Here is a 480,462-nt window from a genome sequence, read left to right as displayed (position 1 = left end):
CTGTATGATTGTAATCTTGCCAAACTGTAAAGGATATATAAATGACACTGAGGTATATGCAATAATATCCAGTTGTACTAGTTTTCAGCTACTATAACCAAGTGGCTGGTTCATTTGGTTAATGCTGTCTATGGCCTTTAATCTTGGTGGTTATTTTGTGTTTTTTATTTTGCAAAAAAAAGTCAATAAAACTGTTTAGTTACAAAGCATCTCCCAGTTCTTTGAAGAAGCTCCCTAAATTCTGCATTAGTTACCTCCCTTTCTAGTGCTGTTTCTCAGCAGTTATGGTATCATCCATTGAATTTACTGTACTCGTATATGTGGCATATTAGGATTTGTGCTTGGGAACATCACAAGAAAATCCTACAGTATTTGTATATGACTGGGATGGAAAAAGGTGGGTGCTTGTCACTTACCATTGAACTGCACAGCAAAGAAATCTCTTGTCACTTTCTTCATGGTTTCTAATATTTAATTACTATTGTATTACCCAAGGGACATTAACTAATTGACAGACATGGGGAGGAAAAAAAAGTGAACAGCATGAATTCTGCTAGTTTTTCAGTATGCTCTAAACTTTCTGCAGAAAGTGTTTTTCTTGTTTTCCCACTGCCATAGCTGAACAGGAATTCTGTATAATTGACAACTATTAGTGGATTTGCAACAGCTACATCCCTGAATATAGGTTTTTGCATTGACAAAGCTAGAAAGTTAATGCTCTTCTTAGAGGACTTGCAAGATGTAGTGCAAAGAATGTTTGTGAATTATTTTTTTTTTTTTAGCTCTTAGCCAATGCCAAGGACATGGAAAGTGAGCGTGTTCAGCACACAATGTACTTTTTTCTAAAGTGCTAATTTATGAGCATGTTATGTATCTCACTGATTTATTTTTGGAAGCAAGATTTTATTCCTTTGAATTTGCAATTGGAAGTGAATAATAGGCTCAGTGCAAAAAGTGGGGACAAAAAAAGGTCTCTCCATCTGACTGTGATAAAAACAGCAGTGTACAAGGAACAAAACAAAAGTTTTGCTCTTTGGGCAATTTTTAAAATATTATGGCCATCTAGAGAAACTTGCTTGTCCTTTGTTTTCTTTTTCTGAGGCATCTTACCCAGCTTATTTCTTAGAAGCAGGATTTTCCTAGTTGTCTCTATCTTTAAGACAGAGAGGTACTTTTGAGAGCAAGTCCATTGTGGAAAACTGCATCACACAAACCAGTTTCTGTGGCCTCCCACCCACAAATAGCATGCCAAAGGCACTGAAGTCAGTAGCAATTCTGCTGCTTTCTCAGTAGCAGCAGAAATAGAAGCGTTTTGCAAGCAAGACAGAGGATCACCCTGACTTCAGCCACAACTCACTAATTGCATTTACTGGAGGCCTACTCACCATTATCTGGCAGTCAGTCTCTTCAAGTCACTTCATGCCTCAAGGTACGTAAAGTAAAGCTAGACAGTTATAAATGCATTATACATTAATCTCTTCTATTAGTTAACCCTTCTTAATCTGGACATCCCTTCTGAGCACTGAAAATATGACTGTCTCAAAGAAGGTAAGAGAAGGAGAGCACTGCACTTTATCACCACCTTGGTTCTTCAGCAACTTGCCCACAGATATCCCTCAACTACAGAACAATTATTACTAGAAACGTTTGACTTGTAAAACAAGGGGTTTTTCCATGTTTCAGTAATGGGCGGGATTACCAAGATGCCCTCTGCTGGTTTCCCAGTGCCTTACAGGCCGAATCTTCTTTCTCCTATCACAAAGGTTTAGGTATCACAAAGGTAATATACTAAGTTAGATTTATTTTGGTGCCTAAACTGAAAGTTGATGATATTTCAGTTCTTTACTGGGCTGTAATTTCTAACAGACCAGAAGAGATTTGCTGACTTTGTCAGATAAATCACAGCTTTTGTCCTTATTCTCTCCCCTTCTCTAGATCACAGTCTTCATACTTCTGTTACTGGATAGGCCAGCACTTATTTCCTCTCTATCTGAGTCTAAGGTAGGTATTATTCAGTGAAGTGTCTTTAAGGTGGCTGCTTGCCACACCTCAATCTTCTTAGATCTTTGTCCATTAAAATGATTTAGCAGCATTTGAATGAGTCCATTTCTCCAGAAGGCAAAATTCCTGTTAAAATGGATGAGACCCCTCCCCCTGCCTTTGGGCTTTGAGGTGCCAGCTAATGAATTGAAGCATTATCACTTGCCTGTGTTCCAGATCTGCTAACAGAAGTTTACTGCTGCTAACAGTCTTATCCTGCACGCAGTACACACAGCAATCTCCATCCTGCAGGCACTACAATAGGATAATTCATTGTCATCTAACATATGCCTTTGCTTTCAGCTAAAAGCATATAACTCATGTCACAGGATCACTTTGCGCTAGGAGGCACAATAGTGATGCTATTGTATATTTATATATGCAAGCTAAATCCCTCACTGCTACTTACATAGAAATCTTAATTTCTGGTAAAATCTGAAAAGCTTTTGGATCAAGACCGCAGGAGGCTGAAAAGAAAATTAAAGCATTAGAAGATGCAAGAATGATTATGCTAATATATCCCAACTCCAGAGGAAGTCAAACTGCAAAGACTAAGCTGCGATTCAGAGAGAGAGGTTAGCTAAAGACAACAGAAATGTTAGAATGCCTTTATAACTGTTCAGCTTTACTGTTTCATTTGTAAGAGGGCCATATAGATAGAACATCCCTCTGTGCAGTTCTGCAGCAGGTGCTTTGGAGCAGCAGATGTGCCCAGGTACAGGTCCTGCCTGCCCCCACCCACTAGGTACAGTGCAAACATGATATTGTGTTGCTGATTTATCTCACATCCTTTCCCAAACAGCATTGACACCCCCAGAATCCTTTTGCCTGCAGAGGAGTCCAGTACCACCTGCTGAAGGTAGTATATCTAATTTTTGTCCCATGTTGAAGGGTGTTCCAGAGCAGCAAGGACCTTACCCAGCATATGAAGGATCTCGTACCAGTCTCCTTTGCTTAGGACAGCACAAAGTGGAAGAAAGAACCTCTGTGACAGCCAGCCATGAGCTTGTTCAGGGATTTCAAGGTGGGAGGAAAAAAAAAAAAAGGAAATAGCTTTCAAAAAGCACCCAGGAAGTCAGAGACCTAGTTGCAAAACATGCAGGTCACCACCTTCTGCATGACAACATGGATGGCAGCATTTCAGGTACTATTTAAAAACACAACATGGGGAGGGGGAGTGGGGGAAGGTTCCCTGATATCTACAGGGAAAATCTTCAATTTTACAGCTTCTTAAAAAAGCAGCCCTCACCATTAGACAAAATCAGCAATCTCAGCCCACCCCTCTGTCTCCCACTGGTCAGAGTAGCCACACCAGAGGACCATCTCCTCCCTCCCTTCCCCCATGCTCTCCCCTTCTGGCTGCTCTGAAGTTTTATATAAGCAACCAACTGATGACACTTCACAGGAAGAATTTTCTTAAGAAATGTTCTTGCCTGTAACATTAAAAAAAGAATACTCTTTATTCCCTCTAGGGATTTTTTTTTTTTTTAATTTATGGCTGCAGAATAAGAACTATGTGGCATTCCAGCTATTATTGCTGAATAGTCACATTATCCTCATAGGTTAAAAAAATACTATCAGCAGTTTAAAGGTACATGATTAAATTTGCATCTCACTTATGAGACATAAGCTAGTGTTCTGACTGTGAATGTTCAGGTGTGATCCCCTCCCTATTGCTAGTACAGCCATTCAGTTATGCTATATGTATTACAAAGATTATTCCTTAATTTCTCTCCTGGGTCTTCAATTAGGCTTATGGCCTGCTTGCAGAGTAGTGTTGATCCATGTGCCGATTATATCAGCACATCTACGTGTTCAATTTTAGAGTGTCTGGAGTTAGTTTTTAGGATAATTAACAGATCTCATCATGTCATAAGCAGTTGGTTAGATGATAACTCCTTTTCTCACAGGCAGTGTAAAGAAAGGGGGTTTCTAAGGAATCCACAGGGTCACTCTAGGCACTAGAGAGCTCCACAGATCCTCCCCCTTCCTACCAAGGAGAGCGAGAGGGAAGAGCTGGGTTGTCTTGTAGGGGTATGATCTAGTGGCACTAGTCCCATGGTCCACAAACCTTGAGACAGCACTCTGTCAAACAATTTCTATTGCTGTTCATCTTTGGAAAATAAGAGTTGCTTCCATTTTGCAGCTGCCAGACACTGTGGGTGGCACCAAGAGCTTTCCCCAGCTCCCTCAGACTCATCTGCTGGGTTGTGAGGCAGGTCCTCACAGCATTGGTCCCCCTTTGTTTTGGCTGGCCAAAGGCAGCGAGGTTGGTGTGTTGAAGGAATTTCTGGCCTGCTGCCCAAAGTGCCTCTCTCTGGCAGGCAGCGTGATCAGTGGAGGACTGCAGTTTCTACAGCTGCATCTCCTTTTCTTTCTCAGGCTACTAATGACAAAAAAGGAATAGCAGTAGTAATGAGCTGTAGAGACTGATGCCTGTGCTTAACAGGGTCTTTATTTACTCAGGGTTTTTTGTTTGTTTGCTTTAGTCACCGCAAGGTTTGTTTGGTGGAAACTAATCTCTTAAGAAAATAGTAGGAGTAGGAACTAAAAAATGAATGCATCAAAAGATAATTGGATTATTATCAAAAGCTAATTGGGTAATTAAGTTAAAGATTTGCCTGCCTTTCTTAAGTCTCCACTATGCCTGAAGGTCAAGAGGGGACACAAAGTCAGTACAGGGGGTTGCTGGGCAGACTCTTTTCCAAAGCGTTAGCAGGACTGATTGCTCTCTTGATAGCAAAAGAAAGGGACAGAGCTGCTGGGGGAGGGCTGCTTTGACTTTGTTGGATGCCATAAAGTGATTCACTTGTGCTCTTTTCTTCTGCCTCTGCCATACACTGCAATAGCTGTTGCTGGTCTTTACCTGAGCTTGGTGTAGGGCTCCGGGAAGGCTTCAGTAGCCTGCAGTAAGCAGCGGTATGCTGAGCAGATGTGCCAGGCACCTGGAGGAAGCAGGCACTTGCTGCATGATTAGCTGCAGCTAGAGGGGCAGCATTCGATAAAGCTGATGTTCTTTTCTAGCTCCATGGCTTTTCCTTTGCCTAGGAGCAAATACTACAAGGCAGGGGATTCCTCCACCTCCCAACCCATTTACACAGGGTTAAGTTTGGGCCAGGGAGATAGCTTCTGAGTTGGAGGAACACACTAGCCTCAAGCTTCAAAAGGTTGGTTTTTAAACCTGAACAAACATATCAGCACACAGACACCAGAGAGAAGCCCAGCCATCCTGCCTATTGTGCTTGTGCTCGTTCCCAGCCAGGCTGCCTGCACAGAGCAGCCGGGCTGCAGAGCTCCTTGCCACGTGACACTGGGGGCACCAAGAGTTTGCAGAAGTCTGTAGGAAATCTGGAAAGGTTCATAGATGAGAAGTTTACTGAGAGTTAATAAATACATAAAAACTGTGCTCAACTGAGCAATTTCCAGTTGAACAGATAGTTGAAGGCTGGGAGTTTTTGTAAGAGGCACTGCTAACTGTTCACCCTGTTCTCTGTATCTTGTCACTAGGCTTTGGCCACTGCCAGCATCAGGGTAATGGACAGATAGGTCTTGGTCTGACCTAGCACTGCTGCTGTTTTCACTCCATAAATACTTGTGAAGAAGTCAAGGCAGGGGGGCTTTTCCCACCTATCTGCTTGCTCCTTTGCAGTGAGTTATCGTTCCCTCCCATTTTTGGGAAACACCTTCCTTCATGGGGCTAGCTAGATCTCATGATGCTCTGTTTACAGCAGTTCTTATAATAGTAAATGTTAATTATTAACCCAGGTGGCACTGGTGGCAGCAGGCATAGCAGATCACTCACCTGTGCCTTCTGGAGGATAACAGAGCATTTAAGTGCAAATGGTGCAGTAATGTCACACTCAATGAGACTAATGCCCATTCACTAAGCCCCATCTCAGCAGCCTGTGCACAATCCAGCCCTCTGTCCACTGTTTGCAAACATCCATAACTGTTCTATCACATTTTTCATTTTTTGAATGTTTATCCAAGAGCTTATCATACAGCTCAGGATTTAATGTTACTTTTGTTTTGCAGAGGAGTTGAAGCACAGAGAGAAATGGTTTTGCCAGGGTCATGCAACTGATCAATACCTGCCCCTACTCTTGACATCAGGTGCACAGCTAATCACAATCAATTCTTGAGTGGACTGTCAGGTATAAGCCACAGGTTCAGCTAATTTGCTCCCTCTCACTGCTTCATCTACTGCTATTTTCTTTCAGGGATCCATCAGTGTAAGTCAGATCTTTTCACTCTGAATTCCCTTTTGGTCTTAATCGCAATACCTGGGGAGCAAAATGCAGCCGCCACATTTTTCTCCTGTCCCTTCAGCAGTCAGCTACACTGTCATCTTCTGATTCAACAGCATTTGAGTGAAGCACTAATCAAGTCAAAAATCATTTGATGTGCACACTTGACATTTCATGAGTATCCTTATTCTTTGACACAGGCTGTAATTGGGTGTAGGGAGGGCAGACTGGCACAATTGCTATTTTTGTGCTGAGTTATGGGGAGTGGCATATTCTAGGAAGCCACAAGAGTCTTCAGGAACAGTTAGTCCTTTTTGCCTGCTAGGAAGTCAGTTGTCTCTATTAGACTGAGGGCTGTGTTCAGCTTGGGGGAGTAAAGAAAAACGGGAGAAGCCTACAGACTCATGGAAGGTGGAAAGGTGATCAGGGAATAACTGGGTGCTGCTCTCTCATACTCTAAGAGTCAGATGGCATCAAATGAAACTAGCATGAGGCAGGTTCAAAACCAAACTCCCCTGCTGCACAGGGGAGTTAAGGGTATAAAGGCAATCTGATCTTGTTTAAAAAATACATTCACCTAATCCCAAAAGATCTGGGGAACACTCATGCTTAGATACCACTCTAACACTAGATTTCAAAGCAGTGAACAAAGCTCAGAGCCAGGTTACTCAGGCTGTCTGAAAGAGTTGGTCTTGATAGAAGACCAATTGTACCAATTCAAGAGCTCCTCATTTAGCTGCTGGCTAAATTGGCTCAGAATTTGATGGTGGAGGAGGGACTGCAGAGGGATTCATCCTTTGTCGATTTGCGAGAAGCCGTAGTGTTGTTGCATTGTTCTGTGCAAAGGATTAATCTTTTTAAGGGAGGTCAGATCCATGATGTGATTGTGTCCATAGATGCAAAGACTGCAAGACAGAAGCCCCTTCGAGCACAAGCATCAAACCCATGCACCAGCTCTCTTGGGAGCTGCAGACTGGTTTTGCTCAATATATTTAAACTCAGTATCTGATAAAAGCTGTCCTCACAGTCTTCCGCAAATGCTGGTCATTGTTCTGGGTGAGGCTATCTCACATGAGAATATATGGTATGAACAAGATGTCCATCAGGGATTTTAGAGCAGCTTTAACTAATCCCTGACGTAACACAGTAGATTCTTAACTCTTCCTGTACGGTGATCCCCAAAGTGACCTATACTGCGCTGCTGGTGGTAGGAAGCCCTTTTCCTTGGTGGGAAGAGATCCGTGTCCAGGTCCAGAGCTGTACAGTAGTATATTCAAAAATTGCTCTAATTTGAGAAGTGCTAATAGAGAGAGCTGTCTTACTTAAATATAACCTTCAGCCTGTTACTGACTGTGGAGAACCAAGGTAAGTACCACTGTTCCCCATTACTTCTTCTGTCTCACCTCTTTATCTTACAAGTCTTATTCACTTTGCTCATTCTTTTCACACACAAGGCTGACAAAGCACCGTTACTTAGTGTGATACACATTTCTTCTATTGCACTGGGAATAATGCTTCATTATTATAAGCTTTTTCAATGTTCTTAAGGCTTTTTACCACTTTGCCAGTGTAGCATAATCTATTTTGTTGAGTGGTTTACACACATTAAAGTGTGTGATATTGTATTTATATGTCTGAGTTCTTTCCTGACTAGTAGATCAGTGTTTTTTGCTAGTTTTCTGCTTTCACAGTGCAGTTTCTCACTTTAAAAAAAAAAAGACTTAAACCTGCTGGCTTCTGCCACCTCACCTCAGCTCCAGATACAGTATAGGGCCTGGCACCATCCCTGCAGAAGGAAGTTCTCACTTATGTCCAGAGCAGCTGAGGACTGTTCAGATAAGCTGAAACTGCTCCTCAGAGCTGCTTTCCTTTGTTTTTTGGCTCCATGCCCTTAGATTAAATTGTTTATGTGTATATATGTGTGTATATATATTTATAGATATATACACATAGTAAGTATATATTTTAAATATATACAGTATTGCTATTGCAATATTATACATCATATATATAAAAATAAAGAGACATTTTAGATTCTGTCTACAGTTGGTTTTAAACCTGATGTGGTTCTTCCCTCCCCCACCTCCTCCATCCTTTGGTAGCTTAAGCTTTTCTTAAGGTTTGTAAGTGTGAGCATTAGGTGTGATTAAAGATGACTGTAGGTATACTTGCATCAGAGTAGAAGGAAAACTCAACTCAGTATTTTGTGAAGGTGAAGTAGAGCTATTTGTAATGGAGAGCTCCTGCAGAGATTCAGGTAGAACATTAACTAGCTGCAATCGGAGCCACCAGATACACACGAGCCCCCACTATTTCTTGGGGAAGAAAGAAGAGGTAACTTTCTTCCCAGATACGCTGATACCAGATTGCCATCACAGCCCATTACTCAGTCTACCATAAATGCCTTTTGGGAAGTGCCCCAGGTACAGCTAACTAGGAACTATACTTTATTTATGTAAGGGTATAATCCCTGGTTTTATCTGGACATCCAATCCTTAGGCAGAACTCTTCTGTTTTCCAATAAAGTAAGCAATCTGAGTATCAGTACTGAGCTGGTTATCAAAAAAGCAGCACAGCTTTACCTAAAGTTAGTCCCAGAGGGTTTAAAGTCCAGAGAGTCTCTTGTCCTGTGCCAGTAGCATCCTACTTTTCATATTGGGCCCTTTAAAATACTGTATGTACTTTGTGGCCTTATGGACTGGGGAGAGAAAAAGGGAAAAAGTAGCTGTTAAATGGGGCTGAAGAGTAAGTAGTATGTGACCCCAGGAGAAGCTGAGGCATGTTCTTAGATGCACAATCACTGGGAGCAGATTCACCTGCATTTGCCTTAGGTGACAAGGATGCTTGCTGACCTCATACCTACACACACTCCTAGTCCTTCACCTTATGCAGGCACCCTTGCACCTCCAACTCCAGCCAAGGGAAAGCACTCAAGTAGTTCCTTAAGCAGTATCTCAGGTGAGCTGTGAGGACGATCTTTAAACCAAGTTCTGCTTGATGTCTCCCTGTCACATAAATGGCTTCTTTTTGGCCTTACTCTCAGCTGAGCTGTACAAGCTGCAGAGCTGGCTTCAGCTCAGATCTGCCTTTGCACAGGTAAATAGAATATAGCTTTGTGGCCAGTTAGGAAAGAACACCATATTCTGTCATAGATATGAGGTTCAGGGGTTTTCTTGGGGGGAGTATTTTCCCCATACGCACAGCATTTTGAAGGTTGCCAGTAGCAGAGGAGAGAAGAAAAAAAGTGTATGGGACAAAAATAAGTGTGTTACAAATGGTAACTTTAAAGCTGAATGTGTTGAAAGACTTACTCAAGCAATAGGAGTGGTTAATCAACAACATTTTTGTAGCATCTGAAGCAGTGCTACAAACTCATGTTAATATAGTTAATTTAACACCATAACACTTCTCTGAAATAGAGGAATGACCCTACTAAATAGAGAAAAATGGCTAAGATACTCTGAAAGCTAATTGCAAGTACGTGATCTGCACAGACAGCTGCATACCTATTTGTTCTCAGTCATTGTAAGAAACTGCAGCAACAGTATCCTCTATGACCTTGAGCAAAGCTTTTTCCCCTGCTATTAATGACCAGCCAGGATCCACAGTCAAGATGTCCCACATGACAACTCATCCCTCAAACTGTTAAGTGTTTTGCTACTCATTCTTTAATTAAACACCTTTGTCTTTAGCACTGTGCTATAGTGTCACAGCAGGGAGCAGAGACTGAAGATGACAGGAATTCATGACCATTTCCTTACAACATGCATCCTGTAATGTTATGAACTAGCATATGGACAGCCTCAATGAAACCAGGAGAAGGTTCTTAGGGGACAATACCCTGGAACTCAAAACAGACTGAGGGAAACTGTAAGGAATCCTTAGCTCAGTTTATGAGCAAACATACTGGCTAAATAAGCATAGACCTAAATTAATAGTAGTACGTAAACACTAAGTCTTGTTATCAGATGGGATGTTCCACACAAAAGAAGAAATGTTCCTATGCACCTTAGAAGATTTAGACCCCATTTTCTAGCTTAATATTTCTTACACAACAGAGATAGGAAAAAAAAACCAATTAAATCAATTATTAATTAAATCATAAACTCAATTAAATCCACATAAACATGAAGCATTTTACCTTGTGCTTCTTTCAGCAATGAGTGCTATTCTTCCCCTTCAGACAGCAGGTGCTGAAATGACCAAGTCCCCTGCTACTTCAGCTTTTATAGCCCTCCTGTCTCCCAGAAGTCTTTGCAGCTTTCCCTTCTCTTCCTGGGGCTTTATTTCAATGGGCCTTGGCCTACTAGCAGAGTAAACTTCTTTCTGGTCCAGTGTTGTTTTTTTTCTTGCTTCTTTCTCTGCTGAAGTTGTGCTATGTTAAGCACGTCAACGTCTTCTTTTTATTCTGCAAGGTAAAATAGATGTTTGTCTCTGAAACTTAATAAGTTTCCTGAGACCTGTTCATAAGTTTTGACATGTGTTTCTGTAAGGAGCCATCTGCTACAGCCATGCTTAAAATTTTGGGATTGGATCTCTAAGAGGACCTTGAACAGGACCTTGAGGAAAAAAGGTAAGCAAATTTTGTTGACCAGAAAAGGAAAAGATATTGGTGCTTATGCCTCTTCTGTATGCTGCTACTTTCCTTCAATCGCCAGCTGAAGTTTTCCTGAAATAAGTCAAGAACAACCTTTTTGTTTTTGGTTCTGTTAGCCAGCAAGGTCTAAGCAAAAGTATGTATCTGTGTTATTGTTCTTTGCACAATAGTATAAGGATAATTGTCCTTCCTAATTGTTCTGTGACCTACTGTACAGGTGATCAGCTTACTACTTCTTTGGGGAAACGTTTCCTTTAATGATCTATCTACTGATAGCATATACTCTGTGTTCATTAATAGTCTATGGTTTGGTGCAGCTTTGTAAAGGATGTGTATATGTGACTGAACATGGAGAAAATGGTAGTGAACATGAAAGAAAATTTGTGGTCACAAATTTTGGATGTGTTCTTGTGAGACTCTCTGGTGCTGCATGTTTTCTTCAGCACTATAAAGTTCTCAGGAAGGTTCGGCAATGAAGAAACTGGTCTAGATGAACACTCCTCACGTCATAATTTTACCTGAGGTAGGGAAGATGCCTCTTGCCGGAAAGCAGTTGTTTGGTGGTTTATTAAGCAGATCTTCATGGGTTTGTCTGGATCTGACATGCTGTGTAACACTCTGAAACAGCAAAACGGAAAAGACAGGGTTGGAGGCAAGGAGACTTATTATGGTCTACATGGACAATGTTAGTAGAGGGGTTTATTTGCCTTTGCTTAACTGTCTGAGTAGACATCAACTAGAAGTAACTTAGCGTTTTCTGGCTCCTGCAGTGCAGGCCCCGTGACCATGTGCAGCAGGGCTTTGTTAGAGAGCGGGACCCAGGGCCCAGAACAAAACCTCCCTTCGTGCAGCACTTCCTCCCTGCCAGAGGCTGGGTCCTGCTTCCCAGACAAACCCCAGGAGCCGTGGTTTGCAGGGACACAGGACCACCATCGGGGGCTGCTTGTGCCAGGGTTTATGGTGGAGGTACCTTGAATGGCCTGGGGTGGGTTCGAGGGCTAACAGGTGAACCAAGCCTCCTACCTCCTAAAAGAGGTGCAGTGTGGGACTGTGGGCTCGCGTGCCAGCGGGATACCTGAGGCACTTCACACAAGTCAGTGGCGTTGTCCTGCCAGGAGATCCAGACAGACAAACTAGACTTGGGTATCGCTGGTAATGTCCCTGGGCTTCCCTCCCATGTCCAATCTCACTGGGTGACCTAGAGACTTTTAAATGAAACAAGATGCCTTTTAAATACAAGCTGAGACTCTGATAATCCCATGAAGCCATCGGGTATTAAGCCTACAGTATTTATGTCTTAGTTTGGCTCTTGTAACTGGTCAGAAAGTCTTATGGGACCAATAGCGATAGTGTAGCCCATAATTTTATAGCCTGAAATTATTATTTAATAATTACAATAAAGTAGCAATAATAACCCTTCATTCACTTTAAGGTCAAATCTTTCTGACACTGATTGATCTCTCTTGCTGTGGTCAGCTCCCATAGCTTGAAATCGTGCTCAGTGCTCCGCATGCTTGTTCTAAAGTCCCATGGGTAAAAATCTAAAATGCTGAGTTTAACTCCTGAATAGGCAAAAGGCTCTTTGGACCTTTATAAGATAATACACTGAATAGGGAAAACTGCTTTGGAGGCCAATTTACTAAAAGGGGCAAAGTCGAGCATTGTCAAAATCATGGCAAATGCAGCGAGCCTGTCGATTTGTAATTGTAAGGGCAGACGGTGAGAAAACTTTCCCGCTGGTCAGGGAATTTTCTGAAGGCTGAGTTTTGTAAGGATTAAACTAACCTGGATTACCTCCCATTTGTCACAAGCTTAAAAGCATATATCACCTACTAGGGGCCAGCTGCTTCATGGTAACATGGAGCCCTAGAATAAACTTTTCAATTGATTGAGTCTTTGGTAAAGCAAGGAAGTTGGTATACTACTTTCCTGGTTCTGTGTTCTTCCATATTGATCCTATTTCTTGGCAAGCCAGAACTGAAATGCAGTGGCATGTTGGGGGGGGGGGGTTGTTTTTTTTCCAAGAAACTTGAAGTTACAATATTTTCAAGATAGGGCTTAAGAGCTAGACAGCAAGACAGTCCCCAATCAAACACAAAGAATGACTGAAATTATAACGATTGCTGAACGTGGGCTAGTTACTGAGCTGCCAGCTGGCTTGAATGTGCTGATCACTCACTTTGAGGCTGTTCAAGTTGCTTGTGTTTGGTTCTGTTGTGTTTATCTGGTTGCTGCTGAAGAAGCTTTGCTTTCCCTAGTATTTTAAAGGCATGTGTTGTGACCTGTCACTTGCTGGATTTGTTTAATGTGAAATTTGAGTCTGGCCATGGAAAAGCATGCTGCAGGAATGTGTTTATTTTGCTCTCTGCTGGAGGTAACACTGAACAGCTTATATTCCAGCTTTGTTGAAGTTTCAACTCTGATTTGTATTGTAAATGTAATAATCGCATTTTAGGAGGAAAGCGGGTGTATGTTTTCTACAAACGAAAGGCCAAGAGCCTTCAACTGTGCTTTAGCTTCCCCAGTATTGTGGCTTCCCCCAAGCAAATGTCCACGTTCACATGAAGCTCATAGCAGAAACTGCTAGAAACAGCAAAGGCCTAATTTGCAGCTAACGTAGCTCTTCCACAGAGGTTATGGGGCTTCTCCAAACCACATTTGCTAAGAAGGTTGGCTTTGTCAGCTGGGAGATATTCTTCAGACTTCAAAATACTCAATAACTTTTAAGCCCATTTACTTCTTTCCAAAGAATTTATGAAATCAAATTAAACAAACAGTGGAACTGAAACAAAACATTGTTTAATGCTGCTTGGTTGCACGGAGAGTGCAAAACAAAATCCCATGCTTTGCAAACACTTCCTCTATTTAAAATAATTAATTGATGGATAAAATTTAAGGGAATAAGCTCAGTTACTTTCAGGACAAATGACAAAATAAAAGTGTTGAGGGCTAATTAAAGCAGTTTTTTCAGAGCTTGAAGAATAGAAAGCCTATGCAAGCACTTGCTTTTTATTATCCATAGTCTTCCCTTGTTCTAAGCCAAGGTTATTTTTAACTAAAAGTGTTTTCAAAGTCTGTGACATGTAATACCAGAGAAAATTGTATATAGCAATTTGCCAATCTATATAATGTGTGTTTTAATTAGCATTCCACAGTGTCAGAGCTGAGATTTATTCTTGTTATTGATGTGAGGGCAAATGAAACTCCATCTTCTTTCTCTAGTTTTACTGCTCTGCTTCAGAGGGCTCAATCTAGGTTTTTATTGTGCATGGCAGTAGTCAGAGGAATCTAATGTTAGGATACATCTCATCATTTACTCATAACCAAAAAAAACCCCAACATCTTCATAGCATTCTTGCTTGCAGCCCTCTAGTGAGAGGCTGAGTGATGCCTCACATTCCCCGCACACAGGGTCAGTCACCTCTGAAGCCTTCATTAGTATCTCTCCTAAATCCGAGTTTACATGCATTACTTATTGCATGTAGCCAACAAATCAAGACTGAGGAAGCTTCCTTCTAACTGAACACACAAAGTTGCAAGGTTTAGCATTCTTGTAGGAAAGGAGCATGGCCTAGCCTGAGGTCTGGGTTCCCAAAGATGAGCAGTAGTCATCAAATTAGTCCCTCTTCCTTTGGCAGAGCTTCCGTGAGTTGAAGAATGGTCTATAGCGACTCACTGAGTTAAGTCAATGATAATTTTACCAAAGACTCTTCTTTGTACTAAGCAACTGCCCTAAGAATTGATGTTACATATGGAGATGGATGGGTATGGTTTATATGCAATTTCACACTACTTTCACTGGAAAAAGCGCATTACAAAGAGACAGTATTAGTATTTTTCTATTTACTAAAACAAGTACTTTGACAGGCCAATGTCATAAAACAGGACACTGACTGTATACTTACGTGTATTTATGTTCTTTGACCATGTGTAACATGCACCCTTAACTAGACCATATTATAAGCAACTGAATGAGAATTGGGATGTGATTAGCATATTTTTCCATTCCCAAGGCTAACTAGGAAAGTATGTGTCCCATGCATTAGTACCTGCATTCCTGTCCCGGGCAGCTCAGTGAACAGAATTATTAGTGTAAGCTTGCCTCAGTTTAGTGTCTGTACATCACTACATACATTAAAAAAAAAAAAAAAAGAATGCCTCATACACCAGCACTGCAGTGAATTTTACCAGGCATGTGACTATATAATCCCATGCCTCAGAGAGCAGGATCAAGTCATCTGAGAAGTATTTTACATAGTTCTGCTTTTAGCCAAAAGCTTTTGGGTTTAGGAGAACATCATATCAACAAATAGAAACAAGACTTTATAGTTAGAGCTAGTATTGAGGACCAGATTCTCAGCTGTTATCAACTACATTTTTCACCAGCAGAAAATCCAGTCAAGTCTCTGAAATATACTTAGAAAATGACAGCACAAAACAAAAGGGCACAATTCTCTACACAACTCAAGTACAACATGGGAAATTTGGAAATTAAACTTGCAGACTCCAAAAAAATCCACTGCAAAACTGTCTACAGTGGACAATTAGTAGGGACCTATGCAACCAATGGAGAGCCCATTACAACATAACTATAGTGACTGGCACTTCTGTGATACTTGCTTTATTAGGCAAAGTCATTCTGATCATTAATCTTAGCACGCAATAGTTTTACAGCGGCTTTTGTGTGTTAGCCTAAGTGATTCTTCACTAAAGAAATCAGTATGTCAGTATGGTACTGGACATCTTTGAAGTTAGCAAAATTTAACTGCCCAGATGTTTCATGAAAGGCTTTCAATTCAGATAGTATTTTCAGCCTGGCTGCGTACCAGAGAGTAAATACCCTTCAATTTTTCATGGAGCCATGAAAGTCTGATAGTTTTTCATTCCTTCCCTCCCCCTCTGCAGCATGGTTATCACTACTTAGGTAGTGCAGTGACACCTTGTGGTCAAGATGGTGACAAAACAAACTTTAGCAATAACAAGAATAGTTTTTTTTTTTTTTTAAATAATACACATCAGGCTTCTGCTACATATTATTTCAAAGTTCATCTAAAATAGTATTTCTTACATTTCCACTGTTTTTATTTTCACATATTTGTATTAAAGCCCACAAACCAAAAAAAAAACCCCACATATTAAGAAAGAAAACTAGAAGTATAAATAATTGAGCAAAGTAAAAGTAGCTATCAAATAGTTCTGTAAAGTGATCAAAAATAACACTGTCAAAGTCTCTTTAATTTTATTTTACCATTGCAATCATGATTATTTGTCAGACAACTTTTAAGAAAGGCTTCCCATAAATCTTTTCTGTAGGGAAAAAATTTTAAGCTTTTGCAGCCAGCTGCCAATTCTGTATGTTGTACACTGTTTCACTTCTTCCTTTATCTTTTGCCTTTTCCTGCAGAAGGCTGAGTTAACCTCCCAGCATACCTCAGGATGAGATTCTGAGCTGGAGGAGTTAACTCAAAGAAGCTATAGTCCCTCAGATTACTGTTTTAAAATATGATTAAAAAAAACCAAACACACTAACAGATGAGAATCCTTTCCTCCCCTTTTTTTTCCTCCAGTCAATGAGTTTAAAAAAAGGAATGCATGTCTGCTTTGGAACAAAGCAAGCAGGTGTCCAGCATATACATAGTGCTTATGCTATTCTTCCTCTAACTGCTGTCAAAGATAATGGTCTTGAAAAGCTATGCCTCTGATACGAGTCTATTGGCTTAAGAGGGAAGAGGGGCAGAAAAATAGCACTAAATGGCAGCTGGAGAGGTAGAGAATAGCAGTGAGGGCTTTGAATGATGCAGGCAAACCCTCAACTTTTAAGCAAATAAAACTTCTGAAAGACCAACAATTGGCAGGAAAAGTGGTAGTCAGCCCATCTTATATAAAGAAAAAGTAGCGGATATGGAGGGAACCAAAATAAGAAGCTCTTTCAGCCTCCTTGTATTAGAGGCTGATATGGTGCTGTTTGCTGAACAACTCTTAAGATATTATGGGAAAAGCATGTTTATGATCCATGCAGGAAATCACCAAGAGCACAGGTTTTTCACTCTGAGTTTAGAGCATTTTGCCTTGCATATACAGGATATTTTGAGAGTTGCAATCAGAACCTTCTCAAAAATCAAATGCAATAGGCAACAGTTTAAAATAGTTTGAGAAAATATTTTTTTCACCTCCCTGCAACTGTCCAGTCTAAGCTCTAGTGGTCAGAAAGGCTTATACTCACTTCAAAGAACAGAGGATACCAAATTCTTTCAAGCCACTAATCATCCACAAAAGGCATGATAATTCACTTATTTTTGAAATTAGAAGAGACCAATTTCTACTTCCAATTCTTCCATTATAAGCAGCCAGCCCCCTAGACTGGATACATACTTTTCCAATCTGTCAATCAGTTAGCAGTTGCATCAATGCAGGTTGTAGCTATTGATTCCAGCACAGTAAAAGTATATTGAAATAGCCAATAGACCATGCTGAAGTGAAGTACACACCAATAGAGGTTAACACCTAGTGCCCCATTGACATTGTACGTTTATGTGTGAGGAGACAATACTTCATCAAGGAATGCACAGTAGGAATGAAACCAAGAGAGCCATTACTTGAAATCAGCCATCATCACACTAACTGTAAACAAGAGCAGCTGGTGCTCAAGGCAATAGGAAACTTTTATATTATGCCATAAACTGATACAGTTTGCCAGGAAACAAGGTGAGAATCTTGATTCAGAATGGATATTCAGGCTTAATGAAGTAGAGCCTCTGCATCAAAGTCTTCCCCCCCCCACCCCAACTCAGTCTTTACAAAGCTGATGCAAATACAAAGTCCAAAAGAACCAGGATGAGCACTATGCCTTCATGAAGGTTCAGAGACCACATGGGAAATACTGCCATTCAAAAGCAGCTTTTCAAAAGTGACCCAAGATACTTGTACTGGAAAGCTGGTCAGTTAAGTGTGTGTTGGAAAAGAGAGTTTATTTGATGCCTTTTCCCCCTTTCTCATAAGTCATTAGAAGAATTAGTATAATTTTAAGTGCACCAAATGCAGCTGCAATTCTGCAGAATGGACAGGCTTCTTGCAAGTGGTTTAAGACTCCAGTAGATACATCTTCCATCCCCTCTGGACCAATGCAACTCTTACACTTACCCATGCTTCAACTGAAGGTAGCAAAGGAGTACTTTGTTGTGCACATAGTAAGAAGGGAGGTTGTTTGCTCTTCAGTAGTTCCTCAGAAGAGCCTTACTTCCCCCTCCTGCTGGAGTAAACTAATTATACAGGCCTGAAGAACAGATCTATGCATAGCAATGAAAAGCTAAATTCTCTCTTCTAACACTATAAGAATTGGACCAAACATGCATTTAACAGCCATCCTGCAAGACTGTCCCAAGGTAGTGCCTGTTCAGTCCCTAGAAGTCTGCTACCTGCCCTAAGCTGCTCGGTTGACTTAGTTAACAGCCGATTTAGTCTTCAGTCAAACTGACTTATGCATAAGGGACATCTTCCAGCTTTAATTGTTTGGAAGTGTGCAGCATTTTCCTCCATTTAATAAGTTTTTTTAATCATAAACCTACTTCCTCTTGTCACACACATCATTACCTTAACCTTATTCCCTTCAGCACTAACTCTGCACTCAGAGTAAAGTGGCAGGTAACATTCTCATTTTCCACTAAATTGAACAGTGTTCAAATGAACTCAGCTTTGCCTTTTGCTGTAAATATATTCTCCTAGCCCTAATAACTGCAATTGCATTAAGTGTTGAAATTTCTTTTTTTTTTTTTAAGCACCTCAAATTGGGGATAGTTCTTAAATACTGATAAATTACCACTAGTGGTGATTGAGGTCAGGATAGACACTTAACATGTATTTCTGCAGTGCCCTAAGGTTGAGATTATCAGGTTTTCTAGGTGCAACTACAATCCACCTACTGAGGGACATGGATATGCATTGCAAGATGCCATGTTTAGCCTTACTATTTCAGAGTAGGGTAGATGGGTAGTTATATTAAAAAAACAAACTAAATCACATGTTACAAGATGGCCTGATGGAGCCAATAGCGCAGGTTACAAGTAAGTCAGCAGCTACTTGCTGACCAGGCTCAGAACAGTTGTTTTAGGAGCATCTGAGCCTTGAACACACTGCTTTGGGAATAAATTAGTTGGTTAGAGAAGAGGTCAAAAACCTGCATCACAGGTGCCAAAGACAGCATGCTGGCACATTTGAATAAACAAAGCACGAGGCTGGTGAGCAGAAGCCAAGGCAGCTCAGGAGAAGCAACAGTTCCAGACTCAGTTCTGAAGTCAGAGGAGCTTTACTTTCCAGAGAAGCAAAAAGCAGTCTTCTCTTCCTAAGAGGTGTTGTTTCCTGGCTCCCAGAGATGGGAACAATACTATATTTTTCTTTTCCAAGTTATAATTCATTCTACTACATTGCCCTTAGAATGGTTCCAACACCTAGTTTGGACCAGAAAGGAGAAAGCACAAGTTTCATACTGAAGACATTCTCTGTCCTGAAAGAACTGTTTATGAAACATTGTGTTCATAGTAACAGCTCATCCTTTTTCCTCTTATTTTTGGTGTTTGCATTTCTTTCATGTCTTATGCTCTGAACAGCCTCCCCCTAGCTTACAGCGACCCCTCATCCATCACAGTTCCTCCTTCAGATCCCTTCAAGAACTCCACCTCACAGAGGAACAACTTTTCTCCTCTAGATAAGTCACTAAACCTCACTCTGCCTCAGCCCTAACCACTGCTCCAAGATGCCACGTGCTAATAGAAAGCATTCCAACATATGGGTGGGAAGTAGTAGTTAGTCTCCCTGGACTTGCCTTTCCCTGAAGCAGTCTTAGCTTCTTTTGTGTAATTTCTTGCATCTCCTACCACAGTAAATCACTGTGCAGAGAACATGACTTATAACACAGCACATACAATGAATGAAATTTAATAATGAGACACTGAAAATTAAGCAGATTTACACTTTCCAAAGTAAACATGACTCTAGAAGTGGCTGATTTGATAGGGGAAAATATTTAGGACAAGAAAGTGAGGCAGAAAGAGGAATATCAGATTTATGATCAAGTTGCTGGAGACTGTCAAATGATAAAGAACTTTGATAAAAGAGGAAAATACATGAAGAGAAGTTCTGCATGTTTGGTAGCAGCAACTTCAGGAGCAGATACCTTGCTGGCACTGATTCATCTCCAGGTGCAACAAGGCACTAAAGGAGTTATAGGAAAACATTCACAAGATAAGTCATTGGAAAGAACAGATTATAAATGAAACAAGATTTGAAACAGGTTAAGTCTATGGCAGAGCATACTTATCAAGTAACTTTGCTGTACCTGTACAGAGAAGGAAAAAAATGGTTTCATGGAACACCACAACCTAAGGGTATTGCTAGAAGAACTGACCCAAGAAATGCCCCTTCTGAGCATGATACTTGCATGAGCACATGGAAAGATACAGGTTTCAGTTAACACTACTTTCTGAACCCTTGCATAAGGGAACAAGGTGAATGCTAAAGTTTTTTCTTCCCTCTATTCTGTAGAAAATCTGCTTTAAAAGTTACTTATTTTAAATAAGCAGCAGACAGCAATACACTATTCTCACTAAAATGAATTATGTCTGCTGAGAAAATTAAAGGAAGCTGAGTTTAGTACACAAGTATCCAATTGCTGGTTGGGTATTTTTGAGAAGAACTGAGCTTTCTGGCATTAGGAAACTTTTTAAAACCAGTTGGTCCAATGTCAAAATCCTTCCTATATACAGGAGACTGAGGTGTGCTACCTTTTTAAAGGAATAGAGGGTAAGCAGGCTCAGTCCTTTTTCCTCCTTCCCAGTAAGCCTATGAACTTTCCCATCATTCCACATTCTGTAGAAACAGAAAGAGGTTAAGAATTGATAGAGGCAGAAGAGTAACTTTAGTTTATTCCCTGCTGGGGTTTGCCAGTGACTCTGGGAGCAAACATGTTACTGACCAGCAGCCATAGTACCAGAGGTAGTATTGATGCAACACATGTAATTATTTTAACCAAGAGCAGGCTGCTTTTTATATAAAGTAATATTCTCCACTTACAACTTTCAAAAGAAAATTACTGAAAATTTGCAAACATTTTAATGATGTTCACTGTCATTACATAAGTCTTTTAAGGCAACTTTAAACTCAACATAATTACATTATTAGTAATATAACAGTAACTTAGCACTTAGTAACTTAAGTCACTTACTTAGTAACTTAGCCCTGAGTCCTGACAAATCAGTGGTTTCAAAGACAGGCAGCACAGAACTTATACCATGCCTCCTATGCATCTTGTACATTCTGTGTGTGTGGGGCGGGGGGGGAATATATTGACCTCTCATCACTTCTGAAAGTGCACAGTGTTTTCTATTTTCAGGTAATCATTCTATCTGCAGTTAGGAAAAAAATCTCATGCTGGCTATTGCCTGCTGGGCCCACGTCCAACTGCTAGCTTAATACGAATCACTTGTCAAAATAGCCTGTTAAAAATCATGTACCAGTAAAACTACACAAAGCACTGTGATGGCCTCAACTGATGGACAAAAGTGCTGTACTACAGCAGTGCAATTATCTCAATACACAGTCACAACAGTAATAAACAAACAGGGCTGTAGATTATCCACAGTGAGCTAAATCCCAAGAATGCCAGGCACCAGTTCTCACTAGTGTAAAAGGAGGCCTCAGATGGCCAAAAGCTCAGCATCACAAGTCTTCCACATACTAGATCTACACAGCAGGACAGTTATGAAGTGTGTAATGAAGTAATGTATTTTCTCCTTTAGAAAAAGGACTTGCATTACTGATAACTTTGCATTTTATTTCAGAACTATTCAAAAATGACAGCCATATCTTTAGGTATGATATTCACCACCCTATCTGACCTCAGACATGGATAAATGTTATTATGTTCATTTAGCTCTCCTCTTTCCTAAGGGGAAGAAAATGGTTCATTCAGAGCTACAACTGTAGCTATCGTACATCATCATCATAACATAGCACTTGGATGTACAAAGAGTCAGGCTTGCAGTAAGCTACTTCAGCAATTTTACTACTGAAATCTCTTAAGATATGTGATAATGCTGAATGCTTTGGCCTATGAACCTTAAGGAGATAAGCATTTATGTCTACACAACAGCAAAAAAAAGGTTTTGTTAATATTACAAGCTACAAAATCCAAACTGGACCAGCTGAAGTTTTTCCCGTCTATAAAGAACTTGTATTTAAGTCTGTTCGCTACAAAGAGTGAAACTAAATGCTAAGGTTCCAAACACTTAAGTAGTTTGCTATATGTCTAACTTCACATTTTCAGAACAGTCACTGGCAAGAGTTTACCTTTGCAGATAGTCATTTTCTACATTGATGCTACCAGTTAGCACCAGCACTACTGTCCCTTCACCTGTAAGGTCATGTTAACTTACACTCAAGAATAGGTAAGTCAGTTTCTTGACCCCGTATCCTATAGGAATGAGTCAGCCTTAGCAGTCTCTCTCCTCTGCTTGCAGTTAACAGGTACTTTCTGTATAGGCAATTTCAATAAATATTTTTCTTCTTGGCTCTCTACTGCTAAATGATCCTATAACATAACAGTATTCAGATAGTTCTAGAAAGGAGATTGTAAGAACTACTCTGCAGAGTATAATGCTAACACCCAACTGGTATAACACAATATCTAAAAGTGCTCTTTGTTTAAAGGACAAAAGTCTAATAGTATATTTCCAGCTAACTAGTGAGTAGACCCTATAATAAGCAGGTAAGGTACAGTATGTCATCACCTGATGCTTTTGTTTCAAAATCTCCACTCAGCAGTATCTATAGGACAAGAGTCTTACAAACCTCATTGCTTACAAGCCATTATTATTCCTTTCACAGGCTTGATTTAGAAGCCTGAGGCCTTCATTTTTATCCCATACTTCGTTGCAAGTTTTGGCCCCAAACCAGCAACTACAGAAGTTCCATGGTGCTTAGACCCAGTAAGACTTAAGTGTTAATAAAAACAGATGTATCGTCCTACAACTAGAGTTTACAGCAAACTGCAACTTTTAACATTGGCTGATTTAACTGTAGTTTATCTACAATCTGTGTTTGATTTTAATATAAATCGTAGTTTTCAGGCTAATAAGTCATCAGGAGTTCGTTCTGCTGCTTCTCTAGCAGCCTGCCTCTATTGCTATAGCTAAAAGTCTCAAATAGAGGTAGAAATTTGAAACCTACTCAAATACAGTCAACAGTTATTAGCATATACCTGCATGAGTTTCATTTGAACTTTTCACAATACTCTCACCTGCAAAATTAGATGCTGGAGAGCTTTAAGTTCTTCTTTAGTCAGGGGAGAATCCTTAGACATGGTAGCATTTCAGTCTATGACAATTCCTAGACCAGCCTTGTTAAGTCAACATATTTGACTACTCCTATAATGAAGACAGATTAGTTTCCAAATTCAGGAATAATCCCAAAGGCTCTGTCTTTAACAGGAATCAGAAAGGCATATCACTATTAGCAGTTGAAAGGAGTCCTGTTAAGCAATTACACATTGCTATAGAGACAGTCCACACGTAAAATTTAAGTTTGCATACATTAACTGTTTTGGGAGTTGAAACTATGCTGATTCACAAGTAAGCATGTGATATCTAGGTAAGTCCTTCAGCCTTCAAAATAACGGTAAAGAATACAGAGCAAAGATTTTTCCAAATGCTGATTTGCCAACACTTTTAAAAAGCAAATCCTAAAACAAGTTTGGCCAATCTACTTGGCTTAATCTGCAATTAAGCAGAACAATATATTTCAAGCTACATGTCATTCAGCTTGATCATAACCATGCTGAAATAAAGTTTCAAGACTGACATTATACTTAAATAGATCAAACTCCAGAGAAACTACATACCATATGAAGAATATGGATTTAGTAGTTCAGAGTAGCTTTTTAAAAAAAAAAGTGGTACCTTACTAGCACAGTACAAAAAATCCCCCAGACCACACTTGGATTCTTTTTTTTTTTTTTTTTTTAAAAAGAGTGTATAGTTTAGGAAGAAGTTTTCAGTCCTCTTCTGGATTTAAAGCTTTATTTATAGAAAGTGTACTGCATTAATGGCAGTAATACTTGCATTGTATTTGTGTTGAGCACTAATAGGTTAATATTTACATTTAGATAACACTTAAACCAGAACACACTAAATACAGCCACAGTTTTAGAGGAGAAAGACAGACATACAAGTTAGACAGACTTAACAGTAAAAATAATCACAATTATTTCACTCAAGTCGATTTAGTCCAAGGGTCTAGAATTTCTTGATCAGATTAGCTGGAAGAGTAGATTTGTCCAAGTCATCAAAATATGGGTGGTTCAAAGCCATTTTGCCAGAAATTCTTTTTGCAGGATCATAAATTAACATTTTCTGTAAGGGGGGGAAAAAAAAAGACATTAGTCCCTCATGAAACAGGAACTTGAGTCATGTGTTAAGTGGGTGGATATATAACCCTAGTAATAACAACTAGAAAAACAAGTTCCCCCTTACATTCTATGGTCTCTCATGGAGTAAGATCATTTCCACCAACAACTCAGAATGGTAATAATGCATATCTCAAGGTAAAGAAACATATTTATCATCCTATTCAAAAGCCAAGCCCATACATGTAGTTCGGCACCAAATGCACTGGACTAGCTTCCGGTCCAGGTAACAAGTGACTATTTATTACTAGTTTCAACTTCTCAGCTAGGGGAAATTTATCCACTTCAGACTGTTAAAGCCCAAAATACTTGCATGGACAAGCAGTCCAGCACTCGTTTCTTCAGTTTAACAAAACTGATGTGAAATTGATTCTATTCAGCTTGGTGCAGCTGTTCACAGTTAAAATAGAGTGATCATTCAGCTACAGAACCAGATCTAGTTAGGAAAGCATACAGGTGTGTATAACAGAACTGAAGAAACAGATTTCTAAAACTTGAGTTTCTTTGCAATAAGTTACTTTGCTCAATTTAAGACCTCAAAAATAAAGTTGACAGGAGAAAAAAAAGAAATGCCATAGCCACTGAAATAATCCCAAGACTAGAACTGGTAAGAGATTAATTATGTTGCTATCTGTTTAAAGCATTATCTGCAATTGTAGACATTCATATAATACAACCAGAAGCCATAAAGAGGAAAGGTCTGAAGTTACCCTAGAGCCAGCATGCCATTATACAGCTATGCACTGGCACATAAGACATAGCTAATGAAATCGGGACATAAGCCTTACAGGTTACATGGCTCTGAGAAGCCCCCCCACAAAAGCTTAAATAGGCTATTCAGCATTTCAGTTTCCTACCATCAGACCTACAGTTAGCAAAGTTCCCTCCCACAACACAATTTCCCCTTACTAGAACAAAGTACCTTCCAAATTCAAGTTTTCAGAATTCTACCAGCCATTTCTCCCCCATCTCCGCAAGAGGTAGTCTTCTAGAAAAGTCTTAATTTTGTTATTATTCTACTCAGCATTCAGTCTTGACGTTTAACTACCCTTAGACTTCCTCTTACAAGGAGGCTTCAAATTTTAACCCATTGAATTTACACGTATATACTGTAGAGTCTTGCCAGATGCAACACTGCTTCTAGATTTAGCCCTTGTATGTCTAGTTTTATCTTAAGTGACATGCTCCCATTAGCTACACCCCAGAAGAACAGTATCCTGTAACTGACATGGATACTAAAGGTCAGACAAAAACAGGAGCAAATTTCCCTGAAAAGGGATGCTGAAATTCAGCTGAAGCGCTGTAGCCTTAGTTAGATTAGTGACCACTTCTTCTTTGAAGAGCCTGGAACAGATCATCCTGGCACTTGTAGTGTCTGATAGATTAAAGTCTTTTGTTGACAGCATTTCAAAGCACTTAACTGCAGTCATCAAAAGTCATATAGCTTATGAAGGTCTTAAGGCTTATAACCTCACTCAAGCAGTTAGTATTTAGATGTTTCAAGTCAAAGAAAAAGCAAAAGCAAAATTAAAGTTCTGAGTGGAAAGAGTTACTCCTTTTTTTAAAAAAGGAAACTATTTTAGTTATTACTTCCATACCATCTGTAACTTAGTCTACAAAAGTAGTAATTAACATTTTCATTGTCACATTTGAGCTTGTGCTATAGAATGGGTTATTCATATTCGCTGCCTTTAAAGTTACACTACTGCCTCAGACTTAAATACTATAGGAAACTTAAATGGATTCCAGACGCCTAAGAATCTAGCCATGCCACTGTTATCAGACAGTAATAAGAGGCTCAGATTTCAATATGTATTAGTTTATGGGGAAAATATAGAAGATTTTAGAGACATTTAATATGCTTCAAGATCAGTATTATGCATTGCATTAATACCATTTGAAAAGTAATTTTTTTTGCCTGTGTGTGAGCAGCAGACCCAAAATATGGGTTTTATATGATGAAGCCACAAACTAAGCTCAGATCACTTAGCAGGTCAGATACATGGCAATATCAATAGCATTCACTTGCCTGTTCAATTGATTTCACTTCGTAAGTACAATCAGTAGCAATCCTACTTCAAACTAGGATTTAGCAGTGATGCTATCAGTGCACACAAAGGAACTATTTCCAACTTCAGTTATTTCTGTAAAACAGTACAGCTACAAGCTTCAGAAAGAGCTGTACGTTCAACAAATATTGCTGAGTTTGTTAGTGTGAAAGGTGGCTATGATCCCACAAAGAAACGAAATGGGAAATTTCGGCCATTTGAGATCATTGGGTAACACCAGTTCCTTCAGAACATTTTGCTATGGCCATACCAATAGGAGTAATAAACTGCTTTTTCTTCTTCGACTGCTTAAGAAGATGAGCCAGCTACAAGGGTAACTGCAGTACAATGTTTCCCTGGTAGCAAGATGGTTCTGAAGCTTCATTTTATTAATATACACGGAAGGTGTTCTGTGTATTTATACAGCACAGACTTGTGCAGCTTTAGGAGAGCCAACTGATGAATCACCAAGGCACATCCTCATAGGTGTGCTTAGATGCACCTAAGTGAGTGAAGTCAGCACATGAATAGGCATAACATTAAGTGAAAAGATCCACTGAAGAACCTGTCAAAGCATGGTATGGTAGTTTAACTGCTTGGCCACAAGACTAAAGTAAACTCACCCTGGCCACAAAAATACACTAGTTAAGTCTCAGCAGATTAAGACAAAAATAAAAGGCAGTTGAGACAGTTACAACAGACCAACCTAAACTAAGCTCCTAGTTTTACATCTAATCAGTAAAACCAGCTGGTTTCCATCTTTTTAGGTCTGCTAAGACCATCATGAAAGATTAACCAAGGTGACTCCACAAAGATTAATCCACATGCTGCCACAAAAGAAATAACATTTCTAACTGGATCAGCAGTCATACAGCCACATCACTACTACTGTTGGCACCAGGGAGGTGACAGCTACAGTTTTTGGGCAGAAGCCTTCACTTAGATCTGCTGCTTGTAAAACCTCATCCTTACTTTCAAGCTGCACCTGACTCATTAATAAAAAGCAAGCTCTGAGGCATAATTGCTTATTAAGAACAGCAGTCAAGTAGCCTAGATCCCAAGTTTGCTTAGGAAAAGCTTTGCAAGAAACAATGCATGAATTTCATCCATTACGCATCAGTTTTGCTAGCGGAACAACTGCCCATGCAACTGCTGATAGAGGTTGAACATCTTCACTTCTTAATTCCAGGCAAACCTGAGTAGAACTGCTTTAGATGGAGTACTTGAAACTACCTGTTTAGTTTCCTAGCAAGCAGTTTAAGAAAGACTACTTACAGACAGCAGGTCTAGTCCATCTTCATCCAAGTTCTTGACATGTGTTCCCAGGCTGCCAGGTTTCCATTTTGGGAATGTGTTTTTGTAGTCCTGTAGAGATTCCACTTCAGGCCATACCTCATTGTTGGGGGTCCCTAAAGCTCTAGGCAAGAATCAGCAAAATATCAGTCAGTTTAGTCTGAAGCTCTATGCCATTACAACTTTGGTAAGCGCACAGCACAGCCATGCAGTGCTGCACAAGCAGCAAGGACAGGTTCTGCCTGACATACCTGAAGATTCTGAAGAGCTGATCAATCTCTGAGTCCCCATGGAAGAGAGGCTTTTTAGTGGCCAGCTCAGCAAATATGGTACCTATGCTCCATATATCTACAGGAGTTGAGTAACGAGCAGATCCTAGCAAAACTTCTGGAGACCTGTACCACAGTGTCACTACCTATTCAACAAGGAAATTCTTATAAGCTTATTTGCAGTCAACTAGAGGACTTGAGCCTACACAGTTGCTCATTCAGTATTAAGGAACATTCACACAGGTCTTTTGGTTAACATATTAGCCAGTACTAAAAGTCTTAGTGGAAACACTTGTTTCAAGCTATTTGAAAACAAGTGCAACAAATCCCACTACTGTAGTTTCTAGTGCTAACAAAGCAGCTGCCTACCCTAGTTGCCAAAGAGCAGGAAGTACACCTTTAACACCTAGCTACTAAATCTGAACAAACAAATGAGTACTGTATGAAGTGACAATGTCCTTATAAGACAGCGAACAAGTTCTGACCGGTCTGACTCCTTGCTAAGGAAGCAGTAGGATTCATAAGATGCCTTAGCACCTTAGAGCAAAGCACGGTCAGGGAGATTTGAATACCCCTCACTCCCTGTGAGGAAAAGGGAAAACTGACTGTAGCAGACACGGAAAGCCATCAAATAAAACAAGTCAGAGAAGTGTAACTGTCCGTTACTTTATGATGACTTTAAATTCCATGAGTTTTTTTTAAAGCTATTTCATGCTAATACATGTCAGAGTGTATTAACAGGTAATACTAGCTTCCTGTTATTACTAGGAAGCTAGTAAGCTTTGGCCTAACCACTGAGATGATGTTTCAACTCACTTCATGTGTGTATACCCGCACTGGAATTCCAAAGGCTCGAGCCAATCCAAAGTCTGCTAGTTTAATCACTCCCTTGTCATCTATTAAGAGATTCTGAGGTTTTAAGTCACGATGCAGAACTCTTCTTGAATGACAGAAGACAATACCTTGCAATATTTGATACAAGTAACTCTGTAGAAAGGATGGAGAGAAAAGAGAGACAGGAATGACCTTTACTGCAAATCAGTATTCTGCAACATAAAGCTGTTTTCTTGCATTAGCTCTCCCCATAGAAGTATGCAACTGAGATCCAAAGTTTTACAGATACTGAGTTAGTATCAATCATATAAAAAGCCATATGAAATAAGTTATTTGGGCTATTTACTTAAGCCTAATTTAAGGCAGTTTAATGTTAGCAGCTAAAAGAATTGAGGTGTTTGAAAACAAAACTAAAAGACTCTTCTGATGATGTACAGCTTCTTCTCTAACCTTTCCTCTTTCAAGGAATTAATTATGCTGAAGATAAATATTGTTTGGAGCCGATTATAGGTTTGCAGAGCTTCCTTAGTTTCTTTAATACATTAAGAAATTGTCCTCATTACCTTAACACGTGCACAATCCAAATATTGGCCAGATGGAATAGTATCCAAGTATTTCTTGAGATCCATGGAAAGGAATTCAAAGATAAGGTATAGTCTTGAGTCCTGCATAAGAACATCCTGAAGACTGAAAATTGAGTACACAGTCAACTCCATGGCAAAAATGGACAGACTCACTGTTACATTTCCCCTCACAACAGGGACACAGGTTGACACATCCACATTTCTAAGAAGAAAACCTTAAAGCTTTCAGTCTTCAAAGATGAGCAGACTTAGTTAGCTGCACTAGAGTTTGGAAAGTCAACTACATCTGAATTAGTATCAGATCAAGATAAACACCTTCTATTCCTCCTCTTAGACCTGCATTCCCTCCTACCCAGTATCAGCTGCAAGAAATTGGAGGGGAAAAATATATATATAGTCTCATTTTAACAAGACAGTGGGTGTTGGTGTCTAGCTTTCATTTGAAGCTGGATTAAAACAGTGCCTGGATAACTAGAAAGGTTCCCATTCTAATGGGGAGTCCTTTACCTACCAGGCAGAACAGGATTTGTACATGTTTTTAATTATCCCTTCCTTCATTAATAGATTAAGGGGACCTAAACCCCAAGCATAAATAAATCGAGGCACTACTTATTTGGAACTTGGCTAATTTAAACCACGTGAGATCTAAGATATTCTGCTCTAAAGATGAAGCGACTAGTCCTACATGTGAAGTACTCACTGATGGAAGTTTCAGTCGTAGTTTCCTAATATGTGCCAGCTAGGAAGGTGTTATACTATTCTATAGCAGAGATTTGAATGCTACATTAAGAAAGTGATTGATGACAGAGATTCATATAATACTAAGGTCAGATAATCTATTCCGAGACAGCAAATGAAATTCAGAAGCTGACCAAAAAACAAGACATACACACACAGGTTTAACCATTTTCCATAAAGAATACAGTCTCCATTCTGATGATAACCACACAACTTGCACAAAAAAAAAAAAACACACACAAGAATGTCAAAAAAAGTTACATTCCCAGAATAGGAAGAGACAGCAGGAAGAAGGCATAATTTAAAAACCTGACAAATACAGGATTTAGGACTACAGTGTATTTGTTGAAAAGCAGATACTGTGGTTAGCAGAGAAACTCCTACCTCACTAGAACGGTGAAAAAAAATTTTCATATCTAAAGAGAGCTAGTATCCTTCAAAGGGTTTAGCTATATACTAGTATTTGCGTACCAGACTATATTGGGATGATGCAGCTCTTTCAATAAAGAAATCTCTCTGATAGCAGTACTGGGAACACCTTCCTCCTCGCTTTCTAGACGTATTTTCTTCATGGCAACCACTTGGCCTGTGGCTTTGTGCCTACCTTTATAGACAACACCATAGGTACCTGAACAGAAGAACAACAACAAATTAGTAAAATGGCATAACCATGCAATAAGGTTTTTTTAAGCATGCCACCCATAAACAGTATCATTTGTTAGAACAAGGTGCTTAGTAGCATAAGTCTGAAATTTGAATATTTGGAAGACATAGTTGTAAAGACAAATACTATTTGAATTTCAGTTTAAATTCTAAGGCCTGCTGTACCTCTTCAGGCCCAAGGGAAGAAAGCATGCTGTGATTTTGCAGTTGAAGCATCATATTAAGAATTAAAGGTTGAGCTGCAAAAAAGTAACATTCCCTCTGCAATCAGATTCATCCATCCATTGGCCAGACCTATAGCAATATCTCTAGCACAGCCAACAATGCAGGAGAGAATGCTGTGGGTCTCAGCAGAAGCTAAAACTGGAACCAGTAATAATTTCAGGCAGGTGGAGGGGAAATCCACATTGTAACCAGCAGTATTCACAGAATCAGAACCCTCAACAAATTATTCTCTTTTCATCCTTCTTGAAGCACAAGTTCTTTAGATTGAGCTCAAAGAAATCAGAACTTATTTTGGGAACAAACATCCACGCACAAGGCTTTAGTTATGAAGCACTCTTGTAGGCTCAACTAAGTTAACAATAAGATAAGCTTAAGAACCTACTCAGAGTGATCTACTGCAAATTATCCTGTCTACATAAGGTTAAACCATTATAAAAGACACTAGCAATATAATCCAAACAGAACAATTCACAAACCACTACTCCCTACCAGCATCTTCAAATTAAATAAGCTTGCCACACAGTATGATTTCAGGAGCAAATTGTAAACAGTTTCAGATGCAAAGGAACAGAGGAGCTTCCTAAATTCAAAAGCCTATTTCAGGTCTCAGAACATGTTTCTCACATGGGGGAGAAACTACATGTTTTTCACATGGGGGCCTTGGGGAGAAACTACATCAGTGGCCATCAATACAAAGGCAGGTACCTCTGAACACTGATTTGCTGTTTCAAATAGACCATAGGAACCTCTAAACAAGGGCAGTCTGAAAGTCTTTACACGCAGAGATAATTACTTCAGTAAACCACAGGCCCATTTTGCCAGTTAGTTGAATCCCCGTTAGTTCCACTAATAGCTGGAACACGAGGCTTCCGTGACATTTGATAAATCAGACCGCAGAACATTGTAAGGCTTATGGTTCTCCTTACTTACCCTCCCCAATCTTCTCTATTTTTGTGTAATCATCCATTGTTGTTTGGTATGATTATCCCTGAAATCATAATAAAAAACATAAGGCTAAACAGTTGCTTTTCTGAACACAGAAGAGTTACTGAAATTACATCACTGTCTTTGGAAGCTACTTTTGCATCTTAACTTGAATTAGGATTTGCCTCAGAATACTTACCATTCTTCTCTACAAAAAACAAAGAGATGTTTATTCAGGGTTCCAACTAGCAAAACTACATCTGAAATCATGAGCCAGCACCAACTCAAAGGAGAAAGATGCTTTTTGTGAAGAAAGCTCCTCCAAGCAACTGAAAAAATACACCTTACTCATTAGTTCTTCAGGCTCATTGGTAAGAGCTTTACTATCCAAGTCACAAAATTTGGCATCAGCTATTTAAGAGAACACCAGCCCCATGTCATTTGATGTGTACACAGCACAGTAAGCCTTCAGAAGCACAAACCTAAGTCAGATTAGCTGGGCCTGGCACCTCACTTCCCATACTGCTCTTAACCTTCTCCATTTAACACCACTGTGCTGTAATATTAGGGTCAGAAGCACTATGAGGTACCAGCTGTGCTGATAGTTGCACGCGGATTTTGAGGCAAGGTTTCATCATTAAGGAAACTGCCAAATCCGCAGGGAAGGGAGCTGAGAACGGGCTCGTGAGGGGCTACCTCCACGAGCGAGGTCAGGACCTGGGTTTCTTTCCGGGCCAAATCTCCCCTCAGGGAGGTGCTGCGACGGGTCGGAGCACCCCGGAACAGCCCTCCACCAAGGGAGGCATCCCGAGCGCTGCCTTGACGAGCCTCCCTCCCTCTCCTCCGTCCGCCAGGAGGTCTCTCCCGAGCGGGAAGCGACGGCGGGGGCCGAGGCGTTGCCAGGCACGTTCCCCCGTGTGGCCAGCGGGCTCCCCCGACCCGCAGGGCGAGGGCCGAGGGCGGCAGGAGCGAGGAAAGCGCCGACCCCCTCCGGGCCCGCCAGCCCCCGGCCCCGCGCGGGGGGGAGGGGGCGCCCCTCCACCCGACCGTTGCGCTAACGGCCGCACGCGCGCGCTAACGGCCCACCCGCGCCGGGGTTCCCGCGCGCCCCTTCCCCTCCCCGCTCCGCGGCCAAAGCTCCCGCTGCGGCGCCGGAGCGCAGAGCGGGGCCGCCGCTCACCCGAGCCGCCGCCGGTCCGCCCGAGCCCGCTCGCCTCGGCCGCCGCCACAAGGAGGTCCCGGCTGGCGCAGGGCCGGGCGGGGCGCATTCGAACCGAGCGCGCCCGGCCGCCGCCGCGCCCCGCCAATGGCGCCGCGCCGCGAGGATTCAAAGCGGCCAATCAGCGCGCGCCGCTCGCGCGGCGCCAAAGCCGCGCTGAAAGGCGGCCTGCCGCTGCCGGCGCGGTCGGGCGTGGCAAGTGGAGGCCTCGCTGGCTGTCCGTTTGGTTGGCGGCCGACGGGAGGCCGCGGCTGCGGCGCGGGCGGCTGGTTTCTCCTCGGCGCGCCGTCCTGCGAGGGCAAAGCGCCGCAAAGCGCCGTTTCTCCGAGATTGGCCCCCAAAACCAGCCGCAGTTCCCCACGCGGCGCGGGCAGGCCGTTGCGCCATACATATATATAAAAATATATACTTTTTTCTGAGTCTGAGACCGACCGCACGGCTCATGCAGAGCGTGTTTCTGACATATCCCTGGGGCCGGCCTGTGCATGGGCAGCAGGGGCCGGCCGTGCGGGCCCCTCAGCTGGGAGCCGGGGGGGGTCTCTGCACACATCCAGCAGCGCAGTCAGAGCGCTTGTTACCGACTCGGCTGGACCAATAGTTGTCCGGAAACGTTGGAAACGTGGTCAAAGTCCGCCTTTCCCATCAGATAGAAAGAAAACGTGTCTGGGAAGTAGGTAACCTTAGTTAACTTCGTTAATTTTTAGCAATATGATTAGTATTCAGCACGATCAATTGCTATAAATTAAATGACATGCAGATTACATACCGCATATATATTGTGTCTAAAAGTATTGAATACACTGATAGCATGACTTTAAATAAACTTTATACGGTGCAGAGAAAACACCCTATGCTTAGAACTTGATGAGATATTTTACATTTCAGAGTTCTTAGATGAAAATAAAGACATATCCCCAATGGAAAAGTCATCTAGCTGTTCAAACAGCTTTAGATCTGGATTTTTTTAAGAGCAATAATTTATTTTTTTCCTCGTTTTTAACCAGCTTCAGTTTAAAAACAAAGTCGCAAATATTTCTCGGTCGGGTTCACTCTCTCATTAAATGTTCACGGAGTGCCCACTGGGTTTCCAAACCCTTGGAGAACATCTCTCTCTACACAGGTTGTATTCCATGTGTATGCTAAACAGAGAATAACTATCTTTTACGTAGGAGCACACTATCCTTTTGTTTTATATGCAAGGCAACAGGTCCACAAACCAGGGACACGTAAGGTGCGACCTGCCCTGGAAGGTGCACCCGAGGAGTGCATTGAGCAAATAGCGCTCGCCAGGCACCCGGCACCCCAGGAGGGCAGGAAGGGGGAAGCGGGTGAGGGGCAATGCCCTGAAACCAGCACAAAACTGTAGCAAGAAGGTGCTGCAATACCACCCTTTATCACTATTTTCTAAAATCTTTTGCACAGAGGTTGGGGGCCGTGGTTCGTGCCAGGCAGAGGTCTCCCGGCTGCCCCCTCCAGTGCTGCCCTTTGGGAGCAGGGCCCCGGGTGGTCTCTAGCTGCATTTCTGACCGGGCCTAGTGATTTTGGCGCCATGTGGCGCAGCACAGCAGCCTCCCGGTGGCCCTGCAGCTCCCTTCCAGCTTCTCCTCTGGCAGGCAGAGCCGCAGGCCAGCACCCCATGCCTTTTTTTCCCCTGAGGCAAGAAGTGTAGGTTTTTGCCTTTGCTCTGCATGCCTTGGAAAAGACTAGGGTCTGAAGGGCTTTAACACCAACCCGATTGCTGTTACCCAGTGTAACTTTCCCTGCCTGCTTATCTGCTCTTGCGATCCTCCCTCAGTGCACAAACTGTGTGGGCTTAATCACAGGCTAATCAGCTCAGGGAAATAATTTTGCCGTGGTCTCCCTGTTCAGTGAACTAGCAGCTCTGTACCAGCACCTTATAGCAGCGTGCACGGATAACGCCTACGTGTGAGGTGGTTTCCTGGAAGAACAGAGGAGGTTGCTTTGCCTTAAATATCTGTTAAGAGTACACAGTGACTGTGACAGTCGGTGTGGATTTAAAGCACCTTACATCATTTTCAGCTTGTCCCCGTCACTCAAGAACAGTGCACCGCATAACTTTGCTGAGATGAATACAGGTGCTACGTGCTTAATAACCACACCCTCCGTGCTCTGTCTCTCTCTGTATCTGTATGAAAGAAAGCCCTAGCTAGCTTAATTGTAAGGCAAAGTACACTAAAGTGTAGACCTGTTGTAAAATTATTTTGCCAACTATCAGTTTGACAGTTCTGCTTACCTAGTGTTTTTCTCCCTCTCTCCCTTGTCTGCTTATCATTATTTTTTGAACTCCCTAGGATACGTATCTTCTCTCCTTTCTGACTGGTGCTTATCTTATTATTACTTTAGGCATGCAGTAGCTAGGTTGCTACTGCAAAGTAGCAAATAACACTGCTTGAGAGAAACACATACAACTCAGACAACCATACTTGCATTTACTTTTGTGTTTGGAGAGTTTTATCTTTGTATCGGAAGGAAAAGTAGCAGTAAGCCTGCAGACAACTTAGTCGTGAACGGCCAGAGAAATACAGATTTTTGGAATTTCTAAGGATTGTTATAAGGGATTCTAAGGATCCCAAGGATTGTTGCTCCCATTTAAAGCAAAGCATGGATTCAAGTGGAAAACTAAACAAAACCTCAAAGGCATCAAAAATCTAGTCTTACCTTGACAATATAATACTGATTACCATTTTATTTACACATATGGGAAAAGGCCATATATATTAAAACTTTTGCATCTAAGATTTCCACTTGCTTGAACTGAAATGTTATTTGTGCAAGGAGTATAGGATCAGACCTACAATCTTGGATTATAGTATTACAGTTATATTCATGACTAAGAATCCAATGTAATACTCTGAACAACTTCTTCAATTCTGAGTAGAGGGCAGCTGCAAGAGTCAGTACAGTCTTGTCTTTTGTATATTAAGTACACTCTCCTCAGCAGTAGCATCACTGCAAAGAATAAAGTGTATTCTGTCATTTGGATAATGTTGTGATTAAAAACGTTGACTCATTTGTGAATACTAAGTAGGGTATCTAAAATAGATTGTGTTCACTGTACTGAAAAACAGATAAATACAAACATTGACTCCTTTTAACATTTATTACAAATAAATGATTATTTTGCTCGGATAACATAATGCAAAATACAGTAGGAGGGACTTAGTAACATTTAGGAAAGCAAGATATTACCAAAAGGCTGATAGCTCCTTAATGCTTAGCTCAGGAGATTCATTTAACCTGTTAAATGTCCCTTGTTATGCAGGACAGTTCCCACTGTGAAGTAAGGTAGGGAATAACTGCTGCTCATGTCCTGTATTAGCATTTTGACAGAAGGCCAGAAAGGAAACACAGCTCCCAAAACGTGTTTGAAAACAAAGCAAAAAGGATGGAAGCTGCTAAGAGAAAAGAATTAAGTTGTCACCATGTCCTTAAAGCATGAATATAAGCATTCAAAATGCATTGAAAGTGCTTGAATGTAAGCTGAAATGATGTTTAAGTATTATTGTCAGAGTACAGTGTACAGCATGCACTAAATCACTTTACCCCCCCCAAAAGTGGTATCATGACACTAATGCAAAAAATCATAGATGATGTTTTCATTTCAAATAATTGAAATGTATATAGAAGGAAATCTTAATTTGCTGTTTCTTCATGTGCTTGTGTCTTCCTAGGGGAAACCTTGGCTGAATTTGAAATCAGTGGAAGTTTTGCCATGAATTAACCTCTGCCATGGGGATATCACCATGGATGAGAGTGATGGGGATGCCATGGGGATATCATCAGTGATGAGAGAGGGGTGTGCAGGGAGTTTGTGGGAGTCAGCAAGGAATGCAAAGCATCTCTGGCATTGAGGTTGGCCTCCTGGAGCTAAAACATATGCCATCCCTCGATGTAAATGTTAAAACATTCTCTCAGGTCTGGCTTTGCCAAACTCTTGTTCCACAGTAGGGAAAGCTTCAGTGTCACTGAAGCTGTTCCTTTATAGTGGGCAACATACTGTTGGTTGGATACAAACCTTTAATAAAGTACCTACAAACATCCAACCTGGAAAGTTTGTTTTAATAAATATAATTAAAAGAGAAAGGTGAACAGGACATATATACTAAGCCAGAAGAAAAAAAGCCTTTTGTTTTTCTAGAGCATCTGGGCAAATATCCAGGCTTCGCCGAAGTCACTGGCAAAACTCCCATTAACTTCAGTTGGGCAAAACTTTCACCCCGATGTCTGTAAAATACAGCCTTAGGAAAAGGTAGCTGCTTCCTAATTTTACTTCTGGTGTTTCACATGTCTTACAGGCCAAGAAGAAAAATAACTAAACCCAATAAACTGCTTTTTAGGTGCTGTTTGGAAATACAAGAGCAGGAGAGGTGCATTTAAAGTTACAACTCAATTCTCAGCCCTGATTCATGCAAGCAGATCCCAGTGACTTCAGTGAGACTGTTTCTGTAAGGTAAAATTGAAGGGAGCTCATTAACTGAGTCCTCCAGCTGAGCAAGAAAATCTCTATTCCCATTCCCTTTGGTCTTGCCCAAATTTAAGGTATTGTCAATATAGCTATACCAATATGACTCCATCAGCAAACCTTCCTCATGTGGAGACGGCTACACTAGCTTAAAGTTTTTTTGCTGGTATAGTTATTTAATTTCAACAAATAATACGTTTTTCATATTACTTACTACAAACTTAGTTTTTCTCTGCACTCCTTACCCGTTTATCCCTTTCCATCTTATAACAACCACCTGCTACTATGCTACGTCAGATCAAATGCCCTGCAACAGCACATTTAAATTCCAAACCTCGTTCAGCAAAGTCTGACTTGAAACCTTTCCTGAAGTAAAGGAAGTTCTTTTTCTTCCCTCAGGGTGTCATTCCAGCTGCCAAGAATGAAGGTGTACTCTTGCAGATGAGAATGCAGATGAGACAAGCCAAGTATGCAACCCTGTGGAAACGCACCGAAGATTTAGATGTACACATCACACCTGAATTTGTTCAGAAATCCTCCTCCTAATCAATTATTTAAGTAGGAATATTATATGCGTTTCCCTTACAGTAAAAATAACCTTTTCCTTAAGGTGCTATTTTCTTTTACAATCTGAAAATTCCATTTTAACCGTCACCATTTTATTTCCAGAGAGTGATGGGAGGTGGCACACAGTGATGGCTAGTGGTATGCAAGGCACTATAAAAAAGTGTGTGGCCCCACCTCAGAGCTGCAAATTGCCACTGCCAATGATAGTACCTCTCTCATCAGTAAACGTGAGCAGCCTTGCTTCATGTTTTCTTTTAGCCAATGTGGATATTGTGATCCTTTCTTCCCATTTCCTCTCCTGCCTCACAGTTCCCTGAGTGGGCTGAGGAAATGAGTCACATCCAAAATAAGAGGGAAAAAGACATTCTAGGGAAAATTGATCCTTGTTCTCAAGAAAGAGAAGTACTGCTGACAGTTTTTTTTTTTGTGAGACAGACAGAAATTAAATAAGAAGAATCCTGAGACCTCAACAGTTATCCCAGGCTGGGATGTATACTTAATCCGATGTACTAGCATGCTTGCAAGGATGTGCTGCACTCTATACCAGTGAAACCATCCCAGTCAGCAGTTGAGAATTAACTTATCCGTATCAGACATAGCTGTATCATCAGTCCAGGTAAATGCTTTTATTTTGGCTCTATGCACAAAGAACCAATGCGTGCACTTTACAGAGAGAGTGACAAGCAATTAGTTAGGCACTATCTTCAAGACACGTGAACAGCTATAGTCAGCTTATACATTTGGGTATCCACTTTCTACATTGTGCCCACAAGGCCAGCAGTAGTAGAAAATCAGTGAATTAAACTATTAGCTACAATGTTTCCAGGTAAGTTAAGGCGTGGTAAAATGGATTGTCTTTAACCTCTCCTAATTCTGGTATTGAGTTCTAACGCAAAGAGAAAAACAGATTGGTGTACCAGAACGAGGCTTTTGAAAGGGGGGGGAAAAAAAGTACAGAAGAGAGGATACAGGCATTTAACTCCAAACTAAAGTAACCTTAATACCTTATATAATACTTCTTGCAATTTTGAAAGCTGTGATACAATAAAACTTCAGCAAGGCCATTCTAGAATATTTTACTAGGCATTCACAAAACACAAACACCACCAAACAACAAACACGGCTATTTTAATCAACACAGCTCATTTGGGCGCTTTGGGCTTTATAGTCTTCAGCCTTGATTGAAAACAAAAACGAAACACCAAACCAACCCGGACTGATTCACAACACCCAACCCAGCCCCAGGCATTCTGAGTTTGCATTATGGTTTAACGTATCAGCACTGTAGTATTCATCGTGGGAAAACCAGCTGCTACCATTTAACTGCGGTAAGGAATATATTAGCACCTAGCTAGGCCATTTAATTAATTAATAATTAACTAATTTATTTATTTTTCAAGTTTAGCAAACTCGAGTTCCGTCCCCGAAAACTGCATCCTGAGGAGCAGTGAGCTGTGGATGGAAAGGGGGCGGCAGCGCAGGTGGGGCCGGGCCGCGGCCACAGGTGCCCCCAGCACCTATTTGTCTTTGGGCGGAAAACGGCGGGGTTTTGATTCCGTAATAAAGCACCGGCTCCAGGCGTGAGGAGGCCCAGGACAGGGACGGGACGGCGGCCACCCCCTGCCGCGGGAGGAGCGGGGCCCGGCCCCACCTGAGGGGGCGGCGAGGGGCAGGCCCGCCCCGCCGCGGGGTGAGCCGAGCCCGGCCCGGCCCGGCGAGGTGGGAGAAGTGCCTGGACGCGCCGCAACATGGCCTCCGCCGCCTCCTCCTCCCCCGCGGGACGGCGCGGCGGAGACCAGGTGAGCGCGCAGCCCTCGCTGCCCCCGCCCGCCCGCTGGAGCACGGCGGCCCAGGCCGGCCCGTCGGGCGGGGGGCGCGGGCGGTCCCCTCCTGCGCCGCGCCGCGCCTCTCCTCACCTCACTTCTCTCCTGCCCGCTCCCGCCTCCGCGCGCGCCGCCCGGGCTCGCGCCGCTGCGGCCGTTAACGGTCGCTGCCGGCGCGAGCGGCTCCCCCTCAGCGGCGGCGCGCGGAGCCCCTCCCCCCCCCCCAACGGCCGCCGCTCAGGTGTGAGGGAAGCGGCGGCGTTCAAACGTCCCTCACAGGAGCCGCTCGCCTCCCGCGGGGGTCGGCGGGGCGCAGACGCCTTTTGCCTCCGCTCTTAAGCGTCCGGGTGTGAGCGAGAGCGACTGCCTCTGTGTCGGTAAAACCTGACGCCCCTCCTTGGACCTTGCCTCTTCCCGCTCTTCTTTCTTTTCCTCACTTTTTTTCCCCCTCTCCCTTGGCAGCGGCCCGCGCCGTGCCGAAGCCGCCCGTCGGGCTGCGGCTGGCGCAGGTCGTGCCTCGCAGGGTCGCGTTACAGGTTGCTAAGCGTTCGCTTTTTCCTTGGGATCGCTTAAAACAACAGAGCAACGCTAATTTATGCTTTTAGGAGTAACGCGCTCCAGTGAGCTGTTAACAAGTTAGTGTGTAGTTAGTGAGTGTATTCAGTTTGCTTTTCTTGTTGGTTTTCCAACACGTAAGTCATAAAACAGTAGCCTGGCTGTTGGATGGAGATGCCCTTACCTGAAATGTTCTCAGCTGCCCTTGGGACGTTTTCCTCCTTGCTCAGCGCCTGATTGCAGAGCCAGCAGCAGGACCTGTCTCATGAATGACAGTGCAAGGCAAGCTGCTGCTGGCTTATGCCATGCCATCGTGATGCTATAATATGAATAAGGGTATGCATACCATATGAAAGGACTCCAGTAGCAAGAGGGTTAAAATACAGGCAGCTCCTGTGGTTGCTGCTGGTGGTAGCTGGCACTTGGAAAGGTGAAGTGCTGTGGGAGGCTCTGCTTCAACACACCCATAACTACATGGGAAATTACAGGAAGGCTCTTTCTCCCAAGTCCATCCATCCTCTTCAGTGATTAGACCCAGGCCCTAGGGTCTGATAAAAGCACTGTGCTACAAGGTTGTATGTAGCTTATGTAGTGAATGTGATCATTTTTGTGTGTTGCACTCCCAAAAACACTGCCTTATATTGCAATGAAGTGGGCTGGTCTGACATTCTTCCAGCTGGGCACAAATGGCATAATTGGTTTTAACTGCAAATACTAGTGTCCTTAGAGTAGAAAGAACACATTTCTGCATGTTACACAATGTCTGACCAGCTAAATAACTTTTTTCCCAGTTTTAAAATGTGGTTTTAAAATGATTGAAAAAGTGTGGTAAATGCAAATTTTGTTTCTTAAGGCTATAAGCCCAGAGCTTCTGAAACCAAAACTGAAAACTGTAAGATTTAAGCTATAGTTCAATCAAGGGTGCATAAAACTTACTCTGTTTTCTTCCCCACCACCCACTTTTTTTTTTTAAACTGTGTTTTAATTTTTTTGATTAAAGTATCTTTTGGAACCATAAAACCGTCCTGGTTTTAACAGCACTTTTGCTGCACTTAGGATCCCATCTGCTCTGTGAGGTTCTCTCTCTTGTTGTAGAATGTTAGTCTTTCATGTTTCTCCCTCTAAATCTTTTGGGAGTTCATGCTTTAAAATTAACCATAAAATAACAGCCCTAAGAGGAGCAGTGGGCTAGACTAAAGCATTCCTCTTGAAGTCCTCTAAGGTTAAGTTCCAGGTTGGCAGGCTGTTCCTCCCCTTGCTTGTGACTTCCGTGTTTTGAGCCCTGTACTTCATCAATGAGAGCTCCTAGAATGAGAAGACAGAACTTCCTGTGTTGTCAGTACACAAGACATTTTTGCTTCACTTCTTTTATCTGCCTTGTGGATATACAGGTTAAATGAGACTTGTCAGATTTTTCCAAAGTAGGCAACTTCCAAACTTATTATTCTGAAAGGTTCATGATCTAGGCTACATTTAAAGGATTGAAGCAGTGAGGTTTTTAAAGAAGATGATAGTTCTCTGTCTCTAAGCTGGACATGTTGCATCTTGGCCTTGGAGTAGTCTTAGAACAGTTCAGGAGTCTCAGCTTTGCCCTCAGGGTCTAGTTCTGCAGCCTTACATCCTTCCACACTGTCAAGGCCAGCAGAACTTTCCACTGGATTGAAAATAATTTTAGGTCAGGTTCTTAAATGTTAATCTCTTCCCCCCCCCCCCCCCCCCCCCCCGCAATGGGTATTAAAGGTGTATAGATCTTGAATTTTTTAATGGGCAGCATTAGAAGTGGGGATGTGTTTTGAAATAGCATTGGTATTTTTAGTGAGTTGCTAGGAGAATAGTCTCTGCTATCATAAATCTCACTCTGCCTAAATACCTTCCACGAGAACTTGCTAGTGTGCATCTCCTGATTTTTGTTGCAGAATGATACTGTGCTGTTGCATGCCGTTGTTCTATTGATACTTGCCCGATAATTTTTTTCCTTTTTTAATGGAAAAAATATCACCTTGCTTGTCTTTTCTAAATCCTAATTTATTGCTAATTATATGCTTTTATTAAGGTAGTGAGTTATATCTTAGTGCTATAATTTACAATTCACATACATGTTTACTTGTAGATAAGTATTTTTCTTTTTTCCAAACTCTATTTCCAGTTTTGCTCCAAGATAACCTCTAAACTCTACAGAGTGAGTCAGAAATACTGTAACAGCATGAGAAAGAAAATAGCTTGCAATTAAAAATATTCTTGTATTACTGTACTGCTTAGCTGTTAATAATTAGGATGACTGCTACTTATTTCACTTTAATATATTCTAAAATTTTACTCAGAAGTATATATTTTTTAAAAAGGAACAGGAAGGGTAGAATATACTTTTTTAGTTCTAATTCTTTTATTATAGTTCTGAGTGTCAACATTACAAATACTGTTAAAATTCAACATCTAACAGGAAGTTTATTATGCCTGTAGGTCACTGACAGTGCTGTTCTGTCCTGTAATGTTTATATTTGGGGAGTTTACAGTACTGAGTAAGTTTGTGGATTGTCTAAAGCTTGGAGGAGCTCTTAAATTTTGCAAGTTAAAGTTTTTTTTAAAATACTGTTTGCAATTTAATTTTAAAACCAATGCCTTTTTGGAAAAGAGAGGAGATGGTTATCTTATTCTTGTGTAGGGCAGGAAAAACCCCAGCTCTGTTCAAATATGAAAGCTGAATAATTCTCACATAAGTTCTCAATCTTAAGAGTGAAATATTTTATTATTTTAAAGCTTCCAAATCTGTGCGACCACAGTTACAACCATGTTGTTGCTGTGGGGAAAAAAAACCCTAAATTTGTTTAATCATTGGAATCTTTGAGGGCAATTTTCTTTTTGCAGCTAAAAAGAAATCTTTGCAGTCTGCAGGCCAGACTGAGTTTCAATTCCAGATAAATGCTTGGCATAGGTAGTTTTCTGTCACTGTTGTCCCTTCTGGTTCTCTTCTACGTCTTTATCAGTTTAATCCTGCTTTTCCTTCTACCTGAAAGTTTTTTGGGATTCTCTTCTACCGTTCTCTGGTTTCCGGGATAAATTTTGAGATACATGTGTGCCAGGCTCTTCAGAGAGTGTGAAAACTGTTAATTTAATCTATTGTTTGAATACTCATCAAAGGTGGTTTTTGCCAGTGTGTTGTCTAAAATGTGAGTATTGCTCCTGTACATTAGATCTCATGCTAAGCTGTTGACAATGGCACTTACAGTTATTTGGCATGGATCTGTGGATGACAAAATGAGAGCTGGCATGTTGCTTTAGTTCTGAGAAAAGCTTGGTTTTGCAATCTTTAATCGGGCAAAATTCCTTCATCTCTTTAAGGGAGCTTGACAAGGACTTGGCCCAAGGAAGACTTTGAAACAGCTCATGGCGTTTAGCTAATTCTTTGCTCCTATGGAAAAGGCTTAGAACCTTGGGCATGAGGGTAGTAGCAAATATTTCTGTTTTATGCTTGAATTCTAAGATGTGTAACATATGATGCTGAAATGTCTGAGAAGAAAAATGAGAATGTTGAGGTTTGACTTTTCCAAAATAAATATTTCAAGGTAGTTTTAAACCTTCTCTTTTTTTCCTTAATGTGATGAAACTAGTTTAGATTAATTTTTCAGGGAAGAAAGAATGGAAGGCAAATATAGGGAATGAAACAAAAGTCACATTGCTCTCTTTCTTGGGCAGATAATTCCTATTTTCAGTGGTGTTGGAGGGTGGGGAAATAATGAAGAAAAGACTCCTTACCCTTTTCTCACCTCTTCAGTGGAGAAATGAGATCAGAAATGCTTGAACTTCACTAGTCCTTTGATAACTTGTATGTACTCCCTGGTGTTGGTGCTAATAGCTTTTACTCTGAACAGTTAAATTACATAAACATCCACATAAAGTACATGGAAAATGATAGTTGCTTGCACTGTATGTTTTTGTTATCATTGGAAGGAAGTATGACTGTATGTAAAGAAGTATTATATGTGAGGAGAAAAGTGGGTAAAGAAGATGGGGGCAACAAAGAAAACTGCTTTATTAAAACATTAATAACTATTGTGGTGAAGTTCTTAAGAGGCTTTCACTGTTTATGTCAGTCTTTGCCACCTTGTTTTTCACATAGTTATTGCATACTGTTAAAATCTTGCCAAGTCTTATTAGCATCTTGAACAAATCCATCCAGTTTCCTTTCGGGGAAGGTGGCGCCCTACAAAAATGAATTTAGCATTAGCTAATTAGTAACATTGTAATTTGTTTTATTTAATCCACTTACAACTTCAGTTCCTGCTGATCTGTGGCAGAGAAAAAGGTACCATCTTTTCTTTAGTCTCTCTTTATAATGAAGTAGTTCCTAACAAATTCAGGAAGCTATTCTCTAGGGACATACTTAGGGTGGTGCTCTGAAAAGGAGATATTACTCAAAGTTTCCATGTACTGTCTGATACTTGCCTCATGATTTTATCAGTATGTGATACTGATTCTATCTGGTTGTAACTTAAAAATGTTATAGGCTAAAGAAAGAACTTCTGTGTAGCTGTAGTCCGGAGGGTTCATTAGCTGGAACTTTCCTGTCTGCCTTATTGTGTCAGTGCTACAGCAAAAACTGGCTAAGCTTTTGCACTGATCTTCTGCATGTTATTTTAAACAGGTTGTGCTGACAGCTTCTTTCTGTAGGAATCACTAAAGTAATATCCTTCAACGACAGAGTAGTTGATCACATGCGTCTGTCTTATAAGAGCTTGATTCTTACTGAGACTTTTCAGAGACTTAATTTTAGGTTTTAAAGCCTCTGTGATAAAACATCTATTTTAGATGGTATTTTTTAAAGCAGTCCTAGTAAAGGTCATTTTCAGAGGGACTTAAACCTGTTTTATGCAGGTTAGTTTTATGATCCCTGCATGATGCTATTACTATATTAAGGTTTTTTCCTTGTTTTAAAGGAATATGGTTTCTCTGACTTCCATGACAATGAGCACTAGAAGTATGAAAAAGTAGAAATCTGGAAAGGTTATAAATGATTTGAGTAAAATCCTGGCCTAACAATCAACAGAAGTTGTTCTACTTTTCTTTGCGGGGTCAGAATTTCTGCCTCTTGCTTTAGTAAAGTTCACCGATTATGCAGTCAGTGAGAAATTATGTAGCCTTAGGAAACTCTTTCGGCAGCTTTCGCTGTTTTCCTTCTGAATTTGAAAGTTATGGAAGTCTTCTGAAGTTGTGTGGTGGGAAGCATGCATTTTCAAACAGAAGGAGAATCCCTAAAACTTTCCTCTTTGCCTTAACTTACTGTTCTGTAGACTTTCATTGCTGTGCTTCTCACTCTTAAAAGTTGTCTGTTTTTCTGTTTCTTATCTTTGTTTTTCCGGGAGTGTGATTTGTCATTGTTTTTATTTTGTTTTCCCACCATGTAATTTCATTCTTAGTTCTGTCAGTTTAATAGCTCAGTGTAGCCTCAGGCAACAGAGCAATCTGTGCAAGTATGTTTCCTCAGAACACCTGTTAAGCTTTAAGACTGGTTCAAAGAAACTTCCTTCTGACATTGCTAGACCTACTGTGTGAAGATCCAATCACAGCAGAGATCTGAAAGCTGAAAAACTGATAATTAGTTTTAGCCTTTCCTTTTCCTACTGAGATAACTCTGGTCTATACACAGGCATGTAATAGCTACTGAAATGCACAAAAATCCGCCTGTCAATGACGTAATGGGAAAGCAAGGCTGGTGTGGGGAGTGGAGGGAGAAGCAAAACTGTAGATACTTCTTATAGGGCATAGTTTATTTGGTTGACTGGAAATCTAGCTTATTTCTTCACTTCTTTCACCTGACTCTGGAGCTTTGTTTGTGAGGTGGAGAAGTCTCAAGAGGCGGGGTGCTTTGCTTCTACATTGCAGGACTGACTGTTTTATGGAGACCTTTTTTTAAGATTAACACATAGTTTGTTTTGCAGTTGGGCAAAGAGGTAAAGATTGAGTCTTGCAAATGAGTGAAAAAGGTGAGCAGGAGGGGGAAGTATACGAGGCCAATTGACCTTAGTAGCCTCTTTAAATTACAGCCTTGGGGCATAATAAAACAGTAAATACTTAACATAAAAGGTGAATAAGTTGCCCTTCTGTTCTAAGAATCAATACCATGTTTGGGGAAAGAAGCGACAATTTCTAAGGAAGAATCATCAAATTATAGGTAGGAGTATTCTGTAATATTAAAAAAATACTTGTAGTAACATACAGTAATAATCAGATGACGGGCACCAAGGGGAGTAGGCATTAATTACCTTGCCAAAACAAGAAATATTAGTAGTCACTTGAGCAAATAACCTTTGCTCAAGGAAAAACTCTAGGGATGAATACATTTCATAATGTATTTTCAAAACTTAAAATTATCGCTTATTTTAGTCACCTCTGTGCTCCTCATAAAATAAAACATTTTCAGACTTTTTTAACAAACAAATTCAATATGAATTTGAGTTTATTTGAAAAGAGGGAGAGAAATTATATGGGATTTTTCATTTTGTTAGTGATGACTTTCTGAGGTTTTCCTTTTTTTTGGAAATATCCTAAGTCATTTCTGTAGATGACTGCCTCTCATCAAAGGTTAGATTTAAGGCACATCATAATTATATTATTGCCTCATCTCTCTGCTCATGCGACTCCTTTGTGTATTATCTGAGGTACATGAGTTGGTACATATATCGCCCAAACTGTGAAGCAGGTTGCCTTTAAGTTCAGGAAAGTGGTGAGGTAACAGAAGTCAAAGATGGAGGATACTCTTAAGCTTGTTAAAACACTTCAACTAAGCACATTACATGCACTTGGAGTTCTCGTAAAGCTGTTGGAGATTTAGGCATAAAGCTATTATGTGTCTAATTTTGTTGGACTTCAGTTTAGGAAAGTTATGTACCTACATGGCTTCTGAATATCTGGCCTTAAACCTTTTTTTTAAGCTGGACCAACATTTTCAGGGTTCTGACTTTCAGTGTGTTTTCTAGCGCAATGTGGAGTAGCTACTCTGTGGTTTGACTGAGCATAGGCAGTTGGCCTTTTATTTAACCTCAGCCTTTTTAATGGTGTGCCTTGCCTTATCACACTGACACTGTTGAATAAATGGCTCTGGAAGCTGACTTTTTTTCTTTGGAGTCTCATAAGCCTTCATCACCTTACTTGGGAAATTCTGCACAGATTCTTAGGGCGCTGTACTTGAAACCTAACAAATGGGTGGCAACAAACCCAGCATATTTCGAAGCATGGACTTACCTCTTCTGTGACTTTCATTTTTACAAGTAATGACTTGTTGTGCTACAGATATGAACCCGTTTTGTATGTGAATGATCTGTAAGTTTGAATCAATTTTTAGAATCGCTGATGGCAGAGCAAATTTCCTTTCTTCTTTCTCTCTGTGCTGTGATTCTGTTTATTCCTGTTTGGTGAATGCAGTGGAGAAAGCACATATGCATGTGTCTGAGAAGCCAGATCACCTCATAGATCATGAGTCTGCAAATGCATGAATAAGGCCTGTCCTGTGGGATAGGAGCCTCTGGTGGGAAGGTAGGAACAAGTTGCAAGGAATAAAGATAAGGTGAGAACTTCTAAATGGTGTCTGCCTCCTGAAGATTTGCCATGTGGAACTGTACTAATAAGTGCAGCTACTTAGCTTTATATCCAGGAGCATGTGTAATTCCCAAGACTCAACCTGTGGCTAATGTTTTTGTCCTCAGTTGAGAACTGAAGGAGCTGAATCTGTAGCTTCAGCATCTCGTTCCAGTGCCTTAGTTAAAGTTCTCTGCTATATTATAACATTTGTCTTTTCTATTTTTTTGTGTTGTAGTGCACAAGATCTTCTGTGCCCTCTTGATCCTTGGAATTTTTGCGAAAAGCTATCTGTCTTCCCTCTGATCTCATTTTCTGAAAGGTCTTTCGTTCAGTGAGTTGCTCTTTATTTCTGAAGTTACTACTTTTCCCTATTATCTTGATACAGATTAAACCTTGTGTATATGTTGTTTTTTGTTTTTTATCGTCAGTCATTTCAGTGATGTGGCTTACAGCACAGTTTGAAAAGCAGTTTTGTTTATGTAGTTGGGGAGGACAGGTGCTCTGTTACTGTGTTTCACTGCTGAAGAAAATATTATGTAAATAATCTGGAATTTCCTCTGATTTCATGTATTGTTTCATAAATAATCATGGCATTGTTTAAAACAGGTGTCAGAGGCAGCAAGCTAAACATAGTCAAAAATAGTATGACAAGTCTGAAGAGTAATGTGTATTTTCCAGTGAGCTTTGGATTCTCATCTAGGTTCTAATCCTGCTTTCTAGGGAAACAGATTAGAAACTGTCTTTCTGGAAGGGCATGAACAGTATGAATGATGTCTTTACCTGAATTTGGTTTAGCAGGTGGAAAAGTATGAGTCTAGTAAGTCAGTAAGTTCTAAGTGAAGCTTCTTTTTAAAGTCTTAATCTTATGAAAAACAGAAATGGTTTTAGTATAAAGATCAGATATCTAGTCTACTGTTCTAATAAATCGAACTTGTAAAAAAGCCCATGCATCAGTCTGTGTCAGTTTCTTAGTACTCTTCTGTGTGTGGCCTGTATTTCTTTTAGCAGACTCTGTCCTTGCAAAGCTTCATTGTGATCTCTGTCTTGATGCAGGTCAAAAGGGGAAGATTGTTAACATTCCTCCTGCCCCTCTCCATCACCATCAGCAGCTCTTGGTGGATATCGGCCCTTTGGGCTTGTGTGGGAGATGACAGTGGAATTTCATGCCGGTTGTAATTGCCCTTCCAAATATCTCTCTCGGTCTGTGTCTTGTCTGGACAATAATCCAGCTCCTGGTGTTTGATGTTAGTGGTGATTTAATAATTTGAATGTCAGTACATCTGATGGCCATGTGCTTAAATCCAGATAGACAGTGCGTTTATCAATATATTACTTTCTGGTTCAGGGATTACCCTTTGAAGTTGAGGGCTTCTAAAACAAGAAATGGTAGTGGGTGTGCATGAGATACACAGTAAAATTGAAGCACTTTTACTTGCTCACTGCCTCTTGCTCCCTAGCCTTGCAGGGCTAGTAGCAGGCTGAGGATTCGGGTGACTTGCTCCTAGCAAAGTCACCTCACTTCACATAAAAGAAAATTAATTTTCAGGAGGAGCTTACTTTAGATGGGATTTTTAGTTTCCTGAGTCATCATGTGATTGTCACCTGAAAGGAAATCATGCCAAATATGAGAAAACAAGAAAAACAAAATGATGAGAAACAAACACTTACCTATGAACATTAAAACACTTTAGAAACCTCTGAGACTAAATTTAATTTGGAAAAAACCTCTGTTTTTGAGCATTTTCTTGTAACAACACTGCTTGCACCACTTAGCTCTTCTTCAGTGGTTTTATAAATGCCATATCATGTTTCTCTTCATCCTGCTCACAAGACTTAAAGCGTACAGCTTTCTTCCCCACAACAACCAAGGGCAAGTTGTTACGCAGTAGAACTGCATACCTTTGGTGCTAGCTCTGAGAGACTTCTCTATTTACAATACATTTCTGTAGTCATGACATGGTCCTAAACCTGCTTTCAACATAGACATCGTTTTCAGAGTTTAGATTCCAAGGTTTTCAAGTAAAGGGAGGAAACACTTCCCCCCCCCCCTCCCCTCCCCCGACATGAAGAATGTGAAATACTAATCTTGGAATTGGGAGCAAAACACTCCATTACTTCAGTAAGATCAGGACTTTCTTAATCTTTAGCTCCTTGAGATTTTGTTTGCTGATGTTTTGCAGGGGAGTAAATAGTAATCCTTTTGTAGCTCATTTTATTGCCCTTCATAGGCCAGTCAGTCAGGAAGTCTATAATACAGCTAAAGAAACAGCTTTTCTGAAAGGGAATCATAATTCTAGGTAGTGTTTTCTGTAATTGCCTGTTAAAAGTTGCATGTTCTCTCTGATGTGCTGCTTTAATGATGTTGCTTCTCTACACAGCTTTTTCTCCTTGTTTTAATGGTTGTGCTGTATTTGTTGTGAGATGCTAATATAGTTTTATTGAGACAGCTTTGACTTTATGGAATAAAATCCCCCACATTCTTTTGGCTTATTTTAAACTGCTTTCAAAATGAAGTGTTCTTTGTTCTGCAAATAAATTATGCCAGATTGTTATAAGCAGTTTAGAATTGCTTGTTACAGTGATACAAGTAGGTAATAACAAGCAACACAAGTGATTAAGCACTTTTTATTCATTTTAAGAGGCTTTTGTTCCAAACATCAGAATTCCAAATGTGGCCACTCTAATGAGGTACGTCGTTCTTCTGCAGTCTCTTTTCTGCTGTCTGTCGATTAGCCCAAATAACTTCTAAAAGAACATGTTATTTTAGAAGAGTATTCCCTTGATCAATTTAGAACAAAATAAAATAATTTATTCTGTAGTGATCTATAGCTTGAGAAGTAAGTATACAAAGATCATAAACATCATACTGAGCTCAGATATAATCCTGGGGGGAAGAGGGAGGGAAGAGAATAGACCAAATATGATTCTTGCTAATTTTACACAATAGAGAGAAACAATCTTAGAAACTGAACCTGCTTTATGTATCCACTGTAGATTGAAATAATCTTTTTAGTCTGTAAGGTTTTTTAATGAAGTACGGGTAGAAAGTTACTTACAAATAATAAGAAAATTACTGAAACATTAGGCATTCTATGATTAATATTACTCTTATATCCTGCCTTTACTACAGTTAAGATAACAAAGCCAATGTATTTGTAATGGAGGAGAACCAGACCATGATATTCAAGCAACAAAGGAAAAATGAATACCATTCATGTTGCTTCATGGAAGGAGAATTAATAGTCTTAGACATCTCTAATTGTTATCTGCTTATTTTTGTGCAGATTCCACATAATGCAGATAAATTTGGCGGTGTAGCATAAGTGCATTAAATTTTCTGCAGGAAAGACAGGTGTTGCTGAAAAATGCAGTGCTAGTGTAAATAAATCACTGAACTCTTTTATAATGCAAAACCCCTTGTTTCTGTGACAGTTGTTGCTGAAGTTCAGTGAATGCAGCTGCACTAGTCACTTGATCTTTACTTTTTTCCCCCCCTCCAGTTAAAATTGTATACAATATTCCTTGGAGTTTGCATTCTTTTGGCTGCTGAAGTTTAAGAGCCTTGGAAAGCATTGATATCCATTATATATTTTTACATGTAATGTACCAATAAGCTTGGCATTCCTGTAAATGTATCCACACATCAGAGTTCTACAGAGGAAATCCTCTTCAAATAATGACAATGGAACAGCTCAAACTTTATTATGAAAACTTTATCAAACTTTATTATGACTGTCTAAAGGATGAAAGGAAAATGTTATGTGACTGCTGCTATGTATAGTTACTTGCAATGGTTGAAATAAAAATGCAATCCTGTTCTTTACATAGTCACTTTGCTAATAAGTTAAATATTTGCGTTTAACAGGATCAGTCTTTGCTTATTGTTATCCATACTCACCTTAGTTGTTTGCCAGGTTGTGCCTTTCTTTATTCTTGGTACTGTGGCATAGTCTCCACAGCTGAAGTGGAATGAGCTCTTCCCTTTGCATGTGCAGAGTTGGTAACTGGTTGGACTCTTCATAGGTGCTGAACGGTAGCGGCTCTCTGGCTCTCACTCAAGAAATATATCACCTCTCAATAACAGACCACAGGACCATAAATTCGTATTGTAGTATTTTTATTTAGGTGATATAGTGATCAGAGACTAGTGATAGCAATATCCAGATTGACAGTTATTTTCTTTAAAAAGTCACCTCTTCTTTTTTTTAAGATTTGATTGAGGAAATGATTGTGATGAAATGTACAGCACCCATTTAAAGTTGTAGCTGCAGAAATTCTGGAATTGAACCGAGACTATAGGAATAAGGGTTTTTAGACTTTTAATGTATTTATGTTTATTTTTATATGTTATATATATAATTAGGAAAGCAAAACAGAGGCGTAAAGCAAAGGGAGCTTTCAGGTGTGAGAACCTGAAACTCTAACTGCAGCTGCTCATCTTTGCTCCTGCTGGCTTAAATTTTCACCTATCACCTAGCAGTAGTTTGGGGGATGGGTTAATGAAGGAAGGGGGACCACATGGAGCATGGCCTCTGGGAGATGAGATTTCCCCTGTGTGATTCTGGATGTGAGAGATTTGGCAGAGGATGGGGGTAGAAGATAAAGTAATTCTACTTTTTCCTGTCTTCCTTTCTCATGTCAACTGTATCTTCTACACTTCTGAGTGTTTTCTGCTAGCACTTTACTTCTGTCCGGTCCTGTGTGTTCTGTTGCCAATAGGGGCAAGGTTTCTCCCGTACAGATACTGTCTGTTTGTGTTTGTATGGATGTTTTAATGCTAGAGGTTTCACTGTTTGTGATGCAGGTGTTCCTCTCCCTGCTCATTCTTAAATGTCTCTGGTTGTGATCAAAATTAATCTGGAACAGAAAGCTAGTCATATGGACTTTAAGAAATAGCTTTATATTTAATGAAACCCAACCCTGGTTCAAAACTTGCTGAAATTGATAGAAATCTTCAGGTTGACTATGGGTGGTGATGTGGGTCTGTTTATAACTGACATTAGTGACCACCTCCATCTCAGCTTGAATTTTTGGTTCTCTGTTGTAGTGACTGAGTAGATCATGATAAAATATGCTTTACTCAGTGAGTAAAAATCCATGATGAAGTAATTGTTGGGTTCAAATGTCTGTTCATACAAAGTCTGTAAGCAGAAGATAGTACTTGAAATTATTTTACTGGGGATCCCCCAACTTCCAGGAAAAAGTATGACTTGCATCCTCATGCAGTAAGCTGCAGTGCTATCTTCCCAAACCCACTGAATACCTTTCCAAAAAAATAAAGATAGTGAAAGTTAATGCTTCCCTTCTCTTCTCAGACCTTGACTCTTTTCCCTACTAGCGTTGTGAGGAACCCCTGACTACTAATGCAAGGGTGAGAAACCCTGTGCTTTCTGGGACCGTTGTATAACCTGGAATTTTATTGCAAGAGCAAAACCAGAAAAGACCATCTGCAGCATTGGTATAAAACCTGGATTACATGTGTGTGAGATGTGTTTTTTTTGTTTTCCCTCACCCTGAAGATCTGAGGTGAGAAAGTGTTTTCTGATCTTTGAGATTGTCAGTAATACTGACAGCACTCACTTGAAACTTATTTACTGTCTGTTTTCTAAAAGCTTTTGGCACTCATCAGCACAAATATTACCTGTATTTAGCATCATGCGCTGGGTAACCAGACAATGAAACATGAAGCAAGGATACAGATTTTAACACTGAGGAATGCACATTTAATGTGGTTAGTGTATGCGGCCAGGTAAGCAGAAGTGGCCAATTGTTGTGTAAGCATTGCCTCAAGGACTTTAGGCAGTAAGTAGATGTCTTATACTTCCCTATAAACCTGACCTGAGGAATGTCCTTGCTGCTTAACTAAGATTTGTCAGTTCAGCTCCTACTGTGGCAGGTTGCCAGTTGATCTTTGTGGTTCTTTATGATCTGTCCTGCATACAATGGTGGGTAGATGTTTGTCACTCATGTCATAGTATTTCTTCTGCTCTGCTTTCCTGGCAGAACACTTATCTACCACATGGCTAGTTATTCTTTGGCTCAGAAAGCTCGTTGAATGCTAGCAGGGATTTTGTCCAGCTGAGCTAGTGATCCCAACAAAGCATTGGCTGAGGTTTTATGATATTCTGATTACACTAAATATAAAGACTTTTTCCATCTTGCAGAATTTGTTCCTTCCTATTTGTAGTGAGTTTTCCACTTTCATGCTGGTAAACAGATCTTTGATACATAGTAGTTTGGATGTACAGTAAACTCACTGGAAAAGTGAGTAGTGAGTAAATGTTTTAATCTTTAAAGATGGCCAGGCCACTAGACTGTGCACCTGCTAATTCATAGAAAATGAGCTTCATTTGAAAATGGATCTACAGAGTTGTTTCATTTCACTACCACTTAAACTTGTTAAGAGCAAAGAAATTGGGTAGCAATACATTCCTTAACTTTTTTTAACGCACATCTTAATGTGGTATACAGATTATGTAACTATTCAAACTTACTGTTTGTTACTCCTTATGTGTAGTTAAAGTTTATATTTTAAACTACTAAATGTGCTGCACTAATTTCTGCCCTTCCCCCATCCCCTGACACAGCCTGGGAAAAAGCTTTTAGGAAAACTGATCTTGTTCTAATACTGGTCAGCAGCAAAACCCCATTTATCCCCTTTCATGTCTTTGACATGGCTAACTTCTAATAAATGAGCTCTGTGCTCTTCAATTGAGACTCAATGATGTGTGTATTCTTGTTTCATAATCACGTTTAAATGATTAGCCAACTAGAAAATTGCATGCTCAGTAGAAAAATAAATTGAAAAGGGTACCATTTTTAATATTAATCTTCATCAAATTGTAGTAAAATGCTTTGAAATGGAATAAATGTATACATCAGACATGTTTTATTACTAGAAAAACTTCTGTAATTTGCATTTATATACAAATATTTTTTTCTCCTGTGCTTAATTAGATGAGCATGTGTAAAGTTTGGAGGCTTGCACCCAGTCTCTGGATTGGAAGTCTAAGTGTTTAAACTTCAAATATCCTAGATCTTCGCCCCACTTTTTGCTCATCCCCTCCCATCCCAACACCTGTTATCAAGTATCAGGACTAAACAAGGGCTTTTGATGTGTTTATGTATTTTTGAGTTGCTTCAGGATTGTTCAGTATCTTTATAATTTGAGTAGGAATTATAAAGTAGTCAAGAACTGTACTAATCTTGGCAGATATTCCACTGTGTTTATTAGAGCACATGTTACATCAGTAATGTTGCAAAGCACCATGAAGTCATTTGTTCAGGGCACAAATTATGTCAGCCTAAATGCACTGATGTTTATGGTCACAAATATTTCAGATAACTCCTCTAACCTTCGCTCTGTCATGATTACAGGGCAGTCTGCACTTCAGCTCTCTGGGAACACTGGATATTTAGGTCACATTTTTATTCCTCAGAAGGATTTTGAAGATTATGGCTTGTAGTGCAGGCCTATGTTCAGTGTTAAATTCATCAGACATTTGGATGATCTGACCTGAAAGCAGAGAGTGCTCTTGGATGGAGACTGCACTGTAGAATCCTATGATCAGAAATCATCTTAAAAGAAAGGAAAGCACAAATAAGGAAAGCATAAAATATTTAAAATGTTTAAAATATTAGTCTACGTGCCTGTCTGCACCTCCAGTAATACTTAGGCTCTTGAAGAGTCTAATGTGAGACTTGGAAGTTTCTATATTGACATTGTTAATATATTTTAAAATTCTGTTCTGTTAGCCCCCCCCCCCCCCCCCCCAGCTTAATACTTTCATATTTGCAAAACAGTGACCTCAGTGAGGTCTGGAATTTCAGGTGAATTTACTTATCTCATGCCTGAGCAGTATTAAAATCTGTTTTAAAAACTGTTTTTCTTCCTTTCTTGCCCAGTTGAGGAGTGTAGGTTTGACCCCTCCCTCAGTCTTTTAGGGAGACAACATTTTCTGGCTTTAATGACAGATAGATATATAGCCTACAGTGTCATAGAAGTACCAACACTTTTCAAAATCCAGGAGTTCCTAGGGATAAACTATGGGTTCCAGCATTCAGCTAATTTCGGCAACTGATAGCCTCTCATGTGTAGCAATGCTTCCTTAAGTGTCTATCAGGGATTTTGATTGGTGTGTGAATGTCCAAGCCAAACTAGACAACTACAGGTTCAGTAGGGGAGCCACAGGCCTGAAGGTCAGGGCGAGCAGGTGTAAGGAACTGGAGTGCTGAAGGAATTGCACTTGTTAAATGGCCAGGAAAGAGCACAGTTAGAAACGAGGGCCAAGACTAAAAATTGCAAAGTTGGTATTGTGAGATAGGGTCCAAGGAACGCGAGCGGGACTTGACCAGTATCACGGAGGGTGAGGATGGCCTTACTCCCACCTACTCTACGTTCCTGAGCAAGGCTGTAGCTGAAGACGTTCGCTCTTACTGGACCATGTTCATGTGCCAGCCTTGATCTCCTGGCATGGATGTCTGGCAGAAGCCATGTAGGCCAAGTAGGGCTGGCGTTGCGTTGGGTCTGTAGGAACACACGTGAGAATAAAGATGAGGTCTCTTGAGCTATTTGAAAACGTGATGCTATTTTTAGGTGTGAGTTGGTCTTTAACCTGATTGTCATCATGGGATATGCTTCTGTTTGCCATATGCTTAAAATAATAAATAACATATATATGAGATGGAATTTAATGGCTGTCTTCTGGGGAGCTCTTGATGGTGATGCAATATTTCTGAAACTGGATATTTTGATCTTCAGTGTGTATTTTGAGACTTGGATATTACTTTCTAATTTTGGATTGCATTCAATACTGGGCATAGCAACATTATTATTTAACCAAAGCAAGTATCTTGCAACATGAGTCACATTCAAACACCAAGGTCAATTGAAAAAGTAATGTAGAGACACTTTGATTTTTCAGTATGTTCTTTCTTGTCCTACAAAAAAAAAACCCGAGTGAACATTGGGGCATGCTGTCAGCCAGGGTGGAGCACTTCAGGAGTAGCAGATTGACTTAGTTTTGGATCAAGAAAAGGTACTTTTAGGAAGATTTCTCTAGTTTTAAAAAAACTGTTTTTGTTTTTAGTAAATATGTGTATACACGCACAAAACCCTGGAGAACTTTAGGTACAGCATGCATGCATATGCCAAAAATGTTTGTTATTGTTGGTTTCAGATTCATATTTGTAGTTGTTCTATCCAAAGTGAATGGGGTGGGGGGAACGCATTTGAAAGCGGATCTGTTAATGGAAAGCCAGATCAAAGTAGCATAAGCTAGAAAGTAAAATTTGGAAACCCATGAGAAATGTAGAACAGACAGAAAACAGTTCTCATTTCATGTTCTTTAAGTCATATTTGTCTGTGTAAGCGCTAACTGCTTAATACAGCTGAGATGCTATAGCTAAGGTTTAATGTGATCTCTGTATAGAAAGCCAGTGATGTGTTACAAATTGCCAAATCATCAAAGCGGTTGTATAGTTTGTTTTACTACATATCAGGTAGGATACATTCTAAGGCATGGGAGAGCTAGACAGCATGGATGGATGTGGCCTAAGGTCTTTTTTCAAACAAGGTCTGAGTGTTTGCTTCTCAGTCTGTTCTTCCACCTCCTGCCCCCCCCCCCCCTCCCCCAAATGCCTTGGTTCAGTGTGTACCTTCCTGCTAAGTAAGTTGATTGAATTAGTCTTTGTGTCCAAAAATTAAGTGATATTTCCAAACAAGCTGTAACATTCTACTTGTTTTCACCAGCACTCAAAGTTGGTTCAAAGGCAAAATATAGTGAGTTTCTGCTATAGTAAGAATGAAGGTGGGAGACTTCACCTGCAAATGGTCAAGATTCATATGTATTTTGTAACTTATACCCCTATGCAGTGGTCAGGTGAGAAGGACTTAAGCAGAGCATTCCTCAACTGGGGCCTCAGAGATGCCTTTGATAAATAAAGAACAACTGGTGTCAAGTTTACTCCCAGGTTGTGTTTTCTTGTTTGTAAAGCTTATTACTAACTTTAAAGAATTTAAACTTCTGCTTTGCAAGGATAGACTTACTATGCTATTATTGAAGCTTCCCTAGTGTCTGAAGCAAACTGTTACTTTCAGGGAGGTGAAGGCACTCCTCCCTTCCCCCCCCCCGCCCCCGCCCCCCCCCCCCCCCAAATCAAATTGACTACAAAGATGTTGATGTTATTGGTGGACTTTCCAGGTAACTGAATGTGTGTTGTGTGGTGATTTCCCCCCCCCCCCCTTCCTCCCTCTCAAAAGTTGGTTTGAATTCAGGCAGCCTCAAGTGAGCAAATGGGGGGTGGGGGAGAGGGGGGAAATTCTGCTGTTCCCAGAGGGACTCTGAACAACCTGTATGGGACAAGGAGCAAGAGATAAAGCAAGAAGCTGCAACTTCAGGAAAAGTGTTTTACTGCAGCTCTCCAAACCTTAATATCTAGAGAATAAGTAACCCTAAACAGTGTCTGAGAATAAAATTTTGCAACAGTATCACAGACAAATACTTGAATGACAGAAGACTGGAACTGTTTACCAAGCCTTATAAAAGCTAGTTGCTGATCTTCTCATTTTATTCAAAGATCAATGGGGAGAGAGACCAGAAGCCTATTTTGCAAGCTGACCTTCCCTGCCTAATTTAACATGGCTATAAAAGCACTTAAAGGCTGATGGGCAAACAAAGATTGTAGTGACTTACATTTGTGAATCTGACTCTGGATATCTCCAGAGATACCCTCTGAAAAAATTGTTCTTTTTTTTTTTCCTTATGACTTGAGTCTTGGTCAAGACTGTTATTTAGTAAGTGAAAGGGGGCTGAAAGAGCCATTAGAACCCTTCTTTCTCTCCCTGTTAATGCCATATAGTACAGCATGTGCTCAGGTCATATGATCTGCATTCTCTCCTTCCCTTCTCTGCTCTGTGGTTCTGGACATCTTTGAATAGGGCTCACTGGAAGTTTAAGTATATAAATATACACCTAACTGTTCATTAGTTACTTCTAATTGTTCAGCTTGAATTTTAAGAATGTAAGATTGTGTCACATGGTCAGGTACTAATGACCTCTACTGTTGTGGATGGATCCAGGAGGAAGACAGTTTTTAGCCAGGTTGTGAAAAATCAAGGGGATGTTTTCCATGCGCGCACCTGAGGAATCTGAGTGCTCTTCCAAGACTCTTTGCTCTTCATGCTGTTTTTTATAGATAGCAACACTTGTAGGGCTAGCTTCACGCTACTTTTTATAGATAGCAACACTTGTGAGGCTAGCTTTTTTTGGTAGTGCTGGTGTCTTGTATTGAATATTTCTGAGCACTAAAGAACAGTTAGAAATGCTTGTAGAAATACTTGTAGAAATAATTTTTCTTGGGGGGAGTGTTTTTCTTCTGTTATTTGAATCTTAATAACAGATATACAAATTGACTATGTATTTTCAGTGTCTAGTAACCTTCTGTAGGATTTCTATTAAGGGTGTTTCCAGAACTATGTTTCCTTTGCTCAAAGTAAGTAGCTTTGTTCTGCGCCATCAGGTTAGGAAAAGCAAAGTAAAAGGTACTCTGCTTTCCTTGTATCTTACTATTTCCACAGCATTACCGGTAAGTCATGTTAGTATTGGCAAATCCTAAGCTTTCACTTGAAAGATATATAGGTGAGGAGGAACTCTGGAAAGAGAAGCTGAAGAAAGATTTGCCTGCTTCTAAAGCAAATGGAGGGTATGATTGTTTAAAGTAGTAAAAAGAAACCCGACACTTTGACTCATGAGTGCCAAACTAAAAGAAAAACAAAATTGTTTACTCACCTAAGCTGCCAAAGAGGGAGTTGTAATCTCAAATTGGTTTATTTCAAACAAACCACTCACATTTTGAAGTAAACCACTATCTTCAGTTCTGTGGTGTGTCATGTGAAACAAGAGAGAAATATAAGGCCTTGTTTCTTTTGAGCTGCCTTAAGGTTTCTCAGATATATATTTTTCTGTTATGTCCCCAGTCTGAGAATAAAATAAAGCTAAGAATAAAATTGTTCCATAGGCTAAAAATTGGGAAATGCTCATCACTCATCAGTGAGAGAAAGGTCTTTAAATCACGAGTAGAAAGTGTGGCTTAGTGTTTTTCGCACAAAAACTACATATAGATGGCAATGACCATTTCATCTTAACAGTTTTGGAGGCCTGTAAAGCCTGAACTTTCTGACTGTGCTTGGAGCTTGCTAAATTAGATCAGATTTCTTTCCAAATACTGCTGCGTTCCCTCTAATAGCTTTATGAAAAGGCACTTTGGGAGCCATGAATAATACAAATGAATATTAAGTGTGCTTTTGGCAGGTTGGACTTCCTAGAGTCAGTATTTGGCGAAGAAAAGGAAACAGGTGTGTGCTTCTGTACTTCTTGCCAAGGATTCTCACCACCTCATTAATTTGTTTGGGCCCATCTTCTTCCTTCTAGTCACAGCATCTTGGGGCTTTCTCATTTGAGAAAATGAGCAAGCAGGGGCACAGTGTGGAGAATTTGAAAAGTAAGTTATTTTGGGGGTCTGTTGACAATGTTCATAAAATGTAAGCCAAAATAATGCCTTATAGAAGAACTGTGTGGCACCAAGGGTAGCGGTGGGGGATAGAAATATGTATTTCAGGACCTGTGTGGACAGCTCTGCACGCAGAGCTTATGATCTAGAAAAATCCAATTTTTAAAAATTCAGTATTATTTACCTGTAGGCTAATTTTTGTCTGAAGAGTTTAGCCATTTGTGTATGTGTAAATGTTATGAATATGATCACTTGCCTATAGGAAGTAATGCAGACTATTGACTGCAGAGGGATAGGCATTTTTGTGGGACTAGGCCTTTAGAGAAAGCATACAAATTACAGAATAAATGCCATGTCACTCTGCTGTATGTTTTTGTATGGGGTTTTTCTTTCCCCCTGAATTTTGTGATCTAATTTTAATTCTACCAGTGTATTGCTTCCTAAATAATGCTGCAGAGCCTAGAGCAGTTGTTTGCTTTTACATTGCTGTAATCAGTAGGATCTGGATTTCTTTCTACTCTTCCTTCTCTGCTTCTGCACCCTCAGTAAAAATGTCTATACTTTTTTCTATTCCCTGGTAAGGATAACAGAGCAAAATAATTGCTACCCAATTAATAATAATGTAATACTGTTTTTCTCTGGCTCTTTCAGAAAGGCATCTGAAAATGTTTGTGTTCCATTAGACCTTAGCGAATGACGAATTTTTTTTTAGAGTCGGGATATATTCCTGAACTTGAGTCTGAAAGTAGTAGCAGCATTTACTGTGAATATTAGCTTTCCTGGAAGATTCAGTATAAGATGTAGAAAACCAAATGGAAATCCTACACAGAATCTAAAAAACCAAAGCTTGTGCCAAGTTCGTTTAATGAATAATAGGGCTGTTACTCTCTTACTGTAAGAAAGATTGGTTTAGCAAAGTATTGCAAGCTTGAAAAAGCTCTCTACTTTTTGTTTGTTTTTTCTTCCATTCTCTGCTAAAGAGATTTTATTTTTCTTTTCTTCTCTCAAAGCATATGTGGTTCAAGAGCTATAAGACTGAGCAGCTCCAGGACTAGGAAATTACAAGTTCCTTTTATTATTGTTTGTTTTCCCTTTTGGGAAATAAGGATGGTAAAGGACTGTTTCAAGTCAAACAGTTGATAGGGTGTTGAATCACAGGGCCAGAATTCAGCCATTCAGCTAAATTACTGTTTAGTTTTGCAATTGTTTCTTCTGAGGAGGTGGGAGGTAGAAAATTCCGTGGTAATTATTTCTCTCTCCCATAGAAAACAAGCTCTCTATACCTAGTGTATCATTTGTCTCCAAAGTATAAATAGTTCATATTGAAATATTTTGGGAAAGCAGTGAAGGTGTTGGAGGAAGAGGTTTTTTTAAGCTATTTAAATTTCTGTTTTTAGTTGAAGGAGAACTACTGTGTCATTTCTATTTGCACTTAATTGATTCAGCTCCAAAATCGATGCTAAAGCAATGCATCTAATGTATGGCAACTGGTAGGCAAGGCGTAGCTTTTATCTACACAGTGCCCCAACAGACACAGAGGCGGGAACTGTCTGTCTGAACTTTAAATCTAGCATTTTGCTCAAGAAGCACAAAATGGCGAGCAACTTTTGTGGGAATACCATCCTGCAGAGAGGTCAATGGGGGGGAAAGCTGTGAACCCTGCCTATAGCTGCTTCTGTTAACTGTGCTCTGACTAGCTGATGCATCTATTCCTAAGTGCTGTCAGTGGCTTGCCCTATGAGGCGGCAGTGCAGCCACAGCTTGAGTGCTGGGGTGCAGGAGTGCAGTGCACAATGCAGAGTAGCTACTACTTGCTCTCCCATTTTTCAATCTTAAACACTTTCACAATCTCTGCTGGCTGCTAAGCAGTCCAGCAGTGTGAGCTGGCTGCTAAGCACACCCAGCACTCCAGCTGGGTGTGAGAAGTGGGATGGAAAGTGTGGACAGAGCAAAACACAGGAAGAAGCCTGATTCTTAAAACTGTTTGCAGTGCCTCTGCTAACAAAACATAATTGTATGGGATAGCTACTTGCGAAAACAAAGATCTGAGTCAAAACACTTAGTATTTTTCTCTGCTGAGTGTTACTGTATGATCCATTAAATAGATAACTCCAATAAGCTGACTTTTTTTTTTTTAATGAGACAAAGTACTTTTCAGGTCAGTTTTCCCACACAGTAATCCTTTCTGTCAGTCTTTCCCTGCCCACACAAGAAATTTTGAACTTTTTGACTGCTCTTGATTAAATTTGACAGAGCAGAAAGTTCAAAGTTACTTCCTCAAAGCTTTATGAAAATAGGTGGGCGGGCAAAGGAGACGCAACAAATTCATGTTCCCTAGTCATCCACAGTAGCGTGAACTTAGCCTTGTTACTACACAGCAGAGAATCTGGGGGGGAGGTGGGGAGCAGACAGGGTAAGTTCCAGTGTTCCCAAAATGTTTTGCTTAATTGTGTTACATGTTTGTAAAACAGTTGTGGCACCAAACTTTGTTAAAGTTTATTCAGAAATAAGAGTGAGAGCCAGCTCACAGGCTCTAGTTTCAAAGACACAAAGCATATTTAAGAGTTTTTGTTCAGTTTTATTGGTCGCATACTTACTAGCACTATCTACCCTGTGGGAATATGCTTTTCACCTTCCCAAAAATAGGGTTATGGCATAGGCAGGGACTCCTAAAAGGATGAAGAACAGAATAGGATCTTCTGTGGCCCTGTCCTTAGTCATTTCTTCTTGCAGCTCTGCAAGGCATTTTCAAACCTAAGCCGTTAATGTCCATCAGCTCCAGATCTGCTCTGCCTCCTCGGAGGAGCAAATGCTGCTTTGCAACAAGTGTCTGGGGATCAGCTCTCTAAACACTTAATTTTGGTTTGATTTGGCTCATTTCTTTTATTAATAAAACATCTGGTGAAAAAGTTCAGGTCTTAACATTTCTGTTCAGAAAACAATAATCAGATTGTACGTTATTCTATGATATGAGTTAAATATTTAAAATTTCAGGGAAATGTGTATATAGAGCTTATGAGAACAGTAATAGGAATTAATGCATTTTATGCTAAATGGATAGCCTTGGAAACATACTAGTATACTCTGTTTATTAATTCAGATACGTTTGTACTTACAAATTAGCCCTTAAATTTAAATGTCATGTATTTACATGGCTCATAGTGGATCCACAAAAACCCAAGATGAAGTTTGGAAACATGCTTAAGCACATGGGGAAAAACTGAAAGGAAAATGAAGGGTGGGGACTTTTTAATAAGAAATATTAAATAGATTAATAGTGCGACTGCAATACATTTTGTAGTCATTTGCTGTACTAACATTAAACAGACATTTTAAATTCTGAAGGAAGGTGTTGGGAATGTTAGGTTGGGTCTACTTTTGATCATTATTACACTGATGAATGTGATGTCTTGATTAGTGTGTTTATATGTCTGTCTGTCAAGGAGAAAGATAAGTTAACTATAAAAACATTTAGTGACCAAAGCTATTTTCATAAAATAGGAGCGTTTGTTCTTAATGTACACAGTTTTAATACAAAAAAGTCTTTTCCTTTTTGCCTTTTAAATTTACAGTTGTTATAATTCAAGAACAATTTATGGTAACAGTTTCTGCCTCTGGCAGTTTCAGTTCAAGTCACTTATTCTGCCTCCTATTTGTGCTTTTAAAGCTTAAATGACTAATTTGCATAAGGCAAGCCCGTACCAGATCTATCTGGTAGATCAAGGTGCTGTTAAAACTTAGGTGCTAGGTTAAATGATTGCTTAAATTGCACTGGTAGTGTGTGTGGTTGGTTGTGTGTGTGTTTTGTTGTTTGACACTTCTGTAGACTCTTAGTTAAAATTCTTAAATCTAGTTTCCTTACATTTGGATTTGGAAGCCTAATTTCTAATTTAAATATTATACTAGAAGTGGTCTATAAGGCACTATGGATCTATAGAACCTATCAACTTATAAGTAATACTTATCAGTATTGCTAAACTTAATTTTTGCTGCCTCTTTCTTTTTTTATATTAGATACCTACTGCTTGTCCAGAAGTCCTTAAGAAACTTAATTTTAAAGATCTCTTTCTGGTTCCTCAGTTTTGTCCATGACTTCAGTTTCAGTACTATCTAGTCTTAGAGGCTTGCATTATCTTTATCATCTGTGCAGACACTGCAGAAAAGCTATGTCACATGAGAAAAGGAGTGATATAGGCTTTTGGTTTCAACTTCTGTCTGCTATTTCCACCAGTTCAGTCTTGGAATAAGTTTGAAATAACCTGCTGGTACTGAAGTAGAATGGTTGCTTTGTCTTATATCAAAAACTTAACAAGAGCATGGGAAGGAATGTGGTTTTGTGTTATCTTTCAGATGAGTTCTCAAAACAGAATTATTGCATTTGAAGTTGACAAAAAAGGGTGATGAGACTTTTTTTGTAAAGGATGAGGAAGAAAAATACTTTTTCTTCTAGACTTTTCTCTTTCAGTAAGTTATAAATAAGAATGATGTATTGAAGTATGGCAAAGTATCAAAACATTGCATGGTCTTGAAGTTTTTTGCCTCTGTAGGCAAGAAAACAAAAGGATGGCAAGGTTATTAATTGTATGACCTGTTTCATGTGTTGTGTGTATATTAATGTAAGTACAGTTTCTAAAATATTCTAGGCATTGACTTGGTCTTCCAATACAAGTAACTAATATGAAAATTAAGATATGATTTTTCTGTGCCACTGTGTTTGCGGTAGGCTCTTAATGGATAGATTTCATTTTGTATTGCACGTTATGCTTGAAGAGAAAATAAATAAATGATTCTGTGTACTTGAATCAAACTCATGTGAAATATGACCTGCAGATTTAGAGAGAGTTATTTTAGAGATTTATAGCTGAATTCTAGTGTAGTTCCCAAATATAAGTATTAATGGAAATGCTTTTTGTTGTTCAAGTACGCTGAGGAGGCTGATTAAAGAACTAGCTGTGCTTGAGTGCTTTGTAGTTTTTCCCACAGTGCTCTGATATGAAGTAATGAAAAAGATCTACCAAAATGGCATTAATGTAGTTGTTGTAACATAATTATTGCCTAGATGTCAAAATTTCAATTAGTCTCTAGGTGACTTTCACCTAGGCCATTTAGAACTGGATTCTGTAAAATATATATATATATATATATATATATATATATACACATACCTGTATCCCATTGTCTTAAAATTAAGCATATCTGTGGTGCTTTGCTGGATTAAAGCTGTACCTCTTCATTTGCTTGTTTTGGATGCTTTTTGAATGTTTAATAATTGACTTCGTGCATCTAATACCGTTAGTTTTCTTAGTATTGTTGAGCTCTGGTTGAATGCTCTTGCAGGAGAGCCCCCATGTTCTTATGGGCTTGTGTGAGATCTGAATTGAACAGACTGGAGGAAGGCTGAGGAGGATCTCTTCTGTCTGATGGCAGTTCTGGGGGGAACTGTGGCCTCACTGTTGCCCAGAAATCTGAAAGCCGATGATCCTCTACTACTTATATATGAAGAGCAATCTTTTTGCAGAGTGTCTAATGTCTTGACTATTAGCCTGAAGGGGTTAACAATTGTTGCTTTGTAACATTACTAGAAAAAAAATAAATTATTTTGCTGTTTTAATACAAGAAGTATTATGAAATAAATAACAAAAGATCCCTTTTCATAACAAACGTAGTTGAATTTAGTCCTGTTATGTAAATGTGTATGTCAATGGATATACCCCAAACAATATTCACATCTTGATAGGGCTATGAATTGCATTAGTGATGTAGTTACTGAGAAGACTGCATTCTACTAGAAGTGATACTTTAATTTTGAAATTATCTTCCAAATACTTGTAAGCATATACTTGAACTCGGTCATTAGAGTATATCAGAATTCTCTTCTGCAGGAAACTTGTCATTTTGTGATCTACATATTTTGCCAGAGAGGGACTTTCGTAAATGCAATGAAACTGCATAAAAATGTTTTTTTCTAGTACCACAGGCTTCTTGCTAGATATTCTAGGATCATGCCTGCCAAGGAAATCTTAAGTTGATGTACAGCTCAATTACTCACTGAAAAGCTGTATCTCTAATAATTCTGTTACCAGCAGCAATACGTCAAGAGTAGAAAATGATGACCATCAAACTCTTTTTTTGCATACATTCCAACTACAATAGCACAAAACTAATAACCAATACAGTAGTCTCCATGTGCAGTGTACAGTGTAATAACATAGGGTTTTTTTAGTCATCAATTTTCTACAGTGAAACTACAAGCACTATTGTCTGCCTTACACTTCTTGAGATGAGTACGTTTGTGTAGCTGACCTTCTAAAGTGCTGATCTATGGTGTTCCTCACTGAAAGGATTGTAGTGTAAAACAATATTTTGAGACATTATGTTGCAGAGCTTTGACTTAAACTGTGACTTTAGAAAATGAGGAGTCTTGGAGAACAGTAATGAGCAGAAACACCTTAAGACCAATTCCAAATTTCTATTAATACAAAGGTATTAACATTAAGCACAAAGCATATTTTGGTCATTTAGCTGTATTTTGCTGTCTGGTATGTGCCTGCACAATCCCAGTGACCAGACTTATTGCGCAATGGCCTGAGGTGTTATATCTTTAACCTACCCTGAGATCAGTTGGTCACTCTTTAGTCCACCTTAACTATACCAAATCACTGTTTGCTAATGCTCTCTTACCATTGCCTTTACTGAAGAAGAAAAAGGGGAAAACCCTTCCCCACATGCACAAGGGAGAGGGAATGGTATATTTAAATACATAATCAAAAGATTACAAATAATTAAAACTTGTTGACTTTTAGCTCTTTTGTGCCATTTTTCGTTTGAGGTGTGTCCCCTCAAATGCACAGAAAGGTCTTACAACAAGCTTATAAAGCCAAGCATACAGCTTTTGGTGTTGACCAATAGCCTTAGTGCTCACTTAGCAGACTGGATGTTCAGTCTGCATGTCAAGACCTGACAGTGGAGAATTCCCACTGTAGATGAACACTGTCGTCTTTGGATGCCATAGCTCGTGTGCCTTAAGTACGGTTTTCCCCTCCAGTGAAGAATAGTGCTCTTATTTTTTTTGTCTGCAGAAATATGAATGTGTGTATACATAGTTATTTTGTGTTTTAACCCAGTGCTTCCCGGAAGTAGTAGCAGACTTGTGATGTTCTAGCTTTCTGCAAATGTGTAGCAAGGCTTGATGCAACCCAAAACTACTGTATTTGCTGCATGTTTAGAAAGCTGTGTCATAGCATACGCTGAAAACTCTGCTTTCTGAAAAGCATGAAGCATGTTGCACCTGTACAGACCAATAAGCAGGATACATGCAGGAGAGCTTTTCTTAAAGCTTTATTTATTGTGCATGGCTAGGAAGTACCCTACCTGGAAGTGCAACTTCCAGTGCATGACCACACAATGTACCTGTGCAGTTATGCCTGGGATTTCTTCACCTTTAATAAATTACCTTAGAATAACTGTTGGGTGAGGGTAATTAGCTTTGTTCATCTTTGTTCTGTCACTTTTTCTGTAAAGATCTAAATTTCCTTTTGTGAGTAAATTTTTACGTGGATAACTTCCCCATACCACAAGCTAAGCTCATACCTTCTCCTTCTAACACTTTCACCCCTCTGTCTTTCTCTATTTCCAGTATTGAAGCTGTCTTCTTACTGTCTTTGCTGCTTAACAGCTTCCTCTAAATTATGCTCCATGTACCTGAATTAATTTTTTTTAGAAAGGAGGAAGGAAACTACTTTAATTTCCTGCCTATTTGCTCGAAGTGACCACCTGTTCTATCACTTTTTCAGCCATTACTCTGTGGTATTACTCTGTCACATTTCGGAGTGTCAGGTCAAGCATAATGACTGCAAGGATGGATATCCATTTCTGGATGAGTCCTGGAATGTAGCCAGAGCACTAAGTTCTAATTGTTGTTTGTATTTACTGCATTATTTCAAGCATCATAGCTTTTTTGTAAGACTTCTAACTTTCTGTAAAATGCCTACTGCTTTTGAAAGAGCAAAGGAAAAAGTGCCTATTGTAATCTTCGAATATTTGATAGGTCTTAAAGAGGGGGGAAAAAATTTGGTAGAAGGATAAATTTGATTTTGGTTACTCATGTGTACAAGTCATAACTTTACTTCTTTTTCCTGTACCTGACTATATTTTGCATCTTATTTATCAGTGCTGTATGTACTCACTTAACTTTCAGTTATATAAAAATCTACCTGAGTATCTCCCTGCCAGGTTGTAAATCATATTTACCTGTATACGCTACCAAAGCCCCTAGTGTTTAGAATGAGTATTGCAAAATATATATTGCATTATGCAATGAACTCTTACACTGTCATAGAATAGTTGTAAATCTGCTAAATATCACTTGTATTATGCTATGTTGCACAGCAGATACTCCTATATATGATGGGAATGTCAGACATTCCCTCTCAAAACAAATTCTAGAGCTGAGGCACATGTATACTAAGAAAAAGCTCAAACCTGAGTCCTGGAATTACTACCCTCCCTCAACAGCAGAGGTAACTCTGGTAAAAGTGTTGTAGCAGGAGTGATTCCAAGATATAAAAAGGCCAGGTCTTTTATACAAGCTGGTACAACCTTTGGCCTTTATAATATGTAGGGAATGGAGGAAACTGTATAAGGTTTTAATAATATAAAACATGTCCTTTTTTCCTGCCTCCTTATTCTCTCCCACCTATATCAGTTGGTTTTATGAAAGATAATACCTCTCTGGATTGCTGTTGGAATTCATAACTATATAATAATTCTGAAGCTGGTATCCTTGGGAAAGGAATGAGAAGTGTAGGGGAAATAATCATTCAGTCATTGAATAATAGGTGAAAACAGTAGGGGCAGAACTGAACAATAGCCCGTTGTCATTTCTGTGGTTATGCAGAATTTCTGTACTATCAAGATATCAAGCAAACATGGTGGCTTGTTTTAAATACGTATTTATCTGTGACATGACATGCAATGCAACATGCTCCACAGTCCATTGCACTGTGGTTAAACAGAAGATACTTGCCTACATTCAAACGTTTTTAAGAGTGTTTCCCTGACAGCAGTTACTTGCAAGTAGAGATCAAAGTAAAAGCAAAATTGGCCAGTAGATGGCATTCAGGCCCCACACTTGCAGAGATCTTAGCCTGTCAAAATCCCTTACATGCCGTTGCAGTTGTATGATCGTGTGGCCTGACTATAGTTTTCCACTTTGGGTGTTGAAATGTTTAGATGTGTATCTTGGTGTAACACTTAATATGCTTGTTAAACAGCTACTTCAGAAAGGATACAATTTTGTTTCTAGATACTATTGGAAACCATCAGGTCATTATGTAGCATCTGGAAATTCCCTTTGAATAAATACCTTGACAGTGACAGGTTTTACTTTTGTTTTTTATGCCACTTAAAATGGTATTGTTTTTTCAGAACATCTTTTCTGAGAGTAATGAAATTGCTCCTCTGTTCAAAGCCATGTGTTTCTTAGAGCTATAATCTTTGAGTGCTTTATCGAACTGGTTAACTTTGCAGTTGACATGGGTTAGAGCTTTGTGTTGTCTGGTACGCTGCTCTTTGCATGAATTTAAACAAGTACATTTTGAGATTAATACTTTTTTTTTTAAACCTAAAATGCATTACTAATAGGCTTTTGACATCCTAGTGGATAGAGAAGTGTTGAATGAAACATTGGCAAGAATAGGAGTTTATCTGCTTGTGTCAAAACCTGCGGTTCCTTTCTTTCCCTCCTCCCTCTGAGAAACTCAGTTTGTAAACATGTTGTATTTGCTTTACTGCTGTGGTGCAAGATGGGTGTGCTTTAGCTGCAATGAAGAAAACAGTTCTAAATGGCTTTTTGGCACTAGTTGCATGTACCTAGAGGCAGTATTAGCTCTTTATTCTTTCTGCAGTATAACTGTTACGTATGGTTTCTTCAGCTAGCCGTTCTCTAATTGCTTCCTTTGAGCATTTCATAAGTTTAGTTGATCTCAGGTACCATCATTTGCATTTGTGACTGGTCACTGAAGTAAGACACTCTTCAATACCTGTAGCTTGGAAGAAAAAAAAAAAGTAAGAGGGTCATCGCGAACTAAGAATCTATATCAGTTGAGTAGAGAGGTGTTTTTTTTTTTTTTTACAAAAAGTGTCCAGTTCTTCACCAGAAAATGCAAAATAAGTATTGGAGTGGCAAAGACTAAGAAAATTTAAGGTTCTCACACAGCCCAAACTGAGGCAGATCTTAATTGCATTTGTTACATGGTTCTTCCCATAGCTTCTTGGATTACTGACCTTTTTAAGTTATTGGAACTATCTCAGCTATGTAAAATAGAGCTACTCAAAAACTCTCACTTAGTATCTTTGGGAGCTTAAGATAATCAAGACCCTAACGTTTTGGGAAATGGACTCTGTTCTTTCTTTGTCTTATTTTCCTGACTACCATATTTAGCAGTGGTGCCAACCCTTTTTGGATAAGATGTGGTCCTTCCTTGGATTTGCCAAATAATGCAGGGAAGCCTGCAGACCAATGTCTCATGCCAGTCCTGTTGTGGATGTATCCCACATATAAAGACTGCTTTTCTGAGTGCATATGCCCTGGCATGCAAGAAAGTGGCTCTTAGTAATTTTGAATATGTAGGCTTTAAATCAAGCATGGCTCAGAAGTAGTGTCCTGCACATACATACAAGGCCCAAGTGAATTTTCAGATGAGCCCCTAATATTCTGTACAGGAAAGAACTGAAAGAAACGGTACCTGATTGTATGCAGTTTGCATATGCTGTACCTGCTCTATGACACAAGTGGGAGAGGGTCAAAAAAGTTCCTGAAGAGGGTGGTGTCCTGTGGATGGCCCTAGCAGGTCATATATGAAGAATCATGCCTGATCAGAGGCTATGTGCAAGGTATTTCAATTTTGGGGAAGGGTGGAGGTAATAGCTTCCTTTGCCTCTCAGTTGGAAAGTGGAGATGCTTCAGACTGCTAGCTGGAACAGGAACTATGTAAAAGTGTTTTATATGCAGCACAACTATTAAAGTGTGTTATTGTAAAGAAATGGAAAATGCAGATACGTGTCTGGGGCTGGAGCCTTAGTTATGCAGGAATTATTAGCTTCTCTTACAACAGCTGTATTTTTTGGTGTGATGCTCTGAGTTCATAGCTTAGTGCATATCCTTGTACTAGAGAGCAGTAATATGAACAAAGATTTTCTACGTTTCAACCTAAAGAACCAAAAAAGATTGTGAAATGTGGTATACAGAGCATTGCTTGGATAAGATCCATTCTTACTAGTTCGTCTTACAACTTTGTGTGCAGAGCTGTCTATCCTGATAAAACTTCTTAGTTTAAGGAGCACTTTTAAGATTGGCCTTCCCAGTTTAGGTAAAGATGTTCTAGTTGTCTTTCCCTAGGCTTTCTCTTTTATCCTACTGGAGAGGAGTCACTGCCTTTCTGTGGCCACGCTTTTTTTCTTTTTTACTTTTTTCTTTACTTGTAGCAATTGCCATTGTCAGCCCCAGGTCACTTAAACTTTTTATTTTCCTTTGTAGGAGATAATGCCAGTCATGTTCCCTCTTGCCGTAGAAAGCAGTCCCAAAGGAAAAAAAGGAGGTTGCGAGACCAAAGATGACAAATATCAGCTTGAAAAAGCAAAATATTGATGCAAAATAGGGACTGGAATACAAGAGTAGCCTCTGATGCGTGCACACATTTGTATGTATGTTGCTGTGTAATCTCATAACTTAATGCAAATCTATTTTCCCCATCTGATACTCAGTTCCTCTTAAAACTAATTCTAAGTGCTGACAGAGGAAAGATCTGGTTGCATTAGTATTTAATGAAATTAAAATAACTGAAAGAATTTGGATTCAGTCATGTGCAGTCATGTTAGATACAAGATGACGTATTTTGCACTGAGTAATACTGTGCCCTCACAGCAAGAATGCAGGCCCTGTTCCTCTGCAGGGAACTCTACCAGTTGTGTTGCCTCAGGGCCCATCACGGGTTATGTTTGTTGGTGGAGCAGTTTAGCTTTCTGTGTCTGTGATTTAACCTATACCAATTGAAAGTTGTAAAATGAAAAAGTTCATTTAACCTGATAAGCTGGTTGTGCATTTTTTTCTATTTCAAGGAAACTAATTCTAGCATTGAATACCAGTGCCAAAGTTCTCATTTTGTGTTATTTCTCATTTTGTGTTGCTAATTGATCCCAAGCCTTTTCCTCAGATCTGTCTGTCTGTGCCAATGAACGTGGAGCCTCATTGAAGGCTCATAATGTGTTCACAGTTGGTGCTACACTAATCTGACAATGCTGAATGTAATTCAGTGTGATTTAGTATTATGTGTACGTGTGCATATATTCCATGTATTGTGACCATTTGTCACAGAGGTTAGTCCAGGTTAGTATGCTGTTACTGAGAGCTCTGTAGGGCTTCGGCCCTAGATGAAGAAAGTCTTTCTAGTTTAGCTGGTTTTGAAATTCCTACAGCAATCAAACTGGAGAATGACCTCTTTGCACAGTACTGTTGTGAGATAATTCTCTGAGTTCAGACCTTGTTTTTTAGCCCATCTTGTAGAAGCCATTTGCATTCATACCTGTGGTTCTTTCTGGTCTCTGCAAGCTAAAAGTGGATTAGTGGATGGGTGACTATAATTGGTATACCTGATCCAGGTCAGAAAGATACCTTCAGTCCTGCAGGCTGCCTCTTCTCAGCTTGAAGCAACATGCTGAAGGGATAGTGGTTTGGGGTTTTTGCCACTGGATAGCATCAGCTGCTGCACTCACTCCAGATTTGTGGGAATCTGACACCTCAGAAGCTTTGCAACCATGAGGCTATTGTGAAATACCTTGCATGAAGCAGTTATCTGCTGTTGCTGACTTCACTGCTCTGTCATTTAGGAGATGCAGTAACTGATCTATTTACACCTGGAGCATTGTTAATAAATACATGTCACAGATCGTGTTCTGGATGCTCTTGCACGGATGTAGAAGGGGAGAAGAAAACAAACTTTTCATCTACCGCTTATCTGATTTTGTTTTAGTACAGAAGCTCATATGAAGAGGCCTAATTACAAAAATGAGTAATAAGACACGAGAAAAATCTTAAATACCGTTATTTTTTGTGTTTTCACTGCTGGTGCCAGCTAGAATCCTGGGGTTTGTGCTCCCTGGGATGTCTTCCATGGCGTAACATTTTGCTGTCTCTTGATATGACTTATATATAATAGCACTGCTGTGACAAGTTGCACTGGCTTTCCAGATGGTACCACCTTTTTTTTTTAAATGGCAGGAGGTTGCTGACAGGATACCTGGAACAAGTCTTTGATTTTGATAATTTGTTATGATCAGTAAAATGCCCTGAAATTTAGCTTTATATAAAGTATTTTTAAAAATGTAGTTACAACAAGTGTCACTTAACCATGGATTCTGTCTTTTAATGCTGATAGTTAGTTCTGGTATGTAACTTTCAACCATGGATTCTTTCTTTAAAAAAAAAAAAAACACTTGCACTGTGAGTTACTGGAACATTCCTGTAAAGCAACTGGGATCTCTTATCCTAAGCCTTTTCTGAAATACTGCAGTAACGCTATCTGTCCTTGGAGTGTGAATTGCAGCAGTTGCCATATGGAGAATATACGTGTATGGATTACAGTATTCTCTACTGAGAAAGAATAGCACCTTTTTCAGCAGTTAGTTACCTATATATAATGTTTTCTGTATTCTATATGAAACCTGATGATTTGACAATAGCCTTATGTGTAAGATGACCCAAACTTTGGGAATGCTGACTCCAGATTTTTTTCATTTGTGGAATTAACTTCAACCTTAACATTGCATTGACATAGGACTTCCATTTATGCTATGACTGAGTAATTTTTACACTTTATAATATTGCCACAGATGCAGCAGTTTGCAGGGCTTCAAAAACCATTGAGTCTCGCACAAGAAAGGTACAAATATATTTATAGTTCTTGTTATAAATGATGCATGAAATAGTTGGTCTGCAGACATCTCTCTAACTTCCTGTTGCCATGGGCACTCATTAGTATTCCATGGAGGCCTGGTTGTCATGGAAAAATGTGTAGTGGTACAGGGTTTCCATGGCAACCCTCCACCATTATGTACCTTTGCAAGTCAGCTAGCAAATCTGTTTGGGTAAAACTAATATGATCTTATGGTAGCATTGGTGTTTTAAATAACACTATCATCCTATCCCTAGGTCATTAACACTGTAAATGTCTTCAATATGTTAATATGGACCATTGTGTCAATATAGCACAGGGCAGTTTTAGACTTCAGGAAAATTGTCTTTAAAAAGCAGCAGCAGGATATAGCTTGACTCCTAAAGAGGTTAAAATTATGGGTTTTTTGAAGCTTACGTTTTTCTTGTGTGTTATGATTTGAAATGGAAATACTTTTGTGCTTGCAGCTGCTGCCTCACTGACCTCCATCAATAACCTTTCTGTATCTATTTAAGTGTAAGAGTTCTGCTCTTTGAACCTCATATTAGGAAGAGAGCCAATTAGCTGCTGGCCTGCTATGATTTGCTTAGGGAAGAAGGTGATGGTGGTGGGGAACAGTACTATAAACGTGTGACTGTTTTGCTAATAAGATGCTGTTTATTTTTGTTCTCCATTCGTACAGTAACTGAACAGCTTTTTTGGTTTTTTTGGAAATATGCTAACGAACTTGTAGTTGAATGATATGCTATCCATGAGAAATACTCTATATAGCCTATTTAGATGGGCCTGTTTGGCCTCTATACAAATGCCTGTCCAGTGTGCTTTGTGCAGTCATGGAAATGAACTAGAAAAATACATAATTATATGGAGTGTAGAAATCTGTTTTTAAAAACAAACAACAAATACCAATAATGAAGTTTTCCTGAAAAGTGACAACTTGACACAACTGGAAGAACATTATTCTGCTTAGCCATAAAGCGTAAGGTTTTCTGCAACCCTAAAGGGCATGTTAGTTCCGTTGTAGTTCAACTATTTCCTTGCTGTGGTTAGCAGATAAAAACACTGATTTAAATCAAACACAACTTTTATTTTCAATTATTTATATGCTAAAAATCACTTTGTCAACTCTTTGACAATCTAAGGCTAAAGAGAATAAAGGGTGTCTGCATATATTCTTTAGCCTATTTCCTAACTCTGTTTAGAATTTTGGATATTTCTTGGAGTCCTCTTTTCTAAGCTGTTTCACTTCTTAAGTTTGTCTATGCTGAAAAAGACTTTAAAATCTTCCTCGAACACCACAAAATTAAATGTGAATTGATAGTAAGACTGCCAAGTTCTTTTTTTTTTTTTTTAAGCAACACTACGTTTTGACACATTGAAATTTGACAGCTAGGAAAACTAATTTTTTTCTTTTTTTATGTTCCTTCAGATTGTTTACTTTTAAACTTGGTCAGGCTGTATGACCTGAGTCATACTGGTGCTTCTGAAAATGCTATCAATATGTTAAAACTGGATATGAGAAGCATGCTTTTTTAAGTTTTCAATTAAAGAAAAACTGTGTTAGAGAAGATAGTATATTTATATCTTACAAATTAGTTAATGGATTTTAAAATCTCTTTATGTCAACATTGGCACAGTTTTGGTTTGCAATGGCTTAAGACTCCTGTGATTTTGTTTAATAATTGTAATTTGTTTGTGGGTTTAGCAATAGTTAAACATGTATCTCCATTGAAGCTAGTAGAACAATCAATGTATGTAAAGATGGGCATCTGCAAAGGACAGACTTCATCCTAATTAGTGCTGATCCTCCAGACTCCTTATTCTAGATGAAATTTCTTTAATGAAAAGGAGTTGTTATAACACTAATAAAGAAAATGTAAAAGCAGAAAGCAGTATTGTTTAACTTATTCATCAATGACTTGGATGCGGGATTAGAGCATACCCTCACAAGTTTGCAGATGATACGAGACTGGGAGGAGTGGCTGATACCCCAGAGGGCTGTGCTGCCAGTCAGAGGGACCTCAACAGGCTGGAGAGATGGGCGGAGAGGAACCTCAGAAGTTCAACAAAGGGAAGTGCAGGGTCCTGCACCTGGGGAGGAATAACCCCATGCACCACCACAGGCTGGGGGCTGACCTGCCGGGAAAGCAGCTCTGTGGAGAAGGACCTGGGAGTCCTGGTGGACAGCAAATTGCCCATGAGCCAGCAATGTGCCCCTGTGTCCAAGAAGGCTAATGGTATCCTGGGGTGCATTAGGCAGAGTGTTACCAGCAGGTCAAGGGAGGTGATCCTCCCCTTCTACTCAGCCCTGGTGAGGCCTCACCTGCAGTACTGTGTCCAGTTCTGGGCTCCCCAATACAAGGGGGACATGGAGCTCCTGGATTGAGTGCAGTGAAGGGCTACGAAGATGAAGAAGGGACTGGAGCATCTCTCCTACAAGGAAAGGCTGAGGGAGCTGGTCGTCTTCAGCCTGGAGAAGAGAAGACTGGGGGGGGGGGGATCTGATCAATGTGTATAAGTATCTGAAGGGAAAGTGTTGAGAGGATGGGGCCAGACTCTTCTCAGTGGTGCCTAGGGATAGGACGAGAGACATCGGACACAAACTGAAATCCAGGCAGTTCTGTCTGAACATGAGGAAAAACCTCTTTCCTGTGAGGGTGACTGAGCACTGGTGCAGGTTGCCCAGAGAGGGTGTGGAGTCTCCTTTCCTGGGAGATATTCAAAAGCCGTCTGGACACGATCCTGAGTAATGTGCTCTAGAGGACCCTGCTTGAGCGGGGGAGGTGGACTAGATGATCTCCAGAAGTCCCTTCCAACCTCAAACATTCTGTCATTCTGTGAAGTTCAGTATGATCTACACAGTGAAGAGCTGCACTAATATGAGCAGACACTTAAGCTGCTCTTACTTGTAAATCTAGAACTGAACGGTGAAAAGTAGGAAGCTCATTTGTATAAGTTTTCTTCTCTATTGCTTTTTTCCCCCCCCTCAGTGACTTTTAAACTAGTTCAGATAAATTAAGAATAACTGATGGAAATCTGGAAACAAACACTTCTAAAGGAAATGAGACTGTAGAATAAATTGTCAGAATTGCACTGGAGTTGTAGGAATTTTTAGTTGGCCTAACTTGCCATAGTAAGCTGACCTTATCAATGTATGTTGGTGCTTGAGAGTGTTGGGCGGTATTTCTGTTTCATTCTGTCCTTTATATTTAGTCTCTGTTAGATTAAGAAGAGAGGATACTGGAGGACAAGACTTTTCAGTCAGCTTCATGGATCTAGAAACGCAACAATTCCAAAGCGATCTCCAGTGTAACTTCTGATTTTAGTTTTGCTTTTCAGGAGGTGAAAACACTGCTCAAAATTTGAGCAATCCTCAGAGAGAGCTTCTTGTGAGTTGCTTCACTTTGTCAGAAATATCAGTACATATCCAGATTGAATTCCATGGAGCACCTTTCCCTGAAGCACTGTAATTAATGTAAGAATGAAAAGGAGATTCTAAATATCTGATAAGATATATGAATGCACTATGCTTCAATATGTGTTCTGGTGCTCTTAACATAACCTTGCCAGTGTGTTTGCTCACCATTTGAAATATCATCTGTGATCTTGCAAATAGAAATTTGACACAGTTGCATAACTGATTAACCCAAGCTATTGCCCGGTAGCTTTAAATTGAGTTCTGTTTTTCTTGTGAGCTGGAATAGTGTATTGAAAGTAAAATTATTTCAAGACTAATTTTTGGTCTGTAAGTGGTTTATAAGCAGTTGATTTGAAGTGCTTGTTCTTTAGAGTATAAACAGTTTTTGTAGAATGATCCAGTCCCGTACCTGGAAGAACATAATGCTTAAGCGTTCATATTAAATCATGTAACTTAAAATTAAATTTTAAATTTTTTTGAATAGCCTATCATAATCATTCTAATCTTTGCAGGTAACTATTGTTTGTTTTAAAATTTGTATCAATTAGCTGTGAAGGTACCAATGTACTCCAAGTAAGCAGTTAAAAATGTTAATATAATGTGGTTGTATGCACTCTTTATCCACTGCCAGTATTGGCAAGTCGGCTATTGCTGAATGTGTTAATGACAAGGTTTCATCAGGGTCGTTTCTTCAATGAAATGTTAATGTAACCATAAGTATAGTGACTGGTAGAATAATAGATGGGTTCAACATCTATGTAGCCTGTTTGACAGTAGAGTACCAAGCATATCTGTTCAGATTACTGTAGAAGAGTGGCTTAGTTGCTACTTCTATAGCTTGGAGCTAGAACTGTTGTTAGATAAGTCATGGATGTAGCTGAATGTTATTTGTAACCAGAGTATTATCCAGATTTTTGGCATAAGTGCTTAGTGTTCAGTTGTAGTTTCAATTTGTTGCTGAGGCCTTTTCTCCCCCTTTTTTCCTCTCCCTCCCTCCTTTCCACAGCAATGACTAAACCATGAGCTTTATTCTACTCTTATCTAAAAACAGTTTTCTGTCAATGAGAGTACAGACTTGGAGTCTTTATGGCATAAAGTTAAGCGAAGTCCGCTAATATGGTATGTGAGCTCTTTCTTCCCTTAAATATGATAGGATTTTATGCAGGAAAAAGAGGTTTGTGAAATAAACCTAATGAGATGATACCCACAGAATCTGGTATATGCAACCATTTCTACTCTGCTGATATTAATGATACTCTCATGCAAATACATTTTGAATAGAGGCTAATTATTATTTTCTAACAAATATTTGAAAGAAATTGTATAGAATCAGATGACTGATTTACTTTAACAATTTTGTGTACTATATATAAAATCATCAACTTTTAAAAATAGCCAGTGTAAATCTGAATAATACTTGCTAAATTAGGAACTTTCTGATTAGCTGTTAGAGTTTCAGTAGAATTCAGTGAAATTCTTTTAAAGATGGATGCTGAGTCTATTTACATGCCTTTAACTTAGAAAATGTAGATTTTTATAATGTACAACACTTCTGTAAAGAAAGGCAGCTTAAATCTTGACAAAGACTTTTCATTTTTATTTGAACATTTATATCCAAGATAGTGTGTTTGGTTATCATTGGCATACTAGAGGTGTAATGTATTAAAATGAAGGCAAGAGATACAGAACTTAAATAACCCTTCCAAAACTTAAGTCATACAGCATGCTATAAATGTTATGTAATACATTAAGGAGTATTATATGCTGCTGGGAGAAAATTTACTGTTTTATCCTCCTAGTTTTTATTTCATAGAAAAATTTTTGTTAAAATAGTGCTACTTAAGAGGATGATAATGCTATTTCACTAAAAGTTTTAGAGAAAAATCTTAGTTGTTGTTATCTATCTTGTAACCTCAACTGTAGTAAGTACTGGCTATTAAATGGATGTTTCTAGTTCAAATGGTTTGGGTGGTCTCGCAGAGGACTCTTCCTAAGATATAAAATTATTGTTCCTGAATGCATGACTTGAACAAATCAAGTTCACATTAAGCCCTCTCTGGAGTGACATGACAAAAGTGTAGCTTGTACTGGAGCTGTAAAAATTAAAGCAGCTTCAAAGACCTAGAATTTAGGCTATGATTTTTGTGTGTATGTGTGTGGAAGTACTCTACTCTGTATATATGGAGGACTAGAAGGGCTTCAGTCCTGGGCAGAGAAGACAGGTTTGGGGATATCTGCTCTTTATTAGTGTGCAGTTATTTAAAGATAGTTCAGAAAACAGATGACTCATAACTCTGATATGTATCTTCAGCAACAGTGATGTGGTGATTGGGTGAAAATACTCTGCGTTCTGCAGTTCTGGCAGTAGTTTGGCAGGCTTGCGTACATGTGGCAGAGGAGCAGTGCTTTGAAGCTGATTTACAGAGTGCTAGGTGTGCCAAATGTACTGTTAATAGGATTGGCATCCTTGAGTCCGGTGAGTGGTGGATGTAATGTGCACATTTCTAATATTTTGTAACCCTTTCTTAAGGTGAAATACTGATAAGGAGGTATATGGAGAGCGATAACAATCTTGCAGGGATCCTGTCTGAAGCAGTGCTAAGCTGCGTCTTGGAGGCGTTTCTACATCTGTGAGGGAGCATAATTGTATGAACTTATTTTGTTTTGTTACTGAGATAACTCTGCGAAAACTGAGCAAGAATGCACCTTCCTCTCTGGTCTGGTGGCTTACTATAGCATTTACTCTCTTAATTCTGAAGTTAGTGTCACTCCGTTGAAATGCAAAGACAAGTTGGTCTTTATTGTTTTTGGTAGACAGCTGGATCAAAACCAGTGCTGGTCTATTTGCAGCCCTCTTTCCAAAGCAGTGTAAGGGCAGTAGCATGTGGCACAGGAAATAAATGACACAAACTGCACAAGCATGTTGGCATAGCTGGAAGGTAGAGTTGTATCTACTGAGCAGGACGGTGATGCATGCTCCTCCTGCTGGTGCATGCAGTTAGGCAGGGGAGGAGATGCAAACTGACACACCACCCTCAACGTCGCTGACTGTAAGAACATAAACTGACTATGCAAATTGGAAAACAATTCTCTTTTTTTTTTTTTTTTTTGGTCTATGTGGATCCTATTTCCTTTTCTTTGCACTATGGCCATGGAGGTGGCTGGGGCACTCTAGGGGAGCTGACTGGAAAACAGCCTTTCAAAGAATGTCTGTGTGCAACATTTGCACAGGACCTGACTTAGCGTTAAAAGGGAAAAAAGAAATAAAAGTTCTTTTCTAGGTCTTTTTCTTGCTGTTCTGTTGGGGAGTGGGTAGGAGACATATCTTGCAAAAATTGTCTTTTTATGAAGACAATTAGGTAACTTATTGTCTTAGGTAAAAAAAAGAACTTAGGTTAAAAAAAACTGATAAAATTTTCTGAAATTTCTATATACTCCTTAAATGTATTTTTCCAGAAAAACATTCTCTGAGTAAAAACAAGTTTTAATATGGAAAGAAGGAAGGACTTTGTGGAGAGGATGTGTCCATCTCTAGGACTAAATCTATTGGGTGTGACCTACATAAATGAAATATTATGCAATGCCTCCATCTTCTAGTAAGTGGGCTCCTAGAAATGGACTTATGAACATAGCCACTACCTACCACTTACAGAAATTTCTCCTTTAGTCTGAGCATTAGACAATAATGAAAGGAAGTTATTCCCTTTGGGAATTGAGCCCTTTATTCAAAATGTAGTTTAGCAATTGAGCTAAGGGAGACTATCCAATAGCTACCAGTAACAGCACTTATATTCTGTTTTCAGGATTCTAGCTACAAAATTGCAAGACATTAAAATACTACAGAAGCCTATGCTGAAATGGGAATAGGTACATCATTTAAATGTTTAAAATTCTGTACCAGTTCTGAGAGATGAAGGATATTTTGGAATTCATATAGTAGCTGATTGCCCTGCTACCAATTTATGGGGTAAAATATCTGAATTTATCAGAAGAATTACTGATAGATCTATGCCAGTTTTATTATGTTTTGGTCAACTGTATTGAAGTATCTGATAGGACAAACTTGGGCTCCTGAAACTCTCGTATGAAATCACACACAATATGATGTATGAGTAGAAGTATGTAAGTGACTGGAAGGTGCACTTCTAACAAAAAGGCATTGTTAGGAACACTGAAATATCCCTCAGAGATATTACACTATGTTAATTTGTATTGTTCTGAAATGCAGCTGCAACAAGACAAACCATTGTCTAAAATTTTTCATTCTAACACACAAACTCAACAATTCCCCCCTGAATAATTTTTCATTTTTCATGTTGAAACTGTTAGTCCTGAATGTTTTTCTTGTGCATGTCTAAGAAAGGTGGAACTTCAGAAGCCTGTTATCAGACAGACTCTTATTAAGCTGACAAAGCTTGTATGTGTGGTTGTGCATGTATTGCTGTGGGTTCTTTACTCAAGCTGTAGAGCAACCTTAGTGCTGCATCATTTTCTCTTCTCCCCATCAAGACCTAACTAAAGAACTGAGAGCATATATATTTCAGTTCAGTGTCCTGGAGATGGCAGAAATGAAAAGTTTCAGATCCAGTGTGAGAGGCTGAGTGGGTTCTTTCTGTTGCTGAAATTAATTATGTTTACATATTGTTAGCATTTGCTAGTTATCACAGTGCTGACTGCTGTGTAACAATGTCTTTTTTTGCTGTTATTGGCTTCCTTTTGATCCTCTTTAGCAATTCATTAAACTGAGTAATTTTACCTCATAAAAGGTGTTTCCTATTGATTACCTGATGTATTGTCACAGTAGATTTTGTGGAAAGTGGAGAAGTTTAAGTCCTCAAGTCTTTATCCTGTGAATCTTCTGTGAATGTTTCCATTCACATTCCAGTTTGACTGGTACTGTCTGGCATGCATAGGAGTTGTATACGAAACATGGTTAAGGGCTGAACAGCAAATTTTTCTTGTCTTTTTGTCCCCTACAGGCAGAATAACAGCTTCTTGCTTCATAGTCTATTTATGATATCAGTTCTTCAAGTGAGAAGACTCATTTAGTTTTTGTCTAGCCACAGCCCTCCAGCAACAGAATCCTGTATATGAATACAAGGATTTAACAGGCTGCATGGTAACATATAATGAAGTAATTAAGTGTTTCTGTTATCTCTTACCATGCCACTATCATAATTTTTAACTGCTGAATTCCTTTACCTATATACTAAGTATGGGGAAAAGCTCCAGTCCTTATCAGTGAGAGGTTCATGTTAGCTAGCTATACTCATGTTATATATCCCTAAATGCTTCAGATGAATGTTTCTCCTCCCTCTGCACCTTGTCTTGGCAATGCTATGGGCATTGAAGTATAGCATTATTGCACAGCCTAAAGAAAATACTGATTATTGGACTCTTGTGCCTTGGTTTTCTCATGCTTTTCATCATGCAAATTGCATGGGTACAACAATTACCCTTCATAATTCTTAGTCTTTCATAATATTTCTTCCAATTCCATGGAAATTGGACAAAAACTTGGTTGTTTAACTGATCTAATTTTTTTTCAAATCCAACCTGCTGCTTTATCTACAAAAAACTGTAATAACTGCCAAACCAACATATGTGAGTGACATGAACAGTATTGTAGTAAAAAACCAGTTACGCTAGCATCTTAATTCGTCACTCCGTATGGGAGAGTGACAGTTTAGCATATGGCCAAGCTCTTCAGATGCTGGTGTGATACTTCAGATACATTTAGGACTATTATGTTCTTCCATTTAGGAATTAGATCTGATTTGCAACACTATTACTCCTTGTGAGCTTTTTGACCTTTTTTCATGGTGGTCTGATTTCATAAAGTTAGAATGATGACTGAATTAAAGTTGCTCCTTCTATGCTATGAGAGAATAGCAAAATGAGAATATGAATTATTTACTAGGGACTGTAAAAATCTTTTAAGGTACATTAAGGATGTAGTGTGGGATGATCTGTGTAATGTTTTGCATAACTTATGAATTAGCACTGGATTATCATTTACATAAGCAAACTTGTTTATAATTATAGCCAAATAATCGTTGAACAGGAATGCTGTTTGAGTTTTATGATGGGAGGACTTAATCACTGAAGAATGTAGTTTGCTATTTATTGCATTGTCTCACTGATGATTATTAAAGCATTCTGTATTAAAATTACATCTTGGAATATGAACTTGAGAGGCTTATGATGTGAAAATATTTTATCATTCCTTGTGGTTAAGGAATGCACTTCCCTGTGGGTAAGAATGCACTTATTTCAGAAAGAAAATATTCTGAACTATTTGACTTTCCATATGATGAACAGAGGAATAGCTGAGCTCTATATAGATTTTATTGACAACAATTCATTCTGAATGCCTACTGTGATTTTGGAAAACAGAAAACAAAAGCAAGCATATGTGTGTCTTGAGCTTAGTTTCCCATGACAATTTTTAGGTATCTTGAATAAGAATGTTAGGAAACGATTGATTCTTCCTTCATTTTCTGTGGGGCTGTTTCCACACTGAGGAGACAGTATTGCTTAGCTGGCGTTCAGTCTGGGCAGTCTTTGACTGTACAAGCATGCAGTCACTAAATTTTGTAATATCACGTACCGTACTCGCAAACAGGAGGTAGAAATTCAGCAGCAGTTTGAAGCTTAGCTTGATTTGTCATAGTTACTTTGGAAATCAAGCAACTCGGAATGACTGTTTTGTGGGAAGGCATAAATATTTACTTTTAAAAGGTTTTATTTTAGAATGTAAGACATCAAGTAACTTTGCTTTTCAAGTTAATAGCTGGGCAGATGAGTAAAAGCTTAGCCACTGCAGTGCTTGCTAGTCTCTTACTGTAATTGAGTATCATCTCACCTGTATTTAAAATCAAGGACCTGTTTCTCTTTAAAAGATCTCTTTAGTGCACTTGCTCTTAAGTTCACTTGAGGTAATATTTTTCACTGGAGTTGTATTAGCATTAGGTGTTGCTTTTTTGTTTTTTCTGAGCCAGAGATTTGAGGCTGACTTCAATGTTTCAGAAGATCATCAGGTTCAAGTTCCTGCTTTTTGTTTGTACCTGAAGAACCAGCAGTTGGATAGTCCTAACTCCATGGAGATCCAAAAAAGATTTTAGGGACATGTGTCATAAGCCCATGAAATCTGTTTGTCCTCTTTTCCTGCCCCCAAGGGCTGCCAAGAAGCCCTCTTTATCTAGTCGTGGTTTTGTTGACTCCTTGTTGAAGAGTTTGGTCAAGCACTGTGGGTGGCACCCAGGCTTCTAAGTTAGTGAGATGCTTAAAAACTTGAAGTACAGTGAAGAACATGTGCTGTTTCTGTTTTCTATTTTTTATTTATTTTTGAGGTGGAAAGAGCAGCTATTTCAGTTGATTTTTCACAGTTGATTTTTCAGTTGGTGGTGGTTGCTCTGTGGGCTTTGGTTGAATGAGAGGGAAAGTTATCAGAAGTTAATGGATGATCTCCTGCTCTTTTGGTGCTTGCAGGCCCTTGTTTTGCCATTCCTTTTACCTAGTGTGTCAAGAGTATTCAGCCTTTTCTTTCCTATTTGCAAGGGACCTAATCTCTTTTGCCTGGCTGAGGTGTGGTTCTGTTCAGAAAAAACATATGAACAGATTTGTGACACAGATATTTTCTATATAGAGCTGTGGGTTGAGACACTGGTTTGTAGTATCCTTGTCAGATACAACGTGACCTCCCCGTTCTGTGGATGTGTGGCACATATTTTGGTACATGTCATGTCCCTGCTAGTCACGCTTTCTGGAAGGTGCAGAATGCGTGTTTCCAGCATCTCTATTACAAAGTGGTAATGGTCTCTGGTTTGCTCCACAGTTGACCCTGCTAATATTATATTGTATTTTCATGTAAGTGTTTGTTTAGTGTTGAACTGATTTGTGGGTTGTTTTACCTACCAATTTTAATTCTTTCCTATTTCATTTATTTTATTTTTAGGTAAACCACAGATTCTACCTTCCAGGAAGCCCTAGAAAGGTAAAAACTTAAAAAAACCCATGTTAGTTTATTCTTCTTCCCTTTTCTGAGTCTTTATATGCCAGTCTGATGGTTTTCCCTCCTTTTTCCCCTTGCCCCCAGTACAGTAGAATATACAGCTTATCGGTGGGGGTGGGGGGAGGAGGTAGCCTGTGAAATCCTTGTGAGTGTCTCATCTCTGAACACTCCTGATGAATATGTTTGCCTATCATTTTACATTTTGGCCCTCACTTTGCTTTTGAGTCTTTTCAGATTCGTCTGCTTCTGTAAGAATCTGTATTGCAGGTGTGCTTTTTTAAATGTTCCCTGTTGCACACTTTTGTTCCATACTATAAACATTATTTGCTTACGTGAATACTTCTAGTGACTCATCAAAAATCAAATGAAAGGCATAATCATTTAAGATAGCTAGTTTATGCATCTTTGGTACTACAAGAACCTCTTGACTAAAGAGCATCTGCTATAAAACTCGCTTATTCTTAGCAGATAAAACCCTCAGAGTCATTAGAGCTGTGCTGAAAGTGATATGGTTTGTCTTTAATTCGGGGGGAAGGAAGGAAGGGTACACAGACCTTAGTGTCTTGCTATATCATTTTTAGTTGGATGTTCAGCACTTTAATGAGTGCTGAGCACTTTAATGTACTCTTATATCTGTGTTAGCAGTATATAGTGCTGGTGTGAATCATTATCCCTTTTCCCTCTAAATTACCACCTGAAATCTGTATAAGAAATTTACAGTGTCTCTAAACGTTACAAATCTTTATAGAACCTCTCTTCTAAATGCTATCTTCGTTAGCCAGATAATTCTTTGGTGTAGTCCTTTTCTCCGTTATGTCAGATTACATTAAGGTGAACAAAACAATAAAATTCCAGAAAGTTTGGGTTGGGAATGTGTTGTCTTTTGCTTTCATTTCCTTTTCCCTCTTTTCTGTTTTTTCCTCTCGTCTGGGTAACTTATTTCTCTTATAAAAAGTCACCGGCAAAATACAAGGTAAGGTGTTGCACAAATAATTAATTCAAGTTAAGTTTCTGTTTTTATACTGCACCTGAATGAATGTCATTCCTTTGTGGTTGTAACTGTCACCTGCAGAATCAAATGTGAGTACTGGGGATGCTGGAGTTGCAGATGTTTAAAGAGCTGTTGCGTCATCTAATCACATGTTTACATTAACTGCATGCGTACCTCAACTTTGTCTTTATTTCCCTAATGTGTGAAAGTTCAACTTTTTAGATATACAAAGAGTTGCTTAATAGGACAGATGCCTCTTGTTCACTTACTGTATATTTCTTTTCTATAAAAAGCATTTGGCAGAACTGTCTCCAACTTCAGTCTTGGATTTGCTGGATCTTGTGAAATGTATGAAGTATTCAATAATACAAAAAGGTTCAATGGACAAGTCTGTCATCCAATTTTCTGTAGAACACTTTTTGTTTTTTAAATATTGAGGTTTTAGAAGTGCACTGAATTTTGCTGCTACAAGAATTGTATGTTGCTATCAAAGCTATTGTCATGGAGCTAAGAAAGACATGGACTGGTCCTGAAATTGCCGTGCCCTTAGTAGGAAACAAACATTTTTCAGTCATACTCATTCTTGAATTTTCCATTAGCTGAATTGAGCTCTCACACTGACGTTGTGAACAGCCACTGAGGTCAATGAACTGGTACCAGTATTTTGGCAAGACTGCTGGAACCTGGAAAGTGTAATAAAGTGTAAAGGTAGAAAACCTACAGTGAATTAGGAAGAAAAAAGAATAGGGGAGGAAAAGGCTGAAGCTGACACTGTACTCGCTAACTTTTTTCCATGTTCAAATCGGAACGTCTTCAAATGCCCTAGGCCTAGCAAATGAGACACATTTAGCGAAAGAAGCATGACTCTTGTTTTCAAGCTTCTGGGGACTGGAATATCCTCTGGATGCTCTGATAACCTTTTATGAGAAAGGAGGGAGGAAGGCAGGAGAGAAAGAAACCCTTATCCTTTTTGCCAAGGGCAGCTGTCTAATTATTTGATTCTGAGGAAGAAAGCTTTTGAATTAAGCAAACTGAATTTAGTCATTAGTCAGCTGTGAGCTCACGGAAGTGTTACGTATTCCACTTGCACCCTCACTGGTGGTTGCTGTTTCTATGCTGCGTTGTGCTCATCAGATGCCCAGCCTGACATGAATGGAGGAGTAGTGAAATTTGAACCTTGCCCAAACCACGATGTGGAGGGGCAGCAAACAAACAGATTTTTTTTTGAGGGAAGAGCAGAACTGTTTCTGCATAGCAGGCAATTTTTTCTACTCTTCCCACTTTACAAACATCATTCCCTCATTAATCAGACCAGGATTGATCAGTGGCAACAACTGACCAGTAACTACTTGTAATGGAAGCAAATAAGCTATACTGACCAGTGACCATTTTGCCTTTTTAGATTTTATATCCCACACGCTGTCACCCTGCATGAGGCCTGTGTGTTTGCTGAGCTGTGTGTAATGTTCAGTTCCTATTTTTGTTCCCTTGAAGGCTTAGTGTAGTGCATTCTTAGAAGTATGCACCCAGATGAAGTTACACTAATGGTTGTACTTATCGTATATCTTCAAACCTGACACAAATATATTTTCTTTTAAACTTCAACAAAACCATCTACACTAACAAGCTTTTTGGTTTTCTTTCTTTCTTTGTGATGAAAGAAAACAATGTAAAAATGTTACAAATAATTAAAGCAAAACTTAAATTTGCGATGCAGAATCCAAGATAGTGTACAGAGAGGAAAAATCAAGACATTGCCTTACATTGTATATTTTTAAACTGACAGTCCTTTTCTGAAAGTGTAATTGCTTTATTTTCTGCTTGACATGAAGGACGTTCTTTTCATTGTTGTTCAGAAGGTTATTTCTTGTCATTATGGCTTTAACTTGTCATGACTCAAGTAAAATGATGGATTTGGATTACTTTAAGAGTTTTAAACAAGCTGATTTTTGAGACTAGAGCTTTTTTCATTACTTGCATTACATATTTGTGTGGGATGAGAATCAGATGGCAGCATCTTAGCAATCTAGTGCACTACTTCAGTCATTTGTGCCAGTTATGTGTCTGGTCAGGACTTTGATTATAAAGGCTCTGAAATTAAAGTTGGCATCTGTAGACCTTTTTGTTTAAAGCTAAACTGAGTTAACAAATAACCAGAAGTAAGGAATGAGCCTCCCCCCCCAAAACAAAACAAAACAACCCTTGAGGCTGAAACTCTCTGGAAGGCAACAGCCTGATGCTTAGGCAGTAAGGCACAACAGGACAGGTGCAAAGTTGCTGCAGGAAAAATGTTCCTTTATATTATGAAACATAAAGGTCCAGGCAGAGCATGGCAGTCAGAAGCTGAAGATGCTGACAGGTAGGTAATAGAGGCTATGTTAAGTGTGCGTTTTCTTGGTTTTTAAACGCCAGCTTTACAATGTTTATCTATGGCAAGTGTCCTCCAATGTTGGGTAGCGTGCAGTTTTGCACAATGTATCAACTTTGTGGATGCTTCTGATCTGATATCACAATGTTTTGGAGGAGATATTGTTGCCCCCTTACTGGGGAACTATTTTCTTATTTCAGTGACCTGTGGTGGTATCGTACAGTTCAGTGAAGCCTTTGATCCCTCACAGTACTGTGATACTACATCTGTTGAGAAAATGGCTTGTTGAACACAATTTATCATTTTGAGCACACCAAAGGCAATTTATCATTGCTCTATATATTATACATGTTCTATATATTTTCCTTGTGTGTTATATGCATACATAGACATGTGTAACATGAATGTGAGTGTGATCTCCAAAACTTGTGTAGCTGCGTTATCTGACGTACGTGGTCTGTATTAGGGACCAGCAGTATGTTGTGATGACGCTATTGCCTGCAAAGCCTCTCTGGCACCCTGTGAAGAGTCTGAAGAAACTTTGAATGTTTCACTTTGAAATTTCACTTTTTCATAGAAACGTCTATTTGTTGACAAAAGTAGCTTTTGCAGATGTGTAAAATTCAAGAATTTTGTGTAAAGTTTTGCTGACAGGACTTCTTAGGTTCAGGGTGGAATTTCTGATTAAATTGGAGAAACCTGAACAATGGAGCCTTACTTTTCCCTCCTGCCCCTTGATAAGCAGTAGATCAAAAAACAAATGTTTGGCTATGTTGGATCAGGGGGTTGAATCTGGCTATTTGATACTCCGGATGAGTGGCCTAGCAGTTAAACTCTGGGCTGCTGGGGATAAAGCAAGTCATTCTTTCTAGATCTTCCCACAAAACAAAGAAGAAAAAAGGATTTTGATTTAATTCTTCATAAGACATCTGGACCTCACTTCATGTGTGTAAGTTGGCCTTTTTACATCTTACAAAACTTTACATAAATCAGGTGCATGTGAGAATCGGGACAGGTGAAGTAATTTAGCTGCAGTGTGGCAGGCTGTACAACCGGAGAATGTTTCACAACTGACTAAAAAAAAGTAAGTATCAGAACTGGAATTTCCAATTTAACTTTTGTCTACAGTGTAAATGTATCTGAAATCTCACAACCATGGCAGGAAGTAAGCTGCTTTTTTTTTTTTTTTTCCTCCTTCTGGAGTACAAACCAGCCAACCAGTACAGCTATTTTTGGCAGTCAAATATTGCTTTAGCTAGGAGCCAGTTGTATGGTATTTTATAGAATGTTTTCATAAATACATAAATCACAATAATGGTTCTGAGCAAGACAGATTGTTCTTCCATGTTTTAGTTAAATCTGTCTTGCCTTATTCCATGCAAACAAGGTCAATAAAATAGTAAATAGAAATGTAAATGATGACAGCCCTTAGTAACTAGTTAACTACAGCAGAAACAGTAGTAGCAGTTACCAATAGCAAAGTTGGCTGTCAGTAAAAACCTTTCCTGTTTCAACTCTTTTAGTACCACTGATGTTTGTATTTTGCATTTGCTTCATTTAATTTTTTTAAAGTTAATTTTATCTCTTTTTTAAATTCTTACATTGTAAATCAAATATCTTCTGCTTGGTAGGTTTCAGCCTGATTGTATTTCTAAAGGTTTTGTGTTTATCAGGAGAAAAACTGACTCTCAGAGTTAGCTTTTAGTTGGTAGTATATTAGAAACATAACATAATTTTGAATTCCTCTCATGTAACTACAAAAAAGACTTGTATTTCTTAATGCAGCAATTTTATTTGCAAACTGCCAGGAAGGAGGAATGGGTTCTAAATGCTATATTTTCCTGACTTCTGAAGTAACAGGCTGAAATGATGCCTGGGCAGAAGATGACAAGACTTTTGGGCTTATCTCCAAACTTCCATTATGTGATTGCTTTGTTATATCTGGACAGCAGTTGGAAGAGGGCTAATAAATGAATCCTCAGTTCAAGCAATGTCTGTTCACAGAAACAGTCAGCTAAGGACAAGGAAAACTGACTCAAGCAACCCTTGCATCTTTGGCAACAAAAGGAAGGAGTAAGGAAATGAGTGAAGTATGCCTGGAGTTTCTGAGGTGCCAATCACTTCGAAGCATTTTTCACTCGTGAAATGATGATGAGTTGTTCTCCTACCTAATTTTCTATCATCTTGCCAGTAGCAGAACTTCCTGGCTGCTTCAGAGCAGGAGATAGTCTTCTGTCTGAGCAGAAAAGCTGTTGTAATTTGGCTGGAGACATGACTTTAATTGGGACTTTTCAGTTAGGTCAGGATTAAAGGATTTCTTCCTTTCGATCTAGCTTTGAAAGCCTCAAGATAAAGGTGAAGAATAATATGGATGTCAATCAGGAAAGTATAAGGAAAGGAAAGGAGCATGCTCCAGAGGGGATGAATACAGAGGGATAGACCAAAAATATTGAAGCCTGGAACATGCAAAGTATGGGGTAAAAACAGGTTAGGCCATTAGGAACTGGTCTTGGAAAGAGTAACCATTACAAATTAAAGTGGTATAGATAGTGAGAAAGAGCTTGAAGACAAACACATGAGAAGGAACAAATTAGGGAGCATACTAGGCTAGAAAGTGGGGAAAAAAGTATGAAAAGATGGTAAAAGGCAGTTGCTAACTGCATGAGAACAAATAATCTGTGTTATGTGGAATGAGATTGAGACTGTAAGTACCATAGCTACTGCTGCACTTGGAAAATAATGAAATAGGTCTGAAAGGGAAGTTCTGGATCTGTCAAAACTGCAAGGAACTGTGGAGGGGTAGGGGGGAGAAGCTGAGAAGCAGATAAATAGAGAATTTTGGAGTAGAGATTGTAAGTGGTTGAATACTGCTAGGGTGTCGTTAGCCCTGATCCAAGAGGCTGTTATGCATGCCGAAGGCGAAGTTAGATGTGTGTGACCAAGGTGGTATGTGGAGGGAGCTGTTCTGTCTACAGGGGACATACAGAAGAGGCAGGTGAAAATGAAGGGATTCCAGTTAAAATCAGCTGAAGTGGTTGTGCCAAGAAAAGGAGTGTTGCACACAAATGCCATTTGCCTTGGGAAGAGGCAAATGAAGGGGTGGCAGGGAATGGCAAATAACACTAGCTAAAAGTATTAGAAGGCTATGACTCTTTGTGCCCATAATGTAATTGGGTAAGTGTAGTAAAGTGGAAGAATGTTACACTTCCACAGTAATTTCTCTATCCGTGTTTGACATGATAGAATTAATCAATAGGCTTATAAGCTGTCATATAAAGTAACGCTGCTCTCATTCATCTTAAGTTGTGAAAAACATTCATAACTTAAAGCAGTGTTTATTAGCTAATTATTTTTGCAGACTGAAACTGAATTGTGTGAATTGGAGCTCCCTCAGTGTGTAAGTGCTATCTACACTGCATATAGGAAACTCAAACTTCAGACTGTTTCAAGTTCTCCTCCCCCCCCTCAAACCTGTGTTAGTAATAATGATGTCACCATGAAGCACTTATGTCATGTCCTGGAGCTTCATAATCAAATGAGCTCATTTGATCAGCCATTAAGACTGAAAATGGGCTTAAGTATAACATTTCTGAATAATGGTCATTCTGACTTACTTGCATGTTATGATAATGAAACTTAAATTGCTTTTCTGGCTATCAAAACTGTATAAATAGAAGTTAAGACTCACTCTGAAGAAAAAGGTTGCATGCAGATAGCAAAATGTGAACTTTATTAGTGCAGCGTATGGAACGCTGCTCCTAATAATGCCTGCTGTTATCAGAGCGAGTATTGCCATTACTATTGAAGGCTCCTGTGGTGTTCTTTCTTGCAGCAAGAAGATGCACTGCAAGGCTGTAAGTGTTGCCATGTAAGTAATGTGAAAACAGCATGAGGACAATGCGTAAGAATATGTCCTGAGAAAAAATTGGAGGGCATGACAGCTGAGCTGGAAAGCTTCTCTGAGTTGGAATGCTAGTTTGCATGGCACAGGAAATTACCAAGAAAGTGGGATTATTTTCCTTTCTAATAACGATCCCTTGGAGTTATCCTGAGGGCTTAACTAGCAAGTAGCGTGCTAGGTGGGAAGTAACAGTAAAATAAATTATCTTAAGGTCAAAGTCGGAGCATTCAGTCTTTTGTTGCTGCTGTTCTGAAAATAGAAAGGTATATTTAAACAGAACCTTTAACTGAAACTTTTCCTTGATGCTTGCTTTTTTCCTTTCTTAGATCAGAGCTACTAAAGTGGGCCTGCTTCTCTGGAGAATTTCCAGATTAATGATAATGCAGCTCAAAAGTGAACAGAAGTGAGAAAAAACTAGGGAAAAGAATTTAAAAACTAGTACAAGTGATATCTGTATGTCCCCTTACATGCTCTGTTGTAGTTTCAGGTGTTGATAGAAGGAAATGGAGCTGCTTCCTCAGATATTTTCCTGGCTATCAGGGCTCACCTATTTTGAGCTTGTGATACTGATGAACTAAGTAATTTCCTGTATGTAAAATTTTAGGAATAGCCTCTTATTTGAGGCAATTATACCTGAAACTCAGTGGTGACTAAACATATTTTTAATATGCAGAGTTAAACATTTTTAGAGAAAGGCAGTTGGAAAGTAGCATTAGCTGGTATTTGCAATATAAATAGTTAACTTTTCTTTAACCCTCAACATCTTTTGAAAGTGAAGGTAATTATCCTTTAACAGTGAGTTGGCAGTGGGCTTATTAGAAGTGGTTCCAATGATCTTTTCTCACCTCACGTCTTGACTAGAATATTATAGTCTTTCAGATCTTTTCTAACAGGAACGCTAGAATCTTTTTGGAGCCTCTGGAAAATCTAGAGTCCCAGTAGTGAGGCTTCTGGATGTGTAAACCAATAATGACTCAATATTATTTCATGCCAGTTCTGGTCACTATACCTTAAATAATGAAATACCAAATATCTAACTTCCTTATCCTACTCCAGGATAGAAGCATTCTTTGGGAGATACCTGACTTGTATCTACAGGACTCTGTTCCAGGAAACCTATTTTGTTTCTAAACTCTTATGGCATCTTTTAGGAGTTTTTCTGATTTGTGTAAAGCTCATTTATCTCATTTGACTCTTCTGGGATGAAAATCTTCTGTACTGCAGTTGCTTTATTTTTCATGTTTGTAACCTTGTAGATTAATCTGAAATGAAAAATAGCCCAAGCAATAATAATGAACAGCTGTTTAACAGCAACAGGGGCTATTTGTTGTGTGTGGGTAATATGAGGGGAAGCGTAACCCTAGAACTCCTTTCCTTTGGAGGGGCTTGCTGCTATGTCATGCTGTCTGATTTCTATCCCTGAATAGCTCCCTGAATATTCAGCAGGTTATTGGATGACTTGAAAATGAGTGCTTTCAGAGCAGGGTACATTTAAAAGTAGATTTCTTCTTTTCAGTAGCTTGGCAAAACTAACATCCAGTGTGCCTTCCAGTCACATGACTCATGTAATGCCATAGCTGCAAGTTTTGCAAGGTGTGAATCAAATTCTTCCATTAATGCCTTATGCAGCCTGGTTCATGATTCTGGAAAGACTCAGTTATTTTTCCCTTCTGCCTGCTTGCCCTCACTTAGGTTAAGTATTTCTAAAGCATTGCAGTAAAAAATGTACAGATCTGGAAGTCTAGGCCTTAAGTGAACAGTAAGTATCACTTTGCATATGTAAGCTTTATATGCCATAATGACAAAGTACACTTATGTCTTAACTATTTAAATGGGCGGTTGGTTCTTTCATGTGCCTTCCACCTCCTGAGAAGAATAGGAAAATATAACTGGGGTAAAAGGAACATCTTGGTGGTACTAATATTTTGCTGACTTCAGGTACTACTTTTGTCTTTCTCATTATTGAGTTCTTCCAAATAAAAAGGGGGTCATGGTTTTTTTTTTGTTCTTGTTTCCTTAGGGTTTCCTAATTTCCAAAGTCTGAAATTTTCTACCTAGGGATTTAAATGAATATCAGGCCTATTTCTCGTGCACACCTATGAAAAGTATGGCTTAGTACTGCTTAGATAACTCTTATGTCCTTAGGTTAGTACATACTTCATTATAATTCTAAGGACAGGTGTTAAAGCTAAAATAACAAAACTGTGAGGTCTATGCAGTGTTTTCAGGCAGTATTGTTTGTTTAGGATGGTGTTTTCTGCTCACACAACTTCCAAAGCCAAAATAAACCGAAGTAGCAGTAGAAGCAGTGCTTAACTGTTCACTTCTGTCTCCCTCCAAAATGATGTGTTTCAATAGGGTATAATCATAAAATAAAGCTAGTCATGAATTTCAGGGCTTTGAATATGAAGTGTGAGACAACTCATGTCACATTTAAGAAATACTACATTTTTATGAGTGAACTTGTATAGATAGTAGGAATTTTATGAATTTCTGGAATTTAGTTAACTTTCTAGAATATATTTTCTTGGTTCTTTCCCTTTTACTTTCTTCACTGTTTTCAGTAAAGGTAACATTGAAGAATGTAGAAAAGGAGAGAACAGTTTTGGAGCTTGCGGTTTATGTGAAGGTGAAAGTTAAGCACTCTTAATACCTCATATTATATCCAGTTGTGCTTTATATTTAACATTGTGGTGTTTCCAGTTGCCATGGCATCAAGTTATGAGACTTCATGAATTACTTGAATTATAAAGCTTTTTCTGTGCATTTTATGAGAAGTTGAAACTCTCCCATTCTTTTGAAGCTATTCTCGAAAATTGGCTCTGGCTAAAACCTGAAAAGCCATGCAATGTATTTTGCATGAGAGATTAGAGTTGTGATTACAGAAACTGAATAAGAATACTTCCCCCCCCCCCCCCACGCACACTTCACCAGTTTTTATGGGCATTATTTCTTAGCCCTGAGCTTAAAGGAAAGGCAGTTTTAGTTGGTGCTGCTCTGTGGGTGTTTTTGTTGTTGTTTTTTGTTGGTTTTTAGATTAATAAACAATGTTTTGGGAAGTTTCAGGTTTGAAAAGATCCTTAGAAGTTGTATAGACACATGAAAATCAGATTTACAGGGATGTGATTGATTTTTTTTTTTTAAATCTTCAAAATGTTTTAGGTATAAAGCTCTATATTGTGTTATAATATAGATCAATACACTGCAGAAAGGAACTGTTTGTTAATTTTGGTTCAGTTCTGATAAAGCAAATATTTACAGACTTCTATATGAGAAAGATGTTCCTTCTGAGTTGTATATAAATCACTTTAATAACTTCAAGTGAAAATGTACATTTTTGATTGGTAGGCATTAACCTAGGATAGCTTAAAAGTGACTCTGACAATATTTATTCCTAAATTACTGTTTTTGTAAAGGAAATTCTGGTAGATGTGGTACATATTGCCATGCTGGGGAAAAGATGAAATTCAACATTCTTGCTGCTGCTGCTTACATGAGAGGAAGAAATACAGAAAATATTTATTGCTATTAAAGCTAAGAATCTCTGGGGCATTTGAAACTATGAACGCAATGAAAGAAAGAAAATAAATATAACAATCTCTTTGATTTTTCCTGACTGATAAATGTAATGTTTCCCTGTTTGATCTCTTTCCTAATCTCCTCTTGCTTGCTTCTCCATTATCTGTGAATTTATTCCCATCCACATATCTATCCTCTAATGAGAGAAATCTAATCATGGGTAGCATACAGCCTGAATATAAATAGGATATAGGTAAAATAGCTGTAATGATTTCACAACTATTTTGTATGTCCTGTGTCTGGACAAAAGTATTATTGCTTTTGTTATGGGAGATTTAAAAAAAATACTTGTTTTCCATGAAAATAGCTTTGTTTTCAACACTTTCCTCTTCCCTAAAGGATGGAGGGGGAGACAGACACTGGGCGGGAACAAAAACAATCCCATCTTCTGCTTTTCTTCCCTCCCCCTGCTGCCAAACATCTTTTCTTGGTGTTTTTTTTTTTTGTCAGAGTTGAAAAAGAACTGAAAAATTTCAAGGAAGTTTCCCTCTGGGAGGAGATGATTTGTATTTGGTTGCTATATAAGCTGGTCACCCTTTAAGATGTTGTAGTATAGCTATCTGCATTTGTGCAGTTATAAACACACAGATTTATGGTCTCTACTGCTGCAGATACTGTTACAGTATGGACTAGACTTTATCTGGGTATCAAAGGGTAGATTTTTCTTCCCTCCCTTTAAAAACACTTGGGCAGGTGACAGTTAAAAAAAAAAAAAATCAATTTCCTTGTTTTCTGTGAAACTGAAAACACATGGGCAACATCCATATTCTTGATGGAGTTTCAGATAATGTTTATGTATTTATGTTTTAGGTGGACAAGATGTACTGTTTATCCAAGCACCTCTGGATAATCTTATTTGGAACAAGTTATTTGAGGTTTTGGAGAGTCATCTGTATAATGAAGGATGATGGTTTAAGTGTTTTTGTGTTTCAGATCTAATCATTAAATCAAATCTACTCTTGATTGCCTAACTTAAAAGGTAGATAGTCATAAATACTTATGGGTTTGTTTATTTGGAGATGGCTATACTGTAGAATGTCAAGTCCATCCACATACAATATTGAGTTATTTGGGCTAGCAGCTACCTGGATATGCACTTTGCAGGTAAGAAAAAAGACCTTCTGTGGATGCTACATGATTCTGCAAGGAAGAAATGTTCACTGTCAGTGTTTTCTTGTATTCTTATACTCCAAGGCAGAGCTGCTCCAACCCTATAAGCTCGTTCCCTCATTTAAGAGAACTGCTTTGCTTACTGCCACTGCTGTATCACCAGTAAAATTTAGATGAGTGGGCTAAAAAAACTTGCTGCCTGAGGCCTTTGAATCAATGCTAAACTTGAGTTGTTCAGCACTTACTAGTTCAGTGAATCGTAGGATTGTGAATAATCTGTCATGAAGGCTTGTACCGTTTCCCTGGCTTATGAAGATGGTGTTGTATTTTTCTGCAATTGTCGAAGCATTGGGGATTAAGAGTTCGCACATACACCAGTGTGTGGATATCTCTTACCTTCCACTGTCCCCCATACTTGTCTTATTGACATTGTTGGATTTAATACACACCTACCAGAGATGTGCTGTTACAGGACATTGTTGCTAGATAACCAAATTAATGAACCTCTGTGGTGGCATGAGACCAACTGACTGGCTGACCTAATGGCTGACCCTGAAGAAACGCACCATGGACAGGTGACCTATACCTCACCCTGGCCATGCTGTCACTGGGCACCACAGTGAAAACCAGGCCTGGGCGAGATAGTGTCTCAGCCTGTTTATCTCCTTTTGTACCATTAAACTAAATATGGGAAGGCACCACGCTAGGAAGTACCTAGTACATCCTGAATGGGCAGACAAGCTTTCAAATCCTGCCATAGATTCTAACATAGAGGGGGGCCTTGAAATACATAGACCAAAGTATTGTTTGTAGTATGGGGCTTCTTAGGCACTTTTTGGCCTTACTGATGTTTGTCTGAAAAGGGGTGTTATTTCTCTATCCGTCCACTACAAGATTTGACTGATTGCAGTACGTGTGTGTGCTCAGTGTAAACCCTGCCATCTTAACTCAGTAGAACGGTGGCCTTTCACTAGGTTGAAACCCACTGAGGATGAGACATAAGTCTGGCCCTTGTTCTGAAGTTGTGCAGTGCTTAGTGCTAAAGGATCATGGCCCAAGGTTTATTGCTGTTTCTTTAATATTCAAATAAGCTATAATGGGATGTTTAACAGCTTGCAAGAATACCTCTTGTACATTGAAGCACAGCTGCAGTTCAGTTCACCTGCACAGCACACTTAACACCCAGTTGAAGAATGTGATAATATGTGACTGTGCATTATTAGCAGTTAGTGAATTAGCTGCCTGATGAGGAATGTATTTTATTTTATTTTTTTATTTTCATTGCAGTAGAGGATTTAGTGGGTTGAAACTCTGAAATAATACATAAAACAATGAGTTGAGCGTATCTTAGAAATGCAATATTCTGAATTCAGTTGCAAATACGCCAAAATCAGTGTTTGAAACTTGGCAAATTATATATTTTTTAAAATATTTCACTGCAGGAAAAATAACTGAAAGCATTGAAATAAGTATTAGAACCTGTGTGAATCTTAATTTGTATTTATTATTGTTACAAGATTCTTGAAATAAAAGCCACTATTTGAATTCTAATATACTGCACCTGTACTGCAACACTCGGGCAATCTGAAGCCTTCTCTTCAAAGACCAAGTATGATAAGGATAATGCAATTACAACTGTCTTCACGATGGCTTACCAGTATGCCTCCTATCTGAACAGGAGAATCCTATTCTGGAGTGACCTGGTTCATTTCAGTAGTGTGAGTTAAATTCTCTGATTTAATCTAATTTTATCTGGAATTTCTTTTATGTTAAAGAGGCTGTTGACATGAGTAGCAATGGAGTGAACTAGAATTCAGAAGGTCTGAAGAGGCAATATGTAATAGTGACAACTGCTGTGCATTCCTGAATGTTCAAATATAATCCCAGCTTGGCTTTGTTTTTACGTTCCTTCTGCCAGTTTTTATGCTATTCATCCAGTATTATACTTAAAACCCTATAAAATATATATATTAAAATTCTATGAAATACAAAAGGAGTGAAATCAAAACATGTGAATAAGAACCTATACCGCTCGAATACAGAATATTCTTTTTGTGGAACTATTTTCAGACATAGTTAGCAAAGAATTAATCTGCACTAGCTAACAGATTCTGTAGAATTTTTGTGGTATGACTCTTAAGCAAGGAACACGTTTTTGGATTAGTATCCCTTTGTTAATGAACTAGAAGTCTTACAAACCTCATTTGGTAAGTGGATGGTTCACAGCAAACTAATTTCCTTCCCTCAAGGAAATGAAGGAAGGAATTTAATCTCTTAACTTTTGTCTCCCACAATGCAACTTCCCAGCTACTCTGGGCTTCTCTCCCAGACTCCCTTCAGTTCCATCCTCGAGGGATATGTCTCTCCTCAAGGAGATTAACTTCACTTAGTTAACATGTTAAAATAACTGCAGACAAGACAGCTTGGTTTTGATTCATGGTAGCATCTGATGTTCAGCCCTGGACTTCAAGGTATGATTTGATTTGTTAACTGGAATTAAAACCTTGAATTGCCTTGTCTTTGTTGCTGACTTAGAATAAGTTAGACCTACCTAAGGTCAGAATACACCTTTTTTTCAATGTAGTTATTTTCCTTCTTGAAGGAGTCATAGTAACTTCTTTTCTGCCAGTGCTGGAGAGTTTGCTGCTGTCTTTATTGAGGGTTTAATTGGAAGGCTCCTCTTCCTTATGTCTTTAGTTCATTTCTGCTTCTACCTTACGATATTGTTTCGGTTTTGGATGGATGCCATTTAAAAGGAGGAGAGATTGAGTGGGGCAGTGCCAGTCTATAACATGTTTTGAGCCTGAAAATATTCAGTTTGGGAGCTCAGTCTATACTGAGCAGACATGATTACTGAGTAGCGATCATCGTGCTATTCTCATGATCCTATATTCAGGCTCAGTATTGTTTTGGAAGGTTAGTTTTTCTGTTGGCATGGGCTAATGGACCGCTACACATGTGTCTTTGCAGACAATAGCAGACTGGTGAACATATTTTGGGATTTCATTAGAATGAAATTAATGAAGTCAGCAACAGTAGTATTGTCACATGTTTTGAGTAAAATCTCAGTTAAAGTAATCAACTCTGAAAATGAAGAGAGATTAATCTTGATCCTTTTTTTGCCTTTTATGTCGTCACAAAATACTTTTTTCCTACATTTGGAAGGAGGACAATATAAATTGTACATACACTAAAGGAGATATAGCTTTTTTAGTTGCTTTTTTCTTTTGCTAGAGAAGAAAGATTTAATTTGCCTTCCACTCTCTCAGAACAAAAGACATTCCTGACTGGGTAGTACTTGTTTTAACCTTGAATTTTGACATATCATAAAATAGAATACCGCATGAGATGCGCGAGGGAGTATGAGACAGTCCATCTGAAAAGTGGTCCTAGACTAAACATTGACTTCCTCAAGCTTTTATTAAATTAAGTTTGCAGTTTTCTACTTGTATACAGGGCAACCTGGCTTTCTGTCTCTCTCCCCTGCTTTCTCCACATTCTTTTACTCCTTTAGTTAGTTTGAAGTTGTTTAACTATTTGCATGTTGTTTTGATAAAGAAAGCAACTCAATCATAGCTCTTTTTAAAACCCTCGTGCACAGTTACAAAACTGGTTGCCAATAACAAGTTCTGTACCCCTTGCTTCTTGCATGCAAGTCATTTTAATTTATAAATAGAACTGTACTGATAGACTGAACTTGGCCTACCCTGTTGTCCTCTTATCCGAGTTACTTTGATTTAAAAATAGAACTGTCCTAGTAGATATGTATCAACGAGGTTGTGAAAGTTCACTTCTAGACTCTACTGTAATTAAGCAGTAAGTTACAGGGAGCAGCAAGACTGTTCTCATCCATAGGCTGAAGAGTGTTAAGGTATGATAGTATTAATTTTGATTTTTCAAGGAGCCATGCTATTGCTAAGTGTTACACTTCTGCATGTTGTTCCTTTGCTGTAGCTTATCAAAACATACCCAAAATATACATATGCACTTCCACAAAGAAATAACTTTCATGAGCATTATTTAAAAAAAAAAAAAAAAAGCTTCCACAAGCAAGGGTTATCTAGACCATAGTAGAAGTTGTTCTTAGGAACATCTTGTAATTAATCAGACTGCTCCCTTGATCTTACCAATATTGCAGCATATTTAAATAAGACTAGACTCTGTCAGTTTCCTTTTGATATTTTAATGTAATTCTGCATCTGTACCACTCTAGTCTCATTTGGTTTTTTAATTTAGAGTTGGCTTCTAAAAGTTTAAGTCTTCTTTCTTCTGTTTTTCAGGAATTTTCTTATTTGTTTTTGTGCTACGGGCAGCACTTCAGTGTGTGTAGAAGCCTTGTCTTAATCATTGGATCCTGAAAATCTTTGTTTTTCCAGGTAGTTCTGTTTGACTCTTCTCCCTTCTGTTCAGTTACCTTAGGCATACACAGATTTACACAGAATATGCTGAACGTCTGAGTGTATGGAAAAAGGTTAGTTTTAATCATTTCTTCAGTATAATTTTAGAGATGGATTGGTGTCAGCAGTCACTTGATTAGTAACTTTAATACCCAAGATTTTTGTGGGCTCTTGGAGGAAGCAAGTTGAAAGCCATGATTCGAAGTTTTGTTTTTTTTTTTTTTTTCCAAAGCCTTTCCTAAGAAATCTTTATTGCCGATGCATGTTTCTGTTAAGTACTTCTGTATCCAATATTTCTCGTTCTACTGCCATAATGGCTTTACCTGGAGTAAAAGAACTTGGCAAATTTTTTGAGGTAAGGAGCACATGAAGCAAGATTCATGAAAAGGGCCTAAATTTTCAAGTATGAATGATTACTTCAAATGGGAGAAGATGCCTACATTATACTTCTCAGAAGGGTCACTATGGTTAGGTGAAGAATGAGGGAAGAAGAGTGAGAATTTCCCTACCTCTGTGTGTCTTGTGACTATGAAATTCTTCTATTTCTTATCTGGACTCCATCTTCTAAATATACGAGTGCTTGTGAGTTTACTTTTTTTGCAAAGCTGAAAAAAGGCAAAAAAGATGGAGAACGCAGGGAAAACAGATATTGCTGTTACAGAAGTAATTAAGAAATAAATGCCATGTAAGTTAGGAATAGGACTTAATCTTAAAACCCAATAAAGAGTCTAGTTCTCATGAACTGGACTAAGAAGTACACACAAAGTTCAGTGGGAACCTGTGACATTTCTCAGTCTACGTATTCAAGCCTCTGCTCAGTGAATGGTTTGAATTGTCAGCTTCCTGAGTAATAGATTACACTGGAAAGGGAATTCTTGTTTTGCTTCCAGCAGAAGTGCAGCTTTTCTTTATGACCTTTTCCTTTAAATAGTAATACAAAATGACTTTATAGGTATACAGTTATGTCAAGCATGCCCCAATTTAGAGATACTTTCTGTTAACTAGTCAGTTGATATCAAAGCTTTAATTTCTTTTCAGAAGACACGCTTGAATTATCCTGAACTTTACCTGTGCTGACTGACTTAAGAAAATAGTGCTGTCCAGGGGGATGAACATATGGTAAAACAGTCATGAGGAAAGGGTTGTGATTTGTATGTGCCTGAGGATAGAATGGTATTTTGAGGGTTTAAGCATTGTTCTACCTGCTATTAACCAGCAGAGAGCACTTTAGTTTATAACATAGCATCTATTTAAAAAAAAAGTGAAATTAGGAGAGGCTGGGGATTTTTTTTTATTTCTTTGAGACAGCCATTAAAAACACATTGTCTGAAAATTAAATCCCTGGTTTTGTGCACTATCAACAGTTTTGACATTGTATTAAAACATACTGCTTTGCAAGTATAAATCTTATTGTATGCCAATGACTTCAGGAAGGGAAGATTTGAGGTAAATTTTATTGGTGGTCTCCTCATAGTGTTTATTTAATCTCTGTAGCATATGAGGCACAGTTTCTCAAAATATGATGTGGCGAATTATCTTCCTAGCTTGGAGACACACGGTCAGATGATGCTGGTCTGCTTCCAGCGCACTCGGGCAGCGAGCACAAGGACTTGTTGCCGACACACAGAAAACGGCCTCCATGTGATGGTGCTATTGCGGCTGCTCACTGAAATTCATTTGTAGAGAATGATAAAAGGAAAAAGCTTTGAGGCAAACAGCAGTATGAATCAGTGCATTGAATCTTTTTTTTGGTTTGATACACATGTTGCTCATCATGAGTATTTCTATGCTACTGAAGGGGGGGGGATGGAGGGAGAGGTGAAGAGGATGGGGGAGAGAATTCTGATGTTAACCCCAGAACCTCAAACCAACTCTGTATTAATGGGAGGCTGCCTGTCAAAACTCATTGTCACTTGGCACCTTTGATGTGACCAGAGTTCTCAGAAATGTGCAAATGGGTGCACTGCTATCTCAGCTTTGAAGCATGGATGCAGTAGCTAGGGCTGTTGCAGGATGTCTCATACTTTCCCCCATACCCTCCACTGACAGCTATCTTGGTGGGAGACCCTATGGGAAAGGTCAATATGGGAATCTGTGGATGTACCTAAAGAGAGGAGCACAGTTTTAAGTGCAGTATTGGCATAACTTAGGTGCCTCTTGAATGACTGCTGTCATGGCTGTTTGGTAATGTATGGGTTATCTGTAACATGACTTAAGGGCACAGAGTGGAGAGAATTATTTTAATCAAGTCTCTGCCCTCTCCTCATTTTTCTCTGAGATTTGATTTGTACAGAGCTAGCCAAAGCAATTTGCCAGAGTAGGTCAGCAGCATGTGGAAACATGATCTGAAACCTTCTGGAGTTGTGCACATGCATGAGGCACGTAACACTTCTGTGAAAGAGCTGCACTAGTAGGGAGACCGTACAAATCCTGTCATATGAACAGGCGCACAAGGGAGGAGCAAGCTATTGCAGGCAGGAATAGTTGTAAATGTGTTTTGCTGAAATATTGCTGCTGCTTTCATGAGATAAATAATATTATAAACCTTATTGTTCAGAGTGGCAATTTGCAGGTCTTTTGGACAGGGATATAGAGCTGTGGGAAACATGAACATCTCATCTAGCAATTTCTTCAGCGGTGTGTTGTGCCTTTTATTGTTTGAATCTGCCTGGGAGTGGCTTTAAGATCCAGTAACCTGATCTTTTATCACTCTTGGAGGCTTCCTTTTCTGGTATGCCCTGATGCATTCAACACATGTCAGTATTGTACACGTCCAGCAATCAGAGCAATTTAGGCTCGGTTTCTCTGCCTGAAAGAAACAGCAAATCATCCACTGGTAAAAGCTTCTAACACTTGTCAGCCGGCTGCAGCTAATTTCTGCGTGGCTCATCAACCCGATTTGAGACTGGAAGTGCTCTGGATGACCAAGCTAGAAAGTGTTTTCCAGATCTTCTCTCAGGAATAAAGATCAGTTGAAAATGAAAGAGGAAAATGTTTCATTTTTTTCTTTAGAGGAATCAGACTAACTGATGTGAAGAACACCCAGTTTCTCACTGAGGAAAACAGCGAGGCTATGAGCAATTCAAGTCTGTGCAGGAGGAGCAGAGACTGCCTTTGAACAGCAGTTATTCTGTTACTTGTCTGAGCAACGTCAGCAGATGGACTTTGGTTTCCGAGCCGTGAATATTTGCAGTGGCTTTGGATGTTGGAATACAAGCAGTGATCTCTTTAATTTCCCTTCCCCTGTATATTTACCTGCTGCAAAATGAGTGAGGAAGCAAAGGAGAAAAACACTAAACCAGCGCACAGGAAAAAGAAAGGAAAAAAGGTAACTCCCTGTTTAGATAGTCTGCTGTAATGCCTTTTTTCAGTCATTTTGTATTTCTGAGCATTTTGCTTCTGGGTGTGGACTGCCTTTGGTTGGATCTTTTATTTCAAATAAGCATGATGGTAGAATCAGGATGGTTTTGTTTATGCTAGATGCTGATGGGTGTGTTCTTTGCTAGAATCAGTAATAAAATCACAACTCAGTAGTTCTGCATTATTTAAATATTCCAAGGTTTAAATATGTTACACATAAAATTTTAATGTGGTTGTAGTTTTCATAGTGCCATTTCAAATGCAGAGTTAACAAGGTATATAAATAAATCTTTTTTCCTTTAAGGAGAGGTTGATAATCAACATGTGCTCTTATAAATGAATATTATTAACATTGCTAAGATAAGCAAGTTTTACAAACAGTTGTTATTAAAACCTACCTTTTATTTATGTGTGTATATATATATATATGCTATAAGCCACTTTAATCAGCTTTATACATTTTTGGGGTTTGGAAATTTTGTGTTTAAATTAAACTCTGGAATAAAATTCCAGTTTAAGTGGAGCTGATTTATGTCATAGTTTCTTTTGCTTGAGACTGTACTTGAAGATAAATTTGCTAGATTGTAATGCTCTAGATTGTAATGCTCTATGTAATGCAATTTTTTGTTTTCCTGATATCCGTATAATTTCCCCCTTCCCATTTTGAAACAGATGATTTTCATGTGTCTACACTCAAGAACCAGATTGTAAAAACCAGAGTAAATTTCTTAGATTTATTACTCCTAATTCAAATATTAACTCAATATATTAATGCGAATTTCTTCAACTGCTTTAGAAAAAGATGTCTGAAAGGCTTATTGCAGAGAATATATTGAGTCCCACCCTTTATTTTCTGAGTGTGACTGCCTTTTTACCATATGAAAGTGTATGACAGCCTCATAGTTAATCCATTTCCTTGGTGAATGTATTTGGTTTAATTTACTTTTTCAAAATTCTTTATTAAACTAGCCCTTCTCTCCTCACAGAAGTGGAAGGACCAGCTTTGGAAAGGAAGCAGGGAAGGAAAAATCATTAAAATCACTTTTAGTGGTAAATTAGGATACCTCCATGACACACAAAATGCTTCTGTCAGACATGTTGCCTCAGGGACAGAAGATAAATTTGCAAATAAATTCTGGGATGGGTTTGAAATTCTGAACGGGTTAATATTTTTCCTGTGTTATACAAATTTATTTTCATGGCATTTAACAATCTATCTGCAATTTTATAGTAGACAGCAAGTTTTATGACTTAAGCTTGTGTATACATCCATGTCTTGTAGAGGACCAACCCAATAGCCAACAAGAAAGAGCAGCCCAGGTGATTCAGGATTAAGCAAGGTTTGGATTCTCACCTATTATCCCAGTGATGGCTTTCTCATTGTAAATGTGATATTCTACTTGCGGGCAGGAGGGTACAATTGCAGTGTCCCAAGTCCACCCACTATTGACTGGTAGCAAGTGTTATTAGTCTCTGGAAGGAGAAGCTGTCCAATGTGTTTCCATCCGCATGTTAGCACTGCAGTTGTTGAAGACCAGCGGCACAGTGCGTGGCTGATGGCTGGTGAGGCGATGGCAAAGCCCATGGTCATGTGCCTGGAGCCTTCACTACACAAACTGTAGCAAACTCCACTGCATGACTGCAAGCTATTGCACTTCAACAGGGAGTGGCTGAGAGCTTTAGAAACCTGCACAAAGTGTTGTATCACTGCTCTAATTTTCTTAATGCTATTTGAATCACAGAGACTATTGCTGGGCTATGCTGGATCAGGCCTAGGTGTATCCTTCGTAACCAGTGCATATCAAGGCTGTTTGTATGTCTGTGTTAAATACAAGCTTGTGGCCAGAACGTGCCCAATGGAAAGGGGAATACTTTTCTTTTTTTAAATAAAACCCGAAGTGGTGGCTGCTTAGTAGAAATTCCTCCTGCTTTTCACAATTCACTGGGGGAAAGGCGCTTAATGTATCGATTTGATTCAGGAGAACGTGGATCTGTCAATGGCCCATAGCTTTAAGAAGCCCTCAGTTAATTCAGGAATGCTCTCCAAGAAGAATTTGGTAAACAAATTGTGTGTTTGGATGTAAACTCCTGAGCCAGGTGAAGGTTTAACTGGGTCTGGGATTCCAGTGAGTTATACCACCTGTCCTTCCTAAAAGTAGATATTCCAAAATGAGTATTTCCATGGCCTTCTCCATGTTCTCTTTAGATAGTTCCTTACCTGGCAGCTGTGCTTTCTCCATACTTGGCCTTTCCTTTGCCTCCTATCCTGTTTATCTTCAGGGCTGAGTTACTGAAAGACTTCCTTCTGTTATTTGACTGCTCAGGTGTGTGTTCTTGTCCCCTGCCCCCTTTATCAGCTCAGAGTTGTCCTTTTTTGTACAATTTCTGAGCAGATCAGCGGGAGATTAAAGGTGCAGAAAGAGCAGGAGGACAGTAATGGAAAGCTCATTTTGCTATGGAAAAATCACGATTGGTAGAGTTCTCTGAACTTCCACAGAATTACAATTAGTAGGGTGTACCACAAACAGCCCTTAACCTGGCAAACAGTGTCTCACTTTTGGGCACATTCATGCAATAACTGTGCATTTAAAATAGATTGACAAAAGTGGTCCATTTTCCTGAGGTATATTTAAAAATTCCAACTTAGAGAATGAATCAGGTGGTGATACTGAGATTTATTCTGAAGGGTGGATGATGTAGATGAAAGCAGAGCGTACTGCATTTAGCACTATCATATTAAGGTGTGGCAACAGCTTTCAAGGGAAAAGGAAGATGCTGCATCAATATTTATTGCTGAGGCTATACTGAGTATTAGTTCTGGTGGAACAGAAAGCCTGGTGTGTTTCCCCCCCCCCCCCCCCCCCCAAAGTTCTGTCCTTCAGGATTCTTCTCTAGCAGCTGCCTGTTCCTCAGTGACTTGAGCTTCAGTTGTCTTGCAATTTCCATTCATGCTTATATACTGTCAGTGGTCTGAAAATGTCAAACTGAAACCCAAGGCATTCTGGAGTGGCCTTATCATATATGTTTGTGTCATCGCTTTTCAGTAAATCTGGGCATCTCAGAGAAGAGCATTGAAGTCAATTGTCACTACATATGTAAGATGTGTTTCGTTCTTTAACAAAAGATAAGTCATCTTTCCTTTTCTAACTCAAACTGCTGGAATGAAATGAGTCATAAAAATGTTGGTGGACATCTGAAACTTTAATCAGGAAATTAACAAGAAATAAATTAGAACAGACCAAGATTCCTGTAGTATAAGATACTTCTGCATTATTTTTTACAGATACTTGCTGGGCACCAGCCATTCCTGGATAGTGGGAAACTTCATACTAAACTCCTCTTCCAGAAACTTTAATGGAAATATGTACTTTCATTTCGAGTCATCTTCCTTTCCCCTCTTCCCCTATCCCCTCCAAGCAAGACCTTTAGACAGAAACAGCACAATGAATGATGATGGTGCATCTCACTAGATGCATAAAGCACAATCAACAATGGAAATTTCTAGTAGAAAAGTGCCAAAAGAGGGTGTATTTCGTTGTATATTCATGTTGAGCTCATAATCTGATTCTAGAGTAATTTGTGTATTAATCCACCCAGCTGATTTATTGCTGAATTGTAGTAGGATTTTGGCATTGTTCCATTACTTTTTAAATATTTAAAAATAGCATGCAGAGAGGTGCTAGCTACTTATGCAGCAGATTGAAAATCTGTGCTTGGGATCAGAATGCTTAGACCTCCCTACCTAATGGTTTCCTGACTAGCAGATTTAACTCAGTCCACTTTTCTTGAGCCAATAACCATGGCTCATTACACTGGGAACACTCTTAATTTCTGCCAGGGACTGTTTGCTCTGACGTAACTCCAAGGTTTGGTATTAGTCTCCAGAAGGGGACTCTTCTATTATTTGGTGCAGTTGCAAATCTGGTCAGGCATGTATCTTTACTGGGATGAGAAGCTTCAAGGGATGTTTGTGTGGAAGTAGGTGTTGAGAGGCTGGAGGCTCTCTTGAATATGGTGAGCCAGTCCATGCTGTCCTCAAAGTGGAATATTAAATCTAGTAGCCTAGGAAAAGTTCTGAGTGCCTCTCTCTGATGGGAGCTGGATTAGATCCTTTGGTAGACAAGGCCTGCTTCTACTGAAATAACATCACGGACTTCAGTGGGGACAGCACTTGGTGGCCTGAGGTCTTAGGATTTCATCTTCATGTGGTCAAGTGATTCATTTGTGTTTATATGATTATAGTGAGACTTGTGTCTGTAACTGAACACCTGTGAAGACCAGCATTTGCAAAGATGAGATGAAAAATTATTTCTCATTTCTGAGATGGATGGTGATACCAGACTTCCGAAAGCTCTCTTTTTTTATGACAATATCAGCTAACTTGTTTGTCTGCTTTAACAAACCAGGTTTATCCATGTTCAGTTCTTACAGACATTATGATTGTAGCAAGCATTCTCAGCTTTTTACAGCCAGTGTAGAAGCAACCATTGTTAATGGTAAAAATGTTCATTTTTACCTTTTTCTAAATTTTTGTGATTTCTAATTTATTCATTAAAACTATTACTTGGAGGGTAAATTGATTTTTAAAGTTGGTTTATTCCTCACAAGCTCAAAAGTTGAAATCTACATAGATTTATGAAATTTAAAAAATAAAAAAGATGCTAGAAGGAGACTGTCTCTTAGTCTCAGCAGAGTAAGGTTTACGTTATGTTGTTAATTTTAAGTCTCTATGGAGAAATCATGGTTCTTAAAGATTTAAAGTTGACAATATGATGGTGGTTTTAAACCTTAAGTCAGTGTATCCTATGCTGAAAATTTAAATCAGTGACAATACAAACATATTTGTTTTGCTCTTGCTTTTGTCAGCTTCTACTTGTTGAGCTTTAATGTCAGTTTTACTGATGTGATGCATTCTTAAGCTCACACTTTTGGCATGTATATTAAAGAAAACACAGTAAAAAGAACCAAAAAAACCTCCTGAACTTCCAGAAGATGCTCTGTATTTGTATGTCCAAATAGTAAATGCCCAACAGGAATAGAGAGTAGAAAATCAAACTATTTTCAATTATGACTGTTCCTAACCACTTTTGTGTGTGTATGTTTTTTAACTTAAAAGTTTAAAAATTCTGTTCCCTTGCATCGAAAGCATTTATATTTTGTTGCCGTATAAAACTTCTTGAATTGCCCCAGAAAATGAAAATGCACTGATGTCTGTCATCTTTGCTAGAATCATTCTGGTATACAGTAATACCATCATTTTGTTCTTGCTACCAGGCTGGAACAAAATAAAATATACATGATGGGAAATAAAATATCTTACTATTTTGAAACTATTTATTATTTAGATCATTTTCCCTGGAAAAAAAAAAAAACCTTCTAGTTAACATTTATCTAGCGCTAGGAGTTGTTGACTAATACTATCTATTGTTGACTAATATTACCAAAATTGACTAATGTAGTCAAAAAAATTTGAGATGACTTTAATATTTCTATAGGAAATGACAAAAAGGCATTATATTATTGAATTTTTAGCATAATTCACTTTGAATAAGTGACAACTTGTAGATGGAAGCGACAGTCCTTCCATTTGCTGTTAAGTTGAAACTTCTGTAGCTATGTAAGAGAACAGATTCTGCTGAGCTTATGTTAGCTGTGATTCAAACTGGTCTTGTGATAAGTGTTGTGGGACTATGCCCTGTTTTCTTCATCCATGCTGGAAAGAAAAGTGAATTTTTAAAAACGCGTACTTTTTTTTAGCAGAGAAAACCTGCAGTTTGGGAGGGAACATGAAACTTGAAGAGATTCTTGGATCCTGTGACATAACTCATCCTGTGGTTTTGAGCCTTTTCCAAAGAACTTAAGTGTGAATAGTCTTTGCCCTTCTGAAGAATGGGTCTAAGAAGTATGAGAAGTACAGTTGTATTTAAGTGTCAGCTAATTTTCTGTCTTGTCTTTGTTTTATGGTAAACTGCAACAGTGACTAAGTATGGAGGAAACAATCATATTCAGGGAAACAAAATTAACCACTTACTTAAAGAAAACTAAAACAGTAGTCTACTGTAGACTGCTTTATCCCAAAGCTTTTGCAGGTGAGTAAAGGTGTTGTAAAGATGAGCCAGAATCAAGCTATATTCACAGAAAAGGAATTGTAAGGTCCTGCTAGGCTGAGGGCCTGTAAATGGGTCACTTTTTCCCTGAAGTAGCATAGGATCATGTTGCGTTTCTCATGGTTTAAAGGCTTAGGTACTTCAGATTCCAAAAAAAAAAAAAAAAAAAAAAATCAAGTACTAATGATAACAGCTTCTTGTGCCCTCCTGCAGCTGAGTAACCCCCTGTGGCTGAGAGATCTACCCCTCATTGGTAGGGTTTTTAGTACAGCCTTTTACCACAGTTTACAAAATTTTGGTTCCTTGAGAGAATTTTCCTGTCTTTTTGAGGCCTGTGTTACCTGTTTCTTCCTTTTTTGCAGTATTTATTCACTGGATTTCTGAGTTGTCGCTTCCCTAGAATGGTTTTGCTTATCTGTTGCCGCATGCCCTTTAGCAGGGAGTTGTTGCCCTTGAGCCTGTGTTTCCAGGTTGAATCATCTTTTCTCTCAAGACTTTCCTCAAGGATCCCCAGATATTTTATAGTGGGTTTCCATCTTCAGAATAGAGTGTGTATGTGTCTGCTTACATCACCACCTACGGACCCAGGACACCATGGGGACGGCTTTCTTGGTGGCCTCTGTCAGGTGCAGTGCAGTAGAGCATGGGGAGTGTGACTGGGCATGTCCCAGGAGCACCTGTGCCAGTTGCTGCCTCTGCCTGCTGCCTCAGTGGGGTCCCACAAGCTGGGTGCTTGCAGCCCAGGTCGCGTTGGCTTTGAATGATGTACGTTACAGTTGGGTTACGAAGCATATGTTTGAGCTGTAAGAGACACAGTAGATAAATTTCAATTACATACTGCAATTTTGCAATGATCAGTGGGACAGGAAGCAATGTAAAAGTTGCTGCAATAAATTTATTACATTAAACCACTGTATAAATTTCAGCTTGCTCTAACTTCAACTCATTTTAAATCATAGGAACGTCCATTTCAGGTTCCTTGAAACCTGCAGGGCCTGCTCTAGCATTTGGGCTTTTCTTTTTTCAAAGCCTGTGACTGATGCAATTATAGAATTCAGTAGATCCTAGTGATAGCACCTATGTAGGCCTGTCAGATGCTGATATGCCTGCTGTACTTATTGAATCACTATGTCTTAAAATTCAAAAACACTTTGATCAGTCTGTCAATTACAGACTGACAGAGTTAAATGTATCTGGGCATCCCACTTCCAAGAAGAGTCCACATATGTTAACTGTGCTTGGACACTGGTTTGTTCCTCAGTCTGTTTATCTCCCTCTGACTTTTCAGAGGTGGTAGCTGAACCTGCAGCTTGACTTAACCACTGGCTGACTGCCAACTAGAGTTGGGGATGGTGTTGCAGAGCGTCAGGCCTGTAGAGAGCCAACACCTGGTCAGAAGGGAACTAGTTCTATCACACTTTTGGTGAAAGTGCCACTATATTCTTAGTAGAGAAGAGGTGATTACTGGGATAGGCAATTCAGGCCTTTAGAGCTAAAAGACTAGACTTTTTCTGGTACATTTTTATTCACTGCAGGCTCTAGAACCAAGGTGCCAATAAGCTCTACCTTGTTTTTTCCAGGCTACTAATATGTGCTGCTTCATCTAGTGTGAGTCTTAGGCAGCTTGTTCTCTTCCACTGACTGCTGGGCACTGGGTCAGCCTGTTAACAGTAGTTGCTGGATAAACTGAAACAGCCAGGAAGTTACCTATCCATTTCATTCCAAACACAGCACAGTGAAAAACTTACTTTTTTTTCCTTTTACAGCTCATTTTCTGTGGTGAAGAGGAAGAATGATAGAGGGAGCTGCCTGAATGGGGAAAAACTATAAATGGGATATTTTCTTTAGCATTTCTTTGATATGTAATCACCATGTCTTACTACATCTAAATTAAATGCCTAGCTAAGTGTATTTAAGACACTTAAAGTGTTACCATCACAGGCTTGTTTCAGGTTTGTACTTACAAGAGATTTTGGTCGCTGAGAGTTCTCTATAGTGCGTTAGAGATTTATGAATGTAAACAAGGACTGATTTGGCTGACCTTTGGGGAGGGTCATTATTTTGTGAAAGGGAACAGTATGAAGCAGTGTAATGCTTCACGCTATTCACTAGTCAGTCTGTTTCATAGTTTTGTTTTAAAACTGCTATTTAGTGGGAGTAATCCGTTTCTTCTGTAATGATGGTTATATAACTTTTGTATTGCTGCCTCTTATGTATGTGTGTGTTGGCCTTTTTCTTCTAGTTTGATGTAAGCTTATATCAATGTCAAAGTGAACAGATCACTGCTAGCTGTGTTCTTCCTTCTCTTCTCTTTTTGGATGTGTCATTCATGGAATAATCCATAGCAAGTAACTTTGACTTTGCTTTTCTTAATGAAATAAGAAAAACAAACCAACAGTTGAGCTGTACTCATTGATGTTTCTGTAACTTCCTCGATGACTTTTTAGGGGGATCCTCTTAGTCAAGAGGTATTGTGATGCTTTTTATTGAAGTTGCATTGCTTCATTCTGTTGGTTTCTAAACTAGTAAGGAAGAATGTTTCTGCAGAGATCCTGAACACAGGTAGGATTCAGAGTATTCATAAGACCCTAATCTGAGTGACTTTAATGTGCTGTGAATTTGTAATTCTCCTGGAATCCGTGTGGGATGGGGAGCGAGACCCAAGGGAAGAAGTATGAGGCTGCCAGGACTCTTGGTAGAACTGTCCAGGGTTCTAGTTCAGGGCAAGAGATGCCTGCCTGCTGGCACTGGCAGCCAATCCTTCCTTGTCGATTACGTGCAGCTGGGGCTCTGCCTTGGCTTGTCCACATGTGAAAAGCGGATAGAAATACTCATCTTGCAGGCTCTGAGAATTTAGATTTGTTAAAACATTCTGAAACAAGAGGTGCTGTACACAGTGAGGCTGAAATTTATCCTGATGGAGATTGTCATCTTCCCGCAAAATCTCAGCTGCTTGTGAGGAAGGACACAAACATGGAAGATGCAAGTCCTGGGCAGAGTACTGTAGATTTCATGTGAATGCCAATCAGCTAATGCTGAGCAAGTGGTGCAGGGGGCAATTCCCCTTTTTCCCTGCTGCCCTAAACAGCCCTGTTACTTCATTTACTTAATTACTGGGGTGTGTGATTAGGAGGCAGTACTGCTGCTAATCAGTAATTAATCCTTGGAGTAGAACAGCAGGGTGGAGTTATGATGGGGGAAAGCCTCAGTGAATAGTGTGTCAGTTTAAATGGTTTTCAAGCTGAAAATTAGCATAACAAATGGTCTGTGCAATTCTGGTGGCTGATTCTACTCATACTCTGAGTCTGAAGGGCCCAGCTCTAAGAGGGGCTTTAGGTAAGTGTTATGTCATATATAAATTTTTGTATGACTGTGAGCGTCCATCCTGGGATCCAGCTATTTCAATCATCCAGGTATCACAGTCATTAAGCCTGTGTTTGGTACAGTTTGGTTGCTTATATGAAAATTGCTTTTTTTAAACCTAACATTCAGTTTGCACACAAGTTTTAGTTTAGAACATTTCATGCTCTTCATGTGCATTCATTGCATCTTTGTAAAGCTCATCTGAATGATTCTGTGAAATGATGACTACAAATGACAATGGAAGTAACTAATTCTTTCACTAAGTACTACTTCTGCTGTACTTCCTTCTCTCTGCTCTATTCCCTCTTGTTAGAGCCACTTCCATAAAACTTGTATGCAGCTTTCTGTCAGCCCCTTGCCACCTGATGAGGAACAGTTTTCTATCATAGGAGCATCACCTGAAGTGATTTTAGGAGGGAAAATATGAAGAAATATTTCATAGGCAGGTGAACCCAGTAACTTTGTTCTTATAGCCAGGGAGATTCAGTCTGTATGAGTAGCAGATATTTAAAATGTGCCTTAGTTATGCAGAGGGACAATCCTAGCTGTACAAAAAGACTTATCATTTTAGGATGCAGTCATGCAACACACAAAGATATTTTTAGCCTCTCCTTAAAGAGGGGGTAGAAGTATGCTGAGGATAAGGTGGTCTAGTGTTAAAGTAATGGAAAAAAGACAGTTAAAATGTGCAACAAGGGTGATATGGGTCTGAATCAAAATGACTTGAGTTAACTAATTTAAAACTGTATATTTTCCTGATATTTGAACAGGAAGATAAAAGGGTAGTGCTTCTTTTGGTAATGTTCTAAGTGACTACTAACAAAGTATTTGAGAGAAAGTTTCAAAACAGCCATAGTACACTTATGTTAACAAGGTGTTCACACCCCTGTTCTTGCAGCCAATTTCAGCTAGCAGAAATAATTTTTCTGCATATGCTGTCTATCTAAAAATATCTTAACTATGTGAGAACTGAGGCATTTGTGTAGTTAACTCAATTAACTAAATAACTCAATACTTGAAAGCATTTGAAGATCAACTGCTGGCAATTGAAATAAAGCCAAACAGGATATCTGGTCATCTGTGAATGTTGATCAAACTATACAGAATAATGAAGTACTATATTTGTAGCCCTGTAGGTAACTTGCCTGAAAGTGGGACTTTTGAAAGTAAGATAACATGTGGCCTGAAACATTCTAATTTATGATGTTATTAAACAGAAACTGAAGAGAAAATCCAAGTCAGACTTGGTTCAGGATAGCACTTCAACCAATGAAGTTATGCTCCTGTTTCATTTTGGAGTACAGTTACATGCCAGAACTACAGCATTTGTTTTGCCCTGGTCTTCAGTGTACTAGTCAGTGGGGCTAGCCCCATAGGTGCTAACCTAACCAGATATAAACAGAACCTGTGAGCATTACTGTATTACTGGCAAATTACTGTTTTTAACCCCCCCCCCACTTTTTTAATTTTTTAAAAATCATATGATATATTTGGAAGCATTTAAAACTTATCTTTTGGGAAAAATTTTCTTTAAAAAGTTCCTAAGCCCTGGAACTGGGAGTCCATTCTGTTTTATGTTTAAAAAAAACAAGCAAAACAAACCCACCTCCAAACCCTGAGTTATACAGGGTAAAGATTTCTTCTGCATTGCCCCCTAGTGTTTCGTTTAAAATAAAAAAGGTGGGGGCGTGGGGGGACCCAGAATCCAAACCAAAATCAAAAACTGAAGTTAGTTGTTTCTTCCTTAATTTTTTTTTTTCTTTTGGTGAGCCAAACCTTTGTACTTATCTTTAATGCTTGTTTTCTATGTCATTTCATGATTTCAACTGTATGCTTCCGTTCCCTGAATTTTTCTCTTAAGCTGTCTGAAAAGTAAGAGTTCATGACTACAGATATTCCATTTACCTTATACTTTACAGGCGTTTGTTATATCCGTGGTTTGGCTTACTAATACAGGGTTTTCTCCTCCATCTGTTTCTTCTCAGTTCCTTTGTATTGCAAAAAAGGAATATATTTTTAACAAAGAGAATGGTGTCTTTTCTGTTCCTTCTCAAGTCTCAGGCTTTTCAATCATGTGAAAATGTGCGGTTCTAGTAAATGGAAACATCTCTACTCAGAAACACTCTACCAAGAGCTGTGCAGCTCATCTGTCTTGTATCTTCTCACAGGTCTGGTCTTAGGTGCTGGTTATAAAGAACTTGAAAATAAAATTAAGATCTGTGTCATCACCCTTTCACTTCCAAGCACTTTTGGATATGTGTATTGGTAAGGAAGAAACATGGTGCTGTGGCAAACCTGACCCGCTGTCAAACTCTGTCAAGCGGATAGGGGTAGTGGCAGGCCTTTCGGGCTGGCTGGGCAGCCATGCTTTGGGGAGCACAGTGCTGAGCCATTCCCTGGAGTGGGCACTTGGAGAGTGAGGCAAGGGCGGCAGGGGTCTGCCTACGACTGCAGCAAATATTTTGTCAGGCAGATTGCAAGCTGTGGTGTTTACAACACCTATTTGTAAATTAGGGCCAAATATGACTTATTTTCTGAAATTGTGCTTTTTAGAAAAGGGACCTATCCACTTGACCACTCAGTGCAGGAAGGAGGGGTGCTTCTCTGACCTTTAAAGAGACTATTTGCAACTCTGGTTGTTGTCATCAAAGGCAATGGGGGAAAGGAAGAACAGGTGCTCCTACCTACTCTAGTTCTTGTGCCCTTTAAAGACTCCACGACTTACTAAAATTACCAAGAGCTGCTTTAAAACAGTGATGTTTTCCTGCAGCAGGTTACTTTTTGAAAGTGAGGGAGGGTGAGGAGGAAGAATGTGGTGAGATTTGGATCTTGATTGCAGAAGTAGAAAGGGATGGATGGACAACAGCATTCTCAGTTCTCACAGTGCTCACCCCATTACTGTGGCTTTTTGTTCTTGAGTGTGCTTTTAATTCCATCATTTATTTTTTAGTGTACTTGAAGTACAAATCTGCTTGGAAAGATTTGGATAGAGAATGGTCAGCATATCTCTTTCTGTCACCTTTTCCTTGCTCATTGTTGCCTCTTCCTCACTCATATCTTAGCCACCGACAAGTCTGCCAGAGCAGTCGTTACATTATAGTATTCTTTAAGGTTTAAAGAACATATAAAGTTTTTCATGGTAATAAGATGGCTTACAATATCAGGAATAAATTTGTGTATTGCATCATAAATTTTTTCCTTTTTTTAAGTTTACTGCATGTACACTGAGAAACCAAAATGAAACTGAGATCCCACTCTTGTTGGTCCTGAAATAATGTCCTTTTTATCATCTTGTCTGTATCTCTGTAGTGCATCCTAAAAGGACAGCAAATTTCGGCAGACAATGGAACTAGTTTGGACTACTTAACGTCAGCGTTTCTTCTTTGCAGTCTTTCAAGCTTTACGTAGGCATGTTTGGTTTTTTTGCTAAATTTTATTTTGCAAAATGACTCCAGAACAAAATGAGGGTTTTACTACATTCATACTTATTTTGACAGCATGATGTTATTTAGTTTAAAATATTTTAGTATTTATTTCTAGACATGATTGGTCAAAAAACTGTCTGGTAAAGATCAAGATGCCTGCTTTTATTTTTAATATCTACAGTACAAAGTAATAAGGAAGATAATAAATGAAGAGATTTGAGAAACTAATTTCTCTTTGGGTATGCTTTTTAACCCTTCAGGATCTGAAGATCATTAAACTGTAACAAGTATAAGGATAGAAGGAATATATGCATGGAGCACTAAGTGTTGCTTTAAACTGTAGTAAGCTTCTCAAGTATGGCCTGTGTCCATAGAATTTGCATGACATGTATCACAGCCTCTGTCAGAGGGCAAAATTTAGTAATATGTAAAAATTGAATGTCTTTTTCAAGCCTTACTCCTACGCTTTCCCTATTAGTAATTTTTTTGCCACCTGGAGTACTTGCAGAGTTGAATGCTAACCTGTCTTGTCAATGCTGAATCATTTGTAAGTTGTTAAATAAAGTTCCTTCTTTTAAGATTATTTTTGCAGTCAATCAGCAGAACGTTATTTCTTAAAGACTTCTTTCTCAGAAAAGCTTTTAGAGGTATGGAGCGTTTACTTGATTGATTTTTAATAGCTGATGGAAAGCATCATGTAAAATAACTGCAACGTGCTGTGTTTCTAAGACGACTGGGATTCAGAACAAAAAATTGTACTGGTTGAACGGTTTACTGAGAAATCAGTTCTCTTACTATTTTGTTTAAAATTTATTGTAGCTCTGTATCAGGTTGATGGAAAGAAGACAGACTGGATGTTCTGGCCTTTTTTCTTGTCTAGTTCAAGGACAATACTGCTAACTTTTATTGGAGAACAGAAGCAGCTCATACTCTTGTCTGAACAAGTAACTGATCAAATGCAGGTCATCTTTTGTTTTTGTTGATTTATCAAAGCCCTTCTGAGTTTGGAAATGAGGAAAGTGTTTTAGAAAGGCACCTGCAATGTGTTTAGGTGATGTTTATGTAGTAGGTCTAATAAGGAGTACTGGAAAGATGAGGAAAAACAAGATCTGAATTTGTCTGTTTTCATGGTATCTGGAATATCGTGTCTTTAATTACAGCTCAAAGTTTAGACAATAAATACGCAATAACACTGCCTGTGAGGTTGTAAAATACAGTTTGAGGGCTTTGTCAAATGCAGTTACTGTTTGTCTTTTGATGTTTGCCATTTCTGCTTGAAGCTATTTCACAGCTGGGAGGGAGTCTAAAATAGACTACAAAATCTTAATCCACAAGGGGCTAGAGTTGTGGTGCAAAATGTCAAAAAAGACTATTAACTACTGTTTAAGACTCAGAACTTAAAGGGGTGCAGTCAAATGGTCTAGTGAAACAAGGATATACAATAATTGTTCAAAAGGTTACTTTAATGTGACATAGGAGAATACTGGCACAATACAAGTCTATAATATGAGTTGTTAATAATGCACACCCAAATCTTTGCCGCCTGCAACTGCCCTCGCATTTCAAGTCAAAGCTCTAGCTTCATGCTGGTTATAGAATATGTAGACTACTGCAAAGAGTGAGCTTATTTTATTTATTTTACTCCTGCAGTGGGGATTAGTATTGAATAGACATATTTGTCTAAAGCTAAAATTTTTGGAAGGCAAACCAGGAGCAGAGATTAGAGCGCTCCAATTCTCAAGTGTCGAGTACTCTGCAGCTTCCCTGAAGAGTGGGAGTAGCTTGTCTGTTCAGCAGTTTTAAAATCAGGCTACTTGTTTAGCCTGACTTAGCCAGTGTGTTTTTTTTGAAATGCATTACAGCACACTTCTGTGAATGGCAAAGAATTGCATAATATCATTGTAATAGTCATTCATAATGATAGGCATACTGCAGAGTACATGCACAGATGAATTCAGAAAAACTAGGAAAGGATTTATAATTAGTGCATGGGGGAAAGAGGAGGGAAAGCAGCTATTTGGGACATAATTCCACTTTATGCCTTTATTTCTGAAAACGTGTGATACTTCCATCTGGAGCTAAGCAGTATCTGTGCGCAGGCTCTTGGGAAAAGCGTGGCAATGTTCTGACAAGCCTCTCTTCACAGCAGCTTCTGTGCCTTGAGTAACTCTCCCCTTACACAATTGTATCGGTGATCTGTCTAATAAACTGAATGAATATCTTGGCTGTAATTAAGATAGTCATGTACCAGACACAAAGACCAGCAGAACTGGTTGTGCTGTCAGCGTGTTCATTTACTTACTTATTTTTGAGTCCTCCATTGCTACTACACATATGGTCTGTGAATGTTTAACTTCTCATCTCAAAATTATTAGTCTGCATTGCAGCAGAAAAAATATTGACTTGTGCTTTAAAGGGCTGGACAGTTATGTAATTGTGTATGTACTTTCAAAACTCTATTCAATATAGATGGGTCCTCTTTTCCTTGAAGTCGGTAAAAGTTTTGCCATTGACTTTATGGGGGTAAGACTTGTCTTAGCTCTCTTTTAAAGCAATGAACAACCTCCCCCCCCCCCCCCCCAAAAAAAAAAAAAAATTACTACCTTGATAAGGGATACATGTCTGATATGTTCATACTTTATAAACATGGTGGTGAGTAAATAATGACATGAAACAAAATCAATAGATTCTGCAGGTTAATTAGTGTCTAGGGATGTGAGTGGTCACTTGGTTCAGGCCTATACAGAAAGGATAGTTCTGCATCACTTTTATCATGTTTAAGTAAATAATTTCCTAATACTGCATTACTGACAACAGTAAATAAGCCTGAAGTTCATATTGAGACTGACAAGGGCTGTTTAGCATCAGGTAGGTGACAAGTTCAACCTGAGTTGCACTGTAGTCTTCTCCCTAGTTGAAATGATGCTATCTCCTGCTGAGGCACTTAAAACTATTATAAGTGTAAAGAAACTGGTATATCAAATACTTATGAGGAAACATTTCATTTGGTCTCATTCAGGCTGGGATTAAAGATACGCTACGGAGAGTGTGGAATTGTCTCCTGAGCAGAGAAACCCAGGCTCCAGGTAGAGAGATGGGGTCATGTGCTGGCAACTGGCTGAGTACGAGAGCTTTTTCCATGCCATGTACTAGGATCCAAGCCATCATGCTATGTGACTGATCTGAATAGAGAAATCTTGGTTTACCTTGGTCAGGGTTGCTTTTTCATCACAGTTAATCTGTAGAATAGCCATATAAAGTGTTACCAGGCACCCAGCTCTTGTGCTGAGTAGTCTAAGCTAAAGTCATGACAAGCTGAAAATGATCATGTTGCAAGACTTTCTCTTGAAATGTTGTGCAGTCTGATTCATTTTATCCTTAGAAGATCTGTACCCTGCTGGGATTTTTAAATAACCTTTAGAATTGTTTTCATTAACTTAATGCATGTTAATTCATGGAAGAATGAATCATATCTTGATTCATACTGTATACTTCATGAATTTAGTCACTAATGCAGTAATCAAAGTGGTCCAAAAATAAGCAAATATCATTTTATTCACTCAATACTATTATTATGCATCTCTCTTAAGGTCAGGTTTTCATATAATGATAGTATGATGCAAATAAACACATCATTCCTTAGTTCTGCAACACATAATTTAGAGGAGAAAAATCTTTATCTCCAACCAATAACCCTCATCTAGAATATGCAAGTATTACAACATCAAGAATAAAAGAAATGTGGAGCTGTTATTCTAACTGCAATTCAATGGGAGATAGGCAAGCTGTCCATTTTTTACTTCCTAGGGAAAAAACCAACAGCTATGGGATGCTGTAGACAGCAGAATTTCAAACTTCGAGTCTTTGCTCAGAAGAATATTGTTTGTGAAACCACTGTTTTGGGAGGAAGGAGTGGAAGAACTGAGCTCTTACTCTCTGCATCCGATTGCATTGTTTCTCATAGTAATGCATGCAGGTTGTTGTTTTGGATTTTTCTTTTTTTTCTTCTATTTGGTAAGATGCAGTATAGATTCCAACTTTGGATGATTGTGATACTTTCACTCCCAAGAGAGAAATATGGTTACTGGTAGAGCCGGAAAGTGACTGTAATATCTGCAGCTTATAGAATGAGTTTGTGATAAACCTACAACAGCTGTATGCTCTTGTCACTGAGGGGGAAAAAATATTCTTTTGGAAATATGTGCTCTATAACAGAGTCAAAACACTTAACATTTTCTCCTCCTGCTTAAAATGTTAGTATTTCAAATTTCTGAAGTTTGTAGGACCTTCACACTTCACCTGAGTTGAACTGAGCCTATTAACAACTTTGTGGCTGCAAAAAACTCAAACTGAGAAGCAAAAATATAGTCAATGATTTGGAAGAAAAAAAATTTTGAGGAGTCTGCCTTAAAAGTGGGTTATCATCTAAATCTGGCATACCAGTGCTGCCTTCTGTCTCCATTTATTGCAATGAAAAGTAGATACATACCATTTCCAAACTGAATTTGCCATTCAGTTCCTTTGTACTTAAGTGCTTTCAGTGGGTCTAAACGGCTACAAAATGTGCAAGGCCTTGAAGGCTGGGTACCTTAATACTATTTGTTGCCCCCATTGTGAAGGGATATTGAACCATGTAGTCATAAAAGTGGAGATGAGGTCCTGTAAGAGTACAGCTTTTCAAGACAAGCTCTAATCGTTCCTAAAGTATAAATGCCTGGAAATGGAAATTAACTTATTTCTTTTGGGGGTGATGGTAGTGTGTGTGTGGTGTTTTTTTTTTTTTTTTTTTTTGCTTTTTAAGATTCTTTTAACAGTCATAATGACTATACTTGTGTTTCCAATTTATAGTTTAAATTGTCTTTGTTTGAACTTAAAAACAATAGCTTCAGTAACAACTTTTTTCTTTTTACTATTACACAGCAATATTTATGTGCCTTCATATCTGAGCTATCCAGTAAAGTTAAAAGTGAGAATGTAAGAATTGCTAATACCTATGTTGAGAATTCTGTGGTTTTCCCTAGCAGTTCTTTGATTTTTACAAACACCCAGGAAGTAGTAGCTTGCTTTGAGCCAGAACCTTTTATGACCTGTAAACATGATACGAGGGTGTACAACAACAGTGAGTTTAAGCTCAGCTGATAGCTCATCCGGTGAGGATTTAAATTTTTGACTCAACTCCAACGCTTCCGTTGCTTCACAGGAACACGAGTGCGCGTCTGAGGCAATGCAGACTGTAGTGAAAGGTAGTAACTTAAAGCAAAACTTAATCGCTACTTTCAGATATTATTTTTATTATTTATCAATGGTTGTTGAGCATTTAAATAATGCTAAGTGGGTTATATTAGTTATTGGAGGTTACGTGAGTTATGTACTTGTACATCTTTGTTTATAATTGCTGTGTATTCCTTTTTTCTTGCAAGAATTTATTCATAATAACTCTTTTAAAAACCCCTTAGAATTTTTTAATGACTAGTTAACTAAGGCCCTAAGTGACTTTTAATTTTAAATGTTTTTGTAACCCCCATGTAGAATTTAAAGATGAGAAACCCTTTTGGTTGTCTACGATAACTTTGCTTTGATTTCTGCTAGAAAATGTATGCATCTCCCTGCTGAACCAGATGATTGACACTTCACTAATTCTAAGTAATTCAAATAATTGCAGTAAGCATATTTATTCAGTAGCGCGATCTAGTGCCAGGATAAGCATTAGCACTAATGGCTATCTCAGCAAAATCTTCCATGGCAGCAGAAAATGGCAGTGTTGGCAGCCTATTTCGTGATGAATTACATTGTAAAATATAAGGTCTGCATAGCTATGGAGAAGCAGGAAAGGTGTATTCAGCTTCAGGTGGAATTTAAGAACTAAACCTTAAACACTATCTGCAGAACATCTTAGCTGGTCTCTAGTTTCCCTCTGTGCGAATGTACTATGTTTGTGTTGCATACCTATGCAGGGCTACAGCTTTAGCTACAGTCAGGCAAGATATGGCCAAAGGGCCTTGGCATTGCTCTCAGACCCAAGGATGATCTTTCTAGTGTACAAGTTTTCTCATCTGCTTATGGTTCTGAGGCTGCTGTAGCAGCTGGGGAGCCCATCTGTAGTCCCTTGGTTTGTTCTCCTCCTCAGTCTCCTAGGTGGTGATCCTTCATAGCACTGGGCCATTGCATGCCTACTCTTGTACAGCTTCAAATTTGCCAGCCTAAGTACAACCAAAGAACTAAGGCCCAGTTCAAGATCAAACTTTTAAATTGGGGAGCATGAGGCAACATAAAATCTGTTTTAAAGATTAAAATTAAGAAGTAAAAATGCCTGCTCTTCATCCAAAAGAGGTTTTATCTGACTAGATCAAGATCATCATGATTTCTTGTAAGCCCTCTACCAGGTGGAAAAATTTTCTGATTGCTTCAGGGGGCAAAAGCAAATGTCTTACTGAAATGTCTTTGAAGGAAAAAACATGACTTGATGTGGATACATGGAAATTTTATGATATCATGCAGAATCTTGACCATGGAGAGATCCCATCACCAGCATACAGGAGGGGCTCCCTTTTTTTATTGCTTCCTGCAAATACGTTTCTCAATTCCAGATAGAGGTGGTAGCCAGAAAATAACTCGACTTTAGTGAGTGCTCTTTTGTGAGTTCACAGATGAGTAGAGCAACTGTTCCCCCCCCTCCCCAAAGACTCTATTTTGCTTTTAGCTATCACATACTTTCAGTGGATGAATAGAAAATAGTGTCCTAAAGAGCAGGTTTTTGGAGGGGCTTAAATGATTAAGGTATGTTACAGAGACTGCCTTAGGTGGGATGCCATGGGGGTGTATCTGCAAGGTAATCTGTTTGAGCTTCTAGAAAGATGCAAAGCCAGAGGGTGTGATTGAAGCCTGTCCTGCCAGAGTAAGCTTAAAAGTAGCAGGCTCAACATCCTGTACAGACACAGCAGGTATCACACTTGTCTGCACAACCTGGTCTGTAACGAAAACTTATCCCAAAGCTTGGAAAGAAAAGAAATTAGAACTGTAGTCAGTTGTGTATTCGTTGTAATTCATCTCTTTATTTATTTTGCCTACTGGCTGTTGATTGTTTATGCTTGCTTGAAGTGTTTTCTCAAGTATGAGAACTATGAGGAAATAATGTTTCAGTATGATATCTAAATAAAGACAAGTATCTACCAAAATTACCTCATTATGTACAGATGCAGAAATATTTATGGGTCTCTGATAGAATTGGAGGTGCATATTGATTAGAGTAGCTATTTTATCTATTAAGATACCTCTGTAATGATACAGCCTTAAAGTGTGAAAATACCAGATATATAGAACTATGTTAATTTTCTCCCCCCTTCTCTTTCCTACTGTAAAAAGACTTTTCCTTTAGGCTTTGATTGATTTTTCTGCCTTAGAAAAGGAATCTTTCACCTAAGTACATAATTATTATAGAAGTAGAAGATAGTATTTTCAAATATATGTGCTGTACTTAATGGATGCAGATATTTTGTCTATTCTGTTTACTTCTGAGATCTGTGGAGGATGCCTGGTTGCCTGTAGCATACCAGTCTCTATGTTCTTCAAGTAGGCTGTTTTTAATCTCCTAGGATCACTTACAAGCTGTAATGATATTAATCTATTTGTATTCTCTTCTTGCACTTCCTTTGCTTTGTGGTGTAAGCCCCTTAATATAGATTGCCTGGAGAAGAACCAATTTGTCCTTCTTGCCTGGATGCCCTGCGTAGCTGAAGAGCAGGGCAATCGGGGAGAGGTGACCTCATGGACTGCAGGCAGGAAGCAGGAGAAAGCTGCCTCAAACATGCCAGCATGGCATGCAGCTGGGGCAATTGGCATCTGCCAAGGAAGATGCCTCTTGTAGAAATTGCCATGAGAAGGTGTACAGAAAAAAAATTTGAGTATTAATTCATCAATGTTTAATTACTTATTGATAAGGAGCATGTATTAATTCCTTCCACATAAGAGGATAGGGAAGCTAGAACAGAGAGGAGGATTCCTGAAGTCAATTAAATTATTTTTTTTTTTTTTTCCATGTGGAAGCTAATTATTTTTGCAAAGCAGAATAATTCCCACAGCAGACTTTAATAGGGACCCATCTCAGGATAGTATGGAAACTCCATGTTTAACCTATTATCTGCTGGTTCAGGACAGAGATTTGAACTAAGAGAACCTTTTGCTTGCTGATTGGGAAACATGTGGGTTCAAATCCCTTCGTGGAGAGGAAACACAGAATTTGTCCCTTTCCAATCCTGATGAGTATTCTGGTCATGGAGTTGTAAGGCCAAAGGGAGATGATGCAGGAGTACTGCATCAATCTAGCCTTATATGCTCATTTTCCAGCTGAATTATTTGGCAAAGTCAGACTGCATTTGTGATATGCTGAAACCATCCTTTCAAGGAAATTTTTTGTGTGGAGGATGAATAACTGCATAACTATATTTCCTGCAACATAACATACGGCATTTTTTAATGTAATATGTGTTAATATTGTGTATTAGTATGTGTTAATATTACTATGGTGTGACTTCCTCTGAATGCTTCCATAGCACTACTTTTCTTCTATAGAAATTTTTCTTAAAAGTAGCAATTGATCTCCATTATGAAATGCAATAATTAAAAGGAAGTCAACTAATACCAAAATGAAAATAAAATATTTTTTTTGCCTCCCTAAACATATGTGGAACAACCTAATCTTCACAGCAGCTACTTGAGTTTAAATGTCATACTTTTGAAATACTTAGCTTGCCTTCTTTAGTCTAATACTACTAACCTGTGTTTGAAAGATTAGATTTTCAGGCACAGGTGACACAGCGCAGAGAAATGGAAATGTGGCAATGGAAATGTCTCCTAGGAGCTATAGGAAGGAAAAGTGGCAGCAGAAGGTACAAAGTCGAAAGCAAGAGGGAAAAGACAGTAGGCAATAAGGGGCTGAGAATTGGGGAAATGTAGGACTGACAAGAGGACTTCAATCAGTAGGAGAAAGTTTAGAGCTGGTTGTAGGGGCAATAGAACAGTTTGTTTTGCAGCCAAAACAGAGGCAAATAGTAGGCAACAACATAGAAGGTTAAAATGATTAACAAATGTTCATTCTATCTACATTTACATAAAATGGGGAATGCTAGTTGTTGTCTTGCAATATACTGTATATATGTGTAGGATTTAGTCATTTTATACCACTGTGTTGTAAGATTGTCATTGATGAAGTAGTGCTATAACAAGCTGCAGTTTTCAATGCATTTGACTTCAACTTACACAGCTGGACTGAGGCTACATGGTAATTAATGGCCAGGATACCTGAATTTTACTTTTGCTACTCTTCTCAACTCACCACAGTTTTGAGCACCTTGATTTGGCTCTGTGCTACATTTCTTGGGTTTGTGTTTTCATCCATAAAGCTGGGTAATTTTTTTTATCTTCTTTGTAAAAGATTTGTAACTCTATGGATTAAAAGTAATCTGGTAATTTACAGTTGCTGTAATACTACTTGTTTCGTTGTGAATCACAAATAAAGCTGATAATAAGCCCAAGAAGGATCAATTTGTACGTTAAACAGGATGAGTTGGGTAGGTGGAAGAACTGAATTGAAAGAAGGATGATAAGGTAAAAGGGGGCACTTCTGACTGTAGTCTAGCCTAGCTGTGGCAAAATAGCATGAGGCTAGAATGGCCTAAGTAGAAAATACCACCCCTAAAGACCTATCAAGCACCAATGTGTTCTCTGGCACTAGCTGTCAGACTGCCCTATCAGGGCTAGCAGCCAAAAAGGCTACTGTGTATTCTCAGCACATTATCTTTTCTTGCTGTATGCTTGTTGTGGCTGAGTAATGCTTTAGTTCATGCTGCCTAGTATTGTCTGTCTTTGTCTTTTCCTTGTAGGTTCCATCATTTGTAAGAAATTGACACTTGTGGGATTAAATCTGGATGGTTAGTTGTCTTCCTTCATTGACTTCTCAGAAGTCAATTTATAAATGCTAGATGATCTTAAAAAAAAAAAAAAAAAAAAAAAAAACAACAAACTTCTTGGTGTTCAGTGTACTAGTTCCTTCTGCATTCAAGGCTCTTTCACTTTCCATAGGATTTCAGGGAAAATAATCTATTTAAACTAACTTTAGAATAATCTTTTCCTGCTTCTTAAAATGTATGAACTAATGAACAAATCTTCCTTTAGGTGACTGTAAGATAGGTAAGTTGGTTTTGCAGCTGAGGAAAACAAGGGAGAAAAGTAGCAGCAGTGGGGAAAAACTGGTTGTTTGAGGGAGTTGTTCCTAGGACAGGAGCAGTCATGACTGTTGCGCTCGTAAATCTGGATTTATGCAAAGAGAGACTTAAGACTGGAAGGCTCTCCCTGAAATCATGGGAGACGTTCTCAATGCTTGTTCTGTCTTTTTCAAAACTCTTCATAGTGTACCTGTTGTTAAACTTCATACTGGAAGCATAGGAGAGGCATGGATGACTCTAACCCTATCTGAGATAAATCAATAGCATCCAGTTAAATTTGGCATGGACATGCTAATAAGGCAGGAAATATTGCAGATTTTGTCTAGTGTTGCAGCTTTTTGAGGCTAGTGCATATGAATGTTCTCATTTAAAAGGATTTGGTACATCAGTGCTGGAAATATTTTGAAAATGACTGCTTTCTCTGAGGATGTGTGAGTATTGAAGATAGGGTATGGAAAGGATAATTTTCTTTTTGACTGGTACATTCTGTCTGGTGTAAAGACCTCAGACAAGACCCTGGTCTCATTGGAAGCAAAATCTTCTGCTCTCTTCACAATGAAGAGCACACAGTGTGAAAGTTTTCAGTGTTGCACTGTATACTGTGAACTTGATGTGGGTAGAAACACACTTGATCAACACTTTGCAGTGTTTATGTATTCAGTAACAATTTGAGAACCATCTTCTCACTTCTCTGCTTTGCTGCTTCCATTTTCTGCTCTTCAATATTGCACATAATTTCAGTGCAGTCTTTTTCTAGTTTTATGCAACACCTCTTCCTTTAGAGTAAAGGTAATGTTTTTCAATATGGTTCATGGAAAAAATTATTTGTTTGATGTCAGGGATGGTGTTTTGGTGCTAAAATAGTAACTTGGCCTCTTTCTTCGTTTGCATGCTTTAAAGTGCTTCATTTTTGAGAGGCAGGCGTTGCGTAGGCACAGGAAGCTGGTCTTAGCCTCACCCTACAGGGAAAGCGGCTCCTAGAGCCGCAGCTTGGTTGTGAACAGTTCTGAAGCGGCTGGTGTGCTAGAATTTATAAGTGCATGACAGTGAAGATGTGATGGCTGCTGAGAAACTGGAATTCCCTACTCTGAATTAGGCCAGTAGGCAGACCTCATCAGGTCTTTCTGGGACACTGTATTCTAGCAGCAGGGTAGGAATCTTAGGGAGCGTAGTCTTTGCTTGCCTAGGAGCCTCTTCCAGATTCCGGCTTCTTATTTCTCTCGGATACACAGTGGTGACCTGTGGCTCTGATTGCTCAGCGCTTTGGTATGTGATTCAGAGGGCTGCTACCCCTGCTCTGCTGTCAGCATGGAGGAAAGCTGTCTGTCCTGGTCTCCCTGGACAAAGCTGATTTCCGCTTTTTTTGCGTTAGCTTTGGAAGGGCCCAGCTGGCTTTAGCCTTTGAGTAACTGATTCTTCCATGAATTCAAGCTGGGTGGTGCAGGCAGAATTTCAGGAATATTCTGTCCCCAGCCTATGCTTTCCCTTCCATTTGATGCCACTGTGCTCCCACACAGACTCATAGGATTTGGTCTCTGTAACAAGAAGATAAGAAGATCAGCAGAATTTAGCTGAAGTTGTACGTTTTGCTGGGATTTCCAACACGCCTTTGAAAATGTCAGCCAAGATCTGCAGAAATTTTACTGTGCCCTTACTGCAAAATTGTCTATGACAGAGTAAATCATAGGGATCACAGCGATACATAGGCAGGGAGTACTGTCTGTCTTCTGTGAGTTCCCCAAGTCTGTGGGATGTAGGCGGTGGGTTTCTAGACCTTTGTTACACAATAGGGTGCGGAGAAATGAGAGACTAATGCTGCTTCATAGGAGGAATGCTGGTATTCCTGCTTGAGATGGAAACAGATAGAATATGTGTCTGCACTTTCAGTGTGTGGGGATAACCGGCAGAGAGGGAACAGAGACTTCCAGCTAAAACAGACAAATGCACCTAGTAAAGTGGAAGAGGCATTTCCATTATGTGTTCCAGGATACAACTTTCTGTTACTTGCTGGTGAGTTAAATTTCAGTCAGGTTCAGGCAAATGAGGGAAGCTTACAGAGGATCCTGCAGTGAAAAAGCAACTGATGGCAATCTAAGAAATGGAAACATCTAATTCAGTTTTTGTCACCAGTCAAAGCTGAAACAGTTTAACTTGAAAAAAACCTAGCTCTAGCTTATCACCTAAATTGCTTTGCATTATTTCAACTCATTTTAAAACCAATTAAAAAGGGGAGTGGGGAGACTGTCTCTATTTACTGTAGAGAAGCTCTTAGTTCTCTTAATGTGTTTGATTAAGCAATTACACTGTAGGGAAAGGATGTAATGGTTTGATGCAGTGTGTCTTAGAGCTTTAGTTTTCTTTTTCTCTTGCAAGGGGAGGAATTGTATTTTCTTCCCAAGTGGTGTTCAGCCAGCCAGAAATTGTTAATTATTTGTAGTCATGGTTATCTTGTGCATAAAAGCCACTGACTGGACAGCCATCATAAAATATTAGATGTCAATACAAGATAGCTCAAAGCTGTCCTGGAGAGGAAAGGGTGGTGTGTTTACAGAGAGCAAGCAGTCAAGAAAAGGAAGGCAGTTTGAAAAATAACAGCCTTTTATTTGGGCTGCTATTCTGTGTGAGGGTCTTTCTAAGAGAAATTTCTGTTCAGTAAGGTACAATCATGAGTTGTTTCTCAGTGGTAGCACAGAAGCCACAATTTTAACTAGAGGTGGTCTTTGCTGAGGTCTGTTTGTATGAAGTAAGAGACCTGGTGCTTCCACCTTTTCACCATCTAAACAGCAAGTGGTTGTGTAACAAAATATGTAATCAAGCAGAGCAGAATAAAAATGACCATGATAGTTCCATGTCAGTTTTACTATTTCCTTGTTTTGTTTTTTTCATAGAAGGCACAAATTTAGAAGGCCTGTTAGGAAGTAATGATAATAGTAACAAAAAAGGAGAGTTGGAGAGCAAGGCAGGGAAAAAAGCTGTTCCTGGGATCACTGGAGGTCAGGAGGAACAGTCAGCCTGCAACTGGGAATTGTTCAGGGCAACCATAGTGGTGATGCTGATACTCTGGTGTTTTGACAGTCTGGAGTTGGCTGGCCAGACCATCCCTTGTTGTTCTGCCCCAGGGTAGTTTTGTTTCTTCCAGCTGGCTGAGGGTTTTGTAAGGGCCTTTGTATGGTGTCTGTAGGATGGAGGGGCTTGCTAGATTTTTCCATCTTTGTGCAGCTACTAGGGGAATGTCTGCTCCTGCTCACCTGGCAGGTCCTGATCTGATCTCCAAAGTCTGTGAGGATGCTCTGTTTTCCCTACCGCAGGTGAGAATGGAAATCGGGGGACAGAAAACTTCCCCTTAATCTTTGTTGTTGCTGTAGCTTTTCATGTGAAATTTTGCATTACTCCTAGCTGAATCATATTCCGGCTATAAACTAAGCAAGCTGTTTCACAAGCTGTGATCAGTGAACCAGTAGCTATTAGGAGAATGAAGATAAGTAAATTCTTAAAGGAGTGACACTTTCTTCTGTATCTTGTAAGGCCTGGAGCTGAATTCTCTAATGGCTTCCTGATATTTGTATTTCCATGCAAGCCTTTTGGTCTCCAGGTGTCTCCAGTAATAATACAGACTGGATTTGATATAAATCACTATACTAAAGCATGCTGTGGAGCTGCCCAAATAGTCTTTGCAACTTTCATGAGAATAGTCATGGGGAACTAAATCTGACATCTGTAACTGTTTTTCTTAAGCTTCACAATGGTTTCCATTTTTCTACTCTCCATTCCTATCTAGAGCTTCATATTTATGACTTACATAAAGACGTGTAGATGGCTGCGCATTCAGTCTGAGCTGGCTAGATGCAGACCAATTGTACCTGGAAGTCCTGCAGCCATGTTAGTACAATATTGTGCCCCTTCTGTGAATCCTGGTGAAATTCTTCTGAATATCCTTTTCTGCACCAATCAAATACTAATTTTTGTTGTTGTTATGGTAGCATACAAAACCCAAACTACTTCACACCATCCATTTTCTGTTCCATTTTGGAAAAAAAAGACTCTGCCCTCTCAAATTCTTGGCTCTGCTATGAAGAAGCCTTTCCAATTACAGAGAGCAAACCAGTGACCTGAAGGGCCAAAAATGTGGTTGGTAGTCTTCCTTCTTGCTCTCTTTGTGGTAATACTATTTCTTTCTTGCTCTAATTAAAAATCGGAAAAATCCTTAAATCTTTCAGTATAACTTCTACCAGTGGTTTCAAAGCATGCATACTGCAAAATCTTTCCCTAATGGTGCCTGGCAGGTTAAGGAGGTTTGCTCTTGGTTAAATTGCCCAGACAAAAATATTGATTCATGCTGCTGCACAGTGGATAATGTGGCACCTTTTACTTACGGTGCCAGTAGTTTGAATCTCACTTGCAGAGTGCTTGTGTCCCTAAACTTAATGCATTGCTTGCTACTGTTGTACAGAAGTAAGCACGAATAAATAATTTATAGAAGAAAAACTAGGCATTAGCCTAACTGAAATCTGAGATGGAAACATGTAATTACCTACTGATACGCAAAGAATAAGTAGCAATGAAGTGATATATGAAGTACAGGAATTAATAAAAATCCCACAATGATTTTCATGCATGTGTGGATTTACAACAAGGTTGAAAATAGAAAACCTAGTTAGGTTGGCTTTGATAATTAATTGTGAACACTGGTTTATTTTTCTAAAGGAATTTTTCCATCAAAGTTATGGTAAAGGTACTTCAAGGGACAGGAAAAAAATTCTAGTAAATGGCATAGCTGACATATGCTGTTGCCCACCTGAAATTAGTCACAGGTAAGGAGATTGCTTTTTTATATTTGGTTACAGATCCTTCTCAAAATGTGGCTGAAGGAACTGTCCAGTTTCAAGCTAGCAGCTTAAAAAAGGGGAACAGATGATACTGTTGTCTTTGCACAGACAAACTTGTACAGAAATAATTCTCCTGGTAATTTCTGATGCTCTCATTTAGGAGAACTATGCAGGGTTTTCTTGGCTCAAGAAGAATGTCAGCGCAATTTAATCCTTTCTCACACTAGCTTTGATCATTCTTAAATACAAAATTGCTTTCTTAATTCTTTCAAAACTCCTCCATGGTCTTATGACCTCTTTTATTTTGTTCAGTTCATTCCCATCCTCTTCCTGGCAATTGTTTTTCTAGTGCTGGTGCCTGCTCTTGTCTTTGGAGCTATTATAAATTTAATTTTGATTTGCCTTGTTTTGCCACTTGTTTTTGTGTAAGGATATGTATACATAAAAGCAGTGGGTGCAAGCAAACATGGATAGAGTTATTTCCAGCTACTTTAACTCAAAATGGCTTTTTTAACACTGACAGTGAAGGTGCAGTAACTGCAGAGGTGCCTCGCTCTTGGTGGGTTGCCTATTCAGGCATCTCTGCAGTCTCACCCCCTGAGATGGGCACAACCCCTGTCCATGTTCCAACTAGTTTTAGGTATTAGACTTAATACTTGTCTTAAGAACACTTCACAGATCTTAGAAGAGACTGAACTTAGCTAAAATTTATGAATTCATAGCACATTGAGCTAGGAAGAATCATGGTGATTAAACTCTTCCATGGCATGAGGCAGAGAATTTCACCCTGTGACTTTCTTAACCAGCTCTGTAGTTTCTAGTTCAGCAGAAATCTTTTTCAGAAAGATGTCTGATTTTGGTTTCAAAATTCTCATTAAAAGTATTTATCCTACTTCTTAATCATTTTTTTCTCTTAATTTCCTTCTGTGTCAGTAGTTTTTTTTTTCACGTGTTCTAGTGTTAGCCTAACTTGTTACGATGTGCTTGTGCATGCTATTTAATGAGGCTGACTTGGTATTTATTGAAATAATTGTGGGGATACATAACACTTGTGCATGCCAGTTCCATGAGGTAAATTTTGGTACTTTAGGATAAAGTGCTCAGTGTTGTCTTGATGCCAAATAAGGCATGGTACTTCATGGAAAACAATGCCAGTGTTGTGACTGAAAGGGTAGGTATTTCCTTTTGTGAAATAAGTAGTGGATCAAAAGCAAGCTCTTTGTTATTTTATTCAGCTGTGGAATCAGCTGGAATTGTACCAAGAGCAATAGAAATTGTTAGTGAAGAAATTCTTGAAACTACCATAGAAGCCACTGTTTTTCTGAAAATTGACAAAAATGGAAAACGCAGAAGGGAAAGCGTTATGGTGAATGTGAAACGTTTTTCTCATCTAGTTTTGAAGTCTGTATTTTGTATTAATCTTTTCAGATAAGTGCTGTTGTAAGTATGTTTAATACATGTCCGTGAGTGTTTGAGTATCCTTTAAAACTTGCCATGCTACATTTTTGGTCTTCCCACGTGGTCACTGAGAGATGCCTAGTGAAAAAGCATGGAGTTTGCTGAGGAACCTTTTGGAGTTCAGGCCAGAGATGCAGTGACCATCTGAAAAACTGATCCCAGCAATAGTTTTATCTTCAGTCTTTCTACTTGAGTCTAACCTTGGTGACTGCCTCCATCGCTATTCTTATTTTGCTTAAGAGTTGTGGACTGAAGATACTCGGCCAAAGGGCAAAGAGATGAGATGCCCCGTGGGCAGGGGGTGTCTGACATGGTCAGATAATGAGGAATTTCTACTCAAATGGAAATAAAGGAGCTCAGTGCTTTCATCAGGGATTTCCATGTGAAATTAATTTTCTCATGGCCTAATTTCTTATAGTTCCAGCTTGTTAGTCTTGCATAGACTAAAATTGGAGCCATCCACAATCACAGAAAAATTGAACTCCAGGAGATATCCATTACGTTCTGTTTTAATTTGTATATCTAGTGTGCTAGATGCCTTCTCTGTTTTGCTGGGTGAAAAAAGTATTTCACTTTAGCTGAACACTAAGGACATCCACTTTTATATCTTTGTTCCTTGCTGACTTGGAATGCCATAAAGAGCTGCTGCTGCTGTTTCTGCCAGAAAGGCAATCCTCCCTCCCCCCGCCCCAAGTTAGGTGTTATATATGGAACAAGTTTCTGTTTACAGGAGTTCTGGTGTTTCCTTAGTTGTTTTTACCTTTAGACTGACTACAGAGCTCCTGAGTTACAGGCCTGCCTCCTAGGAGGATGAAATGCCATGTCAGCTATCATTAATGGAGCAGCTGCATTTCTGTTTGGTTCTGCCTGGATGTGCTCATGTGTAATAAGAATTCATAGGGTACATAGGTATTTTAACTGCAGCCTGTCTAAACTACTCTGTGCCATGAGATAGGCTAACTGTGGATGGAAGCATTTTAATTCAGCTGCCTCATATTTTCAGTTGAGCTATTTTGAATTGATTGCAGCACAGCTGTTTAGTGCTTTTGCTTTCAACTGCCATTTCATTTCTAAAACAGCCATGGTCAGGAGTGGCTTTCATGACCCTGGAGTTGCTTTGAGCTAAATAGTGCTCATTTTCTACAGATGATATTCCAGAAACCAGAATAAGTCATTCTTTTCAAAGAATGCAAGTCTTCCTCCCCTGTTGAAAATCATTGTTTCAAAAAATGAAAAATCATTTCAAGTGTTTAAGATTTTCTTTGTGTCTTGCAATTTATTGTCTTTTAGAAATCCTTTATTTCTCAGCAGCCTTTGTTCTTTAACAGTGAATTGTAGGGCATGGAAAGCGATGCTTGAAAGAGGTACCAGATCTCTCTTAGTTTTGCAGTGTGAATGGAGCAGAGGGGCATTTCACAATGCTAGTATTATTCACACTTATTTAGGAACAAAAAAATCACACTTATTCATTAACTGCAGTCAGCAAGAACTGGAACCGTACTATGTGTTGATGTCATGAAATCAAAAAGTAGAATGGATAGGAGCAAATCAAACTACTTGGCAGAATTCAAATCCAAAATACACTTCATGTATGAACTATTTTGTTTAATACCATCAAAGTGTGTGACAAATTTTACGTGAAAGCTGGTGCTCCAAGGTCCAGTAGTCATCTCCTAATAGTTTGTCCTGACACAGTAAATCTCAGGCCTTTGCCCTGCTTGTATATTAACTAAAGGGCAGTACAAGTTGGTGCGCAGGGACATGAATTCACTGAGGGCCGATGTTTTGTATTCTGGGACAAAAGGTTATTCTTGTGCAGATCAAGGATCTATTCTGCCTTTAGGGACTTAAAGTAGGTCCATGTCCATCTGTTATCTCCTTTTCCAGCGTTCTGGTAGAATAGGAGAAAAAGTTCTTGGGGTTTTTTTTTGTTTGGCTCCTTCTGCAGATGGAAGATAATGATCGTCACTCTCACCAGCTGTGAAATCAGAGCCACTACTCCTTAAGACAGGCTTGGGGTTGTAAGTAGGCTCACAGCTCTTCTGAGGTGTCCAGAGTCTCAGTGGAAATGTTGATGCAAGTGCTATTGACACCTGTTTCTCTGCAGACCAGAAAGCCTCAAGGTCTTTTTCAGACTGCTTGGTTTAGACATAATGTGTGCGATTATCACTGTTAATAACAGTATCTTACTGTATTATCATAATATTTATTCAGTTTCCTGTTTGCTATAAACAAGCAAAAAATCTTTTTTTGTTTACTTTTTAGCAGCAAGAATGTGACAGAATATCATCTGGAGGGCAGCCTTTATTAAGGCAGCACGGTTATTAAGAGCTGGGTAGAGCTGATGCAAAGTTTTACAGGACATATTTGGAGCAGAGACTTTTTTTGTCCAACTCCTCCCCCCCCCCCCTCCCCCCCCAAGCATTAGCTGTTCTTTGATTTGGCTTTTTTGCTTGCTTCAGGGAACATCACCTGTCTGTCTATGCCAGCATCTGTTCATCTGGCAGTTTCCAGAATCCTGCATGTTTTCAGAGAACACACCAATCCATCGTTATGGCTTTTGCATCTAGCATTTCCACGGAGCTCAAAGTTGTACTGGTCCTTCATCAAACAAGATAGGACACTTTGTCCCTTTGACCAGACTTTTTCATACTGCATTTACATCCTTATTCAAAACCTTCTTTGATTCAACTCTGCCTATCTCATATTCTTCCTATTCTATAGAAATTGCCTGCTCTATTTTCTAACCCTGCCAGGTATTTTGTTCTTGTTCACAATTATTCTCCTAGATTTCTTTTTATTTTGATACTGTTTTTTTCTCATTCTTTCTATTCTGACTACTGCTAGAAGCCCGCTTGCTGTTCTTTTCTACTAGCCTTAGGTTCTCCAGCACAGTTGTTGCTGTTGTGTTTTTCCATTTTGTGCTTCAGGCTTCCTCACTGCTCTTGTCTCTCTGAAATAAGTGAAGAGAGTGTATGTGCCTGGCCCTTTCCTTAGCTATCACTGCTTATTTTAAGTGGATCATGTTTGCCACTGTTCTGCAGAAATACTTGCAATGAATGATATTGCCACCAGCCACTTGTGCACCTGAGCCCAAGCTTGCAAAGCTTCTAGCCATTCCTTCTGTCCAGTTAAGACCTTCTGCAGAATCTCCTTGAAGTCTCAATGGGGATGGCTCTCCTCAGTCCTCTCAGCCTACCCAGATCCCTCATGTGAGCAGCAGCAGCTGTGGAAGTTTTCAGATGAGCTGTTAAACAGTGATTACATCTATGTATTGCCACTGGGACTGCAACTGGAAATTAGTTTTCAAAAAAAGGGAGGAAATGTCCAGTCACCTGAAGTGATGCTTTGTTCCCCAAGAACCTGTTGTTGATTAATTTGTTCACGTAATGCTTGGCCTCCTAATGCTCAACACTTCCAATTGAAGGATGCTTAAAGATGCAGTATATCTACTCAATATTGGATCCCTGGCTCTGCAATTGAGCACTTTAAAGCAATTTAATTCCAGATATGCTGTTTATCTGGAGGCTACATACCCTATATCTATAGAGGTTGAGTGAGATAATCCGATAGGATACTTTGGCTGTGTCTGTGTAACACAATACAATGTTATGCAGGCATATCTTGGAAATCTCTGTACATCTCAGAAACACCACAGCTGAAAAGTAGACTATATTAACTCAGGTAGAGTTTGTGTTATGTGCCTAGGCTGTTTCTGATACTCACATTAGCTTATGTACCCCTTTATTTCTGTTTTTATCAGTTCCTTTTCAACCAGGCATCTTTGCAGCTCTAATTCAAAAACTGAAAATAATACAGTTCCAAATTACAGGTAAAACTGCATTCTTGGCCTAAACAAGGCAGTGTAAGGGGCACTCTTTATATATAGTGAAACCTTTCAAATAAAGTGGATACAATATATGCACATGCAAAGCCACCAGTTCAAGTTCCAAAACTGAACAAGTATTCAGGTAAAAACTAATAACATTTTGTGTGCATCTAATATATATTTGTGTCTGTAAAAAAGATATCTATATGAATGTGTTTAGGTATATACTTCCTTGATGGCATTTCTGTTAAGAGATTGTAGGTGGTTTTAAAATTAATGTTCACCTTATCGATATAATGCTGACATTAGCATCATAAGATTTTTTTTGGTTTTGGCTCTGATTAAGCAGTTTTGTTTACTTTGTTAGTGAATGTGTGCCTGCTCTTCTCTCTGATCTGAACTTAATGTTTTAATAGCTCAAAGAATATCCTTTTCTGTAAGCATCCATATTAATATGTTGAAATACATTTTAAAACTTGAATTCATTTAATTCATTTAAAAAAGGGAACTCTTAAGTCTTTCCACATGCTCTGAATACTGGCCAATGGCTAGTTTTCTGCATATATCTTAGTTTCCTCTGTTTTTATATAGTATTATAATATAAGTGAGCCTGCTGTGTACTCCATAATCTATTTTTAACAATTCTAATATATCTTTATAAAAGAAAATACCTGCTCTGTTTACAAGTGAGTTTCAGTGGAAATTGCTGAAAATTAAAAATTATATTTAATGAGTAAGCTTGAATGATGAATTGTTATTCTTAGAGTGAGATGTAATTGAATAACATATGATTTGGTTATTCAGAACAGCTGACAGAAGATTACTTATTCTAGGTTTTGACTTGCTGTTTATTGTCTTACTAAATAAAATGCTTGACTGAACTAAGTTTAATAAATTTATGATTGTATTGTAGGCTAAGTAGAAATAAGTAACTATCTAAAGTCATTATAATAAATCTTTAAAATATACAAGAATGAATTCTCATTTCCTCTTATGCCTGAAGAGCCTAAATGGACACCTCATATTACTGAACTGAACAGTCTTTGTGTGAACAATGCACTCTGTTAATTGAGATTTTCTGGTATAATCACAGAATTGTTTAGATTGGAATCTATCAGATTGAAAACATTTTTTTTTAATCAACTGTCAATTTATTTTCTTGGAAGTCACATGCTGATCAGTTTTTTTTAATTCCCAGCACCTGTGGTTATAGTTTGGAAAGAAAGGGCCTGTGCTTTTTTGATTAAACACACCTCTGTAGGGTATATATTGTTTTACATGGTGAACATTACAAGTGCTAAGTTGCTTCACGACTGAAATCAGCAGTGGGGTTTACTGCTTCTATTTGTGGCTTCTTTGAGCAGTCAGTTGCCTAGGAGATCACTGGCAAAACCCCAGCAACTCCTTGCTCCACGTTAGCCTATAAAGTAAGCGCTGCAACAGATCTAGTGACAATCATTAGACACTTCCTGAGAAAACACCCTGGAGGCTTTAGGAGGGTTTATATTTCTACCACCTGTTTCATTGTCACATCTGCTCTTCAGCAAACAGAACAGGAAATGTTTATGATCTCTTGATAAATGTGATATTTCTTTCTTTCCCCAGTATAACCAATCAGTGCCTATTAAAAAACATAAGATAATGCATTTATTTTCCTGCGTTGCATAATCCTTCCTTATGTCAGAGATAATTAGCAGCCATCTAATAAGATTAGCAAACTTCTGTGATTAGTGAGCTCAAACCCTGTGCTTTTCCTTTTACAGGTAAGTGAATGTGGCACTGAGCATCCTATCTACATTATTATCGCTTTCTTTGGCTCTTATTTCTGATGCCAGTTTATGGAATGAAAACAATAAAGGCAATAGAATACTGACATGCAGGTACTGTGGATGCTATTGGAGTATATATTCTGAGGAAGATGGTAAGTGGGATATTTTCCATCTTCGCATACACCTTGACCTGTGGCATTTTTACTAATTTGTAGCTGACATCTAGTAGCAGCCTGTTGTGCTCTTGGGAACTAGCTCTATGTGACATTGCTGAGAGGAAGGCAGTTGCTTTGTTGGATTGGTAGATACTGGTTTTCTGCAGACCTTTTCCCAAATTGCAGGGTTCTTAGACGTGCTCCTCTCTGAAAGGTATTAGCATTTCCTTTTGGATTTGGACATTTCGCCTAGGAAACCAAATACAACCTGAAGAGAGATTCCAGAGTGGTGTAATTAAACATAGACTGTCAAAATAGGAGAGGTATACAACCAGAAGTGGATATTGTGTACCCTGCTGAAAGTGAGAGGAATTTTCTTTTGAGCATGTTAAGTAGAAAACTATTTTCTTGGACCACTCAGAGGCTTTGCAATTAAATTTAATTTGAACAAGATAATTGCATTACTCTTCATAAATTGGAAATTAGTCAGGTTTTACAGGTACTTAATTGTGCTTCAGGAGATGCACAATGCAGGGCAGATTTTCAGTGGAATGGAAATATACCACTGTGAACTGATGTTTAAAGGCAAAATAAAAGAATGATTTTGTTCAGCTCATTGTTTTGGCATGTGGAGTTCCAAGAGTTGAGTGTTATGCAGCACTGTCAAAGAAGGTAAAATATACTTTGTATTCTATAAGTAGCACATCTTAGGAGTTTGACATATGCCTTTCCTCAGGTCTACTTAAATCCTTATAAGCAAGAACAAGGGCTGTTGCTGGAATGGTGTTTTAAATGGCATGTTTTACACTAAATATCTGTGGAAGTATTGAGTGAATCACTTCAAAATAAATTGCCCCCTTTAGTCCCAGCTCTGCTCTCAGATGTTCCAAAGTGTGTCAAAATATTTGCAAAGAGAAATTACTCCTCCTCCCTCTAGAGGGGCTAATTCCCAGTTCTTGATTGCCTTTTGCACTTTTGGAGGACCCAGAAGCCAATCAGCCTGCAACTATGATTTTTCCTCTGCAGTCTAGTGGCAGTGGCAACTGAATTTTCCTCGTGTGTTCTGAAGGTTAAAAGAAACTATCTGAGATAAGTAGATGCAAAAACAAGGGGCTTGAAGCAGTATTTTTTTATTTTTGTTTTTTATTTCTCCAATAATACTGTAACCTTTTCTTCGTAATTATGTGTGCCTGAGATTGACTTGGCCTCTGTCATGCTATTGCTTAGCCTTGTCCATCACAATTGCATGTACCCGTATTTCTATGAATTAAATGAATGGAGCTCTGTCCCTTAAATGAGAATTTTGATCATGGGAGAAGAGTAAGTGAGATTTACTGTAAGCCAATACTAGTTAATTCACTACAAAACATTTTCTGATTAAACAGTTCATTCTGGGAGAGAGCCAAAATCATTTCCTAGCCTCAAAACATAACTCATGAATCCTTGGGCTTTCTCCTTGTGAATGAATCTCATCGCTTGTATCATTTTCTGTCATCTTTAACATATGGTAAAATAAGCTGAAAACCTATTTACATCTCTTAAAACATTAGTTAAAGCTACTTACCATTTTCTCAGTCTTTATGGAAGATAGAATATGAGAAAATCAAATATAAATACAATAGTTCCTAAAGAAAAAAAGTACAAGCACTAAATAACTGTGTTCATTGTCCCCAAATGTCTTCCGGCAATTCTCAGCGGATAATTACTTATTCTGAAGCCCTTGCTTTTACAGACTGAAACTTTTTGCTGGCAGTCTGTGTATGTATTTTGTGTATATATGTTTACATAATATTTTTTCTATATATAAATGGATTTGGTATATCTTTTGGGATATACCTGATATGATGTTTATGATTTCAGAATATTCAATCACATCATCTGAACCTGTTGAATAAGTGGTTCATGTTACATGGTAGGTTATGGTATCTGCTATTATGACCTCTTCTTGTGTGAAGCTATCGTGATTCCCAAAATACTATAATTTAAAATATTGCTTAAACACATGCACAAAGAATTTCTGAAACAGGATTGTTATGATAATAGAGATTTGGCAATTGACCTCAGTTGACCTTAAAATCCATTTCTAACCTATATAAAATTACCTGAAGCTTCAGTTGCTCTCATTTGCTTAATATTTTGTTGGAGTGAATCGAAGGGAGCAGAAAAAGAACAGGAGGTTGCCGACACAGTTGGGGACAATCTGACACAGTGAGACGGTTTGAGACTGAATTGTGGATGAAAAGTAGCTGGTGTGAGATCAACGGAGACAAGACTGAGGTAGTATCGAAAGGAAGAAATGCAACTGAAAAAGGTAATAGAGACTCTAGTGAGATCCAGATCAAGGGAGCATCCTCCTTACCTGGGTACCGCCATCCATGCCTGTCCTCTCAAGCTATGATCACTACTGTACAGGATGTGGGGAGTTTGACTGTAGGCTTATTTCAGGGGCTTGCGCTGTTGAGCATTACTCAACAGTGGTTCACCTGGCTTGACAGTGGTTCACCTGTCAGGCTATCACATCTGAAATCCAAATTGTCACGATGCAATAGGTAGCATGTCTGAAACGCACCCTGTTTTTCTTATCTGGACCTCACAAGTTGGAAACTCGCTCGAACAAAACTTTATACTGGGCTGCGCTAACTTTCAGTTAATTTGCTGGGTTGGATGAGCTACTGGCCTTGGTCCGTAAGAGGAGACTCCTGGTGGGATCCCCTCAGGAAACTGTTCCCGGCAGCAAGAACAACTAGTTATGCGCATCAGAAGCAAGAACTTCTAGAATACTGAAGATGATAGAGGAACCAGGGCCTTCGTGCAATTCTAGGTTGGTTTTGCTTTAGGCCTAATGGCTAAATCAGATGCTCCCCTGCATTTTTAAATGAGGAAGCTAGGACTCAATTTCTCTGTATTCTCGTTGCATACTGTAAAAGCTCCTACAAACGGTGGGGTTGATTTATAAAAATACTAGTGAGTTAGAGTTATAGGTATTCTTGCTGGATAGTTTCCTCAATGAGTTAGAGTTATAGGTATTCTTGCTGGATAGTTTCCTCAATGTGCAGGCAGCTCTCAAACTGCAAGAGGCCCTCCCAACGGAGGCTCCAAAAGGGCCTTTATGTCACTTTAGCTCTTCAGTATTTCCTTGATCTCTCCACTGCTCTTTAGTCAAACGCTTTCGGAGGGGGTCTTTGATTGTCAAGAGGTGTGGGTTATGTAAAGGGCAATAAAACCCCAGCTGATAGGTTATTAATATGGATAAAGTAAGAACTATTGTTTGGAACTTTAGTGCAAGAGGTGCACTGTAACAGGTTAAAATAGATAAATGTATTGAATATTTTCTGACCTATTTATTAGTTACCTCTAGATTAGCATTAAAGATTCTTGGAAATTAGCCTTCTGCTGATAGACTCTGGACATAGTAAATTGTCAAAAGGGAGAAGTCTGTCTTCTGTGTGACAGAATATCTGCTTTTAGATATTGCAGAATAAAATTAGGAAATCATTGAGCTTTTTTATGGGGTCTAGTTCTACGTTATTGTTCCTATTGAAATGCACATGTTCACAGAAATAACAAATGGCATTTCTGGTGGAAACTATTATATATATACATGAATGTGTTTGAAATGTAGATATTTGCTATTAAATATATAATCAGAGATGTTATGCAGATTTAAAATGAGTCTTAGTGCTATCCTCTTTAACTTTTTGCCAGTAAATAGTACTAGTTTACTAGCTTAGCTTTAATTTTGACTGAATTAACTTGTGCATAGTAACAGTACTATTTCGCCTCAGAAATTGTAAATGGGCATGTGTTTTGAGAATCCACCTGCTCTTCGTTTATGCCCATCTTCTTGTGCTATACAAACTGAATGACTGGTAACTGAATATTAGATAACATTGCTTGTTCAGGAGTGTGTGTGTGGTTGTATGTTTGGGTTTTTGTTTTTTTTAAATGTCCACTTACCTGATAACATGCACACACAGACTTTAAAGTTGTTGGCAGAATGAAATCCTGAGAAGCGTCGTAACTCAGTGTAGAAAAAGGGGTGGTACTATTCTGATTTTTCTCGAAAAAATCCAATTTGGCCATGTACACTGTGTGCTCTATCAACTCTACACGTAATTTCTAGTGAAAGTGGAAAGGGTTTTTGTTGGTGACATTCATGCTGAATGGCAAGGTTATATCTGCCTCAGGAGTGGAAACTTCTTACCTGAAGCAGAGGTCACCTGCTTCATACCTTAGATTTTTGGTGCAGTGGCTTGTGAAGCGCTGTAGATGTGTGGCCATGAAAGTTCTTTAAGACTAGGTTCTGCTTTTCATGTGATTAATTTTCCTCTTTTGCTATTTTTAATTTGGCATTCCAGAACAAAATTTGCAGACTGAGCGCCAGACCCTGCAAAGGCTGATTTTTTTTTTCCAAGGATAAGCAACTAAATCAGTAGCTTAATTTCGGTTTAATGACAAATGACACCCTACCCTCTCCAAGCGAGAACGACTGGCTACACATTCTGCAGATGTTTCAGTTAGCTCAAGTTTGCAGCAAACTTGTATTTTAAAGCATGTCCCTAACTAGTTATTTATTTCATGATTTTTCCCTAGCATATTCATGACTTATACAAAATTACTATGACCGATGATCAGATCATAGCTACTATGTACCCTTGTGATTTCGTTAGAGAGATGCCGATAGTAAAAATGCCATCCTGTTGTTTCCTGTAGGATTAAAGCAGGAGGTAACCATTTTAATAAATATTTTCCAGCATAGCCTTCGGTTAAAATACTGGCAAATACTTGTTTGCGAATCATGTGAACTCTTACTAATGTTGCTGAGGTGAGAAAATCTCGTCCAAACTTCTCATAATGATGGTGTATTTTGTATAGTCTCAGAAAGCTTTGTGAGTGTATCTTGCTTATCTGGGTGATAATTACAAATATAGAAAAGTTAAATTCTCTGTTCCTTCATGTTTCTTTGGAACAATTTTGTATGGATTGTTGTGTCCTGCTTGTCATCAATCTCCCTTTCTCTGTATGAGGTAGGGAAACAGATAAGGGGAGTGCTTGTAGATTGGGTACCCATACGAAGTTCAGGGCCAAGCTCGGAGAACTCATAACCTCATGTCTGGCCACTGAGGCTCATGTTAGTTGTGTGCTGCTCGTTCCTGAGGCACGGTGCCAATGGCCTCTGTGGTGCAAAGGCAAATGGGACTAAAAACTTGTTTCGTGGCAGAACTGATGCTTGTTTCGTTCCCTTTAGTGGGAAAGGCCCTGTTACCTGCATTTCTGCACCTACACGCTGATTTTCTTCCTCACCTGAAGCCCTCTGGCCGCAGTGCACCTAGAAGCACGTGACGTGGGGCGCTCTCCATTGCACAGCTTTAGAAACTCAGTCCTGTCAGCTCATGCTGAATGAGGGAGGAGCAAATTCTTAGCTTTTGTGGAATTTTGCCTCACCTCTATCGTTTTAATTAACACAGTCCTTGTGTTGCTGCTCTATCACACCATCTTCATTTCTTTGTGTTTTTAACTTGGTGAAACACTGTCAATGGGTTTTTTAAATTAATATAACTGCAGGCCACAGCTGGCTGTGCTTGCCTTTCTTTTTTGCTGAAGCTTCTCAGTTATGTACTTTCATCATTTCTGACTGTGAGAAGAATTTAGTTCTATAATGATGGCACAGCATTTTCTAATGTGTCCAACTATAAGTACAGAGGTTTCTAAGTGAAATATGTATTTATATTTAGCTACATGTTGGTAGAAAACTGCCTGTGCAGCTAACAGAATTTTGTATCGATTATGCACTGTGATAATCTTGTTTGTAAATAAGTGGAGGAGACGTATCCATACAGACATCTTATTTTTAGTATCCCAGTGTTATTGTTATCCCAGCAAGTAAGATGTTTCAGCTTTGCTTAGCTGGAAAAATGTAGGAAGTTCAAGGAATTGTTGCTATAAGGCGTTGTTTGCATGACACCATCATTTCTTCATTGTTACTAGAAAGCAAATATAACATGGGGATCAGTAATGGTGAGCATTGCATAACTTCTTTTACTGAACCTCTTACCACAAGCAAGTCCTCTGCAAGAGGCTGCTGAAAACATGCTTATTTATGGCTATTCTCTTGGGCTAATAGAATTAAACTCCTGATGTCCTGAATGAAACTGCAGGATAAGAAGCCTTAGGGTGTTTAGGTTAATGTGGTGATGTTCTTGCTACTAAAGTTGTAATGGGCAAGATGTACAGTGAGGTTTGGAGGGGCTTAGTATAAGACAGAAAGATTTAGATATAGCTAGAAAGAACATTGTGGTTTTTTCTGGCTCAAATTCTCCTTGGCCTTGGGAAGGAGTTATAAATACAAAAATTTTAAAAGGTCCATTTCTCAATAAGGTACAAATGCAATGAGCGTGAAAATAACCCTTACCTTTGAAGCAAAGGTACAGCATAGTTAAAATCTGCACTGGAGAGATCCATTTTTATGAATACTGAGGCTTAAATCCCGGAGAAGAATATTGGGCTTTCAAGGGTGTTGGATTTATGCTTTTCATCATGACTAATGCACGTACCCGCTCTTGGAGGGAAGGCCACTGTACTTTTAAACCTGACGCGGAAAAGTACCGAAGCCTATGAAGTGGGTGGGCTGCTGTTGACAACAGAACACAAGAAGGAAAGCAAGAGTAAAGAGAACTGTCTAATAACCTCCAACCTGAGGTTTGGTTTAATGCTCATGATTTTGATTAAATTGCAACAAATCTTCTAGAAAGACAATCAACCTTCATTTGAAGTTTTCAAGTGACAGAGAGCTCACTACATGTTTTGGTAAACTGTTTCAGTGATGAAAGAGCCTCACTGTTACAAATTTGCCAGACACATGTGCTCTGAATTATGACAATAACAAGGTAAATTGCTGACCTAAATTACACAAAGGCTTTTGGATCTCTTCTGTGTCTTATTAGTCTGGAAACAAAAGTAGTATGCATATTGAAAAGGTTGCTTTTGACAGTAAAAGAGTAAGAGAAATTCAGATGCTCACAATGTCCAAGATGCTCAAATATCTACTTTTGTTTTAAATCACCTAATTGCTTTCTTGGTTTTTTTTTAACATGCTGAAGGAGGTATTTTCATTATGAGGAGCAGGCTTGATCTGTTTAGGAGACTGTTCTCAGGGGTGTCAGATCTCCTATATAAGTATAAATAAACAAGGAGCTTGTTTCTCACTTCTTGAAAATGGAGCAGCATGTCTGGCTTCTACTTCAGAAAGCAAAATGCCACCCTGACTGACTCCTGTGTACTCCGTTTGATTTTCAGAAATGTATTTGAGAATGTAACGTAGAAATGGCATATGCTGTTTGCCTTTGATAAAGAATGGACTCAAAATGGACGGAGGCTTCAGTCCTTCTGACAGAAACTGATTGCCTTCTGAACTGAAATGAAGGGAGGAAATCTGAGGGTTTCAGAGGGCTCGGTATGCTCCCAGGAAAGCCTTATTCCATCCCTTTCAGTCAGCAGCATTGGTCAGCAGTGATGGCACTAAGCGTCTATATGGGACAGTGGACGAAAAGAGGAATTTAAAATGGGTTTACCAGCAAAACTCAAAAATGTTTAATTTTGACATAGACTGTACCGCCTAATGTTCAACTCCTAGACTTAAAGGAGTCAGATCTCCTTTTATATGGTCCAAGGAATTCTAGTGACTTGGGTGACGTTTTTAAAATTTTCAATTCTGATCCTGCAAATGATATGTGGGAGAAAGCTCTTCCCTGGTTTCACACAGATACAAGTCCATTTGCAATGATAGCAGGCCTAAGGCACGCAGCAGATATAAGCAAGACCAAAATCTGATCTGTGTTTTGCTGCATGTGGCTATGTTTGGATAACTTCGTTTCTGATCTAATGGGTGTAGCTGAGTACCACATATTTATGTATTCTGGGCCATTATGTATCAGCATTATGAACTCTGTTACCTGAGTCATACCACTGGTTTTGCTTAGTTCCTTGGACAGCATTTGCTGCAAGTTTTATCATTGCCCTTTGCTTTAAAGGATGAGGCGGCGATCTAGGGTATAGTCAGTCCTTGGAAATCTGTATAACTCTGAAGTCGATGGATCGAAGATGACTTTACAGCAGTTGAGTCTGGCCCAGGATTTTACTCTTCCCCTTAATACTGCATGAAAATGTTTTAAACCTACTTAACTGAACTAGCTATGAGTCTTTCCTTTTGCTCATACTGTCATAATTTGGTCTAAAATATATATCTACAGGTAAGAAGTTTCCTTGGAAGCCAAACTTCTGTAGTATGATCTCTGACAAGCACACTCAGAGAAAGAAAACCACAAGTCCACTTGCACACTCCAAAGCACTAAATTTGTGTATGGTTTTCAAAAGTTCACTTCAGAATGTTATACCAAGCAGAATAACCTATTTATCTGCTTCCCGTTCTGACATAAATCATTGCGTAGTAGAAGTCTATGTGACTACATATGATTAAACTGTTTATTGCTGGCAGAAGAGAAGATGGACGAGCTCATTTGCTCTGAAATTGCAAAGATAAAATGCTTTACAGCCTGAGCTTTGCCTAATGTAGTTTCTCCTATTCAAGTAGTTGAGAGGGACATTCACTTCATGACCTTAAGGGACATGTGAAATACACAGAGGTTTCTGCATTTCTTAATCCTCATTTCTAAGGATGATGGTTGCTTCATGCAGCCTGGCTTCAGGCTATTTTTGTCTGTGTCTCTCAGCAAAAACAATCGGTCTGACAGGACAAGTTAATTGGGCGGGGATGATCCATTCTTAAAATTTGCTAGAAGATCAGAGGCAAGGTCCTTTATTTAGACTATAGAACATAACTCCATCTAATGCCATGGGCCCAGTGGCTTAAAGAAAGCACCTTAATATTGTAGACAAAAATATGGGAAATAATTAACAGCATAAGGCTTGTCAGAGCATGTGTGTGTGGCTGGTATGGCTTATTTATTAAAGGGGGCAAATAGCATTTCAATGTTTGCTTCCTTTTGAAAGTTAGGCAACTATGTGGATATAACTTCAGATATAGTCAATTAAGACTATTTAAGATGATGCATTAAAATCCAGTTAAGATTACTGTTCTCTTTCCCTACAGCATTCTGCATTTGTGAGATGAGATAAATCGTTCTTCATTTAAGTCAGGGCATTTTGAAAGAGAACTTCCCTTGTATCTGTGATTTTTATATGAAAGCAGATTTTTCTGTATACGAGTTTGCTTGATGTTCTGCTTTGATTCAGGTTAGAGCTTTGTGCCTTCAGTATACATTTCCCACCTCTCTGTTTTTGCAGTTTTATGAATGCTGAAGTCAGATTTCTTAGTTGCGCTGACTAGAGCAACTATGTAACTCTTAGTTCTTAGCCAGCAAGGCTTGATTAACAGCAGTCTGTCTTATTGGCTTCAGGGTACTGCTCTTGATCTATAAAACTTTTGCCAGCCTTTGGGTTTTCTCTTTTGTCTTATCACTGCATGCATTTCTGAGCCCTGCAGTATTTAGTACCTTCTCTTGGATTAGAAAAGCACTTTCTCTGGTTATTAAAATAAAAAATGGAGGCTTTTATGCTCCCCCTTGCTTCCTAACGTAAGTTTGTTGTGACAAGTTCTGTATGCAGTTGCTGTGCTCTATTTCTAAATTCTCTGCAAACGGTCCTGTAAATATGATTATTTGTGTGCAGTGTTTAAAGAGTTTTAAAAATTCTATTAATATGTATCCAATGTAAAAAGCTGCCCAGAAAAAATTCTAGAAAAATATCAGCAGATATATTAAAAAAAAATTGAATAATGTAATTATAGAATGATTCTTGAGTAATGAATAGAGATGAGAAGAAAATTTCTAAATCATTATCATGCTGTTTTCTTTGAGGTGGTTCTTGGAAAATGGAATCAGTATAACTTTCACTTGTCTTTCCTTTGAGTAGATGCTGTACACCCTGATTGCAAACTACATATAGTAGTGACTTCACCCACCACTAAAATACAACAACTGTTGTTATTGTGTGTAGCACTAAACACATTCATCTTAAACAGGAAGGGAAGAATATTATACTCTAATGAAACCACAGTGGATGTGTATATAAGTAGTTTGAAATTTCCCAGCCTTGCTTTATCTGGGTTGCTGAAGCTGGCATCCAAATGTAATGGGATCTGTAATGATCATAAACGGTCAGGACCTTCATTTACAACTGTGGCAGGATAGTTGTGCTAACATCATGCTGGAGAATTGCTTCAGCACTAACTTAGTGTTCTTCAGAGCACCTTACTGTTCCTCAGAACCCTATTAAAATACCAACCCAGCATGACCCTGTTCAGACTGCCAGGTTCACAGCTCAGTGTATGGCTTTAGGCACGTTTGATTAGTCGTCATTTATGGCTTTAAAATGTTCTAAATTTCCAGACACTTTTTCCCCTTGAAGACTGTCCTTCTGCATAAGGGTGATTTAGCTTTCTTGAACTGATTATCCAGAAGTTATTTTTCATTTTAGAAAAGAGTCTCCATATGACCTGTATCTTCTAGAAAAAAAAAGTGAGGTCATTCTCTCTGACGTTATCATGACTCATTCCTGCTTAACATTTTGATTTTACTGTGGCTATTGTATTTGCGGATTCTGACAAATAAAGCTTGACAAGCAGTAAACCCTGATATATAGCAGTGAGTCACAGTTGAAACACCTGGTATTTTCAATACATGTCTGAAACACCTTCAGGTAACTGCAGTCTCGGAAACATTATGATTTAAAGTAACATCTGTGATTGTATTTTTGACCAGTATTCCATTATTAAACTACGATAGTCTCCTGGAATAATGTTTTCAGGGCCGTAGTGTTAGCTAAAACACTTTGTAGCTGGGACAAAAATAAAACAGATCTTACTGAGAGAATGAATTTACTCTGCACCTGCTTGAGTAAACAGTGTCTGCTGAATATCTACTGAGTAAGATATCTACTGACACTGAGTTATCTACTCAGTATCTAACTATAGCTATTGCAGACCAGCAAAATATCCAGAGTCAAGTCTCTAGTGGTTGTGAGAAGGGATGCGTGCAGAATTAAACCAGACACTGAATGGCACCTACTTGTCAATGCTGGCCCTAGGAGAGGTGAAAGTCCGAGATTTTAAGAACTTTGTAGGAACATATACCCATTAAGGGGGGGGGAAGTATCCCCCAGAAAAAGTATCTGCCTTCTATAAAGCAGTCATATTATGTCAAGAAGTCTTGAAGTAATACCAAAAAATGTGGAAAGACATAACAGTTCTAGGAAACTGGATTTTCAAATTAAGTTAAATGGGAATTGGTTATCTATTCTAGACTTAGAAAAATCTCTGTTCTTAAGGTAGAGACCAAACAGACATCAGCTGTGACAGTGGTACCTGATGATATTTTTGTGCAGTCTCAGTATTTTCAGTTTTTATTGGTTGATAGCATTAGTTTCTTTAAAAGATTAAGATAAATTGACACTAGTTCTGAAGTTAAAGAAAAATAATTTTATTGAAGTGTATTTATTTCTGTTGGTGTTCAGAGAACAAGATAATGTTCGAAGATACCCGTATTGTGATCAGATAGATTTAAAAACTTTACTCTGCAGCAAATTACGCCATTATGCCCTTGGCAGTCAGTGAGAACCTCCTTGTTATGTGTGTGTGTGAATGAGACACAAGCAACAGGTTTTAATGGAAGGCAGCAAAGAGCTTTGCTCACTAAAACCCAGACTCTAGCTAATTATTTGGCTCATCCCTTACAAAGAGAACTATAGCTGAAAGAATAATAGTATTTATTCCATCGTTGTTTCACTTCAGATATCCGTTGTCAGATTTCAGTACTGTAGCACCATCGTTACTTCAGTAAATGCCATTAGTCAGCTTTCATAAAGTGCAATTTTTTTAATCACTTGGCATACATACAAAGAGAGGCTTAAGCTGCGAAGAGCTCTGGTCTACCAACACCCCAATAAGCTGCCTCTCTTCTGTTTCATATATGATTTCCACTATGGACTAATCACGACATCATACAGATCAGCGCATTAAACCTTTTGCACTATCTTCTACAAAGTGTCTGACACAGGGTTCCTTCCCCTCTGGTGTTTTTCTTCTGTAAGTCTGAGTCACCCTGGAGGAGCAGAAACCAGTTATAATCTTGTTCCTTTGAATTAACAAAGGGCGCCGGAGGAGGGCGACTGCACCTCTGCAACAGACAGTTACGCGCTTTTTTGGTGAGACTTCTTTTTCTATAATTGCTCTTTACATCTCTTTGAAAATCTCTTGGTTCAGTTAGGCTCTGAGGCATACAACTTGCAGTAGTAAATAATAATCAGAGAAAAGCATAGGTTGGTTTGCTCTAATCTAGTCATTTAATATTTCATTAATCGCCCAGCTAAGTGGTCATTCCCTCCTTAGGTGTTTGGGGGATAAGAGGTAAGCCATTGTTTCTTGCTCAATCTGAATAGTAGAGAGAGAGAAACCTTGCCAAGACAGCACATGCAATATTTTGGCTTTGGTTTTGGCTTATTTTTTTCTACTTTGCATATGCTTTGAATAAATATCTTTTCAATGCTGTTTGCTTCCCTGTTCTGTTTCTGCATGGGATGTAAATGGAACAGCTGTGGGCTGTCCGTGCTCCTTTACGCTCACTTAATCTGCACTGGAATGAAAATTGCAGTTGTGTTACGTGGGACATCCTCTAATTTATCCATGCTGCATGCTTGGCATTTAGATTTCATCCAACCGCACAAGCTGTGGTGAAACGTGCTGGAGTGTAGTGATGTTGTTACTGCTATAAGCATTACTATTCTAACACTAGTTAGGTATCAGGAAATTACTGGGCATAAGAATTCCTGGAAAAAAGTAATTGCTGGAGTAATATTTGTAGAGCATAGTACTTTAAAAATGGATAGTGCTATTTAAGTTTTGATTAATCCTCTTTACACCTATTGCTATAATTGTCTTTTGTAAATAATCTTATCTTAAATAACTGAAGTGTTAATCTATAGAGATAGTATTTTTAGAAAAAAATCAGCTGTGATTGGGGAAAAACAATCACATCATACAAATTGAATTCTAACGACAGGATATCCTCAGGCATCCAGGAGTTCTTTGCAGACCATAAAAATGGACTTTGTCTAGACTGGGATGTGACTCGAGAGAGACCAAGGCAGTTATTATTGTGTTATGTGTGTGAGAAATGATTGTGAATGCTGTTTCACATGTTGACATGATCTATAAAATCATGACTTTTTGTGTAGTGATTACTGTGTAAATTGCTTCCTGAAGGTTTTTTTTTGTGTGGAAAGTGCATGATTAGCACAACTGAATGTTGTAGTATGTTATAGCTTATCCATGCTATGTTTATCCACATCTTCGTTACAGCCATGTATGAATGCAACTAGGTCTTGGTGTAAACTTTGATAAATATATTGATTTAAAAAAAAAAAACACCTTTCTCTATCACTAAGATCTGTGTGATTAAAACAGAAAAAATTGTAAGTTGAGAGCACCTCACTCAGGATTTTTGAGATGGAGAATGAGTATTACGCAGGAATGAGTACAGATTAGATGGATTTCTCTTCCAACAATGATTGCTAGAATTTAAAACAAGTAGGTACCACTAAAACACACTTATTCAGCATATCTAAAATGTGCAAATTGTGTACTGTGATGTTCACTGTGTTCTTTAAAGATTTTTCTTCAGTAGGCTTAGTAAAGCAATATATTTTTGAGTATTAGCAGTGTAAAAAAAAAAAAAAATCAGACCCTTTTATAGACAGACACGCAAACAAATCTGGTAAATAAGGTTTTCTGAGAATGTCGTCATGTCTAGGGAGCAGCTTTGTAATATAGCTGTCACTCCTTTCCTGGAGGTGGTAAAAAATTCTGAAGAGAAACCCTAGCTGAATCTAGTTAAAAGCCAGCGTTTCAACCTTTGGCTTCTAAAATTTAGAACTTATTTCTTCAGCTCTGCACAACAAGAAAAAAAAATCATGTCTCTTTCCTCTCTTGAAAGCATGGAAGGAGGTTCTCTCTAGAGCCCCTCTCTTGTATACCAGGCTCCCAGAGGTGCATGATACCTCTCTTACTGATAGTTTGCTCTGCACACTAGCACATCCTGGACCAGCTGGTTTATCTTCCTTTTTTCTCTGAAAAAAGAAACTTGCTGCAGGCTTCCTCTCTTCATTGCAGCTGCTATCCCTGTGCAGCTCACATGCTGGTTAATGTCCATGCATCTCACTGAGCCAGCTTTCTTTTGTTTTTCCCCTAAATCCTCCCAGTATTAATTGCTCAGTCTAGTGTAGATAAGGTATGAAAGTTGTTTGTTTGTTTGTTTTTTCCTCACTCCCAGTCGTTCCCCATTCAGACAGGGGCTTGCTTTGGTTCTCTGCTGCTGCTGTCAACTAATCTAGGCATGGGATATTGTGTATGTGATTAGGAACCCTTTGAAGCTGTATTGTTTGAATTTAAATTAGCACATCTTTCAAATAGCTCTAAATCTTTAGCTGCCTGGTACTACCCTGCTAAATATATTCTATTGATTGACACCATGGATCCTGAAACAATTGTAAAGAAGGACCCATATCTGCCTAGGCTAGCACCTGGTGGTACGCAGGCCATTCAGAAATTGGGAGCAGGGAAGAGATTGCCCTTGAAATGGGCTAAGCAGTCTGGTGCTTTGTTCTGGCCCTCTGAAGAAAGGAGTATGTCAGGACCATGATGAGTTTTGCATGATATTTTCATGAGATTTAAGGAGGGAGGAGTGAGAGAGTATATTGCCCTGAAGAAAAACTAAAAAACTTAGCACAGAAACAAAATGCACAAATGCTTGCAAGTGGGAACAGCCATCACATTTGGGCTGCTGCCTGAGCGCAGCTGTTGTTGGCTTCACTGCTGCCTGCTGTTAGGTTGCAGATGCCAGTGGCGCTCCCCTCCACCAGCGCTCAGCAGGGCTGAGCTGTGGCTGTCGACTACCCCGACACCTCCATGTGCCCACAGAGGCAGAGGAACACCAGTACCTTCAGGGGCCCAGGGAATACTGGGCTGCCTGATTTTTGACTCATGAGAACCCTGTTTCCATGAGATATCCTTTAGAAACACTGGGAGATAAATCTGTGGGCAGTTCTTTGAGTTATTTAACTGGGCAGCTGGTTGGCATAAGCTGGCAGCTCACCTGGCAGGTGAGTTTTGAAATGTTCCTTCAGTAACCACAGTCTAATCTGTCTTCCTCCAGAGCAGTTGTTGGAACTTGTCTGTTTCTGCAAGATGTCTGTGCTTCTCCTGAATGGGAGTTTGTGAGGGATAAAGTCCTACAGAGAAAATGCATCTTGTCAGTAAACAGTGGGTGACCTGCACAATCCTAGATTTGCAAACAGTACCTACAATTTAGATAGCAGTGTACATGATTTGACACTTGCAGTTTTGTCTTTGCAAAATTTATCAGTAGGCTAATCTGGTTTTAATCTTTCACTTTTTTCCGTTCTTTCTGTATGAAGAGCTAGGCTATGAAACAACATGGTGTTTCACTAAAGTTATGCATGAAATAAACCAGCTTCTTCTATAAGAAGAAACATGTTAATGGCTACTTTTAGCACAGTTTATGATCTGAAGACAAAAGCAAGCTGTGTAGTACCAGTTGGTGTACTGTCAGTTGTAGTTTTTGCAGAAAATCAGTGTCAAACGAGTGTTAAATGGAGTAGTCTTATTATGAGCATGGCAGTTGTGTTAAAAGCTTTCGTAAGCTTTAGATTCTACTTTTCAGAATAGATTTGCAATTAATTTGTGCTTTAGGGATAACTGAAAATTGTTTTTTAGATTAAATGTGGAAAAAAGAAACCTTTCTTTAAATATGTAGAAATCTGGTGTGTTAAAGGATATACACAGTAGAAAATAAATGTGCAGATGGGGAAGCCTGAAAAAACATGAAGTGCAGATCCTGAATTTATGCACATTTCTGACATTGCTGGATGAGAAATAACGCTCTTATCGTCTATGGGTAACCATGGCTACCGTGTGTGTGTGTTTCTTTTTCTTCTCAACGCAATTATATACAAGTGCAGGAGAGTGATCTTGTCTCAGCTTGCACCATATGTATTTGGCTGATAAGGCTTATAGTCAGTGAATGTGGTTATCAGTGTGGCACATTTGCCTTTTCAAAAATAGGTTTAGATTCACATCTTCATGTCTCCATTAGTGTTAAAGAGGGGAAATAGTACTATATTTCCCTAAGTACTGTTACATGAGATTTGGGCCATCTCCGTTTGTGTTAAAATATGTGCATGTACCTCCTGGTACCTGAGCCAGAACCAAATGTAATTATTATTTCTCTCCATTTCGTGCATGCTTTGTTGTGTGCGCGCTCTGTCTGTGGGCAACGTGAACTTGAATATAGAGCATTATAGTTTAGAAGTTGTGACACTTCAGCACTGTATTCTTGACAATCAGATACTTATTTCCTGAAGAATTATGTACATTTTGGATTAATAACATGCTTCTCTGCCTGATCTGTTTTCATTCAGATTTCCAGCTTCCTCATGAACTTTGGAAGCAGAAATGAGCTGGAGTTCTGAACTATTGAAATCTCTGTAACACTGGGAAGGTTTGCGGAGAAGCTGATAATTATGCATGGAGCTAAGAATACATTTATGTGGAATCACTCTTTATCTCAACAAGTGTACGAGTTGTACTATAAGTGTGGTGACTGTGAATCAAAAATACCTGCAGAGGCTGGGCAGTGAGGTAGTCTTGTGGACCCTTAACCCTCTGTTCTTGGTTGTCAGTCAAAGTTCGGAGCAGTGTTGACTAGCTTAGTGCACTGTCATTAGCAGCATACCTGCTGATAGAGTAGATATAGTTGTTTTCATATGGAGAAAGTTGCTGAAATTGCGATATATGATATTTAAACCTTTATAAATAACTGGTATAAGAGTGAGAATTGTGTGGGCTTAGAAAATAATCGTTGGGATTATTGGCACAAGCAATCAAATTTCTGGTAACGTTGCTTTTTGACATAATTTGAAAACAGTGGAACGTATACTTACTCTTGCATGTAGCGCCACATTAGGGGATTTTTTTTAACAAACAATAGAAAAAAGGTTTCAATCAATATATGAAGAAATAAATAGTACCTAAATGTTTTACCTTTCATGTAGTAATCTGTTTCTGCGGGAGCACAGCAAATGCTCTTTTTAGATGCGATTTGGCTCCTGAAAAAGGTTTGGGGGGGGAGGGGGGAATTTGTGAAACACACCAGTGAAAATAATGCTGGCAGCGTGCCATAACTCTTTCCCTGGTAGCTAAGTGAGAAACAAACCACAAGAACTATGAAATTCTGGTAGATTGGGAGAAAAAGAAGAAATAAGAATAGCTATACCAGTTGAGATGGATTAAAATTGATGTATGATCTAATAGCATCTAGATTCACAAGCAGTAGGCTGGGAAGAGCTGTACGAAATTCAAGAAGCTTTCTGCAAATGTCTTAATATTAGAAGAATGTGAATATTAGACAAATCATGGGAGAATATGCAGCTACATATATGAGAGATCTTTTAAACCGCTGTAATCCACAACTTTGAGAAATAGATCACTGTATTGCCTGCTTTCGGTAGAATTGCTGATTCATGCAATTATATCTTCATGAAAGATAAATGAGTTCATGGAGAATTGTAACAGGAATCAAAAATGGAGCAACATGACTAAGAAGGCAAAGAAAAATCATGCTAAAGCTGCTGTGAACAATGGAGTGGATTAAAGCTAGTGACCTCTCCCGTATGCCAAACACAAAGTATGGCAGAGAGGAATTTCACAGGATACTTCAGGGTGAGGATGAAAACGCGAGCAAAAAATAGCCTGAGTAATGCAGCAGCAAAAGTAGAAGTACAGAGGAAAACAGACAAAGCATGCATGAAGGATGGAATCTGAGCCCCATGGAGAAAAACATAATTGAAGATACCCCTCAGGAAGAGTCGTTAGCAGCAACTGTAGCAAGAGAAATCATTACACTGAGGAAAGAAGAGTGCACTATTTTCAGGAGACAAGCAGTGACTCAGAGGATGAGCTAGCATATATGTGACATGAAAGCAGTTCAAAACGGCAAAAGTAAATGACTTGTAGAGCTCAGATTAGCATCAGATGCAATGATAAGTCAATGGCACACAAGCAAACAGGACATTGAATACCAAAGACAGTAGGGCATCAGTAAATGCACTAGGATGCAAAGACTTCCTCAGAGAGAGGCAGGAAAAGAAAGCAAAATGGTGAGCAAAGGCAAACTGAAAATATGTGATGGCTTCCCTACTACTGAAGCCGTGGCTAGGAGCAGTGTCACTGCTGCTAGTAGAACAGTTGGAGAGAGACACCTCTGAACTGAAGATAGTGTCTGTACCTGAAAATCAAGAGTAGGGTTCCTGCCCAGGAACAGGAGAAAATAACTGACTTTGGAAGCCTTTGCTAGTGCCCCCAAATGCCAACTTAGCGCAGCACTGGCCTGTGAATCCTTCTAGGCAGTCCCCATGTGAAGGCTATGACCCACTGGGGCTGCTGGGAGATGTTGTCAGATGGTGATGCTGTGACCTGCCATAAATCGGGCAGGGAAGCAAATTGAGAGGCAGGCTGTTTCAGATAATAGACTCCAATTTTATTACAGGAATTCTGTGATGTTGCAGCATCAGCTTGCCATGGCCAATCAAATGATTGCCGACTAACTATTGTTAAATGATCCTCCTGAAGAAAGCTTCAAAAAGCAGAGAAACTACATTGCAATCAGTTCCTTAAACACTCCCTTGGAAGGTCTTGGGATGTAATACTGTACACAAAGCTCCATGTGAATGAAGAACTATGACTTAGTCTCCAGTATAATTACGAGCCAGCTGCAATTGAAAGTGTGATTGCCAAACAGAAGAAAGATATCTTAAGATGGCTGCCCTAGGGAAACTAGTATCTTCCTCAACTGCAGATGAGAGACGTTCTCTGAATCACGCTGATGCTTCTAAACGTGGCATTAGAAGCAAGCTGTGTATGCTGAGCAGATAATCTTTGGTGTTAGACAACATTTGATCTTAAAGTAATCCAAAATGAGTACATGTTGTTTTGTAACACAGAAAGGCCTTAAAGAACAAGTATCTCAGGCTCACAGACTCAGAGGAAAAGGTCCAAGTTCTATCCTTTATAATTTTTAACTTTTATTTGTTATATGTATCATGATGATGGATGCTCTAAGATCATATAATAGAATATTAAATTTGTTAGCAGATTATGATATTCATGATTAATTTTGCAAACTTGATTAAATATGACAAAACAGATAATAGCTTCAAAATGGATGAGACTATGGGATATATATGGCTAGATTAATATCTAGAATCTTGGAAGATACATGCTTTTTGTGAAGTGCTCTATGAGAAAGGATTATATCCATAAAGAAAGAAATGCTACCTGGGTGCTGCAGTATTTCTTGTCTCATGCTTAAACACTGACCATTCGTCTCACCGTCCTTCCTTTGATAGCAACTTGTCTTTTCTTTTGGAAAATCCTCCTGTATCACTTACTTGTGATACTGCTTTTTTGCGTCCCGTAAAATCCAGGTCTTTTTGTTTTAAAAGGCTTTATCTTTTGCTTTCTCTTTTGAATGAAATTATCTTATCTGCTCTTCGCAGTGGTTTAGATAAGCCCCATCTTGCTTTCTCTGGCTTGCAACAGCCTCAGGCTTCTCTCTTATACTCTTTTCTAGATGCAGGTCCCTTAGCTCTTTTTCTTTACTGCATTCGCCTTTCCTCTTGTTCACTTGTTTCATCAGGCTTTATTTCCCAGATGCCCAGTGCTCTACATCAGAATTATTTTCACAAATGCATGTCACATGCTTTCTGACTCTCATGCCTTCTATTTACCCTTTTCTAGTTCCTTTTATCTAGGGCATTTGAGCTCCCACTTCTGATGCATAGATTTTCTCTTCCCTAAGTGATTGAGCTGAAAAGGTAAAGGATGATTTCTAGGGGCTGGCAAATTCACTTTTTCCTCTTTTAAAATGCGTCAGTGGGCTGGGAAACTTTATAGACCTATGTTTTGTTAAAGAGTCTGTGGAAATAAAATAGGATAAGAGTTTCCATCCTTTAACTTGTTGTCGTAGTGGAACAGGATAGAAATTTGTCAGTATCTGCTTGTGGGGAGGGAAGGAAATCAAAGATTTAAACTGTGTGAAGATAGGTTGTCATACTGGAACAATTTTTGCATTCCTTAAAACCAGCCAGCCCACTTTCACCTTCCCTGTAGTGACCCCAAGAACTCCTGAAGTCATCTATTGCTTCCATCTGGCCCAGGCCAGTAGTTTTAATGACTGTGTAGGAAACAGGTTGCATTATAATGAACTTGTATCTAGGAGAACTGTGCCTGTGCTAACAAGGAGCTAGGACACCCAGAATGATAAAGAATATTTGATTCTGTGACGGGAAAGAAATTCCTCATGTCTTAAGTAGTATTTTTTTCTATAAAGAGAAGTTCATGGAATAAACCAAATTACACGGTTAACAATTAAACAATTCTGGGGTGTTTTGTCTGTTGAAGCCTACTTGGTAATGGGCTTAAAAACCTAGAGGAGCTGCTATATGTAGGATATTGTGGGAGGTACTGTTTGACATCTGCTGTGAGAATATTATGTCTTTCCTCTAAGTTTTCTGAATGACATTGTGCTTATGGAGGAGGGACTGTGAGATCTACTCTTAAGAATTGCCACTGATAAACTTGACTTAGGGGAAAAAAGCATGCAAGTGAGGCTGCCACATCCTCATAGAAGACAATTTATCTCTTGTAGTGCTATGTGATTGTGCATTGCTTTTTTGCAGGATGCAAATCCTTCGTTCTTCCTGTGTCTTCTGACATGCTGAGGTTGGAATTTCAGTCATTTCAACTAGATTTATATACTGCTGAAAAAGGCAAAAAGACCGTTCTGCCCTTATCCCCCCCCTTCCACTCCCCAGCCACTCATTCCTCCCTTTATATTGTTGTTTGTCTTTGTGCATTACTGGGGTCTATTTTTTTCAATTTTTTTTATTTTACATAAGTGACAACTGAATTCCACAGACTGCAACAGTCAGTTTGACACAGTTGCGCTATATGCAATATATGGCACTCAAAATTTGTCTGATTGCTTTAGACAGTTTTTTTTAGAGATGATTGCCGAATGATTGATCAAAGTCAAAGGAAGAGCACTAGAATGATTCTTCATGTTGGAAAATATCCTTGCCATGCATGGCTGCTATCAGCATATCAAGTAATATAGTAGCACCAAAACCAATGTAAAATGGAGTTAATAATGAAAATGTTTGAAGCTCTGAGATATGAATTTACCTACCTTTAGCATTTATACCTTCTGAATGTAATGATAAGCTGCAGCATTATTACAGAACTAATTCAGGTCTGTTGCTATTGGAGAAACATCAGCTCGGATGCAATATATAGTGTTATCTGTGAGTTAGGGTCGATAAATTTACTGCTCTGTGTGATACGTGGCTTCCATTCTGTATCTGTTTAGTAAATGCCACCTTTCATCAAGAGCTACTGGTATCTGAGAAAGATGTACTGAAACACAGTGACTATAAAGCATGAATGTGTTCTTTTTAATAGGGATACAGATGAACTTATCAAGATGAGTAAATATACTGTATATTTAATGCCTATAAATATAAGGAGTGAATCATGCTGCCCAGAGAGGTTGTGGAGTCTCCAACCTTGGAGGTATTCAGAAGCTGTCTGGACGCAATCCTGGGTAACGTGCTCTCGGTGACCCTGCTTGAGCAGGGGAGTTGGACTTAGATGATCTCCAGAGGTCCCTTCCAACCCTAGCTATTCTGTGACCTTGTGAATTACTGTGGGTTCTGTGAAGTATTGGTACAAGTAAAGCTTTCTTTTGTCTTTTTTGGAGAGGATGGTGATGTTTTCTTTCAGTGAAGCTGCTGAAAACACTTTTTGTTCAGTTTTAAATTGGGATAGTTCACTTCTGTCTTTCAAGTTTCACTGCCAATAACATCAGTTAATAAATCGTATGGATGCAGTTTTTGTTAGCATATCTAATCTTAAATCTGCCTAACCATATTTGAATCTCCTGCTTCAAAATATGTAATGTAGAAATCCCTTTCTAATTCTTCCTAGACAGTGTTTAGATGAGAAAAGGCTAAAGCAAAAATACAGGAAATAATCCCTCTTCTGTCAATTTGCAATTACAGAATGTAAATTTGAAGCAGCTGAGGTATTTGTTTCTTAACAGCTTTTGAGCATGACTGATTGTTAACCAGGTGTTTTGCAAAAATGTAAATTTTCTGTTAACTGGTTTTATTCACACTGAGGTTTCAGCTCTAATGTGGACACTGGTTGTGGAAATGATGTAGCTAAGGCATAATTAAGTAAATAGGTTAGAAAAATGTTATAGTCCTCTAGAAATCTCATCATTACTGCTGATCCCCTCTGTTCTGCCTTGTACAGCTGTTTAACGGAGCCTAGCAGCAGTGCTGTGTCCAGTCATGCTGGTTCAGGTATGTTCTCGGCACCACTTCTTCCTTTACCACTACCTAGCACTGAAAGTTCATTGAAGTCAAATCCTGCCTTTGTCACTGCAAACTTAGGTGTTTTACGCCATTTGTATTAACATCTACTGGGGACACTGTAGTGCCAAATGCAACTTGAAAGATGGTACTGGCAAAATTAATGGCTGCTTGGAGAAGATTATTGGAATTTGACCCTGTTCTGTCTTAGACTTCTGGTAGTTTCCACTGTACTTGCCACAGTGCTTTCAAACAAAGGCATTTGGCAAGCATGACATTGGGTAGGAGAGTGACACACCAGGGGAACACTATAATCTGTAGAGTTTGCAGATGTGTAGACACTTTTTGTAGTTTATTGTCTTAATCCAGCATATTGAAGTGATAAAATGTGTTTAAGTCTGATAAATTTCAGTAGCTGCACAGAGACTGAACTAACAAATCCAGTGTGCTGTTGTGGCATTGAGTGTGACTCTGCCTCTGTGCCAGTGGCTTCTGATTAAACAAAGAAATCTGCATTGTCCGATGAGAGAAAGACCATGTCATGTTTAGGAATATCTCGAGTCTGGAAGGAAAAATTCAAAAACTATGCTGTCAGCAAGAGGGGTGGAACCAGTGCTCAGCTTCCAGGTGAGGCTCTGCCACTTTTGTCCAAGTGTCCTGATTGGCACTGCAGAGGCCGCTAGCTTAGCGACAGCAGGGCTGTGCTCGACTTCTGAACTAAGGAAACCTGTCCTCTCTTCTGCTTTGCTTTCCAAGAGAAGGGATGTTGAGTCAGAAAGGAGATTGGCAGCTCAGTTGATTCTGAAGCTATGTTATGTTATTTGCAAATGGTTAACTTCCGCTGTGGATGTCAGGAATTGTGCTTCTGTCTTTCCTGCTCCCTGGTACCTTTCTAATAGGCAAGACTCTCCTACCCAAAAGGCTGGGCTGAGAACAGTTTACTACTGAACGCTTCAGCGCTGTGGAGCTGCCTTTGTTAGCTGCTTTCAGCGTGCACGTGCCCTGATGGATAAAGGATCCAGATGGTATAGAGGATTTTTCTCTCCTTGGTTGTGAGATGTTTGCCTGTAGTATCCAACTAATTGTGTAATGCTATGGGGAAAATGATGGTTAATAGCTTTTTGCTAGATATAAAAGAGTTAAGGCAACAGATAAATTGCTTTACTCTTATGAAATGGGGCAAAACTCCTCAACTTTGCTTTTCTAGGGAGCTTGGAAAAGGAGAACCACTGAAATGCATTTTGGTATTGGTGTACCATATTAATGTTTTAACTCACTTTAGCTGAAAGACACTTAAAATGCTTGTCGCAAAATGTTCTTGTAAAAAAGTACGCATTGTCTCACTTACTAAAAGAAAAGAAAAAACACCAAACCCTGAGGATTATATTTTTATGGCAATGGGGATTAGGCAATTTGAAGCAGAGGTATGAGAGAAGAAAAGATTTTGAGATTTTTTTTTCTGCATGCAAGTATTCTCCCATCAGTGGGACAAACTAGGTAGCTAATTCATATTCCCTTTTTTTCACTGAAAGCGTGGACTGTGTAGTAAGAATGTGCTTTTCTTGTTGTTTTTCCCTGCCCCCTTTAAAACAGTTCACAGACTGGGATCCACAAGTTTAAGAACTATGCTACGTACGTACATAAAGTATTTTTCCCCTTGTTTTTTGTTTTTAAAAAGGTAGGAGTCCAAAACACAGAAGACATCCCTTAAGAACCTACATTAGTGTGATATCCACCAATTAATCTTGATCAGCAACAGCAGAATGCAATGACAGACTTTGGCTTAAATGAATGACATAATTTTCTATAGTTTTCATAGTCACACAGCTGTGAAATGCTTCGATTTTTTTAGATCGCCATTTTCCTGTACTTAGTTGTCGTCAGACTCTAGATCTTATTTGGGGGGATCACAAATGTGGTACAAAGCTGAACGTATCGTGGAGCTTATATCATATTCCTTTGAAGTGTTGATTGGCTGTCTAGATGAGCTGGACTTCTTTTTTTAGACCCCTTATCCTTCTCTTGCTCCTGAGCTGGGAGAGGGAACAGAGTCCAGAGGCAGGCGGGCTGGGGAGGGCCCATGCTGAAGGGAGGCTCCTGCCGAGCCCCTTGTCTACTCTGGTGCTTGGATCTGCTGCCCTGCATGTGGGATAAATGCAGGGACAGCAGCAGAAGAGCATGAGGATGGAATCCAAGTGCGTGAGTCTGGCTAAGGCTTGTGATTTGAAATATATGTTCCTTGGAAAATGTACTTTATATTCCTCAGGCCTCCCTGCTGTGAACTCTTAAGGGCATGTAGAAGTCCCACTGATTTCAGAGTGCAGAATCTGCATGAAATGTGTGAGAGTAGGGCTTCTTAGGCCTAAGTTACACAGAACAGCCATCTTGTTTTATAGCTTGGGTGGAGAGAAGAGGATTGATCTAGAATTCTAGTAAATGCTTTTTTGGTTTTACTTTAAAATATGAGTGTTTTTATGGGAATTGAAAATCCTGCATGTTTAAGGTGAGCCCATGTTGATCTCTCATCTTGATATCTCAATTCTTTTTACTTTGAAACCGTGAAGTTATTCTGTAAGTGCTAAATTTCTTGTCACTAAGCATTACAATGGGCAGCTAGTCAAAATGCTGTATGTTACATTTCAGATAAGTACATTTGCTTTTGTATGTGTCGAAATTTGCTGAAAATAGACATTGAGTAATCCAGTAAAATTAGTTGTTACACATCATCTAAAAATGAGCTAGATGCAACTTAGTTGGAGAAATCACTATGAAGACTGAGCTTTTTTCTTCAAGCAATATCAGAGAACTGATGCTGTGAACAAATATAACTGTTAGATAGCACTCAGGACTTCGGGGGGGGGGGAGGGGGAAATGGCCACATGCTTGTTATAACTAGTGTTTCTGTGAGTGTGCTTTTCTGCCTGAAGACTGACATTTCTGGTTAACAAAAAGAAGTGAAAATATGTCAATTGACAAGATGCAGCAGAATACCCAGTAGTTTACTGAGATGATGTTTAGGGTAATACAACTTCATGTTTCATTATGAGCCAAAAAATACAGTGAAATAGTACTGACTGGATTAATGATGACTGCGGAGGTATTTAAAATTCAATCTTATAAAATGCCAAGTGTCCTCAACTCTTGTATGGCTTTAATGCCACTGAAGACCACCATACTATCAACTTTCCATACTTGGAGAGCTGTATAGTGGGGATTAATGGGCCTGAACGTGCCTAGTTTTGTCTTACCCTTGCTTCTAAGCTCCTGGTAGCTCCACAGCTCTGGAGGCTGTCAACCCAGCAGCATTCGCTCCTCTGAGGAGATGGCAAGGTTAGAGGAAGGGCTTTTGAGTCTCTCAGGTTGCTGGAGAGCGTGCAGCTTGGCTGCATATGTGGGTTAGGGCTTGTAGCAGAACTGTAATTCAGTTCTGATTTTCAGAGTTTGAGTTCTGGTCTTCACTCTACAAAGTGGCGTCTCCTTTTGGGGTTGTTCCTCGACTTCTGGTTTCAGTATCGCTGTAGCACATGGTGAAGTGGTTGAGCAGTTGGTATAGCCTTTTATAAGTAACAAGGGTTTTGAATACTACTATCACTGTCTTGGGGGAAAGGAATTTTCTGGTTCCTTTCTTCAGATTATTTAGCTATCATTCACAAACTGTTTAGCAATATCGTACCCCTACTTTCATACTCTGTTATTGTCCGCTGATAAACAGATCTTGGCTGGAGAACAAGTTCTCTGGGTGTCTCCTCTTGCATTTCTGAAGTGAAAGCGCAGCCCTGTAGGAAGAGTTCTCCTGAGTCCTTCTGCTCCATTCCTTGTCAGAGATTCACTGTTTTCTTTTTAGCAAGTCGCTCTGTTTCAGTGAATCATTATTTTCGCCTAACAATAGACAAATTGCTATTTTTATGTGCCCTTTATGTTCAATTTTGTAGTATGCTTTATGCTTTGAGATCTTTGGACAACATTTTTCTAAAGTCCACAATGCTGTGAACTGTTAACATATTGTACCTAGTGCTGTGTGATATAGCATGAGCTTCAGGTAGCAGCACCCAATGAAAAACATGATTGACGTGAAATTTAGGTTTTGTTTTGGTTCTTTATGGTAGCATCAGCAGAAAGTTTTTACTAGTTTTTAAGGAATGGCCAGCAAATGTGTGACTGAGAAGCTTCTTTTGTATGTTCTAATGTACTTATCTTTTGTAAGCAGGGAGCAGACAGAAAACCCTTCAGATCTAACTCTGATACCTAAGATGCTAACCTTCCTTTTTTCTGTGCAGATGTGTGTGTGATGAAGGTTATTCTACTTGGGTAGATTAAACTCTGCTGGAAGCAGGTGCTCAGGGAGAAGTGTTCTTCATGTTTCCTAAATAAACTTTGTAAATGCAGCATTAAATTGTGTGAACTGAGTCTTAGGATGTATAGCAATATAAGTAAGTCCAAAGCATTTTTGCAAGCTCTGTCAAAATTATCCGTATGTCTCGTTTGTACTGCAGTGTTGCTAGGTTATTAAAGCCTTCAGTAAACAGATCTTGTTGCTAAAGCACTTCAGAGACAGCTTGCAGAAAGGCCTTTTTGCTCTTTATCTGTGAAGTAATAGTTCATAAGAGTGCCAGAAACAGAAAAGAGAGAGGAAGGAATAGCGTTGTGTGGAGTAAAGGAGAATAGTTTTGAATTAGATGAAATAGCTTAATGAGAATATTATGACAATGTAATATGAAAAAAAGCTAAGGATAATTTGGAAGCTGATAAAATCTTCACAAGATTAGAATTAAGGAAATATGAAGGAGAGAGTTGCATACAATTACGTATTTGTTTATTAATGAAAAGGCTTTCTTTAGAGCAACCCGGTTTTGCCCCCTTGTGGACAGAAAATGTATGGCATGATTTTATTTGCTTTCTCTAAAACCTGGAAATCGGGTAAAACATAAGCTGTTTACAGATACTTTGAACATAGGCTCTGTGGCGTCTTAAACATCATTTAAAATCTGAGTCGGCTGTTTTTGTTTTAGATCGATTCTACTGACCACAGATTGAAGTGAATTTTTTTTACTGTTCTCAGGAACTACTTCAAAGCAGCTCTTTGTGTCAGACCATACCTCGGTTCATTCTCATTCATGCCCTTTGCCATCAAAGGGAGGCACTGTTGTTAGAGGTACAGATGAAATGCCCGTAAATGCTCTATTTACTCTCTTCTCCTTCCTTCTCCTCCTGCCTGCCTTTCAAACAACTGTAAAATAAGGTAGGAATTCTCAGTAGAGTATGTTGTTGCCACATCAGGCTCCCTGTGCTGTCTGTGGACCAGATGTGAGTGGCCTGTGTCCACCTATGCTGGCTGCAAACTAACTAGAGAGGAAACCCGCAGCTGCCTATTTGAAAAAGCTGGGACATGTATCCTTTATTCGAGAGTGGCATTAAGAGTGAAGAGGATTGTACAAGTTGAGAGTGTTAGGCCCAGAGCTGGAGGCGATCCCCAGCCCGGTGCAGTTGCTGGTGCCATGCCGCTCCTGCCTGCTGCACGGAGCAGTGGCACCCAGCAGTGTTTCCCTTCATTAGGTTTCGTCCCAGCCACACTTGACTGCTAAAGCAAACTGCATGCATGGCTTGCTCCTCACTGCAGGGCACCAAGGCATGCTGTGATAGATACCATTTGTCTTGGGTGGATGGGTTAGCAGGAAGAGAATGGAAAACTGTAGCCCTAGCCCAACCTACAGATAAAAAGTAAATGAAAGTTAAGGGGAGAAATATGCTGTGCCAGACTGCACCTGCAGTTCAGCTAATAGTATTTTGCACTCTTATTGTAATACTTTAAACACAAAAATGGGGGTGTTCTTGATGAGAAGAATACTCTTAAGAAAATGTCCATCAAGAGCAATAGGAATACATTCATAGGACTACAGCTGAAGCTGCATTTTATAGCTATCTAGACCAAAAATTGTTGCAAGACATGCCAATTTTGCAAGGTTACTTGGATCTACTAAGAACATGAGGTTTCTCTCTTACAACCAATTTGATAATTGTGTGGCTGGGATGGGAGTAAGGAATGGAATAGCAATTCCAAGATGTGAGAAACAAAAGGAAATTTTCTTTTGAACTCTTATGCCATGGGACTGTGGAGCTTAAGCCGTGGACAGTCAGTCACAGCTAGTGGAGCTGGCTTGTCGGCAGCTTGAGGGGCAGGACAGCGGACTTTCAGGGGGGAAAAACAGGCTTCCAAACATGACTAGCAAGCAGCTGTGCCAGCTAGAGTAAAGGAAACCAACAGACAAATGCAAAAATAAATAAAAGCACCACTCTATTTGCACCTGAAATAGTTGTAGTTGTTTAATTATGCATAGCTCACAGTATTGAGTATCTTGCAGTATCTGACACAAAAACTGCATAAAATGCTGCTCATAACAGTTCAGAAGCAGAATATGAATGGTACTGTATGTATTGCACCAAAGTAGACTTTGCTGTTCCAGCACCACTGTTTGGCATTGTTGAAGCTGACAGGCATAAAAAACCAAATGGATGCTACCCAGCCTGCTGGAAGGCTGGCTATTGGAGTGCACACAGATGCTCTCTCTAGATGCTTTGGGTTCAAAGCATGGATGCTGTTTTCCTACAAGTGCCATGTTGTCTCATCATGGCTGTCAGATTACTATTTCACTTGTTAAACTATTGTTCAGGTAGTTATTTATGTTATGCTTTGCTCCTGGCCGGACATCAGCAAGTCAGCAGTCATCAGACCCTGCAGCTACTGTTCTCTCATTTTAACTTGTGAAACCAACAACAGATTTTTGCAGCATGCAGTCTGATGTCTGTGCTCTGTGTAGCAAAGTCATGTATCAAATGGAAGATTATTTCTCAATATCTCAAAAGTTCTGTGTACAGGTGTTACAGAAATGAAATATTAACGTACAGAAACCTGTTAGCAATTGAAATCTCTAACACTGGCCAGAGGTGAGGATGGATAGCATCATTTTAAGAAAATCTTCGCACAATGACTTTGTTCCATTGTACAGCAATAGACATGCTCTGGAATGAGAACTTTAGCTTATGATTGGGTTTCTATAGCGGAAGTTAATAGTCCACAGAAATGAGAAAAAATGTTGCTTCTGGCCTGTAGGTGATAAGAGTCTCTAAAATTATTGCAATCCAATTTTTTAGCCAGTCTTTCAGTCTGAATGGATTTCATTTCTTTGTAATAGACATCATTTTGCAATTGACTATCCTGTTATAAATGTCATAGGATAGGGTAGGAACTTTCTTCTCTCTCCTCCAGCTTCCCTCTCCCAGGCTTCTTCCTCAGGGAAGCAAAATTGCTGAGATTAAATTTTTGCGAGGATTTTTATTTTTCAAAAGTAGTGGTCCTTAGGGTTGAAAATGAAAACTCTTGCATGATCAGGGTTCAGATTTTACTCGTGTAGGATGACCAGCTGAGTCCTAGACCATGAAATAATCATACTATGCTTTAGATAACATACTTTAAAAAGCACATTTTTTCCCCAGTATTCCAGTCTGATGAATCCTTAGTAGAGCAAAGCAATGGGCTTAAAAAATGCTTTTCTTTTTTTTTTGAGCTACTTATACAGAATGTGAACCTTTTTGGAAATGGATGCAAATTTGGGATTCATCTGTTTTCTAGACTGCATTATTTTCTTTCCACAGTTTCTCACCATTTTAATGCAATAAACTGTGATACAGCCTGCTTTGCAAACATAGATAGGGGATAGAAATCTGGATCTTCAATTTTAAATCCTAAAAGGAAAGGCAAAGCACATGATTGCATTCCATCATCCTTTCTGTAGCTGCTGCTTTTCCTCAGATTAGCCTGTGTCCTTCCTTTTTGGAAAGGGATGAACAAATCCAGTAGCATCTCTCTGCTGTTTATTAGTTGCCCTTAGGTGCCATGCTCTTTCTCTCTTTTTGTTATTAAGTTTAGAATGAATTTATGTATGAAATCTGACAGTAGGGTTTTTCTCAGATGCTTAATCTATCAAGAATCCCCAAAACATCTGCTGGTTGCTATTGTAAGCTTCTCATGCCTTTCTCCATAGTCAGGGGTGCGAGATGACGGTTTTGTTTTAATCCTGTTCAATATTAAGTTCAACATATTTATGGATATAAATATCAAGAGACGATGTTTATGAAGATTCCCCAAAATGAACGTAAAGATGGGTTATCAGCCTCTCTGTGATTTTTGCAGTTAGAGGTTCTAAAAATGTTCTGCAACTGTTACATGGCTTGTGGTTGTAGAAATGCTTTCTCCCCCCTCCCCTGAATGTTTGCAGCCTTTTCTGTGTTGTTTCTCATGTTCTGCAAGCTACCTTGCATTTAATGTCAGGGTTCATTTATTCATGTTTCTCTCTTATTTTCCTGGGGTTATGTTTGTTTTTTGTTTTGTTTTGCTTTCAACATTTGATTGTGGTTGCAGTGGTTTAGCTTGGGCAAAACACATCAAGTGCTGTCAGTTGTTTGTTTTTAATCAAGCATTTTGTTTTATATGAGAGAGGACACACTTAAGATATAAACTGAAGTTTACAGTCCTTGTCTTTCAGTTATGTCTTTGGCTTAGATCCTTGTTTATCAGGGTGTTGTTTGGAAGGCAGATCAATTGACACTACTCTTGAATGAATGAAACTCATTAATTCCTGCTGCTGTGCACCCCCTCAAAAATTCTGCTCCAGGGGAAGCCCAGGAAACCTAACACTGGCCTTTGTGGCTGTCCTCTGAAGGCAGAAATTATGACTAACACGTCTTGTGAACCTGGTGTTTGAGCTCAGTTTTCTTCCTTGATGCTTTAATAATAATAGTAATAAAAAAACTTCATTGCAACATAGCCAGCCTTTAAAAAGCAAAAACAGTAGAAACTGACTTTCTGCCTTTTTTGTAGATGAACATGAATCATTTCTCTATTGCTTCTTAACAACTCCTGACAATATTTGTATTTAACAATGTTTTCCATGTTTCAGTCTACATAGTTTCTTACTTTCTTACCGCTTTTTAGCTGTACTCAGTCAAATGCTGATTATCCTGTAATGATTACTTATCTGCAATATTGATCAGCAGTTTTCATCTCTATTGCTTTTGTAGGAAGAAATAAGAAATGAAGATGAACACCACAAAAATAGTCGTCTTCATGTATTTAAAGCCACTGCGAAATACTTGCCAATTTCTAGAAATGGCTTCCAGATTTTTCTCAGTTCATTAGTCACTGTCTCTCTTTCTGGGCTTGTGTTTAAAAGCTGTCTTATAACATTTTTCTTATTTTCTAATAGGTTTTCCAGACATTAAAACCTTTGATAGCTGTTTTTGTAGCTCCTTTAACATTTTGGAATATTTTCGGGTTTAATTTGCAGACCTTGGTTCCTACATACATAAAACTTTCAAACACATATCCAGAATGAATTTTTTAAAAAAATCAAATAAAGCATTTAATTGGGTTCTTTCTTACTGTAGCCTTTTCATCAAAAGCCAATGACGTTTTCGCAAAAAAAACACCCACACCTATTGGATATGTCTTATTAACAAGGTGTTTACAGGTTAGTGAGGCTTGTCATATAGTCTCAGTGGATTGCCTGTTTCCTCAGTGATTAACAGCCTCTCTGAAGAATGTTATGCAATAAATTAACTATTAAATGCTGCTGGAAAATGAAAAGACAGTTTACTAAAATTGACATCTGTAATATTTCTGAATATGAGTAATTTGTACAGAGCTCTGAAAATGTTCCCACTGCCTGATATTGCCTTTTAATTGTTCTTTATGCTGGGTTACATTTAAAAAAAAAAAAAATCCAAAGTGAAGGTTAGTTTTTCTTATGTTCTTTTTCCTCCCCAAGTGTCAGTTGATTTCTTGTAACTGACTTGTCATTCTATATAGAAATATCAGTGAAAGTGTGTGGGGTTTTTCTTGTTTTTTTGTTTTTTTTGGATTAAGTTCAAATTAAACGCAATGAATCTTACTGTTTATTGTAGCTACCCTATGGATTTCTTTAACAAACTCCTAGGCCTTCAAATAGGGTTTGATGCACTGTTAACTATTTCTCAAAACACTTACGTGAATAGATGCTGGGAAGTACCATGACTTAAGTGCAGCGTTTTGGTAAGCTCGCAAGTGTTAAAGCAAATGGTAAGCAATTTAAAGCACAGACAAAAAAATTACTGATATTTTACTTGTCATCCTAACAGCTAATTGGATCTCTCTATTCTGATTGTAAGTCAGCACTGTTCCCTGTCAGAAAGAAGCCCACAGCTGTACTCTACTGATCTGGGGATTCAACTTAAAAGTGAAATGATAGGGTGATTTACTTTCTCTCCTTTCCCTCCCTCAAAATAATTGAACCTCTTCCCTCTTCACCTCTGCTGCCTGGGACTCTAATGGACCCTTGGAGTACTGCCTTTGGAATGAATTTAAAGGTATTCTTAGGAGCTGCTCTTCTTTTTTGGAAGTGTGGTACAGCTGGTTATTTGTAAGCCTTGTTGAAAACAGTGACGGTTCTATGGATTACAATTTTCAGAAATACTTATTAAATGCTTTAAGTCCCTGCTATTTTTGCAATGTGTATGTTGTGGGTCCCCAGTGCCCCTATGTTTTCAGTTCTGGGGCACTTCATTAGCAGCCCTCACTTGATTTGGCAGCCTCAACTGAAGCTGCCTTGTCCTTCTCGAAGCACTGGGCCTCGATGGGGGGCAATGCTAATGCTTGTACCTATGGGGCTGTGAAAAGGCAAACTTGATGCAACAATGCCTGTGCCCTGTGTTACAGTGCTATGCTTGGTCCTGGCCTGTACATCCTCATCTGTGTTTAACACAAGTGGAAGATGATTCAGATTTTACCAAGCTAATCTGACATGGGTAGGCTTAGCTGTCCTCAGTGGAAGAGCTGCACCTGGTTTCTTTTAGTGTGTGGATCGCAGTGGCAGAGATCAAGGGAAAAACCTGTTGTCCAATAAATGAATTCAGTCATAGATTTAGATGCTATAAAAGCTCCCTGAACATATCAATTTTACATAGGTTTTGGGAATAGCTTCTCTATTTTCACAGAAGAGGTATGAATGTATTGATAAGAAAAAAAATTGTACTTTGAAAGAGGCTGTGTTGACTTGGCTCCTGTGGATGGTTTTACAAAGGAATTATGACAGACTTTCTCCAAAATAATGGAGAAATGACTGAATAGAGAACTATCAACTGTATTCCTGTAACACATTCTCTTGTGAATGAGTATCTAGACCTTCTGAAGTCAGCTTTTCTGTGGGGAGGGAAAAAGGCAAATTTTTTTTATGAAACATTGTATTCAGTTTTGCTGATGCTGATTTGGCTGCATTTATCTAAAAGAAGGCTGTTTCTCATGTTGGGCACCTGAACTGTATGCTTTTCATCTGTTACCTGTTTATATCTGTTCACCATTGTTTGGGCTGGATGCGCATAGGGGGGCGAGGGCCATGGCACGGCGAGCACTTGAGTGCCACAAGTTGTGGCCCACCTTCCCCTTGAAGGGATACCTACTGCAGGGAGCAGGCTTTGGTGTTTGGCTCTTGCTGAGCAGCAGGATGAGGTATTAAATTTGGCATGATCTATGGTGCAGTCTACGTGATGTTCTGTAATTGCCCTGGCCGGTGTTGCTCCTGTATTGAATTCTGCCAATATCAACTCCGCTGAAAGACTAATAAAAACAGTTTTGTGCATATTACTACTGTAGCCTGTTCCTTAGCTTCAGATGAGGCACATACAGCAGCCTACCTGCCATGCGTGGAGGATGGCCTCAGCTCCTCCAAACTGTTTGCAAGCTCTATCCCTTTGCCATTGCAGAAGGCGACAAAGGGACTGGCAGAGCTGTGGGGAGGCTCTGCAGTTGGCCCAGCTGCTGTGGGCACGGTCTCCTCAGGTCCGGGCACACATCTCCTGGTGCTTCTCCCTGCCCCAAGGCCTCCGTTTGTCCACGAGGGTGACTGATGGAGATGGCAGCAGAAGTTTTCCTCCACCTTTTCCTTTTGGGGGAAGGATGTAGAGTTTCCTCCCTTCTTGACAATTGCTTTGACTGTTATCTAACTATTGCTCCAGAAAGTCAACGGTATTAAAATGAGCTTGAATCTAAACCAAGATACTTTCTTGCTGTATAAAACATGTTGTGTCTCAGTCGTTATTGATTTGAGGATTCTGAATGAAGCTAATCCTGCTAAATGTAACTTAAGTATGAAGTACATATGTGGCTCCAAAATCATTGAAAAAGCTTAGTCATATATTAGCATTTCAGTATTTGTAAATGCCTTCTTTGGCTGAAGAAACAGAACAACGGCACCCTCTCGTGGCAGATTGCAAGAGGCTCAAGGTCGGTTTTGAACTCGGGTATGGCATGAAAGGTATAGAGATTTCATGTTACAGAACAGTCAGGCTTTGATGAAAATAGAGTATTAGTTATTTTTTAAAATGTATTGATGAAATTCTTAGAGCGTTGCCTTTGCTGTTACAGCTTTCTTAGCCTGTCACTGAGTGTCACAGTGAATCGCTATTTATGTTGAGCACGTTTCATTAGAAAGGAGCTGTCACACTGCTTGTCAATGTGTCATGTCATCCTTTTGGTTATAGCTGAGAAGAACTTACTTCTTGTTAGGAATATCATTAATAAAATGCTGTATGTTTGAATGGTGTAATGTGGCAATGTGTCAAGTGTGCTATAAGCAACATCCGTATTTCCTGTAGGGAAACAAGCTATGTTTGAGTTGTTTTCATGCATCAGCTCACTCTCTGAACTTACCAGTGCCGTCAGCAAGCTTGCCACTATGATGCTGCTGTAAGAATATTTTCACTGAAATAGTAATAAGAAGTTGATAACGAATTTAAATGTAATTGCTATCAGGGAATAAAGACAAATGTAGAAAATGCATCTTTTGATATATAAGAATATCTTTAAAAGACATAAACCAGAAACAGAGTAAAACTATTGTTGGTGACTAAATTCAAAACAGCTTTGCTTTGACCAGTATTCTGGCTTGGTGCTGCTTAGCTCAAACCCAGTTCTTAGCTGGACTTTCTTTCTGGGCTATCTTGGAAAAATTCCCCCCCCTCCCCCCCCCCCCCCCCCCCCAAAAAAAAAAAAAAAAAAATATATATATATATATATATCGCTTCCTGCGGTCCCTAGTCATCTTCGCTGGTTTTTCCTCTGGTGAGCTTTTTCTCTTGCTTAACATATGATAGCTGATGCTCTTTCGAATTGCAGAAAGATGGCTTCAAGCTGCAAAATCAGTCAGCTAGGCTATGTGTTGTATTGGCTGGGAATAATTTTCAGATGACAGCATTGGCTTGCCATATGTACTTCCAGTGGAGATTTTCCTAATTATTAATAATGCAAGTTTTGAAGTAGGCATTTTTAATCAGCAGTGGAACGTTTTGTGGTTTTTAACAGTGAGATGATGGCTGAGGAAAACAATTTTAAAATGGAAATTGGAATTTTCACATGAACGTAATTTCCATTGTTTTTTCATGGCTACTAACAAACTTCTCTTGTTAGGTATTCTTACATTACTGTTAGCTGAACTTGTACAATTAGTTTTTCATCTGTAAAGGCAAATATACATCTTTAAAAAAAAGGTATTCTCATAGGAGATTTGTAATCAAACTTTAACATTGTGATATATTCATGATACTGCTGTTTGATATGAATAACCCCTTTATTAAAACTCCTAGAGGTATAATTTTAAAAACATCTTCCAAAAGGAAAACATCAGAGAAGCATCAATTTTCTGAATATGAACTTTACTAACTTTCATCTTTCTTTGCTGGATGTTATTTGCATGTCAGAACATCATCACTGAGGTTTAGCTATTTGAAAAATGTTAAATCTTATCTGTATTTGCCTGTGGTTCATGAGGAACAATTTCTGTGCTCTGGAGCTTGTAATACTAGTACAATGCGTTGAGCAAAAACATGTGGATGATGCATGTGTGAACTGGTAAATTTCAAAATTTTCATTGCTGTAAATTCATTAGATATTAGTTAGTGTAATCTCTGGGGCAGAAGACCCCACCCCTCCCCATTTTATTTGTAAATATTTAAAACATTGTTAAATTTTTAGTTAAATTTTAAAAAAAGCTTCTAAAACATTTTAAAGATCACATTTAAGCTTGGCTTATCAATTTAAATCTTTTGCAGAAGCTGCAGGTGGAAGTTGAGCATTGAACTATGAAGTTCAGCATAGAGAAGTGAAGGAAAGCTCTTTTCACTGAAAAAGGATTTCTAAAATATTTTAATTAAAATTTATTCTCTGAAACATGTGGTTTTATCATTAAAATTCTAATGGCCCCTGCATTATATGCCGTATTGCACTAGCTATGTTAATATGGAATGGATTAGAGTAACTGTTTAGATTGACCTATTATGTTTCCATTAATTACTTCTGTTGTTCAGGGATATTTCTGTTAGAGCTCAGCAGAACAGTGGATTGCAAAAGCTGAAATCAAACCAAGACCCTGCTTCAAATCGCAAACTAAAATTTATATGGAGTTTTCTCCTTAAAAATAAATTCTAGCTACGTTCCCTAGTGTCTCTACAGCTAACCCAAAGGATGTGACTGCATTGATTGCCAAGGGTGTGCAGGCCCTCAGATGACGAGCAGCTTGTCCCACCCAGGCACTCTCGCATTAGGAGCCAGGTTGCGGTGTGGTTGCTTACGGTCTGAGCCATCACAGTAGACAGCATAGCTCCTGTGCAATGGATGACTGGGGCATCCCAGGCTTGCCTTCAGTCTTATGATTTCCAAAACTGTTTTAGCAATGCAGATGTGTAGTTAACTCTGCATTAATTACGGAGCTGAGAAAAATTATTTTTGCTTTGCATATTAAAGACACCCCCGACCCTCCACCCCTGTGTTTGTATGAAGTGCCACAAAGTTTATCCAGCTGGTTATACTGCGAACCTAGGTAAGCAAATCAGTGTTTTGAAATCGGCTTATCCTGCAACTTTGATTCACAGAACAGGTCCAGAACGTCCGGTAACAGGGCAGGCTCCCGCATGCTGCTCATGTTTCGCTTCTCCTGCAGACGCACTGCTCTGTTTGCCGCTTTGGGTCAGGTATAAACCTGCCAGCAAGAACCATAACTTCATTTCAGATTGTGTGAAAACTAGGCTGATCTGATCAGTAGGTAGTCTTCCTCATCTTCCTGTCTGGGATTTTCAGTCCGTTTGGCATCTTTCCTGCTGTTTATCTGTGAGCACTGCAGACACTTGTTCATTAAGAGATGGATCTGAGCTTTCTCAGTTCAATCTTGTTAGTCAGCTGTCACTGGATGTTGATTGCCATTATTCTCTTCCTAGCTTGGATAGGACGTCAAACCTAATGTTTAAAGTCAGGCCGTGTTTTCTCCCTTATCAGGACCCAAGCACTTCAAGTGTCCTTAAAATAAAGCATTCCTCTTCCCCGACCCCCCCCCCCCCCCCCAAAAAAAAAAAAAAAACACCAGAAAGTATTTTGTAACTTGCCTCAGAACTGATTCTTCCAGGGATGATGATGTATTTTGAGCTGCTACAATATTTTTCTGCAAATGAAGTAAAAAGGAGTAATGTTGTGGTAAATTGCATATCTGTGATTTGAATTTGATCCTTAACACATCTTGCTGTTCACTATGTCATTAAAAAAATAGAAAGCCATATTTGTGTGTTAGCATTCACAGCAATATCTTAATAAACAAGAGGTGACCCCTATAAATATTTGATCAGTTATAGGATGTCAGATGGCTCATTACAAGTGATAATCCTAGAAGAATTTTTGCGTACTGTTGAAGGGCTGCCAGGTACATTTCAATTCCTGTACTGGGAGTGAGAAATATTTCTACAATGCTAGATAAATGTCACTTCAGGAACAATTATTTCTTTCTCTGAAATAGCCTTTCAGTTGTGTTATTTTTGGCAATATGTAGAAGTTAACCACATGACGTTGATGCAATATCATGCTCCTCCTCAAAGATTTTTCACTTTTTTTCCCCTATGAGTTTCAGCTGTTTAAATCATGCTCACTTCTTTTATACTAGAACTACAAAGTGTGGTAACCCCCCCCCCCCCCCCCCCACACACACTTTCTGCTTGGAGCCTCTGAATTGAAACTCTTTCAGCCTGAAGTCATTCTTTCCAACTTAAGGTGTCTGTCTGATAGCTACACAAAGTGTGGTGCTACTGTAACCGATGATGTGATTTGGAAGGAGATTTTTTTGGGGGGGAGGGGGCAGGTTGTGGCTCTCCTGCCTTGGCACCAAGTCTGGGTGTTCCTAGAGTTCAGGTTGCAAACTGCAGAATTTGTGAGAGAAGATCTGTAGTAATTTACTGGTTAATACAAGTTATGTAGGTGGGTACTCTGGAGGTTTTTGTTCGTTCTCAAACTCAGTTTCTCCCTCGCTGCCCAGACAAGGGGTAGGGGGAATGGGGGCATGGTAGTATGTTTCAGGGCATGAGGTTTTAGCGATGGGCTTTGCAGGGATGAAGCCCGAGGGAAGCCAGAGGGTGTTCCTCAAGAATTCATGAGGGACTGAACAGTAACACTAGGAATAGTGAAAGTCTGGGCTTTGGGAATCATTGTGGAGAGAGAAACTATGATTATTTGGATACCACCTTGACACAGAGGAAAGAAATAAGAAGAATCACTACTTTTATATCCCCAAATGCAAGACTGGTCAACTGTTTTGTTAGTGTTGCTGATCAGGGAGCAGGGTGCTGGTATTGGCTGTGGCCAGCTTATGTGGAAGGAGTGGCCCCATGACAAATGACACAGTTCATGCGTAGGTTCACGCGCTGCTCCTGCAGGTGGAGGCTCTTGAGTTCAGCCTCTCTTGGAAAGAGCCTACTGAGGGCACTCACAAAGACTCATCCAGTCCTGCAGCACCTTGTTTGGGTCTTTATGTGAGATATCAGAAGTGAGCCTAAATGGCCTCATGAGTGGTACTACAGGAACCAGGAGGAGGCAAAATTTAATACTCACCAAGAGAAAGGGACTCAACCAGTTTTTAAGAAAATAGCATGAATGTGTTTGGCCGTTGTTCTGCCTGTATTGATTAATCTGTCTCAGCCCCTGCTATATTAAGGGTCAGACTGAGTGAGATCAGTACCAAAAGGGTAGGCTATGCCCTTCTGTGGCAATGAGCTCCTTGTAGCCAGAACACAGTCGATCTCCAAGAAAGGCAGAGGCTGGAATTTCCTTGGACGCTGCTGTCATCCCAGGCAGAGGGACCACAGCTGTACCTGAAGCCCTGCTGTGCCTTTGCTGCACATTCTGTGGTGGAATGGCCTTTAGCCAGTATTATGGCCTCCAGCTGTTGCCTTCAAACACAAATTCCAACATAGCTCTTGACCGGAGGGAAAACATCTTCCTCCCTTGTCCACAGATAGGGAGAGCTCTGTCATCTCAGGAGGTGGAGACAGTTTGTGGTCATCTCATCGCTGTTTTAAGTCAAGAACTTCATCCACCATGAGCACATGAGATCCTGTCTCAGACAGAGTGAAGCCTCTCTTCTCCTGTTCCTTTGCTGTTGTCTAATCCCCAAGCACTTAGCAGAGCTCTTTAAGTGAACAGTGTAAGTATGTCGGTGAAGCGATGAGTTCTGAAGGTGTCTCAGGGCTCAAGATACCTGCACTAGGGCAAAATGTTCAGCTTTCGGTGGCTGAAAGTAGCAGGGTAAGGACCTCAATCTTCCTGAATATGCAGTGAAGAGCGAGAGGCATCTGTATGTCTTGTCTGGGAAGCCTTCTGTGATTGCAGTGCAGGTGTTGGAGAGCACCCTAGGTATCAGTGGTTAACCTGTGAATGGCTAGCCATTGGAACCTCAGAATTTACTCTTTAGCTGCAGGAAGCAGTAGTGTTAGTCAGCTGGGTATCTGCCCACAGTAACTGATATGTAATTATAAAAAAAAAAAAAGTGCTAATTATAGCGTGTATGGGTAGGAAAGGGAGATGGGTATTTTTATATACATAAAAATTTATACATGTAATTTTATATGTGTGGATATACACACATCTGTGAACAATATCTTAAAATGCATTTTCACCTATATCTGTGTGTATACATAAATATATTTATTTCATATGTATGCTTATATATGTGAAAATGCATTTCAAAACATTGCTAGTTTAACTAGCCTAAGCAATCCCAAATATTGAGATTAAATACCAGGCTATAGCTTTATCCTGAATCCTTCTGGCCACAATGTCTAGCTGGGTCTGCAACAGAAATTCCCACGTTTGCGCAGGTGAAAGCTGTGGTATTCTGCTGCAATGCAGCCTGAGCCAGCAGAGTGTTTTATGGGTCTTTTGCAATTTTGATGAGAACTTTCTCCCTGGAAAGGCCAGTGACTTCATGCATTTTTGCTAAACTGTCAAAAATATTTTGATACCATCGACCAAAGCATTAAAAAAAAAAAGAACCATTTCTAGTGCCATGTAATACTTACTTAACTCAGTTTTAGTGCTCTTTTCACAAATTAGTATATATTAGTGTGAGTTGGTTGTAAATATAAAACTTCATTTATTGCTTTTCCTAGATAGTCCACAAGATGGTAGCGCACCAAAATCACGTCTGTTCTCTGTATTTATTTTTTAAACCTCATTCCAATCTGGTGATTCAACAATCAAAAGATTATAAGGTTAGCTAGGTTAAGTAATACACTTTGAAAGCAGATATGCTGGAAATTAGCTGGGTAACTCCGGTTAACACTTGCCATGCAGTTGAATACCCTGCATCTCTTTAAAAGGCTCTAAGTGTTTCTAGGACAGATTGCTAGCCTCTCCTTTAGGAAGGAACGCGTACAAACAAGCATTAAACTTTTGGCACGTAATGGCACTCTGTATAGTCACTGTCTAGTTGTACTTTTTCCCCTATTGCATGCTGTATGTGTCTGAACTTAATTAATTATATACTTATGCTGACAATCTAATTTTGTACTTGTTTTTTTTGCTAATGTGCATCAAAAATATTGTTAACTTTTGAGATATTCCTAAAATTTCCTGAAATTTAGATGGGCATGAAAGACTTTATAGGGAATTATTTTGGTAATTTCTGCTCATCACTGCTTTCGCTTGTCAGGGAAAAGCTATTTATGGCTTCACATTTACAGTTTAATTTCCCAGGAACCACTCTTCTTGAGCGTAGTGCAATGTAACTATCCCCTATGCTTTCTCCTGTTCTTCTAAGGCTGAAGGTTGTTGTTGAAGAGAATGAGCCAAATTCTCTTTCCGATGGAGTCCATGTCTCCAAGTTGCCTTCGGCACTGCCAGGGCATGTCCATGTGCCTGTTTACAGGTGGACAAGGGATTCTAGAATCCCGGGAAGGGTGATGTGGTAGAATTGCTGAAGAGTTAGAGATTCAAGTATAGGAGCAGCATCTCAGTCCTTTCTTGACCTCCGCTGGGCCTAAATGATATTGACTTCTGGCTAATTTGGAGATGGAAGAAAGGAATCCTGCCTTCTTGTCTTGTTCGTGACTGGAGTTGCTAAGGAGCTGCCTTCTCCAGTTGTCGTTTACTGCAGGAGAAGCACAGGAGCGGGAGTTGTCGGCCTGAACGGCCCCTACTCTTGGCTCCCTCACTGACAGCTTCATTGCTGAGCTGTCAAATAAAGATGTCTTAAAGCAGTGTGTGCCACTGAGTCTTGCTTAGACAGGGATCAGTGAGCGTCCCCCTCTGTGATGCTGCGCAGGCATTGCCTCCCTCTAACAGAACTGTTGTTATCTCAGTTCCTCCAAGCAGCTGAGCTTGTAGTTGTCCCCTGCAACAACAAGGGGTTTTAGATGGGTTGGACAGGCCTATGCATGCTATAGGGAACCCACGCCCTTCCTACAGCACAGCTGTATGGAAGCAGCTGAAGTCTGTGTCCCATCGGTGATTTGCCACAGACTGTCACATACTTTTAAGTCTTTAAAAGTCCTTGGGCTGGCGTTGTTGCAGATTTTTGTGAGCAGAATTGTTCTAGTGATCGCAAAGCCTGTGGAGGTGACGTTCAAAGGATGTGATTACCACCCTTATTATAGGGCTGAGAATGCTGATTTCTAGACCTACCAGAATGCTTATTGTTGTAAAGAAAAATGTGTTATGAATGAGGTACAAATGAGACGGTAAAATTGATTAATAAAAAATCATGTTCCTCTGAACAGCTGATGAGTGGATTAAATGTAAACTTGGTGGGCTTGTTGAATACTAGATGATGTTGTGAGTTTTTTCCTTTTTCAATTTTTTTAATGTGCAAGATGTTTTTTGCTTTGACAAATCTATTAACCCACATGTTTTAGCTACAGAATTTGCTTGCTAATCTAATTTTAAAGCAAAATCAATTTTTTGAGGCATGAAATAGTTTTTAATGAAAACAGCAACAGACACTTAACTCTACCCATTTCAGCAGATATCAAAATAATGTGAACCATCAAAAGGAAGAGTCACTGTTGATTAAAGGTATCTTGAAATCTATATCGATAGAAGGCAGTTGGTATGAAACATAATTTTGCCTTAATCCTGCTGTGTATTTTTGCGTCTTGTATGGTAAAAAAAAAAAAAAAAAAAAAAACAACAGTTTGAGGGTGTTTTGTTCATTTGTTTTTTCTTAAATTTAGATTATTTCACAGATTATGCAAGATTCCTTATATTTTGTTAAATTTAACATACCAACTGGAAATACTTTGTTAATGTTGTTCTTCTGCAAGTATGTCCTTAGGGCAAATTCTGTCCTGCTCAACTCCCTTTGCATATTCCTCTCTCATCTTAAATGGCCCTGACTGTTTGCCTATGACTTGTGTGTGTGTGTGCGCACGCTAGGTATGACACAACCCCTTGCTCTTACTAGCACATCGATCTGAAAGGAGAGGAAATGTTCTGCTTAGGGTCGGTTTTTGCGTGTCTGTGTTGAAACCTAACCCCACTCTTGCAGTGACTTTGCACAGATATTTGATACATCCTTGAAAATTGAGGACTTGTCCTTTGGGGGACTTCATTGCACTATTTATTGTATTTTAGATCCTCAGTGTCACTTTCTGACCCCAGGAGCAGTCGTTTTGTCACAGTGATGAACGGCTGGCCTCAAAAGTTAGGATGGCAGATACTCCAGAGGATGAGGTCAAGTCAGTCAATGAGAAACCCTTTTTAATTATTTTATGCATGTAAGATAGTGATGCTAACTAAGCTGTCTCCATTTATTAATAATGTCTCTATTGCTGCCCGGACTTGCACTTGTACTAAAACTTTATTCCCTGCTGACAAGAGGATATGAAATCAGGCCCTACGTTATTCAGAGTTTCCACAGGAACAGTTTGAAATATCAGTTACACCTGATAACACCCCTCTTGATAGGCCAGGTCAGAAAAATTTGTTTTAATATTAAAAGCAAACAAAAAAAGTGCCTTGGAATTTGCGTAAAACAGGACAGCTGCTACATGTTCCTTACTACAGTCTCCTTACTGCAATCTCCTGAGAGAGATTGAAATCCCTGTCATGACACTGACTTTCCTTTCTTCTCCAGGTGACACAAACTTACTTTGGTGAAGTGAATAAATTCTGAGTTGGATCTATGCCATCTAAGTGTGGAGCTGAAATTTGCTGTTTTGTGATCCACGCCAGCTAGAGCTAGGCTTGTGGGAAGCGTTCAGACTGGAGAGGGCAGAAGGGAAGTACGTGGGCTCAGACCAATCCTATTGTAATTGTAAGGATTGACTTATCTTTTGTACCTAAGAGAAGACCTAAGGTATATGCTGAGCAGTTAGCAGGTAGGGACGACAGAGCAGTCGTATCAGGAGGAACGACTGCACAGAACTGTAACAACAAAGTAGCTACTATTGTAAAGGCTAAAACTCAGCCCAAACTGTGGTGGTTCTGACTTTGTGTCTTATGTTGGCAAAGATTTAGATGACACTATGTAGGACAACTTTGTGTTATTATGCTGTGCTGTGTTTTTCCAGTAACTATTCTCATCCCTCTTCACTTCTCCCCTCTTTTTCCCATGATATTGACATTAGTTAATTTTGGTTTTTGAGGTATGAAGAGACAGATCTGAAATACTAAGAACGTAGCTGGTCAACAATGCAGGATTTCATTAACGTAAAACTGCAGCAGCTTACCATAAGTCTTTGAAAGCAACTTGGACCAATTTTATGCTCAGTCATTCAGAAGTCAGATTATTGCAAAGCCTGTGGATCTTTTGTAGAATAGAGGCCAGAGTTTATCACTTTACCTTTTTGAAATGACTAACCCACACTCTTTAGACGTATTGCGTCCCTGCCAGTTTTGGCAGATCATTGGGAAAAGAAACCTTTTAAACTTTAAGGTGGCTTTCTAACTGGATTGTATTTAACTGAAGGCTTTAACACTCAAACAAGTCTCAACTCCTTATTGGGATGCTGCCAAACCCCTGGCTCAGAGAGAATCTTGTTGCTCATGCCTCTGCCAAGATGTCACTAGCTTCTGTTATTTCATTTCCAGAAACTCCAGCTCAGTCTTGCCCTGAAATAAATAAGCATTCATTAGTCTGTTGCTCAGCGTGTCTTCTGTGATGCCATTTCCGGGAGACTTCTTGACTTGGTGGTATTGCTGAGGACATCCTTTTACACTTGCTTTGCCTTACTTCATATCAGTTACTTAGATATTATTCCGTTGGCCTTAACAGAATGACTCTTAATTTGTACACCAGTACAGTGAGATCAGAATTGGATCCTTAGCACAAGATTAATGCATGTCTCCCTCCACTGTGCTCATTTCCCTGAGTGAATAGGGGTTTCCTCGATTTTGTTATTGTTTTGTTTGATACCAAAAATTTAGACCATGCAGCTAACTTCTTACAGTCTAGTAGCATGATCAAAAAGGCAAATAGCATTAGGAATAATTGGGAACAGAATAGAAAACAAAAAATTATATTCCTTTATGAATTTGTGATGCTCTTATATTGAAAAGAGATGATGCTGTTCCGTCACCCCATGCCCCCCCCCCGCTAACAGGCTATAAAATGAGAACAGGTGGAGAGGCAGGCGAGAGAATGGCCTCTTATATGAGGGGAAGTGAAACAGAGTAAATTCATACAGCATGGAGAACAAATGAATAAAGGTGAATAAAATGATGCTTGGTATGAAAAAAGTAATTCCTTCTGTTTCATCGTGTGAGGTACAGTACAGTTAAACGGTGGAGCTGACTGCCATATAACTTCATGAATGTGGGAAGTATCTGTGGTTCAAAAAGCGATTTCTGCTTCCAGATTTATTTACCTACTTAGTTTATTCTTCACAGCCATATCTGTCGCTTTGGACACCACACATGTCCATTCATGCAAAGCTTCACAAACATGGGCCTTGAAAAATCCCTATCAGACCCAAGCAGCCAGAGTGCTACGTTAACATAAGGCTTCACTTCCACAGAAAGTACTGAGGGTTACCATCTCTTCAAGGCAGCTAGGCAATAAAAAAGGCGTTTCTGGCTTCTTATGCCCCCTGATGGTCATCTTCCATTTTTCTTGCAAAACTGCCATGGGCTGCTGGAGAAGTTTGTCTCTGTTTCATCTGGTCCTAATCTTACAGCTCCCTAGTGGCAGCAGGCATAGCTAGGTGGTCTCTTTGTTTTTACCACTCCTCCAACCCTGTTGTTGCATGATCCTTCCCAGTAGAACAACTCCATTTGCCTTTAATGTAGCTTATACTTTCCCGGGGTTAGGGGGAAGGTGAGCCAAGGCCATATTCAGAGGGCTGAAACTCCATCTGTAGTCCCTCAGCCTGGTGTTTCTCCTCAGCTGGGCTTTCCTGCGGGCCTGGGCACGCTAGGCGCAGGGAGCAAGGTGGGATTTAAACCATTTGCATGTGGCTCCTATTTCCGCTCTTGGAAAGGAAACTCAGACAAAAGGGCTAGCCAGCTGTTTTCTCACTCTCTTTTACTTTAAAGCTCTGGATTTTGCACAAATGGATAGCACAGGCCTCAGAAATTGCCTCATAAAACCGTCTGTTCTGAATGAGCATAGAGTTTAGACAAGTCTTATTTCTCAATACTCTTGGTACTGGTAATTGGATAAACTTCAAAATGGTTCTCCAATACGGTAATTCTTTTATTCAGCAGATTTATGCATAGGATTATCAAAAACTGCTCAGAGGTGCCTAGCCTAATGAGATTTTTTTTCTGGTAAATTATTTTAAATGCTGACAAACATGAAAGTTAGAAACAAAAGTATTGTACCATTTTGGAAATGAAAATTACAGAGAAAAGCAATGTTGCTGCTTTACAAAATTCTTCCTTAGAGCTTTGCTGGCTCATGGGATACCATGTACTAAGGCCTGACTTCTACCAAGTCTCGTTCTTAAGTTGTAACGGGGTGAATTTTGCATTTTGTAGGTGTTAGAATGGGGAGGAAGATGAAATACAATTTTGGCAGTTTGGACTCTTATTGTGCAGCAGTGCAGGGACTGACTATGGATCAAGTGCATGAGGGTGGCTGAAAGTAGATGATGGTTGTAGCTTATAGCTCTTTCCATGTTTGCTTAGTGCCAAGATAAAGTTGGTCCGTGTCTCTGGATCAGCTTGCTGGCATAATAACCTGTGTTCTCATCTGGCATTTTAAAAACAGCTATGTTCAATAGTATGGTTGGTGCACCTGAGTGCTACTTACCAAATTTGGAGCTATCCATTTGGTGTATTCCTTAGCAGGCTTGTTAATAATGGTGAAGGACGTATTGGATTTGTGCTTGGAGCTAAAAACAGTCTACTGCTTATTAAATACCCTGCTGTGCACATTGAGATTCTTTAAGTACTCCTTAAAGTGTAGGACACAATGGGGTCTCTTGTGTTTGAATTTTTGTTTGTTTTTAATTCAAATTGTACTTGGAACTCTGATGGTTTTGAGATGTCCAGGTGTTACAGAGAAACACTAGGAGCAGCAGTGTAGAAAGCCTTCCTTATTTTTTTGATTGGGGGAGGGGAGTGATGTATTGCAAGTCCTGGTTAACTGTGCCTTCATTTGACTTAAATGCACTCTGCTGACATACTTCCTTAGGCTTAGAGGCAGCGATCATCTGGTACCACCACGTCTTCTGCTTGGAGAGCAGCAGAACATGAGAAAAGTGCCTTTTGTAGGTATTTGTCAGGTTCTTCATAAGGTCTGATGCTGCCTGTGTTGATAATTTTGTTTTTTGCTGTGCAAGGGAGATTGCATCATTCTGAATCTCCATAGCTCGTGGCTTCAGAATCCTATTTGGACCTCTCTGGCTTTTCCACTACATAAGTTACTTCTTGCTTAAGAAAAGTTGATGTGTTCAACTTGTGGCTTGTAAAATGGAAAGTAGATGTTGCACCATTGAGAGAATAAAGATCTACCCAAAAATCTGCTAACCGAAGGAGAGCATCACGAAGGCTACAGCCTGGCTCACTATGACACTCTCTAGTTCTTGCTTGTTACCCAAGCAAGAAATTGAAAATTCATCTTCCTGTTTATGCATTACTGGGGTAATAAAACTAAATTTTGCTGCAAGCTATGCAGGGAGCCGTCAGTCTACTTACTTCAAGATGTCCATAGTCCCGTCACCTTTGTGATTTAGGTGGTGGAGAGGCATTAAGGTACGGGGGAAAATTGTTCTGACTCTTTCTGCTTTTCTAACAAAACATTTATGATTTTTCATGATGCCTGTGCCTTTTAGTTGCACATCTTTGTTTAACTCTGATTTTTTCCAAGGAAGCCTGCCTGCACCATCCTCAAAGGCATTATGAGAGCCATAGGGAACATGGAAGAGGACTGGGTGCTGCAGTGGTTTAGGGACGTGGGTTAGACAGCAGAGGCAAGGTGAGGGTGGGAGCAAGGGAAGGGCTGGAAGAGACTGTCTGGGAAGCTATGGCTAAAAGAAATGATGGTGACCTACGGTCGTTATGCAAGGAGTAATGCGGAGAGACATTATGCACATTCAGTATGGAAACCCAGATCTGAGCAGTTATGCTTCTTGAGGAGTAACTTGTTTAAATTTGAAAAATGATGTGGGGTTTTGGATGGAGTGTACTTGTAACGCACATGAGAAGAATTTAAATGCAGATCCAACTGAATATGTAATTCATACAATAATGATTCCTTTAAAAAAAAAAAAAAAAGGATAAAAGTGCATCCTTCTGAGTGGCTTCTATTTATATCTTTCACATACTGGCAGGTCTGCCCGCACTCCAGACAACACTGCCACAAACTGCCCAAGCGCTTCGCTTTTTCCCTTTTGGCAGCAAGCAGTAGGGGCCTCTCTGCTGATGATGCTGGGCTGCCCAGGAGCCGCTTCTGCTGGGGCTGGGCGGCTGCTGCTGCTTTTGGGCAGGGGTGGTGCCCCTAGGGTTTCACAGACCGTAAAAACAACGAGGGTACATATACTTTCACGACTTGCCTGTTTTGCGTGGGGGAAAAAGCTGAGTATCCAGTGCTTCCAAGAGGTGGGGATGCAGCTGGAGAAAGCGGCAGGGTGGAAATCCCAGCTGGCAGCACTCCGCAGCCCATCCTCACACTGCTTTGTACTGATGAAAAATCTTGTCCAGTGCTTTTAACTTGTTGCAAGCTAAAGCGCTTCCCTCTCCTTTATTCTTTCCTAGGGTATGAACTCAGTTACTCGCTATAGAACTAACAACTACGTGCATGAACATCTTACTAAGGCACAAAAAGGGACGTTTCAGTTACGTGGGTATGCTATGGTGTACTACATTTATCATGGAACAGTAGTTTCCACCCCATTCTAGAACAGACAAAGACAGACCGTGTGTCAGGATGTAGTGCGAGTACACTGAGGCATGTGTGGTCATCCTACCTATCGACCAACAACCACAGACTCCTGTTTCTTTTTTTTTTTTTGGTACCTCGGATTTAGCCTTCAATGTTGTTGATGGAACGCTGTTGAACTTTTTTTTTTTTCTCCTGAGCTTACAGCTGGTGTTAAGCTGGGTTTTTACTACCCTATTAAACTAAAGAACACAGTGTAACTGCATGTGAAAATAGATGGCTCCAGGTCTCCCATACCATAGAAAGGAGGGGAAAGTGGTGGCAAAAGGCGTGATTTATGCCCCTAATCCCAATGCAAAATCCACTGTAAGCTGTTGTGTTTATGAAGTAGACAGAATTGCATGAGCTACAGAAAATAAAATTGCATCTCAATCTTTATTTTACTTATCAGGTGCACACTGCTAGTTTTTATTACTGCTGCTAACTCTATTGCCTCTGTTTTGAGTTAATGACGTAATGGGAGATCATTTAACAACCAGAATTTCAGTCTATGCTTTTCTCTCTGCAGAGAATATCTGTAGTTTTTTTAGTGTAAATGCAAAGGCATGAAAATAATAAGATTGCATCCTGCCCGCATTAATAACTGAGAGGTGAAGCTGCAGAGTAAGATTTTCTCCAAACACAAAGATTGAGAGTGCCTTTCCGTGGGTGTAAGAGCCTTGGCAGCATGTTGGATCTTTGGAGCGTAAGTGCGAGATCATGATCAGCATAAAGGCTGTTATCATGATGAGACAATTACTCAGCCTCCGCGCTGGAAGCCAGTGAGAACTTGCTCATTCCCATTAGTGTTTCTTTGTTACTGAATAAAACGCAGCTTGTTCATTCAGTGTTCACAAATACACAGTTCTTGTGATACAGTCCAAAAACTGTTTTTTGTTATTACTGTATGTGTAGTCTCTAACTACACAGCTACTCAAAGTGCATTTGTATTATACTGTGGCCTATATAACTTACATGTTGGCTAGCCTGTCTTCATGCTGCCTGAGAACACCCTTGAGAATATGTAACTTAGAGAATGTGGCATCCAGGATAAAAATTAAACTTAAGATTTCCTCTGCTTTTATAAATGGTGTAATGTATATTTAGAAGAGATATGTATTATTAACAACTGATATCCTTGAACAGCTGTAATTTTGTGTGCTGCTTTTGCAGTTTAACGCTAACAATGTTGCACTAATAAAATTTCATGTCTGCATGGTAGAACAGAAGAACATCTGATTATGTAAGAGCAAAAACGGTGCCTAGGACCTCTACTCACAGAAGTAATCAAAATGTGATGATAGGTCTTTTCCATGTTCCAGCCTATTAGATCATCTTATCCATTACCCTGACAATGCAGAATGGACAGGTAATGGGCTCCCACCATTTTCCTTAGAACGGAATTCTTTAATAGGCTATGTTGCAGGGTATCACAAATCTGTGCTGAGAGTTCTACTTTATTCTGCCTAGTTTATTGCGTTTAATTCCCCTTAATTATTTTTAACCCGTTAACTAATTGTAGATTTGATTTTTATTGCATTTTAGTCACACTTTTGCTAACAAATACATTTTTTAGACCTTTAAACTCACCAGAATGATTTAGACATCAGTATCCTCTTTTGGTTTGGATCTTCATTTTGGATCTGTATTCATAGTTTTTGCAGCAAATGTTTATGATAATTTGAGGCTTACTGAAGTTCACAGAAATTATGTTAGGAACTTAAAGTATATATTTTTACTGTCTTGCATTATTAAAACATATGACACTAAAGCCAGTGAAGTAGTTTCATGTTGTCACAATAAGTCACACACTCCTGGAAGCTTGGGAAGACTGTCCTCCTCTTGGTACAGCGATTGTGGGATGGTGGTGAGTGTCACCCACATAAAAATTGCTGAAAATGTTTGTATTTTAGAGGGGAAAAGTAGTAAAGTTTCCATTCTGGTCACAATTAGGATTTTATGTCCCAAAGATTTTGATCTCTAAATGGCCAAATGACTAGCCTTATACATATTTCTTCCAGATTCCTAGTCTGGGGTGAGGGGACCAGGACAGAGGAGTTTTCAGTTTCCTCAAACATTTAATTAGTAATTAAGCAATTATTTATTAGTCTTCTAATACATATGTATTACGTGGCGTTAAGCAGATCATAGAGTTATGTAGGCCAGAGGAACGTCTGGATTCAGAGATAACACCTTTTCAGAGGCTATCTCATCCACAAGACATGGATTCAGGGCTACTTTTTGTTTGTTTTTTGTTAGGTTTTCTCCTTGATCCCTTCCATGCCACGTTACTTTTTTCTGATGTAGTTATTTAAAGTTGGATTTTTACGTACAAGTCACGTTCCTGATTTCCCAGCTCTGGACGCCTTTACAGGAACTGTTCTCAGAAAATGTTCAGCGCTTGCTGTCTGAAAATTAGGTAAGCACAGCTGGATTCTTGCTTTCTGCAGTGTTGTACTGACTTTCCTGGGCCTCAGCTGCAGCTTGGGTCTGACAGGTCTTTGTCAAACCAGTTCCTAAAGATCAGTGATGAAGACAGAGTTTCACCTGCACTCTGTTGCAGAGCATCACTATCCTTACTGTTAAAAAGTTTTTCAGTGTCTTACCCAAATCTAGCTTGCAGCAATAAAGCTTTTTACTTCTATTACTATCCATACTGGCCAAGGAGAGCAGACTATTTTCTTCTATATTTTATCAGCCTTTGATGGACTTGAGGACTGTTACCATGTTCCATTAGTCATCTTTTTCTCCAAATTATGTTGTTTGTCATTTGTCCCATGTTCAACTTGTAATGTTTTATAACCTTCAGACCTTGCTGAAGAACAGCCTGACCGCTTGTTTCCTAGCCTGTACAGTTGTGTTCTTTTCTGCCTGCTGAAATCCCTATCATTCTTAATGAATCTCATTTAATTTTTTCCAAATCATTCCTCTGGTGTTCATTATGATTTTGAACTAAAATTTCTGTGTCTAACATGTGCGCCTCTCAGTTTCCTGTCATTTGCATTAAAACAAACTTTCTGTTGTCCAGGTCACTAATAAAAACACTGGACAGAACCAAAGCCAGGACAGACTCTTGCAGAACATCCATCCATCTTGACAATGAATGTTAGATTTCTGTTACCAGACCGCTTTTTCATTAATTTTGCAATGGTTTCATCAACATTATGTCCCTTACCTTGCTCATGAGAATGTCAGATACATGACAAGTATTGCTTTTCCCATGTCTTCAACACCTGCCACCCTGTCATAAAACAAAGTTAAACTAATTTGACGTGGTTTTCTCCTGACAAATCCAGATTGATTGCAGTTCATCTCATTACGTTCCGGGTGGTGACAGATTATTTGAACCAGGTGCTTTCTGGGACTGGAGATTAACAGGACTGGTCTACAGTTTGCTATCTCCTAATCTTTCAAGGATTTTTTTTTTTTTCCTCCTGTTCCTTCAAGTGTAATAATATGTTTGCCCTTGATCAATCTTTTGGTATCCTGTTTCTCTTCCAGAAATCCTCAAAAAGAGGATCTAATGGCTGATATTTGGGTCTAAGCCTACTATCCTTCATGTCCTAATATGAAGTGCATTGACTCTACGTGCTTGTCACATACATGTTTTAGGACTCTAAGCCATTCAGCTTCCATTCTAGGATGATGTTTCTTGTAGGTTTTCTTAAATACTGCTTTGTATAGTACTGACTATTTAGAAATTTAGGTTCATCAAATGTTTTAGGTAGAATTTGTACTATCTTTAGACCAGGAATGATGCATTTATCTGCTCAAACCCCTCCCCAAACCACTTTTATTTTAAAACAAAGCAATAAAGAAAACCTTTCACTGTTATATGGGCTATCATCCAATCGTACTGATTTCCTTTTTTAAAAAAAGGAGGCAGACGAACAAATGAGAAGGATTACTGTACTGGCTGATATCTGTCCTTGCATGTGGGAATATGCACGCATGTCCAAAGCTATTAATTGCTAACAGCAGGTTCAGAGAAGCATTCAACGTTGTTTTGTGAGGAAGAGTGATTTCAGAGTTAGAACAAGAAACTCTTCACATCTCTCTCTTTCCTAGAAATGTAATACCTGAAATAGGAGACAGCATTCCAGCTGACACCTGAGCAAAGCCGTGCAGACGAGAGATTTCCTTCCTGTATCTTGAAGCCCGTACTTCTGTCTGTACCTGCCCAGTATGATATTTGCCATGCATTGATTTATATGCAGCTTGTCGTATGATACGGAAAAAACAAACAAAACAAATCCCCAAACTTCTTCATCTCCAGGTCACAATTATCCCTCCCTAAATTAGGAGAAATACATTTTTTTTGTTCTCACCCCCTGTGTGTTATTACATATTTAGCTTACAAACGGATCAGGGCCAGGATTTCCTCTTACTATGTTGTTTTGAATAGCGCACTAATATTTACTGAATTTTCAGGTGCTACATCAATGCACCTATTCTATGATGTTATTATACAAATAGTGTTTTGTTTTGTTTTTTGGTTTTTTTTAATACAAGTTTAGTTTTGCTAGGCCAAGAAAGAACTGGGCCTCCTGTGGAGAAAAAAAAAATGTTATATGAAATTTATCCATAAACATTTCTGAAGTTTTGTAATGATGATGAGTTTTAGTTGTGCTGCTGACAGTCTTTGCTAGTTATCTTTCTTGCTGCAAGGATTTTTCCATAAGGTTTTTAGCTGAAATTGTAACTGGGCTTTCATTTTTGTCAAAACAAATAAAACGTAAATTTCTGTTTCTAAAGTGACCCTGAATGATCTTTGATATTGGTTATTATTTTCAGAAAACTGAGAATTATCACATGCCGTTCCCTGAAGCATCAAGTTTGTAGATTTTGACTGGTGTGTGTGCGTTTATTCTCAACTATAATCAAGCTTATAGTTTTTGACTGGTGTGTGAATTTACTCCTTGGAAAATGAGGAAAAAGTCACCTGAAAAATATGCATTTTATAATCTTCTGCCTCTTGTTATTAAGTTCCAAATGTGATTCTGCTTTCTACATTTTTTTATCATAGAAGTCAAGTCACTGCTGCATAACATTTGCAGAACACTTATTACAGTCCAAAAATCTTACTTGGGCGGCAGGTTGAGATTTTAGCGATTCCTTGACTTAATTATGGTGAGGATCCTTTGGGAATGTGACAATGATGGCCATTTGAACACAGGCAAAAGAATAATGAATAATTAAGGAGTCTAATTAAATGAGTTTCTTATGCTAGAGAGGATTAGGGGCTTGCTTTCTTATTTTCATTTAAAAGATTTCTTTCTGACATTTAAGAATCTGTAGCAACCAGGGTCTTCACTGGAAATTTTGCTCTTAGTTTGGCTAAAATGGGAAGTCTGAAATCAAAGTTAAAAGGGGTAAATATGTTCTGTTTTTGTCGAGCGAGCCTAGTTCCAGGATGCACGTGCAGTACTGAAATGGGAAGGAACTGAAACTGTTTTCCTTTACTGGCTCTTACATACCTGTTCTCATAGCCTTGGGAATATTGATTGTTAGTAGTAGATTTTTTTTGGAAATTGTTCAGGGAAATTAAAATGAAAAATACCTAGTATACAAAGTAAGTCAATAAGCCTTTTCTTTCTTTCTTGTAATGTCTATATTTTTGCACCACTGAATTCCAGCAAAAACTTGGACAGTTGAAAGTCTCATGGCAATTGGGAGATGCTGAAAACTTCAAAGAAAGCCTTTTCTTATGAACTTTACAGATGGTTTCTTTGCTAATTTATCCTGCAGCCTTTTACTTCAAAATGAACATGTTAGCTGCTCTGTGTGCTGGTCATAGCCACAGGAAAACACAGGGGCACTTGGTCCAGATCCCTGCTGTCAAAGGCAGGTGGGTAAAATAACCCATTTCGTAAAGCAGTCAAACCCTGCCTTGCCCAAACGTACAAACGTTTGTTTCTTTCGTGGCTGTGTCACGAGGGAAGGTAAAACAATGTTTTCGTGCTCGCAGTTTCTCCCTAAGGTAAAGGGCTTTACGAGCCCTAGCATTATGCAGTGGTTTGTATGAAGGTTCATTTAGTCAAAAGTTCATTTAGCCTCTAAAATGCATATTTTTATCGACTACAACCTGACAAGGGTCAAAGCTGACTGGAAAGTGATCTCTTAATTGCAGGCCAAGGTGTTGCATCTATTTATGACTTCTAGCCCCGTCCCATGCTGTTTAGTACCTTCATTTGCTTAAGCGGATTCATTTATTGACACCTTTGCAGGTATTGCAGGTCTGCAGTGGTACCACTTTTGATGAAGCTTTTATTATTATGGTGCTGCTGCTCCAAAACAGAGAGAGCAGACATGGACTTGGAATACCAGAAAGACATCTCCTGCTGCTGTGTTGTGTTGTTTTTAAACGCCTGTGAGACAGTGTTTTCTGTCCGAGTCATGCAGGGCAGAACTCCTTGTGCAGCAGCCAGGGTTACCTGGTGGAGGTGCTCCTGAGGGCCGCGTGAGGTGGTCCTCTGTCTCTGCCGCGGCTGGCCCGGAGCAAATCCTCCGCGCACTCAGTGATCACCAGTGCATGGAGCTAACTGGCTACTCCTTGTGTGTATTGGAGCAGAAGCTAAGAGATGCATCAGTGATTAATTATCCACTGATAGTGAAGCTTGCAGAATCACAAAGTCTCAGTGTTTTTTTTTTTTTTTGCATTTCTTTTTTGAAGCAGAACAGGAGAGGATTGATCCTCCCGTCAAATCACAGACAGTGTTGAAATTTTGCGTGTACAAGTGCAAAATTGATCCAAAGCCAACTTTTGCACTTAATCCTTTGTGTTGGGCAAGCTTTTCCTGGCCATGTTGGCGGAACGTGCAGAGGTGCCCAACAGTGCTGAGATAAAAGTGCTGGCTGTTTGGGGCCGTGTGGCCACATCCTGCTGCCCTCTTCCTCCTCCAGTTGTACTGGGGGTGGCAGCAAAACTAGGAGAGTACAGAAGACTAGGCAGAGAGTAATTATGAATTTAGGAATCTGGGAAATACTCATATACTGAATTTATGGTTTAAGAACATTCTTGGGTAGTTTCAATCACAAGTTAAAAAAAATACCGTGTCACTAGTGACCTTGTGTCACTCTCATATAGAACTTTTAACTGGTAACAGATTTGAAGGCAGTTTACTACCATTTCACAGTTCGAGTGATCTTTGCCAGTATCCCAGAGATACCAATTCTCTGTTTGTGAACTTAAATCCTGTTTTTATTCTGTTACTTGATTCTTAGAGAAAGTGTTAAAAAATTTGCTAAATGTGTTTTTTGTCTAATTTTAGTGATTCACAGTACATGTAGTTTTTTAAATCAATATTCTGCTCAAGGGGGGAAAGGAGAGGAGGAGAGGGAAGCAAGTTTTTTGTGTATCTGCTCAGTATCAATTTAGAGATTTGAGTATCTTACTGTGCTTCTTGCCTCAGATACATTTCCTGGGTTCCGCATCAACTCCACCTACAAACCCCCACAAAATCTATCTTCCAATTCCTGTACCTCTATAAATAAGATATGTCAGTATTTTTTTAGTTTGCTATGAGTCAGAGATGAAGCTCTTTATACCATCCTTGCACTACAGTTAATATAATTTGTCACTTCAGCTTCCCTTCTCTGTATAGGCCTCAAAAAATACTATTCTCTTTCAGCTGAAAGTCAGGGATTACAATCTCTAGGCGCTGGGCACTCTGCAATGTCTTCTGCGCTCAGACTTTCTCCAGTGTTGGTGCAGGAGTCCTCTGTTTCCCTCTCCCAGTTTGTTTGCAGGTAGATTAACCCTGCCTGCCTAGCAGCCTGGGACAGCTGAAGATTTATTGCCCCATTTTCTCTGCTCCTGAGACCCTGGGCTGGGCCAATCATGAGTGAGATTTTGAACTATCCCAATTTACAGTGCAAGTCTTAAAGACAAACCAAAACTAGTAGTTGTTTTCTTTAAATGCCGTGCTGCCGATTGGAAGGTTAGTGACAGAAACAGCTCTGCCATCCTTGTGTTGGGAATGTGGTGGGCAGTAGGAGGTAGAACTTCATCATGTTGTCCAAACCTTGTTATCCCTGCGCAGAGGAGCAGCAACTCTGCGCTTAGTTCTCCGAGCTTGGAAGTTAGCATGTATTTGTCTCTGTGTCTGGAGAGTGCGAAATGAAAAGCATATTCATGATTCTTTTACGTTTACAGTTGTTACCACTTCTAATTAAATCTCCAGTGAGGAGAGGACAGGGGCATTCAGGAAGTAAAGCCTCTTGCTAGGACTATACAGATATCCTCAGCTTCAAATATCTGGCCATTGTAGCTACACCCCCAGGTTTGTGTCATTTAAAAAGTTTTTTTATTTCTTTAATCTCTTGTGCCCTAAAGAGGTCAGATAAGAAATAAAATGTAATTCCCTAAAATTCAGTATTTTATGTTGAAAGTTCAAAGAAGTTAAGGAGCAAACACTGTAAAATTGTTCTATAAATTGGTTAGGCTTTCCCTTCTCTCCATGTACTGCGCTCATCCTTCTGACTCCTTCCTCTGTCATGTTTCATCATTTAGTTTCTTAGTATGGTAACAGCCAGTGCAGAATTCTGCTAGGAGAGGCAGGGGTGGAGGAAACTTTCAAACGGCGATAGAGCAAAACAGAAGGGCAAACAAACCCATAGCTTCTCTCATTTTCCATGCGTTTCCTACTCAGTGGCCTCAGGGATTTTTCAGCATGTTTGGAGATTAATCCCTTGTGCCCTGACATCAGATATGTGAAAAGGAGATGAAAGTAAAACCAGACGTTTAAGTTTCTAATCCCTTTTTTGTTGTTGTCGTCGTTCCTGAGACACTAGGCCTTGTGGTCTAGCACATCTGAGTGTTGTCTAATCTTGAGTCTCCTTTAAACGGTTCTTCTATGAGTTAACCAAGTTTCACACAGCATTTTTTTCAAGCTGGAGCTCCTATTTCTTCTGCTTATTCTAAATCAATATTGTCTGAATTTCTAGTACCTCTAGTTCTTTCTTCTGTCTTCTTTTTCTCCTCTTTTTACTTCCAGTGCTTATTTTGATGCCATAAACCAAACCAGGGATGTACTAGCAGAAAGACTGACTCGCCCCTGCATGTCATCATATGTCCTGTTTCAGAGAATTTAAAGTGTAACCTAACAATAACAAGAATTGGTTTTATTTTTCCTGTGTTTTGCTTTACAGTCTGCTCTTTGTTCTCTCTGCACCTCTTGTATTAATGTTGGGGGAAACTGAAAGATAGCTTGCTTACCAGTAAGAATTGTCTTAATGACCCTCTAGCATGGTGGCAGATTTTAAGCCTTTATCGATTCATCGCGATCTAAACAGTGTAGGTGTTGAATGTTTTTATGGTGTTCCATCTACACTAAAAGAGCTGAGATTTTCATAGACCTGGTATTTGGTATATTCTTAGTAAACCAGTATGTTCATGATTCGCTCCTTTTTCTTTTTTGCTCCCTCATTATTTAAAATAAATACAAATGTGGTGATGCCATCTTTATTCCATAAGCTGACGACTAGCCAGTAAATTAACTCCAGTAATCAGATCACAACCCCTTTTTCATTTAACTTATGATTTTTCAAGACTTGTTGCAATGTTATATGGTAATGCTGTTTTGCAGTCTCTTTTGAATGTAGTTTTAACAGCGGGATTAATAAGTTAAACTAAAGCAAATGACACTCCCCAGTGTCAAGGTGATAAAATCACTTCCCAGTCACTCTTAAGACTTTGTGAGTAGATGAAGCTAAGTAGATCTTATCATTGTACTAACAGAAAGTGTAAATTTTCCTTTGTTCAAGTAAGCTAAAGTTAGGGAGAATGATATAGTATATCAGGTCTGTATGCAATGCACTGAAACAGTCATTGACATTTCATTAGATTTGTGATTAAGGGTAAAACCCAAATAGCTTAATTATTTTACTGAGGTCTGAAAATAAGCACTTAATGAAGTTTACTAGTACCTAATTCTCTTGAAGTGAGTTATGACATCTGGCATGAAAAGCTTTGCACTTCATCCAACTGTCGGTCTTGCTCTGCCCTATCACCCTCCAAGAATTATGCCAGTTTGCCATTTCCCAAAGGCAGAAATTCTGCATGTGCAGTCTCTTTTCCGCAGGGGTCTGAATCTTTTACTCGCATCTCTTTTCCGTTTAAGACTGTTCCAGCCTGCAAGCTACACAGAGTCTCCCTAGTTTTACTCCAAACTGTAAAGGATTTATTTCCTCTTTTGACTGGCACTTAACTAGCTTAGACACCACTTCTCTGAAATCATAGCTTGAAAGGGCTTTTTTTTTTCCTCCTGAAATCTAATTCAGGAGGAGTTCAGACTCTGCAGTTGAAGCCAGGGTTGTAATCCGCGTAATAAAAACATCCACATGTTTGGTCCAGTTGGTTAATTAGCTGAGAAGATACTTAGGATGAAACAGGCTTGGCTGACAGAGAAAATCCTTGCACTTAAGTATATCATGTGGGATTGGGCAAGTTCACTTATTACCCTAATTATTAGATTTATTCTCATTAATAAAAGTTTGGGCTGCTTCCTGTCTGCATTGTATATGGCCTGTGCATAAAGTTTTGGTGACATTAAGGCATTTAACCTGCATATGCACAAATTATTCTCTGTGCTAACAATTAAAAAAAGTATACTTTAAGCATTTTAAATATACAACACTTTATCATACATTATTTATATTGCCATTTAAGGAGGTTATTTAGGCGTAAACTACAGGCTAATATGGTTAAAAGGCTTATGGGACATCACAGGATTAGCTAGAAAGTGGTGAATGACAGCAACGTTTCCTAAGGCAAAGGCTCTTGAATCTTCTAAATCCTGAAGGAAATGCTCTGGAAGTAAAAGGGACCCAACTGTATTGTATTCGTTTTCAGTTCCTGTCCCGCTGTGTTTTCTAAGCTCTTCCCCGCTAATAACTGCGTTCTGTCAGAGGAGGGAACTAACGTGAACTTTCTTTTGCAGAGGAAGAACTGAGCTACAGAGAGAATAACTTTCCCAGGTCATTCAGGAAGCTTGTGAGCTAGAAACTGAAGCCTTGAGTGCCATTTCTGCGGTTTTTGTTTTGGTTGGTTTTTGTTTTTGTTTGCTTTGTTCTTTGTTTTCATAAGCACAAGGCAGTCTTCCCTTTCCCACCAAAATATGACTGTTTCTCTGCTGGCCTCCTTAAAATACATCAGCAATTTTACTCAGTTCTGTTCTCCAGCAGGGCACCTGTGTTGCATCATGGAGTACCAGTAGAAACTTCAGTCCTGCCTTGTGTTTTACTGAAGAGTTGGGCCTGAATCCGGATGGCTGCCTGACTATATACTCTTGGACTGGTTACAGTTGTGTTCCTTGCCTGACAGTTTAAAGCATGCTTTTGAGTGTCCTTCAGATATACTGCTTGCATCTTTAGAAATGGATGTATGTTTATTCAAGCTTTTACCACATGGAGAAGTGGGCATTTGCTTCTGATGAAAAAGAAAAAAAAAAAAAAGGTTTTAAAAAAAAAAAAAAAACACGCGTTGCTGAAGTGCAGCATTCCTCCTTCCGCATCTGTCCAAAGACACTATCATGTGAGTCTTTGAAAGTGTTTAGGAGGGAAGGAGGAGTAGGGAGTGATACATGGTGGTACGTAGGTACAGTGAGTTTAAGATACCAACAGGAATCTGTGATTTTAATGTATCGGGAGGAAAGGTCCCTAAGGTCACATAACTGATCTCCATCCTTAAGCATTTCTTAAACATCATCACAAAACAAACAACTTCTTAAGCTTAATTTATCAGCCCAGGAAGAGTAGACAGACTGTGTGCTGCCTTTTGGGTAGTTGACTATGTGTTCATAGTAGTTTCTGATTTTGAGATTTATAAGGTTATTTTACTCTTAGCTGTGTCATAGGAGAACTAATGCGATGGATACATGTCGCTTACTGGACCTCACAACCTGGACTCAGAGGACATCTCATGTTCCAGGGAGGAATGTTCCCAGCCTCATGAAACCTCTCTAGATTTTATGCTACACTCTGAAGAGTCAATGTGATTTGGCTAATTGCTCTTCAAATGTAAATGTAACTTTATTTTTACAGTAAATTCTGTTTTTTCCCTCAGAAAGATACATTAGTATCATCTAAAATTACTATTTTTACTTGTAGAGACTCTAAGCTTTTATCTTAAAGGAATCGGGCTGCCTTAAAATGCTCGTCTTCATTACTACAAAGTACACTACCAGGAACACTGGGAAAGGTTAAAACCAGCAATTTCTAGGCAAGCTGCTGATTGTTCATATTTGTGTAGAAAAAAAAAATGGTTCCTTATTTACTAGATGCCTGCTCTGTGTTCATACTAGTAAAAGATCCTCCTGCAGGCTTGTAATACTGCTGCTATTTTACCTCCCATAATGAATATTCAAAAGCTGCAGTCACTGAGGACTCAGGTGGCAAAAATAGTACGATGATTGAAGTGAGCCTTGACATAAAAGCTTAAAAGTACATTTCTAACTACATGAAAACAGTGCAGATTCCTCTTTCTTCTGGCCACATAAAAGAATGGTGCCAGGAAATTTCCCATGAGTTAAATGCCTGTCTCACACACTAGCATGATTGCATCTCTCTTTCTGTATGATGTGTTGTAATAAGTACATTTAAAAAAAAGAAAACAGACAACAGGGCTTTCTGTAATCCTCTTTCACAAAATGTAATGTAGTTGAAAAATGGATATAAAGGACACACTGTTAAGATATGGCAATGCATGCATTGTTTTCTACATAATGCAGACAGGGTCTCCATGGTAAAAAGAAATTTTTATTTTATTTTTTGTCACCATCAGCAGTTAACCTAAAGTAGGAGCTGCTCCATTTCATTATAGGTTAAATGACTTACCATACAAAACTAGCTGAGAAATGTAAATCATTAACACTCTTTTTTAAAATGGGTTTTAAAAATAGGCTTTAGGATTAGTGAAGAAAATACAATACAGCATATGTTATTGTTCTGGAATTTTTTTTAATAGAAAGCCCTCCTTTTCAGCATTCCCCCTTCAGTGGAGTCACTTAGACACTTCCAGCTGGTGGCAGGGGATACAGCCATAATACAGCTTTCTCTGTCCCAGCTGTCTTTTTCATTACGTTAAATGCGTTACGATGGCTGCACTGTTTTATAAAGGTTCAGGTACAGAAAGGTATAGGAAGAAATCTGCAAGCATGTATTTTTGTAGTGACTGCAAGCTTCTGTGAGATCCTTGAATCCTGCCTGTGTTCCTGGCTCTGGTCACAGATTTCCTTCCAGTCACTGGAACATTTGCAGTACGGGCTGGTTAAAGGTGCCCGAGGAAATCACCTTTTACAAGGGAGCATTGTTGTAAAGGATTTTTAATGCATTATGGCTCACGCAGCATCACAGTTAAAGAAAAACAGGGATTTAGAAATTAATGCTGATGAAGAAACTGAGAAAAAAAGAAAACACAGGAAAAGATCCCGGGATCGGAAGAAAAAGGTATTTAAATCTGTGCCAAATTCTGACAGGGTTTCTTTTGTTTTAATTTTCTTACCATTGCAATTGAACTGTCAAAGCTCAGTCTGGGATATAACTTGGTTGTTATCTGAGTAATTTGTTAACGTTATAAGATAAGATTGCCAACCACAACTGTGGGGTTCGCAAAGCAATTGAATTTTTAATTGGACATTAGTTGATTACAGTGATGATGCAGAAGGTGTGCATTCATTTCACAGATAAATCACTCGTGTTACCATGATATGCAAACTGTCTGTGAGTGAGTTGAAAATAGTTTGTAACAGTGATGTGAGGTTAAATGCTGAGCTTTCTCTTAGGTTTAACCGACAGAATAATAGTTTAGCCTTACATGTATGTACTTAAGAGGAATGTGTGTGAAGGCAGATTTATTTTTCTTTGTGTTGGGACTGTGTCACATGTTTGAATCCATTTTTGGGATAATGTTACAGAAATAAGATGTTCCATTGTTTCTCCTTTTTCCTAAAGATGAACTATCTTACAGAATCAAGCTGTAGCAATCTGTTATTAGCAACTTTCTTTTGTTAGGGAAATACATGACTGAGGTCACAGAGCCTGGTTTTTCTCTGCTGTAGATTTGTCTTAGATGCAGAAATCCCTTCAGCACACTAGGACTTGAAAAATGCAGTGCATGCTGCGTTGCTCATTGTTCAGTTAAGGACCCTCTGTGAGATTTAAGTCTTATTATTTTTCTCCAAGGTATAAAGTGAAATAGTTATGGGTTGTGATATAACGACAGATAAAGAGGCCAGCCACTTCGGCTGCTCTGTGGATATGTCCTTAAAAATGACACCTTACACACTGCTCTGTAGAAATAAGGCCCTGCCATGATTTCTTGGTCTTTGATTGTATTTTATTATAAATTTTTAAGAACGTATCAAGAAGCCATCTGTCCTAACAGAAACCTGGGCATGTAGTATTTCTCTGTGCCTTTGTGAAATCCCCTTAAGGGGGCTGGATAATCTTGCTATGCTCTGAGAAGTGGTGCATGTGCTTCCGAAATGACATGTAGATTCATCTAACATATGTGCATCTTTTGGTTGGGCGAGAGTCAGCAGTTCCCTGCCCTTTTCTTATTTCTCTGCAGTGGCAGTGCTATCCATAAGGAAAAGCACCGAGAAACCCGCTGCCTTCTGTTCTGGTGAACACATTAGTTCAGATGGCTGCAGTGAATTGTACTGCAGCATGTTAAGTGTGGATTATTTTTTCTGTGTGAATGTATGCGTAAAGATCTTCTGAATCATTTCCCAGTATAAATGAAAGTGTACAAATAAGATTCTGCCTTTGGGGCTGATCTTGAGGCCTTTGGCCTGAATTAGTAATATTGTTCTTGTCTGCTGTTCTGGTTATATGCAGGTCTGTAACGTAGCTATCAGGATTTTTTGTTTTGTTTTTTGGCTTTTTCCTCAGCTTAAACTAACGATAGCTGTGAGAATTTTAGGATCTGATCTCACAACTCGTATTTACCTGTGAATCGTGAGTTAAAAGGTATAGGTTCTCGCTTAACCCTGCTCATGATGTAGGAAACCCATATTGTACTTAATGTGCTTAAGTTTAACAGTAGTATGCCTACATGTGTATGTATATATACACAACACACACGCACATATACACATATATTATTGTCTTTGCGTGGGTGCTTTCTCAGACTTTGTTTTTAGAACAATGTAGAAGGCAATGAGAGGCTCTTGATTCAGTGAGGTGAGACAATTGCTTTGTGGACAAAAAGGCTTTATTGTTTATACAACAGGGTGCTGTAGAAAGGAAATCTCTTAGCAACCAGTATGGCACATGGATAAATATCAACTGTTTAATCTCAAATGCATGGATTTTTTTGCAATGTTTTATTTCTGTGTGTTAAAAGTGAGATAGAACAGAGATCTTCCATTCCACTGATGACTTTTGTTGGTTTTCCCTTCCTGTCTTACTGGAATTGGGTACTTTGTTCCAATTTCATTCCAGTTTCTTTAGGACTTTGCAGATTGAGGACATACAGCAGCTACTAGGAGAATGAAGCAAAAAGCAGCAACTGTATCACTTAACATTTAAATATTTGGGCATCAGTCTTCTCATAGCAAAGATACAGTTTTGCCACCCAGTGTATGGGGCGTAGGCAGTCCAGTAATTGTGGTTTGCCATTTTGTACTTCTCTGACTATTTAAAACACTTTCCCCCCAATATTTCCACTATGAGTTGTGAGTCACTTCTTGTTCCTCTGCACCACCTACAAGCAAGCAGTACTGGGGGGTGGGGGGGGGGGCTGCTGATCACATGATACTGCACAAAGCTAACCCTTTAGTTGAGCAGTATACAGAAATATCCCTTAGGGTCTTCCAGTCACATTGGAACAGCAGTGAGTGCTAATGTCTCTAGCTAATTTATACAGCAAGGCGACTGAGGCATCCAATGGTTAGAAAGTAAGGCTTGTGAGAGCACCCAGGCTTGATGAGACCAGCAACAGTCACGCTGATTTATGTTCCTGTGGAGTTTTAGGATTGCAGTCTGAGGGTAATATTTCACAGCTTTTGACTGGTTAAGCAATGTACAGTGTAATAATGTTTCTGTTAAGGCTTGCTTCAATCCTGTATGAGAGAATATATATATTTTTTAATACACATAGAACACAACCCTGGATATAATACTCTGTGTTATATTCGATACCATTTAATTTTAAGTTGAGATTTGCCAAATTGCTGCACTTACCTCTGTGGAGTCACCCTGCTTCTGTGTGCTAGGAGCCCACCACACTATTTCTGTTTGCTTGAATTCAAGACACTTATGATAGATTCAAAGCTTAAATAGCTTTAACTCATGCAAGACAAAGGGATGGGGCCAGGAAATGAAGGGAGTACACTGAAAGACCTGCATTTTACAAATTTCCCGTTTATTCTGTTCAAGTTTAAGCTATAGTTTAGAAGCAAATTCTGCTTCTGACTGCTTGTGCGGTGTCCTACACTGCAAGTAGGCTGAGTCCACCCAAGGGCAGACCTTAGCCTTAAATGAAACCATAAACCAAACCACACCACCTCTAGGAATAAAAGTGATTGACTGATGTGATGATTTGCTTGATTCCTTACAGTGCCACTCTGTCATGCATAGTTTGCTTTGTGAGAACTAGAAATTGTTTATCCTGTAACAATATCTCAAAAGAAATTTGCTGCTTAGTCAGTGCCATTCCTAAAATAAAGGTGAAATCTTTTTTCCTTTTTTTTTTTTTTTCCCTCTTTTGGTTCAATACATAGTAGAAGAGAAGGGCTGGTCTTGGCACATGCTCAATGATTTATGTTTTATACAATATTCAGTAAGGCTGAAGCGGATTCCATTTGTGTGTAATGTTCAGGGACTAGCGTGTTCTCTGGGAGCACAAAAAAGCATGGTCATAATGAAAAGCCTAACTGCTGCCATCTCTTAGATGGTGAAGCTGTTGCTGTCACATCCTCTGCTGCTGCAGATTTTGGGGCAGCAGGGAAAGTAATGGATACCAACCGTGCAGATCCTTATACTTTCATTGCGAGTCTCATCATATTTCAAGTGTTACTTACAGCTTTCAGGTATGCTGGAAAAAGCACTCTGGAATATCCTAATGGGTGAATATAGTGCTGTATCAGGAAGGATGAAACTATAGCTGTGGGGCTGTGAGGACCTTGTGCAGCTCCTGAACTGGGCTCTGCTGCCAGCTGCGAGGGCCTGGGAGGAGGCCACTGGGTCTGCTGAGGTGAATGGAGCCAGAAACGCCTTGCGGGAGCCAGGAGGGCTCTGTCATACTCTGGCTGTGAGACTCCCACTACTTCCAACCCCCTCAACTCTCTTGGGGCTGTCTAATGTGTGTCGATGGATCTCAACTATGTGAAGGTTTCAGTATGTCTCTCATGAGGTTGGAAGGAGTCACTGCCTGCGCCCCACTCCATGAACCTGTGCAAAAGTCTGTGCGCAAACTAGCTGCGATGTAAATGGCCTTTTCATTTATGGTGATTATTAAGCAGGTTTCAGAAAACAAGGTAATTCTTTCTCTAATGGGCAAGTCTTCCTGCAATGGATTGCTCTATGGTTTAAGAAGCAGTTTAGGTTGAAACTGGTGCAGTTTTCACATACAGGGCCCTAATAGTTCTCAGATCAAGGCTGAAATGTGAGAGCCTCAAGACCTTAAACTCAGAAAATACAAATTTTTTTTTTTTACTCCCATGATTTTTAAGCAAATCTTAGGATTGTCAAGATCAACTTCATGGTTTTGGAATGGTTGAAGTTCACAGAAGTAGAACCTAGATAGGTCAGAATGAATAAGAGCTAAGATAACAAAAAGATGTTGATCTCATATCTGGCTACACTACTTATGGCAAATGAAAAGCAGGTATAGATTGGGGCTTGAATGAAAGAAAGGTTTCTGAAGTAAGTGAAATTTTTCCTAGGTGCTAGGAAAATTTGGATCATGTGCTTGATTTGGACATGATACTCTGTCACAGGCAAATAAACTAAAATAACTGAAGGATATTTTGGCAGGTACCTAGAGGCACTGGTGGATGGGATGTCTACTAGCAATATTGAATTCTTACTGGGTTGGGGTTTAGTGGTGAAAGAGTATCTCTATTCAGCTGATAAAAACAATTCCTTCTTTAAATATAGCTCCTAAAAGAATGAAAAGACTTTGCTATGTTATTTAGCTAGCTCTGGAGCACCATTTGAAGTGGGCACCGGTCAGTGTTAACTTTCTTGTTTATAAACTCAAAAATTTTGATTTAGGCAAGTTTAAAATATTTACCTTTTCCTCTTTGTCTGCCTCCTTTGTATCTTCACTCCTTTGTCTAGGACTATTGTTACAGTGGACGGATATTAGTCCACGTGTCTGTGTTGCAAACCACCCTATACTTAATTAACGTTATCAGCTGTTGGTGGGAGCAGATATAAGAGAGAGGACAAACAACAGGTAATCTCTCCATTACAGAAAGATTTTTAAATGAATAGATTTAGAGTTGGACTGTCAGGAAGTGCAAATCAATACTGTTTCATCTACCTGGTTGGTACTAATGGAGTCTTTTATCCTTCTGTCTTTTCCACCGAGGCTGGGTTTTATTTATTTTCTGGGAGAACTGAAAGGAAGAGGAAATATCTCTTCCAGGGAAAACGGATGCTTTTGAAGCAAAGGAAAGTTCAAGAATGTTATTTGGTAAACAGCATTAAAAAAAAAAAATCTCTTTACATCGTTATTAATAGCTAAAAGTCAAAGCACTGCTAACATCAGGCTTTTGAGTTGCCTGGATTGATAGCTTGACGATAAGCTGCACATGCTTTCGTGCAATTCCCCTTCCCTATTCACTAAATGTTTGTTATTGCGAATCAAAGTATTTGTTCAGGGGTAGAACTGACTGAGCACTTGTGAAAATTGAGTACTAGTTACAGCTAGACTTTAACAGGAACTAAGGAAATAGGCTGATATGTGACCTAGATAAGGGGAAAGAAATAGAGGAATAGTCGATTTAAAAAAAATTTTGATTTGAATTAAAAAAAAAAAAATCCATATGCAAGTCTTGATGTTTTCCGTTATTACTTTGAATGGGAGTTATGATAATAAAAACTGGATTTGCTATTTTTCTGTAATTTGTGTGGCTGTTTAGCTCACTGGCAGAGCGGTAACAGGGATTTCCTGACAGACGCAATACTGCTAGCAAAGGACTGTTTTGGAAGGGAATATGACTCAAATATGTTGGTGGTGCCCAGGGTGTTTTTAAGGTTGGAAACCTGTTGGACATTGGAGGAACTCTACAAAGTGATGTCTGCCAGCTCGGCTGGGACGTGAAGAGGCCCTCCTGGGTAACGAGCCCAATTCAGATGACCAGACTGCCTTGCACTCTTTTTGACTTCAGTTATCTGACTTAAGACTATAGCCCTATATATTGGGAAAAGATAGATGCCTTTAAAGTGCATATAAGTCAGACAATTTTAAGCAATGTCCTTATTTTCAAAGGTATTGAGTATCCACGTGTCCTGCTAGCTTCAGCTGGCAGCTTTGGGCATTCAGGCATCCTGAAAATCAGGCCCAGTGGTCTGCATGGGTGTTTGGGATTGTCTAACACTTTTACAAATCTTTCTAATATGTCTGTTGTCTAATGAGTGTGGTGTCAGTGTGGAGCTCTACTTCGCTGGCCAGTGCTCTGTGAGAAGGCAAGTTACTGGTCTCCACATAAGAGGTCAGCTCTTGTTTTTATTTTTAGAGACTGAAATCACTTAATAATAGTGATTTGAAAGGGAAATGCAATTAAGTGTTTCTTTAGTATTTATTAAAATAAAACTAATGGGGACAGGAGAATTAAATGTAAAAGCTTGTTTTATTAATTGAAAAGAAAACTTACTCTGTGTTTACTTAAAAAAAAAAAAAAAAAACAGAATTTTGACAATGAGGTGAAGTTCCCCATTATTTAGAAAGCTAGAATTGTTTAGTAATGTGAATGCATCCCAAGTAAGGTTATTAGTGCTGTGATGTACATGAGTAGTTTAAAGCCTTTGCATTAAGTACCAGAAATAAAACTTTATCTTGCTGCTGCTGTTGCAGAAAGATACAGTACATGTGCCACAGCCTCCTTCATCTGAACATTAGCTTGTGGAACCTTCTAAGATTTCTTTTAATGAATTGAATGATGTATTTTACCTAAATGTTGTTTGGTTCATCTGTGTTTGATTTCAGTTTTGGATTTTAGTTTATTGAGCAGCTGAGGCATCTATTGTATGTTGTGCCATCATAGTTTATGTAGCAACTTTAAATCTCACTTTTAGTGTTTATTTTAGTATCTTCTTAATCGTTCATTGGAAATAATTCATAATTAGATAAATGGACAGGGTAGAAGGGATTAATTTATAACTCAGTGCTATCTGTGTGTGTTTGTTTTTTTTAAATTTAATTTCTCGTTCAGTGAGAGAAGCCTTTTCTAGTGCAAATTCTGCCTACTCTGTATTTACCCATTTGCAATTAATGGGACTTTACAGAAGTTACTTCTTGATATCAATAGTACTATCCAAGGTCTCTGTTAACCCATTGATTACTTATGAGCATGAGAAGGAAATGAAATTCTGTAACTTTAGAGGTGTCCACTGCCCCATCCTGGCAAGGTGTACAGCTACAATGTCTGTATGCAGTCCATAACATGATGTACGTGGCAGTACTGGTGAAGGCTAACTCAACATCATCTCCATTAGAAGTGTAAAACTTGGTGTGTCTGGTGACTTCGTCACTACGAGGAGACGAGAAGGGTCTGAGGTGAGCCTGATGTTTCACCCCCTCAAATTAGTCGTTTGTATGAAAGCCAAAAAGACTGTGATCTTGTCTCTTGCTTCCCTTGTGAAGGAAGGGACATGTATGTCACTTTTGATACTTTGTCAGTTGAAATGAAGTTGAAAGTATCTGTTCACCTTTCTGCTAAGCACACAGTGATGGTTTGTAGAAAACTGTGGTTTGTATGATCTGAACAGGATTCCCTAGCTCTTGGATTTGGTGCATATTGAAAATCACTGGTCACTAAATGAGTTCAAATTATATGCTCGTTTATATTTGTAGTACCCTCTCATTTATATTCGTAGTACTCCCTTAAATGCATATGCATAGACAGGATATGGGTATAATATTTCATTGTATCTATCTTTGCAGAATAGGGAAGATGTTTTTTGAATGCAGAAAAATATATCTATTTCTTTGAAATCTTGTAGGCTCAGCTCTGGGCTACAGCTCTATCCTTAATCATGTGTCCTCTGGCTTTTGAAAAAAGCTTTTAATAGGTAGCAAAGCTCTGCTGGAGTAGTAGAGTTGGGAGGGAGTTTGGAAGAGGAGGCAAGTAGTTGCTGGATCCTGAGTGCAGCAGAGGGATTTCCAGTAGCTGCTAAAGTAGCTGGGTTTGCATAATCATGTTTGAAAAGTAAGCACAGTGATTGTGCCAGTTCTTGAACTCTGATAAGCTACAAGCAACTAGTAACCAATCTTAATTCAGATGCTTGCTGAGTTTCCTAGTATTGAGGGGGAACTGTGGGGTGTAATGCAAATAATCTTCTTCACTGGTGGTGCAGTGGTCCACCAAGCTGGGGATGGGGTGTCCGTAAACAGCTATTTGCACGGCACCTTGTGCTGTTTGCTGAAGCGCTCTGGCCGAGTACAAAAACCATACCCTCTACAAGTATACACAGCAACACCTGTACCGTATGCGCCCGCGACATGAGTGAATTTGTACTCACAGAGGGCAAGAGCAGGAGGAGAGGTGGCCATCAGGGAGCTGCATGTGACTCCTGCCCCATGTGCCTTGTACCAGCCCATCAATGGCCCTGAGCTGGGCTTCCCTGGTGTTTCAGCATGGGACTGGCGAGCCCCCGCCTCTGCTGGGAGAGGTGCTGAAGGGGCTGAAGCTGCTAGAAGGGGCTGAAGGTTTGAGGGAGCTGGTTCCCTGGGCTCCCTGGCAGCGGCCCCAGGCAGCCGTGCTGGGCTCACTCGTCGCTGGGGCGCTGGCCCGGCTTCATCCAGAGAGACGCTGCCACAAAGGGCTCAGTACCTCCTGGCCTGAGATGCTGCCTCGTGGGTGCTTTCAGACTACTGTGGTCTGTAGGAGTGGTTATAAATTGTTTGTTTCTTTGTTAGTATCATTAACTGTGATTCTGTTTTATTTCTGCTGCTGGTTCCTAAAGAAATTCTAATTTTTTTTTTTAATGGAAATAGAATTTCAAAGAAGTCATTAAGTAGAACACATCACAGAGTTAAATGTTTTTTTTCAAACTTCTGCCACTTTTCTGCTGGAATTTCTCAAATGACAATGCCACCACAATTTCTACATCCTGTTTTGAGCTTACAGAGCTCCAGGGCCTTTAACAAGTCACTGTAGTTGTTGATATCTACCTTTCAGTTAAAGGTAGATAACAAATCATACAATGATTTGAATGTTCAAAAGATCTTTCCTTAAAGGTGGTATTAAAATGAGAAAGCACAGTTGAACTATTCTGTCTGTACCCTGTAATAGCCATACATTTAGCTGCCTGTTCTGGTATTGGTAGGAGATACTGTAGCAGAAGTTCAGCACAGTGATTTATTTTCAGAGGGATTACTTGAAGTAACTCCATCACTGACTTCCTTCAGGTAACTGAGGTTCTCTCAGGTCCCTAGGCAGTTGAGTCTCTTAACAACATCTCCCATGCGTTGCACAACACGCTCCTTTGGTGAAGGTTTCTGACCATCTCTTGGAACCTGTAGGAAAGCAGGTGCAATATCCGCTGTACATATATGCACATCGCTCCCAAAGATCAGTTTACAGTGGCATTATATTAACAGAAGGCAAAGGTATAGCTGAGCTGCTGAGCTGTGACCAACTATGTATAACTTTTAAGCCATTTTTCCAGGGTTGTAATCAGAGTATCCTTTAAATACTAGCATTCATAGCTTTAGGTGAAATTCCTTCGTAGGTTGAATAATTTTGTTTTCTGCCACACAGCACTTTCTTTTTCCCCATAAGTACATCATCAGTCCTTCTGGACACTGCCATGATCTCTCTGAAACTGTAGTCATTTCCCATTCATTAATCATTAGCTTAATGTTTAGCATTTGAGACCATCTCATCAGCTAAATTTGCCATTGACCTGTGAGCAAATGTCAGTGTCTGGAAGATGGGAGTATCTGTAATCTCTTCTCCTGCCTGCTTGAGATTTGTCTGAATCTAGCAGTCATCTCTGGTGCTGAAAACAATGTTTTCATGCCCAGACTGTAGTTAAATTGAAGCAGATATTATTCAGCAATAGACTGCTGGCTAGATTGTGAAGCACAGGCAAATAAGCCTGCAGTGGTCTCCATGCCTGAGGGGAGAGATCCCACAAGAGATGAGATGCATGCACTTTATGGTGCAGCAAGCAAGTTGAAAGAGCCTGAATCTATGTGCGAGGAAATGCATCACTTTCCTGTACTGCTGAGGACACCTCTCGAGGCATTTTTTCTTTTTGGCCAGGCAGTCATAGGCAGTGTATCTGGGAGTGTGGCTGTAGACAGTTTTGTTTTTTCTTACCTGTGACTCTGAAAAGTTAAAACACCCATACTGAAATACTGCTGCAAAGTAGGTGGGAGGAAAGCTTCCTTTATTACATTTTTACTATCTAAGCAAAGAAAACATCTTCAAGGAGAATATGAGAATGTATAGGATACCTGGAGTCCTCATTTCTCCTACCACTTGATTTAATATGAAACCACCAGCACTTTTAAGCTGTTAAACATCAAAATTCTGATAACTAAAGACTGCTGTTTTTCTACCAGTCTGAAAAGATTAAAAATATGTTGAGAGGAAAACATCTCTTATGACAGTGGGTGCGCAATCAAAGTTTCTAAGTAGGGCAGCCTGAGGAACAGCCACTGCTTTTCAACATTTATGGAAAGAATGTGTTTTGTTTGATGTTCATATCTGATTTTTTTCATGCCCACCTTTTTTGTAATTTCCGAATGTCTGGTTATGCTTTAAAAAGGCCTAATAAATATCTTGCACGCTCAGCACACACTACCCACATAAAAGTATGCAAACTTCCAAGTAGTTTAAACAACAAAGAGTAGGGGTTTCTCCTACTGACTCTTCCACTGGTTTGATCTTCAGCAGCTTACTTAATCTCTGGTTTTCCTCTGTATAAAATATCTCCATAATTTTCCACTTGCACATGTTAAGGATCATTTTTCAAATGGCAGGTGCCAGCTACTTCTGTTCTTGTTATGTAGTGAATTCTATACGCCTCATAGGGATTGTTGCTACAAAATAAGGCCAATGTAGGGTTTAATATTTCTTTTTTACCGTTATTTTGATACATTTTGTTTATTAGTGTACCAAGCCATTAGCTAGCGACTGTTAGCTAACTGCTAGCCACTGATCGTACTAGTTAGGTTGCAGATATAAATGCATAGTGTTTTCAAAAACTCTGTAAAACCCTGTCAGAATTGTTTCAGTTTAACCCACCTGATATGCAGAACAATGGTCAAAATTCTGTGTCAGGACTGCATGAGTTTTAGTCTGAAATGGCTAAATGTACAGCAGTTTATAATGCTGCACATGTCTTCTTATTGGCCTAAGTGCCTGTTACCCTTGAAGCTAAACTCATTGAATTGTGGTCAAATCATAGGTCCAATTAGAAGAACCACTGAACATATGCAATAAATTCTGCTTGAAAGGCCACATGCACAATCTGCCTTGGGTCGGAAAGCCAAGAGTTGCTGCAACCAAACAAGGTCCGCAGGGAAGCTGCTCCAAACTGTAGCCCTTTGTTCCTGAAAGCAAAGCTGTCCATTTCTTCTTGTTTACTGCCAAATGCAAATGAGCAAACAAAGCTGGTGACACTTTTAAAAAACAGATCAATTTAAAGGAAGAGGAGGACAGAAGGATGAGAGTGTTGGAAAGGGCCATGATGTTGAAATGCGAGCAGTGATTAAAGGGTAGTTACTGGAGGAACAGTTGGGCGAGCTGAACCCCAAAGGAGTTCTTGTTTGGTTGGGACTCGGAGCTGTGAAACTGGTGCCTCGTCCAGGTGAATGTGCTCTAACAGTGATTGGTTGCACAGGCTGTGTCAGTAGGTACGAGCAGAGCAGGCCAGGGGAGGAGAACACAACCAGGCCACCCACCTCCGGCCCTGCTGGGGCCCAGGTGCCAAACCCTGCCGAGTTCAGGGAGGTCCGCAACTCTTTTCAGGCTGGTGCAGATATATTCAGTGTGGGAGAGAGAAAGGAGATCAATGGCTATCTTGTGGCACGAGGGTGGCTCACCTCCCCCATGGCATCAGCAGTGCTGTAAGCAAACCCATGCAGTGCTGCCTGCAGGATTACTGCTCTCTGGTTGCACTGCTGCTGTGGGGACTGCAGTTGTCCTTGTGAACCATCTTCTCCAGGGAGAGGTGCTAGCTTGATGGGAGCAGAAATTTAGGCGTTGAACTAGGCAAGCAGAAAAAGACCTTTAGCTTTATATAGCAGGATGAGAAACTTCTCTGGTTGAAGGACATCCAGGAGATTGCATCTGATTAAGTCCTTGAAAAGATTACACCTTATATCCATTGCCTGGTTGCATGAGTTTATGCTGTGGATATATAGCTTATTGCTTTGTCAAGGTCCACATACAAAGAGCTAACCAAAAATTAATCAGGGCTCGTCAGTTCCAAGATATTTCCGATATGAAGTCGAGCAACTCAATGACACCTATAAAATTGCAACTGTTCCCTGAAATAGCAGTCTCCTAACCAAAATATTTTTTTTAACTCTTCAAGATTTGGAAAGAAAATGAGATTCAGCTTCTTATCTTTCTTCTGCATTTGCAGTAAAATTTTCTCACGTTTTCTTGACAAGTCAGAATCTCTGTCCTAGTTTTGCACGGCATGCTGCGCTGTCACTGCCTTGACTGCTTCCTAGAAAAGAGTTGTCTGAAAAAGGAAAAAAGGTGGCATCGCAAAAGGGAGAAAAAATCATCAGTTTATATTCAAACTAAGCAATATCTTAAGGAAATATTGATGAAACATGCAAAGAGAAAAAATAAAATTGGGGGAAAAAAAGATGCATCTTGCAGAGCTGGCTAGAGAGAAACCCTGTCTGAGCTTTTGAAGGCTTCTGACTGGAATATTGAAATACATTGCATCTTCCAGTGGGATCAATTTTGTCTGTTTTATTTATTTGAAAATTTTATATATATATACATACACACACACACAGCAGTTGATCAACTACTGGCAGTTGATTTTGCTAATAGTTATTTTATGCATTTATTGTTCAGATGAATATTCAGTTCTTTGCCTCTTTTGTTCGTGCAAAAATAAATTGAATATGTGAAGTCTTGTTAGCATGAGGACTGCCTTGAGTCTGCTTTGTTTCATGGGTAGGCAGTTACTGTGATTCAATAAATGCAGTCTGTCTAGACTTTCAGGAGTTTGCAGATTTCAGCTGCATAGCTGTGGGGAGGATTTTCCAGCAGTAGAATTTAGGTTTAATAGATAACCACCTTATTTTGCATACATCCTGCTGTTTGAAGAAACGTTAATGGTTGCTTGGGGGAAGGAGTGGTGCAAGAGAGGACAAGGTCAAAGGGAATGTATTAGCTAGCCTCAGAGTAACAATATGCGCTTTTTGCAAATGGAGGAACTGTCATTTAATAATAGAGTAGTGGCAATGTTGTATTTCAGTTTTCCTTCTGTAATAAGAAAAATACAGTTATATTTTGTGGGAGGTCTGGTTGTGATAGCTGTACTGACAGTGCATGCTACCCATGACAGTCCAGTGTGTAGTCAATAGAGGAAAGCTGTTGTCCTTCAGCCTTACCATCGTTAACATACTCCTGGTAATTTAGAGAACGCTTTCTTCCATTCTGATGTGGTACAAACATTAAGACTTGACTAGAAGAGAAGTTACAGGTCTTTTAAGTCTATTACACTACACTTGAATGGCTCTTACAAATGTGTGATCCATGGGCCATGTCACATTCCCTTTCCTGAGTGATGCCACCAAATACGGCAGGAGCGCACATGGAACCGAGTTGAACCACTTGCAATGTAGTCTGCAAAATGAGGGGAACCCACCTGTCTTACCAGAAAGAGGGAACTGAACAACTCATCCCTCCAAAACACTAAGTTCCTGTACACTAGATGAAGGAAAAGTTCTTCTCGCTTTGGTGTTAAAAATCTCTAGCTGCAAAAGATGTATTAGCTGCTGCAATTGAAACGCCTAGGGAAAAATAATGGTACGTGCTGGCCACAGATATTTCAGTTTTCAGAGAGCAAAATATTTTGCCATTAAATAGGCTTTATGTGTTGAGCTGACAGGAAAGCAACGTTTGCAGCTTCTTGTTTTGAAATCTTTATTTAATTTTTAATTCTGCTCTTGACTAGAAAAATAAAAAATAGAAAAGGTGTGCTGTTGTTTCCTAAAGCTCACAAATGACTAAGCAAACTGTGTGATATCTTTGCCTCTGTTGTCATGAGTCTTGTTAGTCCAAAGTGCTAAGTATTCTGGCACTAATCCAACAAAGTACTTAAGTGTGCACTTAAGTTTAAGCCTATTTGTAATTCCATTGAGCACAGAGGGAGCACTGTGCGCTTAAAGCGGAATCCAGTCTTAAGTGATGTGTTGTATAGGGGCCACAGTGCTTACACAATCATAAAATGAGTGTTTTTTGAGGAAAAGGTCCATACTGAAATGCCATCAGTTCTCCAAGCTCTGTGCAAACCAGGGTGCGTGAGAGTGCCTGAGAGCTGGAGACAACGTCATTTAACTTGAATAGGGGATTAAAATACTGAGGATTCAGATCAACACTAAAGTTGATGTTTTATTCATAGACACTATTTTCTTCTAGGTGCTTTTTCTTTTACCAATATTATCAATATTTGTACTGCAGTTATCAATCTTCACAAACTGACAGTGCAAGAGACCTTGAAGATTAGAATAGTGATCAATCCATAAGTTAGGGCAAGGGGGACTTTCCACTCCTAGGTCACAGCTGACATTTACACTCATATTATTGCTTTAAACATGCTTATTAAGAAGCTAATTAATTCATTATATGGTTTCTGTTCCAGATATATGACTCCAATATGTAATAGCTAAGTATATAAATTCTCCTTTGGGCAGTTATTTATATGCCACAAACCACTGTACATTTGGAGCATATTGGCCAAAGCTTAGTAACTAATTCAGGCCAAATTTTTCAGGTTAGGGTTTCTAGATTTGAAAAAGTATAGAGTTAATATGCTTTAAAAATGTACATTTAATCAACAAATTATGTATATCAATGACAAGATAAATGTACTCTGAAAAACATAAAACTCTGATTTCCGATTTTGCACTTGAAATATTCAGTCACTTGAAAGCTTTGTTTTGGCTTCTTGAACAAAGCATTTTATTTGAAGCAACTTTTGTTTTGAAATTTATTTGTAAAAGTGTTCTAAAAACCCCCAAAATCTGATTGCAATGTGTTGTTTGTATTCAGCAAGGAATTAGTAAGCTAATTTGTATGAGCCAGTATTTTTTCCTGTTTTTTTTTGTTACTCTGAGCAAAATGTGCCATTTACTTATTTTGCTCTCTCCATGAGTCCTTCAGATATGTCATGACTCTGTAGCCAAATTCAGTCTTGTGAAAACTAGTACATTTCTTAAGGATAAACTAACCCTAAGGTGGCAAATGAAATGAAATACCACCCCATAGTGAGGGGAGCTAAGCATGTACTGGCAGTCTTGTCTCATCCCCAATTCTGGGGACTCAAAAAAGCAGTAAGATAGGTAAGTGCTGGTGTTATTCAGATGAACGTGTTCTTTGTGGCATTGTACAAGTGTGTTTTATCTTTTAAAGTGGAGTAAGTTAACTTATAGTTTTCCTGACTCCGGGAGTGAAACATGAACATCTCCATTATCATTAATATAAGCATTTCATGCTGTGTGTTCTTTTGGTGACTGTGTTGTGTTCAGTGTTTGCAACGTTATTAACACTAGTTGCAAGTAATTGAAATCGGGGCTGCCTGTTGGACTGAAGATGAATTATTCACCTGGAGCTTTACAGCCCTCCACACTGGAGTGCCCCACCAGAGTGTGGTGGTGGGAGCTGTGCAACAGGGAATGGAGATGCCTGGCAGGGTGAGGCCTGATGCTAGCAGAGAAACACAGAGCTTCTGTAGGGCATGTGGACTTATGTGTGTATGTTGCCTTTTGTCTTTCTGTCTGCTGACAATATCCATGCCTGTGTTAGTCATATAACATCTTCTTTCAAGAGAATAGACAGGTTTTTGATGTTCTGAAGCCTTTTAAAAGCTGTTTTAGGTCAATGGATTCAAACCTAAGATTGCCAAGAAGACTATTTAAAATCACAGCTATTATCTATTTTAATTTCCTCTGCTGGAGAGTACCCCCAAAACATTCATTATGTGGAGGGTATAATCTCTGAACAAATGACATGGTGGAATTAATGAACAATTAACTATGATCATATGTTATAAACAGAGCTGATTAGAATCTACACAGGCCTGGGTTTTAGAAAGATTCTCTTTTGACTCAGCTTTGTATTGCTGAGGTAGGACCATGCAGCTCTCATTTCTTATTCATCATATAAGCATAACATCATTTCCTCCGAGGTGAGGCTACATCTCTTAGTTTTCATGGCAACCAGACAAAGAATTCATCTGTTCTTCAACTTACATGGGTAGGGGTGAGGGAAGTCAGAATTTCTCTTGGTAATTTTCATCTTCTCCTCCATTTAGCAAATATATTTATCTTGTAGACTTTCTCCCATATCTCATAGACTGTTCTCCAGTATCCCATATGGTGATTAAAGCGGAGAGAATATGCTGAAGCTGGAAGAAAGGAACTCTCTGTCCCCAGTCGATGCGGCTGCCCGGTGGTGTATGCAGCATGGAATGCAGTTACTGTGCTGTGTAATTTACTGTCTTTATTAAATCAGACAAGCGTCAGGTGAACTGTAGAAATTCCATCTGCATTCACACTGGACTTCATGCATATTATTTACATGTTTTTTTTCCTCTTACTTTATTTAGGTTCCACATGTATGCATTTATTAAATGAATACCATTATAACACTCCTTTCAAAACAATAATATCACATACTCTGATCAAGACCATTATCAGCCTTAAAAGAAAAAAGCTTCTGTGATTTTAAACTAGAAGCAGGCCCTGAGCTCTCCTAATGTCATTGGGGACACACAAGGATTTGTTTCAGAAACTGCAGTGCAGCACCAGGAATGACTGGACATACAGCTTGACAATTTTGCATTGCTTAAAAACATTAGCTTCCCCTTATCGGCTCAATACTCTGATCATCCCGAAAAGTGAGACAAAAGAAATGTTCCACTGTATATTGACCTTCATTGTAGCAGCAGAAACCTTTTATTATTTTATCATGTTATTTGATACCCTCAAGGGCAGTGCATTTGGAACTAGGAAATTTCATATCCATAAAGAAGACATGCGAAGTTTCCATTGCCTAAAGAGAGGCAGATTTTTTTTTAAATGTAGTGTGTGTGTATTTATGCTTTTTGGAATGCATGTATTTGAGAGATGCTTAAGCAGTAATTTACAGAGCAATTCTTTAGTCAGAGAGCGTTATATTTGAATAATTTGTTTTGAAATGCTAAAAAGTTATTTCTGAAATAGAAGCAACTCACTCAAATATAGTCACAAGGGGAGAGATGATTTTTTTGAATTACACAGGGATATGTCCAAATGGTACTTTCAGTATTCCTAGCATGAGTATGAAGTATTGTTTCCCAGTTGCGTTTCACTTCATTAGGGACTATGCTAAACAATTATATATTAAAATTATATTACATGATATATTACATATATATTAAATAATATATATTTTCTGTTGTGATATGTTCAATTTTCAAGTGACTCTTACTCTGTCTTAGTATATTCCATTTTGTCGTGACCCATTATCTGTGCCCTAATGGTGGTAGCCTGAGATGCAAATTATGCAAACTGTTCATATCTTTAGATAAAATATTTTTAGCTAAGAATCTGAAAGTGTTTTACAAATTGTTAGGTACAAAAGGCATTGGCCCCTCCCTTGTTAGCAAGGTAAATGTGAAGTCTGTGAAATCCCGCTGTACCTTGCATAGGCCCTTGGTATTTTTAAGAATGTAGATGCAGTGGCTTTGACCCAAAGCCTAATAGTGTAAACAGGCTAAAGCACCTGAGAGGGCCACGTTCCTGTCTGAAGTTCACAGAGCCTGGCCAGTCCTCTGCTGAAGGTCACTAAACGAAGAGCTTGGGATCCTGACTGGAGGTCAAGACGTCCCAGCTGCAGAGAGCCAGCAGCATGTTGTTCACTGTGTTCAAGTGGAAGGTAGAAAATATAAGAGATTTTGGGGTGAAGGTACAGGGGAGTGCAAGAGTTTCTGTACGGCTGTGTCCTTCCTTATGCCTCTAGCTTTCCATTGGCAGAGCTCTGATGAGGAGACTGGCCACCTGGGTCTCGAACATCCCCTCCCTCTTGTTTCATTTCAGAACCTCTCTGTTCCCTTGGCTGCCCTACTTTGAGTAGAGCTGTCATGTCTTATAATGACTGTAGATGTGGCAATTTGGTATTGGAAAGGACTTGTTATCTTTGGCATAAGGAATGATGAGGTTTTCTTTCTTCTGCCTCACAGTAGCAGGGAGTTTGAAAGCAGAAAGATTTGAAAGTTTAATGGTAAAGAAGGTAAGAACTGTTATAGTTTGGGGCTGGAGCCTGTATAGGCAAAGGCTAAAGGGTCCAACTCTGCAGGCTGCTGAAGAGTCATTTTTCACTCTTGAAAGAGAGGTTGGAAATTGCTGTTTCAGTGGGGAATAAAATGGGAAATCTTGGTAGATGAAGATTCACAGAACTGTCAAACGATTGAGGTCGGGAGAGACTTCTGGAGGTAATCTAGTCTACTGCTCTGCTCAAGCAGAGCCACCTAGAGCAGGTCACCCAGGATCGTGTCCAGACAGCTTTTGAATATCTCCAAGGATGGAGACTCTGCAACCGCTCTGGGCAACCTGTGCCAGTGCTCTGTTACCCTCACAGTTAACAAAGTTTTTCCTTATGTTCAAACAGACCTTTGTATGTCTCAGTTTGTGCCCGTTGCCTCTTGTTCTGTCACTGGGCACCACTGACAGGATGGTCCTGTCAGTGGCCCTATCTTTACACCATCTCTTCAGATATTCATACACATTCGTAATAGCATTATTCCCCCTGCTCCCACAAGCCTTTTCTTCTCTAGGCTGAACAGTCCCACCTCTTTCAGCCTCTCCTTGTATGAGAGATACTTTAGTCCCTTCATCATCTTTGTGGCCCTTCACTTCACCCACCCCGGTAGCTCCATATCTCTCTTGTGCTGGGGAGCCCAGCATTGGACCTGGCACTCAAGATGCAGCCTCACCAGTGCTGAGCAGAGGGGAAGGATTACCTCCCTTGACCTGCTGGTAATACTCTGCCTAATGCAGCACAGGAGACTGTTGGCCTTTGCCACAAGGGCACATTGACAGCTCATGGTCAACTTGTCCACCAGGACCTCCAGGTCCTTCTCCGCAGAGCTGCTTTCCAGCAGGTCAGCCCCCGGTCTGTACTGGTGCATGGGGTCATTCCTCCTGAGGAGCAGGACTTTGCGCTTACCTTTATTGAACTTTGAGGTTCCCCTCTGCCCATTTCTCCAGCTTGTCGAGGTCCCTCTGAATGGCAGCACAGCCCTCTGGGGTAACAGCCACTCTTCCCAGTTTTGTGTGTTCTGCCCTGTTATCCAGCTCATTAATGAAGAAGATGAACAGCAGTACTGCACCTAGTATTGACCCCTGGGGTATACTGCTAGTTACTGGCCTCCAACTAGACTTTGCACCATTGATCACAGCCCTCTGGGTTCAGCTGTTGAGCCAGTTTTCAATACACCTCACTGTCTGCTTATCTTTCCCGTACTTCACCAGCTTGTCTGTGAGGATCTTATTCCTTCTCCTTTAGAGATGTCTACGTTACGCTCTGGCTGGGCGGAAGACTTGTCTGCTGGCTTTTCAAGAATCAGCCCCAGATCCAGGAGCAATATAGTTTTATCGGACCACAGCTCCTCATGAGCTAGTTACAGCAGCTTTCACACAGCACTGTACTGCTATAATTAGGACGCTGCTGTCCTAATGCATGTGTTCTGCTTCCATGACCTGAAGTACTCTCTCTTCAGGGCTTTTTGTTGTTTACTGTGGGCATACCAGACTGTTCAAAGCTGGTTTGATTATCCTTGATCCAGTTTTGCATGAAGTTGGGAATCCCTCTATGGCTTCTACCAGCCTGTTCCCCTGTGCATTGTAGCATGAAAGGTTTTACAGCTGAACGAAGTCTCATGGATCTGCTGAGGAGTTTCTGCCTCGAGATTTTTGGTTGTAAGTGATGAACAGCATAATCAGTAGTGAACTAAAATGCTTGCAGAAGCCACATAATATTCTTTTCCAGGATAAAATTAATAGTCAGAAGCATTTCCGGGCAGTGGATAGATGGCTGGAGACCAAACCAAGAAAGCATTGATTAATACATTCAAAGGAAAGCTGCATCATTAGCTTCTCATCCAGTAATGCAATCTGTTTAACTGGTGGCATTGATTATCGAGGAGCTGAATACTGTGTGCTAAAAATTGAGAATGTAGATTCACGTACAATGAAGTGGCTCATCTCTCATCTGGCTGTCAGCAAATATCTTTAATCATATGGTGAGCTACAATGTGTTGATGACTCTGGAGAAGCAACAGGACATTAAGATGGCTGAAAAGAAGTCAGAGACCTGGTTGTAGTCTCTGTGTGATCTTGGAGTATGGCCCGATATTTCTTGGAGTATAGTCTGTTTAGACTGAGCTAAAAGCCACTTGTCGCTGAAAGCAGCAGGGCTTAACTCCTCCTTTTTCTCCTCACCTCCTAACTCCCAGCTTTTACTTTTTAGTGCTGCAGACGTTCAGCTCACCTTTGGAGGGGCACTTGTAGTTTAGAGGGGCAGCAGTGCTGGCTGGGTGGGAATCCAAGGTGGGTGGAAGGGGCAGAGAAGATTGCGTGACCTCTTTTTTCTTTTTTCTCTTTTTTTCCCTTTTTTTTTAACCATTTTTTCCTCCCTTTCCCATCTCACAGTTAGCTTAACTTTAAGATGAAACTTCCACCCTCAGCATTTTTATGGTTCTGTCTCCACTGAATGAAGCAGAAGCATCTTCCTGCCTCCAACACTTAGCTGAACCACAGATGTTTTTGAGAGGTCTTGTTTGTGCTGGTTGGGAACCCTTTGTATTTCCAGTTTTAAAACTGTAAGGTAAAAAAACAAAAAGCATGGTGAAAACATATTATCATCTTTGTTTAGCCTACAAGATTTTTTTTTCTATTTGTTTGCGTTACTTATGTAAAGTATCCCTACAACAACTCTAGTTTCTCAGAAACCTCACTCACCAACAGGACAATACTTGTCAATTAAAAACGTTGCCTGGGAGGTGCTTAATTGTTTTATTAATAGAGACAGACAAAAATATTGGAAGAAATAATCATCCTTTTTTCCTATTGCAAGCATGTTCGCATGTGTGTGCATGCGCATCATGTCTTCAGTTGGACCAACAGCCTGGATGGTCAAACAAATTACCTCAGTTTGCTCAATTCAGGCTCTGCTTGCTCCCCGTTGCCATCGGAACCTCAAATTGCTACCTGTGTTGGTTGGAAACCTCCTTTTGTCTCTAGCATGTCACCTGGCTTATCTTTCACTGAAATTATAAGGAAACAGAAGGAAAACATTGCTGAGCCCAATTCCCAGAACTTTATATTTTGGCAGTGCTTTGCTTTTAGCTTTAGGGTTCACTGCTGTTCTCGTGTTTCTGTACTGTGGAGGATTATGCTTTAAAGCCCAGTTATCTTTGTTCCCACACACTTGATTGTGTGTTCCCACACACAATTTAGGCTCCCAGAAGTGATTATGAAATAAAGCAAAATGACATGGGCTTTGAAAACTTGACCCCAGAAGGTATGTTGCTGTTAATTCTCTGAAAGAGTGAGCTTTAACATTAAAATATTTTAATCTTCTGTTAAGCATAACCGAAAAAGGCTGGTTGATAAAACTTTGGTGGTGATACACTTTTGCCATACATGAAGCAGGAGTTGCAGCATCAGTAAAATCAAAGCCTTTGCAGAGGTACATACATGAAATGCTGGGGAAGTAGCAAAGACAGGCTTACAGGTGTGGTACATGTATTGAGTGAATATATGGTGAACGCTTACTAATGATGACATTTAAGCTCAAGAAAAAGTTACAGACCATGTGGATGTGTTTCTTCTCCCAGGATTACAGAAATATATAATAGGGCCAGGGACGGTGCAGAATCTTTATATTTGATCCTTCCCTGAAAACAAGGTGAATGATCCCGTGGATTGACTTTTACCAGTACTTTCTGCTTTCTTTTCTCTCCATCATGCTGAACATATGTTGAGTTTACTTTCTGTGTACCATTTGACCATATGTTGAACAAGTTCTCTAGGAATGAGTTGCCAGTGCCAGAAAATGCTTTGCTCTGACAAACTGACAGGTAGACTAAAGCTATTCTGTTTTAATGGTGTTTTAACATAAGCTGAGATTGTAATGCATTTGCAAATGCATTCAGGAGGAGGGGTGGATGTTTCTTAACTGTGGTTTAGAAAAAGAATTCTCTCCTATGCAGGGTCATTTTTATCAAATAAGAGGAGAGCTAACAAAAATTTTAGACTCAATTTCATTATACATTGTGCCTTATTTAGTTTTTCACCTATTACGGGATTCTGCTCTGTTAGTGGTAGTCCCTCCTCTTTTGGTTCACATATAAATAGTTCCACTATGTACAAAACTTCAGAGAAACAGACCCTAACACCCAAGTGTGTAACATGTAATTTTTTGAGGAGAAAGTAGAGCTAAGAGCTTTCCATTTAAGCTTGGCAGCAAGCATGCACCGCCTTTGTTAACCAGGAAAAATGAAAATAGCCAAACACAAAGATTTCTAGTGGTTATTTCAAACCATGTAGAATGTGAGATTTACTGACAACCATATAACTTTAGTTTGCTTATATAAAGAGTGTTAGTTGCTTGCAGAGACTGCTCCCTGTATTAAAAAGAATCAATACAAAACATTTCAGTTGCTTCATCTTTGGAGACTGAGCATGGACACTTTTCCAAAGGAACAAGTCATTACTGGTTCCTCAAAGAAGAAAATTGTGTAGGCTGAATTTTTTCGCTGCATCATAAGCCACCTTCAAATGGAAACCAGAGTGTGTGTATACATATATATATAGCAAAGCAGTAAAGTCAGAAACATCTTTATAGGCTAACAAATATAAACTCCTAAGGACTTTAGAAACTGAAAATGAAAGTGCTAGGAATTAACCTGGAAGCCTTCCTGCCCTACCTCCTGCTCTGGCCCGGAGTTGTCTTGGTAGTTATCTGAGCCAGAAGGATTTACGGGTTTGCTTTTTCTTGTTTGTTAATTTATTTATGCAAAGGGAAGGTGGAAGGCTGGGAATTTTTATGTGTCCGTGGACTGATATTATGTTATCTGTTGCCTGTGGCTTCTCAGAGGACTGAGCAGAAGGTAGGCGTAAGAAACAGATCTTTGGAGACCATTTTGGCTGCAAGAGCTATTGTGTAATTCAGCGTATTACCAATAAGCTGTTTTTTTCCAAAACTGAGTTGGTATAACTTTTCTTAACAGGATCCAGTTTCACCTTTAGTACCCCTAATGCTATTGTAGTATATGGCATAAATGTGCTACGTTCAGTTCTCAGTGTTTCAGCAAGCACAGTATGCCTGAAGCAAGTGTTAATGTATTTATACTAATTTTGAGGGTTTGTCTTATTCAGTTTTTAAAAACAGTAAATGATGTTATGTAGAATATGAACTAAATTTTATGTGAGTTTACACTTGTGCACGTGTACATACACTTTTAAGTTATTGGATAGGCTGTGTATTTAACATGGACAATCAATGAACAGATACAGCCAAAATGATATAAACATTATTAAATATTTTTCAACACTTGATTACATTTTTCAGCATTTCTTCTGCAGTGTTGTCTGCCCTGATAAAATGAATAGCTCATCAACACCTTTGTAAACATAAACTGCAGCCTGCAGCTTTATTTTTCCATCATTAAACAATTCACAATGTGCTCAGTATTCCAGTCCAGCTGATCATGAGATAAAGTGTGACTAAAAAGTAGATCATCTGGTGGATGCTCCAGTGTTTGATATGACACAAAGGGCTCCTTTCTGCTCTCCAGCAAACCCGTGCAGCTCCTATTGAAATTACTGGGAGCTGTGCGTGCCTATTTGAGGCACGTTACTGTGTCTGAAGCACTTGCTGCGTTTCATCATTGCAATTTGCACAGCAGTAGAGACATCCAAGCCAAGCACAGCCACCTCTTGCCTGTCTGTATAGTCAGCTAATGGTGGTTTTACTGATCTTTTGTGTGTGTGCCCTCATATGTTCCTTGGCATGGGGTGTATGCGCAGCTCTCTTGCATCTCATGGTGCAAGATGGCTAAGGGTGGTATTAGACGTATCCATTAACTCCACTTAGAGGCTTCTTCACAGAAGGATTGTCTCCTTTTCCTTTTTTTTTTCCTGTTGTGAACCTTTTTAGTAAAAATTGCTATCTTGTGGAGAGACACCCTTGCAAGTAAGGTTCCCAGTTGCTGAAGGCAGCATTTTAGTTATTCACAGCAAACCTGTCTTGGAAGGGCCATCCCGGAGAGGGGACAGAAAGTTGCCATGTCCCCGCAGTGCTGCAGCCGCTAGGTGTGGTATGCGACAAGGAGGCTGTTCCTGAGTGCTTACGGGCACACGAGGAGGGAACAGTCTGCCAGATTTCTTCCATGCCACTTCCAGAGCTGGGATGGATTTGGACTACTGTCAGAGAGCTGAAAGGCAGCTCTCTCCTATAGAAACTCCCTGCTGCTAAATGTTGCATTGCTTTCTCATAGCTGTAGTTGCTTTATATCGCTTGAATTAGTCAAGCTTGGTGTATTGTTTTGAACGTGGCTTTTGGCTGTATTGCGCCACGGGCCTCGGAGATGGCGGGTGGTACGTTATGCCTTCCTGCTTATCTCGGTGCTAAGGCAGGGCTGACCCTTGTTGGCCTCTCAGAGCTTAAATGCTTTTCTGTATCACAGTGCCTGGAAGCTTCGGAGCTTTGCTTTTTCTTAGCGCCTGGCAAGGTACTAGACACTTGTGGCTCACAGGTGAGATACAGCTGGAAGCTCTTATGTATATGATATTGCGTATATCTGGCCTGCCAAAGATGTTTGGAAATATTTAGCCCTCTACAAAGAGACAGCTCCTCACCTGCATGCTGCAATTTGTTGCAGCTCCTTTCTTAGCCATCCCTTTGGTAGAAAACGTACAGAGGCTGCGTTTGCACAGTGTTCATACCGCTCTCCTAAGACTACCTGTATGCACAGAATTTGAAAGTATCCACATAAAGCTTTTACCCAGGCTTTCTAGCTGCAGCGTAGACTGAGTATGACTGCGCAGCCTTCTGTGTAGGCAGACTCTCATGTTCCCTAGTCCAGTGTCGGAGTTAACATGGAGAGCTACGCTAGGAGCACAGCAGCATCTAAAGAGATGAGATGCTCTTCAGTGCTGAGTTTATTCAGGTCCTTCCAGTTGGAATCAAAGGTGGGAACAGTGCAGGTCTGTTTGCAAACCCTGCAGATGACTCGGGTATTGCAAGTATATGAACTCAGTTTGCAAACAGAAATCAGGGATAGAGTCCCCAAACCAGTATAATACCTTGTTCTCCTTGTGTGGTATCTTGTCCTTCTAGTCACTATTCTGCCTCATACATACCTTCAACATATTTTTTTCTCCTCTGGCCTGAATTACTCATTCAGCATTATGTCTTCAGGAGCAGGTCTCTACTGTACCTGTGCATTCCTTGGTCAATTGAGGTATGATCCAGTTTACATGGAAATCAAGTGGGATTTTTTGCACTAAATTCAGTGGTTCTGAATATCAAGCCATTCTGAGCAACTAGAGACTTAGTTTTGTTTTGAACCATGAAAGATAGCATGTGGTATTTGACATGTACAACCTGAAAACTCTTCCATTCTTTATAGTGCAGGGACACAAAATTCTTGATGAAGTGGAGTTTGGGTTTTCATAAGCTGAAGGACTAGTGCATACATGTACAGGTGCACATACAAGGGAGGTTGTGTGCCTGTGGCAGTAGGAGCAGTGGCAGTGTGTCTGGATCAGAAAGCTTCAGTTGTCGGTCAGATGTGCATGAATTCTAAACCAAACTGATCAATCTGTCTCAAAAGTGTAATTCTAGTATATTCTGTGTGGTTTTTTTAATAGAACAGCCTCTGATAGGCACTGAAGTGAATAATTCTATATTTGGCAATTATTTATGAACTGCAGATCTCATAAACACAGCAGATGCATTTCCTGGATGGCAGCCATTAGTGCATCTGGGGACTTATTTACTAGTTATTCAAAATATTGGACTAGAAGGGAAAAAGAAACGATGCTGCCACCACTTTCTAATTTTCACTTTATTTCTGAAAGTGCTCTACAGCATTTTCCCCTAGATTTCTCACCTTATAAACATCCCTTGACAGCTCTCAAGTATTTAGTTGTCTTAACTTTGATTCAGTCTTTACACTTAGTATTTCCAAACTAATAGTCATCTGGGATGCTTTGCGGGCCCTGCTCCTTTGAGATTTCTATGTGAACACATTTAGGACAGCACCCTTTTTGAAACTGGTGAAATTGGTTAGTATGGATACCCAGCGGTACCCATCGGATAGCTTATATCTCTGATCTGCCGAAGCATATAAAGCCAGCACAATAACGGGCATGTCCTGTGTGCAAAGATCACTGAAGGGAGCAAAGCAGCAGCCTGGTTTCAGGTCTAGTTGTTGTTTCAGCCCTAGGTGCCTCCGTTGAGGCTGACTGTTGTGGTGCCAGCTGCGATGGTTGCCTGTGTGCCACTCATCTACCTGTTCCCTCTGAGCTGGTTGAGGGCTCCAGTTCATTTTACAGGCACCAACAAATTACAGCCTAGGTGAAATTTTAAAGAAAAAATAAATGACCTGAGCTATAATGAAAACCTTGCTGCTTTTTGATATTTTACAGGCACAAGTGTGTAAATGTTCCTGCTTCAAGACTAAGTAGTAACGTAATGGGGAGCAGCTTCTGATTTATGCTAATTCTGAGGATCTCACAGCTATTATCTCAAAGATGACGTGTACACAGTTTATACACGTATATATGCTATGGGGAATATCTGTTCTTTTTTTTAACTTTTTTTTTTGAATCTTTCCTAATCATATTTTTCCTGTCTTCCGTTCTTCCTGAGCTTAATTTTTTTTTATTATGGGCTGACTCTAGGGGAGAGCATGTTGTTTATGGTGAAGAGCATTTTGTTCAGCATGTGTGCGAATTTCAAGCATGAGTCTGGGTGAAATTGGGACTGAGTCCCTCTGACTTCCCCAAGAGATAGTGCCAGTGGCAGGGTTTGCAATATCCTCTGCAGTTCAGAAAGCATACGTATTTTTTAATGGAAGAGCAAATTCCAAAGATGGTTTCTTTAGCAGTACATGATCTTATTCCCTCTACACACTAGGCATGTATTGTATTTTATATATAAAGTAAAACACTTGAACACGCATAACAAAAGATTTGCCAAACCAAATACTCATAGAATAACACTTCTAATAGGTTTATGAGGAGATATGTATCTTGCTTAGGAGGTTTGCATGCCTGATAGCATTTTGCATATTGAAGTGAGACTAAAAGAGTGCAGCAAGAGTGACTGAAAATTTAGAAGCATAATATGAAAAAAAAAATATTTCACCTGTTTGCTGATTGTTTCCTATCTGCATGGTGATTGGGAGCTTTAGGGTCGTTACTACATGAAAATATTTTAAAGACCTTTTTTACTTCATTTTGTTTATAAAGCAATACTATTTTTTTTAAATTTCTGTAACTGCCCTGCAAATAGGTTAATTATAAGTATTTATTCCACTAGTCATAACAGAGTTTGTCATTTTGAATATGAATTTATTTCCAGTCCTTAAATGTTCTGGGGCATATTAATCTACAGTGTGGAAGTGAGTGTCATTTGTGATAATTTTTCACTGCTGTATCTTTCCAAGAAACATCTTAAAGTTTTTAAATGGCCATTAGGGTTTGATGTAAGATAGCAGACATTACTGTAGATCTCATAGCTCCTGAGTACACAGTTCTCTGTTATCTTTTGTGCAAGAAAACAGCATTAGGATGCAATCTTTTAAAGTGTCTTGTGTTCCTAAAAATAGGTTAATTATTGTCAAAAACAACAACAAAAAATGTGAAATGGGTAAGAAAAGGGAATTCTTTCTCTGCTAGTGGGTCTTTCAGCATTGCTAGTAGCACTGCTGATGTATTAGCTTCAACATGAGCCCTTGAGCTTGAGGAAGGAAGGAAGAGAGGATGCTACAGAATACATTACTAGACATTTTAAATAACATACTGTGTGTAGAGTGTGCACCTTAGGGCATTTTGCAAGGTAACAATTTGCTATTAAGATATAGCCCTGTGTGCTGGTTGTGCATCTGTCAAAACTGAGCTGCTTTCTTGTTGTATGGACTCTAAACCTTTCATTTCATCACAGTCTAAGAAGTTGAAGTTTCATGCCTAAGTCTGCAAATATTCGGTGGTGTGAAATTCTACTATCTTGTCGTTACCCAAAATTCATACTGAGTTCATAAATTACTGGCTTTCAGTTATTCAGCTGTGAACCGTTAAGTGTCCATGGAGTATCTGCTGCTCCAGGTGCTCTTTCCTTCTCATTGCTGGAGTTGTTGCATTTATCACAGAGAACAGTGTTGGGTCACCTGTAGAGGAGCAAGAGAGCATCTGTGCAATAGAAAGGAGAAGAGCCAACAAAATTATTTGAAGTGAGAGATTGCCATCATATGACCATGTGTTCGTTAGACCTGCGGACTGGCTGTGTCCCTGATGTGAGCTTGAAAGGGACAGAGATTGTGGGGGTCTCTGTGAGGATCTCTCTGTAAGGAGAGAGGAGGAGCTTGGGAGGAATAAAAGATCACGTTTCGAAAGACTGGAAGAATGGTTAAGAAATATATGAGTGTCTAAGGAGAAGGCAGTGGAAAAGTGAGGGAAAAGGACAAAAAGATACATGAAGAGAATGAGATGGGTATAAAAAGAATGTTTTAACACCTTTCTAACAAGCCACTTCACCTTGCAATCTGTACAAGGTGTAAAATATGCCTTTCACAGAGAAGAAAAACCTGTGAAAGGTTTATGGGGCTGTCATGATGGAGTACTTGGAGAATGTGGAAAAATGCTCCCTTTCTCAGCTCCATCCACAGGAGGCTACAGCACAGAGCTCTTTGAGTGGTGGTGGTAAAAGCTACCCTTATGCCAGAAAACTCATCAGCTGTGCTTTCAGGTCTGAGTGCACCCTGTGGGTTGCGTGTCCTCTGTGAGGAGCATTTAAGCCAATGCTCTAACCGAGGGTCTGTGGTTCTGCCTGTCTTTGAGGGCATCCCCAGCTCTCTTTCCATACAGATCCATCTGCACAGCAGTTAGGAAGAAAGATGTCTCTTGTTGCCACCTGTCCCTTGCTTTACACAGATTGTCCCCTGTGTGAGCAGTAAGATTTGGAGAGAGCTACATTTAGCCCCAGCTGTCTCCATGGCTGGGATCCTACTGAAATGTACTGGTGCTGGAAATGCAGCCCTGGCACCATGAGTAGCTTCCTTGCACAGCTGGGGAAATATGGGCTCCCAACCTCCTGCAGCTGCTTAATGCAGCAGATGGTATTGATCTTTCACACCTGTCCTCAGCAGTGCAGGAGCCACAGGAGCACCTGCTATTCAGCATATTTACTGAAATGTCTTGCTCCCGAACAGCGCTTCTGAAGTCACTTGACCCAGTTGCTGCCGGGCTTGATCAGCATCCCTCAGGTCAGTAGGTCCTAGCTCCAAATGTGGGTCATCTGGCAGCTATTCCTTATGGCCAGTGTCGCTAGGGATAACGCCACATCGGCAAAGTGGCTGCCACCAGCAGGAGGCCTGCGCTGCCGCTTATCATCAGAATCTTTGGCCCAAATAATCCCTTCCTGGTTCATACAGTGAAGGACTCCATGTTTCCCCCTCCGTGTTGAGAACAGAGTATCAGCTCTCAGAAGGACACCCCCATTTGGCAAAGGGTTTCCCTTTGGTTTGCAGCCTAGGTGAGCAGGCAGCCACCTTGAGTCCAGAGGGGAATCGACTTCTGCAAGCTCAGGCCCTGTGAAGCCCAGGTGAGATGATCTTTGGACTTAACAGTTCCCATTTAAAAATATGGGGGCTTTGGAGAGGGTTACTTTCCAGTGAAGGAGAAACTGGTCAGACAGGTGCTGGGCACTTTCCGAGCGATGCGTCTGGTGGCGGTTTCTGCATGATGCCTGTTTCCAGGGAATGAAAATGGGAGAGCTGGGCGTTAATGCTTGTGTATACACAGTGATCACCTCAAACACCTCAAAAATGACTAAGGAGGGGCTGCTTCCTTGGGCCAGCTAGGCTTAGTTTTAAATGAGGATTTCGGATGTGTTTAAAACTCCACTGTAGACTACCTGATCTTTAAAGCACTCCGGCTGGCTGAAGTGGGTTTTTCAGAATCACTTGTCACAGTCACAGCTTTAAATCCCCCAAAAGGAACAAAGTACCCCTCACTTTTCTGTGTGGAAAAAAGATCCTGTGCTCTGCTCAGGCAGCCGTTGTCTGTCTAAATCCCTCATCCTAACACCCACTGCTGGCTCTGTGCCTGCGGAGGCCTGGGGCCAGCCAGCGGGACACACGAGGCCTCTTCATGTGGCTGCACCTGCCTCTTCTGTCCTCGCCTGGGGGCGACCTCAGCAGTCCAAAGTCGCAGCGCTTTTAGTCTTCACCGCACCCCAAGTGAAGCATAGGAAGTGCTGGTCACTTCCTCTCCTCTTGCAGTTGCTGCCAGTGAAAAGGGATGTCTTCAGGCAGCTGGAGTGACAGCCACTGTCCCTGGGTGGCAAGGTCCTTCCCTGGGGAGCGGCGCCCTGCTGTGGGGGCCGCTGGCTGCTCTCCTGCTGCTCTTTAGAGGAGCAGCTCTCAATTTCAGTGTCTCAGGACATACTTTGTGTCAAAATTCATTATACTAAGTTAAATTTTGAGCTGCACTGTGCTCCTTTTACCGAAGCAGTGATAAGAAGAAAAGTACTTGCTGAAAAAAAAAGTCATAATTGCATATGTTGTTATTTCTATTGATGGTATGCTACACAGTTTACTGAAAGATCTCTGTGGATGCACTCCTCTACCAGTAAAGAAGGTAATATCTTACTGAAAAAATTGTCGAGTGAAGATAATTCAATTAGGCTGCTAATAGCTGAAACTTTTATTATTGATGTTGTCTTAAAATTGGCTGCCTTATAATGCAGTGAAAGCCAGAATATAGAAGATATATTTAGCTGTAGTCATTTTGTGGTGTTACTGAGCAGTTTTTTGTGAAAAGGGTACACAAAACAGGTTTTTAGAGAGACTTATTTTACTTTACAGAGTACAAATTAAAAGGATATGTTTATCAACTAAACATCTGGGAAATAAATAGAAGGACTTGACTGAAGCATCTCTGCACCTGTGCGTTGTTAAGCTTCAGGGAGATGGCTCTTGTCTTTAGAGCTCAGCCTGTGTGTGTTATTTGCAAAAGTGAGTCCAAAATCTAAATCTTCCCTATTGCAGTTTCCCAAAGGAAAGTCCATTTGCAGCTCCTAACACACTGAAGGAGAGTATTTTCCCAGTGTGGGTCTTAAAAAGCAAACCAAAATGCGAGCCCTTTCAACAGCTGGCAAGTAGAGTGGCAGCCATTCCCCCTGTGCCCGCGGTGGCTGCAACTCAGGTCACTCCACTCTAATCCAAAACTGTTTGAAGCTTTAATTTTTAAAACCAGTGCTTTCAAATTCAGCAAATAGGCAACAGCTGTGGCACACTGTTATGTATTAAGAGAAGATAAGGAATAACTAAAGAGCGCACTGCAGTGATCCAATCTAATGGTGATATTAAAGCCATGGATCACAGTAACAGAGCCTGCACCTGAAAAGGAAGGGACATACCTTCCTCTACAGACAGATTAAGCAAAAGGTATTGATTCCTGCTGCTGTTACCAGGCATCTGGGGCACTAAGCAGCATCGCAGTTACGCACTTGAGTAACGAAGGAGAGCAAGGTTTCAGCATCTGGGGAAGTAGCAGGTTTAACTGGGGAGTGAAGAGAATCATTATTACATGTGTTCAGCTCTTGACCAAAATTGGTGATGGTTGATTTCTGTCTCTGAAGGTGACTATCTAAAATACTACTGTAGCAGAATATCCTATTTTAAACATAACCTGCACAAGTTTACTATTTCCCATATGTTTTTATTGAAAACAGCTTGCAAAGTGTCACATACTCTGAGTAAAGACTTTGTGCCAAAGAAAGAATTAACCCATAAGTTATTTAACACTTAAAAGTGACGGTTAGGTGAAGTCTTTAAGTTCCTGTGAGGTATTTCAGTTCAGCACTCAGTACTTCCTCCTGCTGTTATGCTAGTGCAACATAAATGGAGAAACCTGGGTATTTTCTCGGGTCAGATGCCCATCTAGCGCACGCAAATGAAGAAAAGTACTGTTTTGATCATCTTTGATATTGAAAGGGAGGAGAGGAACACAGTTTTCAGCTTTTATGTGGATCAGATTCCTGGCACCTGAGTTCAGCCCTTGACCCCCTGAGCGAGTGACGGAAGGAGAGGGATGCCTCCAGATGTGGACTGAGATCTCGGGCCCCTTCTTGGTGCGGCACAGCCACTCTCTCTACTCTCTGCAGGCCACTGAGTACCTCAAGTCACCCAGGCCGATTTGGGCCTGTCTGCTGGGGCCAGGCCCTGCTCCTCTGTAGGATGTCTCAGTGTGTTGGTCCTCCACCTGGCTGAGGCCAAGCTGCAGCAGGCGGTCATGCCGTGCGATCAGATAGCAGCTGCCCAGCATGTGCCTCCTGGCTGGGCTGACCCAAGCAGGAATTCATCGCACTGTTGGGATTGATGCCAGGGAGTTTGTTATTCAGCGTAACGGAAGTAAACACCTGTGCAGGAGGGCTGTGTGGCAATGATGCTATTTAAAGCACAGCGTCAGCTGACTTAAGAAAAGATAAATATTTATAGCCAAAAATTCCTATTTGCATTTTGCAGAATATGTGTGAGGAAACAGACTGTCTTTTACTGAGGTGTACTTCGTTCTGCAGTTCTCGAGACCTCATTAGTAAAACTATACCAAAAGCAGAAGAAATGCTATTTTTGCATTTAATCCTCACAGGTTCCTCGTATCCTCACTTGACTTCTATTTATTACATAGCTTTAAAAGGTGTGTTTCAGAAAAAATATTAAGTACGTCCTTCCCTGTCACTAGAAGTCCAAACTGGTTAAGGTTAGTATCCATTTTACAAGCTAGTTATATTTTGTATACAGCCATAATTTCTGATCACACTGGATCCATTTAATGTATTTGGTGGTCTGAGTGCCTGGAAAGTTAAAAAGCAATCTCAAATGGTAGCCAAACACATGAGGCTGTTTGCATGAATAAGAATTTTGCAGGCAGACCTAAAATTACAAATCTACAGTGGCATTGATCTGTTGCCATGATTTATATCTTTTTATCATAATTTTTATCATTATCCATTATTTCCCCATATTTTTAGTGAAATAATATTTACTTTCATTTGAAGAATCCTGAAGGACTTTGCAAACTGAATGATGTAATTCATAGTAGGTTATGTATCTCCAGTAACTTTTCCTGTAAAAGTAGAAGAAAAAAATAAGGTAAGAAGCCTTCAGCTCTGGAACTGAAGTTGCAAATGTTTAGTACCCTAAAGAAATCTACCCATTAGCTGATGTTAGTGGGTGAAGAAAAATATTATAGGTAATAGCCACTGCTATGGGAATTGGGTTAGGGAGCATTTAATTCCCCAAGCTGGAATTTGGCCACGGCATCCATTTACCTCTAAGTTCAGAAAGGCAACTTCAGATCTTTGAAGACTGTAAGGTGCTAAGGGATTTTGTGCTTTATCCAGGGTATTACTGGGAATGAAAAAACATACACATTAGTACAGATGTATTTGCATATACAGTGAGAGCTGTGTGCTATGTTAACATGTCCAGTGAATTTTTAAGTGATAACTGCGTTTGCACAATCTTTCTGCAAATAAATGCCAGTTTAACTCACAAATTGAAGGCTGTATGTATCATCCTAGTAGGCCCTCCTTCTTCGTGTTTTAATCATTCTTTTACAGTCCCATGATTTTCCTGGTATCCTCACAGCTCATACTCTCATATCACACGGATTTACTTGATGGGCTAAATTAAGCAGAATGACAACACCTCTGAGGAAAACAGACCCACCAGCACTATTGTCACAAGAGGCAAAGCTACTGCACCTTATTCACTTATTATTTTGTATGTTTTTGAGAGTGGGTTCTTGGCATTATATACACATGGTAAGATTAGATCAAAGTGCTAAAGCAATTGGTAACAACAGTGCAGGATGCTGGTAATTTACATTCCACTTGTATCTATACTAAGACAATCCGAATAATGAGGATAGGAATAAGGAATTTCCAGGGTGTCATCACTGCTTAACTCTGAGTCGTATATACTAATTTGATACTAGATGCACGTATGGTGGTTGTTTGAAAGAGGATTTTATTAGGAGAGATGTCTTTACTGCAACCACTTGTACCACTCCTCGTTTTGGGAAATATGATGCATGTCAGCAATGGCATGGTTTTCCATCCTGAAGCAGTCTGTCAGAGCTCCCATGGGAGTTTAGTTTAATATGCGTAGATGAGATAGCCCTCGTACAAGAGCTTTTCTAGTTTTTCTGTTTACATTGCAAATACTTCCATGGAATCGTGTGGGAGCAAGAGAATTGTCTGCTGAATTCTGATGCCTGTGACAATGATAAAAATATCATTAGCAGTGCCTAGGAAGAAAAATGGATCACACGAGTTTGCGTACGACTTTATTCTATACAATTCTGCAGCTGTGTATTTTCCCTTCATTTACACCATGTATATTGCTATTGTAATCGGAAAGCAAAATGTCTTCTCAGTCTGTAAAACAGTATTTGCCATAATCCGAATACAGCATCTCCCATGGCAAAGATTAGTGTTATGTATCCACAGTGCAGGGTCGTTTACCAGAGGAATATTTTACTAAGTGGCTTGACCTGAGCTTTTTAGATGAATACCCTCTTCTAGGGAGAAAAAGAGATTTGCTCTGTAAATCAGAGATGACAGTTTATAATAACACTGTGAGATAGAGAGGGAAGAAAAGAAAGGGAAAAGGAGCTGAACTCTGCATCAAGCCAGGACTGTTGTTTCTCTTTACAGCCCCCGGGATGCTCATATGGATTTCCTCGCCAATGCGCAGATGAGCTCTGCTGCCCACAAGAGCTTCTGTGCACGGGTAGATAGGGACAAGGTTTCCTTAATGCTTTAGGGAGGAGAAAAACCTCTCTTTTTGTTATGGGTCTAGGTGAGAGAGAAGTAGCTTTATTGTTGTTTGCTCTTTGCTTTATGTCGAGGTGACACTCCCAGTCAGTTTGTAAAAGGAGTTTGTAAACCCATAAATTATTAATCTGCAGGTTTTGTAATTCCACAAGATGGTGCTTACAACTCAAATCAAAATGGAAGTCTTTCCCCTGCTCTTAAATTCTCTGCTGTTAAATTTCAAATGAGACCCAGCGTTACTGTGGAGAGTACATTTATGCAGAAAGCTGCATAATATTTCTTAGGACGGCATGGAAAAAATCCAACTGAACTTAAAGCACAGTTAACAAAGTACGGTTTTTGATGCATTCATTTTCTTTTTTGGTTGTGTTGCTTTAATTATACAAAGAAAAAAATGTATAATGCCTGGCCTGATAATTAATTAAGATTCCTTAATACAGTATGTGGGAGTTTGGGTTAAATTTTGTTTTCAGATTTATATACATCTTTAACTTTGTGCAGGAATGGTATATGCACAAATCTAAGCAGTTTTTATTCCTAGAGGAAAAAGACATTTTTTACTTGGAGGTCACACTGCATTGTGTCTTAGCATCTCTCTTCTGTATTCCCCTCTGCTCTGGCCCATAAAATGCAGTTGCTGTGGGCCATGTCTTCCTCTTGTTTTAAATTCAGGTTCTACGCTATCTGCAGTTTTCAGACCAGCAGCATATCTTTCTGTGTATTGAAATGTGTTGGACTGGAGAATACTTTTGTAGGTATTTAATAAATACAAAGTGTTTGTGCATGTGTGTGTGCAAAGAATTTGGTCTAAATGTGGAAATGAGTCTTTGAAAAGATCTATTAAATTTCCTGCCATTGCAAAACAGCATAGTTAAGTTATTGGAGAGGTGACTTTCCCCAAAACAAAAATTAAATTAGTGATACATTTATAATGTGTTTTAGATGTTTTTTTAAAGCCACATTAAAATGTTGACTCCTCTGAGATGGCCTCAGAATTATCAGAGCTTGTTAACTGTTGCCCTGGAGAAGAACTGGGCAATGTAGAAAAATTATTGGACTCTAGGATTATTCACAGAAAAGATAAAGGATTGATGGTTTTGTCATAGCAGTTCACAGGGCCTGTTTAAATTTTCAGTGACTAAAATCCACAATGCTGCTTTGATGTTAAAATCATTTGAGGGAAAGCCCTAGGCTGCAATTTAGAATGCTGCATACTAAAATTATGTTAGATGCTACTGCCTGATTTTAGAAAAAGGAAGGGGGAGTGGAATTGAAATCCTGTTCCTGAAATTTTAGTTCTGCTCTCTTGTTGATGCATCTTGCTCAGAAAAAGAAAAGGTTCTCTGGAAAAATAGAAAAGTGTTGTCAGTGAAACTATAATGTATCTGCCAGGGGAAAGCTGAATTGAGGTGGCTGGGACAGCACCTTAAATGCTTGCTTTTATGTTTCTTTTAGGATATTAATTTATAATTTTCAATCTCCCCCCCCCCCCCCCCCCCCCCCCAGTCAGGGAAAAAGATAAGAGTAAATTCTGTTTTACATGATTTTAGCCACGTGTTGTCAGCAAGACTTGAACTCTCAACGCCAGGGAACTCGCTTCTCTCGGTTAGTGCAGGCAGGGAGAGCCCGTCCCTGGGTTCTCTCCCTGCTCCTGGGCGGACGCCGTGTCGGGGGCTTCCTCTGTGGCCTGGCCCCGGCGGAGAAGGGGCTTTGCTGGCAGGCTGCTAGCAGCGGCTCTTCCCAGCGACCGCTCCTCTCGACTCCCGTGTGCGGAGCGAGCCACTGAGGCTGTTTCAGTGTGGACATGGGCCCTGCTCCTTTGGATGGTTTTGCATATGGTTTTTATTTTGCTAAGGCAAATAAATGAAAGAAAACGATGACTTTTAACAGTTTACTTGTAAATTCAAGTTAAACAGTATTTTCACCAGTCAGAAAAGGCATATCTGTATCTGTGAGTTTTGAGTACTATAAAATAAATAAATTTATAATTAAAGAAGATATTTAGTACCCTAAATATAGCAGCTACTGCCTCCTCCATAATTCAGTGTGAACGTTAAGCTCACTTGTCCTGCAAAGGGGTTGCTTTTTCCTGAAGCATCACCTAAATAATACAGATACAAGAATACTACTGCTATACAGTAATTTCAGAAGCCCCATTACAGCTGTTCAACATCAGATAAGAAATAACAGTTCATGCAGAGAAAAGGAAATACTGGAGCTAGCTACAATAGTAGCTACAGACTTGAAGCTTCTCCCAAAGAAAAGGAATACATTGCTGACAGGGCAATGCTAAGCAGGTTAGGAAAAGTACAATGTGGCTGTGCGCACTGTTGCAATGACTGCGTGAATAATACAGTTGTTCCAAGGTGTACTTGTGCATCTACTCAAAACGTTGGGTATGAAATCAGATATTAGAAACTTCATGAGCCTATTGTATTGATGTAACATAAATTATAGCTATGCAAGTGAGGGCAGAAAGCAGTAATAGTCTAACCTCGTGTAGAGTTCAGAACGCATTTTCATAAGCATAGCATGACTATAAGATACAAAGCGTGATGCATATGAGCTGAAGCAGTGCAGAGGTACGTTTTGCTTTGAACAAATTTTAGGAGAGCTGCTTTAGCGTACGATAAAAGTTCCCTTGTTGTAGCTTAGAATATCTGCAGTATGACTGGAAAGTGTTGCAGTGCAACCAAGTATAAGCCACTACCAAATTGTTACATGTTTTGAAAGCTCAGCTCTATCTTTAGAAATTATCCATCCTACAGCTTCTTCCCTGTTCTCCTTTCCCTAACTCCTCAGGAGAGACACGAGCTTTGATGCGTTCTCTTGAGCCGCCCTTTTCTGTTCCTTTGTAGCTGCTAATGCAACTTCAGAAAGTGTCCATCTGAGATGTGGCCAGCACGTCATGTGCGTAATACACATAAAGGGACTGAAAAGCAGTAGCAGTGCTGCAGGGATAGCCAAGCTACCAGGAATTACCGTGAGAGCTGAGACACATTTTTTATACATCTGTGCTGACAGAGAAGTCCTATTTGGAATGCAGTTTGCACAGCTGTCCTTGCCTCCCAATAGCATGTCAGAAACGTTGGTGTAAAAGTGCTTTTTATTTGTTTATCGCTGTTTTGGGGAAATTCTTGCATGACCCTAGTGCTGAAGAACTTTTACTCCTTCCTGGCAAAATACTGTTCTGCTCATTGTGAGTTTAGTGCCGCTAACGTCCAATTGCTCCCTGTGTTCTTAGAAAGCGTTCTTCAGAGCTTCAGTGTTGCGCATACAGTTGCAACAACAAATTGGAGGCCATGTGACTCTAATGTTACTATTCTACCTAATGTTTGAGGAGGAAAAGATCATGGAAATTTCTTGTATTCACTACCCAGTTAAACCTATGAGACAGAGTTTTGTTACCTGCCCAGAGCATCATCAGATATATACATATATATATCATATATATATGGTGTACTGAAGTTCAGTACACTATATATATTATTAGTTAGTTGTCTACTCCTTAATTTTTATGTTGCTAAATAGTTCCTGGAGAAAGTTGAGTAAGAGAAATTATTTGAATTTTTGCTGTGACTGTGTTGAAAAGGGACAGTGTGTTTAATATTGTCTAGACCACAGCACTTTCTCCTTGATTCAGTTTTCTTTGAAAATGATAGTGCCTTATTAGATGAAATTGATAGGGAGAAACCTACTGAATGAAGCAGTTGCTCAACAGGGAAGCTGAATTTTGGTCATTTTTCATGACAAATACCAGTTAATATTTTAATTAGCAACGGTACCCTATAACTGAATGTTAACTGCACGGCAATCTTTAGACCTTTGTTCTCTAGCCTACGTGTGTGTCCTAATGATCAGCCTTCGTTGATGCTGAGATTGATGATCCTTGGTCTTCTCAGAGACGCTGAGAACAACCACAGATATAGTTACTCGCTTTTCTTTGATCAGGTTCATTGCACTGTAACTTTTTTTTTTTTAAATATTCTTCTAATGATTCTGGAAGACTTTAAATTTGCTCTTTTTCTTGACAGTCCTTCCAAAGTGCAATCTTAATAAATTTTAGAGTGCTTTGTCCTTCAAGAGCTAGTATTTCAAAAGCTCCAGAAGTCCCGACAGCCCCCTGGAGAGCAGCAGGCTGGCCCCAGCACGCTCTCACAGACAGCAGCCATGGCATGGCTCAGGTGCTTGTGGATGGTGCTTGTGTTGTGTTCAGTGACATCTGTTTTAACCTCCCACTGATGCTGAGTGCAGTTTTTCTGTAGTGGAGCTCAAATGCTCTTATATATCACAGAATATTTATAAATAGGTTTGGATGTGATTTTTAAGAACTCCCCTTATCTATCTCTTTACCCAAATCCAGAATCATCTTCGCTGTTCCTGGCAATTTTTTTTTTGTTTTTGGTCAATGTTTTTAAACTCTATATGTGTTATAAATCCCATCGCTTTGTAGGCAAGCTATTCCCATGTTTTACAGTTAGAAAGCTTTACCCTCTGTCTGCGCTACTGCCTACCTCCTCCCAGGTGCACCACCTCTCTTCCAAAACGTGGCCTTCAAAGCTGAAGGGAATGCACCAGGTAAGGCCTTAGCAAACACCTATCCAAGGCTTTTCAGTTTGGCGTGAGCCATATGTGTCAAATCATTTCTCTCTAAGTGGATTTTTGAATAGTGTTCCCAGAAAGATGGTGTCATTACTGGATTCTGGCAAGGATTGGTCCTGAGCGGTTGCTGTTGATGTGGAGCAGCAGGAATGTTATGCCATTGCAAATGTTCCCTTTCTCTGGTACCTTTAAGCTTGTTCTGAACATAATTGCTTTACGAAATGTAAAACTGTTAAGATTTGATGATGCAAATTGTTTAAAGCTTTTTGACTAATATGGCTTCAGATGTGATCCAGTCATATATATCCTGTATCTATTAATTAGAAGTAATTGTAAGAATTAATTATATGTGGTCATTCTCACTTTTAGAAACTTCCCTTTTCTATGAGTAGTGATCTGGAGCGATCCCAGCCTTTGTATGTGGCCCCTCCCCACTGCAGAGCTATGGATGGAGGACCTGCTGCACACATTTTTAGTTATATGTATAACAGTTTACTGGACATATCCTGTATACCTGGAGTGAGTAGCAGGCTGATGTGTTGTTCAGCCCTGAAGATAATACTGCCCTATTGAATCGTCTTCATTGTGTTCAGGAAGAGATCCAAAATACTTATTTAGTTCAGTGATTCCGTTTTTCTTTGATGGAATAATGCCCTGCACTATCTACAAACAAATATTAGTAAGCGACTATATGCGGTAACTTAAACAATATGTGTGTTAGGTTATATTTATTTCACAGAGCATTGTACACCTCGTATGACATACTTTCCATAGTGAGCTGATACACTTGAATAGCGTTCTTGGTACTTCTCTTGATTAGGCCTGTTTGTGTTTTCATTTGAATTGTTCCTTTAGATGGTCCTTGAGGAATGAACAAAGTCAAGACTTAAAGCCAAGTATTTTGTTAATAGTGAGTTTTTCTTTTCATGCTAATCTCTTGTAGAGACAGTGAATTGTTAGGTATCTTGGAAAACTACGGCTTTTTTGGAACATATTAAATGATTGAAGTTTCCTCTTCTGTACACAAGCTATGTCTGAGCATTTTGAAACCATCTGGCAGTTCTGTGACTTCGTTTTGCAGTTACGTTCAGAAAAAGCCTAAAACAGACAACAGAGAAGAGGAGTGTTTAGAATGGCTTATTTGCCAGCAGTCACATTTCTGGCACTTGACTTTGGTACGAAATACTTTGCTGTTGTCGCCATCAATCTAATGATTAATTCTCTTCTCCTGGCAATCCTGGAATATTGGAATATTGCTAGAAATAGGATCTAGGCTGAGAGAGCCAATTCTGTGTCACATGGATACGATATACAAATGGAGAGTACACTTATGTAAGATTCCTCTGATACTTGTGACTAATTTCTTGCTATGTTCTTAGAAAAGCTGCAAATGTTATTTCTGAACTGTTCGTTATTTGCCTGTGCTGTGATGCAGTGATAAAGTTAGCATGAGATTTCTGTCTCTCTACCTGTGTGTTTGTATACCCGTACACCTGCAGATATCAACAGCACTGATTTCACTAGTATTGTTTCTGTTAACAAATGGGATTTTGATGCTTGCTGAAAATGCTGCGCTCTGCTGTTCACATCCAAGGAATCTCTGCTTCGTGGAGTCCTACGCTACAGCAAAGTATTTCTAAGAAGTATTAAGGCAATTACTGCTTTCAGTTTGTACAAAATTACAATTTTTAGCCTGACTTGAAACAAGATGTGTGGCATATAACAAGCCATATGATTAGTGAGCAGAGAATTCACAAACATCAGCAGTGCTTCAAGAGGATATAGGAAGATTTGCTATCATGTCTCCCTGTGCTTTCCATATATAGTACTTTGCCCTTGCTGTTCCTCTCATCTCCATGAAAGGTCATGTGAGGTCTGTGATTTTACTAAACACAGAGCTGCCTGGAGTCTCTGGCTTTTGTTTTTTCTTCTCCTAATTGGCTTTTGCTGGTTGATTTTTGAAGCATGATGATGTCAAGCCAATTTACCCAGGAGTTGATCATCATGCGATTCTCATCGTGGTGAGTATGAAATGCTTTGGCCCGCTTGCAGCTTTATTACCCCATGCTTTTCTAAAGGCTTAGTGAGGTGCTGTCCATTACAAGTCAATGACGTGGCTGTCTTCAAGGTGATGAAGGGTGCATCAGTGGAAAAGAAGGAAATACTATTAAATCCCAGCACTTGTAGCTGGCTTTCATTTTCAGTCTGGCTAACGTGTTATTCATTCCACTGGTTACTGCGCTAGCCTTGTCCACTTACTTGTGGTTTATATCTTGACTTTTGTTCATCTTCGGTAAGTAACTGAGGCTTCTTTTCTTAATGCTTACAGGACGACATAATGAAACTCAGCTACTCTCTTTACTTCTTTATGATTTGAAGAGTATAGAGTGGTCTTGATAGCAAGAAGTTGCCTTAATAAGTGTCATCTTGAGCTTCATCTTCATGCAGCAACTGATTATGGCATTTCTGTGACCTTCTGTGGCACGAGCGTTGCAAAATCACCTTTCTATAGGTGGAAGTGAAGTGGAAACCAAACCTTTCACCATGTAAAATGAATGTACTGGAAAAGTGAGTTTAATGCTACTGAGGAGGAGATATTGCTGGAGTCTCACTGGTGGAAGCCACATGACTGTACTTTGAATGATGTATGGTCCATTTTGGATAGCAAGTTTGGGTTTATCTAACAGTCTGTATTCCACTTCATCTCAATTATTCATATTCCTAGAGGAGAGGATTATTCTGAGGAAGAGTATGTTGATGCTTTAGCCCCAGGGTAGTTGGAAGCTGGAGGAGCTTTAGCACTTAGACATGAAAACTCAGGCTCAGGAATGAAAACAAAGCAAAAGCGCTCATCTGGGACATTGGAAATGATTAGCTAGGCAGTATGGAAATGTATAACTCTACTCTGATAACTGAAGGAAACAACATAGAGTTAAAAATGGAGTTTGAAGTGTGTTTGTTGATAGTGGTTCAGATTCTTTGGGCATACCACTCATACCATGCACATATCAATTATTTTAGTCCCTAATTCTGGGAGCTCCTTGATCTGCTAGTGAGAGTAATATATTGGGAAGGTGAAGTGCTGATGGTGAGGAAACAGGGTCTACTGTGCATGTTGACAGAATAAATACTATAGCACTTTGGCATGTCTTTCATGGACATTTTGAATATCTGTAATGTGCTGAATTGCACAGGTCACAGCAGGGCTGGCTTGGAGGCATGCTGTTCTCAGGTATTTGGAGACTTCCAAAAATTACTGCAGGCTATTCTTCAAATATGATAGCACTTCTGCCTTGAGGTTTGATTCCCAAATACTGCTGAGGAAGACTAATACTCAGGATGAGACCACAGCCTTCCTGCTTGCTCATTGGAAAGCCTTTAAAGAGAAATTTTAAGTATCTCGAAGCAGAAGTTGCAGCATTTCTTTTTTAGTTCTACAGAGCTTTAGATTATTTGGGGTGATGGCAGATGACTATCCTTGTCAAAGTTAAGAAAAAGATCCCTAAAGGGATTTACAGATTTTTGTAGTGAATTTCTCTTCAGGAGCAATAGGTTACACAGGAACATAAAGCAGACTTCTGGGCGGGGGGTGTGGGAGGAAGTGTGTATCTTTCTTCCTCTTGATTGGGTGATCTGGACTTAATTAACTTTTGGAGGATTGTTTTCCTATCCTTAATGTATTAAGTATGTTCAATTCTGTGTATTACTCAAAGTGAACGTGTGCTACCAACTATGGATTTCTAATTCTGTGGGTGTTTTCTAATAGCACAAGAATTGAGCTGGCAGCATTTAAAAGGTATTAAAACAAACTTACATAGTATTTTCATAATGGTTGGCTATACAGATTTAAAAAAATGCACAAATAGAATTTTTTTTGATGCTGTGTGTATACATTCACAAGTTTTTTTGCTGTGGCCATGCATTCAGTGTCCATAATTTTGACAGTTAAAGTAGAAATGAGTATGCATTTTCTCACTGTGGTCCTTTATTAAAGGCTTGATAGCTATATATAGGGGTTAACAGTATAATGTGTTTGATGTGGGGTCTCTTCTGCAGAAAGAAAGGGGGGTTCCCTGTCTGATGACCTCTGTTAGACATCACTTGCTGTACACAGTTTGCATTTTTCCTGGCTTGGCACAGGAACCTACAGCCTATGGGTCCCAGCGAAGTTGCATTCCTGGTACATCTGGTTGTTGTAGCCATTGCTCTATCTGCGCTCGAGAACTGCTATTTTAAAGTATTAGCTGGGGCACGTATTACCTGTTATTTTAGTGGCTAGAACAGCATTTTAGATAATTGTATTCTGTGTCTCAGGTTTGACCACTGGTGCCTGTGGTATATGAAGCTTCTCAAATTGAGGACTTCTAGTAGGTGCGAGTTGCACAAGCACTCATCTGTGCTGATGCTGTTTGTCAACTATTTGCTGTATGCATAGGGTGCTGGAAATACCACAGAGCTGTAAGTGCTCTGCTCTGGTGGACTTCAGCTGAGTCCATACCTTTTGGAGTTGTCTGAAATGCCACCCACTGAAGTTTGAAGAAAAAAATCTTTTTTTCCTGCGAAATCTGAATTGGTAACTCCAGATTATGGTTTAAACTATTTCATCTTGCCTTACCCATTCTGGGGCTGATATTTGTATTATTTGTATCTCGTGTCAAACCATGTTTTTCTTTCTGTTGAATTCTGCCATGTGTTGCTTTGTCTGTAAGTTGCTTCCAAGCCAGTAATCATAAGCTCTCCATCTGGTTTGGGAGCAGAGCAGTGATAATGTAAAGGGACATTTCCACTATTCTGTTTGAAAGAATCCTCCATCTGTACCAAATCTGCCATTTTAATGAGATCATAAAGGATATTTTTTGGTTTCCCTTTTCAGAGAGGGAGGACACTGATTGAGATTTTTTTTTCACGCGTATCTATTGATTATGTGGTTGTACCCCAGGTCCTTTCTCTTTCCCAAGCTAAGAATGACTACAGGAATTCACAGTCCATGTAATCTGGGATGCAAAGTAACAAAAGGATCTTGAAAATCTACCCAAAGCCTGTAACAAATTGATTTTGCCATTAGTATTGAGCCTCTTTTTGAATTATCCTTTATTAATTGCCCGTACACGAGCAATGATCTTGAATTAGGTAAAACTGATCCACAAGGTTAAAGAAATATAGTGTCACTATGATTTATGAGGTGAGCTTTCAGGAATCAGAGCCCAATTGATGGATGTGAATGTGCTTAGATGACTTTTTTGGTGCTGCCAGTTCTTAATTTTTCTTGCTCTTTTTTTTCCTTCTTTTTTCTTTTTTCTTTTTTTTTTTGTGAATCTAATAGTTGCCCTTTTAAAATTAATGGAGAGAGAAATGGGAACCTTCTCTTGTGAGAATGTCAAAACATAAATCAGGACAGTTTTGCAGAGGTTAATAGACAGCAGTCTGGGTCAGGCATCCACTGCTCTCATCAGACTGATGTGAACCTTAAAAGCCAAAAGCCGGTAACCAGAAAACACGGTAGCTCTGGCAGCCTAAAAGGCCAAAGGGCGAGCCAGGGCAAGCCGCCTGTGGCACCTCTGGTGGGAGCGGGCCATCGCCTCAGCCCCACCAGCACCCTCTGAACCTTGGGGCCTGTGCAGCCCATTGGGAAAACAGACATAAACAGGGACTGGGTCAGATCCTGTTGCTCTGAAATGCTTTGTTCCTCTTTTCCAAGCAAGCAGCATTTTATTTTCAGGAGAGCTGCCTGGCTGCCCTGTCTGTATCCCTGGCCATGATGCCCCAGAGCAGGTCTCCCCTGAGTTGCACCTGATGGTGAGGGGCTGCCACCCCTAATGTGGTTTGTATTCGGGGCAAACTCATGTGGATTTCCATAACGCTGTCCGATTAAGCTCTGCTATCTACAAAAAACCCTAAAACCAAAAAAAACCTCTTTGCAGGTTTTAAATCTCATTTGATTCCATTGAATCCCATTACAGAAATTATCATGTTTCCTTTCTCCTTGTTGATCTCAGGCAAATTTCCAAAGGCAGAAGAAGGATGTTTAGGCACCCAGTTCCTGTTCAGAGCCAGCTCGTCTTCAGCTATCATTTTCTTGTTGTTTGAGGCTTCCTGATTCAGCAAAGTTTCTTCACACCTGCTTTATTGAAGGCAGGTATGCAGAGCCTTAATATTCAGTAGGGCTCTTCAATAGCCTCAGAAGAGCAAAGTATTTAAACATTTCTCTGAACCTGGACCTAGATTATGCAAGACGAAATCATGGTTGATTTTGCACATCTCAAAAATGAGAAATTTCTACATGCCACAGAGAAACCTCTAGAAAATGTGTAGTATTATATTAACAAGAATGGTGAGGTTTTCTTTTACTATTTTGAAACGATAGTTCTCTATCCTCAAAACAAATAACAATGCTAGATCAAAATTCAACTTTAGAAATTGAATGTTTCGGAGAGATGATGTACTGCTGCAGCAGCTTACAGTAATGATGCTGCCAAGGTAGCTGTGGTGCAGCTGACTGAGATTGCTACTACAGGGAGCTCTGCCACAGATATGTCGCGGAAGTGAATTCATTCAGACTGACTTGGTCATCATCGTGTGTTTAAATGCAGGCAGAAGGCTCTTCCACCCCTGCAGACAGCTGCTAACTTCTCTGCATTTAGTCAGTGGCAGGAGTGGGTCTTAGTCATAGATACTATAATGCCATAAGCAAAAATTTGCAGAAGCAGAGTGTAGTTGGTAATAATTAGCGTGCCTCTTCAGTGGTATTAATGAGATCGTTTCAAGCTAGATCACCCAAGTGTGTGGCCTACGTTATTTATTTAGTGATGTTTTAGGGTGTCAAATTTTGCACCTTCTGAAAGATTTTACACAGATAATCAGCAACAAATTCTGCAGTATAATGCAAGAGTGCAGAGTTACTATCCAGTGGCTGAATTCTAGTCAATGGAAACATGGACAAATGTTTCCTGAAAATATCAGGCATATCTTGCTTGTCAGAAATATTAGCCCATGCTTGTTCGTTTGTTTTCTCATTTTATCCCTTTGCTGTTCTGTTGTACCAGTGTGTTGATGTGAGAGGAAAAACATGGATTGAAGTAGAGCAGTGTGTGCTGTACAGGTTCTTGTAGTGAACTGAAGACATCCCAATTTTCTCTTCCTCAGAAGCTGGAAATTATTTAGGACCACTCCTGATATCCTAAGTAACTGTAAGGGAAGGGGAAGCGTGCAGAAAATTCCTACTTTTAGAGGTAGTTTTCATTGCAAAGGAAGAGATCTGCTTTACTGAAAGTGTGAATCTGTCCCTGGGCTTCACTCTGAAGCAGAAGGATTTTGCTTTTGGTGCTGCTTTTAATTTCTTTAATTTAGGAACTGGAAGTATTTAGAGACCAGCCTTTTAGTTCAGAAAAACAGCCTCTAGAACCAAAGGTATAAATCTATCATAATTAGTCATCAGAAAATCTGAATAAATATAAAATTGCCATGGAGTAGGAGGCAGGCATATGTGGCATTCAGAACACACAGAGTGTAAAATGGTGTTATTGTTGCCTTTAGAAATAGTTCAAAGTAGTCTGCATTAGAAAGAGCTGATAAGCAGAATGACAAAAGCCTGTTTCATGAGTGATTCCAAGCAGCGGTGGTTTTCTAATCAGCTGATTCGGCAGCTATTTTGGGTATGCTACAGATCATGATTACATTCGCCAGGAATGATTGGAGGCTGCAAATATGGGTAAGCCAGCCGGGAATCCTGGGACACGCTCTGTTACTAACTTAACAGTCTTACAATCACTTGTCCTTTGCCATTTAAATAGCCAAGGGAAGTCTAACAAGTGACTGTGCTTAGTTCTTTACCGGGGAAAAAAAAACCCAACACTTCCTGAGGCCGCTATTTTTAGCAATGGTGCAGTGTCCAAAGTGTTAACTAATTGAGTCATCAGGTTTCATATTTGGCCACAGAAAATGGCAGTGGAAGAGGGCGAATGCTTTCCAGAACAAGTAAGCATTTGTAGATTCTGAAATATGAGTGAAATTTGAATATCTGATTTCTTATATTAGTGTTTTAAGTCTTTGATTGTATGAAACGAAACTGGATGTAGGAAGCGGTACATTGAGGCTTCGTTGGTGTATTTTGTATTCTGACATTGGGATCGTGGTATAGGCTGAAGCGGTGGTTAAATGGTATACGGCATTATTTGTTCTCTCTGTCCTTATGAATAGCTGTGTTCTGTTCAGGGAACTCTGCTGAAGACCCTTACTCAAATTACAGAAACGTTTTGTAATATTTGTTCTGTGACCAGGGCCTTAAGTAACTTGAATATATGTGATACAATTTTCTTCAATGAAGTATTTTAGCAAATCTTACGCATTATGGAAAAAAGATCACTGAAATTATGTTTTTAAGGTATATTTATCAAATAACCTGATTAATTGATCTGTAGTTTGACAGTAAGACTGAAAAAGGAGCCCCCTGCTGCTGTTGTGCTAGTAGTGACCAGTTAAGAGGTGCACACCTATCTCTCCTGCTCGCTGGGGTGGTCCCAGGTACTCCAAGGTAGCCCCAGGTGACTGAAAAATTCCTCATTGGAGTAAGCAGCTGTGAAATGGCATCTTGTGTTCAGTGAATAAGGCTCCGCAGTTCTTCAGCAGCTTGGGCTATTCATGTTGGTTAAAAACACAGAATTAAAAAAAGAAAAAATTTCTCTATGCTACTTTTCTGTAGAATTAAAATACAAGGTTCCCGGCAAAAGGTGGCATCATTTTTTTGTGTCAAGCTTTGTAGAAGCTTCGGGGAAATAAAAAATGAGGTATCTCTTGAAGGCTGGGAAAATGTATGGCAGTGTTTTCTTTAGTCAGAGATATTGTTGATGAAAGTACGCAGCAGTTTATTGGCTAATTTGTGTATTAGCAATTGTTTTGCGCTCTGAAAAATACTGTCGTGAGTTCTCTTAAGTGTGTGAGGTTTTTTTGTTTGTTTCTTTACTTCTTGTCAACACAAGGCTGGATTGCTGTTTCCCGTTGAAAGTGCTCTTTACAAATTCTAGTTGTTCTCTGGTTTTACTCCTCTTATTGGTAAATTCGTTTCCACCAACCATTGCAAAACTATGAAAACATTAATGCTGGGGGTTTGGGTTTCTTTTTTTGTGTGAAAAAACTTCTTACAGGAGGAGATTTTGTTAAATTCGGAGATCTTATGGTACTTGATTAAACTCTTCCTTTATTAAAAAAAAAAAAAAAAAGCGCAGAAAGTAAGTCTTGAGAATAATTATTATTTATGCTTATTTTATTTTTTTAACACTGTATTGTCAGTCTTTGGGATGATAAGCCCAGTTGCTGCTGCTTTGTGTGAGCCCGAGTGCTGCGGGAGTCGAGGCAGCAGTGCTAGCTCACACGCGAAGGTCAGGAGAGGCAAGCGGGCTGGCTCCGCGCGGTCCCACTCTGCCCGCAGCCTGAGCTCAGTTGCAGCCGACTGGTGCTTACTCTCGCTTTACGGGGTTTTGTTAGAGGTTGCGCAGAAAGCAGTCCTTGTGTTAGCATGTACTGTGGTCGTTCATTGAAGATATGGAGCTGCTCGAAATGGAGCTGAGCTATCTAGCAGAGCTGTGGAGCAAGGGCACAGTATATGTGTGTTTTGTAACTTTGCTTGTGGACGTTGTTTGTGGCAAATTCTGATTCTTCTGCATATACCTGAGTCTCCTATAGGCTACCACATATGTTTTAGGGGTGAATGAGAAGCAAGATCTACTTCATTGCTTGTTTATACTGTAGATTTGCTATTCAGAAGTTATGTCTTTAGTTAATCCTGTATACTAATGTCGTCTTCTGTCATCAAATGGTAGGGGAAGTTACTGCATCGGGCTGATAGGCAGTGCTGTTGGCTCTAGCTTATTTTTGTAAATTTAGAATAAACCGATCTTCACTTTAATGATTCAACTAAAAATTAAATCTGTATTTATTACAATATTAAAGTTGAATCCTTTTTAGCCCGTTATGGAAAATGTTAATTCATTAGTGAAATATAGTTATCTTATTCAATTAAACAATAATGTATTTTCCTAACATGCTTCATTCTGATACTAAGAAACAATGTGATAATTTTCAGATGAAAATAAACAGTTAGGTCTGGTTAAGGTGAAGTAAGATGTTCAAATACTTATATTTTCTTTTTGACAAAAAATTGAAGGTCCCTCCATTGATGTTCAGCTCATCTGAATTCTTCTAAAGGTCTCCATACTTTTAGTTCAGATGGTTTTGAAAGGAGAAAAGCACTAATTCCGTTCTGTAACTGCAAAGTGTCTGTGTGAAAGTGGCACCATCTAATCTGCAGTGTCGTATCTGTATATTCATTTTTCCTCACTTTAAGAATAAAAATGAGCTATGTTCTGTTATCTTGCCCTGTCTGTTCATCTCAAAGAACCATACAATTACAACTGTTCTTGCTGCTAGTTACTGTTCTGTTAGTTCCTGTTTTCATCCTATTTGTGTGTGTAAATCCTAATCCTAGGTTAAGACCTCAGCGTGCTCGGCACTGTACCAATAAGGGACAAAAAGGCAGCAGTTGCCCCGGCCAGCGTTTAGATTCCTGCTTCTGTTTCCAAACAGAATGGGGTGTCTAGATCCAGTACTCGATTCTAGTTTAAACCCGCTGATAGCGATTGCAGGGCTTAATTTGACTTATGGTTTTTTGCTCACTGAGTTTGGTGCTTACGCTGGTAAAAGCGACTTGTTCATTGGTGTCTGGGGTATTTCTCAAACTTGGCGCGTGCATTGATTGCATTTCATAGCAATGCCACCACCAAGTGCCTTCACGGAAGTTTCCGTGCTGTTTCACACCGACACTGCTCTGAGCCGCAGTGAATGTCGGTGTTTGATCAGAGAGGAGCAGGACAAACAGGGCACTGGGGGAAGGCCAAAGACTCAGGGCTCGTTCTGCGAACAGCCTGGTTGCCCTGCAGGTCACACTGCACCTGCTGCCCACGTCATGCAGCATCACTGCCAGGAGAAAGAAAACAAGTATCCCTCAATATTTCTAATAACGGCAAACAACACTCTGCATAATGTCTATTCTGTTTCGGGTGCCTTGCCTTTGTGGTTTATACTAAAATGGTGGATCCTAGAAAGGATCTGGAGTTCCTGGGTCGTATCTCTTCCATTTGAAGATTCGAATGGAAAACAAGATATGGCAGAGTGTGGTCATCAGGGAAATTCAGCTCCAGGAGAAGAACATGGCTAAGCCACTGCAGCCCACAATCGTCACTGCTGCTACTCCTCAATAAGTCTCATACATCTCTGGACCAGGCTTAAAACTGTCTCTGGCAAGTTGCTTAGTTTTGAGAACTGTTAACTTTCCTGTATGCAAATATCCTTGACACTAAAGAAAAGCACTAGCTAGGTTTTTTTTTTTTCTCCTTAACAACTAGAACTGCCTCAGCCCATCTTTGGCTCCAGGGAGGTGGTTCAATCCTTAGATTTATTGGTTCCATTGATTCTTTCTCATCCTAGCAGGGCAGATGTATTTCACAGCTGAGCTACACAGGGGCGTCAGGACAGGGTGTTCTGTTAATGTTATACGCTCTGCTAAGGTAAGCTGCTATGATAAAGCTCATTTGATGCCTCTAACCACCTCTGCAGAATCAACACTTACCAGGTTTACATGCTGTGGTGCCAATCTTGCCCCTGAAGTCCTCTCGATACCTCGAGGCTCTTTAGATAATTTCCACTGCCTCTTCAGATCCATGTATCTGACATGAGTTGTGTGGTTTTCCCAGGCAGAGACTCTCTTTAACAAGGTATTCAGGTGGGTGTGTTGGAAGAGGTTCTTTGCTTCTGACAGAGGTCGTAATCTCTCTTAGGAAACCTGTAAAATTGGCAATTACAAATCCATGTAGGTGTGCAAATCCTGTAAGGATCCAAAACAGAGCATCAAAAGCTTCTGAAATAAAGTAGCATCTCAAGTCTACCAAAGCATAAACTTTAATTACAAGCAGGACTTATAATACATGTAGAATAAACTGGTGTGTGTGTGTGTGTTATTTCCACCTCAGAAATGGCTTGGCCGGTTATCCTCAAATGATCTTTCAAGTTAAACTCCTTCAAACTTTCAGGCAGATTTATTTTTTGTTGAAGAATTAGATGGATGCATTCAAAAGCAGGCATAAAATAGAAAGGTAGAAACATAGCAGTTAACTTTTAACTTCAAATCCAACTTCTCTATACTGAAAGCTCTTGATAGTTTATCTAGTTCTATAGGAGGTTATGTAGCTGATCTGTAGTTTATATAGCTTGCTTACTATAATATGTTAAGGGAATATTTATGTGCTTGTGCTGACCTGCAGTTGGTTCCACTTTATTACCACTAACTTCCACCTTACTACATCCGATTGGATCATATTTACTTTTTTTTTTTTTTTTTTTTTTTGCAGAGAGCTTATTTTGGGTGTAAAAAACTCTCTCTCTAAAATCAGCAATATTTTCTGAGTTAGGTTCATACTACTGTTTTTTCCCATTAACTTCAGAGGGGATGTATCTGAAATTATAGACAAAAAAGACAGTTTAAAAAACCTTTTGAGGAGGTTTGCTGAATTTTTTCTTCTCTCTAGATCTTGCTTCTAAAATTAGATGCAAACAGAGAGCAGGAGGTAGACTGAATGACATAATCCGTGTCTTCATTCGGTGATCTGAGGAATGGGACTTTGACATGGAAATGACTTTAAATTTGAGCCTGGGATGCACTGAATTTATCTCCATGCTCATTGGGTACTCAGTTTCTGAGAGGAAAGTAACAGGAATAGATCAATGGTATCTCATCTAGCTTGACACATGAGAGAGTTGTTATCTTGAGGTGTGTATAAACTTAAGAAGAAACCCTCTAAGCCCATCCAGTCCTTTTCTAGCTTTCTGCAACTGTGGTAGCAGTTATGAAAAAGTGATTTATTTTATGCTTGCAAGTGTATGATGGGAAAACTTTAGAGGGGGAGAGATGAGTAATTACAGACTCAGGAGTTTCTCCCCAGAGCTGGAAATAAACTTCCATATGAGTTGAGGCTATCAGAATGGGGAATCTGGATCTTGAATTTTAGATGCTCAAATCTGTTGCACTTGGGTGTATGAGATCCTTTTCATAGATTATACATATAAGTTGGTCCCAAAGGGTCTGGTTCTCTGGCTGATTAGTCACACTGTACTCCTTGAGTAATCTAGTTCAGTTTCATTGGCTTTATGTTCTTGAATAAAGTGTGTCCAGATTTACCACGTCATTTGAGTTTGTTCACGCAGGGCACTCTGATAGCCTGTAAATTTGAAGTATAGGCCAAGTTCTTCATTACTAAAGAAACTGTATTTCCCCATTAAAAGAAAATAGTTTTCCCCATTTACTGTTCATGCATGCTCAGAAAGTTGGGTAGCGTATGTTGAGCAGATGAACATTGATTTGTAGTCCTGGAAAATAAGGCTCTTGCTTTTGGTCTTCCTAATTTAACGCATTCATGCTAATGTAAATGTTTCCGCACCTTCTTTAGGTAAAGCTGACCCATCAAACTTCTTATGTGTTTCAAAACCTCATCTGTGCAATCTGCAAAGTGTATTCCAAGTTGGGTAGACCCTCACCTTCACCTGCTGTTTGAATGTCGTCCCTGGGAGATTGGTTTGATGTCGGTTTGGGTGTTTGCTACTGGGCTGTCAGATGTTAGTTTTGTTGGAACTCTAGTTAAATCATTCTGTGTGTTGTTGTTGATATCCTCTTATATCTGTAGTGACAAGTGAATAACATCGAGATGATAGCTTGAGGGGGATTTTCGATGTGTAACGTTGCACAAAACATCCACATAACCTGTGGATGTTAGGGAAAGGTCTCCCACTTAGGATTGAGTATCTAATTCTCTGCGTCGTTTGTGCCTTGGAAATCATATGTTGGTTGTAGAAAACCAAAAGAGTAACAGCTGCTTTTCATTTCTATCCTGTCCTGGAATTTTCTTAGGAATGAGTCATTCAGGCATTTAAAGAGACCAGGGCTGACTAGGTTTATAATCTCTTTAAGACGACTGCTTTTGTAAAATTAAACAACTTACACAGCACGAAAGCTGCATCATAGCTTCATAGCAGATTACTATGTGTTATAACACGCAAACAACTCACTGTAGATCTCTTAATGCTGTTAAATGCAATAGTAAACAGCTCTTGTATTGCAAATTTTGAAATGTTCTTGTATTTATCAGCCTTGCCATGTCTGAGTCCTTTGCAGAAAACAGGTACTCAAGTGCAGTTGCCCTACCTTCAGCAGTAACAGTACCAGAGTCAGTATTTGACTGAGATAGACTAACAGGGGAGCGTTGTAAGCGATATTTAAATTGATATATACTAAATCTGCATGTTGGAGACTTATCTAGTCATGTGGTCCAACAAAGAAAGAGATTTCTTTATTTGCTTGGATGTTTTCCTGTTTTGGTTAAGATGCCATTTTAGTAGGATTTCTAGAAAGACAGAGCTGAATCTAAAATGCATCCTTTAGACTGCTCAACTGTAGGATTGCATGTTTCAGGTTGACTACTGCACAGCGGTAGAGCCTCTGTTGTTCCAGGTACAGTTAATTATAGTTTCAGAAGCAGTTGTTGCACTCATATGAGCGATTTTAGTGTCTACTGTTGTGACCAAGAAGAGGAGGCTCACCTAGTCTGAAACCAGTATATTTACGAACTTGTGGAAAACTGATCTTAGTTACGTGGTTTGAACAGGGCCAATTATGGCACATTCTAAGTAGTGTAATATTTTGACTGCTTTATCATGCACAATACAAGAATATGGTCAAAGAAAGGTGATGATTAAGTTGCATAATAGGACAAATAATTAGGAGGATTTAAAAAAAATTTTTTTAGCCAAGAATTAAATCAGTTTTCAGGCTGCAGTCATATTCAAAACAGCTGGCTTCCCTAGGCAAAGGATTTATCCTTCGAGTTGTCAGGCAGGAGGAATGGAGCTGCACTTGTTGCCCTGTGGTTGTGTTTACAGTTGCGATCTCAAAAGCATTTCTCTGAAGGATAATTAACAGCAGAACTGCAGATAGCAGTTGGCCCCAGGCTGTCACATTCTTATCAGAAAAAACACATACGATAGTCTGGTATGTAAAGCATGAGTACAGCCGCAGTCATTTGCACAGAGAAAAGATCGTCTTCCCATTTGGTGCAACCAGCCCTCTGTCTAATTACAAAGATACAAGCAAAATTCTATAATACAGGTTTAGTTATGAGGTAGTAAGGAGGCATGAAGGGTCTCCCCAGGAAAATCATTTATTTCACCTGGTTTGGACATTGCTGTTAACTGGCCAGTATAACTTAACTGAAACAATTTCATCAGTTATTGAATGACACTAGCAATTGTTTGGAGGAAAACTCAAAATTAACACAGGAACGAAGTCTTAAGAACTGCTGAGGAGCCCCAATTTCCAGTGTAGTACTTAGTACCCATCAGAACTGGGCCTACTGATAAGAAAAACGCTATCTGTTGCAGTATGTCCACTCTTACCAAAACAAGCAAAAATGTTATTGTTTGTTTTCTCAGATCATCTCATGCTGCTGCAAAACTAGCTTTGTTAAACACATTTCCAAATGGAAGTAACATAAGTTCATCCCTTAAAATGAGGTCATTGCCTCCCCCCACAACAAATGTTAGGCATGGTTAGCATCTTTCCGTTGGGACTCAAGCCAGAATGCATCCGGCTCCAGCACAATGGGAACCTGCTGGGGGTTTCCCTTCACAACAGCTACTGTTAAAGATGGAGTGAAAAACAAAACCCTGCTCTCAACGTGAAAAAAAGGCTGGATTTTTAACTGAAAAAGAAACCACTGTAAGCAGAACACAAAGGAAAGAGAGATGAGCGTAATAAAAATATCGTCAGTATGGGAGGGTGCCTGGGCATGTTGAAAACAATGGCTTTGCACTTTGAGGGCTCAGTAAATAATAAATGTGTCCTCAGTTTTCTGGAAGGCTCCTCTCTAGTCCCATGGGAAAGCTAGGCTAGAGCCCGGGCTGACAGACACTGCAACATTTACTAATAATTTTTATGTCTTTGCTTATACTAAATAATCTCTTACTTCACTTGGAGCACTTGGAGGAAAAGATCCTAAATAAGTATTTGCTAGTGTGAGTGAGCATCAGCTTTTTTCTGTTTTCAAGTGGAAGCTTAAGATAATAATCCAAGTGACTTAGAAGTTAGTCTTTCCTATAATAAACACATTTTTAACTGTCCTGGCATCTCCTCAAAATGTGACATATGGGTCTTACGTGTCTACATCACAGATCATGCCATCCATCATGGGACAGGATGGGACTGGAGCAGCGTAGGGTAAAGAAGGGCTGGGGAGCGGAGTACTGCTGCTGCCAGCACAGTTCATGCAGCCCTTCGGCCCTTCCCAGCTCTCTCCTTGGGACTAAGGTTGTTGAAGTGAGCTCCAGACTGGGTAAGCTGTTCATGGCTGCAGGGAGCCCGCAGTCTGGTCAGCCTGCTTTGCGTTTGAGTTGAATTCTTACAGCATAGTGCACAGAAGACGGATGCACAAAATTAAAAGAAAAAAACAAGAGTTGCATAAAAAAACTGTTGTTCACTAGCAAGTCATCTGCATTAATGCATTTCTTAAAACTAGAAATAGTCCCCTTTTCAAGAAATACAGTGGAATAAAACAGCTAAGTCCTGCCATCTGTGAAGGAAAAGCTTGTTATTATGCATACATCAATATCGATGCTCTCATAAATCCAGTATTTATGCAATATTGTCTGAATAGTCAATCCAGAACTAAACACTCTGCCCAGGATCTGAGGTCTGTCTCTCCCAGAATTAAAACACTGGTAAAAATGTTCATTTTAATTTGAATGTGATTATAGCGATTCAAAAGGTAGCGTCCACAGGGAATGCAATAAGGAGTTGCGTAAGGCTTAGGGGACAAAGCCTGAAAGCAGGAATCCTGGGCAAGCGCACAAGAAGGGCCACATTTTGCGGCTGACTGCAAGAGCATCTAACATGCAGGGGTGTTTTGATGTATGTCCCGTGCTTGTTGTTCTTTTGATATTTGTCAAGACACTGGAAAATCAAAAGGCGATTTTCATCTTTGTTTCGTGCTGGAATTGATTACAAAAGAAAAAAAAAACTAAAAACCAGATCTGTAGAGATTGCTAGCATACAGAGTGTTTCTCAGGAGTACTGAGGTTTAAATAATAAAGACTGACTTTTTTTTTTTCCAATCCATTAAGGAAGTGTCCTGTAAACATGCTATCTCTGTGAGGCATAACTTTCAGATGCCAGCTAGTGTGGAAGTGTGTATGTTAAGAATAGATACCTCCTGAGGGAACAGTCACCTGCATGGATATTCTGAGAGATATACTGGGAATTTCTAACTAAAATCTATTTTTTCCCTATTGTGTTTTTTAATGACTTTAACCTAACAGTGCCTTGATCTGTCTTTAACATGGGCTCGTAAGCATGATGGTAATGCATATAAGTAATTATTAACATTATTATGCTTGTTTACTCTCTTAAATCCTTCAGTGATTCAAGCCCCAGCTCTTTAAAGCTGTTTATGTCCATGCAATACAGAGGCAATTGCAGGCTATACCATAGATGCCAACAGTCTGTTTTTTAAACAAGATGAGGCAGATTGGAAATGACATTTTTCCATTCTATTCTATTTTAGTATTTAAAAAACAAAATATAAAATATTATTTTGAATTTAGGCTTAAAATAGAAATGTAAAGTTGAGAAAATCCCACATTCAAAATTTGAAACTATTTTGGATTGATGTTTTTGATCAATTTTCTGAAAAGATTTTGTGCTGGCCGGGTGCAGCATTGATCTATGAGTCATGAAAATGGTAGTTCAGGTGTCTTGCACCCTTGTTCATCTCTGCTGGCTGGATCTTGCTGTTGAATTTGTATCACCATGATTCACCCCCAGTTCATTGCAATCTCCCATCTGATCGAAACTCCCGGATGCCGTGTAAGTTAGGCAGCCACAGGGGCAGAGCAGGGCCACGAGGCGCCTGACCTCTGCGTTAACAGCTCTGCAAATCAGCCACACACTAAATGTCAAAATGCAGTAGTACCATTTTGTTTAACAAAATGAAATAGTTCAGTTCAGGATGACATGGAAAACAGTGGAATACGGATTTCTTATTGCCCCAGTGCAAAATAGAAACATCATTATTGGAGTATTGTTAGAAGTAGGCTTTGTGTAAAATGTTTTTTTCATTGGAAAAGAAATCTAGGTGGAAGATTTCTGTTGAGCTATAATAAGCAAACATTGCTTAGATAGCCAAAGATTGCATATACTGGTCTCCATGATACTCTGCAGGGTACATTTATTTACTCAGGGTTTGAGGAAGGGATGCGGTTCAATGGGTTTCAGTTGTCTTCCACATGGAGAAAGATGTCAGGTATGGCTGGTTTATTGTGTGCTGCTTCAAGTTGGTTTTATTTTAAACTGTTTTCTGAAGATGGCTGTATTTGGGGAATTCAGTAGGTTTGGTTGAAATAATAATGGAATAAATTAATGGCAAATGACTATAAACTGTAAAATATGTCTCTCTTGTCTGCAGGTAATAGCAGATACCACTTAAAAGGCCCAAAACTTGGGGTAGAGTGGGAGTTAAAACTGTATTATGGTGTTATTGCACTCAGGGGGGCAAACACAGCACTAGGGGGAAGCCCATATTTAAAAGGAATTTTATCTTCTGACTTTTTGCTCCTTACTCAAGTGGGAAGTGATTGTTTCCTGTGATTCTGGAATGAAAAAATGCTCTATCTTCTTCAGGAGATTGCTCCGGGCGCTCTGAAGCCCATCCTCATCAGCTCTTGGTTACAAAGTCACCGAACAATATGTGCCTTCTTATTAGAATTGTTGGTGTTTATTTGTTCATTTTAATTTGGAAAGGAGATTACTGGCCCCTATGCTTAGCTGATGTAAAAGATGAATAAATGCTCACTGGTTATTCTGTTTTTTGGAAGTGGAGGGCCTCTAAAAAAAGGTTATCCGGGTCATTTTGCAAGACAGAAAAGGATCAGGCCTTTCCCTATCTGTGTAAACCTGAAATAGCGTCTTAGGCACAAGGAGGCTGGAAGCTGGTACGACTACCCTCTGAGAGGCTGGAATCGAGTTGGCTTTCCACAGAGGTTGGCTCCCTCTGCTCTCTTAATGTTAAGTGCTCGTTTCTGCCTAAGGCAGAGGCTGTAGCGGATGGAGAGACTCGCGGAAACCCTGTTGAACCTTTTTGCACAATTGTGCAATCTCAGTTAAAAAGGCTGTGTTATCCCCTCCCTGAAAATCTCAGAGTGTGTGCAGAGTGTCCTAGAAGGGGCGAGTGTAGCCCAGCTTGAGGACTTGGAAGCTTTTGCCAAGGTCAGAAGAAATAGTTTTGCCCTTGTCCCTGCAGGCAGGCCTAGGGACATGTTGCAACCCAGCTGTCAAGGTAACTTGGGCAGTTTTGCACGCTAGCTCACATCGCCTTCAGGTAATGACAAACCCATAACGTGGAAACCAGAAGTGCCAGCCCACACCAGCTAAGTTTAGGGGAGCTTATGTTATCCACAGCATATTGTAAATGGTGGCTTCGGCGGTCCTCCGGAGCCCTGCTCCTTGCAGCATCTGTGCACATCAGTACAGCTTCTTGGAGCATGCTCGTGCTGGGCCGTGGGCACCCCGTTTGCGAGGCGGGTGGCCGGGCGCGGGAGCCTGGCTGCTGCCATCAGGGGTGCCTTGCGACAGCGTCAGCAAAGCAAGTGGGTTTTAATTGGCGACTGGTAAAAGAGGCCATTCTGTGGGCTTGAGGGATTTCGGGAATAGTTTGTGCATCAGTTAGCAGCACCTGAGCTAGCTTGGTTTGAAACACTTTGCATATCCCCACACTGAGAGCGTGACCTAACCTTTGCCTTTCCTCTCTTTACAGAGCAAGTCCTTAAAAGACACAGGCATTACTCTCCCCACACAGTGTAACAGCAGGCAGCTATTAACGTGAATATCAGCCATTTATCATTCCTTCTTTGTTTTTTTATATGCTCCATTTTGCTTGAGCTAATAGAGGGTTTCAGATGCTCCTGTGTAATAGCAGTGTTTCTTATCTGCTGTGAGTTAATGTGACTGACTGGAAGTGGTTTTCCGTAGCAAGTGTCTCTGGTGCATCCCTTCCCCACCCAGAAGCAGCTGTAAACAGCTGATGTTAATTAGCCTCCACCTGCTGACTGTGCCAAACAGGCATGCCATTGCACTGGGACATAAAAGGCTCCTGGTCTATTAAGTCCTCCCTCATACCTTTGGTAATGCTGATAAAATGCTGACCTGTTTTTTACCCCGGTGGCTGCTGTTGCTAAGCACTGAGAAAAATGACCTCTCTCCTGTAATAATCTGCGCTGCACAGTTCAGATGATCTTCCACGGGAAGCTGTATCACTGCATCTCTCAAGGCAGCTATTTTCCCTTGTAGTCTTTGCAGTTCCGGCCATGTAGTTTATAGCAGCACCTTGCTTTTGATAGACCCTAATTAAGCAGTGGTATTTTGGGGCTGTTTTGTTGGAAGCACATTAGGGAAACTGGTTAGTAATGATCAGCATGGCATGCTTGGAAAATAATGATTAAGAGCTGGGAAGGTTGTACGCTAGTAATTTACCGTCACAAAGCATAACACTATGTGCACAAAACTCAGAAGAAAACGAAGAGCCCATGAAACAGTGGTTCTGTCCTTGGAAGAGATAGCTTGTATTGCAAATGCTAGTAAAATTCCTTGTAGCGTGTGCTGATGCAAAGAGGAAGATAGACTTCAATACAACTTATCATTTTGCTGTCTTTATGCCCAAGATTGCTTCATCCTGCCCACCCAGGTTACTTCAGGTGGGTTTTGAAGGCAGTGCTTAAGTAGAACATCCAGTTTGCAGCAGCTGTAGTGACCAGAGAGGAAACAAGTCCATAGCAAATACAGAAAATGGAGAATGAAAAAATGAGTTAAGCACTGGAGAATTAACTGAGCAGTGGTGCCAGGATGTTTTCTATTTCTCTCGTCAATTACTTCCTTTAATTTTTTTCTCTAAAGTTAATAATTGTACTTTTTTAGAACCCTAGAGGATCTTAAAGCACTTAAGATGGTACTAATTTAACCCTGTAATGAAGTGATTCTGAGAGAAACCATGACAATTTTTGTTATGCCAGTGGAGAAGAGGGCACACACAGATGTACTGATTGCCTACGATCTCAGAGGAAGCCCTGGAACAGATAAAAACAAAGAGCCTGTGATTTGTCCCTCTTGAAAGCTAACCCAGATCATTCCACTTGCTCCAGGCAGGATCAGCATTATTCACCAAGGATGGTTTAGATATTTGCATAACCTGTTGTTAAAACCCTCCGGGCATGGGAACTACTTTCAGTGATCTCTCTTTCAGGGCTTAACAGTCCTTTCCACCCTCCTTACATTCAAGCTGCAGTCATCACAAAGCAAGTTTACCATCTTTAGTCGTTTCTAATCTTTACAGCAAGATCTGGAAAAATAAAAATTCAGTAAAGATAATGTCACTGTTCCTAGGGATTTCTGATTACTTTGCTGCAATGTAGACAAATACTGTAAATAAAATGTGCCATGAAGTGAAGGAGGATGGAGGAAATAAAATGTAATCAAGTCATTAGACTGTTAAATGACTTAACTCCCTAAAGCCATGTTTTTAATTTAGGTAGTCCAGTCCTTCAACACTGAATATATTGTTTTTTTTAAATCTGTCATGTGAGATTTTACACTACTCCTCCGATCTGTTCAGCTTGGACGTTAAAGATGATGTGGCACTTTTTGAAAGAGCAAAATGGTTTCCACGGAGCCCTACCCTGAGTCTCAACATTTTTGTCTTGCATGCTGGGTACCGGATGTTTCCCTGGCTACTAGCCTTGCATATTAGACAGTGCTGCATAATTCAGGTTTATGTATGGAGTTAAATCTTGTGCTGCCTTGTCAGGCAGACAGCCCTATTTATCCCAGAGGGAGTTTGCATAAGCAAGGAGGGCAGGATTTGACCCATATTTGATAAGGCAGTTTGGGATCCTTTCATGTCTACTTAAACATACGTACAATATGTTGTATCGTTAGTCACTTCTTTGCCAAGGGAATATGTTTCTATAATGTGCTTTAATTTCTAATGGGATTTTTCCTTTTTTTCTTCTAGTCTGACACAAATGCAAGTTACTTGAGAGCTGCTCGAGCTGGCAACTTGGAAAAGGCTCTTGACTACTTAAAAAGTGGAGTGGACATCAACATTTGCAATCAGGTTAAGGAATATTTTGATTGAATTGGCTGTGTAAATGCTTCTCTCCCTCTTCCTCAAATCTATCTGTATATCTGCACTTCATGTCAGTGATAACTTAATTTCTTATTTTGATAAGCCTTCTTTACATATCTTACCCAATTAAAACTTTTATTTTATCCCTTACCAAGACATCATTCCACTTCTGCTTGGAGAATATCGTGCTATTTAATATTTTCTGTCATTCCATTTATATTACGTCAGGGCATAGGATAAGCACATAGAGCTTAAGACGCCAGAGCTACTACATCATGATTTAGTTCATACTTTTTCAATATAATTTAGTTGTTTTGAAGTTCACATAAGAATAGCTTTTGAAAGCAGTCCTCTCACTGGGATGTAACCATTTATCTCCTGATATGTTGTTTGCTACGCTGGAAAGCCTGTGCCAATCTTTTTCATTACATTTCTTCTTTGTTTCTTTCTTTTTTTAATCAGAATGGGTTGAATGCTCTCCATCTCGCTTCCAAAGAAGGGCATGTAGAAGTTGTCTCAGAACTGATACAGCGAGGTGCCAATGTGGATGCAGCGACAAAGGTCAGCTGGGCCTGTCTAACTGTTCTCTTGTTCACACCGATCTCGTGGGCACGAGGTGTCAGCCAACTGATTGCAGACGTTGCTGCGGCAGTAACTGCGTGCTCTCCACTGTTGATGTGGTCTCAGGAATTGTTTACTAGGAAATTTTTAGATTATAGTAAATGTCAGGGGTTACTAGTGATGAGATTTATTCAACAAATTCTAGATTCTCATCTTGGTTTCTGTACCTGTCTTCCAGAATAACTACTCACTGGAAGTATTCACTAAGAGTATTTCATCCCCAGAAATACTGTTTTAAATGCCATGCTCTTGACAGTATTGTCAAGTATTCAAGTTGTGTCCTCTTTTCAAATGTCACCATCTCTCATTTCAGAAAGGAAACACAGCATTGCACATAGCATCCCTCGCTGGGCAAGCAGAAGTAGTCAAAGTGTTGGTTACAAATCGGGCCAATGTCAATGCACAGTCTCAGGTAAAGTAATACTTCTCACTTTGGGACGATCCAATATATTGCTGACCTACTAAAATCTTTCTCCCTTTGTAAACTATGTTGCTAATAAATGCATGTGGTAGATCTCATTGTGTTAATGCTGGCCCTGGAAAGTAGGATTCAATAGAGTCAGTAAGATGAATGTGATCCTGCAAAAGTCAAAAGCTCATTCCTTTTTGGCCATTCCACACGTTAGGTAATGGAGGACAGGTGCAAGGACAAAGTTTAAACACAGAGCTGCCGTTTTATTAATGATCCAGGCATTTTAGTGAGTCTAGTGCTGAGTTCATTTCCCCCTTGTAAGTCAAAAGAAAATCAGAACTTTAAATCTCTCCAGCTGCTCTTCCTTTCTGCTCCTTCCCCCCAGTCCTTGCCAGGTGATCAGAGAGTTGCCCACCTCATTCATCAAAGGAAAGAGCATAGATATAAAATTTATATTTTAAGTTGTACAGGAGCCACACAGACACCTGGAGAATAAGAAAGCAGTGCCGCTATCAGGACTGTTTGGAGGATACCTAAAGGGGTTGTGTAATAGGGAGCGCAGCAAAGCATTTACTGTTCAGCCTTAGATCTGCCCTGCAGTGTCCTACTAACTGCTGATCATTGCATAGTCAGAAGAGATAATGATAAAATGGGAGAGTGGGAGAGAACTTGTTCAAATGAAAGAGATCCTGTTTCGAAGTGACTCAGTGTTTCAGGCTAAATGGAGTTCTTCCGTTCTCCTTGTATAGGGAGGTATTACAGGAATGTGCAGAGCTTTTAAGTTTGGTCAAGACCTCTGAATGAACATTTAGGCCAATTATTGAAAATTTGAAATACAAGGGAAAACAGTGTTGGTGTTAAATGCAAAGAAGCAAAATGAAACACTCTAGACACTCTAGAATTCTAAACTCTATCTCAAAAAATCCATAAGGCACGGATCGCTGGAAGCGGGGCAGATGTGTCATGGGAAGTATCCCTGCTTGTCTGCCTTGTTCCTCTACTCTCCCCTCATTTATTGGGGATTAGGTTGGTAGATGGCCTTCTCGTCTGGACCAGTATTGCCATTTTTTTGTGCTATCAAAAGGTGAGTATGATAGATAATGCTTGTTAAAAAGGAAAATTTTTAAATATGCATTTTAAAGAAATAGGGTTTTTTTCATGGTCTCTCAAATAATATGAACAAAATATTTAATTGATTTTATTTCAATAATATTATTATTTATATTTCATGTTTCATTTCATATTTTCTTCACCTAGATAAAGAAAATAGGCTAGGCAGTTCTACTTCCTTACTCTTTTATAGTAGCTAGATACCTCAATATTTGGTTCAAAGCTTCATAGAGTTTGAATTTGAAGAGCATAACAACAACAGCAAAATAGTTTTAAGTAAAATCTTGAACAACTGTTAGGAAGTAAAACAAAGGAGAATCATTTCCCATGATTTTCCTGTTGAAGAAAGCAAAATAGCTATAAAAGAATCTTTTCTTGGTTTTTTTTTTTTTTTGATCATGGATTCAGCTCTGAAACTAAAAATAATCCACAATTGTAAACACCTTATGTAACTGCGTTGTGCTTACACCCTAAGGTTTTGCCACATGTTACCCTAATGTTTCTGACTAATGAGAATAGAAGATATTTTTTGCTCATTTTGAAGTCTCTGAAGTCTTTGCTTGAGAGACTGGTATATTGGTTGTTCCCCACAGTGATACCTGGGAGTGAGACACCCCACATGGGATTCGGGTCCCTCAGCACAGCCCCTGTGGGCCTCAGAGCTCCCTGTTACTGAACTGCCTCTAGACCTGCTTTGCCTGTGGATCAGATCATCGCTTGTAGCCTCCTAAAGCTTAGAAAAACATTCTGTGAATTTGGCAGGTCCACAGAGAGGCTACCCAAAGATTTTTTTCTGCTTGTTTTTCATTTTAATGCTGACCCTGTTTTTCATGAGTTTGGCTTTTTCTCCTCTTCCCTTGAAGGTAACAGCTGCACCCTGCTGAAAGAGCTAGCTCTAGGAATATGAGGCTTTCTTTAACTAAATATTCATATCCTTAAAAAAAAAAAGTGAATTTTTACTGAATCTGAATTTTGCACTTGTTTTCACGACTGTTTATTATCATGGAAGAAAAAATATTTTCATTAGGCTGGTGATCCTTTGGCGATTTCCATCTCTTTTTTTTTTTTTTTTCTTTTAAAGAGAGAAGAAAGAACAAAATGTGGGGGTAAAGATGATGACTACCCAATAATAAATTTAACATAAGAAAAAGGGTTCTGCTCTGCCTCCAGATTCTAATAGTATTTATTTTCTGAAACTAATAATTAGGAAGTGTTTCCTGCTTGCTTTTTAAATGTGAATGTATAAAATTTAAAAAGTGGACTTAGTTTCCAGCTGAGTTGGTAAATAGATATTGATTATGCCATGAAATGATAGGGATAAAGTCAGACTCTGCTGTTCACTAAAATAATAATCTGTAATGTGACGTATCAGGTACCTCAGCAAGGGCTTTCTGGGTTCTTTGATTTTCATTAAGCAGACTTTTAACTGCATGCTAACTAAACCGTGAGGCCGTGGTTCTGGAGAGCACATTAACACATTGCTAACTCTAGACTTTGGCTCTGGTGGGGACTTCAGTGCCTGCTTTATGCTTGTAGCAATGCTTTTCTGAATGGAGACCAAATTATCAAAATACTGGAACAGCAGCAGACCTTGCAGATTGTGCAAGCCTTGTAAACATGTGGTTTCACAGCTGCTCCGTGTCTTCTTGATGGTAAAGTTCCTCTTGGACCAAACATTCAGTTTGCCTCATTTCCTTTCTAACAGCCCTTCCTTCTGCCCTCCTGTTTTTCTGCTGTCCATGAATTCTGTATGCTTGACCCCAGATCACCTGTGTTCTCCTCTGTGGTCAGTGTCTGATGTGTGCTGCACAACTCTGCCCCATTGCTATTAAAGTCAGATGTCTGAGCTGTTTTTACCATGGCTAGTATAACTCAGCCGTATTCACTGCTATAGGTCTTAGACTGTGGTTTCATCTCTCCAGAGTGCAGAATGTTAATGACTTTTCTTTGGTGCAAATATATGGTCCAACTCATCTCAACTCATCCCTATTTGGCTCCACGGTTTCCTACAAAATCTAGTTCACTGTCTGTGGTGATTGTTCTAGCTGAATTGCCAAACTGTTCTCCTCCTCCTCCTCCTCTCCTGCTGAAGCATCTGCCCCAACAATGTTTGCAACCCTGACAGTGCTTATACTCTCTCGACCAAATCCAGTCATATGGGAACACTTCCTGAACATCTCCTGTATTGAAGTCAGATGAAATATCTCTTCTGTTTTACCTGCTATTATTAACCATCCCTTACCTAGTATTTTAGACTACTTGTTTACTTCATAACTGCATTGACTCTTTCAGAGTCATATGAGGAGTTTATGGAATACAGGATACTAAAATTGAGTCTACTTTTTTTCCACTGGAATCACAGAATTGATACGAAGGTGGGGCAAGCCCAGGAGCTGCATTTGGCCGTTTATCGTGTCCAGAGTAATACCAAGCTTCTGTCTTGTTTTTGACCAATTGGTGCCTTTAAGACTTCCAAACTGCTTCCTCCACTCTCAAAAGAGCCTTGATGTCAGGGAGAAGTGCTTTCTCCAGCAATATTAAAATGTACTCTCTGGGTTTCCTCAGTTCCATTTTATTCACGTCACACACATTCAGCCTTTGCCCTGCCTTAGTTGTGTGACAGCAAATCTGCAGTGTCTGAACAGAAAGCACTAAGATGCAGTGTAAGTGCTGAACTGAACTCGGTCTTCTCAAAAAGTAGGCTGGGGCAGTGGGATGTATCTGGTGGTCTTGGGCAGGCTCACAGGGGAAACAGGTTCCTAGGATCCCTGAAGAGGAGGCAGTCAGGGGAAGCTGTCTCCCAGCTTTCTCTAGTTGTCTCTAGACTTTTGGTCCTAGTATAAACAAAGGGCCTGACTAAAATAAATGATTTGAGTCTGAATGTAAACAGACCTTTATTGTGTTTTAGGCTGAACATGGGAACACTGAAGGGTAGTTGAACCCTGCTGTTGTAGTGCTAACGATAGTCTGCGACTGTGTCGTAGCTGGAAGCAGATGGAGCACTAGACAGCACCATTGGTCTAGCATTGGTCGTTGCTGTATCCTTCATACCTGTTTTATGTATGCTGCAGATTGCTGCTGTGCAATACTAGGTCACAGTGTGTCTGATCTTTCCCTTGTAGCCCCAGAGCCTTGTCTGGCTCGAGCCTCTTCCTCAGCCCACTCCACATACACATTTCCCCCTCATCCTCCCAGCACTCTGGAGAGTAACCCACGGGGTAAGTGTTGTGCAACAGGGATATGAAATCTAGGGGGGCCTAGGTAGGAGCAGTTACTGAGGGTGATTGCTGCCCCCGCCACAGCTGGCTCTGACTGGAGTGCCATCCTGGACTGAGATCTCCCTGAGGTAGGTCTTGGGTCTGCAGAGATCACGTTGGCAGGCAATCGGAACAGTAGTGAGAGGAAAGAAAGCGAGTGCCCCAACAGAGCCCACCGAAGCCTCAGTGACCTCCTGCCCAAAAAGTTTAATGGAGTCATTACCCATGCTGGTACTGTAAGGAAGGAGATTAGGCAAAATCTAACAGAGGTACGTCTGCCAAAAAGGGTATTGCTGGAGTATGAAGAGGATAACATAACAGATCAGAGGAAGGCTGGATTGTTGATCTTATTCCTGACGCTGCCTTGGTTGTTTCAGCATTACCAAAGTATTCTGTCAATGGTACATGAATGTTTTAATTTGTAATATAAAGTTTGTTTATTCAGTAGTTAATGATTCTGTTGCACTGAGGGACATGCAATGCTGTGTGAAAACCAAGCAACTTCCAAGTGCAAATCAGTGAGTTTTATAAATCCCTGTAGGGGTGTCTTGAACCCAGGACACTTTTTGTTCCTTTTGCCTTTTTTGGATTTCTGAGTGATTTCATCAGTGCTGTGAATTTCCAAAATGCATAGATCGATAGGGAAAAATGCATCCCCTTAATATTAATGCCCAAAGCAAAAGGAGATTCAGTCCCTCAAAGATGGTAAGCTGTATACAATGAAGGCAAAGACAAAAGCATTGGCTGTAAAAGGAACGCACTTGCCAACGAACGAGTTAAGCTCTGCAGCATCTAATACTTGTGCTGCGTTTACTGAAATCCCTCACTGGAGCATAATTTGCGAATTGCTTTCATGTGGTCGGAAACACTGAACTACCTCTGTTTCAAACCACTGAGAACCAGTGATCCTGAAATCTCCCGCTGCCTGTAATGAGGCAGCGAAGTGGCCACAAGCAGACTGTGCTCCATTTCAGCTCTTTGAGGAGACAAAAAGCAGAAGTAGCAGGGAGGAATGAGAGAGAAGTTAAAGCTATTAAAATAATGGGGAGAAGAGAAAAGATTGGGAAAGTATTCTGAAGAGCTATTGCCCTTGCTTTCCGTAAAGATTTGTATTATATTTGCCTATCTGATTTTCTGTGTCCATTGCTGCAGCTACATTTATGAGGCATCATAACTCCTCTCTACCAAATGTTTTTTCCAGACTGGTTTTTCATCTGAGTTCACATTTGAATTCTTACTTGGCTGGGGAAATTGTACATAATCAACTGAAAGATTCCATCACATCATGTTTTTTTTTTTAATATTACAGTACCTGAACACTTCTCTTATCTTCACTTAAATCAGCAGAGACCTTGCCATTAACTGGGATATGAGCAGGCAGTTTGTCGTCTTCCTAATCTACCTGACTTCTGCAGATTTCTGGTGTGTGTGTGTGTATGATATGTATATGTAATGTTTGTGGAGTGTTTACACTTTTGTTTTCCTATTTCAGAATGGTTTCACTCCATTGTATATGGCAGCCCAAGAAAACCACCTGGAAGTTGTTAAGTTTCTTCTTGATAATGGTGCCAGTCAAAGCCTTGCTACAGAGGTAAAAATTCAAATTTTAAACTGCATGAACAAAGTAAAATGTGCCTCAGCAGTTGTCCTTGATAGCTTTTATCAAACCAGTCTTTTAAATACAGAATTACAGACCAATAGAATATTCTCTCTGCAAAGCATGCTAACAAATACTGAGTTATTGGCTTTTCAGCAGTTTTAACCATCTCTTGCCACCTCTGAAATAAAAAGAACCTTAACTAAAACAGTCCTAAAAATAGATGTTTTCTTAACCTGAAAGACTCCCAGTTATGATTAAGTGCTTCAGCAGGGGAGCTACGTGCAAGATATAAAAGTTCTCTATGGTTTCATTAAAGCTACTGAGTAGAGTAATTCTGAGGACAACCATAAAGCAAGAGGAACTGATTATCTACACTTTGGAGCCAGCTCTGGGATATCCAGGGAAACCCCAGGCTTGCTTAGTGCTTGGAACGTTTTCTGAGCTGCTTTTATTGCTGTGTTGATGCCCATGCTGTAGTACCCAGCTATCCCAGCTGGTCTTGCAGTGATAATTTTAAGCAGACAGAACAATGCAAGGTCCATCCCTGAAGGTGTTCTGTGGTCTTTCTAGAAGAACACTTTTATTTCTTGCCATTGAGAAGTAATTCTGCCTCAAATAAGGCAACTGGGAAGGAAAAGTGAAAACTTATCTCAATAAAGTACGTTTAAGAAAATTAACATGTCTGTTATTCTTATAATCACTTCATATGTTTTCCATCTGATTAATTTTCAGTTGTCTTTATTCCAAGATTTGGCTAAAAATGTAGTTCTGTGTTTGCTCTCTGTAACCTTTCATTAAATTCTCACTGAGGCATCTGAACTGAATCCGTGAAGTAAATAATGCTATTTCAGAAAGTCCCACTTCTCACAAAATATGAAATGCAAAATGAGTTTATTTCATCACTATATATTATAGTATCACTGTATACTTTATTGTAATCTTTATTAGTCTCTTCTGAAGTCAGTGCTGTAAAAAAAAATTAAACACATGGATCAGAATTATGTTTTGAAAATCACTAATAATTAGTTATAGCTAGAGGTGTGCATCCGAAACTGATTTCTGGAAACGGACAAATACATGAAGTCAAGAAATACCAAAATGAAATATGTTCAATGTGTAAAATTAATTGAAAACTGTGGTTTTCAGAATGCTAATTTCTATATCTTTGTAAAAGCTTGGAAACAAAGAAGTCATGGGACCCCCAGAGACCTACAACCTGATTATGACTTTTGACAATGTTAGTCGTATCGTTTTCTGAAACTAGATATATCTAAAATTGTGCATGGGTTCTTTGTTCTTATTCTTTTGTATTGTTTTTCCCTTAAGCTTGGTATGTCAGCTCAGGCTGGACATTTCTCCAGCTCAGCTTGATGATAAGGTGCAATCTGATTTTCATCCATGGAGAATTCCTGTGAAGATACCAGGCTACCAAATAGTGTTGCCATTATTGCCTTACTTTGTTTGTGATAGTTGTTTATGGGTGCTTTTTTATTTTTTCCTGGGCAGAGTTTTAATATAAATCTAATTTGTCTTTATCACTGTAAGTGTAAAAGCCTTTGTTGCTAAACTATGACTACGTAGCTAAATATTTAATAATAAAACCTTTTAACAGAGCTATTTTAATGGGGGGGGAAAATAGAGCCAGCTGTTTTCTTTAAAATGTTTTGAGTTTGGGTTGTTTTTCTGGGATGGGGTTTGTTTGCATTACGTTTTGAAATGAAGTTGCTAACTATAGAACTACTGACATAGTGCTCCTCGCCTGCAGTTGCTTTTGTGCGGGCTGGTGCGTTCAGGCAGCCCGCAGTGGCAATGCGTTCCCGTCAGGGTTCGTGTTCCTGGTCACGGCTGCCTTGGCCCTGGCTCGGCCATCTCTACGCCCAGAATCGAGGGGCAGCTCGTGGGGGCCGGAGGAAACCCAGAGTGCAGGAAGGGGTGGCAGCTGCTTTCCTGTGGAAATGCAGAGCTTCCTTTGTCCGCTCTCTTCTCCCTAAGGCAAGGGGAAAAGGTGTTTTTAGGAATTTTTAATTATTATTATCAGCATTTCCTGCATCAGAGAAAGCCTGTTGAGGAAAGATGTTGTCAATAGTGGAATGACCTTTCTTTGGGCTGTAGCTGACCGTGCCACTGCTGTTAACTGTATAAACGAGCAAGGAGGAAAACCTCTCCGCGTCACCGAGCCCTGAGCAGTGTCACTCTGGGTTTCGTCACGCAAAGAGCCTCCATTGCTGCAGGCACCGTGTAGCTCTGTTGCCAGAGCCCTATGGTGGGGATGCAGGTGGAGAGTTTTGGCCTTCAAAGGTGCCCAGTGGTTTTCCCTGCCGTGCCGTTGCCACTACCTGGGCCAAGTCAGAGGCAGTGGCATGTCGCCTCAGGAGGCTGTGCTGCTGCGGGAGCGTGCCAGCGTGGGGGCGAGGGCCAAGGCTGCGGTTGAATGAGGAAAAATACTCATCTTTTGGGAACCAAGGAAAAATACTCATCTTTTGGGAACCAAGGAATTTCAGATCCCCCCCCCCCCCAAAAAAAAAAAAAAAAAAAAACCAACAATTGTGCAGCTCCTCCTGTTTAACTTTTAAGTTGAGGCTTCCTATCTTTGTTCTGGGAAGCTAGAGAGGGAAAATCCTTACTGAAAACATTACTTTAAATTCCAATAATTAGAAAGTTAACAGTTTTAACTCTGCACTTCTGACAGAGTAATAGGGATCTACTTTCTTCTGTCTTATTGCTACACCTTCATTTCACACTTTTACAAACATACAATTTCCCCATGACAAAAGTTGTTAGGAGCAACAGAATGTGTTTATCTGCTAAAGTGCAATGAAGTTTAGAAATAAATATCCCAAATAAAGTAATTTGCATTTGTGATATTTTTAAGTGATTTATGAGTATTATCTTGGGCAAAGCTGAATATTTTCCTGGATTGGAATAACACTATAAATGTTTGGGAAATGTCAGTATCTAGATGACAGCTGTTACGTTCTTTAGTTTGATAAAAATCCATAAAAAGTATGATTTTATAAAAGCATCTCAGATTGTACTTTTCTGTGTTGAATGCACTTTAAAATCTATTAAACAAATATATTCTATTTTTCAGGTCTCTTATTCTGCATTTCTTTGGTTGCTTTACTAGTCTTAAAATTATTTTGGCTGATAAGAGGATTATCTATTACTTCCTGTGTTAATTTTCATAAATGAAAATGTTCACTTTGTAGTTATAGTAACACAATTGGTATGTTGGGAGAATTTGCAATTCCTTTCCAAATTTTATTAGATTTACAATCTGCATATAAAAAAATTGGAGGACAGAGATGAAGCATGAATCTATGCTTTTTTTCATAAAAAGCATGGATTAATTACCTCTAATTGCGAGGGAAAGGACAAGAGTTTGCTATGGAGACATCACTACCATCTGTATTTTAACATCATTTTAGCTTTTTATATCTCTATATGCTTGTATGCTTTATTATAGATGTAAATGTTAATCAGTGAGTAATTTCACTTGAGTTTTTTTTTTTCCAAGTCTCGTTCCATTTTGTTTGTGACCTACACTTTTATATTTAAGTCTGAAATATCCGATAGACGTGTTAAGCATTTCGACCCTAGTTCGTCGATGCTTTACTCCAATTTAAGTGTCATTGCAAGGTACTTTTAATTTGCACCATTTTTCACTTTGAATTTGAGTTAGCAGTGTCACTAATGCTATGATCTCTTCCTTCCCCTTTCTACCCCGGCAACCTTGGAGTATCTGTTGAGAATCCCCATTGTATGTTGCAGGATGGTTTCACGCCTTTGGCAGTAGCTTTGCAGCAAGGGCACGACCAGGTGGTTTCATTATTGCTTGAAAATGACACTAAGGGAAAAGTCCGTCTTCCGGCTCTTCACATTGCTGCTCGCAAGGACGACACGAAGGCGGCGGCTCTGCTACTGCAGAACGACCACAATGCTGACGTGGAGTCAAAGGTCAGTTGCAAAAAGAAATAAGGTTCATTTCTGCATTAGGTGCTGACCATGTGTTACATCCAATGATGTATTTTGCTGCAAAGTTATGTATCATTTCTCTTACAGTGTGTGATGAAAAATAAAGTTTTGCTTGTTTCTTCCTTTGCCTCTTTCTCCCTCATCCCTCACCCTTTTTGTTTAAATCCAGGTTAAATTCTCCTGTAGAAACCTAGCAAATGGAAAATAGTAACCAAGATACTATTAAAATTATTCTCTTGGGAATGAAAGCCACTCCTGGAGTGGGGTGCTGTAGACATCTTATAATAAAGTCATTTGATTAGTTGTTTGTGATCTTGTTACTTTAAGAACTCTGGTAAACATGTAACAATTAACATTGAAAAGCCACGATCATTCAGCTTCCATTCAGTCGAGCTTCCTTTCTGTGCCGATTGTGCTGTCCTCAGAGCTGCCATGCCACGTAGCATTCCTGAAGCTTTTTGCATCCATATCACCAGTGGTGAACTAACCGTTCATTTTTTCCCCCTCTTTGCTTCCAAATGTGTTAACCTAGATGATGGTGAATAGAACAACAGAGGTATATATAAATATATATATGCATCATCACTCCTCCATGACTTAGTGCTGCTGCATCATTTCTTCCTCCTTTTTGCATCGCCTTTTGTAGGATAGATACCTGCTTTAGACTAAATGAAGTAGCATGTGCTAGAGAAGACTGTAGTTTAGATACCAGGGCTTTCTGCAGCTGAAACTAGGGGTTAAAAGTGAGAGTAACCATTCTTTGGAACTAACTGTCATCACAAAAGCGTTGTGTTACATAAGATGGAGTTTTCGGGGGTTCTCATGCTGTGGATGTTTATCGGATGTGTCAAGAGCTGCAGACAACCCTGTCATGTTGTGTGCATCCAGGACTGATCTTTTAGGCTTCTGCATGACACTTACGTTGATGGTGTCAGCAATAGAATGATCCGAGAGTGGTTTTAAATCTGCAAAACTCCCAAAGCAAGGCAGTGGCAGCTAGCATGGCTTGCTAACAATTTAGAAATGCATCTAGTTCCCATAAGGTATTGTACTTTGCAGGACTGATGGAATTGCTGCATGTTTTAGCATTATTTTAAAAGGAAGTAAAACTACTTAAATGTGAAAATAAGTTGCTGAAGTGATGTTATCAGTAAGGCATCTTCTAATTAGGCTGACAACTTGTGGCGTCTGAACATAACCCAATGTGATTGCCCACAGTGGGAGACTGATGTTTATGGTACTAACCCTTGGAAAAAATCCATATTAATCATTTAAAATGGTCTTTGATGTTGTTTTCATTTGCATCTACTTTGAATTTATAAAATCCAGTTAGCAAGTATCATCAAGTGACTTGTCTCTGAACTTCTGCAAAGAATCTCTAAGAGATTTAAGTTGCAAGACTGACATAATATAGATAACAAATAGATATTTCTAGTTAGAAATTCTTTTCTTGTAAAAGACAGATCATTGCTTTTAATGCTCAGATGTTTTGCTGATGTTTCTCTGGAATAACTGAAAGTTTTATCCTAGTTCTGATCTTCTAGAATAATTATGTTAATTTCTTTTCCCTTCTGCATAGTAATATAATTTTATTTAGACTCTCAGAGAGTCTATAAATAAGTATCAGTGAGTGAAAACTAGTACAGAATTGGAATGGTGACTTGCAGCAGACTCTGCTTACTAGCTTTTGACAGTGATATGATACAAATTTCGGAGTATCAAGGAGATATAAAAAATAAGTATCTATTGGTTTTGTTTTGTTCTTTTTCCAGAGTGGGTTCACTCCGCTCCACATAGCTGCTCACTATGGAAATATCAATGTAGCTACATTGCTGTTAAATCGGGGTGCTGCTGTGGACTTCACTGCAAGGGTAAGAATGAAATCTTAGTTATGCTTAGTTTGCTTAATCATCGCTTTGAAACACTTCTACCACAAGGTGTGGAAACATGCATTGCTCTTACCAGCTGAGGGGCCTTCTTGTTCTGTTGTCATAAGCTGTAAAGGGCATGTGTTTGGGCTGCTGAACAGAACCTGAGCGCTAATCCCCACCCCTCAAAACTGAGGCTTTGTTAACATTTTTGTTTTAAAGAAAAAGAGCTGCTATTTTCAAAGCTCCAGGGTTGCAAAAGGCAGGCTGGGGTTCAGCAAGATGAATGCTCCTGCCTGTAGCTTTGCCATATGGAGGAACACCATCCCTGCTGAATTGCCCTCGATATCCAGGTGCTTGCAGTGAGCATGAAGTGCAGGTGTTACTGGTGAATAAAGCAGCTGCGCCTTCACTGCATATGCAAGAGTCGGGTGATACATCAAGGTGATCTGAGAAACAGGGGAGGTAGAGAATGAAGTTGAGGTATGGAGGTGGAGAGGAATCAGTGGTGGGAGCTCTATGGCAGCAGGCACAGTGGAGTGGGGAGGCGCTAGCCCTCCTGGGCCCATGAGCCGTTCACCCAAAAGCCGCGTAGCCCAGGGAGCAACAAGGTGGCTCTGCAGATGTGCAGTGAGTAGGCAGGAGGTGGCGTGGGCTTCCCAGGAGCTGCTGGCTTCATCTTGCGCTCTGGGCCGCAGCGTGACAATGCCTGCCATGAGGGGTCGGGCCTGATCGAAGACCAGACAGGGCTATATGAGCAAAGGAGCACAGTCAGTGCAGGGAGGACATGGGAACCAGGAAACGTAAGCAGAAAAGTAAGGGACAGAAAACGACAGCAGGAAATTAGGTATTACTGGAAGAGCAGGAGAATAAGGGGATCTATGTGGACAGGGATACAGCCATATGAAGGGCAAGAAAAGAAGATGGTCAGGCATGAGACCAAAGAATAAAGAGAATAAGAGCGTGCTTATAGAATTTTTGCCAATCTACAGCTAGCGATCGTTGTCAGCACAGAAGGGGTGTGTGACTGAACATAAAACAGAACTGTGTTGAAATTCATAGTGGAAAATAGAAGGTCAAACTCTTAGGGAAAGAATACAGGTGTTTCTCTTATTGTTTTTTCCACCAGTCTGCCAACCAAGAATGAGAAGAACCTGGCTGGCTGTATTAGTTGATCACTAAGGGAAAAAAAACAAACAAAAAAAACCAAAAACAAAGCAAACGTGATACCAAGTTATACTGGTCAAGGTATTTCTAGTGTAGACAGGAGGAAAACAAAAACAACCAAAAACCAAAACTGAACTAAACAGTAGCGAGGCTTCTCTGGAATACATTGTACAGAGGTGATTAACCTGAAAAAGATTCAGAGGATGCCTAATAGGATCATTGGGAGAAATAGAGATCTCCGTTATAAGAGCCGAGAATAAAAACTTGACTCATCAGACCTAGCAGAACAAAGCCAGGGAGGAGATGTGGTAGCTGGTGGAGAGGAGGACAGAGAGAAAAACTGCAGGGAGCCAGAAGAGTCATTAAAGCTAAAAGAAAACGTTCACATAAGAACAAATAGGTATAAACTAGCCATGAACAAATGTTGACTAGAAATTAAAAGAGACTTTGATATTAAAGCAGTGAGGTTCTGAAGCAGCCTTTCAATTATGGTAGAAAATGCAAAAAAAAAGTGTCTTCAAGATGATATTTATGAAGGGAATTATGTAGTATGGTGTCAGTGATTAGAGAGGACTAAACTAGACAGTTCAGCAGCTGCTTTTCAGAGGTTTTGATATCTTTTGTATCAAACAGCATTTGACCATCTGTTGCATTACTTTTACAAGAGCAAAAGTAAAATATACCATATATTTAGCATATTTGCCTCATAGAAAATGCAGTATATCCTTTTACAAATGCAGTTTATCCTTTATAAATGTAGTATATCCTTTTACTTTAGACAATACAGGTCTAAAAGCTGTAATGCTTCTATGGTTAAGGAGTATAAATTTTCAAGCAGCAAAGCATTTATGATAAGCATTGCAAAAAATAAAATAATTTTGTTTAGCAATGAAGATACTTTTTTTGACTTCTGGGACTTTTGAAACAACCTCTTAAAAAAAAAAAAACCTCTTCCCTCCTGCCCCCAAAACACATCAATTCTTTACAGTTTTTTTCTTAGAGATTGTCTGTGTTTAGTAATTGATGTTGTTGGAGAATGCAGTAGACCAGGAATAGAGGCGTTGTGCAGAGCACCATCAGTGTTTTGATACAGAATCTTTTCCTTAAATTTTAAGCAGTGGTGCAGGTGGAAAGGACTGGTGCTAGCCACTATTCGTTCAACACTGCATCATCGTTCAGTGTTTTTATTAAGGAAGATAAATCCCCGCAGCTAAGAGGCAGTGTTATAAGGAGTGTTCCAGTACCTACTGATGCTGGCAAGAAGAGTACTAGCAGGTAGTTGATCAAGCTGACAGTTGAGTATCAAAGATAAGGATCACCTCTCATACATTGCCCACAAGTGATGCTCTCCACATCACAGGAGCATTTATTACTAAAGGTGTTTTATATTACTGGCTAGAGAGAGGTCCAGGGTTAGATCCACATGCAGTTCATGTACTAAGATAAGATTTGGGAGTTAAAGGTTTCTGGGAAGCCTCTAACTATGTGTACTCAGGTTTCACTGATAATGTTGACCTCTTATTCCCAAGTCCTTAAATTGACCGAATTATAGCATTAAGACATTTCAAAATCATAAGCTTTGATGTTCAGTATTTGATAGGTGCTAATTGCAGGAGCAAGGAAGATGATGGGGTCTTGAGTCAACTCTTTCCCACTCAGAAATAAGATTAGGGATTAGCAATGCATTAGCAATTAGTAGCATTTAGTAGCAGTGCCACTAAACATCATCAACCTATGCTTGGTTTATTAAAATAATGAAACCTGGGCTTCAGCAACTCTGTTTTGTATTAGTGGCACTGCTAGAGAACAGATCCAAAATAATTATGCTGTCTGCCCTTCTCCTTCAAGATTTGGAAATTCCAGGTTCTTCCACCTTAGTTGTCATCGTCGGAGATGGCAACTTGATATTAGATTACCCAGACTGCAAGGTAGATGAGTAGAGGTAGTAAAACAGGTAGTAGGGGTAGTAAAACAGGCACTAAAAAATGACCCACAGGTATTGCTTGCCCACTGCCACCTCATTACCTCTTGTCGTTTTGTTTAATTTATGTGAACAGTATCTATGATGTGCTGTGTGTCTCATCTAGAGGAAAAGCCCTTAGTTGAAAAGTTATCTGTCTAGGAGGACAAACAACAGAGCAAAGATACGGAAGGAATATAACCCAAATAAAATCATACTGTGTGTATGTACTGTGATTTTCAGAGGTACGAAGAGCAAGTTGTAGGATGGGGGTGTCAGGTGCACTTTGTACATTTGAAAACCACCAACCCTTTTTCCTTTGTTTTTGTTAAATAAACATGAACCAATGCTACTTGTCGTCTCCTCAGGTTATCTTAAACTATTTAAGCAAGTATCAATTCTGGGGAGAGCTTTGAAGAAAAGCAGAGGACTAGAGCATCAGAGGACACTTATGTAGAGGGGGCAACATAAAGACGGGCGTGCGAGGGAAAGAGAAATAGCCAGCTCGCACCATCTGTGCTGTGAAGGTGGGGAGGGATGCAGGTAACATGAGGGGACATGTAGGATGGAGGCAGAACTCTGAACTGTCAAAGCAAGGGCCATGGGCATGTGTGGTGTAGGAGAGGAGCCAGTGATAGGGTCTAAAGAAGCTGGAGGGCAGGCCAGAGGCAAAGGAGATCTTTTTAGCTGCTAGGTTTTCACTGGACTTCTGAGAGGCCTGAGAGAAGAAAGAGGTTCCAGCAGTGAAGGCCATGGAAGATGTGAGCTTGATGGCTCCCAGTGTGTGGAGAGGAGCCTAACAGTGGTGCTGTACTGTGAGTAAATGATGTCCTCGGTCTCCTCACCCCTGCCAGTGGTATACACCTGCCTGCCTCTCAGCTATAACGTACACTCCCCTGTTCCCTTCTTTCACTGCACTTAAGAAAAGTAGACCTAAATCCAGGAACTCTTACTCATGTAACAGAGCCTGCAGGGCTTTGAACCTGTTGAGTGTAGAGGCTGATTAGGTTGGAACCGCAGCTGCTTTTGATTTGGATGCTTCCAGTCCAGCGACTGATTTAGTGTCAGCTCTTCCACTGAAGTCCATCAGCTGTCTTGTGTCTGTGCTTTCTCTTCTGGCCTCGATGCGAGTGTGGGGAAGATGGCACAACACGGAAGGCTCCCTGCACGCCAGACCACTCTTTTCAGTATATCAGTCTTGTGTTGCCCTATTGTTGTCCACCTACCTACAAGGAGGCAGCTCTGAGGTTCAGAGACCTTCATAATCTCGGTCCAAGTGAAACAGGATCTCCTTTGTGAGCTGGATCTTTGCCATTTCGAAATGAAGGACAAATATTCATTCCAAATTGCTTGACATCTCAGGCACAAACTCAGCTGTAGACTTCTTAAAATTATTGGCAGGGTAAATGTTGGCTCGCAGATAACAGTTGTTGTATGTAAATTCATCATCTTTCTGTAAGAGGTTTTCAGTTGTGTGGCTGTGCTTCGCTGGAACCCTTCAAAGCTCAGGGGATCACTTCATCACGTCGCTGTTTCCCTCTGTTGCTTAACCTGGAGGATAATCAAGTACAGGCTTAAGAAATGGGGGAAGACAACAAAGGATAACCGAGAGTAAAGTCATCCTCCTTTCTTTCTTTGCCAGATTACCATGTGACTGCAGTCACTACCCGTGTTTTCTAATGATTGTAAACAATTTTAGGTACCATTCTGTTAGCTAGCAGTGGCACCTGACATTGAAAAGATGTTGAAAAACCCTAGTGAATAACTGAAAGAAGGCAAAAGACTTTGAAGTCTGTCTTTTATCAGATTTTTCAACAGGAAAAAGTAATTGTTTTAAGAAAAATATTGTTCATCAACCACCTGTGCCTTTTAATTAGCCTTTTTGTAGCAGGTATTTATGTTTTGTGTTCTGAAACTACTAATCTAGCGATTAGTACAGAGAAGTGAAACCTGCCAAAAGGGCTCTCCTGTTTCAGGTATTCACTTCAGGAGACCTGTTGTTGTTGCTGTTCTTGCGTACAGTCGCCGAATGCATGATGAAAATGCTGTGCTCCAATCTCAGCTGGACACTGTTACAGGGGCTTCATGCCACAAGTTTGACCTTCTTTATCAAGAATGAGGCCACCTTCAGCTTGAGGGCAGATGGGGTGCTGGAGGAAAAGGACAGGTCGCAGAGGGATTTCTTTTCCTGTCTCTTTTCCTGTCCCCTTCAAATTTGTTCTAGGCTGCTTTGCACTTTGACATGCAGGATTTGCAAAGGTGTAGTCAGCTACATGCTAAAAGCAAGTAACACAGGCACTGGTAGGAATGAGAGAGAAACCAGTTTCTTTAGCAGTTCTGATTACACCTACAGTATCCCATGGAAGAAAAGCTATTTAGCTACAAATCCATGGACCCCTGCAGAGCGTGTCCCCTTCCCCATTCAGGCCTTGCTTGATCATCCCTGGGAGCAGTGCACAAGAAGGGCAGGGCATTTTTAGCCACTGCAGTTCCCAGCCAGCTGCGAAGGACATGTGTATCCAGACTGCTGTGCGCTGAATCAGCAAAAAGAGAGCACACGTGAGTGGTTCTCCAAGGCTGCTACACAGACTGGGGAGGTGAGGAAAGTGCTCTGAGTAAACTGTATTTTTTGAGAATTATAATTAGGAAAAAGATATCTTTTGATGGGTCACGGAGTTCTCAGATATCTATCTTTTGTCCAAGATTATCTTCCAGTGAAAAGATCTACTTAGTCCAAGTAGGAAAAAGCCCTCTGAAGCTCCGCCTGTCTCTGAGAAGCATCGCGGTTAGAAAGGAAGAGTGAAATCATTCTCTCCAGCTTCCAGAGCACTGGCTGAAAGAAACCTCAATGACCCTCATATCCACTCCACACTCGAGGAAGTCAGGAGGTTCGGGTAGCAAGGGATCCTCTACATGGAGATTACCCCTGCCCATATCTTTCTTGCCAAAGCAAACAGGAGGTAGTCACTGTGCCGTACCACTGCATCCACCCCTGTGAACAGGAGCCTTCCTTGTTCTAGAGGAAATCTCTGTGCCCCTGGGTGTGGACCTTGCAGGCAGAAAGTTTGCTTACTGTGGAAGGTTGAGAAGGGATTTGATATATTTTGAGAGGGTGGTGTAAGGACAGCATGCATTAATGATAACTCTGAGGCTAAGGAACAGAACACCATTAACCTGTCAAAAAGAACAGGCAATATGTAAGTGACAGTAGCATAACAGAAGAGCATCTTTTTATTTCCCTAGTGGCAGTTTGCTATAACAGTTCCTTGCTATACTCTCCTCCTTTTCTTCTAGGATTAATTTTATACATCTCTAGCCTGAAGAAATATAAGTATGTAAGAATTAAATTAGCACAAAATAAGGCTTATTAATAGTAACCAGGGGGGAAGAAGGATGAAAAATTTTACGCTATCCTAAGATTTCCTTAAAACTGTCTTTGTGTTTCTACCTATAATTACTTTTATTTCAAAAAGTTGCACGCAAGTCTCTGCGATTCTTGTAACTGCTACTACAATATGAGACATCTCTGCAGGGGTTTTACTGTTGCATCTCCACCTCTGAGTTACAGAAATATATATGAGGAGAGAATAGTGAGTGCTTTCATATGCAGCATATTGATGTAGCTGCATAGTTGCATACAACAGTCTTCACATACATACCACAGGCTTCACCCACCTCCAGAAGCTGGTAACTGTACCCATGTAGTGTTGTTGAAGGCAGTTTCAGTAACTAACAACTAACAATGTTGTGCTCTTTTTCAACGGGAAAAAGTAATGATGGAGGGATTTTGCAGACTGTACAGGAACTTTCTGGTTTAGCAGTCTAGCTATTTTCAGTTTCTGTTTTATTCACACATCTTTGTCAATATTAAGCTCTTTCCAGAACCTGTACTCAGTCAGGACCTGAGACGGACAATCTTAATTCCAAATTCATCTGAACGTTTCTGAACGTAACAAACTGTACTTTTTAAAAACTGAAGATAAAGTGAAACTTGGGTTGTAAAGTTACACTCCACTGAGGGTCTGGATGGAGGGTTCAAAGGTGGTAGTAAACTGTCTGGTTGCTAGCAGGTAGAAATATCAAGTCCTTATCAGTTTGGCAGTGGGTCTTCACAGTCCCTACGTGGTGTGCCTGTGGTGACAGTCATGGTACAAGGCTGCAGAAGTTTCTTTGGCTGGTGTGAGCCAAGCGCCCTCGGGACTGCCTGTGCCGAGCCAGCCACGGGCCCTGGTGGGGCAGCGAGAGAAGTGGGAATTGCCCATGGCAGTGGTGGCCACAAGCCGGAGCAGCTCCGCCAGCTCTGTGTCATGTTGTGTCCCACCAGGCCCGGTCAGGAGCTGCCTCTGCAGCAAAGGCGCTGGCAATTATCACGCAAGGCAGGCACGATTCCTGGCAGCCCTGAAAGGCCTCCATGCTCCGGAAGGATTTTCTCCTGTCCTGTGCATCACATTACTTAGCTTGTTCTCCTAGGCAGTCCACATTCCCGTATTACTTAGCTTATCCTCCCAGCCAGTCAGCATTTAACACAGTGCAACACATGAATAGAAAGGTGTGATTTCTCTCTCTCGCTCTCTCTCTTTTTTTTTTTTTTTTTTTTTTAGTTTTGAGCTATACATCAGAGCCCACTATGATGCCATAAGTGCAATTACTTTACCTTTCTTGTTTATTATTAGCATGTTTGCAGAGTCAGACTGTTTGAAAGGGAGAGAGGCGATCCCGTAGGACAGTATATCATAGGAGAAACCAGGGGGAATTCTTCATTTTCTAAATGCATTGCAATCAAACTACAGGATGTACAGTGTTTGCAGTTTGGTGATTTAAAATTCTTCCCTCTTTTTTTCTGACTTCCTAACCTTTTGAGTTGCTAATTTGTAACAGTAAGGAATAGCTTGGACTACTGCAGTGAACTGTGATGAATGGCGGCATGTGTCAGAGGGGAGCTGATCTCATTTCAGATGGAAAATGTAGGTGGCTTATTGCTCAGCACAGGGTAACTGAAAGTTTCTGAAGTTCCTTGTGGTGCTGTAGATAGAGAGAGGCAGCTGAAAGGACTTTGTCTCCCCTCTGGGCAGGCATAAGCAGAAGCCACCAAGCAGCAAAGCAGGCCTCTGCTCCCCTACCCCGTTTTTGGTTGTTGTGAGACCCCAAAGGAAGGCACAAGCCCTGCCTGAGAGGGTCCAGGCCACTGCAGGCAGTGCATAGGGATCAGGGGAAAAGAGCAGTCCACAATGTTGTGAAGTATGGAAAGACTGCCAGTGTCCAATCTGTCACGCTTTGGGCTACATACAGTTTCAGAAAGAAGGACTTGCGTTAGTTCATAATCCTACAAACGTTTATTGTGTCGTTTTAAGTTCTTATTCTCACAAGTTATATTTCATATTCCCTGCAGAATATTTTAACTCGTAAGCTGGATGAAAAATGATCTCCCTGTTGAGGGGTCTACCAGACATTAGAAGGACATTATCCTGCATTTGATATTTCAGCGGAGGGGGCAAGGAACACTCCAGTAGACATTCCAGAGCTGAACCACATTTTTAGGGCAACTTTTTGAACCTATTTCAGATTTGTTACCTCAGGAAAACATCTTCAAAAGTTTCCTGATTTACTATTCTATCTTAAGAACAAAGAGAGAAGTATATAGAAGATTAAACAGATCAAAATAGATTGAAGAGACAGCAGATGCTTTTGATTTACTGAAGAATGCAGGACCTCACATTTGGTGGCTATATTGTTTGCCAATACCAGAATTTTAGTGTTAATAACCTACACCCAAGCTGCACATATTATGAAGCTTTATTTTTATTTCTAGTTTCTTCTGACAAGTACAAACGACTCGGGTTTCAGTTGCTTGCTTCGTATTTTGTCATCAGAAACCTTAATGACAATGTTGTCTGAGGTTTATTCTCAGTTTATGTTCTTAATTGTCACAAATGCATGCTGAGAGATGGTAAGGGGCAATACATGTGACACACTACGTATAATTCATTAAGCCTTGGCCCAGTGCAGTATTAGCTGAAAACAAGTTGTTTGCCCTAAGCTTCAGCCAGCAATTATTCAAGCATTCTAATAATGCTTCTCTCATCTGTGCTGGCGTCAGGACTTTCAGCTAGCAGAATTATTGCTTCATATTGTCCACTACTAGTAAAAGCTCAAATCACTAAATGGGAAGATTCAGTTCTGAGTAGAAACCTGTTCCCTCTCTTTTTTCCCCTTTGTTTCCCTGCATCATTTCCCTGAGGTGTGTTAGGGCTGCGTAAGACTAAACATGCTTTTTCTTCTTTGTCCCTTTTTATGAACTGTCTGAATAGGTCAGTACAGTATGACTAAAACTGCATCCTTCTTCCTAGAGAATGAGTACACACTGCTTCTGCAGTGCTCTTTTCCTAGGAAAGAGGAACTGAATTTCTTCATCCATAAGGACAGATACTTCACTGCATGTAGAGTTTCATTTCCTTGTTTCCTTTTGTTCCGTTCGTTATTTCAGCTGTGTGACATCCTCTGCTTAGTTTGTTCTCCTAACAAACTGTGCCTTAAGTGATCACGTCCTTTATGCATCCATCTCTTCCTGATGTGAACTTGCTGCCTTTTTTCAACCAAATATAACTCAGGATTTCAAGGTCCCAAAGACATGAAGTTTATGTGCTTTTTGTAAAGGCAGATGATCAAATGGAGACGAGACAGGTTGCTAGCTCTCCAGCTTGTGGAAGTGAGCTCAGTCCTTAGTAGATGCAGGAGAGTTTCCACAGGAGAACGGCATTGTGAGCTCCCGGCCGGGTGCTCAGGGAGCCATGAGAGACGCCTGCATGGGGAACAGTTTCTTTTGCCTTCAGTACTACCCGGAAATGCAAAGGTCGTCTGAGGACGACTCCTTTTGACTGTGAAACTGAGTTTGTTTGTTTGTTTTTTCCCTGTTGCAAGCAAGTAGTGTGACCTAAATCTTAACTGCTGAGTAGAGGTCATCTCTTTCGGAGTCGAGATGTGGATCTTCCAGTGCTCATATGTGCAATTTAGAACCTACTCTCCTTCATTTAAGGTAACAGGAGTTTTGAAAAATCGCACTGGTGCAGGATTAATCCAAACTACATGTCCTTATGTGGTTAAACTCCCCTATGCTGTACTAAGTTGGTATAGTTTGCTGTCAAGATGAATGAGAACCAGACTCCTAATATGTATTAGTTTTACCTTTGGTAACCATATCCCTTCCTCTTCCGCTCTTTCATTTGTACTTAGTAAAGGCATTTCTTCTTTTAGTCTGTGCATAATGCTAGTAAATTATTTTGACATAATAAGACTTCTCCTGGGTGAAGGGCAGGAAGGTCTATTAGACTGAGTTAACCTCTCTGTCCATCAACCTCAGCAAGTAGAAAAGGGTGGTTCTTTGTTCTGAATTACCTGGACTACGCTTTACTTGACGAGATGAAAGGTATTTCCTGTACTGGTTTTATCAGGAAAGTCGAATACATCTCTTTTTCTCCCCCTGCCACACTAACATCTCTTCTCCTAGAAAGAGAGAAAAAGGAGAAAATTTGTCTTCATAATTGTTTTTCTCCTCTTTCTTCTGTTCTCTTTATGGCTGATACAATAATATATTGACCCTGTATTATATCCAGTGTCAGCTCCCAGTCAAATAGAATTAATTCTTTTTTGAAAACCAACTTACAAATTGCATGTTAAGTGATGGGATGGTTCTGCATCCCTGGCAGGATTAGATGGAGTATAGCTTTTATCTAATGTTTTAAGCGTCTTTTTGTTTTATTTTGTTTTTAAAGAAGGGAGGAGCTACCCAGGAATTGTAATGAGTTTGGTACTACCCTAGTGATCATTAATACTGGAGAAAGAACTCTGCTGTTTCTCCTTGCTAAAATGTATTTTTCCTGTGTGATAATATTAAATTAGTGCTTTCTAGTAGCTGTGTGTTAGCTTTGTAGTGATGTTGCTTGTGAATGAAAATGTAGCATACTGGATTAGATATTCAATTTACTATTAAACTATGAGTCAGCTTGTCACGCCTGAGTAGAGTGGGGGGTTTTTTGGTTTGTTTGTTTTAGAGCTGGTTTTCTATCGTTCCACTCACCTGCAGTTTTGAGGGAGTGGTTTTAAATGGTCTGTTGGCTAGGTAAGACACTTCTACCGTACTCCCGGGCCTCTCTGATTCAGCCATAGGACAGATGCTCACTAAAATTTACCACTTCCTACCCAGTCATGGGTCGTTGCCCCTGAATACACAGAAGTGTGTTCTTTAAAACTGTCTGTCTTCATACTGTTGCTACGTGCTCTATATAAGTCCTTTTCCTTGGCTCCATATGATCAAATGTATACAGAATGTGGCCTTCATACACGCAAGATAAAGGATTCATCAGAGCATGAAGAAACATCCTAGCCACATCTTGTTAAAAAGTGTTTTTGTGTTTGCATGCGCAATGGTTATGTAAGTGTCCTCAATGTGCAGCGTAGTTACATGCTACTGTCCTGCTAAGCGTGATTTAGCAAAATATGTACACATATTTACAGTCTCACTCGAAGTAAAGTACTATAATGTTGATAAGAGGAACAAATTGAGTAGAGGAAATTACAGTGATGTAACTACGAAACCAAGGTGCTTAAGAGGTTTTTGGAGTTTACTGATAATGATCAGAAGTAAATAGCCTCGGCCCCTTGTTGCTTTTGAAGCAGAGCTACATATATAGTGGTTTTATTTACTTTTCATGTCTGCCTGCATAGGTAATGAAGTTATGAGGTAGGAATCCTTATTATTACATGTTCAGAAACAACGCTAGCTAAATGAAATTGGTAGGGTTTAGTGAATAAAGTTCCAGAAAAGTAACTCTTCTTATACAAAAGCTGAGAACTGAGGTGCACTCACGATGTCTCGTTTTGTAACTCCAACCACAGCTTGAAGGTTTGTCATCTTAATGTAAATGGCATGATATTAGGCCTGTAATTCACAGGTGTCGATAGACACAGCTTCCCTGTGCTTTCGTGTTGTTTTTGCAAAGTGGATATAATCCCTTTTGTAAGCAAACTGATCATGGAGCTCATAGGAGAATTGTGTATGGATATTTATTTTCATGGGTTTTTTTTCTTCCACAGAATGATATTACACCATTACATGTTGCATCGAAGAGAGGCAATGCAAATATGGTCAAACTCCTACTTGATCGAGGGGCTAAAATTGATGCCAAAACAAGGGTAAGCTTAAGTATGAATACTATATCTTTGTGGGAATTATTGCTTCCATTAGGTGGTGTACAGCTGAAATCATTCATATTCCAGGTGGGCTACATAACTATACCGCATTTCTTTTTTTATCAGATGATTGCAGCAGGATGCTAACAATTTACTTCTCATAAAACAGTCTGTGAAACCGTATGCGTGGCAAGGCTCAGAACCAACAATTTTATTTGTTCTCTTTACAGCATTTAATTTGGAGCTATGTCTAGCTACTTGGGGTAGGAATGAATATACTGAAAAGCTAAAAGCCAAGAATTCAGTTCAGATCTTTCAGAATCTGAACGTTAAAAGAACCTTCAACCCCAGCGCGTTTGCGTTTCTTTACGCACACAGCAGTCTCACACAGCGCAACACTGCTGATGAGTCTCACCTCTCCTGCCAGGGCTGTGTGGCAGAATGAGAAGGCAGCTCAATCTGCTTGTCTGACTCAGTGCTTAGCTGCTGAGTTGGATCTGTCAGCGAATGTTTCAGACGTTGTGATGGTTTCCATCAGGTCGGCACCTGACTTGAGATGCTGAGTGGCCTAGAAGCTTAATGCATACAGTTATATCTAATTTTTGTAGTTAAAATCTGATCAAACCAGTTCAGGGATGTTTTATTTGCTTACATAGTGACAAAAAGAGGAGGAGGAGGAGGAAGTTTGAAAGTGTAATAGTAAACTTAAAACTAGTACTGCTGTGGTCTGCCACAGCAGTTTTTGTAACATGTTCCTGTGCGTGTGAGGGTGATCTTCAGGACTGAACAGAAGAGATGGCCGCAGTCGACAGTACAGACTACGCTTGACCAGAATTGGAGTTTTTTTCATGTTGCAGGCTTTGTCTCACCTTTGAGCTTTCTACTGCGATAGTTTCTTAGAAGCACTTTGCTCCCAGTCAGGGGTAGCATCAGTGCCTGTGTTTGGTTTGCATGTGGGATGTGGCCATTCTTTTGAGTAACTTTCTTTTCTTTCTTTCCCTCCTTTGCTTTCTCCCCTCTTTTTTCATACAAAGAGGTTGGACTTATGACCTTTTTCACACACTTGCTAAAATACTTGCAATCTATTTACTATTGTCTATAAACTTTGTTTCTTATTTAATTTTGAGGAATTCAGCCTTTTGCTTGTGCGTCTAGTGATATTTTATTGGTATTTTTTTCTCTCCTAGGCATATGTCCATGCCCAAAGTAGCTTCCTGAGGCACATTTATGTGTGTGTGTGTATACATATGTATGTGCTTTGCAGGAAGGGAAAGATGGGTTTTAATAAGCATGTCTTTAAGTTTGCCTTATTGGTAATACTGGCTTTGTCATCTGAAGCTGACGACTGCTTTTCCTGTTGCTTCCTGTTGCCCTGGATCATCCCCAAAGGTCCCTTCCAACCTCAACTGTTCTGTGATTCTGTGATTTCTCCTTTCTGGACTAAAATACCAGCCTCCTACATGCTGTGTTGGGACTGCCAGCCTGAGGGGGAAAGTGTACGTATCCTGTCACGTCATGAACATGGGCCTGCCATGCGGTGTGGAGGGCTGTGTTTTGGTGATATGGCAGCTGTGCATTTGGTTACGTCAGAGAGGAAGGGCCATGCCAAGCTGGTTCTTTATTTCCTTTCTACAAGTATTTATATGGCCCACTGCAGCCAAAACGCAGGGGACCATTACTTCAAACAGTGGGAGTCCAAATTGTCCTTATCCTGTCGTCACTATCTGTTTCATTTTCTGTATCACAGATGTCAGTCAGACCTTAGAATAACTAAGCTTGGTACCTAAAAATACTAGCCGGGATGGAAGTAGGATTCAGGAAGAGGGCAAAAGAGTTAGCAGTTCCCGAGTCTGGCAGAGCTTCCCTGAGGCAAAAGGCAATGGATGAGCCTAGTTCAGGAAGCTTTTATTTCTTCTCTGGCTCACCCCAGAAACTGCCCATTTCCCCAAACACCCCCGCTCCCTGTAAGTCGGCCCATATTTGCCTAACTTCTGCTGGTGCCATTCTTGTGTCCCTCGCTGTTGCACTTCTCTGGCATTACCAGAGGCATCGTTTTCTGGCAGTTGGTGACTAAGTGGATGTTTTGCTGCTGGAGGCGCTGACTCATCCTGGCAAGGGTTTAGGAGCCATGGTCTGTGCAGCGTGTGCTCTGCAGGGGAAGGCCTGCGCTCACCAAATGGGACGGTTAGCAGCATGAGCCAGGCTGAGGGAAGGATATCACTGGAGTAGACCGGGAAGGATTTCAAATCAGTAGGAGAAGCAGCAGAAGGATGAGAGTAATGTGTTGTTAGAGGAAAAAACAACACTGTTTCAGGAGTGTCTGCGTAGTTCTCATATTGAATAGCAAATATGAATTATTGTGAATAGTTATAATACATGCTCTTGCCAAAGCTTTCTGTTATTCTACCTAACATGATGTTATTTTCCAAGGCAGAACAATTCAGGTATGTCAACTTTGCGGTCATTTCATTTTTTCTTAAGCATCACACTTTTTTTAATGTCCCAGGCATAGAGAGGCCCTATGAAAATACAGACAAAGGCTTCAGCCATATTCTTTTGCAGCAGTATAACCACTCCTGAATGTGTTGAAAGGCAGAGAAAAGCCGAGGCTGTATTTTCTGATACGTGTGCCAAGTCGTGGATATGAGCTGGATTCCCAGTCTGAGCCCAGCCTTGCAGCGTTCTGTGAGGGCAGGTGCACGTGCTGGATGCGCCCAAAACTTCACGTGCTTTGAAAGAATGACCTGCTTTGCTAAGGTGGATACATAATGATGGGATTTGCGTGTGAAGTTAATGAGCTCCTATTAGCAGACTTGTAAACATAAATGAGGTCTCTCCAGAAATGTTGAGAGAAGAGCAGAATTCTGTAGATGTGTTTGCTTTGATTAACGATCTTTGTCGTGGACACTGTGATACTGTTTAATATGAATGTTGGTTCGGGAGTACAAAATTCCTCCTTAAAGGTGAATGGCAAAGATTCTGTACCCATATAAAAGGACAAAAATACTTGAACATTGCTTGTCTTTCTTGTTCAGAGACAGAAATTCCTGAGCCTTTGTTTCTTCCTTATCAGTTCTGTGATTCACCTTTAAATGAGCCTGTGGAAGGTTATGCATTATTGACCAAACACTGACATCAGCCACTCTGATTCCTAAATGGGACAGATTTAGCTATTCAGGTGTCATTTTGTGATCTGCGCATGCAGTCCATTCTCTGTATGTGGTACTGGAAACGTGCTGCATGTAATATCTGCTTTCCTTCTTTGCAAACATACGTGTTTGATAGATAAATTCAAATCAAATCTTTCCCAAGCATTAAATTAGTTGGGATAATAATTTCTTTTCCTTAGTCATTTCCCATGAGCATTTGCATTTGCGGCTGGCACGTGGTCTTGGAAACTGCAGTGCTAAAGTACTGTACAAAAGGTTAACTAGAAGGGCTAAATCCTCATCCTGTTAAAATTATTATAGCAGACGCGGACTCCAAATTTCTCTGTACTCATTAGGACTAGGATTTGATGGGAACCATAAGCATTGTTCCTCACCTGCAAACTGTTGGGGACTCAGATGGCATGTAAGCATATGAGGTTATTTCAAAAATGTTCTTACAGTTATTTTGAGGTTTAGCTATCTTTATTTTTTTTCCTTTTAGTTCTTGCTTATGTTGCGTTGTTTATTTTAACTAGCTGCTTGTCTTCTGCCTGTACCTTTTTCTGTGTAATATGTGGCAGCTGGCGTTTTTGTACTGAATTCTTAAGTGTGCTCCTCAGTAACTAACCGCGCAAAACCCTACCTGTGTGTTGCCTTTGTCCATCCAGGGCAACCTTTACCATTTAGGTTTTTAAGTAACATTCTAAGCAAAAACTTACTAATGCCTCATGTAAAATGTTTATTGAATGTTGCCCTGCCGTCTTTTTTCTGTCTTCCAGAAAAGATTTTAACAATAAAGCATAATTAGAGAGGTTGATTAAATTAGCTTGATTTGCTCTGGCTGTCTAATACTGCATATGCCAAAGTGAATTTGTGTCTGAAGCAGGCAGAGCAAGCACATTTTACCCTGGATTAACAATAAGTATTTATAATCTTCATTCTACTGATTTTTGCAACTAAATAAAAGGCCAGCACTTGTATCTCTGTGAAAACATGTGTGATATGCTCTTTTAAGATGCATCAGACCACACATAAGCTTCTTCAGAGAACCCACATGTATTAAGATATAAAATAAAGACAGGAATAATGCTGAATTGGCACTGTAAGAGCATTTTGCACGTGCGGGAAAAGCAGACCTCATTTGTTCTCCTCCTGTACCAACGAGGCACCTTGCAATAGTGCCAGTGAAGTGTTCAGGAGATGTAGAGCCTGGAGAGACCAGAGGACTCAAAGCCATGCTGGGCTGAAGCATGTGCACAGAGACTCCCTAAGCAGCCCCTGTGCAGAAGACTTCTTCGCCCTCCGGCTCTGGGAGAGCCTGGCGCACGCCTGCTGAGCCCCTGAGCAGGCTCTGGGGTTTGGCTCGCAGTCTGCCAAGCTTTTGCTTAATATTTGCATCACAGTCAATTTTTTAGTGAGCAGAGGTTAGCTGGGGTTGGCTTGGTTCCCCAGGCTCGCACTTAATTTCATCCCTTAGGGGCTGGGACAAAGCAGAGACTTGCTGGTGTGCAAGAGCTGCAGCTGCTGGGGTGGCTGGTGCCACCGCCCCGGGGGCCTGCTGCACAAGGAGAATGCTGGAGGTCTTTTTAGGGGGAAGGGGCAGCATGGGGAGGTTGATCCGTGCTGCTCGGGCTCTCTTACAGCCACATGCAGTGTTGGGGAAACGCACCTCTGCTTCCAGGGAGCAGGAACTGGAGCAGGGCACCCAGCGGTGCACCTCCAAGCACAGCCAGTTGTGACCCTGTGCAGCAACAACAGAGAGTTACTCCAGATCCGCGTTGCAACGAGGATCAGAAACACGGATTTCGTGCATTTGGAGCGTGCGTGCATTTGTTATCTTTAAATAAAAACCAAAGAAAGAGCAGCGGCCCCAGAGATGGTGTGCAACATGCTTATGGAAAGCCTGAGTCTAAGCAAAATTCCTCCTTTTGTCCTTCCGGCTTAGCTCTAGCTGCTCTGAGGCCCTCTGGAGGGATAGATAATACAGTTGATATGATTTATCATGTCAGCACATACTTAGAGAGTCCTTAATCTGCAGATTATTGTCATAATCATTTGTAATGGTTTTTCTGAGCCACTGCAGACTATCGTATTAAGGCAAGTTTGCTTCCTAATACATGTAATATTTTTTATGCTTCACATAGTATGTTGTATATGCACAGTAAATAAGCAACTAGAAAAATCTTCTGACAAAATTGATAGTCTTTCTGAGTGCAGAGCAGCTTCTTTTAATCTCAAAATCTCTTTTTTAACAAAACTTAACTATACATTTTGAACAATACAACTTTATTTTGTATAGCATCATTTCAGCAAGATGCCCTTCCCTGTACTTCATGGACTAAAATAACAGAAGGAAGCAGAAATGTCAATAGCATCACTTACAGAGATCCCCGTAAGAACGTTGTGGGCCAAACTGTGTTCATCTTGCACGAACAAATGGCTCCTTGAGTCCTGATCAAATTAAATCTAAACAATATCTTGCCTTCATCTACATCAAAATTAGATGCATTAGTTTAAGCAAAAGTACTTGCACAAATGAACCACACAACATTTAAGTGAGTGTGTTAGAAAAATTAGATCACTTTCTGGCTACTGTATTTCATAGGCATATTAGGAGGGGGCAGGAAAGGAGGAGCAGAAGAGCATAAAGCTCTTGCAATCACTCTCTCCCTCTCCGCACCTGCTCTCTACACTTTAAGTCTTAAGTTGATGTTCTAGCACAGGGTAAAGGGTTAGGAAATATCAGGGAAGAGTACTGTAGTTAAGCATGGGAAATATTTCTAAGCAGGTATCCTAATGGTACATTCTACCGTATATGGAGAGGGCGCATGTGCGTATGAATTAGTGAGCACAGGACATGTATGTGAAGGAATTTTATTCATTTAATAAAAATGCTGTAACATATTATATATATAAATATAAAGCAATGCATGTTTTTCTGAGAGTACTGGAAGACACTGGAAGAAGGCCCCTTCCTCAATGACTTGTATTTAAAAAACTAATAAGTAGTTTTCTCCTTGTATATTTGTTTCAGTCTTTGTTATAAGGGCTCCTTCTCCACCGTATTTAGTGAAAATGCAGTGTTGTTACTGTGTGACTGTATCTCCCACATATTTATTTTGATGGTAACAAAGCAAAGGTTTAGTCTTACTGAGTCTGAAAACATTAATTTTTCTTCCTTACTTTTCTCGAGGCCATGACTTTGCCATTTGTAACAAGCATAACGTCACATGGGGTTGAAAAACTCAATGTGATTTTACTCACAGTTACTCAAGACGTATGTGCTATCTTTCATCGTAGTACTCAGTGTTTAAGACATTACTTGAGCATTGTAAACAGTGTACAGGTCAAAGAATAGTCAAATACATTTGAAACAATTCTGTTAATGTTAAAAGGTTGTCTTCCTCTTATTTAAGGAATATGTTTCTAATATAGTGATAACTATTACTAAGCAAATAGATATATAATAGAAACTCAGAACTATTCTGAAGAGGTGTTGAATATAGACTGATGCTCTAGACCAGTCATCTCACCGGAAGTCACATACGTACTGTCTACTCAGAAGTTATTCCAACATACTTTTACCATCTGGGGTTAAAACGGTTTTCTCAGCTGCTGCACACCTGTCAGAATTGATGTAATTAAAAAAAAAAAAAACAGGCTAAGTTAGAAAGATTTCTTTTTCAAATAGAAGTAATATCCACTGACTTTGATGCATACTGACAAATGAAAGACTCAGTTTTCTCAAAGGTGTACAGGCAAAAAGTAGCTGATGTACAGTCTCCTCATTTTCTTGTATATGCATTTACCATTGTAACATGTGCAAGTTAAGACTGTGGAAGTAGCCCACTGCACAAGCACCAATCTCATATGATTATGTGTAGAACCAAACGCTCTGCCCATTTGAGTAAACAGGTTCAGCCGCTCAACAGCATAAGAGCTGCATCCTGCAGAAATGAATTAGTTTGTCAGAACACGTTAGGCCTTTATAAAAGTGCAGGAGATTTTAGTGTGCCTGAAACTAATCACTTATAATGCTTGTTTCTCACAGGATGGGTTGACCCCTCTCCACTGTGGAGCAAGAAGTGGCCATGAACAGGTTGTAGAAATGCTACTGGATCGTGGTGCCCCTATTCTTTCCAAAACCAAGGTGACTGATACTGTTCTCTTCTCTGCTGGGATAATCCTTGTACTTTTTTTTTTAAATGTAATTATGCAGGTTTCACATAGCTAAGGGTTTGACAATAACTTTCCTATTTCATAGTTATTTAAAGAAACTGTGTGGGAGAGCGCCAAAGTGAATGTCGTATGTAGTGCACGTCTGCATATGTAAAATGCATTAAATTGAGACACGCAAGAAAATCAGACCAGAAAGCAACCAGAAAGGCATGTATAATAACACTATCCCTCAAAATTTCAGTAGCTAGAAAATGTCTATTTCTACCCTGGAATAAATACGCGGTGATTGCAATATATCTCCAGCTTGCACCAAAATTACCCTAAGGCTATAGTAGAGATAAGAGATAAAAATAGAGTAATGTCTCTTTGCAGAGGCAGCTCGTATTTCCTTAGGAGTTAAACTGATTACCGGTTTCTCCCCTTTCTATCTCTCTACAGCTTATCACATAACGTTCTTCATGGGAATTTCAAATCACCTGCACTAGGGCAGGCAGATTGCTTCCGACCCAAGGGTTGGCATTAAGCAAACACTTGCCAGAGCTCTTCTGGTGGTGATCCCTCATGTACCGGTTATTGCTGAATTTAAATCTCAGTGCAGCGGTCTACTTTGTAGCACCACTACAGTCCAGGACTTTCCCTCTCAGGGTTGACAGTTGGGTTATGCAGTTTGTTGAGCTTCTTTCCCAAGATACCCTCAACCATATTTTTCCTCTCAGTCTGTTAAAAAAAAATACATTTCCTGCAATATTTCTTGTTTCCTTCTGTTATTTCTTTTCTGTCTTCTGTCATCCTGCCCTATTCTGTCTCAGTGCCCTTCTATATTCGATTTTCTCCTCCCTCCCTCCCTTTTATTTTTTTTTCCTCACTGGAATATATTTAGCATTTGTTTGGGGGGGGGGGGGTTGGCACCAGCATTCCTCTGCTGCCTGAGTCACTGGCAAGTGCTGTCAGGGGTAATCTGACGGACAGGATCCGCCTATCCTCTGCATGTGGGGTTTCCACAGAACTCCCACAGCCCTTGTTTGCAACCTTGACAAGTGGAGGGAGAGAGCGAGGAGCTGCCCAGGAGCAACCAGGGCCACGTTTCCCCGCTGCTGCCCCTCTCATCGCCTGGAGTTGTACTCCAGTGAGTCAGGCTGTTCCACCTTTCGGCGGGCTGCCCCACTCTCTGCTGCCTCTGTTAATTACTCAAAGGAAAAAACGTGAACCTCATTGCTTTGGTTTCCACCATCGTAACGGAGGGCCTCCCTTAAGGAACTATGCTTTTTCACCACACATTTTGAATCGCCAGGTATTATCCCTAAACTTATTATTATTCCTAAACAGCCATTAAAGTCCTGTGGTTCTTGAATTTCTTCCCCTTTCTGAAGGGATTCACACAGGTCAACAAGCCTTCCCTGGAGTTCATTAGCTAAAATCAGACAGAACCTATCAGAAAGATCAGAACGTGACTTACTGGATTTGAAAACGCAGGGCCAAAAGATGTGCTTTGGACGTTGCCCTGAAGAGGCTTTGGTAACCATCTGCAGCAGATTGGTGCTAGACAAGCTCCTCTCTTGAGGAGGAGGAACTACCTTATGTGTTAGAAAAGGAATAGAAGAAAGCGCAAAGCTTCCTAAGTTTCCCTCTGATATGTTAATTCTGCTATTTTCAGGAGGTAACCTAAGAGGTAGAAGTACCTTTGAATGACACTAATGAATCCATTCATTTGGCACTAAGCTGTAGTCCTGTCCTCTGGAAAAAATATGTGGCTCTGTTCTCAAAATCAAATCACATTTTACTGAAAATAGGGACCCATCATTGAACGAATTTGAACCTCACAAAGTTTTCTAGTGGGATAAAAATTCTTTCAGAAGAATAACCAAAGTCTGGAGTTTAATACATCAAGATATTCTTGTTATTTCCTGCTACAGATTGTTTAGTATGGTGCTGGCCCTTTTTCATACTGGAATAACCTTAAGTTTATCCTCAGAGAAGCAGAGAGCTAATGGAATGAAGCAAAAGAAACCTGCGTTCTAGTCCTGAGTATGTCCGTGATTTGCTATGTGACATACGACATCTCTATGTATCAGTTTCCATATTTTTTAATTACTGGTTTTGTAGGCTTGTTTGACTTTTTTTTTTTTTTTTTTTAAGAGTTAATGACACTTCCCCTAATCAAAGTCCTCAACACAGCTACAAGATAAGCTATGCATCGCTGATCACCATTTTGTCTGTGCCCAGGCAGCTGTTTGATACCGTTAAATCTCTGTGGTCCTCTTCTGATTTTCTTTAAGGAATAGGCGTGAGCATCAACCTCTTGGATTCCTTTTAAGCTTCTTCACCTTTTGATATTCTATTGGCACTTCTCATAAAAAACAGTAATATAACAGTGTTTGTCTAGTGGCTTCATTTGCAGTACTAAGTCACATCTTATAGAATCTAGTGGATTGTCTCTCACAGCATGAGATGGGAAGGGAGAATATTGTCATTACCTAATATCTTAATGCTAACAGTGGGAAGACAATGGCATTGAATTATCACATGATTTCTGTAAGATTGCAGAGTCTGTTCTTCTGTAACAGAACGAAGCCTGTTTTCAGTCATAACGAAAGGCAATACTCCCTACTGTTGATCAACTTCTTTACCATCTCGTCTTGTCTCTTGCTCTTTTGTGTAAAGCCTGGCTACCTGCTGTATTTTGCTCATCCACAAAAGATTTTTGTCAAGCATCCTTCTGGCTTTCCCCTATTGATGTGTGACTGCTCTGCTGCTTCCCTTCTTTTCCATCAGTGTCAGCCTCCTTCATACGAGTTTCTCTCATGAGGGAGTCCTGATCTTTTGCTCAATTTTTTACTCTGTTAATCAGTGTGATTCATTAGCTATTATCATTAAATAAATGACACTTTTCATCTGAAGGATATTTATTCTAAAAATGGGACAAAACAGTATATGAAATGACTTCATGATTTTTTACTAGCACCTTAAAAGCTTAGAATACTTCTCTTTGCATTATCAGTTCATAAACTGTTAATGTGAGGGCTTAGTGACTAACGGAAATTAACCTTATTTTTTTTATGTTACTATTAAGCTACACTAGAAGACAGTGAAAATATTGAAAATGTTTTGCCAGTATCAGGCTTCCATGTAGATAATTGCTGTAGTAGTCTTTGGGAATGGGAGAAAGGCTAACCCAAGCCAACATAAATCAGAGATGAGATGCCTGGGAGATAGACTTACTCGAAAGATATAACTGTGTCCAAGAATTTCTGCTTTTCAACACTGAATGTAAACTGCTTTCAAATTATGACAGTATTAGCCTGCTTGTTTTCACCGTCCTTCTTCCATGTTACTTTAAAAAACGAGTTTACTGTTTATTTCCACCTTTATTTTGAACGTTTGTCATTACTGTTATAATATGGCTGTGCACGAAGGGAAAAGAAAGAAATCATCTGCTTCAGAAGGCCTGGGATTTCAGCTGTTAAGTGTTTACACTGATGCTTTGCCTATGCTAACCATGGTCACACGAGGGCACTACATCTGTGAGCAAGAGTTTCAGTTTCTTCATCATGGCAAACTTGGTGTACTGTCAGTCATTTATAGGTTATATATCATTATATGTTACCGTAATAGCAACTGAATTTGAATCTAATTTTGGCATCAGAAAGACTAAGTAAAAAGGAATAGAAATGGAAGAAGGTGCATTGTGGTATATCTAAAGAGCTCATTTATCTGTTCTAACAAGATCTCTTTCATTCTGGCCAATCTTTTTAATCTTTCATCATGAAATAGGGTCAGTCCTTTAAAATTCAAAGAACTACTTCTCTTGTGTATAACCTGTTTTTACTCTAGGAAAATAATGTATGTGGCATCTTGTTGATTGCTATTATAAGCAGTGCAAGAAACAATTCTTAGTACAGGTGTTGTTCCTAAAGATGAATCTCTCTCAGGTTTTTCCAGACAAAACAGAGCTTTACCACTGCTGCTGGTAGGTTACCTCATGATGGTCTGATACATATGTTTTTTTAGCCGTGTTACACTTGAAACTTTTGCTGTTATACATGGGTACATGTTGGCTAGGAGGAAGGAGCTGCACAGATCTGTAATGTGACTTATAGCATGCATATAACCCAAATTCAGGAAAACACTAACGGAGGGAGGGAAGGTTGTAGTGGTTACTGTGTTGTGCTCTCACCTGCTCTCTCATGGCTGGTACATTCAGGCTACTTTAGAGTGGTGATTTTAATGTGGCTCTTAAAAACAACTATCCTAGTTAGTCATGAAGCACTATTCTTGACATAACTCATTTAACTCGCACGGCTTGTCTAAGCTATGCTAGCTGAAATAAGCCATGATTAGAGCATTGCCAATACAGCTGTTTTTTTAGGGTAGACCTGTCTATAAACTCTAACCAAGCAAGCTCCAAACTCCGTGTGGTTTTTACCAGAGTAAGAACCCTCACTGTGATCCTGAATGTATTTAGTTTATAATGGGAGCTGCAGGGGCTTGCAAAGCTCTTCCTACAATGAATGCGCTAAGGACAAGACGAGAGTTGTGTTTTTCTGCGTGTTCTGTAATCCATCAGTATTGCTTTTTTTTTTTTTTTTTTTTGCTCACTTGCTTGTTTGCAGAATGGTTTGTCTCCATTGCACATGGCAACACAAGGGGATCATCTAAACTGTGTCCAGCTTCTGATTCAGCACAACGTGCCTGTCGATGATGTCACCAATGACTATCTGACTGCACTGCACGTTGCCGCCCACTGTGGCCACTACAAAGTTGCCAAGGTTCTCTTGGACAAGAAAGCAAACCCTAATGCCAAAGCCCTGGTGAGTACGCGGCCGGTTACTATGCCCAGCTAAACGTTCTTCCAAAGTTGCAGTGAGATTTAGTGGAGAGTTATTTTCTGCCTGCTGATGGGTGGCAGGGAGGATGTGTTGTATTAGTGCGGGCAGCCCTGGAGAGGATGCTCTAGGTTCAAAGCGTTAGTAATGTGTTTCATGCAATCAGATTAGACCTTTGCTTACAGGCAGTAAGCAGTGATTTATGAATATCTAGAGTAACTAGAGCACCTTTGCCTCCTGGTAGCTTGTTACAGTTCTGAATAGATTAAGCAGCTGCAGGCGTAACTGCTGTAGTTATTAGTAGAGAAGAAATTCTGATTCTCTGAATGTTTGTAAAGAGAAAATAATCAGTAGCCCTTTAAATTGAGAGAATTTGTATGAGCTCTCAGAGATCTGAAGTAGAAAAAAACGGAATGAGTTGTGTAACACATTTGTGGTATTCTACAGTTAAGTCAATGGAGTCACATACCTTTCTGCTTTAAGAACAACTTCAACAAAACCTGATCAAAATTAGTGTAATTAAACTGTGTGCAAACTAGCTGCATTTTTTTTTGAAGTTACACTTGCAATCTACTGTCTTTAAAATGTCTGTATGGATGGATCTTCAATAACCATTTCAAAAAACGTGAATTCTAACATTAAGTGAGTTGAACGTTGGTTTCACAGCCTGATGCTACCAGTTCGTTCAGTTCCCAAAACGTAATGTGAGTTCCTGAACCCCCCACAAGCAGGGTGGGATTGACTCTTTTCTGAAGGCAGCACAAAGATTTCTTTCTCTCTGCCGCTGTTTTCTGTGTCAGATTGACCTGTCAGGTATTATGGTATATGGATTTATTTCTCTGTTATTAGCAAGTGAGGAGGCTTTTAGGCCTGCAATGTTTATTTTGGCCCTCTGAAATAACCAAAGCATCATATAATGTGTTAGCTTTTTTGAGTTGCAGGCAGTAGTTTCCCATTGGTCTGGTAACCTAGCCATGAGTTTCCTTATCTCCTAAATCATTTAGGGTTTCCTCTTACTCTGTCCTGATCCTTGCCCAGGACAGTTAAGCAGAAGGAGGCTGCAGGCAGTGTCCTTAGCCCGAGCTCCTTGTTCCCTGCAGCGTGTCCGAGCTTTCCCTGCTCGCTTCCCACTGCTAGGGAACGGGAGGTGCAAGCTCTTTACGCTAAACAGGAGCCGACAATTGCACTGACCTCGTAGTACGAAAGCGTATGGGTATTATTCGTTGCTATGTGGTAGGTAACGAAGCTAATTTTGATCAGATCTGAAGCCCCGTTCTGTCAGCTGTCTTCAGAATCATGCTGTGAAGGCTGTTTTGATATGTATGCAGAGCGACATCAGCATTCAGCGTAGTGCTGGTAGCTGCTTTGTACCTGTTTGGGGTGCCCTGAACAGCTTATTTTCATGTGTAACTTGTTTTCTCTTGTATCATCTCATGATAAATAAGAAGATCGTTTTTAATGTTTGTTCTGCTGCACCTGGACTTTTTTTTTTTTTTTTTTTAAGGAATGGGCAAAATAAATGTATTTACATTAAATTGGCAGATAACGAATGAAAGAGAAAACAGTAGTAAGAATAGTTTAGGAAAAGGTTCCAAATGCCAGAGCTTGCAAATGTAAAAGGCTTTTTTTGACAAGCAGTTCTGAAAAGTGAGGGGGGAAAAAAAAAGCAATCAATGACTGTGGTTAAGTAAAAATGAAATTTATGATAATTTTTGGTAAACTGAGAATTTAAAAAGAAAGAATTTTTTGGATTGTACAGCATATTTTATAATTTAAATGGCTATATAAAATACGTGATTTTTAAATCTTTAGATTTTTTTTTTCCCCTCTCTTACATGAACAATTTAGTGAAGTCAAAACAAATTTGGGAGCTGTTTTGTTATCAAATTTGGGGTGAATTCCCCACCCAAGCCTAATTTGTAATGACACATGTGGTGTCAAAAAATGTTCTTTCTCATTTACAGAATGGTTTCACACCTCTTCACATTGCCTGCAAGAAGAACAGAATAAAAGTAATGGAACTTCTTCTGAAGCATGGTGCATCTATCCAAGCTGTGACGGAGGTAAGAAGTGGTCATTGCACATTTGTCTTTATTTCTGATATAAAATGCACTATAACTGTATTAATACCTGAATATTTCTGAAAAAGCATGTGTCATTCAAGTCGTCAATGATTTTGAACTGGATATCAGCAAATAATAAAACTGAATAAATTCAGTTGCCCTAATGGTTCACAACACCCAGGTAATTGGTAGACTTGGGGATAGAGTAGGGATAACAGGTAAAGCATAACAGATAAAATTTTTGAAATGATCTATCACTTCTGCTTACTTCTGCCTATGATTTAATGCACAGAAGATGAAACTTGCACAATTAAGGAGACCAGAGTGAAGACTGTGCTTCACTCAAGTCCTGTTTTGAAAGGTGATTTAATTTACATACCTTGTTTTGGCTTTACGCAGAGTGATATTCACATACCATCACTGGTGATTCCAAATCAGATAGAGAGAAAGCAGTACGCTATTACTTCAGTCAGTATGAGATAGTTTACGCATTGTTACTGGCATATTTGAGAGATTAATTGAGATCCTGTGGGAAATTTAGTTCCTGTCTGTGTATAAAGCTAGAAGGAAAGGTCACATATATGAATGTGAGACCACTGTGGAAGAACTCAGGTTAGAAAAATAAAAGCTATTTCGTTGATTAAACAAGATATAATTAGGTTCCTCTCCCCAAAGTGGAGTTTAATTTGATTCAGGGGTTTTTTGCTAGTTACTGAGTAGCAAATCATACATTCCCTTCCTAAATCTTTGGGTGATAACTAGAAGGCTTTCCCGCACAAAGACTTTTCGTTCTTTTTTTATAGTGCATCCTTTAAATATACAGGCATTCTCACGTTCTTGAGAGAGTACTGAGTCTGCCCTTGCTACAACTCGCACATCTCCAGACTAGCTTTTCAAGACCCCAGGTTGTGGATGCAACTTCTAGATTCAAGTTTGAAGTCCTGTTAGTAAATGAGTGAGAGGCACAGCAAGAACCTTGACAAAAGAGCCATGTCTGTCCTCCATATTTGTAGTTCAGTCACCCTAGATGTAGAAAAGCTGATGTATTCAATTTTATCCTGTTTAAGTACGAAGGATTTAAAAAATGAAAATAACGGCAGTACTTGACTACGCTATCTTGGACAAATAAACCAAGTTAGCAGTCTGATCTGCACCCTCTGAATTCTCTGAATTCCTCCAGCTTCTTTCAAATAAGCACTTTCCAAAAGCGAGAGCTCTTCCTTTATGCCCTGCCACTGCTTCACTGCAAATCCGAAAACCACGTTTGACTGCATTTGTTCAGGTTTATCATGGTACTTTACTCTACTGCTCTACCTTCCTTTCTATGTCTTTCAGTGGCTGTGCTTATACCATAACCGTGCAAGGCAGAATTAGGAGTTGGTGCTTAGCACCCACACATAAACCACTGTTTCCCTTGTCAGAAAGAGAGATGTCAACTCTTACCTGGCCATCAAAAACATTGACCAGAAACTCTGATTATATTCCTCCCCAAAGAACTCTGAAAGCAAACAAGTTCTCTTCTTTGAGAGTTCTGAATAAACAGTGCTTCAAAGGGAAGCAGTACCAAATGTGATGCATCATAAATAGGCGTTGTGGTATGTATAAAGGATTATTAAAGGGAATGCTAATTACCATTTTTTATGGTGATTTCTGTTTTCAAGGTAGATTCCACACCTCTGTTTGTAGATACTGCAACTTCTTTCAGGCTGCAGGCTTGAACCTCTGGAGTATGAGTTGCAGTTTATGAACAAATATGACACACATGCATTGTATTTCCTGTAGACTGCTATTTTAGAAGTGTTTACCAATTTTTGCAGAAGAGGAAGAAGAAATAACATACTCAACCACTTAGCCTGCCTTCTTGCTCATGTTTGCTGTTCTGCATGAGAAAAGAGCAAAACTGCATTTCCCTCACCTCTGCCGTCCTGGGATTTGTGTGCCTCGACGGCGTAGCTCCCTGAATCTGGGGTTACCCAGAGATCCACTGAGCGTTCTCCTTCTCCTGGTAGTGAAACTGCCTTGCAGCCCCTGGCTAACTGTGGCTACAGCTGTGCAGAAGCAGCTGTGAAGAGGCTTTAGAGTGATTCTACTTGGAGAAATATTAACTATTAATTGGGTTTCTGAAGCAAAGTCCTCGAGGTCATACCCTCCTGAATGACTGCTCCCTTTTTGCCCCTTCTCTCTCTTTCTTTCCTGTTGATCCTTTGTATCTTGTAGAAGGGCAGTGCTACAGCTTTGCAATGCTGATGGTGCTGTGAGGTCTCGAGGGAAGGGAGAGCCTCCTTAGCCGAAGTCATTTCGGTTTAGGCCTCTCTGGCTGGATGCCACAGTTTTGAATTCCCTTCCTCCTGGAGAAGCAGTGCGATGGAGCTCACCACTGAGATCAATAAGCGTTTTTATGGACCCAAAACAATCGGATATGGTGGGGAGAATGGACACTTTTTAAAATTAGCTATATGTTCCAAGGAGTACTACCTCTGTACCAGGAGCAATTCTATCCAGTTTTTTTTCTGATCCAAAATGGCATTTAACAAAAGTTTCTATCTTTTTGTTATAATGTGTTAAATAGAACATAGAAGTAAAAACTTGAGGAAAAAATTCTGCTTAGCTATAGTTGATTTTAGCTTATGAAGAACTAATGAATTCCTGGAGTGTTTTTTATGTTTGCTTGTGAGTCATACCCATATATGTTTCCAATTTTGTGTGCACTTTACTATAAGCATCTGTATATGTCTTTGAAAAGACAAGATCCTCTCAGAAGGAGCAGGTGCTTAGACTTGCCTATTTTAAAATAACTCATTTTTCCCCGTGGGCATCAAAGAAAATATTGTAAAAGTAAACAGCTAAGTTTGATTTTGGTTTGGTTTTCAGTCAGGGCTTACTCCGATCCATGTTGCTGCTTTCATGGGACATGTAAATATTGTATCGCAGCTGATGCATCACGGAGCATCGCCCAACACTACCAATGTGGTGAGTAACGTTTCTTTTCAGTGTGGCAGAGGTGTGAAGCGTTATAACCTGAGCACTAATGCAAAATGCCTAATTCTGGAAGTTGCCATCCACCTCCGTAGCAGTCATGGCTCCCGTTGAAGTCACATGAAAGTGCAGCCTGCAAATTCCTACTGAGGAGATGTTTGAAAGGTTGAAGAAACCTCAAAAGAGGCAGGTTTTAAGTAGCTTCTTTGTTCCCTTTATTTTCTAAGGAAAGAATGAGAACCTAATCACTGTAGCTTCTCATAGGTCTTTTTTGAGATGTGTTCTTGACTGTTGATCACTGTTTTCCCTGAACCCCGGGGGCCTGCCATTTAAGGGAAGTTCTGCTGTTATCAACAGATTGCAGCAGATTGTCAGGACATATTGCTTGGGTTCATACAGCCATACAAGTGTGCTTTTCTACTGGATGTGCACTGTGTGCCCCAAAGCTCCCAGGGCACGTGTAAAAACTGAAGTTGTCGTTAGATGGACAGTTGAAAATTGAGAAGCAAATTGATTGTTTTTAACAACCAATTGTTTGGCGTCAAAATCTCCCTTCCAACTTGCATATGCAGGTGCAGTTAGAATCTTTCATTAAAGTCTTCATCTGCAAATAGAACTATGTTTTATATATATATGCAACAGCATTTGTAAATTAGTGAGTATTTATACCTTAAGATATATGAGTGTTCAAATATCTAGCAAGCAGCTTCCCTCCTGAATTCATTCTGGTTTACTTGGATTTGTCTTTTGTTAAGTGCGTACAGCCTTGCATTTATGTACATAGTGAAGTTTTTTCCTCCTTGTTCCCTCATCTGAGTGCATGTCAGATAACAAATGATGGTAGGGGCATAGGGCATAGCAGAAGGAAAGCCAAGAAAGATATGTCTATCTGAATATATAAATCTTGAAATAGTTTTTAATTTTTGTTTGACCTGATTAGGAGCCATTTAAATGGACATGATTTTTAACACTGTTAATAAAGTGCTAGTGAATACAAAAATTGCAGTGTTGCTTTTCAGCAAAATGCTAAGCACAAAGATACTGTTATGGTGAGAAACTGACCCAGAAATAAATTGCTTTGCAGCATATAGCTCAGAGGTCGAATATTGACTTAATCTCCCTTCTTGCTCGCAAATAACTCCTACAAAATATTCTTGTGGTGATTATTCTAAGCTAGGTCACCAATAGTTTCGTGTTTATGAAACATGTTGAGTTTTAGTTTTCTTTTTTTTTTTTCTGGGTTCTTTGATGATATTTTGTTTTTGCTGCTGTGTGCTAGAGAGGAGAAACAGCACTGCACATGGCTGCCAGAGCTGGCCAAACAGAAGTTGTTCGATACCTAGTACAAAATGGAGCTCAGGTGGAAGCTAAAGCTAAGGTAAGGTGATGGTCCAGGTATAAGAACTGTAAACTATTTATATTTAACCAAGCAAGGAGTCACATTGTTCTCGCATATCTCTTTTGGGAAGAGAAAGGCAGATGAAGCCATGGGCCGTGGTGGAATGACCACTATGATGTTTTGTTACATACTCTGTCACTGTAGTCATGAGTGTGCTGCATGTAAGAGAGAAACCAAGAGGTGTCAAGCTTGTACCATGCCTGTTTTTTCACCAACTTTTAATATAAATTGTTCTATTTGTTTAAAGAGTTTTATTTCATAAGGGGGGGAAAAGCCTCAAATCTGCTTTTATTTCTGCAAAGCTGTAATCTCTGTGCTGCTGGTGTCTGCTGTCATATCCTTAAACATGAGGCTGTATGTGTTCAATGATATTTCTAAAGTATTCTAATCCTTCTAAAGAACACCTCATAAAGAGCCCGCTACAGAGGTGCCAACTCTGACAGTCGTTAGAAAACAGGCATGGGAGCTTTGTGGAGAGGATAGAAAGGAGAGCTGGAGGGGCATGTGTCAGTTAAGCTGGAAATACAATGATACCATCAAAGAAAGAGTAATTTAGCTGTAGGAATTTCTCAGTAGCAGATGAAGATTAAGGAGAGCAAGTCTGGTAGTGGGTGGATGAATGTGGTAAGCTGTTTTGATTGCAGTGAGACTGCTGTTGTGGAAGAAGAGTAAATTAATAAATTTACATTATTTCTTAGCATCTCAGAGAGCAGAATATAAGGGAGGATATTGTGGCAGCTGGTTGCTGTGGGAGATAGTGTGAAAGGCAGAAGAATCAAGAAAGTTAATGGAGGGAAAGAATCCAGAGGACACTGGATGAGCAGCAAATCATTATTAGGATGTGGCTCAAATTCCAGGGCCAACAGAGTCACTGACTTGACCTGACTGCGAGCTGGGTTGGCCTGTCTATGGGAAAAGGGAGCTGGGGCAGGAGAGGGCGTTGGTGGAAAGTCTACAAGGCACAGAAGAGGGAAGTAGCACAGGACTGGAAAAAGACAAACAGAACCTATAGAAACAATTGCAATTGAGGAAGATGAGGGAGGAGGAATAAGAAGTGGTCAAGAGACACTAAAGATGGATACAAAATTAGAGAAATAAGGGAGTTCCAGGAAACAGGGAAAGGCGATAAATGTAAGCAATAAATGTCAGCTTTAGTAGGTCAGACAAGGAAAACTTTTTTGCAAATAGTCATTAAATGAATAAAATTACAAAGAAATCTATTTGTCACTGTTAAATTATTATCTCTGATTTGACTCACAAAGAAAGTTACCAGTAAGAATGTTTACTTGTAAGGAACTCTGACTAAATATTTATGGCAGATGCATTTCGTATATCTGCAAAGTCTGACCACAGAAGTGATCCATGTGGTCTGCAAATCTCCAAAGACGTTCTGAAAGTGAGCAGCTCGTGCTTGGAAGCAGAGTCATGCAAATATTCTCTAAATGATTTCACACAATGATTTAATTTGTGCAAATTGCCATTGCTTGTGATCAATTTGTTATCATAAATAATAACTCGATAGAAGTAATAGATCATATGCCGGCACTAGCCATGAGGAATTTGTGCAAAATGGGTGTTAAAATGCAAACGTTTAAGAGACCATAAAGGCTCTCCAGCAATCGGAGGAGAATTACCCTGTGGAGAAGAAGCATTCACGTCCTGACATGGTCTCATCCTAAATCCCAAAGGTGTAAAGTCAGTATTGCAGGATGGACATGGACAGAAGTCTCACTAGCAAAGAACAGCGCAGAACTACTCTTGATGCAGGATGTGGAAGTGCAATGTGGAAGTGAATTCAGTAGGGAAAGATGGGGAAAGAAAGATGTTTGAATGGTTTATGAGGAACAGGAAAAAGTGAAAGTCACAGGCATAGTTGGCCATACTGCTGTGATGGTGTGCTTATATGCAACTAAGAACGAGGACAGAACAACAAATCATGAAGAAGGAAGAAATTATCTGTGAGACAGCACAAGGTCACAGATTTTCTTCAGTGTTTTCACTGAAGAAAAATAAATAAGATTTGAGATTCATGACAGGACAACTCCTATACTTAGAATCAATGGGATTATGTTGTTCTGAATGAACAGTTAGAAAAAGAAAGTGAATTTCAGCATCACATTGGATTTCTTCTTCCTGTTATTTTTTAAATGGTTGAATTTAATTATGATCTGTTTCCTTAAAATGATGTCTTGATATTAATCTTTGTTTTTTTCATTTTAGATACCTCCTACTGTAAAGTCACAAAATATCAAACAAATAGTTCACCAATAAAAAAAACCCCACAAAATACATTATGTAGTACAAATTACTAGGCAATAATACACTAGTCTCCTCAAGTCATCTCAGGCAATGATTAAGTTGTTAGATGTTGCCTGGAATCATAGAAGAGGTCAAGATATGAGGAACAGAGGTATGCATTCGCTGCATTTAGAGAAAGGTCTCAAATTCAACAGGAAACTCAAATGTAATTCAATGGCAAAGCAAAGTGAGGCAAGTCCAAATTAAGAAAACTGGTCAGTTTTATTTACTGTTATGGAGTAGGTATTTGTATGGAACATGTTTGTGATGCGTCAATAGAGTACCAGGTATCTTTATGATATGACAAAGAGAAAACAGTGTTTGATATTCAGTAGGTAAGACTTCAGTAGAGTTAATGTTCATCAGCAATTTCAAAAAGCAACAGAATCTAGGCAAATATTTTCTGTCCAAATACGAACCCTAGTTTTCTTACATAGGTCTGTACTATTTTCTGTATATTTAGGATGACCAAACGCCGCTGCACATTTCTGCTCGACTGGGAAAGGCAGATATAGTACAGCAGCTGCTACAGCAAGGAGCATCTCCAAATGCGGCTACGACGTCTGGCTATACACCCCTGCATCTTTCTGCTCGAGAAGGACATGAAGATGTAGCTTCTGTTCTTTTGGATCATGGTGCATCTTTAGCTATCATTACCAAGGTAAAAGAGTTGCAAAAATGATAGCTTGAGTAGTAAAATAAATCTGTAGCACGTGCTACTTGTCAATTAGATACTTTCAGAGTCATATATGCATACAAACAATGTAAGAATGAGGTTGTTCTTTGTTAAAAGGGTGCACAGCTTTGTGTTTTTATCTCAGAGCCTGCTGTCTCACGTATCCCAGTGATTAGACATGCATTCGTTTCAGAACAAGAGGAATGCAGAGCAGAACTTCCTTACAGCAGTTGATAAGCTGTTACCCATCCTTGTCCTTGGACCTTTGGTGGTGTGAGGAAAGGAACTGTCTCTTCCCTTTTTACAGCCATTTTAATGTAGATATGGCTTTCCCTTGCAAAGGAGAACTTCCAGGCCTGTCAGGGCAGTAGAAATAGGAAAGCTGTAGGCTTGCTGCCTCTAGGGATGCCCATGACTTTGTAAGGGGCTGGGAGGAAAAGGCAGTCTCCTTGTAGATTAGAGACATTCTCTGCCCCGGACTTCCAGACACTCTAGGAAAAAAGCATGCTGGAGGCTGCTGTGTAATGATTTTCTTTTACAGAAAGGATTTACTCCTCTACATGTGGCTGCAAAATATGGGAAAATTGAAGTAGCCAACCTCCTGCTGCAAAAGAACGCGTCTCCAGATGCTGCTGGAAAGGTAGGCCAGAGGAAGCCACGGCAACTTGCATAGCAAATGCCTATATACACATAGTAGTCTAATAATATCAACCTACCTACTTACCACCACACACACTAATATTCATAGCTGAGGTTTAACTGGTGCAGGTTTCATATCCCAATTCCTTTTGGGGCTGCTAGGAGTCAGCAAACTCTTGGCAAAAGTGACTTCTGCTGTTGTTAATTGATGACAAAATTGTTATGTCCTCTGTGTATCCATCCAGGGGAATGGAGACGAGCCATTCCCTAGCCTCCTGCTCAGACTATTTACAGTCCTTATCAGAGTTTTCAGGCAGCTGGCTGTGCTTCTCCCAGTCCCATGACAGGGGGCAAAGCCGAGTAGGTCCTCAACCTTTTAAAGTCAGCCCAGCTCAGACTTTCACAGATCCAAGGGATGACTGGCTTATCCACTGCAGTAAAAGAAAAACAGTGCAAAGGGTTTGACCTCAGGGTTAAAATTCCTTACCTGCTGTGTGCTGAGGGTAGCACAGATACGTGCTTCTCTGTTTGTCTGGGCCTAGGAAAAGTTAACTAGGGTTTCACAGCTCAGTAATGATTTTCAGATCTGTTTCATTTTTTGATTCAAAAGTTATTAAAGGCTCTCAATACATAAATGACTAATAGCAGTGCCTTTTTCACCTTGTCTACTCTAATTTTCCAAACTCATGAGTTTTCCCTGGAGGTTGTCTGTAACAGCACTTGTTTGTTCTGCATGTGTTTTTAGAGCGGTTTAACACCACTGCATGTAGCTGCACATTACGATAATCAAAAAGTGGCACTTCTACTGTTGGACCAGGGAGCTTCACCTCATGCATCTGCCAAGGTACAAGTACTGACCACTCTGGGGGAACAACACATAGGATTTTTATATCACTTTATTCTCTATCTAGTTCTCATCCTTCCAGGATGTATATGCTACAGCTTGCAACAGCAGGGACCCTTTGACCTTGTTTATTAATGTCTCACATCCACATAAAGCTCTGTAAGCTGTTAAAATGACTCCACTGGTGAATAAAAAAGACGTAAAGAAAGCAAGTATGGATATAGAAAAATTTAACATTTTTGGTTCCAATGAAGTTCCATCCTACTGAATACTAAGCTTTGCCTTCACTTATCTGGTCTCCTTAGTGCCTTCCTACAGCCAGCCAACTTTATATTTTTGCCTCTTTACCATCTGTGTAGGGTGAGAACAGCTTGGAGTTACTGCCTTGCTTAGCAGGGGAAGTGCTCCTGTATTGCACCACAGGATGATTTTTGAAGTGCAATATGTTTTTCAGTACAATTCTTTTTTTAATTACTAATGTGCTTCATCATACTTGTACCATAGGGTAAATAGACTTTTGAGAAAATAAAACAACTGGTCACAGCCCTGTTTGGATTGTAATTTGCTGTAGGCAAGGCAAAACATAGTGTAAGATTTCAGGAGGATGTGAAAGAATAAACATGTGAAAGTATAATAGTTCTCTGACTAGATAAAAGAATTTAGAGAAGTCTGAAGTGTCTGTATCTTTTAGGGGTTGGGGGGGATTGCCCATCGGTATCCCAGTTTTAAATAGTGTCCAGTAATCAATAGTTGGACAGCAGCAATAAGTAAAACAAGGCTTAAGAATATCTAGGTCCAAGCAGGGTAAGCACAGTGTAAATACCCTATCTGAAACAGCCAGATGTAGTTCTAAATTTCATCCTGGAAAAAAACTGTGGAGTAGGAGAGCTAGTGGAAAAGCCAATATCATGCAGAGACAGAGAGTCCTCCTTGATTGCCCTCCTCTCACATGTGACTGAGCAGAGCCATAACAGGAGAGCCCTTCTGCATGGCTAAAGAGGAGAACAGAGTCTGCTATAAATGGTAGGTCCCAGAATGCGCAGTGCAAAAGAGAGGCAAGTTAAATAAACATTGCTAGCCAGGAGCCACGATACAGTCTAAAATCAATAATGTCGATAGTGGCAATCTGCCAGAGCAGTGCCCCAGGAGGTGAACTGGAGTGATCTCTGATCTTTCACTACTGCAGCACAGCGTTCTTAAATGCCACAGTGGGGAAGGAAAGGCCTCCTGAAGGGGATGAGAAGTCACTGACCCAGTTTTCACTGAAAGAAGCGACTGGCAGTGGAAGCCGTGCATCCTGTAAGGGCGGGGATTGCTGAACCCGCGGCCAAGGGCTTGGGAAGCCCAAACCAAGGCGGAAAAACTATAGTAAAATAATAAACTCATGTGTCAGTCACCTTGGCTTCCCCATCTGTAACCAGACAGTTTTGTAGCTGCTACTTTGGGCCTTCAGTGCCAGCTTTAGCACTTCATAAAACAAAGCATTTGCTAGTATTCTGCAGCAAGTGAGCTCCAGCGACACACTGAGTAGAGCATCAATCCTAAATAAAATTAATGGTAGCACGTCTGTTGCTTTAGGCACCCACTGTGCAGTCATCTGAAAGATGATGTGGTAACAGCAGATGATTTCCTATTTCTTTTGTAAATGTGATATAATAAATAAATGTGTTAAGTCATGCATCTCATCACTAGCTCCACAGTTAGATTTGTCAACGGTTGGTTTCTCTCTACCCCTCCTCTCTCTAACGCTGGTCTTATGAGGGGCTCGTTAGCCTGGCACGGCGGCGTTTGCCTTGATCAGTTGGAGGGTGTGGGAGGTAGGCAAGTCCAAGTACAGCAATGTGATACAAGCGACTATTCTGTCTTATAGGTGGAAATTAGGCTTGCACCTAATTTTAATTGGCATCCATTTTATGTTGCCTCTCTTCTTTTTATTTCTCAAACCTCTTTTTTTTTCCCCTCTCCCTCTATCTTTAACCTTTTTCCTGTTTTACCTCTTTTCCCTGACAGCCAGAATATTTCAGTATTGTCCCTCCAAACATCATCGTTCCCTTCTGTGTCTATTCATGGTGACAGAGCACAGGCCTTATCATGAGGAAAGATACAGACTGAGACTGAGCCGAATTTCAGCTTTTATTTTTCAGTTTTCTTGTTGCCTTCTCTTGGCAACCTGCTGCTTTCTGTTTCCCTGAAAGCGAAATATATCAATTTCTGAGGAAAAAGCTTGAAACTGCCTTTGTATACATGAGCTCAGTTTAAAATATACAGATAGAGGAGCTTAGCACAGCTGATAGGTGCTCACGTGCTGCTGGCTGTATTGCATGTCAGTTCTGTGCAGGGAGTCCAAGCGAGGGGCTCGTGTTTGTTTTTTCTGATGCACTTTAACTTCGAAGCAAACATAAAGTGGCCTTATACTTTCCCCATGAGCTGCGGCACCACGTTTCGTGGTGTCTTTGGCACTGCTGCAGCCTGCTTTGCTGAGGTGCAGAGCACTCCCAAGCCAGGCGACGTCAGGGGATGCTGCGCTTCGAGCAAAGAGCCTGTGTTGTGCCCCGCTGACCACCCTCAGGTATCTTGGTCTTGACTAAAGAGGCATTGCAGTCTCACCCAAAAGCTGGTCCTGCCTTAGTCAGTGTTTGATATTTGCATTTTTACATCTATTTGTCTATTTTCTGCCAAGTTCTTTCTCTTTTAGAATTATAAAATTTTATCAAGCAATAGGTACTACTTTTATATTCTTACTGGTGGACTCACTAGCTGCACATACTGGAAGGAATAAAATAGTTAAAGGACGTAAGCCTATAAAGTCCTGTACTTTAATTCTCCCTTGACCTGAACAAAAACAGTCTCTCAATAAGGTTAGAGTAAATGTTGCAGGAAAGATTGACCATATTTCACATATATAATGCTTTGATTCACACTGCGAAATGGGAAAAAACAAACAATAACAGCTGTTTTGAGTTATGAACACACATCCTGCTCTTCTCTGTGTTGAAGATTTATATGTACATATAAGGAAAAGTAACAAATGTCTGTGAAATGAAACTCAGAGTCCTCTCGCTATAGGTTGCGCATTTCTGAATGGATAATTTTATCCCCAAATTTGAAAGTATCAAACTTCTCAGAATTCCCTTAGCTGTAGCAGTCTATTTAAAAAGAGTTTGCTTAATGCCCTGGTATGTTCATTTGTACAGCTAGCTGATACTGTGTTTGATTGTGTTTGGCAGAATTGTTCACCCTAATCACTTATCTTCACAGAGTGAAGTAGGTACCGAAAAGTGATTTTTCATGTTGTTTAATGAGTAGCTTGCAATGAAGTGCTTTCTGTTGACAGAACGGCTATACACCACTGCACATAGCTGCCAAGAAAAACCAGATGGACATAGCAACTACGCTGCTGGAATATGGTGCTGATGCCAACGCTGTAACCAGGCAGGGCATTGCCCCTGTGCATCTTGCCTCTCAGGACGGCCACGTGGACATGGTGTCGTTGCTTCTTACTAGAAATGCTAATGTAAATCTCAGCAACAAGGTGAGCTCAGCAACGGGGCGGGGGGGGGCACAAGGTAAGCATTCCCTCTCTTTGGTGCTAGGGCAATAAACAAAAACGATGTCAAGAAAGATAGGGGCCTGCAAGTAAATTTTATCCAATGCAATTCTGCAGGTTTTTTGACAAACTGTATCTCATAGTTCCCAGGTTCTGTAGTACCACATGTTGCAGAGGAATTTATAAATCCATCTCCCTTCCTTCCACAATACGCTAGTCTGCCAAAACATGCCCGCAGAGAAAAAATCTTCCTCGCCCCAGCAGTTAGCGAGGTGGCGTGTGTCATTTATGAGCCTCTAGATATATGCCTGCCCCTTAAGTAATGGTAACAACCAACTTGTTAAGAGAAGCTGAATTTTTTATAGGATAGTAACAGTGAGGTTGTCTGAGATTTTGTTCATTAATTTAAGTGATTCCTCCTCCCCAGGGGACGTTCCTTAGAGCACAGTGTTCTTCAGTGTAATTTCTCCTGGGGACTCGAAAGGGAAGTCAATGGATTTTAGTTTCTATATGGATGACTTTATAGGCCATTAAGTCTGCTCTGTGGTAATGTTTCTAGCAAATGTGCAGCCTTCATTCTTTAAATGCCCCCTCCCAGCCTTCATAGTTGTTGTAAAGTGCAGTTTTGGTATGGATTTATGTGGCTAAAGTGGAAAGGCAGGAGACAAATTTTTCATAGACACTGTTTCTCATTTGCAGCAGGTAGAAAGACTCAGTGTCCTCTGAGGCTGCGCGTGGTGCTTCAGAGAGCTGCCATGTTTTTCTGTTTCTAACTTTACAATTTGTTTATTTTTGGTCCCTACTGCAGGTAACTTCCCTTGCCGATACTGACTTTCCCTAGTCTTAATCAAGTGTGCGGGCTTGTGTGGTGCAGGGTGTGCTTTGTATCTCCAGAGTACAATTTGTCATGTATGCTTTTTGTGTCGTGTTGGCTATCGTGGTTTTGCTGCTGAGGCTAATACAGGGAGTATGATTGCTGCTGCTTGGCATTTTGATTCAGTCCCACCAGAGGTTGATTACCTGCAGCATCCTTCAATCTGTTACTATTCAGTTGCAATCTCTAGTTTCTCATTATACAGATAACAGTGCCCTTTGAAAACAGTTGCACTCACTTAAGGATCCACTTTTCATCAGAGCTCAGCACCTATATGTGGAGCCAAATATTTAAAGGATGTCGACTTTTCTTTTTTGCAACAGGAATAAAGATGCTGTTCATTTCTTGCAGTGTCCATGGCATGTTTGGGAGCTGAATACTCAGAGTCCCATGTGTCAGCGCGGAGCACTTATTGAACCTTTTAAAAGGGTTTGGCCCATAGTATCCTGGCCCCATTAGCTAACTTACATTTGATTATTTTTGTATATTTGTGTAATGTGACCCACCTAAGTTGCATAGTCATAAGCATTGCCCATTCTCCCAGCCAGTAGTGAAACTCTCACTCAGCAGTTACTACCTTTGGTAGCAAGTCCACACTGCGAGACATGGGCGGAAGGTACACAGTTCTGTGGAGATGCCTTTGGGTTTAAGTGGTAGGAAACTGTGGTAAGAAACTTAACTAGTGTTTCTGCCTGATATGCCAGTTGCTGCGACTTGCTGTTCTGTCACCCGTGTGAAAGAGAGCAGGAACAGCAGGAGGAAAGAACTGTAACCTGCAGGGAAAGGAAATTCTTTCCCATTCCTAACAGCACCTCCTAATCTCTTCTACCTCTTTTATATTATATCTTTTATATGACAAAGTTGCGTGGCTTGCTGAGGTTTTAAGAATCTTAGGTCTAAAGTTAGAGGATAAGAAAAATAATGAGCTATCTAAAAATCCAGATATCATCTAGCAAGTCTGTATGCTCCCTGGGCTAAGAGGAATGGGCCTGATCTCAGAGAAATGTAGTTTATCATTTTTGTCTGTGTTTGAAAATATTCAGGTATAGAAACTTGATCGGTAAAAGGTAAGGTTTAAATCTGAGTGAATGTTGCTCCTAGAAAACTTGTAGGAAGGTAAACACTCATTCAGTGTTCCTTTAAAAATCTTACTCATTCTCAGGAAGTGAAATAGCCAGGGGAGAAGAAATATCTGGCAAATTTTTCTTGAAGTGCTGTAAAATAGTTTGCTATCCCACTTTCAATGTTGCATAAAGAAGCGTTCCTTGTGTAAAGGAAACATTAACTTGCTGGCTTTCAAATTGTAATTTCCTGTGATTCAACAAATGTAATCAGTAAGCACATCACACAGATAAATTCCACGTTCATTTGCAATCTGTCCTTTCATTAAATGCAGTAGGGCTTTTTGAGTGTTACCAGTAGAGGAATTTGTCTTTTAGTATTCATGCATTTCCTCTGAAAGATTGTTACCTGTTGCTCCTGCTTTATAGAGTGGACTGACGCCACTCCATCTGGCTGCTCAAGAGGACCGAGTCAATGTAGCAGAGGTTCTTGTTAACCAAGGAGCTGCTGTTGATGCACAGACAAAGGTATGAACACCACTGTAAACATGTATTATTTCCTTTCAGGGAAGCATGAGCCTGGGAACTAGACTAGCAACCAGTTTCAGGGTGAAACTGAACTAACAACAGTGAAACATTCCTTGGAATCAGTTATTATAGAATATATTTTGAACACTGAAGACATGTAGACTTGCATGTTTAAGATTATTATGCTCAGTCTTTGAGCAGTAAGCTTATTTTTTGTCAAATACCTAGATATTTAGATTGTATCTTATTATTCTATTTTACAATATATTTTTTATTTTTATCATTCTTCCTATTCTATTTATTCTGAAAGAAAGTGGCATTAATCTGCTCTCTGTATGTAAGAAAACTGTCAGAAAAGCTAGAGCTATCTCTTCAGAGATATCTTACACTCTTTCACCATACCCATAGCATCATCTACATTTTGTAATTTTTCTGTTGTACATACTTTTGATTCAGCTGACACTAGAAGCAACACATAGCAGAATTGTTATTTGAAACATCTGCGTTTACAGCAACACGAGTGATATAAATGTGGAGCAGGCGTTCCTGGTTATTAAGTGGTTAATATTTTTCTCCTGATTCATGAGACTTTATGAAATGAAGTAGTCTCCTTTCACTGAGCTGATATGAAACAGCCATCCATAGACATGATTCTGCAACTGCAAGCATCATGCATATGTAAGGGCTACCTTCTATTCCTACAGCCTCGCTCAGCCTGCATGACTAGATGCCTGTGAATGTCTAAGCCACTTCCTTTCGCAAAGTGTAATTGTGTGGGTCATTGAATAATGTGGGTGCATAATAGGGAACTGACTTTTTCTGGTGTCCCAAATTCAGACCAGACCAGCGTTCTTCCAACAGAAATATGGACATATTAGGTTCTAGGCAAATACGGCTCTATTCTATCTTCAAAAACAGTATTGCAGATGAAACATGTAGCTCTTGGGGGAAAAACATAAGTTTGTTTGCTTATCACTGTTATCTAACATAAAATACATATACGCAGTGGTCATCCATTTCCAACTTAGTTGCATAAACATAGTTTTGCCTAAAATAAATACTTGGACCCCTAAATAAGAGGAACCCAACTTTCCAAGGTGCTTGGGGGATGGCTTTGGGGACCTCAGCAATAGTGCCTTCCTACTTCAGGGTATTGGTTTGGGAGTGATGGCTGTGGCAGAATTCCAAGGGCCTATCTACAAATGGTTTTATGCTAACTAATGCTGTATACAGTGCTCAGAAATTAAAGATGATGATCTCAGTATTGATTACACTTACATTCATCATGCGTTCTGTAGATCTCGGAATTGTTCCTTTAGATGGAAAGAAATCAATTACTTGGGCTGATCAAATCGACTAAATGAACCAAGTTTCGCAACCTGACCTGCACACTTTGTGCAGAGTAGCAACTTTCGTAACTCTCTGCTGCATGTGTGCCCCAGGGTAGATGCTGTACTTACGTCCCTGAAACATTCAGTGTATCAGAGCAATACTGCAGCAATATTACCGTTATAGCATCACGCTGACATCTCGAAGAAAGGCTGAATCGATCATCATCTCTGGCTGCAGGTCAGCTGAGATTAGGTAGCTGATTATAATCCATGGCAGAGGGAAAAGTCATTGGGATCTGATTTCCTACTGCACAACTCCGACTGCACCTTTGTGTTAAGCTACTGATTTCAATAACGTTATGCTGGTGTGAAACTGAAGTAATTCTGCTGAAATCCTAGGAGTTACTCCAGCTTTATAGTTTTATAACATATCCTCAGTCTCTGTTTTACAGGTTTGGGTTCTTGTCATCAGCTAAATCATCCAGCAGCAGATGTGATCTGCCCTGATCTGTTCTTTGCACGATTTCCTCAGATGTATGTGGTTGCCCTTCTGGAAACAGTTCCTACCTTGTTTCAGTTTCTGCAGTGTGACCTTGCAGAACCTACTGTGTTTACTTGGTCGAGAGCTGAATTGACTCTTAGCCCACAAAACTTGCCTCTGAGTATTTACCTTTCTCCTACTCCTCTCTGTCCCACAAATAGGAAGTAGTCTAAGGAGATATTTACGTTGACAGGTGCAGGCAATCGTGTGTACACTTTGCATGCTCTCCAGTGTCCAAATAGGATCCAGTTGTGGACTATAGGCCTTTTAGTCACATTTGCGTGGTGCAGAGTCTGAGATACTGTCACAGCTGAGAGGGAGGGCATGCGAGCTGGTCTCAGGGCCAACCTTGCATAGCTCTGTAGCGAACTTTGTCTGCGCCTGGCGGGCTAGGAGTACGATGGAGCAGGCACGTTGTCTGTGTAGAGACGCACAGGAAAGGGGCTTCAATTTCTCATTCAGAGATCACTTCAGGGTGGAGCTTAGTTTCTTACTGCATCTCTGCAAATTAACCTGGTCAGCAGGTGAAACCATGTGCCAGGAAAAAGAATTTGTTATCTTATTTGACTGTCTGCAGCCTGAACCCTGTCATCAGTAATAGTCATATCATTTTCAAAGAAGGGGCAAGTCCCTTGGGTGTTCACCCAGATTAACTCCATCATTCCTCTGCTATATATGTAGCTAGTGCAAGCAATGTGTGGGTTTCCGATATACACCTGCTTCTGTGGGAGTGCTTTTTCGTTGTTGGTAAGTGGGGCAGGGACTTGTAGGCCAGGCAAAGTCCTGGCGTATTTACTGGATGCCTCTTCTTCAGTGCTTCCAGTGTATTTAAGCAGAACAACCGGTTTCCAGTGTGCCATATCACATGTCTGGGAAAATATGACCTGTAGGACTCCATGGTGGTGAAAGCTTGCGATGGCTTGTCCTCCCACCTACCATGCTAATTGCCCTCTTTGCTTTGGGGACTGTCGGTTCCTTAGTAAGAAAGTGCCTGGGTGCCCTGCAGAATTGTGTTGGAGCGAGGTGAGCTATGTGCTATTCAGTGGCTTCCCCGTTTCCCATTTTGGGTTTGCAAAGTTGAGCCCTCAAGGCTCTGCACAGCCAGCCATGCTGAGAGCATCTGGCTTTCTACCATGCCAGGAATCCACTCACTACAGCCTGTGATATAGGGAAAGTGACAGTGCAGTGCCTTATATTTTAGCAAAGAATAGTTTCTGCATGAACTGATGATTGTCTTGAGTTCATAATGAAAGAACTGACAAGCTCTGAGCCTCTACAGTGAAGGAAAAAGCTGTACGCTGTAAGAACTACTACACTTTGTCCTATGTGCTGTGCAGGTGTGAAATTTAGATTATTGACTTTTAAAAGCAGCAGCTCTGTAGTTACAGGCTCTCTTGTTTAGCCGGATGGTGGATTAACTGTTCTGTGGGAATAAAGGCTGTGTGCACACTGCCCCTAAAACCAGAGGCACCAGGAAGCAAGATATAGCAACAGCTGAGCCAGCTCCAGAAGCCGTGTCGCTATGTTTGCACTATACTCTCGAGCACATCCAGTTCAGATTCATTACCTTGGGCATAGAGTTGCAGAGATGTGGTCATCTGTGCCTTAAAAGTCAAGCCACACGGTTTAGAGCAGCGTTATGCCGGGGATCGCTCTGTTCCACCAAGCAGTGCCACTGCTAACTTTCCATTTTCTTTCCTCCGTGTCACTCTCATATGCCTTTGTTACCTTATTTATTATAGTATGGGTGATCTTTGTTTTGTCTTTGTTTAGGTTCTCTCCCCGTCATCTTCCTTATTTTCCTAGATTAAATAAGCACTGCCTGTGTCACTCCAGTACAGTACCTTTCAATAGAGGGAGAACACTTAATAACTTAGTAGGTCATTCAACTTCTTGGGTAGGCACCAATGTGCTATCATCTTCCACTTCTGGATCATGTTCTTTAATCATCATTTATATATAACTTACACTCCCTGTAAAAACATCTAGAATTTGCAACTCTGACACATGGGAGTCCTTACTCCTGCTCAAGTTCTGAGGGCCACACACATGGTTTAGGATTATTCATGGAATTAAAAGGGAAGAATGGACAGTGACGTATTTTCTCTCTCAAAGCTATAGCAGGCAAGAAAGAAAATTTAATACTACAGGAAATCTCTTGTGCAGGAGATTAGTGTATATGATTAGGATCGATTCTCACTCTAAAACCTCTGAGCGTTTTCAGAATTGCTCTCCGACCTGAACCATTGCAACTGTGATTCTTTGTGTTTCCCTCCCAAGAATGCTTTTTCCTGAACTTTGTTGTAGGAGATTGCATGAAAGGAAAATAGCTGCTGGTTTTGAAGTCCGTTTATTGACAGTGTTATGGGATCCTTCTGGTTCTGTAGCATCAATTAGCTAAATAGCTCCTAATCCCAGGGCTGCAGGAGCCGCACTCAGTCATGCTGAGGAGTAAACAACGCTGGTTTAGTGCACCAGAGCTGGTGCTTGAGAGGCCACAAGGCTGCTATTCTTGCTGCTTGAAGATGGGGGTTTGTTATGTTATTTTAAGCCTAGCCATATTAGCCTGAGCTCCATTTGATAAGCCACAGAAAACAGCGTATCTTTACTTAATATAAAGGAGGCATGGCAAATAATGGTGTGTTGGAAAAGGAGAAATACTAAACTGCACTTCAGGTTGTGAGGCTTCAGAGCTGCCTCGGAGTCAGAGTCCTTCATGTGTCGAAAGCTCTGAAAATGAGGTTTACTGCTCAGAGAGGGCACATGGGAGTCCTGCTGCACAAGCAGCGCCTCTTGGCCTTTTTGTCCAGCAGAAAGAGCGTTTGTAGGTCTGAACTGCGGGCTGTGCTTCAGCAAGGCATGTTAGAGTGTATTTGATGCTGAAACCCTGTGTTATGCAATATCATGTGTAACACAAGGAAAGTTCACGTTACACGTAACATTTAGGAGTTACAAATTAATCTGCAGATGTGGATGTGAGCAAATTTTCCTTCTATGATGGTAGTACTGGGTGTGTAAAAGCTATACTGATATGTGTGATCTTGCTGTTGTTGCAGGGCCTTTGTGCTGAAAGCTGGCACAGGTAAATACTTTTTCATGGCTCAGCGAGTCTCCACATGTCATTTTTCAACTGTTTTTCCCATTGGATAGCATCTTTGTAGGTTATAGCATTACCTTGATGGGTTGGCAAAACAAGACCCAACAAGGGAAGAGCGCGCTGGTTTGGTCAAGACGAAGAACAGGATTTGGAGCTTTCCTCTTGGTGTGGGTAACTTTTGTCAAAGCAGTTGTTACACTCTGCTTGGTGCTGGGTCTCTGTCGGGAGAACTGATAGTCTCACAGAGCCTGGTTGATAACTGTTTGGATAGTAAAGCCAGTATTAAACTATCTTTTGTTCCTAAAACTGTAGCGTTAGTAGGAGATAATGGTGACTGAGAGGCCATGATGTTCTTTTGCAGGTTGAGCGGGCTGTTTCTTTCAGATTTGTTCAGGGGAATGGGAAGATCCATCTGCCTACCCTGTTCTGACAGGAGTCCCATAGCAGCCCTGAGCGCTACAGCAGTTCAGAACTGATCTGAGTTTTATACTGGAATACCTAATTTTCAGATGCAAAAAAAAAGATGGGGAGGGAGCAGAGAGGGCGAGGAGCGCTATCAAGAATTGTTTTCACACAGACTGAGCTCTCCAGCACAGATATCATCAGAGTGTCTTCATGGTACATTATCTGTCTTTCCTTGGCTTAGTTCTTATCCAGACATTGCCTATTAGGGTGGAAATTTCCACCCTAATAATATGCAGTAATGGCTCTTTGCAAGATATTTCATTATGTTAGGCCCTGATCCAGCAAAACTGTAAAGTGTGTATTTACACATAGGTTTACCTGCTTTTTTGGATGGAGGCTGGATGCCTTTGTGATCTTTGGATCAAGAGCATTTTCCAGCCTAATCAACAATAATACTGTAGTTTCATTGTCTGACATTTACAGCAGAAAAACAAAAACAGAGCAGCTTGAGAGTCAGCATGACTAGAGAGAGGCAGTACTCAAGCTGTTAGGATTTATGGTTATTGCCAGTGGAGAATATTAAAGTAATACAAGTAATACACTGACGTGATATACAAGGCTTGTGATAATTTCCCTCAGAAATTGAAGGGCAGGAGAATAAGGCACGTTGTGTGATTCTGCGTGTTCCATTAGAATTGAAACACTCAGAATTTCTGATTTTTTTGGCACTTACTCTTGTGGCTTTTGATAAGCGTTTCTCAGAACTCCAATATCGCTGCTCATTCTTTAAAACAGCTAGAAGCAGCATGGCCAGCTGATTGCCAGAAGGTGATGAACTTTAGAGTGATATTAAACAAAGTAACTTTTTGATATTAAGAAGTCTAATACCAGTAAATATGACTCTAAACTGAACCTGCTATGCAGAAATGTGTATAAATTATTAGTAATTATTGAAGCAAAATATTTTAGCCTTCTGTATACATTTCTATAGGGACTGAAAGTAGCAAGCTTGACCAGCAGTGAGAATTGCTACTTTTATTGTTAATTTGGTCATGTAATCACAGAATCTGCTAGTCAGAATTATTCAGAAATATTAACAGAATATCTGTCTGCAGAGAGGAAGTTGGGAATCGATATAAAACTAGTATCTTCCCAAACTGGAAGCAGTTCAGTGCTGGAATCTGTACCGTAGCTGAGAAGCAAAGGATATCCTTTTTGGGTCTCAGGATTCCTAAAAGGGCATTTTGCTAATTATTTTTATTTTGACCAATGCCATCACTCTGAACACTGCTAGCTATGAAAATGAAAGATGCTCTCTAGTGAAAGAGGAGGTCTCACATGCGCAGTGTTATCTGTTGCACTCACTGCTTTCACTTCTCTGTCACTCTGTCATTGGTGATCGTTTACTGCATTAGGCACTGCTTCATCAAATGTGACATGACGTTACCGCAGGCTATTGCAAACTTAAAAAACCCCAAAACTTCCAGATCCCCAAGGGTCTCATGGCCAGGCAACATGCTGTCGTACGGGGATTAGAGTTCAGATGGGGAAACTGGTGTTTGTCTGCCAGGCTAGCAGGTGCTGACATTGCTACCCAGGCAGTGTGCGACGCCTCCAGCAGAGAAGCTGTCTCGTGGCGAGCCCATCTCCAGCTGCCCTACCTGACCAGGCTGGTGGCAGGCTTTGGAGGGAGCTGCTTTCAGCCTTCACCTCTGGGACAGGCAAATGATAGACCGTGGCAGGGAGAGCAGTGAAAGGGAAATGTCATGGTAAGGGTTTTGAAGCCTTCCCAGTTTCTGCCACGCACATTCAGATGGGGAAGAGGAAAGCTTTTTGCTTCATCTTTGATTTAAACAGCTAGCTGGTCAGGAGTACTGAATAGCACCAACAATTAGTCATCTAGCCATTTATGAAGGCAGCAAACGTAAAATCTTTGTATTTACCATTTGTAGAAGAGAATTCATGGCATAGTGCAGTAAAGATCAGGGGTTAGACAGCTCCTTCTTCAGCGTTTGTTGTTGTAGGCTGGAGAGAGGAGGCTTGCCTAGGCCTTTACAGACTGTTTAGAAGAGAGAGGATATATAGAGATATATATCAGCTGATCTTGGCGCTCTGATACTCCCCAGATTTTAATGTTTTGGGATTATTAGCAGGGGGTTCCCAGTAGGTGGTCCTTGACTTTGGAATATGTCTCCCTGATTGGTCTTACAAAGTCTGATTTTGTTGACCTTGCGGGTCATATTAAGAGGCCTGTATTTTGAAGAGGGAGAAGAGAGTTAAATTCTTATATGAGGAGATTTCAGTGCATTTTTGAGCTGATATTTTGATAGTTTTACCATATTTTAATCTGAATTATCTTTGAAAGTATAGGAGCAGGGGTCACAGAAGCTGTGTTTGAGATACGTGCATAGGAGTACGTTCACATTGCTGCTGACTTCTCAAGCCTGCAGCCAACTTAGGGAGCACTGTTAGACTAGTACCCTAGCGCTGCTAGCAAGCTGTCAAACCAGCCCTATATTGAAAGTAGTTGTAAGACAGGGTCTGGTGTTCCATACATGACGACTCATTTCAACCCATATTCATGCTTCTACCGCTGCGCACGGCTGTACTGGGGAGAAGTTCTGCGTAGCCATTTGGTATCTGAGCTAATGTTCCTTTAAGTCAAAGGAAAGATTAATTCTGCTGATGTCAAAGGGATTTGGATCCAGCACTTTGTCTTGCAGTGATTGAATCATCCTGGTTGCCAGAGCTAGTAGTTTCTTTAGATAGCAGGTGGTATGTAATTAACTGAAGAAAATATACACACCCTAATTTAGCGTAACTGGCGCAGCTACCATCTCCTAGCATGTATAAAAACAAGTGGAATTAGATAACCTCGTGTGCAGTAGTGTCAGAGGTAGAGTGAAGAAAAAGCCACAACTGTTGAAAATTCCCTCTAGTGGAAATAGTTCACATTTGAGGGTTTCTTTATTTTCTTTCTTCTGGAGAGCTGTGGCCTAGTGGTTTGAACGCATGGTGTAGGAGTGGGACTCCCAAATTCCAGGCTGACCGTGGGCTTGCAGCCTCGGTGCTCCTGCCCAAGTCATTTACCTCAGCCACACCTCACTGAGGTGGACACGCAAGTTATGGACGATGCAAAGAGAGAATGTCAGGCTACCGCTTTTGACAGTGTTACTAACCTTTTCTCCTCCGAGCAGAAGAGCAAAGTCATTTTTTCAGTTTTGAACATTGACTAGAGAGGCAGGAGCCTGATCCATACAAGTCCAGCCTGTCTTCCAGTGTTTCTACCCCTGAGACTTGCGTTTGGATCTAGTTCCCGATCATTTGATCTGAACTCATGTATTTTCCTTTGAGCCATGTCTGTTCTGGACCCCTCCAACAGCCTAGACAGGCATCATGGCCACACTGCCCATATTACACCTGACCTCTCTGCCACGGAAATAAATTTCTCAGACAGTCTAGCACCTTATTATTTTTCTGAAAGGTGAATGCTTGTAGATGAACAGCACTGCATATTTACAGCATATTTTACCATGTGTCATATCAGTGTGTTTGTTTTCTTCATATCACGTATGATTTTTACAGCCTAGTGATTGATTTTTCCGTAAGTATTGGTAATGAGCATGCTGCCAATACAGCATTGGAAGCCTCACTGAGTAGAGAAAAGACATATTAGAGCGGCAGTGTAGTCTCATCCCACTGGCAGGGCAGCGAAGCCCCGTGTGAATACTGCTACGATGACCCTTCTGGCATCCCAGAGCCAGTCAGGTGGGCCTGACCTTTAGCAGAGAAAGGAATGCAGATGACTCACCTCAGGAGAGGGGGAAGCCACTCATCCATCCCCCTGAGCCAAGCACGGCATCTGCTCCAAAGCCGTCCGGCTGCTGCTGTGAGTGGGGGGAAGTCTGGGGAAAAGTGGCCCCTCTCCCTGCAGGAAAAAAAAATTTGTGTCCTGCTTAGAGGTGGCCATCTCCTGAGTCGTCTATATGTAGATCTAGGTTGATTGTAACTAAGTATGTATGTTTATTAAGGAAGAAGGGATAATGTTGTTTTGCACGGAAGATAAGGCAGGAAAAGATAATTGTGTTAAGAAAGATAATCTAGTCGTTTCTACGAAGTTAAGAACCTCGAGTAAAACTAACCTTTTCAAAACTTCTAACAGCGTTCTCATTAACTAAGAGATTAGAAAAAGAGGAGAGAGAGCAAGCTTTGATCCTCTTCGTTACATTGTAAATTAAATTTTAGCTGTTGATTAAAGTGTTTATCAAAATTAACGCGTTTCAACATGCTGTTTGAATTATTTAAAATCTGTGGGTTTTAAGCTGAGAAAACTCAGGGGTAGCTTAGTGACTCCTTGTTTGCTACCCTTTTGGTTAGGTTTTTAAATGATAGTTAAGATTCTTCTTCTATGACCAGTTTTTTGGAAAAATCTTCCAAAATATATGTACTTTACTATAAAAAGTCGTTCAGTTGTGTTTAGGACATTTGATGGCTGAGTCCAACTTCCCTGATTTACTTTACTGTTTCATGTCCTGTCAGCTTCCAGATGTTGTTGCAATGCTTGACAGACATTTTTAGTCTGTCCACTAATAAAAAAACAAATAGTAGGGACAGAAAAGAAACATTCGAGACTCTCATCATTGCAGTTGCCAGGAAAAAGCAACTTCTAGTTTGTGCAACACAAGGCCAGGCACAGGCAAAAAAATGAGACCTTGTCTTACAGCCTCAATTCACCAGCGGGTGTTTTGGCTTCCGTTGGGTTATATTGTACTGCTTGAAGGTGGCAGGTCAGGCGCATTATTTCAGGCTTACCTTCAGGGCGTTTTGAGTGATGAGTGGCAAATGGGCTGCCACTTGCTGTAGGCATCCCTCAGCCGCCTTAATTTTCAGAAAGTCGTTATTGTTTACTTATTTATTATCATGCTGTAGGAGAACCAATCAAGAACATGAACCCCGCTGTGCAAGGTATTATACACACATTTATTTTAAAAGGCCCTACAGTCTGAACACTGGAGAGAGGAGCAAATCTTTATTCAACATCGCATGTGTTGAAGATTACAAAAATACAAGGCATTAAGAGAGATTCACAAAGGTGAGGACTGGACCACCGTTCATCAAAGGCATATTTTCAAGGCTGGAGGTTTTTCACGTGGGCCAAAGGGACAAAGCTGTATAGGATATGTGCTGTTTCATTTCTGTTTTTGTCAGGGAATCCATGGGGATATTTGCATTTGTTAACCACTCACCTCCATTCCAGATGGGATACACGCCTTTGCACGTTGGCTGCCACTACGGAAACATAAAGATTGTTAACTTCCTTCTGCAGCATTCTGCAAAAGTCAATGCCAAAACGAAGGTGAGTTTTCCGCCTTCACCCGCTTCACTTTGGCAAGGTGGGGAGCAGGCGGTGCACACCGCAGCCATCTCTGTTTGCCCTCTCCCTGCAGAATGGGTACACGCCGCTGCACCAGGCCGCGCAGCAGGGGCACACGCATGTCATCAACGTCCTGCTCCAGAACGGGGCGGCACCCAATGAGCTCACGGTGGTAAGTGCGGTGGCACAGGCAGGCAGGAGGCTGCTTCTCCCCTACTGGGCTCAGTCATTCCACCCAGTGCACAGGATTCTGCCACAGCTGCATTTCAGCGGCGGAAATGGGAGAAAAGTGTGTGTGGAGGGAGAGGAAAAGAGCACAGGAAGCCTGTTCCCCTAGCCACCTCTGTAGGCTATGCTGTTATCTCTTCTATAACTAGAACAGCAAACATTTGACAGTTTACTCCTTTCTATTTCTATAAAGAGTTAAAAACCTAGTCACATACCCTACCACCCCAGATCCATATTTTTTAATCACTGATATGCAAACGTTTCTTGGCCTTTAGCATGCATTTTTCTACCGGCTAGTTTCTGTGCTTAGCCTTGCTAATACTAAGTTCTTGTTACAAATATTTCAATTGTTAGAATGGAAACACTGCCCTTGCCATTGCTAAGCGACTTGGCTACATTTCAGTTGTCGACACGTTGAAGGTGGTGACAGAAGAGACGATGACTACAATTGTAAGTACAGCTTATTTCAGTAGTGAATGGGAGACTCCTGCCTAGGCCAATGTATTCAGCTTTGTTTAGTTAGTTAAACGTCTACTGAGATTTCAATCTAATTTCTACCAATCTCCTCACAGTAGTGGAAAGCGGGTATTCAATCAAATGTGAGCAATATATTTTTAAGGTGGTAGACATGATTAGGATGTGTGCAGAGAGAGTACCAACTGAGCAGAAAGTGGACAGGATGAATGACTGCTCATGGTTCGCATGCTTGTTTAATGCACATGTTGTTTACTGCACAAAACACGCAAATGTAAGTGGCTGTATAGTGCAAAATACGCTCCTGGAGACTTCAGTAGATTCTTCTTCTCCCTTCTGAGAGGGTGCAAGGGACTGATGTATACTGGGCTGTATTTGGTCTAAGAACAACTATGCCAAATGAAAAAGTGGCTGAAATTCCCAACATCTTGTCACATAGTTTCTGGTTTGTTCTTAAAGGTGGTTAAGGGCTGCCTATTCAGCCCACTGCAAGCAGCCTTCATCCGCTCCTCCAGCCCCAACTCACCATTAGCTTATGTACACGTGAACTCAACCTCATGTATCTTGCCTCTCAGGAAGGCTTCTTGCAGCATTAGCCTAGAGATGTGAAAGGGGTAGAAATGGTCAAATATTATCTGCTATGAGAAAAATGGCAATTCACAGAATCAAAAAAATTTCTCAAAAAGATCTTTTGTTCAATAACATTTTGCCAAATGGCTCTATGAAGATTGTTTTCATGAGGCAAGGAGCCTGCACGAACCACCACAGTAGTAAAGACAAAATTTAGTCTTAAGAACATAAATTTAGAGCATTGGCTCCAAACTGGCTTTTTCCATTCTTTAACTTTTTTTTTTTCCTAATTAAAAAGAGAGAAGTGTGTGTGTGTTTGTATTTTTAGGCATATCAGAGACAGAAAGCAGTTGCTGTGTGTTTCATGTTTTGTCATCATCAATTTGTGTAATCTATTAGTGCAAGCAGGTGGTTGCAATATGAAGAGCATTTGGGATGACAGGAAGATTTTAGCTCTGCTACTTCATGGGCCTTTTCTTACTGTGACTTTCCTGGCTGGTTCTGTAATTCAGTAGCTTCCATAAAATCCACTTTACTCTTTTTGAATGGCACAAAAGATAAGTTTCAAAACAATACAATACAAATGAATATGCCCCCCCCCCCCCCCCCAAAAAAAACATGGATCTTTCTTGCAGTCTCTCTCTAGGCTCTCTCAAGAACACATTTCTTTCTAGAAAGCAGATTCCAAAATATTTTTCTGTAACCTAAAAAATCACTTGAACAAGATTATACAGAGTAGCATAAGCTTGTATGGTTGTCTAACATACTTCTCCTGCAGCTATTCTGGTTGTTAAATCATATTTTTATGCTAAGAACTCCCAATATGACAAGACCATTCTTAGCTTGCAGAACTAATGAGCTGTGTTTGTGCCACATGATGAAGAATGATCATTTATGTTCTATAGATGAAAAAGAGTAAAGTGACAATAGGCCAGGCTATGAATTGTGCTAGAAAAAAATGTATATGCTGAAAGGCCTATGCTATCCCACATACCTCCTCTTTTGCTTAAGCAGCCCAGAAATAACTTCTTTTAAAATTGAAATATGTTGTTTATCAGTCACAAGTGTGTAATTTCCAAACTTTGGAAGCCTAGATATGAAATCTGATTTCTAACCGAGGAGCTTAAAAACTCCGTTCAGCTACTGAGACAGTTTTTTGAGGCATGTGGCTAAACAGCTCTGAAAGATAAATTTAATGAAACCCGTGATGGATATAGCTAATTTTACTGTGGTTTATACTCAAACACCAATAGAAATCCAATATTGCCTGAAAAAAAATCCTGTGATTTTGCTAGTTTAACAGTAATGTGTTGAAAAGATTTGCAAGTAATTACCGCAGAACAAAATAAGTGTGAGGCTTTTTATCAGTAAGTTCTGTGATGTCTGAGCATGTGAGAACTCTTCTTTTACATCCTGTAATGGCAGTAACCCAAGAAGCATAAACTGCCATGCGACTATTTATGAGGCCAGACAAAAAATGAAATATTTTAAAATAGATGAAGTTGTAAAAGGTGCTTTGTCCTTCTGACCTTTGTTAAGAATTTGTTATTTGTATGGGAAGGATGAGAAGTAATGGTGGTAAAATAATAGAAATAAATAAAATGAACATGGGAGTATTGTTTTTAACCCCGGGGCTCTCCTTGAATGCTAACTCTGCAGTCTTCTGCATGACCTAACACTTCAGTGGTGTTTGTTGTGCTACACGCCAGCTGGAAAGTAGAAAGTGCACGTGTGTGTTATTCATGGGATGTATAGGTACTCTAGGAACAGATTTCAGGCATTCATAACATTTTTTCTTTCAGCTTCCAAATTTTTCTGTATTGTTCTTTGCATCTGAATGAATATAAATATGAGGATGAAAATGAACCACTTCTGAGTATCTTTCAGGCAAAAATTCCTTAAGGGAATCATTTAACCTTCATGTGGTTACAACTGTTCTTATTTGTAGGAAAAACACAATTCATGCTGAAGCACCTCTGAAAAATATCACGTAGATTAAGCTTGCTCCTAAATCACAACATTTTTCTAATGGCAAAGGAGAAATACTTCCCTCAGAAGGAAGGGCTGTACAGTTAAATATTAATAACATATTCCTGCTCAAAATTCAGAAGCCTTTTCAGGGAGTTTCTATAAAAACCCTTGGCATGAAACTCTTAGCAATGTACTTGTTTCTTCTTTGTGATATGATCTTTTAGGCTTTCAGTTCATGCTCTCTGCTGTGAGAATTTGAGTATAGTTGAAAACACTAATGTAATACTGCATGTTTCTGTATTACATCAGGATAGTCTCTTTTACTGTATAGTTTCATGCAGGTATACAAAGGAAAGCAAATAAGAAGCTACGTAAAATCTTGCTTTGATAACATCAGATAAAAATATGTCCTATATTGTATTTAATTTTTAAAATAACTACAATTTTAGGGAAAATGATACCTACATTCTGAAATGATTTTTTTCTTTGACAGACTGTTACAGAAAAGCACAAAATGAACGTACCTGAAACTATGAATGAAGTTCTTGACATGTCTGATGATGAAGGTATTAAAAAATAAAAAATCTCTTCAGTCTTTTCTTGTTATAAGGAGAGTTTATTTTTTAAAAAAAAGTATTAGTTGGATATTGTCTTTGCACACTTATTGTTTGGTGTTGATTTGTTTCATTGGCATATCGATAGTGTATGTTTTATTTAATTATTTTGTTTATTTAAATCATGCAGTTCGTAAAGCCAATGCCCCTGAAATACTCAGCGATGCTGAATATTTGTCAGATGTTGAAGAAGGTATTTGTGCGTTTTTGTATTGCAGTGGTATTTACCTTAAGCCTCTTCCTTTTATTTCATCTATCTGGAAATTAATCCTTTAGATAATTTTTTTCTTATTATCCCACTAACAATAATTTTTGCATTACAATTAAGAATGCTTTCAGAAATTCTCTGAGCTATTGCTGATAATCCTCTAATTTTGTCTGAATCTCTCACTCCCAGTTTTTTAATCAAATTGCTTCTGCTGTCCTGGAATACTCGGTCCTCTTGCTGCTGCTTCTATAAAGGAGAGAATAGTTTTATCATTGTAAGTGGAAAATTAAGTATCAGACAAAAGGGACAAATATCAAAATACTTTGGAAGAAATAGCTGATAGTGAAAACTAACAGCAGGAGGAGTGTGGTTGTATTTAAAAAAAAAAAAAAAAAAAAAGAATTCAGATGTGGATTCAGCACTGGAATGATTTATTTAAAACAATAGTGAGTCCTTAGTCTTAAAAAATAGTTTCAGGGTCAAAAAAAAGAAAAATATACAGACATCATATTCAGTAAAACCACATCAGATTACTTTTGTCCAGTATCAAGAGGAGCCTGTACTGTCTTCGAAATGTTGGTGTTCGTTAGGTAGGATTAGAGGACGTGCCTTGTAGCTGAGATTTCACGTGTATCGTTCCGCAAAGTGACGCGAAATCTGTGCAAGTGGCAATAAGCCCCCATGTTTTCAGCGCCTGTAAATAAGCCTTCCCAGCTCTCTGAGCTAGCAGTATGCCTCAGTGCCCGTTAGGGTTGACAGAGGTTCGGTGGTCCCCAGGTACTTAAAACCTTGCTGCAGCAACTGCTTTCCTTTCCCCTTCCCCCTTCCCCCATCGCCTCTCAGGCCAAACCTTCCTGTTCTTGGTGGGCAAAGGTCTGGCGGGTTTCGCTGTGAAGTGGTGGAAGATGCCACACAGCGATTAGGTCCCAAAGCCAAATCCAGAAGCAGTAAGGTCTGACTTTATGGAGAGAAGAGCACCAGTGTCCTGAAGGCTTTTTCTTTTTTCCCTGTTTGCTTGCATTAGAGCTGCAGTTTTTTCTTCTCTAGTAAGGAAAGTCAGTGACTGGTTTCAATTTTCTTGTGATTGGTCTCTCTTTTTCCATGCCTAGTAATATATTTACTTTTTATAGCATTGAAACAGTAAGGAGTAAAAGCTATTTTAGTCAGGCTCATTGTGTTTAATTGTTTAATTCATGCATTGAGGCTTTTCTTTTGTTTTCAGTTTGTCACTGTGTTCCCATTGCTGCATTTCCAAGTGGATAATGTTCTTACCATCCACCTGTGTTTTCAAAACAACTCTTTTAGGCTATTGTACTGCTCAAAATATAATACAGTATTATTGTAACTGACCAGAACATTGATGCTGCATGATAGTGTTAGTTAATTGAGCGATAACTACAGCTTTATCCTATTGCACACTGAGGAGTGGCATAGTTGAGAAATATGCATGTATGGAATCATCATATCAGAACCAAAGATGTAAAATGTGGCTTTAATGCATGGCATCATCTGTTAAGGCCAAATGCGATGCCTGAAGCAATGTGTGAGATCTGTGGAAGGTTTTTATCCAGTCACTAGCTGTCACTTCAACAAACAAATAAAACAAAAAGCAGCTTAAGAATACAGGAAATCTAATCAGTTCCTTACTAGAGAATATATTATACAACCACGTTATTACTAGGGGAGCTAAGAGACTGGTTTTTATATAACAAGGTCATTTTCAAAGCGTAACTCTGAACGGGAGCTCTCAAACCAAATAATAATAGATATTAATCCATGCTTCAGCATTCCAGCGTGCAAGGCATGCCATGAATTACAAGGGTTTGCGGTAACAATCTCTGGCCCATCTCCCTTTCATGTCTTGCGCATCAATAAAGATTACCAATGCCTTTTGCCACAGCTCCTCAACATTAATAGGGTATTTATATACAAAGCATCCATTTACGCTAGTGCAAACAAATAGATTCAAAACGGAGAAGCAGTCTTGACAAATCTCATTGCCAGGGATCTCATTTCCAAGTGAGAGCAGGGCATGAATTTACCTCCCAAAATCCAAGCTATTCTTCACTTAAAGCTAATGTCATCAGCCAAGCTGTTCAGTGAAACTAACTTATTTAATAACTTCTCAACAAGCCACAAACCTCAAGGAGCAAATACCCACTTCAGAAAACTCTTTCAAGCCAAGTCTAACCGTGAAAAACTGAAGGCTTGGAAACTGGAGCCTCAGAGCTCAGAGACAAATGTCAGGAAAAAGTTTCCCTGTGTTTATGTCTTGCTGTGCCTGCTACATAAGTATTAACACGGAAATTGTGTAATTTCTCCTCCCTGCAGAGGACAGTTTGGTTTGGAGTCAAACTAGATGAGAAGGGAGATCATTTCTTCCTTTTCGCAGACTAGCCTGGACATTCTGCCCGGATGAGGTTAAGTACTGGGAACCTGCTGCCCTGTAAAAAAACAAAAAAAAAAAAAGAAAGAAAAAAAAAAAGAAAAAGGAGGGAAATTAATTTGGAAGACCTGAATGTAATTTCGTAGGGAGAGGAGAAAAAAAAAAAAAAAAGGCGGCTCATGTTCTTACATAGCAGAAGGTTTTTGTAGGAATACAGAACGTTTGTTTCCTGAGCACACTCAACATGTTCCACTTCTTTTTTATTTTTTTTCTTAAAGAGATTTCAAATCTTATAAACGTGAAACCTGAGACTGCAAGAACTGGGTCTTCCCTCTCCAGATGAGGGCTTGCATCCCACATCCCGCGCGATTGCCAGGTGCACAAGCAAAGCACCCTGCCGCCACATGGCTGGCAGGAAGCAGGGAATCATGGATGCTGAAGCACAGCTGAAGTCTTGCCTGAGCTTGGCACTGGTAGGGGTCTCCTTCCCGGGCAGCCACATGCTCGGCCTGGGTGCACAGGTCCCAGCGGAGGCATGCGCCTTAGCCTGGTGGAGGGACTTGGAACCGCTGCCACTCTCATTAGCGAGATGAGACGGTAATTAGCTCTGTCACAGTGACCCCCGGAAGCTGTCGCTGCTGTACAGGGCGCTAAGGGAGAGCAGGCAAAGGAAGCTGATGCAAAGGGGTCAAACAATGCGAGTGGGAAAGGAGAAAATGATTTGGGTATTGAGTTTTTAGACACTATTTGTCAAGAAACACTTAATGCTGAGCTTTTAATTTTTGTATTTGGTCTTCAGTAGATAACAATAGACTTTTTGGGTGTAGGTAAGGACATCATTTTAAACCCATTTAATGGAGATTCCTATCTCAGTGGGAGTAAGTGTGATGCTAATCAATCCCTGGCAGATTAGGCAGATGTCCTCATAGGACATGAGCTTATACTGTTTGATCCCTGAGTAGATGCCGGGATGCCGCAGTGAGAGGGTGCATTTAAGAACATTCATGAACGTCTTCATGAACGTTTTTTTTCTTCAACACATAATGTATTATGTATGATCATTTTAGGAGGGGTTGCTTTATTGTATTTTTATGCTCAATTGTCTGAGGTTTTATCTCCATAACATTTTACAGCTTGTTAAAAGTTTCAGTGGTTTGGTATTGGCATTTCTCTATATTTGTGTTAAACCAGACCCTTGGGTACAAATAGGAGTATCCTCCTCTTCCATGAGGCTGTGCCTGTTCTCCTGTCAGAGAGGTCTGGTCAGACTGTGTTTGGGGAATGGTGAAAGCTGCAGTCATCTCTAGCAAAGCTAGTGACAAGTGCCCCCTTGGATCCCAGACTGTGATTAAATTTAATGTGGGGCTTTTCCAAGCCACATAATACCTTCTCTTCTGCTGCCAGAGAGCCTCTATTTCCCACTGGCCTCTGAAAGGGCACCTAAAATGTGCTCTTGCAAGTCTCAGCTCTGTATTACACACAAACTAAGTGGCCCAAAAGAGCTGGAAAAATGGTCCTTTGCTTTCTGCTGAGGAGACCCTAGTAAAAGTGCCCAGCAGGACTTGATGAAAATTGAGACACCCTCATCTGTAATACTACTTGGTATCATAGTAGAACTGGAAAAAGGTGACAAAGTTGTTCAGAGGTGGAGAATGTCTTCTATGGGAGAAGAGACTGAATAGAGTAGGTCTGTCTATCCCAGAGGAAAAAAAAAGATGAATGAGCAATAGGTTAGAATGTATAAAATAATGGGTGATAAAGTGAATAGAGAATAGACTGCTTGCTACCTCTTCCAGAATTACAAGAACAGGGGGCATCAAATGAACCTAGGAAAAGGCAGATTCAGATCAAACGAAAAGGGTGGCCTTCACCCAACATGAGTTAAGCTGTGGAGTTCCTTGCATACATTTGTCCCTGATGTGGCGAATGCAAAAAGTATACGTGAGTTCAAAATGCAATTGGACGAATTTAAAGAGGAAGAAATACCCATTAATAAAAAAATAATTTAAAAACACCCATACAAATCTCTTATGGGTTTAGAAAATCTCTTTTCAAATCGCTGCCAGCTAGAAGAATGTCCTGGAGGACTTCCACTATGTTATGTTCTTACATACTGCGGCTGCTGTGAGAGACAGGATGCGCTCCAACGCGTGGGCCTGTGCTCGGACCTACTGCAGCCAGTCTTGCAGGGGTTTGGAATGGGGTCCTGTACTTGCCATAGTAGTCCAGTGTTAATGGTTAATTGTTAGTCCAGCGTTAATAGTTTGTCCAGGGGAACATCTTTCTTCAACATGTAACACGTTATGGAGGGAAGTAGAAATGAAGGCTGGCAGTTGCAACAAGGCACTGAGATACTCCGCTTTTCCAGTGCTTTTTCGTTGGTGCCTTACCTCTTGGGCATTTCTCTGTCCTGTGGTTGTGTTCAAAGATGCATTTCCATGGGACCGCTCACAGCGAGAAAGGCCGAAACGCAGAGGATTAGGCTGTGGCACCCAAAAACGGGAGGGGGCTGCTGGCGCGCCTAGCACCCGCTGGCCGGCGCCGGGGCCGCAGCAAGGCCTGGGACTCTCTGAAATCCCCGTCCCTCGCCCCAGCGGCGCCGTGGAGGGGGCAGTTGGTCCAGGTGGCCGAGCTGCAGCCGGACGAGCCGCAGGCGGGCTCGGGCAAAGCGCCTCGCCCCGCGCGTGGCCTTTCCGAACTGTATCGCCGCTCCGCTTCCTGGGGCTGTGCGGGGAGTGCGGTGTGCGTGCGCGGGGGAGGCGCAGGCGGGGCCCCGGGCCAGGCCGGGCGGGGGGAGGCCAGCACCGCCCCCCCGGCCCCGGCCCCGGCATCACGTTACGGAAACCCGACACCCTTGCTGCACCCCTATTGACATACAAATAACTCGAGTGCCTGCATGTATGTCACCAGTCAAGAGGCTTGCCAAGGGAGGCGGTAATCCAATCAGCAGACGCTTTAAAGGGATGTCTACAGAGTGATTAAAAGGGGATTTTTTTTATTTTTATTTTTTATTTTTTGCTTCAAATAACTGTAGTCACTGCTTTTCGTTTTGTTTCGTGTTTGAAAAGAACTTTGCTCTGAGTTGAGAGGACACAGATGCACATGTCCTAAAATACATACGGAGAGATCAAGATGTTAAGAAGATCTCGGTGGTTGTGTGGAAAGCGAATATGACCCACAGGGATTAGATTGCTTGTGCTGGTTTGGAGATTAACTCTAAATCACTGCTTAAGGACTAATAGGACTAATAGGAATTCTTGGAAACATCAGGGAAAAAATTCTTATAGACCAGACTGGTGAAAATGGCTTTCCAAAACAGTAAGGCTTTTTAAAGTTTAACTTAATATATAATGTTTCTGTTTCTGGATTTGTAATGCTTTATGGTATACTATGAACATCTTAGCTTTTAAATTGTTACTTAAAATAATCACTGTTGCTGGATTGCAGGAGAAAGTTGCTCTCTTTATTTTGCTGTTTGCTGAGCAGTAGCTGAAAGGGTATTTTTAGAGTTGATTGTTAGTTTAAAACCAGAGCTGCCTGTGGTTTCCTGGGTTAAGTGAATGGAAAGTGCTCTAAACTCCATTGAATGAAAGAATTGGAAAAATATAGCTGAGTTTTTGGAGTTGCTTACCTTTGAGGATAAGCTCTTAAACTTCTCTCCTGTGCAACTTGTACATGCCTAGAAGGTGTTCACACTCTCCTTCTCTGTTGTGAGCGTAGACGTGTCATGGACTTGCAGGCAGCTCCCTCCGCTCTGCGTTGTAGAGGGGACGGGGGGGGGGAAAAAAAAATCCTACGGCCGCATAAGGCATATTTTCAACTTGCTCTGTCAGAGCAGGAATGTAGGTTTTTGGTATGATGTAATGGTATGCAAATGCTGGTAGTGAGAACGACCTGCTCAGTTAACCCTTCGCAGCAACTGCCGTCCTCTCTGAAGACTTAACTTTCCTTACTTTCATTTTTCTAAAGAACTAACCTTCTACTTCTCTGTTAACGTCCACGTGTCAAATATATCTGATGCTTTAAGATGGGTTAATAGTATTAGTTTGGTGAATTTTGAACGTGGGATTCTTTGGAGCATGGGAGCACGCACTTGGCGAAATGCTTTGTTCTGTTCCCAGTTGATGTTTTTTGGGGGGGCCTGCGTTCCCCCCGTGAGCTGGGTAATGAAGAGACTTATCGAGTATTTGCCCTGTCTTAATAAACTGATCTGCTTGGAGGTGGGATGTGTAAAGCAGTCCATAAAAAATATGCTCTTAAGTTCAAACTTGCAAAACTTACTGAAAAACGCCTAAGGTGGGCCTCCTCTTTTACTCAGTGGCCATTCAACCTTGCTGCACTTTTCAATGCTAAAGGGCAAACAGACTGTATTTCAAGGCTAATGTTTTTAGCATGTGGAATGACCCAACTTTAATTTGTCAAGCAGGGCTTGTTGATAAGGAAAGAAAAGGTGCGGGCAATGGTGCAAAGTGCAGAAGAACACTGCAGCCCGCTTAAATAAGCGGGCAAAAGTCATCCCTCGTACAACTTGATTTATTGGATTTATGTCAAGGGGAAGTTTCGCCCCTTACGTTTGCTCCCATAAAATTATTTTCTCAAACCTGTTCAGAGGGCAGATAATTGACGTTCTGTATGGAAAGAGCCTAAGGGAGAGCGGGGGTGCTGGGATTGATTAGTTGTTGGCAAGCAGGAGAAGGGCGTTGTGAATTACTAAGCACACAAACATTTACAATACATGTAGCTCCTGATTTCAGCTTGGCTTTTCTACTGGTAGGTGAGGATGCAATGACAGGTGATACGGACAAGTATCTTGGACCACAGGACCTAAAAGAGTTGGGCGATGATTCTTTGCCGGCTGAAGGATACATGGGCTTTAGCCTCGGCGCCCGCTCCGCCAGGTATTTGTATTTGCTGCTTCTCGTGCTTGTGTGCCACCGCAGTTGCAAATTTTTACAAACCAAGTGCATTATTTCACACAAAGCTGGAGTCTATTTTGAAACAAAGTAGAGGGGGTGGACTTCCGTGTTATGATGATACTGCGTCTTTAAAGCATATGTTCATTGCTGCTTTGTTTCATATTCTATATTCATGTTGGCTTCTTATGGCAATGATAAAGAAAACTAGCTATTCATTTTTTCTGGTATCTGTTCATGCTCCGGACATCTCAAAGGAACCTCTTGGCCAGCATTTTGCAACTTCTTTAAAAACTGATATAGAACAGCTAGCAAAAGTAAGTTTCTTTTCACTGCTGACTGCCAAACTGATACTCACATTTGTGTGTTCCTTAATGGCCTAATTTAGCAAAAGAACATAAACACCAGAAAAACTGAATGACAATCATCTGGCTATTTTAGTGCTTTTATTTCATTAGAGGTGCCAGTGAAGAAAGAGCCAATATTAAAGAAAAAAATCCAAAAATAAAAAACCAGTAAAAAGGGAGTACCAACCTAGATTGGCTGTAGGGCTTCGTTTGACAGGAAGCAGATTTCATGTTACAAAAAATAGGCCAAAGTTTCTGTGAACCCGATATAACACTGTAGATTTAATGTATTGTCTGACTACGGCTGATTTCGACCCATGTGTTTCCAGATCAACGTTTTAGATTTCTTTTTTAAAATATTGCTAAAGCCTGCACTGTGCGATGCTCAAAACAAGCAAAGCTGTATGAGCAGAGATTACTTCCACACTTGTGGATTTGCGCTGTGTTTACTGACAGTTGAATTGTACTGAAGCTAATAATTAAACCTCATAACGCTGGAGCCCTGAGGACTTTTTCCTATACGGTAGTTTAAAGATCTGTTTTAAAAAGTGGTTTCATTGTCTAACTGTGAATGGCAACTCCCATAAGGTAAAGCTTCAATGTCTACCCTTCAGTCTTGTTTGTGATAGCTGCTTTAGAAATGCAAGGATGCAGTGTAAATTTGCTTTTTAGTAATGCCCGGCCATGTTTTGCTTCACTTACAATTCTTAGGTAAGTTAATAAGTATTTACGTGATAATACATGTACAAGGAATGCCAAAGTGCTCTTAAAATAGACTATTAGCTGTAAACTCAGCAAAAGGCATTTGAAGGGAGAATCTTATGCCTTTGCAAAGTTAATTAACAAGGCTAGCATTCAATTTTTAAACAGAAGTTAGTGTGAGCAAGGTCATCATTCAGTGCTATCAGTTTGTGGTAAATTCTGAAGTACAGCAGTGAGGGGGGGGCAGATGCGGTTTGTGTGCAGAACTGGGCTCGCTGGCTCGCAGGACACGTTTTACTCATTACAGGGCTCTTCCTGCACACGTCTTAACTCTCACTGCTTGAGTGGGAGAGCACTCCCACTCTCCCAAGTGGGAGAGTTTCACAATCCAGATCTGTTAGGTAAATCTGAGGGCGGCCTTATATGTATTCTTTTCTTTGAGAGATATCTAATGTTCCCATGCTTTTGACTTTAGCAGTGCCATTACTATTTGTTGCTGCGTAGCTCATTTTTTTACATTGCATATATGTTATGCTCAGAGGACACAAATACAATGTTTTTCATGGCAAGTATTGCATTTAGCAAAAAGTATTCTGTGAATGTTTCTTACTACTGATTCTGAGTGTAACATTAAGAAATAAGCACATTAAGTATGTAAGTCATCCAGCCATAGCATCTTGCTTTTCCTGTCTGATTCTTTGCTTTCTACTTCTCTTGTTTCTTTTCCACTGTATATTGTTTTAGTCCAAAGGTCAGGTAAGAAGGCATGGCATCGTGCTACATCTTTCTGCTGCTGCCATTGCTCATCTTCATTTTATTCAGCGTTGGAAAATGACATGCTTTTTAATTTTATTTATTTATTTATTTATTTATTTATTTATGTTTGGGGTTTGCTAAGCATTAGAGAATATGCCTCTATTGTTGTAACAAATATAACTGAATTTTTTATGCCCTTTATCGTGTAAGAATCTGATTAACATATGCCTACAGTATGCAGTAAAGATCCCAGTTCTGCTTCTAGCACAAGGAGGAAAGTGTGCTAAGGCACCAGAAGAGTTTCTGTTAACAACTACAAAGTGCATGAAGCAAGTTGTATAGTTTTGAAACTGAAAAATGTTACTGGTTTAAAAGTGTAGTAGTTTGTTGCTTTTTATTAATGCACATTTTTTACTTCTTTATTTTTTGTCACGTAGCAAGCATGTCTAGGCCTGCAGCATGTTTTTAGCACATACCATAATGTATCTTCCAGGGTTAAGTGTAACACGCTCCTACTTTGATTTAATTGCAACACATTCAGAGGGATCATAGTTTCTAAGCAGTCTAACATCCACAAAATAGTTCCTCAAAGCATTGGAATCTGTATTTAATCATTAAGCGAATTTCCTTTCCTTCCTCTTCTATTTCAAAGTTGTTTTCCTTCTATTCTAACTGGAAGTAAGTAAATAACTAGGGTGTTTATAACAGAGTTGAAAGTGGTTCAGCCCCAAAGAGAAAACAACAACACAGAAAACTTGCTCTTACTTAAACCTGATTCAGCAGTCTGAGCCATGTGGGCATACTCTGCAACCTACCCATAGTTCTGCCAGGACCTGCCTCATGGGTGGTCGTGCAGGATCAAGGCATGTAGACATTTATCAAAGTTCACCTAAATATTTGAATATACTTTTCTGGATTTATTCTAAAGCCACAGCATTACTGCCAAAGCAGTAAACATCCATTGATTGTTGTTTATGCATAAGATAGGGAGGGGAATACAGTCAAACAGTTATTATTCCATTTTTTCCCTTCTCTTGTATTTATCTCATAGATGATGTATATTTTGCCATCTTATGCTATGCCCTGGAAGTTGCATGTATTAATTTTTTTGTTTTTATTTTTTGTTCATCTCATTGTCATCTGCACTTTCTGTGATAAATGGTAAATACAACAGCCTCCGCTCCTTCAGTTCGGATAGGTCCTACACGCTGAACAGAAGTTCTTATGCCCGAGACAGCATGATGATCGAAGAATTACTGGTACCGGCAAAGGATCAGGTACGTGCTGCCTCTTTGCATGCTTCATTTTAATAGGGAATGATATTCTGCAGTGCGCCGCCGTGCTGGCAGGGACTATCACTACTCTACTGATTATTGAAAAGGGAGAAGAAAGGGCGTGAAAGTAAGAAATGATGGGTTCACCACATTGTGAGCTTGATCTGGCAAGAGGCAGGGTGGTCTGGTCCCATTCCAAACAGTCTTTAAGGACCTGATTACCTTTCTGAACGCAGGACTCTTCTTTGAAGTCAGTGGGAGTATCTGTGAGCTTAATGTGAAATGTGTCCTTGCAGCGCTTTGCTGAACTGGGACCAGTGTGTTTTACACTAAGCAACCTTTGTCTCTAGCACGTAGACTACAGATGACATTCGTCCATTCTGTCTACATGTAGGACTCCAACTGCTGTCCTTATTTTTTCACCCTTGTGAAGCATTTGGCCTTGTAAAGATTAAGCTATTGTGCACTAACCAGTTATGTATCTTCCAAATGTTTGTGCAATGAGTAATACAATAAAAGCAGAATCTTTTGCCCTGATTGTAGCGTGGGAAAGTCATTCTGAAAGTTAATGCTGGTGGTGGTAGGGTGCTGTATGCTTTCTTTTGTGAGTTCCCTCAGTGTTTGCTTGGTAGACTTGTTTCAGATTTTCAAATCGAATTGAATTACTGGAGAGTTTCTTGATACACAGAAGCCAGAGATCTGCTAGGAAGCTGAATAAAAATCAACGTAAAAGTCTTTGCGCCAGCAGAATGGTGCTGTTTATGTCCCGGAAGAGCGTAAGATGGACCATAATGAAGCAGAAGTTTTCTGCTGCCCTCTTCACAGCAGTACCTTTCAGCAGTGGCAAATATGCCTGCACGGGGCACTTTGAACTCAGAGGAGGCTTTCATCGGGGGAAGAGTTTACAGAGTGGGACGCTGGCATTTTAAGCCTTAGTTGCGTTAGTCCAGTGTAGTAATTTCCAGTGTAGTAATTTGTTGCTTTTGTTTCTTTTGAAGTCAGAAAATAAAAGCTGCAACTGTTGGCACTAGGAACGAGAGATGATATTTTAGGGATGAGAACTTCCAGTGACTCTCGTACTTCCTGCTCCTAAACCTTCATAGAGTCTTCCTGAATGGATGGGCATTTCAGATGAGAGGAAGGCTCTCTAGTCTGAGAACACATTATGTTGTTATATGATTCTGGCCGTTTTTGTGGTTACCATGAAAATAGATGGAGCTGATTTAGCAGCTAGGGAGTGTTTGATCAGATAGCATAGCGCTTGTTTTAAGTCTTGTTAAATAACTGCTGAAGGACATTGGTCAAACTGTACATCGTTAATCTGTTTTGTATTACAAAATATCACTAGAAATTGAAGAATTACTCGTCTGTCTGTACACGGAGATGTTGCAGTGACACCATATCACGCAGAAGACTGCTTCAGGGAAATCATTGTTCTGCGCAAGTGATCGTGGACCTCTGTACTTTTTGGAGGATTTCCTGCAGTACTGGCTCTTGCGCTGACATGGCAGCAAACATGACCCCTTACAGTGCTGACGATAGCAGTAGAGGGCAGGCTGTTTTCTTTGCGTCTAGTCTTCGTATTTTTGGTGATTCCAGTTTTGTGATTGTGCAATTATTGCATTTTAGCGCTTGTTCAAATTGTCGTGTAAAATGACCGTCAGGCTGGAGGCCTCGCTGGCAGTCTAAATGTAAATGTTATTTTAATCTTAATCGCCTGGACAGACTTTAGGGTTTTACATTTGCCGTGTCCAGGAAGGGATCAGGAATAGCGAGGGTAGTTTGGGAAAGACTGTCAATCCTAATTCTATGCTATATTAAGAGGTTAATAAAGTCATGGTCCACTGAAAAACAAGCAGAACACCAAATTATCCCATGAAAAAGAGAGCCCAGCTAAAATTTTCAACTGTGGCTCCTGCAGACCTCTAGTCCTGACATAAAAATATATCCATCTTCTGGAGAACCCTTGTTCTTCAGGCCAGTCCAAACATATGCCAAAGGAAGGTGGTGCACTTTACAGTTCTTTGGTTGAAGTGGGAAGAATGTACTTGGGGGATGGAGACTGTCCTTGCTCCCTTCCTCCTGTCCCTCCCTCTGTGCATCTTTAGCCTTCCAGTAATCTCTGTTGTGGAAGTAGAAAGCAGGAAGGATCTTGTGTTCCATCTTCACAGAATCACAGAATGGTTGAGGTTGGAAGGGACCTCTGGAGATCATCTAGTCCAACCTCCCTGCTCAAGCAGGGTCCTCTAGAGCATGTTTCCCAGGATCACATCCAGACAGGTTTTGAACATCTCCAGCGAAGGAGACTCCACTACCTCTCTGGGCAACCTGTTCCAATGCTCTGTCACCCTCAGAGTGAAGAAGTTTTTTCTTGTCTTCCTCGTTCCAAGAAGTGATAGGAATAAAGATCATTTTGTGTGAAAACCAATATCCTAAGTTCATCTGGAAACTGACTGGAGTTAGGGCAGTTTGGGGATATCGTACAACTCTGAAGAAGTGAGCTATTGCCTGTCTGCATATTCAGTTTCTCTTCTGTTTTTAAAGCTTAGACCTATACACAGTTCATTACAGTAGCAAAGTCTCAGAGTAAGGGGAATTAATTTTATCATGAATGTAAGTATTTAAAAGAGAAGGGGCAGCTGGCAACCTCTTGACCAGGTGGAATAAGAAGATCCCATGACTGTCTCTTCCCAAGATCACCAGGGGAAAACTCGGAAATCTAAGAGCCTAATGAGGAAACCAGTCTTTGCTGGACCTGGCTGCTGGCATGGTACACTGGGTCCTTGAGAGGAATTTCTAATACTCCCTGAGAAGCTGAGACATTCTCCACTGTTTGCATACTTTATTGCTGACCCTATTCAACAGGGAAGACTGAGTGCCCAGGCCCTACTGTGCTTCACAGACCTGGTTAGAGCAGAGTTAAAATTTCTATGTTGTTACGTGTTACCATGGATGCAACAGCTCAGTCCAAATCTGAGTGACTTCCTCTATGGAATAATTTACATCAGCCTCTGAGTTTACATCAGCCAAAGGCAGGATGAATCAGGCTGTCCATTACCTAGCAGCTTGCTGAATCTCTTCTGTCCAGATAAATTCTTCTGGGAGAAAGCATAAATTCTTCTGTTTGCTGAACTCTGATATTACACAGCCTTGCTGTTTGGTTATGCAACCAGCAGCATCCTTGCCAGCAGAAACGTCAGAACGTTTATTTACGTATTTGCATCAAACCACATGACACCCTCGAGCAATTTCAGTAACAGAATTTTGTATGTTTAATCTTCCTCAGTCCAGGTAGGGAATGCTGTGTCCTGAGCAAACACAGGATGAATCCTGTGATTTGGTACTGTAGATGATGTACCATCTTCTGGACTCTCACACTGCAGCTTGCCCAGAAAGATTTCTTTGCCTGCCTGGAAAATCCAGCATTTCAGCAGATCAACAAAACGAGGTCAACAGATGTCTGCTGCTTGTAAGATCCATTTGTCCAGCTATTAACTTTAACTAGTCTGCTCCTCTTTCAAAATTACTGGATGCAGGCATTGTGCTTTTGCTGGCTGTGAATAGCTCCAAAAGATCTATTTGAATGCAGTTTGTCAGAAAGCAGTGCATCAAAAAGTATAGTCACCTGTTATATGGAGAGTGTCTCAGTACAGATGCAAAGAGCTAGGAAGCCTGTGTATACACATAAGCAACCTTGCAGCAAGCTGGGGGCATATTGTAGTGTCTCTATCTAGTGTAGGTTATTTTAGAAATATGCTATTCGCTAGGAGTTACGTGGCCCTGGGTTGAGCTTTCCGTATCACACTGTTGAAGGAGCTTTAGCATTTTTCATCTGTTAGAGCAAATGTGATCCCACATTTATCTGCGAACATATATGTCCTAGTGCGTGCCCGGACCTCAGTGCAGTGACATTGTTGTGGCTCAGCAGGCATCTGAATGACAGACGTTAAATTGCATTGTCCCCCTTTTTATGCATTTCTTAAAAAAATCTTTGTTGTGATGATGATGATCACTGGGTAATGGAATAAATTTGGCTATTTTTTATTTATCTAAATGTTTGCAACTTCTGAGACCAACTGTCTGGATCTTACAGTGATTGGTATTTAGAGTAATTATGTGCTCAGTAGGAGCTCTTGTAAAGTTAGATCACTTGGAATAACAGAAATCCACAGAGTTGGCTTTTCTGCATAAACTGTGGGCTCCTCATGAAATGTGAAAGAATCCCTAGTGTTCTGTTGGACCGAGTTAGAAAACTGTCTTTGTTAAGCTAAATTATGATGCGTTTTTCAAAACAGTGCTAATTAAATCCACTGCCGTTGCTTAATTACCATTGTTTTCAGTGGCATTCATTTTATCGTTGATGTCTGATGCCCTGATGCATGTTTTGGTATTTAACACATGCCTTATTTTAGCTGCACATTTGCCCTTTATTACTGTTGTGTCTGTGCTTGAGCCATCAGGCCTCAGTTACGTGCCTCACAGCAAAAAGCCTGATGGAAGACCCTATTAAAGACTTAAGGAAGCAAAAGGAGGAAGCATCAAAGGTCATGTGCCACAGTGTTGCACAGATGCCAGAGCAAAGTTGTACTCTGCAGATATTTTTATTGATCAGCAGTAAATGATAATATTGATGGGTTTTGGTGAAGCAAAACCGGGATGCTCATTTGAAATGCAAGAAACGTCTAAAGAAGAAAGTTTTTGGAAACCAGGGAGCAGTGGGAAGGGTGCAGGTTCTGGCCAACAAGGGAGCACCATCTGGTTGTTTATCTTGTGGAAGCTTCTCGACAGAAGGACGTTTGTGTGTTTATGACGGGCTTTGTCAGATTTACCACTAATGCGAATATTTCCATTAAAAATTATTCATTTACCGGTGCCTTTAGATGCCCATATATAAAACAATAGATGGAAGTAATAACATTTCCCTGTGCAGAAATGTGTATTTGGCTCAGGTTTGCCTGGAACCCCTGGAATATAATTTGAAAACAGCCCATGAAGTTTCAGTCTTTGCAATGTATGAGAAAAAAAAAACAGGTAGCTCTGTGCTTTCTAATCATGTTTACCTGTAAGCAGAAAACAACATACTTATGGGAAACACTGACATCTTTAACACCATCCTAGGTGAAGATGGTCAGTGTGACAGCATCTTGACTGAGTTTTATTGGTGTAACTTCTGACAGCGCTTCTTAGATGGTTTAGAAGCTTTCGTATCACCCTGGAAATACGGGCATACAATATTTGAAGATTTCATCTGTTTGATTTCCTGGGAAGAAAGGAACAAAGAAAGAAAAAAAGAACCTGTGCCTAACATGACTTCTCTGTCACAAATCAAGAGAATTTATTGCATCAAAACTTATTGTTGGGCAGAGGGCATCTGCAAGGGTAACGCTACGACAAGAAACAAATTGACCCATCAGCGTGTGTCAAGCAGTGCAGTTAATTATAGCACCAATATGGAAGTGCTTTTCAGGGTTAAAACTATTTTTACATAGATGAGTAGGGACAGTAGCACTCCAGAAAAGAAGTGCTCATGTTGGTTGTAAGTGTAGAGAAGACAAATTATACCCTCCTCCCACCAACAGTTTGGCCATGCATTCACAACTTTGGCTAAACTCCTAATGAAGTTACCCACAGGTTCTGCCTGAGTAAGGATCTATCAGTGGCGTTTTCCGTGTGGGACTGTTATGCTGCCTGCTGACATGGGGTAGGATTGCAGTACAAATGGGAATAGTTTTTCAATTTTTTTTTAACCTTGCATATGTAAATAAAGATTGGAGAGAGAGAGCTGTAGCTGAAGACAGCAGCGAAACCGGGCAAAAAGGAAGTTTTTAACCATGTAGGATTAATTTGCGTGTGGATTCCAAATTTCTGTTATGGGATTTCCAGTAATTTAACATCTGGGATACGAGTAGTGTTCTGGAGAAAGGGGTCAGATCTAAATTCAGTAGAATTTTGTTAACAAGCATGCATTTAAGACCAATGTTTCTCATGTTGATTTTAAATTTCAATTTTTTTTTTGTATTTATTTACTTTTAAAGCACCTGACGTTTCCAAGGGAATTTGATTCTGATTCTCTCAGACACTATAGCTGGGCTGCAGACACCTTGGACAATGTTAACCTAGTCTCAAGTCCCATCCATTCTGGGTAGGTCATTTAACAGATTTCCTTTGTCTTTAAATGTGCAAGTGTGGTGTTAGCTGAAGGATACAGCCTGCTGAAATGGCTGATAACATGCCTGTTCCTGCTCCAGTTGAAGCCAGTGGCAAAATTCACGCTGACTTCAATGAGGGCGCTTAATAACAGCAGTCAGGTTAAGTTCTTGCATATCAAACCAAAGCTTGCTTCTGTACTTAACTTTCTGAATGCCAAAAAAACTGTAATCCAACAGGTTTTCCTTTAATAGTCCTGTTTTGCTTTTTCTGTTGCTTACACTTTGCTTTTAATTGAACTGTGTTAAATTGTTTGGAATAGAAAATCAGAGATACAATGTTATGTTTTCTGTTCTTTCGTCCAGGAAAATGGGGGACTTTAATTTAACCTCTTATTTTACCTCCAACCTCCTGCCTGATCTCCAAAATCTGTATTTTGACCTTGATTATACTACTCATTTATTTACAAGGCATCACTGTTGTTGCTGTGCTCCTTGACAGTGCCACTTAAGAGTTGATTTAAATGCAGTAGGAATAATGTGTGAATGCATATTGTAAAAATTTGCAAATGAATGTGTAACTGAAAAGAAGTGTTGCATATGAGCTTGTCTAGTATAAATATTTGTTATGCGACTTTCAGCAAGTGCAAGGCATAAAATTTCATATCCCTTTTATTTTACTTTCCCATTTTATGACTAATCACACTCTCATAATGTAAATGAGACTGGCATGAACCAAAGTATTTCGGTTCCACAATAACACCAAGTCCCACAAGTCTAAAGCTACAGTCGCACAATACATGTCAGCACCTGCTTCAGCTGAATAGAGCTGTAAAGCCAGTGGGTTTTTAGGTCCTGATCTAATAAAACACTGCATATGGTCAATGCAAAAGCTGAAATGTCAAGAGATTGAGAATGAAAAGCTGAAGTCTGTTGTTTGTCAGAGAAAGGCGGGTAGGTGAAAGACCTCAGAGAGCAGGTAGTCCACACATTTGCATGAGGGCAGGATAAAATGTAGTCAAGCCAATCCTGAAATATGTTTAATTTCTTCTTAGTCACTTATAATAAAGGATATTTTATAGTCCCTCAGCTTCAGTGGGTCACTATCCTTTGTTACAATGTTTCTTTCTCTGATATTGAACTTTAAATTTCTTTGCTGCAAATTAATCCCATTTCTTGGCCAACCCCAAGTAGTCATGGAGAACATCTTACTATTCTGTTAACAAGAACTTTTTATGTGTTGGAATGCATATCATCTCCTCTTTCATAGGCTCAAAGGTCCCAGGTCCTCCACACTTTCCTCCTAGGTCATGCTTTCCAGCGCTCACCTCATTCTTGCTGCTGTTTTCTGGCTCTCCCCTGTTCAATGATAGCTTATTTCTAGGCCAGTTTGGGCACCAAACTCCCAAAGAGATGTCACCAGTACTGGGTAGGACAGAGTCGTTTTCTTTGCTGACACAGGACATATTTAATCTTAGGAAATCCCAAAACGAGATTTATCATTTTGGTAACTGCAGCTTCTGTTTGACTTGTGTTTGTAATCTGCTAGAGTTTCTTGACTCTTTTCTGAAATTCTGCAGTCTAGGTATTTATTCTGTATTTTGTGTTTGTGTGTTTGATTTCTTCTTTCTGTTGGCTTGCATTTGTCTTTACTATATTTCATCTTGTTGATTTCAAGGCTCTTTCCATTTTAGCAGGATAGCTTTGAATTCTCATCCTCTTTTCCAAAATGTTTTCAAAACTTCATGTTGTCCAGTGCTCAAATCATGAATATGAGAATAGTACCTGGCCCAGGACAGGGCTCAGTGGACTCTCCAGTTGAAATTCCCTTCCAGTTCAACAGTGAAACACTGATGGTAGCTCTTTTGAGGTAACTACTTAGACAGTTGTGCGCTTACCTTGTCTATGCTATAACGTCATTTGCTTAGTGAAATACAAATACATTACTTCCATACATCCACTGTGTAAGTTATCCTATCAAAGAAGGAAATGAAATTAATTTGACACGATTTACTCTTGCCGTGTATATTTGGCTCCTTTTTGTTCTGAGGATTGGTGAAGGCAGGAGGTGAGTTGTGATATCTTTATTATCCTTTAAGCCTTACAGATTACTTGCTTGCTGTTAGTTCTTCAAGATGATTGCCAGTGGTCCCAAACCCCCAAAATACGTTATGTAGGCATAGGCTCTTCAGCATCCCTGGCTTCAGATCTGCTCCTTTTGTGCAGCCGTGCTTGCTAGCGTAGACACGGCCTTAGCTGCTGTCCGGAAGGGAGGGCTGCGGACCTGCGACACCGGCATAAGGCACGAGGCAGGGGAGGAAGGATAAGCTGGGCACCAAAACACTCTGCCAGCAGGTACAGCTTTTCTGACCTGTCACATTTCTCTTCTGACAGATAAAGTCCACTAGAACTGGTGCTGTGATGATTCAGTTCCTTCCTTCGGAAAACCTCATTGTTTATTTTCTTTTCTAGCGTGGGCCCACGTTAAAAAGTGATACTGTTTGGTTTTCCCTGTTAGCTTCATCTCAGGGCAATGCAAAAATGTTCCCTTCGCATCTTCCAGTAGCTGAGCACATCTGATGTGCAGAGGATAGTGACTTCTTTTCTCTTCTGCCTGTCTTTTCTGAAAAGCAGCTCCTTTTCTGCTTGTTCCCAACGCTTCCTCCCCGTACCCTCTGCCCCGTTCTTTGTGTGGCTGTTTGGCGCAGGTGTTGGAGCTAGGATCACCGGGGCAGCGACCCACGCCCCCCGGGGTCGCCGTGCGTGCTGGTGCCCCGACCCCGCCGTGCTTTGCGTTCCTCAGCCTCCAGCTCCTCCCATCGCCCTCCACAGCAGTCCGCTCCCTTTGGGCTACTCCTTTCCCCCTCACCCATCCGTACAAGAGGCCATCAAAAGTTTGATCCCATTTTCTTAACGGAGACAGAAGGGGAATTCTGGGAGCAGGATGTGGAGATCCAGCTATTTATCAGCGAAAGGGGAAGCAAGAAGGAAATGTCAGTAATTTTGACTCTTCTGTTTTTTCCTTTTTTTAAGCTAATGCTTCACATTCCTCTTTCTGAATTCAAATAGGTTGTTTTGCCAGCGTATGTTTTGAGCAGGGCCTGTTGTAAGCAATTTTTTGAAAATATGTCATGAATCTTAAGGTCTCTAAAGAGGTAGAGACCCTTTGCCAAAACGGTCCTACAATTTTCAGAGGTAGCTTACAGATGTATCTCCCCCGAATTGGAATGTGGTTACACTCTCTCCATGTTGCCTTTTTTCACTCCTTGGTTTTTTGAGCCCAAGGAAAGAAATTAACGTGTAACATTCTCTCTCCCACGATGAGAAACTCAGAAATACTGCCCGAGTCTTGCAAGGTGGCGTACTTCAGATTAGTCGTACTTTGCTCCGACCTCCTGCATGCATGCAAGAACTCATTTTTGAAAGCAATGTAATGAATGGCATAAAGACTTGATATTCTTTTCAAATGTACTGCCATACATATCTTTTTATACATTATACATTGGAAAATATACTGCTGTATTAAAGCCCAAGAACTGATTTTCTGTGACACAGTGAAGCATGTCTTGGGAATTAAATAAACTCAAAGAAGTTCTGTTACCATAAATTCTCTATTGTATTTAGTAGTTCTTTTAATAATTCTTTATTGTATGGTATCTAAATTCTCTAGGTAAACCTCAGATGTTTTCTTCCTGTGCGTCTGCATTTCTCAGAGAGATTATGGACTTGTGTTGATTAATGAAATGAACACTTCCTTTGGGAAATTTTTTTCCCTATGTAGCGTATTTTATATGATAAAGCACGTGAAGCGAAAGCCAAATCATTTCTGAAGTTGGCCTTCAAATGTGTTGCTTTTGTTATTTTTCTGATTGTTACTTTTCCTTTGCGCTTATAATTGATATTTTCTGTTGCTTGCTTCTAATTATCTTATATTAATTTTTCCCATTTGCTTTCTAAATTATTTTGCAGCTATTCCTCTCCACTTCCCCAGTATGATTCAAGGTGATAACTCTGTGCTTTCTGTGAATCCTCCTTTTATTTGTTCTTTTTTTTAAATTCTTTTCGCACAGTCAGTGTGTGTAGATATTTGTAGTGCATCCACCCACATCCTTACCCTTTCCATGTATTCAAGTAGAAATGCTCACTAGCATTTAGCATTGTGTTTTAGAGATCATACTGTAGTGCCCATTATTAGCAAAGCATTAATTTAGGTAAGCACCAGCTACTAATCCTTTTGATAGAAAGTGCATGAAATACTGTTTGAATTATTGTTATTGTTTTAGATGGTAAGCTACTAATTTGAAAACTAAATGAGTAAATAATTAATATGCTGTTGACAATATTACCTTTATCCAGTAGCAATACACATAAAAGCTGATCTGCTTAGGGTTTTGTCTTCATTGAAGGCTGCCGTGTGGTGCAGACACACAAAGCTCGGCTGTAAATGGGCTAATTGCTGTGGTGGTGAGTAGATTTGCTCCCAGGGCTAATCTGCCGTTCCTCTAAGTAGTGACATCAGCAGTGTGAGCTCCAAGTTGTCAAGGCTGGGCTGTTATCAGTGCCTGGTATCAAACCTGACTCAGCTGTCTCTGCACAACCTTGCAAGCTGCAGTATAAACGTACCTGAGAACGTGGGGCCAGGTTTGAATAGGTACCTAGGTTCTAACTTCCATTGATTTTTGTATTAATTTAAGTCAGTCAGTTTAGGTGGCTAGATGCTTTTGAAAATCTACTTTTTCATTCTTGGGTCAATGAAGTTTGGATTCTTCTGACCGCGTGTGGAACTGCCCTGTATGTCCTATGCCAACGCAGCATGTTATCTGAGTTAAGCTTTGGCTTTTCCGTTTTTGCAAGAAATGAAAAACTTCTACTTTGTTAATTATGAGCTGACTTAACATGTGAGTAATCATGTACGTGATAGGCAGCTCCCCAAACCAGCGCATCATACCAAGGCAAGTGTCACACGTGCCTTCCTAGAGTCGCCGATGGATAGACATGGAACATACGTTCCAGCTGGCCACCTCTCTGCCCTACGTACTTCCGTGCAGTTTGAATTGGCCTCGTCTTTTCTGTAGACCAAAATCGTGGGTGTTTTCAAAAGTCTGTCAAGACACAGCTACGACAGATTCCTTTCAGTATTTTCCCCTTCTGTGACCTAGAGCGCTGAGCACCCGCTTAATATCTTTCTTTGCTTTATAGTAAATTTTAATGGCCTATCTAGAACTTCCTTCACAGCAAGTTGGAAGCTGGCTCCTCGCCAACTTTGAAGAGCACACCCAGCATTGGCATCTCCTTCCCCATGCCTGGTGGCATCTGCGTGATCCCGTCAGGGTTCCCCAGCTACCGTATAGAGCAGTTGCAGGGAGAAAAGGCTGCAGAAATGTGCTGACACACTAGTAGTATTCAAAGAAGCAAAAGTCCAAGGCCCTCTAGAGCTGGCTTCTTTGCTTGTTTTGGCCTTTTGTTAGCAAACAGAAAACTGCGAGTCAGAAAAGTTTACTGACATACAAGATTTTGTGATCTGTAAATTAATTGCCATCACTTATATACTCTATAATTTAAAGGTTGAGAATATTACTTTTGACACATAGATCTAATATTTTTAGAAAATATGCGGTTAACCATTCAGCAAAGATCCCTTTCCACTGAAGAATTGTTGCTCTTCTGAGGAATTGGGATACCCTAGTGGTAATAAGAGGTTTTGTTCAGTAGCGCATAGTGTGTTTATCTGGGAGAGAAAGGTGGAAACAATTTATTTGTATGAAAACTACCTGTGAAATACGGTGAATTTTACTCCAAGCTTTGGCACTGTAAAGTACCTGAACCACAAGAAATGATAAATTGGAGTTAGGTCATCTCAGAGGACTGTTTCACCTCCCCTTTTTCCAGTGATTTTTCCTTCTTTAGTTTGAGAAGGACAACATGGCAATTTCTTTTTCTGTAATTCAGCTGGACAACCTTACTTTCCTAATAAGACACTAATACACTACTTACGTGTACTCTCTTAATCCACATTCCTCAGTAGCAGCTGCACCTTTCACCATGACATTGCTAGAGCAATGAATTTAGAAATTCCTGCTTTTATTAACCAGTAGTTAAAGTGTAAGTATAAATTTTAAAAGAATCTTTTTGATCTTTTTAGTTTAGCTGGGATCGGGAGGACTTTTCTAATAGTATTTTAAAGATTGTGGCAGTTGACTTTTTGTTGATTTACCTGAACTTTTTCTTGCTTGATTTGTGACCATTTTCATTGACGTGTTTCCTTCTCCCTACAGTTTCCTGGTTAGTTTTATGGTCGATGCACGTGGGGGTTCAATGAGGGGTAGTCGCCACCACGGAATGAGAATTATCATCCCACCGCGCAAGTGTACGGCACCGACCCGCATCACCTGCCGCTTGGTAAAGAGGCATAAGCTGGCCAGCCCACCGCCAATGGTTGAAGGAGAAGGATTAGCGAGTAGACTTGTAGAGATGGGGCCAGCAGGGGCACAGTTTTTGGGGTGAGTTGTTCTATGAATTCCACTATTGACATTCGTGTTGCATCTTTTATTTCCTTTATCCTGCGGATCTAAGTAGTTAAACATTGAATTTACCTCATCTGAGCATGTAAGAGAGGCTACTTATCTTGAAATATTAAAAAATGCCAACCTGCCATTCCTACCTTGAAAGTACCCTTATATTTTAAGGGGAGCTTTGCCTTTTTGATGGCTGCAGGGTAGAGCCGAAAGTAAGGAAAGCTATGAAAAAAACAGATCCTGCCCTCAGCTACTCATGCAACTTCCCTTTGACGTCACAAGGAGTCACGTGGCTATAACCCAGAACAGGTTTTGGCCCTCTCGCTTTGCGATGTCTAGAGTACCCAGGAAATCCCCGTCACAGAAGAGTTAGCTGAAGTCATCCACAAGCACCCGCGAGTTGAGCCGGGGCCTTTACGCAGTGGCGGCGCCTGCCCAGCTCCAGCCGAGCTCCCCGTCTGCCTCCGGTGGGGACACACCACTGAGCGTGAGGGCATGCAAACGCTAGGAACTGACGTTTTGCAAGGCTTAAAGTAGGGGAAACAATCCACTATGATGTGGCTTTTTTTTTTTTTTTTTCCTAATTATAAATTTTGTTCGTTACCGTGAGTGGTGCCCTGGTGTAAACTGCCGGTTCTGTCGGGAATGACAGCTTGTTCCTAATTTCCCCTTCTCGTTTCTCTTCCTGCTGCATGGATGTTATTCAGTAAACTGCATCTTCCTAAAAGTCCTCCCCCTCTAAATGAGGGTGAGAGCATGGTTAGCCGAATCCTGCAGCTTGGTCCACAAGGAACAAAATTTATTGGGTAGGATATGTACAGAAAAGATACAGAATGTCTACAGTTTTCTTTTGTTTCCAATTTTTTTGTTTTTGCCATTTTTTTTTCAGTTTTCTAAAGCTTTCAGTTGATTTATGTCACTGAAAGAAAATCATAGTGGCTTGATTTAATATAGCTCTGCTACTACCTTGTGCTTATAGGCATGTAAAATTCACTGCCAGCATTCTGCTTTCATAACTTCTGTGCTTTTGTAATTTTTTAAATTTGAAGTGTTTCAACTGCATCAAATACATTTTAATACACAGTGACAGTCCTTTAAGTTCAACCTTGTGGTAGAGAAGGTATTTGCAGGCTTGAAGTGAGTCTGTGGCGGGAAGAGCATTGTAAAATGTGATCATATGAAATCTATTATTTATGAAAGATCATCTAGAAAAAATGTCATTGAGTGAATGACTTCATTTAACAATGTTGGAGAAATACTAATCTTTTCAAACTGCAGGAGGCATCTTGTTAAATTAAAAACAAATTAAAAACGCCAAGTATGCTATTGAAAGGAGCTGCAATGTGTATGCTAAAAATGTAAGAATGTTTCCGTATATTTTTGACTGTTGTTATCAAACCATATCATAAAATTTATTGCGTTAGGTTTTCAAAATATTGGTGAGTGTTTGGTGTTCAATACCTGTTTAATACCTTCTCACTGAGTATTCTTGTTAAACTTCATGCACTAAATTGTGTGGTTTCTAAATATTTACAGAGACAGTATCTGACATATTAGCCTGCAAAGATTGTATTACAGTGTTAGTTTTCCGTTTATTTTCCTTTCTAACGAGAGAGTAAATGTCTTAAGAAACAGCGTATTTGAATTTTTGGTGTTTTCTTGCTGCATACAATGGGAGACAGCAGCCGCATTGCTTGTTAAAGGACTCAAGAGTAACAGCCTGGGTGTTTCTAAAAGCATCTAAAATATGCATTAATTAAACTATCTTTTACTATTTTTGTGGAAAAAATCTCACTCTTCTTCTAGACTTCCAACTATTTTGTATTTTTACTCGTAACGGCTGCTCTGATTTCCACAGTCAGGTTAAAGGGCAGCCCGACACCTTGCCGGGGGACAGTACTGTGCAAGTGCTGTGCGCTTTCCCCATCGTGTGACATTATCTTTACCTGAGTTATTACGGAGACGTGAAATCCTTTACAACCTCTGTAGGAAAATAATGATACTGTCTATTTAAATGTCTTAAAGCTGCATAATCCATAATTATTCACTTACTGTGTGATTTGAGTCAGTTTGTCTTAGCATATTGTAAACTGCATACCCTGCCTGTGAAGCGTTTGGCAAAAGTGTCTGTTGTGTTGAGGAATGGCACATGAAGTGAATGGTGGTTTCTGTTGATTGTTCACAATGATTGTTTAATAATGCACTTGAAGTCCTCTTTGTAAGGTGCATTGTCCGGTGACCTAGGTGTATTATTTAACCGCCTTCCCGTTCCCCTTCCTTCACCCCCACCCCCCCCACCCCAAAATGTTTGACAGTTACTAATATCAGTGTGGTCGTGCTGTTGCTTAACGCAGAGAAATCCATTCTGAAAGGAGCTAAACTTTGCCCAGTGACGCTTCCCGTACGGCTGCTGCAGCTGGGACTTGGGCCGTGAGAACCAGAAGGACAAAGTGATGAGAAACGGCCTGTCTGGTTGCGCAGAAGCTGCATGAACAGAGAGCCAGAGGGAGCTTTTAAAAGGCCGGGACTTAGTCTGAAGCCTAAAACCTACACGTACACACAGTCCCTGTTGCAGTCAGTAGCTGCTGCATGCACTGGGATAGCTGGACTGTTTCTGTACTAACTTTGCCGCTTTAAATCCCTTGAGCCAAATCCTGCTTTTGATTTTGCTAATGGCAGTTAAAAATCAACAGTGCTGTGTGTGCTGGAGGCAGGTTGGATCACCTACATCCCAGGATAAATGAGCAGGGAAAACACTTTTTACCAAATTTTGTAGCCATTTTTTCATGTAGATGGCTGCTTCAAAAAGCTTATATTAAAAATGAGCCGCCGCCGCCTCCCTGGTGCAGCAGGGCATCTTCTGGTATGACTATTTTTAAGCTACATAAGACTTAAAATGTAAATGGTAAAGGATTGTGCAGCTTTGGCAATTTTGCATTCATTTTTACCATAACAGTGCTTACTACTTAAAATGACTGTAGAACTGAATGCCCATAGGAAAGTTACGGGCAGTGAGGAGATATATGATTAAAAATAATATGGTTCCTTTTTTGTCTAGCCCTGTCATAGTGGAAATTCCACATTTTGGATCAATGCGAGGGAAGGAAAGAGAATTAATTGTACTTCGAAGTGAAAATGGTGAAACGTGGAAGGAACACCAGTATGACAGCAAACATGAAGACTTAACCGAGATACTCAATGGCATGGATGAAGGTAAACGTTTTATCAAAGCTTTAGCAAGCCTTATCTTTGCGCGGGCCTGCTAGCATGAGCAGGCTAAAACAACCTAAAGTAAGACCGTACCGGGGATATCTGACTTTGGGGAACACACTGCGTTACGTATTAAACTAATGGAAAGTGTGTGAAGAGAAATTCTGGAGCAGTGGCCTGAAGCCGTGCTGAAATGAGTGGTAAGCTTTGGCCTGAAGCCGTGCCAGGTTCAAGCAGAGGGGCAGTTGCTTTGCAGCGCAAGGCTGAGAACAGCATCGCAGCTGGTGGTCAGTGCAGCTCTGCTGCCTTGACAGGACCACGTTCAGGTCGTTCCAAACCAAAGATAAACCGTAAATAACAGCCATCATAGACTTTCCCACAGATGCAGACCTCAGCCCGTGGGGCAGACTGCCCTTGTTTGAAATGGTATTGCTAGAAGTTGCCTCCCAGCAGTGCTCAGCCGGCCTTCCTGGTGTCACCTCCTGACCTCCTCCTGATTTTGCTTGCACATTGCTATTTCCATGAGGATGTCTCAAGGTGAGAGGACTCAGCTTTACATAATTCATCAGAAGATGCTGTGACAGATGGTCCCTGCTGACACATCCCGGGCACAGCCAGGCTGGGGCTGCAGTGCAGCCTTTGGCACCGCTCCATTCTTTCCTTAGCAAGTGTTTTTCATTACTTCTGCTAATACAACGTTGCTCTCACGCTTCACATCGGAGTGTCCATGATATAGCCTGTGCTTTGCACCCAGGTTTTCTCTGGATAACCCCCTAGAGAAAGTCACAGTGCGCTGGGGTATGAGCTGGAGGAAAGTTCTCTTATCAGCAAAAGCGTTTGAAGTAAATGATCAGGGTGCAGAGGGCAGCTCTGATAGGGATCTGTGAGCAGCCTCTGCCTTTTGTCTTGGCCTTTTCTTGTTTGGAGAGGGCAACCTCAGTAAAAAGGCAAGTTTCAAGAATATGGAAAGAAGAGGAGTGGTGTTGTGAGAGGTTTCCTGAGGGATATGAGAAATTAGCATTTGGACTGCTTTCCTGGTCCTCTGGGAACAGGAACAGCAGAATGGGCTTGTGCAGTGAAAGTGCTTGAGCTGCCCATGAGCATGTGAAAATAAACAGCAACAGTCAAGACTTGTTTGTTGCGTGGTGACCTATTGTGGCTATTTATTTTGAAATAAACATAGTAGAACCAGTAAAGCACTAGGGCAGAAATACTGCAAATGGTGGGTTGGTGAATTTGGAAAAATACAAAAAATTTCATAATGGAAGAGTACTTAAAAGCAGTGAAACAGGCAGAAGAAGGAGTGTGACCCCAGTACAATATTGCTTGGGCAAGAAATGCTCTGGGATTGAAAGCAAGACTTTATTTTCAGGAAAAAAAAAATCTCACCACCAGCCGCTGCCCGCTAATGTAAGAGGCAGGAAATAATGATCTGGCGTTTGGGTGAAGTGTCTGTGCCTTGTTGGCACTGAGGCAGTCAGAGCTGATCAGCAACTTGCTTATTCACTGCTGGTGCTTTCCAGCAGTGAATAAGCAAGCTGGGATGGGAAATTGGGGCGCAAAATACTGTTTGAAAGTGCTGCAGCTTGCATCATGTGCAACAGAGCTCTCCAAAGGCGCAACATGGGTGAACGTGCATGTTGCAAAGAGGAGAGAGTTCAATAAATAAAAGCACTTTATGACAGGTGGGCACAAAGCCCTCAGAGCTTGAAATAATAGGCTTCACAGGTTGGAGCCAGAATACAGCTTTCTGGTCTGTTGAAGGTTTCAGGTGGCTCTTCCCTTCTGAGGAACTGCTGTTAGAGGTTGGCGTGTATATGCACAGCCACCGAATCACAAAAAGTGCAATGGACCCTGGAGTGTTTCCTTATTTGACATCTCAAAAGCCAAGCCACAGAAATGCTATTTACCAGTCCAGGCAATCACACATGAGAGAGAAAGGAGAAAAAAATACTGCAGACACACCCAGAGCATTGTCTTGATTATTTGCTATGTTCATTTTAGCTTAATCCTTGTCTAGTTAGAAAGAAAAATTAAACTAGTGCAAGGGTTATGAAAGAATTCATCTCCAGTTAAATGACACCTTTTTTGTGTTAAGAGGTCTTCCAAGAAATGACATAAAATCACAATTTCATAGAAGTAAAAGCAGTTTCTTTCATCTGAGTTTTTACTGGTTAGTTACAAAATATTAGAAATAGATTTGGATCTAAAGCAAAATCTCACTTCTCAGAAGCCATAACTCTGGACAAAGTTGGATTCCAGGTATGAACTCTGGAGACAGAACCAAACTTTAATTGAGATAAAGAGAAAACAGTGAAAGCTTTGGTGCCAGCTAGATGGTTCATCATTTGTGGAAGTTTACTGTGTCTCCCTAAGGAAGTTCATCTGCACGGTCATCTCAAAAGGCAGTCCCCTGCCTCAGCAATGCCGATCAGGGTTGTGGGGGACCTGCTGTGATGCACTGGTGCTTCCCTAGCTATGAAGGGAAAGAGGGCAGTCAGACTTTTATTCCCAACTCCTTAATGTGCTGACTTTTTAAAGATGAAGTCTGCTTCTCCGTTTTGCTTTTTTGCTATTTTGCCCTTCACGCAGCCAGCAGGGATAAAAGCGAGGACATCTTTCCTCTTCCTCCGTGGGGAATGCTGAAAAGCTGCCTGGTCTTTACTGGAAGCAGCACCATCTGCTGGAAAAAACTCACGTCAGACTCCAAATACTTGAGAGCAGGAGGCAACGCTTCAGGGTATTAAATGCACGATTAAATAATAGCAGCTCTTCACCCTCGCTGCCATGGAGGAACAGGGAACTCTGATGGAAAGAGTCACTTTGCCTGTGGTGCCGTGAGGTTTCTGCTTAACGTAGTTTTCATTCCAAAGATGGTGTTGGACAGATGCCGTGCAGCACTCCAGCCCTCCACAGGGTTGGGGCACCTGCGTAGCGGGGATTCACCAGGAGCTGCCTTCTCAGGCCATATTAAATTTATTTAAATCAATTAAAATATCTTTTTTAGGGGTAAGTTCCCTGTCTTGTAGTTGGCAGACATGTTACATTTTCAGTAGTGGTTCTTTGCGGTGTAATTTGCACTGGTGTTTTATGTTCCTGCACCCTTTACAGGTGCCTTTCTGTAGCCATAGACAAATTGTGGTCACAAATGTGCGTGCTGGGGTAGCAAATCTTCTGAGAGGCATTTGCAAAGTAGCAGGTGAGCCAAGAAATGCTAATATTGTGGCTACAATATACTTGCAGCTGCACAGTGTGGTTTTAGATGGGAAGCAGGAGTTTTTATGTAACTAGTTCTTTGAATCTACAGATCAAACCAGTGTGTGACCTTGTTTATGCTTGCAGTTTAAGAAACCACCATAAATCACTCTACAGTGATTTTGCCACATTTCCAAGAAAAGTATTGAACCTTATCACTTTTAAACCTTCTGTTGTGAACAGCACGAGAAGAGACTGTGCAAAAATTGGTAAAAGAAAGCGTGAAGGATGTTGTGTCATTTGAGGATGCTACTTGCTATCTATGGTGTTGTGAGTGTCTAGTTACATATGCTAGACACTGAAGCAGGACAGATGGTTTAGATACCCTCATTTTTTAAGCCAAGCCTCACTGCCTGCGATTGCTGCTTGCCCCGCCTCGTGCTCTTTCTCCCTCCTGCCTTTTGCTGTTCCTTTCCTTCCGTGAGCGCTGTCTCCTGTGTGCCCCACCTTTCACACCAATAATTCGTTAACAAGGCCGGTCTCTCTAGTGGGGACACTGGTGTCGCAGACTTGTCCCATTGCCGAGTCTCCACATAGCGGGACGCTCTGCTCTGCTCTCTCCGGAGCGAGGTGCTGCAGGAGGGCTGCAGAGCTGTTCGCTCTCCTCACTACAGCTGGAATTTGTTTTTCCAGCACCAGCAAAATGCCCTTTAAGGCACTGGAAAGGGAAATGAGATACCAGATCACATCAAGACACCTGGAAGCTCATGAAACAGCCAGGTGATTTCCCTGATTCCATTTTCAGTTAGGAGACACTTGCTCTGCATTACTTTTATCTGAAGGTAAGAAAGAAAGGTGTTAGGGGGTGACAGTGAGCCACAGGTGCCTCTCACGTGACAAAGCCAATGTGGTCGCTTCCCTTGGCCTTGAGCTGGCCCCTGCAGGGTCCCGCTCGTGTTGGAGGAACGTGGCTGGGGGGCTCCCTCTTGCCTGTCCAGCAGCCGTCACATAGCACTCACGTGGCAGCATGGATGGGGAGAAGGGAGCAGTCATCATCTTTTCCTCCTTCCTTTCTTTCTCTCCATCCAGGTCTCTGATTACTCGCTCCGTTGACCAGCTCCCTTCCCCATGCTGCGTTAGTGCCAGCGCTTTCCCCCCTCCCTCTCTTTCTGCACAGCTGCCCTACTTGCCACTTCCTTCCTATTTCCTTTCCTCGGTTTTGCCTTCCTCACCAAAATCATTTGCGAACTTTGGCAGAAGGAAAGTCAATGCCAGCGTTTGCTTGGGATGCCCATCCAATGCTATTCTGCAGGCTGAGCCCATCTGTGCTGGTGGCCCCATAGGCCGGGGTGAAAGGGTGCTTCTAGCCGTGTCCGCACAAGCTCTCCAGGATCATTGCAGAAGTGAAGTGGGAGGCAGTGCTCTGCTTGGCTTTCCTCTCCAGTACCTCGCAGCTCAGCGGCTTCCCTTGCTCCTGTGCCTTCTGGTGGAGGAACGCAGCTGGTGCTATGTCCCTGCTGCTGAGCAGTGGTGACTGTCATGAGGAAACATAGGCCAGCCTAGTTTTATTGTGGGGACTGTTGGCCTGTCCAAGGATTGCTGTCTGGAGAAGGCAAATGTAGCACAGGCAAAGTAAGGTTGGAGTTGAGAAGTGACAGCAAGAGCTGACGTGGGCCAGGGCCCAGTCCAAGCTCAGAGATTAGATTGGGAATTGTTGAAACATGTCTCTGAGTTTCTGTTGTCTGTTCCTACCTGCTTTTCGTAGGCTTAGGATAAATGCACGCTTGGGTGGCAGAAGGAGACGTAAGCACAGAGTATGCACAACACATCCCTTTTGATTTACTGAAACTTGATGGCAGTAGGTGTTCTTTCGGCTATTAGCACAAACCCAGGAGACGGTGCCCAGAGTCTCTTCCCAGTTCTGCTGCTGACTTTCCTGCTTAGCCTCTCTCTGCTTTGCTCTCTCCATCTGTAAAGAATGAGGCTTATACCATATTTCTCTGTGGTTTAGAGAAAACCCCAAAACCTTTGAGATTTTAAATTGAAACACAGAACGTAGGCATAAAGTGTCAGCAATTGAGGAAAACAGTAATGATGATCACTCTTGCTATAAAATGCCTGAGGTGCATTCAGGAAACATGACTTCTCCCAAGACAAGTTTTCCCGGTTTCGTTAAATCTGTCATGCTAACACTGCATTTTCTCCAGCAGTTAGAGGCACAGTTTAGGATTGCTCACCTTCCCTGATTTTTCTTTGAGGGCAACTTGGTGAGGAAGCTTACATATGTATCATCCAAACATAATCTCCCTGTATATAATCCAACTCCCTCCATGTTTGGCTGTTACTCTGCCACTCTAAACTTCGCGTCTTCTCTCTCCTCCAAACGAGAGTTCCTGTCGGTCTCAAAGGGTTTTAGAATCTTCTTACATAAAACAGTAATTTTCTGCTTCAGGAGAACTTAATTATCTTTCATCTATGTGAGTAATTTACAGTGAGTTTAGTCTCTAGCAGCAAACAGGAGAATGCATAGGATTTACCAGTCAAGATTATACCTGCCGGGGAATTTAAGAATCCAGTTTGTCTCCTGCACAAGCCATTGCTTCCCGAGGCTGCAGGCAGGGTATCTAATTCATTAAAGGGCTTCAGATAGCATCTCTGAGTCAAAGCTAAGGGAAGCCGACGTTATGATGAGAAAACATCCTCTTGTGTAGCTTCGTATGTGCCACAGCAACACTGTGCAATTAATCCAAATTACCTGCTGAAAACTTTAAAATGCAAAACTGCCATTTAACCAAATTTATATTCTAATCTTTTGGAGCTGTAATTACTACTTTCATATGCAGAGGAAGAAAGTGCATCAACCATGTAAAGTAAAGAATCCTACAAGTTTCTCTTGTCTTGGTACTGTTTCTGGTCCTCCTGCTTTGTCCTGCTGCATCTGGTGGAAATGTCATTTTTCAAGGAACAAACTTTTTATTTAGGAATGTGCCATTCTTTTTAAAGAACAAAATGAGAGTGGGAGCTTGTGGAGGGCTGGAATGAAGCCCAGTGTCAGTAGCTAAAAGGCACAGTGCAAGAACATTGCATGAGAATTTCATGACAGTTGTGTAATTATCTTCATTTGTGAATAGCGTTTGTATCACAGGGATTTCATTAGTGTATATATAGACACACAGTTGCATAATTAGTTATATTTGTGACATGCCACAGAGATTTCCTCAGTGCACATATAAAATCTAATTAATATGCTATGCATAGCTATTCTGTGCCCCTTTCTGAGCCCTGGTGACCTGGGATGCTGGCAGTGTGGCTGGGGCCACTAATTCTTGATGGCATCTTTTTCTTCCAGTCATCTCTGAGGATGCTTTAAGGTTTCTGTGGGAACTGAGGAGCATGATACAGTTACCTTGGAGCATATAGCTGAAGGCCTAATCTGCAGAAGGTCCCCACTGTGGTTTCACTGGTAGTGCTGGCAGACAGTGCTGTCACATCCACAGGCCTTAGTGTGCAGTCAGAATTGTATGAATGCCGCTCTGGGAGGCACCTTTCTCGGATGCCTTACCTGACCATATTCCAATTTGCATGCCTGGCATGGAGTTAGACTGTTCATGACCCGTCTGTGATCTCCTGGGCTTTTCTGCAAGTCGGACCCGTGTGAGGGAAGAGGCTGGAAATAAATGTGTTTTGAAGGTGTGCTTGGAAAGATCAATGCACTTGTGTGGTTCCATATTTAAATGAGACAGCGAAGGAAGTTTGACCATCTCCTCCTGATCTCAGTGGGCTCCAATGCTGCGTGCCAAACTTGCCGTCTTGCAGCACTTGCTCCTGATAAAGAGACTGTCACATGCTAGTGGTTAGAGGCTTTGGCGCATCTGTGTCCAGTCTCTTATTGTCAAATGTATGCAGAAGATAACAAAGCAAAACAAAAGCTTGAATTAATAACAATGATTTTCTTCATGTAGTAAATTTAAAAATCCTCTTGAGTAGTTTAGGATGGATTAAAATCCTTGCACTAATTAACAGATGTGCCCAGTAGGAGCCTGGCTAGGCAATACCGGAATGTTTTAATTGTGTTTCCCTTTCAGAGCTTGACAGTGTGGAAGAGCTAGAGAAGAAGCGTATCTGCAGGATCGTCACAAAGGATTTCCCTCAGTACTTTGCGGTGGTTTCACGCATCAAACAGGAGAGTAACCAGATTGGCCCAGAGGGAGGGGTCCTGAGCAGCACGACGGTGCCCCGTGTCCAGGCATCCTTCCCGGAGGGTGCGCTGACCAAGAGAATCCGCGTGGGTCTCCAGGTAAGGGCATCACCAGCTTCGTGCGAATGGTGCCTACACACAGAGACTCTTCTAGTGTTGTTGGCCTTCATGCATAAAACTTGCTCCTAAGGAGCCCTCTGCTCCTCAGGAGCAGGTTGCACAGTAGGTAACGTTTGCTGCCCAGGCTCTGAAAAGATATGCAGGTGCCAGGTGATGCCCAGCCTCCACCCTGGGGCAAAAGCCCAGCTCCCGTGGATCGTCGCCTTGAGTGCTGCTTAGCGTCTAAAGGACAGAAAGAAAACAAAAGCGTGGAGCAGCTGCAGCCTCCATAACGCTGCCTGCCACCTTCGTGAACAGACAGAGCTGCAGGCCCCATGGAGCTGTGCAGCTGTGGTGCGGTCCCAGGCGTCCTCGGCCAAGGATCAGCTTGTGCCTGGCCTATCTGGTCTGCCCCCTGCCATAGGCTGTGTGTGGGGATGGAACGTATTCAGCTGTCTGCCAGCTGTTTCTGGGTCAGAAAAAACCAACATAAACTTCTGTTGTTGCTTAGGACGTTCACCACTGGCGTTTCTAACTACAGGTAGAATCTGGGAAGAGCAAATAGCTTAAACTCTCCTTAGACAAACTGCTTAGGAAAGTGGAGAAATATTCTGTAGGAGGGATCTTTTTCACTGAGTTCTTCTAATTATCACTTAAAATTACTTAATAGCCTGACAACCTGATGGGTTCATGAAATAGGGATGTTGGTTTGGATTCCATTGCCTGGAATTCACACCAAAACATTTCTCATCTGTTAACAGTATTTCATATAAAGACTATTAATCTTGAGAAGCTGGAAGCTCTGCTATTACTGTTATGCAGCTGCCTTTACCAGAGCTATGTAGTGTGAAAGAAACACATCTCCATATGCACTGTTGCTACTGAGACTTGCAATGTAGCTACATACTCTTTGCATGTCAGTACGTTGTGTAGTTTGAGTAATGCAGCAAGTCACAGGTCATCCTGATTGAAAGAGAGACTTGAAATTAAAAAAAAAAAAAAAAGGTAAAATGCAGAAACCCAAGTCCCCCATGAGATGTCTGCTGCTTTTGAATTCAAGTCTTACTTGACAAAAGCTGCAAAAATCGTATAACATTTCTATCCCATGTTTGGATATTTTTCCTTTTCTTCCCATAAAAAATTAGGACATCTCTGATGACGCAAAGTGGAGGTGAAAGGTCTGAAATTTGCTTATAGCTCAGCTGAACGTTAATGCAAATATTTGCCGCCTTTATGAATTTGACCCAAGCAATTCTTTCTTTCCTAAAAAATCAGTAGTAGAATAGCATAAGGAAGCACTGAGGACAGAGATAACTTGGGAATGCAGGTGAGCAGGGATTTGTATTTGGCAGAGTTTTGAGAATGCTTCGGCATCTTTGTCATAGTAACATGTCTAGTCCTCACTTCCCAAGGCTCTGCTAACAAAATAGGACTCTCTTTGTATTTTGAAATTTTATTTAATGTCACGCAGCACTGAAAATTAAAAACAAAAACAACCACCTTCTGAAAACCGCTCAGTAAATACTGTGGGCACCTTTTGAGATTTATGATTTTGCTCTTCAAGTTAGTTATTAGGAAATCATAAGTGGGTTATGGAGAAAAATGTGAAGGCATGAAATGTACTGATAATCACCCTAGAGAGCTGTAGGGGAAGACAACCTAGGAAGAAGTAAAATAACATTCTATAGAAAATAAAATGAAAATTGAGTTGTCTTTTGGAAAACAATCCCGTATGTGTAAAACCAATTTGAAGCTCTAATTTGAAATATTTTCCCTGTGTTGTCAGGCTCAACCAGTTCCAGAGGAGATTGTCAAAAAAATCCTTGGAAACAAAGCAACTTTCAGTCCCATTGTCACTGTGGAGCCAAGAAGAAGAAAATTTCATAAGCCAATAACCATGACAATTCCCGTGCCGCCTCCATCAGGAGAGGGTGTAACCAATGGGTACAAAGGCGACACAACACCCAGTCTTCGACTTCTATGTAGCATTACAGGTTAGACAAAATCATGCTCTTTGCGAAGGTTTCTGTGACCGCAGTGTCTCTGCACTCACTCATTTAACTGTTCAACTTTTGCTTTCCAGTGAGGGAGCATTAATGTACTAGATCCAGTAGAGTTCAACTCTCCTGAGCAAAGCCAGCTGAGGTCATTCGAATGGCTTACGCCAATTCCCTGGGCTTTGAACCTGGTCTCATGCCATTATAAAAAGAATTCCTGCCAACAAATACTGAATACTACTTTATATGTAGCCAGTATGAAGAATTTCAACCTTGGCTGTTACACACTATTGTCAATAAAAATAGCTTGCAGAAGTAATTCTGGCCTAGTCGATATCAAGGGAAGTTTTACTATTGACTGTAGGTAAATACCTTTCTCACATCAGCACCGTTTTCTGGTATGTAACATATGACTTAATACATAACATGTAATTCAGATATTTGAGAACGTATCGTCTACGTTCTCTGTTTACTTGTGAAGCAGAATAAGTTAAGATGGAAATATTCTCATGTGGTCTGTGTGTGCTAGGTGTTTGAAAGAAAATCTCTCTGGTTTGTGTTTACTTAGGAGGTACTTCACCTGCGCAGTGGGAGGATATCACGGGCACCACTCCACTGACGTTTACAAATGACTGTGTCTCATTCACAACCAATGTTTCAGCCAGGTATGGTAATAGAAGTTGCCAAATATACCCAGTGCGTAGTTTCCCTCGACTACAAATGTGGATCGTCATCGTTTTTTCCAGCTTTCTATAGTTCTTTGACAAGGCTGATATAAAGGGGTAGCGGACCAGATGCTTTTTTGTCACCATATATGAGCATCCAGGGTTGCAGATGAAGCTTTATCCTGGCCTTTCTGCCTGGATGATGGCTCCTGGCAATCGCATGTGCTGTTTCTCTAAAGGCTGCAGTGACACGCGAGGTTTCGTTTTTCTGTAAACCTGTCAAACTGGATGCTCTTCACAGTCTCCTTTATGGTTTTGCTAATTTCCCATTAGGTTGTTACGAAGCTTGAGGTACTTCACAGAAAATAACAAACCCTTTTGGAACTGAAGCGCAACTGAGCTCACGAAATTAGACTGAAAACTATTATGGAGCCATACCGTATCAGTCACTGTCACTGTAGCCCAGGAAATGTCTTGCAGGAATCACTGGAGATGTTTCCCAGGAGAGGACTCTTGTCTTGCGCCTTGTACTCTTTGAATGTTGGTCTGGTGCAGGCTCTGCACCAAAGTCCCATGTCAGTGAACGGTCTCAGGAGTCACTGTATATCTGTTGAAGGAATTGTATCTTAGAGAAAGAGAGAAAGAAAACAATTCTTCTGTGCAGAGTTTATCTGCCTCTCCTCTAGTAGAGGAGGCTGGTCTTTTCAGTATTTCCTGTTGGTTAGGTTGTGTAGTGGGGCTTATTTGTCCTGATTAACCCTATTTCAACAAGGAGTCTGGTGTCTCAAAGATGATGAAATCTGATCTCTGAGGGCACACAAGACCTGGTCAGACACTGGGGTTTTAGAATTTATCCCTTAAACATATATCTTTTCTGGGAGTGGTAGATCAGTCAATAGTCCAGCTCCAGTTAAACAGATGGCTGATTCCAGCTGAGGCGCACACAACTGTCTGCAACTTGGAAGAAAGGTACAAAATAAATTTTGGTGGTTAAAACCCCCTCTTAGCGTTCACCTGTGTGCGATCCGTTTACACCGGTCTAATTCCTTTGTATAACACATTGGGCATCCGCACAGAAGCTTGGGTACTTTGAGGCCACCACTGAGGTGATTTAGAAAAAAGAGGCAGTTTGCATTTTGAAGAAGATGAGAGTTCATCTGCTGACAGATTCTTCCCAGCTCAAGAGCCGTGTGGCTGTATAAGGCCACACTTGCATGAAGCAGGCGTAGTCCCTCATCCCGTCTTGCTCTGGGGACTCGCAGCCCTAGTGCAACGCAGCAGGATGGCGGCCGAGGGGACTGTGATGGGGCAGATGCGCTGGTACCCCCTTGTCCAGAGATGTCACAGTTACGATGAGCTCTTCTCAGCCCCAGTTCTTCCTGCCCAGTCCCTGGGCTCTCTGATACAAGATCAGTGCCATGCCTATATATTATCAATTGCAACATGTGGTACTGACAATGAATGCTGCAGTTTCTTCTGGAAGCATTAAACAGAGCTGGCCTCAACCCACCACTTCTTGTGAGAGGAGTTGTAATGGGCTTTTTTTTAATGTATATAGAGTTTATTGTTTCAATAGTAACAGAAAAGGAAAGTTTAAAATGCTCAGTTAAAAAATTTGGGGGGATTCTTAAAAACATATTTTCTAAAAAAGTTAAAGACATTCAGCTTCTGGCTTCAGGTTTTTTAGTTGAGAATTATGTAGAAATGACTTTTTCACAAAAATATCATTTGGCAAAAAATCAGGGTTTGAAGTGAGTTTTGATGAGGCTTACTTGCTGATTGAAGACTTTCAGCAGGATCCTTACAAATCATGCATCGTGGTGGAGAAAATTTATAGTGTGCCAGATTAAGAGTTTATCTTGTGTGCCTAACATTTGCATCTATAAAGAGCTTTAAATAGAGAGAGAATTGCTGAAAGAACTGTGTAGAGCAGGGTGGAAATATTGTGGCAAAGATCTCAATAAAGTAAAAATTGAAATATTTCTAAGTTATGACTTGTCATCAAGCTCATCTTAGGAGGAGAATGTAACAGTATAATATTTATCCCTTAGAGAAACCTCGCTGTGAGCATACACAGTTCCAAACTACCTGGGAGATGTGGGTTTGCTGTATATATGTGTGATCAAGGAGATTGTTTTAGATTTCATATAAATCAAATGTACAGTGAAACATCAGCAAATCACAATATACATGGCATGGCATACAAGGAATGCACCGTTCCCCCAATTTGGCTTCAAATGCAGCTTAAAATAAAGAATTTTAGGACGTACCAGTGTGAAAAGGGTCAAACAAAGATACCAACGTTTCCGTGCCAGATTTCCCCACTTTTGGAAGCTTGAAGCTCCATTGACGGTAAGGAAAACCAGCTGTGACCCTGGGAAGTCTGCAGGGGCAGTATAAATCCAAAAAGGCCAAGGATCACAGGATATGGGGTTTCTCTTTAAAGGTCTGAGCAATGTTTGAGCATAATGAAAACTTCATTTAATGGTTTGCTTTCTCCTGATCAGGTTTTGGCTTGCAGACTGCCATCAAGTACTAGAAACTGTTGGGCTGGCTACACAGCTTTATAGGGAATTAATATGTGTTCCTTATATGGCAAAGTTTGTGATATTTGCCAAAATGAATGACCCTGTGGAATCCAATTTGCGTTGCTTCTGCATGACTGATGACAAGGTGGACAAAACTTTGGAGCAACAAGAGAATTTCGAAGAAGTTGCAAGAAGTAAAGACATTGAGGTATGTTTCTTATCCACAGCCAGGCTTTGTCCACGTAAATGGACAATCTGTTTTCCAAGCGGTGACAAGTCCTACAAAAGGGTTTCACAGCCGCCATAAGCACAGTCAAATAACGTTTCACAGTCAGGCTCTGTCAAAAAATGTCTTAGAAGCAGGCCAAAAAAGGACAAGGTGCAGGGAGCAAGAGGACCTGTCCCCAAATGGGTGCCCCTGGCCAGCCTGCGGCGGGTTTTGGGCACGCTGCTGTAGCATGACCCTGCTCGTGCTTTGGGGACTGCTGACCTGAGATTCCTTCTTAGCTGCCAGATGCGCAGTCACGCGAGTGGGCTGGTTTGGTGTGAATAGGTAGGCACTAAGACGCTGTGTCTTGAGCGGAATCTATGTATTCTTTCTTCTTCAGAAAAGTCACTCATGTAACTCAAGGTTTCCCAAAGTGCCCACATCAAAATTGTCTTTCTGTAATGCACTTTTATTTTTGGATTTGCCATTGAAATTTAATCTGACCCATGCTAAACTGAAGGAAGAACTAGGATGGAGGAAATCACACTATACTTCTGTGCCTGAATCTACTATGAAAAGAGGTTACTGATTCTTATTTCATTGCTTTGATAGGTTCTGGAAGGAAAACCTATTTATGTTGATTGCTATGGAAATCTGGCCCCTTTGACTAAAGGAGGACAGCAGCTTGTTTTTAATTTTTATGCTTTCAAAGAAAATAGACTGCCATTCTCTATCAAGGTAAAATTAAAAAATAAGTTCTGCTGAGATTTTTTTTTTTCCTGTGATAACATTATTTTCAGCCCAGTATGACTACCTAGCCCTTAGGATGCGAGTGTCATTGTTTATGTGAATAACATGGAGAGGGTGTTTTGCATGAAGCCACAAAAAAGTTGCTAGCAGAGCTGCGTCCAAAATACTTATAATATCGATTCGCAGCCTTTTATCAAATCCGTATCACAAGTTTGACCTCCTGAATACTAGCAGTAAATCACTATTTCCCAGGGACTAAAAAGAGGCGATACATTTGATAACGTATTGTACAGCAGAAGAGCCTCCAAAAGAGTGCACGCAGATAACACATCTCTCAGTGACCATGAACAGATGCTTGCTGTCCTTGGCCTTTTCATGGCCTTGGCGCAAAGGAAAGCTCTAAGCATTTTGGTGATCACAAGCGCAAAACTTGGCAGGGAAAAATGAAGGTGAACCAGAAATGGCACTCAGTTTTATACTGGAATATTGCTGTCTGGTTGGACTCGGCCAGTGTCTTGTGGTGTGTGGCTTTGGGGAGCTTGTTTCCAGGCAGAGAACTTGAAGGTGATCCAGCTCTGTTACGGCAGCTCCCTTTTCCCTGCGGCCCCTCGGGCCGGGTCCCCACTCAGGGCCTTGCTCTGTGCCCGTCAGAGAGCTCCTTTTGGAAGGGAACTCTTAGAAACTCTCCAGAAACCTCCCCATGTTTTCTGAACGAGAGTGTATTACTCCACTGTGCAATCGTTTCTTTTCTAGGTAAGAGACACCAGCCAGGAACCTTGTGGCCGTTTATCATTTTTGAAAGAACCAAAGACTACAAAAGGACTGCCGCAAACAGCTGTCTGCAACTTGAATATCACTCTTCCAGCACACAAAAAGGTATTTGTTAGGGAATGTAAACATTTTCCTTAGGGTTGGTTTGTTTTTATTTTTGCTCTTTTAGATTTTTTTTTTTTTCCTGCTAGTGATAAAGAAACCCTGTGAAATGCCAGTATTGAGAATGCTTTGGATTATGACTAAGGCTTTTTAAATTTGTTTTATTGGTTTTCTGTTTGTAGAACGCTTTTAAAGTCTCTTGTTACCATGGTGTCAAGTTCCTATAATTGTTATGATTCTGTTTGCAGCTCATGCTTCAGCCTGCAGCTCATAGGTTTATGCTTTCATTAACGTCACGTGTTGATTTGCATTGGATGTAAGATTTTTGTGTTGTGTGTGTTAACATTTTGGATTTGCTTTGCCTTATAAATCAGCTTGCATTTTGTGCTCCCAATTTGGTCCTTTTCATATCCTGATACTCTTTTCCCTGCTGTCCATTATAATATTCCTTGTCTCTGCAATGCTTCTTGGGACCAAAAGGAAACAGAGTCAGATCAAGATGATGAGGTAATATAAACACTGTCTTCTGTTTTTATTTCCCTGAGATTTACTGAAGAAAAGTAAATATGTTACAGAAAAAATATGTTGCAATATTTTTAACTATGGGATTGAAATAATAACGAAAGAATAACCGTTTCCCTGGCATCCGATATTCTGTTGCAAAACAGTAGAAGTGCACAAATGTGGAGAAACAGAACTTTTTATTAAGAAATTAACCTAAGCCTTGAATAATAGCAGTCAAAAATTTAACTCATTTTCCTCTGAAAACACAATATAAATATAAAATTCAGACTAAGGCTATTTCTGGCAAAATCAAGAAGGGTGTATTGCGTGTGACTTTAGCCCTTGCAGCAGCACTGCCAGTGCTTTGGCAACTTGTATTTCTAAGGGGGATTTAGCAGCAATGGCCTGTAATGTTTTACCCCGAAAATAAAATGGATTCTTCTGATAAAGCGAAATAACCAAGAGCAATTTCTAAATATTGCATATAATCTATTTTCAAAGAAACCTCAGATAATTGCAGCTTGTTGGAATCTGCAACGTCAGATGGTCAGGAAATTGTGTGTGTTTTATTTGTAAGAGGTAGCAGTAAATGCAATCACCTTATAAAAGAAAACACTTAGATCTATCCCATTTACCTACCAGTAGAGTTTCCTTTTCTTCCTGGTGGCAAGTAAATAGCCGTAGCCTCCTGCTGACTAAAATAAAAGTGAAACACTTCCCGCGCGTTAAAAAAATAATAATAGCAACCACATCACTCTGTCTCCACATGATTTGTTCCTAGTGAGTTACTCTATAGCTATCACAATAGTTTTCTTTCTAAACAAACCATATTTTAGCCCCATGACCAAGCGAGCTGATTCCTGAAAGACTTTTAGTATTTAAGACCTCACAGTAGCAGCTATGCTATTGAATGCAGTGACTTATAATGCAATTTATTAGTTAACTATAGTAGTCTGCTTTCTAATCTGCAACTTTACATTTTGTGCCTATTGAAAAATCCCTCCCATGCCTTTTTTGTCCTTAATGTATTCACTTTAAAGCCAGTGTACATTGTGGTGTGTGTGCTTTGGGGACAAATTAATTTGGGGACAAATATTTGATCAGTCTAAATTGTACTCCTCTGAATGTTTTATGTCTGTATCTGTAGTCTTTTGTCTTGATCTCCTGTTTCTAGCCAAAAGTGGTTTATTTTATAGAGAACAAAAAGTGTTATGCCATTTTTAGTAGTGTGAAGTACTTTACTAAGTGATAATGGAGTAACACAGTATTGAGATACATCAGGGCTGAATCATGAGCTAAGTCTGCTATTTAAGCTCTTGCATCTCGTAGCAGAGGGAGACACTGAGCAGGGATTAGCCTGTGAGGCCATCTCTCCGGGTGACAGTCCCTTCCCTGCTTGCTCCAGAAGGACAATAACTCACAGCAGGTTTCTGCCACCTGTAATGGCTACAGTCCCCTTCCCCAGTGTCTGAAGTTCATTGCGGTCCGGACAGGAATGGAGACAGGCTCTATCCATTACCTGGCTTCTTGCCCAAATTGCCTCCAGCATACCTTCCTGAAGCTGAACGGAGACATTCGTTCTCCTTTGTGGGGATGTGTAGTCCCAAATGTGGCCCATAATACTGAGGTTTGATGGTGGTTCTGCTCAAATGGGGGATGGTGATACTAAAGGCACCAAACAGGGATATGTTTTGTTGCAGACGGAGAAGGCCGACCGGCGTCAGAACTTTGTCTCCCTTGCTTTACGTAAGCGCTACAGCTATCTGACTGAGCCTGGAATGAGTGAGTTGCTCTTACCAAAATACTAAACCATATATATGTGATGTTTTGTAAGAAGAGACATTTTTTCTATAAAAGTATTTTGGTGTCATTTTGAAAAAAAAAAAAATTATCTGAAGTAAAACTCGTGGATGGTCTGTGAACTCCTGTGTTGTGAGAGCTTGAAGAACTCTGACTGGCAAATAGCATGTGCTGATTGAGTAAAAATGCAATAATTTTTAAAAGTTCCATATAGCTCCAGGGGAATAGAATTGCAAATTAATTTCCAGTAGAGAGTCCATTCCTCTTGCCTTTGAGAGGTTAGAGAGAGCTGTTGTACCATCATGATGCAGAAGAGAGTGATTTGCAAAAGTTGAGCAAGGCCGAAGAATTCTATTCAGGCAAGCACTAAAATGTTTAGATTCTTAGCCAAAGTGGACACACTCTCATATTTTATATCGTCCTCTTCTTTCTCCTCCCCTTCCCTTTTTCCTGTGCTCCCTGCAGATGCTTTTTATTCCTTGGCACCACACATTCCTCCTTCTTAAACTTATGTTCCCATTCACCAGACTCTACTTTCCTTCCCTGGAAGGAAAGCTCTGTTTTCCGTGGCTCTACTTTCTTTCCCCATTAAATACAGTAATGTATTTGGCTTAGCTTTTTATCCGCCACCTCCCCTGTCTGAGGTTGACTGCTACTGTTCCCCGGGCCCAGGCTTTTTCTTGCCTTTTTCTCCCTCGTAGCTTCTCAGTTGCTGCCCTGCAGCAGACCCCTTTGATACAATTCCGTAAAATCCATAGACGAACTTCCTCAGGTCTAGGAGTTCCCACTGGATGGCTGCAGTTTAATAATCGTGCAAGATCTGTGGCTTCTTTGGATCAGATGTGCTCCAGGATGTATTACACTTTTCAGGCCTGGAAGAAGACTTCACGCATATAACATCTGAAGAAGCTACCAGATCTACTGAGACGTCTTGATGGACTGTTAAGGTATCGTCAAAGACTTGTTGGGAACTGAGAAGGACAGGGAAACGGAAATTGCTTGAAATAAGTTTGATGGCTACATATGTTGCTTACAATTAGTTAATCAGGCCTCCTTGCAGAGGGGAGAAAAAAAGAAAAGAAGTCTTAAATTTTTTCACCAAAGGTCCGTTCAGTCTCATTTTGCAAAAAGTGGAGGAAAAACCAAAACCCATTTAATGGATTGTACTCGAAGCCTGGAAAAAAGATGTGGTAATACAGTAGGTAATCCTGTCCATTCTTTAGCTAGTCCATCCCTTTCAGCAGTGGTGACTAATAATGGAAGTGAGCTACCTGAAAGGGGTATGCAAAAATTGTTGCATCGGCCAGGAAAGGTGGCAGACAGTGGTCTGGCCATCAGCGTGGACACCACCTCGTGCACGCATGCCGGTTTGTTGCCAGCAGCCACCGCTGCCGCCCGCACGTTGGTGTGAGGGGAGGATGTGGGCTGGGAGGCCCTGCTCTTCCGGAGCACGCGCCGTATGGCGCAGAGCCAGGACAGCTGAAAGGGGTGCTCCAGTGGGCCACGATCTGCTCTTTTGTGGCCATGTGCTTGCAGCTGAGGAGAGGACCGAGGAGCACTGAGCTGGGGAGGCTTGTAGGGGTTTACTCAATGCTTCCAGTGACCTTATGCAAGTAAGGAAGTGCAGCTGGGGATGCAGGAGGTAGCAAGGAGCATCTGTTTTCTGATAAAATCTTGAATGCAGCGTGGTGGGAACTGCTCAGGCCAAGAGTGTCCAGTAGCCAAAAACAGTAGTTACATAAAACTGTTTCACTCTGTACAATATTATTCCACTCTAAAATATGGGATGATTGGGGGGCTCTACTATTTTGAAAAAGAAGAAAGAGCCAGTTCCCTGCTGCATTGGTTATGTCAAGGCTGCACATACGGGTAAATTACGGAATTTTCTTTGGATCAGTACTTCTGAACTGCAATACAGAGCACAGAAAAAGCATTTTAAACATACCTGGATCCATGTTTTAATATGAGAGAGCAGTTAAGAAGGCCACCATTTGGTTTTATTGCTTTGCTAGCTGGTTGTGGCAGACTGACCCACTGGGGTCCCTGTAGAGACGTTTCCAAACACAAACTGCAGAACAAATTGTTTTGATGTTAGTTCTTTTCAAAATGATTTTGCTTTCATGTTTTTGGACTTGGGACTGCATGAACTTCTGGTGAATGTTAGCAGCTGCCGCTCATTAATCTTCATAATAAAGTCTAGTTCATTTAATGAAGTACACAGTGTTTTCTTCTTTGAGAAGAAAAATAGTGTGTTTGTGCTGTAAAAATAAAATTGCAAACAGGATGGAAAAAAACGGGTATTTCTTGAAATAGGCTGTGCCAGTCAGGCCTAGTCTTCAAGCTCTCTTCAACCTAAACGTTCTACTACAGTGTCACCAGCCATCCACCTCACTTTCTGGGCTTTGATTGGCAATGATAGGCCCAGCACATTTCTCCTTGCAGGATATGGACCTGTGGTATACTGAACATTTATTTATCTATTATTCTATATGAATGTATGTGCTTTAAGGCTTAGCAGTTTAATGTTAGTCTTACTATGCTTCTTTCACAGTGAATTACTGTCTGTCTATAAGACAGATAAAGCACGTTTGACAAATTATTAGCAGAACTGCAGAGAAAGGTGTGTTGAGTAAGTTTCTTGGGTATTTTAGCTCCATTTCTAACTCCAACTTCAAAAAAAAAACCAAAAGCCCTCTAAGTTACTTTCAGTGTCAACTCTCTGAATGTTATTGCTGTATCAGAGGATATGTACGCTGTAACGGGATTCCCAGAAATAGTGTCTTCTGGCATGAGTACCTCCTGAGATGCAAAATATGGTTGATGATGATTTGCTTGGAATGTCTATGAATAAGCTGAGTGTTTTGGGGGTGATAAGAGTTAACAGGTTTGTCCTTGCCAGGAAGTTTTGCATAATATAATGTTCTCTGACTGCTTTTCTAATGTTACCTTTTGAGAAATGCAAAGTTGAACAGGTCTGTCTTTGAGCTGATACCAGAAATCTCCTCAAAAGGTACAAAGACACTACATCTTGTAGAAAAAGTGTACTCTTCTTTTAATGGCCTCTTGTAGAATGATGTTGTAAGGTTTACATTCTTGTGCATAATACAGCATACAAAATGTATTACTCCGTGTGCTCGTTTTGACATGATATGTTGTGCATGAATAAAAACTGATTCAGTTGCTTTGCTTGCTCACGTTTATCATAAATCATACTTTCCATTTTTCATGTATGACATATGCTTCTTAAAATCATTTCATGTAAAGTTTTACTTTAGTTTTGATTTAGTTTTACCAAACAAAAGGAATATCGCATGAGAAACAAATGCAAAAGTTCCTTTTCTTTATTTATTTTTATTATTTTTTAAAATATTGACTCAGAAAAGCTCTTGCTCTTATTGGCTTTGTGAGTGTGAAGCATATCCGAATTGTGCATGGGAGATACAGATTTGAATTTATTCCAGTTGCTTCACAGTTTGCACATCAATTGCCTGTCACTTAAAGGAATTTTGGGTTCTGCATGAAATAGTTCTGAATGGTTAAAAAAAAAAAAAGATTTTAGCTATATAATGTCATTTTACACAAGTTTATATTTTGTATAGGTACAATATCTGAATAGAACAACACGAATAGAACAACAGAAATTTTTAAAAGGATAATTCTAATAGTTGCGCAAAGCAGACACACCTGAAACAGGCAAAATAGAACTGATAGAGAAATATTTCAGAACTAGCACATCAGAAAGTCAATAGGAAGTAAGAGAAGAATTTTTGCTGTGGTTTTTATTTTACCTTATGGATTCCTTCTTTGTGTTTTCTGTTTTTCATTGTTTGCGGACTTGGTTGCTATGTGCTTTCTGTCTTTCATTTCATAATGCTTTTTGTTTTGGACCAGTCATCAGTGTATGGCTCATTCCTTTTTTTTTTTTTTTTTCTTTTTAACTCTTCTTTTGCCTCCTTCATCCTAACTCATGCAAACAATTGTACTTGCTTTTTGTAATATTACAACGTTTACTGACCAATTTTCTTCTCTGGTCTCTCTGTTTTTCAATCATTTTTGTTGATTTTATGTTTGATTTTAATTTAACAATTTAAGAAACAGTTGAACGGAGTGCAGGAGCAACAAGATCCCTACCTGCTACTTATTCATACAAGCCATTCTTTTCAACACGGCCATATCAGTCATGGACAACAGCTCCAATTACAGTGCCTGGGCAAACCAAATCAGGCTTCACTTCCTTATCAAGCTCTTCCTCTAACACTCCTACAGCTTCCCCATTAAAATCAATATGGTCTGTTTCTTCTGCTTCTCCAATCAAATCCACGTTAGGAGCTTCTACCACATCTTCAGCTAAATCTGTTAGTGATGTAGCATCTCCAATTAGATCATTTCGGACAATCTCTTCACCAATAAAAACTGTGGTTTCGCAGCCTCCATACAATATACAGGTTACATCAGGCTCTTTTGTCAGAGCTCCCACAGTACCAGAAGCTGCTGGTCTAAAAGGGCTGGCATCCACTACCACGTTCCCCTCTCGGACATCTCCAGTGACTACAGCAGGGTCTCTCTTGGAGAGATCATCCATAACCATGACGCCTCCAGCGTCCCCTAAATCCAACATTAGCATGTACTCTTCGAGTTTGCCACTTAAATCGGTCATCACATCAGCATCCTCACTTTTATCGTCCCCTCTAAAGTCAGTGGTGTCACCTGCTAAGGCAGCAGTTGATGCTGTTTCATCCTCTAAAGTCATGATGGCCTCGTCTCTCTCGTCACCAGCGAAACATGTAGCTGGGCATACAGATGTACCATTGCTTAATGGATCTGTGTCACCTCTGAAATACCCATCTCCTGCCAACTTAATAAATGGATCCAAAGCTGCAGCTGTTTTTCAGGACAAGATCACTGCAGCTGCACACTCTGCAAGTTGCGCTGCTAATGCAGTTGCTGACACGGCTGAGAGAGTGTTTTCAACCGCTACGACAATGCCATTTTCTCCACTCAGGTCATTTGTGTCTTCAGCACCATCAGCTTTTCAGACAATAAGAACTCCTCCTGCAGGTGCTCTGTATACAGCCCTTGGGTCAATATCTGCAACTACCTCATCAGTAACTTCATCAACAATAACGGTGCCGGTATATTCTGTAGTCAATGTTTTGTCTGAACCAGCATTAAAGAAGCTTCCCGAGTCATCTTCACTTACAAAATCAGCTGCTGCGTTACTGTCACCTATTAAAACATTGACTACAGAGGCACGCACTCAGCCTCCCTTTAATCGAACTTCATCTCCAATAAAATCATCCTTGTTTTTAGCACCCTCTGCTCTTAAGTTGTCCACGCCATCTTCTTTATCCTCCAGTCAGGAGATATTGAAAGATGTTGCTGAAATGAAAGAGGACCTTATAAGAATGACTGCAATATTGCAGACAGATGTCATAGAGGACAAACCCTTCCAACCTGAGATATCAAAGGAGGGTAGAATTGATGATGAAGAGCCCTTTAAAATTGTTGAGAAAGTGAAAGAGGACTTAGTAAAAGTTAGTGAGATACTGAAAAAAGATGTGTGTTTAGAAAGTAAAGGGTCGGCTAAAGTATCCAAAAGTGATCAAGGACACCTGTCTGAGGATGACTGGGTAGAGTTCAGTACAGAGGAGATTGATGAAGCAAGACAGCAAGCTTTGACAAGCCCTCCTATACCTGTTCCAGAGAAGGTCCAGATTAAAACTAAAACCATGTCGGAAAAGGATTATAACTTGTCAAAAGTTATTGATTACTTAGCAAATGATATTGGTAGCAGTTCATTAACAAACATAAAGTACAAATTTGAAGAGGGGAAAAAAGAAGGTGAAGAGAGACAAAAACGCATTTTAAAACCAGCTATTGCTTTGCAGGAACATAAACTTAAAATGCCTCCAGCCTCCATGAGGCCTTCAACATCAGAAAAGGAGTTATGTAAAATTGCAGATTCCTTTTTTGGAACAGATACTATTTTGGAATCTCCGGATGACTTCTCTCAACATGATCAAGATAAAAGTCCCTTATCTGACAGTGGCTTTGAGACAAGGAGTGAAAAAACACCATCAGCCCCACAAAGTGCAGAAAGCACAGGGCCCAAACCACTTTTCCACGATGTGCCCATCCCTCCCGTTATTACAGAAACAAGAACTGAAGTAGTTCATGTTATCCGCAGCTATGAACCATCCTCCGAAGAAATTCCAGAGCAGAAAGCAGAAGAGCTACCAGCAGTGAAACCTGCCCCTGCGTTTATGGAGCTGGAGCAAAAACCTACTGGATCTATTAAAGAAAAGGTTAAAGCATTTCAGATGAAAGCTGGCAGCAGTGAAGACGACGACCACAAGTGTGTCCTTAGCAAAGGTGTCCGAGTAAAAGAAGAAACTCATATCACTACGACGACCAGAACTGTATATCATAAACCTCCCTGCACTGAAAGCACATCTGAAAGAATTGAGGAAACAATGTCTGTTCATGACATAATGAAAGCCTTTCAGTCTGGACGTGACCCTTCCAAAGAACTGGCAGGTCTGTTTGAGCATAAGTCATCAGTAACATCAGAGGTTAGCAAGTCTGCTGAAACTTCACCACAACACGCAGAGAAGGACAGCAAAATGAAACCCAAACTGGAGCGAATAATAGAGGTCCATATTGAAAAAGGTAATCAGGCTGAACCTACTGAAGTCATTATTAGAGAAACAAAAAAGCATCCAGAAAAAGAAATGTATGTATATCAGAAAGACTTACCTCGGGGAGATATTAACTTAAAAGAGTTGGAAAAACATGATGCTTTTCCTTGTTCAGATGAACAAGGTCAGCAAGAAGAAGAAGAGCTCACAGCCGAAGAGTCACTTCCTTCTTATCTGGAGTCTTCTAGAGTTAACACTCCTGTGTCCCAGGAAGAAGACAGTCGCCCTAGTTCTGCTCAACTCATGTCTGATGACTCTTACAAAACACTGAAGCTTTTGAGTCAGCACTCAATAGAATACCATGATGATGAGTTGTCAGAACTAAGAGGGGAGTCTTACAGGTTTGCTGAGAAAATGCTTCTTTCAGAAAAGATAGATGTGTCTCATTCTGATACTGAGGAGTCAGTTACTGACCATGCTCTACCCCTTAGTTCAGAGTTACAGGGGTCTGATAAACGATGCAGAGAAAAAGTAGCTACTGCCCCCAAAAAAGAGATTCTCTCCAAAATCTTTAAAGATGTATCTGAAAATGGTATAGGTAAAGTGTCTAAAGAGGATCATTATGATAAAGTGACAGTGTTACACTATACTGGAGATGTTAGTAGTCCAAAACATGCAATGTGGATGCGCTTTACTGAGGACAGATTAGAGAGAGGTAGAGAAAAGTTGATATATGAAGACAGGGTGGACAGGACTGTTAAGGAAGCAGAAGAAAAACTCACTGAAGTATCACAGTTTTTTCGGGATAAAACAGAGAAGTTGAATGATGAGCTACAGTCTCCAGAGAAAAAGCAGCATAAAAAAAATGGCAAAGAGATGCATTCTAGCCAGAGCTCGGCCAGCAGCAGCCCTGAGAAGGTTCTGACCTCTGAATTACCAGCTTCCAGTGACGAAAGGAGTAAGGTGAAACAATACACACATGATGGAAAAGGCTTTCCCAAAATGGATGAAAGAAAAGCTTCCAGCTTGCCCAGCAGTCCTGAAAAAAGGATTTTTGTACAAGAAACAGAGGACTCTAAACAAACTATGGAACACAAAGGAAGCGCTCAGCAGACTGGAATACCTGAAGTTGCACAGACTGGATTTCAGCTGAAGCAATCAAAGCTCAGTTCCATTAGGCTTAAATTTGAACAGAGTATAAGTCCAAGGAGTAAGGACCTAACTCAAGAAGAAAAAAAGTTGGATGGTCAATCCAAAATTCCAGTAAAGAAACTGCAAGAAAGTAAGTTACCAGTGTATCAGTGTTATTCCAGAGAAAAGCACCCAAGGCAAGTAGATCTCATTGATGGGAGCACAGCTTTACAGAAAGAGGTGGAAATACAGGAAGATTTTGCTCCAGGTAAAGGAAAAATTGTAGAAGACTTTTGTGCTTCAGATAGACAACAACAAAGAACTGAAATGGGTAAAAGCGTGCCAGATTACTTTTCGGAGCAGCAGGCAATAGACCTGGCATATGGCTCAGATGCAACAGCGAAGGGGCACTGGGACAAAAAAATCTACAGAACGTGGGAAAGTCCTGGAACTTCTAATCATAAAACACAAAAAGAAAAACTTTCACATATACTGGTTCCAGATACAGTAAAAGAAAACCATGTTGATCGTGCTGAAACTAAAACTGAAAAAAAAAGTGAATTTATCACTGTGACAGAACCCAGATTGGCAGCGAATGGAATTCATTCAGAAGAAGTGAAGGAACTGACTGTAAAATCTCCCTCAAAAAAGGTTTTATACAGAGAATTTGTTGTCAGGGAGGGGGAACATAATGGTGAAATGGCTGATAAAACGTCAAAGAGGAAAGAAGAATTCACTGTGTCCCATATTCCAGTCAGGATTGTAGAGGAGAAGAGGACCACACTGGATGGTGTCTATGAACTTTCAGCTAAAGTATCCCAGTCAGCTGTGATTAAGGAGAAAGTTGAGAGGCAGTTTGATTATGTGGAAGATGAAAAAGGAAAGCATTCAGAAATCAGAAAAGTTACTAAGCAACAGAGCTCAATAGGTTTAAGTCCTCCTGGTGAGGAAACTGAGATATCCCCTAGCAAATCACCAGATTCTTTAGAATTTAGTCCAGGAAAGGAATCTCCTTCGAGTGAGTTAGTGGACCCTGGTGCCAGTGATTTCTTGGATAAGGTTGCACCTTTAGTAAGTACTGAGGGAGTGAAAGAAATTAAGACTTTACCTGTTTATGTCAGTTTTGTTCAAGTAGGAAAGCAATATGAGAAAGAGGTACAACAGGGAAATATAAAAAAAATTATCAGTCAGGAGAGTAAAACAGTGCAAGAGACGAGGGGGACATTTTATGCGGCTAGGCAGCAAAAACAACCTCCTTCTCCCCAAGGTAGTCCAGAAGATGACACACTAGAACAAGTATCCTTTATAGATAGCTCTGGTAAAAGCCCTTTAACACCAGAAACACCGAGCTCAGAGGAAGTGAGTTATGAGTTTACATCTAAAACCCCCGACTCACTGATAGCTTATATACCAGGCAAGCCCAGTCCTATACCTGAGGTATCTGAGGAATCAGAGGAGGAAGCAGAAGCTAAGTCATCCTCTGTGAAGCAGGCAGAAGTTGAGGAACCACAACCTGACAAAACATTACCTAATCATATAAATAAGGACTCTAACAAAAGACCAAAAGGTAACAGAGTTGCCTACATCGAATTCCCTCCTCCTCCACCGCTGGATGCAGATCAAGCTGAGTCAGAAAAGAAGCCCCATTACTCCACTGAAAGCGAAATGGAGATGACCGAAGTAAACTTGCAAGATGAACGTGACAAATGCCAACTGGCTGAACCAGTCATAAGAGTACAGCCACCATCTCCTGTGCCACCGGGAGCAGATATCAGTGACTCCAGTGATGATGAATCTCTCTATCAACCTGTTCCACTTAAAAAGTATACGTTCAAACTAAAAGAACTGGAAGACGACCAGAAAGAAGCGTCAAAACCTAGAGCCCCCGAAAAGACTGAGAAACAGAAGGAGTTAGGACATCCCACTTCTGGGAAACCTAATGAGTTTGACATTGGGCTTGATTCACCCCAGAATGATGTAGTGCAAAATGGGAATAATGACCAGTCTGTCACAGAGTGTTCCATAGCAACCACTGCAGAATTCTCCCATGATACCGATGCGACTGAGATTGACTCTCTTGATGGTTATGATTTACAAGATGAAGATGATGGTTTAACTGAGAGTGATTCCAAACTTGCAGGTCCGGCAGTTGAAGCCAAAAAGGACGTATGGACTACAGAAGGCATTCTAAAGCAGACTGACCGCTGCTTTAGTCAGAGCAAGCTTGAAGTCATTGAGGAGGAAGGCAAGATAGGCCCTGAAGAAGACAAGCTGCCTTTGAAAGGTCCAACTTCTGAAAAGACTGGAGATAAGAGTGAACAAAAGTCAGGAGCACAGTTTTTCACTTTGGAAGGCAGACACCCTGACAGGACTGTATTTCCTGATACATATTTCAGCTACAAAGTAGATGAAGAATTTGCAACGCCTTTTAAAACCGTGGCCACCAAGAGTCTAGATTTTGATCCGTGGTCCAATAACAGAAGTGATGAGGAAGTGTTTGAGACCAAATCAAGGGATGATGAGGCTAAGCCGTTTGGTCTGGCAGTGGAAGACAGATCTCAAGCGACAACGCCTGATACAACTCCAGCCAGAACTCCAACAGACGAAAGTACACCAACTAGCGAGCCCAACCCCTTCCCATTTCATGAAGGGAAGATGTTTGAGATGACTCGCAGTGGTGCAATTGACATGAGCAAGAGGGATTTTGTTGAAGAAAGACTCCAGTTTTTTCAGATTGGTGAGCATACTTCTGAAGGGAAGTCAGGGGACAAGGGGGAAGGGGATAAAAGTACAGTCACTGCCATCACACAGCCACAGGCAGGGGACAGCACTGTAGAAACAAACCTAGAGAGACCAGTAGAAACAACCGCAGTTGAACATAAGCCCATCATCCAGGCCAGTGGAGATTGCATGGAAGCAACACTTGGTAGTAACTCACTGGAAAAATCATCGTCAGCGGTAAACACTTCTAAAGTTGATCCTAAATTGCGCACACCAATTAAAATGGGAATTTCTGCTTCCACCATGACTCTGAAGAAAGATGGCCCTGGCGAAGTGACAGATAAGATAGAAGCTGTGATGCCAAGTGGTCAGGGATTAGAAAATGAAACCGTAACAGTGATTGCGAGTTCAGCTACTAGCCAGACGAGCTGTAGGCAAACAGAAAAAACTGATTTTCCAAAAGATAATTTTAATAACAACAACAATTTGGATTCATCTGCTCTCCAAACAGATAATATTACCTGTAATGTAGTGCTAAAAGAACATTCGGAACCCAAATGTTCCATACAGAAAGCTAGCCAGACAAAAAGCACACCAGGAAAAGGTACAGGGACAACACAAGGACACAGAATAAAAGATAAGCAAAAAGTACATGGAGAACAGCAAAAGTCAACAGAGGTGGTAGGGACTAGAGCAAAGTCAAAACTTCCTGTAAAGGCCAGCTCAGTAAAAGAAGTCTTTCCACAAAATACTCTCCAAAGCAATGCAGGGAGAAAAGTGGGACGGGCTGGTAAGCCCGACAAAGCAAAAGAAAATAGTTCTTCTCCCTGTCTAGAAGTTAGGTCTAGGATTCCTGTGAAAAATACACATAGGAATAACGTAGCTAGAAAAACTCCAGCCCTGCCAAAACAAGAGCAGGTAGAGAAAGGAAAAGCAAAACAGCTTCCTTCTAAATTACCAGTAAAGGTAAGATCTACCTCTGCCACAGTGACAACAGTTAAAGTAAAGAAAAATCAGCTTAGGGAGGTATGTAAACATTCTATTGAATATTTTAAGGGAATTAGTGGTGAGACATTAAAGCTTGTGGATCGTCTGTCTGATGAAGAGAAAAAGATGCAGTCAGAGGTCTCTGATGATGAAGAAGACAGTACATCAAGAAACACATCATTGTCAGAAGCTACTCAAGTTTACCAGCCTTCCATTACATCGAAGTCTGCTAGAGATATGAGAACAGAGGCAGCATCTATAAAATCAAAGATTGAAAAGGCCGACAGTGAGAGGAGGAGGAGTAAGAGGACTGGTGAGAATGAAGGCAGTCAGGTTTCTGGAGCTCTCATGGCTCACCTCGTGGAGATCAAGCCTAGTTTGTAAAACTTTCAACTTGTTGATCCTAGTGCATGAACTGTTGTGATTGCCTGTGGAGTGACTTAACTGTAGTTTTCATTCTGTCATTGTCATCTGTATGTGCTGTCTTATACTCTTCTTTCTTCCTTTAAACCAATCCTGTACTGTAGAAAGCTAGTGAAGCATGCCGAAGACATTGTTGTAACTCAGAAATTGAAAGATTTCTTTTGTGACAGCAAATTCATTCCGTCTAAGTGGAGAAAATAGATGTTAATCTGATCCTGGTGGTTTCCACCAGTAATTGAACAACTTGTGTACAGTCTAACTGCTAGATTGTCCGCATGTTTGATTTCATTACACGACATCATGTAGTTTGATATTTGGCTTTACACAGGTGAAAATATAAAAGCTGTGAAAAAAGAAATTTGTTTTGGAGGTTATTAGGGCACACAGCCATTCTAGTAAACAATATGAGCACCGGCAACTTAGTTGAATTAAAGCTATTAAAATAGCTATTGTCCAGTATTATGGATTTCTTTGCAAAACCTTTTTAATCGAGAAATTGTAAATCACAGGTCCCCAGAGCCCATGTGAACGGACAGATATAAGGATGGCAATTGTAGCCGATCACCTAGGACTTAGCTGGACAGGTAAGCTTTTATGCTTTCATACCAAAGTCAGTCTTAGCTGTTAGGTTTTCAGGTTGTCTTTTATCAAAAGGTGCAGCAGGACCCCTTCAGCTCCTCCTGGGTTCACAACAAGCCCAGCCAACATCTAGCATCTCCCAAAACATCCAACACATCGCCTGGCCAAAGAAGTATAACTGAAAATAGTTGTGAGGGACTGTCCTGCTGTCTGGCAGGATATTAAACAGGAACTCAGAGTGAGAATAGCTAAAACGGTTCTCTTCTCAAAACGTACACGTATTCAGGGAGTTGAGAGAATCTGATCTGAAGCTCCGCTACCAGCATGGTGTTGACACGGACTGTCTGTGGCTACTGCTTTCCCCAAAGCCCTGTAGGTCGCAGCGGCTTTGGCAACAGCTGCAGTAGCTCAGGGCCGCTTGGGAGGGGCCTCGGTGAGGTCCCGCCGTAGCTGGGTGCATAGGCACACAGAGTTAATCTGCTCGTGGGCTGGCAGCTGCAGCAATCTCGTATCGCTGGGCGTAAGCAATGCCAGCATAGGTGCGTGCGCGACACAGTAAGCTAATGTACGAATAGCAGTCATTGGAACAAAGAGATTTTATACGTTATTGGCGATGGGTTCGTCTCTGTGGAGTTTTACTTCACGACATTTAAGTGGCTTACTGGGTATAAATATGATAATAGCTAGCAGAGATGTGATTGAAAATTCAAGATGATGTCTATCTTAGGAGATGAAAGTATGAAGTTTATAATGCCATGTTCATTGTTATCTGTTAAGATACCCATTTGTGTCACACAGCTCTGTTGGCATCCGTATCATCTAAGAAAACTGATATTTTTAACTCTGACACAAGGATTGAGAGATTTGTGCTTTGCTTGGTGTTGCTTGTTGTTGTTTTCTTTTTTTTGCTTTATAGAACTGGCAAGAGAACTGAATTTTTCTGTGGATGAAATAAATCAAATCCGAGTAGAAAATCCAAATTCTCTTATTGCTCAGAGCTTCATGTTATTGAAAAAATGGGTTACCAGAGATGGGAAAAATGCTACAAGTAAGTTGAAGTGGTTGCTTCTGTTATAGCCCGTTCCATCTGTCACCTGTTCTAAATAGGTCAAATTGAAGGAAACATCATGAACCTCTTCCACAAACCACTGATGAAAAACCATAGAGTTCCAGTTGCGTTTTTATTAGAAGTCAGGAAAGTGTAATGTTTATTCTGTATACATGCAGAAGGAAATAATCTGTTCTCCACTTCTGTAACTGATGGGACAAGTAATGGGTTTTAAATTCTAGCACAGGAAATATGAGGGAAAACTTGCCAATAGTAAGAACAGTGAAACATGGAAACAGAGCATCTGAAAAAGTTACCTAGTCTCCCAGTGCTGGAGGTCTTTAAGAGCAAACTGAAGACCTTTCTGAGAGGAGTGATGTTTGTGCGTGGGACAACAGTCCTCTTCAAGGCCTTTGTTCTGGACTGTGATTCTGTTGCTTTCATGTGCGCATTTAACTTGAATTGAAATAGATTTGAAATTGATTTTTGTATTAAGTCAGTGGTGTTCATTACCGTTCTCTAATCCACACGCTCCTATAAAATATTTGAGCCCCCTTTGATCTCTTTTACTGTAAAAGTCATTCCCAGGGTAGCTGTGTTCTCACAAAAAGATTGTCGTAAATGAGATTTCACAATAAAATAGATAGAGTCACATAAATAGAGTCACATTCGCTGATCGTTACCTACGTAGCTAGTCACTCTATTGTTCCTAAAACCAGAGTTCTAAAAGCAGAACGCTTTCACAGTCCAGCGGAAGGGTATTTTGTTTCATTAGTAAGTAAATACGTTCTTTAAGAACCCTCTGTCCTTTTTCTTTGTGCTGCCTGTGGTGTAACATAATTATGCTCTGGGGGAAAGAAAAGAATCTTAATGGATGTATATCTTGAACAAGTAGGCAGCCGAATGACTGCTTAGACAGACGGGTTTGCTAGAACCAAAGGCACTGAGACAGAAACATGCGCCAGCAACTTTTAATTAATGCAATGTGAACGGAACTGAGAAAAACGATTACACAGTTCTGCAGTATTGAAATTTTTTCTGACATGTCTTCTTTGTTTTTCAGCTGATGCCTTAACCTCTGTATTGACAAAAATTAATCGAATAGATATTGTGACCCTGTTGGAAGGACCAATATTTGATTACGGAAATATTTCAGGCACCAGAAGCTTTGCAGATGAAAATAACGTTTTTCATGATCCCATTGATGGTAATTGAATTCCATGGTCATATTTAGTTCAGTGACATGTCCAATAATACAATAATGTTGTATGAAATAGCTTTTAAAAAAAGGCAGTAGGTTCTAAAGGATTAATCGTTTTCATTTTAAGGCTTTTTCTCTCCTAAAGCATGTTCATGCCAAGTAGGTTGCACATTAATTTCTCAAAGAATAAGCTCCTGATCCCAGAAGCGCATGCCTAAGTAGACTTGTTCCCACCTGCCCGGTGTCAGTTGACAAGGCCTGAATGTTTTCCCTCTCTAATAGTTGTGCTTTGATACTTGCCTGTGTATATTTTCAATGTAGCTAGTATTGCATGCTTCCTAAGCTACCTAGAAATATATATGTCGTTTGGTATCCTCCCTAGATAAGTAGCACTAAGAATTATTATTAAAAAAAAAAGTATTTAGCAATAGCATAGAATAAATTAATTTGCAAATTGCTACCAAGCCTCTTTGAGACAAATGAACATCAATATTTCACGATTTTCACTTCAGCTGTTGTTGTCCAAATGTACAATGTGACTTTTCTGCTGTTTCCACAACAGCAGAAAAGTAAGACAGTGCTTAGTTATTACATGAGATAATATCTTTTTCAGTATACTAATGAGTAAAAAGGTGTAATAACTTTCTCACTGAGACTGTAGCAGTCAATAGCAGAATAGCGTAGGTTAATTTTGAGCCAGCTGTTAAAAGGCAAGAACAGCAGCATAAATGGAGTTCTGCTTATAAAACAGAATTGCCCAAGGTAGACTTATTATTTATCAGTATACTGAAGATGCTAATTATTGTGTTTTCTTCTTTTAAATGTTAATTAACAGGCACTGGGTTGCCACACTCTGTTTTGATTTTTGCCATATATGTTATAAGTAGCTCCATAAATAAGATTTTTCTTTGGTTAGAAACATTCCTTTGCTTTTTATAGTTTTTTCAAATGTATATTGGTCTTTCTTTGCATTTTAGTAGGGTTTTTTTTGTTTTTTTTGTTTTTTTGTTTTTTTTTTTTACTTAGAGCATATAAGTTCAGTGTATCTCCATTACTAAGCAGCATTACTGGTCATTGAATCATTGCATTGCAGAAATAATTTTCTGTTGACATTTTAAGAAAGTTCCTCTTGAAATGTTGCTTGCGCCTTTTAATCGCAGCAGCAGTGTTTTTACGACGAAAATATGCTTCTCTGCAGCTGCTTTCTGTCTCTCCTCTTCTTCCTCGAGCTTCCTTTCCTCACCAAGACCAGACCACCTTTACCTTTCTCTCAGCTGATTCAGGAAGGCAAAAGCCAAACCCTGTTAATGCACCACCCTTTGCAGGCAGCACAGTCTGGAGTTAACTCCACAGCATTTGTTTTTTTTCCTTTTGTAGGTTACCCAGCCTATTATTTGCTGGAATGTGAACTTCAGATTTTGTTTTCATTTTTGTGTGTATATTCAGTTTAATCCTTTTGTACGGTTGCCCCATGTTTTCATCGATTTTCTTTTCTTTTCTCTCTTTATTTGATCAGTGTTTCTGATTGTACCCATGTCACCAAGATCGCCTCAGTCTCCAAGATCACCAAGATCTCCTTACTCACCACAGTCCTCTCACCTGTATAATTTTACTGTACCTGAAATGTTCATATAGCTCTCCCCGGTGGTGTTTGTGTTCTCTAATCCCTTTGTTAACTCTCAGTTTTAGATTTTTTGTCCTGCTGTATGTTTAGATCTATTATTCTTTAGTATCCTCATTCCGATTCATTTCTGCTCCTTGTTCTTTAACTATTCCATTCTTGTGGTTCAGAGATTAAATTGGAGATATATATTGGTAGCATTGTATTGCTAGTATTGTGTATTTTTTGATAGAAGAATATTAAAAATGTGGACCTATTAGAAATAATCCTTAGAAAAAGTGGCTGTCCTATGTTACTTCTGTCTTTAAAACCTGCTTATTAAACTTCCAAATTTAAAAAATAAAACCTGGGCAAGAGAGATTTACACAATTTGGCTGCAAAATATTATACTGGATATAAAGGGATAACCAGCTTTGTCCACATTTGATTCACTGCATGCTCATAAGACAACCTGCTATAGCTTGCAAATGTAAAAATGGCTGCAAAAATCAATCGCTAAAATCTTTACAGACTATTTACAAAATAGTCAGAAATAGCAGCTTCGCTGTACTAGCTGTTTTAGCAATACTCATTTTTGTTCCATCTATTTAAGACAAAATGAATAACTCTTATCAAAATTGCATTAGTTCTTACATACCTGCATCTCCCCATACTTTTCATATTTTATGTAACTCATAAATCATTTGACATTTGCTTATTTGTTGCTCCATGCTTCATTCCAGTCAGTCCAAATGTGCTGTCTTCCTTAGGTTACCCCACCATCCAAGTGGAACTGGAAACTCCCACAGGGTTGCGCTTCGTGCCACCCACCCCTTTCCAGCAGGACGATTTCTTTAGCGACACCTCTAGCATAGAGTCGCCCCTTAGACCTCCCAGTAGGCTGAGTGACGTGCTAGTAGCTCCGCAGGGAAGCGTAGACGGTACAGCCCCAGGACCACCAGTGGTGACTGAAGAAGACACTTCTCTGGACGACAGCAAGCCTGATTTCTCAGTGCCTAGAGAAGGAACACCTAAAGATATTTCCATAGGCCAGAGCCCGCTGGAGGAAGTGGACCTTAAGGATTACCCACGGTATCTTGGCAGTTATGCCGGGATAGCGAAAGATGCGAAACAGAGGCAGAGTGAAGAGACTAGTAAAGCAGGAGTAAGAACTGAACAGCCTGAGAGAGAAAAGTCTGGTACTGATGAGGAGATGACGGAAGAAAAGCTCAAATCTCTGTTTGAGGACATTCATCTGGAAGAAGGAGTTGAGTCTGAGGAGATGACGGAAGAAAAAGTGTGGTCAATTCTTAAAGGTGTGCAGCAAGCAGAACAGCAAATGTCTTCAATTGCAGGTTGGCAGACTGACTCGTCAAGCGTCACTGAACCACCGACTTCAGGACGCAGAATAGGTGGTGGTCTGCTCGGTCGGCTGGATGATAGGTGAGGACCTTCGTATAAATATCTGCGTGTAAACGAGGCTTTTCGTGCTCCTTTTTACCTTTGGGAGCAGCGTTCAAGACTATTCTACGAGAATATGTGTGTGTGTGTATGTACATATATACATATATATTTTCCTTTTAAAGAAAAAGCAATAGTGACCCAATTTTTTCTCAGACTTGCTTGAAGAGAATATATATCAGGTTTCATGCTTAATATAGGTATTTCAGAAGTAGCTTTTATTATATTTTGCAGATAATATTTCTGTTCCTGTTCTTTATATCGTGTGTTTTCATTTTGAATGACCCTAAGCAAGGCATAGAAGTAACTGGAATTTGGGACAATAAGACGTACGTTTACTGACGCGAGAATACTGCGTTGCTCTTGCTTCTACGGTACTCTTTTTAGTAGCCTCCTTTTTCATTGCCTGTCTTACTTTGCTTTCCCTCAGATAGGCATTACGTTTTCTATAGCCCAATTTTTAAATTGTCACTGTTGTTACAACGCTTTGAAGCATGCTATGTCATGCTTACTTGCTGAACTTTTTAAAAGATGATTAACAAGGCATAAGAGCAAAAGAACAGCAGTACCGAGCCCCCCTAGTCCAGTACTGTGTCTCCCAGCGGGAGTGCGGTGGATGCCTAAGGGGAAGGGGGCGAGTGGAAGCGTATGTTATTTTCCCCCTCGTACTCTGCCAGCCTCCGGTTCCCTTCAGCATAGTGTCGTGCTGAGCTGGATGCTTCCTGTGCGTTTGTCTTCAGCGCGTTTCTCCCGCCTGACCTTTTCTGGCCTTCCCTCGGACCTCCGTAAACTTCCCGGGTCTGCTGTTTGGGTCCCTCTCTTCGCCTTGAACCTGTCTGCCAAGGTTATGAGTTGCAGGGGCCAGGCTGGCATTAGGTGTAACTTGGCAGAGAAGCGCTATCTGCGGACAGATTATCTGTCATCGGTTTATGCCCTGCGCAGCTTTGACTCGCAATGTTTTAAGGCTCCAGGTCGCATTAGGTACTCTCACTGAATTTAACAGGGATTTCGCCATTGATTTCAGCGAACCGATTATGTTCCAAGAGTATAGAGCATTTGTTCTGCTGCTGTGTTTTATATTGTATTAGTTTAATGAAATATATTGTTCCTAAAAGTAAAAGGGCTTCCTTAAGAAGATAACATCTTTTTCTGTGGTAACTAGATGTTCTTCATTTGCTATCGTTTTTAACAGTTCTCTCAGCAAATAGCTATAGTATTTTCGTATGTATATGAAGTTTACGAGTAAAAGCAGAGCAGAACTACACAAAAAAAGAAAAGAAACACTGCATGAGAAGTACAGATTAAACCTGTCCATCAGTAACGGAAGGCCAAGTTTTGGCCAGTCTTCTGTCTCCTCGTAATCTTCCTTGCCTCTGACATTGTGTATTATTGATGCTCTGGGCTGTCTGAGGAATTATTTTCACATACCAATATTTTTAAACAGATGCAAGTTATTTGAAGTGCAGACATTGCAATTCTAGGGGGAAAATTGTTTGGTTGTCATTGATAATTGCAGGGTAGCAGATTAAACTCAAGCCAGGATATTTTCATCAGCTGCTTGGTTAGAGAACAGGTTAAAGAATTAATGCCTCAGGGATTTATCTCATGTGATTATACAAGTGAATTGGTAGGTTTGTGTATTTTTCTCTCTCTTTTTCCTTTTTTTCCCCCCACCTAAGTGAAAAGGAATTAAAATAAAGCATTTGGCCTTGTTTCCAGTGTTCACCATGTTCTCACGGCTTCTGAAGAGACACCACAGAGCAGAACGCAGAACTATTCGGTTGATGTTTGCAAGCTGAATTTAAAATTTTGCTTTTCTCTATCTGAAAAGCATATGCTAAGAATGACAGCTTGCCAACAGGCTCAGTGCTTGGCCCTTGGGCGCGTGGTTTGAGCCCTGAGCGGTTGTCTGTTGTTCTTCTTTTGTAGCCCAGACCAGTGCAGGGATTCTGTTACCTCCCATGTTAAAGGAGAAGCTGGGAAGCTGGAAGCAAACGGGAGCCTCTCCGAATCCACAGCAGAGGCAAAAGCTAAATCTTATGTGCAAGAATCTTTAAACGATGTGGGAAAACAGAGTGACAAAGAAGCCCTGAAAACAAAACCACACGTTTCAGCTGGTACCGATGAGCAAACGTTACCAACAACAGCATATCAGAAATCTTTGGAAGAGACAAGCAAGCCAACAACAGACGGCAACAAAACATCTGTGCCTGTCAGCGTGAAGAAGATGAGCTGGAGCACTTTGGAGGATGGCAAGCCAAGAACAAGCCTCCAGGAGGAGGAGGCAGCAGTAACGTCTGAGCAGAAGGTACAGTGTGTCCTGTAATTATTAACTGTTTGAAGAATCCCCCTTACCTGACATAATCTTTTTGCAAGACTTGTAATGTTGTTTGTAATAGGGCTTTTTAAAATCCTTTTCTGTGCCTGTTCTATTTATTTGCTAAATTAAAAAAAAAAGAAAGTGAGAAGAAATTTATGCCCTGTGATATGAAGAGCATGCAGTGGAATCAGGACAGGTGGAAGAGCCAAGCATAAGCTCTTTAGTCCTCAGCCTAGCAGGCCACGAGCCCGGGGAGAGGTTGGGGCAGCCACTGGGACCCCAACCTGCGTCACTGAAGTGAGCAAAGAGACAGAGGGGTTCTTCAGGCCTCCTCCTGCTCCTTGCCCTCAACACCCACTGCTTTTTTTTTTGCTGTTGTTGTTCTGTTAATTTGCAGGAAAATAAGTCTTTGGTAAAATTTAATCTCCTGTTTAAGTTTTATTCCCTGCCCTCATTCATCCCTACCCCAGTGTGCATCCAGGCAAGGGGAGTCAAAAGACTGCCAAATGTCTAAAGCACTTCTCCACATGATGGGTCTTTCTTGTCAAGATAGGTGCTGTTTAGGGGCTCCCCTTCGTGTCTGCCTTGCCTGGTTTGCACATGCTTAAATGGGGACTCTCAGTTTTAAGCTGGTTTCCGAAGATGGACATTTCAGTAGCTTGTCCAGTGGCTTATATTTATTTCCCACAGGCTTAAAAATAAAATTGGTTCAAAGACTTGCTTACAGCCCCATAGCTGGGTGCATCTAGCGTCCCAGCAGCTGGAGGGTCGCCCCGGAGAGGGCGCACGAGCCGCCGAGAACCGGCTCGCGGCTCCTCAGGAGGGGAACTGCCGAGTTTCTTGCACATTTGTTTCTCCTTCTCTACCAAGATTGTCTTTTCCTGGGCATAACAGATTACAACTTCTGGAAGGGATGCGTTTCAGAGGAATTGTTTCTACATGCTGTAGTATTTTTTTGGTGTGGCACAGTAGAAACGTTAGCTGCAGTGGGCTGTAATAAATCGTTCAGGTTTAAATTAGTTCATTTTAAACTATTCTTTTGATTATACAGCCAAGAGTTCTTTTATTAGCCTGTAACATATTCAGTCTTTGCAGTCATGTGGCATACGATTGTTATTATCTTGGTACTAGTTCGTGACATAGCTAATGCAGTGAAGATCTTTCCTAATATTAACTAATCACTGGAATACGTTAAAAATGTAAGCGAAAGCTGATTAAAGGCGGGCAGCAGATTTCCATTATTGTTGGTGGGCTTTGGAGCAGACCTTGGGTGGATGTTTCTGCTCGCTTTGACTGTGGGGATGGGCGTAGACGCACAGCGCGACGCGTGCGGAGGGAGCGCCGCAGGGCTGGTCCTCCCGCTCCGGGTCCCGTCTGGGGGGAAGATAATTGTCATCCGCCGCTGTGCTCTGGAGCCCCCTTTGCTTTCAAATATCCCGTCTGGACTGTGGGAAGCATAAGTGTGTGCGTTTCTCTTCACTCTGCTTTTCACACTACTTTTGCCTTATTGGTAAAGAGTAATAATCTTATCTTGCAAATCAGTCATTTCGTAGACAGGATCTTTAAATAAGCTGGTAACTCAAGATAATGTCATTTCTAAATCTCATACAAAGCCTGAACGTGTGGGGAAAAAAAAAATAGTGTTTGTTAGAGTGAAGAGAGGAATTGCTCTTAATATCTTCTGGATATTTCTTCAAGAACATCTTCTAATCTATTTAGAATAAATAATTTAACGAATAAAGCAGTCCGATTCACAGTGAGATACTTCATATGCTGTCATGAAAAGAGAAAGAGAATTTCAACTACTGCGTTTCAGGGAGGCATTCTTCAGAAATGACCTGTAGAGAGCAAGGTTTGGAAAAATTGATTAAATTCTATGAAAAAAGGTGTAACGAAAGACAATTACTTTACAAAATGAGAGATTTTTTTTTCCATGACCCCACTGGGAAAGGGCTATTGACCCACACTTGTCATTCACCTGCAGGCTGCTGTTTCAGTGTTTTAGCGCATAGCGTGCAGCAAAAGATAAAATCAGGCCATCGATACCGGGCTGCTGCTTGGTGATGTGTACGAACTGAGTTGTTGGCCTCACTCTAAGTCCAGGTAAATGCCCAAAAGTTTGCAAAAGCAGTGCAGTGACCGTGTCATGCTCTGCAAATGACTGCATGTTACTCAAGCATCTGATTCAAGTGATTTTTTTTTTTTTTTTTTTTTTAATGAGAGGAGCACAGCACTGTTGGTACATTATTGCAGAGAGGGCGGTGTAACATGGTCACGGTGACTCCAAACGACAAAATCGCATCGCAGCTGAAACGCTTGAAGCTGTTTATTGATAGTAGTAACTCTTCCTCCAAAACCTTTTTGCCTTCTGGGAATCTCCTCCTACTTCTTGTCGGTTGTTGAGGATGGAGTTAATTTGTATATATGGACTTGGATAATATCAGAGGAGAAGAGGACACTCTCCAGGCAGATGGATACTGTCTAGCAACTTCATCCTGCCCTGCCTGTTCTTTGTTACATAGTTTTTTTTCTCCTCTACCCACCTGTGCCTAACTTACGGTACACACCGTTTCTGAAAAATTCAATTCCCATCACTTGGGAATTAGTGCAATTTGATTGAAACATTATTTCTTGAGCAGAAGACAGCAAGCAGTTACAACTTAGTTTAGGGGGTTTGTATGCAATATTTGTATGTATATTTGTATATATATCTGTATGCAACAACTGGTATAATCCCAAGTAAGATTTAGAAGTTCATCTGATCAGACTCATTCAAATTATCACTTTTCTAGAACTGAAGAGCTATAAGATACTCCACAGATGGGCTGTTTCTCAAGCTATGGCGTGTCAAAGAGCAAAAAGGCCTCCCACCATATACTTAAGAGCAAAACTGCTATTATGTACATAACAGCATCATTATGTGCGTAATATAGACAGGAAAAAATAACTGTCCGTGATAAACTGTGTTTTCTTCTTGTACTCCTGTTCAGCATGTTGTGTCTTTTAAATGTGCTGTTCAAATGTACTAAAACTGCATTTATTAGGAAAATAGTGGCAGTGACAGTGAGATTCAAAGTGATTCAAGCTCAGAGGAGGAGCAGAGAATTACTACGAGAGTTTATCGACGACGTCTGATACTGAAGGTATTCTGAGATTTGCATTCATGAGGCAAGATTGGCATGGGTTTGGGTTTTAACTGCTGTGCACGGATGTCAGTACTGGCATAACAGAGTCCCGCTGGTAGTGTGCTTTCCAGTACCAGTGTGTACATATAACTAAAACGCTAGGTGATCTTTCCTCAGTTAACCTCTGGGTTTGTGGTTGCCTTCTGCTGGAAAACAACTGTGCTGCATGGCATGTTGTGTCCTTCACTGCCGCGGTTTTGCACGGCATGTCAAATGCACAGTCCTTCTGTATGGTGAGCAGCTGGATAAGACCATAGCTAGATGCAGTAGGTTCATCTCACATAGAGCAAAATGAATTGCTAACAGATACAGCTGATAAAATGTTAACTTTTCTCCTCTTTTCTTGGCATATTTCTAATTTACAAGTTAAAGAAATGCAGGAACGTACGTGAGTGGGATTTAGGAGGGTATGAGCCGCGTACTCTGGTTGAAGCTTGTGGTCCTAAGTGTCTAATGTGCTTTGGTAAATCTCCCTGAAACCTACTGAAGTTAATAAGGATCTTTGCATGGACTTCAGTAGGCTTTATTTAGTATATTTATTTATAGATGCCCTGGCACAATGTACATATATACTAATAACAATGGTGAAGTCGTATAAATAGATGCGTTTGCCCTCACGTTGTTTCTTATGTGGTGTAATAGTGTGGTATTATTTGCCTTGAGCGTATAGCATAATCAAATAATTCTCCATTGCAAGCAACAATGTTAATTCTCAGTAACTTACAGGGTTTATTAGGTTCTTATTACAAAATCATCTAATAAAACCATGAAAAGGACAGTGAGCCCCACAGCACTGGCGGAAACCTATGACAAAATAGTTATGTTAGTAGTGATTTGTGACACTCCGATTGCTCACTTCTGCACGTGTCAAGGGGAAGGGTATGAATATGCGCTCTGCACCTCTTCGGTAACGTGCAGAAACGCCGCCGTCCGCAGCCGCTGAGCTCTCCAAGACACGGGCCCTTTTGGGAAACGCAGAATGACATTTTTGGCTCTCTTCACCCTATGTTTCCTCCGTGCACCTGTCGTGTTCCCATTCTGAACACGGCAGGAACTGCAGAAATGACGACTCGAGAGAGCTCAGTAGAAGGAAATATTTTGTCCGCTGCCTCATCTTTACAGGAAGAGCCTGTTGCCTTCAGCGACGGGCCCTGGCAGCCCGGCATACGGCCGGCTATCGGGAGTCGCGCTCTGCAGCTAAGACGTGCCTGGTTACAGAGGGAGGATGTTTCTGTTTGCGGCCGGGGAGGGGGCTTGTTTGTGCCTGCAGAACCTCGAACGCCGGGCTTCGAGCTTTTCTGGTAAGACATGAAGTCTTGATTTGCTGAAAATTTTGAAGGCTGCGTAGTCGGCCCGCTTCTAGGGTCTCCCACCCAATTTATGACTGAACGGTTTTAATGCGCGCTGGTAAGGAATCAGGGCATGTCAGAAGAGAAAGGATGAAAAAGGCAGCCTTCGCTTTCTTTCCAAATACGTCTGCTGAGCTTGGGGAAAGGCGCAGGAAGTTGTTTTTAAATGCGGTGGTGTGATTTGGGAGTGAACTTGCAGAGCAAGGGCAAACCAGCCATACTGCGCAGCCCGTCCGCGGGACGTCGGTGGGGTTCTTGGGCAGGATTCGCCCGGTAAACGGGACGGCTGAACCCGCTGTGGCTGCAGCATGCCTGTCCGTAACTGGAATAGAGCTGTACCTCTTTCATTAGAAGATACATGAGATGCTTCTGTCGTATTTTGATGATGCGTAGCTTTTTTTTCCCCCAGCACTCAAGTGCTCAAGTCAGGTTTAAAACAGAACAAGAACAATTTTCAGAGCGGTGATCATCAGGCCTTTTAAGGAAAGGGTTTGAGAGCAGCAACCAGCGTTTTAGCAGGTATATGATATTTTGGTCATGTGAAGTTCATGTAGCACAGCGGTATGAAGTGGAAGGATCAGGCTACGACAGCTGCGCGATCCTGATGTGCTTAATTTCTGTGCGTTTCTAGGAGCAGAGATGGGTCAGGCGGGGTGACCCGGAGCCCCTGCGTGGGCTGCGGCGGTGCGTCTGCCCCGCGAGGGCTCGCGGGCGCCCTTCCTCGCGCCGGCGGGCCGCGTGGGGCAGCAGCGCCGGGCAGGCTCCCGCTCGCCCCTGCGCCTGTGCTTTCGGACGCTCCCCGCTAGCTAAGTGGTTGTTTTAAGGGGTGGATGCCTGGCAGGAGGTACTTGTGTAGCCTGGGGGGGGACAGAGTTTGGTAACGCCTAAGCCCTAAGGATAAATCGAGTCCAGTGGGGAAAAAGCATTTGCTAGATGATGCCACGGTTACTGTCGGGACTAAACTGCTTCGTTACCTTTGCTTTGTTTCCTGACTTGTTTTATTGCAACGTCGTGCCCCACTATTGCTGGCGGTGTTACTTGTGCTATCTGCTACCCCGGTGCTCGGTCCTGGCCCAAAACCGGGAGCAGAGCCCTGTCGAGCGCGCCGCGCTCGCAAACCCGCTGCCATGCTGCTTCGCGCTTCCGGGGCCGGAGCCCCTAGAAGCAGACAAGCGGGGACCGATGTCCGTCTCCCCGTGCAGTGAGATCGTATTTGAACCTCAAGGTAGCGCAGATGTGTTTGGTTGCGCGGAAGAAGCGGGGGTTTTATGGCGCTGCAGGAACGCGAGCGATTAGCACACGAGGGGAGAGCAAGAGCGCAGCCGCGATGTGCACCCGCAGAGCCCGATCCAAAGCTGCTTCCAGGCAGTCACGACAGAAATCGGTGCCTCATTTTTCATGCTTTTTCAGAGCTTGTTAAATCTTTCATGGGTACAAATTTTGGGCAAAAACAGTTTAGTAAGATCCTTGCCAAAAGGTTGATGGTAGGATTTTGTAACGGAAAACAAAACAGATTTGTAAGCAGGGGTTATTCGCATCTGATGTTCTTTTACAGCCTGCACTTTTGTTATTTCATGCCACTTTCTGTTAAAGATGTGTAGGTTATCTCGGCACCCGTTGGGCCCGCGCAGCCCCCCGTCGCTGCTGCTGGGGCCTGGCTTCGGTGCGGCCCGACCCCGGCCCAGCAGCTCTGAGCAGCCCAGCCGGTGCACACACACTGTAGGCGCAACGCGAGGGCCTGGCGCCCCGTGAGCACGCGCGGCGGTGCCCCCTGTGCGGGTGCCCTGGGTGCCCTCCCCGCTGCCCGGCGGAGGCTCGGCGCGGGCTGCTAGGCGCTCTATCCCTAAGGTCGGCTTCCCGCACCGCGCAGCACGCCCGTCGCCTCGCTCCTTTACTCTGCGCCGTGGTTTGGTTTACTTAGGGGTCGTGGCGCCTGCCTGACACGGGCTCCCTGAGCAGGCAGGACGCGCTAATGAAAATGGCCTTAATGAAGGGTGCTTTTCCTGCCGCCGCCGCGATTGCGCGCTGCAGGAGGACGAGCTCGCCACCGACGGGTTGCGCACTGGTGGCGGCTTAGGCCGGCGAAGGCAGAGGACTCGGCGTGCCATACAGCTCCTGTTCCTGTTGCAGTGTTGCCCCCGGCCTTTGGCGCGATGAAATATTTAGGATCTTTCCAGCTCGCTTATTTCCAGCTGCTTTTAAACTCCCTTTTATCCTTCTGCGTAACAGACGCCCGGCCGCACCTCTTTTCCCTGCTGTGACGACACCATCAGATGTACAGGGGGAATAAAAGGGACCGTTATCCCTCCAGGAACAGAACAAACATGAAAGCAAGGCAGAGCTCTGACAGACCTCAGCGCGCGTTGGCAGGGCGCTGCAGGGCCGGCTCCGCTCCGCTGGCCGCCCCGGGAACCCCCAGCCTGCGAAGACCTGCTGGGGAAAGCAGCGGAGCTGGTGGCAGGCTTTGAAGGGCTCTTAAGCTGTGACGCGGCCGCGCCAGCTGTGTGCTTGCGAGGCGAAAGCAGCTTTCGTTGACAAGGTCATCTGACGTGCCGCTCTCACCCAAAGCCGTTGCGAGACCTGACGAGCAAAACCACCAGTGGGTAAGAGGGTTTTTTTCCTAAAGGACGTCCATCTTTAGCTGCCTAGGATCAGAAACGGCAGTAAATCAGATGTACCTGCTGCCGGTTGCGAGCCCTCTCGCGGCTGCTTTCGCTGCCCACAAGCAAGGAAATTCTGGAAGCTGGATTTCTTCCGTGCTGGCTGCTCAGTAGTTACAGCATTTACCCTTAAACTGTGCTTAAAGGAGCGTGTGAATAACGAAAAACCACAGCCCTCCGTACCTTGAAAAATGCACTTTCTTCCGGGAGAAGTCTTCCAGCGTTTCACCATGTTTCTTTGAAAGCAGAACACACTAGTTCTGCCCGGCTGGTGAGGAAGAGCAGCTCTGCCTGGAGAGGCAGGAAGGAGCCCAGCACCAGGACGTGCAAGCAGAGCTGTGTTGGCACGCCGGCTAGTCTGGTGACCTTGCAAGTGGCTCGATTGTTTTATTTCTGGTTTTCATGATTTTTATTGTAGTAGCCTGGGAGATCCCACCCAAGAGCGGCTACCTCTGGGTGGCTCCCACAGCGAGGGTGCGAGGGCCGTCCTGGCTGGCGTCCCCTCGCGCCCTGCACTGCGCAGGAGCAGCCCGGGGAGGGCCCACGCCTCCAGGTGGGACGCAGGAGAGAAACGATGCAGCCTGTCCCCCATCCACCTCATTTCGGATTAGAGTATGAAGTCCCCAGAGTTGGTATTTTTCCCTTGCATGGTTGTGGCTAGGAAGCCCTACGAGTTTCGGTTCACAAAATCTTTACGCCGTCGTTGCTGTCGTGCCGGCATCAGCGGCGCCCTTGGGGTTTGCGTTTCCGCTCTCGGCTCTGGCGAAGGGAAGGTGACGGCTGCCGCCGAGGCCCCCCGCTCCCCTGAAGCCCACCGGAGCGTCACCCTTTCCGTAGCCCTGGAGAGCATGGGCAAAAAGTAACGTTGTAAAATGTCTGAAACTGTGTTTGGTTTAACTCTTCATCGACAAGCCGTGGTTTCAGTACAGCTTTTAACATGAAATAACCCAAAATACTGTATTTCTGAGTAATGACAAATAATGACCAGAGACTTGCTTAGTTGTAGAGCTGCACTGTTCACTTCTGTATGGTTTTGGCCTGATGTCACATCTGTAGCACAAGGAAAATGTAAATCCTTACTTATAGAGGACATGGCTAATGTTGGCTTGTCAACAAAAAGGAGGGTTTATCTGCGGAGCTCAGAAATAGCATTAGGTCATAGTGTACAGGCTGAAATAGCTGTGTTTGTAGAGAAGAAAGTAAAAGAAAACCACACACACAAAATCACTATATATATTCACTGTAATGTAGTGCCAAAAGCTTACGTAAATAGCTCTGTACTATACAGGCCACAGTAAACAGGAATTATAGTTGCCCTGTGCTGTAAGTTCTCGAAAGGCAAGACTTTGTTTGCTCATCCTTCTTAACCCTTGAAAGCATTATGCAAGTTTGATGTTGAGCAGCAATGATCTTGTTTAAAATACGCTGGGTGTTAATTTTGATATAAGATGTTTTATATAATATTTCTTTCCACTTCCTCCCTTCAGTTGCCTTTTTTTCCTCTTGGGCTGAGGAGTGAGGGGAGAAAAGTTTTTCTGTTTTTATTTTGTGCATATGCTTTTTTCTTTTTAACTATTTTGGGGAAAAGAATGGGGGAGTTTCCTGACCATCCCCTCTCTGGGCGCTAGAGCTTTAATCAGTGGGAAAAGGCAAGTGCTGCAAAGCTTTTTCATTGGCAGCCTCGACTTTGAAAGATGGTTTTGTCCTTTTGAATAGAGAGAGCCCAAATTCGTTCAGCTGTGGGGAATCATCAGCGCTGATCTTCCAACAGGCCAAAAAGCATCTCCTCCCCATGGGCTGGATTAGGGTACAGTTGCTGATTTTAGTGCAGCCTTTAGTTGTTAGGAAGGATCGCTTGTTTGCGTGTTTTGAATTGTCGCAGGTAGACCATCAGGGAAGGATTGCTACGTGCTGTGAAGGTGACTAAGCACAAGGTTGGTGCCTCAATATCCCTGTCTGCAAAACAGGGGTAGTCACATGGATTTCAGCTGTGTGTTTGTCATTGACATCCAAGGACGGAAAGCAACCTATATGAATCGAGTATTACATAGATGCTGGTTTTCTTACTGAGTTTTCTATTTTCAGAAATACAAAGCTACCTTATAAATCTATTCAGTTTGCTTATATTAAATAAATAAGCACAGATGATGGGTGTGTTTTGGAACATCAAATGTGGGGCTTCAGCACTCACATTTGGAAACATGATTTTATAGAGTAAAATTTTCACAGTTCTTCTGCAAAAGACGTTCGCTAACTGTTGGCTAGCCGGCGACACCAGAGTAAATTAATTCATTTAAAATTTTAGCAGGAGGAAGTTTAGCAGGAAGTGTTAAGTCACTAGTACAGCGTTTAGGAACCTGCTTTACATTTATTTGCGCTGGTCCTTTGTGTTGCTGGTAGCACAAATAATCCTGCTGAAAAGGCAGCGAAGGCAGGGCTGGGAGTGCTGCTGGCGCCTGCGGTGCCGCGCCGGGTGGCACGCAGCGCCTCGGCCGGCCGGCGCCTGCTGCCGTTCCCCCCCAAAAGGTTTCCCGTAAGATACCTTTTGCCATTTGGCAAACACTGAGAAATCTTTGCCTTTGCGCGAGGGTTTAAATTCTTGGCTTTAGCGAGCCAGGCAGAGTCGTCTTTTAAATTAAATCCGAAGAGGTGCCCCCACCTCGTTTCGGTGTCGGAACGTGTTCCCGCGCGCGCGCTGGGAAGGCTCCCGCGAGAGGAGGCCGGCCGGCCGATCGCCTCGTGCTGGCCTCGGGCTTCCGTCTCGTCGGGCTCGAGTTGCTTTCGGACGTGACAGAAGGATTAGCCGTTGCCCGCAGTGCTTGATGGCATGAACGAGCGAATAAGAGAAATACGCTAGCAGCTCACGACGTGTTTTAAGAGGCGTTTTGTGCCGTGAGCGCGCAGGGGTATCGGCATGCTGAGGAAGCAAGGCTTTCACCTTGTGCGCGTGGTGAAAACCACTCTGCAACACAAAGTTGAAGCCAGCACGCGTGTGTTGCTTGGGCTGGTGTGGAAATGTGTGTGGGTCTGGCAGATTGCAGGCTGCGTTGCTAATCTTATAACACGTTCTCTAGGGCGAGGAAGCAAAAAACATGCCCGGGGAATCGGTAACAGAGGAGCAGTTTACCGACGAGGAAGGCAACATCGTCACAAGAAAAGTAATCACCAATTACATCACTGCTCTGAGTCTTTGTGTTCAAGTAACTTCTTTTAACATACTTTTCTCCCTTTGGAATCTAGAAAAAAAAAATCGATACTTGTCATGTATTGCTTCCTACAGATCACCCGGAAAGTAGTAAGACGCGTTGTTATCCCCCATGAGAGAAAAGTAGGTGCAACGGTAACGCAACGGGGCCTGCCAGGAAATGGCGGCGGCGGCGGCTGGGCGTTGTGGTGGCTGCCTGGGCGGTGCCGCGTGACCAGCGCCTCGGCAAGGGCTGCGCTTGCACTCGCGGACCATGTACGCCGCTGGGCAACGGGGCCGGGGTTTGTCTTGGTCACGTTTCCCGGTAGGGCGTGTTTCGAGGAGGCCTGGGCTAACTCTGCTTTTTGTGCCTTTTGCACAAAAGCTTCCTTGCTAGAGACTACGGCTTTGCAGGATCCGGGTAACGCGAGCGTAGCTCAGGAGCGGCATCCTGCGCGAGCGAAGGCCGAGGCAGGGTTTTGTCCGCAGCAGAGAAACCAGGAGCCCTTGTGCAGGGCCAGGCTGTGCCCGGCAGCAGCAGCAGCAGAAGCGAGGGAGCGGCGGCCCCTCGCCCAGGGGCTCGCAGGGCAGGACGCGCGGACGCCGGCGGCCCGTGCCGGCTGGCGAGGCAGCGCGTGGGGGCGCCGGGCCGCGCAGCGCCCCCGCGGGGCTTCGCCCCCGTAAGCCCGTCCTTGGGCTTGTTAGAATTTTTGCCCGAGTGAAAACAGAGTTTAGCACTTAGAAACAAAGCGGCACAGCCAGCTCTCTTCTTCTGCTGAGAGTGGGGGGAAAAAAGGGGAGGGGGAGATGACAAAAATAGAAGAGGATTGAAACAAACCATCCCCTTTCTTACTCCTTTATCATGGAAAAAAAAAAATACTGCTCAGCATAGGGGAAATGTTTTCAATTTACTGTGCCAGATGAGATTACATAAAAACTACAAATAGGTACAAACGCATCAGTGCAGATCACCCGAGGGGTAACTTCTGCCGATAACCCCCCATAAGCAGATGCCCTTTCTTTGATGTGAACGAGGCTCGTGATTACCAGAGTATTTATTTTTAGATGGTTATTGAGCTATTTTTAACGAGTGTAGATAAACTACGTTTTTGGGTTTGCTGTTTTAAAAGACACTGAAGCCCGCACTACTTGGCGCTTCCGCTGGTTCTTCTTCTGCTCTGCTTTGCTGAAGTTTCTTGCCGGCTTTCATCCTCTTGCCTTTATTCCTTTACTAACCTGCTCACTTTAAAGCACAGGCGTCGTGAAACATCACGATCCCGGCCCGGCCACAGCCTGGGGGACGGGGACGCTGCTGGCGGTGAGGGGGCTCCGCGAGCGCTCCCCGCCGGGCCCTCGCAGCCCGCCGCCGCCTTCGAGCTTGCAGACCGGGGTTGTCTGCTCGGCGGTGATGTTTCAGGCCTGCGCTTGTGCAGCTCAGCAGAGCGCATACTCGGGTTGCGTGGATCTTTGAAGTGAAGTGCTGATGTGATTTAACTGCTTTTCACTTATCCTCTTACAGCGAAATGGGGAGCCTGTTTTGGAAGCAGGTTTACGATTCTGAGCGCTCTCTGTGTTAACATTTTTGCTTTTCCTTTAAAGCAGGGAGAAGGTTATAAGGTTAAGACAAAGAAGGAAGTCAGACACGTGGAGAAGAAAAGTTATTCGTGAAAGCCAAACACCGAACGAACGGTCAGTTTGAGCCATTTTCTTCCCTTGCTTAAGCGCCGCACCGAGCAGCACGGCGGTTAGCCCGGGGCTGGGCAGTGCCTGGCCGCCTCGTTCCTGCACGGCTCTCTTAAGCCACAAAGCTGAGTAAATGCCCTTGATCCTGTAAGGTAAAATGACCTTGAGTTCATGCACAGAAAATGAGTTTTACTTCTTGGAACAAAGCTAAGCAAACCTGAGGGGAGCGTAAGATTTCAGGAGCTTCGTAAAGCGCTGAGGTTGTAATCCACAACATTTAAGTTAAACCCAAGTAGCGGAGCAGTGGCATGCATGTAAAGGTATTGGGAGCGAAGGACTTCTTCCGCAGTCGGACGCGTGAGCTGAGGACTCTTATGCAAGTCAACGTCCTTGTAAGGTCCGGTGACGTGTCTAAGTATTTGCCAACAAATAATCCTTACCAAATGTTTCCTGTGAATTGTATTGATCCAACCTTAACGATTGTAACAAAACACGGGCTGACAGTGTAAGGGCTTCCCAAAGTACAACCGAGTGTGCAGAGACAGGACCCCCTTGCTGCTCCTCTGTGACGGCCAGGGCGCTGCGAAGCCGCAGGGCTGTTTTGTCCAGATCCCATAGCTGTAATCACATAGCAAATGGGATTATAAACACAGGAGGAGCCAGCCTGCATCTGCCCGTGCTGGTCGGTCAGTCGTGTCTGCAAGTCTGTATGTGCAGTGTCTCTGTGTCTCTTTTTCCGGAGAGTTTTCCTTAGCTTTGGTGGGTGTTGTCTGGGTTTTGAGAAGCTGGTAGGGGTGAAGTTTAGGAAGTGGAAGTTTGTTTTATCCTTTTCCTATGCAGTCTGGTGTAGCATTGACTGGAGGGTTAAAGAGCAGAATAAAGAGGACCCGTGACACGACTCAGATGGTGCTCTGGAGGTGAAGGAGAAGCCGAGTCCCTCCCGAAGGGGCAGGTCCTTCTCCTTTGCAGAGCTGAGCGGTGCTGGAAGAAAGCAAGCCAAGGAGGAGGTGCTGCTTGTAGGAAATTGTATCCCCCCTTGGCTCCCGTGTTTCTCGTTAGGATTTGGAGTTTGCCTGTCCCACCTCTCGCTGTGCTGCCTAAATGCTTAACGCGGAGCTGAGCTCGGCCTGGCGGCTGTCTCTGTGCACCCAGTGCCGCTGTCGGTCTGCAGGGGCAACCAAACCGGGGGGACTTTGGGGATCTGAAGGCAACGCTGGGTGCTGAACTCCTTCGCGGGGCAGATGAAGAGCCTGCTGGTGTGCCGGCGTGATGGACCGTGTGGCGGGAAAGGGGAGAGGCACACGCTTTAAAATACAGCGGTATTAATGAAGCGGCCCAGGCTAGTGTGCGAAACGTATTCTGGGTCAGGTTCCTCCGCCCCAGCTCTGCTCCCATCTACGGTGACTGCAGATGCTTCTCCCGCTGTTTCTGAGGGGCCTCTGCTCCCGCCAGAGCCGCTGGGAAACGCAGCGTCTCTGCGCGATGAGCCTGGGCCCCTAGGACGAACGTTGGCAGTCCCCGCTCGGCTGTCACGAGAGGTTGCGACCAAGCGTGCGTTAAATTGTGAGCCCAGGGATGAGTCTAGTGAAAGCGTTTTATCAGAGTGCAGAAATGGATGGAGTTTTCAGGCGGTTCTGATAGAAAACGGGCTTGTTTTTTACCCACAAAAGGAAAAAAAATCCTGTTTTGGGGCAGAGGTGTTACTTTTATATTTTTGAACCGTGGTGAAGAAATCACACTTTCTGCTAGATTTTACTGTTAAAAAAAAAAAAAAAAGGCTCTGTCACCATCACAAATAAACCCATTGCAAAATATGAGTTAAAAGAAAAGCCAACAATTTTTGCATGAACCTCTGCAGGACCAGGAGACGGCTTTCTGCCCGGCGCCACTGCTGCCTTGCGCGTCGGCGGCTGTGAGCAGCCGGGGCCGAGTTAGGCGGGCCGTCGGTGTGGGCCAGGGCGCGTTGTAGGCGCCTGGCCCTGAGGAGTACGCAGGCCCGTGTGTGCCCCTCTGCGAGCCCCGGCCCAGGCGACTGGGAGACCTGACTGCGCGAGGAAGGCAGGGTTCAGGCCAGCGGGGGCTGACAGCAAATAATTAACAGAAACGTGCCCTTAAAGAAGTGGCACCGTTGTTCTGGAGATAATGCTGTTTCTTCCCTTAAGAGTGAGCGCGTGTTTTCTGCAGTCATTGTGAAGAGCTGTTACTTTGTCTGCGATGATGAAATGCAGCGTGTGGCAAACATCTCTGTAAATCAATTCGCGAGCGATGTGGACGTCTGTGCTTGCATTTTGCCTTCATGCTGGGAGCTCAACTAATTTCATTACCTACCTAGAAACTGTAGGATTTATCCTATTACAGCATTCCGTAATCCCAATTAGAACTTTTTGTTTGGTACGGGAAAGGCATGAAATTGATTCTGGGGAGATGCTCTGAAATAATCCCCTGCTCTCTTTTCTCTCCATAGGACTGTGTGCTTTTACTGCCAGTACCCTAGAAGGAAACTCACGGAAGAAAAATCGACAGGAATTAAACATTCACCTATAAAAGTGTGCGTGTGTTTGCTGCTTCCACACATTAACCGCATGGTTTTTATGCAAAAACAAAAAAAAAAAACAAAAAAAAACAAAAAAAATTAATTTAGCATGAGCCAATTTACAGAGCATGGAAATTCACTTTCATTCACAGGGTTGGAGAGTGCGCAGTTAACAATGCAGTGTATATACAAGATGCCATGCTGTTAACAGCTTATTTCAAGCAGTTTGATGTCATCACAAAAGAAATAAATTCCTGTGGCCAGAGGGGATGTAAGAAGATGAAATGGTTAAACTATGGAAAGACACTAAAATTACTAAAATCCACAACAGCTCGCCTTATTTTTCTTGGACCCAAACTGTCAGGGTATAAAACACTATTTGTTTCTTTTTTAAACATCAATAGTTTTGCTGTAAATAAATAACACTGTATAAATTCTAACAAAATAGAATAAATGTGGATAAGGCACTGCCTTTTCGATCACAAACAGAATATTGCAAATGCATTGAGCAAGCTAGGTGTCTCAGACGGCTGCACCTACCGGGATATTCTGGGTGTATCTTCACAGATTCTTGTATATTAGCAATTATAATGTTTGTATATGCAAAAATGCTAGCTTGATTTTAAAAAAATCTTTAAAATCTGCTGCAAATTTAAATGATTCCCAAAATGAGGAATTCTGTAGTTCTGTGAAAATTTTTCTTCAGAGTACTAATATTTTGATGCATGTGTTTCACCTTATTTTGATTAAATCTTTTCCAGTTTTGCAAACACTATACTGCAACATGAAAAATAAGATTTTATCTGTAAACACAAAGCCCTTCATCTAATATTTGTTGCTGTTGCCAATTTTTCAATGAAATGACCTAAAAAAACATAACATATACAGTAGTTGCATTACGGGGAGGGGGGTGCTATCTGTTCTCGCTTTATAACGGGGGTAATGCTTGCAGCTTTAGAAGTGGGTTGGTGCTCTAATGAGCACAGGTTTGGGATATTTTTAAATGAACTGAAGAGAAAGTATTAGCTAATAGACTGGCAGCACGCTGTAAAATTATTACTGTATTGTGTACTGGCTATAAGATGTAGAATCTTTCGGTAAGCCAATCATCTGTAATCATCCTAGCAGTGTAATATTAGGTTGTTAAGGCTGCTGTGTTTTAAAGGGCATTTTTATTTGGGTTTTGGTGAAATACTTTAATTTGTTGATTATATTCATATGGAAACAGCATTCATTGATAATAGCTCTAATTACATATGTATGAAAACAACAAACACTGGATGATCTAGTTGATTATTTAAGCATAAAATAAATTGTGTTAAAACTCTTGGATAACGTGTATTTTGCAGTGTTATTGCACCCGATATAACCGTGCCTTCAGCATGTCAGCCAGTAATTATCGCTGGCTTTTTGCTTCTCTTCCTCTCAGTCTCTTTTGTTTGAGCCACCTCCGCGGCTTCCCAGTGTGGCAGGCCACCCCTTGGCAGCCTTTCCCACGGCAGGTGGAGCAGGAGTGAGACACAGCAGCTACCACGTCCGCAGCGAAACTAAGGAAAAGCCACCTCCCGGGCGCTGAGGAGGCCGCCTCCGAGGTGGGCAGAGGACCAGGGCAGTAAGTTGCGCCCAGCCTCTTCTCCAACGCGCGTTTGCTCTGGACCTCCTTTAATTCCTCTCCCCCCATCAAGAAACCTACTGAAAACCCTGCTGAAAGCAGTCTTGATCCCACCGCGTATCAGGCGGAGCAGCCACCGACCCTCTGCAGATGACGTAAACGAAGTGTGCATCTCCTGCATATTGCAGGCACTGCCTCTGTGTTATAGGTGACGGACCATTACATATATAAAGTGTTGCCAAAACAAGGTTTTGTAAGCAGTGTCAATACGCAGTCAGTGCTCGGGACTGCGGTCTTCTGCTTGGCTGTGAGAAATAATTTAGGATGCTCAAGGTGCAGTTTTACCTGGCTTTCAGGGCAGAGTGTATCATTTCCATACTGCCCCAGCTCGGCACTTCAGGAAGCACTATTGCTACGGGTACAGCTCAGTCTGCTTGTTCTGGCTGCGTCACGCTATAAACTGCTCCACGCAGGAGCCAGCCCTTGCTTCAGCGGAGCGCAGCAGCTTCTGCCTGTCAGCACCTGCGAGGTGTTAGGGCTCGGGCCGTCTGAAGCGGTGGCAGTAAACGAAGCGTTCTTCCTAACTTGCAGCAGCCGGTCTCTGCTGCAACGCACGTGTTACCTAACCGAGGGGACTGCTGGTGCAATCCGGGTGACTGCAGTCCCTGCGTCAGAGCGTTGGGAGGGCAAACGCCGCTTACTCCAGCGGAGAGCAAGCGCCTGGTAGTGCAGCTCGCCAGCCGAGAAGAGCAGCAGTTGGCACTTCCTGGACCGCTCGCCTCCCAGAGGCCTTCCCTCCCGCCTGCGAGGCTTGACACCGCTCACACGAGAAGGGACGCTTTTCACAAGCCTTGGGCAGCTGTATATATTTAATGTTGTATCGTGCATTTTGCAGTTGGAAGCGGAGGCTTGTGGTGACCACCCGCAGGAACGCGTGAGAACCGCTGCAGAAGGCGGCACTTCACTGCTCTTATAGCGCCCAAACGGCAGGATTTCATTGCGGTCCTCCCTCCCCTCCGCCCGTTGCCTCTTAGGGCCTGTCACTATGCAGGCAGCACGCTGCGGCGGCACTGGCGGACAGGGGTCTCCTCACGCGGGCCTGCCCGAGTGGGACAGCAGAGCCTGGGGGCGAACCCGCACAGGCCTCTGGCTGGTGGCGCCTCTTCACGTGGCACCTTCAAGCTCGCAGAGCTGCTCCTGACCTCCCAAGCGCTTGTGAGTATTTGCTGGCTCACCTGGCGAGGGGGAAACGGCCAGAGGGGCTGTAGGGAAGCTTTCCAAAAACCGTGGGGAAAGGCCGCTTGCAAAGCGTAAAATTAAAGGCCCGAACTCTGCCGGCCTTGCGCGGTCGTGGCCGCGGGCAGGGGCTGGCACCGGAGCGGGCGCAGCAGGGAGGCGAGGCGCCGGTGCGCCGCAGCAACGCGGGCTTCTGCCTCCCTGCGTCCCGCTGCCCCGCTTGGCTCCTGCCGGACTGCTGGCGCCGCAGCTCCTTACGGCTCCCGGGGGCCTGCACGCACGGTAGCGATGACGGGGGACAGGGCACCGTTGGAACAGCAACCTCATAGCTAAATTTCCCATTAAGTGTTGCACAAACATAGGATTTCCCATGTGTTGGTTTATTTTGAATGCTTTGGTTCAAGCACTAGCGCAGGGCATCCGGGAAAACAACAAGGTTGCAGCTATGCTGAAAGGAAACAGAAATCCTTCTGGAAAGAGGGAGCAACGCGGGCAGCGCCAGAGTGAGGGCTTTGCCTGTAACGCGTGCCTTGTCTCTGTCTGTATTTTCTCCCATGAGCACATTCCCGTTACAGGCAGAACTGTAAGTCATGCGGCTCCTACTGCATCTTTTAAAATAAACTAGTTATTGCTAAATACTGTGTTCTTTTTATCCTTTGATTTTTGCTTCAGTTGTAGCTAGCAATAATGCTGCACAGTGCTCTGCAGTACTTTTTCTGTTTCTGAAAGAGCATCAATTGTATTTTATTTGCAGCCGGTAATAGTTTTAATGCCAGAAATTATTAGAGCTCCTGCAGTGCAGAGATGACATTAGCGGGATAAATGGCATTCGCTTGCAGGATTGCAGTGCCCTGCTAATTAACGCTAATTTCCTGGCGGACTGTTTAAGGCCAGCTTTTGTCTGCAGCGGGCACTACGTTGGAAAGGGCGATGCGCCCCGTGTTGAGGCAGGAGAGAGGCAAACGGAGGGGCTGTGCGTGGGGGCTCCCCCGCTGCGGCGCGGGCGGCGCGACACGCTGGCGGGCGGCAAGGCTGAGTTTTGGCGGAGGCCTTGGCTTTTGTTCCCGCACACGAGGTACGTCTGCACTGTATGGAAATGCTACTGCCGCCGCCGCCGCCGCCACACACTTGTCCTCGGACCCCAGGTCGTGCACTGGGGTCACGCAGCAGGGGCGGGAGGGGGATCAGAGGAGGGCACGGGGGCCACGGCGGGAGCTGCTGCTCTGCCGGCTGCCCCGCGCCTCCCGGCCCCGCACCGACCACCCTGGCGGGGAGAATAAATTTACAAATCTCTATTCATTTGTACACATCTCTGTTAATTTAAATTTAGGTGAAAGTGTGGCGGTTTTCCGTCCGTCCATGGCAATGACGCGGACACTAGGGTAGAGAAGGGGCAGATGGGAAATTCGGTCCAGCCTGCTACAGGGTACAAAGCGCTTTACATAAAAAAATGCATGAGAAAAGGGTTAGCAAAGGACAGAAAAATGAGTTGCTGAAGGAAACTCGACGTACGTGCCACATTTTTCATAACTGCTGATGCTAAAAACAGGATGCTAATTGTGCATGGCTCTATTCATTTGACCCTAAATCCTGGAGGAAGGCGAGGATTTATAATAAAAGTTTTATTGGTACTTTTCCCATCACGCTAATGTTCAATTATTGAGAGCCAGTTGGTCTATAAAACAGCAACGCACAGCGACCCACTGTTCACCGGCTTCCTTGGAAAGCTTCCAGGCGCAGGATATTGTTACGGCACAGCCAGAACAACAGAACAAACCTATTACGAATTCTGACAAAAATTCCCTGGGAAAATAAGGATACAAAAGAAAAGCCCAAGAGCAGACGATGCATTAGCTCCTGAATTGCTACCGCATGGCAAATTTTCGTAAACATAGATTCTATCCTCCAGAGACATTTCTTTTCTAATACAGGTTTCTGATTAAATAATTGTTGATCAGAAGAAAGAAGCAACATATTTCATTATTTTACTCTGAGTTGTTCCTTAGAAAACATGTCTTATTCTGCATCAATAGACAGCTTAATCTATGATATTAGTGAATTGGGTTTTTTTCCTGTTCATACAAATGTTTTTCAAATCGTAAGCTTTTTCCCTGTAACCACCCTTCCACTATGGTGAATCTCTACATATACCAGCAGCCTTCTCATCTGACTATCCTCTTGTATACAGAGGACATTTTTTTCTAATTGCTTCAGTTTATTTTCCTTTCCCCTTCACTTTTCCAACCCCGTTTCAGTCAGGTACTCTGAGTACTGTACAGAAATTTTTCTGGGGTTAATTAGCTTCCATCAGTCTTTTCTTTTTCAGTCTCTAACTACTGAATATTTTAATAAAATTGTATTGTTATAGAAGTTCTTCCAGCTGATTAATGGACCTCTGGAATTATATTAAAGATCATATTAGATCTCTGAACATACCTATTCTAACCCATCATCATGACTAGCAATATTTTTTATACAAATATTTCTACCGTTGATGTGAGTTTATGAAATACTGTTTCTAATTGCCCATTACCTCCTGTAATGACAGTTTCTGTGAAGAAATTCCTGCCTTTTTATTGCTTCTTCTTGATGTGAATATCTGCACTGACGTTACTGCAGCGTCGATGACGTTTTAACAGTCCTTACTTGGACCTATTTTCCCCTCCACCCTTATAGTTATGTTTCCTACTGCTACTAGTGAATATCTTAAGTCTTCAAAAGGGGGTTTTGCTAACTGTGCTTATACGACATACTGGTTTGGTTAATGTTTTACTGATGTGCAAAGCACATGATTTTTTCTTGTGCTAATTAGGATAGCATTTTCTCTCCCTTTTAAATCTATTAATTTGGGGTAGTTGAGTATAATTGTAATTAAACGTATGGGTGCTGTTTTGTAAATGACTCAAATGCTTTCACGAGAAGAGGGATGCCGTCTCTGATCTAAACATCAAGGGCCCCGAGCGTTACTCCCACTCCGCCACTGACTCAGCGCCCGTCGCTGGGCGAGCGCGTTAGCTCGCTGCCTCCCTTTCTTGCCTCCAAGGGCTGTTGCGGGAATTAATTATATAATGTTTCAGCACAGCTTTGAGCTGGAGAGCGCTACAAAAGTGCCAAGTTATAATTTATTATTACGAAAGCAGGCACACTGGCGGAGGAGGGAGTGGGGCAGAGGACGGCGAGGAGCCCGGGGTTCGGGAGGCGCGGGTTTGGGAAGGAAGACCCTCCTAGCGCTTCCGTTTGCCTCTTCCTCGTACCTGCAGGGCTGCAGTAATGTCAGCCCATTCCACATGTTTTCCCCTGAAAGCACCACAAAGAGCCGCGTGGTGTATTTTTGTGGCCGCAGTCGCTCGGCGAGCCAGCCCGTTCGTTGCTGCAGCCGGGCTCAGGGCATCAGCTGCATCTGCTGGTGCCTTTTCCTGGCTAGTTTTTGTGTCCGGAGGAGAGAGGCATCTGCCAAGTCCTCTTGGAAATTATATAGCTCTGAATCAGTAAAGCACTTAATCTTAACATTGATAGGTCTGAAGAGCAGCTTAAAGTTAAGCATACTAAGTGGCTCGCTGGATAAGATTAGGCTTAAGCAGATGCATAAACGTTTTGCTGATTCAGATTTTCAAAATATTGAGGCCTTGATTCAGCAAGATGCTCACACAAGTAGTCCAACTGAAAGGCAGTGGAAAGGCAGACGGCTACATATACGCGATGGTGTGTATCCATATAGATATATACACCAACAGCATAAAGGTATACAGAGGTAGAGGCATAGAGGGTGCAGCTGTGTTGTTGTACGCAGGGCTGGCTGGGTGATACAAAGATCATTTCTAGCCTTAGCAGGTGTCGGGGTATAAAAAGCAACGGCGGTCAAGGCAGAGCCGGGGCCAGGGCAGCACGGGGCCAGCTGACGGCTTCGCCGGCACAGAGGGCTGCCGTTTCCCCCTGACTTTTGTACTCTGTTCACGCGACAACATGATGTGCTCCACTCGGACCAACGTATGGGCTACTTAAACTAATCTTTCTAAGAAAATACTATCCGTTTCTGAAAACAGAGAAAGGCCTTCATGACTTTTCTCGTGATTAAGAAACCCAGAATAAAACAACCTGCACTTATATTCCCAGGCAGACAGGAAGAATAATACTTTACAGAGATGCAATTCCTTCATATGTTATAGCCATTGAAATTTACTGTGGCACAGAACAAAAAAGTAGTATATTTAGAGATAATGAAATCCTTACTTGCCATCAATGAAAAAATTACTGTTGTTAAAAGACCCCTTCATAAATAATTGAGAAACCAATTACACAGCCTTGGTGACTAATTTATCCAGGAGCAATATGGACCACATTACTCCATATAATGAACAGCATGTATGCGCCATTATATTTCACTACAGCTCATTCCTTTATTCAGCTGCTCCTTAAAGAAATAAAAAAATAAAACTAATGCACATAGTAATCAGAAAATACATTAGCTAAAATGAGACACGTGCATTAATGTATCTTAATTCAAAACGGTTTTACAGAAGCGCAGAGGCCTGACTTAACATGCCGCTTAGCGTCTGTGCCTTAAATGGGAGCTGGGCTTCAATGAAATGCACTGTCAGTATTATGGCTTTTAAAGGAGGCTTTGCATTAGCTCTGCTCTTGGATGGATGAGGTGAAGTCCAGCCTGCTCGACTCTCGGGTGGCTGACAGCAACTCTGTTCAGCTGGAAAAACGGCCTCTCCGTGAGCCTGGCTGCAGTAACTCTGCTCTTGCCATGGGGACAACCCCCCCCCAGACTAGCTGTGGTTAGATGTTCTGCCCGATTTAAATGTTTGTATTATTAAAGCTGCTTGGGAAAGATGTGGCAGGCTCTGCAATACTGATCTCGGCTATCTGATTATGAACCTAATTTCGTTGCAAAATCTTACAGCAGCCAGCAGCAGAATTCCCTTTATTGTATATAAGATGTATTCCAGTAAAAGCAAATAGCTTTCCACACCTCAGAAAATGATCCTGAATGTAAATCAACTATTCCGGTAAGGAATTTTCCTCCTCTTTCTAGTCCCTGTACATTATCTGATCTGGACAAGGAAAACGCTTCTAAATCTGGCAAACACTCAGGCAGGAGACTGATGCGATAAAGATTTTTTCTCTCTTTCGGAAGAGGCTCGGCTGCAGACGCTTCTGGAGCGCTCTCAGCTCCCACCCTGAACCCAGGAAGCAGAGGGAGCTCAGCAAACGCAACACCTGCAGCAGAAACGCTGAAGAGGACCCAGCTGCCTGCCCTTGTCCTGCTGCGCGGTCGTGCGATGGGGGAGGGAAACGGTTTTCCACCTTGAACGGGTGCTGCTTGCGGGCTCTGCTCGAACAAGTCTTCTCTCTTGCATGTTTTACTCCAATTCTTGAATCTGAACAAATGAAAGGAGTAATTGTGAGGTACGGCGGAGCTTGTAGTGCTCCTCAAGGCAGTGTTCTCACTTGGTTCATGAACCGATATGCTGCTTGGCACTTTGGGTCACTTGAACCACTTCTAGAGGAAGCTGGAAACTGGGTATGCTGCTTTTTTTTTTTTTTGAAATAGCAGTAAAAAAATGCACTATTTAAAATCAACAGCTTTGCCTCAGCAAAAATATGTTTTTCCAAACTCACTCAAACATGCAGATTGTACTATGTATGAGTTCAGTGCTGGCATAATTTATCAGAGCAGTAATTTTTTCTTAATGCTGGATGAACTGTAACTCTTTTAAGCTTTACAGATGCCCCTTTAAGGGAGTCAAGCAGCGGAAAAAAAGGCGGATGCTCTGCAGTCGGGCCTGCTTTGAGGGCAGGTGGTGCGGGGTGAGGGAAGCCGGAGCAGGCAGCCCGCACCGTGCCCTGCCGGGAAGGAGCGCGGGCGCTGCAGGAAAGCCTCGCATGGCGAAGCCCGCAGCTACGATAAGGAGCAATGCGAATTCGAAATGTACAGCAGCCAGATCCGCTGTAACCTAGTGCTGAATAAAGTGGAAGGAATGCTGTTAAATCTGTTTCCACGGTGATGTTATTTCCAGTTAGCTTACTTTCTCGTTTTGCCCAGAACATTGGTTTTCCAGAATCCATATCCAAGGTAACAAACAGCTTGTCTCCAGCTATAAGACCCAGATAGGAATTAAACTGGACAAGAAATATGTTCTTGAGGCACTTAGCTTAGGAAAATCAATATTCCCTAGAATTTACTGTATGATTAGTTAGGTGGTTCAGAAGAAACGCTTCCTCCATTTTGCTGTGCCTGGTGACCTGCAAATTTATCAGTTACGTAGCTTTTACCATCTTGAAATACATTTGAAAAACACTAATAGCGGAGTTGGCTGAGGGAAGCTGCCAGCTTGACAGACAAATGACAGACAAAAATGTCATTTTTGTTCATTGGCAGCGCAAGGATGCAGAGGAAGAGCATGTGAACAGAGGTTCATCTTGCATTAAACAGCACAAATAATGAGGGACAGTCAAGAGGAAAGAGTTAAAAACAATACTGCTATATTGGTGCAAAGCTGTTATGAGGAAGAAATTGACCCTCCCTATAAAAAAAATAAAACCCATGAGGACATTATTCATGTCATCTTCAAGCATGGGTACTGAAATATCTCATTTACTTGTCAGTGCCTTTCACATGTACTTTTTGCAATCTACTGGGAGGTTGGACGGTCCAGCTGAACTTGTTAGCTTCAGTGGGGGTTTCTCCCTCGCAGTGTTGCTTCCCCTTTCTTGTGCAGCAGAACTGTAGCATCTGCGCTAACCCCACTGCATATGTGTAAATATATATAAAATATGCATATGTATACATGCATATGTATAATTTTATTTAAAAAAAGGTTTTAAGTTCATTTAATGGTATATAAATATTCACATTTGCTGAAGTCATGGGCTCCCAGCCTTGCGCTATGATCTGGACCAAAGAGCTGCTGTGTGGGCCCAGGTGTTTTCTACGCACATCACAGTGCAGATTTATGTGCGCAGTATTTTTTCCATATATTTAGGTTTAAAATCTGGGGTTTGGGTATAAGCTATAACATTATTATTTTAGTGTTTTTTTTAGAAGTTTCATTTAAAAGCCATACCACTGACGGATAATTAAAGCAGTATTAAAGCAGAATAGGGTTTTTTTTTTTTTTTTTACATTTATTCTAAAATGAAACCCAACATTGTTAGTAGCAGGAGGAGGGGAAAAAAGCCCACACTGAGACTTTCCTTTACACAATGCCTAAGTCTGCAAGTCTGCAAACCCTTTCTCACAGTAAGTGACTCATAAAAGCAGCCAGCGGCAGCTGGCGTACCTATAACCTGGGGAAATCGGGCCGCTTTCATTCAGGCCTGTACAGATAGAGCTTTTTAGCTTTAAATATTCAAGAGCGTAAAACGCTGTGAACTTTGTCACTCAGTTCTCTGCAGGCTCCTTAGCTGATTCAAGAGACCAGGGTAGGGGGCTATGGAGGAAAAAGGTGTTTCATCAGCGGAGGAATAAGGAGGCCCCGTCTCCCACGGATTCGTGCCCTGCGTCCCGACGCTTGCCACGCTAACGCTGCGCTCTCCGTGGCGTTAGGGCTAACTCCGCACCGCACGTTTTGTCTGTGGTTGGCCAGCAAACGTGCTGCCCGGGCCACCCGGCCCCTAACGTGCGATGAGCGATGGCTCTGCCGCTGCGGAGCGGGCGCGCTCGCGCGGCTCCTGCGGTTCAAGAAAACTGCCGCAGACGGGTAAGTCAGCGCGCTGCAGCTCGGCACCGAATTTGGTTGATACAGCGGCCAACAGATTCAGAAGTTACCAGAGAGAAAAGGCGGACGGCGCGGTCGCACACGCCTCGCTTGTTATTTCGAGGCCTGAAGAAGGAACACAAAACGCTAAAACCGTCGATTAGGGAGAGGTTGGGATGTTCCGGCCAGAAGGAATCGGTTTCGGTTTTTTCCTAATCCTCCAGACTATATAAAATCTAACTCTGTTTTCTTTGTCCCGTGGGCTCCAGTGGCAAATTAAGGCATTTCGGAGGGGTTGGCAAGGCAAGCCGGGCCGGGGGCGGCCGGGGGCCCGCGCTGGGCCCCGAGCCCTGCGAAGAGAGGGCGGGCGGGCGCGACCCCTCTCTCCGCGCTTCCCCAGGCGCACGGCGGCCCAGGAAACCTGCCGCTCGCCGCATCGCTGGCGACACAAGGGCTTTTGGTCAGAGGGAAAAACAAAAAGAAGGAAGCGGGGAGGAAAGCACGGCCTCCATCATCCTGCCACTGCGCGACGGCAGCGTGCGAGCGGGGTAAAACTGTACCTCTGCCTCCGTGCGCGCAGTCTGCCGCCGACGGAGATGCCCTCGGGAACGTAACAGTAAGAAGTAACAGCAGGAAAAACAACAGCGAGGGAGGAAAGCGCCAGGGGCAGGGGAGGCCCAGGGCGCGGGGCGAGCGGCGAAGGCCGCGCGGGCGACGCCGCGCGGGCGGCCGTTGGCGGCGGCCGTTGGGGCGGTTGGGGCGGTTGGGGCGGCAGGCGGCGCTGTGGGCGGGCGGCGCGCGCGGGCCGGGGCGGGCGGCGCCGCTCTTGGGGCGCGCGGCGCCTGCGCGGTGGGGCGGGGCGGGGAGGGAGGGGCGGGGCGGGGCGGGGAGGGCGGCGCCGCCCCCTGCTCGCCTGGCAGCGCGGCGGAGGGCGGGAGCGGCGGCGGCGATGGCGGACAGCGCCAGCGAGAGCGACACGGACGGCGCGGGCGGCAGCGGCGGCGGCGTGGCGGGGCCGCTGGGGCCGGGCTGCGCGGCGGCGGCGGCGGCGGCGGCGGCGGCAGCGGGGCCTGGCGGCGGCGGCGGCGGCGGCCCCGGCGGCGGCCCCGGCCCCGGCCCCGGCGGCGGGGGCAAGGCGGGCGGCATCGTGATCTCGCCGTTCCGGCTGGAGGAGCTGACGAACCGGCTGGCCTCGCTGCAGCAGGAGAACAAGGTGCTGAAGATCGAGCTGGAGACCTACAAGCTCAAGTGCAAGGCGCTGCAGGAGGAGAACCGCGACCTGCGCAAGGCCAGCGTCACCATCGTGAGTGCCGCCGCCGGCCGCGCCCGGCCCGGCCCGGCCCCGGGATGGCGGGGGGGGCGGGGGGTAACGGCCGCCGGCCCCCCTCGCCCCCCCCCCCCCACGTACCTGCCCCCGCTCAGCGGCGGCTGAAGGCCCCGCTCAGGGGCTATAGCGGCGGCTTGGCAGGGTTTCCGTCCTGTTTGTTTATTTATTGTGGTGTAAGGCCAGGTAAGAGCAGTGGGGGGGGGGGGGGGTGGATGCTAGGTGCTCCCTGACGCTTCTCCCAGTAGCGAGGAGGTTTCGCCCGAGCGAAAGAGAGTAAAATCTGCGCGGATGAGGGAACATCCTTCCAGCCGTCACCTCCTCGGTCACTGCGGCGAAGCAGTAAGTTGCAGGAAAGTGGCTAGCTTACTGTAAAAGCGTTTAATTCCTTTTTTTTTTTTTTTTTAACCCCCCTACTGTTTCACTTGCTATATTATTTCAGGAATTAATTTAGAGACTCATTTAAAATAAAACTCTAAAACGCAGTGCAGGTAACGTGCTGCTTCGCCCTGGGGAAGGCTCAGCTACTGACTTGTAAGCGCTGAGAGGATAACTCGTTTTAAATTATGTGATTAGGCAGCAATCCTATATAAAGTAGATATAAAGGTGTGATTCATGTCACCTTTTTTTTTTTCCTGCGAGTTAGGCATTTAGAGTAGCTTTTTGATAATTTTGCTGTTAGAGTGATCATTCAGGTGTTATAATGATCGTGGTCTCTATGCAAGCAAACTAGATAACTTGTCAAAGACTGTCGTTACAGGAAACCCTGGTATTTGTCTTCACTGTCCTGTACATCATTACTCGTCCAGATATAGATGCAGTGAGAGAGACTGATCCCACCTGTATGCGTTCGCTCTCTTCTTATCTGATTTTCACAGAGCTTTGCTTTCTTACAAGCATAATAGCTGTTTTATTGATAATTGGGTTTTGTCACCAAGAAATCTCACCAAGAAATGGGATCTGGCGCTTATCTCTACAAACCTCTCGTCTGCTCCCACTAGTAAGCATTCAGTGTCTAGCAGGATGTGGGCCGGAAGAGAGCATGAAATACAATACAGAAGTAATTTATTCAAGGATGACAAATATAGTGCCAGCCAGGGAAACGTATGCTTTGTTAATACTTTACGAGAAGAGAACGTGTCTTAACGAGGTAGCAGTGGAGTGCCTTCTAATGCTGAAAGGGGCTAAGACATCTTGTCAGTCAGACATTTTCTCTTTGCCTGTTAGAAAGACACAGTATCTTTCTAAACGCCTGGTAGGTGCATTGTTGTTTGTAAATAACTTACCTGGAAAGAATTGCAGTTATTTTGGAGTTTTCTCTAGGGACTAATTACCTTATAGTTTCAGCAGACTTTAATTTACAAGAAGGAGGTATTTTTCTTAAATCTAAAATTCAGTCTGCATAATTTTGACATCTTGGGTAAAGAGATAAGGTGTCACTCTTCTACAGCAACCTGTAGGCTGTCTAGAAAACTGGCATCTGTAGCAGATGCTCTGGTATTCCAAAGCAGTGTGTACGACTGACTAAACCACTTCTAATTCAGCAAGCGGCAAAATAATGAATGCAGAACATAAGTTTTTTCAGGCCGCCAAGACTTTGTGCTGTGATTTACATAGTCCTTAATGTAAACACATTTGCAATCAAAATACTTTGTCATGTTATGGTAGCGTGAAAGTGACTGGTGATGAATGTTGTTGGAACATTGAAATATATGCCATTTGCATGTAAATGTAATTAAATATGAAGTTTTTCTAATTTTTCTTCATTGTGATTATAAACCTTTGTCAATTTACTCCTGCACAACCCAGCTCGAGTTCCTTGCAGGCTTATTACCGCACTGGAAGATTTATGTAGCATACCACTTTCCTGTTGTAGACGTTGTCATGTCACAGATCAGTTTTGCCTCTTATCGTTTGTTGAAGAGGAGCTGTGAAGCACAAATGAAACGAACAGGTAGCTGAAGAAAGCAACTTAAATAACGAAACCCATATGCTACAGGTGAAGGTGAATCTTCCAACCATGCGGCCCTTCATCTGTGGGCCTTTCGGCATCCCCTTGTGTTAGCGCCGCACAGACACTTAAGCTTCATTTAGTTCTCTCCCTCGTCTTCAGTGTTCTTGACTATTGACCTTTTTCCCATTAGGATACACCAGATAGAAAGCAGTGTTTCTCCTCCTTCCCCTTGGGTCTGTACTGGTGTATATGTTAATATGCATCTTCTTTTTTGTTTCTGTACTTGTGCCTAGTCAGCCTGAATGTGTACTCTTTGGAAATTATTTAGTCGCTTGCTGCATAGGATCCTCTTAGCTGTATTTTTTAGTTAAGCCTTGTGTCAGAAGGTTGAAAAGAAGTGTTCAGTGTGGGAGGTCTGTGTTGAATAGTTGTTCTTAGAAAACCGACCGAGAAAAAGGTGTTGACTTTGCAGGGTTATATGCTGGCTAACTTCATATCAGCTCTCATCTAAGATATGTAAGAACAGATGCTTTAATACTAAAATCTGTAAAGTTGGTTTGGCCTGAGTGTGCTTCTAAAGCGGTGTGCAAACTCTACTTCTTCCAGCAGCCTGAAGTACAAGTGAAATTATACTATCGCTCTTGTGCAAGACTGTGAAATTACATAAATATGCACGATACCTTTGTCTCACCTGCTGTTACTGGGACAAAGCGGGAGGAGGGGGGTTGCGAGGGGCGGGGAGCTAGGTAAATTTTTGAAGTACTCTCTAGTTGTGCAAGAGTGTTACATTACAAGATAAGTTTCAGATCAAGTACTAAGAAGAAATAACTAAGACTGCTTGATCCATTTGAAGAGTCCCTTTTGCGCATATTTAGCGATCTTTAATTATATGATCTCCTTATATGTTTCTGCAAGATTGCTTTTAGGAAATGGAAGGGATGGTGCCTTGGTAGGGAAAAGTCACACGTCTGGAAATCTTAAGTGTTCCGTGTTTGTAACATGAAGTAGTTTGTTTTGGCTATAGTGCTACATTACCAAAAGTGGATTTCCTGTGTGAACTTCCTTACTTTCTTGGTGAAAAAGTTCTGTTAGGGAAATGTCATACTTGCACTGAACCAGACTTAGTCCATTAACTTCTCTAGTGAAACAAGAGTACATTCAAAGCTGTGAGGGACTACTTTACAAAGAACTGAATCGGTGTGCGTCACAAAAGCTGAAATACTTCACTCACGTGTTTTTGTGTCTTGGTCAGGATTTTTCTTTTGAAGTCAGTAGAACTTGGGTTTCCAACACTTTTCTTTCTTTCTTTCTTTCCAGTGTTTGCTGTAACAAAGTTATCCTGTTTCGGTGAAAGCTATGTAACCTGAATGGATACTAAGCATTTTGTTTTCTTTGTTTTTCGTTGTGAAGTGACAGCCCTCATACAAATAGAATACTTACTGAAAAAAAAAAAAGTTTCTAATCCATAATTCCTACAGGTACATACATGCTTAATTTCAGGTGTTAGATTTGGTAGTTTCATTCATGTGAATTGACCTGTTGTAGTCAGGCGTTTTCTGTACTGTTAGAAAAATAAAATATAATAAGCCTTATTCTGTTAATTATTTGTTTAACTGAGATGAAGATAATGTATTTGAGTAGCCTTAGTTTGAAAACATTCCCGCTCCAGAAGGCTCGATGCAGCAGTTCTAACGCTTTGTAATGCGGATTCTGTAGGAACTGCTGCTCAGGTTTTTTTTTTTTTTTTTTGCAGTTTGCTTTAGAGAGAAGAAAAGTATCTTAGAAATCCCGTTGCGATGTGGTATGTGGATCCCCCAAAAGCATCGCCAATGAAGAAGAAACAGTCTGATCCCAAATGCTAGTGGCATAAATAACAGTAAGCTGCTGGTTTCTTTGAGCTTGCCATTAGTCATTAGTGTCTGGTCATGACTTCTGGAGTGTTTGGTGCTGAGGGATGTTGGGACATGAGACTACTGGGGTCTCCTGGAGGTTGTGAGTGGCTGTATTTTACTGAGAGAGAGCTGTTACCCTTGTATCCATAGCCAAACCACCTGTTCTTACTCTGCACCTCGGATCTGAGCTTGGCTTCTTCTGTTCTTTATCTTGAGTGCTAGCAGAGGGCCGTTGTATCTCTTGGGTTCACCCTCCTCTTTATATTTCTGCAAAGCTATGTGAACAAGCTCCTACCAGTTGGGAAAAAGCAATGGAAGAAAAAGGCCTACTCAGCTCTGATTTCTGCGCGTGTAGTCACAAATTCGGAAGAAATTTGTTGCTGCCTATAACAGGCATGTCCTGAAAACAAACAGGCTTTTCTGGGAATTACAGATTGGAAAAATCCCATGTGGTATAGTAGGGTTGTTACAGTTTTCTCAGTAAACAACCAGACTTAAATGCTGCAAATAAATATAATTCTAGCATTTTGTTCTCAAGGAAGTGTATGTGAGGTGGGCTTTCTTGGTTGTTTGGTTGGGTGTTGCTTTTCGTTTGCTTGTTTTGTGGTCCGCTGTCGTGGTCCTTCATGGAAAATGTCAGCCTAGGCAGATAGTTTTGGAAAGTTACTGGGTGTGCCATATTGTTGAAAATCCCCTGCAAAAATGCTTTTTAATGGCTTTTTCCTTTCTTGGAATTTGCACCAGGATTTAAAAACAGACTACCTGTTTCAGTACAGAATAGGTGTATTAACAGTAGGGAAAAAAGGACAGAATATGTCAACTGAATCAAAAAATGAACCTTTTAAATGTGCTTAGTTAATGGGAGAGGGTGAATGCAAGAAATCAGTCAGCAGTGGCTGGAGGCAGAAAGCAAACAAAACAAATGAACAGATTAATATTTTAAAAGATAATTTGTAAGTCTGTTGTTGACTATTTCAAAGTAGGTCTTGCTAATCTTAAACGTCTTTTTTCAATATAGCTAGTTGTTTATGTGAAAGAGGTTGATCTGCCTTTTTTGTGATGTCTTCTGTAGTTCTGAGAAGTCTTTCTGGAGCATTTATATTTGACTATTGTTTTTAGCTCTAGTTTGTAGCTGGTGAAAACGTTTCAGAGTATTGACAAGTTGCACATCAAGTGGATGAATGAAAGAAATAGTTCAGAACTTTTATAAAGCTAAAACTCTTAGCTCATCAAATGACTTATTTTAGAAATATTTTGTTTTATCTGCTTTTTTGAGTAAAGACACCTTTCTTTGCTGAGATTAATAAATTCATGCATGATGAAACTTCGTATAAAATCTTTTGGGAAGGGCAGACAAAGGAAGGGTCTTTTATCAGAATTTTACATTTGCCTCAGATTCTCAAGGAGTATCTATGGAGTTTCCATTAAACAATTGAAAAAGAAGAAGGACTCCTAATAATGAACTTTGGTGTGAACTTTTTTGGGCCTTAGGTTAACAATGCTATTAGCTGCTGCACTGCTGGGAACCTAATAATAGTAAAGGTATATTATCATCTGTTTACATTCAATAGTTATATGTAACCTCTAGCATATTGAATTCACAGGGGGAAAAAAAATACTATCAGTGGAAACAACACATTACTATTTGTCTGTTATAGACAGTCTATCTTCTTCAATACGGATGAAGTAGAATTGAGAAATTGTTGCCAGTTTCTGTCCTGTATAGAATTCAGTTTGTATAGTTAATGAACAATAGTTATTAATGATAGTTAATAAACAAGCCTAAACATAGGAGCTTGTACCTTCAAAGAGTTTGAGCCCTAAAAGAGTTACTAAATCATCTGAATTGGTTTGGGTCACAGATGTTGACGTTTCTTTGAGTTGTACCTACATTGAATCCCCGACCTTATCTTGAAACTTACCTTTGGGAAGAGTACCCAGCTTTGATTTTGAAGACTCAGAGATGAAGAATGCGTTGTTTAGTCTTGTGCTTGAAGGCTTCTGATTCCCTGTGGGAGTTCTTGGGTCAGGTTCTGTAACGTGGACGCCTCGGTTCTTGCTGTGCCTTTGGGCTAGGTTAATGAGCTCTTTCGAACCCACGGTCTTCTCCTCGTGAAGATCCCTAGAGGCTCTAGTAGGTACCTCCTAGTCTGCCTTGATAAACTGAAGTAAGCTCTCAAGCTGTGAAACGCTGGAAGTCTAATGTGCCAGACCAAAAATACTGTGGCCATATGATGCACTGATCTAGCATAAACACATTTGCCTGGTTCAGGTTTGTTCAGATGTTTCTAATAGCTTAATTTAGATCTGACAGGTTTTACTTTTTCATCAGATATCATCTGTCTTCCTCTGTGAGCTTACTGGTGTATGCTCTGGCTAATTTGGCGGAAATACCGCTGAATACCTGTGCCTTTTGCAGATCAGATTTGTATTGCTGGATTGTCCAGTAAGATATGATTTGGTGCTAAAAAGCGCGAAATCATGGTCTTGGGTAAAGCGTTTTCCCTTGTTCTTGGATTTTTTTTGAGGCTCTTCTGTGTAATCTCTCTATTTTTCTTTACAAAGAGGTACCAACCTGTTAATTATTTTTCTTTAATCAATTTCACCAATACTATGTACGTAAGTCAAAGCAAGCTGTGTATTGTGGTCTTGTGTGTTGGAGGCTTGACGGTTTTGTTTAGTATACTTTGTTACAACATCATTTGTGAAGGTAATGCTGAGTTGTTGTTTGCTTCTTCTCTCTAGATCCGTTTTTAGTCATCTCCAAGAGAGAATCCCCTGGTTTATAGGAGTGGCGAAGGCTCCTTGTTTTCAAAAGTGGTAGCTTTAGTAAAACTCATTTTACTGTAGATGAAACAAAACATCAAGGTGTCTGTGTGTTTTCTGTTACTGTTTACAGTCTTTCTAATCTCTGTCTCCCAGAGTTTATGACAGTGACTTACCGAATAACAATTTACAGTAAGTGTTTTCATCAACCTCATGCTTAGTACAAGTTGGTGAGAAATTTCATTAGAAATTCCCCACTGATAACTATTTTTGAGCCAATTTGGCATTTCTGCTGTATACTTTATAGCCATTTTAATAAAGGGTGATGTGTATTACTAAATGAAGAAGTCATACTGGTGCCATACACGTCCTGCCTCTCTGCTGTTATCCTTACTGCAGATGGGCCTTGCTTGCAAGATGAATCTATGCTTAGTTGCCTATAAAACTGTGCTGACTGATCCTTTTTATTTCTCTATCCTTTATATAGTAAGTGTGTTTGTTATCAGACTGTGTCTGATAACCCACTATGTCCTGCTTGCCTTTCAGTGTTACACAATATCTCTCCTTTTTCTGTCCATTAGTTCATTGGTATTCTGGTGTTTAATAATGGTGGAATGTCTTCAGTTGTCAGGGATATCGGTGTGCCGCTTTGAATTGCACTGGGGGTGGAAGTGAAATTAGAACTGGCGTTTTAGAGTACTTTTTGGAATTTTTAATAATGCAAAGTTCTTGGTGTTTCTGTAGCATTGCTAATTTGCATATCTGTGCGTTTCTCTTAAATTAACTTCACTCTCTCATCGAGGCTGTATATTGAATAATGTGTCAAACCTCGTTTGTAGAGAGCTTTTATTTTAAGAGCATTGTTTGATGTTGGCTTTGAAAACGTACCGAGACCAGTGGCCGTTCTTTCTTAGTATGTATCTCCATTAACTTCAACACGCTTTCAGCAGGAGAGAGTTGTTTTAATATTTTCAGCATTGCACGCCTAGCAGGCTTACCTTGGCCAAAGCAAAAGTATTCATGTGTCCTGCTGTGTACCTGCTAGCATTTTTTTCATGAAATCCTCTGTTTTTTCACAAGTACAATGCAAGGCACCCATCCAGTTAAGTACCCCCAGTACTAGGCGTTTTGCATCATCCACACCTGTAGGTTTAGATGATGCAGAGTAAAACATGAGGCTTTTCTGAGGTCGCATCCCCTTTGATAGTCCTAGTATTGAAAAGCTAACGTAGACAAGACTTCAGAATAATTCTCAAACCCTGGTATTTCTGTACTTCATTTTAGTTACAGTTTTGAGCATAATGGAGTTTGAATTTTATTGCTGTGTTCAAAGGACAAAGGAAGGCTGCTTTTTTCCAGGGTAGATGTATTGTCTGTGGAATATTTTTGTGCACTTGTTAATTCATGGCTAACTTGTCTTCATTGCCCGTTTCCTTCCACTGCTTTTATTTCCAACTTCAGTCAATATTAAACTCATTATTTCCTTAAGTCCTTAGTCTGAAGCATTGGTATGCATGGGGCTTATTTCCATCTGTAGCATGGAAATGCTAAAACTCTGGGTAGTAAATGAAGAAATAAGACTCATGTGGAGGATAGATGACTCTCTACTGTGTTAAGCAGTCTTACACAAATGCAAGTGACTCCAATAAAAGATTTTTTTTCACTCTGAATTTCATAGAGTACACTTGGGTGGAATTTCAGGTAGAAGCTAGAAGACCTCAAAAATGCGTGGGATAGCAGCCCTAAAGTCACTAGGTATATAGGTAGTCAACTGATTCACTATTTTGGTCTTCCTATATATATGAGAATTAGCATGGGTACAACAAATATTCAGCTGCCAGTTTAGCAAGGGGAGTTCAATGTCTGGTAAACTAGATGAGCTAAATTTAGAGGACACTGCGGGAGGATGTAGTGCCAGTTTCTCCCAAACAGCTCTTGAAATGTGATTGGAATGAAGAAACAAGATGATGCTCTTCCAAAGGAGAGAAAATAGTCAGCAGTAGACATCTGATGTGTTTCAGCATAACCTCTTAAAAGCAACAGAGAGAAACAGTTGCTTTGCTGTTCCCTTTTGGGCTTGGGGGGTGGAAGGAGGTTGCTGAATTTAGCAGCAGAGCAAGAATCGTCTTTATCTTCCTCTTTTAAAAAAAAAAAAAAAAAAGCGTGATAGGGACAAAATGTACAAATTGAATTTTGCACTGGATTTGGAAGCTAAACAGTGAATGGAAAAGAGACAAAGACCTGTTCTGGAAAAAAGGAAAAAAATGAAAAAAAAATGTTATGAAAGAACTTCCCATGGATCAGTAATAGAAAATATTAGAGTAACGTCTTCCAGTGCCGTGTCGGGGGAACATCTAGAAGGGAGCGTCTCAAATTCTACTTCTGTTGTTAAGTCTTGTCTTACTGAAGAGATATCATTCTTAACTAAATGAACAGTCATCGTCCCATCTGAATATATGGGATGAAAGAACGAAGTAATAACGGAAGTCAAGACATTTGGGGTAAACTACTCTGAAGTGAAAAAGGCAAATGTGTAGATAGACACTGAACCACAAACTGTAGCTGTATAGATTTTACAGCTCTGTGGAGTGTAAGTATTCCTTGATCAAAGTTAAAGTAAAATGTTTGGAGAAACATAGAAACAATATTTAATCCTGACATGTGGATTTGTAATTTTTTCAACTTTTCTATCAAAATACAAATATTATAAGCTAATTGCTATCCTGTAGTGATATTTCTTTCAATTCCTGAGTCATCTACCCCTTCATGTCTTCTGTTGCTGTAATTTTGTTCCTGGAAAGAGGATATTCCTTCAGCTAATCAAATGATATCCTAATTGAGGGAGAAACTCTTTAGCTTAATGTTTTGGGTTTTTTTTGCCCTGTCAACTCCGAGTTTGACTTTTGTTTGAAATCTGATATTCTATGCGTTAATATCGCACACAATCTATTTTACACAGTTTGGGGTAAGCTTGATGAGGTAGATATGGTATCTCTTTAGCTGTGCTGTAGATTGAAACATCCTAGCAGTTTTTCGGCTATCTATAAACTTTGCTAAGATGTTTTATTCCATAAACTGCCTCAAAATGTGATATTTCTGCTTATTGCTATGAAGCTACATTGCCTTTAGTTCCTTTATTGTTGTTGATGCCAAACATGATATTTAAAATTCTTAACCGCATAGATAAATAACTCCACAGTGCTATAGCTTGGTCCTTAATAAAGGTGTAAATGATTCTTCTATTTCTTGCTGTTCCTTACAGTTTAATTTCTACTTTCAGTGGAGGATGTTGGAAGGTATATTTTTGCAGTGGTAGGATCACCACTTTCTGTTTCTCTTCACTTTCAAATAAACAGCAGAAGTAGTTACTCTGAATTTTACAGAACTTAGTTTTTTATCACTACTTTGCCAAGAGCTTTAAACAATACATATTTTTTATGTCTGCAGCAACTGAAGAGTAGCAGTTTTGCCCAGCTAGTGTTGCCAGGAGTTGATTCAGTAAACTAAAGTCCTGCCCTTTAAAGCCTGAAATCTTCCTTGAATCTAGAGGAGTGAGAGTGGGAAGGGTGGGGAGAGGTGAGTGAGAATAACTCCAGAAAGTCTTTTATTTAAAAGGTAAATCTAACCTCAGGTATAGATTTGCAAAAATTCCCTTTTCTGTGCAAAATGAGACACTGCACTGAGGTTTTTTTTCTCCATGAATGAAAGGTGGTCCGTATTTCCTGAAAATTTTTCATGATTACCCCTCTGTGTTAGACCTAATTTTCCAGTAACCAGTAACTCAAGTATGATTGTATTCCCCCCACATCCTCCAAGCCTCTGTTTGTATTTCCTGAGATCAGAGATGTGGTATAGAGCAAAGGATTTTTTTATTGTTGTTATTTTCTTCATCTTCTTTCCCTCACTAGTCAATAGATTTATTCCTTATTTGGGAAGCCTGAAATGTGATTGCTCTCCAGAATACGGTGGTATATACTGTAAGAGACCCAAACGGTAGAGAAAGAAGGAAATTATCTCATTCACTAAATCCTAGGGTTTGCTGTGATGGGATTAGAGCTAATATGCATTAACTGGATACTGGGATGTTTACTTCATAAACATATTGGTTTGGAACAAGATGTGGTTATAAACAAGAGTAAGCTTTGTCTTGAACACTTTGCATCAGTGAAAAAATGTTTCTCTAGAAGGCCAGTATGCATAAGAGGTAATTAGGGGAGCTTTAAAACTGAGTGCTCTTAAGAGGTTAGTTACATAGACTGACTAGATTAGACACGCTTTGTCAGTGTGGGAAAAGCGTTGGCATCCCAAATAGTTATCTAAATCATATTTAAACTAGTGATTTTTTTAAATCAGTTTTTAAGGAAGTGCTAAGTGAATCATGAAACTGCATGGTCTGCATCCCATGCTATAATTTGGAAACTTCCCAAACTGGATTTTGATACGGTAGTCCTCCTTGCTGGTCCTAATAATTTTAAGGAAGGAGCAGTGATGAAAATATACCACAGATTATGCACCTCCAAAGGGGAGGCCAACAAGTGCTTCAGCCCATTTGGCTCTAGAAGAGGACAGTGATGAACAGAGAGGCGGTTTGAGCTCAGGACCCACACTAAAAGTGAGGAAACTTGCAGCAGTCTGCCTGGGAGTTGGGAGAGCTGCTCATACCAGCATGCTCTGCCTGGAAAAGGTGGCTCCAACAAGATAATGCTTTGACCGTTTTTATACGCTCTGATGAAGTACAGGGTTGGCTGTGATGGAGAAAGCAGTGTTTTATATTCATATGCTTTAAATGATTCATGTGAAGTAGGCTTTTCATGAAGATTATTTGGTGGGGTGGCTGTTAAATAAAACCTCTCTTCTGTGCTTTTGTTTGTACTTTTTGTCTTTAAATAGAGGAACAGTTGTGACAGTATAGTTACTTTTAACAAAAGGTTGCTTTGGTCACATTTTGAGGAGAAGTTTGTTATTTTAAAGCACAGCTCAGTGCCTGTACGTACTTCTGTGAGCGCATACTTCTGTGAAAAGAAAATGTTTTAGTGAACTAGTCACCTAGTAGGCTATTTTTCTACTGAATCTTTTTTTTTTCTTTTCTTTCCGTGAAACTTTGGGACTATGCAATATTAAGTTTGCTAATTGGTCAACCAACGGTGAAGAATATTTTATAATTAATGCATGGATATTTGGAAAATAAATGGTGATTTATTTGGAGGGAGAAGGAAAAAAATTAAAATATGTTCACTTAAGAAGTGATCTTGGTTTTACTTTTATGCATTAGGCATCTGATACTACAGAATAATTTGAACTGATTTGCCCCAGTACTAAGGTGTTGATGCTCATTGGTTTCTAAGTAGCATAGCACAACCAGATTGCATTAACTTAAACATTTTAATTGCAAATCAAAGTTAAAGCCATAACATTCTTAAAAAATAATAATAATGGTCATGCAGGGGATCAAAACTAATTTAAAACAACCAACAATAGTATATACCATGACAGTAGTTATATGCAACTTCATCTGCTTTATCCCTTTCTTTCATGTTGTAGAAGCTGCATGTTCAAAAATTCAGGCAGGCTTAACAGAAAACTACAAGTTTAGTTTATGTATATCTGTGCGTTCTGTATTATATTTTCAGCAGCTTTTATATGGGGGCTGAGTAAGAGCAAAGCCTGTTCCACGTGCTTCTGCAGTCTATTTGTTCTATATTTATTGATTAACTAGCAAACTATTTACAGCACAAGATTACCTAAAAATTCATCAGTAAAATACCAGCGTCACTGGAAGTTGAAGAATAAAGCAAAAACCTATTTCACTTAGTCAACAGTAAGGGAGTGATGCAGAGAAATATTTCAAATTTGTTGTTTGAATTTTGATGTGACAGTGTAATTTTATTTTCCAAATTGACTGACTTTGTCAAAGTAAAGCTTCTGCAATCAGTCAGTCACAAACTCACAAAAATGGGGAAGACCCTATCAAAGCAGGCTTACCTTCTGCTAGAGGGGTATTGCCTAAACTCTGCTGGGATGGGCATTTACCTCTGATCTCAGAGAGGAGCTGTGTCATGCAGCCCCCTCCTCATTACCCTCATGACCTTGTTTGCACATGTGGTAGTTACGATGCTTCAGACAAACATTTAACGTTTGTGGATTTTGAAGAAATGTTTAGCTTGTATGCAGTGAACTTCAAGCTTCCCAAGAAGAGCTGGGCTTGTTGCTCGTGTGTGTTATAGTTATTTTGCATGCGCGTAGGAAATCCACTGCTACCTGAAAAAAGCAAGAAGTGCAGAAAGATTATACTCTCTGTGCATGTGCAGTGTTGAGGTGGAGAAGTGCCTTCATGAAATAGAGCCATTTGGAAAGGTCTGTGGGCTAGATTTAATTTTCCTACTCGGTCATTCCTGTCTTGGCTGGTAATTTCTGTTAGCTCAAGTTACAGTTCTTGTGGATTGGAAGCAGAAACTCCAACCCTGATAACTGTCTGGGAGCCTGTTCTGCATGATGGTGTTTTAAGTGACTGAAAAATAAGTGCTGTAAAGCATGTATCTAGTGAATAGTAAGATTGTTAAGGGTATGAAGTGGAGCACTCATTTAGGAAATGTTTAAATATGAGTTTGCCTGTACAACTTTGCTACCTTTCTTTTGTGTATAGTTTTTAATTACATTAAGACTTGCATAACAGTGTGTGATCATGGTTAAACTGCTAAGTAAAAGCTATTTGAGGGTTGATGCACTTTCTAGAGGCTACCTTGACATTTTCTTTGTTACAATGGTTTTCGTAAGTGTTGCATTTTTATTAACTATTTGATCTCAGTGTTTTGATATGGTAAAAACCCCTAAAGATAGTGGACTCCAATATTTCATGTTTTGAAGAAATGCATTTAAATTATTTTAACTTGAACTGCACTGTATTAATTATGAATTACATATAGCTTGATATAAGTTATTTGTAATGAACCAAATGCATTAGTTTTATACATATTCATGTTTGTGAGGTAACTTGATTTATAACTTTTTTTTTTTTTTTTTTAACCTCTTATGGTCTCTTTCAGCAAAATACAAAACTCTTGCAGGTCGATATCAAAACAGAGAGAGGCTAGTTTAACTGTTTACAAATCCAAAGGGGAATGGAATTGCATAGCATCAAACAATTACTTTGCTGCCGATACTAAGAGATTATTTAGCACACCTGAATACTGATGAAGTTTTATATTTAGGAAACTAGTCAATTTTGAGGGCTTTTTAAAAAGTGCTATTTCTAGTGTAGCTTTCCAAACTGTAAGATGTGTGCAGCCATGTCTTGAAGGTAACTGACTTTCTGTGAGAAGCTCTTGTAACGCTGAGTGATGACTAGCTGAAGACATCTGATCGTGGTTAAGACTGACTTGGAAGAAAAGGGTGCATATTATATCATTTGATTCAGTTTCGTCTCTCTAATCAGTCTGTAGCCGTTGCAGATTCATAAGGCAAAATGCTGTTGCCGCTTAGTAGGTTCAGAGTGACTGCGGTTCAGAAATGGGAGTGTTGTGGCAGAAGCGTTTTGATGCATCCAGCCAAAAACTTAATCCCCCTTTAAAGCTGGGGGACAGAATTTTCAATTATAAATGAAGATTAAAAGGAACTGTATTTTAACACGTCAATAATTTTTATCATCTAGATATTCCTTTATTATTGTAACAGAAACTAGATTTCCTTTTTTTTTTTCTTACAGTTATACTGCAAAACACAACTACTGAATATCTGAAATGTAATAGGAATTGTATTTTGAGGCAGCTCTGTATGTTACTTTAATGTTACAGGATAGGTAATATCTACAGTAGTTGAATTTTTCAGATTAAGGTTAACTACTTTTTTTAACGTTTGTTTCGGAAGTCGGGTCTGTGGTAAGCCGGTAAGTTTAAAAGAAAAAACAAACCAAAAAAAACCCACCTTCCTTCTCATCTACCAATTTTGCATTAAAAAAAAAAACAAAAACCAAACGAACAGCAACCCAGTATTTTGGAGGAAACATACCAGATATTACTATTTGTATATATATTTTTAAGTATGGAACTTCTAGGAAATGCTTTATACCCCAAATTGAAATGCGTTGTCCTGCTTTTTGCATGCTATTTGATATTTCCATTATTACTGAAAATTCTTGAGTTAAAAAATAAAAAAAAAGTCAGAAACGAGGAAGTGACGCTGGGGATTGCCCTAGATTAAACAGGAAATCGCACTACGCACTGAACTCAGAACTTGAATTCCAGTTCACCGCTTTAACCACAAGAGCATTCACTCTCCTTTCTCTGCTGCCAGGCCACCTGACTGATAAAGCACCTTTCCTCGGGGGAAGTGGCACCCTGGCATATGAGGGCTTCAGCAGGGCCTCCTTGCCCGACGGACCTGCCAGATGGAAGGGTGCTGCTGGGCCATCACCCTGGTTTACTGCCCCGCAGACTACCAGTCGCAGCACCACGCTTAGTGCACTACTCAAGTCTTTAGTCGCTGAGTTGCAGTTGGTTTTGCTTCTGTGTTCTTGAGAATTGCTTTTTCCTAGCAAGCAGTTTGTGGCAGCTGCTGGTCCACGCTTCTCTGTGCCTAAAATTGTGTATTGCATGCAGCATGTTTTTTTTTTTTCAGGTGCTGGCTGGGAGGCTTGTAGAAAAAACAGCTCCAGCCTGGGACAGCTGTAGCATAGAAACTCCTGCCGTAAATGGAGGAGTAATTCGTTCACTAGAATAATTAATTTCATTTGCAGATGAAGAATTGTCTGTACTGTTTTAAACTGGTGCTAGAAAGTATGACCAGAGCAGTAAACGGAGTCAGTAAAGCTAGAACAGGAGTATGTACTTCAGGGAAAACTGGCAAACTTAGTTACTTTACGCAAGAGTTTCGTATTCTAGAGTCATGCCCCTGTATTTTATTGCTCTTCACACCATTTTTTGCCTCTTTTCTTTTTTGCCTCTCTGTTAGTAGTTCCTTATGGAAGGCTGCTTGGTGAAGTGATCGCTTTAGTGTTGTATAACATGTGCGGCAACTGAGACTATCTCTTTCCAAAGTTACCTCAACCTTTCGGTCTATATTCAGAAGCAAAGATTGAGTTTCTTCTCTGTGCAGCAAGTAGATAAAATTGCACTTCAGCTCCATCTGCTGGCTTGCATTGTCCATAGGGTCAGAAAGATGGAAACCGCCCCATCCAAAGATGCATCGATGGCAAGGAGGTCACAATGGCTCTTGTGCTAGGGGTAAGGAAACTTCAAGAGTAGTTTAGAACAAAACAGGGCTTAGTAGGCCATCTCAAACAGGATCCCATGAAATTCATTGTCAGCTCTGCTCTGGAGACCGCTGGAGAGAGGTGATGCTTTGCCAGTACACGATCCTAGCTTGTCATCTGCCTTTCAGATGGTCAGGTATAAGCGCCTGGAGCAGTTTTTGAAATGTTGATTACTGAAATTATCTGAAGTGAGAGCTAAAATTAAAACGCTGTTTCTTGCTCACGTCAGATCACGGATAGCATAGTATTGGTATTAACTAATTAATTATTTGTGATTGTTGAATCTGCTTGCTTACTGTGCTTTGAAGTACCAGGAAGATCCGAAGTGGATTCAGAAGAGCTAACTTGCAGGCAGAAGGGAACATGGACAGCTGTGGTTTTTATCTGACTGTGGTAAAGATGATGTCTCATCAGGACTATTTGGCTTTGGTGTTTCATAAAGTAGCACCATCATAAGCAGAAGCTGCAGCAGGAGCTAGAAGTACAGCAAGAGGGTGGAGGGAAATCTAGTAGCGTGTACTTTGTGTACTAAAGTGATTTGATGTATTTACAGAAAGAAGAAGTGAGAGCAGAAAATGATTTTAACACTAAACATTTCACGGTTTACCCTAGTATATGCAGCATGTGGAAAAATAACTTTTAGTAAGACTCAATTCCTAATATTTTTCTTAGTTCTTTTGAAAATTAGCCCATTGGATTGTAAGCTCAAGAGGACAAGTTTTTACAACGCTTCATGCACTGTCTCTACTGCTGATCAAGATTTCACATGCTACTGCAGTAGAAGTGATAGGAATTTTCTTCCCAGGAGATAGGAGACTTCTTGATTGTTTGTGTGTGTACGCGCGCGCGCTTTTCCCCTCCATTCTTGTTTTTTGTAAAGTAACATGGTAGTCGTTGACATTCATGATCTTCATCACACTAATTGCCCATCTTTCCATAGTGGCTGCATCCTTGAAATACCACTGTGAGTTACGTGAGCTTTACATGGAGTTTTGAGACGCAGGCGATCGATGGTGTGACTGGTTATGCAGAAAATCTGTGGTGGAAGTAGAAATTGACTGATCTGATGTTATCATTTTATATCATTCAGTGTCTTAGTTGTTAGTCTCTGAAAGTATTTTGTGTGTGTGTGTGTTTTTTTTCTTAATATGGTATACAGAATGGAGTCAATTGCCGTTAGTATTTGTGGATGTTGAATGCAATATGCGTAACAGGCAGAAACCAAAAATTTTGTACCCTTGTAGACCTACTGCCTCTCATTTCCATGCTCTGTTTCTCCTTCTTTGCTGATCATATCAGGGTTTCTTTTCAAATGCAGATACTCAATAAAGAGAAAGATTATCTATGTGAAAATAGAGTATATAGTCCAGAAAAATAATACAGTGACAGGGTTTGTGCAGGGAAAAGTATGAAATACTGACTTATTATGTGTTACAGCACCAGTTTGACTATGGAGTAAGTGAGTAACATTGCAAGATTTTAGGAAATATAAGGCAAATACGAATGATTTTATTACTTAAAATATCATAATTAAACAGTCTCCAATGTAGTGATTGACAAGGTCAAGATAACATTTCGGGGGAAAAAGGTGTATGTGGACTTGGAAGAAATATGGTAACATTTCACATGCTTTTGTACCCCGTCTTGTAACTGTAGCATATTTTTTGACTTAATGGTTTGTGCTGAAATTGCTGACCCTTAGGTAATTTAGGTGGACATTCATCGTATTTAGTATGGCGTATGGATATCTGGAACTTACAGTTCCTACTTAGATTTATAGGCTTCCTGCTATTTGTTTCATGAGATATAGATCCATGGCATAATTGAGGCAGATGTAATCATATTCTGCTTTTGCTCTGAGCCAGTTGAGTGCATGCTGGTGCCCTGCAAAGCGTAGGCAATGGGGGATTATTCTAGAGCAGTTTAAACAGGTCTAAATTGTGGCTGCTCATTCTTTATTTCCGCGTGCCAGAGCTCTGCCTCTGGGGTAAGCCAGTTTAGGAAGCTGTTGGAGGAAAGAAAAGTGGGAGGAGGAAGGGAAAGGATTAGTTTTGGGTGTTGCCTTCTCCCTGGCTGGCTTGCTGCCTGCTCGCATGAGCACCAGTGCCAGCACGAGAGGGGCAGGACCCTCCCCCTGTGAGAGGGCTGGGATCTTGGGCGCTTAAGCCAGTATGAGCACAGGCTACCATCAGTAATGTAATACCGAGATCTAGCTAATAAGTGGTGTTCAGGCTCAGTGCCATAGTAATGGGATTTTAGAGCTTCTGATGGGTGCAAAGCATGAGCAGAATAAATTTGTGCAAGTTAGAAATAAACAGAAATCGAAGTTAAAAACACCCTGGTTCCTTATTTTAGAGCCAAGTGCTTTCTCATTCGATGTTAGGTAAGCTTGGTCTATGTTACTCTCTTATTGTCTTTGAACCGTTGAAAAACAAACACTAGTAAAAACCCTATGTAGTAAAAACGATGAATGAGATGATTTTAGGAGCAGCGTGCGTGATTTTTAGGAATCTGAGGCATAAGGTTGTTAGTAGCCTTAAGTAAATCCACATTTAGAATTAGATAGATAACGCTGCTGAAATACCAGTTTGATTCCTTGTGTTGTAATGGTCTGAGGTGGAAGCTGACAATTTATCATTTTTTACAGAGCTCTTAGACTGCTATACGTTGTCTTGATGTGACACACTTTAATGACACTGCAGCTCAAACGTGGGTATTTGCAATTGTGCTATTGCTCCACCAGCTTTAGGGACATTTTTGTTCTTTAATTAATTTTCTTGTAGGCATGGAAGTCTTCTCTGTTTAAAGTAATTGTCTCTTGGACTACAGGGGAATACATCATTTCAGCTAAAAACTACTGACATAATGAAATCTTCTGAGTGCTTTCCAGTGCACAACGTACGCAAAAGAAAAGGTTATTCTGGCAGGTTTTGGGTAGAAAATTGGGGAAGTTAAATTCCAGCTATGCTGTTGGTTCTTATTTCTTAAATTTTCCTCCATCAGATTTTACTGAGGTAAAACTCTTAGTGAATCTGTTCATATTGCAACCTATAAGCTCGTGTCGTTTTATTAGAATCAGGGCAAATCACAAATCTGCCATTCAGATTATGTGGATTTTATTTTGGCAGGTAAAAGCACTCCTAAACAGTAGGTATCTCATTTGTTAAAGGTTGTAGCTTGAGAACTGTGCGTTTCAGTCGCTCCGTCGTTCTTGGGTAACTGCGTTCCCGCTGTGGAATTAGGAGTTGGCTCTGCCGGTTTGTAGCTGTGAACTTTCAGCTGCCCATATGAAGTATGTGGCCTTTTAGAGTCCTCTCTAGAGTTGCTCTCCTAAAGGCAACTTCTTTATTCCATGATAACAGTTCCTGAAAATGTGCTTACAAAGCTAGGAACGTCTAAATCGCAGGGAATACGAGAGAGAGGGGGCGGAGGGGAGGCTCACAGGCTGCCTTTCTTCGGGGCTCTGCCTCGGTGCTCTAGGAGACCTGAAATGGGAATTGTCTTCCGCCATTATTTATCTCTGGCGAAAGTTTCCAGAGTAGCGCTCTGCTCGTGAAGTTTGGAAACCCTCAGGGGGGAACAACTGTAGGGCCTTTTCTACAGCTGGGAACAAAATTAAAAACATTTGTAAATATGGGGGGGGGAGATCTTGAGAATGATTGTGTTTTTCAGTATGGAAATTTGCTTCCTTTTTTTCTTAAAACCATGTCTCTCTACTTCACAGCAAGCAAGGGCAGAGCAGGAAGAAGAATTCATCAGTAATACTCTGTTTAAGAAGATTCAAGCTCTGCAGAAAGAGAAAGAAACACTTGCAGTAAACTATGAAAAGGAAGAGGAATTTCTCACTAATGAGCTCTCAAGAAAACTGATGCAGGTAATTGGTTCCTTTACTGGTATTTCTCCCAAGATCCTCAGGGCCAAAGAGTGGTTGAACTTTTGTTACTTTTGTTTTTGTTGCTATAACTGCAGTTGGGCGTGTGGTCAGGTCATAGCTGGGGTAAAGCTGTTACTGATAAAAGCAAAGTGCAAAAAAATACTAAGTTTTTTGTTTTTTATTTTAAATATGTTCCTGTAGAGTTTGTATCTCTAAACTTGTGTTGAGAACCTGAAAGTTTGTACTGAAATGCAAAGAAATAGGTGTAACTTGCAAGTTAGCTGTCTTACAGAAGGGAATTACTGATTAATTTAGAAAGTTAATGAAATGGACACTTTTATCTGTAGTATTTGATGGCATTCTGAAATATTAATATATAAAAATTTGTAGCAGTGTTTGAAGGTTACCAGCAAACTTTTATCTACAGGTTTACCCAAACTTTTAAGAATTCAGTCTCCTCTTTTAAATTAAAAGATTTGTATCAATTGGATGCTAAAAGTAAAAAGTTGAAGATGCTGGACCAGTTTATGGCAGAGAAATATGTAGAAACTCCTTCTGATTACCTGAGTTGCTAATTTTTGGAGAGTGGGTGAATATTTTTAGGAAATGTTGTACATGCTTGCCCTGTTTTGTTAGGCTTGCCTAGATGTTGCTTTTGGCCTCTGTATGAGACAGGGTAGTAGTTTAAGTGGCTTCTGTGTGATCCACTGTCTCTTCTCATGTAATTACTTACAGTCTTTTCGTGAAAAACTACTCACGTTTAGAGAACCTCGTTTGTATGTTGTAAGCATTTCATATGTTCTGCAGCTGGAGACTTACGGCACGTTTAGCCCTGCAGTTAGTAAATATGTTGTTTGTAAGCAACATTAAAGCTAATCTCATCTGACACTTGTTGTCATTGCGAAGTGGGACTTTACGACTTTGTAGTTTAATGCCTATATCATGCAGTAAGTTAAGCATCAAGAATGTTTCTAAATTAAGGCTTGCATTTACTTTCAAAATTATATATTTTAATGAAAAATAGAGAAGCTGATGGGAATAAAAAAAAGGGTGTCAAATGTTCTTTTTTAATTGAGGTAATGTATAGGTACCACTGTAGAAAAAGCTTTCCACTTAAGTCTCTTGCAGTAGAGAAATGGCATGGTTAGCATTGTTGTTGAATTCAAAGGGCTACTTGGAAATCAAACGTTGAACCGAGCTACCCACCGAGCCATACTATGCCTTGTATAGAGCAAGGTAAGGCTTCCTTTAAAAGGCTTCCATTACAAACAAATTTGTACCGCACAGATTTTGCAGCAACTAAATTACTGTCCCTAGTAATAGCTTAAAGTATACTTTGGTAAGCAAAGACTACCTTGTTTTTTTTCTAGAATTAACCTTATAGACAAGCTTATAGACGAGCGAGACACTGCTTTAAAGCTGTATCTTTAACAGTTTTAAAAATAGTGATATTATATAAAATAGATTCACATATTACAGGAAGAAATACAACCTTGTTGTCTACCTAAAACTACAATTGATTTTTTTTCTTTTCTTTTGCGGGCTTCCAGAAAATATCCTTTGACTGTTGTCCCAAATTAAGGAGAAAAAGTAAGCAGTCCTCTGTGCTCAGAATGGCCAAAATAGTGCCTTGTAGTGTATGAAGCAATTCCAGGGCATCATCAAGCTGGTTATCCACTGGAAACCCTTGAAGAATGTGTGTTCGTTCTTGCTGCTGAGAGAAGGATTCAGAGATGCGAGTATACCTAGAACAGGATGTAGGCATATAGCTGGTGACGTTATTGTAGCCTTTTGTAAGGCATCTGGTTAAAATCCCCAGTTTTAGATTCAACATCATCTGGTAAATATCCAGCTTTTGATGGGCAAGCTGTAAGTTTTTTGCTGAAAGAATGTAATTACATAGCCGTAACTGCAATGAACAGAGCTAAAATTTTGACCACCACCTGCTTTTATTAAACGGTATCTCAGCCTACAGCTTAAACTTCATTTCATAGGGCTTTCCTTTTAAGTCTTACTCAGCTTTTGATAAACAAGATCATGTCAACCATTAAGATTTTAAAAGGTGACAGTTTCTTATTTTTGAAAATTGCACTTGTGTTCCAAATCAGCCATACTAAAACTATGTAATTTGTATCAGCATCATTAGCTAGCAACATTTGGAAGTAAGTTTTAAGTTCATCCTCTTTCTAAATACTAATGCAGTTGACTGAAAAAAGAGAACAGCTGTCAACATCCTGTTGAGGTTGATAGTGATAGTGCCTGTGAAGGGCAAGTGACATTGGATATCTTTTTTGCTGTTTGGCCTGCTAGCCACAATGCACAGAGAAAAAGATGATAACGAATTTATCAAAGCTCTAGTACAAAGAGTGTTTTAAACTGTGTCAGAGGAATCTGCCTAGTCACAAGCTTTTATGGTCCAGAAATCTGGATAGCTTTTTGTATGTTTACAAGCGACTCATGGCTTGTGGTGCATCTGGAGGATTAGTTTGCTTTAAAACAAACCGAGTTAAATATTAAAACTATTACTCTTTTTGTGTGTGTTTACTCAATGCAAATCTCATTTCCTGGCTTGATTATGCCTTTGTTGTGCTAAACTTGATGTAGAATGCAAAAATGTGTATTAATGTGTTCTCCTAAACACTAGTAAAGCGCTGAGCAGCTTATAACTTCTACAAAGGAAATAGTCCCTTTCCTGTAGAATTAGAAAATTATTTTCATGGAAACATACTGTGATATTCACATATTTCCTATTTCTGTGGTTATTTTTGATGTAGTAAGTTGAACAGGAACTAGAATATTCATGAGTTGCAGGCAATTTTCTTCCATAGTTAAGAACTGCAAATAACATTAACAGTGGTTTTTTTTTTTTTCTTGTTTTCTGGAAGATTATCTGTTGCTTAGATGGTCTGAGTCTCATTTATGAATCCTGGACACTATACCTAGGTGGACTGCCAGATAAAAGATTCTGAGAAGAGACAATTCCGGTATTAGAAGTAAACTCTTTTTAATAGAAGAGGGTGTTGTTAGCACACATCGCATGGTCAATTTAGTACTTTTATAGTATCTTGACCTTTCTAATTCTGGATACTCTTTCTGTTTGTGCAGGTGTAGCGTTACATTTCCAAATGAAGTTTTTTCAGATACAGAAAGCTAATTTTTCTAAATTTTCTGAGATTCATGAGTACTAGTGTTTGCCATTACTTACTAATATGTGGCAATTCTAACAGATATGGGGTAGCTTGTACTTCTTGTGATCACAAGAATATTGTGAATGAAGGAAGGCTTCAGTGCCCATTATTTGAGTATGCAAGCCTGATAAGACAGTTATAGGGTTAATAAAAGCAATTAATTGATTCCTGTCCACTTCCATTTATGATATCTTTACTCTGGAGAGGATTCTAACTAAATTAGGTGTAGGCTTTGGATGGCGACTTACCAGAGGTACAATAATCTCCAGTAGAAGTGTTAGGCAGTAATTAGTTCCTTCACTCTTCCTTGCTCTTTAAATTCTTAATCTCTGTGACTGTGTTTATATGCCAGGCAGCATTGCTCCAACCTGGAACTAGACTTCCAAAATTGATGCTGTCAGACATCTTGCATCAAATGGCTTCCTGCTTTTTGTATGACTATGGAACAAAAGCTGTATAGGAATCCGTTTTGTCTAAGACTCTGCCTTTTGGAACAGAGGGAGGGGAGTACTTTTGATAGCCTGCATATGATTTGAGGTCTCTCAATTTTTCAAGTATTTACCAGTCTGTGGCCGTTTGAAATTATTGCCACATTATTCAGTTGAAAGCCACCTAGCAGAGGGACTTCTTCCCTAGCGTCTGTGCATTTTTTTGTACTGTCAAACCTTTGTTTTTCACAATTGTAGGGGCTTATGCATTGCATTCAGAGTGGCATCTGGAATGAGCTCCCAGAACGTCAGTACATTTTAAATGTGAAAGCTGTCTGCCAGAGCACGAACTGCAGTGCTCCCCACTAATAGCTTAACAAGAATTTCCCAGTTCAGCATGATTTGCATTACTGTTATAAAACACAGAGTTGCATCAGCTTTTCAACGTTGTTGTAAGAAGATAGTTTTGAAGCGTTTGCTATGTGCCAGACTGATGCTAAACAATACACAGTTGCATGTAAAACAAGGCCTTTTACCTGGAATACTGATGCCTTTCTGTGGCCAGGCGTTCTGGTGCCGTGCCGTTGCTTGATAATTCTTGTTTATAACTGTGTGGTGTTAGCTTTTACTGCCTCTGCAAGACCATTAAACAAGTTTATGCTTTTACTAGTTAAATTTATTGTATTAAGTATAATTTTTGAATTTCTACACTGAATGCTGCAAAGATGCAAGGAGATGACATCCATCTCAATAGATGTTTTGGAGTAAATAAAAGCTTTTCATGACAGATGTTCCTAATATAGCTTTATAAGTCTTATATTTTCTGTGTACTTGGTCTATTTAATTATACTTTTGTCTACTCGGCCAAGTCTCTGGAAAGTTTGGAATATTACTTGTTACAGATTCTCTAATTCCTAGCCATTAGAGAATGGTAATGATATTTTCAGAGTATCATTAGAAGTGTTTTGATACAGGATCCATTCTTGCCATTGTCTGCATGTACTTGTTGAGTTATTGTTTTGAGATTGGAAAAAATAAATCTTGAAAATTAAATCTTCTGTGAAATAAGGCTGCCCAAAAGAGTAGTCTTAGTATTGTTTTAACTTATTCAATTGTTCTTTAAATTGTCCAGCACTTCTTTTCAAAGTGAAATACAGATTTGTCAATATCCTTTATATTTTTGCAAGTGCAAATTGGTCCCAGTATGTGCCCTTGGAAGTAAAATGTTATGGCATACCTAGATAATAGCAAAATGTGTATAGTCAGGCAGATTAAGAATTTGGGAGCTATACAGAAAGGTTTTTCATGCAAGTCTGATTCTTGACAATTCTCTCAAAAATTATAAATCTGTAAACACAAGCTATTACCCTTCCTGCTCTCCAAAATACCATACATCAACTCAAGGATGCAAATGTGACTGTGCGGAATAAATACAGAGTCAGCTCATATATCATTTATATGATGAACATCTGGACGTAAAGTGGAGACAGACTGATGATTCATAATTTGTTAATGTGGAGGACTTTCGGGATGGAGCAGAGGAAGAGTTTGACAACTTTTGAGGGCTGGAGTAGATTTAAAAAAAAAAAAAAAAAAACAGATTTTCAGTAGTGTAGTGTTCCAGGTCATAGTCTGGACAAATGAGGGTTTTGTTTAAAAAGTGGAACTTCATGAAGGAGGGGCATTATTTCATAGAAGCACTTGTAGCTCTTTGAGAGCAAGGTTGCATGCTGTAAGGAGCTACAATAAACATGGACCTACATTGTGTCAGGAGACTTGTTACTGCAGAGGGAGGAGAACATTACTGTAGTTGTCTAAAACACCTTTAGGACTTACCCAGGCACTCTTGTTGCTCATAATCTTTATTTTTCATAGTCCAGTTCGGTTTAAAATGCTTGCTGCCTCTCTTGCCCAAAGCCCATCTCTCGTCCTATGCAGTTGTCTTTAATTCCCCCCTGGTATTTCCCCTACGTTTTTCTTGTGCGTTTCGAGGTCTGTAAGCCATTGTCATGAAGGTGGCACTTCCTTTTCTAGCATGTGTTTTTCCTTCTTTTTTGCCAGCAGCTATAGGGGTATTTGCAAACAGTTGTTACTGTAATAGCATGTAATTAAAAACAGTTTGTCCAAAAATACTCTGGCCTCTTACTTTATTACTCAGTGGATATTTTCTCATCGTTAAGAGTTAGAAATGCTGTTTTTTTCCAATGTTAGGATTTCAGCATTAATAGTGTTTTTTTGTTTGTTTGTTTTTTTGCTGATCAAAGCCAGTTAAGAGGAAAAATGATTTTACCCGGCTGTGAGTAACAGATACCATTAACATGTGTTTGGGGGAGTGCTATTTCTACTCTCTCCCCACTTTGACTAGTGAAGCCAAAAGGGTAAAGAAGAGGAGGGCACAGTGAGGTAGCTTCATCAGAATGTCCAAGAGGGTATTCGTGCTATACGCCCTTTTAGCACTAAAGAGCAATGGATTTGTGGGTTTGTTTTTATTCCCAGTCACTTCACTTCCTGATGCATTTCTGTTTAAGTCAGAATGGAAAATATTCTTGTGGGTGGATCTCTGCTGGCTTTACTTACTAGCTTTCTGATCAGCTAGCACGGTCCTTTGGTTGCAGTGTGTTCACGCTGCCAAGATGGGATTTAGTAGGTCCTACACAGCAGCTACAGATCTAGTGAGTAAGCCTTATCAAGTCCCCTGTGGTGCAGCCCCCGTGCAGGCTTGAACAGGAATGATCTGACCAGCAAGACTGTGCTATTGCAACTTAATTTGTTTTAAATAACAGAATAACTGTATTTGCATAAAGGAGAAGAGCAAGACACAGGATTTGTAATTAAGTTGGTTTGAGGTGGTATTGCACAGTTGCATTATTTGCCAGACTCGCTGGATTGTCCGCAAATGCCAGCAGTCCCTAATCGCACGCTTTCTGTGAGCAGCATCCGCCTCGAGGCTGAGTAAGAGGTTTTGGCCACGTGCCTTTTACACTGTTTAATTTGGTAACTAAATATAAGCTGATTACAGCAACTGGCTTTGCACTCGGATTTTAACTTTAGGTGGAAAAAGGGTCTACCTTTCCCAGTGAGGCAGAATTAAGATTGATGAAAGCGAAGAGGTGCATTACCGCGAGCTAGGTGGTGATCTGCAAGCTGTCTGTGCTCCTTGTTTTCTCTGATAGTCTGCAGCCCGCAACCGTAAAGCGGGGAGAGGGGCTTAAAAGGTGGTGAAACTGAAGAATGTCCTGTTCGTATAAAAGTAGGGTTTTTTTCCAGCTAAGTTTCACTGCATTATTCAGGGAAAAGGCCTCAAGTTTCTGCTTATCAAACAACACAAATAGTATTTTAAGAGTGCAAATTTAATTTTTTGAATGAAATTTTAATTTCGTCATGAATTTAAAATTTAAAATTTTCTTCTGATGAAAATCTTACTTAGCAGCCCTGCTCTTTCTCGCATAAGAAATGGAATTTTATTTCTGACTAGGCGGTTTAACAACATTTCTTAACTATTTGAATTCAGAATGGTCATGATGGTCTGAGGTGTTATCGCGGTGAAGTCCGGACGACTTCCTCACGTCCATGGGAATTCATGGAGAAGGCAGCAGAGGTGTAAAACCGAAGATTAATTGTTGCTTTCTGTAATCGGTTCCATTGTGGTTTTGGAAAAAACAGTGTAATTTTGTCAGTGGAGGAAGTACCTCTCAGTTATTTTTAATTATGCTTCCAGGATTTATCTTAACATGTGAAAGAAGAAATCTGTGCGAACAGGTAAGCCTGGAAAGCGCCGCGGCGCTTGGCTCCCTGGGCGAGCGGCGGGGAGGCGAGCGGCCGCCGGGCCGCGCTCCTCCGGGGCGCCTCCGCTCTGCCCTCCCTGCCAGGGCGCGCCGTGCGGATTGTTTTCTCTTGTAAAAGCAGCAAAGGGAATTGAACTAACACACTAGCAATTTTAATTTAAACAAAATATTGCTCTTCGCTGTGGATGCCTGGCAACCTTGACGCGTAGCCGTGACTGTCCGGCACGTCTCCAGATTTCCCTCGCCGAGCGCGGCAGAGGCCTGTTGCGTCGCCTTACCCTTGAGACGCAGCTGGCTCAGGCATCGCTGCGTGGTACCCAGGGGGGCTCACCTACCATAGTAAATAAGCAGCTGGTACAAAGTACTTGCAATTTTTAACGTGTAGGCAGAGTACAGTGTAGTGACACCATTGTCTTTTGGTGACGTTTACTTTTCAGTAAGTCAGACTCATTTGTTTGTATCATGGTGACAGTCGCATTGGGCAGGCTCGAACCCCCGTGTCCAAGGGGAGACAGGGCGTCCCTCCGCAGGACGCCGTCGCGTTCCTCGTGTCATGTTAAAGGTGACTCTGCTCCATACCATACCTCTGCTCTATACCTCTGCTCTGTCTTAAAATGGGCATCTGGTTGTGAACTTCAAATACTTTTTAATTGGAAATACTAACTGGAAAAAAAAGTCTCTCAAGTAATAAGATAATTGTGTTCTGTGTCATCAAAATAATTTTTTTTTGTTTGCATAAGGCTAGACATGGGATGTCTCGTCTTTTTTTTTTTTTTTTTTTTTTTTTTTTTTTTTTTGGCACAATAATTCCAGTACTAGGACTTCAGTCTTGATTTTAAACTTTCAGCTGTTAAGGAGAAAGAAGTACCAAGATCTGCGGTTTAAGCTTTGTATGCTCTTGAGAGAATGCATTTAGATTAAATTTAATGCTTTTGCAAACACTATGGTATCTTTTTCTATTTTTAAAATGTCAATGACTTTTTAATATTGGAATGCATCTATTCTGTGCCATTTTTGACTTTATATACTTAAAAATGTAGTTTACTTCCATCTGCTTTATAAATTGAACACATTTGGAAGTGTTGCTCTTGGAGACGCTGTTATGTGGGTTTTACGTTTTCAAATCCTCTGAGAAGGGCCAAGTACAATCGGTAGAGAATTTACTATTCACAAAGAAGAAATAGTGCATATAAATGCTGCGTAATATGTTTTATACTCTTATTTGTATGCTTAAAACACTTTCTTGTTTCCTAAATGTTTAGCTACAGCATGAGAAAGCTGAACTGGAGCAGCATTTAGAGCAAGAACAGGAATTTCAAGTGAACAAACTCATGAAGAAAATTAAAAAATTGGAAAATGATACTATTTCGAAGCAGCTCACCCTGGAGCAGGTAACTCCTTACTTTCAAAATTACCTAACTGTAGAAAAATGGATTTTGGAAGAAAATCTACTTGTTTTATGTTAGATTTGACCAGCTTAATTTTTAAGTCTGAGAAACCGGACAATATCAAGAATATGAAAAGGTGAGTTTAACTTTCAGTTAAAGCAATAAATCATTAATACAATTTATTATAGGAAACTTTCATTTCTGCTATGACCTTTACAACTCTTACTGCCTTTAACACAAGCCTACACATCTGTTTAGGCAACTCTGAGTGTTTTGTGAATGCGACTGCTTTGTAAGTAATGCTTCATGTGACTGTTCATTGGCTTTCACCATCATAGTAGTAGTGAGAAAGAGTGTCGCTTCTGATAGAAGTTAAGCACAACAGTAAATCATATGTATGTGGCCTACCTGTGCTCTGGGTCACCCTTCTGCGGCAGCGTGGGTAGCCCAGGAATCTGGAACTGTTAGATGTCAACAGCGTATATATTTGTGAAGGATGATTTGGGATTAGGCTACACCCAATTCCCTTTCTCCCTAGACAGAAGTGAAGATTACAGAGAGGAAATACCACTTGTTTAAGTCTTGTGCTTCCACTGGAAGTTTAGACGTTGGGACTGCTCAAATGTCTAACTTTATGTGTTTGCATCAAAGCATCTCAGCGGCATTAGAAGTCCTGTTGACTTGAAAGGCAAACTGATTTAAAAAAAAACCCAGATTGGTTAAAGAACTTTGGTTTTCTTGGCTTGTGAAAATCCTGCAAGTTGAATGATGTAAACACAATACGTTATTTTTGTGAATTTGTTTGCTGTTCTTATCGTAAAACAATCGTGGGTTTGGAACTCTTCTGTTGCAGGTTACTTGAAATTCTACCAGTTTTGTGTTTGACTTTGCTTTTTCAATTGGCATTGTGGAGAAGGTAATAACTAGATAACTTAGTGATGAAATTGGAAGAAAGTAAATGAAAATGATACTTTGAGTTTTCTTAATTCTTGCTCTAAATTTATATAGAGAGAGATCTATGCAACAAATTGAAAAATAAAAAAGTAGGAAGATCAAGTTGCCAGCAAATCTTTAACCCCATGAGACACATCGACATGAGATTGAAATATCTTTCTTAGCCACAAGGTGGTGATGGTGGCCATTTAATCAAAATTGAAATGAATGCAAATTAAGCTTACATTTTTTTATTCTTTGAAATATTAGTATAAGCCACAGCTCAAATTCTGTTGGTATCTATTTTGATATTGTTATTTTGGGCAGAGTTGTGAAATCATCAAATTTGAAGCTTGTCACTCTATTCGAGTATCAACAATAGATTGTTCAGGAAGCATGTAAGCTCAAAAATGAGTTGCTTATATTTTCTTTTTTATCAGGTCTTTCAGTTAAATATCTGACATTGAACGTTTAATTTGTGTATTAAAGTGTTAAAGCTGACTGTCAGTCTTTCTTTGAAATTCCTAGTGTATTTGAATGTGATGCATTGTATACCTTTTTTTTCCTCTTACAGTAAGGTGTAATACATCTCAAGTTACTCTGAACTACAGCATGCATGTATACGACGCATGCATTTCGTTCTCTCCCTTTCATCTCTTCTGCAAATTCATGCAAAGGCTTATGGCATTAATTACAACATGAAGCAGCTGCCTTTGGGACACGTGTTGTACCTAGCAAGAAGCAACCAAAAGTTGTGAGCAGCACAATGTTGCGTTTGTACACATAGAGAATTAAGAAAGAGCCATTGCCACAGCTCTTCAACGTAATCTTTGGGATAGCTGTTATTGCTTGTAAGGAGTACTACAGCAGTACCTCGTAATTTGAACATCATCTCTTAGGATTGCATTACTTGCAGCTTTGTCTTCACTAGATCTATCGTTGTCACCAGTGGTCAGATGGTTACAACACTGTTCACTAAATTATTATTTTTTTAAACATGTAACATGAATTACCTATGCTTTTGATTTTTTTTTTTTTTTCCTCATTTGCTTCCTCTTGTCTGAGTTGCTTATGCCCCAGCTGACCAGCAGATTATTTGTTTATAGCAATGATGCTTCTGTAGAGTGCTACTCTTAATTTAAAAAATAAAGTTGGGTCTTAGGTTTCAAATGTGACCTGATTTAATTTTCTGAAGTCAGCTTGAAGCAACAGAACAGAAGAAATTTGCAACATGTGACTATTTCATTAGCTGGATGTTTTAGTTAAAATGAACAATAATGATCTGCAGTATAGTTCAGTGATTTCATAGGAAATAAAGTATCTGTCAGTAATGCCCTACAGGGGCTAAGTCTGTGTGGTCTTTCTATTACCCTTTTTAATTGCTTTTCTATTTCATATAGTACAGTGGGTAACTAGAAGAGATGCATTTAAAAGAGAAATAAGAACTTGAATGCTAATAATCCTCTCCTATATGTGCCTCTTTGAAAGAAAAAGAGGATCATGAAATGTGTAAAATCTTCCAGAAAAGTATTCTTGGATAGCAGCAGAGAAATGCATAAACATAGGGGGAAGGATAGATGAGGAGCCAAGAAGTGAAATTGGGATTGTGGGCTTAGTCAGAGATCGTTTTCAGCTTTCATTGATCGGGAGGATCACCATCATTTCAGGAGGAAACAGTTACGTTTGTAAGTTGGCAAGAGGGCTGAAGAAGCGATAGTCCAGGAACGCCCAGACAATGGGTAGCGTAGCTGCATTTGAAGTGTTTGTGTGTGCGTGAGGGAGAAGCACGGTTGAATGGTGAGGAAGATTAAAAGGGAAGAATTACAATCCAAAAAAAAAAAATCCAAGCAATCTTTCCTCCCTTCCCTATTGTGACTGTAAAAATTAAATGCTGTTTGACTGGAACATAGCTTTGGCACCCACATAGACTTACACTGATACTGACAGAGAATCTGCTTTGGTCTTGAGGTATGATGCCATCATATTCACTTGAGTTCAAATATAATCAAGTTCCAAACGAATTCATTGGCTAGAGTTCAAGTACATCTGAAACTGCCTGCTACACAACATGCACCTCCTGTCTGAATTCACAGCTCTGCTCAGGGTACTGCAGTGGCCTTGTCCCACGGATTCAGTTCAAGGTTTTCCTCCTCAGAGCTGTGAATATCCTGACACTGGGAGGGACTGGGTCAGCACTTAAGACCCGCAAGGGAAGACGCTTGCTTTCAGTGTGTTCTCATATTGCTGGGAAAGCAGAGCTGTAGATCTTCCTTTTGCAACTTGGCTTCTTTAGCAGCTCATCAGAGAATGTTTGCCTGCCTTCAGGACACAATGCAAGGCTCATTTCTGTATTGTGGCTGATGATTTGAGCTTGTCGCTATGCCTGCTCACCTACATATAGGTTTCTAATTAATGGACTCTGCTGCCTTGGTGAGGGATGCTGTAATATTAAGGGTAATCTTAGATTTTTAAAATCAGAGTTTCTAAATGAATTTGTCTCTAAATTCCAGTCTATTCTTTTTCCTACCATTAAATGAAATAGGTTTACTTTCATTAGAATGTTTTTGTATTCTTGTTTGGTGCTAGTTCAATAAAGTAGTTGTAAAAACGATTAAGAAAGGTCAAATCAATAATGCATTAAGTGATGCAAAAAACTGCTGCAGAATTAGTGATCTGCAGTCAACCTTTTTCATCACATGTTTTAGATAGTTTTCTGATGTGCTGAAGATAGGCATGTTGGTAATGTAGGAGCACAAAATATTCTGGAAATGTGTATGCTGTATACTTCCTTCCCTCTGAACTCTGTCAGCTCCAGACATCAGCCAAACAAGCTGGCTAATGAGCAGTACGCTAAGCAACCTCATCTTCCCAGGGGCTGAGCGTTTTTCTGCCATGGCACCTCAGCTCTGGTAGTGTGGGAATGAAGCATCTGTCAGGAGCCAAAGTTTGATCCTGTGTGCAGCAGATGGGTTGCTCGTGACTTCTGATATAAGTCTTAAGTTCCCTCAACTAATGTAGACAGTCTAGAGTCTCAGTGCAAAAGACATTTTTATTAAAAGTCCTAAGAATTTTGTCAGATGTGAAAAGCTTTGCTAAACAGTGTTGCGTTTTCTGAATATTTTATGTTCCCAATTATTCATGAGTATTAAGTCACACACACACACACACACACACACACACACACACACACACACACACACACAGAGTAACTAATTGTCCTCAGCTTTAAAGAAGAAAGCTGTACATTCATTAAACTTTTACTCTTGCCTGAACTACATAAGTTTAAGTTTGAAAGTTTCTGTTAATTTAGTAGTTGGTGAGCACAGGTCTTAGGAATTTAAATGTTACAGTAGTACTTCAGCCGTGGTGACGCAATAGACGTGAGGAGATCACTTAAAGTCTCTGCTTTAGGTCTTTCCAAGTTGTAAAGTGGGCATATTTGCCTATCAGAAAGGTGGTGAGTGTTAGCTGAGTCTTGACATGAAAAATACGTCCGTGGTATTTTCTGTCTGTAAAGGTACTAATCTATTCAAGCCTGTTTCATTCCTGTTAGCTTTTGGAGTTCAGCTGCCTGTGTTATGGAATAAAATCAGCTCTGCCTGTTAGTATTCTAGTGTATTCTTACTGATATTTTAATTGTATTTGTTATGAAATAGTAGGAATAAAATTTTCGTGTACAGTTACGTCCACTTTTTTAGCTTGTATTAGAATGAAGAATATTTGTTCACACAGTAAGTGAATGTGAACAATGTCGAGTTAAGTACTGTCTTTTATAAAGCCTTTGCTAAGATAGAAATAAATTATTTCTGCTGGTAAGGACTGATGCTGTAACACTTGTGGCAGTCCAAATACTTTTATTTCTTTGCTATTTTGGTTACGTTGCACTTGATCTAGCATGAGGTAAACGTGGGTTTTTTTCTGCTGTTTCTGGCATACTTAAAGGTGATTCTTCCATTAAGAATGTCTAAAATTTTTCATAAGAATAAATATCTGCTATCTAGTAGAACATAATATTCAGTTTGAACTTCAGAGACTCATGGAATAGGAGACATCTCTCAATAGGCTTGTCATATCATTAGTTGCCACATGTCGGCTCTGGGCAACCATGAAATAAAGAGCTTGAAACCTGGAGAAATTCTGTGTGAAAAATTTCTGTGTTAAGGACTTAATGATTGTGCAACTCCAGAATCTCTTGAATTTTCTCACCGATTTGGCCCTGTGACCAGTGTGTTGTTCCCAGTTTTGGTTTCCTTTTTGCTTCCTCCTTGCTGTCTTAGAGTATCATATAAAACAACCTCATCATAGCAACAATCTTTCGTAATAACAGTTCCATGTAGAAAATACATTCCCATCATTTTCAATGATTGTTTTTTCTTCTCAGCTAAGACGTGAGAAGATTGACCTTGAAAATACTTTGGAACAAGAACAAGAAGCACTAGTGAATCGTCTCTGGAAGAGAATGGATAAGCTTGAAGCAGAAAAACGGTTTGTCTTGTTGCAGTGTGTTTATTACCTTGGAAGAGGCACCATCTAATACGTAGTTCTGCATTAAATACAGTTGTCTCAAGCCCGCAAGAGTTATTTAATCTACAAAAACATGGAGGTTAAAGCAGTCGTAAAGCTCCTCCTTTTGATGATACTACATCCTTGATTGCCTAAACTAGATGAAATTAAGTAGTATAATAAATGAACTGGGAAAGGTGGAAACAATTTGCTGAATTTTTTTGATTGCCGGTAGATTCTTTTTAAAGCTTCTGTTCTTGGGTTAGCTTTCTGTTTGTGGGCCAAAGAAAATAATGTGGCGTTTAATGTATTCATTATATAGGAAGCTCTTATTTTTTCCCTGTCTGCTTGAAGAGAAGTTCAGGTTTTTCTCCGCAGCATGCACTTGTGTCAGTGAGGCTTCCTGTTCCTTCTTCAATAGAAGTAAATACAGTGAGGCTTTATGTTCCTGGGAAAGCTAAGATTAAAAATATGTATTAAAGGGAGCCTCTGTGGGGAGCCATATCATAAGAAATCTTTTTTTTGTGTGTGTGTGTGTGTGGCAGGGGGGGAGGGAAGTAGAAGAGAATAGGTGACTTACTCCCTACAATACGTTGTAGGAGAGTTAAGTTAATGTGACTCCATGAATCCTAACTGGGGCCTTGGCAAACACCTGAGACTATGTGAACTGCAATTTTTGTAGTTTTGTTTTATAGAGCCCTGCTGAGTGGAAGGTGCTCTGAAGAGCTCCATATAATATACAGCAGTGGCACATCCGTAGTGGATGGGCCTTTGGTAGGATTTTTGTGCATCTTTAGTGTTTAAAACGTTTTAAAGCCAAACTGTTTCTAGTTTAAGTTATCTCAAACTGTGTGCCCCCTTACCAGGAGATACAATGGAGTCATAGACCCATGCTTTAATACCTCTTTGTATGGCATGTGTGTATCCTAGGCTGTGCAAAGAGATGTGCTTGCGTAGTGCTGTCCCTGCTCTTCAGGGCAGAGTTGGTTCTGGCTCATCGACGTGTTTCTAATGAAGAACACTTTCGTGTTTTCAGACTGAAAAATACTTTATATATAAACTCCAAAATCTTCATTTAGAACATCAATATCTGCCATATGCTTATTTCTTTATATGAAAAGTTCATTACTCCTAAATTCACATGAAGGTATTTGAGGTATCTGAAACCTTGACTAAGTGAAGAGAACAGCATGATGAGAAATATTTTTCTGTTTGCAGATAATAAAGCAAATATCTGCTTCAAAAACTCAATAAAGTTCACTTTTTTCCACCAATCCAATGAACGTTGACTAGCAATGCAGAAAAACTTATGCTTCGTTATGAATACGACGTTCTTCATTTTTTGTCTTCAGTATGTGTTCTTCATCTAAGAACACAAATAAACTCAAAAGAGGTTAAATGAACTTGCTTAGAAACGGTTTTGTGGAAACAGTAGAGCTTTAATATAAAACTGCAGTACCTGTATATAGTCATTAGTAGTTTATTTTTCCAAACTGCGTGCAGAAACATTTGCCACTGTCAAGACCTGAACATTTAAGAAAATCCTCTTAGAGCTGTCCCTGGACAAGAAATTTTACCTTTTTTCTATTTTGGGTTAAAAAAAAAAAAAAAGCGTTATAAATCCCTCCCCAAACTTTCCCAAACAAAAACGGTCATTAACATAAATCCCAGTATATATCTGTCAAAATCCTTGCAGTGGGTTTTTGGGTTTGGTTTGGTTTAGTTTTTTGTTAGAATTGATGGTAAAGTTTAAACTACTTTTCATACAGAATTTTGCAGGAGAAGTTAGACCAGCCAGTATCTGCTCCACCATCACCCAGAGACATATCAATGGAGATAGATTCTCCAGAAAATATGATGAGACATATCAGATTTTTAAAGAATGAAGTGGAGAGGTTAAAGAAACAACTAAGGGCTGCACAGTTACAGCGTGAGTAAACAACTTATGTTTAAATCTTTTTAAGTTTCTGTAATGTAAGATTTTTTTGTTTAAACTTTCATGAGTTTGAATTTAAGGTAGAATGAAAAAATAAAGAAGTTTAGACTAAAGCATTTTCATAATTGCAGTATTATTGCTTGTTAATGTATTTATATTGCAATTTGTTTTTTAGCTTTACTGGAATGGTATGGGGGCAAGTTTTGTACTGAAGAATCATCACATATTTCTTGATATATTTGGGCCAGATAAAACATTTTTATGATTTTTTTTTTCAGAGAATCTTAGCAATATTTCGACAAACAAATTCTTCAAAACACACCTATGAAGTACGTTGTAAGAGTCTAGTTACAGTTAAGTGTTACTCAAAAGAATGTATAGCTAGTAAAGTTCACTTATACATAAGAAATTCACTTGGTAAGTGATTCTAGCTACCTTTAAAGAATTATTTGTAGCTTTTTTTTAAGCTAATTGTTAAAGTAGCTTTTTGACGTCACAGTGTAGCAAAACAAGTAATCTTGCTGTGTTCTTACTTATGTAATACCATTTTGACAACATGCAGAATAAACACTTGTTAGAGACCCACCTGTTTCTGTTGTGAGCAGTGTCGTGCATCCTTGACCAGCAGTAGAAAGAAAGCCTGCTTTTTGCCTTACCTTTTAACGGAGGGGAATATGATTTTGAAGCACTTGTTCTTAGATGGCAAAAAGATCACTGTGATCTTTGCTATCCCCTAGCTTCGTCTTTTCATGCTAAATCTAAAATTTCTGTCTTAAGTTCATCAGTTATATCTTTTTTGGTAATATAGTTTCTGGTCAGTAGCATTGTCTTGCAACTGATAAGTAGGTACCTACTTGTATAGGTAGATACAAAAATCTGGGAGAGTGGAAAGCAGACAGTGTTATCCTCCTGTAGTGTGCTATTCTCAAGAGGCCAACTGGAATATTTAAACTAATATTAAATAAATAGCTAACCAGAGACAATGGCCTTCTTTACAGACAGAGATGATGGCAGAGTGCTCTTGTATAGAGGCCTTGTGCTCAAGTTCGTGGCATTAATAATTTGTGTCAGTGAAAAGAAGATAAGGAGTGCTAATCTCTGTACTTACCAATTTTGCATTGCAGCCTTCACTTACTGAACTTCAGAATGAGAGCAAGGCCTTTGATATAAAGCACTCTGTGTGTGCATCTAGCCTAATTAATTAGCTTTGAGGTATTCTTTATTATTTTGAAGTGATTTCTTGTTGAATTATTGTGATTTAGAGTAAAATTTGATAAGCATTTTAAGTCAAAGTCTCTTTGAAAATGAGATTTAGGCTTAAAGAGAGCTTTTTTAAATTTGTGAATAGATTAAACAGCTGTATTAACTATAGCAACACTGATAAATAATAAATTTACGAGTTTATGTACTGCCTGCAAGCTGAAGATCAAATTGAAATACACTTTTCATGAGGAAGCTTAGTGATTGCAGTATGTGGTCATTGGAGAATCTCTACTACTGTTCATAAATACTTACTGAAGTCTGCTTACTAAATTTTGATGCTGGTATTACGTTTTGTTTTCCTGAAGCACTTACCTCCTATCTTGGAAATATATTGGTTTAATACCAGTTGCAGATATGTAATACTGTTATGTTCAGGGAAGAAGTAATATTTCCACAGAGTAGCGAGAAATGCTTTTGGGAAGAAGTAGTATTTCCACAGAATTGGAAATAAATCTTATTTCGCTGCTGCCTTGGAAACAGGTTTCTAAAACAAGAAGACACTTTTGATTGAAAGATGTTGCATAAAGAAAGGGCTACAAAATTTTTTTAAATATCGAAGAATACACTGTACATTTGATCAAATATTAGAAAGCCTTACAGGATGTTGTATGTAAAACTTTTAAAAAGTCTGTGTTCCATTTTATTTAAATAATGTGTCAAAATACTTCACAGTTTTCCGTAATTTGATTTAATCAGTTTAAATAGTTTGTAATGCCAGCTATTTTAAGTTATGTTTGCTGAACTCGGCTTAGAACTGCAAAGTCAAATAGCCCATTGATATAAAGAATAAATCACTTGTTGGCTTTTAATATTGGTACGTGTCCTGCTGGTCGATCTCTATGATAAACTGTAATTGAAAGCACCCTGGAAAATATTTATAAGATAACAATTTAACAGACGTTTGAGAGTTTTATATTTCAGGACTTGTTTTGTGCTTGCTTGCTTGAAAAGGAAATAAACCTTTAATTATAATTTCTTCCCTGTGTTGTAGTAAAATTTTTGTAAACATAAAATTCTAGTATTTCAACAGAGCAGGAGTCACTGTATTTCTTCTTTATGGCTTAGTTTTACTATTTTTTATGAGCTTTTGCTCTGCTTTTCAAATCTCTTTAACTAAATATTCTAAAGCTTTTTGCTTTTTACCTTTATTTCCCAATTTGCTGTCAGGTAGTGATTTGTTTTAGTAGCCACCATTCTGAATTACGCTTTGAACTAGACCTAGAGATGAGATGTTGAGTAGTCAATTCTGAGCACTTTCCACACCCTCATTCTTAAAGTATTTAGGTGAATTTAAGCGCATCATATTTACCTGTCTGTGAAATGGAATTTGAACAAAAGTTTCTGAATTTCAGATTCAGAGAAGATGGCACAATATTTGGAAGAGGAGCGTCATATGAGAGAAGAAAACTTGAGGCTTCAAAGAAAATTGCAGAGGGAGATGGAACGCAGGGAAGCACTCTGCAGGCAACTGTCAGAAAGTGAATCCAGCTTAGAAATGGATGATGAAAGGTTTGTATTTTCTAGCCATCCCGATATGCTGTCATCGGGCTTATCAATACCCATACTTTTTTTCTGAATAATATAGAATGAATATTTATAGAAATAACCTGCTTTTAGGTTTAATATATATTGAAATGAAACAATCTGTGGGGTTGACATTCAGGACAATTAACTCATGGTGACTTTGTTTTGCCCCGAATTCTGTAAATGCCGAGAATTTTGTGAGGTGGGTAGGAACAATGTCCTCACCTGGGGTTGATTTGTCCTTTGCAGAAAGTAAAATGTGTAACATTGGAAATCTTAGCCAAATCCAAGGGGGGTAATATATAAAGTCTTAGAGCAGGAGAGAAGGAACCATTTCCAGAACTCTCGGGTTGTTCGTGTTGTTCTATCCCTATTGTCAAAAACATAACATCCTTGGTTTTTTTCTCTATTGTGAGCTGCATTGCACTGACCTTACAGATAATCTTGAACTTGTCATGGTTTTGTACGATGCCTTTCAGTATTTTCTCACATCATAGTGATATGACAGTGTTATATCTTGAAAGAAGTTTTAAGTACACTTTGAATAAAACATTTTTGTTTCTTATCAAATGCTCACAATTTTTTGTACTGTTTTACATTATTTTGGATTTATAGTGGACCTTTGAAGAACAAAAAAAAAGTCACCCTGTGCTGTCTATTCTTCGAATACTGAGGTATTTCTTCTTAGGTCGTTAGTATATTTGTTATCAGGCATAACTAACTAGAAAACAAAGTATCAGATATTTTGTTTCAAGGAGTACCCTTAAAAAAAATTCAAGGCAGTGTTTTCTTTTTAATGAAATACTAGGCAACTGACGTATGTTGCAGTAGCAGCTGGTACTATGATATAGCAAAAGCTGTATAAATTAGGCAGTTGTTAGAAATACAGGATTTTGGGATCTGATTCTGCTTTTATTATCTTCATGTTTTCTACTAAAATTTACATTGCAATACAAATACCCAGTCAAATAATCAGCTTGAATTTTCCTTCTGTTCTCTAATACTCTTAGTCAAAATTTGAATTTATATGAAAAATCAGTGTCCATCTAAAAAGAATGGGCTATCCTAAGTATTTTTTGTCAGCCAGTTGTAGTGGTAGTAATAAAACACAGAAAATAAGTTATTAAATATTGTATACTTGTAAGAAGTTTTATTGCCTTGTTGATTTGCTTGATACTACAAAGACATGACAAAATCCCTCCCAAACAGGTAATTTGCGTTATGATTAGTAAAAAGTAAACTAAAAGAAGCAGCAGAAAGCAAAGATATTAGAATGGTAATTCTTAGGAGAGAACTACCTAGACAGTTATGGAGCGATGTGTAGTTTGATTTGAAACTGTGAATTTTTGTCAGCTTGCATTTTTTCTAAAAAAATGATGGTGTTGATGGATCAATATCCAGGTTTTCCAGTTGCATTCTCTTAGTTGATGGTACTTACTTTTTGTAGATGGGGGTAGATGAAGATGCTTTCTGAATGTGAAGTACACAGCTCTCCCGAAACTTCATTCTTCTGACTAGCAATAGCTTTGTCTTCTCAATCTTCCATCCTGTTCGCTGGAGTAATAGGGAAATTTCTGTAACTAGGAAGCATACTAATGGTGTGCTGCTATTCCATATGACATAATCCAGGTAACTAGGATGACTCTTATGGAAAATTTTTTCCACAGAAAATAAAATAAGGCTAAATCACAAAGGTCACTGCTTAGACATAATACACCTGTTTGCGTTACAAGTGATTTTGTGGTGTACGGGTAGCCCAGTTAGTTTAACTTAGCAAATTCAGCTACCGGTAGCCATTTGGAAAAACTTGCAATTAAGTAAATTTTAATTTGCCAGCTGTTGTTCTCTATTGCAACTACTCTTGTTACTTGATCTACCCAAGTTTAAACCAACTTGGGTGTCGCTGCGACACATTGCAGCCATTAGGTGTTGCGTCTTAGTAACTCTGAACGTCCTGGTTAAAAGTTGAGGTGCAATATCAAAACGTGTATCTGGTTGTTTAAGAACAGGCTCAAAGACCACAAAGTCATCATGACTGGTGAGTTCCATCAAATAGAAGTATATTGAATGCTACTCCATGCTTTTTTTTCCCCTGTGGTCTGGAAATAAATATAGCTGCTAAAAATTTGTGATCAACAGTGGCAGAGAGGGAGATAAATGAATCAAAGGGCAGTTAGGTAGCTAACTTTATAGCTTAGCTGTGTCCAGTTTAAAAAAAAAAAAATAGAGCTAAATGTAGTTCTATAAATCTGGGAGCACTGATTTGCACCTTTATCTGCAGGAGGAGGTGAGCAAGGGACGTATAATCTAGACAGTGACTGAAAAATCTAGGGAGAGAGCATATAAGCAAGTCAACCTGAAAGCTACCGGCATAGTGCTGGGGGAAAAAAGTATAAAACTACTTTCCATATATACAAAAGTAAGTGGCAGGAGCAACTGGTATGATTTTAAGCCCCTTTTATGCGGGATAGGAGTAGCACTCTGCTGCTGATATATGCAGCAAAGAAGGTCCAAACCAATACCACTGAAATTATTATAGATGAGATAAAATGCCTTGCCTGAGATTCTAATTTTCTAGTTTATCAAAAAGATTTGGAGCTGTCTTGCTGTGCAGCAGTATCTTTAGAGGGAGAATGTGCTGGATTCAGAGTAGCTCTCCATTCCAGTGGCAAAAGACATAATGAGCAAACGGCTAGCTGCTGAAGCTAGATGGATTCAAATACCTAACAGGACATGTTTTTAACTCTGAGGCTGACTCGCTGTTGGAACAGATTATCAAAAGTACGATGGCCTTTCCACCTCTTTGCAATTTCAAATTAAAGGCGATTGTTTTTCTGGAAGATATACTCCAGCCAGACAAGCTATTGAGTTTGAGATAGAAATGATGTGTAAAATGCAAGAAAGTAGTAGAGGTCAAGTTGGATAACATGATTTATGCCTCTAGCCTTAATATGTACTATTCCAATTGTGTGCAGCGTGTGCTGTTTTAACTGCAGAAGACTAAGATAAGTCCAGCTATTTCCATTGCAAATTAAGCCAGTATTTGCACCTTCAGCAATGAAAAGAGTATTCTTGTCATGATTTCCTAAAGGTGATTGGTCCAACGCTAATCTAATGTAATTCTTATGGGAATTGAAAATACGACGGTGAAGCATTTAAAACATGGCACATTTTAAAAGGTTGAATCTAATTATTCTTTACCTTTTTTTGTTAGATATTTTAATGAGATGTCTGCACAAGGATTAAGACCTCGCACTGTGTCCAGTCCTATCCCTTATACACCCTCACCAAGTTCTAGCAGACCTATATCACCTGGTAAATATTTAACCCAGTTTCTAAAATTTTTGTATGCATCACATAGTAATGTGCCCTATTGATATATTTAGGTAAATAGCCTTTGAAAACTAATCTGGGAAAAAGTGCATCATAAACATAAGAATAATTTTACCTTAGATTTCTTCTAGTATAGCATGTTTTCAGATTCTTTTGTTTTATACTGTGACCAAATATTGAAGGTCAGTTAAGTAGCTCCCCTTCCCCACCTCCCTTCCCCCTGCCTTCTCCCCCGCCTTTCTCCCCCCTTTCCCTCCTTGGGGCACATAGTTCAAGTAGATTTCTAGAGTTTGGTGATGAGCTAGTAATGGGACTGCTGTTGTGCTCTGAATGAAAGCATCTTAAAGAAGACTAATCTTGAAAATGTTGGAAAGAAAAGTCCATTTCTCTTTATCAGAGGAATGGCTCTCATACTTCTGCTAACTTTTGTTGTAAATCAATTACAATAAAATTAAGAATTCCTATCTGTAGTATTTTGAATAACAAAGGCAAACTAGCCTTTTCTGAATATGATAAATGGATGACATCTTTGGAATTTCAAAAGAACCCAAATGGATTATACCTAACCTCCAATGATTGGCTTTTTAATTACTTTTCCTTTGACTTAAAAAATATATTCAGTATTTTTGTTATTTAGGACATTTGTTGACTGACATTAAAATTCCTGGGCATTGCAATTGAACGTTCACTAAAAATTGCTGGCCACAAATGTTATAATGATGATCATAAATTCACTTGTATATAATGAAAGAAACCTTGCATGCCCTGCTTTCTCAAGGTTACCTTTAGAACCTGACAGGAAGAGTCTTACAACAAGGGCAAATGAGATGTGCTCTATACTGATGTATTCTGCAAAATGAGATTTAGACATTTTATTGCACAGGTCTGCTAGAACATATAAAATGTGTTTAAACTCTTCAGTTTTCAAGCTTGACTTTATTTTTTCAAAAGGACTCCAAATAGTTTTCATCCTGATGTTGGTGAAAGAATAAATGTATGTGAAAACTAACTATAGCCATAAGCCTTGTTATTATGTTGGAAATATGCATTTTGATGGTTTAGTTTTTTGAGAGGTTTTGGGGGGTTATAAATGAGCCAAATCTCTTAACTTTCAAAGTTTTGCAAGATATATTACGAGGAAAATGATGGGCGTTTTCTAATCCTTAGCCTATAACTGGGTAAACAGAAGTGTAATCGTACAAACAACTGTTCTGAAGCAATTACTTTGGACATTCATGGTTATACACATGCAGCACATCTAATATGCAACTGCACGCTGTCTGCAGTCCGACAGCAGTTATAAAAAGTGTGCGTGGGGGAAACTGGCACTTCACAGGCTTGTGTCCTAGCCCTACCTAGAAATGTCCCCACCTGAGATACTGATATGTCAGTGCAGGAGTACTTTCTTTCTTTGTTGTTCCTACATTGGGATTGAAACTTGTTCCTAGTTGGCTGCTGATTGTTGTATCAGTTGCCTCTACTAATAGGAAGTAGAGTCCTGCAACCTAGTGGGAATTAGATCCCGTAGGTAGGGGATGTTGAAATGCAGTCTGAGACTGAGTTAGAAATAACAAAGCTAAATGGATCATTTCTGATGGAGTGCCTAGTTTTGGTGGTGTTTGTAGAGTAAATGTTCCAGGCTAGCAGTTCTGCTCAGGCAGCTGTGTTGCTGTCTTCCTATCTCGTAAATCAATACCTGCAGCTGACAGTTTCAAACTTCAGAAAAATATAAGCAGAAGTTTGTTAGAGGACTAATGAGATCAGGAGGGAATTTCGTGTAACTGTCTGGTATGTATAAATACAGTAGCTGATGAAAAGAAATATATATATATTTTTTAGTGCTTTAGATATAGATTAATACAGTAAGATACTACCAAAAGTACCCAGCACAAAATAGTGCAACAGTTACATTTTTGCATCAAGTAACTGTATGGTTTCACATGTTCCCTTTGGGAAATGATGACCTAGAATTTGTAGAAACATAATTTGAAACCATTTGGAAGTGCTATAACTTCACGTGCGTAGCCAAGGCAGGTTTAATGGGTCAGACTCTTACCCTGAGTCCTGGAGCCTTTTGTGCTTGGCTGGCTTGAGATTGTTCTTTTGCGGGCTCTGTCTCAAGCGGAGCTACTGTTTGAGGTTTGTTGCATGGTGCATGAAATTGTGAAGATTGGGCAGTTGGGAGAAGGTTACTGTCATTACCAGTGAGTCTTTTCTCTAGCCTACGTAAATTTTTCCATGCTTTGTTTCTGCAGACAGACTAGATACACGTTTTGGCCTACAGAAATGTGATGGAACTACCTTGGATGTATGTGCAGTGTTCTGCTGTCACCTCTTTGATGCTATGTAAACTTAGGCATGCATTTGTAGAACTTTTGGAGCTGTTTTTACCCCAGCTAGTTCAAAGTTGGAATATTGCAAGCTGACTCAAAGCTTATTTTACCCTCTATTGTTCTGGGCTTGTGCCTGTGTCTTGAAACACAACTGTCACTTCAGTCTGGTTTTTAGAGTGAACTTGAACACTGACTCGTGTTTCTGTGCTAGTGCTTACAAAGCCTCTTAGTCACAAAACGTACTGTACAGACAATGAGATTATGTAGTCAGAAAACAGGTTATTTTTGTTAAACTTTTGCATTACTCAACTATTCTAAAATTACAGCGATTCCATTGGAGTTGCTGGTAATTTTCAGCAGACATGCATCGGTTATGGAGTGGAATCAGACTTCTGGTTTAAAGAAGCAAGAGTAGCATACTATGTTTTCTTGCATGACTTCACTAGTAATCTGAGGCTTGGGTTTTTCTCCTGAGATGTTTTTATAAACACAGGTAGTTAAGGACAAACCCAGGTGTTGGAATGTACTTTAAATGCAGTGGCACTATGTTGTGTTGATTTAGCGTTGAAGTAGTGTGACAATTGTTAAATCCAACATGTTGTCGTGAAAGGTATTTGGAAAGTTTTTGGTCATGCTTCTCTGAAGCAGTTATTGGTTTCTGAGAAGACAGTTTTGTCTCCTGCCAAACTGATATATTTGTCAGAAAATGATAGTGAGCAAAGGTTTTGGAAAATCTGCTGTTTAGAGAAATACTCGAAACGTTTAGAGCACTTCAAGGTCTGAACTTGAGAAGCATTTAGCAGTGGCCATTCCTGTTTACTTTCGTTAGCTCTACAGGTACTCTGCATTTTTATAAAGTAGTATTTATAGAAAGGAAGTGTCTGGATGGAAGTAAATGCCTTTTAAAGCATCTAAAATGAAAGAACCAGATATTTGCACCTTTGACTATGAGACTTTTCTTAATGTGCATAAAGCAAGTTACAATTTTCGGTGTTAGTTGTTCTGTTAGTACTAGCATAGGCCAGCTATGGAAGCTTTCTGCAGGAGTGTTCCAACCTCACAGCCCCCGAGGACCCGTGGGTCCCTGCCTTTACAGGCCTAGGCAAAACAGGAGGAAGCCTGGGCAGCTGTTGGTCTGGGTGCAGATCTGGTATGCCTAGAAGCCACCTCCAGCCAGTTTCTTTCACATGGAAACTTTTAGTTGCCAAGCGGAAGACTGCTTCTCTGGGTTCGTCTGCTGCTTCAGACAGTATTTTGTTCGGGGAGCTGTTTTCTCTGAGGAGGGAGGGAAGGCTGGACAGAAATATCTGTGGACTGAAATCAGACTGGCAAGTGAGCCTTACTCTGTTTATATTAAGTGCGAAATCATATTTAACACTGTAATAGATGACACAAATAAGAATGTTGATGTTATCTTGTTTTAACAATTTTTAGGTCTGTCATATGCAAGTCACACAGTTGGTTTCACACCACCAACTTCACTGACTAGAGCTGGAATGTCTTACTACAATTCCCCAGGCCTTCATGTGCAACATATGGGACCATCCCATGGTATTACAGTAAGTATTTAAAGCAGTAAATATTTGTTGCCAATGTCAGTTTGGTTTTTAAAAGTTATGACTGCTTGTCCTTAAGCTTTCTTACAAAATATTTTTGTAAATGTTTGCTTTTGTCTCCTTACTCCAAGATATCTATTGCTGCTTCCTTCAACCCTGATTTTCTCTTCACCCCTCAGAAACTGATTCTTTTTGGAGAACCTTTTTTCTGCAAAAGAATAGGATGTATTATCATCTTAAGGACAGTAATAGGTATCATCTTTTGGATCAGCAGGCAGGGTGTGAGAAGTGATGTTCTAAGCTACTGCGCCTATCCTAGGAAGTAAAAACGTTGCTTTCATTTTTCTCCTAGTCTCCACCATCTGACGGATGAGTCATCTGAGGTTGCTCCAAGCTCAGGTTTTCTTCAGGATGACACACAATGCTACCACCATGTCACTGTAACAGGCAGTTAACTCTTATTTTCTATTTCATTGGCAAAGAAGAAAGTTAATATATTAAACGTTTCTTAGGACTTTTTCTCGATATTTTTCAGCTGGATTTATTTCCATTTTACCTCTGTTTGATGCGTTTCTACTTAATCAAGTTACTTCTAAGTATTTGTGGAGTTTAATGAGCAAACAAAGCTTAAGTAATAATCACTTGGCAAAATAGCTTATAGTTGGTGTATCAAGCCCATTTTGATTTTTCTCAGCAGGTATGGTAATATGTAAATAGCTTTCTGTAAGATTTCCACTTATGATTGTTGTTCTCAGATGTAAAAGCTTATTTCAGTAGAATTTTGACTGCAATGTTAAAATATGATACTTCTAAATTGCATAAGTGAGCTTGCTAAGGTAAGCTGTTAATTCCGTTGACTAAATGAAGATAGAGGCAATACAGTAGTGGCTCTAGCAACAGGCTGGAGCTCAGCAGGAGCTGGTCCAGGACTCTGGTCGAGCCCCCTGCCGTATGTCACATGGGTTAGAGACAGGAAGACCTCTGAGCTTCTAGAAAACCTAGAACCTAATTTTGTAATTTAGTTTTTCATGGAACTTGGGTTTTTTGGTCTCTGTGAAATAATATTAATTCTGAAATTGTAAACTAATTGGGTCACATTGAGTCACTGTGGTAAAGACGACCTCCAGGACAAAATAATAACTATTTCAAGAAAAGTATTGATAAGCGGCTCTTGTCTTTATCTCCATACTGAAACCAAACCCTTTCGTATTATTAAAGGTCTGCTAATACAGTAAATGTTTTTAAGAAGTGTTTCAGAAACAATCAGTTGTTGAGGATCCCTTGGCTTTTCCCAGAGAGCGTTAAAATAAACTATTACATATAGTTGTGTTGAAAAAAGATACAATATGTGTTATTTGATTAAACTGCCATTTGCTTCTTGACTCTTCATTTTTAATATCCATTACAAAATAAATTGACATTGCATGTAGTCCATTTGGTGTAGCACTGTAGCCACATTTCTCCCAGGAGCTAGTTGTCGTCAGTTGGTTATTAATTTTAGGTGTGTGGTTTGTTATACCATTAAGTGCTTAATGCCTACTGGATCTGACCTTTGTGCGTCCCTTTGGTTTCAAAACAGCAGAAGTTAGTGTTCTGCAGTGTAATTTATATTTTTATATTGCTAACTTTAAAGAAGTTTTTTCTCCCACTGCTTTGTGAAGACAAATACAGTGAGTATTAAATCTTTGTGTGTTTAAGCAAGCAGGTTATAAAAAATCTGCAGTTACTGTTGAAGGGAGCTCTCTAACTACTGCTTCACTCCTGCAGCTCAGAGGGTTGTTACCTTTGTCATGTAATATTTGCTCTCTAAAGAACAGCTTGTATCATGTTTTGGTGTTGCTTCAGTATGCCGTCTAAGAGTCTCTCTGAGTGCTAAAGATTCTGGGCAAACTCTTTAGAAGCTGAAACGTTCCCACCTACATTGGGTACACCATACTTTGACTTTACACGCTGGCAGTGTAAAGTTAAAAGTTCACCTGCACCTACTGCTTTGGCAAGCATAACTGAGAGATGCGGTCTGTACAGCCTCTCTCTCTCATTTTTTTCTTAGGTTGTTGGTTATCGTAGGTAAAAGTATCTTCCACTTTCCTTTGCTGCTCCATTTCAGAGTAGCATAATTTACTTTATATAAAAATTGTACTGTGATCCTTGTAACGTTTTGAAATAGATTTCTCCCGAATAATTGCTTTCTTTAATTTTTTTTTATTATGATTTTTTTTTCCTTTGCCAAGCTCTGTACGTTGATTAGAGGACTTGCACCTAAAGTTGTTCAGGAGTGTGTTAAACATGATTTCAATATTTGTTCTACAGAGGCCTTCACCACGAAGAAGTAACAGCCCTGACAAATTTAAACGTCCCACTCCTCCTCCTTCTCCAAACACGCAGACCCCAGTGCAGCCACCTCCGCCACCACCACCACCACCTGTGCAACCTACGGTCCCGTCAGCAGCATCGCAGCCAGCCACTTTTCAGCATTCAGTGCATCCCTCTTCTCAGCCTTAGTGCATGTGCTCAGCAGTCTGTACGTCAGAATTGGACTCATAACATGGAGCAGTTTACTAAAAGCCAAAGGCTTACTTGGCATATTTCGATTTGACTTATTTGCACTGAGGTTATATAGGCTTCACTGTTAATTGTGTTGTAAACGTTTGTATAAAATGCAGCCAGTGTTGTGGGTCTACAACACTAACTTAAAAAATTTTTCCATCAGTGTTTACTTGAACTACATGTATGTCCATTCTCTGGCTGGAACATTTGCTACTCTGTTTGGTAATACGGCATTATGTCGTTTTGCTTGGCTCCAAAGCTTCATTTTCCTGGCTTTTAGGTTTGTAAAATTAAAGGGATACCTTTTTATATTTTTTCATGACAATTTGCATAAAATTACAGGCATGATGGGCTATGTTATAAATTCTGAAATATTAGTGTTTACCAAGCTTACGGTAACGCAGCACTACGTTTCAGTCATTTGAAATAACAGCTTCTAGTGCAAAAGTGAGTCAGACACCCTAATCAGTGCCCAAGACACATACTCTATTGTATCACCTGGTAAATAAGCTTAATTCAGCACACAGGACACATCCATACTTCTCCTGTTTAAAAACACCTCAAACGTATGGTACAGTGTGAAGTTCAGAGTGAGGGAACTGACTTGTTGGAGTATATGGAATGTACAATTTGTTGGACCTTAAGATTTGAGTATTTCACTTTTCATTTACATTAACCTGTAAGCTGCCCATACCGTGTGATCTGTCACAATTAACTTCTGTAAGTGTGGTCCTGCCCACAGGTTACTGATAGCTGATTAAAGTGTGCTCTTTGGGTTTTTTTTTTGTTTTTTTTGTTTTTTTTTGCTGCAGAAGGCAACGTGATTGTAGAGAACAGCTGATTTTTTTTTCCTGTTAAAATATATTAATTGTGACTCCCCTAAAACAAAGTTTGAACAAGTATTCTAAATGTTCAAAAGTCTATTAGAAGACAAGGTGTAAGATGAGCATATAGGAATATATTGGTTTAACAGCCAAAACTGTTGTATTGCTTGGTAGAAACAGAAACAGAGTACAAGAAAGTAGCACAATGTGGCACTAATGAATGCTTATTTAGCAGCCTAAGCCGGTACAATGTATAAAGAAATGTATTCTGAATACATTCTTTCCATTCATTTAGCACAAATAAATTGTTTGGTTTCACTTTGCAGTGGAACAAAGTGTCACTTCTTCTTGATATTGACATCTTACTCAGTTTTATTTTTCCTAAGGTTCCTGTTGAGTACTGAGGTTTATATATTATTGATGATTTTAAATGGTTTACCTCATATATATGGATATGTGGGCCATGGAAAATGACAAGAGAATGTTTATTTTATGAGACTATGTATCTGGGTATAATCAGAGCAGAACATGAGTAATTTATCTTTTGTTTACGAAAGTTTGTTTGACATGCCTAATGCTTTATTAAGCACATTTTAAAGAAGGAAATATAGCGTTCTGGTAGTATACTAACACTTGTACATATATTTTCATGTTTGCCGCTCAACTATTCAGTAAGAATTGCAGACTGAAAATCTGTATAAAATCAGTGCTCTAATTCAAAATAGTAAATTAAAATGATGTTATAAGAGGTTCAGCTTAAGTAAGGCAAAACTAGAATTTCTTCACTGTAGCTATGTAGTTTCAGCTCTGAGAGACTTTAGAGAAATGCATATATAGTCTACTACACTTGTTAAACCAATATGGGATCAAGTGCATTGCATTAGTTATGGTAGTGACTCTCCAATGAAGTGATACTCTCCAGATTGTGGCAGGCCTAAAATTTGACCAGTGGTTCCATCTGGAAATGATCAACCATAGCAGATGCTCACTCTTCAGTAGAGAAACTGAACTGTGAACATTTTAATTAAACAGAGCTCCTGAATCAGTGGTAGGATTGCATATGAGAAAATCACAGGCTGTCAAAACTGATATTCTTGGTGGGACAAAGGTCAAGATAGGATTGGTTATTTAACTTGATACTTGTCCTTTTGTAAACATAAGACATAGAAAAAGATATATTATTTTATAAATAGAATTCCAGCTCAAGTATACCACTATTTAAAATGGTGCCCTCCTTTCTAAAGTGCTTTAAGATTCTTGGACAAAAGGCACTATAGAGTGTGAGCTCATAGTGGTGGTAGTATATACGCTGGGGGCAGGAGGGAAAAAAGCCTTTGACAGTGTTGCTTTAAAATCTTAAAATGGAAAATTGCCTAGATAAATCTACTTCTGAAGCATATTCCAAAACTAAAGTTCTGTAACCCAAGTTCAGCTGCTGTTATAAAGTGTCTTACTGAACTCTCCTTACTATTCCAGTGGGACTGTTACCAGATGAAAGTAAAGAACTGACAAACGTGTACTAAATCCTGAAAATGTAACAAGGCACTAAATTGGCCTTACGAAACTAAGAACATTGAACAAACATTTGTGTGCGATCAGAAGTGTTAAACTCTATTTGTAGACTTTTTGAATAAGATAAGGAATTGTGCACAACCATCTCCTAATAAATATAAATGGATTTTGAGTTTTGCTTGTGAATTACAGTCGTGAATTATGATTCTACAGCTATGATTTTTATCAGAATCTCACGTAGCCTGGAGGAATTCACTTGACAGTGAGGCCCAGCTTATCATGAGTGCTTTAAGTACTTGATTTCTTTATTTTATCTGGGTGGGTTTCTGCTGTCCTCTTCATTACTTGATGCCCATCAGTTACACATTGCATCATCACTAGTTGCATAAGGTTACAATTAAGGCCAAAATAAGGCATTTTTTGTGTGTGTATTTACTTCTTGTGTACAGTTAAAGGTATTAAAAAAAAAAAAAAACACATGCACACACAAAAACCCTTCTAGCTGTTTCAGCAGCACTTTCCTCTCTGACAGTCAAGCAGCTTTCTTCTTTCTTTTTCTCTCAAGGAATCTGGTTTGGACACTGGAATGCAGCTGATACTCTGTAGAGCATTAAGAGTTTATCTTATCCAGGACTTGCTCCAGAGGAGTTCTTGGTTTCATCTGTTGGTAGCGCTGAGAGATGAAACCCATTTGGAAGAAGAGGTGGGACTGTTAGGAGGCAGTCTTCCAAATAACAGCTTGATGAGATTGTTTTAATTACATCTACTCCTCTGAGAGCATATTCCCAAGGGCAGAAAGGACTATCAGAATTTTTCAAGAAATTAACAATGCTTTTCTATTAGCAGTCTTGCTTTATTGTAGCTAAATAGAAAAGGATTCCCTTTCCTGTTCACATGTTTGTTGTTCAGGAATCCATCTGCCTGGACCAAATTTCTCTGGACTTCATCTGCATGAAAAATACAGTCCTGGAAACGAAGAAAATGACAGAACTGCCAAGAATCTGTGTGAGTTGCACTGTTGACAGGAGATGATTTAGACTCCATCTATTTTGTTAAATAGAAAATGATCTCCCAGACAAATGAAAGAACCTTGAATACTTTGTCAACCAAAGAACACAATCTCCCTTGCTCCATATAGATTATTGCTTACTAAGAGGATTCATCCAGGAACCTTGTTCAAGTCTTTAGTGCTTTTTCTAATTCTAACGCTTAGTCTTGTAAGGGATTTGAGCTGTAACACTGTTCAACGCTTTTTGATGTTTCCTTTTTGTTTCAGTCATGGCAGTCTATTTCTTTTTGATCCTTGGGAGTCTACAGAGCATGGACTATGCAGAGCATCTCTCCCCCGTTCAAGCCATCTGCTAGGAAGCCAGAGCGTTCATAAGTGTAAGCTATAAAATTGCAACGCAGACTTTTGTTACCAAAACCTCCTTAAGGGGAAGATCTTTCCTCTTGGAAAGAACAGAGAAAACAAAGCCCTCGGCTGCCAAATGAGTCCCATGTATAGAGACAATCTAGTTTTATCAATTCCCCAAGGAACTGAGTAACTCCCAGGCCTTTTAGGATTTGGACTAGAGTTCCCAATCTTTCTTTTTTTTTTTTTTTTTTTTCCACATCTCATTGTAATAAATACTCAGGATATCCCTCATGTTCCTGTTGGATAATAGCTACTTGTCCTATTACAAATAGAGGTTAAGAGCCATTACTGCTTTGTGGACCAAAGGAAGTCACTGCAAATGCCAGACCGTGGTCTCTGCGATTCAGTCATAACTTGAGTGAGAGTGTGTGCTGATGTTATGTTTTCTGTTTTTACGCAGCTGTTCCTGTCCTTGCATTAGTAGTGTACCCTGAAGAAGAGACAAAAATCTGGAGGTTTGACACTGCATTAAGAGACAGCTACTCTATTAGGGAGCGTAATGCTTGTTTTTGTTCCACTAGTTGGGCTCCAAAGGAATGTACTACCTCATCTTTATATTAGAATTACGTGGGCACAGTGCCAGGAGAAACGGGCATAGCTATGCTAGGTTTTGTTCTGCATATACTGTCCAGTGGAACTGGACTACAAAGTAAATGAGTTCTGGTAGGTGAGAAGGAATTGGGGGGATTAGGACACGTGGTTGAGGGCTTGAGCGTTTGAGAAAACTGTGTCTGTGTAGTAAATTACTGCTTAGAATACTCTGGCTAGGTCTAGCAGTTGCCTGTCCTAAAACTGCGTATTTTTGATTTGTAGTTTCCTTTCAGAAAATACTGTGCTGCAGTTGTTATTTAAATCCTTGGCACTAGCATTTAATACCAATTCCCCTTTCCACAGAAATATTTGAAATAGTCTTCTACTTGCATAGCTGAGTTTTCTCACTATATCAATTAATGCTAAATCTATAAACTAAGGTGTTTTGTGCTAGTTGTAAAACCTGTCCAAGGCACTTTAGTTTGTGATTGCTAACTTTTATTTTGGCAGGTGTTTCAGATGAAAGCTAGGCCTCCTTTGGAGGAAGAAAAAGATCACCTGAGAGATGTAGACTGTTCCTTTCCTGCAGAAATACAGCAGTTTCCTCAAATGCAAGTAAAAATGGAACAAACTTCTATGAGTTTTTTGAAACTTAAATTTAAAATTTCAGTTCCTTGGTGATTTCTCTTAGGGTACTTAGGGAACCTGTGAAGCCTCGTTTTAGGTTGGCTGGGTGTCTAGTTGATTATTCCCTTGTTTTCCTGATCTTAGTGAAGGAAGCCTGCTCAAATTTGGATCAAATTTATAAATCCACTGGTTAAAAACAATGATCAAAGTGCAGATTTGTTGAGCGTGAATGCAAGCGATGACTTATAAGCATTACACTGTGATGGTGTGGATCAGAGCTAATCATTGGAAGAAGATCAGAGCTAATCATTGGAAGAACTCAGATACTGAGAAGTTTTTTTAGTAGGTTACATTTTATTCCTGTATTAACTGTGTTATTGCTTTGTTGTATCTCTCAAGGTGTTTACATATATTTGTAATTGTTATAATATGTCTGTAATCAAGCTCATCTGTGCCTTCATGCAGCCTTCCAATAAACACTTGATTTTTTTGTATTTACTTGTATTGGAAGAATGTGGGGTGGAGTGTATATTTCCTTTGTATCTGCCAGCCTGTCATCACTGGGAAAAAGAGGAAGAAAATGGGAAGTAGGGATGAGAGATATGTTCTTCTCTTATATTTTACTGTCCTCGATTCTGGTTGGGTCGTTTCTGATATTTTCAATTAAACTACTGAGTGGAGAATTTGGGAATTACTTTCTTTCCCTAATAAAGTTTATACATCAGATGATCCTTGCTTTGGATTAGGTGGACATTCAGGATCTAATCAGGGCTGCTCTGCTCCTTCGGCTTTGCTTCTGTCTTGGAAGAATGTTCCTTGAGCTACTGTTGTGGGAAAATCCCTGGGTATCTTTCTCCCTCTGAGTTAAAAATCTATGTTTAACCTTCTCCAGATAACTTCCAGTGTGAGGACAGGCTTTTGTAATTTACCACAGCAAGAAGTGCAGTATCTTTTGGTCTTAGTAGATCTGCTTGCCTTGAGAGTGCCTTCTGATGTTTGGGGAGGGGAGAGGGAAGAAAAGAATTTAGTATTTTTTCTGTTTTTCTAAGCTTAACACTTTTAAGTGTGTGCGCAATGTTAATGTTGTAGGAAGTCCTGTCATACAGGTTTTGAGTCTGAAGTGGTAAACAGCTGTACAGCTACTTGTCTAATCTGATATTAAATATGAGAGGAAGCAAAGGAAAATGTTCCCCTGTCTATGTAATAGGTTTGCTATGTATTTGGTAGTTCAGAATAGAGTGCTTTTGCTACCTGTATGAAGCAGTAAAGATTCTGCTTCTTTATTTCAGCCTTTCTTAATTTTCTTGTAATCAAGGGTGATTATAGTTGAATAGTTCTGTTATTGACAGATTCAGTCCTTTCGTGATACGGATTTGTCTTGGAAATCCACCATGATTTCCACTGTTCTATGTTCTTTTCTTATTAAATCATTTTATTAATCCATTTGAATTTATGGCTATCTGTAATTGCAGTGAGTGCTTTTCTCATACGAGGATATTGTGTTTCTATTCAAAGATAGTTAATATAGAGGAGAAAAGGAGTCCTAGCACGCTATAAATAAGTGCTGTGTATTGATTTGTAAGCTTTAGACACCTGAAGATGATTGTACGCGTTTATGAAAATCTTTTGGGCACTTTCACCCATCCTTTATGAAATCTCTGTTTTTGTCATGATTTTATTTTATGCATTCCTTTATCAGCATATGCAGAACTGCAGAGCGTACTCCGTAGCTTTTGTAAATACTATTTGTTGTGTCTGACTGTATTATGAAATTGCTGGCTTATATCTTAAAGTCTCAGTAACACTTACCACTTGTGTCCTGTCCTTAAGCTATATTCCATGTCTGAGTCTTGCTCAGCTCGTTAGTTGAATGCACTTGTCTCTGTTTTGTTGTCCACCTCCCCCTCAGGCACATCTCTGCCGCTGCGTGTGCTGCTCTAGTCAGCATCGGCATGCTCTACACCCTCTGTGTTCTAGCCTATGGATAAAACAGTTGCAGCTTGCTTTTCTACTTTCTCTCTCTCGCTGGCACTGCAGTATAAAGTGTGTTCTCCCTTTCAACGTGGTGATAGCATGAACAGTAAAATTAAAATCCCTGTTGGATGATGGCTGCAGGTCCTTGGGCACCAAGCCATAGAACTTCTTCAGTGATGTGCTGATCTAGACAATCCATGTTACTCTCTGGTCCTAAAAGACATGCGGTATTTCTCCACGTGCCTTTATTTTCATCTCCTCCTTGCTGCAATTGCTGAGCAATCAGTGATTCGTTCTGTCTCCATGCGAGTACTCTGCCTGACATGGACACAATCAGTGGGACTGTTAACCAGGTGCATGAGCTGCGTTGATGCTGTCCGTCTTCAAACATCTGTCGTTTGTATTTTCTCTCAGACGTTTGTCTGAACAGAAATGAGTCACTTGAATACTTTTAGAAGACCACGTGAAAAGGAAAGGGAGATGCGTGTAATCTGTTTAATATCAGGTTGCTTTGTCCAGGTCATCTCCTCTTTACATGATTCTTCTTTGTTTCATCTGATGCTTGTACCTCCTTATATAGAAAATCAAGTTTGCGACATTACAGGAGCTCACCTAAAAATTCTGGTAAACTGCTGAGAGCAGGAGAAAGAATGATGCATCACAAGGTAAGCAAATTTAACAAGTCTAATCTGTCCTATATGTAAGGTGCCCCCGGGATATCAGTCTATTTCATGTACTTGTGGGGCCGTTCCATACCTTTCAAGATAGAAGAAGAGAGATGGAGAAAACATCCATCAGCCCAGAGGCAAGAAGAGGTTGAAGTCAGTCCTGCATTTTCTGGTTGGGGACTGGGTACCTAAACTTAGTGTCTTGAGTATGCAGATTTGATATTTTATGGATGAAAGATGCTAAATGAAGCAAATTGTTTCGGATCACCTGTACGTTAAATTTGTGCGACCACTGTGGTATGAAAAGGATCAGGAAGTTAGAACAAACTTTG

The 480,462-nt window shown here is 40.3% G+C and overlaps 3 protein-coding genes and 1 long non-coding RNA gene across 26 annotated transcripts; 2 read left to right on the top strand and 2 right to left on the bottom strand.

Annotated features, from left to right (window-relative positions):
* Window positions 1–20,969: 20,969 nt before the first annotated feature.
* CDK1 (cyclin dependent kinase 1) lies at window positions 20,970–41,039 on the bottom strand. Of its 6 annotated transcripts, none has more exons than XM_068950786.1 (9): window positions 40,747–41,039; window positions 37,952–38,094; window positions 31,922–31,979; window positions 30,575–30,731; window positions 29,345–29,468; window positions 28,764–28,934; window positions 27,930–28,093; window positions 27,661–27,802; window positions 20,970–24,284 (listed from the first exon to the last, which is right to left on the bottom strand). In XM_068950786.1, exons 3-9 carry the CDS (start codon window positions 31,956–31,958, stop codon window positions 24,168–24,170), a joined length of 912 nt encoding a protein of 303 aa, XP_068806887.1. In that variant the 5' UTR covers window positions 31,959–31,979; window positions 37,952–38,094; window positions 40,747–41,039; the 3' UTR covers window positions 20,970–24,167. The 6 variants fall into 6 exon arrangements, with proteins under 6 accessions (XP_068806887.1, XP_068806886.1, XP_068806885.1 ...); XM_068950785.1 differs by lacking the exon at window positions 40,747–41,039 and adding an exon at window positions 40,101–40,208; XM_068950784.1 differs by lacking the exons at window positions 37,952–38,094; window positions 40,747–41,039 and adding exons at window positions 32,115–32,244; window positions 33,002–33,102.
* ANK3 (ankyrin 3) lies at window positions 39,854–413,584 on the top strand. 18 transcript variants are annotated; one of them, XM_068950763.1, is made up of 48 exons: window positions 39,854–39,983; window positions 85,972–86,010; window positions 265,342–265,443; window positions 265,918–266,016; window positions 266,390–266,488; window positions 272,348–272,446; window positions 276,227–276,412; window positions 276,963–276,986; window positions 278,203–278,301; window positions 290,516–290,614; window positions 297,812–297,910; window positions 302,550–302,747; window positions 304,727–304,825; window positions 307,697–307,795; window positions 309,081–309,179; window positions 311,962–312,159; window positions 312,716–312,814; window positions 313,559–313,657; window positions 316,992–317,189; window positions 319,569–319,667; window positions 330,299–330,397; window positions 330,489–330,587; window positions 330,998–331,093; window positions 334,152–334,224; window positions 334,403–334,465; window positions 341,641–341,764; window positions 344,759–344,861; window positions 350,894–351,000; window positions 357,280–357,504; window positions 360,578–360,732; window positions 368,010–368,221; window positions 370,008–370,215; window positions 370,787–370,883; window positions 373,391–373,619; window positions 374,232–374,357; window positions 375,123–375,245; window positions 375,723–375,749; window positions 377,447–377,528; window positions 381,639–389,336; window positions 389,956–390,030; window positions 390,942–391,073; window positions 392,137–392,280; window positions 394,645–395,317; window positions 397,265–397,643; window positions 407,924–408,007; window positions 408,130–408,177; window positions 409,633–409,722; window positions 412,181–413,584. In XM_068950763.1, exons 1-47 carry the CDS (start codon window positions 39,933–39,935, stop codon window positions 409,699–409,701), a joined length of 13,734 nt encoding a protein of 4,577 aa, XP_068806864.1. In that variant the 5' UTR covers window positions 39,854–39,932; the 3' UTR covers window positions 409,702–409,722; window positions 412,181–413,584. The 18 variants fall into 18 exon arrangements, with proteins under 18 accessions (XP_068806864.1, XP_068806866.1, XP_068806869.1 ...); XM_068950765.1 differs by lacking the exons at window positions 39,854–39,983; window positions 85,972–86,010 and adding an exon at window positions 105,089–105,702; XM_068950761.1 differs by lacking the exons at window positions 39,854–39,983; window positions 85,972–86,010 and adding an exon at window positions 203,349–203,546 and having other exon boundaries at window positions 344,774–344,861.
* Window positions 413,585–419,469: 5,885 nt separating this feature from the next.
* LOC138067836 (uncharacterized) lies at window positions 419,470–423,575 on the bottom strand. Its single transcript, XR_011142252.1, has 2 exons — window positions 423,364–423,575; window positions 419,470–420,484 (listed from the first exon to the last, which is right to left on the bottom strand). It is a non-coding gene; the product is annotated as an uncharacterized lncRNA (long non-coding RNA).
* A 177-nt stretch (window positions 423,576–423,752) lies between these two features.
* Window positions 423,753–475,085, top strand: CCDC6 (coiled-coil domain containing 6). The gene is made up of 9 exons (XM_068950759.1): window positions 423,753–424,106; window positions 443,711–443,860; window positions 452,524–452,652; window positions 457,964–458,067; window positions 459,855–460,015; window positions 462,637–462,793; window positions 466,023–466,123; window positions 469,909–470,033; window positions 472,341–475,085. The coding sequence occupies exons 1-9, from the start codon at window positions 423,753–423,755 to the stop codon at window positions 472,530–472,532; spliced, it is 1,473 nt and encodes a 490-aa protein (XP_068806860.1). The 3' UTR covers window positions 472,533–475,085.
* Window positions 475,086–480,462: the final 5,377 nt, after the last annotated feature.

This window comes from Struthio camelus, chromosome 7, assembly GCF_040807025.1.
Source record: "Struthio camelus isolate bStrCam1 chromosome 7, bStrCam1.hap1, whole genome shotgun sequence".
Lineage (NCBI taxonomy): Eukaryota > Metazoa > Chordata > Aves > Struthioniformes > Struthionidae > Struthio > Struthio camelus.
The sequence above is the reverse complement of the archived record's forward strand: the minus strand, read 5'-3'. Positions and strand labels throughout refer to the sequence as shown.

What these genes read in the sequence shown, in the direction of transcription:
- CDK1 (XM_068950786.1), bottom strand. Translation starts at nt 31,958, where the DNA reads ATGGATGATTACACAAAAATAGAGAAGATTGGGGAGG. An exon ending in AATAGAGAAGATTGGGGAGG is followed by an intron (nt 30,732 to 31,921) that starts GTAAGTAAGGAG and finishes TCTTCTGTTCAG; the next exon opens with GTACCTATGGTGTTGTCTAT. An exon ending in CATCATCCCAATATAGTCTG is followed by an intron (nt 29,469 to 30,574) that starts GTACGCAAATAC and finishes CTCAATTTTCAG; the next exon opens with TCTTCAGGATGTTCTTATGC.
- ANK3 (XM_068950760.1), top strand. Translation starts at nt 203,433, where the DNA reads ATGGCTCACGCAGCATCACAGTTAAAGAAAAACAGGGATTTAGAAATT. An exon ending in ATGTAAATCTCAGCAACAAG is followed by an intron (nt 317,190 to 319,568) that starts GTGAGCTCAGCA and finishes CCTGCTTTATAG; the next exon opens with AGTGGACTGACGCCACTCCA. An exon ending in GCAACATCGTCACAAGAAAA is followed by an intron (nt 408,008 to 408,129) that starts GTAATCACCAAT and finishes TGCTTCCTACAG; the next exon opens with ATCACCCGGAAAGTAGTAAG.
- CCDC6 (XM_068950759.1), top strand. Translation starts at nt 423,753, where the DNA reads ATGGCGGACAGCGCCAGCGAGAGCGACACGGACGGCGCGGGCGGCAGC. An exon ending in TTAGAAATGGATGATGAAAG is followed by an intron (nt 462,794 to 466,022) that starts GTTTGTATTTTC and finishes TTTTTTTGTTAG; the next exon opens with ATATTTTAATGAGATGTCTG. An exon ending in GACCATCCCATGGTATTACA is followed by an intron (nt 470,034 to 472,340) that starts GTAAGTATTTAA and finishes TTTGTTCTACAG; the next exon opens with AGGCCTTCACCACGAAGAAG.